The sequence below is a fragment of the Molothrus aeneus genome, chromosome 4 (genome assembly GCF_037042795.1).
Source record: "Molothrus aeneus isolate 106 chromosome 4, BPBGC_Maene_1.0, whole genome shotgun sequence".
NCBI lineage: Eukaryota > Metazoa > Chordata > Aves > Passeriformes > Icteridae > Molothrus > Molothrus aeneus.
Window position 1 is genome coordinate 72,646,611 of NC_089649.1, and position 519,465 is coordinate 73,166,075.

The window sequence follows — 519,465 nt, forward strand, 5'->3', positions numbered from 1 at the left end:
CCAGCCCAATCTCCCCTTTCCCAGTGGGAGCCATTCCCTGGCTCCTGTCCCTGCAGGCCTTGTCCAAAGTCTTTCTCCATCTTTCCCGTGTTTCCCTTCAGGTCCTGGAAGGCCACAATCTGCTCAGAGCTCTCCAAGCGGGGTCTTTGCAGCTAAACAGGGGCCTCCCAGGGCTTTGGGAATGGTTTGGGAAGCAGGAAAAGACCCTCTGGAACTGAGAACTCTGGAAAATTCCAGAGACCCCCAGGAACTTTGCTGGCTTCTGGCGCCATCAGCGGGGAAAGGACAACGGGGATGGTTTAAAATGAAAAAAAAAGGATGATTTGGAATAAATGAGGAATAATTTCTTTCCAGTGAGGGTGGAAAACCCCTGGGAGTTGTTCCTTAGGGAGGTGGTGGCCATCCCATCCCTGGAGACATCCCAGGCCAGGCCAGATGTGGCTCTGAGGAGCCTGACCTGGTGGGAGGTGTCCCTGCAGAGGCACTGGGCTGGAGCAGCTCCAAAGATCCTTCGCCTCCCAGAGCATTCCGTGACTCCCAGCGCCGGACAAGGGAATTGTTCTGGAATTATTCCATCCTGCCTGGAGACCGCCTTTCCTTCCAAAGTCCTCCGAGCCCTTCAGGCCCAGCCCTGCTGCTTGCAGGACGTGGCTTTGGGGACAAGGGGACCTCGGGGGCCACCCCCAGCAGCGGCGGGAGCAGCGTGGCTGTCGCGATACGACGCGAAACGAACCACGCGCACGCGCTGGGATGCCCAAGGCAAAACAGGGGCGGTTCATTTCTGAACCCTGATGTTTGTATTTATAGGGTTTCGTAGAAATTTTATTCATATTTTATAGATACTCACAGACTTTCAAAAGTGACCGTGGATTGGGGGATGAGATTGCCACCTCTCCAACCATGCCGGTCAAACGAGCCGTCCATCAGTTCTCTCTTTGTCCCGGGGCCTCTCGCTGCTCAGAGGGACCCCGAGAAATGTTGGAAAGTCTCTTTCCCCAGCCTGGCACTCAAAGAAGGAGTCGGAGCTCTTCATTTCTCGGTCTCAAGGTTGTTTATTTTTCCTTACCTATAAAATTCTTTCTCCTGTCCAGCTGAGGTCAGCTCAGCAAGACAGGCCAGGATACACTGCCTGCCCCCAGGGCGGTGTTATCTTTTTGTACTAAAAACTACCTGTAAAATATTTACAATTCCCTCCCAATATCTATCACCTATGTCAGACAGTGAGCTTCTACTCTAAAAATTCTGTATACAACATTTACAGTTCCTTCCCAATACCCATCACCTATGTTATACAGTGAGTTTCTACTCTAAAAATTCTGTATACAATATTTACAATTACTTCCCAATACCTATCACCTAAGTTATACACTGAGCTTCTACTCTAAACCAATCCCAAACAACAGGAGATGGAGGCCAAGAAGAAGAAGAAGAAGGAGAAAGGCAGGACACGCCCAGTTCCCTCCATCTTGCCCCCTGAACCCCCATCCTAAAAACCCCAAAATCTCCTTTTTCACCCCATGATAAACTCACTGTCATTCTGCTTAAACTGCCGTGGCCTGCAGATCTTTGTCTCAGGTTGGTGATTTGCTCCAGGGGTCACAGCCAAACCCACAGGGGCGTCCTGGGCTCTGTGCCAGGGTCCCTGAGCCCCCTGGCAGGGTCTGGGCTGCTCAGGACAGCCAGAGGGGTGTCCTGGGTTCCGACAGCTCTTCTTCTAGAAAGGAATGTAAAACAATCTTTATTTACATGGAAAGAGAGTGAGAAGCTCCACTACAAAAGTGTAAACATCAGAAGGCTTAGGAGAATTTAGAAGAGCAGGGTGACAGCTGGCCGGGCAGGAACGAGGGTTGGGAGAGTCCTTGGGATTCAGGAAACCGGGAATGAGGGAGCTCGGAGGTGACAGCAGACCCGGCTTTGGGTAAAGTCGAGCTCACGGAAGCCGGGCCTTGCTCCGTGTGGGATCTGGGCCTCGTGTTGGAACACGCCTTGACCCCGGGTGCCTCCAGGGAATGCTGAGTCCGGGAACTCCTCGGGTTTGAGGCCCAGGGAGGCCGGGACCCACCCTGAGATGCTTCAGATAGGGAGAGCGAGCGAGGCAAAGGCCTGACGCAAGAGCTGACCTGGGACGCTGCTGACTTCCACAAGAAATTTTTTTTTTCTTTTTTCCTCATTTTTTTCCCCCTTTTTGATGGTTTTTTGCAAAGCTTTCCCACAGCTCGGGGCGGGTTTGGTCACTCTGTGAACGCTGGTGGTGCCCAAACTCCAGATTTGTGTCCCTGGGATGTGTGGAAGCATCAGAGGGAGTTCAGGAGGTTTGGGCAACACCCAGAAACGAGGGGGAATTTTTGGAGTGTCCCTGGGCAGGGAAAGATTTGGGCCAGGTGATCTTTGGGGGGTCCTTCCCACTCAGGATATTCTGGGATTCTGTGGAAGAAAAGTGCTGTGCTGAGTTCTGCACCAAAAATGTGTCCTTGGAATGCACCACACAAAATCCGCTCACGTTTAGGGGCCAAAAGGAGAAATTTTGGGGAAATTGGGGAAACTGCACTCCCGGTGCAGTTCCTTGTTTGCTGTGGGCCATCCTTTTTTAGGATACTGTGGACCATCCTTTTATAGGATACCGTGGAACATTGTTTTTTAGGGTATTTTTCTGTGAAACATCCTCTATCAAGACACCTTTCTGTGGAACATCCTTTTTTAGGATATTTTTTCTGTGGATCCTCCTTTTTAAGGGTTTGTTTTGTTTGGTTTTTTTTTCGTGGATCACCCTTTATTAGGGTATTTTGTGTGCCTCATCCTTTTTCAGGGTGTTTTTTTTTTTTTTTTTTTTGGTGGATCATCCTTTATTAATATATTTTGCTGTGGGCAATCCTTTATTAGGATATTCTTCTGTGGATCATCTTTTTTAGGATGTTTTCTGTGGATCATCCTTTGTTATGATATTCTTCTGCGAATCATCCTTTTTTTAGGGTATTTTTCTGCGAAAAATCCTTTTTTAGGGTATTTTTCTGCGCCTCATCCTTTTCTAGGGTATTTTTCAGTGGATGATCCTTTTGCAGGGTATTTTTTTTTTCTTTTTGGTAGATCATCCTTTATTAAGATATTTTTCTGCGGATCATCCTTTATTAGGATACTTTCTGTGGACCATCATTTATTAGGGTATTTTTCTGTGGACCATCCTTTTTTTTAGGATATTTTTCCTGTGGACCATTCCCTTTTAGGATATTTTTTCCGTGGATCATTCTCAGTCCCCGTCCCTGGAGGTGTCCAAGGAATTCCTGGAGGTGGCACTCAGGGCTCGGGGCTGGGGACAAGGTGGGGATTGGACCTGACGACCTTGGAGGTCTTTTCCACTCAGTGATCCTGGGATTCTGTTAAATGGGATTTTCAGGGAAAATTGTTCCCCGCAAGGATGGGGAGACCCTGGAATGGAATTCCCAGATTTGCTGTGGCTGCCCCTGGATCCCTGGCAGTGCCCAAGGCCAGGCTGGAGTACCCAAGCTCCCTACCCATGGATGAGGCTGTAATGGGGATGAGCTTTAAGTCCCTTCCAACCCAAACCCTCCTGGAATTCTGTGAATTCTCCGACTCCTCATCTGCAGCTCCTCTCCTCACTCCAGGGGCAGCAAATAATTCAAAAAAACAATGACAACAACCAGAACCCAGACCTGATTTCATCCGTGGCACTCGGCGGGGCCGGGCAGCGTCTCCTCACGGCTGGGATTTTATTCCCTGTGCGTTTGTGCTGGAAGCAAATCAGGAGCCAGCTCGGGTTTTATGGGTGTCTGTCAGCAGAGGGAAGGAATGAAGCCATCGGGGCGGCTCCGCCCGGCCGTAAATCTTTTATGCATTGGGAGAGGAAGCCCAAACAACGTCGGATTTGCAATTCCAGGGCCGTGCCAGAGCGGGACCGGGCTCCTGTTTTCCAGGGCAAGCAAATGTTGGGGTTTGGAGAGGTCAGAGAGGAGACGCCGAGCCCGAGTGCTTTTGTTGTGGGGAACGTCACTGTCAGGGCACTCCCTGGGGTTTATAAAGTTTATTTCCCTCAAAAGCGTCTTTTGAATCCCTGCTTTTCTTGTTGATGGGGATTTCTGTCCTGCGGTGCCGGTGCAGGGAGCAAAAGGAGAAAAAAGGGATGGAGTTGGGATTCAGGGAATCATGGAATGGTTTGGGTGAGAAGGGATCTTAAGGATCGTTTTATTCCATCCCATCCATGGGCAGGGACACCTCCCACTGTCCCAGCTGGATCCAAGCCCCAGTGTCCAGCCTGGCCTTGGGCACTGCCAGGGATCCAGGGGCAGCCACAGCAAATCTGGGAATTCCAGCCCAGCCAGGAATTCCTTGCCAAGATCCCAGCCCAATCTCCCCTTTCCCAGTGGGAGCCATTCCCTGGCTCCTGTCCCTGCAGGCCTTGTCCCCAGCCCCTCTCCAGCTCTCCTGGAGCCCCTGCAGGGACTCTGAGGATTCCCTGGAATTTTCCCTTCTCCAGGGGAACAGTTTGTGTTGGAAAGGGCCTCAAATCCCACCCCATTCCAACCCCAACACCTCCCACTGTCCCAGGTGGATCCAAGCCCCAATGTCCATCCTTGGGCACTGCCAGGGATCCAGGGGCAGCCACAGCAAATCTGGGAATTCCAGCCCAGCCCCTGCCCACCCTCCCAGCCAGGAATTCCTTCCCAAAATCCCACCTAAACCTTCCTCTTTCAGCTTCCATCCCTTTCCCCCTGTCGGATCCCTCAGGAAAATTCCCTCTCCAGCCTCCTCCAGGCATCGCGAGGCTGCTCCGAGCTCTCCCTGCTCCCAGAACTGCAAATCCTCCATGGGAAACTGGGAACTGGGATCCCAGAATTGCAAAACCTCAGTGGAAAACTGGTAATTGGGATCCCAAAATTCCGAATCCTCTGTGGAAAACCAGGAATTGGGATTGCAGAATTCCGAATCCTCCATGGAAAACCAGGAATTGAGACCCCAGAATTCTGAATCCTCTGTGGAAAACCAGGAATTGCGATCCCAGAACTCTGTGGAAAAGCAGGAACTGGGATGCCAGAATTGTGAATCCTCCATGATAAAGTGGGCATTAAGATCCCACAACTGCAAATCCTCCATGGAAAACCGGGAATTGGGATCCCAGAATTCCGAATCCTCCAAGGAAAACAGGGAATTGGGATTGCAGAATTCCAAATCCTCCATGGAAAAGTGGGAATTGGGATCCCAGAATTCCGAATCCTCTGTAGAAAATGGAGGGGAATTGGGAATTGGGATCCCAGAACTGCCAATCCCCCATGGAAAACCGGGAATTGCGATCCCTGGCCCCGCAGCTCCGCTGATTTACGGGTGCGGCCAGGACGGGGCCGGCGGGATCCCAAACCACTCGGGCGGATCCCAAACCCCTCGGTCAGGATCCCAAACCCCTCGGTCAGGATCCCAAACCCCTCGGTTGGGATCCCAAACCCCTCGGTCGGGATCCCAAACCCCTCGGTCGGGATCCCAAACCCCTCGGTCGGGATCCCAAACCCCTCGGTCAGGATCCCAAACCCCTCGGTCAGGATCCCAAACCCCTCGGGCAGGGTCCCAAACCCCTCGGTCAGGATCCCAAACCCCTCGGTCAGGATCCCAAACCCCTCGGTCAGGGTCCCAAACCCCTCGGTCAGGATCCCAAACCCCTCGGTCAGGATCCCAAACCCCTCGGTCAGGATCCCAAACCCCTCGGTCAGGGTCCCAAACCCCTCGGTCAGGATCCCAAACCCCTCGGTCGGGATCCCAAACCCCTCGGTCGGGATCCCAAACCCCTCGGTCAGGGTCCCAAACCCCTCGGTCAGGATCCCAAACCCCTCGGTCAGGATCCCAAACCCCTCGGGCAGGCCCGGGGGCTCAGCCAGGGCGGCTCGGGGCCGTCTGGGGCTGCCGCGTCTGGCACAGCCCGGGAATCGCTCCAGGGAAATCATGGACGGGACCGGGATGGGGATGGGGGCGGCACAGGGGATTTAGGGACATAAAGGGAGTGACAGAGGGGGTTTAGGGACACTGGGGGTGACAGAGGGGGTTTAGGGTGACAAAAGGGGGAGGAGAGAGGGTTTAGGGGCACCGGAGGGGGAGGAGAGGGGGTTTAGGACATAAAGGGGGTGGCAGAGGGGATTTAGGGGCGCTAGGGTTGTGACAGAGGGTTTAGGGGCACTGGACGGGGAGGAGAGGGGGTTTAGGGACATAAAGGTGGTGACAGAGGGGGTTTAGGAGCACAGGGGCTTTGGGGTGACAGGGACGTTGCTGAGGTTTGGAGAGTCCGTTCCTAAATGCACCTTTCCCTTTGCTTTTGGTGTTTTGGGGAGTCCATCCCTAAATCCGTCTCTCTCTTTGCTTTTGGTGTTTCTGGGGCAGTCCGTTCCTAAATCCACCTTTCCCTTTGCTTTTGGTGTTTTGGGGGAGTCCATCCCTGTGGGAGTCCGTTCCTAAATCCACCTTTCCCTCTGTTCCTGGTGTGTTGGGGGAATCCGTCCCTAAATCCAGCTTTCCACCTGCTTATGCTGTTTTTGGGGTAGTCTGTCCCTAAATCCGCCTTTCTCCCAGCTTTTGGTGTTTTTGAGGAGTCTGTTCCTAAATCCACCTTTCCCTCTGCTCTTGGTGTTTTTGGGAATCCGTCCCTAAATCCACCTTTCCCTTTGTTAATGCTATTTTTGGGGAGTCTGTTCCCTAAATCCACCTTTCCCTCTGTTCCTGGTGTTTTTGGAGAGTCCATCCCTGTGGGAGTCTGTCCCTAAATCCACCTTTCTACCTCTGCTCTTGGTGTTTTTGGGGCAGTCTGCCCCTAATCCATCTTTCCCTCTCTTCCTGGTGTTTTTTGGGGAATCCGTCCCTAAATCCACCTTTTCATCTGCTTTTGGTGCTTTTTGGGGAATCCATCCCTAAATCCACCTTTCCCTTTGCTAATGCTATTTTTGGGTAGTCTGTTCCCTAAATCCACCTTTCCCTCTGTTCCTGGTGTTTTTTGGGGGGGAATCCGTCCCCAAATCCGCCTTTCTCCCATCTTTTTGCGTTTTTCGGGAGCCTCCCGGCCGCTCCGGAGGGTGCTGGGTGAGGAAGGAGCCGCAGGTGGCACCGGAGATAAACAAACCAATTCAACTTTTACTTTTCCCTCCCGTAAACGGAAGCGGGAGCCGAGGCCGGGCTGGAATGCGGCTCCCGATTCCTGTTCCTTAATGAGCTCCGGGGGCGGCGGAGGTTTTGTTTGACAGAGCTGCCCTTGGAATGACAATTCCCACCTTTTACCTGCATGAGCATCCCGGCCGCTCCTGGCAGCGGCAGCCGCGCTGCTCCTTTGATCTGCGCCAGGGCTGGGATAAGAGATAAGAGCGGAGATAAGAGAGCGCGATCGCGGGGAAGGGCAGGACCGGCAGGGCTGCGGCGCTGACTCGGCTGCGACCGCCCGGCGGCGGCTGCCCCGCGTTGTCCTTGATGCTGAGCGCTGGAAGCAGCTTGGGATGGTCCCAGGGATCTGCTGAAGGCATGCAAGAATCCCGGGATGGTTTAGGTGGGAAGGGACCTTAAATACCATCCCATCCGATCCCATTCCCATCCCATTCCCATCCCGTCCGATCCCATTCCCATCCCATCCCATCCCATCCATGTTCAGGGACACCTCCCATTATCCCAGGGTGCTTCAAGCCCCAATGTCCAACCTGGCCTGGGGCACTGCCAGGGATCCAGGGGCAGCCCCAGCAAATCTGGGAATTCCAGCCCAGCCAGGAATTCCTTGCCAAGATCCCAGCCCAATCTCCCCTTTCCCAGTGGGAGCCATTCCCTGGCTCCTGTCCCTGCAGGCCTTGTCCCCAGCCCCTCTCCAGCTCTCCTCGAGCCCCTGCAGGGACTCTGAGCATTCCCTGGAATTTTCCCTTCTCCAGTGGAACAGTTTATGTTGGAAGGGACCTCAAATCCCATCCCAACCCCAACACCTTCCCCTATCCCAGGTGACTCCAAACCCCAATGTCCAACCTGGCTTGGACATTCCCAGGATCCAGGGGCAGCACACACGGATGTGTCAGGGAGGCTCCCTGGAGCAGGGCCAAGCTTTTGGCTCATTGGGGTCACTTTGCTCCTTGCCCTCCTTCCCTCGGTGTCCCCGGGGGTGGTGGCACCTCCCAGGGTACCCAAAATTCAGCCGTGACCCGGTGGTGACCTTTTGGCCCAGGTTTGTGGCAGGGTGTGGCAGCAGCCGAGCCGGTTCTGGGCAGGACCGGGAGCAGGAAAAGATGGGAATGGCAGAGACAGGACAGGACGTGGTGGAGCCTGGGCCAGGAAAAATCCAGGCAGAGCTCAGAGACCTTTCCAGAGCCTGGAGGGGCTCCAGGAGAGCTGGAGAGGGGCTGGGGACAAGGCCTGCAGGGACAGGAGCCAGGGAATGGCTCCCACTGGGAAAGGGGAGATTGGGCTGGGATCTTGGCAAGGAATTCCTGCCTGGGAGGGTGGGCAGGGGCTGGCTCAGTTTTGGTTGGACTCAAGGTTTCTTTGGGGGTTCAGTCCTGGTTTTGGCTCCTTTGAGCCCCACCAGGAGAGAATTCCCATGGGATGTGCCAGAACATACAGACACTTGCATGGCAGAATCAGGGAATCATGGAATGGTTTGTGTTGGAATGGATCTGGATGTTCCAGTGCCACCCCCATGCCACTGCCCCAGGCTGCTCCAAGCCCCACTGTCCAGCCTGGCCTTGGGCACTGCCAGGGATCCAGGGGCAGCCCCAGCAAATCTGGGAATTCCAGCCCGGCCCCTGCCCACCCTCCCAGCCAGGAATTCTTTCCTAATATTTAGCTTAAATATGCCTTTTTCACTTAAAATCTGATTTTTTTTTTCACTTTCAGTCCAAATCTTTTCAGTTTAAATCCATTCCCTCTTGTCCTGATCCCAAGGAATTCCAGTTAGGAGTGTGCAAGCCTGGCTGGGCCCCTCTTCCTCCCAGTTTTCCTCCGAAATTCCTGGTGGAGGGGTCTCGGCCTGTCCCTGCCTGTGGCACAAGGTTGGAATGGGATGATCCCGGAGGTCCATTCCTGCCCAACCCCAAATTCCAGGATTGCCCCACACCCCCAGCGCTGTGCAGATGTTCGGAAGCACCAACAGCTGGAATCCCAACGCCTTTGCTGGGATTCCACCTGGGAATTACAAGTTCTGACCCGAGATCTCACTGCCAGCCCTTCTCCCACGAATTCCACGAGTTATTCCAGGATTTTTCTGAGCAATCTCATGGATGCTCTCCCAGCAGGATGTTCCACCTTTTGCTTTGGGTGTTGCTGAACCAGCTGGGTTGGGAATGCCACCCTTGGGATTCATTCCATGCCTTGGAGCCGCCAGGGACTGGGCGAGACCCTTTAAACCTCCCAGTTCCCAGAAATTCCCAGCTTTCCTCCATCCCAATCCACGAAGAACCAGGGAAAACCTCCCCCTTTTTGGTTTTTTTTTTTTTTTTCAGGTTTCAGCACATTTCTTATCACTCGGGGGAAGCTCATTAAGCGCTTTTTAAACGAAAGATTAAATGGGTTGAATCCCTGACTAATTTTTCTGGTTGCTGGACGGGGTCATAAATAGTTGGGGTGTTTATCTCAGTGACAGGTGGCTCCGTGCTAGGAGAGATTGGATCTCCCGGAGCACTCCTGTCCCTCTGGGCATTCTTTGGAAAATTGAGGAAAGGAAAGGAAAGGAAAGGAAAGGAAAGGAAAGGAAAGGAAAGGAAAGGAAAGGAAAGGAAAGGAAAGGAAAGGAAAGGAAAGGAAAGGAAAGGAAAGGAAAGGAAAGGAAAGGAAAGGGAAATAAGAAAGAAAAGAAAGGAGAAGAATGAAAAGAAAGGAAAGGGAAAGAAAAGAAAAGAAAGGAGAAGAAAGAAAAGAAAGGAAAAGAAAAGAAAAGAGAAGAATGGAAAGGAAAAGAATAGAAAAGAGAAGAATGGAAAGGAAAGGAAAAGAATAGAAAAGAGAAGAATGGAAAGGAAAGGAAAAGAAAAGAGAAGAATGGAAAGGAAAAGGAAAAGAATGGAAAAGAATGGAAAAGAAAAGAAAAGAAAAGAAAAGAAAAGAAAAGAAAAGAAAAGAAAAGAAAAGAAAAGAAAAGAATGGAAAGGAAAGGAAAAGAATAGAAAAGAGAAGAATGGAAAGGAAAGGAAAAGAAAAGAGAAGAATGGAAAGGAAAAGGAAAAGAATGGAAAAGAATGGAAAAGAAAAGAAAAGAAAAGAAAAGAAAAGAAAAGAAAAGAAAAGAAAAGAAAAGAAAAGAAAAGAAAAGAATGGAAAGGAAAGGAAAGGAAAAGAAAGGAAGGGAAAAGAAAGGAAGGGAAAAGAAAGGAAAGGAAAAAAAAGGAAAGGAAAAGAAAGGAAAAGAAAAAAACCAAAAACCCAACAGAACAACAGCAACAAAAAAAAGCACCAAAAAACCCCCCAAAAATAAAAAAAAAACCAAAACAAAAAACCAAAAACCAGAAAAAACCCAAACCAAACCAACCAACCACCACCACCACCAATAACAAAACAAACCCAAAACCCCTCAAAAAACAAAACAAACAAACAAAACAAACAAAGGGAAGGTGTTTATCCCAATGGATTTGTAATCCCTGGCTTAAAAAAAGCCCAAACCCCAAATCTGCCTCGGGATTCACAGCTCTGGGTCCTTCCCACTTTGGGACAGAGCCAAGGAATGCTGGCGGTGGGTGCTGCTCTTCCCAAAAACGTGTGTGGAGTTCTCCTCCTGCTCGGGGTTAAATTGGGGCCCTGCCACATCCCGGATGCTGGACACCGGAGATTTGGCACAGGTTTGGAATTCCGGTGGGAATTCTGGTGAGGTTGGGCCTCACCCCTGTGCGACCTCGGTCCGTGCTCTTCTGCTGCTTCCCATGGGAATTCCACTGTTAAAGGTGGTGCTGGTCACGCCAGGGTCACCCCTGAGCTCCGGGCTCTGCCCCTGGGATGGAGGAGCCAGGAATTATTTATTGGGAAGGATTGCAGCAGATAGGACCGCAGGGAATGGTTTGAAATGGAATGAGGAGGGATTTGGATGGGATGTCGGGATGGAATTCCTCCCTGTGAGGCCCTGGAATGGAATTCCCAGAGAAGATGTGCCTGGATCCCTGGAAGTGTCCAAGGCCAGGTTGGACACTGGGGCTCGGATCCACCTGGGACGGTGGGAGGTGTTGGGGTTGGAATGAGATCATCTTTGAGGTCCTTCCAACCCAAACCATTCCATGATTCCCTGTCCTTGGCACACCATGGATGCTCCCACACCAGGTTTAGATTTTTTTTTTCCCCCAAAATTTGAGGGATTGCACCTGGAGTGGCTCCTGTTTTCCCTCTGGATTAATGCCAGGACTGGGGATAACGAGTAGGAATTTAATTTAATTTCTGTACTTAATTTCTGTATTTAATTTTGTAAATAATTTTTAATTTCTGTATTTGATGTCCATGAAGTGTCTAAATAATAAATCTTGGAATTACTCTTGGATTTACAGAAGCTGGGATATTTCTCCTTCTGGGAGACGCCTGAGGAGAAGCAGAGCTGTCACTCCATCCCAGTGTCAGAAAAACCCCAAAAAGAGGGGAAAAGCAGCTCCTTCCGCAGAAACCTTTGGGTTTTCCCTGGCTCCTTCCTCTCCCAGGTGTGGGATCTGAAAATCTGGGAACAGGGAAGGATCTGCAACCTTTGGAGGTAGAAAATATCCCGGGGAGGGTTGGGAAGAGCCGAGAGCAGCCCCAGATTTTTGTCCCTGCAGGGGATTTTTGAGGTGGATCGGGGCCTCTCCTGACACCACCAGCAGGGAGAACCTGCCCCATCCCCTTAAATCCCGAGGTGCAGACACCTGGAAAAATCTTCCCAGACTGGGTTTAGTTTGCATGGAGGGCTTGGAAGGTGCAGGGAACAAGGATGTCCGGGAATTCCAGGTCCATGTCCCCTTCAGGTCCTGGAAGGTCACAGTTTGGTAACCCCGAGGCTTCTCTTCTCCAGGATGAACATTCCCAATTCTCCCAACTTTTTTTCCTTTTTCCATTCCCCTTTCCCCTTTTTCCTTTCCCCTTTTTCCTTTCCCCTTTCCCTTCTCCTTTTTCCTTTTTCCTTTCCCCTTTTTCCTTTCCCCTTTTTCCTTTCCCCTTTCCCCTTTCCTTTTTCCTTTCCTTCTCCCCTCTCTTTTCTTCTTCCCCTTCCCTTGGAAAATCCAGGAATTCCTGGTCCATGAGGAGCTCCTGACTTGAATTCAGGATAGTCCTGAGCCTGGGCTTATTTTCAAACCTCTCCTTGATCCCTCCCTGCACGTCTGGAAGAGCAAATTGGACACGGGAGGAAAGCTGGCAGGAAAGCTCCGGGCTGGAAATAAACCCCCGGGAATTGGGAATAAATGGGGGAAATTGGGAGTGTGTGCCCTGACAGGTCCTAAAAGGAAAAGGTTCATTAATAATTATTATGATTATAATCATTAGTTCATTGATAATTCGGAATAATTCCAGCAGTGTTGTTGGCTCTGTGCTCAGGGGACTGGGCTTGCAGTCAAGTTTAATAATGATTTTATTATTACATAACATTTTATTCTTTCAGTTCTATAAATCTTTATATGCTAGGATTTATAATTTTTAATACATTTCTATTATTTCTATTTTATTTAGAACATATTTTATATGTTATTATTAAACTTTTCTTACTGTATTTCCATTATTTCTATTATTCATTTTTGTGTGTAATATATCTTTTCATATATTATTAGATTTTTATCCTCTATTATTTATATTTTATATCCAATGTATTTTATACTTTACTATTTATGGCTTTATTATTTAATTTTGTATTATTTTCTATTTTATTTTATACATGGTATATTTAATATATTATTTATATTTTTATTATTTTGTTTGTATGATTTATATTTTATATTGAATATATTTTCTATGTTATCATTTATAATTTTACTGTTTCATTTATATTATTCAATTTTTGTATCTATATAGAACATATATTAATATTTCTATTTCTATTATTTTATTTCTACTATTATTTATATTTTTACTATTTATCTTATTCTATCACTTACATCTTATATCTATTATAAATATAATATAATATAATATAATATATGATATAATATAATATAATATAATATAATATAATATAATATAATATAACTTATATTTTTATTATTTTGTTAATAATATTTTACTATTATATTATGTATTATAAATAATTTTATGTTTATATTATATTTGTTTACATATAAATTTATTTTTATATGCCGTATATTTAAATTTTATTTATTATTTTTATTTAAATTAATTATTATTATATTATATTATATTATATTATATTATATTATATTATATTATATTATATTATATTATATTATATTATATTATATTATATTATATTATATTATATTATAATAATTTTAATAATTTTTATAATTTCATTCCTGTTATTTCATTCTTTAAGCCTCTTTAATATTCCAAAGGTCTGAAATGCGAAATTCCTACAGAACTGGAGAATCTAAACCAGAAATTTTGGGGGAATCCCTGCAAAGACTTTGGAAGTTACGATGATTTCAAATCTAAATCTCATTTACATCCCTAAAAATCCATATTTCCACCATTAAATCCATATTTTCCTTATTAAATCCATATTTATATCCCTAAACTCCAGGCAGGATGGATTTGGCTTGGGCAAGGTTTGGGGAAGGAAAAATTACCCAATCCTATAAAACTTGGGATCTTTATCCCAAATGATGTCACACCACTTTGGGATCCAGTGGATCCACCCAGAGCTGCGGTGCTCCCAGGAAATCATGGAATGTGGGATCAGTTTATTTTATCCATGGAAAATCCACCTTTTCCCCAGTTTTTAATTTCATTTTTTTAGGTAACTCCAGGAAATAATGAAATGTGGGATCAGTTTATTTTATCAGTTTATTTATGGAAAATCCACCTTTTTCCCCATTTTTAATTTCATTTTTTTAGGTAACTCCAGGAAATCATGGAATGTGGGATCAGTTTATTTTATCCATGGAAAATCTACCCTTTTCCCCCAGTTTTTAATTTCAGTTTTTTAGGTAACTCCAGGAAATAATGAAATGTGGGATCAGTTTATTTTATCAGTTTATTTATGGAAAATCCACCTTTTTCCCCATTTTTAATTTCATTTTTTTAGGTAACTCCAGGAAATCATGGAATGTGGGATCAGTTTATTTTATCCATGGAAAATCTACCCTTTTCCCCCAGTTTTTAATTTCATTTTTTTAGGTAACTCTGGAAATGCCCCTCGAGGATAACGAGGATTCCCAATCCCTTTTCCTCCATGGGGAACCATAAAATTTGGGATGGATCCAGGCTCCACAACGTGTCTGGGCAGGAATCAGGGAGGGATCCATGGAAACCTTCGGGGGAATTTCGGGAGATGGAAGGTAATTAACGCCCATTGGAATTTGGCCGGGATTCCGGAGCTCTGCTGGTGGGACCTGGGCTAGGAACTGAATAATTCCCGGCTCTGTCACCCCAAAAGGGTGGAAATTGGGATCCTCGGAAGGAGAGCGATGGAATTTGCTCAGGAAATTCCAAGATCTGGCCCAGGAGGTTGGGAAAAAGCAGCTTCCCGTTCCTTATCTGGCTGGTTCCTCTCTGGAGGAAGGAAATGGAAAAAAATCCTTCCTGGAAACAGAAATACAAAAAAATTATTGATATAACAGAGGAATAATGAATTTAAGGGGGAAAAATCCCTGGAAATCCCATGGAATACAAAACCCCACCCCCATAACAATCCAGTTTTCCGCAGTGTTTTTCCAGAATGGGGATTTTTTTTTCCTCAAAGTTTGTTGTTATTCCCATAAAAAGCGGGACTGAGGGAGCAGAGGTGGTGCTTGTTTGGATTTGGGAGGGCCTGCAGTGCTGGGATCCCCTGGATCAGAGAATTCCTTCATTTCTTTGGGAACGCCCTGAGCCCGTGAACACCAAGCCAGACAAAAATCCCAGTGGGATCACGGATCTGCTCCAGATCCACATCCCGGTGTCCTGGTGGGGGTTATGCCTTCCTTGGATCCGCAGCCCAGCACGGAGCGGGGTTTTCCTGGGATGAGAGGCTCAGACAGCTCCAAGAATTCCCCAAACCATAGGAACTGGGACTGGGAGGGAAACCCAGAGGTCACTCAGTCCAGCTCCTCGCCCCCGGGGCAGGATGAGCTTTCCCTGCGTCATTCCTGATCCTGTCGAAATCATTCCCGAAAACCCCCAGCTGCCATGGCTCCCTCGCCCCTTCCCGGCAATCCATTCTTTTTTTCCTTATCTCTTTCTTCCCCTCTGATCCATCTCTCCCATTGAAATTCCAGTCCTGGACTCCCCATCCCAAAGAGGGAGCGGTGATGGGATCATCCTCTTCTTCCTCTCCATCCCCTGTTTCCTTCACCCTTTCCATGCTCTCCCCCTCATCCTGGATTTTCTCCTGGTCACCTCCAGAGTGGAATTCTGGGGTCAGATCCCCTCATCCGACTGTTGCCACCTCATTCCCAGGGATGTGGGCACAAATCCCTCTCTCCTGCTCCTTCAACTCCCACTTTTCACCTCCTCCTGCCCTGTCCATCCTCCAAGGATCCCCATCCCTGTTTCCTCCAGACCCGCCATTCCAGTTGGTTTGGGGAGGGATATCACGGAGCTTTATGTTTTTTGGGATGAGGGTGATTTTCCAAGGATCAAGGAGCCGCAGGAGCCAGAGATAAGGATCAGAGTAACTCGGGCAGGGTGTGGGAGAGCGGCGGCTCCAGCCTTAATCTCGGCCTCGGTGAGTCAGACCCAGCCTCTGCCCAGGTCAGGTTAGGCTTGAATTTAAACCCAGCCTGGGCTGGGGGCACCCGAGGGTGTCCAAGCCATGTTTAGGTCCTGGAATTCTGTGGTGGATCAGGACTTCCAAAGCTTTCTGTAGTTAAACCTGGCCTAAAGGAGCAGAAATTCCATGAACTTCACTCCAAACCCCATTCCAGGAACATCTCTGTCCCCATCCTGCTGTTTCTCATGGGCAGGGCTGGAGGGGGGCAGTTCTGTGTCCTGAACCAAAGTCCCTCTTATCCCATGGGATATTGGAGCCTCTGATCCCAGGATTCTGGAGCCCCTCTGCTCTGGCAGAGCTGGGAATGTTCCCCTGGAGAAGGGAAAAATCCAGGGAATGCTCAGAGTCCCTGCAGGGCTCGAGGAGAGCTGGAGAGGGGCTGAGGACAAGGCCTGCAGGGACAGGAGCCAGGGAATGGCTCCCACTGGGAAAGGGGAGAGTGGGCTGGGATCTTGGCAAGGAATTCCTGGCTGGGCTGGAATTCCCAGATTTGCTGGGGCTGCCCCTGGATCCCTGGCAGTGCCCAAGGCCAGGCTGGACACTGGGGCTTGGATCCACCTGGGACAGTGGGAGGTGTCCCTGCCCATGGATGTGGTGGGAATGGGATGGGATTTCAGGTCCCTTCCCACCCAATCCATGATTTTATGTCAAGATCTGTGTGGCCAAGAAAAGCCAAAAAAAGGGGCATCACTTCACCTAAATCGGGAATTTTGTTGTGCTGACTTCAGGGAACTTCCCAACCCTTTTCATCCCCCTTTTCCCTGGATTGCTCTTCCCAGAGCAGCACAGGGACCCCTTTGGGTGACTGGAACAGAACCCCTGGATGAGGCAGAAACCCCAATTTTGGCCGCTTCTGCAACAATTCCAAGTGGGGATTTTGCAAGAGTGGGTGTGGGATCCCTTGCACGGCTCTGGCTCTGCTGATCCCATGGAAGCCTGGAAAAGAGAAACCCCAAATCCAAACAGCACCCCCCACCCCGTGCTCCCGCAATCTGGGACGTGTCCAATCATTTTCCAGAGCTGCTGCCCTGTTGATCTTTTAGGAGTGGATGAGGTGATTATCCAAGTGTTAATGAGATAAGGATTGTGGGCGAATATCCCAGCATTTTTTTTGGGATTTGTGCTGCTGTGGGTGATGGGAGGATGGATAAGCTGGGCTTTGCTGGGCTCCTGGCTCTGCGAATCCCCACAGCTGTTTGTACCAAGCTCTGGGATCAAAGCTGCTCCATAAATGGGAGTTATTAATAATCCTAATTGTTGGATGTTGGAAGATTGGTGCTGGGTGTTTTCCCATTAAAAAATAAATGGAGAGGGATAGAGCCCTTTCAACTTTTTCCCAGGAATATTAAATCCGTTTATAAAACAATACTAAGGAGTTGCCCCAAGGAGCCTGGAATTTGGGGGTTATTCCTGGGGATTTTATCTTGCAGTGTAAAACAATTCCCAGATTCAAAGGGGGGAATTTTAATTTATAATTCCCGACATTTGTGCTGCCCCTTTTCAGCCTGACGGATCATAAATCATTTTTCCAGAGCGGGAACAGTGGGAAGGGGGTGCTCCCCTCCCGCGTGGATGGGGTGGAACTCGGGAATGGTCCCGTGCCAGCGGGATGAAGCAACAGCTCGTTTGGGAGGTGAAGTCATGGGATCACAGGAATTAGGGCTGGGAAAAAGGCTCATTAAGGAATTTGCTGCATCCCTCTCCCCCTACGTGCTCGTGGCTCTGTCCCGAGCTTTGTCCGGACTAGTTGGGAACATCCCAGGGGAGCGGGAGGAACATCTCCAAACGAAACCGCAGCGGGAGCAGACGGAGGAGCTGAAGCCCAGCCAGGAATGGGAATGTTCCTCCTGGAAAAAAAGTAAAAAAACCATTTAAAAAATAATGAAAAAAAAAAAAAAGAAGAAAATAAAGCCATGGAATCTCTGGGCTGCCAGGCTTGGGATGAGCCTCCAGCAGCACAAGTGTTAAATCCCGGGATCTTTTAGGTCGGAAAACCCCTCTAGGATTGAGTCCAACGCAGCCAGATCCACCACTGGCTTTTCCTGCAGATTTCCCCTTCAGATCCCGGCCAATCCCGTTGTTTTTCCCGTGTGGAAGCAGCTCTGGTGGAGCAGCTGCGAATTCCAGGGGGAGCGGGAATGCTGGAGGATGCACGTGCACCTCAGGAGTGGTGTCCACGGGTCTGGAACGAGCTGCTCCCACAAAGATCATTCCAGGTCAGGGTTGGAGATCCATGTGGGAAGCTGTGGAAGTGCTGTTATTGGAAAAATCGTTCAAAGCAGGGCTGGAAAAGTGGATTCCAGCGTGGAAAAGTGTCCTGTGTTGTGCAGGGGGAGCCAACTGCAGCCCCCAAAATCTGGGATGGGCCGGGCTGGGAAGGGCTGGGGAAAGGAAAAGGGGTTTTTACCAAATTTTTGTATCCACAGGGAATTCTTCACCCTTTTAGGCCTCTGGAATGTCACAGAGGCCAAGCAAATCCAAGGTGCTGCTGTTCCCTCTGCCCCCAAATTCCCAGCAAAACCCCAGCCAGGCCTTTCCCTGGATAAATCCTCCCATTCTCCCTGAGCCTTCCCATGGCTAAACTCTCCCTGGGCTGAGTGGCTGTTTCCTCCTTTTTCTCTCAATTCCAAAGGAATTTTTCCCTTTGGGATGAGCCAATTCCTCAGGCTCTGTTTGGGATCCTGGCTTCAGGGTGACCCTTTGGTAGTCTGGGAATGAAATTCCCAGATTGTTTTCCTGGATGAACCCTCCCATTCTTCCCTTGGCTAAGCCCTCCTTGGGCTGAGTGGCTGCTTCCTCCTTTTGCACTCAATTCCAAAGGATTTGGAATTCCCTTGCCCCCAGATTCCCAGCAAATCCCCAGCCAGGCCTTTTCCTGGACAAACCCTCCTGTTTTCCCTAAACCTTCCCTTGGCTAAACCCTCCTGGCCTCACTGGCTGTTTCCTTCTTTTTCTCTCAATTCCAAAGGATTTTTTCCCTCTGGGATGAGCCAATTCTTCAGGCTCTGTTTGGGATCCCAGCTTCAGGGTGACCCTTTGGCAATCCGGGAATGAAATTCAGCGTTTTCCTGGATAAATCTTCCCATTCTCCCTGAACTTTCCCTTCGCTAAACCCTCCCTGAGCTGAGTGGCTGCTTCCTTCTTTTCCACTCAATTCCAAAGGATTTTTTTCCCCTGGCTTGAATCAACTCCTTGGTCCCCATTTGGGATCCCAGCCTCAAGGTGACCCTTTGGCAATCTGGGAATGAAATTTGGTGTTTTCCTGGATGAACCTTCCCATTCTTCCCTTGGCTAAGCCCTCCTTGGGATGAGTGGCTGCTTCCTCCATTTGCACTCAATTCCAAAGGATTTGGAATTCCCTTGCCCCCAAATTCCCGGCAAAACCTCAGCCAGGCCTTTTCCTGGATAAATCCTCCCATTTTTCCTTATCCTCCTATTGGCTAAACCCTCCTGGCCTCACTGGCTTTTTTGTCCATTTTCTCTCAATTCCTAAGGAATTTTTGCCCTTGGGATGAGCCAATTCCTCGGGCTCCATTTGGGATCCTGGCCTCAAGGTGACCCTTTGGCAATCTGGGAATGAAATTTGGTGTTTTCCTGGATAAATCTTCCCATTCTTCCCTTGTCTGAACCCTCTGCGGACTGAGTGGCTGCTTCCTCATTTTTCTCTCAATTCCAAAGGATTTTTTGCCTCTGGGATGAATTGGGCTCCGTTTGGAATCCCTTTGGCAATCCGGGAATGAACTGCGGTGTCCCAGCAGGATGGGAGGGAATCATCTGTCCAACGCCAGTTTTTTTGGGAATGCTGCCTTGCCTGGCTCCTGGACACACCCACTTTTTCCAGGATCGGCCTTCCTGCCTGGGGATATTCCACACACAGTGGCTGGCCTGGTTTTCCAGACAATTATGGGGAAGTGGCGCCCGCCACATTCCGGCCCCGCTCCTGTGGTGCCGGGTGATCTCGGGGCGCTCGATGACAGGACACGGACCGGGAGAGGATCCTCACGCTCTGGAATCAGCCCCCATTCCCACAGCCTCATTCCTTCCTCCGTGTATTTATAGGCAGGATTTGATTCCCTCCCCGCAGCTGCTGGGGTTGTTTTGAGCCTCGTTACTCTCCGGGGCCCTTAATTAAAGCACCGTCGTTAATTATCACAGGGGACACTCCTTCAGCAATTATGAGCTGGGGGGGAGGATGGCTGCTCCCATTATCCAAAGGCTTGGGAGATGTTCGGCAAGGATCGGTTGGGTACTTGGGATTTCATCTTTTTTCCATAGCTAAAACCCCTTTTTTCCCCCATATTTTGTGTTTTTTAGGGATGCAGCAAAGCAGATCCTGGGCCTTTTTCTTCTTTTCCCTATGAGCAGCCAGGTGGAAAAAAATCCATTGATTTTGGAGGATCCATTGGTTTTCAGTGGATCCATCACCACCTGGATTATCCATGGAAAATCCATGGATTTTTAGTCTGTCCCCATTATTTAAATAATTATTCAACTAAAATATTAAATAATTATTAAATAATTATTTAATTTAAAATATCATTTAATTAAAAATATTAAATTTAAAAATAATAATTTAAAAGTATTTATTTTAAAATATTAATAACAATTAGATAATTGTTTAATTAAAGAAATAATCAATTAAATAATTTATTCCCTCAATAATTAAATAAGTCCAATCCTTAGGAAAGGAAGATTTCAGGGTGGTATCAGGACAATAAAACAACGGAATGATAAATAAAAATCCCATAAATTAAATAATCCTATAAAATATGAGGTACAGGATATATTTATAAACTTATCTAAAGGAAAACATCTGGAATATTTGGAGGGAAAAATTCCTGTCTGGGGACAGAAATTGATTTATAAAATTATTGATTTATAAAATTTGGTAACAAATTCCCATAGTAAAAAAAAAAAAGTGTCTTACTTTTTACTTTAACTTAAAAGTATTTCTATTAATCCAGGATGATTTTTCTTTACTTTTTACTTTTTACTTTTTACTTTTTTACTTTTTACTTTGCTTTTTTACTTTTTTAAAAAATATTTCTCTTAATCCAGGATGAATTTTCTTTATTTTTTACTTTTTACTTTTTGCTTTGACTTAAAAAAAAAAGGTATTTCTATTAATCCAGAGTGAATTTTCTTTACTTTTTACTTTTTTCCTTTTTACTTTTAAAGAAAAGGTATTTCTGTTAATCCAGGATGATTTTCCATTAATCCAGGGATCTCTGGGAGTGAGTGATCTCTGCGTCCCCTTGGATTTCTTCTCCCTTATTTAGCATTTCTCTATTTTTGTCCTTCTCCCTGGAGGATTCCTGCGTGTCCCTGCATTTCCTCCTGAATTTGGGATCACACGGGGATACCCCATCAGTGGTAAAAGTTAATCCCTCCAGTTTCCTCTGGGAGCTTTTCCTTTTCCCTCCCATCTCCTGGGAGCTCCTGGAGAGGCTCTGGGCTCCAGCATTTGGGATTCAGAGCTCAGGAGCTGAGGACAACCCCGGTGCCCAAGCCTGATCCCAAATACCGACCGGAATCACGGAATTATGGAATATCCTGAGCTGGAAGAGATCCATAAGGATCATCTAAGCCGGCTCCTCTCAACATTCCATGCCTGGAAATTCCATCATCTTTGAGACCCAGGCTCATTTTTCCTGGTGGGAGACACTGGAGGGGGTCAGCAGAGCCCTCAGTGCTGTTTCCCTGTTTATCTGTGGGTACGAATTCCCACTCGGTGATTCCATCCCTGTGGATAGGGAAGGGTGGGAATGACTCATCCCAGCTCTTGGACCTTTGTTTTCCAACCCTTTTTAGGTGTCCCAGAGGGTCCGAAAGTCCCTGAGCACACGTGGACAGCTGGGACGAGCAGGGAATGACCCCAGGGACCATCGCTGTCACTCAGGGTTTGAATTTAGGCTGAGGAAACTCCAGGATTGGGATCCAGGACAAACCAGGATTGATTTTTCCCCTTTTTTTTTTTTTTTTTTTTTCCCCACAGTCTGGTATGGATCAGCCCTCTGGAACTTTGTTGTCCCTGTCAGCTCTTGTCCCATTCTTTTGGGACAATGAGCTCTTAAGCTCCTGACACCAGGGACAATCCCAACGGCCGTGGTTTGAGCTGCTGACAGAGGGATGGGAGATGAGATAATGATGAGGATGATGGTGATAAAATATGGTTATGATGGTGATAAATGATGGCCCTTTCTTCATTCATCTTCCCTAGGACAACTTTGTCCAGACCTCTGTTCCATTCCCAGCCAGGATTTACTTCCCAAGTTCTTCGCCCCAAAGCTCCTCAGGCTTGGAATCATCTCAGGTTTGGGGACTCTTCCCTTCCATCCCCTTGGGTTTGGGAACCCTTTCCCTTTCTGCTCCGGATCTTCTGAAGCAGGAGGCCCGCAGTGCACTCTGGAACCGAGCTGCAAATTCCCTGTGCAATTCCACATTTTACTTTATTTTACTTTATTTTACTTTATTTTACTTTATTTTACTTTATTTTACTTTATTTTATTTTATTTTATTTTATCTTATTTTATTTTATATCCAATTTTATTTTATTTTATTTACTTTATTTTATTTTTTTTATTTTATTTCTTATTTACTTTATTTTCTTTTAATTTTAATTTTTATTATTTTATTTTATATACTGTTTTATTTTATTTACTTTATTTTAATTTTTTCATTTTATTGTATTTCTTATTTATTTAATTTTAATTTTTATTATTTTATTATATATACTATTTTATTTTATTTTATTTTATATCCAATTTTATTTTATTTACTTTATTTTAATTTTTTCATTTTATTTTATTTCTTATTTACTTTATTTTATTATTTTATTTTATATTTTATTTTATTTTATTTTTTTTATCCAATTCTCAGCATAACCGGCTCCACGTCATTCCCTCACAGGGAATTGCGGTCCCCTCACTCCCAGAGGATTTTTCAGGCCCATCCCAGATCCATGGACACATTCCAAGGGCTGAGGCAGGAGAGGGGACCTTGTGTCTGAATCCGTGGGTGTTTGTGGAGGATGGAGCAGCCCAGACTTCCAAGACACCATCCCGGGGAAATCCAGCCCTGGATCTGCTGGAATGGGACAATCAGTGTTGGTCTTATGGCCAAGGCTGTCCATGGAGACCCTGAGAGAGACTGGACCTGGGAAGTTTTCCCAGCAGGGCTTTCTCAGGAGGACTCTGAGTTAATCCCTGTCCTCCAGACAGGAATAAACCTCTGGAAAATCCCAACAGGTCCCTGCTGACCCCATCCTGTGGATCCTGATCCCAAAATCCAGGCTGGGGTCCTCCTCCTTGGACATTATTGGAGCTAAGCTGGATGAAATCACAGGGAATTTTAGTTGGAAGGACCTTGAGGATCATCCAGTTTGGAACAATCCTTCCTTCCCAGGAGAATCCCTTTTTCCCTGGGTCTCCTCACTTGTTTTGTGGTGTTATCCCTGGAAAATTTCTGTATTGGGTTTGGAGAGATCCAAAGCTTTCCTCGGGTGGGGATTTAGGACCGAAGGCCAGGAGAAGACCCTGGGTCAGTCTTTGGCTCTTGGAGATCCTCTGGCTGTAGGAAAAATTCCTGGATCCACCAGCTCCACCCCACTGACGGGAACTGTGGACACGGAATATGAACATTTCTCCATCTTTTTTCCTAATGTGCAAATCCACTAGTTGGGAACATTGTAAATGAGGGAAATTTGGGAGGGGGTCAGGCCTATTCCCAGAAAATTATAAAATATTTATCATTTATTTACTGAGCCTCCAGGGGACTCTCAGGTTTTCCACCAGGTTCCAGCTTTCCTTGGGAGTTGAGACATGTTGGATATCCAGGTTGTTTGGCTGTGTCTTCCCGGATTTTGGCTGTGTATTCCCAGATTTTGGGTCCAGTTTGGAGTCTCTTGGGCAGTCACGCGGGGTTCTCCTGGCATTCCTTGGGGTTTAGGACTCCATAATTTGCTTATCCCAGAAATCACCAGGCTGGGACTTTCTGGGCCCTGGATTCCTCCTGGGATTAGGGAATGTCATTCCAGGAGGATAAAAGGGTGCCTTGCTTAACCCTTGCAGGGACAATGCAACAACTTTCCCCACAACTCTCCCAACAACCTTTCCTTAACTTTCTGAAAAGGTTTCAGGAATTCCAGCTGGGATTTCCAGGCACATAAATCCCCGACAGCTCTTCCCATTGCCCAGTCTCATTCCTCCTTGGAGTGTGAGCCACGGGCAGTGCTTTGAGCAGACCCCTTCCCTTCGTTCCCTCCGTTATCCCGTCATTCCAGGAGGAGGAGCAGCCTGGGAGGAACCTGCACCTGGAGTGCTGTGCCCAGCCCTGGCCCCTCGGGTTGGGAAGGACTTTGGGATGTTTGAGCCCATCCAGAGGGGGCTGGAGAGGGGCTGGGAACACAAACCCTGAGAGGAACCCCTGAGGGAGCTGGGGGTGCTCAGCCTGGAGAAAAGGAGACTCAGGGCTGCCCCCATCACTCTGCACAGCTCCTGAAAGGGGCCTGTGCTCAGCTGGGGCTGGGCATTGGGAAGGGTGAGAGTTTGACAGGAACGTCTCACAGATGCTTGGCAGAAAGAGTTTTAAATGTGGAGTCTGATGAAGGAATAGAAATTAAAGCAAGTTTTGATATAGAAGAAAAGAATTGCTGAGCCAGCCTTGCTGGATAACCAAGGAGGCAAAGGGTGTGTGAGTTAGAAGGGGTTTTATGGCTTAGAGCAAAGGATAAACCCACCCCAAACAAGAAGATGTTTTTACCAAGCACAAAGAGAGCACAGGCAAACAAGGCAGCAAAGCTGCAAGCAGAAAAAAGGTCTCAGAATTTTCCACTGCAAGAAAACTGAAAAACAACTTCTAACTTAAACTGTAATGTACTGACTTCTAGTGATTGGAGAATAGTAACATGAATATGGTAATTACAGTAGTTATGATGGGCTATAGGTAAAAGTTAAGGTATGGATTGGTTCTACTGTATTGAGATGCTCAGCAAAGAAAAGTATGGAGTGCAATGTAACCCAAAGAAAAGTCTATAATGCATTGTAACCAAAACCAAAGGGTCTGCAGGGCTGCCTGCAGCTGGAGCTGACAGCTGTGGGCACAGCTCTGTCACCCCGACCCTGGGCTGCTGTGACCTCTTGGATGGAATAAGCTGCATTTTGGATACAATAAACTGCGTTTTGGAGAGCCCCAGGAGTCCCGCATCCCTCATTCTGGCTCTTACAGCTGCGCTCTTTCTGCAGGAACTGACAGAACCAGAGGGCACAGCTTCAAGCTGCACCGAGGGAAATTCAGGTTGGATATCAGGAAAAAGTTTTTAACAGAAAGGGTGAGAAAGCTCTGGAATGTTCCACCCGGGGAGGTGGTGGAGTCACCACCCCTGGATGCGTTTGACAAAGCCTGGATGTGGCACTGGGTGTTGAGGTGTTGGGGCTGGGTTGGACTCAGTGATCTTTAAGTTCTCTTCCAGCCTGGTGATTCTGTGAATTCTGTGAATTCTGTGCTCCAAAATCCCCCATTTTGGAGAGGCTGCAGTCGGACCAGCCCGGCCTGACATTGTTTGGGAAGCTCATTGATTCCAGGTGCGGAGCCACCGAGGGAGACAGCCCCTCCTAGGAATATTTCCAGCGTAATCCAAAGCAGGATGGTCGGTTTAGATGGGCCATAATTGCTCTAATTTGGGCAAGATGGGACTTGCTCAGCTCTTAAATCAAAAATGAGGCTTCACATTTCATCCAGACACGACTCCGGTCATCCCAGTGCTTTTAAATCCATGAGTTGTTGATTTGGGGAATAAACAAGGGGTGGGTTTGAACCAAACACAAGGTAAAACAGAGTTTCTCAACCACTCAAACTCCTAAAATTCCCTTTCAGGACAAATGGATTTCATCCTTTGACCAAAAGGAATTACAGTAGGTTTTCATCTATAAACATATTCCCATAATTAAATTTCAGGAGGGGAATAAAATCCCAGGCAGAAAAATTCCACCATTTCATTCGGTTTTTGTTTCATTCCTCTGACTTAAAAAAAAAAAAAGGAATTAATTACCTGAAGCAGCTGAAATAATGGACCCGAATTTAATATATTTATGTATTTTACGTATGTATTTATTTTATTTTGTTGCAAGTCAAATATTCCCTGAGGGAATGAACGTCCCAGAGTTGGAGAAAGGATCTCTCAGGATTCCTGCGGCCTCTTTGCTATTTCTTGGTTTGGATTTCAGCCTCGTGTCCTGTTCTGCATTCCCTGGATGATCCCTCGCAGGGAGAGGTGGGAAATGGGGGAGAAATATTCTGTTTTTTCCCTTTTCTTCTGTTGTCCTTGACCTGGCACCACGTCCCTGCCCTTTCTCCCGCACGGATTGCCCAACGCTCCGAGGCCTCTGGCGTCGCTGTTCCTCCCACACCCCGCGCATCCACACCCCTTTCATCACAATTCCACACCTCCTCCACTTCCCCCGGATCCTTCCCCAGCCGGAGCCGGGAACTCTCCTTGTTTTGCACCCCTTTCCTCACATTCTTTGCTCGCTGCATGTTTGGGACAACTCGTTCTTCACCTGCCTTGCCTTGACTTGCGGGCTCCTCTCGGCACTGGAATCCCTTCCCACTCCTGCCAACACCTCTGGAAAAGCCATTTATCATGGAATGGTTTGGGCTGCAATGGCCTTAAAGATCACCCACTCCAACATCCCACGGGTAGGGACACCTCCCATTATCCCAGGTGGATCCAAGCCCCAGTGTCCAGCCTGGCCTTGGGCACTGCCAGGGATCCAGGGGCAGCCCCAGCAAATCTGGGAATTCCAGCCCAGCCAGGAATTCCTTGCCAAGATCCCAGCCCAATCTCCCCTTTCCCAGTGGGAGCCATTCCCTGGCTCCTGTCCCTGCAGGCCTTGTCCCCAGCCCCTCTCCAGCTCTCCTGGAACCCCTCCAGGGACTCTGAAGATTCCCTGGATTTTTCCCCTCTCCAGGGGAACATTCCCAGCTTTCCCAGCCTGGTTCCAGAGCAGAGGGGGTCCAGAATCCTGGAATGTTGGCGTGGGAAGGGACCTGAAATCCCATCCAGTCTCACCCCATCCATGGGCAGGGACACCTCCCACTGTCCCAGGTGGATCCAATCCCAATGTCCAATCTGGCCTTGGGCACTGCCAGGGATCCAGGGGCAGCCCCAGCAAATCTGGGAATTCCAGCCCAGCCCCTGCCCACCCTCCCAGCCAGGAATTCCTTCCCATGATCCCAGTCCAATCTCGTTAATCTCCCTCACTTTTTGGTTTAGGAGCACGAAGCCAACTGGGCACTCTGGGATTGGTGTCCTGGACACCAAGGACACCGTTCCTGTCCCAGAGATTTTCCAGCCAAAGCAAAAATCCTTTCTCTTGGATCTCACAGCAAATCAAAATATCCCAGATCCCAGCCTGCTTCAGGAATTTCATCATCCCAACACCTTCCATGGCACCACAGGAGAGGTTTCCAACACAGTGGTGGCATCCTGGAGCAGTTTGGGAATCTCCTTTCATTCCTCAGCTTCCACATGGACACTCCAAACTGACCAATTAGGTGGCCAGCGTGTGTTAATTAATTAGTTAATTAATATCTATTAAGTGTTTTGAGTCCCCTGCAGCGATCCCAATCCCAAAGCACATTTCCCTTGTGAATTCCCTGGCTGCAGGGAGCTGGAGTTGTTCTGCTGCTCCATTAAACAGGAAAACTGAGCTGGCAGGAGCTCTTCCTCTGAAAGGTGAGCAAATCCCGGGCTGAAATTCAGGGATTTTCCACTTACTCATCCCCAGCCTAAAGGTCCTTACTCAGCTTTTACCACCTGCAAATAAATATTATTAATGTCAACTGGGCATTCCCTGGAAAAAGAGGAGAAATCCAGAGGAAAGGGCAAAAGGGCAAAGCCTGGCTCCTTCCCCAAAATAAAAACCTGGATTGAGGCAAAGCTTCATCCTCCATGGCACAGAGCAGGAAGGTTTCCAGGCGTCTCCAGAGCTTGGGGTTTGGAATTTGTGTGGCCTCGTTCTCTCTTTCATCTCAGCCTGGAGAAAGGAGGGAAAGGGGATGAGGATGGATCCGTGTTTACGGCTGGGGAGCGAGGCTGGAAAAGTCCTGAGCTTTCCCTTGGAGGAAGCACTGATCTATGTCTGGATTTTTTCCACCCATCCATTGCTTTTTACAGAATCTGTGGACAGCTGATGTCCTCAGGATTCCCACTTCCCACTAAAAGGGAAATGGGTGGATCTGGAAGAAGCTCCCGGCCGTGGGCAGGAGTGGGAGGGGATTTCAGCTCCAGCAGGAACCCAGACACACGTCAAGGAGGAGAAGGTGAAATAAGAGTTGTCCCAAAGGGGAGATGGGGCATACAGAGAGCAAAAAGCATGGGAAAAGGGCTGTAAAACAAGGTAAATTCAAGGAGTTTCTCCATGGAAAGCGTGGTCAGGCCTTGGAGGTGCTCAGGGAGGTTTGGAGTCCCCATCCCTGGAGGTGTCCAAGGAATTCCTGGATGTGGCACCCAGTGCCAAGGTGGGCATCAGTCCTAGGTTGGACTTGATGATCCTGGAGGATTTTCCAGCCTCAGTGATCCCGGAATTCTGGGAAGTTTGATGTCTTTGCAGGAAGTAACGTCTGAGCTTCACCTGAAAACGAGCACAGCTGGGTTAAAAAAAAATTCCCAAAATATCCGGTGGGTTAATTCCCTTAAGTGGATGATACAAATGCATTTTCCATGTTCTGGTAACCTTGGGGGTTAAAAATCCCCATTTTATTGTTATCCTGTCCAAGAAGGACATTTAAAACTGCCAGAAGGCAGGGACGGATGGGATAATATGGAAGAAATTCCTCCCTCTGAGGGTGGGGAGAGGCTGGGCTGGAATTCCCAGATTTGCTGGGGCTGCCCCTGGATCCCTGGCAGTGCCCAAGGCCAGGTTGGACACTGGGGCTTGGATCCACCTGGGACAGTGGGAGGTGTCCCTGCCCATGGGAATGGGTGGGATTTAAGGTCCCTTCCAACCCAAACCATTCCAGGTTTCTGGGAAGGACATTTAGGATGATCACCCCAAAATTAAACCAGAGGTGATCCTGGACCGAAAGAAACCAAAAGGGTGCAGCACCAGGGATGGGGATGGGAAAAGCAGCCAGGCTATTCACGGAAAGGGGAATTTAGGCACCACCCTTGCTATATCCTGGCTGGAATGTGGATCCAGGAAAGCTCCCGTTAGCCTTGGCTGCCCCATCCCAGCAGAGCCTTTGTGTGAACCCCACAGGTCCCAGCTTCCCGAGATCCATCAAAACCCTGGATCTGGAGGCAGAGCTCAGTGGGGCTGGGCTTAGCAAAAACAACAGAAGAACCCAGCCATCCTTTGGGAATATGGGAGAAAGCACAGATGGGCTGGAACAGGGCATGGAAGGGAGGGTGGGATCACTCTTCGCCTTCCTCAGGGCTTGGAGCATCCCTCAAATTCTTCCCGAGCCAGGGACTCCACATGGAGCCCAGGCCTTGGCAGAGGAGGGAGGATTAATGGACTCCCACACCTGAGGGCAGAAGGAATTTGTTTATTTGGAAACAAAAGTTGTTTTTCCCATTTTTTTTGGGGGGTTGTTTTGTTTCAGCCTCCAGGCCCTTCCAGTCGGGGCCAAGTCAGGGAGCAGGAGGCCTGTTGGGATTTAACCCTGCTCCTGCTGCTCCCTGACAAGCCCAGGGGAAATAAATGTCATTTTCTATGGGTTAAATCCAGAAAAGAATCTTTAGGGTGCTGTCAAATCCTGCCAGCTTGGGATTCCCTGGAAAATGGGCAGAAATGCAGAGGAAAGGGCAAAAGGGCAAGGTCTGGTTCCTTCCCAAAAAAAAAGCCCTGGATTGAAGGAATGTTCACAGACCAGGAAGGTTTCCAAGTGTCTCCAGAGCTCGGGGTTTTGTGTGGTTCATCCCATAGAAAAGAGGGAAAAGGGATGAGGATGGATCTGTGTTCCAGGCAGGAAAACTCCTGAGCTTTCCCCTGGAAGATGCAGGATTTATTTATTTTATGAGTGTTACCAAATCTTTTTCCTTTTTCCTTTCCTTTCTCCTTTCCTTTCCTTTCCTTTCCTTTCCTTTCCTTTCCTTTCCTTTCCTTTCCTTTCCTTTCCTTTCCTTTCCTTTCCTTTCCTTTCCTTTCCTTTCCTTTCCTTTCCTTTCCTTTCCTTTCCTTTCCTTTCCTTTCCTTTCCTTTCCTTTCCTTTCCTTTCCTTTCCTTTCCTTTCCTTTCCTCACTTCCTGGATGAGAATTTTTGGTGTTGTGTTTTCTCCTCTGGTGCCTGAGATAAGATTCCCTGAAAAGGAAATATTCCCAAAAAAATCATTTGGTTCTGGGAAATTTCCTGTCCTTTGAGAGGAAAGCAAAAACTTCCCTGAGCATTCCGAGGACAATTCCATCACCTGATCTCCTGCACTTGCAGCAGGTTCAGGAGCATACAAAGCAAGGCCTGGGCTTGAGCCTAAAATTTCTGGGAGCCAAAGGCTGAGGAAAGAGGGAGATCCAGGTAAATATCCAGGATTTGTAGCTCGCTGTGCCTAAAGATTTGAAAATCCAGGGACAGCTTTGCCACAGTGCTCAGTTTTCCAGGGAGATCTTGTTTTGCTGCTCCAAGTCAGGAGTCAGAGGAACATCACCCATGCAGGGGCTTTTTTTGGGACTTACTCCAAGGAAATACCAAATCCCTCATGGAAAACCAAAAATCAGCTCATTGAACAACTAATTCCCAGGGTGAGCACCCCAAAACATCACTGGAAAACATTCCTGCCTGGAATGCTGAGCTTTTGCCTTGTCATGTTGCTTTTTCATGGATCTGCCTCATGACTTGGATTCCATTTGTCCCATCAGGAGATGGGAGAGGAAGCCGAGGAGAGGCCGAGTTCCAAGGCCAAAATCAAAGGAATTATTTCTGAGGAAAGGCTCTCCGTGGTGTTGCTTCCAGGTTGGAATCTCGCTCCACGTCAAGGTTTCAGGAAAAGGAGAGGGAGTGCTGGGGAATGCTCTCATTCCAGAGGTGAGAAGAGGGATGAAAATTTTTCCCTTTTTTCCCCCTTTAATTTCCAGCTTGTCACGAGGAAAACACAGAGGAGACCGGGAAAGGCGCGATGGAGAGCGACATTCCATGGAAAAGCGGGATGCAGCACAAACCCCGTGTCCAGGTGAGGCAAAGCCTGGCTCAATCCTTAGGGAATGTCAGTTTTCCTCTTCTCACAGGTTTCACCCCATCTCCGGATCCGGGATATCGCCACGACACCAAAGGGCCGCGATTCCTCCGGCGATTTCCAGCGTGGATGGAGCACGGGACATGGGGAATGCCAAGGACGAAGGGATTTATTAGCAGCGCCTTTGAGCTATTTTTCCTATCAAAACACGGAGACAAAAAAGTTACAAACGATCGGGAATTCTGCCAAGGGGTTACACAACCAGCGCTGAGGCAACGAAGCCGAGAGCGCAACTCCGTTGGGTGGGAATCGCTCCCGGCCGGAAGCACTCCAGGACCCCCCAGGAAATGTGGTGAGCTCTGAGTAGGTGACGCTTCACCAGGAATATTTTTGGAAGAGAACCCGGGACACAGGTCCCGGCCAGGTGGAAGCTCCAGGAGCCAGCTGGTTGCTCCGCTGAGCCAGAATTCCATCCGGAGCAGAATGGGAGGGAAGGAAGTTTTTTAATCCGTGAGATGTTTCAGTCTGGGAGGTGGATGAGGCTCCCGGGGCGCTCCAGAACCTTCTGGAAATGCTGGAGGGCTCTAAATCCACCCAGCCCGGCCTTTAGGCCACTGTGGAGGACTCAAGGTGTGTGATAAACCTGGATTCAGGTTCACCCGGAATGTTGTCCCACATTCCCAGAGAAGGCCAGAGTCGTTTCCTCATGGAGAATCCAGGTCACAGAGGGCACTGAAGGTCACCCTGGCTCCGGCTGCGTCTCCGGAGCACCAGAAAAACCAGACTCCGGTAAAAAGTGTTTTATCCACCAGTCTCTTGGAGGTTTCTCCAATAATTTATGGAGAAATTTATTTTGGAGAATCACGGAATTATGGAATGGTTTGGGTTGGAAGGGACCTTGAATGGATCCAACCCCAGCCTTCCACCATCCCAGGCTGCTCCAAGCCCTGCCCAACCTTGGACGCTTCCAGCCACAGTTTCTTTGGGAATAGCCATGCCAGGGCCTCACCCTCATCCTCATCCCTGTTCCCGGACTCTGGGATCCCACGCATTCCAGAGGGGCCCCTGCCCATGGCAAGGGGTGGAACTGGATCACCTTGGAGATCCCTTCCCACCCAAACCATTCCAGAATTTCAAGGAAAGCAGCATCTTAGGACTTTGGGTGCTCCTGGGAAGATCCAGGATGCTCCTGGATTGATTGACTCCTGGATTCCAAAGGATTGGGAGCACTGGGAATGTCACTGGGAGATTTAGGAGAGACCCAAAAAGCCCAGCCCAGCAAACCAGACTCGGTATCAAGGGCAGGACTTGTCCCAGGGACAAACCTGGCTTGGCTTTGGATATTCCAGGAGCTGCCCACCCCAGTGAATCCCACCTATCCCAACATTCCACATCCAGTGCTTTCCCTAGGCTGGACTTTGGGCTGGGCCGCAACCACTTTTAAAATTATTTTAAACATTTGGGCTCCTTTAACCCTTTTCCCTGTTTTTATTGCTAAAAAAAGAGCCTTTAACACTTCCATTTTCCCTGATTTATTCCATAAAAGTGCCCAGTGGAGGGGTCCATGATTTTTGGGACAGGATTTGCCGTTCAAGGGGCAGCAGGAAGCTGAAAACGGTTGGAATTTTTCCTGGGAACAGCTGACTTAGGGCACCTCTCAGCACCGTTTTTTGGCCAGGAAGTTCCAAAAAAAGATGCTTGGAAAATCTCTGCCAAAAAATTCCTAGCAGAGAACAGAACTTTTGGGACACACCACAGTTCCAGAGTTTCCTTGTGGAAGTGGAGACATTCCAAGGAAAGAATCAGGGGAAGACAAATTTCAGAAAATAAGGAAAAAAAATGCCCGGATTGTATTTTAGATTTCTGGGGTGTTGCTTTATTTGTGTTACTGTAATTCCAGAATAATTCTGATAATTTTCCATGGATTCATCAGGCAACGTGACTCAGGCTGCCATGATCGAGTCATGGAAGCATTCCCTGATTTCCTTTTGTTTTCCTTTTCCAATCATTCCGGGCAAATCTCCCTTTGGAGATCAAAGCCTGCCCTGTTTGTGTTGTAGTGGATTGGTAATTAAGCACCTTAATTACAACAAAAGCAGGAGCTCCTTTCATCCAGGAAGGAAGAGAAGGAATTCTCAGAGGCAGCTGCTCGGGAGGATCTGGGGAAAAGAAAATAAAAATGGGATTTTGGAAGGATTTCAGGGCATTATGGAATACCAGGAACACCTTCTGTAACCTGGGGAGAACAATATAATGTAATGTAATGAAATGTAATATAATGTAACATAATAGATATTTTATTATAAAACAAAATTATAAAATTATAAAATTATAAAATTTATTTTTATTGTTATTATATTTATAAAATAATATATAAAATTTTATAATTTTATACATTTATTTTTATAACAAAATAATATAAATCTTATAAGTATAAATATAAATATAAATAAAGTATTATAAAATAAATTTAAAAAAATCAATTTAATAATACATTTTATTTATTGTATGTATAATGAATAAAATATAAAAGAAATATTATAAAAGAAAATATATATTATGTGTTTAGATACTATTAATATAAATATAGATAATAATATCTATAAATATATTATTATTAAATATTATACAATATTATGAGGTATTATATAATGAAATAAATTATTATTAAAACCCCATAAAATATGGCAGGAATTCCTTGAACTCTATTTTTGGAGAGAAAAATTCCTGGCGGTTTTTTGAAGGCGTTGGGGTTTCTTCTGCTTCCGAGGGAAAATGGGAGAAAATCCTGGGAAAATGTGAATGTGGAGCATCAGCCTCTTGGACAAATCCCAGGAATTAGGAGCTGCAGCTTCTCCCATCCCCTTCCATCCCACTGATCCTGCTCCTGTTGGATCCCACTGCGGGAACATCCTGGGGAATCCTTTGGAAGGATTCCAAAGGGAATCCTGATTCCCTTTGGCGGGAAAAGCTGATCCCTGCCAGGTTCCTTTTCCCAGGAATGCCTTTGGAGAAGCTGGAAAAGTGGGATCTCTGCTCCGCTTCCTTCTCCTCGCAGCCCTGCTTGGACCCACGGGTCCCGAGGCCTTTTCCAGCCTTGGTGATTCCATGAATCCACAGTTTGGGAATGATCCACGCTCCTTGCAACATAAAATCACCTGGAGGAAACTCTTCATCCATCACTCGCAGGTTTCTTCCAGAATTCCAAGACTTTTTCCAGGAATAAACATTTTCTAAGGCAGGCGGAAGCCAAGCCAAGACCAGTTCAGCAAATCCTTCATTTTTTTCCCCTAAAACTTTGATAATTAAACTAATAATAAACTATTCATTAAACTAACAATATATTATTTTTAGTTAATTTTTAATAACATAATATTTAATATATTCTTTATTATAATATAATATAATATAATATAATATAATATAATATAATATAATATAATATAATATAATATAATATAATATAATATAATATAATATAATATTATTATATCATATTATATCATATTATATTATATTATATTATATTATATTATATTATATTATATTATATTATATTATATTATATTATATTATATTATATTATATTATATTATATTATATTATTTGCTATTTATTATGTATTATATTATTTTATTAATTTCATTAATAAAAATTATTATATTAATTTTGGCTTTCTAAAAAATGAAGTATCTCTATAAAAACATCATGTTTATATGAGTATAATAAAGTTATATGCATATAATAATAAAAATAATGATTATAGATAAATTATGAATAAATTGTAATTATAAATAAAATTATATCTACCATTATGCAATTATAATTATAATTTATTTTTATATGATTATAATTATTACAATTATATAATTATAATTGTAAATAATAATGCATATAATTATATAGTATAAAAACATAAAATAGATATAAACATAAATAAATATATATATAATAAAATTATATGGGAATATATAAAAATGCAGCTATAGAAATTTTATTAAATTTAATTTTTTTATGGTTTTCTTTTTTTAAAAAAGGGGGGAAATTAGGAAAAAGCCCTTAAGGCTTTTAATTTAAAATTAATAAAAATACTTCATTTTTATTAAAATGGCATTAATTAATGGCAAGATAATTCCACTAACAACTTCTTACCTTGGATTTTCTTATCCAGCTTGATTTCTTTTGGAGTTCCTTTGGAGGAGCAGATCCATGATTTTATCTCTTCCCTGTATTTTCCTTAACATTGGGATTCTTCCAATTCCCAACTCCAACAGGACCTTTGGAGAGGGGCATTGGGGACAGAGGCTGGTGGTGGGACCTGGTGACCCTGGAGGTCTTTTCCAACCTCCAGCATTCCATGGTTTTCTGCTCCAGCCCCAGCTCCTTTGGGAAGTTCTCCTGCAGGCCCAGAGTTATCCGAGGTCCTGGAAAGGGCTCTCCCTGGGGGTTTCTGCCAAGATTCCCAAGGATTTCCTTCCACGTTCTCGTGATTCATTCCAAAGGCAGAGCCATCGGATTTCTCCATCATCCAAGGAAGCCAAGGATGGTTTTGCTGGGAAAACCGAGTCCTGGTCCCACCTGGATGGATGGCTGGGAATTCCCCTTGTTGGTGGAAGCCAAACAAAGCCATTTCTGGGATCAGGACACATTCCCAGCTTTCCTCCCTCTTCCTAAAAGTCCCTCTTTTCCAACGGGTGGGGATTTGGGAGTTTTCCGCTCATCTCCCAGCTGAGGAGGGGAAGATTCCCACAATCCCTTTATTGTCTCCTCTCCTCCAGAATTCCCAATGGGAGACAATCCCACAGCTTTCCAAACCCAAAGGAGCACTGGAGACACTGGAGGAGAACTGGGATTTGCCCTTTGGTTTAGTCCACAAGGAGATCTTGGATCTCTGGCTCCTTCCTTGGATCCCAGGCTCCTTCCTTGCTGTTGCATTTGGGAAAGCCAAAACTCCTGAGGATGGGCCTTGGGAAGAGGGAGGAAAGCAGGAATCTGGGAATGTGTCCTGATCCTAAAAATGGCTTTGTTTGGCTTCCACCAACAAGGGGAATTCCGCAACCATCTGGGGCTTGGTTTTCCCAGCAAAACCATCCTCAGCTTCCTTGGATGATGGAGAAATCCGATGGCTCTGCCTTTGGAATGTGGGGAAACAGGCATGGAGGAGATGGAGGAAAATCCTTGGGAATCCTGGCAGAAACCCCCAAGGAGAGCCCTTTCCACGACCTCGGATAACTCTGGGCCTGCAGGAGAACTTCCCAAAGGAGCTGGGACCGGAACAGAAAACCATGGAACGTTTGTGTGGATCCATCCCTTTGGCAAGGCTCAACTCCTGGCCCAGCTCAGGGACGCTTTTCCATGGAATTGTCTTTGTTTCTCCACGTCTGACCTCACAAACTCTTCTTTCCTATTTTTCTTTTTTTTTCCCCCCAATCTTTCCCCCCCTCCTCTCGTGCCTTCCCGTTTTTCCCTTTGTGCCACCAGCACGAAACAGCTCCGGGCTGGATTGAAAGAAGCGAGGAACAGCAAGGAATCAAGCGGGATAATGGGAAGAAAGGCTCAACGGCTCTCCCGGGATTTCTCAGGGTTTCTCTCCAACTGTTTTCCACGGAGTCAAAAGTTCAACCTCCCATTTGCTGGAAAGGAAGTGGGGGAAAAAAATTAAAAAATTAAAAAAAGAAAAAAGAAAAAAAGAAAACCAAACAACAACAACAACAAAAAAAAAATAAAAATGGAGAGAAAGAAAAAGGACAAGTCGTGATGTGGGAATCTTTGGCCTGGGATGAAAATGGAAGGCGCCACTCGGAAAAGCGGAGCTCTTCCAATGAGATCCAGATGTTCCTCGTGTTCCTAAACACATCCAGGCCGTTTCCAATTAGCCTGGAATTAGAGCAATAATGGGAAACAAAACAGGGGTGGTGCTTGGGGTTGTTTTCCCTCGCTCTGCTCCGTGTCCTTCCCGCTCTGCCCCAGCTGGATCGGGAGTGTTCCTCCAGCTGCCATCTCCTTCCTGGAACAATCCCCATCATCCCATATCCCCATCATCCCATATTCCCCTCATCCCTCCTTTCCTCATCGTGTGGGACCAGTCCTACAGCTCGATGAGAGCGGCTCATTCTGCTCATCTTCTGCTTGTTAGGAGCTCCTGGAAAACGAATTTTTGGGAACTTTTATGGAATTTTGGGCATTTGTTTGTTTTTTCCAAACCAAGCCTTGACCAAATGTCTTTTCTCTGCTGTGGAACTCCCGACTGGGGCAAAAATCAGGAAGGGATTTGTCTCCAAATATTGGATTTTTGGGATTCCTCATTAAGGCAAAAATCAGAGAGGGATTTGTCTCCAAATATTGGATTTTTGGGATTCCTCATTAAGGCAAAAATCAGAGAGGGATTCGTCTCCAAATACTGGATTTTTGGGATTCCTCATTTGGGTAAAAATCAGGGTGGGATTTGTCTCCAAATATTGGATTTTGGAATCAGAAATTATCCTGAACTTCTTTGTTTCCTCGATTTCTTTTTCCAAAGAAATCAGGGATTTTGTTAAGGATTTTCAGGTGCTCAAAGTCAAGTTAAAAGTAAAAACAAATTGAAAGTGTCCCAAATCCAGCCCCTCATTCCTGACTTCCCCCATTTCCTTTGGTAAATCCATATTTTAAGCTTTTTCCTCAGATTTTTTTAGAGGAAGGTTACATGCTCAAGGCAGGAAATTGGAAGGAGATGATCCTTAAGGTCTGTTCCAACCCAAATCATTCCAGGATTCAATGGTTTTATGATTTTATGATTTTATAGTTGGCAAACGGTTAAAATAGTTAATTAATGAAAAAGAATTATGTGAGGTATATAAATAATACCTAATAAAATAATAAATAATGAGAATAAATACTAGAAATAAAGAATAGAATAAAACAGAATAAAATTAAAATTAAATATAGATATAGAATATAAAGATTACTAAAAATAAAATAATAAAACCCCCTAAAATTTAAATAACATTTAAATAAAATATAAGTAAATAAAATATAGATAATAAAATAGATCATAGATATCGATAATAAAATAGAGATAAAAATAAGCACATGGAGGAAAACACTGGGAGTTTCAGGCCAGGAATCCCAGTCTCCCTCACTCCCTCGGAAAATCCAAAGGAATTGTCCCAGCATTCCAGGACAAGCGGCAAGCAGAGGGTCCCACACGAGGGGAGGAGCTCTCCCAGATCATTCCCACCCTTGGGAATGTGCGGAGGGATGTGGGGAGGGTACGGAGGTGGGAACGGCAAGAAAGGGAAGTGGAGCCATCAAATTGATCTCCTCTCCATGGAATGCTGGACGGGAATGATGGGAGCCACATTCCCAGGACTGGGAAGGGTTGGGAATTTTCTGCCAGACACCTGGGATGAGTGATGCCTTCTCCAGGGAAGGGGGTGGCAGAGCAGGATTCTGCCTCCCAGACCAAGCCAGGACCCCTTCCACTTCTCCAGAAGGAGAATTCTGGAATTCTCTCTGTGGATTTCAGCCTCTCCACAGCCCTGGATTGGGCAGGATGGCACAAACCACGTGAAACCCCTCAAACTCCACATCCGTAGCGCTCCCAGCCCGTTTTCCACAGCTCTTCCCATGTGGCCACATCCACTCCCCCTTCCTGTGTTCCTCAGCCAAGAACCAAGGGCAGGCACCTTCCGAAATCCTCATTTTCCCTCCCTCCCATTCCCACGGAGGGGATCCAGAGGGAAGCTCCCTGCGGAGCATCTCCGGCCTTCCCAATCCCCACCCTCATTTATCAGCAGCTCAATCCCTTTTTTCTTTCCCATCCTCTCCTTCCAAATCCCATTTATGGGAACCTGTGGCCTCCACATGGACATTGTTCCCCTTTATTGGAGCTTCCTTGATTTCCCTGGAGATTGTTCCAGAAGACAGAGAAATTAAATAAAACAAAGGGACTCTGGGTCATTAACTTTAATTTTTCCACTTTTTTTTTTTTTGCGCCTCAATTTGTGTGTTTTAATTAAGGGAAGAGAACCAAACAATGGGATCATCCCATTAGCTCCTAAATGTGCTGGATGGGATGCTCCTTGTGGGAAGATGCCTCCTGGAAGGAACAAACAGGAAACTCCCTGGGGAAGCCACTTCCATGAAACCCAGCCCAGCACATCCCAGTTTGTGCCGGTGCAGCCTGGAATTCTCAGGTCCAGCTCCATCCTCATCCCTGGATGGAGCTGGACCTGAGAATTCCAGGTTGCAAAGCTGCTGAGGAGCTCAGGAGGGTTTATTCCCTCCAGGATCAGGCACCTGGACAACCTCCAGCCTCCAGCTGGCCCCAATCCAGGTGGCTCCTCTGTCTCCGAACCGCAATTCCTGGCTTTTCCAGACCTGGCTTAGCAGGGACAGGATTAACACAGGCCCTTGATTTGTGGGATCAGCTCCACAGCAGAGCTGATCCATGCTCTGGAAAACCTGGAAGCTGCGCATGGACCTGCCCAAGCAGCAAAGCCGGAGGGTGCTCCAGGCTCCTGGAGATGTGTCCTGGCTCAAGGGAAATCCCAGTTTGGAGCTGGGACACTACCAGGGACAGGTTGTGAAGCCAGAACTGGGGATTTGCCTCCTCAGGCAGCTGGAAGATCCGAGGACAACCCACCTGGCCTGTTCCCACCCTTCTCCAAGGGACTGGAATTCCTCCTGTGTTGCTGGAGGGGATTTCCATGGGACAGACCCGATTCCAGGTGTGGATAAAACCTTGGGCACCGCTTGCTTGGATAGGGAGCCAGGAGATCCTTCCTGAGCTCCTGCACAGCCCTGGGAGGGACACGGAGGGGCTGGAGAGTGTCCAGGGAAGGGAACGGAGCTGGGAAGGGGCTGGAGAATTCCTGAGGGAGCTGGGAAGGGGCTCAGCCTGGAGAAAAGGGGGTTCCAGAGGGACCTTCTGGCTCTGCACAACTTCCTGGAATGTTTGAACCAGGTGGGATTTGGGATCTGATCCCAGGGAATAACAGGAAAAGAGGGAACAGCCTCAGGCTGTGTCAGGGGAGGCTCAGGTTGGACATCAGCAGGAATTTCCCCATGGAAAGGGTGCTCAGGCCTTGGAAGTGCCCAGGGAGGTTTGGAGTCCCCATCCCTGGAGGTGTCCAAGGAATTCCTGGATGTGGCACTGAGTGACGAGGTGGGCATTGGTCCCAGGTTGGATCTCCTTGATCCTGGAGGATTTTCCAGCCTCAACAATTCCAAGACTAGGGCAATCCTCCCCTGGCTCCCACCGGTCCCAGCTGGGCTGCAAATCCACACCTCCCAGGCTCTTCCAGGTCAGCTCAGTGCCACAGCACGGACAGGACCAAAGCTGCTTCCAAGGCTCCGGAGCAATCCCCAGCAGCTCCATCCTGCTGACGAGCCAGGGCAATCCCGGTTCCCTTCATCCCTGCTGTTCAAACCTCTCGTCCAGGAGCAGCAGGAGCCCGGATTCCGCCCACAGCCGGCCACACTCCGGCAGCCCAGGAGGGAGGAACGACCTTTGGAGCTCCGCAGGAGCCGAGGCTTCCCACCCAACCTTTCAGCTCAGGCACGTTCCCGTCAGGAACACCGGAGAGCGGAGCCGGCGTGAGAAGGGCAGGCAGGGCTGGCGGGAAATCTCTCCAAACCTTGAAGTTTAAGGCTGGCCTTGAGTGGGGAGTGATCCCAAACAGGAGAGGCTGGGGGGAGAATTCCAGGCTGGAATCAGCTCCCTGATCAGGGAAAGGGTCAGGGCTAATTGGGAGTTTTATAAATTACTGCAAGTTTAGGATTTTAGGGGGAGAGTTGGCAGTGTGGAAATGAGCCTCGTTCCCTGGATAAACGCTCCTGGAGGTGGCTTTGGAATGGGGATGAGGTGAAGCCCTGGAATTTTCCAGAGGTTGGGTTTGCTCCTTGGATCCCCCCATTTTCCCAACAACAACAGGAGAGGCCTTTGTTCCTTTTAACATGGAAAAAAAGGGATTTTCTCCTTCAGCCTGAATCTTTAGGACATGTTTAAAGTTCAGTTTGCTCTTTGTAGGCATCGAAAAATCCAGATTGTTAATTCGCATTTTGATCAGAGATCCAGGCTCAGCTGCGCTCACAGATCAAGGAATATCCTGGAATAACCGGGTCTATCTGGGATCTTGCAGCATGGAAACAAACAGAAGGAAAGGAGAAAAAAAGGGGATTTTTTTTTTCCCAGAAATTTCCTGTTATCAGAGAGAAGGAAAGGAGAAAAATGGCAGAAGTTTTTCTGGAAATTTCCTGTTATCACCCTTAGGAGCAACCATTTATCTTGGATAGATCCCTCTGGGAGCCAAGCCCATCCTGATTCCCAGGATTCAGCTCCGAGCTCATATCCAGCTCCTTACAGCCCTGTGGCTGGGAAGAAGAGGGTGGAGATTTTTGGAGAAGGGCATCAAACTTGGCCTCTTCCATCCCCTGGAATCCTCTCCGTGTCCCGAAATCCATTGATTCTCTGTCAGTTTTTGACTAACCTGGCACAGGATGCCCGGACATGTTGCGGATTTCCCATCCCTGGAAGTGTCCAAGGCCAGGCTGGACAGGGCTTGGAGCAACCTAGGACAGTGGAAGATTCCCTGCCCATGGAAGGGGCTGGAATGAGATGATCTCCAAGGTCCTTTCCAACCCAATCCCATTCTGGAATTGTTGGTTTTAAAAGTCCTGTGCCCCTATTTCCCCCCCCACCCCGCCTCAGTTGGGAAAAGGAATTGGAGGGAAAGGAGCTTTTCCCAAGGAGTTGCTTGGAGCCTTTTAAAGTAATTTTCCAGCTGGAAAATGTATTCCAAGAGAGTTTAAAGAGGGATTGCTCTTCGTAATCCAAACAAACCAGGAATGAACCTCCCAGCTCAAATACAAACCAGCACAGGTGACTGATGGACCCAGGAGGAGAATCCAGCCTTTTCCCAGGAGGAGAATCCAGCCTTTTCCCAACCATCTCCTGATCCAGGGACCATTATCAGCCCTCGTTAACCCCCCGTGCTCCAGCCCTGCCTCATTAATTGGAATTACTCCAGGCACCTCTTCAGAGAGTTCGGCTCCTGGTTCATCCTGGGGGAGCAGGAAGAGGAGAGAAAAGAGGGACAAATTCCAAATTAAATCCATCAAGAAGAACAAAACCTCAAAAGGACTCCCCGGCCGAACGCTCCCAATGTCCCGTTCCTGCTGGGAATTCATTCCCGTTGCTCCTGATTTACAAGGGACATATGGAGGGTTGTTTACATTCTGCTCCTGGTTTATGTTCTTCCAGAAAGGAGGAATTCCTCCAGTAGGATTTGATTGCTTTTTCCTGTATCCCTCTCTCCCCTCCACCCTCTGGGATCTGGTTTCGCTTAATGTGCCCAGAAGTTTCCGGAACAAAACAGCTCCTTGGATATTTATTTTTTTCCCCCCTTTTTTTAATGGCTAAACAAAAAGCCGGTTCTTTTTTCCAGGAAGGTTCAGGCTGAGTCCCATTATGTGGATCCGTGATTCCAGACTCTTCCCTGTTTCCAGGGAAGCAGCCATGGCTCCATGTGGCACATGGATGAAGAGCTCCAGCTCCTTCCATTCCAATGGAAACCGTTCCCGCCCATTCCTTTGGAAAATTTTGGGTTCTCCAAGCTGAGCAGGACTCCCAGTCTCGCATTCCTGCTCCACAGATTCCAAAACTTCTGTAGACCAAGGAACAAATCCAAAGGAGTGTTGTTCACACCACAAGGAAAAAAGGGGAATTTTTTTTTGCTTTCCAAAGGATCCGCACAAGAGCTGAAGCTCCTCAAAGATTCCCTGAAATTCAGGTTGTGTTCCTGTTCCATGGATAATCCACTATCAAGCTGTCCACCCAGTTTATTCCTAAATTCCTGGAGACAGAGAACTTACCAGTGTGAATTCCAGCGCTGTTCCCATAGGATTTGCATCCTGGGCTGGATCCCAGGCTGCTCCAAGCCCCACCCAACCTGGCCTTGGACACTTCCAGGGACGAGGAGTTCACAGCACAGATGATCCATGAAAAATTCCCGGTTTCCGCCAAGGGGATTCCAAGGAGCCATGAAATTGGAAGACGTCATGGATAATGGAAAATGTTTTTTGCTTTATGAAATTTCGGGATCCAGGTCAGAGGAGCCAAGGGCACGCAGGGTTATGATTCCATGGCCTTTTCCATGAGTTTGGCTCCTCACAACACAGGAAAACACCTGGAAACCTCAGCTTTGCTGAGCCAGACTTACCTGGGAAGGAACAGATCCGTTTTTACATGGATTTTTCCCAAATAGGACACCGTGACGTTAAATTTGATCCCAGAACCACCCCTCAATTCCTGGGTGAAAAATCTTACACTTTGAACACATTTGCCTGAAATTTTACAAAGTTTTAAGGAAAAAAAGAGGCATTTTAGGTGGCTCAATCCCTGGATACATCTTGGCAAGGGACAGGGAAAAGCATCCTGTCCATCCCTGGACGACATCCTGCTCTCCAGGTGGGAATTCCCCAACAGAGACCTTATTTTGTTATCAGAGCTCTTACCTGGTGAGTTTGAGGCTTTGGGAACACAAGAGGACCGTGGTAAATCCGTGGGATCAGACATTCCAGCAGGGCCAGTGAAACACTGGAATTCAGGCCAGGTAACGCTCAAGCCCCACCCATGTAAAAAACACAGGGAATGACCAAAAAAAGGGACAAAATCCCAATTGAAATTTAGGGCAAATCAGCTCCTTTTAGAAAGAGAGGATTCAGAATTCATTTAAATAGGGAACAACGAGGATGGAATTGCATCTCCTTGGCTTGTCTGGTTTTTATTTACCCTTCCTCCCTTCCTTGGAAAAGCATCCCAGAGCAAAAAACAAAGGGAAACGAGCCCGATAAATGGACCATCAAGAAGAATAATTAGTCCAGAAAGGAAAATTAAATAGGGGCAGCCACTAATCAGCTGCTCCCGCTGCAAGGAGGAGGCTGGGAAAGGAATTTAATTCTTGGAGGAGCCTCTGAGGCAGAGTGGAAAGGAAAAATCCAGCTGGGCAGAAATTGGAGCGAGTCTGGGAGCACGGAACAGGTGGAATTGGTTAGGGAAGAACTCCCTCCCGGCCGGCTTTTCCACCCTCCCAGTCCCCTCCTGATTTTCCCTCCTGGATGGCAGCTCCAGGAGCTGGGAAGGGGAAAAAAGTGTCCCCCTCTGAGCTGGTGAAGCTGATCCAGCTGGGAGAGATCCAGAGGGATCCCAATCCCAATCCCACTCCTTCAGGGCTGCTCTCACAAGGAGAGGAGAACTCAGCATCCCCAGAGTCCTGATCCCAATCCCAGTCTCACTCCTTCAGGGCTGCTCTCACAAGGAGAGGGGATCTCATCATCCCCAGAGCTCTGATCCCAGTCCTTCAATTCTGAGGGGAATTCAGCACCCTCAGAGCCCCAGTGCCAATCCCAATCCCAGTTCTTCAGTGCTGAGGGGAAGTCAGCACCCCCACAGCCCCAATCCCATTCCTTCAGGCTGGCCTCATTAGGAGAAGGGAATTCAGCATCACCAGGGCCCTGATCCCAATCCCAATCCCAATCCCAGTCTCACTCCTTCAGGTTGGGTCTCACAACGAGAGGGAACTTGGCATCTGCAGAGCCCTGATCCCAATCCCAATCCTTCAGTTCTGAGGGGAATTCAGCACCCTCAGAGCCCCAGTGCCAATCCCAATCCCAAATTTTCAGTGCTGAGGGGAATTGAGCACCCCCACGACCTCAACCCCATTCCTTCAGTTCTGGCCTCACAAAGAGAGGGGAATTTGGCACTCCCAGAGGGCTGATCCCATTCCCAATCCCATTCCTTCAGTGCTGGCCTCATTAGGAGAAGGGAACTCAGCATCCCTAGAGGCCTGATCCCAATCCCAATCCTTCAATGCTGAGGGGAACACGACACTCCCAGAGCTCCAATCCCAATTCTTTACTTCTGTGGGGAATTCAGCACCCTCAGAAATCTGATCCCGGTCCTGATCCCAATCCTCCAATGCTGTGGGGAATTCAGCACCCCTAGAAGGTTGATCCCAATCCCAGTGTTCCAATCCTTCAATGCTGAGGGGGACACAACACTCCCAGAGCCGCAATCCCAATCCTTCAGTTCTGTGGGGAATTCAACATCCCCAGAAGGCTGATCCCAATCCCAATCACAATTCCTAATCCTTCAGTGCTGAGGGGAACACGGCACCCCCAGAGCCCCGTTCCCAAATCCCAATCCTTCAATTCTGTGGGGAATTCAGCACCCCCAGAGCCCCAGTTCCCAATCCCAATCCTGATCCTTCAGTTCTGGTCTCTCAAGGAAAGGGGAACTCAGCACCCCCAGAGGGCTGATCCCAAACTCAAGGGAAGCCGTTCCTGGGAAAACCAATCCTGGATAATCCCAACAGCCCATCCCAGTTTCTCAGTCTCCCAGGAGATGAATTTTGGAGGATCCCGCTGAGCCAGGAGGGAGCAGCTCCGGTTTCCCCACACCAAATTCCCTTTGGCTCCGGGATCTCCCCATTCCTCCCGTTCCCATGAGGAATTCCGAACTGGGATCAGCATCCTTGGGGAATCTGGTCACCTGGAGAGGTCACCACGGACAACAAACCAGTGTCCCAAATTGTGGAAATCCCAGAAGGAAACTGGGATAGAGGAGGCTTTGGAATGCAGATGGAATTCCTCACCTCGAGGAAATTCGGGATCCTCATCTCCCATTCCATGAGGGAATCTCCAGCTGCCTGAAGCCCAGGGCTAAGCAAACTCCTGCCCCCTGGAATGGGATCCATTCTGGAGCTGGAATGGCTCCATTTATCCTGACACTGATAATATTAGCTCCCAAAACAGCTCGGGAAGGGATGAGTTACAAAGGTGGGGTCTGGGTTTTCCAGGGAATGGTGCCAGAAGAGGGTGAGGGAGGGACACAAACCCCTCTCATTCCAATTCCATGCAGGAAAATCGGCCTCCATCCCATCCATAAGGAACAAAAGTTTGAGCTGCAATCTGGGCACCAAGAACAGTGGAATTTTCTGGGATTCAGGAGAAAAGAGCTGGAAATTTTCCTTCTTTTTTTAGTTTTCTCCCCACGCTTACCCCAGGTAGGAATTCCCAGGTTTCCTTCCCTTCCAACATGTAAAATCATGGATCTATCACTGGGAAAACTGAAAAAAACTCCTAATTTTCCATAGTTTAGGTAATTTTCTCCTCACAATTTACCCCCGGTAGGAATCTGAAGTGAAATTTTCCTTCTCTTCCCATATGTGAAATCATGGATCTAGGACTGGAAAAGCTTTTAAAAAAACCTAATTTATCTTTTTTTTTTTTTAATTTTAAACCCCAGAATCCAGATTTTTGTCTACCTCATCCAGCATTTCAAAAGTTCATCCCGGGTTACATCTGTCAGTGCTCAAAAATCAGGAATTCTTAAAATCCCTCTCCTCTTTCCTAAGGAAAGATAACCTGGCTCCAAGCCTCACTCCAAGGAAAAAAAAAAAAAAGGAGTCTGGAGAAAACCAGAGCTATCTTTTAGAAAGGATTTTTTTGTTTTTGCTAAATCCGAGGTTTTTCCATAGAAAAATCCAATTCCCACCCAAAATAGAGTTGACTCCCTCTGCTTGATGGATTGGGATGAGGGGTGGGATTTTTTTGGGTGCTCCTAATATTGGAGGGAACAGCAAATGGGATTTTCCAAGGGAAGGCCAAGAGATTATTTTTCTTTCCGTTTTGGGAGATTTTAAGATTTTTTTTTCCTTTTTTTTCTTTGAAATACTAAAATTCTGGGAATGTTTTATCTTCATCGGGGTATTCCTGCCATATTCCAGAATAATCTGAAGGAATTGAAGGGGTTAGGGATTATATTTAGACACAGAATAAAGGGCAGGAGAAAAAGTGACCAATTTAAAAATCAAAATCAATCCCAAGCCGGATGATTTCAAATCAAAACATTCCCAATTTGTCAAGGTTTTTTCTGAAGAAAACAAATCCAATTTTTTTCCTATTGTGGGACTGGGGATTCTTCCTGAGACTGTCATGGGATGAGGTAAAGAAATACACACACAGGGCTGGGGTTTCCAATGCAGACCATTCCATGATTCCATGGTTCCACCATTCCATGGTTCCATGGTTCCACCATTCCATGGTTCCCTGTTTGGGAAAAGTGTTTTTCCCAAGGAATTTCCAGTTCCAAGCACAGAGGGGCTGTGAGCCATCCCAAGACTTTCTCCTCCAACTTCCCACCTTTTCCAAAAGCGTCCATGAGATGTTTTAAACTCATCTTCTTTGCTGTGGACTGCATTGCATTGTTAAATCTCTTCTTTTTTTGGGGATAAATCTCTTCTTTTGGGTTACATCTCTTCTTCTTTTGCTGGGGTTTTCATCAAAGAAATGCCATCAGTTTTTGGGAATTTTAATTCCCACGTGGTGGCACGTGCGTGTTTAACTTGGAAAACCTCTTTGGGAAAAAAGAGGAGAAATTGAGAGATTGGAGGAGAAAGTCTTGGGATGGCTCACAGCCCCTCCGTGCTTGAAATGGGAAATTCCTTCGGGAAACCACTTTTTCCAAACACGGAATCATGGAATGGTTTGCATTGGAAACCCCACCCCACATGCGTTTCTTTATCTGATCCCACGGCAGCCTCAGGAAGAATTCCCAGTCCCACAACAGGAATAATTGGATTTGTTTTCTTCAGGGAAAAAAAAAAAATATCCCCGACCCCTTAAAAATATTTTCAGGCTTTGGGTGGGAAATATTCCCTGAGTCTGCAAACATTTTCTATTTGTTGAATTTGTTGGAGTTCTGGATGTTTTCCAAGGTAAAGATGCATGTGTCACCACACAGGAATTAAAATTCCCAAAAACTCATTTCATTGATAAAAACCCCAGCATCCCAAAAAAGAAGAGATTTAACAGTGCAACATACTCCACGGCAAAGAACATTCCCTGAGTTTAAACAGAAAACCCCAGAATTCCATGGATGGGTGACTTCATCCCAAAAAAAACCCCAAATGTGGCCCAGACAGATACAACAAACCTGGGAGTCATCCCGAGGCCGAACTGGGCAATTAATCCGAGTGGAAAAGATCAGGAAAAGGAACTCAAGGTTTAGGATCTGCCTCGAAAGCTCTGGTCTTTCCTACATCGACATTCCTGAGCAGTTCGGAAGGGATCCAGGATCATCCTGGGGTTTCCAGAGGCAGCTCAGGCAAAAGGAGAGGAAATTCGCGCTGCCACGGGAGAAAACCACAAGAGAAGCTCTGGATGTTTCTGTTATTCCTTGAGCAAACATCGGGAGCCAAAATATTCAGGGATTGGGTTCAAACGTGGCCGAGGTGGGTGAGTATTCCAAGCATTTTCAGCTTTCCTGGGACAAACAGCATCTGCACAGGGGGAGGGAATTTAGGGAAATTCAGACACCCCTGGCTGGGGTCGGCACCAGGAGCTGGATCCTGACGCAGCACGGGAGATTCGGGATGAATAATTCATTCCCTGAGGGAAAGAAATCCTCAAAAAATTCTGGGTTTTGGGCCCACCAAAAATATTTGCAGACTCAGGGAATATTTTCCGCCCAAAGCCTGAAAATATTTTAAGGAGTCAGGGTTTGCTTAGATTTTTTTTTTTTCTTTCCGATTTTTTTACTCCAATGCCTCTGCTTGAAACAGAATTTTGGGGCTAAACTTGAGTTTAAGTAGACTGAGCTTAAAGATGATCCCATTTCCCTGTGAACATTGTGGGCCAATGTCAAGCAATCAGGGATTTGCACAATTCCAGGAGAAACTGCTGGCACGATCCCACTGGTTCAACATTCCCAGGAAAAGGCTGGATCCAGGGTGGGAAGGCCCAGTTCAGGAAAAGCTGCTCCGTGACTCAGAGCAAGGAAGACGAAGAACTTCTGGGCTATGGAAAAGTTGATTTTGGCTACTTGGGAGCCCAGGAACGAGGAAAACCTTGGAAAAGGTGGGAAGGAGCAGGAAGGAGCCTGGCTTGGAACTCCAAGGGAAGAAGATATCCCAGGAGCAGAGAGATCCTGGAGGAGTCAGCTCAGGAGAGCTCTCCAAGCACCTTGAAGTCCATCAGAATTCCTTGCCAATATTCCATTTAAATCTCCCCTTTCCCAGTGGGAGCCATTCCCTGGCTCCTGTCCCTGCAGGCCTTGTCCCCAGCCCCTCTCCAGCTCTCCTGGAGCCCCTTTAGGAACTCCGAGGATTCCCTGGAATTTTCCCTTCTCCAGCTGGGAACAAGATCCATGCTGAGATTCCGTCCCAAAACATTCCCCGTTATCTCCTGCTTGGGGATTCCCTAAGCCAGGGGTTCCACCCCTAAAATTATCCACCCTTGATGGAGTTTTGTGGCTTTTTCCTGCTTGGTTCCATGCTGGATAGACAGGTAAAGAAAACCCACCTGGATATAAACCAGGAACTGTGTCCTCAGTGCTCCTCCTTGTCCTGTTGGGAGCTTGCTGGAGGAAACAACATCCCATTTTGGATATCCAGGAATTCTGGCCACCCCCGGAGCCACTTTGGCCACGTGCAAACACCACCGGTTCCCAAAAATTCCTCCGTTCCTTTCCAGTTGTGGAGGGCAGGGACAGAGCCCATCAGTCAGGTCCCGGGGAGTTTGTCCTTATTCCATGGAGAATTCTCAGAGAAAGCTGCAGGAAATTCCCAGCTGAGTTCCAGGCCTGGAGCTGGGGAAACTTGCAGTGAGAGATTGTGGAGCTCCTGAGATGGGATTGATGCTCCTGGAATTCCACACAAATATTTCCCTGGCAGCCAGAGGCGGAAACAGGGAAAGATCCCCTCGTGGGAGAGCCTGTGGAGGCACCCTGAGGAGCGACTGGAGTTCCCGGAGGATTTGGGAGCTCCATCCCAGCCTGTCTCCAGCAGCTCCCGGAATCCCTTCCCTCTTTGGAATCTCCTCCGGTGGCACCATCAATTCCTGTTCCCAAATCCTGCTCACCAATCCAGATTCCACCTTTTGCTGGGGCTTCTCCTGTGGAACAAACAGCAGGAAGGGAGGACAGGACCATAAAAAGTTGGAATTTGGCTCAGGGTGGTTGCATTGTCCCCAAGACCAGGTGGGACAGAGCCCTGGACGTCCTGGAGGATTTGGGAGCTCCATCCCAGCCTGTCTCCAGCAGCTCCCGGAATCCCTTCTGTATTTGGAATCTCCTCCAGCAGCACCATCAATTCCTGGTCTCCAATCCCGCTCACCAATCCTGAACCTGCCTTTTCCCTTTTCCTGGGGTCTCAACCCTCTGGCTGGGCTGGAAATGTCACCGAGGGGTCTGGAGGGGTCTCTGGTCACACCCAGCCAGGTCAGAGGTAAAACCTCTCCTCACAGGGGCATTCCACACAGGAAAACACTTGGGAATGATAAATGTTGCCCATTCCAGGATTTCACCGGCACCCGCCAGGTGTCACCTCCCCCATCCCAAGGCCACCAGAGGTGACCTTAACCCAAAATCTGGGATAGGAACTTCATTCATCCCAAATCTGGTGCTCGCCTCAAACACCCTTGGCTGGGAAAATCAGCCTTGAGCGATCCCCTGGGTCCCCATCACTGCTGGAGCCACTCCTGGAGGGCTCCTGGAGCAGGGAAAGGAAAATCACGGAGCCACAGGTGGAGTTTTTTGGTGTGGGGGAGGATTGGTGCTGGGGACAAAGGGACAGTTTGTCCCAGTGCCACAGAGAGGCCCCATGGCACCGATTCCCACTCGAACCCTGGGAGCAGAGGCCTCTGGAGCCCAAATCCAACCAGGAGAATGAGTCAGGCACCTGGCAGCGCATTCCAGGGATATTTGCCAAGGCAGGTTTATTCCCTGCTCCTTTCCTTCCTCGTCTCCTCCTCTTTTCCCGCCTTCCGTGAGTAACCGGAGGCAAATCCTTCCATCTGTGACTCTGGCACAGCCCTGGATTTGGCAGGAAGCTGCTCAGGTGAGGCAGTGCTTGAACTTTGACCTTTTCATGCCTCTCCCGAGCTTTTCTCCCGGAATATTTCAGATTAACCCGGGAAACCTCCTAGGTGTGTGATCCAGCTCTTCTCTCATCCGTGGGGAATGGGGATACAAACCAGGCAGGATCCCACTTTTTCCCACCAGGCTGTTTAGGGTGGATTCTGGCACAAGGAGATTGGGATGAGATCCCAGCTCTGCCTTGACAAGTCCCAACAAAATTTCCTCCCCATCCCAATTTTGCCTACGCCGGATGTGCGCTCCAGCTTGGCTCCGTGCAGGGGGGACATTCCCAGTGTCCCCACATCCCTGCCAGCAGATCCCACCAGGTGAATTCCATCCAAAGCAGGGAGATGCCCTTTGCGGGGAGTGGTAAACACAAAATCTATGGAATTCTAGGATATCCTGAGTTGGAAGTGATCCAAAAGGATCCAAGCCCAACTCCAGATCCTGCACCAGGACAGATCCAAGAATCCCCCTTGTGCTTGGGAAACTTCTGGCAGGTTTGGAATCTGAAATTCCAATGGGCTTTCCCTTCTACTATCCCAGGTGACTCCAAGCCCCAGTGTCCAGCCTGGCCTTGGGCACTGCCAGGGATCCAGGGGCAGCCCCAGCAAATCTGGGAATTCCATTCCAGCCAGGAATTCCTTGCCAAGATCCCAGCCCAATCTCCCCTTTCCCAGTGGGAGCCATTCCCTGGCTCCTGTCCTCTCCCTCCTTTTTCCAAGCTCCCTTAAAGTGCTGGAAGACCGGGATAGGTGCTCCTGCTCCAGCTTCCCACATCCCTAAAAATGGGTGCATGCAAGATGACCATTATTGCACTAGCTCCTCCTTCCCTTACTGATGGATAAGTGGGATCTGCTTCCCAATTTTTCCAGAAGCAATCCATTAATTAGGAAGTCCATTCAAAGCTGAGCTGGCTGCATTTTCTGGGATCATCTCTTTTCTTGGGATGTAGGGAAAAATTTTCATTTTCCCCCCACAACCACAGAGGGGGTTCCTTGGTTCTCCAGCCATGGCATGGAAGTGGAAGCATCCACCTTTTCCTGGCTACCTGATCCCAAGACTGCATTTCCTTTACTCCAGGAATCCAAAAAGAAACCCCAAAAATTTTGTTTTAGATGGAATCCAAATATTGGGAACCTTGATCACTCTTTGGACTGATTTTTCCCTCCTCATTTTCAGCCTACTCAAGAGTTCCAGGGTCACGTCCACATTTTGGACATCTCCCACATTTTGGCTCCAGTCACATGACTTATTTTGAGGATTTTGGGCATAAAACCTTGTGATCCATGAATCCCAAGCAGAAACCCCTAAGTAATGGAAAAAGAGCAGATTCCAAGTGTGGAAATCAGGGCAGGTTTCAGATCCATTTCCACAGTATCCAAATTCTGGATACCGGTAAAATCCTTGGGTATTGTCAATGCCATTATTGCTCTGGGAAAGAATATCCCAGCAGCATCAGCAAAATGGGATCTGAACAGTGGGGAGACAAAGGGAAAAGAGGGGAAGTGGATGAAATTCTTGGAATGAAGGGCAGCCCAGAGAAGGATTGGGAATTGTTGCTGTGCAGCATCCCAGGAGCACAACTCCATATTCCCACGGGATAATAGGTGAGGTCATTCCAGAGGTATTTTCACAGGGAAAACTGATCCCTTCCAGGGAACTTCAAATCCACCTCTGAAGGAGGTGACGTTACCTGGACACAATTCCCTCCCCTGGACAAGGAAAAATGCCAGGAACGTGAAGTGACGGGGGGTGGTTTCACAGAAACCTCTCAAGGATCTCCAGCTTCCTCCTCAGCCTCCATTCGAAAAAAGGAAAAAAAACCAGAAAGAATAATTTTCCCAACCATGAAGTCACTGAAGGTCCTTGTTCAGGGTTTAAGGAATGTGGAATATTTACTGGCAGGGCAGGAACCATCCAAAAGTGGAAGGAGTCCATTAATTACAGGAGTAAATATAACTAATCCAGAGTTTCCATAATCTGCTTTTGAAAAGCATTCCCTTCTCCCTAAAAAGTGGCTCCAGAAGGGAATTTTGGCACCTGGCAGGAAAATAACCAAGGAGACACTTCCAAAATCCAGCTCCTCACTTGGGCTGGAGAAAAGAAATGCAGGGAAGACACTGAGGTTGTCAGAAAATTCCCAGAGTTCTGAGCACTGGGAGATGCTTGGAAGGAGTAGGAGATGAAAGGGAAAAACAAGGGAAGGGGGAAAGGCAGAGTTTTCCTCAAAAAGCAGCACAAAATTCCCTGAGCTGGCGGCTTCTACTGGAATTTCTCTTTGCGCTGACTTTGGGGTTGTCCATATCCCAGCTGGGAATGATCCCCCTCGTTTAATCCAGGTCTAAAGCTTTTCATTAATTAATTAAAACCCTCCAGGTCAAAACCAACTCAGGCCTGGATGTTGTGACAAGGAATTGTGATTCCTTCACCTTGGAGCTCCTTCCCAGCAGCTCTGCACAAGCAGCGCCAGGAAAGGATGGGAATGTGGGGAGTGCTGATATTCCACGCTCTCAGAATCATTTCAGAAGCTCTGGAAAGGGTAGGGAAAAGCTTGGGATGGGATGTGAGATGTCTTTGCAGGGCATTCATGGCATCTTCAGTCAAACTTCCAAGTGTTTCCAAAGAAAAGAATGGACATCGAAATTCCCGCCTCTTTCCAGCGGTGAGCTGCTCGGAGTCACAGCCAGGATTGGGACAGGATAAAATGGATTAAAAATTAGGAAAAACTCTGGTTTTCCTGAGTAATTCCATGTCCCTGGGTGACAGTGGCTGGACATGAGGGTGAAGGCTCTGCCAGGGGCAGGTTGGGCCCAGCCTGTGCCTGTGGATTCCATGGAAAAGTTCAGCTGATGGTTGTTCCCTGCTGGAGAAAGGGCAAGGCAGGACCAGCAAATCCTGCCCCAGGTCCCACCCGAGGACGCTGTGGAACAGCTTGGAGCAGTGATGCAATGTTTTCCAGCTTCATGCCAAATCTGGGGAGATGATTCCCTCATGCAAAGCTCCTCGGCCTCTGCAGAATTCCAAGATTTTTACTCCTTCCTAATCCAGGAGCTGCAGCCTAAAAAGGCCTCACTCTCCTAAGGGCACATGGGGCTGGGTGGGATCACCCAGGAGGGGTAAAATTGTAGCTGGATTTTGAGGGAAAACACCACAGGGATCCAGCAGGGATGGATCAGCATGGAGCCAGGATAACAGACCCAGGCTCCTTGGCCTCTGCAGAATTCCAAGATGTTTCCTCCTTCCTAATCCAGGAACTGCAGCCTAAAAAGCCTCACTTCTCTAAATGCAAAAGGGGCTGGGTAGGATCACCCAGGAGGGATAAGATTTCAGATGCATTTTGAGGGAAAAAGGGGATTTTGAGCTGCACAGGGATCCAGCAGGGATTGTTCAACACCAGGATAACAGATCCAGACTCCTTGGCCTCTGCAGACTTCCAAGAATTTTCCTCCTTCCTAGTCCAGGAACTGCAGCCCAAAAAAGCCTCACACCCCTAAATCCACATGGGGCTGGGGTGATTCAAATCAGAAGATTTTAGCTGGATTTTGAGGGAAAACAGGATTTTGTGTCTCACACAGATCCAGCGGGGGATTGTTCAACACCAGGATAACAGATCCAGCTCCTTGGCCTCTGCAGAATTCCAAGAATTTTCCTCCTTCCTAGTCCAGGAACTTCAGCCTAAAAGGCCTCACTCCCCTAAATCCACATGGGGCTGGGAATCATCCGGGAGGGATAACATTTTAACAGGATTTTGAGGAAAGCCCTGCAAGGATCCAGCAGGGATGGATCAGCGTGGAACCAGGATAACAGATCCAGGCTCTTTGGCCTCTGCAGAATTCCAGGATTTTCCTTCTTCCTAGCCCAGGAACTGCAGCCCAAATCCACTTGGGGCTGGGGTGATTCAAAACAGAAGATTTTAGCTGGATTTTGAGGGAAAATGCCACAGGGATCCAGCAGGGATTGTTCAACACCAGGATAACAGACTCAGGCTCCTTGGCCTCTGCAGAATTCCAAGACTTTTCTTCCTAATGCAGGAGCTACAGCCTAAAAGGCCTCACAGCCTTAAATCCACGTGGGGCTGGGATGATTCAAATCACAAGATTTTAGCAGGATTTTGAGGGAAAACAGGATTTTGAGCCTCACAGGGATCCAGCAGGGATGGATCGACATGGAACCAGGGTAACAGATCCCAGCTCTGCTCCTCAGTCCCAGGCCCCAGAGGGAAGAGGCAGCTCAGGTGTCCCTCCAGGACAGACACAGCCCCGGGGCTGTGACTTTTGGAGCTGTGGGGCTGCGCCCTGGCAAGGAGGAACCTCCGGCTCACTCCAACCATGACAAGAGGGAAAATATCCGGCTTTTCCAAGGGATGAAAGGCTCAAGGGATTAAGGCCCAGCCTCCTGCTGCCTTTCAGAGCTGCTGAACCGTGCAGGGATCGCCGTCAGCTGTGTTGGTTTAGTCGGGAGGCACAACAAAGCAGCCCGGCTTTCCCGGTGCCCTCACCTCCAGGGAGGATTCCCAGATTCCCGAAAATCCCGCTCCCACCTGGAGCCACGGAGGTGGCGAACAAAAGAGAAAAAACCCTTCAACTTTTGACCCTGCCGAGGGCTCGTGGCGTCGGGAATGAGTCAGGAGGCAGCTCCCGGAGCCCTTCCCTGCGCCGCACGTGCCTCTGGGCTTTGTCACCTCCTGCCAGTGTTTGTCCTGGCCCCACAGGAGGGGCTGCTGGGCTCCCGGGAAGTTCTGCCTCTGGATTTGCCCGTCTGTGGTGGCAGGAAATAAATTAAAGCCCTCAGGTCCCAAAGCCAAGCCATATCTGTGGTCTTGAAGATGAGGGCAAATTTGATAAATCCAGATTTGCTGGGGCTGCCCCTGACTCCCTGGAAGTGCCCAAGGCCAGGTTGGACATTGGGGCTTGGAGCCACCTGGGACAGTGGTAGGTGTCCCTGCCCATGGATGGGGTGGAATGAGGTGATCAAACCAAAACCATTCCAGGATTCTGCAGCCCCTCTGCTCTGGAGCCAGGCTGGCAGAGCTGGGAATGCTCCCCTGGAGAAGGGAAGGCTCCAGGCAGAGCTCAGAGCCCCTGGCAGGGCCTGCAGGGGCTCCAGGAGAGCTGGAGAGGGGCTGGGGACAAGGCCTGCAGGGACAGGAGCCAGGGAATGGCTCCCACTGGGAAAGGGGAGATTGGGCTGGGATCTTGGCAAGGAATTCCTGGCTGGGCTGGAATTCCCAGATTTGCTGGGGCTGCCCCTGGATCCCTGGCAGTGCCCAAAGCCAGGTTGGACATTGGGGCTTGGAGCAGCCTGGGATAGTGGAAAGCTTGTAGTGGAAGGGGTTGGAACAAGATGAGATTTAAAGTTCTTTCCAACCCATTCCATGATTTTATGTTCCCAGCTTTTCCAAGCCTCCCAGGAAATCTCCAAGGAGCTCAACTCCCTTTATCCCCAACAACAACAGTTTTATGTGGCGGTGATGAGGCCATGGTTATGTTGAATTTTGGGTCACCCAGCATCCAAGAGAGGCAGAAGAAATCCCTTTCTGACATTGGCCAAGGTCAGGGGGTGCGGGAAGAGCCCCAAACTTTTCCTAAATGGATTCTGAAGGCTGCAAAGCTGCGGTTTATCCCAATATCTCCCTGAAGCTGGTTTTGCTTCAGCTGCACATTTGGTGTTTGGTGGTGTCTGGTCCCAGGACGGTGCCAAAGCTGCCTTTGAAGTGGGGCTTAGACAAGAAGCCCTGAGTCACCTCCCGAGGGACCTCCGGGCGAGTGACATCTGCCAGGCTTAATCCTGACCTCGGGAACAATGGGTGACTCACAAAGCTGAACTTTACCTCACTCCCAGATTAGCCCTGGCCACCTCCTTGGAGATCCCAAACATCAGGGAGTTCCTGCCCGGGATGATTCAGAGCGAAGATTAGCGCGGGAGAAAGCCCCAAGCCAAGCGGAATTATTGGCCAAGCTGAGTTCAGCAGGAAATGTTTGCCTGGGCCGTGGCTCCAGGATCCCATTATCCCACCATTATCCAGCCCTTGGAAGCTTTTCATCAGCGTGGAAAGGGCAGGAAGGACAAACAGGGCGGTGATTGGAGCTCACATGAGATAAGAGGTGTTGGGAACCCTCTCCGTGAATCACACAGGGAAGCTGCGCCCTGATGACCTCTAAGCCAAGCTCTGCTAATCTGAGCCCAAGAACCAGCTCCATCCTGGACCAGGCCCCTCCTGATTCAGCAGCAGGAGCTCCGCAGCGAACGCCTTGTTCTAATCAATATTTTCCAGAGAAACACTAAAGGAAAAGGAGTTTCAGGACTATTTCAATCTTCTTTGACAAGGAGTGAAAGGGAGCAGGAATCCAAATTTCCAAGTGTTTTCCTTTGTGTTTTTTGCCTTACAGCAAAAACTCCAACTTTCTCAAAGGCAAATTAACAATAATTTACTCAGCTTTTTAATCCTTCACGTGGAAAAAAAAACCAAAAAACCCTCACACAGCACAAAAATCTCCATCCTTACCTTCATCAGCTGCTGCCATCACCCCATCCCTGACTCAGCTCTCCTGGATTTAAAAAAAAACACCCCACACAGCTGCAAATAAATTTATTCTTTCTTAATAAATCCTTATAAAAACAAGGCTGCTCATCCCCCACACTAATTAATTGCACCTGAGGTCTGCCCTAATTAGCTGCTGCTAATGAGACAGTCTCACCTGTGCTGGGCTGGGGCTTTACCTGCGAGGAAGGGACACCTGGAAGCCAAAAGCTCAGCGAAATCCAGCTTGGACCTGCTCGTCCTGTTCCACACCTCCTGATCCAGAGGGATTTGCTTTGTGTAATTCAATTTGTGGGGAGGAGAACTTGTTATTCCCTCAATAATTCCTTGGGATAGCAGGGCTGGAAAACTGTCACCTGGAAATGGCAGCAGATGCAACTTGGTGGCAGTGGGAAAAGTGCCCTCTTCCTTTTAAGGAATCACTCCTTGGCCGCTCCCTTCTTTCCCTGCATCCAGGCTCCTTAAAAATTCCGGTTTTCCCGGAAAAACAGCTGAGCTGGCTACACTCAGCCTATTCCAAGGATTTGGAAGTGCCTCGAGCTCCAGGTTGCTCCAGCCAGGTGAATTTTTATGGTACCGGTGAGGTCATTCCCAAATCCCTGCACTGCAAAGGTGATTCCTGCTGCCTCCTCCTTTTCTTGTCAGCCAAAAAAAAGAATTCCACAAAATCAGCACAAATCATCAATACCAGCAAAAATGCAACTGGAATCTTCTCCAGGACCTCTCCCTGGAGGTCCCCAGGTAGCAGGACCCACAAGGGTTGGAAATTTATGGAGATCAAGGAATTACTCAGGTTGGAAAAGCCCTCCGGGGTCAGCAAGTCCAAGCTGTGACCGATGCCCACCTTGTTCCCAGGCCAGAGCACACTGAGTGCCACATCCAGGAATTCCTTGGACATGGATGGATCCATCCATCACCTTTGGATGCTGATTCCAGCCTAGATCCTTCTTTTTGCTGTACTGATCCCTGCTCCCAGCACTCCTGTGTCATCCAAAATCCCTGAGGATCCAGCCTCTTCTCCCAGGAACAAGTGACAGAACGAGAGGAAGTGGCCCCAAGCTGTGCCCAGGGAGGTTCAGATTGGATATTGGGAATTATTTTTTGGGTTTTTTTTTCCACAGAAAGGGTTTTCCAACATTGGAACAACCCCAGGGAAGTGATGGACTCACTATGAATGGAAGCGTTCAAAAAATGTGGGAATGTGGCACTTGAGGATGTGGGTTAGTGGTGGCCACCTCAGAGGTCTTCTCCAAGCTTAAAAATTCCATGACTCTGTATTTGGAATAAAGAGACACGGATGGAGATCATCAGTGGCCTGAAGCACATGGAATCATGGAATGGTTTGGGTGGGAAGAGACCTTAAATCCCAACCCATTCCCACCCCCGCCATGGGCAGGGACAGCTCCCACTGTCCCAGGTGGATCCAGCCTGGCCTTGGACACTGCCAGGGATCCAGGGGCAGCCCCAGCAAATCTGGGAATTCCAGCCCAGCCCCTGCCCGCCCTCCCAGCCAGGAATCCCTTCCCGAGATCCCACCCAAACCTCCTGTTTCTCAGTTTGGAGCCATTCCTGCTTTTCTCCACACAACCACTCCAGCCTGAGACTCGCGCCCAGAGCCTTCACCCCATGGCCCTGCTTGGGTGTCACCCAAATGATGAGGAGTAGGGGCAGGAAACCCTTGGGAATCACCGACCCTTGGCTCCAGGTGAGTTCATTCCCCCTCAGGAGGCTCCAACACCTCACACAGCCCTATGGATCCATGGAATGCAGCCTTTCCGCAGCCAGTCGGTGCCAAAATCCCATTTTCTCCCTGCCTGGGACTCTGTAGCCCCATCTCCAGCTCCAGCCCCCGTGGAACCAGAGCAGGACATCCAGTGGCCACCCCCCGTCCCCTCCTCCCTTCCCGGGAGCTCTGGATTCTATTCCCGGCTTCCCCGGGGAGCAAACAGTCGTGGCCATCGGATTTGTTTTAGGGTTTGCTGGAATTTCCTGGGGTTGGAGCGAGGTTAACCACAGCCAGCTCTTGTGGCCGTGTCCTCAGCGTTCCCCATTGTTCCCTGCTAAGGTGGCTGGGCCTGGTTTTCGTGGAAGGCCGGGATGTTGTTTGGCATTCCCGGCTCGGCGCTCCACGGTGACGGAGAGGAGGAAAGAGAGGGAGCAGCTCTTCCTTTTTTAGGCCTGTGGCTTTGAGAGAGGGCCCGGTGTCGCCGAGAGGTCACCCCGAGCTTGCTGAGATGGGATTTGGGACAGCAGGAGGCTGGAACCGGCTCCCTGCTTCCACAGGATTCCCTGGAGAGGCTCGGCGAAAAATGTCCGGAATCTCCCACTTCTGCCTCCTTCCATCGGGGTGTCCCAAAAGGCTTTTCTCCCGAGAAAAGGAGGAGAGGGCCGTTCCATAAAAAGCTTTTCCCTGCTGGGACGGGATCAGCCGCGTTCGTGCTGTGTCCCGACCTTTTGCTACTGGAAAGCGGAATTTCCTCGGCTCTGCCAAGAGTCCGTCCCTGTCCTGGCTGCCGGCGGTGCTCCCTGGTGGGAGGACACGCTCCCTCTCCAGCCACAGGGACACAAATCCTGCCCAGCTCGGCTCCAGCCGTGCCTCAGAGTGGAAACTGAGCTCATCCTCACGGATGCGCCCCGGAGCCAAGGGCTGGGCTCGGATTCGTGCCTGGAGAGAAGGGAAGGAGCCGAGCACGACTCCGGTGGCTCCACCGGGTTATTCCAAGGAGTCAACAATGGGAACTGCGGGATCCAGTGCTTAGGACACCGGACAAGGGGTGAGGGAATCTGGCTGCTGGGTTGAATCATGGAATAATGGGATGGTTTGTTGGGAAGGGACCGTAAATCCTGTCCCATCCCATCCCATCCCACCCCATCCCATCCTATCCCACCTCCCAAGATCCCAGGTTGCTCCAAGCCCCGTCCAGCCAGGCCTTGGACACCTCTCACTCCCTGCTTTGGGATCCACCATCTCACAGAGGTTTCATCCCTCCTTTCCACACTTTTCCCAGGAATGTCCTCCCGAAATGGAAACCTCGGATGGAGTTACTCACCCACAGCTCACAGACTGGAGAGGGACAGACCCTGAAGGAACGAGGTCACCTCAGCCTAAGGTTGCTGCCCGACACGGTTTGGAGGGGGTGACACACGCACACGTCCTCCTCGTGGCCTTCCCAACTCTTTGATGGATCCCTCCCAGCTGGAGAGATCCAATAACTCCACTAATTAATTCCCAAATTAATCGGGAGAACCTAAAATTGACAATTTACAAATGAAACCGGACATTCCACAGGGGCTGTCAGCAGAGCCCTTGGGTGGCAGGAGGCACCTGGGTAACTCATATTTGACTTCCCAGTGGTGGGATTCCATGGGAATGGTGGAATTTCAATGGAAAATTGGCTGGAAAGGAATCTCATGGAATCATAGAAAAGTTTGGGAAAGAATTTAAAGTTCATCCAGTGCCACCCCTGCCATGGGCAGGGACACCTCCCACTGTCCCAGGGTGCTCCAAGCCCCAGGGTCCAACCCAGCCTTGGACACTTTCAGGGATCCAGGGGCAGCCACAGCAAAGCTGGGAATTCCAGCCCAGCCCCTTCCCACCCTCTGGGATCTGTTCTAATTTGACTTTAATTATTTCCATTGGATCTGACTTTCATTTAAATCTTACCTGCCTCCCCTTCCCCAAAATCCACCATCACAAGATTTCCACATTCCTGGCTGATGGGACAAGGGGCCTCTGCAGCAACCAGGCCCAGCCAAATTTTGGGAATATTTGGATATTGGAAATATTCCCAAGTTTTGGGAGTATTTGGATACCTGGAATAAATTTTGTGGAATATTTGGATGCCAAGCCCAGGAATTTCTGGCCTGGGACAGCTCCATTGCCAGCAGGATCCGCAGGACTGTAGAAGAGGGAGCGTCACAATCCTGAGGCCTGGCCAGTGGAAAAAGGGACACTTCAAAAAGCCAAAATCCCCCCACCCAAATCCCCAAAAACCCCAAAACCAGCCGGGAGTGAAGGCTGCCCCTCTCAGAGCACGCCACCAACCAAACCTCCCTCAAAAACCTTTTCCCTTTCTCCTGCCAGGCCCGGTGCTGCCGTGTCCCACTCCTGGGAAGGGGCAGGGAAGATTTCTGTGGCTTAGTCAGGCCACGATCCTGGATAAAAATGGCTCTGGAAGCAAAGGGGATGAGTCACCCGTCCCAAAGTCCAGCAGTCGTCAGGCCTGGCCCCGTAACGAGCTGTTGACACCGCTGGGAGATGACTGTGAGCAAGAGCAGCCTCTTGTCTCTGCCTCGAGCACCCCTGACCCCGCTTTGGGATGTCACGAGTGGCCTGCGGGACACATGAATCCAATTATTTTCCCCTAAAATCGCCCTTCAAGGGCCTCATTCTGCTGTCAGCTCCCACCCCCGGCCCAGCTTCCAAAAAAAAAAAAAAAAAAAAAAAATCAGGGATGAATCCCGTTAAACGTCCCCCGGCAGCAGCAGGAGCAGGGCAGCTCGTTATCCCTGTGGTTAATTAACTCCTGGCATGCCCCGGGAGGAGCCAGGGAAGGTGGGACATGGACAGAGGGGATCCCAGAGGGGAGGTTGGGCTCAGCACCACCTCCTGCAGGGTGGAGGTGCTCCAAGGCTTTTTTGGATCCTCCTGTGGGAACAGGAAGGGAATAAAGAAGGGGGAAAGAGGAATGGGAAAACCACTGGATTGCAGTGCTGCAGAGAGGAGGAGGAGGAGGAGGAGGAGGAGGAAGGAATCTGAGGAGGCACCTCCTGTTCCAGCCCAGCCCCGCCCCAAAAGCTGCCACAATTTCGCACAAAACCGGGAAAAAAGGACTTCCCTGTTTTGTTGGCTCCCCCCGACAAAGCCTTTCCCCTGCCTGCTCCCAGAACATTCCCAGTTGTCCCAGCCTGCTCCGGTTTCCCCCTCTGGAGCAGCCTTGGGCACTCCAAGTGCTGCCTCCGGCCAGGGCTGGAAACCATCTCTGGTTCTGGGCAGGGAAGCGGGGCTGGAGCACCCTGGGCCAGGCTGGGAAGAACCTGGCTGAACATCAGGAATTTGGGCTGAGGAGGTCGAGGCAGGGCTTGCCTTGAGCCCCAGACAAAGTGAGCGTCCAAAACTTCCTGGGTAGCTCAGCTCCAGGGCCGGGAATTTGTTGGGAAGGGTTGGGAAGAGCAGCTCCGTCAGGAAGGAGGGAAGTTCCAGTAAGGAGCTTCCAGCTGTGCCAGTCTCAGTGTGGTGAGGTCTGGATGTCCCATTCCCGCCTCTCCTGCTCTCCAAAGCTCTGCTTTTCGTGGAAAATGTGCCAGGGGGATAAAATTAGCCCTGAGCTCTCCAGGAACATCCAGAGCTTTGCTGGGATTTGCCACTGGGATATTCACACATCACCTGAGCGTTTCCCAGTTCCAGCAGCTCATTCCCAGTTCCAAACTCCTGATTTTCCAGTTCCAGTGTCTCGTTTCCAGTTCCAAACTCCTCATTCTCCAGTTCCAACAGCTCATTCGCTGCTCCAAACTCCCCATATTCTGGTTCCAACAGCTCAAACCCATTCCAAACTCCTCATTTTCCAGTTCCAAGTCTCATTCCCAGTTCCAAACTCATTTTCCCATTCCAACAGCTCAAGCCCACTTCCAAACCTGTCATTTCCCAGTTCCAGTAGCTCATTTCCAGTTCCAAACCCCCATTCCCATTTCAAACTCCCCATTTCCCAGTTCCAATAACTCAAACCCATTTCAAATTCCCCATTTCCTAATTCCAACAGCTCATTCCCAGCTCCAAACCCCCCATTTCCTAGTTCCAGTAGCTCATTCCCAGTTCCAAACTCCCCTTTTCCCATTCCAACAGCTCAAACCCATCCTAAACTCCTCATTTTCCATTTCAAACTCCCCATTTTCCAGTTCCAATAGCTCATTCCCAGTTTCAAATTCCCCACTTTCCAGCTCCAATAGCTCATTCCCAGTTCCAAAGTCCCCATTTCCCACTTCCAACAGCTCATTCCCATTTCAAACTCTCAATTTTCCACTTCCAACAGCTCAAACCCATTCTAAACTCCTCATTTTCCAGTTCCAATAGCTCATTCCCAGTTCCAACCCCCCCATTCCCATTTCAAACTCCCCATTTCCCATTCCAACAGCTCATTCCTCATTTTCAACAGCTCATTCCCATTTCAAACTCCCCATTTCCCAGCTCCAACACTCATTCCCATTTCAAATTCCCCATTTCCTAATTCCAACAGCTCATTCCTGGCTCCAAGCTCCCCATTTTTCCAGTTCCAACAGCTCAAACCCATCTCGAACTCCTCATTTTCCAGTTCCAGCACCTCGTTCCCAATTCCCGCCTCCTCATTTCCCACCCCGGGCCCAAGATGTGGCCAAGCTGTGCCACAGCCAAACGAGGGACAATTCCTTGTCCCCCAGGAGCCAAAAGTGACATCAGCAGGACATCACTGACCCCTGGCTGCCACCACCCCCGGGGACCCCATTCAGGCACCACTTCCACCTAAAAAATGGGGGGGGGAAAGGGAAAAAAATGATGGAAAGGAAGAAATAAAAAAAGGGGGGAAAGAGGGGGTGGGGGACAACAGAATAAAAAGTTCTGGAGTGTGAGGTGACAGTGACCTGTAAGAAAAATGCTGCGTCCAAACTTTCCCATCGAGCCCTGGAAATTTGTTCCCTATTGAAGGAAGAGGGGCTGTATCCAGTTCAAAGGAAAAGCTGGAGCAGGGAAGAATCCCGTGGCTGCTCCCAGGGTGGGTTTTTTTTCCCCGATGGTTCCTCGCTCCCTTCCTTTCCAACCTCAATTCACCCTGAATCTCCCAATTCCTGTCCCGTGCAAAAAAAAAAAAAAAAAAAAAAGCCTGAAAAAAAGGAGAAAAGTCGTGGAGGAGGGAGGGGAATCTCCAATTTGTGGGAACTGCTGGTGCTGAAGTGGGAATGCAGGGAGGGGTTTGGATTTTCCCAGGCTTGGAGCTCGGAATTCTATTTTTACAGAGCACAGGAGAAAGGGGGGGGGGGGGGGGGAGGGATTAAAGCGGCTTAAAAGCAGGAAATAAATGGAAATGTCACAAGTTTCAGGAGCTGTTAGTATTATTTATTATTTGAATCCTATTTATTCCTTGGGGGATCCACAGTAGCTGGAACACCGGGACAAAAAACTGGGAAAAAAAAACTGGCTCAGAAGGAATTCCGGGGCACTGAGGGGGTTTTCTGGTCTGTTTTTGCCTCAACGAGGTGGAAATTGTAGTGGAGAGATAAAAAATATGGATAAAATCATCCTGGAATTCTGCAGGGAATATCCTGGACGCTGCTCACCTGAGCTGGACCTCCATGGAATCATGGAATGGAATCAGCAAAGCTGGAAAAGGCCTCCAAGATGATCAAATCCAAGGTGGTGTTGGTTGAGCCATGTCCAGTCATTATTAGAGGAATTTGGGTCCTGGAAATTTCCTGGAGTGCCCAGAAAATCCCCGGATTTGCCACAACTGCTCAAAGGAACAGAGATGTTCCTGGGAATGCTGCAAATTCTCCCAAAAAAAGCCTCTCTATGGAGGATTTGGGCCCCAAAAAAGGCAAATCCACAGCTCAGATCTCCCTCTGGGAAAGTGGGATGGGCAGAGATGGGAGCAGAATCCATCTGTAAATCCATGATCAGGGTTAATCCAAAATTCCAGCTAAATCCTCGCCCTGTGTCCAGGCCCAGCCAGCAGCAGATGCTGGAGGAAGACCTAAAAGCTGGAAAATCACGGAGTTTTCCCAGTGTCCATCCCTCTGCTCACGTGACCGCACCAAAACACCTCCCTGGACTTGATCTGGATCCATTTAATGATTCCTGACCCACGCCCCTCGTGCCAGGAGGAATTTCCTGAATCCCACAACTCCTCTTCCTTGGAAATTCACTTGTGGCTATTTTGTCCCAAATCAAAGATTCCAGAGTGACTCTGAGCACTGCACAATATCCTGGGAAGGACAAATAAATGTCAGGGAAAGGCGAGAGGAAGAGGAGTTATCTGGGATAGAGTTTTCCCTTTGTTTCCAGGGAAAAAGGGGAAGAACACATCCACTGTTTGGTTGTCAGCTGGATGAGAAGGTCAGAGCTTGATCCATTCTTTATCCTCTTCTCTGTGACATGGAATTGTCCTTCTTCATCCCAAAACAGGGCCAGGCTCAGGTAAACACCTTATCCTGACATTCATGGAAACATGGAATGGTTTGGGTGGGAAAGGACTGGAAAATTTAACCCATTCCCACCCCTGCCATGAGCAGGGACACCTCCCACTGTCCCAGATGGATCCAACCTGGCCTTGGGCACTGCCAGGGATCCAGGGGCAGCCCCAGCAAATCTGGGAATTCCAGCCCAGCCAGGAATTCCTTGCCAAGATCCCAGCCCAATCTCCCCTTTCCCAGTGGGAGCCATTCCCTGGCTCCTGTCCCTGCAGGCCTTGTCCCCAGCCCCTCTCCAGCTCTCCTGGAGCCCCTCCAGGGACTCTGAGGATTCCCTGGAATTTTCCCTTCTCCAGGGGAGCATTCCCAGCTCTGCCAGCCTGGCTCCAATGCAGAAGGGCTCCAGAATTCTGGAATGGTTTGGGTGGGAAGGGACCTTAAATCCCATCTCAGCCCACCCCATCTCATCCATGGGCAGGGACACCTCCCACTGTCCCAGGTGGATCCAGCCCCCAATGTCCAACCTGGCCTTGGGCACTGCCAGGGATCCAGGGGCAGCCACAGCAAATCTGGGAATTCCAGCCCAGCCCCTGCCCACCCTCCCAGGGAACAATTCCTTCCCAAGATCCCATCTAAATCCATCCTCTTCCAACTTGGAGCCATTCCCACTTGTCCTATCACTCCATGCCCACGGATGTGTCTGTGCCAGGAAGAAGCGAAGTTTCCTTGGAAGAGCTAAGACAAATCCCACTTTTTTTTTTCACTCCTTGCTCCTGCCAGATTATCCAGGAGTTCCACAAGAGCTCAAATCCATCTGCTCCACTCCAGTGGGTGGGAGAGGAACAACAGAGGCTTGGATCCAGCCCCTGGAATGGGGGGGTCTCCATCTGGGAGAGCTCCCAGGATTTTTGCTCTTGGCAGCACCGACTCCCACAGGGAGCTGCTGTTATCCCACCTCCTCCTGCTTCCCAGCTGCATCCTCGGAGGAAAGCGGAGCTTGGGATGTGCCAGCTTGGCTGGGCTGGAGTAAATATTCCACCCAGGAGCTGGAGTGGGGCTGTGTTTGGGATCTGGGCTGGATTTGGTGTTGGAAACACAGGGATGGTTCCGTTATTTTTGGGAAGTGGATTCACAGATCCGAGGTCTTTCCTGCTCCTCATGCCAGGGAAGAGGCCGGGAATGCAGCAGGAGCTGGGAAGGGCCACGGCCGTGACCACAGGGATATTCCAGAACATGGGACATCAACCTCAGTGGATAAACCTGGGGGAAAAAGGAGGAATGTGGGGACATTCCAGGTGACACCATTTTGTCTTTCCAGGTTGTCATTCCTGGGATGGAGCCTGGTTTTCCCAGGATGGGCAAACACCCGCCTGGGATGAGAAGCTGGGAATGAATTCCTTGTTTTCTTTTTTTTTCTCATGGATCTTCCTTTCCCTATTCATCTTTATATCAACCCATGAGTTTTCCCACCTTTTCCCTCCCCAGTCCCAGTGTGGATTAATTCCCAGTGGAGGTTAAACCATTCCACAGGTGCTTCCCAGTGGCACGGAGCCCCTTTCCATCCCAGCTTTCCTTTCCTTCCTCCTGCTCCCTCAGCCTTTCCCAAATTCCTACTGTCTGGACCCAGCCAATTCCTTGGAAGCAGGAGGAGATGGGAATAAAGATGGGATGTGCACAAAGGAGAAATTCCTTGCTGAGTCAAGACCTGGGCAGCCAAAATAGATAGGAATAAAAAAAACAGATTTTTTTTTTTTTTTTTAAGGAAAATGTTTGTCTCCCTATTTTTAGGAGAGGCCGTTGTTTCCCTATTTTTAAACCAGGCTGGAGGAGCAAAATGAGAGGTTTTGTTCTAAATCCGAAGAGGAATTTTCGGATGGGCTGAGCTACAAAAAAGCTGCAATTTTGGGACAAAGCTGTTTCGGCTACGTGAGCTTTGCCATGATTTAAAGCCATTCCACACTCAGGATTCGTATGGGGGAAGCTCAGGATTGCTCCAGAAACAGGGAATTCCTTCATCTGCTCAAGGCTCCAAGCCTCCGCCCAGTCACAGCGGTGTGGGGAGATCATGGAATATCCTGATGGGAAAAATCAGGAATCACAAGGATCGTGGATCCAACTCCATCCCTGTCCAGACCCCCCAACAATCCCACCCTGGGCATTCCTGGGAATGTTGTCCAAGTGCTCCTGGAGCTCCAGCAGCCTCGGGGCTGGGACCATTCCCTGGGGAGCATAAAGGGTTTGGAAAGCTTGGGAAAGGAACAATTCCAGCTCTCCAGAGCCATGATCACCCTCAGCTCCTTGGTGTTTCATTTATCCATGTGGGATAAAACCGAGGTTTTGGAGCAATACAGGATCGTTTGGATGTGCTGAAAACCTGTTTTTCGTGGAATCATGGGGTGGGACGGTTTAGGATGGTTTGGGATTGGAGGGGATTAAATCCCATCCCATTCCATGGGCAGGGACATCTCCCACTGTCCCAGGCTGATCCAAGCCCCAGTGTCCAGCCTGGCCTTGAACACTTCCAGGGATGGGAAATACCTTCTCTCCCTAACTTTGTTCTTCCGACTTTTTAAGGAAATCTTGGAGAAGGTTTTCTCTGCCCTGGATTAGCAAACGCCTCAAAGCAGCCAAAGAAAACGAGGTGAGCACCAGCCTTGGCTCGGGACAGAGGGCACAGAGAGAAACTTCCTTTGTTTTTTGGCAGCAAAAGGATCCCAAGGGAAACGGGAAAGGGAGTCTGGGATTTTTCTCCATCAGGACACGGCCGGGCTGTGCCATTTGATAGGGAATTTTTGGGTTCCTTTATCCCTGCTTTTCCTGGGCCCAGCCCTTCCTCCTCACCTCCCAGTATCTCTCCATGACATTGACGAAAATAACCCAGCAGGACATCGCTCCTTGGCCGTTCCCAGTGCCTGCATTCCATGGAATATATGGATGACACGAGCCAGGTCTCACGGGGAACACCAAATCCCCATTTCCACCCCCTGAAAAAAAAAAAAAAAAAAAAAAAAAAAAAAAAAAAAAAAAAAAAAAAGAGGGATTTTCCCATAAATAAAGCTTTTCTGTCAAGCTCCTCCTCGGGGGATTTGATGTGCTCCTGGTCACCTCGGCAGCACTGGAATTCTTGGAGAGGAGTCCAAGTGGGACAAAATGAAGTGGCTGGAAGGATGGACTTATGAGGAGAAAAGCCGGAGGAGCTAAATATGGACAGTTTGGCTGGAAAACAGGGAAGGAGGACAACTGTCTACGGATGGACAGAAATATCCGGGAGAGGGAGGGACTGTTTGGGTCAGACCGACGGGGGAATAACCAGGAATCACAAAATGGGATTAAGGAATGGAAAATCAGCACTGGCCATCAGGGGAGACATTCCAGCCTCTTGGAATGGGGAACATCCGTCCTCCCCCCCGGGGTTGGGGTGGGAATCCTGCTCCTGGAGATGTTTAGAAATGGCCTGGAGCATTCCTGGGAACGATTCTTGGGGTGGGGAGGGGTTGGATCCGGGCAGGGTGTTCCCTGCAGGAAGAACAACACCTGGACCACGGGAAGGGGTTCAGGGAGCATGGGCTGCCCAAATCCGGGAAAATCCGGGCATGGACTCATGGAATCACAGAAGGGTTTGGGTTGGAAGGGAATTTAAGGATAATCTCATTCCATGAGGGACACCTCCCACTATCCCAGGATGCTCCAGGCTTTATCCAACCTGGCCTTGGACTCTTCTGGGGATGGAGCATCCAGAATTCCTTGGGATGCAAGGATTGCTCTCCATGCTGGCAGTCGCTCGGTGAGGGTGTGGGAAACGAGTTCCTCCCCTTCTCCCCTTCTCTCCAAAGCACCTGGAAATGAGGGAACATTTGGATAGAAAGCTGGGAATTCTGGGGAACAATGATAGGAATTTTCACCATCAGGATTTTCCTGTGCCCAGAGTTCGGACACCAAAGTCATCCCAGTTCCTGGAAAAATGCGGGAATAGTGGCATGGATTTTGATTATCAGGGAGATTCCGACTTCTGGGATGCACCATGGATTATCCCACCTGGAGGCCTGGCCCGAGGTTCGAATGGGCTGTAAAAAGTCATTTTTGGCCTCAAAATCCATGCCAAGGACCTGGAGCATCCCAGAGCTTGGGGAAATGAATCCAAACAAGGAAACAAAAGTGAATTTAAAAAAAAAAAATGGCAAAAACTGGGAGAAAATGAACCAAAGTAAAATAGGAATAACATAAAGTAAAATAGGAATAACATAAAATAAAGTAAAATAGGAATAACATAAAGTAAAATAGGAATAACAGAAAAATAAAATTTAAAAAAGAAAATAAAGGAGAAAATAAAGGAGAAAATAAAGGAGAAAATAAAGGAGAAAATAAAGGAGAAAATAAAGGAGAAAATAAAATAAAATTAAAAAAATTAAAAGGAGAAAAAAATAAAAGAGGAAAACAATAAAAGAGACGAAAAATAAAATAGGAAAAAATGAAGAGGAAAAATAAAAAATGAGGAAATAATAGGGAAAAAAAAGGGGGAAATAGAGGGAAAATAAAATAGAAGAAAAAATAAAAAAGAGGAAAAAATTGAATAAAATATAATAGGAATAAAGTAAGTATTAAAAGAAGAGAACCCCATTGTTGTGAGTAGAGCCAATTTTCATCTGTTTTTCCTTGAGGATCTCCCTCCAATCCCTCCCGGTGACACCAATCCTTGGCCTCAAGGGATGTTACAGATACATACAGCTTGGAATTCCACAATCCTGGAATATTCCAGGCTGGAAGGGACCTCCAGGGGTCTCCAGCTCATCCCCGTGCTCCAACCAGTATCGGAACAGAGCAGGTTGCTCAGGGCTTTCCCGAGCTGATCCTAAAAGGTCTCCAAGGATCCCCTTGTGTCCTTTTCACCCTCCCTATGCCCCAGCACCGTCCCCAGCTCAGGAATACTTGGCTGTACTGGGAGAGCCCCAAACTGGGCACATTCCTGGGAAGAAGTCCGGAAAATACTGAGGAAAAGAGGTTTTAGGATTCGGCTCAGGAACTTCTCCAAAATCCAGCTCCCTGTGAGGCTTCCACCCAAAGCAGAGGGCAATCATGGGAATAATCATGGAGAGAAAGCCTTGGAGCTCACCAGGGAATGAATTTTCCCAGTTCCCTGCGAGGTTTCCACCCAAAATGGAGAAAGATGGGAATGATCACAGAGTGACGGCCTTGGGGCTCACCAGGGAAGGGATTTTCCCAGTTCCCTGCAAGGTTTCCACCCAAAATGGAGAAAGATGGGAATAATCACGGAGAGAAAGACTTGGGGCTCACCAGGGAAGGGATTTTCCCACTCCCTCCTTCCTTCTCCTTGACCTACAGAGATGTGGCCATGGGGGAACTTCCCACTGCTCTGGACTCCCAAAGGACCTGGAGATGTTTGGTTTTGCTCTACACAGGACAAAATATTCCTGCCTTAGGATTCCTCCTTCTGCTCATCACTTTTGGGGTTTTCCAACCACAGTTTCCATCCCATGTTCCCATCCAGGAGGGCACCAGAGCAGGATCAAACTCCAACCAAATCCAGGAAAAAAAAAAATTAAAATAAGATGGTTTTTTTCAGGCCTTTTAGTCAACTTCTCTCCCTCCTGGGTCCAGCTCCACCCCTCACCAGGACCAACCTTCTCCTCCTGTCCCACACCGATGTCCCGCTCCTGGATTTGGATCCCAACATTTTGTCTGCAGTGGGCTCCAGGAGCAGGTTCTGCCCCTCTTTTCTCCAGTCCCCTTTTACACACTCCCAGCAAATCCCTCTGCACTCATCTCCCCTCCAGACTAAACAATCCCAACTCTTTCCGTCCTTCCTGGAGGTCGTGTTTGCCGGGCCTCTGATCATTCCTGCTGCTCTCCCCTGGACTCCTTCCAGCTGGCCTTGGTCTCCCTCGGAATGCCTTGTGCCGGACTTTTGGGCTCCATCTGAAGCCTTTTGGGACTCCTCAACTCGGAGATCTCAGCCTGGCCCATCAGAGAGGGAGATTAAAGTTCCTAAGTCTGGATCTGGTTCCGAATCCGCGTCTCCTCCGTGCTTGGGATGGCTCTGCTGTTCCCACCAGGGACTGTGGGGAATGCAAATACCCCAAAAGCTCCAAGATTTGAGAGCCAGCCCTGGACACACGCAAAAAAAAAGATGGAATAGGAACGCTTTCCGAAGGTCCTGGAAGCACAGCACACCTGGGGACTTCCCATCTCCATGTGCAGGATTTGAGGTGGGATGAAGGGAATTCTGCTGTACCCAAACATCCCTCTTTTTACCTGGGAAGGTAGGGACAATGGGAAATGAGTTTAAACTGAAAGAGGAGAGATTTAGATGGGATTTGGGAAGAAATTTTCCCAGTGGGGGTGAGGAGGGGCTGGGCTGGAATTCCCAGATTTGCTGTGGCTGCCCCTGGATCCCTGGCAGTGCCCAAGGCCAGGTTGGACACTGGGGCTTGGGTCCACCTGGAACATTGGAGGTGTCCCTGAACAGGGATGGGATAGTGGGAATGGGATGGGACTTAAGGCTCCTTCCAACCCAAATCATCCCAGAATTCTGGAGCCCTTCTGCATTGGAGCCAGGCTGGGAGAGCTGGGAATATTCTCCTGGAGAAGGGAAAATTCCAGGGAATCCTCAGAGTGCCTGGAGGGGCTCCAGGAGAGCTGCAGAGGGGCTGGGGACAAGGCCTGCAGGGACAGGAGCCAGGGAATGGCTCCCACTGGGAAAGGGGAGATTGGGCTGGGATCTTGGCAGGGAATTCCTGCCTGGGCTGGAATTCCCAGATTTGCTGGGGCTGCCCCTGGATCCCTGGCAGTGCCCAAGGCCAGGCTGGACACTGGGGCTTGGTCCACCTGGGACAGTGGGAGGTGTCCCTGCCCATGGCAGGGGTGGCACTGGATGGTCCCATCCATCCCAAACCATTCCATGGTTTTTTGGTGTTCCCAAACATCTCAACACTCTCCCGTTTTGCTGCCAGGCCCTGCAGCTGCAGCTCCATCTGTGAACTTGGAAAAGGAGTCCAAAATCCAATCAATCCAACCCCAAAGATGTTCCCACTTCCCTTCATCCATAACAAGATTTGTTCTTCCTGAAAGAAAAACCGATTCCTAAAAAAGACCCCATTTATTAACGGAACCAAATTGCCGCTAATTAATGGTTAACCGCTAATTAATGATTAACCACGTTAGAGCCCCTCCAGGACTCAATGAAATGCAGGGGGGAACAAAGAGCTGCAAGGATGAACCAGGAGATTCCTGTGAAATCCTTTCAGCTCCGTTCATTCCAAGTGTTTTACAGGAGAATTCCAGGCAGACGCATTTTCTACCCTGGCAGAGCCTCCCTACTTAATTCTATTTCTTATTAAAGCAAATATTTAATTGGCCACAAACCCCAATTTGATTTATTTGTCCTTTTCTCTCCCCGTGACAAATTAGCAGGTCCCAAAATGCAGCTATTTGGTTTATTTGCAATTAAGAGCTGCTAAATCCTTGGCTGTTTCAGCAGTTCATAATTCCAGCTGTAATTTCAGTGCTATTCTGGTCTCCTTGCTTTTATTCCCTGCTTTTTATTCCGTGTTTTTTTATTCCATGCTTTTCATTCCCTTGCTCTTATTCCGTGAAAATGGAGGAATGCAGGGACAAGCAGGAATAAAAAGCAATTTTAGGGTAACTCCAAGATTTCCACACTCCCTTCCTGATGGGATGATCCCAAAGGTGACATTAGGACCTGGCTGGAGTCATCTCCAAGTGGCACCGCATGGATAATCCTTGTGGGAATCACCCTCTCCACCTCCTTCCTTTCCCTTTTATCCACATTCAGCTCACATCTCCCACTTCTTTCTCCATGGATTCATTGGAGAAATCCATCCCTGCCTTGTCCCAGCTGGAGTTTGCAGGGAGCTGCGACACAGGCAGGGTTGTCCATGAGCCGTTCATTATCCAAGCATGGAATACCCTGCAATTCCTGCACACCTGGAATGAGACCTTGGATCCCAGAGATCCCTGGCAGCAGCTCAGCCTTTCCTGGCCCAGCTCTGGGGCAATTCCCGGGGTTTTTCCACCGGCTCTGCCCGTCCAGCCCAGCTCCCAGGACAGGATCAGGAATCCCATTGGCATTTCCATCGTCACTCCATGGGCAACTTCCCCTCCCACTCCTCTGGCTCCTGAGGGATTTGCTGAGGGAACACCACGTCCATTTCCAGCTGGGATGATGCGCATGGATCAAAGCCTGTGGGCAGCTGGAAAACTGTGAGCAGCCTAACAAACGCTGTCCTATGAACTTAGGCTGAGCCTAACCACCTTTCTGGATAAAGGGAAAGCACTGGGAGGGGATCTTGGAATTTTGTCTCGAGGATTCATCCCGAAACTCCACAGCCTGTGACTCATGAGTGTCCTGAAGGGGAACAACGCATTTCCCATCCTCGGGAGCGAGCCCTGGGAATGCCGTGCCAACGTTTTACAGGGAGAGGTGATTTCACTGGGATAGCTCTGCCTCCCAATGAATCCCTGCTCCTTTTCCCCAGCCACCGGAGACAGGCTGGCAATTCCAAGCAATCATCCCGCTGGGAGCCAGATGTCTGAGCCAGATTAGGTGATTCAGCTGCTGCAGGGCCTGGAGAAGGAGCCTGGGATCAGACACCCCGCTGGAATTTGGATAAAATTATCCCAGGCGGCACCGCTCCGCCTCACCGATACTCGCACTGGCAGTCAGTGTCAGTCCGTGCTTTCCATGGGAGACAGGCCTGACCCCCTCCCAAAATGAGGAATTCTGCTCATCCCAAGAGGCTCTTCCGGGCAGAACCAAAACTTCCACGCGGTGCCGGCGTTCACGTGGCACAACCCCGAGCTGGAGCAGCTTCTGCTGCAGGAATAAACCCCACGGATCGGGATTGGGATTGGGGCTGGGAGAGAGCTGGGAGCGGTTGTTCCAGTGGGAAAGGACGTTTGGTGGGATCTGCTGCCTTGCCCATCAGCTGATGGCAGCTCCTGAGGTCACAGTGGGGTGGCAAAGGGAGAAGGAAGGCAGGATTGTCCAGCTGCTGAGTGCTCCCGCTCCAATGGAATTTTTAGGGAATAAAATCCAGCAGAACACGCAGAAAACAGGGAAAATCCACCATCCCTGAAGAGCAGAAGGACAATGATTTTTGAAGGCTTGAATATTTAAATGAGGACCAGGTTTTGCTTGGTTTTTAGTAGTTTTTTTTTTTTTTGAGGGCTTGAATATTTAACCGGGGAAGGAGATCAGCCTAATTTCCTTTAAAATTATGGAAAATAGGATAAAAGAAGAATTATTGCAGCACAGAAAGCCTTGACAAGGAAGAGATTGAAATACCAGCTACAGATTGTCAAAAAGCTGTTTGAAAGCTGGATAGATCCAAGGAAAAACCAGGAGAAAATAATGCGGTTGAAGACCTTGGAAGCTCAACCTCATGGAAAAGGATGAAGGTATTAAAAGTGGGATTTATCTCACCTCCCTTTAGGAGTCTCAAAGGAAACCCAGGCTGGGGTATTTGGCTTCCTGAAGAACCAGCGGAGAGGAAATTCCATTCCCAAATCCCAATCTTCACTCTCTGAGATGGATTCTCCAATGGGGATCAGCCCCACGTTTCTAACCTTGGCTTTACAGAATTTAGGAGAGAAAAGAGCAATTTTAGGGATTTTTTTGTTAGCATATCCAGGTCCTTTGGAATAATTATCCCAGTGCAAGTCTCTCTTCTCCAGCCAGAGGAGAATCAGGACATCCCACAGGAGATCCTGGAAGTTTCAGTCCCCAAAACTTCAAGATAAAGGATTTGTCTGCTCGGAGACAAGGAAGAAGAGATATTACTGTACATTTAAGCAGGAATTCCATATTTTTTCTGCATCCTGATGGTGTCTTTTGTTCTAACTCGTCCAATCTCCCTCTCAGCCACCAGTTTGGGAATATTCCTCCCTCATCCCAAGATCTCCTGCTGCATCATCTCAACCATCCTCCCAAGATGTTGCTCACCATGAAGCCAACAGCAGCAGCTGCCCAAGGGTCCCTCTCCAGGCTGGATCCAGTTCCTAGGAGAGCTTTGCTGGATCTGGGATGGAGACGGGCTGGGGACAAGGCCTGCAGGGACAGGAGCCAGGGAATGGCTCCCACTGGGAAAGGGGAGATTGGGCTGGGATCTTGGCAAGGAATTCCTGCCTGGGCTGGAATTCCCAGATTTGCTGGGGCTGCCCCTGGATCCCTGGCAGTGCCCAAGGCCAGGTTGGATCCATCTGGGATAGTGGGAAGTGTCCCTGCCCATGACAGGGCTTTACAATCCTTTCCCACCCAAACCATTCCATGATTTTATGATTTTATAACTCCCCACCCAATCCAGACCTTTTTCACCGCTGGAGGAATGAAGAACTCTTCCTTTCCATCCTGTATCCTACATTATCCTGCGTTACCTACATAGACCAGGAAGTCTCTTCACCAGAAGACTCCAAATTCATCCAATTTTAGGCCAAACTCTCGAATAATGAGAGGTTCTGGCCTGGTTTAGCAAGGCGGGGCTCTTAGGCTGTGATCTTCAATAATGGAGAATGGTCCAAATCCAAATCACTGGAATTTGGAGTATCATGGTTGACCCCTGAGAGAACCCAGGAGAATAAACATTGTTGGGAATGCCCTGCCATGGGAATTCAGAGGAAGGCTATCTTTGCATGTAGCTGGAACAAGGAATCCGTGTTTTGGGAGAAATTCCAGAAGGGATCCACGTTTTAGGAGAAACTCTGTAAGGGGATCCATGTTTTAGGAGAAGCTCCAGAAGGGGATCCGTGTTTTAGGAGAAGCTCCAGAAGGGGATCCATGTTTTAGGAGAAGCTCCAGAAGGGGATCCGTGTTTTAGGAGAAGCTCTAGGAGGGTATCCATGTTTTGGGAGAAGCTCCGGAAGGGGATCCGTGTTTTAGGAGAAGCTCCAGAAGGGGATCCATGTTTTAGGAGAAGCTCTAGGAGGGTGTCCATGTTTTAGGAGAAGCTCCGGAAGGGGATCCGTGTTTTAGGAGAAGCTCCGGAAGGGGATCCATGTTTTGGGAGAAGCTCCGGAACTTGGAGCATAACTTTGCTTCTCTCCTTGTTTCTGCCAAGCTGGAACAACCCAGCCTGGAGCAGGGAGGGGAGGAAGAACCAGAGGTTCTCCACACAGGCACAACAGATTAGTGGGAAAATTCCTCTGGCTGCCAGGGAACATTGGGAATTACAGCGTCAAACGTGTCTTGGTGTGCAATTATGGGAAATAAAGCTCCACACGGGCATTCCAAGATCAGAAACGTTTCTATCTGGACACATCATGGACAGGCCTCCTGCTTCCCATCCCAGCTTCCCCAGGCGGGAATTGAAACCAGATTGGAAAAGCCATTCCCGTGTCCTGATTCCCTCGTTAAACTGTAGGTGGTTCATCCCTCCACGTGTTGGACACAACGGGATTTGCTTTTCCACGTTTCTTTTGGGTGTGTCACCACTCCCCACCCATCTCCAGGGGATTTCCCAGGGAATTTCGTGGTGTTTCCCACTCTCTGCCCATCCGGGTTTGCCATGCTGGAGGAGCACAAGGATTCCTCAGGCAAAGTTTGGACACAGGAAGCTCCAGGGAAAGTCCTGCTCCTAAATTAAGTCATGAATTATGGGGCCACTCAGGCAGAGGAAGGTGAGGCAGCTCCAGCCAAAAACAGTAGGAAAATTTTCCCAGACACGAGAACTCCCAGAACAAGGTGCTGGGAATCCACAAACTTTGTTCTCATCTGTAACACCAGAATTTTATCAGTAGAACTTGGGATTTGGGATCCTTCTGGAGCTGAAAATGGTTTTTCCCCTCTGCCTTTCCCCAAAAGAAGTGATTTCCCAAAATCAAATCTGTTTATGCTCTCATTTTATCACCAAAGTCCCAATAAAACCCCGGAGTGCCAAAGAAGAATGGAAGGAAATCAGCACCATTTTAACAATTACAAACCACGGAACAATGAACATCCCACGGATTTGCATCTAAGGGGTCTTTAAGGTCCTTCCCAATCCAAACCATTCTGGGATTCTGCAAAACAAAACCCAGCAAAGAGAAGAGTTTTGGGCGCTTTTCTGCCAACACTTTCAGGAAAACCAAACGAGGGGAGGATTTCTGTGCTCTGGCAAAAAATGATGCTTTTAATCCATGGAAAGCCTCATTTCCGACTCTTTTGACCCTCAAGGAATTCCAAAAAGCCAACCTCTCAAACCCCAATGAAATCCAAAATCCACCCTTTCCAACCCCAATGAATTCCAAAGGCCACTCTTTCCAGCCTCAAGGAATTCAGGACATCCTCTCCAACCCCAATGAAATCCCAAAGCCATTCTCTCAAACCCAAAGGAATTCCAGAACCCATCCTTTCCAACCCTCAAGGGATTCCAAAAGCCATCCCCTCAAACCCTAACGAGTTCCGAAAACTATCCTTTTCACCCTCAAAGAATTCCAAAAACCATCCTTTCCACCCCTCAAGGAATTCCAAAAACCATCCTCTCAAACCCCAATGAAATCCAAAATCCACCATTTCCACCCTCAATGAAATTCCAAAGCCATCCTCTCAAACCCAAAAGAATTCCAAAACCCATCCTTTCCAGCCCTCAAGGAATTCCAAAAACCTTGCTCTGAAACCCCAATAAAATCCAAAATCCGCCTTTTCCAACCCCAAGGAATTCCCAAAGACATCCTTTCCTTCCTCAAGTGCTTCCAAAGCCATTCCAGTCCCCCAAACCCCACTTCAGGGAGAAAAAGGTGGAGCAGCGACTCCTGCTTTTAAAATCTCTCTCTCAAGCACTGAGTGGAAAAAATTGGGAAAACTGAGAATTTCCAGAGGTGGATTATCCCACTGCTGAGGCCATCCCCTTCCCAGACATCCCCTGGCCACAAGATCACCCCAAAAACGTGCCAAGGGCATTGTCTGGCTCTCCGTGGATAACCTGGCACACGCCAGGAGCAGAATCCCCATGGAGCTCATTTGGGAATGACTGAGAGCATTCCTCGGGATTCCATTTGGGAAATCAAACTCATGAATGGCTCCTCTTCCAGCCCTGGCCAAGGCCGTGGTTTTCCGTGGAGCAGGGAGGAGGAGACGCAGGCCTTTGGAATGGTCTCCACCGATGGGAATTCATCCGGCTTTGTTTTCTCAAGGCACAAATCCTTTTAAAGTCATGAGGCCTGGGAGGGGTGGGCAGAACGGGGAATGTTTGGGGTTATTTTTGGTCGGAGAGGAACAGTTCCGAAGTCATTCCAATCCCATTAAGTGAGCCCTTGGAAAGACAAAACCCTTTGGACTTTTCCACTCGGCGACACTCGGAAGGAGCAGAGGGAAGAAAAGGGTGCTCCCCCTGTTCTGGATATTCCCTCCAATCCCCCACCATCCTAAATCCTGCCCCAGGGTCCTCGGAGCCTGCAGCATTTCGGGAAATCTGAGGGAATTCACCCTTTTTTGGAGTTTAGTTAAAGGATGAATAAGGGACCCCCTCAGCTGGACATTCCATTCCCTCACCTCCCTAAATCCAGCTGGGAGCAAGGTGGGAATCCAGCCACTCGCCATTCCAGGGCTGTGGAGATCAGGCAGGGAGCGAGGATCTGATCCCGGTTTAAACACCCACCTTCCCCACCAAAAACCTCAGGAATATTTTCCCTCAGGAAGGGGCTGATCCAAACTCTGGCTGCGCCATTCCTGAGAGGCCCAACAAACCCTCCTTCCATGGATCCAGAGGGAACAGTTTCCATATCCACACCCATAAATGGGGGCTCCATTGAAAACTGGCTCCCCTCCAGGTGTGTCCCATTCCTTATGGAGCAGCTTCCATGGACCTTGGGAGCTGGAATGGCTCCATGGAGACTTCATGGGGCATCAGGCAGGGACTGGGACATCTTCTCCTACCCCACAGTGGGATTTATCCACTGGGAAGTGCTCAGCAGCTGGAGCTGGTGGTTCCCAAATATTCACTGGGATAAGTTCTTCTCCATGGGATGAGTTTGGATCCCAGCCTTCCTCCTGCTGCAGGAAATCAGGGGTGTGGAAAGGTCAAGGGATGCGGTCAGAAGGGAAGCCAAATATTGGATTATCCTGAGCTTGGAAAACTGGTCTGGTGTAAGGTCATGGAATCATGGAATGGTTTGGGTGGGAAGGACCTGAAATCCCATCCAGTGCCACCCCATCCTTGGGCAGGGACACCTCCCGCTATCCCAGGTTGTCCAAGCCCATCCAGCCTGGCCTCAGACACTTCCAGGAATGACTGGTGAGTTTTTGGGAGGCTTTCTTTGGATCAAAAAGAGTGGAGAAGAAAGGAAAACTGAAAAAAAAAAAAAAAAGGTTAAAAATCATAAGCCACAATTCCTGCCTCAAAACTGGGATTTTTTACCATTATTCTTGAAAGTTTATCCATGAAAATAAATGGGAGAATCTCTCCCAAATCCTCATGGTTTTTTGGGCCAAGGTGATATAAATTGGAGCAATGTGGGAAAGACAATGTCAATTTCCCTGATAATTCCAATGATCACGAGAGCACCAAAAACTCCATAAATCCAAAGAGTCTGACCTCCCACAAAAGCCAGGCAAGGAAACCCCACCCAGGTTTCCCTGCTCTAACCACAACTCCCAGGTAATTTATGGAATCTGCTTCCCAGAGTCTCCCAACCTGTTTTAAACACCCCTGAACTGAACGACCTCAGGTTTGCGCCTGGATGATCAAACAGCTCCCAAGGGAAGACATGGAAAACACAACCCATGGAAGCTCCAACAGGAGCTGAGGGACAGGGAGAGATCCTGGCCTCTCTTCCCAATTATTTTTATTTTCCCCCAAGCTGTGCCTTGAGGCAAAACCCTCTGGGGAGCATTTCCACAGTCACCGTGAGCTCCACTGATCCCAGCCAGCTTTCCCTGGAACTCCCGCTCAGCTCCCGGAGGTCGATTCCCGTTTTTTGGGGCCCGGGATGCCGATGATTGCTCGGTGAATGACCCCTTGTTCGGGCCGCCATGGCCGGGGGGCCCTTCCACACGTTTGGAGCTCACACTTCCTGACATCTGGTTCCAATCCAACCCGATCTGATCCCCGTGCCTGCTGCTGGAATTCCAGCGAGCTCTTACCTGGGCAAAGGTACCAGGAAGCTGGAATTTCCCTCGGAATGCCCTCCGCGGCTGTTCGTGTGCTAAACTCATCCTTCATCCCAAACCCTCTGCTCCAGATCCAGAGTTTCAGGCTCTGTCCCTTTTTTTTGGTGACCGTGTCCTCTCTCGGAGGGGAAGAAATTAATTAAAATTAATGAAATTATTAAATTAATTCATTTTTTGGTGCTTATTTGCTTCCCATCTCCCTCGGATTAACAGGATCTCCCCGGATCCGAGCAGGATCCGACACTCTCCATGCAGAGGCATCAGCAAAGCCTCAAATGAGAAAAATTAGGGAATTTTGGGGACTTTGATTCCATCCATCATCTCCAAACAGCCTGGAGAAGATCGGGGATTCAGAATCCCTCAACCACCAGCAAGGATCAGATCCACCCACATGTCCCAGGATGGAATCCATGGGTTTTTTTCCTGAGCCCGGGGAAGCGCACACAGGGACACAAGGCAGGGAACCCAAATCATGTCAACTTTTCCACAAAAATGTCTTTTCTTCTGTTTTTTTCCCACCTTGACTCAATCTACAACAAATTCCAGCTGCTTCTCCACCCCGCTGACTCCGTTTTTTTCAGCCGTGACCTAAAATTCCCACATTTTCTGCTGTTTGGTGTGTGAAGGAATCACAAACCAATTCCCTCTCCTGCTCCTCCTTCTGCTGACCCATCTGCTCCTCCTGTTTAGCCTCGGGTGCCACCTCCCACATTCCCAGTGGGAATCCCTCCAGAGGAAATCCACGGCCTGCCGAGCAGAGCTCTGAGACTCAGCCGCCAAAAATTCCCACGGAAAGGAAAACGTGATCCATGTGACCCCAGGAACCAATGCAGGACTCCAGGTCCTGGAAGGTGGAATCCCCCAATCCTCCAAGCGGGATTTTCCCATCTCAGTGGAGCCCAAAACAACTTCCAGCTCCCAGGTGTTCCCACTATCCAGAGCTGTGCTGGTCACAGTCAGGTTTCGTCCCAAGTTTTCCCACCGTGGAGCTACGCGGCTGCTGTGGAATTTTGTAAAAGGAGGCTTTGGGAAGCGGGGCTGGAGCTGGGATTGTTCCTGGAAAGCTCAGAGGGATCCTGCCTCTCACTTAAACTTGGATTTTCTGGGAAGTGCCTTTGCCACCTCATTCCCACCCTGCCACCGTTGGGATAACCTTGGCCAAGCCCCAGCTGAGCTCAGTTTTTCCATTTGGACACTCGGGATAATTGCAAAGCCCCTTTCTCTAACAAGGTGTTTCCAAATTCCCAGGGAAAAGGCCCCCTGGAATTGCAGAACTCCTGGATTTTGGGGTGTTGGGAGATTCATTGGATGCCAAACCCAAACCCTGCCCAGGAAAATGAAGTGTGGGAGAACCTGGGGGTGGGCAGGGTTTTGAGTTTTTCCTCCTTTTTAATGCTTGGATTTCCTCAGTGCCTGCAGAACCCAAGCTGCCCCTGGAATTTTGTTTGGGCTCCTCTGGATCCCATCCAGCCGCAGCCTCTGGAAGAGGTGCTAAGAAATATCCTGGAGCTCCAAGTCCAGATTCCTGCTGTTCTGGGTCAGGGATCAGATGGAAGGGGGAATGTTCTGAACCAGCCCAAATTCCAACTCGGGCTCCTGGGCCAGGAGAGATTTCCCGGGAAGGAAAAGGGAGGGTGGAGTGCGAGCAGGGACCTGGATTTACCCAGAGGAGAGAGGGAAGAGGGGAAGGGAAAGCTTCCTCTTGAAGGTTTATCCATGAAAATGAATGGGAGAATCTCTCCCAAATCCTCATGTTTTTTTGGGCCAAGGTGATATAAATTGGAGCAATGTGGGAAAGACAATGTCAATTTCCCTGATAATTCCAATGATCATGGGAGCACCAAAAACTCCATAAATCCAAAGAGTCTGACCTCCCACAAAAGCCAGGCAAGGAAATCCCACCCAGGTTTCCCTGCTCTAACCACAGCTCCCAGATAATTTATGGAATCTGCTTCCCAGAGTCTCCCAACCTGTTTTAAACATACAGACACACGGGTCCAGTCTGTGCGTGGAAAAACTTCCCAAACAACACTGGGAATTGCCTGCACTGATAATTACACCGAGAGCTGGGGTTTCCCAAGGAAATTGATGGAATTTTCACAGCTGGACGAGCTCCTGCATCCCTGAATCCCTCCACGCTCTCTCACCCAGCACGGATCCCTCCAGGAAGCACCTCCCGGGCACCTCCGCATCCAGAGCCACTCCTGGGCTGACTCACATCCATCCCACGCGCTCCTCCAGCGGCGGAAATGCCATGGAAAAGCTGCCCGGGAATGCTGCGGGCGCCCTTTGGCACAGCTGGCTCGGGCTGCTGCTCCAGTGCTCGGCTGCCCTCGGAGCCTGGCACGGTTATTTTGGGATGCTGGGATGGGGGGAGCTGCAGCAGGGCACGGTTATTTTGGGATGCTGGGATGGGGGGAGCTGCAGCAGGGCACGGTTATTTTGGGATGCTGGGATGGGGGGAGCTGCAGCAGGGCACGGTTATTTTGGGATGCTGGGATGGGGGGAGCTGCAGCAGGGCACGGTTACGTTGGGATGCGGGGATGCGGGGAGCGGCCCGAGCCAGGCCAGGGCTGTTTCCCCGGGATACGGGATGGGCTGAGCCCGGAGACGGGACCTGCAGAGGGCAGCAAGGCAGCACAGCCTTGGAATCCCGATGCCCAGTGCCAGGATCCGGCTCCAAGAGCTCTTGGATGGGCATTGGGATTCAGCAACATCCCAAAAAGTTGTGGCCACACCCGTGTCCACCCTCAGGTGCGCCCTTCCCACCCCCGTGTTCCCAGCGGCTCCCTCAGCCCCTTCCATGATCCCACATCCCTGTGGGGTGGGGCTGGGCAGCCCCTGCTCCCTTGCACTCGGATTTGCAGCAGCAATGAAATTCATCCCACAGGGAAACATCCTAAAAATTCCTCTCCCCATCCCCACCATCACAGGGACAATTTGGGAAGGCCTCTCCCCCCAAAAACAGGAGTGTGGGATGGGGAGATCCTGATCCAGGATCCTCTCCCTGCCCCAGCACGGACACCGGGACACTCAGGCCTGGCACAAACATTCCCAAAGCTGACATGGAACAGGCGGAAATTCCCTTTCAGTCTCTATCCTGGGATTTATCAGCACAGGAGGGTGGGGAGACCTTGGAATGGGATTCCCAGATTTGCTGTGGCTGCCCCTGGATCCCTGGCAGTGACCAAGGCCAGGTTGGACATTGGGGCTTGGATCCACCTGGGACAGTGGGAGGTGTCCCTGGGTGGAACTGGATGGGCTTTAAGGTCCCTCCAATCCAAACCATTCCATGATTCCACAATTCCTATGGAGTAGCCGATGTACAACCACTGCTCTAGAGGGACATGCAGGAATTTTGCCAGCAGGATCCTGTACTCCGGCTGCATCCACACACCTGCAGCAGGAGCATCCCAAAGGGCATTTTTGGGAGCCACATTCCCTTCCTGCTGCTGGCATTCCCAAAGCAGCTCCCTGCAGGATGCTGGAGCATCCCTGGAAGTCTCTGCTCAGAACTTTAGAGGGAGCGCAGAGGGTCTGGAAACCCTGGCTGGGAGTGGGCTGGAATGTTCCCTAATTCCCTGAGCTCATCCCTGCCTGGGGAAAGTGGGATTGGGCCATGCACAGAAGGATCAGATCCTACAAACACCTCAGACTTGGGGATGATTTCATGGAATCATGGAATGGTTTGGGTTATAAAGGACCTTAAAGACCCCATTCCACCCCATCCATGGGCATGGACATCTCCCACCGTCCCAGGTGGATCCAACCTGGCCTTGGGCACTGCCAGGGATCCAGGGGCAGCCCCAGCAAATCTGGGAATTCCAGCCCAGCCAGGAATTCCTTGCCAAGATCCCAGCCCAATCTCCCCTTTCCCAGTGGGAGCCATTCCCTGGCTCCTGTCCCTGCAGGCCTTGTCCCCAGCCCCTCTCCAGCTCTCCTGGAGCCCCTCCAGGGACTCTGAGGATTCCCTGGATTTTTCCCTTCTCCAGGAGAACATTCCCAGCTCTGCCAGCCTTTTCCCCATGGGAAAGATGTTCGGGCCCTCTAATCCTTTCCAATCATTCACATTTTCCCTCGGAAAAACCCTGGTGCAAAGAGGTTTGTCCCAGTTTTCCCAGCCTCCATGCTCAGGGTCACTTGTGGAGCCTCGGGTGGACACATCCAGCCTCGAATCCCCGACCTGCAGCTGCTCTTGGTCAGCCGGGAGAAAATGAGATCAAAGAGCTCCCGTGGAGTGGGCACGGCGCCTCTGACCCCACACCTGTGCCCGTGTGGGATTCCAGGCAGGAACAGCATTCCCTGACCCACCAAAGCCACACAGCCGCAGCCCAGCTCTGGGAATCCCAGCTTTGGGCAGTCTGGCCTTCATGGCAACATTAAAACCTGGTTTTAAGGTGGCTTGGAAAGGTTTTCCTTTAAAATAAAGGAAGGAACTCATAGAAATTTGGAGAATTTCAGAGCAGTCTGAATTCTCACAGCTGCCCTGGCAAAACAGAGGTGTTGGACACACGGAACATGGAACGTCTTGGATTGGAAGGATTAAAGCCTGGCTTATCCCACCGCCTGCCATGGGACACATCCCACCATCCCAGGATGCTCCAAACCCCGTCCAGCCTGACCTTGGACACTTCCAGGGGTGAGGCAGCCACGGCATCTCCCAAAAAACAGCTTCTCCAAAGATTTCAGATCCAGAGTCATCTGAGGATGGGTCACGTCACAAGGCAGGGAGAAGGAAAAATGGAATGGGATCTCCAAATGCGGATTTTGGCGGGAGACAGATTCTCCTCTGTGGCTTCCCCACTGCCAGGATGAATGAGGGAAATCTGGGAAGAGTTTGTGTCCCAAATTATTAAAAGGAAGATGGGTAAAGGAATGATTTTTAGGGAAGCAAGGAGAAATTATTCCCAAGGCAGCTCAATAATTTTGTCAAAAACCGGGATCTGGCTTGATCCCATCCCACAAACTGTTTCCCAGGAAGTGAAATCCAGGTCCTGCAGGAATCCTTACCCCAAAGGTGAAAGGCAGAGCAGGAATGAATGTCTGGGAGTCAGAAAAATTCCAAGTGGAACAGACAGTGAGAGGGATGAAGCAGGGAAGCAATGGATTCTCCTGATTTCTTCAAGATGGGAATTTTCCCTGGGAAACTCCTATGGAATTCCTGCAGCAAGGCACAACACAGGTGAAAAGCTAAACCAGATCCATCCCTGATCCCGGGAAAACATCCACCCAAAATTGGGGATGGCTCAGAACCCAGCAGGAGAGACGGGAAAGGGGAGCAGTTCCCAAATAAACTCAGTTTGGAGGGAATCATTGGAAAACCTGGAGTGGAAAGGATCCTGCAGTGGTCACCTCACCCCATCAGCTGCCCAGGAAGGGACAAGGACCCACAGGAGGTGGGGAATTCTGGGATGGGACAACAATCCACGGGAGACGGGGAATTCTGGGGATGGGACAGTGATCCACAAGAGATAGGGAATTTTGGGATGGGACAATGATCCACAGGAGACAGGGAATTCTGGGATGGGACAATGATCCACAGGAGACAGGGAATTCTGGGATGGGACAATGATCCACAGGAGACAGGGAATTCTGGGATGGGACCACGATCCACAGGAGATGGGGAATTCTGGGATGGGACCACGATCCACAGGAGATGGGGAATTCTGGGGATGGGACAGTGATCCACAGGAGATGGGGAATTCTGGGATGGGACAATGATCCACAGGAGATGGGGAATTCTGGGATGGGACAGTGATCCACAGAAGATGGGGAATTCTGGGATGGGACAATGATCCACAGGAGATAGGGAATTCTGGGATGGGACAGTGATCCACAGGAAATGGAGAGTTTTTGGGATGGGACAATGATCCCCAGGAAATGGGGAATTTTGGGATGGGACAACAACCCATGGGAGATGGGGAATTTCGGGGATAGGACAATGATCCACGGGAGATGGGGACAATGATCCACCGGAGATGGGGAATGTTGGGATGGGACAATGATCCCCAGGAGATGGGGAATGTTGGGCATGAGTGGGACAAAGACATTAATTAATTAATTAATTCCCCCTGGGGGGCTCCAGGGCCTCGTCAGCAGTACCTGACAATGGCTCTTGCTGAGACTCCAGGGGTGGCTCAGACAATTCCAACATTCCAGATGCTGTAATCCCTAATTAACTGATCCCACGGGCCTTCCCCATAAATCAGCCTCCCCCATCTCGAGCAGCAGGATGGCTGTGGGGGCTCTCCGGATCCATTTTTCCTGCTTTTCCATGGACAAACACTGGTTAATTTTCTAGGAGTAACCTGATCCATCAATTTCCTCGCTCCAGATTTGTCCAGAGGCCCCTTTCCCGCCCCACGGAGCGCATCCACCCAGGGATGAACGTCCAGCAGAGGAAATGTTCTGCTTTATTAATAGACGCAATAATGGCTTAATGAGGCTCCTGCAAAAGCCATTCTGGTGCTCCTGGGTTTAAATAAACTCCGGCAGGAGAAGCTCTGGCTCAGCCAGAGGCGGAGCTCGGGAATGGGAAACGCCGGAGTGTCCGGCCCCGTGACGTGATGGGAGCCCAGGACACCCACGACATCCTCCCCTGGGGCTGGGATGAGGCTTTGTGGTCAGGCCCAGCCCTTGGAGCGAGCCAGGCTTAACCCACAGCGCTGCCAGTGCTTCCCAACCCCTCGCTTTCCCAACCTTTTCCCTCCTTCCCAAGTGCTCTCCAGGCCGCGGCACCGGGAGGGAAGATCCCACTTTGGATGGATTGTCCCTTCCTGGGCAGATGAGGGGATCTCTGCAGGTCCTTCCACTCCAAATTATCCAGTTATTCCCTCAGAACTGAGTTTATTTGGCAGCTGCTCCCCTTTCCCGTTTCTCCTGCTGGGTTCTGAGCCATCCCAACTTTGTGCGGATGAACTCCGCTGTTTTCCCAGGATCAGGGATGGATCTGGTTTTAACCCGCCACAAATGTGCACTTATGTGGGAAAATGCTTCATCCACACAGGAATTGCGTGGGACACGCATCCCACCTGGATTTACCTGGGGGCTACAGAATAATCTTGGTGCTCCACCAGGCCAGGACCTCCCAACCAACTCCTAGACCTGGCCTAAGGTTTAACCAGGAAAGGTTTCCATCTCTACCTCCCCTATTTTTCCAAGCTTTCCTGGAATAATTTGAGTTGGAAAGGGATTATCTGATCCGGCCTCCAAATGCACAGAATCCCGGGATCACTGAGGTTGGAAAATCCCTCCAGGATCATCCAGTCCAAGCTGTGCCCAATACCCACCTTGGCACTGAGTGCCACATCCAGGAATTCCTTGGACACCTCCAGGGATGGGGACTCCAAACCTCCCTGGGCACTTCCAATCCCTGACCCCCTTTCCATGAGGAATGTCCCCAGTGCCCACCCTGAGCTCCCCTGAGGCCGTTCCCTCTGCTCCTGTCCCTGTTCCCTGGGATAAGATCCCAAATCCCCCCGGCTGTGCCCTCCTGGCAGGAGCTGTGCAGAGCCACAAGGGCCCCCTGAGCCTCCTTTGCTCCAGGCTGAGCCCCTGCCCGGCTCCCTCAGGGACTCTGCAGCCCCTGCCCGGCTCCCTCAGGGACTCTGCAGCCCCTGCCCGGCTCCCTCAGGGACTCTGCAGCCCCTGCCCGGCTCCCTCAGGGACTCTGCAGCCCCTGCCCGGCTCCCTCAGGGACTCTGCAGCCCCTGCCCGGCTCCGTTCCTGCCCTGGCCACGCTCCAGCCCCTCCACGTCCTGCACTGAGCAGCCCAGAACTGGACGCAGCCCCCAGCAGTGCTCAGCACAGAGGGACAATCCCTCCCCAGATCCTGCTGGACACCATTCCCAATCCAAGTGCCCACCTGGGCTGATGTTCGCAGATCCCAGGATATTCCCTTTCCCTCCCTGCACATTCCTGGCCGTGCTCAGAGTCAGGAATTCACTACAGCAGGACACCAGAGGTGCTCCTGCATTTCACAGACACCCAAGGATCACGTCCCAGTTTTTGGGGTCATTCCCTGCAATCCCCCCCAAGCACATCCCAAAAATCACCTTTTCCTCCCGAGCCAAGTGAATCTGTGAGGCTTAATTGGGCAAATATTGTTCAAGGAAAAGGGATCTGGGAATGTAGACTAAACACGGCTCCCATGCCAGAGAAAACTGCTCCTCACCCTGGAAAAGGAGCTCTCATTCCATAACAAACGCTCCAGCTCGATACCTCAGGACAAATATACATGAATATAGATCCCATCCACTTTTATAATGGGGGAAAAACAGCATGGAAAGGTCTGATCCAGCTTCCAGCACTGGAAAAAAAGACATCCATTGGTTTTGTCCAGGGCTGGAGGAGGACATGGAATTGTAACACAAACTGGAAGATGCTGGGAAGGTCGTTTGGAATATGGGGTTTGATTATTAAGAGGCAATTCTCGACTATTGAAAGGGAATTTTTTGACTATTGAAGGGGAATTTTCAACTACCAAAAGGAAATTTTCAGCCACCAAAAAAGGGAAATTTTCCAACCACCAAAAAAGGGAAATTTTCTCAGTGTGAGTGAATGGATTGCTTAAGCTGCTGCCTGGAATTCTCAGGGAATGTTCAGGTTTGAAGTCCCAGGGATTAGCTGGGGATTCAAGGATGCGGCTGGAGGAGGGGATTGTCCTGCTCTGCTCTGGGGCAGCTTTGGGCACCAGCACCCAAGAAAGGTCCAAAACTCTTGGAGAGCTTCCGAAGGAGGGACACGAGGATGGGGAAGGGTCTGGAGGAGCCATGTGAGGAGTGGATGAGGGCACAGGGAATGTTCAGCTGGAGAAGAGGCGCCCCAGGGAGATCCATTGGGATCTGCAGCTCCCATCTCTGTTCCCTGGGACAGGGCTGAGGGAACGGCTGGAGCTGCTCCAGGCAGGGCTAGATTGGAAATCGGGAAAAGATTCCTCATCCAGAGGGTTCTGGGTCATTGGAACACCTTTCCAGGGAATGGCCACACTCCCAAGGCTGCCAGAGCTCCAGGAGTGTTTGGACAACGCTCCCATGGGCAGGGTGGGATTGCTGGGATCATCCTGGGCAGGGAAGGAGTCAGATCCACGATCCCTGTGGGTCCCTTCCCGCTCAGGATACTCCAGGATTCTTTACCTTAAGGGAATTTCACGTCACCTCTCCACGTTTGGGAATTCCGCGCTGACCAAGGCCTTTCCCGAGGTCTCCATGGTGAGGACCTGGCCCTGTATCCTCTCGGATCTTCCGGGTCTCTGGGAAGCCCAAGCCAACATGGAAGGACCAATTCCTGGTTTTCACGTGGAAAACCAATAGCATTCCTGCCTGTGGCAGGGGCAGCTGTAATTAGGGGATCTTTAAGGTCCCTTCCAACTCATTCCATGTTTTTATGAGGATGATTCCATGAAAACCTCAGCAACGTCCCGTGAAACCACCCCCAGGAACAAACCTGAAGCCTCACAGGGATGTTGTAGCCTAACCTGCCCCTCGTTCCCTAATTTTGGGTCTCTCCACTGCAGATTATTCCCAAAAAATCCACACAAATCCACCAAAACTCCAGGCACAGACTCCAAGCTTCCCTGACCCTCCCTTTCCTACATTTTTCCATGCGAACCTTTCTCATTTGTGTTTTATCCCATCAAAAATCCCACGTCAGCGGTTAAATAAATAATCAGGGAGGTGCTCCAAGTCAGGATTTTGATGTAATCATCTCTTGAAAAGGGAAATTTTCATTTGTAGCCTGGGATAAAATTAAAATCCTTCATTCCGAGTGCAGGGGGAGACCTTGAAAAGGGGAATATTTGCCAGAAATCCATTTGCTATTCCAGCACTTGACATCCTGCTTGCTGTCACAGTTTATCATTTTTTAAATTTCAGATCAAGCACCGAGGCCATCCAGGTACTCTGAGTTATTACCCCAACACTTGGGAAGATTTATTAGGATTTATTTTAGGGCTTCATCCAGTTTATCTCAGGATGCCAGCAGGGAACTGGACACACAGAGAATTCTGAGCTCCTTTCACCCAGGAGTCCAAAACTGAGGGGGAGTGAATCCTCTATGGAATGATTTGGGCAGGAAGGACCTTAAATCCCATCCCATCCATGGGCAGGGACACCTCCCACTGTCCCAGGCTGCTCCAAGCCCCAATGTCCATCCTGGCCTTGGGCACTGCCAGGGATCCAGGGGCAGCCCCAGCAAATCTGGGAATTCCAGCCCAGGCAGGAATTCCTTGCCAAGATCCCAGCCCAATCTCCCCTTTCCCAGTGGGAGCCATTCCCTGGCTCCTGTCCCTGCAGGCCTTGTCCCCAGCCCCTCTGCAGCTCTCCTGGAGCCCTCCAGGCCCTGCCAGGGGCTCTGAGCTCTGCCTGGACATTTCCCTTCTAGAATATTCAATTTTATTCAATTTTATTCTATTCCAAGGCACCTTCCATGTTTTAATTCCAGCCAAGACCAGAGCACGGGGTCCATCATGGCTCCTAAAATGTTCTGGAGAAAAACTCTGCCAAGAACCCACCTGGAAATCCATCCCTTTCCCCCATTTCCCTCCTTTCTATAATTCTTGTAAATGTTACTTAAGGACACTGCAGGATTTTAGCTCAACTTTTAGCTCAGCTCTAAATTCTAAATAGCTAAATAGCTCTCTTTTTTGGAATGGGCCGAGCCTGGAGATTTTCTGGTGAAATCCACATTTTTAGAGGACACAAGGGCACTCCAGAATCCCATTTGATTTTGCAGGATCCCAAAATTCCCTTTTGCGTTCAGAAGGGGGAAGAAAAAGGAGACGAAAAGAAGGGGTGGAAAGAAGGGGAAAAAAAACAGTCTCTGGATGCATTCACACACCTTTTCTGTGCTCTCACACACGACCTTTAAAAAGAAACTTTCCAAGAGTTCAGCTCGAGTTAAAACCCAGGGAGTAACGTGAGCCCCGGAGCCGGCGCCGAGCGGAAAGAACACGGAGTCCGAGGGACCCGCGCCGGGATCCAGCGGCTCCCGTGAGGCCATCCCAAAAAAACCCTCTAAAACCCTCTCCCTGCTGCTGCTGGAGCACAGCGAGACACCTCATCCCACCGCAGGGGCGGCGCAGCGCCGCGCTGACAGCCGTAAACACCAATAAATCATAAATCATAAATAAATCCAAGCAAAGGCAGGGGAGCGGAGAAATCCCAAAAGGAAATGACCTGCCCTGCTCGGGCATAGGGAACAGATGGGGTTTGGATAGGACAGAAAATCAAAATTACAGGGAAAACCCCTTCCCTGATTCCCCGTGAAAAGAGGGACGGAGCCCTTCCAGCAAAGTCTATCCAAGAGATTTTGCCCATCTATCCGAGGGATTTGTCTTTAACCAGACCTTCCATCTCCGCTCCCCTCCCAGCAAAGGGAGGGGAGCAGAGAAATCCCAAAAGGAAATGACCTGCCCTGCTCGGACAGAGGTGACAGACGGAGTTTATGGGGCTTGGATGGGACAGAGAGGATGGGGAGGTGACACCCCAGGGTGGGAAGGGGACAGGAGCGGCGATGAGCACAGCCCAAGGGTGGAGTTTGGCCACAGCCAGGACAGAGCCGGCAAAATCCTGGCTGGCAGGACACCTCCCAAAGTAGGGAAAGAGCGGCCACAAAGCTCTGAAGGGAGGGAGAGGAGCCTCGGAGCCCCGGGCTGGGCTTTCACGGTCACATTTTCCAGCCAAAGCTCCGCTCGTTCCCGCACTTGCCTTGGGATGTCATCGCTGGAAGCAACATCCTGTTCTCCACCGCTCCCACCGTGGCCAGGCCTCCGTCAGGGCTCTATTTATGGGGAAGAGAGGAAGGAGACAGAAGCCAATTACTTCACTAATTGCCTAATTACCCTAAGCACTCCCAGCCCGCTCCTGAGCGGCTGCAGCTGCAGCTCCCACCAGGAGCTTGTTCTGGCACATCTCATCATCCAAAGCTCTGCTCCCACCAGCCGGGGCCAGAACTTCCCGAAATATTGATGGTTTGAAAACCTCACGGCAGCCCCAGCTCCCAGAAAAATCCGGGATTGGATGGGGAGGTGGAGTCAGTCCCCCTGGAACCCAGGTGGGAGATGATGGGAACCCAAATGGGAGATGCTTACCTGGTGCTCATGATGGGGCCGTTCCCACCTTGGGTGGGTGTGAGAAATAGATTTGTAAATATTTTTTTTTGTAATTTGACAGGATTTTTTAGGATTTTTTTTAGGATTTGAGGATTTTATTTTTAGGATTTTTTTTTTTTAGTTTTGTATATTTGTATGTCAATGTTATGTAAATTTTATGTAAATATTGAGATAAGGTGTGTTGATTTAGGAAGGTTGTGGAATAGAGGTGATATTGTTGAGAGAGAGAGATAGAGTTAAAAGTAAGTTTTAATAAATTTTAAATAGAGCTTTGTAAAAAGCTTAAGTATTTTAGAGAATTAGAGTTGTAAAAGATGTATTGTAGTAGGATTACATGGGGTAAAAATATAGGTGATTAGTGTAAAAATAATAGTCATATTGTGTAGTAAAAGTTAATAGGCTGAAAAATATTTATAAAGCGTTGTAACTAAGAAGTAAGTCAGTTTTTGATAGAATAGTGTTGAGTTTTACATCTCTTATGTCTCACCCTTCGTCGAGACTGATAATGGAATAAAATCTTTTAAAATGCTAAAAAAACCCCAAAATGTGGTGGGCTCCTGTGCCTATTCCATACAGAGCAATTCCAGCAGCAAGGACCAGGACACACACACAGCTGGAATATTTGCCTTCCCTTCTCTCCTTTCTCCTCCTGGGAAGAGGAGGAAGCTCTGGGCAGAAATGGAGAATCCTGGAGCTCCCAAAAACTCGGGATGAGTTGGACCTCAGAGCTGTGGCACCTTGCTCAGGTCCATGTCCAAGCTTCGGGGATGGAGACTTCAAATCTATCCCACTTAATTCAACACTTGACCATAAAATTTTAATTTAATTTAATTTTTTATTTTATTTTATTATGGAGTTTCCTGTATTTGGATCCATATCAGCCAGAATTCATCTTGGTCCAGGTCCTCAGGACCACATCCCATCTCCAGGGATGGACACTCCAGACATCTCCCACCTAATCCAAATTTTGACATTCCTCCCCATAAAAAGATTTTATTTTAATTATTTTATTTTATTGTGGAATTTTCAGTATTTGGACCCATATCAGCCAGGGTTCACCTTGGACAGGTGGCTCAGGTGCATGTCCAGTTTCCAGGGATGGAGACTCCAAACCTCTCCCACTTGATCCAAATTTAGATAATCCTCCCAAAAAAAGATTATTTTATTTTATTTTATCTTATCTTATTTTATTGTAGAATTTTCTGTATTTGGATCTGTATCAGCCAGGGCTCACCTTGGTCTGGGTCCTCAGGACCATGTCCAGTCTCCAGCGATGGAGACTCCAAATCCCTGGACATCCTGCCCATAAAAATATTTAATCTTGTGGGATTTTTTTTGTATTTTGAAGTGAAATTCCCTGTACTGGGGTCCCTGTCAGCCGGGATTCACCTTGGACAGGTGGCTCAGGACCACGGCCAGTCTCCAGGGACAGGGATTCCCAATCTCCAGGTATCCCTGGTCTCCAGGGACAGGGATTCCCAACCTCCAGGGACAGGGATTCCCAATCTCCAGGGATCCCTGGTCTCCAGGGACAGGGATTCCCAACCTCCAGGGACAGGGATTCCCAATCTCCAGGGATCCCTGATCTCCAGGGACAGGGATTCCCAATCTCCAGGGACAGGATTTCCCAATCTCCAGGGACAGGGATTCCCAACCTCCAAGGACAGGGATTCCCAATCTCCAGGGACAGGGATTCCCAACCTCCAAGGACAGGGATTCCCAACCTCTGGATGTCTCAACTCATCGACCTGACCACCGTCCCCATAATTTATTTTATTTTTAAGTGGAATTTCCTCTCTTTGGGCCTGTACCAAGCAGGGTTCACCTTGGCCATGGGGCCAAAATTCCACTTTGTGGGATGCCCCAATTTTTGGGATGGTTCTCCCAAAACCCAGAGGCCACGAGGCCTTCAAAGGAGAGCAGCAGTTGGAACACGAGACCAAAACTTGGGAGCTCCAACACTTTTTGATCAGGAATTCAAGAAAGGAGCCACAGGAATGGGATTTTTTATTTTGTTTTGTTTTATTTTGGGATCACAAAATACACAACATTCATTTTAATATGGGACACAGAATATTCTGTACATATTAAAACCCACATGACTGCAACACAACCGCACACGGCACCAATTCCCGAACGAAAAAACCCCACAAGTGCTTTTTTCCTTTTTTTTAATATTAAAAACAAATAGGATAAAACATTAATATTTTTCCCAGACAACGTTTACAATAGAGGAAAAAAAAAATCATATTTTTACTAAATAACAAATATTTAACAGCACAACTTTATCCTAAATAACTATTTTTGAATTATAACAAAAATAGCACTTATAATAGTTTATAAAGACAGACCAAAAAAAAAAATTTGTGTATAAAATAATATTATAGCAAATTGGACTGTGCTAATTAAAAACAAACAAACAAAAAAAAAATCTGAGATTCAAAGTGCTTTATTCTGCAAACCCACTGCAGCAACTTTATTTTTTTAGTCAAGTTATATTAGTTAGGACTGGAACAACAAAGCCTGGCTTACTTCAGCCTGGATTAAATACTCCCCCACACAAACACTGTATATCCACGGGATGTCAATGGAATTTCAGGGATGGCTGCAGCTCCCATTCCCATCAAAACTCACTCCAGAGCAGGTTTGGTTCTCACTTTGGAACGACAGTGGAAGTTAAAATTAAAATTTCAGGGAAAAACCCATCCCTGATTCCCCGTGAAAAGAGGGACGGAGCCCTTCCAGAAAAGCCTGTCCAAGAGATTTTGCCCGTCTTTCCGAGGGATTTGTCTTTAAGCAGACCTTCCATCCTGGCTGTCCGTCCCTGTCTCCAGCCTTTCCCTTTCCCAGCCACTCATCCCCAAGCACAGATCCCAAATGGAAACGGAGGCTCCTGGAGGGCGCCCGCTGGGTTCTCACCCTGCAGCTCATCCACCTTCCATCCCCATTCCCAAATCCTACAAAAACCGCCGACACCTCCCTGTGCCTGGTGCCTCTCCCAGGATGTTTGTCCCTGGGAGATTCCCATTCCCACCACATCCAGGTTTATGTTCTCCTCTGCCCTTTGGGATTTGGATTTCCACCCAGCTCCTCTTGGGAACGTTTTCTCTCCATCAGGGACAAGGAAACAGCTGGAATCCCAACAGGGCCTGAGCTAGTGGTGTTCCATTTAAAAATTCCAGGCTGGAAAACTCTGGGCGTCTGCTCCAGGGCTCCTGAGACCTTCCCATGGGGTTTGGCACGTTGGTCACCACCCAGGAATAAGGCCGGGATCGGAATGGGAATGGGGAATCCCAGAAGATCAGGAGTTTTATTCCAGCTTAGATCAAGCTGTGCACCCCGGTGGGAGGGATCACCACGCCCCGGGATGCTCCGGGGGGGATTTCTGGCAGCTGGGCTGACGGCATTCCAACCTCAAGTGCTTCCCTTGGCTCCAAACCTGCCTCCCTCCTCCTTGCCCCCGCCAGTGCCGCGCCGGCCAGGGCGGCCTCGCCTCCGCTCGCTTCACACTTCCCGCCACCTTCCCGAGAGGCACCTCTTGCCAAAGAGGCAAAGGCACAACCTGCAAAGCCACCTGGTGAGCCACACCTGCCCCTTCTCCTTCCCCTTTCCAAGCCCTCGGACTTCTCTGGACCCCTATGGAGCCGACAGCCAAGCTGCCCCCGCCAGCGTGGGGTCGGTGCCCGTCACCGTTCTCGGCCTCCTCGTGTCGCCCGTTCCACCTCGGAGGGTTGGGATGGGACAGGAGTGGGGCTGGATGGGCTGGAAGAGCTGCCCCGAGTCACGGAGGGATCTCCCAAGCTGGCGTTTGGCTCTGGTTGGAACCCAACACCTGCCCAGGTGCTCAGGGAACTTTTGCTCCACACCCTCCCAACCCAAACCTCCAAATCTCCGACTCAGCCCAGAAGCCTCTTGCATGCAGAAAACCAAAATAAAATAACCCCCCCCAGCAAATGGAAGGCAAGATACCTCTCGGTGGCTGCTGGCTGGTGCTGGGGAGGCTCTGGAATTCTCCTGGGATGCGAGGTGGAAGCTGACACGGAGCCCTCTCCTTCCTGCTGAGCTCTCCCGTTGCCAAAAAAACCCCAAACACGAGACAAACAAAAGCGTGCATTGGCTTAATTCGAGAGATCACCTTTAATGCAAATGCCCCTGGCAGGAGCAGCCCCGGCGCTCCCAGAGCCGTGCTGGGGTCGGAGGCTGGTGCCAGCACCTTGAGGGGACAGCAAAGGCACCGAAATGTCCCCAAAGCCGGGTGCCTGTGCCCGGGGATGGCGGGGGGCTGTGGAGGAGGGGGTGCTCACAGGCCGGGTAGCAGCAGCAGGAAACTCAACGAGAGATAAAAAAAGGGCATCCCCCTCCCCAGAGCCTCAAAACATCTTGGAAAATACAAATCTGCCTCTCCCGAGGCCTGGGGGATGACTCAGCCCCGGGCAAGACACCACAGGAGGGGTTTTTTGGGAAGGGAAACGACCCCTCCTCCTCCCCAGCCTGCCCCGGCACCAGCGGGAGAGGGGCTGGGAATGGGCAGCGTTGTCTCCCCCCGGCCAAGGAAAGGCTCCAACGCTCCGGAACAAACAACACAACCAAACAAATGAAAAAAAAAAACCAAAACACAACCAACCGAAAAAAAAAAAAAAACCACCTCAAAAAACATAAAAACACTGTTATCACCAGCTAATTTAACACTGTTAAAAAAAAAAAGGTCAGAGGTCACCCCAGAGCTGCCCCGGGACACCAGACCTCAGATCCTCTGCTGATTCCAAGCCTTTTCCCGCAGTCGGGCCTTCTCCTCCTGGCAGCAGAAGTGTTTTATAGATATTTATATATATATATTTATAATAATTAGATACTGTGTATGGTCGGCCATCCCAGCTCGACTCGGCTTTTGCGGATCTTCCTCCTTCCCGACGAAACAAGGCTCCTCTGCCCCGACCTTCTCCGCATCCCGCGGGAAGAGCAAAACGCTTCCGGCAGCTTCCCTGCTGGAAAAGCAGTCCCGATCCGGAGGTGAGCGCCGTGGAGAAGCTCCTCATATCCCTCTCTGCTCCCCTCCTGTCCATCCCCTCGCCCCCACCCCACCCCTGCCTCCTCCCCCGGCCGCCCGTCCCTGGTGCCACCGGTGGCGCGGGCTTTACACGGTGGCCCCCAGCATGGCGTCTGTGCCCGTCAGGATCTCGTTCTGGTTGGAATCCAGTCCGAAGAACTTGACCTTGAGTCCGTCAACCGGGTGGACCACGGGCACCAGGGTGATTTTGGGGAAAGTCCTGGTGGCGAGCTCGAAGCGGCTGGTGCTGGCCAGCTCGATGGCCAGGGCCTTGAGGAAGAGCTTGGCCAGGTGCTTGCCCAGACAGGTCCGTACACCTCCTCCGAAGGGGAGGTAGTGGAACCTGCCCTCCTTGTCTTCGCTCCGGCCCTGCCCGAAGCGGTCGGGGTCGAAGACGTCCACGTCCTTGAAGACGGGAGCAGTGTCGTGGGTGTCCCGGATGCTGTACATCACGCTCCAGCCCTTGGGGATTTGGAAACCCTGCGGAGAGGCGGGAAGGGGAGGAGAGGAGAGCAGAGTGGGTCAGTCCTGCTGGAGAGGAAGGATTGAGATATCTTATCTTAGGGGGATGAGATAAAGGAAATTTTTTTGCGTGGAAGGATGGAATGGTTTGGGTCGGGAGGGGTCCTAAACGGATCCTGTCCCACCCCACTCCACGGGCTGGGACACCTTCCATCACCCCAGGGTGCTTCAAGCCCCATCCAGCCTTGGACACTTCCAGGGATGTGGCATCCACAATCCCTGGGCAATTTGTGCCAGGCCGCACCACCCTCACAGTTTTCCCTGCTTATTCCCATTTCTTTTGGGTTTATCCCTCAAGTGTGATGCAGATTTAAAGGAAAACCAGACAGCACAGCACAAAGAGATGCGAATACTGGCTTTATTCCTCCCTCCATCCCAAAGATTCGTGGGATGATCCATCCATTTATTTGCTTTGTGGTCACTGGCAGGAGCTGCCTACCAGGAACCCCGTGGTGCTGAGCAGGGGAAGCAGCTTCTCCCGTGCTGTGCCCCACACATCAGCCAGCCCTTCCCAGAGCATCCCAGAGGACCCCACAGCATCCCACACCCCGCTGCCTGTCAGCACCACACACCCAACACCCACACCGGGGCCCGAGTGATGAGAAATGGGGTGGATTTATCATCCCCTGAGCACTTTAAAAGGTCTCTGACTCAAACCACTGCATTAGGAGGATTTACAGTGACAAGGCAGCTCCCGAGATTTTGTTTTGCTGGGAGGAAATTCCAGCCATGGTGGTGACTAATCCGCCTGTCATCCGGCAGCCTGGAGATGCCCTTTGCTGTAAACCTTTCCCCTGTCACACCCCAGCTCAGAATTTGGCGTCACTGTCACGAGCTGGGCTTTGGAGCATCACACCCGTCTGCCCTCTGACAGCTCCACATCCCATCACTGCTGGATCTGGGGCAAATCCCATTGCCGGAATCACAGAATTAATTAGGCTGGAAAAGCCTTGGAGATCATCAAGTCCAAGCTGTCAGCTAACACCACCTCATCCACTAAACCGTGGCACCGAGCACCACATCCAGGCTTAAACCCCTCCAGGGATGGTGACTCCACCACCTCACCCCATTCCAATGCCCAGCCACTCTTCCTGGGAAGAACTTTTTCCCTAAATCCAACCTAAATTTCCCCTGGTGCAGTTTAACGCTGCGTCCCTTTGTCCTGCCACTGATTGCCTGGGAGAAGGACTTAATTAGGCGGGACTTCGTTTAGCCCCTCAGAGGCCTCCTCTAAGCCAGGCTCAAGCGAGCTGGGCCGTTTTGGGGAGCTCGGGGTGCAGCGCTACTCACGTCCAGCTCGAAGGTCTGCAGCACCGTCCGGTAGCCCCCGGAGATGGGGGTGAAGAGGCGCAGAACCTCCTTGATGACGCAGTCCAGGTACTGGAGGCCGTTGATGTTGTCCAGGCGCAGGGAGCCCTCGCAGATGCAGCCGTTGTGGAGGATCCCTTTGCTCCGCAGCTCCTCCCGCAGCTTCTCCAGCACCCGTGGGTGTTTGAGGAGCTGCATGATCAGGGAGGTGCTGGCGCTGGCCGTGGTGGCGTAGGCGGCGAAGATGAGCTCCAGGGTGCCGTCCTGGAGGGCAGGGGGAAGGGCAGGGTGAGACACAGGTGTGGCAGGCATCTTTCATGGAAAATCCTTTCCTTAGGATTTTTCCTCCTGAGAAGCTGAGAGGCCTCAGGAACAAAATGCAAACAATGGTTATCTGCTGCTGTGGAATGCAACAGGTGCATCTGGGATTGGTTCATGTTGGTTGTTTCTGATTATTGGCCAATCATAGCCCAGTTGGCTCGGACAGAGAGTTCAAGACAGAAGCCTTTGGTTATCATTCTTTCCTATTCTATTCTTAGCCAGTCTTCTGATGAAATCCTTTCTTCTATTCTTTTAGTATAGTTTTAATGTAATATATATCATAAAATAATAAATCAAGCCTTCTGAAACATGGAGTCAGATCCTCGTCTCTGCCCTCAACCTGAGACCCCCGTGAGCACTGTCACACACAGGGGTGGGGCAGAGGGGCTTTTGGGACTTTAGCTGGTCACAGTGACTTCGTGATGCGTTAGAAAGTCTCCTTTCTTAGCTTGGCGCTTGAAGAAGGAGTTAGAGCTTTTCATTTCTCGGGTTTAAGGTTTTTTGTTGTATCTTATCTATAAAATTTTTTCTTTTGACCTGCTGAGGTCTGCTCAGCAAGACAGTCAGAGGCAATCTGCCTGCCCCCGGGGTGGTGTTATTTTTTTATACTAAAAACCATGTGTACAATATTTACAATTACTTTTTAATACTTATCACTCATGTTAGACAGTGAGCTTCTACTCTGAACCAATCTAAAAGTGCCACCACCACAGCAGAAGATGGAGGCCAAGAAGAAGAAGGAGAAAGGCTGGACACACCCAGAACCCTCCATCTTGCCCCCTGAACCCCCATGCTAAAAACCCCAAAAATCTATTTTTTCACCCTGTGATAAATTCACTATCATTCTACTTAAAATTTTGTGGCTTATAATTCTTCATCTAAGGTTGGTAATTGTTTTTTTCCAAGGGCTAAATCAAAGGCACAGGGGTCTGGGGCTCTGTGCCAAGGTCTCTGGGCCACCCGGGCAGGGGCTCGAGCTCTCCGGGGCAGCCAGAGGAATTTCCTGGGTTCCAACAAGGAGCCACCAACCTCAGCACCTCGAGGTGCCATGGGGTGTTCTTCTCCCTGAACGATTTCCAGCCTGGCCTCAGAATCGTGGAATGGTTTGGGTTGGATGGAAGTCAGGGATCACCTTGTTCCATCCCCAGGGACACCTCCTGCTGTCCCAGGATGCTCCAAGCCCCATCCAACCTGGCCTTGGGTGCTCCCAGGGATGGAGCAGCCACAGATTCTCCCAAAAAACAGCTGCTCCAGAGATTTAAGATCCAAAGGGGCCACGTGACCTGAGGAAGGATCACATCACGAAGCTGGGAGAGGGAAAAATGGAATGTGGAGGGAGATGGATTCTCCTGGGTGATTTCCCACCCACCAGGATGGATGAGGGAAACCTGGGCAGAGTTTGTGTCTGTTGTTAATGGCCGTGGACACTTCCAGAGGCAGCCAAAGCCTGGTCACGTTTAACTGGAAGGTCACTCCTTGGACAGCCACCACCAGGATCTTCACACAGAACCTCCAAGGAGCAGACAAAAACCCAGGAGACGGCTCCTGGCATTGCATGGCCCTGCTGCAGATAAGAACCTGCTGAGGGGCTCCCGTGCCCTGCAAAGGAGGCACCAGGAGGAGCGGAAAGGTCAGGGGATGCAGCTGCCCAAGGTTTCTGTTGTGACCAGGGAGGTTCAGGTTGGATATCAGGAAAAATTTCCTTCCTGGAAGAGGGGCCAAGCACTGGAGGAGGCTGCCTGGGACAGGGATGGAGTCACCATCCCCGAAAGTATTCAAAAACTGAATGGATGGTGAATTTTGTGGTATGGTTTAGTGGGGATGGAGGTTGCACTTGATCACCTTGGAGGCCTTTTCCAAGCTTGATGATTCCATGGAATGCTTGGTGGAAAGGGCTGGGCACAACCAGCAAATGAATGAAGCAACTGGTTTGCATCCACCAACAAACACATCGTGGTCCCCCAGCTCTCAGGTCTGCCCCAAAAATTCCTCCTGGGATCATCCCTCACTTTTCCCTTCAGGAAGGCCCGGCCCTGAGCAGAACAGTCCCAAGGAGGCCCCAGGGAAGGGCTTTACCTTCAGCTCCTGCATGGTCAGCTCCTTGCCGTGCTCCTTTCCACTCTCTATCAGGATGTCCAGGGCGTCGGCGTAGTCCTTGCCCTGCGTGTTCTGCAGCTTCTCCTGGATGGCTTTTTCCAGCCCCTTCTGCAGCGTCTCCCGGGCCCGGATTCCCTGTGGAGCAGGAAGCGCTCAGACCACGTCACCACCAGCAGCACCTTGCCCATCCCAGGAGCTGCAGACGTGCCCAGGACAGGTCCGAGCCATAAAAGCAGAGGCTCAAAGAAGGGTGTGAAGATGTTGGAGGTGTCCCCTGGGCCGGAGGAGTAAAGCCGGAGTGGGGGAGATCACAGGAGGAGTAATCAACACCTAGGTGTAAATGACGGGTCTGGGCTGGGAGCCCCTGTCCGGCACCGGTTCACAGCCCCCAGCTCCTCCTGGGATGTATGGAAATCCCTGGGAAAATCGTCTCTCAAAGGAAAGCCCATTCATCCCAAAGAATCCCCTTCCCCAGCAATTTGATCACCTGGTCCCAGTAAAGCAATTCCTACGGGAGTGCAGCTGCTCGGGGCTAACCTACTGCTGGGAACGATTCCGGGCTCCGAGGGCATGGAATCGTTCCCATGGGCAAACAGCAATTAAAAAAAAAATGCAGGGATATCAGAAAAATAAATTTTGAACCCCCCCTATTTCTGTTATCAAAATTCCCCCATGGGAAAAAAATACGATTTTATGTCTATTTTTTGTTATGTTTTCATTTTTTGTCAGGTTTTCATTTTGCGTCTTTCATCATAAAAACTGGAATACTCCAGGAATTAGAAGGGCTTGTTTTAGTTTTGGGAATTACAAGGGTGTATTTTAGCTCCTGGAATTACAAGGACCTGTTTCACTCCAAAGGAATTAAAAGGAGAAGGGTCCCACAAAGTAAAAAAACACAGGCAAATTGCCAAATGAGGAAAAACACAAATTAAATCTGGGCAACTCCTGACTATTTCCTGCTATCAAGGAACAGCTTTTCCCCTGCCTTCTCCACTAATTCAGGAACTGTGGCCCAAAACGGATTCCTTGAGGTCAGGAGATGAGAAATCCCCCCGCGAACGGGGAAAGGCGCGGATTAATCACCTCCCATTAATTAATTGGCGCTATCAGCGTAGAGACCCCGCCCCAAAGCTCACCCTCCTGTAGCCGCTGAAGGGCAGGTCCACGGGCAGGGAGAAGACGTTCTCCACGAACTGCTGGTAGACCTCGAAGAGGCGTCCGAGCTCCTCGTCGGGGATGCGGAAGCCCAGCAGGACGCGGATGGCCATGCGGAACGTCAGCTTCTGCGCCTCGTGGTACACGTTGATGGGCTCGGGCTCGCTGCTCCAGGCCCGCAGCGTGTCCTTGATCACCAGCTGGATCTTGGGCAGGTAACTCTCCAGAGCCTCGTGGCTGAAAATCTTGGAGAACACCTACGGGAAACAGCGAGGAGAGGTTTGTCCGCAGGCCCCAGCACACGCGGCCTTGTCCAAGGTGTCCCACGAGGAGGTGGGACACCATTCCAAACTCTTCATCCCGTTCCTAATAGAGCTGCCAGAAACACCAGCTCTTCCTGAAATTCCCACCATGACTGTCACAAGTGACGGGGAATAACGGAGCAAACTGGGGTGGGAGGATTCCTCCATCCCACGTGTGGCAGGAGGGACAGAGAAACATTTCCATGTCCAAAGGATCCCAGCTCTGTTCATCCCATGGCTTGGGTGTCACTAACGCACCTCTTTCACAGGGATTCTCCAGCATCCAACACGGACAAACACAAGGGGAAAACACAACTCTCCCAACGGGAAGCACTGAAAATTCCTCCCACCTCTCCATCACCTTTTCCTTTTTTTTTTTTTTTTTTTTTGTTCACGGATGCAAAACGAAGCAAAATAATTATTTTGGAGCCTTTAGGATCTCTGTGGAGTCTGGCTGAACTCCGACAGGGGTTCAAGCGGGGAAGAGCCGCTGCACGTACGCAGAGGCCGCGATCGCCCTCGGCTCATTTCCTTGGGAAACCAGGGAAAAAAAAAATTCCTGATGTCAGCAGCCAGCGTTAATTTAAGCCCTGCGAGTAAACAGTGAGCAGGACTGGGCCTCCCCAGGTCCCCCACGCTAACGGCTCCTTACTCCAATTTTTTTCCTCCAATTTGGGCCCGGGCCCGCTCCGAGGAGCTCAGCAATGCCAGGAATGTCCCTTCCCGGCACAGCAGCGCTTTCATTCGGCATTCCCGCCTCATCCCTCGCCGAGCGAGGGGGGAAAGTGCTGTTTGTTTATTTTTTATTAACCTACACACACGCACGGGGCAGGACGCACACGCACCGCAGGCCTCCAGGAAAATCCAATTAAACCAGGACTCCAAGGAGGGAGCTGCGCGCCGGAGCCTCCACCGGTGGCCGCTTCCCGGCGGGAATGGAGGCGAGGTGGGGGGGCTGCCAAAGTTATCAACCCACCGAGAGGAGCGAAATCAAAGCCGCCCCCTCTTTTCCATGAGCGCCGGGCTCGCCGGAGCTGTAAATGTGAGAATTTCCTCCGCAGTCAGCACTCCAAGGGAAAGGTAATATTTTCCTGGCTGCGACCCCTCATTGCTAATGCCCGGCGTTCCCTGGGAGTTTGTTTGGTGAAAAAACACCTCTGTCCCCTCGCAGCTCCGCGCAGGGGCCTCCACAAGAGCCGCTTCACGACGCCCCAGGTTGAGCCCCCGGCGAAACCCAGCGCCCGGCGAGGAGCGGCCCGCGGAAATCCCAGGATGGGAGGATGGACAGGGAAGGGAATCCGAGCCTGGGGACAGGGAACCATCCCTGGATGGCCGCGCGGAGCCGAGGCATGAATGAATGAATGAATGAGAGGAGGAATGAATGAATGAATGAATGAACAGCGGGGAGCGAGAGCGCGGCGAGGGCGCGGGACGGGGCGGCGGCGGCCGCCTCCTGCCTGCATCCATCCAGAGCCGGGAAAGGCAGCGGCGTTCAGGCTTTTTCTGCTGGAAAAAGCAGCTGCTCGGGCAGGAAAAGCTGGGGGGGGTAAAGCTGAGACCCTCGGCTGCGTGGGGAAGGTGGGGAGGGAGTGAGGAAGGTGGGAAGTGGGAAGGGAACGGGAAGAAAGAAGGGAACGGGAAGAAAGAAGGGAACGGGAAGAAGGGAACGGGAAGAAAGAAGGGAACGGGAAGAAGGGAATGGACAGTTCCTTTGTCCATGGGCAGGACACCGGGTTTGATGCAGAGCCAGGATCCATGAGCTCTTCCACAGGGATGGAGACAAGACCACCTGGCAAAGGGACACTGCTGTGTCCCAACCCAGCTCTCACCTGCCCTTCATCCATGCTGAGCAGCTCAGAACAACGGAATAAAGGCAGAGGCTCCCAGTGAATGTCCCGAAACATTTCCCGTGCCTCAGTTTCCCCAGATGGAAGCAGGGCCAGTGAGGGGACAATCTCTGCTTTAGGAGCACCGGGTCTGCATCCCTGCTGGGAGCCACCACCCCAGTGGAGGTGACCTTTGGGGGCTCCTGGCCTCGTCCTTCCCTGGCATTCCCCACAGGAGGAGCACCTGGGGACCCCCTGCTCCCTGAAGAAAGGACTCGGTCCCGGACGTGCCTCTGGTCCCAGAACATCTGCCGAGGTGTGGGGGGCTGGACCCACACCCCCGGATCCTCCCAAGAGGAAAGATCCTGTCCCTAAGGATTGGTGTGAACAGAAGGGGACATCCTTTGGAAGAGAAAACCGAACCTCTCCCCATGGGATCGGCGCAGACCTGACAAGGGGGAGGTTAAGCACCGGGGGTGGGGGGGATTTTGTTCTTTCTCCGCAATTTTTGGGAGCTCTCCCCGCGCCAGGAGGCTCCTCCAGCTGGCTGCTCCCTGGAGCTCCCGAGCACGGCCCGAGCCCCGGCCGCGCTGCTCCGTCTAATCCCACATGTCAGCAGATCCTTCCCCGGCCAGACACAAGTCTGGATCCCCTTCCAGTCACCTCCAGTTCAACCCTGCATCTTTCCAGTTGATTAAAAAGGAGGAGAAGGCAGCCAACTTTCCCCGACGAAGCCCGGCGCGTTCCTAGCCTAAAATTCCTGCGCCCTCTAGTGAAGCCGGGCCGAGCGGCTCGGCTGCTCCAGGAGCGAATCCAGGCAAAGCCGAGGAGAATCGGGGCAAGAAAAAGTTGTTCCAGAGCTGCCAAGAGGCAAAATCGTCTCTAAGCTCAGCTTTGTTAACCCTGAGATGCCACAGCCCGGCTGCGGTGGAGCCACAAGGGCTCTCAGCAGGGCCAGGAGTTTTTGGGGATGCTGGAAAGAGTTTTTCCATGTTGGAGAATGTCCCAAAAGAGCCAAATGTGGGGATCTGGTCCATCCAAGGACGCTCATTCCCACCCTACACTCATATTGATGGACACCCCACCACCCAGCCGGAACCTTCCCACTCCATCTCACATGGAAAAAGGATATTTAAGGATTTATGATTTTCCAAAGGCAGAAAATGCCTTCCCAGTGCCTCAGCTCCAGCTCCACGTGACAGCAAAGCGCCCCCAGCCCCAGCTGGAGAACGCCCCGGCCCCATCCTTAAACCACAGCCAGGGAATTTGAGGGAATTCTGTGAGCTCCAGCAGTGATTCCATGCCTGGTTGGGGTGTGGGGGACCACATTTTCCATGGCTTTCTCCTTCCCACCCCAAGCACCAGCACCAATCCCTGCCTTTGGCCATCCATGATTTCCAGGCCCCTCGCTCCCACCTGGCTCCCAAAAGAGGGAATGGAGCTTTCTGTTCCTCCCCTCCAGGAGGAAAACTGAAATTTTGGGATCAGCCACCTGCATCCCCATCCAGCCTGGGGCTGCTGGCCTGACCAAAGGGAGGCAGGATGAGCCAGGAAATGTTTTCAGGAACCAATTTGGCACCTGCCGGAGGTTTGGCCGACAGGAGACGTCGGGAAGCATCCAAAGCAACATCTCAACCTGGATTCATCCTAACTCTTCCCACATTTCCAAAGGCTAGGCTGTGTTTGTCCCAGCCCTGCCCCATCACCACATTATCCTGGATGTCTGCCCCTCTCCAGAGCCCATTCCCGTGCTCCAGCGGGATTAGAAACCGGGATATTTTTGGAGGTGGTTCATGGGCAAGAGGCCATCCTGGTACTGGGAGCATGAACAAAGGGAAAACACAGCAAAAAAGTTGGAAAGGCACCACAAAAGGAGAGAAAATTCCAAAAAATCCCATTCCTACGCGGACACTCTGTTTATAAAAGGTTCGGGCTTTGCACACAGCAAAGAACTGATTCCTTTTCTCCCCCTCGTTTTTTTTGGAAATGGAGCACATGGAAGGCTCCATCCTGGAGGAATCCAGGCTCTCGTGAACGCTCCAGCCTCCAACGGGAGTCTGGGAACAGGAGCTGGAGCCTCCAGGCTGAAAGGAATGAGGCGCCTTTGCCAAAGGCTCTTACACTGAAATTCAAATGATTCTCAAAAAAAAAAAAATTCTGCTGGAAAAAATGGAAGGATCATTTGGGATCCTTTGCTCTTGTCATGATGCACCTTCAGGGGCTGTGCCTACCTGGGATTTTTCCATGTTACAAAAAAAAAAAAGGATTATGAGGAACTCCAGCATTTCCAGTCAAATTCAGAATAAAATTAATCCCAAGATCTGCATTTCCCCACAACTCAAAAATCTCCATGTTCAAGAATCTCTCCTACAAATCCCCCACATGGCATGGGAGGATTTCAATCCCAAACCCTTTCAGGCCCTGCTTTCAATCCCAAGTCCTTCAAGGCCTCACTTTCGATCCCAAACCCTCCAAGGCCCTGCTTTCGATCCCAAACCCTCCAAGGCCCTGCTTTCGATCCCAAACCCTCCAAGGCCCTGCTTTCGATCCCAAACCCTCCAAGGCCCTGCTTTTGATCCCAAACCCTCCAAGGCCCTGCTTTTGATCCCAAACCCTCCAAGGCCCTGCTTTCAATCCCAAACCCTCCAAGGCCCTGCTTTCGATCCCAAACCCTCCAAGGCCCTGCTTTCGATCCCAAATTTTCAAGCCTGAGAGGTCAAAGGGGCTGTGGGGGAGAGCCAGGATCTGCCTCAGCAGCCCCTCTGCAAAACTGAGTGTCCCAAAAATTCCATCCCCAGCAGAATTCCATCAAGAAATTTCAGCTTCTGGGCCGAATTTCTGGGGGTACCAAAAGGTACTGGGATTCATCAGCTTGGGAATGCTGCTCCCAGTGTCTTTTCCCTTTTATTTATGGAGAAAAAGGAGAATAAAATTCACCTTATGCTCCTCAAGGAGGGAGAAGGATCCCACATCTGTGGATGTCCTGGCAAAGAAATGGGGGGAGCTGTGTCCAGAGAAGAGGGATCAGAAACGTGGGATCAGCCAGCCAGGATCCAACTGGGATCCCTGTGGATGGAGCTGTAGAGAAGGAGAATCCCACAAACCCAGCAGGCATGGTCAGAGCTCTCATTCCTCGGGGAATTATGGAATGGTTTGGGTTGGAAGAGACCTTGAGGACCTAATTCCGACCCCTGGGATGGGCTATCCCGATGGGTGATGGATCACTGCCTGTGGTGTGGGCACGAAGGATTCCCTGGAGACAAGGAGGAGGAGAACAGCTTTCCCAGGGAACAGTGGAAGTGAAATACCAGGAGGAAAATCCCAGTTTTTACTGAGCCGATGGGTTTTCCTGGAGCACGGAGAGAGGACAGAAGGGAAGGATCCCTATGGATTTAAGTAACTAGGAGCAGGATTATCCTAAAGACAAAGCCAGACTTAAAAATAAACCAGTCCTTGGTCCTGCCAAGAATTCCAGGAACCGGGAACAGAGCAGAGCAAGAGGTGGCCACACCTGGGAGGGGATGAGTCAGAAATTCCCAATCCATGGTGCAGCCACTTCATCCTGAAGGAATAAAAAACCCTTCCAGATCACACAAAGTCTCATGGCAGAAATAAAGGAAAAAATCTTGGGAAAGGGATTCCTCCAAGGAAATCCTGAGGATTGCAAGGCCTCCATGGGATGAGAGAACACCTGAGGAGCTCCTGCAGACCAGGCGAGGGTTAAAGCTCCTCCAGGGAGGAGGGGACAGGGGCTGAGGTGACCCCTCAGGGTGATCCCAACCCTACAAGGAGAAGGAAGCTGGAGAACCAGCAGGTGAGAGAGATTTCATGGGAAAATTCCACCTGGGAAGGGATGGAGAGCTCCGTTACCACCAGAGGGATAAATGGAATATCGCAAACCACAGCTGAGGAGGTTCCTTGAGCTGTTTGAGAGGACGGATGGAAAAACCAAAGGGACCACGGTGCAGGATGGATCCTGACTCCCTGGCATCCCTGGGATTCGCTCCCCATCCCTCTGGAAGTGGAGCCTGGATTGCAGCTCCACCCAGCTGCTGCCCAAGGAGGGGCTTCGCCTTCCCCCTGCCTCCCAGCACACCCAAAAACTCCCACCCTGGAAGGTGGAAAATCCAAATTGGGGGATCCCAGGGTATCCCACAGCCACAATCCTGCTCCACCAGCACAGCGGGCCTGGAGCTCGTGGGGAGTTTTGGGATGGAAGGCACCATGAAATCCCCCAAAATTTGTCTTTTAGCCAGGAGCTCCTCCATTTGCCTTTTTTTTTTTAATCCTTTAGATTACAACTGGTAAATTTTTTTAATCCCTTGAATTAAAACTGATTAAAATAATTAAAATTGCTCTGGATTTACACCCCTGGAGATGACAGGGGTGACTTTTTCTAAAGTCAAGGAGCCAACCGAGCCCAGGAATTCTTCCCCCGGAAGGGGAGCAGGAGCCATCCTCCATCCATGGAAGGTTTTCCCTGCTCCAGAGGCTTTTGCCCATGGATTAAGGCTCCCAGGGCATGGAGAAGGGGCTGGAGCTGATGGCAGCTGCAATTCAGCCTGTTTGATATAATTTTGGGAGCTGGCTCCGATGGACTGGGATGGTTTCCTTTCCACCATGGAATAGGCTGAGAGGGTGGGATAGACATGGAAAAAAAAAAACCTAAAAACCCTAAAAAAAAATCCCCTACTAACAACCTCGGTCCAGGTTGGAAAAAAATCCTAGAAACCCTAAAAATAAACCCTGTTAACAACCTCAGTCCAGGTTTTTTGTAGGGAAAGATCCATTCCTCCACCTCCCATTGCTCCTTCCTCCTGCAGCCCTCTCCCCCATCCCAATCCCGATCCTTCCCTCCCCCCCAGCAGCTGGTTTATATTTGCCTGTAAATTTATGGCCCCTTTTGTGCTCTTAATCCCCTCGCAAACGATATGAAAGCCTCGGACCTTTCCACTCCGTGCTAATGAGCTCAACACTTGCGTGCCTCGGAGGCAGAGCATTAATTGCGCTGTGTTAATGAGCGATGGAGCTTTGGACACTGAGACAAACCAGGGCCGCCCCTCCTGCTCCCTCCTGGAATCCCTGGATGTCTCCCCAGCAATCCCATGGATTGCTTTGATTTTATTCCATCTTTGCACTTTTTTTTGGCTTTTTTTTTTGAGCCGGCTGTGCCTATTTTGGGGTGGCTCTGCCGGAACACGAGTCCGGCACTCTCCTGCCAAGCTGGATGATCCCGAGGAAAGTTTGATCCCACCTTTCCCTGCACATCCCGGGAATCTCCTTCCTGGCCCTGGGTGCTGCTCAGACTTGACCTAAAGCCTAAAGGCCACGTCCTGGTCATTCCCAATTCCCATTTCCTTCTCCACCAGGATCCCTTGCAGGCACAGGAGTGCTGAATTCCAGCTTCCTGCTGGAATTGCCATAAAACCAGAGGCTGCAGGATCCCTAAGATCAGGTTTGCTCTGTCCTCATTACGGCTCCTTTCACCCCAGAATCGACACTCCCAAAACCTGGGGGTTTCTGGGTGGAAATGGGAATTGCAGAGGTCGACAGGGACAAGTTGGGATTGGATGGGACAAGGATGGAGGGAAGAGCCAGAGTGGGACAAGAGCGGGATGGGGAGACCCCCAGAGCACGGAGCAGGAGCTGGAATGATCCCACCAACCTTTCCCAGGGAGTTCCAGCAGGAGCTCCAGTCCCATGGGATGACATTCATCCGTCATGGGGCGGGCAGGGACAGGGATCTGCCACCAAAAACCCGGAGCAAAGACCCTGCTCAGCCACCGGGGTCACTCCTGTGAGGAACCTGGAGGGGATTCCAGACAAAAATTCCACTGTGGAGCTCCGGCTCCAGCAGGGGTGGCCCAGATGCTTCTCCAACATCAACACAAACTCCAGCAGCAGGAACAGCCTGGCTGGGATAAATGTCCCAGGAAAGTGGGAGAGGAGTTTGGAGCTGGTGTTGTTTATTCCTTGTAAACTGCTCCAAGGGCAAAGCCAGAGCCAGCACTGGGGACATCTGCAATGGAGCCATTCCATAGGGCAGGAATTTTCCCCATTCCCAGCCCTCCATCCTGCCCCACATCCCTGTTCCAGGCTGACTCCAAACCCAGAGAGTTCGTTTCCCAAAGCAAGGAGGTTTTCCTCAATTTATAGGAATTTTCAGTGCCAGTGACACCTGCAGTGAAGGCGTTCCCTGCCGCAGGAATTCCATGTTCCCAACCTTCCATCCCTGCCCCAAGCTGATTCCATATCCTGCAATTCCCTCTCTGTAACCTCATTTCCCAAACCAGGGAGGTTTCCTCCAATTTATAGGAATTTTGACAGCCTCCTGGAGGGGAAATTTGATAAACTTGGGATGGGAAAAATCTTCCATAGGGTTAGGATTGGGCTCCTCCTGAGCACCTCCTGCATCCCAGAATCCTTCACCAACACCTACGGGACCAATACTTCTGGATATTCTATATGGAATGGGATAACAAATCCATAAAGATCCCAAAAAACAGCTGGGACATGGAAACAGGAAAGAGAGAAGAGCTCCAGCACCTGAATCATCCCACCCTATCCCCGATCCCATTCAAGCGTCCTCCAGCGGGAATTCTCTGATCCCGGAATTCCACCGAGGAGCTGAAATTCCTTGGAAAGCTGCAGCGAGCAGCTGATCCCTGGCAGGATCCCAGAACCCTCCTGCAGGAACATGTTGGGTTTGGAGCTCATCTCCACATCCCAGTGACAATCTGGAGACCACGGAGCGGCTGCCAGGGAATGCTGCTGGAAATAAACGCGGCTCTGTGGGGTTTGGGGAAGATGAGGGGGATTTATGGCCTGGACAAGAGCTGGGGGAAGGTCCCAAGTGGTTGGAAGGGCAGCAGAGGTGGGTTCCACGCTCTGCTTTTCCTCATTTTGGCCAAAATCCCGTGCCAGGTGAGGAATTCCGCCTCAGTTTTTGGCAGGATCGGGGAATTGGGAAGGGACAAGTGAAGGCTCGAGCTCAGAGATGAAGCAAAACACAGAATCCGAGAGGTCATGGAACGCCAGGAAAGCCCACAGTGCTTTAACCTGGATCATCACCCGCCAAAGAGATTCCCCAGGAAATCCTCTCTCCACGGAGCTTCCAACTGCTCCGAATCTTTCCATGAACCCCTCAAGAGCAGCACCCTCACTGGAAATTGGGGTATCCCGTGGAAAATTCTGCCTTTTCCGAGTCCTTTCCTTGCTTCCCTGGCAGGTCAAGAGGAGAATTCAGGCTCAGTTTAAGATTTAAGCTCGCCCTAAATCCAAATCCTTTCTCCTGAGAGCTCTGCGAGTTTCAGGGTGGGGAGAGCTGGAAGCTGGAGCCGTGGAACAACAAAAATTCGGGATTAACGAGCTCCAAAGAGGCCACACCTGAAGGAAGGAGCCTTAATCTGCTCCTTGGAATCTCGATAAGAGCAGAATCATCGATTTTCACCTCATTAGAGGCAGGCTCAGCTTATCTGAGTGCAGCTCGGGGATGGGTTTTTAGGGAGAAGAGGAATCCCTAAATCGGGATCAGCCCAGGCTGGGTGGGGTGGGAGGCGCTGGGCTCCCAAAAGCAGCGATTAGCAGGAGATGGAGGGAAGAAATGAGGCTGAAACTGCCGAATTCCAGAGCCGGGCACTGCTGGATTCAATCTCCAGCTGATGAGAGGGAAAACTTAAAAAAGAATTAACTCCCAGAGTGTCCCAGATCCTGGGAAAAGAGTTTGTGGGAGCTCAAAGAGCACCAAGGAGTGGGAGAAGGAGCCGGGGGTCATCCTGGGACAGGGTTTTGTTGGAATTCCTGAGCTCGGGAGGCTTTTGGCCACCCCTGATGCAGGAATTAGGATTTAGGAGTTAATTGGGATTTAGGAATGAATTAGGAATTAGGATCCTTGCCGGCTTGGAATCACAAGTGATGCCAAAAACCATGGAATAATGGAATGACTTGAGTTGGAAGGGACTTTAAAGATCATCAGTTCCACTCCCTGTCACCGCCAGGGACAGCTCCCAGGGTGCTCCAAATCCCATCCCAGCCTGGCCTTGGGCACTGCCAGGGATCCAGGGGCAGCCACAGCAAATCTGGGAATTCCAGCCCAGCCCCTGCCCACCCTGCCAGGGCACGATTCCCTCCTAACACCCATCATTCGCTCAGGACGCAGGAAGGGTTTTGAGGAGATCTTTAGGACCAAGAACATTCCAAAACCTTTGGGTTTCAGAGCTTAGGGTTGGCCTCGTGGTTTTCCCCAGTAGGAAAAACCCAGGAGTGAGAGCAGCAGGAAGAGCCGTGGAGGAGAGAGGAAACCTCTGCCGGGTTCCTGCCCAGCCCAGCCCTGGTGCCAATCCCAGACCCATCAGGATCCCACGGAGGTCAGGCCTCCCTTTTCCATGACCCCATAACCCACAGTCCCCTGGGCCCGCTCCCGAGGCCAGAATTCCGTGGTTTTATCCAGGCCAGCAAAGGCCACTTCGGATGAGCAAAAAAATAATCCAGAGGTGCAGGAGGGTGAAAGGAGCAGGGAATGAGCACCTGCAGATCTCTGGCTGATCCTGCTTAACCCTCCTTGGATAGGGAATAAACCCTCCTCGGACAGGGAATGAATCTGTCCTAGATAGGCAATAAAACCTGCCCTGGATAGGGAATGAACTCTCCTTGGACAGGGAATGAACCTGTCCTAGATAGGGAATGAACCCTCCTTGGATAGGAAATGAACCCTCCTTGGATAGGGAATGAACCCTCCTTGGATAGGGAATGAACCCTCCTTGGATAGGGAATGAACCCACCCTGGACAGGGAATAAACCTGCCCTGGACAGGGAATAAACCTGCCCTGGACAGGGAATAAACCTGCCCTGGACAGGGAATAAAATCTCCTTGGATAGGGAATAAGAGCACTGTGGATAGGGAATAAACCCTCCTTGGACAGGGAATGAACCAATTTTCCCCCTGGATGGAGGCAGCCCCATCACCACCCCCTTGGTCGGAAAAACCTCTCCATTTTTAAGGGAAAACCCCAGCACTGGAGGGGCTGAGCTGGTCCTGGTTTGGGGCAGGGACAGGCTCAGCTCTTTCCCCGGTGTCGCTCCTCAGCGTTGTGACCCACGGGTGCCATGTGCTGTTTGTTTTCCTGCCATCTCCCCCAGGAGAAAAGAGGGTAGGAATTTTCGGAGGTTTGGAAGGGATTTTACAAAAATCCTCCAAAAGAGGAAACGCTGCTGGAGCAGGGACCCGGCCCTGGGGCAGGGATGGGGACAGCCTCGTGTCCCCAACAGTGTCCCCAGTGCTGTGGGGGGGTCACCCCCCGCTTCATCCCAAACCATTCCCAGCCCAGATCCAGCTGGGAAAGAGCCCATGGGGTGTGACGGCCACAAAAGGGTCCCAGCACCCCAAACCAGGCTGGGGCTCTGGGGGGGGGGACACAAGAGGGTCCCAGCACCCCCAAACCAGGCTGATCTGGGAGTGTCACCTCTGGGGGACCCAAAATGGGCTCAGCACCCCCAAATTGGCTGCCTTGGGGACTCTAAGGTGACACAAACAGGTCCCAGAACCCCAAACCGGCTGCCCTGGAGGTGTCACCGCTGGGGGACACAAAATGGGCTCAGCACCCCCAAATCGGCTGCCTTGGGGATTATAAGGTGACACAAGAGGGGCTCAGCACCCCCAAACCAGGCTGGGGCTCTGAGGAGGGGAGACATCACTTCAGGGGGACACAAAATGGTCCCACCGGCCCCAAGCTGGCTGCCCTGGGGGGTCTGAGGTGACACAAAAGGGGCTCAGCACCCCAAACTAGGTAGATCTCGGGGTTCTAAGGGGAGGTGTCACCTCAGGGGGACACGAAAGGGCCCCAGCAGCCCCAAACCAGCTGCCCTGGGGTTGTCACCTCAAGGTGACACAAAAAGGTCTCAGCCCCTCCCCAAAGCCCCGCTTCACCCCAGAACCCCCCACATTCCCAAATTCCCTGAAATCCCAGGAAGTTCTCAGCACCACCCCCTCCACCCAAAGCCCCCCTGGGGGTGTCACAGTCCGGGGGGTCCCCCCCTTGTGCCACATCGCCCTTTTAGGAGCCCTCCCCGCCACCCTTGTCACGCGTGTCCCCATCGTGGGGGGCTCAGGGGGTGACACGAGTGCCCCCCCCACATCCCATCCCACCCCATCCCGAGCCACCTTGAAATTCCTCAAGGGATCAGCGCGCCCGGGGGGGGGGGGGGAAGGGAACAAAGTGAAAGAGAGGGGGGGGAAAAAAGGAAAGGGGCAGGAAAAGAAGGGGGAAAAAGGAAAGGGGGAGGAAAAAAGGAAAGGAAGGGGGAAAAAGGAGAGGGGAGGAAAGGAAGGGGGGAAAAGGAAAGGGGGAGGAGAGGAGAGGGGGAAAAGAAAGGGGGAAGAAAGGAAGGGAAAAAGAGGAAAGGGGAAGGAAAGTAGGGGGAATAAAAGAAAGGGGGAGGAAAAGAAGGGGGAAAAAGGAGAGGGGAGGAAAGGAAGGGGGAAAAAGAAAGGGGAGGAGAGGAGGGAGGGAAAAGAAAGGGGGAAGAAAGGAAGGGAAAAAGGAAAGGGGCAGGAAAGTAGAGGGAATAAAGGAAAGGGGAAGGAAAAATTGGGGGAATAAAGGAAAGGGGGAGGAAAGGAGGGGACAAAAGGAAAGGGCGAGGAAAAACGGGGGGGGGAAAAGGAAAAGGGAAGGAAAGGAGGAGGGGGGGTGGGGGGAAGGAAAGGAGGGGGGGAAAGCGGGGTCACGGACCTTCCTCTTGTGCCGGTGGATGTCGCCGATGGAGTTGGCCACGGTGTTGGGGCCCAGCAGCATCCGCGTGCTCCGCGGCCACTCGGTGCTCACCAGGTGGTGCTCCCCCATCAAGATCTTGCGCACGTTCTCCGCGCCCGTCACCCGCACCAGCGGCCGCCCCAGCAAGTGCGTCTTGAACACGTTCCCGTACTTCTCCCGCCGCGAGGACTGGAAGCAGGAGCCCTGCGGGGGTGCCCAGGGGTTGGGATGGGACGGGACGGGCGCGGGGTGGGGGGGGGAAGGGGAATTGGGGGCGGAATTTTGGAATTTTGGGGGGCGTTGGGGTCACCCCGCGTCCAGCCCGCCCGCTCTCCCCGCAGCCCGGCGGGGGTCGGTGCCTTCCTTCCCCCCTTCCTCCTCCTCCTCCTCCCTTTACCTCCCCTGTCACTTTTACACATATTCCTATTTTTCCTCCTCTTCCCCCCCCCTTTTTTTTTTCCCCTCCTTCACACCCTCCCCCTTTTTTCCCCCCTCGCTTTTTGCCTCTTTTTTTTTCTCCCCTCTTTTTCCTCCCCTCCCTCCTCGCTCGGGCTGATTTTCCTCGAGAAAGGCAGCGCTTTGCCTAAGTAAATCTCCAGATTTCAGGGACTTTAATAACTTTCCCACATGCTCCAGGGGCTTTTGTCGGCGGAGAGGCGGCCGGAGCCGCAGCAATAGCGGGGGCGGGGGTCCCCAAAAAACCCCCCTGGCGAGCGGGGAGAGCCGCGGCCGCGCCGCCGGGCTGGGAGCGCGGGTGTTTATTTTGAAACAAAAGCGCGGTTGTGAGGTTCAGATGTTCAGGTGACCCTGTTTCTTGATCTGCGTAAATATAATTAAAGTCCTTTTTGTGGCATTAATAAAGAGTTATTTGTACACCATTTCCAGGGCAGCACAAAGAGCACCTTTATGCGGCACAAGTTGCGAATGGAGTCCAATTTATACAAAATTTTTGTATTTTTAGCCCTGGACTCTGTTTGGACGGAGCCTGCTGGAAAAGCGAGAACCCTTTTCTGGTCCCCCTGTAAAAATCTGATAAATTTCTTTAAAAAATAAAGCCCTATTGAGAGCGTGCCGTTAACCCCTTCGGCGCCGGGGGCGGCCGGCGGAGCGGGGCCGCCGCGCCGGGGCTTCCCCGGCGCTGGCGGGGAGGGGACACCGGGGGACGCCGCCGCTGTCCCCGCCGGGACCGGGCTGTCCTGCCCCGCCGCCGGCTGCGGCGATGAAGGGCGGGAGCATCCTCCTTTGGATATTATTATTATTTTTTTTTTCCTTTTTTTTCTTTTTGCTGCTGCGAGGAGAGAAGGGGAAACCCTGGCGCGGCTTCGCCTCGGGGGTTCCCTCCCGGGATGCTGCGAGCCCCGGGGCGCCCCGAGGCTCCCCCCGGAGCCGGGCACCCCCCGGCCGCCTCCTGCCTCTCCTCCTGTGGGGTTTTTTTCCCCCCCTTTCCCCCCGATTTTTTGGCAGCCGCCCCGCGGTGCGCGGGGGGGATCCCGCTCCGCCCGCCGCTGTTGGGCGTTTAGCGAGGTTAATCCCGGGTTAATCTCCCGATTACCTCGGCGGGCTTCCCCCGCCGCGGGAGCCGGGCCGGGAGCAGCGCCGGCAGCGCGGAAGGGACGGGACGGAGCCGCGGCTCGGGGGGGGACGCGAGCGGCGGAGCCCCCGCATCCAGCCCGGGCCGCCTCCGCCCGCGGCTCCGGCGCTGCGGGTTTCGGGTTTTGGCAGGAATTGAGGCTGAGGAGGGGAGCAGGAGCAGGAGGAGGAGCGGGTGGGCAGCGCGGGGGCGATGCCGAGCCCGGGGCAGCCCCGCCGAGCCCGGCCGCGCTCCCGCGGTGCCCCCGCCGCTCGCCCGGCTCCGGCTCTGCCGCCCCGGAGCCGCATGATGCAATCGGAAGGGAAAGAAGACGGGGGAGAAAAAAAAAATACAGCGAGAAAAAGCCCTAAAATGCCCCTAAAACAACACCGATCCAAGGGAAAAAAAAAAAAAAAAAAAGAGGAAAAAAAACCCCCTAAGAAACCACCCGGTCCCGACCCGGGTTCCAGCGAGGAGCAGGGAATGAGGGAATCCTCCTTACCTGCAGCAGCCAGTGGAAGGTCTCTCCGATTAAAGGGAATCCCATGGAGCCTTTGGGGATTGGTAGCTTGCAGGTTTTGTCGCGGGTGGCAGCCCAGCGGAGCTGCCACAGCTGTTGGGACACGGCCAGCAGCAAAGTCAGTGACACCAAGCACGCGGCGAGGGTAGCCAGTGCCGAGACGAGATCAAAACTTGCAAAAAGCATATTTGGAAAGAAGGGAGGAGGAGGAGGGTGGGGAGAGAAACGGCCCCTTGACAGGCACCACGCTCGCACCCACACACACGCGCGGAGGGACGGCGAGCGCGGAGCGCCCGCTCGGAGCTGCTTGGGGGGTCCTGGGGCGAGGGGGGCCCCGGCTCGCCCCCCTCGGCGCTGGCAGGTTGGGGAAGCGGCGAGGGGAAAGAGGGGGAAAGGAGGAAAAATTAAAAACAAACAAACAAAAAATAATAATTAAAAAATAGGGGGGAGAAAAAAAAAAAAAAAAAGCTGTGGTTGCTGCGCCCCTCGCTGCGAAGTTTGGGCTTGTTTGGGGTAAACTTGACGGAGTGACTCGGAGAGAAAGCACCACGCGCGCACGGAGAGGGGAAAGGGGGGGGGGGGGGAAACCAACAAAAAAAAAGAGGAAAAGCAGCGGCCCCCCCCCAAAAAATGGGGTGGGGGTGATGAGGAGGGGAAAAGGCGAGGGTAAAAAAATTTAGCAAAAAAAGAAAAAAATTATAAAGAAGAAAAAATGGAAAAAAGAAAAACCTTGGAGTGGCGGAAAAAAAAAAAAAAAGACCCCAAAAAGTCCAACTGCAGATGCTCTGGCTCTCGCTCGCTTGCAAGGCAAAGCCACACACACCAGAAGGAGAGGGGAAAAAAAGAGGAGAAGTAAAAAAGGAAAAGAAGAAAAAGGGGGGAAAAGGGGGAAAAAAAGGGGAAAAAAGGAGCGAGATTTAAAAAAAAAAAGTTCAAAAAAATCTTAAAATAATTCAGCCACGAGCTGGAGAGATGGAAGAATTAAATAGCTGTATATATGTATCTACACACACGCAGCGAGCCGGCTCGGTTTATAGCTCTATCTCTACATATATATAAATATCTCCCTATAAATACAGATCTCTCGCGACGCCGCTTATTTGGGAGCCCCAGACTTTTCACCAGACTTCTGTAAAGGAGGAGGAAGGCAAAGGAGGAGAGGAGAGAGAAAAAAAAAAAAAAAAGTAAAAAAAAAAAAAGGGAAAGAAAAAAAAAAAAAAAAGGGAGGCAGGGCTGCTGGGCAAAGCCCCTCTGCACTGTTCGCTTTGAGGCAAAAGAAAGTCAAATGTGTGTTTATATAGAGGCGGGGAAGCCGGGGCTGGGCCGGCCGCCAGCGCCGCTGCTCCCCCCGCGCCCCCACCCGCACTTCAGAGGCTCGGGGGGGCCGGGCCGGCCCGGGGGACGCGGCGCTGGAGCGTGCGAGCCCTGGCGCGGAGCCCGCGGCTCGGTCACGCCGCTCTGCTCGGCCTCATCCTCCTCCTCCTCCTCCTGCTGCTCCTTTCTCCTCCTCTTCTCCTCCTCCTGCCGCCGCCGCCGCTGCTGCTCCTTCGCCGCCGCCGGCCTGAGGAGGAGAGAGGAGCGCGGCTCAGCCCCGCCGGAGCGACCCCCGCCCGCCCGCGTTAACCCTTGGAGAGGAGCGGAGGGCACCGGGAGCCTTCCCCCGACACCCTCAGCCCCCCCCCCGGGACCCCCCGGGCGAGGGTCCCCCCGAGATTTGATCCGGGGTTGTGGCCTCGGTGTTCAACCCGAGATCGTGTTCCCCTTGCCACAGCCCCCTGCAGGATTTGATCCTCTTGGGATTGTCCCCCCGATATCCAAACCTTGGTCCTTCTCCCCTTGCCACAGCCCCCTGCAGGATTTGATCCTCTTGGGATTGTCCCCCCGATATCCAATCCTTGGTCCTTCTCCCCTTGCCACAGCCCCCTACAGGATTTGATCCTCTTGGGATTGTCCCCCGATATCCAAACCTTGGTCCTTCTCCCCTTGCCACAGCCCCCTACAGGATTTGATCCTCTTGGGATTGTCCCCCCGATATCCAATCCTTGGTCCTTCTCCCCTTGCCACAGCCCCCTACAGGATTTGATCCTTGGTCCTTTGCCACAATGCCCCCGGGATTGTCCCCCCAATATTTAATCCCTGATCGCTTCCCCCTTGCCACACCCCCCCCCTTATTTAATCCTTAATTTGCCCCCCTCAATATTCAATCCTTGATCCTTCTCCCCTTGCCACACCCCGGCCCCCCAGTATTTGAACCCCCCGGGATTGTCCCCCCAATATTTAATCCTTGATCGCTCCCCCCTTACCACAACCCCCCCTTATTTAATCCTTAATTTGCCCCCCTCAATATTTAATCTTGATTTGCCCCCCCCTTATTTAATCCTTAATTTGCCCCCCCTCCAATATTTCAATATTTAACCCTCGATCATTTTCTCCTGGCAAAAATCGCCCCCCCTTTAACCCCTTGAACATCCCCCCCTCCCCAGGATTTAATCCTTGGTTGTTTCCCCCATAACAAAGTCCCCCCCAATACTTAATCGATTCCCCCCCACCAATATTTAATCATTGATTGCCCCCCCGATATTTAACCCCTTCGTTGTTCCCCCCTCACCACAACCCCCCAATATTTAACCCTGACTCCCCCTCGTGACGATCCCCCCAAATTTAATCCCCGATAATTTCCCCCGATGTTTAATCCCTGATATTCCCCCCCATAATGATCCCCCCCCCATATTTAACCCTTCACAACTTTTCCTCTCCCCCATATTTAAGCCCCAGTTCCCCCCTTCCCTCCCCCCAATATTTAACCCTTAACACTTCCCCCGGTAAAAATTTCTTCCCCAATCAGTTCCCCCCTTTTTAATGACCCTCCCCCCCAATTAATCCCCTAATTATTTTCCCCTGTCCGTGATTTCCCCCTCTGCCCCCGCCCAGGCACAGATTTACCCCCAAACCTGACATTCATTTACCCCAATCACTGATTTTTTTTCCCCCCCCTCCCCAATAATTTCTCCCCGTCTGTTGATGTTCCCCTTCCATCATTTCCTCCCGGCAATAATTTCCCTCCCCCTTTGATTATCCTGACCCCCCCTCCTTTTCCCATTATTTCCCAGATTTCCCCATTACAGAATTGCCCCCATCAGGATTTGCCCCCTCGCCATGACCGCCCCCCCCCCCAATTATTTCCCCCCTTGCATTAATCCCGAACACCCTCCCCTAATTACCAGTGATAATTAACCTCGAAATGATTTCCTCAGTGCCCCCACCACATTTTGGGGTTTTGCTCTATTTTATTTTATTGCAGGGTGGGATTTTCCTCTCCCCCTCCCCACAGCTTCCCAGGCCGGGCTGGGTGACGCCGCTTTTCCCAGGGGTGTCCCCATTATCCAGGAGGCTCCAAACCCCCAAAAATTCCCTTATTTCCCCCCAACACCCCGGGATGGCAGCAGGTACCGGGGCTGCCCGCTCGCAGGCACGCATTTGCTTCGGATTACAGGAAAAACAAAAGTTCTTTGAGTTCCCCCTTCCTCTGCGCCCCCTCCCCGCCTGGCTCCGCTCTGTTCCCGCTGGGATCGCAGGGAACAGGGGCCGGGGGGGGTCCCCTCACCCCTTTTATTTTTGCGGTGGCCCCGGGGGGGGATCCAGGCTGGATTCCCTCCCCCGCATCCCCCCCGAGGGACGGGATCCCCCCGGAGCACCCCAATTCCCGCACCCTGTGACTCCCAACCCCGCCACCCCGCTCCCCATCCCCGGGGGGATGGAAACCGCCCCCCTAAAATCCCATCCCATGGGAATTCCCGGCACCATCCCGGTGCGGGGACCCCTCCTCTCGCCCCGCGGGTGCCCCCAGGCTGGGATCGGTCCCTGTGGAGCGGGGATCCCCTCCCGGGGCCGCCGCGTCCCGGGCCCGGAGCCCCCCGAGCCCCGCGGGCCCCGCGCCCGCCGCTCACTCCCGGCCCGACGGCCCCACCTGGTGGCGGCCGCGGGCACTGCAGGGGCGGCAGGTGGAGGTGGCCCCGTCCCCGCCCCGTCCCCGCCCCCTCCTCCCCGCCGGGTGTCCCGGGGCTCGCCCCCAGTCGCGTCTCCAAAGCATCTTCCTGAAAAACATTCCCAAAAAACCTTCCCAAAGCGCCTTCCTGAATCTCTCTCACAAATCTTCCCATGCCAAAGCACCTTCCCGAGAAATATTCCCCAAAAACCTTCCACTTCCCGAGAAACATTCCCCAAAAACCTTCCACTTCCCGAGAAACATTCCCAAAAAACTTTCCCCTTCCCAAAAAATATTCCCAAAAACCTTCCCAAAGCAGCTTCCTCAATCCCTCAAACAAATCTTCCCATCCTGCAAAACCTTCCCAAAGCAGCTTCTTGAACCTCTCACACAAATCTCCCCATCCCAAAGCACCTTCCTGAGAAACATTCCCAGAAAACCTTCCCCTTCCCGAAAAACATTCCCAAAAAAACCTTCCCAAAGCAGCTTCCTGAATCTCTCACACAAATCTTCCCATCCCAAAGCACCTTTCTGAGAAACATTCCTAAAAAACCTTCCCCTTCCTGAGAAACATTCCCAAAAAACCTTCACCTTCCAAAAAAATATTCCCAAAAAACCTTCCCAAAGCAGCTTCCTGAATCTCTCACACAAATCTCCCCATCCCAAAGCACCTTCCTGAAAAACATTCCCAAAAAAACCATTCCCCAAATACTTTTCCAGAGTCCCTTCCCAAAGTGTCTTCCCAAAATATTTGCCCCAAGTGGCTCCCAAAGTGCCTCGTGCTGTCCCAACTCCCCCCTTCCCAAAACACCTTCCCAGAGCATCTTCCTGAAGCCCCTTCCCAAAATATCTTCCCAGAATTCTCGCCCAAAGTGGCTCCCAAAAGGATCTTCCCAAAGCACCTCGTGTTCTCCCAATGCACCTTCCCTAAACACCACCCCAAAGCATTTTCCCAAAAACTGTTCCCAAAGAATGTTCCTAAAACACCTGCTCCAGGCGCCTCGCGCCTTCCCAAAACGCCTTCCCCAAAAACCTTCCCAAAACGCCTTCCCAGCTCTTACTGAAGCCCCTTCCCAAATCATCTTCCCCAAAATCCTGCTCCGAGCACTTCACACCTTCCAGAGGCGCCTTCCCAAAACTCCTTCCCTAAACACTTTCCCAAAATGATCCCTGACCCCAGTGGAAAACACCCCCTGGAATTCCCAGCCTCCCCTCCTTCCTTTTCGATGGAAGAATCCATCCCTGGGATGCCTCCCCAAAGCAGCAGAATTCCCGTCCCAAATTCTTTCCAAGTGTGTGGAAAAGCCCCTCTGAGGAGCAGGGAAAGGGGCAGGGATGAGCCACTGGCACGGAATTCCATAAGAATTTTATGGAAATGTCTAATATTTCTTTTCCTGCTACTGGAAATTCAAAGAGAAAGTGGGAAAGCCTAAAAAAAAAAAAAAAATTTGTGGGGTTTAAAGGGTTTCTCTAGGAGCAGATTCCCACCTCTGGAGGTAAATCCAGGCTTTTCCAAGGTCGGACCTGGAGCCCAAACCGGGTCTGTGGGATGCAGCCACGGCATTCCCAACTTTTCCTGGAGCCTGGGGAATTTTATCATCCCCAAACAAAGCCAAGGGGCTGTGAAATCACAAATGGGGTGGAGAAAGCACCGGGGCAGCGACAATTCCAGAGGGGAGAGGGGCGATGGCACTGCTGGAATTCCCATTGGGAATGGGAATTCCGGGCTCTCCTCCCCGCCGGGTGGGTTTGGGGCTGAACCACTCCCAAATCCCGGGGTTCAATCCCGCTTTTCCCACAGGGCTGGACCCCAGAGTCCAATTTTGCAACACAAACGAGACCCTGAATTCCTACCTTGGGAAAAACAGGGAATTTCAGGAGGGAATAACCTTCCTGTAGGAAAAGCTCCCTCCAGGCTCTCCCTCTGCCTGGGCCATAAAGCACCAAAATTCCCTTTTCCCCCCAAATTCCCCGGGATTTCCCGTGCCAGGAGTGGGCAACGCTGTCCCTGCAGCTCCTGAAATTCCCAGTGCTGTTCAATTCCAGCTGGAGAGAGCAGCAGAGAGTCCCGGAGGTTGCACCCAGAGCAGCATTCCCGGGATTTCCCCATTCCCAGGGAATTTAGGGAAGCTCTGGCCCCCCCAGCTCATCCCAAAGGAGGTGCTGGGGTCTCTCCCTGCACACAGAAACTCCCGCTGGGAATTTCCCTTCCCTGTTTTCCTCTCCCTGGCACAGGCAGCTGCACCCCCTCGGCTGCACTGACGGATTGGATTCCCTGAGAAAATTCCAGAGGTGCTTCCAGGTAATATTCCTGCTTAATTCCCTTTTTGGTTTTTTCCTTTCCCCAAATCCCTTCTAAAATCATCATTTATTTTTCTCCTTCTCTGAGGCTTCCTCACATCCCTTCCCTTTTATTTTTCCCCACACCCCATTTTCCCCTTTCTTCATCCAGGCAAAACATTCCCAAAGGGGAAACTGGGAAAAACTTGGAGGGCAGAGGTGGAATTTTCAATTTTCGTGTCTCACTCCATGACTCTTTTTATGTTTTTTGTTTACCTCATCCCACGTGTCATTTCAAAAATTTAATTTAAAACCCCCCCCAATTCATCCAAATCTCTTTCATTTTTCAGCCGGGATTTCCTGATAATGATCCATTAGGATTGTAGGTTTTATTTCCATTAATTAATATTAATTAACAGTTTCAGAGCTGATCGAATAATTGGGATGCACCACAAGCTCCTCTCCTGCTCTCGTCCACCTGCAGAGGTGAAGCTCAGGAGGGCAGAATCCAGGGAATTTTACATTCCAGGGGAATCCCAGCTCCAGCCCCCTTGGAACTGAACTGCCGCCCCTCCCAGGCTGATAATGAGGAGCAGGGAAAACCCTGACATGAAAATCAGGGAATTCCAGATTGGAAGTGACCTTAAATATCCCATTCCAACCCCATGCCCTGGGCAGGGACAACTTCCACAATCCCGGGGACTTATATCCAAAAATATCACATTTTTTAACTCATCCTCCAATTTTATTGAATTTTTGCTCCCAAATCTCCAACTGGATTTTTTTTTCCATCCAAACCTTCAGCTTGGAATTTTTGCATCCAGACTTTCAACCTGATTATTTTTTTTGCAGCCAAACTCCCAGGTGGGATTTTTTGCACCCAAGCCCCCCACTGGAATTTTTTGCAGACACATTCCAATTTCTTCTCTTTATCCTCCAAACTTCCCAATTAATTTTTGCTCTTTCCTTAACTTTGCTCTTTTCCCCCCCAAAACTCCGCTGGGGTTTCGGGAGCCGCTTCTCCTGCTGGAAGCAGAATTCCACCACTTCCACAGCCGGGAGCAGGCCCTCATTCCTGGTTTGAGGCTTTGCTTCCCGAAATATTTTTCAAACCAGGCGCCTTTCCATCCCTGCCCTGAAATTTGGGAATTGTCATCATGGCTTTTCCCACCCTCTGGACGAACACACAACCAACCACCCCCTTGGGAGATCCCACGGGGAGCGCCGCGGATATTCCAGGATTTCGGGCGCGGTTGGATGCGGCAGCACCCCGAAACCCAAACCCCCATCTGGGAAAAATCCCTGGGAAGAAAACCCGGATTCTTTTCGCCACTCACCCCAACCTCCAAGCCCACGTTGGCCCCGGCGGCCGCTCCCCACTCCCGGGAAAACCCGGAGCGTTTTATAGCGTGGGAGCCGCGGTGGTCCCCGCCCACAGGGGGGAAAGTGCCGCTGGAAAATGAGGATTCCCAAGGATTTAGGGATGATGACAATGTCAGGCTTCCCTCCCCGAGCCTGCGGCCTTGGCTCCATCGCCCCGCTCCCAAAATCCCGCTTTGTAAATTCCAAAGGCTCCGAGAGATTCTTGGATAGGGGCTCCCCCACTTTCACCCCTCCTGGGGATTTTCCTTCCTTTTCCCTTTTTTTTCCCCTCTTCTTTTCCTTCTTTTTTTCCACCTCTTCTTTTCCTTATTTTTTCCCTCTTATTTTTCTTTTTTAAAATTATTCTCCCCCTTTTTTTTCTGCCCCCCAATTTTTGTCCCTTCTTTTTTTTATTCTTCTTTACCCTTTTTTTCTTCCTTCTTTTTTCCCCCTCATTTTGTCCCTTCTTTTTCTTCTTCTTTTTCTCCTTAATCTATTTTTCCTTTTTTCCTTATTTCCCCTTCATTTTCTTCCTTCTTTTTCTCCCTCATCACCTTTTTTCTTATTTCCCCCTTATTTCCCCCTTCTTTTCATCCTTCTTTTTATGCCTTATCTTCTTTTTCCCCTTCATTATTTGATCATTTCCCCCTTCTTTCTTCCTCTTTCCCCCTTCATTTTTCTTCTTTCTCCCCCTCTTTTCTCTCATTTTTCCCACTCTATTTTTCCCCTTTTTTCCCCTCTTATTTTTCCCCTTTTGCCCTCTTATTTTTCCCCTTTTCCCCTCTTATTTTCCCCTTTTCCCCCCTTCTTCCACCCCTTTATTTTCCCCTTTTTTTCCTTTTTTTTTTTTTGCTGAAAAGCCTCCGAAACCCGAATGTTTCTGCCTGGAGTTTATCAAATTACATTTGGGGACAAAGAGCTAAAGTGCATTTTCTTGAGGGCTTTGACAATTGGGGGAGCCAGCAAGGAAATGAAAAGAATGACAGAAAACCAAAGGCTTTTGTCGGATGCAGATCGGGAAAAGCCGCCCTTGGGGGGGCCCTTTCTTTCTCTTTTCCTTGGATTTCCTTCCCACTTTCTTTTTCCAGTTGTTAAACTCGGGGCTGTGGGGAAAAGCATGGAAAACCCCTTTGGATTGGAGGGGTGTTAGAATGTTTAAATTCGGGGGGTTTTTCCTGGTTTTTTTTTTTTGTTGTTTTTTTTTTTTTAACAAAATGCCAGTGTTTCAAAGGAAAATGAAGCCCCTTTGGAAATGTGAAGCTCCGAGATAATGACCGGATCGCTCCAGGACTGGATGGGAACAGGTGATGCTTTTTTCCTTCCTTTCTTGTTCCCATCTGTCCTTTGTTCCATAGGAGACCGAGGAGAGACAGAAACGAGATCATTTTGATATTCCCCCTTTTTGTGCATCCGCCTTTTCCCGAGGAGCGCGGACGCGCCTTGGGCCCGCTCCAGGCGCCGCCAGAGGGGGGATGCGGCAGGGCTGCGGAAAAAACCCACCAAAACCCCACCAAAACCCCACCAAAACCCCACCAAAACCCCACCAAAACCCCATTAAAACCCCACCAAAACCCCACCAAAATCCCACTAACAACTCAACTTTCGATCTCTTAAAAATCCGAAAGTGGCCGGTTGTTCTGGGGTTGTTCTGACCCTGAGCTCCGGATGGGCCCTCAGGAAGATGCTCTAGGGACAGCCCAACTCAAATCCAAAGAAATCCCTCTAAAAAAAGAATTTTCCTGCTGGGTTTCAGTGGGAATTTACTTCACTTTTTTGGGGCTTCACGATAAATGGAGCCCAACCTGATATATCCCTATTCCATTCCCAATCCCTTTTCCTGCATTTTTGTGGTCACTCTCAGCTTCTTTTCTCCCCAAAATCCTTCAATTCCTCCTCCAAACCCAATCCCAAGGCAACAATCCCCTCGGAGCATCCCAAACCCCAAATTCCCAGCAGAAATCCCCGTGGGGCTGCACGGGAAAGTTTTGAGCTTCTGTTCCTTTTTTTTTTTTTTCCCAATTAGGAGAATTTTGCGGGATTTTCCTCTCACTTCTGGGTCAGATTAGCGGTGATGGAACTGGGAATATTTTCTGTGAATAATCCCAGGTATCCAGAGTTTTTTCTTGAAGTCTCTTGATTTGGAATTCCCCTCAGGAAGAAGAGATCCTTTTCCTGAGTGTCCCCCTTTAAAAATTTTTAATTATTTATTTATTTCAGATAATTACTTTTATCGCCCTTTCTCTGCCAAACATTCCCAATAAAAATCTCATTTAAATCCCAACCTGCCAGCACTGCCTGGGATTTATCCTGGTTTTACAAACAATCTTCCTTTTTTTAATTTTTTTAAATCTGCTACCAGCAAAACCATCCTCCCAAATTTCAGCCCTTTTTCCAACCCATCCACCTTTTCCCTAGCCTGGATCTCCCCATAATTCCCAAAAAAATGTTGGATGTGAGGGGTTTGTGCATCCTTGCGAGATTCCAGCCTCCACTCTTCTCCAGGCCATGGAGAAAATTCCAGAGGCTTAATGAGAACCATTTTCCCCCAACCCAGAAGGAGAAGAAACCCCAGGGAATTTTCTCCCTTCATCCCAACACAAAATTCCAGGGAATGCAATCCAGGGGAAATCCATAGATAAAATATCCATGGATATTTTTATAAACGGAATTTTGCAGTTGTGGTTAAAACATTATTTATAACCCAAATATTTGAATAGAAAACCTGGATGAGGAGGCAACTCCATGGACCCACAGAATGGGAATATCCCAATGTTTGCTCTCTCCAAATCCGGGATTTCCTCCCTGCCAAGGGGGCTGGCATTGATCCCATTATCCCAAATTTCCATCCTCCTCCCCGTGCTGGAGATTCCCACCTGCTCCCTTCCAAATCTCTGCTCCTGTCCCTCTTCCCAGCTCATCCCAAAATCCTTGGGAAAGGAGGTTTTAAATCCCAAAGGTGTTTGTGGAGTGGGAATTCAAGGCTGGAGCCGAGCCCATGGCTCCTCTCTCATCCCTGAATCCCGACAGTTTTCCTTGCTGAACCCACTGGGAAAACAGGGAAAAGGGGGGAGAAAAGAAAGGAAAGGAACCAAACCAAGCCCCAAATGCCAACCTCATCCAGAGGAAATTCCAGGTGGGATTTGCTGCCGAAGCGAAGGGCTCGGTGTCCTTGGACACCAGCCCAGGGTTTCTCTTTCCTCGAGGACTCCTGAAATTCCACTTTTCCCTTTGGGATCTTTTTAAAATTCCCTTTTTTTGGCTCAAACAGCCAAAATTTTGGGCCCATCCTGGGTGAGGGACCCCCCCCACCCACCCCACAGGCCAAAGAGCCTTAAAAACAGGGAAAAACCTCTGGAATGAGGCCCTGGAGCAAGGATGTCGCCCTGAGGACAGAGGTGGCCCAGAAAAGCGGGATTGGGAAGGGATGGGAGCTTGTTCCATGTGGAATAAGTGGGATTTTTATCAAAGCAAGAAGGGATTTTCTCCTCTCTTCCCAGAAAAAGTGAGGGAAGCTTGTGAGTGAGGAAGGGATTGGGGAAGAGGAAGAAAAGAGAGATTTCCAGATCAAATTTTTTCCTGGTTTGAGGAAGTTTTGGGAAGTTTGGGGGAGTTTTCCACTTCCCTTAAGGATGTGGAATGAAGCTGAAAGCACCACAGCTCCATTCCTTCCCAAAATCCTTCATCCCCTTTCCAACAGAACCACTCTGGATCTTCCAAACCACTGATGGGACCTCGTGGTTCCACAGAAACACAACGGCCCCATGGAAATCCATGGAATAAATCAGGATGTCACTCCTGGGTGATGCTGGCTCCGAGTGTTTCTCCACATCCCAAAACACACAGGAAAGGTTTCTCCCGGTCATCCTTAGGGTCACTGAGGTCCGGGACGGTTTTCCCATTCCTCTCACAGAGCTGAGTTTTCCTTTTAGGAAAAATCACAGAAAATTCCCTTCCTTTTAGGAAAATGCAGAAATTTCCATTATTTTTAGGAAAACTCACAGAAAATTCCCTTCCTTTTAGGAAAACGCAGAAATTTCCATTATTTTTAGGAAAACTCACAGAAAATTCCCTTCCTTTTAGGAAAAGTCTGAAATTTCCATTCTTTTAAGCAAAACTCACAGAAACCTCCTTTCCTTTAAAGAAAAATCACAGAAACTTCCTTTCTTTTTTGGAAAGTTGTCCTAAAATCAAAATCAATCCATGCTCCCAGTTAAAACTCAGGGAAATAAATTCATATTTGGTTTGAGCCATTTTCAGGATTTCTACAAGGCAAAACCCATTTTCCTGCACGAGATATCCCAGATTGAGGAAGGGAAGAGAAACCAAGATATTTTTAGGAGAAAAACCTCATTTTCCTGCATGGAATATCCCAGACTGAAGATGGGAAAGGAAATCGGGAGTTTTTTCTATGAGGCAAACCCCATTTTCCTGCATGGAATATCCCAGATTGAGGACAGGAAGGGAAATCAGGGTTTTGAGGAATAAGTGGGGTGCTGGTGTGGGATAATCAGGGATGTTGCCCCCTTTAACCATCCTCGACCTGAATAAATCCCCCAGTGAGCATCAGACATTCCAGATGAGGAGACCTCAGGACGAATCCTTCGCCCGGAGTATTCCAGGGGTCCGGGATCTGGGCAGGAAGTTGTTAACATTTGGGAATAAGGAGGTGCCTGCTCCTCCTCGAACAAACCCCCTCGGTGAGAGCTCATTTGCATTCATTAAGAGCCCGGGGTGATTAGCAGAGCCCTCCCCCCTCCCCTGCCCTGCGAGGTCCCTCTCTCCGCTGGAGCTCCAGGACCGGGGCCGATCGGGTGACAGAGCAAAGAATTCGCTCTGAAAGAAGATTCATCCCCAGGGTCCGGCACGGAGGCCTCGGAAGAGGCGGCTCCGCGGATTTGGGAGGCTCCGCTGCTCCGGGATGTGCCCAGGCTCTCCCAGTTCCTGCTGCCGCCCATGGAGTGGGACATGGGTATGATGCCCAGGATGATTGGGAATTTTATCCCCCTTTTGTGTCCTTCTTGCCTCGGCGTGGTAGATGGGGCCTCGATATGGGCATGAGTTGAGCGTTCACTTCCTGAGGTCATCCCCGTCTCCCCGGGGCTATTCCCATCTCCCCAAGGCCATCCCTGTCACCGTGAAGCCATCCCAGCTTCCTTGAGGCTGCTCCCATCTCCATGAGGCCATCCCCATGGCCCCGAGGCCATTCCTGTCACCGTGACACCATTCCCGTTTCCATGAGGACATCCCCATGGCCCCGAGGCCATTCCTGTCACCGTGACACCATTCCCGTTTCCATGAGGACATCCCCATCACCCTGAGGCCATCCCAGTCACCCCGACGGCATTCCTGTTTCCATGAGGCCATTCCCATTTCCTTGAGACCACTCTCATCTCCATGAGGCCATCCCCGTCTCCCCCAGGTGATTCCCATTTCCTTGAGGCCATTCCCATCTCCCCGAGGTCACTCCCCTCTCCCCAAGGCTATTTCTCTCTCCCTGAGGCCATCCCTGTCACTTGAGGCCATTTCCATTTCCTTGAGACCATTCCCATCTCCACGAGGCCATCCCCGTCTCCATGAGGCCATTCCCATCTCCCCAAGGCCATTCCCATCTCCATGAGGCCATCCCTGTCTCCTTGAGACCATTCCCATCTCCATGAGGCCATCCCTGTCTCCCCGATGCCATCCTCATCTCCCTGAGGCCATTCCCATCTCCCTGAGGCCATCCCTGTCTCCTTGAGACCATTCCCATCTCCCCAAGGCCATCCCCATCACACCAGGGCCATCCCCTTCTCCCCGAGGCCATCCCCATTCCTTTGGGACCATTCCCATCTCCATGATGCCATCCCTGTCTCCCTGAGGCCATTCCCATCACTGTGAAACCATTCCCATCTACATGAGGCCATTCCCATTTCCTTGAGACCATTCCCATCTCCCTGAGGGTCTCCAGAAAGGCCAAGATGCTTTCCCAGATCCAGGATCAGGGATGGGAATTGCCACCGGTGCTCCCCACTCAGCCTCAGCGCCGGGATACTCACAAAGCACAACAGCCCAGGGATGGGGGATTTAAAACCAGATCCTGATCCCGAATTCCCAGATCCCAATATGGGTGTGGGACCAAGGATGGACCCACGGACACTTCAATCCCTGGGATTAGGATGGGAATTGCTACCAGTGCTCCCCGCTCAGGCTCAGTGCCGGGATACTCACAAAGGCCGGAGACGACGGGCTGGCACTTCCAGGGATGGGCTGGCGCTTCCAGGGATGGATCCCAATGCTCCGAGCTGCCGTAAAATCCCCGGGATGTCCCTGTCCCGCTCCATTGTCCACCTCTGGCACGAGACGGTTCTCATTAAGGCCCGCAATTGATCTCCTGGCTTTGAAGGAAACAAGAAAGGAGGAACAAATCCAACGGGATCCTCCTTCCTCCGGCCCAGGGGAACAAATCTGGCTTTAATTTCTTTTCCTTTTGTCGTTCCAGTCGGGATTTCACTTTAACGATGCTGCCATCCCCGTCCCCATCCCTCTTTTTCTGCTCCTAGAGAAACAGGGAAGTCTCCCCTCTGCTTTCCATGTTCCCTGCCTTTGTTCTCCACGCTTGATTTATGAAAGGACTTTTCCCTCCCCAAATCCTTCGTTTTGGGAGTCAAGGACCCCCAAAATCGGTGGTTCCCACCCCGGAGTTCAGAAGAGCCACGCTGGGACTCGCTCAGAAGTTCCTGACTGGCTCTGAATATTCCAGCTCCACTGGGAAGGTGCCGGAGGGCCACACCTTTGGAGCCATCCGGGATGGTTTTGGGAAGGAGCTCCAGGATGGTTTTGATTCCCAGTTCTTCCTGAAGAAAATCCACTCCAGCCCAGGAATAATTCACACCCAAACAGGTAGGGAGAGGGATCCAGCGGGATTGATTTCTCCAGGATTGATTAAATCCTGCATGGAAGCCCTGTGGAAAACCTGGGAGAGATGACGGAAGTCACCTCCTTTCCCTGACCTCACTGGTGGTGAAAAAAAATAAATATAAAATAATAAATATAAAAAAATAAATCCTGGTGGTGCCTGTGGAGAAGCTGCTCCGAGGGAATGTGATGATGACACCTGGAAAAAAAAAAGCAAGGATTTAGGGATTAAGGTGGGGAAAGGCATGGAGCATAATGGTCTTTTAATCAGCAAAGAGACCAAACTCAAGGTCTTTTAAGCAGAAAATGGTTTTTTATTTTTTCACTTGGCACAGGCATCAAAAAGTTATTAAAAAGGGCCTGGTTAAATATCTCATTAATGAAGATGAACGAGGCCCCGGATTTGTTTTTAAGCACTTCAAAGCCGTTTTTCTTCTGACCTCCCAAAGTGTGAGTGTGTAGGGGGATCTCAGTGCCTTCAAATGTTCCTTTTTTCTGGAATTTTACAGCAGCTTTAACCGATTTCAGCGCTGGAGCTGCTGCTGTTGCTCACCCTGGGAGGGAGAACTCGGGCTGGGACATGAGGAAAATTCGTTTGGTGGTGCAGGAACATCCCAGGGATCTGAGGGGCTGCTCTGCACTTCCCAATGCTCCATCCCATGGGAGAGGGACTGAGCTGGGATTGAGCCGGCTGCTTCCTGCTGGGAGCACCTGGAGAGCCTGGGAAGGAACAGCTCCAGGGATGAGGGATCTCAGCCCCCTAAAATCCCAGCTGGGCCTTCCCCACATGGAAAACTGGGAAGGAAGCAGGTTATCCCACCATTCCATGATCCAGTATGGTATTCCAGTCTGGGACAACCTTGCCATGGAATCATGGAATGGTTTGGGTGGGAAGGGACCTTAAAGCCCCGCCATGGGCAGAGACACCTCCCACTGTCCCAGGTGGATCCAACCAGGGCACTGGGCACTGCCAGGGATCCAGGGGCAGCCCCAGCAAATCTGGGAATTCCAGCCCAGGCAGGAATTCCTTGCCAAGATCCCAGCCCAATCTCCCCTTTCCCAGTGGGAGCCATTCCCTGGCTCCTGTCCCTGCAGGCCTTGTCCCCAGCCCCTCTGCAGCTCTCCTGGAGCCCCTGCAGGCCCTGCCAGGGGCTCTGAGCTCTGCCTGGAGCCTTCCCTTCTCCAGGGGAACATTCCCAGCTCTGCCAGCCTGGCTCCAGAATCCTGGAATGGTTTGGGTGGGAAGGGACTTTAAGGACCATCCCATTCCCATCCCATTCTATGAACAGGGAGATCTCCCAGTGTTCCAGGTGGATCCAACCTGGCCTTGGGCACTGCCAGGGATCCAGGGGCAGCCACAGCAAATCTGGGAATTCCAGCCCAGCCCCTGCCCACCCTGACAGGGAACAATTCCATCCCAAATCCAACCTCAATCTCCCCAGTTCCATTTTAAATCCATCCCTCCTTGCCCTGGGACCGGGTCGAAGAGGGCGAGCTCTGAGCTCCCATTAACGAGGCCAAACCCTCGGGCTGCCCCACAAATCCCCAACCCCAACCCAGAAGAATCCCAAGCCCCAGGTACAAAATACCCCAGAATCCCAAGCCCCAGGTACAAAATACCCCAGAATCTCGAGCCCAAATATAAAAACCACATCCCAGAATCCCGAGTCCCAGGTACAAAATACCCCGGAGTCTCAAGCTCAAATAAAAAACATCCCAGAATCCCGAGCCCCAAAATAAAACCCATCCCAGCTCCTGCCAAGGCCGGGGATGGGAGGAGCCCAGCCCCAGATGGGTTTTTGATACACAGCCCCAGAGAAGCTCCTGGGTGCCTTGTTTGAAGAAGGATGGCATTAAAATCACCCTCCCCATTACCCGACACTAATGGGGCTCAGTGCATTATTCCTATCAAAGTGCAATTTGCATTTACAAAGGGATCCCGGGAAGTGATGGATGGGGAAGGAATGGAGAAAGCCTTGTAAAGCCTTGGAGCGTGCTCACGGTGCAGGAACTTCCCGGCACCAGGCGCTTTTCCCTGCACCTTCCCCTCCACCCCAGCCCGTGACGTCGGCTGGAATGAGCATTCCGGCCCTCGCCTTTCACCCCACAGCCCATCAATAAAAGCTGGAAGAGCTGGAGGAGTGGGAATACTCATTTATCTTCATTAGGACTCTGGCCAGCTCCTCTGATCACCGCGTCGGCGTCGCCGGGGAGAGAAAAAGCTACTGTTCCTTTTTCCCTGGATTCCCGGCCCACACACCCGAGCAGGGAGCTGGGATCCCACTCAGCACCTGCCCTGGGCGAAGGGAAAATGGGATTTTGGGGGGATTTCCCTCCTCTCTGCTCCTTCACGGAAGCAGAGCTCCGGGAGAGCAGTGGGGAGAGACGAGGATAAAAACAAATTGGTGCCAGGAGATTCCATCAGGGAGGGAGATGAAAGAGGAGGAGCCCCGTCAGACAGGCAGAAGGTGGAGTGGGAGACTCGGGAATGATCCTGGGCAGGGCCAGGAGTTGGACTCGATGATCCCTGGGGTCCCTTCCCTCTCAGCACATTCCATGATTCCACGATTCTGCGGCTCAAGGACCTCAAAGGGATGGAAGAAGCTCTGGCCCCAAAGCTCAGCCCCCATCCCAAATCCCCACATTCCCAACTTGCACGGCCTGTTTAGAGGTCCCATTTTGGATAAGGGGGATGATTTTGGGAAAGGCACTTCATCCTCCCTGCCCTTCCCGAGGTTTCCTCCCAGGAAAGTCCCCTCACATCCCCTCCAAACCTCGCTGGGATGCTGAGGGACAGATCCAGCTGCTGCTGTCCTCAGGGATGTCCCACATCCTCCCTGGACACCGTCCTGCCTCTTCCCACGAGGGACATTCCTGGGAGACGCTCCTGGGGTCACGGAATGACCAGAGGTTCCAAATCCCTTCCGAAAACCATCAGCAGCTCCCGGAAAATCCTCCCAGTGCCTGTCCAGAGGAGTTCTCTTGGCATCTAAGTGACGTCACCTGGAAGGGGGACAGAATCCTTGTGGAATCCCAATGGAAAAGCGACACTGGGACCCTGCTGCTGCCGCCGGGGTGGGGGGTCCATCCCACCTGTGTGGATCCATAAATGAGGCATCTGCTCCGGGACGGCTCTTTGGGATTCCCTGGGACTCTGGGAGATGGAGGCATCTCCCCCTAAGATCCAGGGCTCAGCGGGACAGGAGCTGTCCTCCCGTGGAAGTGACCGTGCCCTGGGACTGATCTCCTGGAAGTGCCTCAGGATGGGACTGATCTCCTGGAAATGCCTCGGGATGGGATGGATCTCCTGGAAGTGCCCAGGATGGGACGGACTTCCTGGAAGTGCCTCGGAGTGGGATGGATCTCCTGGAAGTGCCTCGGAGTGGGATGGATCTCCTGGAAGTGCCTCGAGATGGGGCTGGATCTCCTGGAAATGCCTTGGGATGGGATGGGATGGGATGGGTCTCCTGGAAGTGCCTGGTGGCCCGGCACAGCCCAGTTTCATGGCAGTAGGAAAGATAAGCAGGGATGAACTTTGCTGATCCACTCTGGGCTGGGAAAAGGGAGCAGAGACTGGGAAAACCCCTGGCTGAGCCAGGACATCCACTGGGAAAACACCGAGATTCCCAAACATTTCTCCTGGCTGGACACAGACATTCCCCCTGTCCGGGCTCCCTCAGTGCCCTCACCCTGAGCCCGCCACCTAAAATCCCACAGGTGAATCCCAGGGGGGAGAGGCACCCCCTGTCTTCCAGCTCTGGGAGGATTCCAGGGATCTACAGCTGGTGGAGATGAATCCCTCACCCACAATTAGGGGAGGAAGCAGGATTTGGGCTCCTCGGAGCACCAGCTTCCCAAGAACGAGAGAACTGGGTGTTATTCCTTCTCATGGTAACTTTGGGATGGTTTTTCTCCGATGTTTTTCCCCCTCGATTTCCCTTTGGCAGCCCCAGCCACCTCCAGGCTCCAGCCCCAGCCACGGTGACAGAAGCATGGAGCCAGGGGTGACCCCTCAGCCCTGTCCCCAGCAGCAAATCCCCCCCTGGAGAGGAGCGAACGCATCCAGCAGGGAATTCTGGCACTAAAAATGATGGATTGGGAGCAGCGCTGCTCTCCCAGCGTTTTACAGGCTGCTCCCACAGGAGTTATTGCCTGGATCTTCCCTGGTTTATGGGATTAACAGCCACATCAGCTCTGCCCTCCCCACCCCTCCTGGTGCCTGGCAAGGACCTGTTTTTGTCTAATTACCCAAACAACGTCGTTAAACCCCACTCAGCCATCCTTGGCCAGATCTGGGCTCTGCTCTGGACTCACGAAGGTCCCCAGACCTGGAAATGCCCAAATCACAGCAGATACCTGCAAAAAGCCCCTCCTGTAGCTAAAGCCTCACCCCTGGGCCTGAGAAATGGGAGAGAACAAGGAAAAAAACAAAAAAACTCCTTTTCCTCTCACCTGCCCTTGTGATTGGAGCTGCAGAAGGTCCTGTAGAATAATAAAGAAAAAATAAACGAAAACAATAAAAACTCCTTTTTCTCTCACCTGCCCTTGTGATTGGAGCTGCAGAAGGTCCCACAAAATAATAAAAGAAAAAGAAATCATAAAAATATTAAATACTCCTTTTCCTCTCACCTGCCCTTACAATTGGAGCTGCAGAAGGTCCTGCAGAATAATGAGAGAAAAAAAATAATAAAAATAATAAAATCTCCTTTTTCTCTCACCTGCCCTCATGATCAGAGCTGCAGAAGGTCCCACAGAATAATGAAGGGAAAAAAAAAATAAAAACTCCTTTTTTTCTCACCTGCCTTTGCAATTGGAGCTGCAGAAGGTCCCACAGAATAATAAAAGAAAAAAATAAATAAAAATAATAAAAACTCCTTTTTACTCCATTTTCTCTCACCTGCCCTTGTGATCAGAGCTGCAGAAGGTCCCACAGAACAATAAAGGAAAAAAATAAATAAAAATAATGAAACCTCCTCTTTTTTCTCACCTGCCCTCACAATCCAAGCTGCAGAAGGTCCTGCAGAATAATGAAAGAAAAAAATAAAAATAAATAAAAATAAAAATAAAAACTCAATTTTCTCTCACCTGCCCTCGTGATTGGAGCTGCAGAAGGTCCTGCAGAATAATAAAAATTAAAAAAAAAATTAAGTTACTCCTTTTTTCCCTCACCTGCCCTTGCAAATGGAGCAGCAGAAGGTCCCACAGGACACATGAGGACTCCACACAATTTTCACGGGCTGGAGCTGGGTCTGGGAGGTTTAGTTTGGATTTCAGGGAAAGGTTCCTCATCCAGAGGGTGCTGGGCGCTGCCCAGGCTGCCCAGGGAATGGGAATTCCAGAGCTCCAGGAGCCTTTGGACTCTGCTCCAGGGATGCCCAGGGAGGGATTTTGGGGCGCCTGTGCAGGGCCTGGGGTTGGATGGGTGATCCCTGTGGGTCCCTCCCAGCGCGGGACATTCCGCAGTTCTGGGATTGGTGGAAACGAGGAAGGAGGGATGGGCGATGGACAGGGACACAAGGCTGGGGAGAGGCCCCACTCCACCACTCAGTGGTGGAATCACAGAACCCTTAGGGTGGAAACACCTCCAGATCATGGAGCCCAACCACTGCCAAGGCCACCGCGTCCCCCAGAGGCCTCACCGCTGCTCCCTGCCAGGGTTGGCTCCTTCCCCTTCCCTGTTTGCCCATTTTGGATCCTGTTTGAGCAGGGACTCGGCTTTGCTGGCCACACAGAGAGCTGGGAGCAGCTCCCTGACCACGAGTGATTTGGGGATAATCCGGTAGGTTTAGGGGGACGAGACCCCTGGATATGGGGGATGACATCCCTGGATATGGGGAGATGATCCCAATGGGTACGGGGGCTTGATCCCACTGGTTTTGGGGGATGATCCCATTGGATATGGGGAAGGAGATCCCACTGGACTGGGGGATTGATCCCACTGGTCTTGAGGGATGATCCTCTTGGATGGGGGGGAAGAGATCCCTAAATAAGGGGATGATCCCTCGGGACTGGGGGGATTGATCCCACTGGCTATGGGGGATGATACCACTGGATATGGGGGATGATCCTCTGGGATAAGGGGGGATGATCCCACTGGTTTTGGGGGATGAGACCCCAAAAGCCCCAGGGCACAGGGGCCACACCAGCAGTGTCCCACACCTGGGGTCAGTCCAGGGGATGGGACAAGGAGACACTGGCTCAGGTTGGACACCAGCAGGAATTTCCCCATGGAAAGGGTGCTCAGGCCTTGGAAGTGCCCAGGGAGGTTTGGAATCCCCACCCCTGGAGGTGTCCAAGGAATTCCTGGATGTGGCACCCAGTGCCAAGGTGGGGATGGGGCACAGCTTGGACTGGATGACCCTGGAGGGATTTTCCAACCTCAGTGATCCCGGGATTGTCCATGACTGTAAGAACTCAGCACCTCAGGGAGAATTCCATCCTCCTGGAACCACAGCCGGGGGCCAGGGGGGCTCCCAGGTCACTGTGGTGCCCGAATTGCCCCTCCACGTTTAGGTGGGAAAATCTGGGAGCTGAATCCTGGCCGGAGCCCAGCTGGAACCCCCCAGAGGGGACAGAAGGAGCCTCATTTTTGTCACTGAGCTGAGCCTGGAGGGGCCTCGTGGCCAACCTCAGCCTCAGGGTTCATGGGAGGTGCAGGTAACTGCTCCTGGCTTTGGCAATGAAAAATTTCTGCTGGGGGAGACCCAAGAGTAGAGGTGGGATCGAGAGCTGCTCCAAGAACTGCTCCCAGTTTTGGGAAGAGCTGGGTTTGATCCAATAATACAGAAAACCCCAAAGGAGACATTTAAACTCACTTGTTCATGGATTGGAATCCCAACTTCCCACCAGGCAGCGGCTGCCACCACCTCCTGACCCCACAGCTGGGGGACCTGAGCTGGCTCCTGCCCGCGCTCAGCAGGATCAGGAGCCCTTGGGATGGGTCTTGGAGGAGCTTCCAGCCCATTCCCGACCTGTGCGAGGATCCCTGGGCAGGCCCTGCTCCAGCCCAGCCCCATCCTGTTGGTTGTCCCCCCTTGGAGGTGCTGCAGCCCCAACACCCCCATCCCATCCCCAGCGTCCTCCTCAATCCCAACCCCTCTGGATCCCATTCCAGCCAATTCCCGGTGAGCACAGAGAACATTCCAGAAGCCTGTGATGGATTTGGAGGCCGCTGGAAAACGTTTTCCTGGGAAAAAGTGCAGACTTTGGGATCTTCCCCCCTTGGACACCATTCCCAGACCCCTCTGGTCTCCCAGAGCCCAATTCCAGACTGGCTCCAGCCCCACAGCCCAAAATTTGGGATCTTTGGCACCAAATAACCAGGATGGTCGGAGCATTCCCAGCTCACACCTTCCCTATTCCATCGTTTTTGGTGTTTCCTTCAGCATCGCCCCAAACAAACACCCTCAGCTTTCCTTGGGAGGAATTTCCCTGGGAGGGTGGGGAGGGAGAGAGAGAGAGAGGCTGGAAAATATCATTTAGGAGGGATCCAAGCCGCTGGGTGTGTCCCAGGAAAGCCAGGATGTGCCTTAGTCACTGGTTTATCCATCTGGGAACGCGGGCAGGGTCACGCCTGGGTCACGGATGTCCCACGTCACCTCCACCTGCTCTCAAGTAGCGCCCTTGGAAGGGGAAACCACCCAAGGCTGTCCCCAGGACGACCGGAAAAACAAATAAAACCCAAAAAAAAAAACCCCAGAGCAGGGGAGGAATCCATCCCCCCCCCCCCCCGCGCCAGGGAACTTCCTGGTTGGAATTCCAGCATGCAAATCTCCCCCGCCCATCCTCGCACTCCCGGGCAGACGGGGCGGATCAAAAGTGCCAAGGGAGCAGGAGGGCACTGGGAGGGGAGGAGAGGCCGGGATAACGATGGAGGCCGGGATAGCGATGGAGGCTGGGATAACAATGGAGGCCGGGATAGCGATGGAGGCCGGGATAGCGACTGGAGGTTTTTCCAGTGCCAGCTGACACAGGCACTGTGGGATCAGTTTTCATGGAATGGTTTCTGCTGGAAGGACCTCACAGACCATCCATGGGCGCCGACACCTTCCCCTAGACCAGGCTGCTCCAAACTCTCCTTTCCCAGCTGGAAATCAGCTGGAAAAACTGAGGGATTCTCAAAAAAATAAAGAGGGATTCTCCCTGTCTTTGCTCCAGGAATGGAGCCCTCCCTGGTGACAATCCCAGCTGCTCCAGGCATGGCTTAATCAGCAAAAAGAAGGCTTCTGCAAATTAAAAAAACAAAAAACAACAAAAAACCCCCAACAAATAAAAGAAATTTTAAATAAAATAATACAAATTAATATTTGCAATCAGAATCAATGATTCTCCCTTAGGAATTCAGGGCTGCACATGTGGGAATGATCCAAGCTGGAAGGACCTGAGTTTGGGAAAGCTGGGTCTGGCTGGCCATGGCACATCTTCCCCAGGATCATGGAAGAGTCTGGGATCATCCTCCAGCCCCGAGGACACCTGGCGAGGCCAAACCTTCACCCACTGGATGACCTCCACAAAAACAGGGAGCCAAATCCCTCCTGCCCCTCGGGAATGCTCCGGGCGCAGTCCGGAGCCGTGCCCGAGAATCACCTGGGCAATAATTCAATAATTAAACCGTGAGGATAATTGGTGTCTGAAGCCTGGAACTGCTTAATTTGCTGGGATAGACACAGCCCCGGGGCTTTTGCTCCGGCCCATCCCCAGGAAAGCATCCCAAGGCTGGGAATTATCCGAGCAGGTGTGAAACGGGGTCAGGGCTGGGGAAATCTCGCCCTGCTAACCCCACAAGGCCAGCCCTGACACATTCCCCGCTCCCCGTCCAAGCCCGGGATGGGTTTCCAACAAAACCAGAGGAGGGTGACTCACGGAATTCGGGTTTGGGGTGGAAAGGACCTGAAAGATCTTCTCACCCCAAGCCTCCTTTCCAGCACCTGGGAGCCAGAGCCCAGCCAGATCCTATCGACCCCGGCGTGTCCCCGCAGGCCCCCGGCTGCTCCAGGGCCACGGGCAGAGATCCCAAACCTCTCCCGAGCCCGGGGAGCACCGGAGCTGTCGGAACCCAGGACACCCCTCTGGCTGTCCTGAGCAGCCCAGACCCTGCCAGGGGGCTCAGGGACCCTGGCACAGAGCCCAGGACGCCCCTGTGGGTTTGGCTGTGACCCCTGGAGCAAAACACCAACCTGAGACAAAGATCTGCAGGCCACGGCAGTTTAAGCAGAATGACAGTGAGTTTATCATGGGGTGAAAAAGGAGATTTTGGGGTTTTTAGGATGGGGGTTCAGGGGGCAAGATGGAGGGAACTGGGCGTGTCCAGCCTTTCTCCTTCTTCTTCTTCTTCTTGGCCTCCATCTCCTGCTGTGATGGTGGCACCTTTGGATTGGTTTAGAGTAGAACCTCACTGTCTAACACAGGTGATGGGTATTGGGAAGGAACTGTAAATATTGTATACAGAATTTTTAGAGTAGAAGCTCACTGTCTAACACAGGTGATGGGTATTGGGAAGGAACTGTAAATATTGTATACAGAATTTTTAGAGTAGAAGCTCACTGTCTGACACAGGTGATAGGTATTGGGAAGGAACTGTACCTATTTTACAGGTAGTTTTTAGTACAAAAAGATAACACCGCCCTGGGGGCAGGCAGTCTATCCTGGCCTGTCTTGCTGAGCGGACCTCAGCTGGACAGGAGAAAATATTTCATAGATAAGGAACAATAAACAACCTTGAGACCGAGAAATGAAGAGCTCCGACTCCTTCTTCGAGCACCAGGCTGGGAAAAGAGACTTTCCAACATTTCTCGGGGTCCCTCTGAGCAGCGAGAGATCCCAAGGCGGAGCCGGGCGGGAAAGCGGCGACTCCGCTGCTCCTGGGGTCTGGATGGGTGGGATCACACCCGGGGTTTGGGTTCCTGGGGATTTTCTGCCTGTCTTGGTGGCCACAGGGGAGTTTTGGTGCCAAAATGTGCAGGAGGTGGCCTTGAAAGCCACATGTGCCCAGCATTCCCTTTGGGATGAGCTGGATCTGGATCTGCATCCCCTCTGTCCGGAGCTGCCTTTTCCCAGCCATGGGATCGTGGAATTGTTTGGCATGGAAGGGACTGTGGAATGCTCAGGATTTTTCCCCCCTCAGGAAGTTCCCCAGAGTTCTCCCTTAGAGAGATTACCTGCTCCAAGGGACCGTAAATCCCACCCCATTCCCAGCCCTGCCATGGCAGGGACGCCTCCCTCCATCCCAGGTGCTCCAAGCCCCTCCAGTCTGGCCTTGGACACTGCCAGGAATGCTGGGGATGGATGAGGTGAGTCCAGGCCCTTGGAAACAAAAGGTTGGATGGGGCTTTGGAGCACCCTGGATGGCAGAAGTTGTCCCTGCCACAGAGTTGGGATTTGAGGGCTCTTCCAAGCCAAAGCATTCCATGATTCCGTGAAGAAAACAAAGGTGGATTTTTCACCCCCGGCTGGCTGCAGCCGCCCTTCCCCGTGGGAATTGCTGTGCATCCCAAGCTCGGACTCCGGAGGGGTTGCAGCCTGGGAATGCTGCTGAGATCCCTCCCGAGATGGACCTTCCCCAGCAGCTGGGCCATGGATGATCCAAAGGGATCCAAACTCCAGGGGCCAGGACACTCGGAGCACCTCAGCAACCCCCAGCTGGACCCCATCAAATGGCAAAATTCCCAACCAGTCCCACCAATGGTTGAATTCCCCATTGGCTTTTTTTTTTTCCTGGACCTTTTTTTTGGAAGGTCCTGGATCCTTTAGGCTCATAGAAAGGAAGATTCCTTGGAGCAGGGAAGGGGATGGGGTTGGGCATCATGGACACTCAGGGAATGCTCGGCTCAGGTTCTCAGACTCTTGGATCATGCTCTACCCCAAAATCCCTTTTTTTTTTTTTTTCCCCTATATCCTGCCCTTGGAACAGAAGGATTTAAGGGGATTTTTCCCAGATTTATCCCAGTCTGTTCCCAGAAAGAGGCACTGGAGGGGTTTCACAGCCCAGGATGTGAAGGCTAGAAGAACATAGGAAATTCCAACTGGGAATTCCTGCCTCCAGCAGCCACAGTTCCAGTCCAGGGGCACCGAGAGTCAGCGGCTGCTCAGGCTCTTCCCACAAATCTCTGCTGTCTCCTATTCCAGTGGAGCCAAGGGCAGGAGAAGATCAGGATAAATTCCCTCATATCCCAATCCCTGGGAACCTCAGCCAGGATTTTCCTCTTCCCAGCCCAGGCAGAGGTGTCTGATTCCCACCAAAAAAGCTAATTCGGGTAATAAACCTGAGGTTCCCATGATCGCTCACCATAAATCAAATCCCACTGCCCCAAAAACCCCAAAGCTGTGTCCCAACAAGGAAAAACCCTGGATTCAGGCAGGTTGGGAACGCTGAGGGAGGAGCAGCCGTTCCTTGGCAGAGGGTTCATCCCTCCAAGTGGCCAATATTAAGGATATTCACCCAAAAGCCGCTTTCCCCCTTTTTTTTCTTTTTTTTGTGGGTTTTTCTGCTCCCAGTCACGGTCCTGTGGAGAAGGGGAAGAGCCAGAGGCGGGAGAAGAGGGAAGACCTGTCCCGACAGGAGAGCCTGGAGCTGCTCCCGTCCTGCACGGGACAGTCGGGAGCAGGAGCGTGCCTGGAGATCCAGGCACTGGAAAAACCCAGGGCTGGGGCAGGGAGGAGCCCGGTGGGGCAGAGGGAAAGGTCAGAGCCGAGGGTTTGAGGGGGAGAGGAGCCAAAGGCCACCCTCAGCCAGGGGTTTTGGCACTAACGTTCCCAGGGGAGCAGAAGGAGGGAAATTTCCACCTAGGAAATTCCAGCTGGGAATTTCCACCTCCAACAGCCACGGCTCCAGCCCAGGGGCACCCAGTCAGCAGCTGCTCCCCCAAATTTCTGCTGTCTCCTGTTGTGGGGACGGGGCATCCCGTGCCCTGCACAGCCCCGGACCTTTCCCTATATCCTGCCGCCGGAACAGAAGGATTTAAGGGGATTTTTCCTAGACTTTTCCCAGTCTGTTCCCAAAAAGAGGCACTGGAGGGGTTTCACAGCCCAGGCTGTGAAGGTTAGAAGAACCTAGGAAATTCCAGCTGGGAATTCCTGCCTCCAGCAGCCACGGTTCCAGCCCAGGGGCACCGAGCCAGCAGCTGCTCCCAAATTTCTGCTGTTGTGGCGACGGAGCATCCCGTGCCCTGCACAGCCCCGGGGCCACCACATCGAGCCTCAGGAGAGGGAAAAGACAAATCCGGGCTCGCTCCAGGTGTGCCAGGACCTCCCCGGCCCCTCGGGACGGCTTTTCCAGGGCTGTGGCGGGAGGACAACCGGGACCGCGCTGCTCCGACGGCAGCAACAAGTGCCCGGTGTCAGCAGGCGAGGGGAGCCGAGGCGTCACCGCTTCGCCAGGAGCCGAGGAGCGGCTCGGAGCCTCCCCCGACATCTGCGGCCGGTGCTAATGAATACAAACGAGCGCCCCGTGCCCCGCCGGGGGGTCTTTAACACTCGGCACGTCGCGGTGACAGTGAGCGATGGTCCCCGCCGGCAGCGCCCGCATCCCGGGGCGGCCCCGCCGTGCCGGGAGATGAATGAGTGAGCGCCCGGCAGACGCGGCACCGCCGTCATTTGTCATCCGCCGCCTCCCTTGAACCTTTCGGGAGCAAAATCCCATTTGGGATGGGGGCTCGGTACCTGCGCGGGCCCCGCCGGGTCAGGGAGGGGCGGCGGTGATGGATGCCTGCTCCCGGATAATCGCATCCAGCGCCCGGCAGATATGGATGGGCTCCCGCCTTTGATCCAATCATGCAATTAGTGCCCCACGGAATGCAATTAGCGCGGCTGGAGCCACGTGGGGCGCGGGATGGGGCAGGGATGGATGGGGGGGATTCCTGTCTCCTCTCTTCCCACCGGGAAATGCCGCGGAGAGAAGAAGGAAAGTCCTGTTTATCCCAATCCTGATTTTCCCCCCTTCACCATCCTCATTTTGGTGCCACCTGGCCTGACCATCCTCATCCTCTCGCGGCATTCCCGTGACCCCGTTTCCCACCCGGATGCGGCTGCCCCACCTGCCGTGCCCGCATTTCTCACCCTGCGCGTCACGCTCCGCGCTGGTTCCTCCTGGAGCCCGTCCAGCCCTCCCTGCCTTATCTCGGCCTTATCTCGCCCCTTATCGCGAGCCAGCCTATCTCGGATCTGCTCCCACAGCCTCCTTCTCCCCGGTTCTGCGGGCAAGTGGTGACAGCTGGGGCTTATCAGCTTCCTGCTGCCACCTTTGCCTCGCACTCCTCGCTCCCGGGAGCCCCGGGGCTCCCGCTCCAGCGGCCGCCGGCCCATCCCTTCCACTGCAGGTGTTTTCGGAGCCATGGCGGGAGAAATCGTGGAATTACTGAATGGTTTGGAAGGGAACTTAAATTCCATCCCATTCCCACCCCATCCATGGGCAGGGATACCTTCAGTGAGAGCAGGTGGATCCAAGCCCCAGTGTCCAACCTGGCCTTGGTCACTGCCAGGAATCCAGGGGCAGCCACAGCAAATCTGGGAATTCCAGCCCAGCCCCTGCCCACCCTCCCAGCCAGGAATTCCTTGCCAAGATCCCACCCATCCCTGCCCTGTTCCAGTCCCTGCCCGTGGGACACCATGGGAAAGCCACCCCACAGGTGGGTGAGGGCATCTCCCAACATCCCAAACCTCCTCCTGCCGCATTCCTGGGGCTCCCTGGAGGAGGCAAATCCCACCTGGAGGAGTCAGACTCACCTGGCAGCCCCACCTCCCGCAGCCTGAGCTGATCCCGCTGGGAAGGAGGAGAGGAGGTGAACCGAGGTCGGGGCACGAAGGGACAGAGGCAGCCAGAAAGGAACGCTCGGGAGCAGCGGCTGGAAAATGTTTGTCTTGCCTGGATAGCGGAAAACCAGGAGGAAAGGAACACGTCCCTGTTTGGGGTGGTTTGTGGGGTGGTTGCGCTGTCCTGGGCAGGGCCAGGAGCGGGGCTGGGTGATCCCTGTGGGTCCATTCCCACCAGGATATTCCACAGTTTGGTGGAAACTGGGCTGGCAACGCATCCCTGGGGCTGGAAGGGCGGCTCAGGGCTGGGGACACCAGGGGGGACAGAGCTGGTGGCAGGGCCGGCCCTGGGGAGCCACAGGGCCCCGCTGAGGTCTGGCCCTGCTCCGGGCACTGCTTCAGGGCCTGGCCACAGCCGGGGTGACATGGGTGACACTGCAGCACCCCAAACCCATGCCCCAAAACCCACCCGTGCCGCACTCCCTGGTCCAGGGTGACTCGGGATCCACAGATCCAGGACAGCCTGAGATCCATTAATCCAAGAAGGTCTGAGATCCATTGATCCACAGTGATCTGAGATGCTCTGATCCAGGACAATCTGAGATCCATTAATCCAGGATGATCCAAGATACATTGATCCAGGATTATCCAGGATCCACTGATCCAGGAAGATCTGGGACCCATTCGTCCAGGAAGGTCCGAGATCCATTGATCCAGGATGATCCGAGATCCCCTGATCCAGGAAGGTCCAGGATCCCCTGATCCAGGATGATCCAAGATCCCTTCCCACCATCTCCCACCAGGGTCCCACGGTGCTGGACCACGTCCTGTCCCCACTTCTCCATCTCCCACCTGGAGCATTCCAAAATCCACCAGGAAAAGGGCACGGGGGTGACACAAAGGTCCTTATCCCAGGCGCTGGGGGGGTTTCCTGGATTTTTGGGTCCTCCCTGGACCTGTTGTGGGAAGAGATGGAATTTTCCCCTTTTTTTCCATTACCAGGAAATGCCCAGGAGTATCCTGGTAAAATCCAGGACTTTCCCAGATTCCCACCCTCCTTTTCCACTCTCCTGTGGGGAAAGGCCTCTGGCAGAGGTGGAGTCACCAACAATTCCAGGGAATATTTTCCTTCCCACTGCTCCAAATTAACACCTGGGAATCCCCGCCCCAGGATCTGCCAGAAACCAACAGGGATAAAGGACTGAAAAAAGGGATTTAGAGAAATTCATGGAATCCAAGCCATCCAGGAATCTTTGCCATCCCATGGATATTCCCTAAATCCCTCATCCTACACAAAGTCCACACCATCTGCTTGAGCCCTTCCATGAAATTTCCCAATCTCCAGAATCCTGGAGTGGTTTGGGTGGAAAAGGGACCTTAAATCCCAATCAGTTCCATGGGCAGGGACAATTCCCACTGTCCCAGGCTGCTCCAAGCCCCCTGGCCTTGGGCACTGCCAGGGATCCAGGGGCAGCCACAGCAAATCTGGGAATTCCAGCCCAGCCCCTGCCCACCTTCCCAGGGAGGAATTTTTTGATAGAAACCAATTAAAATCCCCCCCAAAATTGGGCAAAATTTGGTTTCTGCTCAGGGCAATGAAGGAAGGTGGAATCCAACGCTCATCCGGGGATTTTCCTGCCCCTGGATCCCCCATAAACCTGGGTGTTCCAGCAGCCAGGCGTCCAAAGGAGATGTGGAATTTCATCCTTTATGGGATTTAGGGATCAGGTTTTTCCCCGGGGATGCACAGAGCCAGACGAAGCATTAATTAAACAGTTAAATGCTGTATTTGTTTAATTGGAATTACACCAGGATAAATGTCCAACATGCTAATTTCTAACAGAATTGAACCTGTAAACCATGCAGTCCTTTCTCCAACCATTCCAGCTCTTTTTCCTCTTGGAATCAGTAGCTCTGCTAGTGAGTTTTAAGGAAAAAAAAAATAACCAAAAACAAACCAACAACAAAATTCCCTTTAAAGTTAAACCTAAATTTGCTAAATTTTCCCCTTATTGTGCAACGACTTGTGCAAAAAAAGCTGTTTTCACCACCTCAGTTCCCAAAATCAGGTCCTTCCACCCCAAAATCAACGGGAAAAGGCAACCCCGGCAGCCGGCGGACAGGGATGGGATAATGGGATGGGATAATGGGAGGGGATGGGATGGGATAATGGGAGGGGATGGGATGGGATAATGGGATAATGGGATAATGGGATGGGAGTGTGGGGGGTTTTCCTGGCAAAACAGAATCTGAGGGATGAGCCAAGGCAGGGAGCAGCTTGGATAGGGCAGGATTCCAGAGCTGCCCTTGGAATTTTTGGGAAGCTGCAGGTGGGGTTGGATCCCAGCTCCGGGTAAAGCTTCCCAAATCCAGCCCTGGGGGCAAGAGAGGGGCTGGAGATTGGAGCAGCAGCTTTGGGGTGAAGCAAAGCCCCCCCCTTAGCTCCCCCCCTCCATCCTGGAATTTTTGGGGTGAATCCCAGCCAATCCTGGCGTGTTCAGGTCACTTCCCGCCGATCCATGGCGTTCCCAGTGGACAGCAGAGCTGGGATCATCCTGGGATGGGATTTATGGGATTTGTGCTCCCTTGGAACTGCCATATGGAATTGTGCCAGGGGGGATATGAGGGGTCTCCAGCCTTGTGGAGCTGTAGGAAAAATGGGACAGAGATCCCAAAAATCCTGCGGGATCCAGGGATGGGACACGGATCCAACCAGAGTGTGGGATCGTGTTTGGATGCTCCAAACCCCTCCAAGGCCCCCAAAAAGCACCAAACCCAACCCAGAAATAACGGGAAAAGCCCAGCGGAGGCAGGAGACACCCAAGGGTGAGGAATCTCTGCCTGGGATTTGGGTTCTGGTTGGAATCTCTGCCTGGGATTTGGGTTCTGGTTGGAATTCGATCCCAACACTTTGTCACGAGGGACGTGGCAGCAGAGATGTCCCCAGAACGGCCCCAGCTCCGTCCCAGCCTCACTTCCAAGGAATTTGGGGCCACCACGACCCCTTCCCACAGCTCCTGTCTGAAATTCCACCTTCCCCAAAGCAGCCAATCCGGGAGAAAACAACCCCAAAAGAGCATCATCCCAACTCCTCCCATTCCCATCCGAGCGGGAGCTGGGATTGGATCTGGAACAAAGTGCAAAAATCACTGGGAGCATCTGGCTTGAACTCCAGCCCCAGGAATGCCCAAAAAAATCCCAGGAAAATCCCTCCTTTCCATCTTCCAGGTGCTGATGGCTCAGGGAGAACATCCCGTGGATGGGTTGGGCTGCAAATTCCCGCTTTGGACACATTTTATGGGATAATTCCCAACTCCTGGAATGCCTGACAACTCCTGAAGAAGGAAAGAGGCTTCTTGGGAAGCCAAATTTGAGTTTTAATATAATTTTTTCCCACTGCTGCTGGGGTATATTTGCTGGAGCTGGGAAAAATTACGGGACAATCCAATTTTCTTACAAAATAAAATCCACTGAGGACTGTTTGGTGGATGCGGAGCGAGGCGTGAGAGCAGCATTGTTCATTCTGGGAAGCTGGAAATCTTGGATTTGGGTCCCGCCCCTGTTTCCCACCCCCCTTTTAAATTCCCTACAGCGACTTTTCCCTCCTAAGCAATTCCATCCGTGTCGGAGGACACCCATCATTAGCAAGAGACTGAGAGGCGATTTGGGATGTCTTCCAGGGCTATTTTTTTTTTTTTGGGGGGGGGGGCAATCTGTTAAAAAGATTAATTTTGTTTGGAAGTGATGGAACATCTCTCGGAACAAAAAGTTAATTGGGACCAGAGTCCCAAAATCCCATTTTTCATCCCGAGCTCTGACTTGCGGTTCCGGCTCTTGACCTCCCGAGATCAGGAACTCCCAGAATCTCTCCCTTGGCCAGATTTGACTTCCCCAGCAGCAAATCCCGAGTGCCAGGAGCTGGTTTGGAGGATCCCAATCCTGGTTTTTCCAAAAAAAAAAAAACCAAAAAAAAAAACCGTGAAAGAGCAAGGAAACCCATCCCAGGTTGCTGCTCCTGGAATTATGGCTCAGGAAGATGGGAAGGGGAGCCCAGAGTGGAATTTGGGAAGGGTGGGAGCTGCCTGGAAATGAGGCTTTGCTGAGGGTTTTTTGTGGGGATGCCTCGTGGAGGGCAATATAGGAGAGGAAAATGGAATTTCAGGATGGCAGCACAAAATCCCTTCCCTGCGTCCCGGGGTTTCTGCTCCCTCTCCATCCCACTCCCGGAATTCCCAGCCCTTGTCCCTCTGGGTCGTTTCCAGAGGTGTCTCCACCGCTGATCCCTTTCTGGCCACGCTGACTCCAACTTTCCTTCACCTGCTGCTTTTCCCATCATTCCTCTTCCATATCCCTCCCGGAGGAGTTCACCAGGAACCCCCGATCCCTCCCCAAATCCAAGGAATTACAAATTTTCCCTCTTATTAATGAAAACAATCCCTTGGTCCCTGTAGCTGGAGATGGCTGGGACAGCCCAAGAGCTCCAGGGGGTCATTCCTGACCGTGTTCCCGTGTAATTTTGGGATTGAGCCAAAGGAACCTTCTCCGAATGAAAACCAACCCCAAAATATTGCTGAGGAGCAAGGCGGGAAGGTAAAACCTCTGGATCAGTGCATCCAGAGGGTTGGGAATGGGCACAGGAGCAGCAGCTCAGGGCTGCAACAACCACCAGGGAGATTGGAATTCCCTTTGAGGGTTTGGGAATGTGGCTGGATAATGTGAGGAATTAAGAGGCAAGATGAGAAGGGCAAAAATCCCCCTCTGGAAGAGGAATCCTGGGATTAAATCCTGTTGGTGGCCGCCTGGTTTGAGCAGAGGATGTCTGGGGACCTTCAGGACAGGGGGAATTTTATCCACAGGCACTTTGGAGCAGCGCTGCTCCATGGGGAATCTCCCACTGCCTCCAGGAGATTCCCACTGGTCCAGCTCCAAAACTTCCCAGGGAAGTCTTCCCCATGGAGCCATCAAGAGGAGAGGGAGGATGGGACACCAGCATGGAAAAGAGAGGGAAAATCCTTCCCCCTCTGGGAATCTGCCCCTCCTGGGCACTGGGACATCCCAGTGTGCCTTCCCTCTATCCCTGTGGAGCATCCATCCCTTCCTGCTCCCCATCCATGGATGTGTCCAGGAGATTCCCACTGGTCCAGCTCTAAAACTTCCCAGGGAAGTTTTCCCCATGGAGCCATCAGGAGGAGAGGGAGGATGGGACACCAGCATGGAAAAGAGAGGGAAAAATCCCTCCTGGACACCGTGAGATCCCAGTGTGCCTTCCCCTCATCCCTGTGAGCATCCATCCCTTCCCTGTCCCTATCCATGGATGTGTCCAGCAGCATCCCAGCCCCACAGCGCTGCCACAGGACACATTCCCAGATTATCCTTCAGCCGTCCCTTCCCAAATCTGATCAAGGAGGCTGCTCCAAACACTTCTCCGTGATCCCACAGCCCCTGGCAGGTCCCAGAGAGGAGCTCAGGGATGGTTATGGACATGTGGGAAAGGGTCGCGATTCCAGGGATTTGCAGACTAATGTGGAAATCAGCCCGTGGAGGGGGAAAAGAGGAGAAAAAAACCCTGGGAAATCCCTTTTTCCTACCTAAATCCAAACCACAGGACACACTCAGGGTGACCCTCTTCCCTCTGCCCAGAGAACCCACAGCTCTTCCCGGATTTCTCAGCTTTCCAAGGGAATAAGTTAACAAAAGGAAGGCGGGATGATCCCTTCAATTTGGCTTTGACAAAAACAAAAAACAAAACCAAAAACCCAGTCCGGGTGCGAACTTCTCCCAGGCTCCAAGAATTCCCATCACTTCCTAAACCCCTGAAAATAGGAGTTGATCCAGGAGACTCCTGCCACCACCTCTTTTTCCCAGGATTGTTCCACCGGGAGCGTTTTGCCGTCGGGGGGAGGCTCCGCGGAGACTTTCCAGGCGAATAAAAAAATACAAATCTTCTCTCCCAACGAGATTCCCGAAGTCCAGGCCGCGGGAAGGAGATCCCGAGCCCCTCAGGAGTGGTGGCTGTTGATGAGGCCGCGCAGCTGCTTGGCCACGGTGTCGATCAACTTCTGCTTGTCCCGCTCGTTTTTCCGGAATTGGGCGAAAACGTTGTTTTTCCTGCTGGTGTCCCGCATCCTGCATGGAGCACAAGCAGGTTATGGAACAGGGACTGGGAATGTCCAGCGCTCAGGGATGAGCACGTGGAATTTCAAGTGCCTACACCAATTTTTGGGGCATTTTTCATCCCAATCATGGAGCCACTTTGAGGTCTCCCCAATTCCCGCTCATTTTTCTGGAATTTTTGGGCAAGAACGTTGTTTTTCCTGCTGGTGTCCCGCATCCTGCACGGAGCACAAACAGGTTATGGAACGGGGATTGGGAATGAACAGCGCTCAGAGAGGAGAGCATGGAATTTCCAGGCTCTACACCAAATTTTGGGGCATTTTTCAGGCTTTGAATCCCTCTGATCCCAACCAACACCACTTTGGGGTCTCCCCAATTCTCGCTCTTTTTTCTGGAACTGGGCGAAAACGTTGTTTTTCCTGCTGGTGTCCCGCATCCTGCACGGAGCACAAACAGGTTATGGAACAGGGACTGGGAATGTCCAGCGCTCAGGGATGAGCACGTGGAATTTCAAGTCTCTACACCATTTTTTGGGGCATTTTTCATCCCAACCAACGCCACTTTGGGGTCTCCCCAATTCCCGCTCTTTTTTCTGGAATTGGGCAAAAACGTTGTTTTTCCTGCTGGTGTCCCGCATCCTGCACGGAGCACAAACAGGTTATGGAACGGGGATTGGGAATGAACAGCGCTCAGAGAGGAGAGCATGGAATTTCCAGGCTCTACACCAAATTTTGGGGCATTTTTCAGGCTTTGAATCCCTCTGATCCTAGCCAACTCCACTTTGGGGTCTCCCCAATTCTCGCTCTTTTTTCTGGAATTGGGTGAAAACATTGTTTTTCCCGCATCCTGCATGTAGCACAAACAGGTTATGGAACAGGGATTGGGAATATCCAGTGGTCTGAAAGGAGCACGTGGAATTTCCAGGCTCTACACCAATTATTTTTTTGGAAATTTTCAGGTGTTTTTGCTTTAAACCCCTCCAATCCCAATCAACACCACTTTGGGGTCTCTCCCTAGTTCCCAAATGCAGGAAATCCTAAATCCTGCATTTGGATCCCTCTTCCAAGCAGGGATAGTTCCATCCCCATGTCCCCTTCTTTGGCGGTGATGGAATTTGAGGAGGAAATTTAAAAATCAGCATGAAATCCACAGAATTAAGGCTTTTTAATTAAAACTTGCATGCACGAGATGCAGCTTTAGGGGAGGCTGGGAAGGTCTGGAGTTGTGAATTTAAATTTTATAAAATATTCCAAGGAATCACGGAATGTTTGGGTTGGAAGGGACCTTAAATCCCACCCATTTCCAACCCCACTGCCATGGGCAGGGGCACCGTCCACTATCCCATTTTTTTCCTGATGAATAAAAAATATAAATTATATAAATGTATATAATTTATCTTAAATATAACGCTGAATAATTCCCATTCCAGGAAGGAATCCAGCTGTTTGGAAGGAGCATGGTGTCTCCAGGAGTTCTCCATAAATCCAGAGCCCAGCAGAGCAAGAGGTGGGATGGGGGCAAAGCTGGGAGGGGGTCATGCACTCCTGCATTCCCAGATCCATATTTTTGGGGGGAAAAGGGCTTGGGACACTTCCTAAGGATGCTGAGAAGGGAAAAAAATCCCACCAGGATCAACCTTCCAGCAGCTCCTCGAAGGCACAACTTCCCAAAATCCAGCCTGCTGGGGCTCGGCTCTTCCAAATCATCCCAATTTGTAAAAGATTTTCTGGGTAAATCAGATCTGGCAGAGGCTGAGGGCTTTGGATGCATCCCATAATCCCAGTTTTTGGCTGTGGGGACCTAAAGGAAGCGTTGAAGTGACAGGGACACAGCACTGACGATCCCTGGGAAGCTGGCACGGGATCAACTGAGCACAACACCAACCTCTCCAAACTTCCGGACCACAAACAAACATCCAAGGTTTTCCAGGCTTCAATCTCCTAGAAAGAGCCACAGGGAATCTGAAATGTTCCCAAAAACACCAGGCTTGGAACTGGAATCCAGGATAACAGCTTTATCCCAAAGGGGAATTTTCTGGGGTTACCAGAAAATTGTTGGGAGCTGCTCTCCCAACAGGAACAGGAGAGCTTGGAGCACTTCCAGTCATCAAAAAATCGGGATTTGTTTGCTTTTCCCTATTTCTCAGCCACAGAAGGTTGGCAGCTGCTCCTTCAGGAGAACCAGGGAGTGATTGTGCCAGCAGGAAGTGGAGTTTGGAGTGGCCCGGGTCCTGCTGTCATGGATTTGGGGATAATTATCCTCCCCTGGAGCTCCAAACAGCTCCAGGAGGTCTCCAAGCCCTTCCCCAGGAAGGCTGGGAGCTCTCCTGGGTTCCAGAGGGACACCAGAGGTGCTGGAAGTTGATCTGTACCTTTGGAAAGCTCTTCCCAGGCCTTCCACACACTGGGAATTTAGAGCTTTTCCATCCTGGCACCTTTGGGGCCATCTCCCACCACGTGGGACCTGCTCGGGTCCATGGAATGTTCTGGAAGCAGTGCACATTCTGTGCGAGAAAACCTCGGGGTGCATTGGGATGACTGGGAAGGAGCTGGATGGATAAAGCTCTGGAACAGGATGGAACGGGATTGCAGCTGGAGCCCTGATCCCACAACAAACCCACAGAAGTGGATGTGCAAAAGTCTGGGAGCATCTGGGAGCTGCTGGAATCTCCAGACACCACGTGAAGGTGCAAGCACTGAGCTATTAACTATTATTAATTAATCAAGATGCAGGACAGAAAATCCTGCAGGATTTGGGTTGGGCTGTGCAGATCCATGGATTTTCTTTCCCTGAGAAGAGCTTTGGGATTACTGGGAGCACTATTAACAAACCCACAGAGGTGGATCTGGTGAAGTCAGGGAGCATCTGGGAGCTGCTGGAATCTCCAGACACCACGTGAAGGTGCAAGCACTGAGACATTGAATATTATTCATTAATTAAGCTGCCTACAGGACACAAAATCCTGCAGGATTTCGGATGGGCTGTGCAGATCCACAGATTTTTTCCTAAGCAGAGCTTTGGGATAACAGGGAGCACCATTAACAAAACCCACAGAGGTGGATCTGGAAAAGTCTGGGAGCATCTGGGAGCTGCTGGAATCTCCAGACACCACGTGAAGGTGCAAGCACTGAGACATTGAATATTATTCATTAATTAAGCTGCCTACAGGACACAAAATCCTGCAGGATTTGGGATGGGCTGTGCGGATCCACGGGTTTTTTTTTTCCCCTGAGAAGAGCTTTGGGATAACTGGGAGTGCCCATAACAAACCCACAGAGGTGGATCTGGAAAAGTCTGGGAGCATCTGGGAGCTGCTGGAATCTCCAGACACCACGTGAAGCACTGAGCTACTAACTATTATTAATTAATTAAGATACAGGACACAAAATCCTGCAGGATTTGGGTTGGGCTGTGAGGATCCATGGGGTTTTTTTCCTGAGAAGAGCTTTGGGATAACAGGGAGCACCATTAACAAACCCACAGAGATGGATCTGCAAAAGTCTGGGAGCATCTGGGAGCTGCTGGAATCTCCAGACACCACGTGAAGGTGCAAGCACTGAGCTATTAACTATTATCTATTAATTAAGCTGCTTCCGGGACACAAAATCCTGCAGGATTTGGGACAGGCTGTGCAGCTCCCCAGTTTTATTTCTCCGAGCAGAGCCTCGGGATAACCGCGGGTTTGGAAGCCGGTCCCAGGATTAGGAGTGAAAGGAAGGGAAAGGCGAGCTCGGCGCTGTCCCCACCCCTGTCAACAAACACCACCTCGGAGAGAGCCGAGCTTTGTCTCAATTAATCCGGGAGGGGAAGAAAGCAGCGGGGTAAAAGCTCCTCTTTTAGCTCTAATTAGTGCATTTGGGAGGATCGGGTTGCGCAGGGCCCCGCTCCAGAGGCACTTTGCATTTCCAGCGTTTCGGGCTCCATTGAGAGCGGACAATCGGGGCCCTGCCAGGTGAGGGTGAAAGCCCGAGCGAGCGCATACTTACACCCGGGATATCCTGGGGAGCGAGCGCATACTTACACCCGGGATATCCTGGGAGAGACACAGACACCGGGGTGATAAGGGACACAGATAACCAGGAGAACAGGTTACAGGCTGAGCCGGCCCCTGCTCAGAATCCCCCCCGGGATTCCCGGCGGGATGGGAGGCAGAGGATGTGCCTGGAGTGAGGAAGGAGCCTCGGGAGAGCTCATGGGGGATGGACAGAGACCCCTCCGAGGGGATCCCTGGCAGTGTCCAAGGCCAGGATGGACACTGGGGCTTGGAGCCGCCCGGGATGGTGGGAGGTGTCCCTGCCATGGATGGGGTGGGAATGGGATGATCCTTAAGGCCCCTTCCCACCCAACCCATTCCAGGATTCTGGAGCTCCTCTGCTTTGGGAGAGCTGGGAATGTTCCCCTGGAGAAGGGAAAAATCCAGGGAATCCTCAGAGTCCCTGCAGGGGCTCCAGGAGAGCTGCAGAGGGGCTGAGGACAAGGCCTGTAGGGACAGGAGCCAGGGAATGGCTCCCACTGGGAAAGGGGAGATTGGGCTGGGATCTTGGCAAGGAATTCCTGCCTGGGCTGGAATTCCCAGATTTGCTGGGGCTGCCCCTGGATCCCTGGCAGTGCCCAAGGCCAGGTTGGATCCACCTGGGACAGTGGGAGGTGTCCCTGCCATGGATGTGGTGGGAATGGGATGATCCTTAAGGTTCCTTCCAACCCAAACCATTCCATGATTTTATGACTTTATGAAATGAGTCAGGCTGGGGTTTGGTGACATTTTAACACCACTGAGTGTGGAGCTGCTCTCCTGCTGTCCCACTGCCTTCCCAGCCTCTGCCAGGATCCCAGCTCACTGCCTGCCTCAATTCCCTGGCTCTCCCAGATGCTGCATGGCTAAACTCCCAGATTTTGGGTGTGCTTTTATTTTATCAGTTTGCTGTTAGCTCTGAATAAACCTCTCACTTCCCCATCACAGACGTTGGGTCACGAATTCTCTGTGCATCACAGAATTATCCCGGCTGGAAGAGCCCTCCAAGGTCACCAAATCCAACCATTCCCAGCATTTCCACACCCATCCCTGACCCACGGTCCCACATAACTGAGGGATGACACAAACCATAAAATACCAGTATGAAAACAACACCACGAGGTGTAAAAGTCCTTTTAAACCCAGTTTAGTCCCAGTTTCCCTCACTGGTGCCCTCGGGGTGTCTTGAGGTACTGTGACACCTGTCCTTCTCCTCTGGTGGAGAGGAGCTGGACCATGGTGACACAGAGGGAACCCCAAAGTTCACAGACACCCCAAGGTCGCTCACGGAATCAGAGATCCAGGGAATAATTTGGGTTGGAAGGGATCTTTAAAGCCCATCCAGTGCCGCCCCCATGCCACCACTGTCGCAGGGTGCTCCATGCCCCGTCCAACCCGGCCTTGGGCACTTCCAGGGATGCAGCCGGGGTTGGATTAACCATGGAATCAGAGAATGAGGGGCAGTTTGAGGTGATTTGGGGTCTCTCATTCTCCTCGAGGAGGAGGTGACGAGTTTAGGGTTGGGGCCACACTTCCAGAAGAACATTCAAGGCCCCTGGATCCTGGGAAGTGTCCAAGGCCAGGTTGTACAGGGCTTGGAGCAGCCTGGGACTGTGGGAGGTGTCCTGCCCATGGAACTGGATGGGGTTTAAGGTCCATTTCCCACCCAAACCATTCCATGACTCCACGAGGATCCCCTCCTGCCCTCTCCTCCATGCAGGACCCAGCACTGCAGCGCCCGTGCCAGGAGCCGCTTGGAAAACGCTAAATTCCCATTTTTTGGCTCGTTCTCTGTCCCACCAGCTGGAAAACGACCTGGGAGGTCTGCCGGGAGCAGGAGCAGAGTGGATCCTTCCCAAGCCAGCTTGGAGCTGGACCAGCGGAGATCATCTGGGAGACCCACCACGGGCAGGGGTGACAGGCAAAGCAAATCCCGCTTTTCCTGAGGCAAATCCCACAGCGTTCCCGGGACTGGCAGAGCCCCCCAGGAGCCACCCCGGAGCCCCGGGCGCTGTTCCCGGCACCGCTCCAGGGTTTGGGATGGAGCCGTGCGGAGCATGAGAACGACGGCCCTCAAAGGATGGATTGAGGGAGCCCCAGAGGCTCCTCTGGCCCCACGGAACCGGGATCGGGGCTCTCCGGGAACCCCGCCGGAGGGAGGCGGGAGAAACGGGAATAAATGAGAGTAGAAAGAAATGGAAATAAAAATGTAGGGCTGTGTAGAAATAGAAAAAAATAGAGATTCAAATAGAGAAATAGAAATAAATTGAAATATAAAAACATAAAAATATGGAAGTATGGAAATATAGAAATTTAGATAAAAATACAGAAACAGAAATAAATAGGAAATAAAATATAGAAATAAAAATAGGAATAAATAGAACTATAGAAATAAAAAATAAAAGTATAGAAATACAGAAAGATAAATAAAAATATAAAAAATAAAAATATAAAAATATAAAAACATAAAAATATAAAAAATAAAAATATAAAAATATAAAACCATAAAAATATAAAAAATAGAAAAATGGAAATATGGAAATATAGAAATAGAGATAAAAATACAGAAACAGAAATAAATAGAAAATAAAATATAGAAATAGAAATGAAATAGAAATAAAATACAGAAATAGAAATGAAAACAGAAATAATTAGAACTATAGAAATAAAAAGAAATAAAAGCATAGAAATATAGAAATAAAGAAATACAGAAATGCAGAAATAAAAATACAGAAATAGAAATAAAACCAGAAATAAGTGGAACTATAGAAATAAATAGAAATAAAAATATAGAAATAGAAACATAGAAATAGAAATAAAATACAGAAATAGAAATAAATATGGAAATAAACAGAACTATAGAAATGTAAAAAAAATACACAAATAAATTTTAAAAGAAATGCATTGAAATATAAATATAGAACTATAGAAATAAATAGAAATAAAAATACAGAAATAGGAATAAATATAGAATTAAATAGAGATAAATATAAACAGAAATATATAAATAAAATTCAAAATATAGAAATAGAAATGAAAATAGAAATAAAAAGAAACAGAAATACAGAAATACAGAGATGGAATGGAATAAAACAGAATATTCTCAGGTGGAAGGGAACCTACAACAACATGGTCCAACTACCCAGCCACTTCATGACCAAAAGTTGTTCATGGCATTGCCCAAACACTGAAAAATTCGGGAGAGCCACTCCTGCCTGCAGCCCAGCACATTTTAAAGGATTTTGGAGCTGGAGGTTCATCTTTACAGCAAAATTTTCTGGTAGGACAAGAAAAACTCTGCTTAAGAGCCAATAAAAAGAAGGAGCCACAGCCAAGCCATTGGATTTGGATAATGTGGGATTCGGGTCAACGGGATAAAATGGAATTTTTCCATCTGAGTTCCCTCTGTCCACCCAGGGCCGAGATCTTTGCTCACAGGGATAGAAAGAGCTGCTAAGGCACGATGGGGGTGGAAATTCTCCCGGGATTTGGGGGCCACACTCACTTTTCCAGCAGGATGAGGGCTGTGGTGGGGTTCACACGAAGGTACTTGCACGTGGGCTGTCCGTAGTCGGCCAAATATGTTGACCAATCCCACTGGATGAACAGATCCAGGAGCTGGAAAGGAAAAACAAACGGGGTTTGAAAAAGCTGGAAAAGGCAGCAGGTGTTTCCCTGGAAGCTGGCAGAGGTCCTGGGCAGATGGAGTTATCCATAAAAAAAAAAGAATGCAGGTTTTATTGATTTGTTTAATATTATTTTGTTAAGGTTTCATCATTAACTTGATTGTACTTCATTATTAATTTAGGGATATTTAACATTGATTTATGCAGGGCTGTATTAAATTAGCCATTGAGCATTCCTGCTCTGTGATCCCCAGTTTTGGGTATTTGAAGGGGATTTTAGGTTTGAGACACCTCAAGGACGTGGGTGACAACCCCAGTGCCCTGACCCTCTCAGACATGGCAGGAGAAAACTTTTGGGGTCAAAGTCACCAAAAATAACTTCTGTCCCCAAACAACCCCCAGTGTCATTCAAACCATTCCCCACAGATTTCTCACCACCCTGGGTCCATCCCAACACCCTCCAAGTGCTCTGGAAGTGTCTCCAAAGCCCAGAGGAGCTCGGGGGGTTATTCTGGGTGAGAGCAGCTCCCAGAGCTGGGAGTCCCAGGTGCTTTCCAGACGTTGGTAAGAGAAACCACCAGGCCTTGGCAGCGGGGGAAGGAAAAGGGATTAACTCAGCCATCTGTGACGGTCCCTGCTCCAGACCACCAAAATTCCCACCTGCAGCCCTTCGTGTCCACAAACGACCCCGCTCCTCCCAGCCAGGTGAGGGACGGGCAAACGACAGCCCAGGTTGCCCAAATGCCCTCTTCCCACACCGTTCCCATCCTTGTTTTCCTTAAAAAACCAGGAGCTGCTATGGCCTCCTCACATGAGGATCTCCTCACCTCGATGAGGACTTGGCTTCTCCACCCACCCATGAGGGCACAAATTTGCTGTGCATCACAGAATTATTCTGGCTGGAAGAGCCCTCCAAGGGCACCAAGTCCAACCATCCCCCAGCATTTCCATATCCATCCCTGCCCCACAGGTCAGAGATGTTCCCTAAATGCCCAAATTCCCTAAATGCCCTCTTCCCACACTGTTCCCATCCTTGTTTTCCTTAAAAAACCAGGAGCTGCTATGGCCCCCTCATATGAGGATCTCCTCACCTCGATGAGGACTTGGCTTCTCCACCTACCCATGAGGGCACTGTCCAGGTTCCCTAAATGCCTTCTTTCCACACCATTCCTATCCTTATTTTCCTTTAAAAACCAGGAGCTGCCATCCTCTCCTCACACGAGGATCTCCTCACCTCAACAAGGACTTGGCTTCTCCACCCACCCATGAAGGCACAGTCCAATGCCCTCTTCCCACACTATTCCCACCCTTGTTTTCCTTAAAAACCAGGCTCTCCCCTTCCCTCCCCACACGTGGATCTCCTCACCTCAACGAGGACTCGCCTTCTCCACCCAACCGTGGCGGCACGGCCCAGGATTCCCGGGATGCCGCTCCTCCACCTCTGCCCCATCCACAGCAGGTTAATTAAGAGCTCCTGCCGTTCCCCCCTCCCCGAGATCCCGTCTTGGAGCGCCACTGTGACCACTCTATTTGGGGACAGCCTGCCAAGCGCGTGGACGTCTTCATCGCCCGCTCGGCGCGTCCCGGTGCCCACCACCGGGGCCGGGAGAGGCCGGGCCCGTCCCGCGGCCAAGCGGGGCCCATAGAGGCCTCATTGTCCCCGCGTCGCCATGGTTTTCCTGGAGGCCCCGGCGCTGTTTAACAACGCATCCTGCCCCGCCAAGAAGGGGATTTAGCTCCTCCGAGACCTCCAGATACAAAACAAAAATGTGCAACAAGATTCTTTTTGACTATGTAGGTCAGGGCAAGGAAAACAAGCTGTCGGGAACAATCCCCCGGGCTGGCGGGGGGGATGGATTAGCCGGGACCTAAGAGGGCTTTTCCAGCCTGGGTCCCGCTCGGCTTTGTCCGGCGGGGCCTTTGTGTTGAACTACAAACCCGAGCTGAACATCTTTGGCAGGAGGTTTTTCCAAGGGGGCACCTTCGAGAGAGACAACCTTAAATATGATTTCACAGGCGCTTTTCAGGCCGAGCGCCGGGGCCAAAACGCTTCCGTGGGGCTTGGCGGCTGCTGGGAGGAGTCGCATGGTTGTAGAGGCTCAAAGGGAACCCCCACAACGCGCCAAAGACCTCTTGCTGGTGGCCCCTGGGAGGCTGAACGTGCCTCGGGCAAATCCCAAACAAAGCCTGAACGAGTTTCTTGCCATGGAAAGTGGGCGGCCGGCCGGAGCATCCAGGGGCCAGGTAGCCGCTCGTGGGGAGGGGGAGTAAAGAGCCAGGAGGAAAGGGATGAAGGAGGAAAGGAAATAAAAAAAAAAAGTGAGGATTAGGAAGGGGTTTGGAGAAGATGGAATTAAAACGTTGGGAGTTGTTTTGACACAGGCTTGGGAGCAGTGCAGGAGCTCAGAGGGACATGGAGCTGCTGCAGGGCTGGAGCCCCTCTGCTCTGGAGCCAGGCTGGCAGAGCTGGGAATGCTCCCCTGGAGAAGGGAAGGCTCCAGGCAGAGCTCAGAGCCCCTGGCAGGGCCTGCAGGGGCTCCAGGAGAGCTGGAGAGGGACTGGGGACAAGGCCTGCAGGGACAGGAGCCAGGGAATGGCTTCCACTCCCAGAGAAACTCCAGTGACCTGGAGCCATCGACAGCAGCTCCACACGAGCCCAGGTGTGCCCAGGTGGCCAAGGAGGCCAAAGGCACCTGGGCTGTGCCAGCATTGGGGTGGCAGCAGGACCAGGGCAGTGCCTGTCCCCTGTGCTGGCACTGCTGGGGCCACAACCTCAAATCCTGGGGCAGTTCTGGGCCTCTCCCAACAAGAGAGACCCTGAGGGGCTGCAGCATGTCCAGGGTGGGAACAGAGCTGGGCAGGGGCTGGAGAATCCCTGAGGGAGCTGGGAAGGAGCTGCAGAATCCCTGAGGGAGCCGGGCAGGGGCTGCAGAATCCCTGAGGGAGCTGGGCAGGGGCTGCAGAGTCCCTGAGGGAGCCGGGCAGGGGCTGCAGAGTCCCTGAGGGAGCCGGGCAGGGGCTGCAGAATCCCTGAGGGAGCCGGGCAGGGGCTGCAGAATCCCTGAGGGAGCTGGGCAGGGGCTGCAGAATCCCTGAGGGAGCCGGGCAGGGGCTGCAGAGTCCCTGAGGGAGCCGGGCAGGGGCTGCAGAGTCCCTGAGGGAGCCGGGCAGGGGCTGCAGAGTCCCTGAGGGAGCCGGGCAGGGGCTCAGCCCGGAGCAAAGGAGGCTCAGGGGGCCCTTGTGGCTCTGCACAGCTCCTGCCAGGAGGGCACAGCCTCCAGGAACAGGGACAGGAGCAGAGGGAACGGCCTCAGGGGAACCTCAGGGTGGACACTGGGGAATTTCCTCATGGAAAGCCCTGTCCAGCCTGATGGAGACCCTATCCCTGGAAGGATTTGAAGGCTTCACTTGGGGACATGGGTCAGCAGTGGCCTCGGCAGTGCTGAGGAAAGGCTGGACTCGATCTCTGAGCACATTTCCAACCATATTGATTCCATGACTCCCACCGCTCCCACCTCGGCCTGGACCTTCCCGGAGCTCTCGCAGAGCCAGACCACCCCCAGGTGGCTCCCGACAGTGACGGATGGGCTGTGTATTTTCCAACTCTTTGCCCACATCCGTCTTTTTTGGCTCGGCAGGTCCGCGGATGGCCGGGGCCAGCACCTTTGGCCCCGGCTGCCGGCGCTCCCGGCCCGGCCGCGGGTCGCGCTCCGGAGGGGAGAGGTCCTGCAGGAGGAAGCCCGAAGGCTCAGGGAGAGCTGCCTCCAGACGATTTATCTGTCACATAAATGTGGTTTTATTGGTTTTACTGCTTCAACTTTTCACCTCTGCTGCTAAATCTGAACGGGCCGAGGGGAAAGGGAAAAAAAGGGAAAAGGGAAAAAAGAGCCGGCGGCGCGGGGCTGCCGCGGGTCTGCCGGGGGAGTTTCCAAATCAAATATGCAAATACCATTAATTCTTTAAACTGGAGTCTCCCTTTCAAGGCCATAAATCAAACTCGACAGCAGATCCACTGGGGGGTGGGGGGGAAGGAAAAGGAGAGGAGGGAAAGGGAAAAAACGAGGAGGGAAAAATTAAGAGGAGCTTTCACCACGGTGATGTGGGAATGGGATAAGATCAGGAAGCTGCAGATGTGCTCAGGGCTGGGGACCTGCAGCTTCCCGGGGTTCCAGGAACATCTTGAGGAGGAGCAGGGAGAGGTGCAGGTACAGCTTTATAAAAATGGAGAAGTGGAGGAGGATGGTTTAAAAAAAATGCCAGAAAAAAGGTACTAAAAAAAGTACTAAATTTGGTTTTATACACATACATGACCTTGTATTCAAATTGAAGTGTAGAATTCAAGAGAAGGAAATGCTGGAATGAAAGAATTAAACTGGGAGCCAGCTCCCAGCCTGTCCCAGGTTCCCCTAGAAGAACTTTCCCCCCCCCCCCCAATTCATGGAATCATGGAATCATTTAAACTGGAAAAGACCTTTCACATCATCAAATCCAACCACCAGTTCTACCTCAAAACCACTTCCTTTCCACCCCCCTTGCAACGGCACCACCTCAAACTCTTCAAAAATGTCCTTTTTATCCAAGCAGACAAATTTTCACACCCCTCACCTCAAGCAGAGGGCGAGGATGGCTGGAAGGTCCCTGCAGGAGGAGACCAGGCCGTGGCTGGGCTCCGCATCCCCCTCCAGATGGGAAGGAGAGCAGGGACAGTTTGTTCTGTCTGACGACAGCGTGGAATCTGGATGGAATCCTCCCGGCCAAGCCAGGAGCACTGGAATGTGAATCCAAACTGACTCCAAACACGGTTTGCAAGCCCTGCCAGAGCTCCTGGAACCAGATCTAAGCCACCACCGGCGTTTGCACGCTCGCGCCCGTGTCACAGTCATGGAATCGTGGAATGGGTTGGGTGGGAAGGGACCTCAAAGCCCACCCAGATCCAACCCCATGGGCAGGGACACCTCCCACTATCCCAGGTGGCTCCAAGCCCCAGTGTCCAACCTGGCCTTGGGCACTTCCAGGGATGGGGCTGTGACTGCCCCACCTGGCCCAGCATCCCCCAACGGGGAATTGCCGCAAAAGCTCCTGACCTGCACAAAATTCCCAGGGGAATGTGCCAGTTTTCCCAGGAAAAGGGATGGGATTTGGTTAAATAAGAGACATCCCCTCATCATGGTTTTCCAGTCCTTTAGGGGTGGCTACAGGAGGAGGAAGAGGAAGATCTCTCTTCACAAGGAACCCCATGGAGAAGATGAGGAGCAAAGACTCCAAGTGCCACAGGAAAGGTTTGATCTCCACACAAGAAAAAAATTCCTTGGAGGGAGCCCCATCTTCCACTGGGACAACTTCCCCTGGATGTGATGGGGATCCCACTGCTGGAGTTTTTGGGATGGACAGGGCAGGGCTCCTTCCATCCATTCCTTCCTCAGACCAGGCTGGACCAGATGAGCCCTCAAGGTCCCTCCAAACCAGGGTGGTTCTTTGATTTCATCCCAGAAAAAAAACTTCCCTCTGGTCCACCACCAGATTTCCTCCTCCTAGGGACAAGGAGGAGCACTAAGATGCATTTGGTGGGATTGGATGGATTTGGATTCCACCATGATGGATTGGGAGGACCTTCCTCTGCCAGCACCATCCCAGCTGATGAGATGGTGCCAGGGTTTATGGGAGACATTCCATAAATAACTAAACCTTTCTTTCAACAAAAGCCTAAATTAGGGAACTCAGTCCTTGTTTCTTCAAGCACACACATCTGGGTCAAGGTGGGGCAAAGTCTTCCTCACGGTGGGATTTTGGGGACACAGATCCCCAGGGGAGTGACAGCGATGCCACGTGGTTATGGCCAAGTTTTGTGATGAGTTTTATGTCCCCAGGGCATGGAAAAGCATGAATTCAGTCAGGTTTGGTGTTTTCCCAGCTGGAAGCAGCATTCCTGCCCTGAACCCTGCTGAGGGCCACGTCCATGAGCTGGGTCACGTCCCTGAGTGCCCTGCTCTGCTTTTCCATGGAAGAAGGAGAAAATATTTTCAGATCCAAGGTGAAAACAGCTCTCAAAAGCTCCATCATCTGATATTCCTCTTCCCAGGGTTTTTGTACCTGGCATGAACAACCTCTGACCCGACACCGTCCACAAACCAGCTTTGATTTGTACGAGGTCACACCTTGAAATTCTAAACCTCGGGAGGAATTTTTTCCAAAAAGCTCCTTTCCCTGACTGAACTCCACAGCTCCTCAGGAAAGGGGACAACGAGAGGCCACCCTTGTGTCCCACCTGGAGGACGGGACAAGATGCCCCAGTGGGATCAGAAAACAGTGGTGACACCCAGTCCTGCTGGAAACTTCCATGAAAAACACAAAACTATGGAAAACCAGTGTCAATTCCCAGTTTGTCCACGTCCATAACCCATCCCACCACTGGTGGAGCAGCCCCTTCCACCATCCAGCAGGGAATTGTCACGGATTACAAAAAACCCAAGGATCTTCCAGCAGCAGCAGCCACGGACAAGCACAGTCCAAATAATTTATTTTGGGGAGGTTTCAATTACGCCTCGTGGGAAAGGAATACTGAAAGAGAAAGAAATATTCCAACCCCTGGGAAGACGTGGGGTTTGGACAATAGCGTTCCCAAAAAGAAAAGGCACCGGGAATTGGAACATGATGTTTGTTGTTGAATTTGCGGAAGGCACGGAGGGGGAAATCGTGGTTTAAGTGAAAACAGGAGCGGATTTGTCACTGGTTTCACTGGAAAGGAGGATTTGCTCTGGGAATTGGGTGTTCTTGGGGTGAGGGGTTGGAGAGCACCCGCAGGGAATTGGGGATGGACAAGGAAAGGGATCCACACACGGAGCACAGGGAAAGGAAAAATCTTAATTTAGGTGCTCCCCTAATTCCCTGGATTTCTGGCAATTACTACAGATCCAAGAGTCCTGCTTGGACCTCTCTGTGAGACACAACCACTCCAAGTGACTCCTCCAGGCCTCCTGGGATGTCCCACCCAGGGATATCCTCCTGGAGAGGAAGAGAACCAATTCCAAGCTCCTCACCTCACATTTAACTGGGTTGATCTTGCAAGTTAAAAGCAGCAATTTGATTTTTTTTTCTCTTTCTAGCTGCAAAAGTCAAACAGTTCCTGGAAAAAAAACCCAACGAAACAGGAGAGGAATGTGGAAGGATTTATGGCAGCCAGGACAGTTTGTAACCAAGAGAGGTTTGAGACCAACAAAACCCAAATCTGTCCAGTCTGGATTATTTTCAGCTTCACATTATTGCCTGTTTATAGGTTCTTGTATTCCTGATAGCCCAGATTTCCAGGGAAAGGTCTCCACAAAGCTTTTTTAGCACAGAGAGATCTCCTGGTTTTCCAGCTGCAAACATTCATCATTTATTAGGAGGAAAACCTCTGGCTTTCCACCTCTGGCTTTCCACCTGCTTTGAAGCCACGCTGGAATTACACACAGTTGACTTTTCTCCTCTTCCCAAAGGAATTTCTTCCAAGGGTCTTGTTAAAAAGTTTGCAGGATTTTACCTCAGAAAATTTGTGTTTCTGAGCCCCAGGGGTGGCTGAGGGAGCTGGAAAAGGGGCTCAGCTTGGAGCAAAGAGGGATCAGGAGGGATCTTGTGACAACTCCCTGACAGGAGGGGACAGCCAGAGGGGGATTCGGGATCTTATCCCAGGGAACAGGGACAGGAGGAGATGGAACAGCCAGGCTGGATATTGGGAAGATTCGTTCCTGGAAAGGGCTGTCCAGTGGGGACGCTGAGGATCAGCACCACGTGTGACAGGGGTGACAGCCCTGGAAAGTCCCCCCAAGCTGCGCTCAAGGCCTGCCTTTAGTCACCCACTGGATCTTTGCCCGCAGGGAAAGCTCCGCTAAATTCTAGGGGAATCCCGAGTTCCTCTCACCCATGGCACAGCCCTTGGAAAATAAAAACACACGAGGCCTGAAAATAATTTGGTGCAAAACCCCTGAGATTTCAGTGTTTCGGGATCGAGCCGTTCCCAGCGATAACACCCGGACAGGGGGATTTTATGAACGGCCACAGGAACAAAAGCAAGTGGAGCTGCTGGACTTAGCGCCCAATTTGCACTCCTAAAAATAACCCCTTGGGCTCATCCCATTCTCCAGGCAGGTTCAGGAGTTTGCAGGGAAGGCTGGGCCCGGAGCCGGGCGGATTCCCACCCTCCAGACCCTCCGATGGCACACGGGGACAATGCTGGGCGGGAGCCAGGAGGAATGAAAGAGGCTCGGAAGAGCGTTCCGCAGGGAATTCCACTATTGAATAACACTTGGCTTTTCCATTGAGCCACCACAAAGGGGGATTCATTCCCCGGGCAAAGATGGCTCCTGTAGCAGCATCGGGTTCTGGTGGAGCTGCACCCAGCAAGGATGGGGCCGGATAAACCCTCTGGGATCAGCATCCGACACCACAGGGGAGAAATTCGGGATGTGATGTTTGGAAAGCACTCAGGGCGACAATAATATTGATATATTAATACACTTTATCTTTTAATTATTTTATCCCAAATTAATGTAGTTATTTCTGATTTATTTCATGTTTTTTCTTCGTCCCACCTTGCCCAGTCTCATAAGCATGAGTGTTTGCAGTACTATGCTCTGCCTGATTTTAGGATTAGAAATCAGCACAGTGTACCAACGTTTTATAAAGGGGAAGGAATACACCATAATTTATGTGCATGTTTTCTTTGGAACACACTTTTGGAATAACCTGAAAAAATGTCTGCAAGTGTGAGATATATATAGATATATATCTATACATATATATATACACACACACTTGTGTATATACACATATGTGTAAATACTCCTTAGAGGCTGTTTTGAAGGTGTTCTGGGGAGGAGAAGGTGGATTTTGGAAAAGCTCTGTGGTTGGGAGTTGATGGCTCCATTCTCAGTTGTCCCATTAATACAGAATTCCTTTTCCACTGCTGCATTCCAAGGGTTCACGGCCTTCTGGGTTTCCCTGCCTGACCCACATGTCCAAATCAGTGGCTCCAAAGAAAACATTAGGGAATAACGTGGAAAATTCCAATATTTCAGCAGCAGAGGATCCTCTAGTCAGGGAAGAGTGACCACAAGCACAGAAAAAGCACAAAACCCCTAAAAACAGGAAAGGGGATTCAGAGGGGAGAAATCAGGAGTTGTCCAAATAAACCTATAGGAAACATCTCCAGCGTTGTTGGAGAAAAAGTCTTCCCAAATCTTCCCAGTTGGGAAAGAATCTTCCCAAAAAGGGAAAAAAATCACTTTAATGCCACTTTTCCTGGAGAGAGCATTCCCAACTGATTGACGGAGCAGCCGGAGAGCTTTTGGGCTGGGAGGGGTCAGTGCTGCCCACCAGGAGCAAACCCAGGCACCTGCAGGGAGCAGGTGACACCGAGCCACCTTTTGGGACAGACAGAGCCCAGCGAGTGCCACCAGCACCGGGCTGGGACACCCAGAGCCCCAGCCAGGGCATTTTCCCTTTGAGGGATCCCACCAGCAGCAGGGAGCAGGGATGGGTGAGCAGCAAATCCTGAGGATTCCTGCTTTCCCTGGTGTCAAAACCCCGTGAGATTTGTGCTGTTTGAGCCAAATCTCTCCTGTTATCCCCAAAAACCACCAGGCATCACCTCCCCGAGCCCCACGCAGCCAAGCACTCCACGCTTCTCTTTCCTGTTGCCGCTCAGCTGATGCCAAATCCTCTGAGAAGCTGCAATTTTTTCTTGTGTTTACATGTTAAAAAAGGGGCTAAAAAAAAAAAAAAAGGAAAAAAAAAAAGGAGGTGACCTCTTGCTCACCCCAGGCAGGCTGTGAGGAGCCGCCGCTGCCTTCACCTCCGGCTGAACTTCCAGATTATCTCAGCCAAGATTCACCTTGCACTGAACTTGTACCCGGAGCACGGCACAGTCACGGAGCCCTGATTAAACATTGCAGCACCACGGGGCCATAAATTTATACATTTAATGAGGATTAGCGGCGCTTCCTCCCGCCCTCCTCGGGCTGGGGACCGATGGAAGCACCCACCAGCACGGGTTGGACGTGGAAAAGCTGGGAATAAGCAGGGGATGAAGCAGCTCCTGTGCTGTTCCCTGTGGGTGGAATACATGGCAAATCCAGCGGGAGCAACCATGGAGCGACCCATGGAGGGCTTCCCACCCAAAAAAAAAACCCCAAGAAAAAGCAGAACTGCAGTGGGACACGGCGCTCCAGGAGCCCGTGGGTCCCTTGGCCCAGCAGGAAACCGTCCGCAGGCCGTGGCCTCCTAAACTCTGGCTGCCCTCTTCCCACCGAGCGCCGCATCCCAGCGCCGTCCTCCCGTCTCTTTTCCAGGACGGACGCGTGACGGGAGGCAGCGGCGGCTGCTGCCTCCTCCTCCTCCTCCTCCTGCTGCTGCTGCTCCTGTCCCAGCTGCCACGGAGGGAACGGGGAACGGGAGAGCTCCGCGCTCGCCGACGCCGGCCGGGGTCACTCGGCCGCGCCAGGGGAGAACGTCTGGGCGGCGAAATGGATCCGCTCAAGTTCAAGTGCTTGGAATGCCTCCCTCTTCTTTTTTTTTTTTTTCCTCTCTCTCTCTCTCTCTCTCTCTCTCTCTCTCTTTTTTTTTTTTTTTTTTTGGTTGAAGAAACTAAACTAATACATCCCTGCTTTTCCTGATAACTTCCTCCTTTCCCCTCGGAGGTTTTGTTTAGCAGATCCATTGTTCTCAGCCAGCCTTGCCCTGGGGTCCAATTTGAGAGCGTTCTCATTTTTCCCCCCTATGTAACCGATGCTTATTTCTTTAAGCTCCACTGTAAACACAAAGCACACGGCAGAGCCCTGGCCCGGCTTTGCAGGAGGCAGCCTCAGCCCTGGAACTGCTTCTCCGTGGGGTTTTTTTTTATTGGAAACAAAAGGATTGGGTCTCCTTGCTCCAAGGAGTCAAACACCTGCGGGATGCGGGAACCCGCGGGTGGTCCGGCGGCTCCGTGACCCTTTTCTGATTCCAGAAATGTGGCTTTGCTAATTAAAGACTTTCTTGATTGTTCATTAGGGGCAGCGGCTGAGGCAGCAGGACCTGTTGGAGGTGGCCTGGAGGTCCTTGGGGTGCTTGGGGAGAAGGAGGAGCCACCAAAGCGTCCCTTGGGAGGGGTAGCACAGGGGGACAAATATAAACTGAAATAGAAAATAAATCCTTGGAAAAGGTGAGAGCATCTTGGATGGTCCCCGGGACACGCCAAGAGATGGGAATTTGGGAAGGGTGGGTGCCAAAGGCCACCACTGCCCCCTGTCCCCAAATGTCACATCCACAGGGCTTTGAAATCCCTCAGGGATGGGGACTCCAAACCTCCCTGGGCACTTCCAATCCCTGACCCCCCTTCCCACGAGGAATATTCCCAGTGCCCACCCTGAGCTCCCCTGAGGCCGTTCCCTCTGCTCCTGTCCCTGTTCCCTGGGATAAGATCCCAAATCCCCCCGGCTGTGCCCTCCTGGCAGGAGCTGTGCAGAGCCACAAGGGCCCCCTGAGCCTCCTTTGCTCCAGGCTGAGCCCCTGCCCGGCTCCCTCAGGGACTCTGCAGCCCCTGCCCGGCTCCCTCAGGGACTCTGCAGCCCCTGCCCGGCTCCCTCAGGGATTCTGCAGCCCCTGCCCGGCTCCCTCAGGGACTCTGCAGCCCTTTCCCAGCTCCCTCAGGGATTCTCCAGCCCCTTCCCAACTCCTGGAAAAGGTTTCCCAAAGTGGAAATGTCTCCAGGCCAGGCTTGGAGCACACTGGGATAGGGAAGGTGAGGAATGGGGTGGAACCAGGTTCTTTAAGGTCCTTTCCCACTCAGCCCATTCCATGGTAAAAGAGGAGGATTTAACATTCCCACTCACTCCAGGTCTGCCTGGGAGCATGGCCAGCCTCTTTCCCCCTCCACAAACCTCCTCCTGCAGAGAAAGCCCTGAGTTTATCTGAACCTGTTCCCTTTTTGGTGGATCCAGACCATCTCTGGGACTTGGAATTCGCAGGGAACAAAAGCGTGGAGCCAGAAACTCCAGCGGAGAACGTGCCACACTTTTGGCAACCCGGAAAAACTCCTGGATGACCCAAGTCTGGCTCCTAATTAATTACAAGCCCCAGATCCTGCAGGAACACACATTCCTGGGATTAAAATGATGCTGAGCAGGAGCTGAGGCAGGATTTGATCCCGTGGCTGCATCCGCCAGACGGCCCCGGGCACGGGGAGCCCCAGCAGGATTTATGGATATTTGTTGGAGATAAAAGCAACCCAAGAACCTCTGGGAAACAAAAGCCAAGGCTTTTTCCTTGGAGTGTCACAGTAACCCCTGGATGGCCCCGTGCTCATTGTCACAGCCCTGGAAAGGTACAAACAAAGGGAACTTTGGGTGCCAAGAGCTGGAGCAGCAGGGAGAGGAGCGGCTCCGCAGAATTCCCTGTGCGGCCACAGCCAGGGCAGAAATCCCGGGATGAGAGGGTTTAGGATGTGCACCAGGAGCTGTCACCCCACCCCAAAGCGATTTCCAGGGGGAAAAGAAGAGTGGAGTCCTGGGACTGGGGGATTCGACACCAGGGCGGTGATGGGGGAAGAATAAAAAGTCCCTTTTGGGGTTAAAAATGTGCTTAGAGGATTTTAATAGGGCTGGAAATGGAGGGTTTGGGGTGGGAGCGGTTGCCAAAAAATGGGATTGGGTCCCAACGTTGCTGTCGTGGTCATGGAAAGGTTCCACAGGTGTTCCCTAAATCTGATGCTCCTCCTGCCCCAAAGATCAGCAGCATCTCCAAGGAAGGTGTTTTCCAGAATTTTGGGGAATTTGAAATGGGAGAAAACTGCTCTGGGGAGGTTGGAGTAAATGTGGAATGGGGGAAAAGGGAGAAAAATGAAAGTAAAGGAAAAGGGGGGAAAGAAAGGAAAAAAGAAAGTAAAAAGCAAGAAGGGAAAAGAAAGAAAGAAAAAAGAAAGTAAAGAGAAAGAAGAGAAAAGAAAAGAAAGAGAAAAAGAAAAAAGAGAAAAGGAAGGTAAAAGGTAGAAGAAAAGCAAGAAGGGAAAGGAAGAAGGAAAAAAAGAAGGGAAAACAAAAGAAGAAAGTGACAAGAAAATGAAAGACGCAGAAATGAAAGGGAGAAAAGAATAAAAGAGGGGAAAGGAAGGGGGGAAAAAGGGAGAATAAATAAAAAATTAAGAAAGGAAAAGGAAAAAAAAGACAGGAAATAAAAATAATAGTAATGAAAAAAATCCAAGGAAATTTAATGTAGACAGAATTTCAGAGGAGGAGGATTTGCCAAAGCAGATCCAAGCACATCCATGGAACCCTCATCTGCCTCTGGGATTTGGGCACTGGAATCAGGGATCTGCCACCGGGATTTGGGCACTGGAATCAGGGATCTGCCTCTGGGATTTGGGCACCAAATCAGGGATCTGCCACTGGGATTTGGGCACTGGAATCAGGGATCTGCCACTGGGATTTGGGCACTGGAATCAGGGATCTGCCACCGGGATTTGGGCACTGGAATCAGGGATCTGCCATTTGGATTTGGGCACTGGAATCAGGGATCTGCTGTTTGGATTTGGGCACTGGAATCAGGGATCTGCCTCTGGGATTTGGACACCGAGTCAGGGATCTGCCACCGGGATTTGGGCACCAAACTCCTGGTTCTGGGTCTGACAGAGCCCCCAGCTCCCGCCTCTTTCACCCACGATGGACAAAACACCCAAACCCACCAAAGCCCCTCCATGATTTATCCAACTCACATAACCTCAGTGAATTCAGCCTAAACCAAGCCCAGCTCAACTTTAAGCCCAGTCTAGGCAGCCTGGCTAAGCCAAAGCCCCTTTTCAGGGCATTTTCCACCCAAACTGAGTCCTGTGTGTTTCCACCATGGTCCCGTTGCCTCGTTCCCTCTTCCCAGCGTGTTTTCCTGGCAGGAAGGAGCAGCGGCCGGGCCAAGCCGTCTGCTGGCCCTTCCCTGAGCTCCAACAGCGGTGTTGGAGACAAATAAATTTGTCTTTATTTACCCCAAAACGTGTTTATTTTCTCCTTCCCTTTTAATTTCGTTATTGTTTGATAGGAACATAAAGCAGAAGCCCCGATCGATGCCAGAGGCTCCCAACCCGAGGGTTCCTTGGAAACTTCCTTGGGGTTGTCGGAACATTTCTGAGGGGTTATGAACTCCTTAAACAAACAGCTGAGGTCATTGTTAGTCACAAAAAGACAAAAAAAAAAAAAAAAAAGAAGAAACAAAAAAAAAAACGAAGGAATTATTTCAGGAAATAAAAAAAAGTAGGATTAAAGTTACAGCCAGAAGCTGCTCCCAGAGAAAGGAGCTGGGATGGGGGATGGCAAAATCCGCAGTAAAAACCACCAAGGAATCACGAGCCTGGCACTGGCTTTCCACTGGTTTTCCAGCTGCCATTCCAAGCCACCCTCTCTGTGTTTTTTAGATGTCAAATCCTCTAAAAATCCTTCTCCTTGGACTAAGAGATCCCAAGCCCAAGTTCAAGGGTCACTCTCCGAGCAAGAGGAACTTTTGGGGGTGATTCTGGTGGCTTTTCAACCTCTGGATGGGATACCAGAGGACAGGAGCAATTCCAGAGTTAAAGGGAATGGAATGGAATGGAATGGAATGGAATGGAATGGAATGGAATGGAATGGCAGGAAAAGAGAAAAAAAGGAAATCGGGGGAAAAAAGGGAAAAGGGAAAAGGGAAAAGGGAAAAGGGAAAAGGGAAAAGGGAAAAGGGAAAAGGGAAAAGGGAAAAGGGAAAAGGGAAGGGAAGGGAAGGGAAGGGAAGGGAAGGGAAGGGAAGGGAAGGGAAGGGAAGGGAAGGGAAGGGAAGGGAAGGGAAGGATCCATCGGATGCAGGGGTGACCCTGTCAAAGGATACATGGATAGAACACCTGGATATCCATAAATTCAAGCACAGGGAAGGGGTGGGATCGGCGCACATCGGAAAAGTGAAGGAGAGCGGCCTCTTATCCCACAAATTCCCAGTCCCAAGGAAGAGTCTGCCTGGCTGCCTCTACCCCATCTCCTGATCCATGTGGGATGGAATTCCATCCACCCCAGAGGCTCCACTGGTTCCATTTCCAGTACCAGGGATACCATGATTCCCACTGGGCAGGGTTGCTCCCACCCCTGGGTGAGCCTGGGAGGTTTGGAGATCCTGGAGCTCTGCTGGGATCCACTTCCCACCTCCAGCAGATCCGGCTGGGACATCCCAAATACCCAGTCCCAGGATAAGCTGGATGCACAGAGCTTCCTGCATCCCTGAAAACTCCATGGAGTGGAGAAATTCCTGTTTCATCCTGCTGCTCATCCCTCCTTGCTGCTAACAAGGCCCTGTCCCAGCCTCATTTCTCATTCCTGCTTTTCTTCCTGCTTTGTGCCTCCCCTCTCTGTGTCTGATCCTCTTTTCTCCTTAAAAAAAAAAAAAATCCCTGCTTTCTGCATGGCCCCAAAACCCCCTGAGCCTGCCCAGACAGAAACATGAATAAAATACAGAAGGAATTCAAAAAGAGAGGGAAAATTAAAAATAAATAAAAGCCAAGCAATCTCCTGGCAGGTGCTGAACTCTCCTTGTGCTCCAAGAGGAATTTTTCATGACATCCCATCACTTATTTAGGCTGTGGCTCCGTGACCTCCTGCATTTCCCTGCATTCCAACCAGGCATCAGCAGCTCCTCTGCCCACCTAAATCTCAGCCCAGCCCTTGTTTGGGCAAAAAAAGCCTCCAGGAAAGGCAGGAAATAAAGAATATTTAAATAATTGTACAACTGATCAACGGGAATGCTGAGTTTGGGAAAAATGCAAAAGAAAAGGGAAAATCCTTGTGGATGGAGAAGATGTGTCAGTGGAAGTGGGAATACAGAGGGTTTTTAATCCTCTGCTTGTCTGATGCTGGAAGCAGCAGGGAAAAGATGAGGTGGGCAGGAGGGAAAAGCGAAGCTGCTTTAAAATCATGGAAAAGGGTTGGAAAAGATCCTTCAGAGCAAGGAGTTCAACCATTCCCTGCACTGCCAAGGCCACCACTGCTCCATGTCCCCAGTGCCACATCCCCAGGGATTTAGATTCCCCCAGGAATGGACATCACATCACTTCCATGGGAAGTTCCAGTACCTGGCCACCCTTTCCATGAAGAAATTTCCCTGATTCCAGCCTAAACCTCCCCAGTACAACTTGAGGCTGTTTGTCCTCGTTGTGTCCCTTGTTCCCCAGAGCAGAGCCTGATTCCCACCTGGATTCACCTCCCTGGCTTCCCAGAGAACCTCTCAGACCCAGGGACGGAGCTGGCCTTGGCAAACCAAGCCCTGAAATGCTCCAGGAAATAAAGAGGAGCAAAACCAGCCCAGGAAATACAACAGAAGAGGAAATGAAACCTGAGAAATAAAAATGAGCAAATGAAGCCCTGATCTGATCTCAGAGATGCTGAAAATCAGCAGCTTCATTAAGAAATAAATTAATTGGAGCCCGTGGGAATTAAGGGTTAAATGATTTCCAGAGTCATCCTCGGGCTCCTAAAAGCCACCAAGTGCTGAGATAAAGAAGTGCTCAGGGAACACCAAATTGTGGTTTTATCCAAATTTGTATCTCGTGATCCATCCCTGACCCAGGGATGGGCCAACCTTATCCCATCTGAACCTGGTCCCATCTGGGAACTCCCTGCTGGATTCTCAGGGAGTAACGAGGCGTGAGCCCCTCTCCAGGGGCAAGGCTGGACTTCCCCTCCTCTCCAATTTCCCTGGAACTGGGAGTAATTTAAGAACCCTCCACCCTTGGTGGGATTGCAGTGAACTCCAGAAGTGCTGGGAGGAGCTGAGAGGGAAAAGCAGGGGCAAAGCTCCCAGGCCATGTGAGCCTGGGTGTCCATTTCCTTTGGATATAGGATTAAATTGGATTGGTTTCACTGTGTTATATGTAACAATTATATGGAACTTTACATGGTTACACACAATATTAGATAATGTTGTTTATGGGGTTTATTATCTTATAAACTTATTAGACATTATGTATTTTATTACATGGAATCATGGAATCCTGGAATCGTGGAATGGGTTGGGTGGGAAGGGAGCTTAAATCCCATCCCATCCCACCCCATTCCATGGGCAGGGACACCTCCCACTGTCCCAGCTGGATCCAAGCCCCAGTGTCCGGCCTGGCCTTGGGCACTGCCAGGGATCCAGGGGCAGCCCCAGCAAATCTGGGAATTCCAGCCCAGGCAGGAATTCCTTGCCAAGATCCCAGCCCAATCTCCCCTTTCCCAGTGGGAGCCATTCCCTGGCTCCTGTCCCTGCAGGCCTTGTCCCCAGCCCCTCTGCAGCTCTCCTGGAGCCCCTGCAGGCCCTGCCAGGGGCTCTGAGCTCTGCCTGGAGCCTTCCCTTCTCCAGGGGAGCATTCCCAGCTCTGCCAGCCTGGCTCCAGAGCAGAGGGGCTCCAGCCCTGCAGCAGCTCCGGGGCCTCCTCTGGGCTCTCTCCAGCAGCTCCACGTCCTCCTGCTGTTGGCCCAGGGCTGGGGCAGCTCTGCAGGTGGGCTCTCACCTCAGGGAGGGGCACAGGGACACAATTCCCACCTTGCCTGTGGCATCAGCCAGGCCTGAGCAGGGGGCTCTGGGCTGGGCCGTTCCAGCCTCATCCACAACATCCCAAACCCCTCTCCCAGGGCTGCTCCCAGCCCCTTCCCACCCAGATTCCTGCAGGTTTAAGGAATTAGAATCCAGCGCAAGCAGAGAACTTAGAAGGGGCTGCTCTACCTGGACCTGTTGCCACAGCTGCAGCCTCAGCCACTGAGACAGATTTATTGCAACAATTAGCAGCAATTAAAATTTAGGATCAGAAACTGGATGAATCCCATTTTAATACTTTTCTTTTTTTTTTTTTATGAACAACTCCTTTGAAATCAGCTGGAAAAAAAAAGGCAAAATCCCTAATTCATCTGAAAGAAGCCACTGGGAATGTGAGCAAGGCTGGAGTCAGGGGTAAGGACGAGGATCTGAGCCATGCTTTGAGGTTTATGGGAGCTGAAGGGAAGGAATCTTCCCTGCTCCCTGCCAGGCTCCCGGTGCAGCTGGGAAGAGGGCCTGGCTCCCGTCTCCCGTTTCTCTGCCCCCCAAGGCCCCGGCTGGGAGTTTACAATTATTGAATTTTCTGCAGTCGCAACGCGGAGCCCTTTGTGTACAGAACGTCTGATGGAAACGGCCTTTTTCAAATTAACCTGGAATTCGGGCAAAAAAACCTCCATGTGTTTCTGTTTCATTAGGGGAGGACATTTGGAAAGGGAGGAACGCTCGGGGAGGGCGACGGGGCCGAGCCAGCGGGAAACCGGGATCTCCTGCCACAAACAGCATCGGAATTCCTCTGGGAATGGCTTTGGTCTTCATGGAATTCATAAACTCCTTCCATGCATCCATCCCTCCCTCGTCCCCCTCGCTCCCAGCTGCCCATCCCGAGCCCTCGTGGTCCCAAAGTTGGATTTGGAGACCTTGGAGGGCTTTCCCAACCTAATGATTGCGTGATTTTGAGGCGAAATGTGGATCTGGGGCATAAGTCACTCTCCAGCCTTCCCAGCTCCTTCATTTATGGATTAATTCCTCAGGAAAATGAGGCTTTCCTGAATATTTTTGATTTGGTTTAATACCTAAAAAGGTAAATTCTTTCCCTAAAATCCAACTGGGAAGGGAAGGGAAGGGAAGGGAAAAGGGAAAAGGGAAAAAAAGGGAAAAGGGAAAAGGGGAAGGAATAAGACCAGACTCCCTACAGATGTCATTCCCATGACAGTGGCATTTCTCACCTCAGATATTATAAAATATTGGGAAAAATATTGAAAAAATATTGAAAAATGCTGAAAAAAAATAGGAAAATATTGGAAAACAAAAAAAAAGAAGTAGTATCAGAAAAAATTAAAAGACATTGAGGACCATTGAAATAATGCTGAAAAATATTGGAAAATATTGAAACAGTATTAGAAAAAAGTAAAAATATTATAAAATATTGGAAAGCATTGAAAAAATACTGAAAAATACAGGAAAGAATTTGGAAAACAGATTGAAAAAGACGCCCAGCAAATCCACAGTGCATCTTCAGCAATCCAAACCTTCTCCAACCCAGCTCCCTCTGCCTCTTGGAAACCACTTCCCTCCCTACTGTTTTTTGGGATTCACACTTATTATTCTTCCTCTCCTCTCCTTTGTTATCACTCTGCTCTCTCCCTCCAGGCTTTTCCTCAGCCCTGTTGCTTAATTTTTCTAATCCCTGCCCCTCGGAGGGAGGAAGCCGTCCTGTTTTCCTTATTAATCAGGAATCTCTGGCTCCGGGAGCGCGGAACGTTCCGGTTCAGAGCGTTCCACCTCGCTGGAGCTACCAGCACGCAGACCCCACGGAGCCCAGCCCTTTTCCCTGCAATTACCTTCCAAAAACACAGCCCAAAAAAGGGTTTCCAAACCCTCACCCCTGCCAAAAAAGGGGGTTGGGTTTTTAGGAGAAACCAAAATTCCTCGAAAGTGCCAGGTTGGATGTGGGGATGAGACTGAAGTTTGGAAGCTGGTGGGGTGGGGGAGGGAAAGTGTTATGGTGTTCCCAGCTGGATTTTGGATATCCATTGGAATGGGGTTGGGAAGGAAGTCCATGAGCAGTGGCACCGGCCCACTGTGTCTGCTGGAAAACTCCTGCCAGGATGGGATTGTCCTGCTCTCCTGAGATCCCACCGGGAATTCCGTGTCCAGGTCTGGTGTCCCCAACACAGGAAGGACATGGAACTGCTAGAAAGAGAGCCCAGAGAAGGGTCAGGAAGAGCGGAGCCAGGCTGGCAGAGCTGGGAATGTTCCCCTGGAGAAGGGAAAATTCCAGGGAATCCTCAGAGTGCCTGCAGGGGCTCCAGGAGAGCTGGAGAGGGGCTGGGGACAAGGCCTGCAGGGACAGGAGCCAGGGAATGGCTCCCACTGGGAAAGGGGAGATTGGGCTGGGATCTTGGCAAGGAATTCCTGCCTGGGCTGGAATTCCCAGATTTGCTGGGGCTGCCCCTGGATCCCTGGCAGTGCCCAAGACCAGGCTGGATCCACTTGGGATAGTGGGAGGTGTTAATTACGAGGCTTTCACATTCCCTAAGGAAAGAGGTTTTCCCATCCTAAGCCCCCCCAGGTTCAACCATCATCATCCATCCCTTCTTCCAGGACCACAATTACATTCCATCTTTTTTTTCCCCAGTTAATTCAGTACCTTCCCCACACTGGAGAAGAGCAAACTTGTAACTGGGCTCTCCGTTGTTAAAGAATGAAATAATGGGGAAAAAAAATGGAAAATTCATTATAAATAATGAAAAAAATAATGAAAAAATGAAAAAAAAAGGAAAATTCTGCAATTTCTGAAGGAAGAGGAGAGAAACAAGGGATGGAGATGGAGATGATGGAGATGGAGAAGGAGAAGGGAAGAAGAGAAATATTTCCCTACCAACCCTGCACTGAGATTGAGACACCACAGCCTGTAAACAGCCAAAATAGAGGTTTATATTTACCTGTACCTATTTATATCTATTTTTATCTAAATATCCATAAATCCCCTTATCTGTCCCTGCATCCATCCCAAACACCTCCAAAATTTAGGCCCTTAAAAAAGGAGGAAAGACAGAGAATCAGCATCCACATGGAACTCTGAGGCATAAAGATGTTCCTGGCTATCAGTTCCACCCATTCCCAAGGTTTGGGGCCTGAAATCATCCAGAATCTTCCTAAAATATTTTTTAAAAATCTTGTTTAACCTTATTAACTCCTTGGGAGCACCATTCCTGTGGCCTGCAGAGACACCCCAAAAATTAAAGCTGCTTTCCCCATGGAATGCTGAGAGATAATCACAATTTTTCAAAGTTTGGATCCAAACCTTGCAAAATTTGGGTTCTTTACAAGGACGGCAACAACAAACCCCATCCCAGGGGTGCTTCCCTGCAGCTCCATTCAACAATTCCCTCCTCACCTCCTGCCTCAGACACTTTCCTTCTCTGCAGCCTTCCCAGCCATTCCCAACTCACCATTCCAAAGCCTTCCCCGCCATTCCCAACTCACCGTTCCTCACCCTTCCCAGCCATTCCAGACTCCATTCTTCACCCTTCCCAACCATTCCCAACTCATTATTCCAAAGCCTTCCCAACTATTCCCAACTCTCCATTCCTCACCCTTCCCAGCCATTCCCAACTCTCCATTCCTCACCCTTCCCAGCCATTCCCAAACTCACAATTCCTGAAAACCCATCTTGATTTAATGACTCCTTTGGCCCAGCAGATTTTGCTGTGATTCAAACCCAATATTTTTATCAACCCTAATATTTTTATCAAGCCCCATATTTTTATCAAACCCAATATTTTTATCCCTCTCTCAGATTTTCCTCCGAGTTCATTTCCCAATCCCCCAACACCAAAGGGACGTTCCTGAGATAACTCCAGACCCGGATCCATTAACCCAGCTCTGAACCCGCGTCCCAAAATCTGCATTATCTCGCGCCTGACGGGATGCAGGATTTCTGCACTCATGCATGGTGTTGTTTTACACATTAATAATTAACTACTAATAATTAATGGAGATTCCTCCTCCTCAGGATGAGTCCCTGAGGCTGATAAGGTTCCAAGAGCTTCCCTGATGGAAGTGTCACCACCTGACACCAGCTCAACCAATGGGCTGAGCCCAGCTTGATGTCACCATGCAACAGCTCCATGAAATGGTTCCACTCCAACCAGGAGGCCAAGGAGAAATTAAAAAATTAAAACAGAACGAGGCCAGGGAGAAACTAAAAAAATTAAAGTAGAACCAGGTCAAGGAGAAATTAAAAAATTAAAGTAGAACCAGATCAAGGAGAAATTTAAAAATTAAAAGAGAACAAGGTCAAGGAGAAACTAAAAAGATTAAAGTAGAACCAGGCCAAGGAGAAATTAAAAAATTAAAATAAAATCAGAGCAAGGAGAAATTTAAAAATTAAAACAGAACAAGGTCAAGGAGAAACTAAAAAACATTAAAGTAGAACCAGATCAAGGAGAAATTTAAAAATTAAAATGAAATCAGGCCAAGAGAAATTAAAAAATTAAAACAGAGCAAGGTCAAGGAGAAATTAAATAAACATAACCAGGTCCATGCTGGTGGAGCTTCCACGGACACCAGGGAGCTGCAAACCTTGGGATTCAGCTCAATGTGGAGGTGAACACCAGATCACCTGGGGGTTAAACACCGGGGATCCCCTCCAAAGCTCAGGGTTTGAGTGAATTTCCTGCCCATCACGGGTCAGAGAGCCATCGGGAGGACGCTCAGCCTTGCCCGCGCGTCGCTGGGCGCTCCCGTAGCCCCCTCGCCCTCCCCGCTCCGCAGCCTCTGGAATACAAATGACTTTCGCAGCAGAGATGGAAACCCGATCGTTGAGCTGAGATAACTGAGCCGAGCCCCCGCCGGGGCCCAGCCCCAAGCCAAGATCAACGCTGTGAGGAGGCAGAGCTGTCATTTAATCGATAGCCGTGCGCAGCCCGTCATCCCCACGCTCCCGGCTGCTCCTGGGAATCCTCCAGCCGGGCGATGCTCGAGGTGAGCGCTGAAGGGTGGAAGTGTTCAATTTAGGGCACTTCCCGGGACAATCGCAGCCATGGGAGATCTCCCAGATAAGTTTCACTCCCCACCATCCTTCTGGGAGAGTTCTTTCCCCCCCCCCCCGCCGCCTTTTTTGCCGTCCACCAGGACAAAGGGGCCTTTATGGCGTTTTTTAGCCAGTGTGTTTATTTAGTGCATATTGTGGCCGAGCCGCCGTTGGAATATCATCCATTTCCCTCCCCGGGGAGATATTCCAAGGAGCAGCGAGGAATCAACTTTAAACAAAAAGGCCATCTAAATATACAAACCGAGGAGAACAATGGCAGCATTAATTATATCCCAGGCAGGAGGGGATCCAGGGGGAATTCAGGGGCAGGGAAGTTCTTTCTGCACGATTTATTTCCCTCTCCGGGCGCTCGGAGAGCGGAGCCGTGGCCGGGGATGGAGAGGGAATGTGAGGATGGAGGGATGGGGAAGTGTCCAGCAAACTGGGACCCAGACAGGACAAAAGCAGCAGGAGAAGAGAAGCCATGGGGTTTGGAAGTTGCAAAAGAGGATCTGGAGATGGGTCTGGCTTGGATGGGGCAAGGAATCAATAGGAAAGGCCGGGATGTGTCCCACAGCTCCAGAGAAAAGGGGTTTAGAACTTCCAGAAGACCCTAAAGTCCTCCCTGTGGGGGATAATATGGAATCATGGAATGGTTTGGGTAGCAAGAGACCTTAAAGCCCATCCAATCCCACCCCATCCATGGGCAGGGACACCTCCCACTATCCCAGGTGGATCCAAGCCCCAGTGTCCAACCTGGCCTTGGGCACTGCCAGGGATCCAGGGGCAGCCACAGCAAATCTGGATAACCAGTGGTGTTCCTTGCGTGTTTTCCAGCCTTAAGGGTTCTGGGATTATCTCCCCAGGAAACACGTTCTGGTAGGTCAAAAAACATGGGAATGCTTATGTGGGAATGAAGGATTTGGGGAACCTAAAAGGATTTGAAAAACCTAAAAGTCTGAGCTCAGCATATTAGATCTGACATTCAAATGAAAAAAAAAATGGACTTAGAGGGAAAAATTAGGAGAGTCTGCTGAGAAAGGGTAGAAGTAAAGGAAAAAGGGAATAACAGAGTCATGGAAAGTTTGGGTTGGAAGGGAACCTTAAAAACGATCCAGTGCCAACCCATCCATGGCAGGGACACCTCCCACTGTCCCAGGTGGATCCAAGCCCCAGTGTCCAACCTGGCCTTGGGCACTGCCAGGGATCCAGGGGCAGCCACAGCAAATCTGGGAATTCCAGCCCAGTGTCTCACCACCCTCACCCCCACTCCAGGGAGGAGCAAGGAATTCCTGCTGGAATCAAAACCAATTAATGCTGCGACAGCTCTGGTGGCAGCTGGGACAGACGATGCCCCCACTCTGGGCATTTTTGAAGACCAGGGTGGCCAAGGATTGTCACCTTGTGATGGCACGAGTGGCACGGTGAGGAGCATCTTCCAACAGAGGGCCCTCCCTGGACCCCTCGTATCCCTGTTCTGGTTGGGTTGGTTACTCAGACACTCCCAAGGCTTTGAATTCCAGGAGAAAACCAACAGGTGCCTCTTTCCCAGCACTTGGAAGAGGAGCTCATCCAGCACAAACCAAGCTCAAGGCACCGGATCCACAAAACCTTCCAAGGGACTGCCAAAAGATACCAGGCTCTCTTTTTGACTCTTTAAAAGAAATCTTGCTAAATCAACTGAAAAATCCTCTCTCCATATAAAACATCCTCCTTTGATGCAGGGCAAAAATGGGATTGCTGAAGGAAATCCCAAGGATTTGGCCCTAACAGAGATAGAATCAGAGAATTATGGAATCATTGAGGTTGGAAAAGATTTTAAGGCCATTGAGTTCCACAGAACTGCCAATCCCAACATTAAACCACATTCCCAAGTGCCACATCCACAGGGAGTTTGAATCCACCACTGCCCTGGGCTGGAGAACCTTTTCCACGGAGAAATTTCCCCCCAGATCAAAACCTAGCACAGAATCAATACATTTGCACCCTCGCACAAAGATGTGGAGACTTTGGGTCCCACCTCCCGATGAGGAAGCCCCACCAGGTGGGCCTGAGTCTCAATCCAGGAGTTTTTGTGGCAAGGTGGCCTCAGGGAACCCCCATGGAGCATCCCACGGGATCACCGGGATCTCACCACTCACCTGCTCCACCAACAATCCCACCCACCGCTCCCAAAATAACAGAGAAAATCCATATTTAAAAATCAGCTTCCAGGAAAACTTCACCCTAAACATCTCCAATGCACAGGTAAGGATTGGAAATACGTGTTTTCTGTGGATTTTCAAGGATAAACCACAAAACCCTGGATTTCTCAACAGTTTATTATCAGAGCCCTCAACTGAAGTTGATGGGACTTGGAGCAAATCAACCCCGCTTTAGTTTTCTGGAATATTTAGGAATATATGAAAACGGGGAATTCTGCAGCAGAAAACTTGAATAACTTTACATAAATAAATCTATTCCTTCTCCTCAGTTCTGTAATGGATTTTTTTTAAGGATTATCAAACACTGCTTTAGGGCACAAATCACCCTTCCAGAGATGTTTTTACCCCTGGAAATTTTCTTGGTTTTCCCCTGGAAATTTTCTGGCACCTCAGAGCAGTATCAGGATGCCAGGCCTGCCCCGAGACACCCAATGCTGGGACACATCAAAATGTCCATGGAGCAAATTCCAGCTCAGTTTTCCAGCTCCTTTCCCCTCATGGATACAAATCATTGGTGGTTGATGTTTCCCTTTGATTCATGCAATCCTAGAATGGGAATTTCAACTTGGCTCCACAGCAAACATGAAACCCTTCCCTTGGAGGGTCTCACCTCTGCATTCCTAATTTTATTCTCATCCTCACTTCCCTAAATCTCCCTTTTCCATTTGTTTTTGGCTAAGAACGTCTGGGCTGTGCTGCTCTGCTGTTCCTGAGCCCTCACCGGGTTTATCCCAGCCCCATTCCCACTTTTCAGCCTCTTTTCACCTCCACCTGACCTCACCTCCTTCACTTTTTAGAATTTTTTCCCTCTCCCTTTTGTCTGGGAGGCCAAAATTTGTGTCAGCAAAGCTTCGGGGCCAGGCAGAGTTCAGGGCCACCACTGCCCTTCATTAGCAGGGTGCCCAGAACCAGATCCCAACCCCAAACCCACAGCAGCTCTAAAACCCGGAAAGCTCAAACCCCAGCCTAGCAAAACCCAGTTTATCAACGCCTGCAGGGCCGAGTTCCGTGATCCATGGAGCCTGGAGCACCTCATCCGTTGGATATTTCTGTGGTGCTTTAATTGCAGGAACAAACCCAACTTTTTCCAAGGCCAGCACATGTGGGATTTGGAAATCCTGACAATGGGGGCTCTCAGAATCATAAATTCCACTTGTCCCCATCCCGGAGCCAAAGGAACGCGTGGAGTGAAGCTCCTGCTGGCAGCTCCCTCCCAGGGGTGACGAGGATTGGGAAAGAGGCAGGGGTTTGTTTAGAGGGAAAAACACAGGGGTTTAGAGGGAAAAATAGAGGGATTTGTAGGGAAAAATACAGGGATTTATAGGGACAAATACGAGGATTTGTAGAGAAAAACACAGGGGTGGGGTTTGTGCACTGCCTCGGGTACCCTGGGTGCCAAACATCTCCTGCCTGGTTCAGAGGATCATGGAATGATTTGGGATGGCAGGGAACTTGAAGATCATCAAATTTCCCCCTTTCTCCCCTTCTTTTTTCCTCCCTGCTTTGTTTTTGGTTTTTTCCCCCCCTTCTTTGGGGGGTCTTTTTCATCACCTGCATTCTATTTTCTTTTTTCCTTTATATCTTGATTTTCCTTCCCCCCCCACCCCTTGCTTTTTCTGTTCCTTTTTTCTTTCATTAATTTTTCTCCTCTTTCCCTTTTTTCTATTCCCCCCTCCTTTTGTCTTGTTTGTCTCCATTTTTTCTTTCCCCTTTTTTCTTTTTTTCCCTTCCCCTCTCTCTTTCTTCTTTCCCACATTTTTATCTCCCTTTTTCCCTTCCTTTCTTTTCCCTTTTTCCATTCCCCCTTTCTCATTTCCCCCCTTTTCCTTTTCCCTTCCCTTTTTCATTTCCCCCATTTTTATCCTTTTTCCCCCTTTTCTTCCCTTTTCATTCTACCATTTTTTCATTTCCCCCCTTCTTTTTCTTTTCTTCCCCTCACCCATTTTCTCATTTCTCTCCCCCTTTTCCTGTTTTTTTCCCCATTTTTCTTCTTTTTCCTCCCTTTTTTTTTCCCCAGAGACAGCACAGTCAATCCCTATAGCCAAGGGCATTATCATGGAACAGGAATAATTCCCAAAAAAAGATTCCTGGGTGCTCCCAACCCCTCCCTGTAGCTTAATGACCTTTGCAGCTCATTAATACTCACTAACACTGCAGTTGCTCTCCTGCCTCACATTCCCCTTTTCCATCCATTTTTGGCTTCATTCCCCCCTTTCCAAACCCGTGGTGGGAGCACAAGGCTCTGGGACACCCATCAATAATTTTGCAGGGTTTCTCATTCCCAAAAAATTGGTTATTTGGGAAAAAAAATACAGAATTCCACTCAGGAGCAGGGAGGGTTATTAATATTGCAAAGTACGAGAGGTGAGAGCACGTGAAGCCAAACTCCTCCAGAGCCCCCACAGCTGCAGCGCTCCAGAGGGATAAATCATCCCAAAACAGGATCAAAACAACACATCTCCATATTTCTGAATCAAAAAAAAATCACCTGTACTCAGCTGTGCCATCAATTCCATCAAGGAATTCCACTGGAAGAGTGGGAAGGGGGCAGGGAACCAAGGAACCCTTTCATGGCCACGTCACGCCTTGAGTTTGCCACATCCACCCTCACCCTCATCATCCTCATCCTTGTCTACCTGACAGGTTTCACTGGATTTGGGAATTCCCAAGGCACCAGAAAACCCTGAGAAAGTGCTAAAAGCTGGGCTTTTTAGGGAACACTACGCGTTTCCACGTTGGCCTGCGGGTCTCCGCGGGTGACGTGGGCTCCAAGGAATCTCCACGCGGCCACCCCGGATCCGTGACCGCGCTGTCCCCTGACCTTCCCAAAAGGAAACGGATCACAAGGCTGGGTTTTCCAGCAGCATTCCCAGCCCCTCTTCCCAAGCCAAGGGGTCCCAGGCTCCCTTTGATCTGCTGAGCTCTCCAAACCCGGCAGCGAGAGAAGCGGAGTCAATAATTGATGGAGGTTTGCTGGCAAGAGGCTTGGCTGTCTGAGTTACCTTTCCCAGACCCCTCAGAAGTCATCCAGAGACTCAAATCCATTGTTTTTGCCTAAAAAATCTCTGGGATAAGCCTTCAAGTGAACCGAATCCATGAGCCAGGGTTTGCTTGCTCCCGCTGATGGGAAACCAGAGCAAGGAGAGGACTTCAGGGAGCTGGGTCAACCAAAAACACTCAAGGAATGGAAAAATCCCATGGAGCCAGGCTGGGAGAGCTGGGAATGTTCCCCTGGAGAAGGGAAAATTCCAGGGAATCCTCAGAGTGCCTGGAGGGGCTCCAGGAGAGCTGGAGAGGGGCTGGGGACAAGGCCTGCAGGGACAGGAGCCAGGGAATGGCTCCCACTGGGAAAGGGGAGATTGGGCTGGGATCTTGGCAAGGAATTCCTGGCTGGGCTGGAATTCCCAGATTTGCTGTGGCTGCCCCTGGATCCCTGGCAGTGCCCAAGGCCAGGTTGGATCCACCTGGGACAGTGGGAGGTGTCCCTGAGACACCTGACGGGGTGGGAATGGGATGGGATTTAAGTTCCCTCCCACCCAACCCATTCCATGACTCCATGATAAAAGCTGGAAAGGAGGGGCGATTTTGTGATTTGCAAGGTGTCCTTGAGTGCTTCCAGGTGGAAACTGAGGCTCTCTGGCTCGAGATGTATCACTGAAAGGCACAACAGCACTGAGATGACATCACCTTTGGTTGGTTTCTGAACTTTGCACCATTATCCCTTTGCCCATCCACAGACATCACCAGAAATCCTTCAACAAACTCCTGGCTTGGGTTTCCGACTCCACCACCAGCAGGGAAAGCAAAAACCCAAATATTTTTATCCTTCAGCCTCAACCCATTGATCCCAAAACACTTTGCAAACACTGCTGAGCCCAGGCTCCCCACAAGGCCCTGGGGGTTGCTGGTGTTACTGGGAGCTCCCTGATGAAGACCCCGGCCACAAACTGCTCCCAACGACCCCTCCTGGTCCCCCCTGTCCGCCCTGGCCATGTCCCACCCCGTCCTTGTGGTGCCAAGGCTGGCTCAACCCTAATTGACATCATGTGTGCACTGTGGGCTGGCTGTGCTGGAGACTCCCACGGCACCGAAAAGAGGTGGAAAAATCCAGTAATCGACCCCAAAATTCGCCTTTTCCCTCCCCGCTCCGGCGCGGGGCCTGTGCGGGAGCAGAACCCGGCGTCCGCCCGTTGTTAGGCCCAGTTTAAATATAGTTCCAGCTCTGAAGAGATGAATAATTGCGGTGCTTAAAACGTCTGGCTAATCTTTAGCAGAGCTGCAATCAATCACCGGTGTCAGGCTGGGACGCATTTCTCAGTTTCATACACAAAACCTTCCTTCAAATGCAAACTATATCCACTTTCAGGGCCTGGCCCGCCTTCCCCATCTGATATTAATGGAAGAGCTCCCGGCATGAGGAGGCTCCGGGCGGAATTGATTTGGATTTTCAAGGGGGGGGGGGGAAAAAATGAAATTAAAAAAAAAAAAAAAAATTCGTTCAGTCCGGAATGACAGTCCTAGGAAAAAAAATACCCTGAGCTGCTGAAGGGGGGATTTGGATGGGTTTGGAGCTTTGGGAAAGAAAACACAGGGAACACGTTCGGCTGATCCTGCTCTTTGCTTGCCGACGGAGCAGCGAGGAAAAGCCAAGTTTCTGGCTCAACCTAAATCCCTGGAGCACTTTGTGTCCTCTGGCCTTATGGTCTCTGCCCTGGAAGTGCCTCAAAATGGTGGAATATAAAGTAAAAATTACTGAATTGCTGACAAATTGGACATTTTTCTTCATTAGCAGCTGATATTCTCTAATTTGAGGGTCAATGGCCAGCTCTGGTCCTGGTCCTGGCCTTCCCAAAGCATTGCCCCTCTCTTGGTGGGCAATAATCCATGTTCAGCATTCCCAGGAGAGCATTCCTCATGTTTTCCCCATTTCCTAGAGAGCAGCTACAGTTTTTCCTGCAGCACAGGGCTCACATGTCCCTCCTTGGATGCAAGGAAGCCCTAACCAGGTAATCCTTTAATCCTTTAAATTAATTAATCTGAGCTCTGACCAACCATGGCTCCACAGAATCATTCAGGATGGAAAACCTGAATGATTCAGGATGGAAAACCATTATTCAGGATGGGTCACCAAGTCCAACCATTGAACCAGGAATTACACATGGATTGAGCACAGGGATCCACATCAGACCCATCTTCCCACTCTGCTCCTCCAGGAGATGGAAGAACTCAACCAGGAGAGCCAGCTCCAGTCTCCTTCTCCCCACCAAGAGCTGGAGAGCACCTGGCAGACCCTCCTGAGCTCTTAGAGAGTGAAGCTCACCAGTTATTCCGGTTTTACAGCCAGGATTGTTTTCCCATCTCATTATGGCCAGGACAGAGGGGTCCTGTCACCGTTTCCCATATTAAATCAGGAGCTGGCAGCAGAGGAAACGGGAATTGTGCTGGTTCCTGGCACCAGACCATGGTGGAGCCCAGGTTCCATCTGAAAACCTCTGCCTGACAAAGTTCACTGAGTGTTTTGAATCTATCAAAACCCTCCAGAGAGGGTTTTGAGATAGGGAGGTATCTTGAGATAGGAAGGAACCTGATCTGATCAGACCCTGAAGAGCTCAGAGGGGACAGGAGCAAGCAGAACCCTTGTTAGGCACCTCCTGCCACATCTTTCTCTCCAGAATTTATGATTCTTTTACAATTTTTTCATTTATTGGGTTTTTTTTTGTGGGCAGACTCTGAAAGGCAGAGCGCTGACATCTCCCAACAAGACCATGGGCTGCCCCAAAATTAAAACGTGCGAACACTGAAGGTGGTGATGGTATCTGGGGGCCCTTCGGGGGTGGAAAGTTGATAAAATCTGGTGAGTAATACCTGGATTTTTCATCAGCTGCCATCTGAGCACGAGGGGAGATGTGAGGTTGAGGTTTGCTCCTCCAAAACACCATGTTTGACTCATAAAACGCTGTTTTCTCTCCTGGCTCAGCAACCTGGCTCTCATCACCTGGGCATGGATGTGCCCCTTTGGTGAGGTCAGGAATTCCTGTCTCCCAGTGTTCACCATCGCTCCCAGCCCGCCGTGCCCATCCCCTGCCACGCTCACTGAGCTGCAGCCCAAAGTCAGGCTGATTTGGGTCATCTCAGGGGATAAAATCAAATACAAGAAATCACCCAAGCTTTGGTTTGGTTGGTGGGCAGTTGCCTGCAGGGTTTTGGAGCAGGTGGGAGGATTTTTGGGGGTCCCTCCCAACTTGGAGAGTTATTTTACAGAATTCCTTTCCATTCTCCATCCCTGGAAGCTTCCAGCATCAGGTTGTACAAGGCTTTGAGCACACTGATGCTGTCCTGGCTCGCTGCAGGCACAGATGGCCTCTAACCCCTTTCCAACCCAAACCATTCCATGATTCCACAACCATCCTTGTTCTCATCCCCACCAGCAAACCAAGGAAACAACAGCACTGCCACAAACCCAAGGAAAACCCTTGGACGCTCCAGGAACTGCCACCTCCAAGGTGTCCCTGCCCTGATGTTTGATATTCCCAACCACAAACCCCTGATCCAAGCTGAGAGCACCTGAGAACACCTCGGCGCAGCCCGAGCTGCAGCCGTTCCGCGGAGGATCCGCGCTCCAAAAAAAAAAAAGTTGGCTCCTGTTTTTGGCTTCCCCTCTCCCGCAGGCAGGTGTGAGCCCAGCCCAGGCTCCCCTGGGAGACACCCCACCGTGCGGGAAGCACTGCAGGCTGCTCCCTTTCCCCGCGGATCAGATAAAGTCCTTGTGGGAATTTTGGCAGCGGAGCTCCGAAGATGAGCTTGGCTCCGCTCCAAACAGTTGGAAGCACCTCCGAGGCAGGATTTGTCTGATAAGGGATCTCTGGCTTCCTCCTTCCCTCTGCCCCAGCACGTCCGTGGCTTTGCTGATCCCGTCACGCTCCTGCCCCACAAGGTCAGCACCAAATACGAGCTGCTGGAGCCGCCTGTGACCCCAAATCCACGCGTGGATCTGGATAGAGGCTGGAAAGGACATTTAGGATCATGGAATGGTTTGGGATGGAAAGGACTTTGAATCCCATCCAGTCTCACCCATGTTGTGGGCAGGAACACCTCCCACTGTCCCAGGGTGCTCCAACCTGGCCTTGGGCACTGCCAGGGATGCAGGGACAGCCACAGCTGCTCTGGGAATTTCATCCCAGTCCCTCCCCACTGTCACAGCCAGGAATTCCTTCCCAATATACAATTAGGAAATCATGGGAAACAGTTATGGGAAACAGTTATGGATTTATCCCATAAAGGTATAAAGGATGGGGATAAAACTCATTTGGTCTGCTGGAGGTCTCAGGAGGAGTTTGTCACACGTCACTGAGGTTTCTCACCATCCCTTGAGGTGAGCCGAGGTTACAGGAGCGTGAGATGACATTCCCAAGGCAATGGCAGCAGAGCAAACCCAAAGCCAGGGGAAGAGCTGTGGTTTGTGTGTTTGTAAGTAAATGAAGGACCAAAAGCCCCAGAAACCAAAGATCTGAATGATGAATTCCGGGATCTGATAAACAAATCCCACACACAATGGATGATCCAGAGGGATCCACCCCACGCACCACTCCATAGATTCTCCTGGATATTCTCCCTTGAATTGTAGGGCAAAGAGTGGATTTATTCCTTTTGAAGCTTTCACCACCTGAACTTTCTGATTTGGGGCTGGTAGGAGATTTGGGATGCCTCTGGAAGAGAAGCTCTGAGGGAATCCAGCCGAAAGATCCCTAAAAGCTTTTAACGTATGGTAGAAACATTTTCCTTCTCGTGCGAGAAAGGGACGCTGGGATATTAATCACGGATTCCTGCAGCATCAATTACTGGGGTTGCAATGGTCAGGATCAAAATGAAGCAAAACCTGCCAGTCAAAACACTGAGAAACCTAAAATTCCTCCTGTCTCTCGTCCTTCACGATGATCCAGAGCTACTCCAAGCTGACACCGGCGATTCCTCCAGGCTGTAATTCAGCAGCTCGCTCTGCAGCGAAGCCTCATTGCTTTGGAAAAACAGAATTTATTAGGAAGGCTCCCAGCCATCCATTCTCTGCCAACATCCAAACGGAGAGCAGATCCTGCAGGGAAAGGTCTGAAATTTTCTCTCTCCTGTGGGAAGCCAAGCTGGGATGTAGGGAAACTCAGGGTTTGTGAGCTTCGGGTTGGTGGGCCACAGGAAATTTGCTTTGTGGGGGGATTTTCTCCAGCTTCTACCATGGAATGACTCTGGCTATGGAATGACTGTCCCTGGAGAGGCTTTGCTGGGCACACATTGCATAGCTGGAGGAAAACAGCCTGGAAGTTCATGAAGAGGTGGAAAGTGGGATCCAACAGGGTCCAACTCCCATTTACCATCCAGTGTGAGGCAGCTGGCTCTGCCCATGGAATCAGTTAATTTTGAGATCCCTTCCAACCCAAACCAGGCTGTGATTCCATGACTTTGTGATTCCATGAACACAAGGCACCCAAAACTCAAGAGCTGAGGCTCCCCGTGCTGGTGCAGCCTGCTGGAAAAGCCAGCATGCTTGAGGTTGGACTTGGAGAACTCTTTGCACGCAGTAAACAAGAGGAAATTAGGGCAGGATGGGAGCAAGCAGATTGTAAATCCCAGCTCTGGTTTGCTCCCTGCTCATCACCCCTCACAAACGACCCCTTTCATTGCCACTAAAACCATTTGCCCAATTGTCAGCAGCAGCAGGCGACTCGTGGTGCAGAATTCCTGAAAAACCAGCAACAAAAACACGTCGACAGCAAGAGGCCTTTGGAAATCTGCATTTCTGGGGAAGTTTCCACCCCGTAAACACCGCGGGAGTTCGATCAGGGACCGGAATTCTTCTGCTTTCTGTTCTGACTTAGTTCTTGCGCCTGTGCCAGTTGACACAAGCGAGGGAGTGCGGGATGAGGGACAGGGACGTGGGGGTGCACTCCTGGAGCCACTTTGCTGCCCTGGGATTGGAGAAAATCCCTCCAGGAACAGCAGCTCTTGCTCAGTGCACCCACAGAGTGCCCCGACACCTTCCTGGACGGGCGCTAAAACCTCTTTTATTCTTCACTGTCACACGGACCCCAGGAGAAACTGAAGCCAGGAGCATTTTTAAACCCGAGGCGAGCATTTAAACCCGACCTGAGACCGGCATTTCACCCCCTGCCACCTCGGAACGTGCTGGGGTCGCTCCTGAGGGATAACCCCGGGGCTGGCTCGGGGCTGGGGATCCCCGCGGGCGCCGGGCGGGAGCTGTCACGGAGCCACCCCGATGTCAGCCCTGCCACGGCCACCCTTCCAAGGGAGGATCCGCGGCGTGGCCGGCGGCCAGGTGGGGGAACAAAAGGCGCCTGCTGGGTTTTTCCTGCCGTCATTCAATCCCGGCTTAGCGGTCACGGCGCGTTCTCCTCCTCCTCCTGCCCGGCTCTGCGCTGCTGCTGACGGATGCTCCGCACGCGGCGGGGTCTCACCTTCCCGGCCCTGCCTGTTCTCACCTCCGCGCTCCTGCGGGGCAGCCCGGGCCAAAACCGAACGTTCCTTAAATTTGCCGGGCGAGAGCGCGTTAACAGGCGGATCTTTCGAAACTTTCCCATTCTTCTGGTAATTTATTGATGAAAGGATTCCTCGTGGGTTAGGCAATATCCCCGCGGATGGAAGCCTGGCTTGGGTTCTCTCCTTTCTTCCCCCTCGGTAACGTACACCTCCTCTCGGAGGGGCCCTGATGAAAAATTCCCTGCCGGCCTGGCCGTGCTGCCGGCGGTGCTGCTGATGGATCGTGTTCCTCTCTACCTGCTCAGATTAATCAGGTTACAGCTCCAGCCTGCCAACAAAGCCTGGCCTCACACCTCAGTCCAGGCCCGAAATCCAACATCTGAGTTGGGCGAGGGCTGCCCCAGCTTGAAACCCAGCCTAGGAGCTGGGAGAGGCCTCTGCCATCACTTCAGGTGAAAAGAATCCCCCATTTGCTCCACGTCCTGCTTATAAATCCTGTTTAAACCTCCAAACTGTGAGGCATGGAGAAGAGTGCCAGCCGGGGTGGTGGGAATTGAGATGGAGGAGCTCTAAAACACCATCAACTTGTGAGCTGCCAGGCTGTAAAACCAGCACAAAGCTTCCCCTCCTGCCCAGGCAGCGCTGCCTGGAAGTTTAATTTGTGTTTTTAATGATCTGAGACACTCCTGAGTGAAAGCTGGGAGAGAAACACTCCTAAACACGTCACAAATGCAGCGCCTGACCGGGCAAAGTTTATCACTGGGAGTAACTCTCATCTCACCAGAGGACAAGGCCCATAGATCTCCTCGGTGTTTAAACCCAGCTTAGTGGTCCTTAGGATTTTACTGCAGGGGAGTAAATCCTGGCTGTGAACTTGTCTGATGGAGCACTTCCATCACCCCATGACCAACCAGGCAGCTCCAGTTGTGACCAATTGTCACAAATCCACCTTGAAAAGTGGTTTAAAACACGGAGAACCAGTTGGCTTTGCACACAAAAATGGATCTGGGGGGTTTTAAAACAAGGAACTGAGGACACCGTTCTACCAGACACACAGACACAGACTGGGGTAGGGATCTTGGGGCTGGAGTTGCTGGGTGCTGCTTCTTTGTAAATTTGATTCAAACCAAGGATGTCCCAGCCCTGGGGCCAACAGCAGGAGGACGTGGAGCTGCTGGAGAGAGCCCAGAGGAGGCCCCGGAGCTGCTGCAGGGCTGGAGCCCCTCTGCTCTGGAGCCAGGCTGGCAGAGCTGGGAATGCTCCCCTGGAGAAGGGAAGGCTCCAGGCAGAGCTCAGAGCCCCTGGCAGGGCCTGCAGGGGCTCCAGGAGAGCTGCAGAGGGGCTGGGGACAAGGCCTGCAGGGACAGGAGCCAGGGAATGGCTCCCACTGGGAAAGGGGAGATTGGGCTGGGATCTTGGCAAGGAATTCCTGGCTGGGCTGGAATTCCCAGATTTGCTGGGGCTGCCCCTGGATCCCTGGCAGTGCCCAAGGCCAGGTTGGACACTGGGGCTTGGATCCACCTGGGACAGTGGGAGGTGTCCCTGCCCATGGATTGGTGGCACTGGATGGGCTTTAGGGTCCCTTCCACCCCAGATTTTTTAGGATTCTGTTGAATGCTGGTGCTGGGCTGGACCACAGGAAGGACACGACCTGCATTCCACAAATCCCAGCTTTGCTTCATCCCCTCGTTTTGCTCCGAGCAGAACCGATTGTTCAGCTTCTCCTTCTTGGCTTAACCTTCACCAGACAACCAAATTCTGGTGAAGTGAGGTAAGGGTTTCACCTGTGGGAACCACAGGCAACTTCTGCAGCCAAATTCCTCAGCAGAGCAGCTCCAGCAGCGTAATTGCGTTGTCACTCATCATCAATGTCACGGAGATTATTCAGCAATTAACACCAACTCCTGAGAATTGCAGCCCTGAGACAAAACGAGGGCGTCTGGAAAGGCAGAGATTTTTAACTCATTGCTTTTCCAAAATAATTCAGAGGCCACGAGGCTCAGGCTACAGTACTGAGACTCAGGCTCAAAAACTGAAATATGCTGTTGTAATAATAATAATTATATTAATAACCATAAACCCAACAACAATAATAAAAATATAGGACTCCATGCTTTGGATTTTCTCTGAAAGAAAACCAGGAATTTCTTAAGGAATTTTCTTGGGCAATTCTGGTGGGTTTGGAGCAGGGTTGAAACTCGCAGCTCTCTGTTCACAGGTGAAAAGGTTTCTTCCCGTTTTTAGAGTTATCATGAAATTTAAATGTACTGGTTGGCAAAACTGGCCTCCTTGTGGTATTTCCCTATCAATTTATGTGGCTGTGGAGTTTTTTGAGGCTTTTTTTTTTTTTTTTAAATCTGAACCAAAAATCAACGGATGAACTCAAATAAAGCCTCAAATCCCACAAGGTAGGACATGCCCTGCAACAGCTCCAGAAAAATCAAGGACAAAACTTGCCCAATACCATCCAACCCTGGAGCTTCCCAACTCCCAGAATTATCTGTGGAAATTCCCTTCCTTCCCTCTCCCAAGCACCGCTGGTAGAACTCCTGGAAATGAGGTTGAAGGAGGTTCCTCCATCGTTTCTTCTGCTCCTCGGCCTTGCTGCCTGACCTGGGGTGGCCGTGGCTCTCCCAGCTCTTCACCCCAAACCCAGCGCTGCCGTTTGCTGCGAACCACAGCTGGATTTCCATTCTCCTGGAATGCCCAGAAGTAACGGATTAACACCGGCCAGGATTCCCTGCAGGAGCGAGAGATTCCCCGAAAAGCTCCAGCAATGAAAGGAATGCGCACGGAGCGACGGGGAGAGAAGGGGGAAAAAAAAAAAAAAAAAAAAGAAAAAGGGCCACAACATCTGGCTTAGTTTAGCCCAAAGCTACAACCAAACCACAGTCGCCTCGGCTCCACCGGCACCGCACTCCGGAGAAATCCCACAACTCCGGGATGAAGGTCGGGAGCCGGAGCGGCAGCGAGGAAATATCGCCTGATGAGGTGTCGAGGAAAACCGTCCTCGCTGCGGCGGAATTGATGGCACAGGGCTTGGATCCCCTGGGAGCGCCATTCCACGGCAAAACCGGATTATTCTGGGCAAGGTGAACGTGTTTGATCCCCGCAGAGACGTGGGCGAGCTCCGAGGTGTTGGTTGAGAACCTGCGAGGGTCCCAAAAGTCCGAGGCCAAGGGGTTCCTCAGGAAATTCACTTTCTTTGTCTTAGCACTCCTTTTTAAACTCTTTTTTTCCAGCAGTTACACAGAAAAACCGACAGGAAGCAGCTCGAACCGCTGACATTGTCAGGGAATCATGGAATGGGTCGGGTTTGAAGGGACCTGGAAGATCACCTTGACCTACCTCATCCCACGGGCAGGGACATCTCCCACTGTCCCAGGGTGCTCCAAGCCCCAGTCTCCAACCTGGCCTTGGGCACTGCCAGGGATCCAGGGGCAGCCCCAGCAAATCTGGGAATTCCATTCCAGGGCCTCCCCACCCTCCCAGCCAGGAATTCCCTCAGTCTAAATCTCCACCCTTTCACCTTAAAGCCATTCCCGCTTCTCCTTGGAAAAGTTCTTCTCCAGCCTTGTTGTGATCTCCCTGGATCTCTCCTCCAGGCTAAGGATCCATCCCTTGGAAAACACTTCCCTGACTCAGGGCGTGGAAGCCAGAGGAGAACAAGGCCACTGAGGTCACCAAAATCCTGAGAGTGACACAAAGCCACTTTAATTCACTCACTTTTAAGACAAAACTCACAGCTTTAAAGGTCAGCTAAATGAGCTGGGGTTTAACTTAGTCCCAGCCTAATTTAAGATGTCATAAAAGGAAATTTAGGCTTCAGGACCAATTTTGGCAGGAGGAAACTGCTGCTGAGGTTGTGTCTCTCAAGATGCTGTCCACACCTTGAAAGGCGACAGGAAAACATGGTTTAATATTGACAAACTTGATGATGTCACTATAAAAACGGCCAAAGTGACCCAAACATGTTGACAGAGGCTCCAGCCCAGGCAGGATGAATGTGGCATCACAGGGAAATTTGGGAAGCACAGGAGAGCTCCTCAGTGCCCCAGCCAGAGGCAAAGAGAGCTGGAGGATGCGGGGTGGGAGATGTTATCTCCAAAAGAAACCCTCCAACCCTTCCGGCGTTTCTCCCGTGTTTTCAGCGCGGCATTCCCAAGCGTGTTGGTTTCTCTGGAAGGCAGCCCGGTGATGCTGCCCTTTCCTTGGGATGGCTGGGATTCCTCCCAAGCCAAGGGGGTGACATCTTCATCTTGTGTGCAGTGGGCACGGGGTGGTGCTGGGAGGGCTCTGGGAGCCTCAGCCTCTGATCCGGCTTTTCCCATCTCCAGCTGCCCAGTCCTGCTCCAAAGCTCAGCTCCCAGGGGTCACAGAATCAGGGAATCAAAGAATGGTTTGGGAAGGAAGGGATCTTAAAAATTATTGTTTCCTTCACTCCCACCCCATCCATGGGCAGGGACACCTTTCCCTATCCCAGGTGGATCCAAGCCCCAGTGTCCAACCTGGCCTTGGGCACTGCCAGGGATCCAGGGGCAGCCCCAGCAAATCTGGGAATTCCAGCCCAGCCAGGAATTCCTTGCCAGGATCCCAGCCCGATCTCCCCTTTCCCAGTGGGAGCCATTTCCTGGCTCCTGTCCCTGCAGGCCTTGTCCCCAGCCCCTCTGCAGCTCTCCTGGAGCCCCTGCAGGCCCTGCCAGGGGCTCTGAGCTCTGCCTGGAGCCTTCCCTTCTCCAGGGGAGCATTCCCAGCTCTGCCAGCCTGGCTCCAGAGCAGAGGGGCTCCAAAACCCTGCAATATCAGACTGGAAGCTTTTGCACCACGTTCCTGCCCTTTGCCAGTGTTGCACCTGCAGCACCGCTGGAATTTGGGACAATTCCAGAGATCCAGGGGCAACCACAGCTTCTCTGGGCACCCTGTGCCAGGGCCTGGCCACCCTTCCAGCCAGGAACTCCTTCCCAAGGGTCATTTGGGGCTCAGAGTTCCACAGGAGCCTCTCCAGAAGCAGCAGCACTCCCATGGGATGGACTCATGTCCATGAAATCCAAATGCCATCACACACAGAGCGATTTCCAGCTTTTTTGATGGAAGACAGATTTAAGCTCCTGTGCTGGAGCCAGGCTGCTGCATCCAATCCTTCCCCACCCCCCAAAAAGCTGATTTCATCAAGAGATCCGATTGCAACCCTATCGTTTACCAAAAAAAAAAAAAAAACCCCAAAAAAACTGGGAGGGAAAAAAAATCCCTTCAGCGTAATCTACTTAAAAACCCAAATCTCATTTGTAGGTTATTAGAGCTGCTCCCGCCTGTGACATCCGGGCACGGAGCTCCCAGGAATTCTGAGGAGTCAGAGCTGGTTTTGCTGGAGTGTTTGGCCATGTTTCTGAAGAGCTCCTCAGCTGCCGTGGCAGCCGCAAACAGCTTCCCGAAAAGACAGTGGAAAATCTGGGAATAAAAACCCAAATAAAAGCGACGGCCCTAACGAGCTCTGTGCCGGTTTTGGGGCCGATCACTCAGCTCGTTGTCAGCTCCAGCTCCAGCCTCCATCCATCCGTGTGTTTTCCATTTATCCCAGGCTGACAGGAGCAATAATCCCGGCTCTGCTGCTCCGTGCAAACCACCCACCACACTTCAGGGGTTGCCGGCCATCGGCAGCCAAAATCACCCTTTTCCATCCCGAATTTCCAAGGATGTTTTAGAAGAGGAGTTTCCAGTCCCACAGGAGCTCGCAAGGAGAAGTTTCACTCATTAAAAAGAAAAAAAAACACCTTTTTTTTCCCCCCCAAATTACTGTTTGGCTTCCTCTCAACATCCACAAATATCCACAGCTTTCATGGAGAAGAGGAGGAAACTGAGGCACGGGGATTGTGGCCAAGCGTGGAGCATCATTCCCGCCAGCTCCGTGCCGATCCCAGGAGCCTGGATCCCATTAGTGGCTTTGGCAGAGCGCTGGGGCCGGGCTCTGCTCCGGGGACTGGAACACGCCTGGGACTTTCCTGCTCCACGGGTCACATTCCAGCCCGGCGGCGCTGCCACGGCTGGGGTCAGAGATTTGGGAACCCCTGAGGGATGGGAGCAAGGGGATATCAGGAGAGGAGCAGCCTCTGCTTTCCGGAATTAATTATCAGGAGGACCGGCGATGGATCTTTTCAGGATTCCAGGTGGAAGCTCATCCTGACACATTTCCTTGGGATGAGAAGGAAAAGTTTGGCCAACCAGCAGGGTTGGAATGTTCTCCCAAACCTTTTCAACCCAATGCCAACACAAACCTTCAAACTGACCCTCAGGAGCAGATGGATCCCATCCCCGGAGCAACCTGGGATAGCGGGAAAGCTTGGCCAACCAGCCAGGTTTCTGCCAAACCTTTTCAACCCAAAGCCAACACAAATCTTCAAACTGACCCTCAGGAGCAGACGGATCCCATCCCTGGAGCAACCTGGGGTACAGGGAGGTGACCCCGCCCATCATGGCAGAGGCTTGGGGATGAGCTTGAGGATCTTTTCCAACCCAACCCATTCCATGGTTCTGTGACAATCTGGGCAGGTGGAACATTCTCATTAAAAAAAAAAAAATTAAAAGTTACAAACTAATAATTAAAAAATTACATTTTCAGGACCACGATGGTCCCAAACCAAAAGCTGAAGTTTCTGCGGTTGATTTTTGGGACCTTCCGACCTAAAGGCAACTCCAGAGCAAAGAAAAGGCCCAGAACCTTCTCAAAGTGATCACAGAAAAAATGAAGGAAAAAACATCATTTCCCAGTGGGAAAAAAAAAAAAGGTGGGAAAGGAGTCCCAGAGGTTGGGGAGTGTCTGGAAAAGGTCCTGAGGAACCTGGTCTGTCTTGGTCTTGAGTCCTGCTCAGGAGAGAGGTCCAAGGGCCCTCTGTGGCCAATACTCTTCATGGGCATCTTCTGGAATATTTATTTTCCCAAAGAAATCGGAGTTACTTCAGCTATCCCACCCTAAGAATCTCACTGAATCTTGGATCTGTTTCCTTCCTGCTTCTCAAGGAACTCCAGGGATTGCAAATGGGATGGAATGAGGCAGGGATGAGTAAGGAAAGGAGAGGTTTGGGGACAGAATGTGATAAAAAAGACAAAACGAGGGCAAGTACGAACTGAGAGAGATGAGTCTGCTTGCTCAAAGGTATTGGAATCCGCCTGGAATTGGGAAAATATCCCAGCATTCCCAACTAGAGTAGAAGTCAAATGCAGCCAAACATAAACCACCACGAATTTAATGAATATCAAGGGCCAGATCCTGCCCAAAACCTCAAGAAAAGCTGTTGCTGGCCCCATTTGGAAAATTCCCACCAGGATTTTCCATTCCAGGTCCCCATTTCCAAGCCAAGATCAAAGTGCACCATTGTTGGTGCTCACTGCCACCACTTCCAGCCTTCCCCAGGACGTGGAGCTGGGAAAACCTTCCCGGATATATTCCTGAGGGAATTCCTGAAGGAACCTGCATTCCATGTGTTCCACAGGAATCAGCCCAAAGGGAATCCTGCTCCGGCCTGGAACTGCCCTGCTGGGGTCCCTCCTGCCCCTTCCCAGCCTGGAGGGGGTCTCAGAGTCTGATTAAAGGAGAATTGAAAGGTTTGTTTAAGGGAAAACCACCCCAAATGATGTAAACTCAGCAAACAGATCCCGCAGGGCATCCAAAGGAGTTTCCCAGCCCTGGATCCACATGGTTCCCACTCGTGGCACATTCTGCACACCAACACTTGGCTCCCATCCTTCAGGACTGTCAGCAATCCCAAAACTGCCATTCCAGGCTCAATTCCTGCCCAAACTCCCCACCCCGCTCCAATGAGACCTGGAGCATGAATCCTGTCACCCTGAGATGTGGGTGGGATGGGAGGGAACTCCCAAATTCCATGGGGCAGGAGAAACCCCAGGAGAAATCCCTCTGCTCTCCCACTGAAGTGTCAGGCAGCAAAACCCCTGAGGGAATTCCTTCCCTTTCTTGTCCACGTCTCACTTGGGGATGAGATCTGCAGCTTCAGGGTGAGCAATAATTGACTTTATCCCCCAAAATCCTGCAATGGCTGGATTGGCTCCACAGCTTCAAAATTCATGGAAAGATTCCCTGACTGAATTGTCCCGTTCCCAAAGCCCAGCTTGGGTTGGGATCTGGGATGCCCAGTGAAAAACAAAGCAAATCCAACTCATGCCAATCAATAACTGGAGTCAAACACGTTTAGAACATGAGGATTCCCTTGGAGCAAAGCCCTGGGGGCTGGAATAGAGCAAATCCCACAGGAGAAATGAGGGAATTCAACCAAACTATCCCCAGTTCACATTTTCACCTCTCATTTTTTGCCCATTTCACTTCTCCAGGCAAGGATGCAATTCAGCCTCGGGAGATACAGAGCTGGTGCTTGAGCAAACCAGAAAAAAAAAATCCATAAATCATGGAATAACAGAATGGTTTGGGATGGAGGGACCCTCAAGATCATCCTGATCCCACAAGCAGGGACACCTCCCACTGTCCCAGGTGGATCCAAGCCCCAGTGGCCAACCTGGCCTTGGGCACTGCCAGGGATCCAGGGGCAGCCCCAGCAAATCTGGGAATTCCAGCCCAGGCAGGAATTCCTTGCCAAGATCCCAGCCCAATCTCCCCTTTCCCAGTGGGAGCCATTCCCTGGCTCCTGTCCCTGCAGGCCTTGTCCCCAGCCCCTCTGCAGCTCTCCTGGAGCCCCCGCAGGCCCTGCCAGGGGCTCTGAGCTCTGCCTGGAGCCTTCCCTTCTCCAGGGGAACATTCCCAGCTCTCCCAGTGGGAGCAGCGGCAAATGAGGGAGTAAATTACAGCACTGCACGGACTCCGCTTCCTCCAGTCTCCCCTTCTCCCATTATATCTTGATTTTCTGGGCTATTTTTTACTCCTGGCCCTGCCTAACGAGCTGCTGACTGGCTTGGCCACCTCCAAGCCGTGACAGATGGCTCCACACGCTGCCGTTAATGTGCTGGAAAACACCCCTGGATGGATCCAGCCCTGCCCGACCCCAGCACGGAGCTCCGGGGAGCCTTCCCAGGGCGGGTTTCATTTCACTGCCTTGCGCCTTTCCCCACTATTTATATCCTAAGCGTGATCAGAGGAGAGCAGGAATATAAAAAAATATAAAAAAATATTCTTTCCACAGCCCATGACATCACCTTTTCCTCTTGGAAAAGCTGGTAACTCCATACGTTTTTATGCACGCAGCCCCACACGGGCTCTGCTCTCTCCTTACAGCAGCAGAACATTCCCCTCCATGAAAATTAAAGGATAATCTATAGGAAAAATGTGCTACTGGAGAGAAATTTGTGCTGGAGGCTCCTCTGCTTTCTATTAAGGGCCCTTTGGAAGGAGTTTCGAGTGGCTGAAAGGCAGAGGGATAATTAAATGGCCTAAATTATGGCTTTAAACAGACAGAGGGCAGGGTTAGATGGGATTTTGGGAAGGAATTCCTCCCTGTGAGGGTGCTGAGGTCCTGGCAGAGAGGTTGTGAACTCCTCACCCCTGGAAGTGTCCGAGGCCAGGCTGGATGGGGCTTGGAGCAACCTGGGATAGCGGGAGGTGTCGCTGCCCTTGGCAGGGGGCGGGATGGAATTCAAGGTTCTTTCCATCCCAAACCAATTTGGGATTCTGAGTTCCACAGGGATCAAACAGAAGCAGGATTCTCCCCAGACTGGGGCAGGAGCTGTGCACGCTCGTGCCATGAACCTGCTGCCATGGCCAGCCAGAGGGACGGGGTGTGACAGCAGCTGTGCACCCCGGTCACTCCGAACACGAATTCCCACCTCCACCGGGGCAGGAGGGAAAGGAGCCTGAACTCGGGGTGACCTCCAAGAAATCCCTGAACCTAAAAATATGACAGACAAACTGTTTCCACCGAGGGCTGCTATATAAAACCACCCCGGCTGCAAACTCCTCTGGAGCTAACCTCAAACACGAGGCGAATTCCAGCCTCGCTGTTTTCCTCTGGCATCCCGGAATGTTCGTCTCCAGGACAGAACTGGCTGTTCAAGCGAGCCCCTGCTCCTGCAGAAGTGATTGTTTTCAAACACTTTGGAAAAGCAATCCCGCACAGGGGCTGCATTCCAGGCAGGATTCCCTCCCCCCTCCAGGTTTTAAGCATTAAGAGGAGCAGAGCAAGAACAGACTTTGTCCACTTGGCTTCCAAGTCGCAGCAAATTAAAGGGAGAAAAGACATTTTTTGGTTTCTTTACAGCACGGAGGATCACAGAATCGTTTAGGTTGGGAAAGATATTCAAGATCATGGAATGGTTTGGGTTGGAAGGGACTTTAAAGATGATCCAGTGCCACCCCTGCCATGGCAGGGACATCTCCCACTGTCCCAGGTGGATCCAAGCCCCAGTGTCCAACCTCGTGGGCACTGCCAGGGATCCAGGGGCAGCCACAGCAAATCTGGGAATTCCAGCCCAGCCTCTCCCCACTCTCCCAACCAGGAATTCCTTGCCAAAATCCCACCTAAACCTCTCCTCTTTTCCTTTAGAACACTTCCCTTGTGTCCTGCCTGTGTGGGAAGCTTCTCTCCCTCTTTCCCTTCCATTCCCTCTGGGCACTGAAGGGCTGCAGGGAGCTCTCCCTGGAGAGGCCTTGGATCCCCCAGAGGCTGACAGCAGCTCAGGATGGGAACAAACCGAGGCATTCGCAGCAAGGTTTCTGTTCCCTGTGAGGTTTGGAGCCGTGACTCATTTGTGGGGACTATTTCTGGTCACGGGCACAACCCGGCAGGGCTCGGAGCTCTCAGGTTCTCTTGATCCGTGCAACAAAAGATCCCAATCTCCCGTGGCTGTCAGTGCCCATCCCCGCCTCGTTTCCCCATCAGCAGCCCTCATGTCAGCAGCCAAATTAAGGGATTACAGCCGGGAACATTTAACGAGATTAGATCGAGGGAGTGTTTGCTCTTCCACCGAGGCTGCGAACAGGAGGATGGGGAGATGCCAACAGCCTCGGTCACACCTACAGCTCCTGCCCTGTCTGTCTGTCTGTCTGTCTGACACCACGCGAGACAAAAGCCAGACTTTGTTTCATGGTGTTCAGCACATCAGGCTCCAGCCCGTGCTGAAAACACACACAAGGGCTTTGAATAAAATTCACGTATCTGCGGCAACCGGAATTTCCAACGCCTGGAACTCCCAGCCCCACCCCAGCCCAGCACGCAGCACTCTGTGGGACCACAGAAGGGATTGAGCTGGAAAAGACCACGGGCAGGGACCCTTCCACTCAACCAGGCTGCTCCAAGTTCATCCAACCTGGCCTGGATTCGTGGGAAGATCCCAAATAAAAAAACCCAAACGAAAATCACAGGAATTAAAGCGCTGCTCACAAGAGCTCTCACCCCAAAACACACAAACCCCGATTAAGCACCACAAACAAAAGCTCTGTCTGGCCAAACCAAGCCCAAATTTTGACCAATTAATCAGAAAAGACACGAAGGGAGCCAGGGAGCTGAATTACCCTATTTAGGGAAGTCAGGGTTTGCTCAAGCAAGAGGAAGGCTCGGGGTGACTCACAGGACCCAACCGCTGCCATCCCCGCGGATTATCCAGAAAACATGAGCTGGGTCAAGGAAGTTGAGCCATTTAACACCAACTGTTCCAGTATTTATTTATTTTTTTATGGGCCAGTTAACACCAACTATTCCAGTATTTATTTGTTTTTTGTAAGTCAGAGCTGGTGCACAGCTCTCAGCGCTGGGACTGAATTCTCACAGCAGCATTTTCAAACCTCAGCCAAAACAGCTCCAATGTCTCCTCTAAACCTTCCTCCCTCGGACACGGATGGGAATCAGGGAATAAACATCAGGATCTCCCTATCATTCCTGCACCAAATCCATGCCCTGTGCTGCTTTTCCCAGGCACCCCAAACTGCAGCATTTTTGGGACCCGTTTGGCTTCAAAGCAAGAAAGTTCTCAAAGCAATGAAAAGTTCATCGCAGTGCTCTGCAAAGAGTTGGAGTCACAACTGCTCTGGAGAAGGGAAAGGCTGGGAGCTTCTCCTCTCTGGGATGGGATTAATGAGGGAATGGTTGAATTATGGAATCATGGAATGGTTTGGGCTGGAAGAGACCTTGAAATCACCTCATTCCCACCCCATTCCATGGGCGGTGACAACTCCCACAGTCCCAGGTGGCTCCAAGACTCAAAGTCCAACCTGGCCTTGGACACTCCCAGGGATCCAGGGGCAGCCACAGCAAATCTGGGAATTCCAACCCAGACAGGAATTCCTTCCCCAAATCCTATCCATTCCCCAGCTGCTCCTGGGGCTGCAGCCCCTTCCTGATCCCCTCTCCTTCCACATTGCCTGACAGTCCGGGAGTCCCAAGGAATGTGTCCTCCCTCGGCTCAGTGTCACACCTTCACCCCAATCCCCACAGCAGCCAAGGCCCCCTCCCTGCCCTGGTGGTCAGACCACCTCCATCTGCACCAATTAAAGGCTGGGCCCGATGATCCCAGAGGTCTTTTCTGACCTAAATGATTCACGATTCTGCAATTAAAGCCCATTAGGCTAATTGCTCTCCTGCTCCCTGTGCATCCAGCACGTGGAGCCCTCTCGGTGCTCGGCTGATCCCACCATGGAGCTGTTCAGGATATGCAGAAAAACAGGGAATAATGAGGGTACTTGTGCCAATATTTAGTCCAAATGGCACTCAGGATTTCCAGTCTTGTTAAAAAAAAAATCTTTCTGATCTTGTTAAATCTGTGATGCTTTGGTGAATTTGTTCCATTTCCAGGATGAAGTGTTGGGTTTATCAAAGGGCAGGACACAAAGTCAACCTGAAGGACAGAAGCTCAGTCCAGGACATTCCTGGTTGGTTCATTTTGGGTGTGAAGAATCACAGAACCATGGAATTACTGAGGCTGGAAAAGTCCTCTCAGATCACTGGCACTCAGCTCTGCCAAGGCCACCACTGCCCCATGTCCCTGAGTGCCACGTCCACAGATCTTTGAAATCCCTCCAGGGATGGGGACTCCACCCCTGTGCCAGGGCTGGAAAACCTTTCCCTTAAGAAATTCTCCCTAAAATCCAACTGGAATGGGACATTCAGGTCCCTGGGACACCTGAGGCCGTTTCCTCTTGTCCTGTCCCACCAGGGAGCAGATCCCAACCTCCACCTGCCCATGTCCTCTCTCTGCCCCACAGGAATGGCCTTTTGGAGACCAAATTCCCAAACCCCAACTCCCTGAAATGGCAGAAGCGCATTAAAAGCCGGGAAGTGAAGCTGGCTCAGCACAGCTGGAGCACAAACCCCTCCTCAGCTGCTGTCCTTCCCCTGGGAGCAGCGCTGTGACCTCACAGCTCCGCTCTGCCGTCAGGACAGACAGATGTGCACACACATCCGATTACCCACCCGTCACTCACAGCCAGCAGCTCTGCTCCTCCGGCCAACGGGGCTGGCGCCATTTCAGGCACCAAAAAGCATCTGCCAGCTGCTGCTCCAGCGGGACACAAATCCCTGGAAACCCTGTGTCCCATCTACTCATCCTTCGTGGACAGCTGGGACACCTCCGGGCGTCTCCGACAGCAGCGTTGACACACCTGGGCAATCATGGGATCACCTGGGCTGGAAAAGCCCTCCAAGATCGAGTCCAATTTCTCCCCTGGGCTGGAAAAGCCCTCCAAGATCGAGTCCAACTCCTCCCCAGCACTGCCAAGGCCACCACTGGCCGTGTCCCCGAGTGCCACATCCACAGGGCTTTGAAATCCCCCCACGGATGGGGACTCCACTCACCGCCCTTGGGAGTTTTGTTCCAATGCTTGACAACCCTTTCTCCTGTAGGAATTCTACAGGAAATCTGCACTTAAGCACTGGAATGGATTTGGAGCCAGAGCACAGAACTTCCCACTCTCACCAGACCAACCTTGAAACTCTCCTAGCAGACCCAGCCTAAAAATAACCCATTTATGCATTTAACGGTGGCTAATCCAAGCCCACACGCCCTGGAGTCGGCAGAACCTCCAGGAATGGAAATGTCCATTTTTATCCCAGGATGGAGGGGAGCTAATTAATTGAAAAACCATCCTGTGATTCTGTGAGTCCAACAGGAAGGTTGGAATGGATCCCGGCGTGATGTTCCTGGCTATACAGTGCCACCTTGCTGTCAACCCATCAGTGAAATGACATCTGGCAAGGGTGGGATGTGCAGCACTTTCACCTCGAGTGACCCGGGAATTCTGGGCTGGAATACGACATTAAAATCACCTTAATCCCAATTCTTAACCTATTCCAAGTGGTCTGCTCTCCGATGGATTCTCCCACAGCTCCACACCATCATTCCCACAGTTTCTCTCCATCCCTGGAGGCACGAAGAGGTTGGTCTCCCTCTCCTCTGCCTCGTCCCCATCACTCCCCTGCCCTTCCTCACTGACCTTATCTCATCGATTTCCCTCCTAATCCACGTGTCCAGCGCTCCGTAAACGCCGCTCAATATTTGCACTCCTCAAATCCAACGGGAAAAAAAATCAATGGGAGACTCCGAGAACAGATTGCTCTGGGATTGCGTGTCTGGGAGGGAATTAATCCCTCGTTCCTGAGGGACACAGGGGCCCCAGGCCTCGCAATCAAAGTCACCTCGATGGGAAGAGCCCCAGTGGTCCTGTCCCTCATCCCATGGTGTTATCCCAGCAAGTTGACTCCTTGGCTGGCAGAACAGCCCAACGTTTTCCAGGAGCTAAAGTTTCCCTGCTCTGAAATGATCCAGCTGCCCTCGAGAGGTCACAAGGAGAAGAATGACAGGGATGCACTGGGATAAAGTTTCCCTACGGCTTCAAAGGCACGAGAGCTCCGCACAACTTCCCCGGCCACCCACCGCGATCCGGCTGGGGGATCCCATTCCAGGGAAACCCGGGAACACTGCCCCACCACGGCAGCAACAGAAGCTCCTGTTCCCCTCCCACGGGGGGAACCTCACACGGCACCAGGTGAAGGTTGGATCAGTGAAAGGCAGCTCCATAAAAGCCTCTTTATGGACAGCTCCTCCTCATCCCCCAGGAGCGGCAGCTCCCGGATCACCGGAGCGGGTTTGGTTTCCCAGCCGGGGGTGTGGAGGTGAAGGGCACCCACCTCTGGTCCCCTCTGCTCCTGTCAGTCCCACCTCAATCTGTGGGATGAAGGGAATGTGGGCCCTCTGCAACTCCCGGTGGTGTCTGTTTTCCCGGCTGGATGAGAGACTGCAGTTACAGGGAAGGAATCTCAGGAAGGAGATCCTGGTTCCCACAGCACGGCCCCGCTCCAGGGAGGGTGGGCTGGGGGCAGCCAGAGAGTGCTCAGGACGAGCCAGAGGCTCCAGCTGAGTCTTGGAGGAATAAAACCCAATGGAAACACGTTCCTGGCCCAGTGCAAGGTCCCTGGGGATGAAGTTCTCCATGGAGTCCTGGGAGTGGCTCCTTGTTCTGCCATAAAATTCCACCAGACCAGGCTGGAGTCACTCCCTATCCCTGGAAGTGTCCAAGGCCAGGTTGGAGCGCCCTGGGATGGTGGAAGGTGTCCCTGCCCATGGCTGGGGGTTGGAATGAGAGGATCTTTGGGGTCCCTTCCAACCCAAACCATTCCCTGATTCCGTGATCAATGTGGGAAGGGTCCCTCCCACCTCAGCACCTCCTGCCCCGACACCCACACCCGCCCCGTGCCCTGCCCACACGGCATCCCAAGGAATTCAGCACCCAACCAGGAGGTCCCAAACCCCTCTCCTCGCTCTCCAGCTCCTCGTTTCCTCCCTTTATTCCCTTTGTCTGAGGGACTCCCAGTGACAGAGGGTTTGATTGTTTGTTTGCTTTTATTGTTCCAGAGGGCCTAGTGTCGACAGGCTCCACAATTCCCAGCGCCCAGAAACCCCGGCAGCGCTCCCCGCCGCCCAGAAGTGCTAACAGGACGTGTTTGCACTCTGGGTTTTGGGGTTTTTTTTTGTTTGGAGGCTCTGGGGAACATCCAGGCACTTTTAAGTCCTCCCCAGGCCACTGCATCCCTCCTGGATGGAGAGTGATGGCTTTGGAGCCTGAGCAGCCGAAGGGGAGAGGGATCCGTGCGATTTTAATGGGATTGAACCACAAAAGGCTGGGTTAAAAGCAACACCAAGACCAGTTTAAACCCATCAAGGCAGGAGAAATCAGAATTAAGGCTCTAAATCTGCTCTGAGCTCCTGCTTTTGTGTTTCCTGGCCTCTTCCCATCCCTTTTCCACAGAGCACAGTGAGAGGCAGCTTGGATTTCCAGCCCAAACTTTGGAGGATCCTTCCCTTTGTGAGTCAGGCAGTTAGCACTGATTTAAAAACAAATAAACCACTCCATGTGCCCTTCTCCAACACTGTTGGGATTCGGGCACTGAGGAAAAAAAAAAAAAAAATAGTGCCCTGAGCCTGACAAGGAAGAAACAGAGTGGTTTGGCCAAGGCTCTGGAATGTTCTTCCTGGAGCGCCGGGCTGGCCGCAGCCCGAGGGATCCCTGCCGGCTCCCCGGGCAGTGCCTGCCCAACAGCCCATGGCTGGGCACGTGGATCCACGCTGGGGGCAGGAAAAAGGGATTTACAGATCATCTCTGATGGGTCTCCAACGTGGAGCAGCGTTCCCGACGGGAATTCCGGGAAGGGCGAGCAGCGCCAGAGGTGTGGGACGCCTGGAAGAGCAGGGCCACAGGCTGGGGCTCAGCCTGAACTTCAGGAGGCCCCAAAGAGCTCCCCAGACATCTCTTGCTACTTCTTAGATGTCTCCCAGCTGCCCTGGGACGGGTTTTGACCCAGATCCAGTTGGTTTTCCAGGGAAAACCTCTCATTTTGGTGTCACTACCTGGGGGTCACACATGAACACCGATGCACAAGGATCAGGTGATTTTGGGAGCAGGAAATAAAGCCAAAAAGGGCCCCTCATTGAACACCTGCAGGTTTGGGTTTGATAATTTTGGTTTTCCTCCTTCTTCTTTCTGTTTCTTCACCCCTCCCAAGTGTTTTTAGGGAGCCATGGGGTGGGACTGGGAAGGATGAAGACAATACTTTAATGGGGAATGTTCCTTCTCCCAAGTGAAAAGCAAAAGGAAAAGAGGAAACGCCTTCAAGTTGTGCCACGGGAGGTTCAGGTTGGGTATTGGGGAAGATTTCTTCCTGGAAAGGATTGTCCAGCCCTTTAACTCAATAAATCCGTAACTTCACAGATTTCCAAAGGTAAATTAATTCCATTTATGGATTGAGAACACAAATCCAGGCATTTCTGGAGAGAGAAATCCAACGTTCAAGTGGTTTCTTTGTCTTGGTGAAATTATTGACTTCCTCCTGCCAGTGACCTTGGAGAGGACACTCAGCCACCCCTGAGGTCCACCAGGAATTAACTGCAGCTTTGGCCCCCCCAGGCAACCTGGCATTCAGGAAAGCCAGGATAATTTGGGTTTCTGGAAGTAGAGAGGTGGGACAGAGGATGGAGGTGAAAATATTAATAATTATAACAATAATAACAACTTCTGGGAAGCTGATGTGGTTATGGATGCCTAGAGAAGCCTCCATCACACTCAGGGGTGTTAGGAAACAAAATATCCTTTAATTAGCAGTAATTAGCTCAGCTGGAAGTCAGGCACCTGCCCTTGCTGCTCTCCATTATCTCCTCAGACTCTTCAGAGCTTCGTGTTTGCACAAGAAGCAGCAAAACGGGCGCTTTTCGATGGCCTGTGGGCACCACCTTAATGAAGGTGATTAATAACGCTGGATAAATGATCCAGGAGATATCAGTCCGTGTAAGGAGCTTGGAGAGGAGCCACTGAGGTAATTAAGAGCCTGGAGATAGGATCTGAACAGCAAAATCCTGGATTTAAGGGTAATGATCCAACCAGCTCCAACCTCTCTCTCCTTGCTGGGAAATGAGGAATTAGGGCTGACAGTGGAACCTGTGTCTTCACACCTCTGTTTCCTGAGTGCTCCAGGTGTGTTTGCCAGTAAAGATTCACGGAATTCTGGAATTCAGCATTTCCCTTGGCACGTTTGGGAGCTGCAGGCAGGGATCCAGAGCTGGAAAAGGGGTTTGGATCACCAGGCTGGACAGGACAGAGTGGCAGAGGCCGCAGAAAAAGTGGTGAAAGAATTCAAGGGTTGTTAAGCGAGGACAGGATCCACAGGAATGAAGGATGCAGGAAAACAGGGAGAATGGCAGAGGTTGATGGTTGGTTGATGATCTGGGAGGTGCTTCCCAACCTGAAGTGATTCTGTGCTGATTATAGATTTCAAAAGATGCAAAATTCCAATGTTGTCTTTCCGTGGCAAAAAAAGTCCCCTGCAAAGGGCCCTAAACAGTGAAGGGGAGCAGAAACCCAGAAGTACAACCTGGCTTCTCAAAATCTGGGTTGGGAACCATGGAAATCATCCAGTCCCAACCCTCTGGGATGGACAGGGACACCTCCCACTGTCTCAGGGGGATCCAAGCCCCAGTGTCCAGCCTGGCCTGGGACACTTCCAGGGATCCAGGGGCAGCCACAGCTTCCCTGGACAAGACCCAGCGCTCAGACCCCTCTTTGGCCGGAGCAGAGCGAGAGAATTCCAAGACCTGGAATTCAGAGTTCAGCTCAGAACCCGAGCTCTGAGGCTGGGCAAGGCGGCGGGGGAGGGGGGCTGGAGCCAAGGGAACAATTTGGAGATGAAAAGCAGCGACTGAAACGAGCTGAAAACCCCTCGTGAGTCACCTTTTCATCCCTGCCCTCCTGCATCCAGTGACTAACGTGGCAACAAAGCCGTGGGAGCTGCTCTCCCAGCAGAAAGTCTGGAGACACAAGCAGGGACATGCGGGAGGAGACACCTCGGCGGGAGAGCTGGGCTAATTGATCATCCCCTCCGTGTGCTTCTCAGCTCCTGCTCCATCCCCCAGCAAAACCAGCTGGGAAGGATCAGCCAAACCAGTTTGCTGAGCAGGATGGCTCTGGGCTCACCCAAAGTCTTGTTTTCGCTCTGCTCCCCAAACATCTCCTGACTTTGCAGGGCTGGGGAGACGCATTTAGCTGTGAAATGCAAAAACAAGTTAAAAAACAACCCAGAGCTCCCTGCCTGGTGGGGATGAACCTTCAGGACATCAGAAACCACCCAGCATCAGTCCTGGATGCTGCCATGGACGGATTGGAGGGACTGGCTCCACCTTCCCACCACCAAAATGACAAAGCTGAGAGGTGGCCAGAGCCACCAGTGTCACACCAAGGGGACCTTCAGCCCAAATTCCCAGGGTCCTTTCCTCAGCCACCACCTGGGCATGGAATCCTGGAGCACATGGAAGCAGTAGGAGACAGGGATACATCTCATGGGAGGTGCTGGGTGGAAAGAGATCCCCCAAAATTGAGTCCAACTCCTTCCTTTGCCTGGGACACCCCAAAATCCCACCCTGGGCACCCCTGGGAGCGTTGTCCCAGCACTCCTGGAGCTCCATCAGCCTCGGGAATGTGCCCATTCCTGGGGGAGCTGTTCCAGTGCCTGACACAAGGACACAATTCCAGGCCTCCCAGTGCCCCTAGAGCAGCCAACAACCCAGCCAGAGGGGGTTCCCAACACCTGATTTATCAGCTGGTATTTGATAAGGAGCCAGGCTGGATGCCCACCGTTCCAGCACCACTGGAGCTCCCGGAGTGACCTCACACTGGCTGCTCCCTCCAAGGGAGCAGGTGGTTCCTTAAATCCAGGCACAGAGCCCAGGAATCCAGGCTGCTGGAATGTCAGGCTCAGGGATGAGCTCACGCTGCAGCTCTGCTCCTCTGTTTGGTTCTTATTTTTAGATAAAAAGGTGCAGGGCGGGAGAAAACGGGAACATCTGGGGACTGCACACAGGGCAGGAGAAAGAGGAAACCTGGGAGAGGTTAGGGATGCCCCTGGATCCCTGGCAGTGTCCCAGGCCAGGTTGGACACTGGGGCTTGGAGCACCCTGGGACGGTGGGAGGTGGAATGGGATGGGATTTAAGGTCTCTTCGCACCCAAACCATTCCATGATTCCATCACAGAGCAGGGATGGAAGGGAATTGTGTTCCTGAGGGGATCATTCCTTTATTAAGTGTCTCTATCAGGGTTAATAAGAGAAAAATGAACACACTGGAGGGCGACTTCCCATTCCCAGCTGGCTGGGGTCCAGCAGGATCCCACAATAACCACAGCTGGATCCCAACACAGGGAAAACACACAAGCAAAGCACTTCCCATTTGACAAGCAGTAGCAGAGTCATGGAATGGGTTGTGTTGGATGGGACCTTAAATTCATCCCATTCCTTGGGAGGTTCCCACTCCCAGCTGAACCATGGAATGGTTTGGGTTGGATCTTAAATCCCATCCCATCCCATCCATGGCAGGGACACCTCCCACTATCCAAGGCAGATCCAAGCCCCAGTGTCCAGCCTGGACACTGCCAGGGATCCAGGGGCAGCCTCAGCAAATCTGGGAATTCCAGCCCAGCCCCTGCCCACCCTCCCAGCCAGGAATTCCTTGCCAAGATCCCACCTAAGCCTGACTTTGCCTGTCTTAACCCCACACTGATGGGGTGTGAGGAGCTGATGCTGAAACTCAAACCCACCAAGTTTGCATCAAGCAAAGCAGAAAAACTTGGGGGGAGAAGAGTGGAACCTCCCTGTCCCCATCCCTTGGACACCCAGGTGCCTCAGCCCAGGTGGGTTCCCACCTGCCTTGGTCCAAACATCCCTCAGAGCTCAGGCTGGCACTTGCAGAGGAGACTCAGCGCTCAGGATTTGTAACTCACTGGACAGAAGGAGAGGCTGGGAGGAGGGAGCTCTCATCACTGAGTGCATTCCCTCCCCGGAGCCCAGAGTGAAATTCCTCAAGGGCTGGATGCAGATTTTTCTTGGAAGGCGGCCACGAGTGCTGATCTGGCTTCTAGGAGAGATCAGCGTGGCCAGGGACTGCAGGGACCTCAGAGACCAGCACAAAACCCTCCCCTTGCACCAACGTCCTCACAACAAACCCGTGAAAACCAAAAATTAAAACCCTTCCAGCTGTGGGGAAAACAGGGAATGATTCCACGTGCAGGCTTGGGAATGACCTGAGAGCACCTGGATATCCCCAGTGGTGTTCGGACATTCAGGGGTGTTTGGTGAAGATCCAGGAGTTCCTTAATTCAAATTTCAGCAAGGGACTAAATGGGACTAAATTTATTTCAGATTTCTAAAATACAGCACTGAGTGTGCAAGAGCAACGTTTAAACTGGAAGGGGGAAAAGCAAATATTCCTTCCTTGTAAAACCTGAAATATTTGAGTCTCACTCCTGCAGAAGGAATTGAGATGGGAGTGGGTTTCCTTTATGACCTCATTAAGGGTATTTATGGATTTAGAATTGTCCCAGAATAGGAAATCAAGCCCCATTTTACATTTCTGCCTGCTCAAAATAGTGATTTTGATTGCCTGGGCTCAACTCTTCCTCTTTTCCAGACAAGGATGGAATTACTCCTGATTTCATTGGGCACAAGGGGAAAACCAGGATTTTGATGTACAAAACTCGAGTCTGCTGCTCTGAATAAGGACAAACTCTGATGCCTTTAAACAGTGACATCTTTTTAGGGTTTATTTCCCACTACAAGGATCTGCACCAAGGCACAGACCAAGTCAGCACATTTTCCCATCACTTCATATTTTTATTAATTTTGGTCACTCCCATAATCATTCCCCATTACAGCGAAAATTTTCTCGGATTTACAAATGTTCTGCAACAGCTCCTACTGAAATATGTTGGGAAGGGAAATCTCCTGAATTTCCCTACTTTGGTGAATTTTTGCCCAGTCATTTCTCCTCCCTCCTTCCAACCCAGCTGGGTCATTCCATTTGAACCAACACTGATGTGATATTTCACAGAACCATGGAATGGTTTGAGCTGGAAGGGACCTTAAATCTCATCCCATTTCATCCCCTCCCATGGATAGGGACACTTTCCACTACCCCAGCCTCAATGTCCAACCTGGCCTGGGACACTTCCAGGGATCAGGGGCAGCCACAGCTGCTCTGGGAGGCCTTGGGCTCCATCCCAGTTCTTCTCCACCCTCACAGAGAGCAATTCCTTCCAAAAATCCCACTTAATCTACCCTGCTTCAGTTTAATTTCATGGCTTAAAAGAGAAAGAATGCCAAGTCCAACAAGAGAAATGTCAAGACAAGTCGAAGAACAATCAAAGACCTTCATTCATGACCTTCCCACCTCTCCCTGCTCCCAGCTGGAGCTGCAGTCCAACAAGAAGTGCTGGGAGTGTTCAGAGGGGGTCCGGTGGCCACAGAGAACCTTGCTCGGATGGGGTCTGGTGACACATTCCCACGTGCCACCAGATCAGGTCATGGACAGGACCAGGGAGGGGGAACTGCCTCACCTTTCCAGGCTACTGGATAAGTCAGGGATGGGTCAGCTCTTCCCCATTATCTGCACAACACCTTGATTTTCCCCTCATCAATCATCATCCATTACCCAGGAGATCCAGGACTTCCCATCCTGTATCCCCCCTTTCTCCTTGCTTGATCACAGAATCCTGGAACAGTTTGGGTGGGAAGGGATCTCAAAGCCCACCCAGTGCCACCCCTGCCATGGGCAGGGACGCTCCCATTGTCCCAGGGTCCTTCGATCTGCTCCTTGTCCAACCCGGCCTTGAGATTCAGAGGTGCTGCTGCTTTTAAACGCAAGAACAAAACCTGGGAGCAAGAACAATGTTCTTAAATGCAAGAACAAAACGCCTGGAACAAAGGCAAAACCTCCGTGTCCAAGGACACCCATTGGATAGAGGAGGAAGGACTGAGGAGGCTCCTGCTCCTCCTCCTCCTCACGCGAGCTGGGTCCCTTTTGGCTGCGTTTTGCACTCATGAACCACACGAACGCTTCACTGGCTCGACCTCACTGAGACATTCCCAGGCGTTTCACTCTTCCAAGAGCCCCAGGTTCCCTCTCCAAAACCCCCACACTCATTTCCAAGCCTGGTGCTTGGAAAAGGCCCAGGGCCTCCACATTCCCTCACACCCAGGAGGCTGCGGGCGCGTCGAGGGCCGCAGTCAATAAAGCGCCAAGGAGCTAATGAAGATAAAAGCGTCAACACAGCCTGGTGATAACGCACACCTCTCCCATGGAGCTGCTGGGACCGTTTTTGCAAACAAATTTTTCAGTTCCTGGCGGGCCCGGGCCCGAAAAGCGGCGTCCTGATATTATTAAAGTTAACACAAGTGTCGTGGGATGACAGATGGCTCCCTGCACATCAATTGGATTCTGAGGAGTTCTCAAACCCTGGCGGGTTGAAAGCAGCTCCAGCACGAATCAGGCAGGGGCAAGATCATCGATACAAGGGATTATGCAGATTTAAGAAATACCCTCGGCACCCGAAAGTTTTCAGAATGCAAACTACGTCAACCCCGCGAACAAGAGGCACTGCATCATGATGGCAGCAGGGACAAAGCCAGGGGGGTTTAACAGACAAAAAAAGATTGTTTTAATAGGAGAGAAGCATCAGTCATTGAGTCTTACTTCATTCAGACTTTCCCTCCAACCCATCCATCTTCAGTGCCAAGAGATGACAGGACCACCTCACTTTTCCCCCCGGCCTAGTGTATCAATAATGCCCATTTCTCCCCAAACAAATGACTCCCCAGAATGGCCCTTTTCCCAAAATTGGCTGCCAAGCCCCACAAAGGCCTCAGTACCTGCTATGGTCAACTTGGCTCCAACGGGGCCCCCTCCAGAGGTGGCCACCGATGGGTGGAGCCTTCCCCAACCATCTTCCCCAAGAGCCACTTTTGTCATTGCTGGCCGGGGAGCATCTGCGGAAGAGGGGACCGGGACGGGGGGGTGGCCGAGGGACACAGAGAGGGGACACAGAGAGGGGACACAAACGGGCACGGACACAGGGGAATGCAAATTCCTCCGCCCTCACAAACGCCTCCGTGGGCATTCTCTGGGAACAAAGGTCCCCGAGGCGGGCGGGCTCTGCATCACTGCTCTCTCTGTTCCCAGCACCTGCTCGGCACCGGCCGCGGTCCCTCCGCGCCGCGGCGGCAGGAGCCAAGGGCAGCACAATGGCCCCGTTGGCCAGGGTCAGGCCTGGCTTTCTTCCTCACCCCCTTCCACCAGCCCTTTTCACCTCCACCATCTCCAGGAGCGCTCGGCGAGGAGGTGGCTTCGAGCGACGAGAGGAGGAGGAGGAGGGGGGAAATATAGGTCTCTGGCGTAAATCACTGACGCCGTTTCCCCTCCTCTCCCTTCCCTTAAGACCTGATGGTCTTCAGTCACACATCTTAAAAGCAAAACAAAAAACAAAAACACAAAGACTTACTTGTCTCAAGTCGATGAAGGCCAACTGCAGCGTGTCCCCTTGGAACCCAGGCACTGGGCCGGATCTGGCAAACTCTGTGGGAAAGAAAAGAGGATAAAAAGCGCCTTTAACTAACCATGGACAGGGAGATTGGCAGACGGATGACAGGGAAGACAAGAGAGGCTGGGGGAGAGGAGGACCGCGCTTCTAAGGAGTCATGTCTCCCTCCCTTCAGCGTCTTTGTTCGCCCTTCAAAATTCGTGTCATCAAAACACCATTAATTCCACCGTCCTGACAGCAAGGAAACTGTACTAATTCGACCTGAAATTTATTCCCATGAGCCGCACTGGGCTTCAGAGTATTTGTTTTGTGAACGGACAAACAACTCGCCCAGAAGAAAGGGGGGGATGGGGGTGGAAAAGTTTTTCCTCTCGACACAATAAAATCTTCAGCTGTGAAACTCTTTTCAGTTCCGAAAGCTATTTATATTTTAGGGCGCTGAAGGAATTTTCTAATTTCACGCCTGTCACCAGGCTCCATGAGCATTCATCAAAAAAATATGCCCAGCCACGTCATTAATTATCAGGCAGCAGATTATTTGCATGATCTGGTGATGGCGCCTCTTGGTCAGCCCAAACGCGGAGACCCGCGGCCGTTGGGTGGCATTTTTATTTCTGGTGGATGAAGACATCTGACAACTGAATAACGTTGGCTTCTAAAGCGAAGAGAATATTTCCAAGGCCACATTTATCTCCTTCCAGCCTAATCTGGCCAAAATGTCATACTTTGGTTGTTCATTTTTCTCCTAATCCATTCTTTAAGCCGAACCTAAAACCGCTAAAGGGGCTTGAATGGATCCATCTTAGAGGACCTTGGTTCTCCCATGGCATTTAGCAGCTTTTCCTTGGGAATGCTCATGAAGCCGACGCCTGCACGCATCCCAGGGTGTCTTTTGAGGTTGGTTCTGCCCAACTTCACTTCATTTTCACCCTCTGCAGTTACAGCTTCATCTCCTCCCTCCTCACAACCTCTCAGCGCTGAGGGGACCTGGGTTGTGAGGCCACAACTCAACACCACCAAAGGCTGGAGGGACAGCACCTGCCTGGGGTTGAGCTGTGTGGCTCCTGCAGGCACCAGAGGTGCTGGAGGAATGAAATGTTTTCTTGGGATGAAGCCAGGTGTGATGGCAAAAAGGGAGAAAGGAGGGAAAGTATACAGCTAATACAGATTTTTCAGTTGCATGGCCCATTGTCGCCCATCTATCCCAGTTTTCACCCTAGAGGAACCTTCCAACAGCTCCTAAAGCTCCACAAAGATGAGGATCAGGGATGGCTGGGCAATATGGAAGGAGGATTTGCCTTTTGTCTCCATGACTAATCGGAGGCACCAATGGACAAAGCGATTTCATGTCAGGTGGTCTTCGCCTTGAACACTTGTCCTCCCAAAAGTTTTCCCATTTCCAAGCCAAGGCCACAAAATCAGGAACATAAATCATCACTCTCCCATTTCCAAAGCTTTCCTAGAGCAGCCCAATCACGGAGCAGCCCCTTGGCTCTAACAAGAAGAGATTAATGAGTGAAACACCAGGACACAGTCCTGTCCCTCAACCGCCTCATTTCGGGGAAGCAAAGCAGGGTTATTAATCAGCTCCCTTGCTCCACCTTCCATTAAAACCTTGGGATGGAGAACATCCTTCAAGCCAGACACAGGCACCTCCAGGGGCACAGGGGACACTTCTCAGACTCTGCTTTTTAATAGTCTCAGATGCCAGAAGAGCTTTGAGATTGAAACCATCGCTCATCTTTGCAGTGATCGCTCAAGTGACAACCGCTGCAGGACAGGAGCAAACACGGCTGGGAAATCATTGCTTTTATCTGAAGTTATGAGTCAAAGGGAGTGATAAACAAATAAAAACAGAAATTATGGACGTGACTGTTCATGTTTGGATTTTGGATAGAAAAAGCTCAAGCCAAAGTCAGCGGGAACAATCCATGGTCGTGCCTTTGGAGTTTTGCACAGGATGGGACTGGACAGGGATGAACAGGAGGAAGTTCTTCCCCTTCCCTGGGAGGGTGGACAGGCCCTGGCACAGGGTGCCCAAAGAAGCTGTGGCTGCCCCTGGATCTCTGGAAGAGTCCCAGGCTAGGTTGGACATGGGGACTTGGAGCACCCTGGGACAGTGGAAGGTGTCCCTGCCCATGGCAGAACATGGGACTGGATGATCTTGAGGGTCCCTCCATCCCAAACCATTCCATGATTCCCTGAGATCAGAGCTGCTCAGCTCCAGCTAATTCCACTGACCAATCCCACAATACTCCGGGTGCAAAGAGCCCAAAGTGACTTCACATGTGTCCCTCAAAAACTGTTTTAATTAATCCTGACTGCAAAGGCATTTTAATGTAGTTTGCTATAAAATTTGACTGCAGCTTGCCTGAGCCAGCAGGGAGGGAGGATCAACCAAACCCTCTGACTCTGATCTGCAAGGGATAAATCATCTTTACACATTCCCTCTACACCCCACTGTCCCATCTGGAACAATTATCCCGAAAGCCACATCAATCCTAAAACACTTTGGAAAAGCACAATACCTGAGAAACTAAAAATGTTTGGAAGTGAGAAATGGTGCTTGAGCCCCTTCTCAAGAGGTGAAACTCCTCTGGGTGCCTCAGGGTCGGAGATGTCCCTGGGTTGAGGAACCCAACCACGATGTCCTACCCTCCAAGGATGGGGTCACCTCATGCTCCTGATTACATTTGGAGAAATCCTGGAAAAGAAACCCTGGAAGGACTGTGAGGAAAACGAGTTTCTATTTTGGATCAAGGGCCTCACAGCTGTTCAGCATCTATTTAGGAGCACACACGGAGTTGGGAAATTTAAGATCTTCCCCAAAGCATGAACTTCAAATCCTCATGAGAAAATGCCTGTGATTGTGAATGTTCTCACAAGGCTGGTGAATTTATCACCACTGTCGTCTGCTTGTGAGAAACCCAAGGCAGATTCCATTCCAAGCCAGATTTCATCCCAAGGCAGATTTCATCCCAAAACAGATTTTATCCCAAGACAGACTTCACCTCAAAAGAGATTTCATCTCAAGACAGATTTCATCTCAAGAGAGATTTCATCCCAGGACACGGCTGCTCCTTAGCAGCTCACCTTTAGCTGTCTCTGCCCATTGTCCCTTCCCACATTTCCCTGCCCATGGATAGATTGGAACTGGATGGCTTTTAAGGTATTTTCCATCCTGAACTGGATGGCTTTTAAGGTTTTTTCCATCCCAAACCAGTCAGTGATTCCTAAGGAACCAACTGGAGGAATGCTGGGAGAGTTATGGAATGATGCTGCCCTTCAAAATATAGGATGGTCACACATTGAGCCAACACTGATTTAAGCTGCAATTTTCACCAAAATACTGAATTAATAATGCTCTGGAACCTTCTAGAGAAAGGCGGCCTTGCCCATGGCCTTGCCCTTGAAAGTCTCTTCCATCCCAAGCCAATCTAAGGAATTCCTAATGAAGTTACTGGATGAAGCCAGGACAGTTATGGAGTGAGACTTGAAAACTTAGGATGGTGACACATTGAACCAACACTTAACTGAACAGCAATTCTAATGAAAATATTCATCAGCACTGAATTAACAAAGCTCTGGAACCTTCTAACACGAGGTGTCCCTGCCCATGACTGGAATGAGATGGTCTTTAATGTCCTTTCCAGCCCAAATCCTACAATTCTGGGATTCTATGATTGACATCCAAGAAGTGAAACAACATCCAAGCTGATATTCTCTGTGTCCCAGAAGAAATTATGTAGGAACTGATGATATTCTTTGTGTCACAGAAGAAATAATGAAGGAGCTGATAATCTTTGTGTCCAAGGAGAAATAACGTAGGAGCTGACAATCTTTGTGTCCAAGGAGAAACTATGTAAAAGCTGATATTCTCTGTGTCAAAGAAGAAATTATATAGGAGCTGATATTTTTCATATCCCAGAAGAAAGGAGAACAGGAATTCGGCCCAGACACTCAGAAAAGCTGCAGAGGAATGAATGCAATGTTTCCCCTGGGCTGCTGGACAAGGAGCTGCACCTCCTGTAATCGCAGGTCACACTTTACATACCAATGCCACCAACCCATTCTCAAGGAGGAATGAACAAAGTCTCGGAGCAAAAAAGGGCAAACAAAGAGGAGAGCGGAGCTTTAGAGGAGAGACACAGCCAGTTCTTCTTGGGTTTAATCTCCTCAAGCAGATTTCAGGATAATTTCCTCGGAACAACCGAGCGCAGTGTTGGCCTCAGTACTGTCGGATTCGTTTATTGTTCTGTCTTCACGACCAAGGCAAGTGGCAAACATAGCAAGCAACCTACAGAGCAGCCCCTTGAGCAGAAAATCACCGGAGAATAGAGCAGATCAGTATGCGGCTGTTTGTACAAAGCATTTAGCCAGGCTAAAGGTTTGAGGGGTTTGTGTTCAGGCCAAAAAAGTAATGTCTTTGCAAGGTCTACAGGCCTGGGCCACCCAGGGCAGGTCACAGGGGGACTCCAACCTCTCTTCCAAAACATTTCACTGATGAAAGAATCAAGGAACAGGAACCGTTAAGCCCTTTACAATGGACAAAGAATAAAGAGTTCAAAGGCACGGCAGAAAAGAGACATCCACTGTAAATTAATTAATTACAGCCAACGGGGAGATATCCCTGGCGCGGCTGCGCATGCGGGGAGAGGGCCTTGCATGGATTGAGAGGTAAAAATGGACCCAGACGTGACTTCATCCCTCAAAAACATCATCTGAGGGGAAGATCCCCTCGGAATTACATGGGATTTGTGATGGCACCTCTGGGATGGAGGCTGAAGCAGCTCCCAGGGAAGGGAACATGGACCAATCTGCTCGTGGCCAGAGACAGCATCTCGGCAATCGACTATCTGAGGATTCCTCAAGGAAGGATGGAGATCTTGAAGTCTTCTTCCTTGGATAAAGCCTTGGAAGGCTGTCCTGGAAAGGCCAAGTGATGGGAACTCCTTGGATAAAGCCTTAGAAGGCTGCCTAGGAAAGCCAAGTAATGGGATCTCCTTGGATAAAGCCTTGGAAGGCTATCCTAAAAAAGCCAAGTGATGGGACCTCTTTGGATAAAGCCTTGGAAGGCCATCCTGGAAAAGCCAAGTGATGGGACCTCCTCAGATAAAACCTTGGAAGGCCATCCTAGAAAGGTCAAGAGATGGGACCTCCTTGGGTAAAACCTTGGAAGGCTGTCCTGGAAAAGCCAAGTGATGGGAAGTCCTTGGATAAAGCCTTGGAAGGCTATCCTGGAAAGGCCAAGAGATGGGAACTCCTGTTCCATATCCACAGGAACAAAGTGACACCTTGAGCACACTGAGGCTGAAGAACAAATCCATGGACTCTGGAGAAGCTCACAGGTGGGAAAAAGTGAGAAATGCTGGGGAGGAATCGAGGCAAGAGGAACAGAGAGAAGATCCCAATTCCCACCCTGAGCTTCTCCTTCACCCAGTTTCCACACTGAGCTTCTCCTTCTCCCACACCATTCCCACACAACCCCGCTCTGAAGCTGTTCCCCATTACAGCCCGAGCTCTCAGAGCTCATTCCCATCTGGGTAATTTCAGAGAGCTGTGGGAAGAGGGAGGAGTCACCCAAAACACTCTGAACTGGGTCAGATGAAAGAAACTTCTCTCCCTCGCCATCAAACGTTCCTCTGATGGAACAAAGATGGGCCTGGAGTGCTGTCACTGCAGAGGAAGGAGTGGTCCCCGTCATGGGACACTGGCAGGGCTGAGGAGCACCCACAGCCTCAGGGAGGGACTCCCCAGGGGCTGACCACGAGATGTTTTCCAAGTTGAAGAGAAGGAAACTCTTTAGAAGGATGTTGGAGATGCGTGACAAGAAATCTGGAACAGAATCCATGGGACTGGCTAAAGAGTTGGGTCAGGGATCTCCACAGGTTCCCAGACACGAATCCAAGGTGTTCCATGGGTGTGTCCTGGCAGATGTGAAGTTCTCAGATCATTCAACACCAACACCAGCAAATGTGAGCGGTGCCCATCCCACCACCAGCTCAAGAAGTTGTGGAATTTCCATCCCTGGAAGTGTCCAAGGCCAGGTATGGGATCCAGCTTGGCCTCCAGGGATCCAGGGGCAGCCACAGCTTCTCTGGGCACCCTGTGCCAGGGCCTCCCCACCCTCCCAGGCAGGAATTCCTTGCCAAGATCCCACCATTGTGTCCATGGCATGAACATGAGGGCAGCTCTTTGCTGAGCCACAGCAGGGCAGCTGGAAATCACAAATCCCCAAATCATCATGGCTGGAAAAGATCACCCAGTCCAACCATGTCCAGCAGCACCAGGGCCACCACTGACCCCATGTCCCCAAGTGCCACATCCACAGAGCACTGAAATCCCTCAGGGGTGGGCATTCCAAACCTCCCTGGGCACTTCCAGTGCCTGACCCCCCTTCCCATGGGGAAATTCCTCCCAATGCCCACCCTGAGCTCCCCTGAGGCCGTTCCCTCTGCTCCTGTCCCTGTTCCCTGGGATAAGATCCCAAATCCCCCCGGCTGTGCCCTCCTGGCAGGAGCTGTGCAGAGCCACAAGGGCCCCCTGAGCCTCCTTTGCTCCAGGCTGAGCCCCTGCCCGGCTCCCTCAGGGACTCTGCAGCCCCTGCCCGGCTCCCTCAGGGACTCTGCAGCCCCTGCCCGGCTCCCTCAGGGACTCTGCAGCCCCTGCCCGGCTCCCTCAGGGATTCTGCAGCCCTTTCCCAGCTCCCTTCCCTGCCCTGGCTACGGTCCAGCCCCTCCAGGGTCTCTCCTGTTGGGAGGTGCCCAAATCTGACCCCAGGACCTGAGGCACATTGAGAGATCAGCACCTCAGGGGTGGACATTCCTCTCCTGATCTGTTCTGCTTAAATCTTCCCATCTCTCCACTACAACATTCCCATTTTTCCCCCAAATCCAGGTTTTTCCTGCTGCACTGCCACAGCACAGACACCAGTCAGGGCCATCCTAACTCCAGCACCACAAACTCCAATCCCTGATGGGTCACAGGTTGGAAGAACACCTGGGAGTCCTTGGGATCATGCCGAGGGAGAGGATGACTCCAGCATCACGGACAAACCCCGGCAGTTCCCCCAAATCCCAGGATTTCCACGTGAGAAATTCCCACCAGCCAGATCAGGCAGCCAAGGAGGAGGTGGGGAATGGCTGTGCCAGGATCCATGTGGGCACATTTTGGGACAATCTGTTGGGATGGAGAATTCCTCACCCCAGCAGAGACATCTGGGTGTGTGCCTGGCTGATCCCCAGGAGAGGGGCTGACTAAAAATAGGGTGTTAACCGGAATCTGAAATATAAATTTTTAGGGCTCTTTTAATTTCCCATAAAGCAGCAGTTAAAAGAGTTTGGAGATTATGGAATTGCTCATTTTATGATCTGAGGATTGTAAAAACCCCTCAGCCACTGCTGGAACCCGTTATGGAGATGGGGAACACTTCCTAGGAGTGAGAACCTCCCCATTTCTTTGGGATTTTTCAGCTGTCACCTCCAAATCTGGGTTGTTCCATTTGATTCCCACTATGTCTGAGGTAGACGGGAGGTGGAAAAATTATGCATTTATCAAATTATATTTTCAATATTGATTTATATATTTATATAAAAATAAATATTTCTATACCTTTATATATAAATATAAATATTATATATAGAAATAAATATATATTTATATATATTTAATATATGGATTTATATATAAATATAAATAAATCCGTATACATATATATATATATGGATTTATCAGTTCAAAAAGAGCAGAGCGGGGCATGTAGGAGATTAAAAATCCCATTGCATTGTTAAATCTTGGATTATGGATGCATTCTGGGAGACAAGAAACCTTCTGAAAAAATGAAATTTCTTTTCTGAGAAAAGGAAATTTACAGGTTACAAAAAAATCTTTGGGATTTTTTTTTCCCCTCTCCAGGGTTGGTATTTTTGCTTCTTTTTAACCCAGAAGTGTTTCCTAAAGGGAAACACAAGATGTGTCCCACTGAGTCATTCTAGGCAGTTCATTTAAGCTGTGCCTTAGTCCGGGTTTAAAAGGGGGTGAGAGAACCTCACCATCCCAACTCCTGCCCTACAACACACCCCAAATCCACCTCCAGCCCTTCCCTGGAGCCACTCGTGCCATCCAAGCACTCAAATCCACGGAAAGCTGCTCCCAAACACCTTGGGAAGCATCTTCCTGCTGGTAGCACCAGAGGATGCTCTCCCTGACCCCTCAGCACCCTGCACCTCCTCCAGGATGGGTCCAGCTGGACACTCCGTGGTCTCACCAGGATAAACCATGGAAAACAGCTGGGATTTCCCCCAGGTTTGTCCCTTCACAAGCAACCCAAAAGGATTTTTACAATGTGGCTGCTCTGCTCTTTTCTCCTCTTTCACACCAAAAATGCTGCTGATTATGGGATATCCACATGAGGAACACATGGAATACCTGGCTCTTGGGGTCTGTTTCATTCACTGTTTCCTCTCAGTCCTACAACAGCTTCCTTTTGGAAGATCAGAAAATTAATAAAAATGAATAAACTGCATTTTCTGTGCTTTGAACGCACCAAAAAAGGACAGATTTAAGGAAGGGGGAGACTTAAAGAGCAGGTGGAGGGGCCCCATCACAACCTCATCTTTCTGCCAAGCACCACAGAATCCCAAAATCCCAGAATCCCAGACTGGATGGGTTGGAAGGGACCTTTAAGGGCATCTTCATCCCACCCCATCCAGGGGCAGGGACACCTCCCTCTGTCCCAGGTGGATCCAACCTGGCCTTGGGCACTGCCAGGGATCCAGGGGCAGCCCCAGCAAATCTGGGAATTCCAGCCCAGGCAGGAATTCCTTGCCAAGATCCCAGCCCAATCTCCCCTTTCCCAGTGGGAGCCATTCCCTGGCTCCTGTCCCTGCAGGCCTCACCCCCTTCAAACTATGCCTAATATCCAATAAAATCATTTCCTTCATTCACCTCACCTCTCTTTTAACCAGATTGTTTTTTCAGCATTCACAAACAACATTAATAAACTCCAGCATCAAAACTCTGCAGCCCCATTCCCTCACCATGGCACTCACTGGAAGTGCTCCAAACAGACATAAAATCCTATTTTAATGTGTAAGTGCAAGATAAAACTGCTGGATTGGGAAAGGTTTGGGAATTTGAGGCAGAGGCACGAACTGGTACTGTGAGGATGTTGAGATTCACACCTGTGCTTTCAGGTACAAAAAAATATTTAAAAAATCGCCAAAAAAACCAAGAATAAACCCCAACCTTGCAAACTGAAACTTATTTCCTGAATACACCACTTCCCTCTTGGCACTGGCTCATGCCAAAATTCAAACCTTGATGGATTTCTGCTCCAAAATAACCAAATTAAAGTGACTCCCAGGCTCAGCAGAGCCACCAGACGGATCCGTGGGGATGAGGGGCACGGATTTGCTGCTGGGAGGGAGAAGGATTTTGTCTGTTCAGGGCTGACAGTGATGGATGGGGAGGATCCAGCTCCAGCATCCATCTCCATTCCCTGCTCCAGTGGCACCTTGGGACGGGGCTGGGGACAGGTCCCTGACCCTGCTTGGCGTCACCTGCTCCGGGATGTCTGAGTGCTCCTGGCTCGGGCTCCCCAAACAACAGGAATTTAAGGAATTGTGCTTTCCAACCTGCTCTGAAATCCCATTCGTCTTCCTTGGCAGCAGCAGCTTTTAGGGAAGAGCTGCTGCTCCGTGATCCACGTTATGGATGGGGTGGAAAACTGCTGGGTTTGGAGTGTTTGGAGCCAAAAAAAACGGAATTAATAAAGATGACAAATGCTTCCCATTATTCCCAGCTCTGGTGCCTGTCCCTCAGCAGAAACCCATGGGAGCACAGCTGAGGGGACAAAAATGAGAGTCAGGAATTGGGGGATCGAGGCAGCACCAGGAGGAAAATCAGGCATTGCTTGGTGAGTTATGGTGCAGCTGCAGGATCCGGGTGGGAATCATTAAATTGGGATCCTTCTCCTGGGCTGGTCAGCTGAGGGCTGGAAAATGGCAAGTGGATGTTGAAAAATGGAAAAACCTGTGTTGGAAACAGCAAAATTCCTGCTGGGGGGTTGTTCCCAGCAGTAAATTTAATCTCAGTGTTGATGGGGGCAGCTGAAGTAAAATCGGGTCAGGAAAATGTTGGATAAAGGGTGGAAGAACTTGGCTTGGCAATGGGAAGTGCCAGGGGATGATGACACCAACAGCTGATGTCACTGAGTCCCCTGGAGCCCTGGAAGTGTCCAAGGCCAGCCTGGATGGGGCTGGGAGCACCCTGGGAGAGTGGGAAGTGCCCTTGGATGGGCTCTAAGGTCCCTTCCCAACCAAAGCATTCCAGGATTCTGCGATAACACGAGACATCCCAATCTCCACCTCAACCAGGAAAGCCAAAATGTGGATATTTGGGGGAAAAAAATCCCTAAAATACCCTAAAATCAAAGATCACCTGGGGGGTTCTTTAGGAACTCTATCAAGCTCTGGGTTCTCAACCACCACGGTCATGAATCCATCCCAGGATGAATCCAAACAAATCCACCCCAGGATGGATCCCAACAAATCCACCCCAGGATGGATCCCAACAAATCCACCCCAGGATGAATCCCAACAAACCCATCTCAGGATGAATCCCAACAAATCCACCCCAGGATGAATTCCAACAAATTCCCACCAGGACAAATTCCAACAAACCCCTCCCAGGATGAATCCCAACAAATCCACCCCAGGACGGATCCCAACAAATTCACACCAGGATGAATCCAAACAAATCCATCCCATGATGAATCCCAGAAAAACCATCCCAGGATGAATCCCAAGAAATCCATCCCAGGATGAATCCCAACAAACCCATCTCAGGATGAATCCCAACAAACCCATCCCCCTCAGAGGGAAGAGGATCCTGTGCAGGGCTGTGTTCACTCTGCCTTACTTTAATTCCAAAACCTGGATTAAAAAGAGCATTTTGTCTGCTTTGGGCTCTGGTTTTTAACCCTTTCACCGAGCAGGACGAGCAGCAACCTGAGGGCACCCAGAGAATTCCAGCCCCAATCCAGGTGCGTGCCTGAAAACCCAAAAGGGGCAGGTTTGGGAGCAGAGCCCTGAGGGTGGCACCACGATGCTCCTGCCCTGAGGAGCTGCTGTCACTTTGTCACAAGACACCTCATCTCCACCACTCTGACTCGGCACAGGGCTCACTTCAAGGACAAAATTCCCTGCAGAGAGCACAAAGGGCTGAAGCTGGGAGAGGACCAGAACTGGTGAAGAACATCAACTTCTTCAGATGCTCCAAGCCCCATCCATCGCTGCCTTGGACACTCCCAGGGATGGGGCAGCCCCAGCTTCTCAGAAAGAGTCAGAAATAAACTGATTTTTGATTCGTGCACTCCAATCCCTCCTATTTTTAAGAAACTCAATCCCAAAATGTAGGGATGGTCTGGAGAGTGTCAAGGCAGCACTGAAGAGGAAAAGGAGGAGTAAAATTGGATCTCTTGGAATCCTGTGTGCTGAAGATGCTCTGGGTGAGCTCTGTGGGCACCCACCACCCTCAGACCTTGGCACTGCCACACCCCTGACCTGGGACCCCAAACACCAAGGGGCACAGCAGCACTGTAGGATCTTACCCCAAATTTGGGACGCTGCTTGGGGTTACTCCTCTGGAGGTTGAGGGAAGGGACTCTGTGTACACCATGGTCATTTTTGTTCCATTTAATTCCTAATCTGCCCTATTCCATTTAATTTCTAATTTACCCTATTCCATTTTATTCCTGATCTACCCTATTCCTTCTGATTCCTAATCGATGCCATTCTTTTTGATTCTTAATCTATCCTATTTCTTTTGATTCCTAACCTACCCTGGTATTTCTTTTTCCAGTAAATATAAATATAAATATAAATATAAATATAAAGTTGTAGATATAGATATAGATGATATAGATATGAATGTAAATGTAAATGCAAATATAATAAGAAATAGAAATAGAAATAGAAATATCATTCTAACATAAATACCTTCATGTCACACATAATTTCATGTAGTGCACTAATAATTCTTTTTGGTTTATACCCTGTAGTAACTTCAATTAAACCTTTTCTTCGTTTTCTCCTGTCTGCTCAATAAAAAACTCATTTTATAAACAGAGCTGATTCACCACCCTTAAAACTCACGGGCCAAAGTCCCATTTTAGGTGTGGGCCACCTCGATTTCAACATTCCCCAAACCCCTGAGCCTGATGCAGAGCAGGAATTCCCCCTGGATCCGTGACCAAGCCAAGGACAGGGACGGGGCTGGTTGGGCTCTTACGTTCGCACTCCTCCACGTCCAGGTTGAACTGGTGCAGGGCCCCCAGCGTCAGCTGCCTCACCTCGGCCTCCAGCAGCAGCTGCAGCAGCGACGTCGAGAGGTGCTTGCAGGCCGACATGCAGGCCGTCTGGGCCACCTTCCCCTGCAGGACAAACGGACACTCGTCAGGGACACCGGCGCAAAAAGCCACCGCAGGACTTCTCCAGAGCAGCCCCATCGGGAAAGCCACCAGCACAGAACTTCTGCAGAGCAGCCAAACTTCCCCAGTTAAAGCCACCAGAGAACTTCTGCAGAGCAGCCAAACTTCCCTAGTTAAAGCCACCAGCACAGAACTTCTCCAGAGCAGCCAAACTTCCTCAGTTAAAGCAATCAGTGCAGAACTTCTGCAGCTCAGTCAAACCTCCTCAGTAAAGCCACCAGCACAGAACTTCTCCAGAGCAGCCAAACTTCCTCAGTAATCCTATAGAACTTCTCCAGCCCAGCCCAAAGCCCCTCAGAGTAAAGCCACCACAGAACTTCTCCAGAGCAGCCTAATCTCCTCAGTTAGAGCCACCACAGAACTTCTCCAGAGCAGCCAAAACCCCTCAGTTAAATCCACCAGGGAACTTCTCCAGCTCAGTCAAACCTCCTCACTTAAAGCCATCAGAGAACTTTTCCAGCTCAGTCAAACCTCCTCAGTAAAGCCACCAGGGAACTTCTCCAGCGCAGCCCAAACCTCCTCAGTAAAGCCACCAGGGAACTTCTCCAGCCCAGTCAAACCTCCTCAGTTAAAGCCACCAGCACAGAACTTCTCCAGCCCAGCCAAGCCTCCTCAGCCTGTCCCATCTGTGATGGGATCTTCCCACAGTGCTCAAGGTCACAACCACCATCTCCCAAGGAAATCCCCCCTGGAAGTGCCCATGGCTGAGGGAAGGGTTAGGCCTTGTTGGGTGCAGCTGGTTGAATCCAGGAGAGCTCCGGGGTGCTCAGAGCTCAAAGCGTTCTCATCGTGCCCTAACGTGGGCGAGACAGCATCCCATTGATTATCAGGGAATCATGGAATGTTTGGGTGGGAAGGGACCCTAAAGCCCACCTCATTCCATGGCCAGGGACACCTCCCACTGTCCCAGGTTGCTCCAAGTCCCGACGTCCAAGCTGAACTTGGACATTCCCACCCACAACCTGATCCTCTCTATGGCAGGTAGAGGGTCTGCACCAGGAATTAAACCCATAAAAATGGGGAAATCCTTTGGGACCAGAGTGGGATTTAGCCCAAACCCCTCAGGCTGGCACCACAGGGAATGATCCCAATGCCTGCGTGCGCAACGCCACCAGGGAGGTTTTGGATCATGGCGCTGCCCTGAAAACAGCTCCAGCAGGAGATTATCTCCTCAAACACTCACAAAAGAGTCTTAACACGCTTTCCTGGCACCAAGGCGTGGCTTAGGAGCTCTCACCGACTCTCAGACGCGCTTTACAAGCTGTGTTTAAACTGGGATTAAACGTGGAGTTTACGCCGTGCTTCCAGCTCGGCACCGCCGGTTTCGTTATCGCGGCACGGCAACGTTTGATCCCTGTGCTGGGAAGGGTTTTTTCCCCAGCTCTGCAAACTTGATTTGGATCTTCAGGCCACATCCATCTTCAGACAGAGGGAAAAATGTTTTTTTTTATTTAAAAAAGGAGCCGAGCCGCGCGTTGCAGGGCAGGGTGCTCCATCTCCGGCTCGCCGCCGCTCCCAGGGTCCGGAGCGTCCATCACTCACCTCCCAGCAAACACCTGCACCAAAATGAAGATGAAGCATGGCAACCATAAAGTTTAGCAGAGCTCTGGGGTTTTTTCGTTGCTTTTCATCATTTGTTTGTGCTTTTCTGACACGCTGGGTTATTTAAAACCCTGCTTGTGCCAATTCCTCATCTCTGAGAGCTGCGGGAAGTACGGCGCTGCCCGGCTGTGATTTTTCTTCATTAATTCCAACAGACACTTGAGTTTTTGCTGTGGCCGAGGAGTTTTGACAGAATCAGGGAATATCCTGAGTTGAGGGACCCACAGGATCGTGGATCCAAGCCCTGGCCCTGCACAGACACCCCAAAATCCCACCCTGTCCATGCGAGTGTGTCCAACGCTCCTGGAGCTCTGGCAGCCTCGGGGCTGTGCCCATTCCCTGGGAGCCTGGACAGTGCCAGCACCCTCTGGATGAGGAATTTTTCCCTGAAATCCAGCTTGAGCCTCCCCTGGAACAGCTCCAGGCATTCCCTGGGTGCTGTCCCTGTCGCAGCTGCCCCCTGGGATGAGCAGATCCCAATGAGTCTCCCCTGAGCCTCCTCTGCTCCAGATGGACATTCCCAGTGCCCTCAAGCCCTCCATGTGTCATTGGGATGTCCCAGATGGAAGCAGAGGATGGGAAATCAAAGCTCTGCAGCCAAGACCTAGGACCTTGCTGAGGGCAGGGGATGGGGCTCCTGACCCTTCTGGGAAGAGCAGCAGAAAATCCCTGGAGTAGCTCACGCTCCACCTCAGCGGGAATTTACAGAGGATTGTAACTCTTGGAGAGGCCTTGGAGGTTCTCAGTTCCAGGTGAACCATGGAATGGTTTGGGTTGGATCTTAAATCCCAGGTGGATCCAAGCCCCAGTGTCCAGCCTGGCCTTGGGCACTGCCAGGGATCCAGGGGCAGCCCCAGCAAATCTGGGAATTCCAGCCCAGGCAGGAATTCCTTGCCAAGATCCCAGCCCAATCTCCCCTTTCCCAGTGGGAGCCATTCCCTGGCTCCTGTCCCTGCAGGCCTTGTCCCCAGCCCCTCTCCAGCTCTCCTGGAGCCCCTGCAGGCACTCTGAGGATTCCCTGGAATTTTCCCTTCTCCAGGGGAACACCCCTCAGCAAGAACTTCATGAGCTTCCCCTGTGCTCACCTCTCCAGCCTGCCCAGGTCCCACTGGATGCCCTCCTTTCCCACCCTACACAAAATAAAAATCCCAGGAAGGTTTTTGTGTTCCTGCTGACCAAAATTTCAGAGGAACAACCCTGTAACACCCCAAGCAGGGGTCAGATCAACCTGGGGAGGTACCTGAGGGGTGACCCACACCTGCCCTGAGCACCAAATTCTGGTCAGGAGAGAGAGAATGAGAAGTGACCCCAGAAATGGGTGAAAAGGAGCCAACAATTGAGATGAAATGTCACATAATTAAGCCTCAAACAGGGAAAATGGGATGGGAAAAGCAATTTCATCATCAGGGCTTGGCAGCACCATGACTCTGAGAGGCTTCCCCAAGTGGAAGGGGCACTTCAGGATGTTCCTTATGGGAATGTTCCCCCAGGACTTATTACAGAGATGGCAAAGGAGATCCAAACAAGCCCAGAAGCAGCTTCTGGCTCAGCCTTCCCTCCTCCTGCCTTTTCCACACAGGATTAGGCCAGGCCTGAAACTGTTTCAGGTGCAAATGCCCACTGTCCTCACTGTGAACCTGAATCTTCTCAGGCCAGCTGAGAACTTGACCTTTTATTCACATTACTCTTGAGGTTTAAACACCTAAAAATCTCTTCTTAAAAAACACTCAGTTTTCCCTCTCACAGAACACATGGATGCCTCACAGTTTAGAAGCAGTATTATCTGAAGAAAAGCAAAACTATATAGAATTATTTTTTTCTGCTTTTTAAGCCTGAATCCCTTTCCCCCCTTGTATTTATTATCAGAGAACTCGGAGATGCCACAGGAGTTTCAATCACGGTGTTAAATGTCTGCTCAGAGAACAGAAGGTACCACCAGGGATGAGCAGCAGCTCCTACCCTGGGCACCGAGATTTAAAACCCTCCCAGAATTTATGGGTTTCACTCCTTATAAATAAGACCCGACTTAATCCTTTCCTGCCTCACCCCTGCGCTCCACGAGTTACAGCAGCTCCTTATAAAGTCAGCCCTGGCTTGTGAACATCAATTTCAGGCCATTTCCCCGGGAATACAGCGGGAAATCTGCTGGATAAGCAGCTGCTGCTGACAGGAGACAAACGAGCGCGCGGCCGCTGATATATCAGCGCTAATAAGCTGCTGCTGCGGCTGAAGGTTGTTTGTATTCCCGCTTGGAATGGCTCTGGCTGGCAGGGATCGAGCACATCCTCCTGCCACAGATGCCCACCTCGGCTCTCAGGAGCTTATTTACGATGGGGTTTCGCTTCAGGGTGGTTTTTTTTTTTTTCCTGTTTTTTTTTTTTTTCTTTTTTTTTTGAGTTTTCCTGCAGCACTGGAAGAGCCGGACTCGCCCGGGCACACGGAGCTGAGTCTGGCATGGACGTGTTTGCCCACAGCCACAACCCTCCCAAAATGGTTACCCTCTCAAAATAGTTACCTGCCCCAGTCCCCCCAAAATCGTTACGCACCCCAACCCTCCCGAAATCATTACCGTCCCAAAATCATTAGCCACCCCAACCCTCCCAAAATGGTTACCCTCCCAAAATCATTACCCTCCCAAAATGGTTACCCACCCCAATCATCCCAAAATTGTTACCCATCCCAACCCTCCTGAAATGGTTACCTGCCCCAACCCTCTCAAAATTGTCACCCACCCCAACCCTCCCAAAATGTTGCCCTTCCAAAATGGTTACCTGCCCCAACCCTCCCAAAATCATTACCCACCCCAACCCTCTCAAAATGGTTACCCTGCCAAAATCATTACCCTCCCGAAATGGTTACCTGCTTCAATCATCCCAAAATTGTTATCCGCCCCAACTCTCCCAAAATCATTACCCCTCTAACCTTTCTGAAATTGTTACCCACCCCAACCCTCCCGAAATCATTACCCTCCTGAAATGGTTACCCGCCCCAACTCTCCCAAAATCATTACGCCCCCAACCCTCCTGAAATTGTTACCCATCCCAACCCTCCCGAAATCATTACCCTCCTGAAATGGTTACCCGCCCCAATCATCCCAAAATCATTACCCACTCCAACGCTCCCGAAATTGTTACCCACCCCAACCCTCCTGAAATCGTCACCCACCCCAACCCTCCTGAAATCATTACCCTCCCGAAATGGCGCCCTGCCCCACCCTCGGTGGCGGTGCCAGGACCTGTGCCCTGGCACGCAGCGGGATCCCCGCGGTGTCGCCGCGGCTGTCGGGAGCTCACAGGAGCCGCCGCGCTCAGCCGGCCCCGCGCTAATTCCCCGATGATTTTCGGGAGCGTGGCAGAAGCTGGGGCACTCCCAAAGGCCTTGTCCCCGTGCCAGCACCCTGAGCAGACACCAGTGACGTCCTAATCCTGCTCCCCAGCGTGGCTCCAGCCCTGCCTGGGATTCAGGAACAGCTTCTCTTCTCCAGGGGAACACCCCTCGGGATGAGCTTCATGAGCTTCCCCTGTGCTCACCTCTCCAGCCTGCCCAGGTCCCACTGGATGCCCTCCTTTCCCACACCACACCAAGGAAAAGCCCCAGGAAGGTTTTCTGTCCCTACTGAGCAAAATTTCAGAGGAACAAACCCCTTAACACCCCAAGCAGGGGTCAGATCAACCTGGGGAGGTACCTGAGGGATGACCCACACCTGCCCTGGGCACCAGTTTCTGGTCAGGAGAGAGAGAATGAGAAGTGACACCCTGGTCAGGAGAGAGTGAATGCCCAGACACCCTGGTCCCTCCAGCTCAGGAACAATTTGTCCAAAGGAGAGGATCAGATCTGGACAGGGAACAAAGAGCAGGAATGCAGCCCTGAGCTGAGCACTCTGCAGGGAAAGGGGAAAACAAACACCTCAAAGGCACCAATGCTCCTTTACCGACGTGGCAGAAAACTGAAGAGCTTCAAACCCCATGAAGCAATCCCAGGAACAGCTCTGTGGGGTCATTCATTATTAAAGACCTTTGCAAATCCCATCAAAACCTGGATTTGCACTGGGAAGAACAGGAATCACAGGTGAAAGCTGGCAGATCTCCATGGCCAAGATGCCCAAACCTCTCCTTGGTCCAACCTCAGTCAAACAAAGCCATTCCAAGGGTGTTATCCCAGCAAAATCCACAGATTTATTGTTTTGTGGCTCATTCCTAGCAATGAATCCCTCTGTCCACAGCTCCTGATGGAACCTCGGGATTGCCATGACACCTTTCAAGGTGACACTGCCCTCCCTGTGCCACCCAGGATCCCTCTGGACACAGGAAGGATCCAGAAGGTTCCCTGTGGCTCAGGGTGACACTGCCCTCTCTGTACCACGAGGATCCCTCTGGACACACAGGAAGGATCCAGAAGGTTCCCTGTGGCTCAGGGTGACCCAGGATCCCTCTGGACACACAGGAAGGATCCAGAAGGTTCCCTGTGGCTCAGGGTGACCCAGGATCCCTCTGGACACACAGGAAGGATCCAGAAGGTTCCCTGTGGCTCAGGGTGACCCAGGATCCCTCTGGACACACAGGAAGGATCCAGAAGGTTCCCTGTGGCTCAGGGTGACCCAGGATCCCTCTGGACACACAGGAAGGATCCAGAAGGTTCCCTGTGGCCACTCCAAACACTGAAAGGGAGGAGCCAAGCTCCAAATCTCTCCCAGAGATGCAGCCAAGGGGCTCCTACAAGAACACACCACCACAGGATCACTGAGGCTGGAAAAGCCCTCCAGGATCACCGAGTCCAGTCTGTGACCAAACCACACCTTGTCCCCATCCTGAGCACTGAGTGCCACGTCCAGGTGGCACCTCCAGGCCTGGGGGCTCTCCCTGGGCCATCCTAAAGCCCAGTGTCCATCCTGCTTGAGGAGAGCAGCCATGAAATCCTCTCTTTCCATGCAGATCCCACCCCTGGGCAGGCAGGGAAGGCTGTGGGCTCCCAGGGGCAGCCCCAGTGGGGAAGGGCCACGCAGAGGCTCTGGAGCCGGCCCTGCTGCCGGGAGCGTTTGTTTAGACACGGCCAATCTGTTCCCAATTAGGGAGAGGAAACGCCAAGAGGCTGCCTTGTTAATTAAGGAACTGGCTATCAAAGGACTCATTAAGAGCTACTGAAATGGAATGGTTGTTCAAATAAATACCCATTAATCTCAATGTGCAATCAGGAACGCGCTGCCAGTCCCCGCCACCCTGCAGGAGCACCTCTGGCTGCCAGGGAATCGTGGAATGGGTTGGGTTGGATCCCAAAGATCACCCAGGTCCACCCTGGCACCTCCCACTATCCCAGGGTGCTCCAAGCCCTATCCTTGGGCTCTTCCAGGGGTCCAGGGGCAGCCACAGCCTCCCTTCACCTGTTGGTACCTCCTGCACTTCCCCTGGCCTCAACCAGGTGGGATGTGGTCCCAGAAATCCAAACCCGACTCCTGCTGTAGCAGGAGAACCCTCCCAGCGACTCCCCGAGGAACTAACGCAGCATTTCCATGGAAAACAAAGCCTGACAGGCTCCAAGTGCTCTCAGAGTTTCCAATTATTTTTTTTAGCTACCAGCAGAATTCCTTCTTCGCCCACAACAAGCATCGGGATTGATGCGATTAAGGATATTTAGACGTGCAAAATCCAGGGACTTCAGACAGCAGAAAAGCAGGCCAGAAAATGGGAATCCTTTGGTATTAAATGTACAATTTTCTATAAACACCACGAGTTGTCCCCATAATTTCAACACTGAATTTCCTGACTTTCCCAATCCATAAGGCAGCACTGGGATGTTTTGCAGAGGATGGAAACGTGATGGGGAAATAATGAGCAATTGTTTGGTAGCACAAACCCCAGGATAATCCCAGTGGATCCTCCCTCTATGGCCACAGATGGAGACTTCAGACCCTGCAGACCTCCCAGGGCTCATCTCCTGCTCCAGAAGCTTCTGGATCCCCTGGCTGCCTCAAATCCCCCTAAACTGGGGGCAAATTCAGTCAATCAGCTCTGGAAATTTTTCCTGACTTGCCTGTCTTGTCCTGATTTGCCTTTTTTTTTTTTTTAAACAACAGTTCTGCACTCACTGAAGGTGGCAGAAAACCCCAAACCATCACCCAAAAGCACAAACACTTCCCAAAGCGTCAAAACAAATGAACGACGAGTACCTGTGATTTTTAAAAATATTTTTAAGAGGTTTACTTAAAAAATAAACCTTTCATTATTTGCCCAAAAGCCCAAAAGTCAATTTTCAACTGGACCAAGCGGGTTTTTTTGTGGAGATTTTTGGTTGGATTTTTTTTTTTTCTGGTTTGTTTTGGGTGTTTTCAGCTTTGTTTTAGTTTAAAAAAACCACACAAATCATACAAAACTTCTACCAAAAAAAAAAAAAAAAAGGAAAAAAAAAGACAACCCAAAAGCTGTGGTTCTGCACTCAAGATCCTGCAAAGAAACGGGTTCTCCAGGACAAAGAGGTCCCAAAGAATGAGAAGACGCCCAAGGAAGGACACCCCAAGCCCCAGTGATGTGTCTGGTTGGTTGCCAATATCACCCCGAGCTTGGTGGCCTCCAGAGTTGTCCCCTCAAGGCTGGGGCTCAGCTCAGTCACCGCCCTGGCCACACCAACCTCCAGGGCTGCATCCCACACAAACCCTGCAGGTACCAAGAAAACTCTTAATTAATTCTATTTACTCAGCTTTGCAGCACTCGTTAAGAATAAATCCCTTTTTTGTCCCTAATTTTTTCTTATGGAAGGAGGACGGGAGCAGAGCAATTCCTGGTTTCCAGCTGTGGGCTCTGTCACTCCGCGTTGACGTGACACACGTGGGACACGAGGGGTGGCTGACGTGGTGTGGCCACCAACGGGCCCTGAGTGACTTCAGCCCCTGGCAGACCTGGATTTGATCCCTGGCTCCGTGGAGCCATCCCAGGAGCTGAACACTGGAGGCACTGTGTGGATTTTTTATGGAGCTGGAAAAAGGGGCCGGAGCCAAGTTAGGAGGTGACGTTCACGTGGCTTTGGGATTTGCCAAGGAAAAGAAGAAGGAGGGAAACCTTCCAGCCAAGGCTGGCTTGTGGGTCAGGGCTCCTGGGCACATGGGAATGGCAGCTGGAGGAAGGGATATTCCTCAGCTGTGGATCAATGGGATGCTCCTCAGCCTTGGAACCATGGGATACTCCTCAGCCTTGAATCCATGGAATACTCCTCAGCCTTGGACCAACAAGATGCTGCTCAGCTTTGGATCAATAGGATGTTCCTCAGTCTTGGATCCATGGGATTCTCCTCAGCCTTGGCCAATGGGATGTTCCTCAATCTTGGATCCATGGAATACTCCTCAGCCTTGTATCAAGAGGATGATCATCAGCCTTGGACCCACGGGATGCTCCTCAACTTTGGACCAATAGGATGATCCTCATCTTTGGACCAACAGGATGTTCCTCAATCTTGGATCCATGGAACGATCCTCAGCCTTGGATCCATGGAATACTCCAAGCTTTGGACCAATGGGATGTTCCTCAGTGTTGGATCCATGGGATCCTCTGAGCCTTGGAGCTCCTGATGACTCAAGAAAAGAGGCGATGTCTGCACACACATTTGTTTGGGAAGGCATTTTGGATTCCATCCACACTGGGACACAGGGAATGGCCAATGTCACTGTCACCATGACAGCAGCGTCCCTTCCAACAGCCCCAGCATCCACTCCCAGCCAGGACAGACATCCATGCCCTGATTTCCCAGGAATGGGGAGGCCTCTTCTGCCCAGGATCTGCCATTCCAGAAGTGATGAACCTTGGGTCACCCATGGAAGAACCCTCGCTGCTGGGATTTTGGCCTTGACTTTGACCACCCCTATCTCAGTTCAAGAGACATGAACATCCCACCATGGAAGATCTCAGGTTCACCACAGAAAACCTATGGAGAGCAGCACCAATCAACCCAATTCCAAGCAGGATTTGTCTCCTGCAAAGGCCAACTCAACTGGAAAACTCCAAAGAGCCAAAACGTGGAGCAGCTCCAACCAACCTGGAAGGCTCCATTCCCTGCCTGACCCAGGATCTCTCCCAAATTCCCGTGGAAGCTGAGCCCATTCCAGTGGCTGCATTCCAGAGGTGTAGAAAAACTCCACAGGGTGTCCTTTGCCAAACACTTCCCACCTTGATGATATTTTGGGAAAACGGGATCTGACAACAGGACCAACACATGGCAGAGCTGAACTCCCACCAGAAGCTCAGGGACAACCAGACAAACAACAAAAAAAAAAAAAAAAAAGGGGGGGAAGAAAAGAGAAAAGCAAACCCAGCAATTATCCTCACCACACCAAAAATAAACTGGCCACTGCAGCCCGATACAAATCCCTGACATTCCAACAAAAGAGGGAGAAAACTTTGGCTGTGCCCAAGATGCCCAAGGTCAACAGCTGGAAGTATTTTGGCTGGAGCTGGGGGAAGCTCAAGGAAGAGGGAAATCACACTGGGGGTGATGGTCACAGCCAGCTCCCGCAGACAGGGCTGAAAGGGGCTTTTATTAAAAATATTTAATGCTATTTTATTTGCTTTGGGGCTTTTTGGGGGTCTTTAATGATTTGTGGAGTAGCCAGCTCCATGGAAAGGTTTTTCCTCTGAAGGAATGAAGAGGTCTTGGAATCATGAGAAGCCTGAAAAGGAGAAGCAAAAACACCCAACAGCAAAGGCACAACTCAAGGAGGCTGGAACCACAGAAATCGTGGGATTTGGGATATCAGAGGCTCTGGGATAGGAGCAGGCACAGGAACACACAATTTGTCACTGTGTCAGAGCCAATGAGTGACTTCTGCTTGATGATTTTTGTTAAATAGGAAAAAAAATGAACAGAAGAAGGGGCAGGAGGTGGGAAGGGAAGGGAAGGACAGGACCTCGGGATGCAGATGGCACAGCCGAGCACAGGGCAGCTCCTTTGGAGCCCTAAAGAGCCCAGAGTGGGCAGAGATCTCCTCTGGAAGCTCCAGGGTCTGCAGCAAAGCTGGGAAGCTGCTGGGGAAAATCAGGCTATGTAAACATGCAAAAAACCAAGGAAACAGAAGATTCCACAATCTCTTTTTCCTTGTTCAACACCCAAAGGCAGAGCAGGATATTTTTAATTAAATGATTTTTTGGGAGTCAAGAACGTGGAAATGGTTGGGTGCAGAGCCTGTATCACCCAAAATGAGCTGGAGCATCCAGCTGCTCTCCGGGCTCCTCCAGTGCTGCAGGATCTCTCCAAGGACCTCCACACCAGCCACAGGTGGGAAAGATTCCTGCCAGTCCGGGTTTGGGGTGGGACATCATCTGACCCTGAGAAATTCCAGGAATTACTCTAGGAATTACTTTAGGAATTACTATAGGAATTAGAACTTATGCTGGTTTGCCACTGGGTTTAACTGCAGGCACTCAAGAACAGAACCACCTGATCCCAGCTGTCCCACCAGGCTGGAAGTTGAGCCTGGCAACAAAATCACAGAATCCTGGAATGGTTTGGATTGGGGTGGACCTTGAAGATCATCCATGGGCAGGACACCTCCCACTGTCCCAGGTGGCTCCAAGCCCCAGTGTCCAACCTGGCCTTGGACACTTCCAGGGATCCAGGGGCAGCCCCAGCAAATCTGGGAATCCCATTCCAGGGCCTCACCCCCCTCACAGGGAAGAATTCCTTCCCAATATTCCATGTAAATCTCCCCAAAGCCAAAAGGTACAAATGAAACATGAAGTAGCCTTGATTTTTTTGGTCCTGTTAGTGTCTCTCTCCTGGTCCCTGTGCCCAGGATCCGAGACTCTCCCAGATGCTTGATGGAAAGCAGAGCTGCGGCCCAGCCGCGATCAGAGCGCGCGGCTCCAAACTGGAACGAACGAGACCAAAAAAAAAAAAATTAAAAAAAAATATGGACATATTTCATCCTCCTCTTTTGTGGGTTTTATTTTCTTTTGTATTCGCTTTGGGAATAACATTCTTTCCATTGGGAAGAGCCTGATTTTCCATTAAATACAAAGCAGCTGCCATCTTGGAAACAAAAAGCTGATTAAATACAGATTCTTTTTTTATTTTTTCCCCTCACTTATGAAGAGCAAGAACCACGTTTGTTTCTGCTGATTTATCGGGGCAAAGCTGCCAATTATGGCAGCAGGAAAACTTAAAGAGAGGGACTTGAATCGCTCCATCTTCCCGAAATAATTTTGTAATTACAATTCGATGTCGGAGAAAAAAAGGAAAGATCCAGAAGTTTGGAGCGCTCATCCTCCCTCTGGGACAATGACCCCGGGGGTTCCTCACTCTCTGCACACACAGGGATGCTCCAGATCCCCCATTTACGCAGATTCCCACCCTTTGGGATGCCGGGGGAAGGCTCGGCACACCGGGGTGACGCGCGGGGCCTGGAGGAGACGCAACCACTGCCCCAGTGCGGCCCAGATGTTGAACAGACTGGAAAAAAGGATGAGCTCCAAGGAAAAATCCCAACCCATCCACTCCATTGCTGCTCCATGAGCCAGCAAAGCTCAGTCCAGGAGGTCTTTCCAAGCAGAGCCGAGTGACCGACAGGAGCGGCGTCCGAACCTTCAGCTCATTTTTGTCTGTTCCCAAAAACTGAATCATAGCTTAAACTTCCATTTCAAAATTGAGGTGTTAGAGCTAAAAACCAGGCAGAAGATGGATGAAACACAGAGATGGGGAAAGCTGTAGGAATTAGTGACTGGTTTTCAATTAACCCATCGAGTTCTCCTGATTTCTTGCCCTTCATGAAACCCAACAAAAAACTCCAGAGGATGATGAGAATTCCATAGGGATCTGCACTTTGAGAAGTTTTTCCCACTCCTGCCATTCCATCTACCCAAAGCTGTAAGATCCAGGGAAAGCATTTCTGGAAAGGGACCCTGTGATGGTCACAAAATCATCTTCACCCGCGCTGGTGGCATCAGCCATGGCTGGTGGCTCCATCCCGAGCACCCGACTTCTCTGTGCACCCTCAGCTCGAGTGTCCCCTGCACAGGGACCCCCCAAAGGTTTGGGCCCTTCCAGGGCAGCTGGGGCTCCTCCTGTGGATGGGTTAAGGAAGGTGTGGAGACCTCTGGAAGCTGTTCATGGATGTCCCTTTCCACATTCCCAACTTAAGGAGACCCTTGGATGAAACAAGAGGAAAGCAGGAAATTGCAAATCCTACGATTTCCCCTAAATTTCCTAAAGGGTAGAATCCCAACCCAAACTTTATCTCCTGGTAGGATTTTTGGAAGGTCCAGGCTGAGGCTCTGGAGCAGGAAGGAGAAGGCACGTTTGGATTCCACGCACACCAGGGCTGGAATTTTGGCTGCCAGATTCCCTGTGTCCCACATTTCTTAGGGATGGAGGTGCAGGCAAGAGAAAGCATCCAACACCTTCCTCAATCCCAGTTTGGAAAACAAAATTCCAAGCCAACCATGCTGAGGTGACTCCACAGAGGGAACAATCCCTAAGGAAGCATGCCTTGGTTTAAAGGATTTATGGCATTGGGCGTTTTGGCTTCCATTAATATTCCAACTGCTGAAAGCAGACAAGGAAACCTTGGAATTCCAGATAACCTGGCTTAGCCAGACGCAAGTTTAGAGAGCTCCCAGGTTAATCAGGGGTCAGCCTGCCCCATCCAGCACTACCAAATCCATGGGATTTGGACACTCTGCTCCTTGCTTTAAAGCACCACCAGCTCCTGTTTTGACCGCTCAAACCTGACAAATATTTGGGATTCTGGAGGCACTTGGGAAACCAGGAATGGCCTGCTCCAGCCACCAGTCCATCCTCTCCCCTTCAAGGCATCCCCCTGCTTTACAGGAATTTTGCTGAATATTCATTCAGGCCATGCAATCCCCTAAAAGACTTGGATCACCTCTCGAGTGGAAAGCCCCAGACATGGAAGATTCTGGATGCTGCTCATGCCCTGTCCATGTCCACATCCTGCTTTTTTTTACCTTTTAAACTTCCAGGATTAGCCACAACAACTTCCCACCAGACAAATTAACTCTGCTAAAACTCCTCCTTTGTCCTGCTACTTTGCACGATCCCATTTTTATTTTTCCCCCTCTTCCGTGATTTATTCCCGCCAATTAATCCCAACAAGGCAGAGAACAGAAAATTAGGAGGGATAAAAGGAAGGAAAACTGGGATTTGTTGCCGTTAAGAACAAGCCTGACTAAGAGTGGGCTGGCAAAGCCCCTCCATATAAAGGGATTACTCCATCCCTGACCCTTTCCAGGGGAGCTCCAGGTATTATTTTCCATTGATTTACCTTAATGAAAGTAATGCCCCCATCTCCATAGGAAGCTGACTCCAGAGCTGTCTAGGCACTGGATCCAATTAAAGAAATAAATACATCTGGCTTCTAAACAGCTCCAAGCCTGGAAAAGCCACAGGGAAAAGGGCTTTTTGCATCTCTCCCTCTTGGGCTACGCCCTGAGGACAGCACGGGGGATGCCTGACATCCAACACCGCTCCTGGAATCCCCTGGCTGCAGGGAATGCCTGGAGCATCCTGGCTTTGATGGGAGCCAGCCTGGGATTGCTTTAACGAGGCTCCCTCTCTCCAGGAGCTGCTGTTGATTTGAGGCCTCAGTGTTGACTTAGAAACCCCCCCAGGTGCCTGGAGCCTGCAAATAGTCCAGGTTTCACCAGGCTCGGTTTCCAGGGAAAGGGGCACAAGCATCCCACTGGAGCAGGGAATATCGGTCAGGATTCCCATGAAGAGCAGGGAATAAAGGCTGGAAAGCAGAAGCAGGGTCCAGGCTCTGAGTGTGACAACCCCACAGAATTCCCAGGTGGGTTTTGCTCCCATGGGCCTGGGTTTGCAGCCGTGGGAATAGAGGAAACAAGGTGGCTGCAGAGCACTTTGTTTGCCATCCATCCCTGGAAATGCCGCGGGTTTTCCTCCTGCACATGGAACAAGCAGAGATGACAACAATCACAGGGGGTTGCTGAACCAGAAGGAAGGTCTGAAAAGTCTCCTTGGCTTTACTTTGGTGCTAATTGGCCAAATCCAAATTGGGAGATGGCACGTGTCAGGAATCCACATTATTTTCTGGAGAAAACCATGGAATCACAGAGTGGTTTGGGATGGAAGGGACCTTAAAGATGATCCAGTTCCACCCCCTGCCATGGCAGGGACACCTTCCACCATCCATCCCAAGTTGCTCCAAGCCCCATCCAGCCTGGCTTTGGACACTTCCCCTCCAGTCTGAGCTTAGTGATCCAATCCCTCAAACCGGGAGGAATTTCCAGCTGGAATTCCCATGGGGAATTTCTCCAAACAAGGAACATGGATTTTACAAACATCTTTTCTCTTTGAAGCAGAATGTGAGAATCTCATCCAGGTTTCCCTAATATCAGGCATTGCCCCTAATTCCCTGCAGATGCAGGTATTCCAGGGTGATAAAAGGAGCCACTTCAATTCACTAAACCCAACAATTTAGTGACCCACTGGGAAGGAAACCCTTTCCTTTGGTCTCTGATTTATCCCAGAATTATTTATCCCATCGATCTCAACTTTCAATCCATCTTTTCCTTTCCCCCTGGCTGACACAAGGGACCTTTTCTGGTTCAGTTCCCCCCTGAGCCTGGAGGTGTGAGCGGAGCAGAGCCAAGGCGCAGGACACAGCGTCCGGTACTCACCGACATGGTGGAGTGGACATCCACCTGCCCCTACAGAGGACAACACAGCAGGTCAGGGTCAAAGGCACAATAGAGCAGAGCAACAGGACAAAGGCAGAAAGGAGCCCAAAGGTCATCAGAGGTGCCCACAACCCCCCAGTGCTCCAACATCAGCAAAGGATTTGGAAAGAAAATGGGGGCTCCTGGGAGGAGGGGGAAGAGGAGAATAAAGTACCACAAGAGCAGTTTTGGTGTCATTCTATCACAGATTCCTGGAATGGGTTGGGTTGGAGGGATCTTAAAGATCATCCTGATCCAAACATATCCCACTATCCCAGGAGGATCCAAGCCCCAATGTCCAACCTGGCCTTGGGCACTGCCAGGGATCCAGGAGCAGCCACAGCAAATCTGGGAATTCCAGCCCAGGCAGGAATTCCTTGCCAAGATCCCAGCCCAATCTCCCCTTTCCCAGTGGGAGCCATTCCCTGGCTCCTGTCCCTCCTCTCCTTGTCCCTCTCCAGCTCTCCTGTCTGCTCTGCACGTCCCCATCCCTGCTCCTCAGCAATCCCACCTGCAAGAGGTGATGGATGTCAAACCCTGGGAGTGACAGCTGGGATCAGCTCCAGCAGGGCTTGCTCAGCTCTTCCAAGGGCCAGGGGAGTTATTTAAGCACAGACTGGACTTGTGCAAACCCAGAGGTGACTCTGGTGCTCCTGAGATGTTTTCCTGATGGTTATTTTCCACTTGGGTCCCTCCCAAGGCGGCCGAGGCTGTGGTTGGTGCAAAGTTCATGGCATTTCGCTTCCATGCACAGGGCCTTGGCTTATAAATATTCCAGAGGGATTTGACTTTTCAAATAAAAACACAGGCAATCGTTCTCTTTGGAAAGAAAATAAACACTTGCAAAGCTCTTTCTACCAGAGCAAGAGCTGCCGGGGCCGTTCGTTTGCGAGGGGGAAGAGATGCCAAGAGAAGGCAAAAAACCACCACAGCTCCAGCTGAAATCTGTGCCTGCCATCTGGCAAAAATAAGCAGAAAAGGGGAAAAAAAAATAGGGGGAAAAAAAAAATTCCCTCTGCAGAGGGTTCACACTAAAGCGCTCAGCAGCAGAGGTTGGATTTGTTGGATCGCTGAAAGATTGCTTCCCCTTCCCAGGTCAGCCTCACCTCTTGACCTGCCCTGATTCCCTTCCAAAGGAGGTTATCGAGATACAAGACTAACAGAGGATTAAAGGAAACTGAAAATAAAAACAAAACACCCCCCCCTTTCCCCAGCCCCGCTCCCCTCCCCCAAGAAAACATCCTTGCTTTGTTAACCTGACAGTTCAGGGGAGGTGTTGACACAACCCTCCATCTCTGAGGAGCTTAATGTCAACAAATCAGTGTGTTTGGAGTAGCCCTGTCAATGCCATTTACATTAACTTGTCCAACAAGAAATAAAAACAACAATCAGCCATCAAAGACAAAAGGCTTTTTCAGTCATTCTTTGCAAAGTCTTAGGCTGGAAATGTTCATTTTTGGAGGCTGTGGCCCTTTGCTTGCTGAAAACCAGAAACCACCTTTTTTTGTTGGTTTTGGGGTTTTTTTAAGGCCTAAAATACTTTTTGTACTAAAATATTTTTTTTTTACCCTTAAAAAAAGAGGTTTTTCTTTTAAAGGAGACCCGAGCATCCCGTATTAATGAGCTCCACAGCAGCAGCAGCAGGAACCGACTCTCCCTGGTTAACGCAGGAAGAGGGCGGCCTTGGGAGCCAAATGTTAATTATGCTTTGATTCCCATCAGCGTTTTATTTGCTCGGAGACATTTTTGGGCACTTAGTGGAGCATTCTGGAATTGTGGCTCCAAACCACCATGACCGTTTCATGCAGCACTGGCATGCACCAAAACCCCGGGAAGTTCTCCGTGAACTTTTCCTGCCCCCCGGCACACGCTGTCCCCACGGCACTGGTGAGGGGTCAGCGTCCCCCCAGAAAACTGCAACGTGCAAATAAATTCCAGGAATTCCCAAAATCAACTGGTTTCCATCATCTCCCACAATCCCTACTCTAAAGGAAAAAAAAAAAAGGGATTGCAAGGCCTGGAAAAAGGGGAGGCTCTTTAGGCTGCTACACCAGCCAGGATTTTGGGATTATTTTTGGGGTTTTTTTGCCAGGTCACCACAGAGGGTGTCAAGGCCTCATCTCTGGAAAAATCCAAGGTCATGGCTGTGGACAACTTGATCCAGTTGAAGATGTCCCCCAGAAAACTGCAATGTGCGAATAAATCCCAGCAATTCCCAGTTTCCATCATCTCCCACAATGCCTACTCCAAGGGAAAAGTTAGGAACTCACATTCCTGCTTGAGCTCCAGAGAAAATGGAGACTCTTTAGCTTATGTATCCAGATTTTGGCCTGGGTCAGTTTTGCTGCTTGAACTAGGTGCCCACAGAGGTGGTGGAGGCCTCATCCCTGGAAAAATCCAATGCCATGGCTCTGGACAACTTGATCCAGTTGAAGATGTCCCCCAGAGAAGTACAACATGCAAATAAATCCCAGGAATTCCCAAAATCAACTGGTTTCCATCATCTCCCACAATCCCTACTCTAAAGGAAAAAAAAAAAGGGATTGCAAGGCCTGGAAAAAGTGGAGGCTCTTTAGGCCGCTACACCAGCCAGGATTTTGGGATTATTTTTGGGGTTTTTTTGCCAGATCACCACAGAGGGTGTCAAGGCCTCATCTCTGGAAAAATCCAAGGTCATGGCTGTGGACAACTTGATCCAGTTGAAGATGTCCCCCAGAAAACTGCAATGTGCGAATAAATCCCAGCAATTCCCAGTTTCCATCATCTCCCACAATGCCTACTCCAAGGGAAAAGTTAGGAACTCACATTCCTGCTTGAGCTCCAGAGAAAATGGAGACTCTTTAGCTTATGTATCCAGATTTTGGCCTGGGTCAGTTTTGCTGCTTGAACTAGGTGCCCACAGAGGTGGTGGAGGCCTCATCCCTGGAAAAATCCAATGCCATGGCTCTGGACAACTTGATCCAGTTGAAGATGTCCCCCAGAGAAGTACAACATGCAAATAAATCCCAGGAATTCCCAAAATCAACTGGTTTCCATCATCTCCCACAATCCCTACTCTAAAGGAAAAAAAAAAACGGATTGCAAGGCCTGGAAAAAGTGGAGGCTCTTTAGGCCGCTACACCAGCCAGGATTTTGGGATTATTTTTGGGGTTTTTTTGCCAGGTCACCACAGAGGGTGTCAAGGCCTCATCTCTGGAAAAATCCAAGGCCATGGCTGTGGACAGCTTGATCGAGTTGAGGATGTCCCCAGAAAACTGCAATGTGCAAATAAATCCCAGCAATTCCCAGTTTCCATCATCTCCCACAATGCCTACTCCAAGGGAAAAGTTAGGGACTCACATTCCTGCTTGACCTCCAGAGAAAACAGAGAACCTTTAGCTTATGAATCAGGATTTTGGGCTGGGTCAGTTTTGCTGCTTGAACTAGGTGCCCACAGAGGTGGTGGAGGCCTCAACCTGGAAAAATCCAATGCCATGGCTCTGGACAACTTGATCCAGTTGAAGATGTCCCCCCAGAGAAGTACAACACGCAATTAAATTCCAAGAATTCCCCCAATCAAGTGGTTTCCATCATCTCCCACAATTCCTACTCCAAAGGAGAGATTTGAGGCTGAAATTCCTGCTTGAGGCCTAGAAAAAGAGACTAAAAAAGAGACTTTAGGCCAATCCAGCAGTCAGAATTTTGGGTTGGGTTATTTTTGCTGGGTGCCCAGGGAAATTGTGATCCCCTGAAATTCTCATACCTGGAAAGATCCAAGGCCATGGCTCTGGAGAAGCTGATGCAGTTGAAGATGTCCCTGCTTACTGCAGGGGCTTGGAGCAGGTGACCTTCAAGGGACCCTCCCAACCCAAACTGTTCAAAAATTCTGGGAGTCCCAAGAAACACAGGAAAAATTCAGCCTAAAGAGGGAAACATAAACCCTAATCCTGAATCCCAGCTCAGATTCCTTTCAGCTCCTCTTCAGCCCCTCTCCAAAGCTGAGTCCCAAGGACCTTCCAGGGCCACTTGAGCTGTCCTGGGGCCAGCTGGAGCCGGGACCCCACAGAGGTTTTCCTGCAGCCCTGTCGGGACAATGGGATTACTCAGCCCTGTCACGGTGCATTTCTGCAGTCTCAGGACTTTGGGTTCCGTTTTTTTTTTCCCTGATGGGGCTTTTTGGAGGTGGAATTTTAGCCCAGGAGCTCCAACATGCCCGGGCTGAGGTTCCCTGATGGGCAGGTGGAGCCATCCTTGCAGCTGGGACAAACGGCAGGGAGAGCAACAAATCTGCACCTTCCAACACCAGGGGAACACTTTTCATTGGCCAAAATCCCATAAATTCAACAGGAATCAGCTCTGGAGGATGGGGGCATTGCCAAACCAGGCAGGAGAACAGGAATGAAGGTGCTCCAAGGACACCTCACCCCAGGATGGGGCATAGTCCTGGAGCTACTGGCAGTGTGGAAATCCTGGATTTTATGGGACCAGGCTGAAAACTCATCTCAAACAGGGCAGCAGCTCCTCTCAGACCCAAAACTGTCCTGCTTTATTTCCAACCACAGCTCTCGTGCTGATGGATTGGGATGGGTTTGGATCAGCTCCACCTTGTCCCAGAATCCTGAATTTCCTACTAGAGCTGGAATTGACTCTTTTTGGGAATGTTCCTTCACCCCTCTCACTCCTTCCATCCCCAACTGATGCTCATCTCACATTTTTGGTGCTTTAACAAACACCTCCATCATTTTTTTCATGGCTTTGGACAACACCTTTATCTCCTGCATTTCAGTAGCAAATCCCAGGAACTTCAGTGTGCTCCTAAATCAGCCACTGGAAAAATTCCCTGAACCCTACAAGGATGAAAAACCTTGACACCAAAGGATGTGGAGGCCTTTGGGATGCAGCCTGGTCCTTCCTGGCTTGCTCTCACCCACAATTTGGGTGATCCATCAGCAACATAAGGGAAAAAACTCCAATCAATATTTAAAAGTCCCAAACCTGCAGCTCCCACAAAGCTTTGACCCAGACCTAAGGCTGCCCAAACCAGGCTAAGGTGCCTTCCTTGTCTCCCCAGGCTTTGGGGAGGCTCTGGAGCTCAGGGGCTGCCCAGCAAACCCAAACTTCTCCTCAGCTGGGGCTTTTCTAACCCAGTTCTGCAAGACAAAAGGCTGCCTTGATCTGTCCTGGTGCTTTTTAGACCAATTCAAGTCCTCCCAGCCTCCAAACCAACCCTGACTGGCTCCAAAAGGAAACATTAATATTTAAGGAAGATAAATCACTCCTGGCCCACCTCATAAATCACTGTGGGCATCCCCCCCCAGCTCATCTCTGCTGCTTCATGCTCTGCTGCAGAGACCAATCTCCCTGTCAAATTCCATTACTGGCTCCTGAGTATCCCCAGCGTGATGGGTGGAAGCCTCCAGGTGCTAAACCAACCCACAGCTCCTTTTTTTAAGGAGAAATCCAGCAATTTCCAGCATCTCCTGGCTTTGGAAGGCACCTGCCACAGGACACCTGCCTGGGGACATTAGGGACAAACCTGGCTGGGGAGATGGATCCAAGTCCTCCCCACCCCACTGCTCATTTATCAGTTTGTTTACCAGTTTGTCCCACTGATAACACAGCTGAGGAAGCCACTTTCTCCTCCACACAGGAGCAGAGGAGCAGGGAAGCCACTTCCAGTCCCCTTTTGGGGATTTCTCCCCCCCAGTAAATCAGCCAGAGCTCCCCCTGCTCCCAGATCTTCCTGCTGGGATGGGGATGCGCAGAGACATGAGCCAGCACAGTTTGGGGGTGTGACACCTCCCAAAACAGGAGGGTGGGACCTCCTTCCAGAGGAGAATCCCAGGGCACAAACAGAATGAAGGAAGCTGCCACTGGGGAATATTAAATTTCCCCTTCCTGTTTATTCCCAGCTCATGAAAGCAGCAAATAAATCCCAGTTTCGTAAAGGAAGAAAGATCTAAAATTGCTTTTAGAACAACCACAGAGTTCAGGGGATTTGCTGTTTCAAAATACCTGCTGATCCTCCCGAGAGTGTATCCACACAGCTCAAAACAAATCCCATTAAAAGGAGGGAAAAAAGCTGCTGGAGCAAAAAAGGAATCTCCCTGGTGATTGGATTTTTCCTACCAATGAGACACCACTCAGCCAACTGCAAAAAGCAGCATAAAGCACATTTCTGATGGCAACAGCAGCATAAACATAGGGACTTTAGACAGCAGAGAGAAGAAAGAAACATATGGTGCCTTCCAAGGAAGCAATATTGGGATGGGACACATCAGGGACTTGACAAACACTTGGAAACGCAGCTGTAGTTCCAGTAACGCATCCACAGGCTGGATTTTGGGAAAAGAATCCTGGATGGGCATTAACTGAAAGTTAAAGTGTCTGAAATACAGGTGTGGAATAAATTACAACCCTGCTGATACATGGTGGGCTGGGAGAGAGCCTCAATCCCACAAAACTAGACTTGCAAATAATTGGGAGAGTCCTGAAGCCCAGAGCTTGTGGCGACACATGAAACCCCTTCTGTCGCAGACATCTTTTATGAAAAATCCTTTCCTTAGGATTTTTCCTCCTGAGAAGCTGAGAGGCCTCAGGAACAAAATGTAACCAATGGTTATCTGCTGCTGTGGAATGCAACAGGTGCATCTGGGATTGGCCCATGTTGGTTTGTTTGTAATGAATGGCCAATCACAGTCAGCTGGCTCGGACTCTCTGTCCGAGACAGAAGGTTTGTTATCATTCTTTCTGATTCTACTCTTAGCTTAGCTAGCTTTCTGATGAAACCTTTTCTTCTACTCTTTTAGTATAGCTTTAATGCAATATATATCATAAAATAATAGATCAAGCCCTCTGAAACATGGAGTCAACATTCTCGTCTCTTCCCTCATCCAAGAAGCCCTGTGAACACCGTCACACCCTCCTTTTAAAAACAGATTTTTTTTTTCCCCGCATCCCCAGACCCTGTTTCCAGCACAGCCCGTGAGGTCTGAGCTCCCACAGGAGGCGGGAGCAGGAGGGAGGGCGGGCTCACCGGGAGGTGGGTGAACACGGCGAAGGTGCTGCGCAGGAAGCCGATCAGATCCACCAGGTACTCGCTGGCCCGGCTGCCCGGCTCCGGGGCCATCCAGTCGTAGTCAGCCAGCTGCAGGAACTGGTCGATCTTCTGGTTCAGGTTGGTGTAGATCTCCTCCTCGGCGGCGTGCCGGGCGTCCTGGGAATGAGGCAGGATGTGGGATGGGGGCAAAATCCTACAGGGGATGGGGGCTCCAAACCAGCAAAATCCCACATAGCATGGGGGCTCCACACCACCAAAATCCTACAGGGGATGGGGGCTCCACACCACCAAAATCCCACGTGGCATGGGGGCTCCACACCACCAAAACCCCACGTGGGATGGGGGCTCCACACCACCAAAACCCCACGTGGGATGGGGGCTCCACACCACCAAAATCCTACAGGGGATGGGGGCTCCACACCACCAAAACCCCACGTGGGATGGGGGCTCCACACCACCAAAACCCCACGTGGGATGGGGGCTCCACACCACCAAAACCCCACGTGGGATGGGGGCTCCACACCACCAAAACCCCACGTGGGATGGGGGCTCCACACCACCAAAACCCCACGTGGGATGGGGGCTCCACACCACCAAAATCCCACGTGGGATGGGGGCTCCACACCACCAAAATCCCACGTGGGATGGGGGCTCCACACCACCAAAATCCCACGTGGGATGGGGGCTCCACACCACCAAAATCCCACGTGGGATGGGGGCTCCACACCACCAAAATCCCACGTGGGATGGGGGCTCCAAACCACCAAAATCCCACGTGGGATGGGGGCTCCACACCACCAAAATCCCACGTGGGATGGGGGCTCCACACCACCAAAATCCCACGTGGGATGGGGGCTCCACACCACCAAAATCCCACGTGGGATGGGGGCTCCAAACCACCAAAATCCCACGTGGGATGGGGGCTCCAAACCACCAAAACCCCACGTGGGATGGGGGCTCCACACCACTGAGATCCTATCTGGGATGAGGGCTTCACACCACAGAGACCCCATGTGGGATGAGAGTTCCACACCACCAGGACCCTGTGTGGGATGGGGGCTTCACACCATCCTCTTAAGGGATGGGAGCTTCACCCAACCTTTAGACTGGGATTTGACACAACCCTAAAGCTCAGGGCAGCCACCACGAGGCTGCTGCGGCCTCAGGCTGGCAGGACAGGGACCACCGGGCTGTGGTGGGCAGCACCAAGCTGGAATCTGCCCCTGATGTGACCTGAGGACAAATCCAGAGGAGATGGAGGAGAGACTGGCTCCAGGGGAGGGATCCTGGTGCTGATGACATCAAGGTGGTGTTCAACCCCTGGATGGGGCATTCCAGAGCTGATGATCCCTACAGCTCAGAACATCCTGTGATTCTGAGGTGGGAGAGGAACATCCCCTATGGAAACCCCACCAAACCCAGCACAGGGCTGGGGTTCAGGAGCCTCCCTGCCACAACAAGGGCAGGATATTCAGCTGCAGGTCAGACAGGTGGATAAACCCAGGATGGACTTCCCTGGGGACACGAGACTGAGTCACCCCAAGGCAAAGCCTCACCAAACCCATTCCTGCTGTTCCCACCTCTGGATCTCTACAGGACACCCCACACTCGACCCAACCAGATCCCATATAAAGCACTCCTGGAGTGGGATTTAAAGGTTGGGAACTCTGGGAGTTCCTGTCAGCCCTGATTTTTAGGGGATAATGCTAAAAGGAGTGGGAAGATGGAGAAATACAAATTCTGGAAATCTTCCTCCTGGGTGGAAGAGGAACCTGGTGTCCATGACACAGCACTCCAACAGCAAAGCGAGGATTTATTTAAATAGGAAACATCAGGCTTTTGTTTAAGATCTCCTTAATCCTTTAGCTAATTAGTACTGTAAATTAAGGACAAAACCTCCCATGATCTCGACAGGAGCTACGCTCCGAAGGACAAACCCAAAGCGATGGCGCAACCTCCCAAGAATAGGCCAGAATTATCCTTGGGCTCAGCCCAGCTGGCCCTGAGGCCTCCTGAGCAGATCCCTCCCAGCACCCACCCAGGGCTGGGACCCTGAAGGTGGTGGTGGTGGTCCTGTAGAGCTCACCTTGAAGGTGGTGGTCCCGTAGAGCTTGGTGGTGTGCACGGTCTCGGGCAGCACGTTGGTGATGTTGGTGATGAACTCCTCCAGGAACTTGCAGGATTTCTCCAGGTGGGTGGTGTTGATGATGATCTGCACCAGCTGGGAAGGCAGAGAAGGGTTTCAGCCCCGCTGCCAGGGCTGTGCCAGGGGAAGGGATGCCAGTTCCATGCAATGCTGACGCTGTGCAAACACCCCGGGCTTTGCTACAGGCTCCAGTATCACCTCCTTTAACAACACCTAAATCCAAGATAATTTTGGAGGGGAAGCGTTTCCCATGACAGCCACTAATACCACGGGAGGTGATTTTTTTCTTTTCAAGGACTTTCTTACATTGAGCTGTCACTCAGGGCTCCCCAAAAAAAACTGCCAGGACACATCAGGAGGCTCCTGGCTGCCATTGAACCCAAAAAATAACCCGAACTTGAGTGACGCAGAGCAGCATCACACGGGCCCTGAACAAAGGAACCACGAGATTTGGCTCTGGCAGGTGTGGGGTGAGCAGATCCCTGCCAGCCCCCGGGGCAGCAGAACGCCCTGGGTTGGTGTCATTTCACTGCTGGAGCGTGGTGGGGCTGTCTGCAGCCACCTCCCGTGCAGGAAGGGCTTGGAAACGCTCCCAGATCTGAAGGAGGTTGGATTCATCAGCGATTTCAAAGGTGCAGGTGCAGAAACTGGGAAGTGACACCACAAAGATCCCAGCACTGGTGCTGGTGACACCCTGGGAGGCTCAGCCTGGACATGGGGAAGGAGAAGAGACACTGGAAAGGTGCAGAAGTGGAACAGGGTGTCCAGGATAAATGAGAAGTTGGGAAGGGAAAGCCTTGGGTGACACGATGCAAGGCAGCAATAATTAAGTAAACAATTAGTAACTCCTTGTTTAATACCAGCAATTAGTAACACCTTGTTTAACTCTCAGAGGTCCCACCTGTCCGGGAGACCTGCAGATTTACATGGATTAAAATCATCAGGAACATGATTTTGTACAAAAAAAGAGAATGGACCACAGAAAGAAAATCCCAAATTAGAGTTTGTGCTGCAGCAATGTGCTGAATCCACTCAAACATGACCTTAAAATGAGGATTGCTCTCCCATCCCCTCACATTTCCCTCTTGGATCCTCTCTGGTCCTCCCTGAAGTCCTCTGACTTTAACTCTTATTTGTAGCATTGCCCAAAATGTAAAGACTAAAATTCACAGCCAATAGCAAAGAAACCTCTCCACTTTCCCACCAGCTAAAGTTCCTCGCTTTGTACAACAACTCTAATCAGTTTTCCAGGCAAATATTTCATGGAATGCTCCAAACCAGCACCTCTAAAGGTGCTTGAGGGAGTTCCAAGGGACCTCCTGTCACCCTGCCCTGGAATCACACAATCCAGGAATGTTTTGGCTTGGAAGGGACCTCAAAGATGATCTAATTCCAACCCCAACACCTCCCACTGTCCCAGGTGGATCCAAGCCCCAGTGTCCAACCTGGCCTTGGGCACTGCCAGGGATCCAGGGGCAGCCACAGCAAATCTGGGAATTCCAGCTCAGTCCCTCAGCCAGGAATTCTTTCCCAAGATCCCATCCATCCCTGCCCTCTGGCAGAGGGAAGCCATTCCCTGTGGCTCCATTCCCAAGGGAATCCACAGCCCACCTCTGTCAGTCCAACGTTTTTCCTCTTGATGACATTCTGTAAACAGTTGCTCAGGGTCCGGGTCAGCAGCAGATTAGTGGATTTTCTGATCATGTCATCGACTTCCGTGGAGCTACAAAGTAAAATTTAAAGAGGAATTTGCAAGATGCTCCAAGGAAAAAAAAAACCCCTGGGAATTCTCCTCGTCCTCCTTCCCACCTCTCCTCTGCCTCACCCCTGAGCAGCCCTGCAGGGCTCACAGGAGCTGATGTTTGAAATGCATCAAAATACAACAATTTAAGCCTTTTTATCCATGTTTCAGAAGGAAAAGTGAATTAACACCTGCAGATCCCAAATTCTTCAGGCTCCCATCCAAGAGGAGCTGGTCCAGCCTAAGGAAGGGCCACCCATGGCATCAGCACAAGCCTACCCTCAACACTGGGGGTTGCATGTTCAGTACAAGGGAAAAGAACTCCAATGGTGAAACCCCAAATCAAACTCCCCAACATTCCCCTCTCAGCCCTTTCTGGGCTTTTAGACAAAATTACAGAACCATGGAATGCTCAGGTTGGAAGGGATCTTAAAAGGAAACAGGAAATACTGCAGGAGTGAGCAAAGTCACAGGGAATGGGTTTAGAAGGGCACACTACCAATGATCCCTGGATTTCCACACAGGGACTCCTGAGCACAGCACAGCTCCATCTCCAGAATCCCAGAGTGGTTTGGGTTGGAAGGGACCTTAAATCCCATCCATGGGCAGGGACAGCTCCCACTGTCCCAGGTGGATCCAAGCCCCAGTGTCCAACCTGGCCTTGGGCACTGCCAGGGATCCAGGGGCAGCCCCAGCAAATCTGGGAATTCCAGCCCAGCCAGGAATTCCTTGCCAAGATCCCAGCCCAATCTCCCCTTTCCCAGTGGGAGCCATTCCCTGGCTCCTGTCCCTGCAGGCCTTGTCCCCAGCCCCTCTCCAGCTCTCCTGGAGCCCCTGCAGGCACTCTGAGCATTCCCTGGAATTTTCCCTTCTCCAGGGGAACATTCCCAGCTCTCCCAGCCTGGCTCCAGCCCTGTATCACCAGACTGGAAGCTCCTGCACCCTATTCCTGCCCTTTCCCAGGTGTCTGGAGCAGCAGCACTGTTGGAATTTGGGGGTTCAGCCCCTCCCAGGTGCTCATGGTGCCACCTCTCCCTTTTCCAGGAGGTTTTGCCAACCCCCCCTGCCAGAGGCTCCTTGGATCTGTGCTTGGCTCTGGATTGGTCCTGACAGGAGTGGGAATTGTCTCCTGCAGGAGGGGCAGGAGAGGGAATTCCCATCGGGAAGGCTGGGCAGGAACTCTGATCCTCCCGGTAAATCGAGCCCCTGACCTTTGGCTCCTTCTCCTGCTCCACCTGACAGAGGGGCCACGTCACAGAGCTGGGATTGACATGGGAAACAAAAGCCAACCTTGAAGTTATCCCGGGAGAAAGGTGGGGGGTGTTGGGATGCTGCAAGCAGGGGGGTGGGAATGGCTTGGATGGGATCTTGGCAAGGAATTCCAGCCTAGGAGGGCAGTGAGGCCCTGGGATAGAATTCCCAGATTTGCTGGGGCTGCCCCTGGATCCCTGGCAGTGTCCAAGGCCAGGCTGGACATTGGGGCTTGGAGCACCCTGGGACAGTGGGAGGCGTCCCTGCACTTTGTATCCCAAGTTCTTCCAGGTTTGGGGCTTTGTTTGCAATAAACCCAACCCAAACGAAGCCTTGGTGGATTAGAGCTGATCACCCTTGCACCCACTGTTTTCCACAGATACTCCCTATTTCCAAGTGGGAAATTCCACTGGAAAAAACAAGAGGGTACCTTTAAAGACAACCTGATGAACTCACCATGTAAAAAGGAAAAAGTGCTGAGGAGATAAAGGAAATTTTCCTGCTCCAATCCAATTAATAGTGCCAATAATAAAAACTCCAAGCCCTACAAACCCACCCGGGGCTCCAAACTTTCCTCAAATGAAACAACTCCCACATCAAGGGGAACCCTCCCATCCAACAAATACAAGGAGCTGCTTTAACAAAATAATTAGGGGAGGGGGGAGAGAAAAAAAAAAAAACATAAAATGGGAGCTCCACTTTCTGCCACGGGCTGTGCTGTGCAGGAAAAGGCTTGAAGGGAACTGTCTGGGATAATGACAGCTCCTGTCCCGGATCCTGTGGCAGCTGCGGTGACCTCCAGGCCCCTGTGAGTGACGGGCTGACCCCCAGCACTCCGGGGTGCTCCGTAAATGACAGGGCCAGGGGAAAAAAGAAAGGGAGGAGAAAAGGGAACTCGCTGCCGGCTTTGTAGCCAAGCTTCCTAATAAAACCTAATTCAAGCTGTCAGGGTGAAATGAAGAAAGTGTCAACAGGGGTTTGCAGAGAAATATTCCAAATGTTTGGCTCTGAGAGCTGGAGCTGGGGCTCCCCTCCCCCTCGCTGCTCCGAAAGGGCTGGAAAATCCAATGTGGAAAGGAATTTTAATAATGGGTGCAGAGAGAGCCCCAGGAGGGACCCACGGGGACACCTCTGCTCCCTGCCCTGCCAGGGCCAATCACCCCGGCCATGGGGAGCAGCACCCACAGGGAATGGGCTCTGGGAAGGGAGAGGGGCCATGGTGACCCTGGGTTAGGGGCCCTGGGAGCCACCAGGAGGAGGAGATGCTGCCACCACTGCAAGGATGGGGTGGAACATGGGGGAGAAGGTCCTGAGCTCCCAAAGCAACCTGCAGGGAAAGGGGCTCTCCAAATTGGCATTCCTGGCTCCAAGGAGAGCTGGAAAATCCTGGAGAGCCTGGGGCAGGCACTGGAACAGCCACTGTGCTCCCAGAACTGTCCCAGCTCCACAGCAGCCATGGGGCACAGGGGATGGGGTTGGGATGGAAGGGACCTTAAATCCCATTTGGATCCAACTCCAGGGACACCTCCCACTGTCCCAGGTGGATCCAACCTGGCCTCGGGCACTGCCAGGGATCCAGGGGCAGCCCCAGCAAATCTGGGAATTCCAGCCCAGGCAGGAATTCCTTGCCAAGATCCCAGCCCAATCTCCCCTTTCCCAGTGGGAGCCATTCCCTGGCTCCTGTCCCTGCAGGCCTTGTCCCCAGCCCCTCTGCAGCTCTCCTGGAGCCCCTGCAGGCCCTGCCAGGGGCTCTGAGCTCTGCCTGGAGCCTTCCCTTCTCCAGGGGAGCATTCCCAGCTCTGCCAGCCTGGCTCCAGAGCAGAGGGGCTCCAGCCCTGCAGCAGCTCCGGGGCCTCCTCTGGGCTCTCTCCAGCAGCTCCAGGGTCAGGTCATGGCCAGGATATGAAGCTCCCAAGGAGGTGGAACTGCCCCCACCCCAATCCAGCCTCGTGTTGGCCCAGGGAAGGGAAGGAGGATGAATCCCTTCAGCCAAGCTCTTGTCCTGCGTTTCTAAGCCTCTCCCAAGCTGTGAATGCTGCTGATGCAAAGGCAAAGCCCCAGCTCTCAGTTCCTGGCAGACCCTGCTGGTTTTCAGTCTCACACACGTACACATGGGTGAAACGAGCATCAAAGCACCCTGGGATGGAGCAGGGAGGGTAAACACATGGAATATTTTTCAGGTTAAAAAAAAAAAAAATCACATTATTTGTATATAAACTCCTCGAAGAAACAAGAACAACAAAAGCACGAAACCAGCAGCTGAAACTCGTTCCTGACCAAAAATCCAACCCTCAGAGTCTTCCTGACAACACTTCCATGGAACCACGGGATTCCCATTCCCTGGGGAGCAGTGAGGGGAGGCCTGGGGGGATCAGAGATGTTCCAGCAGGCCCTGGTGACGAGTGGCCACCACAGCCTCTCTCCAGACACCCACGTTCATTTATTTATCAAAAGAATGATGCAGAAACATCTCAAAGGAAACAGCCCCAACTGGGATTGTCCTGGGAGTGTGGAATTCCCTGGAAGTGTCCAAGGCCAGGCTGGAGGAGGCTTGGAGCACTGTGGAAGGTGTCCCTGTGACGGGTTTGGAGACGATCCCCAAAGTTCCTCCCAACCCAAACCATCCTGGGATCTCCCCCTGCAGGGGCAGACGTGGCCAGCCAAAATCCCACTGCTCCAGAGCCACTTCCAGCCTGGACAGGCCCCATGTTTTACTTCAGCTGAGCTCTCTGAGGGCACGTTTCCCACCTGAGGTGCAGGTCCTCGGAGAACTTGAGGCAGGCGTAGATGAACTCCTTGATCTGGCTGTAAACCTTGGGCACGAACTCCGAGAAGGGGAACTTCTTTGGGAAGGGTTGCTGGAAAACAGGGGCAGAACAGCTCCAGAGGGAGGGCAGGGACAGCAGGGAGGGCTCTGCCAGGCAGGCAAAGCAATTCTGGGATTTATCCCGGATTTTATCAACACTACAGCCAAGGGGGAGAGCTGATAACCACAAATGGAGCAGGGGGGCTTTGGGGCCATTCCCTCTCCCAACTCCCTTCCCCTCCCTCCTTGGGAACACCTGGAATTCCTCCTCCACCATGCACGAGGTGTTTTCCTGCTCACCTACCCCAGGTGCTGCCCAACGACCCCAAAAACCAGGAGCAAACAGATTTTCCAACACCAGATTTTCCCAGTTTTCACCCCCAGCGCTCCGAGCTGGGAGGTGCAGGGAGCAGCTGAACCCCAGGACTGAATTTTGGGGCAGGACACAGAAATCTGAACCCCTGACTGGGATCACCAGGGTTGGATTTGCTGCCTGACAGGTGTGGATTTAGGATTTAGGGGACATCTAGATACACTTTGGTTTTCCAAGCACGCGCTCGTGCAAAGGCCAAGAACCATCACATTTTTGGGCTCTTTTTCTCTAAATATGAGACAAAAACCAACAAAGGTCAATCCCTGGGTCCATAAAATGGGAATAAAATGCCAGCAGAAGTGTGTTTCTACCTGTGTGACAGAACACTCTGAGAGGAACACAAATCCCACTTCCCTCATCCACACCAGGAGAAATGCATCCCATGGGAGGAATATTTGTTCTTTCCCGTTATTTTCCTTTCTCTTTCATTGTTTATTTAGGTTGGGGGGGTGATTTGGGTTTTTTTTTTATCCTGTCAATGCCCACAAAGGGTGTGAGGTTCTCCTGCCCCAGCAGCCAGGCCAGGCCATTCTCCCCCATTCCAAGATTTACCTTTTCAAGTTCAGCATCCTGGAATGGGAACTGCCCAACGATTTTCCTATAAACTTCTTCATTTGACACCGGGATGGGGCTGTAGTTATCCGAGTCAAGGATATTTCTGGGAAGAGAAGAAAAGAAGAGTCAAGGAGACAAATGTGAGGGGGAGGTTTTCCTGCTGGGCCAGGAGATTCCCAGAGGCTGGTGCCAGGCTAAGGTGGGATCCCAAATTCCTGCAGCAGCAGCCAGGGATATCCCAAAGCAGCCACAGCTCGGTGATGGAGCAAGGGCACAGAACCACGGAATGGTTTGGGTGGGAAAGGACCTTAAATCCCACCCATTCCCACCCCCTCCATGGCAGGGACACCTCCCACTGTCCCAGGTGGATCCAAGCCCCAGTGTCCAACCTGGCCTTGGGCACTGCCAGGGATCCAGGGGCAGCCCCAGCAAATCTGGGAATTCCAGCCCAGCCAGGAATTCCTTGCCAAGATCCCAGCCCAATCTCCCCTTTCCCAGTGGGAGCCATTCCCTGGCTCCTGTCCCTGCAGGCCTTGTCCCCAGCCCCTCTCCAGCTCTCCTGGAGCCCCTGCAGGCACTCTGAGCATTCCCTGGAATTTTCCCTTCTCCAAGGGAACATTCCCAGCTCTCCCAGCCTGGCTCCAGCCCTGGAACAGCTCTGGGGTCTCCTCTGGATTTATTCCATCAGCTCCATGGCAGGGGTGGCCCTGGATGGGCTTTAAGGTCCCTTCCCACCCAACCCATTCCATGACTCTACCATTAACCCCTCAAAAGCTCCCACAGAGAGGCCAGAACCCCTCAGTGAGGGAGGTTCCTTTGTGTCAGTGCCAGGAGGTTCTTTTGCAGCCTCTCACCTGAAGACCCCAGCCCATTTCTTCAGCAGGGTCTCGCTGTACTGGTCCTGGATCTCCAGCAGCATGTCAAAGAGCTGGTTCACGGGGAAGCCATAGCCCTGCAGAGCAGCAGGAAGGGAATGAAACCCCCAGCAGGCAGCTGGGCATCACTGTCTGTATTTAACAGGGGCAAATCCTCCTCAGGCACCACCCCTGGTGCAGCTGGGGATCCTTGTCTGTATCTAACAGGGGCAAATCCTCCTCTGGTGCAGCTGGGGCTCCTTTTCTGTATTTAACAGGGGCAAATCCTCCTCTGGTGCAGCTGGGGCTCCTTTTCTGTATTTAACAGGGGCAAATCCTCCTCCAGCACCACCCCTGGGCATCACTGTCTGTATTTAACAGGGGTAAATCCTGCTCTTGTGCAGCTGGGGCTCCTTTTCTGTATTTAACAGGGGCAAATCCTCTTCCAGTACCATCCATGGTGCAGCTGAGGATCACTGCCTGTATTTAACAGGGGCAAATCCTCCTCCAGCACCATCCCTGGGGATCATTGTCTGTATTTAACGGGGCAAATCCTCCTCCAGCACCACCCCTGGGGATCACTGCCTGTATTTAACAGGGGTAAATCCTGTTCTAGCACCACCCCTGGTGCAGCTGGGGATCACTGTCTGTATTTAACAGGGGTAAATCCTGTTCTAGCACCATCCCTGGTGCAGCTGGGGACCATTATCTGTATTTTACAGGGGTAAATCCTCCTCTAGCACCACCCCTGGTGCAGCTGGAGGGGCTCAGGGGGTGATTGACCAAGGGAGCAGCACCCAGAGCTGTCCCAGGCTGAGGTGGCCAAGCTCGGTCCTTGCACAGACCAAACCAGGCTGTCCCTCAGGTCATCCAGAAATGCCAAATAAATTCTGGCATTTTTTTGGCCCAGAAATGCCAAGAAAGGAGCTTGGCCAGCCCAGCCCAGGCACCAAAGCCCTGCTGGAGCTCTGGGAGCCCCGGGAGAGCCCCACGTACCTGCAGCGTGTCAGCAAAGAGCACAATGAGGTTCTTCAGGTCCAACACCAGGCTGGGGTCAGAGCAGTAGGACTGGAGAGGAAAACACGGCTGTGACTGCGTGGCACAGCCCAAACCCTGCCCTGAGCCCCTCTGTGCCACCAGGGCTCTGGTCAACACTGCCCAGGAGCAGCGAGGGATGCACGGGGCAGGGCTGATAAGGGTGATAATGCTGATAAGGGTGATAAGGCTGATAAGGCTCTGCTCCCCGGGCTGGAGAAGGCTCTGGGCTGCCCCAGAGATACCTGAGGTGTGTCTAAAACTGCCCAGGAGCTGCTGGGCAGCGAGAGGAGATGGCTCCCATGGTGTTGTCACCGTGGGACGGGGTGACATTTAATATTTACCTCTCATTTCATTTGCCTCTCATTTAATATTTACTGTGTTGTGTCTGACGGTAATGAAGCATCTCAGCCAGGCTGAGGGAAAAACACGCTGGATTCCAGCTCCAGCACGGGGATTTATCCTGCTCCAAACCCCCCAGACACGGCTCAGTGTCCCCAGAGCAGCCCCAGTCCCCCCCTGGGCTTCCCAAGAGCAGCCAAAAATGTGCTGAAAAATGTGGAGTTTGAGACAGAGGCTGCCCAAATATAGAATCAGTGATCCCAGGCTGGAAAGGGAGTGGGATTTAAAGCTCGCTGGAAACTCCAGGAGGAACAGCTCCATTAATCAGAGGGAAGGACTGGGAGACACACGTTTTCCATCTCCCTGTCCAAAAAGGAGAGTCAGGAAGAAAGATAATGCCCTGAAGCATCACCAGTGATTAAAGATGTCCCCGTCTGCGGCGAGGAGGAAAATCCAGGGATAAATTTGTCTGCCTTGGAAGGATCCAAATGGCCTCAGCAAGGTGAGACCCTCCCTCAGATCCCAGTTTTTGGGATGCAGGGCACTGGTTGAACTGGGAGTGCTCAGGGCAAATAAATGGTGGTGGCCACAGGGGTTGGGAAAGCAGGGAATGTTTTGTGATTGCTGAAAAAGCCTCCCCTGGCAGCCACTCCGTGCGTTCCCTTTGGCACCGCTTGAAACAACCTGAGTGGTAACAAAGCTGGGAACACCAAAAAAACCCCGTGGCCGGGCCTGCCTCAGCCTCCTGCTGCCAGCTCCGAGAAAATCCCACTTGAAACAAAAACAAACACAGGTTTGCAGCTGGGGGGGTTGGTGTTTATCCCCCCTGGCAGCACAGGAGCTGGGGGGGAAGGAGGAGGCTCTGCAGTCACCTGGATGGAGATGGAGAACAGCAGGAATCTTCTGGGGTCCCTCATCCCACAGAGATCCAGGTTCATCAGGGAGATCCGTGTCCTTCTCCTCCCATATTTTCACCCAAGGTGCTCCTGCCTCTCTCCTGGGGTTCTGTCTCTCTGGATTTGGTTTTTCAGCCCATTTTCAGCCCATTTCTCAGCACTTTCACAGCCACAAAATTTAAGGGATCAAGATGATCTCTAAGGTCCCCTCCAACCCAAACCACTCTGGGATTGTCTGATCATGTGCCAAAAAGATGCCTTTCCCCCTCAGTTTCTTGGGAAAAATCAACTTTCCCTTTTCATTCCCCTGGATGGGGATGAGGAACACCAGGAACTTTCTGGGGTCCCTCATCCCAGAGAGATCCAGATTCATCAGGGAGATCCGTGTCCTTCTCTTCCCATATTTTCACCCTTGATCTCTCCTGGGGTTCTGTCTCTCTGGATTTGGTTTCTCAGCCCATTTCTCAGCCTATTTCCAGCCCATTTTCCAGCCCATTTCTCAGCTCATTCACAACCGCCAAATTTACAGGATCAAGATGATCTCCACGGTCCCTTCCAACCCAAACCACTCTGGGATTGTCTGATCCTGCGTGCCAAAAAGATGCTTTAGGCCCCAGTTTTTTTGGGAAAAATCAACTTTCAAGTCCCTGGATGGGGATGGAGAACACCAGGAACCCTCTGGGGTCCCTCATCCCAGAGAGATCCAGGTTCATCAGAGAGATCTGTGTCCTGCTCTTCCCATATTTTCACCATTGATCTCTCCTGGGGTTCTGTCTCTCTGGATTTGGTATTTCCAGCCTATTTCCAGCCATTTTTTCAGCCCATTTCTCAGCACATTTACAGCTGTGAAATTTAAGGGATCAAAGTGATCTCTAAGGTCCCCTCCAATCGAAACCACTCTGGGATTCTCTGAACATATGTGCCAAAAAGATGCTTTAGCCCCAGTTTTTGGGGAAAAATCAACTTTCCAGTCACCTGGATGGGGATGGAGAACACCAGGAACCTTCTGGGGTCCCTCATCCCAGAGAGATCCAGGTTCATCAGAGAGATCCGTGTCCTTCTCTTCCCATATTTTCACCCAAGGTGCTCCTGCCTCTCTCCTGGGGTTCTGTCTCTCTGGATTTGGGTTTTCAGCCCATTTCTCAGCCTATTTTCAGCCCATTTTTAGCCCATTTCCAGCCCATTTTTCAGCCATGAAATTTAAGGGCTCAAGATGATTTCTAAGGTCCCCTCCAACCCAACCCAAACCATCCTGAGATTCTCCAATCCTGTATCAAACAAGGCCATGATTCAGTGTGCCAAAAAGATGCTTTAACACCAGATTTTGGGAAAAATCAACTTTCCAGTCACCTGGATGGGGATGGAGAACACCAGGAACCTTCTGGGGTCCCTCATGCCAGAGAGATCCAGGTGCAGGGAGAGCCATGGAATGGTGTGGGGTGGAAAGGACCTTCAATCCCATCCGGTTCCACCTCCTTCCATTGCACCAGGATGCTCCAAAACTGCTGTTTGTGTCCTTCTCTTCCCAGATTTCCACCCAAGGTGCTCCTGGCTCTCTCTGGGGTTCTCTCCCTCTGGATTTAGTTTCTCAGCCCATTTTCAGCCTATTTTCAGCCCATTTTTAGCCCGTTTCTCAGCCTATTTTTAGCCCATTTCCAGCTCATTTTCCAGCCCAATTTTAGCCCATTTCTAACCCATTTTTCAGCCATGAAATTTAAGGGATCAAGATGATCTCCAAGGTCCCCTCCAGCCCAAAACACCCTGAGATTCTCTGATTCTGAATCAGACAAGGTCATGCTTTTCCAAAAAGATGCTTTCTTCCCCCCCAAGTTTTTTGGGACAAATCAATCCCTCTGCTGGTGCTCCTCAAAAATTCTGGATTAAATAATGATGAAAACACAAACCCACTGTTTTACTCTTCAAAATACCGACTTTGGTGGGGAAATGCAGTCAACCAAGAGGCTAAAAACCCCAGAGAAAGAGAATTATCTGCGTGTCTGTGTCGTTGCTTTAAACACTCATTGGAAAAGAGGGAAAACAAAGAATCCTGAGGGGGGGGGGAAAAAGGCAGAGTTGCAGCATGTCAAGGACAGTCAAGCAACAGCTGAGCTCTGCTGGGCTTTTACTCACGGAGTGGGTCCTGAGGGCCGCGATGGTTTTGGACAGGGCCATCTCCCACAGCTCATCAATGTAGGCCCGGTTGACCAGGCCCTGCGTGGTGTGCAGGATGTGATCCTCCACCACAAAAAACCTGAAACGCAGAAAACGCCACCGAAACCTCACATCTGAGGGGCCCGAGGACATCCCCGAGCCCCTTCGGGTGAGGGGGGAGCACCCATGGGTCTGGGTTTGGGGGGATTGGGCAAACCCAGGCTGCTCCAAGTGCTTTATTCCCTCATTTTTGATTTCACTGGGCTGGGGGAGGGAGGTGAAACCCTCCCTGTGCCGCTCTGTGTGTGTACACAAAGGCAGAATTCCCCCTCCACGGGTTCCCCACCTCGTTATTCCCACAAGAACCACGGATTAAACTCTGCTGCAGCCAGCAGCAATCCCATCACAACTGGGGAAAACACTTTATCTTGCTTTATCTGCAGGGAAAAATGCTTTGAGTACAGGGAAAACTGCTTTATCTGCAGGGAAATCTTCTTTATCTGCAGGAAAGAGTGCTTTAAGTACAGGGAAAAATGTTGGAACTGTAGGGAAAACTGCTTTATCTGCAGGGAAAAATGCTTTAAGTATAGGGAAAACTATCTTCAATGCTTTAAGTATAGGGAAAACTTTGTCTTCCCTCTTTATCTTCAGGGAAAAATACCTTATCTGCATGGAAAAATACTTTATCTGCAGGGAAAAAACACTTCATCTGCAGAGAAAAATGCTTTATCTGCAGGGAAAAACACTTTATCTGCAGGGAAAAATACTTTATCTGCAGGAAAATGCTTTATCTGCAGGAAAAAAATTATTTAAGTACAGGGAAAAATGTTGGAACTGTAGGGAAAAATGCTTTAAGTATAGGGAAAACTTTATCTTCAATTCTTTAAGTATAGGGAAAAATGCTTTAAGTATAGGGAAAACTGTCTTCCCTCTTTATCTTTAGGGAAAAACACTTTATCTGCAGGGAAAAATACTTTATCTGCAGGAAAATGCTTTATCTGTAGGAAAAAAATTATTTAAGTACAGGGAAAATGTTGGAACTGTAGGGAAAAATGCTTTATCAGCAGGGAAAAATGCTTTAAGTGCAGGAAAAATGTTTTAAGTACAGGGAAAAAATGTTGGAACTGTAGGGAAAAATGCTTTAAGTATAGGGAAAACTTTATCTTCAATTCTTTAAGTATAGGGAAAAATGCTTTAAGTATAGGGAAAACTTTGTCTTCAATTCTTTAAGTATAGGGAAAAATGCTTTAAGTATAGGGAAAACTTTGTCTTCCCTCTTTATCTTCAGGGAAAAACACTTTATCTGCAGGGAAAAATACTTTATCTGTAGGGAAAAATGCTTTATCTGTAGGAAAAAAATTATTTAAGTACAGGGAAAATGTTGGAACTGTAGGGAAAAATGCTTTATCAGCAGGGAAAAATGCTTTAAGTGCAGGAAAAATGTTTTAAGTACAGGGAAAAATGTTGGAACTGTAGGGAAAAATGATTTATCTGCAGGGGAAAACTGCTTTATTTGCAGGGAAAAATGTTTTAAGTACAAGGAAAAATGTTGGAACTGCAGGGAAAATCCTCTCTCCCACCCAGCCCCACCACGTGCTCCCAAATTTCCAGACAATCAATTTGCTCCAATCTCCAGTTGGAGATCAACTCTGCTGCTCCAAAAAAAAACCCAAAAAAAAGTGTTTTCCAGGGAAAATGAAGGTGAGAGTGTGGCCATTTTAAATGGTGACACGCGGATTTCCAGGTGTTTTTCTCCAAGGAAATCCAGGCCAGGAGCAGGGAGCTGCAGGAGGGGAGCAGCACACGTGGAGTTTGTGGTGGTTGTAATTAGGAATTGAAATGATTCTCATTATTAGCTGAAGAAAGAACAAATCCTGTCCAGTTTTTATGGACCAGCAGCCTTTGGAATTCTCCTCTCGGAGCTCAGTTTGGAAGATTTTTCTTCAAATCTGAGCGTGACAAAAAAGCAGCTCTGGGGAACAGAGAATCACCTCCTCCAGCAGGAAAGTAATTAGAGAATAATTGTTAAATATTCCAGAATCATTAAGGCAGAGGACCCATTCATGTCATTAGCGGGGCAAGAAGGTGAACATAATCCACAGGAAACATCTATCCTTAAATTCCCAGAAATCCATAGAAACTCCAAGAAATTCCCAGAAATTCCCAGGAATTCATAAAAATTCCTAGAAATTCATAAAAAAATCCCCCAAAATTCATAGAAAATCCCTGAAATTCCCAGAAATTCATAAAAAATCCTAGAAATTAATATAAAATCCTCCAAAATTCATAGAAAATCCGTGAAATTCCCAGAAATTCACAGACTGCTATAAGAGCTGGCAGGTCCCTCCCCGCTCCCCCCAGTGACACAGCAAAGCGGATAAAATTCACTTTACGGCACTTAAAAAGCACAAACCACCTCTTTTTTTGTCCTGTTTTGGCTTTGAGGACCACCAAAAATACCAACATTCCCTCCTCTCCTGGTTTTTTTGGGCTCCTCGGCAGCCCAGGCCACCCATTTTTAGCAGGGCTGTGTATAAAAGGAACACCTACCCTACAATTTGATTGAAATACTTCCTGTAGCCATCTAAAGTTTCGTGCTGCAACAAAGAGAGAGGGAGCAGAGGTTAAAACCCAGGTGGCCGAGGGCAAGGAGGGATTTTAGGGATGAGCCAGGGGCAGCAGGAGCCCAGGATGAGGTTCCAGGCCAGACTGACCATGTTGGAGGGAGGCTGCAGCACCAGCCGCGCTTGTTTTCTCCTCTGCTTCCTGTAGTAGCTCTCAAAGGTCTCCCGGGCTCCCTGGAAAACAGGAAAGGGTCATTGCAGCCCTCAGGATGTGCAGGAAGAGGTCACTTGGAATGTAAACCATGGAACTGCTGAGGTTGGAAAAGCCCTCTGAGATCTGTGAGTCCAACCATGCCCAGCAGCACCAGGGCCACCTCTGCCCCATGTCCCCAAGAGCCACATCCACAGAGCACTGAAATCCCTCAGGGGTGGGCACTCCAAACCTCCCTGGGCACTTCCAATCCCTGACCCCCTTCCCATGAGGAAATTCCTCCCAGTGCCCACCCTGAGCTCCCCTGAGGCCGTTCCCTCTGCTCCTGTCCCTGTTCCCTGGGATAAGATCCCAAATCCCCAGGGCTGTGCCCTCCTGGCAGGAGCTGTGCAGAGCCACAAGGGCCCCCTGAGCCTCCTTTGCTCCAGGCTGAGCCCCTGCCCGGCTCCCTCAGGGCCTCTGCAGCCCCTGCCCGGCTCCCTCAGGGACTCTGCAGCCCCTGCCCGGCTCCCTCAGGGACTCTGCAGCCCCTGCCCGGCTCCCTCAGGGACTCTGCAGCCCCTGCCCGGCTCCCTCAGGGCCTCTGCAGCCCCTGCCCGGCTCCCTCAGGGACTCTGCAGCCCCTGCCCGGCTCCCTCAGGGCCTCTGCAGCCCCTGCCCAGCTCCCTCAGGGATTCTCCAGCCCTTTCCCAGCTCCCTCAGGGATTCCCCAGCCCTTTCCCAGCTCCCTCAGGGATTCTCCAGCCCTTTCCCAGCTCCCTCAGGGATTCTCCAGCCCTTTCCCAGCTCTGTTCCTGCCCTGGCCACGCTCCAGCCCCTCTGGGGCTCTCCCCAGCCCTGGAGGTGCCCCAGCAGTGCCAGCACAGGGACACTGTGGCACTGCCCTGGCCCTGCTGCCACCCCAGGTGGGACATTCAATGTCCAACCTTGTGTCCAGCCAGCACAAATGTGGAACTTTCCCCCAAAATTCCATTCAAGTATCAGAGCACAAAGAGTTGATCTGAACACACCGAGTCCAACCCCAACTGCTCAGGTACAGGAACGTTCCATGCCCCATTCCTGGGATACACAGGGATGTGCCCAGCTGCTTTCTGGACCACAATTTGGACAAATATTGAATTTATTGCTCCATGGAACAACCAGTGGTGGTGTCAGCAAAGAGAATGAGGGGCCAAAAGACACCAAAGACACAAACAGGGGGAAGTAAAGGCCAGCTTGGACAGGGCCCGGAGCACCCTGGGACAGCTGAAGATTCCCTACACATGGATGGGCTCAAAAGGTCCCTCCAACCAAGCCCTCCTGGGAATCTGTGAATTCCAGAATGTGTTTGGGGTGCAGCATTCCAGAATGTGTTTTGTGTACAGAATTCCAGAATGTGTTTGGAGTACAGAATTCCAGAATGTGTTTGGGGCGCAGAATTCCAGAGTGTGTTTGGGGTACAGAATTCCAAAACATGTTTGGAGTGCAGAATTCCAGAATATGTTTGGAGTACAGAGTTCCAGAATGGGTTTGGAGTGCAGAATTCCAGAATGTATTTTGTGTACAGATTTCCAGAATGTGTTTGGAGTACAGAATTCCAGAGTGTGTTTGGGGTACAGAATTCCAAAACATGTTTGGGGTACAGAATTCCAGAATGTGTTTGGAATGCAGAATTCCAGAATGGGTTTGGAGTGCAGAATTCCAGAATGTATTTTGTGTACAGAATTCCAGAGTGTGTTTTGTGTACAGAATTCCAGAGTGTGTTTGGGGTACAGAATTCCAGAATGGACTTTGTGTACAGAATTCCAGAATGTATTTTGTCTACAGAATTCCAGAATGTGTTTTGTGTACAGAATTCCAGAATGTGTTTGGAATGCAGAATTCCAGAATGTGTTTGGGGCGCAGAATTCCAGAATGTGTTTTGTGTACAGAATTCCAGAATGTGTTTGGAGTGCAGAATTCCAGAATGTATTTTGTCTACAGAATTCCAGAATGTGTTTTGTGTACAGAATTCCAGAATGTGTTTGGAGTGCAGAATTCCAGAATGTGTTTGGAGTGCAGAATTCCAGAATGTATTTTGTCTACAGAATTCCAGAATGGGTTTGGGGTACAGCACTCCTCAAGACCACTTTGCAGCATTGGGAGAAATTAACTCTGCAGCTCATTTTTCCCAACTTGCCGTGGCTCTGAGTGCCCAGAGGATTTCCCTCCCCACAGCTGACCCCTCTCCATGGCCATCCCCCCTGGGCTGGACTCTGGACGGCCCCTCTGGGGTGATCTTTGCTCCAAACCAGGCTCCACCTCAGCATCCCTGTCCTGGAGCTCCCCAGAGCCCAAGGATGAGCCCCCGGGCCATCCAGCCTGGATGTTTCATCCCTGCCCATCCTCCCTCCTCCACACCCTCCCTGTTTTCTGTCTGAAATTGGATCACAAACATCTCAGGGAAGGGACAACGTCTTGCTTTGAACTGTTGGGAGCCAAGGGAGAGGGGGAAAAAAAAAACCCAAAAAACCCAACTCAGCCTCATTTAGAATTCACAAAACAAACAACATGCAACAACAAATATCACCTGAGCGAGGCACCAGCTGTCAACCTGCTCCTCTCCAGAAAATAAATTAATTAAAAGCAAAACCTGATGGTAATTTAATGATTCTCCAGCTGTTGTGGCATTATACAACCAGGCTGCCTCGGGATGCCCTCAGCTACCAAGGGCTTGTGAGGAGCCATAGCCTGACTTGCTCCTTCTCTTCTCCAAGTGCAGCTCCAGGCTCCGGCAGGAATCAGCCCAGGGATGTGCCCAGAGCTCTCCCACCTAATTCTACCCTTCCCAAAGGTGTCAAAATCCATCCAAAAAACCTTTTTAGGTGCTAAAATCCATCAAAGAAAACTTTCTTAGGTGCTCAAATCCATCCCCAAAACCTTCTGAGGTAAAAAAAATCCATCCCCAAAACCTTCTTAGGTGGTCAAATCCATCCCCAAAACCTTCTTAGGTGGTCAAATCCATCCCCAAAACCTCCTACAGTCCAAAAATCCATCCTCAAAACTTTCTTAGGTGCAAAAATCCACCCCCAAAACCTTCTTACGTAGGTAAATCCATCCCCAAAAATCTTGGATGCTCAAATCCACCCCCAAAACCTCCTACAGTCCAAAAATCCATCCCCAAAATCTTCTCAGGTGCAAGAATCCATCCCCAAACCCTCCTTAGGTGAAAAAATCCATCTAAAAAACCTTCTTAGGTCCTAAAAACCATCTAAAACACCTTTTTAGCTACTCTAATCCATCTTCAAGACCTTCTTAGGTCTTAAAATTCATTCCCAAAAACCTTCTAAGGTCCTAAAATCCCCAAAACCTTTTTAGGTGCTCAAATCCATCCCCAAAACCTCCTAACCACTGTGCAGGTGCACTGCAAAGGGATGTGGAGATTCTAAATGTGGATTTTGTCCTTGAATTCTGCTTTTTGTCCTGGCTGAGTCTCAGGGGGATCAGGATGAGCAGCTCCCAGTGCATGCCAGGCACATCCAGCCACCCTGGCAAACCTGGATGACAAATTCCAGCTTTTCCCCCTGTAATCAGGTTCAGGAGCAACTTGAATCTATGAGAAATTTGGTATTTTAAGTGAGATTTTAGAACCAGGAACTGTGAACCAACATTTCCCTGTCAGGTGTTCCCCACTCTCCCAAAAGCTGTTTCCCTCAGGAAAGGGAAGGATCCTGAGACAGAAATCAGGGATCTACAAGTGAGACCCAGAAAGAGGAGAATTATTGCAATTTTATCAAACCAAGAGATAAAATTAGGTGGTGCCTGAAGTTAAAAAGTGATAAATTCCAAGCAGGGAGCAGCCACCTCACTTTGAGCCCCTCTCCAAGGCCTGAATTTCGGTGATTCTCACAATCCTGGTGTTACCCATGTCCTCTCCACCACAGGAAAACCATGGAAAAAGGGATTGTCTCACTGCCACACCACCACTAAGGGACAAAGCCAAAGGGATTTATTAAATTCTGCTGGGCCTTGGCTCTCCAAACCTCCACAAGCAGCACAACTTCCCCTGATCATCTCCATCCTCATCAACCCAGCCCTGGTGCCATCACTGACACCTCGGAGTGAAGCCACTCATTAAGCTGGAGGAAATTACTTAAATAAAAAATTTTAAAAATTAAAAATTACAACTTAAAAAAACTAAAAAATAGTTGAATTTTGGGGCCAATCTAAAACTGAAGGTGTTTTTTAAACCATTTCTTTAATAAATGAACATGTGGCACCATCAAAGGCAGGAGCACAGCGAGGCTGAGGCACCACCACCAGCAGCAGGACCGTGGTTGGACACTCAAACACCAAACCCCTCATTCATGGTGCACCATCCCCTGGAAATTAATGAGTAATTAATTAATCACTGGTCTCACAGAAGCTGCCATTTCCCCAATATTTTGTGGTGGCCTCAAGGACTCGTTGGAATCTCCGAGAGCAGCTCATCAGAGCAGGAGGCCTCAGACCAATTATAAGAGTAAATTTTGGAGGTTTCTGCTGAGACTGCACCAAATCCAGGCAGATCTGGGATTGATCCCTCATCCTCCAGCTCCAGGACCCTGCCTGCTCATCCACACTTTCCTTCAGGAAAGAAAGGACACGGAGCCACCTCACACCCGACCGCACTTCCAGTGTCCCACCATGGCTGTGTCCAACCCAATTCCACAGAATTCCAGACTGGTTTGGGTGGGATAGGACCTGAAAGATCTCCTCATCCCACCCCATCCATGGGCAGGGACACCTCCCACTGTCCCAGGTGGATCCAAGTCCATCCCAGCCTGGCCCTGGGCACTGCCAGGGATCCAGGGGTTGGGAATTCCTGGGATTTCCTGGGAATTCCAGCCCAGCCAGGAATTCCTTGCCAAGATCCCAGCCCAATCTCCCCTTTCCCAGTGGGAGCCATTCCCTGGCTCCTGTCCCTGCAGGCCTTGTCCCCAGTCCCTCTCCAGCTCTCTTCAGGCCCTGAAAGGGGCTCTGAGGATTCCCTGGATTTTTCCCTTCTCCAGGGGAACATTCCCAGCTCTCCCAGCCTGGTTCCAGCCCTGCAGCAGCTCCGGGGCCTCCTCCGGGCTCTCTCCAGCAGCTCCCCACCATTCCCATGGGGAATTTTCCCCACCAGCTCCTCAGGAGCACCACAGGATGGGGGAGCCCCACAGGTCCTGGGGCTCAGGGAAGCACAGGAACCAAAATTCCCAGCCCACTCCTCAGCTCCTTCCCCTTTCTCATAGATTCTAGTTGGTCCTGAACCTGACTACAGGGGAAAAGCTGGGATTTGTGATCCAGGACAAACCCCAGGCCGGCTCTCCATCCCAGTTTCACCTGTGGCTCTGAGGAGGGTGAAGCACCTGGAGCAGCTTCACCACAACCTCTGAAATTTAAAATTACTTTGGAATCTCTTCCAGAGGAAAAACGTGTTTTCCACAGGCAGGAGAAGGAGAAGTGACTGGAGCTGGGCTGGAGGAGGCCCAGGAAGGCCCCACAATAAACCTGACTCCCATCCTTGGCTGGATTCTCCTCAGCCGCAGAAGGTTTTGGGTGCCACCTCCTTGTTCCAATCCAACAAAGGGGAACTGCAGCAGAAGGGAAGGAGCAGCAAATCTGCTCCTTTGAAACCATTCCCAAAAAGAAAATCAGAGAATCTTATTCACATTTTAACAGTTTCCCCAAAATTTATGGCCCAGGGACCTGCCAGTGTGACCAAACCCATCCCCTCACGGCACTGCTCCCTGGGTTCTCTTTCCTGAGCCATTTCTGGCTGCCCCAGGAATCAGGGACTCTCTCATGAAAGGTTCCTCCAACAAAAACCTCATCCTCCCCACAGCCCCTCTCGTGACCCTGCTCCCATTTTTCATCCTCCCAGTCCCATCCCTTTCTCCTAAGTGCATTCCTCCCTCATCTCCCCTGATATTCCCACTGCTGCCATATTACATTCTCTTCAAAATGGAAAATATTTCTTCCTCTTCGTGGCAGTTTGAGCTCAGACCACCCAGTTTCCCACATTTGATCTGTTTAGGACTATTCATCTTCTCAGGTCTCCAGATAATCCATTACTCCTCTGAATTCCATGCCTGAATCCTGTTTTCCTCTGGATAAAAAAAATTCGAAAAAGCAAAAAACCAAACGAACACATCAACCAGACCAAGAATACTCCAGAGCCAACAACAAGATCCTGAGTTTTCTGGGCCACCCAGCTGAAACTCCAGGTGGGATTTGTGTTTTTAGGGCTGCTCCTCTCTCACAGTTTAGGGAGAGAACAAGAGGAAAGGGCCTGTTGGGAAAGTTTAGGTTGGATATTTGGGAAAATTCCTTCATGGAAAGGGTGGTCAAGCACTGGAAGTGCCCAGGGAGGTCTGGAGTCCCCATCGCTGTGGATGTGGCACTTGGGGACACGGTCAGTGGTGGCCTTGGAACAGCTGGATTCAATCCTGGAGGGCTTTTCCAACCTCAGAGATTCCATGGAACCCAGCGCCGGTGCTGGGCAGAGGAACTGCTCCTTTTCCATCCAGCTTTAATTCCAGCTTCACCCAGCTCCCAGCCCCTCTGAGGGAGCAGAGGAATCCAAAGGATTCCTGGCTCCCAAAGGACCCATTCCTTGTAATCACCGGTCCAGGAAAAACCCTCAATAACGCCTCATATTTGTAAAATTACCGGGCAGAACTCTCCTGCTCAAATTAGCCCCGGAGTTCACAGAGTTGGCAGGGAGAGGGGGATAATTACCAGCGGGGATGAACACCACAGAAGGGAAAACAGAGGATAATCACAAGAAAGCAAAAACAGCAGCTGAACAAACCCAAAAATGTTTCGGGATTCGGGAGCAGCGCGGAGCTGAGAGCCAAGCGAGCTGGGATTACACCAGGAAAAAATGTGCTCCTGGTTTTATTCTCCAGGAATAATCAAAATGCCCAGGGAAATGGGACTTTGGGGATTGGGATGACAGTGGTTTGGAGCACAATTTCTCCTCAGCCTGCAGCAGAAATGCCCCTCCTGCACTTTACATATTTCCTACCTGGATAACCCAGGGTATCCATAACCCAACATTCCCGTGGGATGTTACTGCCTGAGCCACCCCAAACACTTCCCATTTGGAACATCATTAATCATTCCCTAAAAATCAGTGAATCCTCTGAGCTCTTCCATTAAAATCCCATCACAACGACAGCAAGGAAGGGGATGTGCTGCAAGGTCTGCTGAGGCGATTCCTCCTGGGAAAACCCAGGTTGTGCCAGTTTGTTGTGGATCTATTGACACCAGGGAAATCGATCTACAGAACCCATGGACACAGCCCAAATTTTACCAGAACAGCCCAATTTTACATCCACTGGAGGAGGTTTTTGTACCCCTCACCCACAGAGCAGCTCAGTCCCATCCTTGCAGCTCTGGTTTAAATAATCAGGAATGAACCTGGCTTTAATTCCATGCTTGGAGAATCCTAAACCCAGCATCCACCTGGATTTATCAATGGAATGGTTTGGGTGGGAAGGACCTTAAATCCCACCCAGTGCCACCCCTGCCATGGCAGGGACACCTCTCCCTGTCCCAGGCTGCTCCAAGCCCCAGTGTCCAACCTGGCCTGGGACAACCAGCAAAGCTTTCCATGGAGCCCACAGCAAGTGGGATTGGGAATAACAGGAATTCTGGGACCTGCTCCCTCCACAGCCTCACCAAAGACCTGCAGGAGCCCTGGACAAGGTCTCTCCACTTTGCAGATGTCCCCAGATTTGGTGAAAACTTGACAGACTCAAGGCAGAGCCAATGCCTGGAGAGGTCTGGGCAGGCTGGAGGAACAGCCCAACATGGTGACATCCAAAAGGACAAATTCCAAACATCCCCCATGGAAAGGGAGAAACCCTGAACCCCTCACAAACTGGGCACCACCGGTTTGGGAGTTCCTCTGTGGATAAAGATGGGAATTTTGGGTAGACAGGAAGTTTTTCCACAAGGAGAACAATAAAAATCCCTGAGATTGGTTGGAGCAGGGTGCTGATAACACCAAGGTGTGGGTTTTGATCCTTTGATGATTCCCTTCAGAGGTGGATCCTTGTGAGTCCCTTCCAACTCAGAATATCTCATGATTCCACAAAGCAGTAGAAAGAAATTCCCAAAGCTGGATCCCAATCTCCATCCTTGGAACCCTTCCAGGCCAGGCTGGACAAATCCCTGAGAAACCCGGTCTGATCTCCCAGCTCCAGGCAGGAGGTTGGACTGGAGCCCTCCTGAGGCCCCTGCCCACCCAGGTGGCCCCATCCATCCCTTCCCACCAGGCTGCTCAGAGCTCTGAGTATCCCACACAGCACCCACCTCCCAGCCTGGGCTCTGAGGGCCCTGACCACCAACCCTGTCCCACGTTCTGCGAGGAGGAAAAGCCAGATTTGGGGCCAAAATCCCATTTCTGGGGGGGTTTAGTCATGGTTTAGGCAATTCCAGTCTCCTTCCAACAAAAATCAGGATTTCCTTCCCCTCACACCGTGAGCAGAGCCCTGGGCTGTGTCACCCTCACCTGCCCGAGACAGCCCCAGCTCAGGGCTCCATTTTAATTTGCCTGCAAGTGCCAAACAACACATTCATGCTATGAACCCACTCAGTCCAACCTGGATCCCATCCCTATCCCCCCTCACAACCCTGGAATTCCATGGAAATACCCCAAACCCAACCCCAACTGCTCAATAGCTCAGCACAGCAGCTTGGATGGGACACATCTTACCAAAAGCAGCACAGAAGCTTTAAACCCCTACGAATCACCCTTTTTTCACCCCAAAACCAGCTGAAACAAGCAGGTTTGATTTTTTTTTTTTTTTAGGGTCCAGCACTTCACCAAACACCGGGAGCTTCCCACCAGTGAGGAAGGAGCTGCCAAGAAAAGCAGCTCAGAAAATGATCCTGACATGCCCCGGAGATGTGTGCAGATAAGAGAAGCCTGGTAGCCACTAATGAGGCACAAAGAGTCCGACTCTTGAGCAGATGCTCCTCTTGGAAAACGTAAATATTCCCAACAAATCTCACGGAGCGCATGGACGCGCTCGCAGGTGCTCGGCAGGGAAAGCTGGGATCAAAAAAGGAGGCTCCTGTTTGTTGACTGTAAACACCCCCTCGATACCGAAAACACGGAGATGAAGTGGAGCAGGAATTGCGTGGGGGGAAGAGAGAGTGGCTGCAAGAGGCCTCTCCTGCCAGCCCGGCAGGATTTGGTCTCCTCCACCCAGCCCTGACCTCGACCTGTGTCCTGGAAAAAGCAGCAGCCACCCGTTCCTTCTTCAGGCACTGAATCCCAATTTTGGGTACTTCAGGGCTTGGTTTCTCCTGTTACGCACTCAAAAATGAATTCTTTGGGGCCTGGTGAAGAGGAAGGAGGCCAAGAAGCACAAGCAAAGGCGATCCCAAAGGAAAGGAGTCTCCAGAGATCAGGAGAGGTTGTGGCTCCCCATCCCAGAAGTGTCCAAGGCCAGGTCGGACATGGCTTAGAGCAGCCTGGGACAGTGGAAGTGGCACTGGATGGGATTTAAGGTCTCTTTTAAGCCAAATCATTCCATGATTCCATGAAATGACCAAGAACCAGGCAGGGCCTCAGAAATCCCACCTGGAAGAGTCTATGGAAGATCCAGCTCTCCCTTCCCTCTCTCCCATCCTTGGCTTGGATAAGTTCGTTTAAAACCAACTTTGAAAGCAACAAAAATTTACAAAGAAAAAGCAAGAGAGGGGAAAAAAATAAGTTTGAAATCTTTGGTCCAACAGATTCAAGGATCTCTCCAGACCCACAGAGTCCGAGCTCCTGGCCAGGCCTGCTCAGGACAACAGGGAACACGTGGACAAGGAACACAGGGATAACAGGGAGCACATGGAAATTATATATTATATCAGGGAAATTGTTTCAAACCCTGTTCTCTTGGGGGGAATTGTTTCAAACCCCATTTTCTCCAGGGGGAATTCTTTGAAACCCCCTTCTCTCCAGGGGAAATGGTTTCAAACCCCATTTTCTCTGGGGGGGGAATTGTCTCAAATCCCATTCTCTCCAGGGGGAATTCTTTGAAACCCCATTCTTTCCAGGGGGAATTCTTTCAAACCCCATACTCTCCAGGGGGAATGGTTTCAAACCGCAGGGAGAATTGTTTCAAACCCCATTTTCTCTGGGGAAAATTGTTTCAAATCCCGTTCTCTCCAGGGGGAATTGTTTCAAACCCCAGGAGGAATTGTTTCAAACCCCATTTTCTCTGGAGGGAATTGTCTCAAACCCCATTTTCTCTAGAGGGAATTGTTTGAAACCCCATTCTCTCAAAGGGGAATGTTTCAAACCCCATTTTTTCTGGGGGAAATTGTTTCAAACCCCGTTCTCTCCAGAGGGAATTGTTTCAAACCCCATTTTCTCTGGGAAGAATTGTTTCAAACCCCATTCTCTCAAAGGGGAGCATTTCAAACTCCATTTTTTCTGGGGGAAATTGTTTCAAACCCTGTTCTCTGGGGGAAATTGTTTCAAACCCCATTTTCTCTGGGGAGAATTGTTTCAAACCCCATTTTCTCTGGGGAGAATTGTTTCAAACCCCGTTTTCTCTGGGGGAAATTCTTTCAAACCCCATTCTCTCCAGAGGGAATTGTTTCAAACCCCATTTTCTCTGGGGAGAATTGTTTCAAACCCCATTTTCCCTGGGGAGAATTGTTTCAAACCCCGTTTTCTCTGGGGGAAATTCTTTGAAACCCCATTCTCTCCAGGGGCAATTCTTTCAAACCCCAGGGGGAATTGTTGCAAATCCCCTTTTCTCCAGGGGGAATGGTTTCAAACCCCAGGTGGATTTGTTTCAAATCCCATTTTCTCCCGGGGGAATTGTTTCAAACCCTGTTCTCTCCTTCACACCCCGTTCTCTCTGGGAGGAATCGCTTCAAACCCCATCCTCTCCAGGGGAAGATGCTGGAGGCTTTGCCTCAGCTCTGCTGCCAAAAGCCACCACTGGTCCCAGGCTCCTTGCTCAGCTCCTCCTGCTGCCCACCAGCCATGGAAGAGTTAACCACGAGGCAAAAAGGTGAGATTCCCCCTTTTCCCCCTTCCCCTCTGCTCCTTCCTCCCAGCAAAGCAGGCCATTACCCCTGCCCGGAGCCGCAGCCCCATTGTTCCCAGCCCTGGATATGGGAAGCAATATCCATTTTCCATTTAGACCAGGGCAAAGCCTTTAATTTCAGCCTCCTGCCTGCAGCTGGAGTTCCCTTTTAACTCCTGGGCCGCAGGAGTGAAGACAGTTTTATATGGGGGAAAAGGCTGCAAAGGCCACTTTAATATGGTCATATGTGGGAAGGGGGGAGCTTTTCCGAGGGCCCGGTAATGAGGGGCAGCAGCGGGATATTGCACTTCCCATCTGGCTGCTCTGCACAGCAGGGAAAAGGCTCTCCTGGCTTTTTAAGGACAGGCCCCACTGCAGTAAAACAAAACACACCAAAAATAAATAACAAATGGAAGCGTGAGGAGGAGATGCCCTCTAATGTTCGAGCCCGGCAGCACAGCCGTGGAACGGGGTGGGGGGAATTGGGAGAGAGGGGCAGGGATGGGGCAAAATGCAGAGGGTTTGGGGTATCCTGGAGTTTTGGGATTGCCCCACACCTGGGATTGGTTCCCCACAAATTATGGGGTGGCAGGGCTCAGCTCCTCGGCCAGGGCCACCTGTGTTTGTGTTGGTGTGGCTCCAGAGCGTGGCCCTGCAATGACCCGGGAAGGTCCTTCCCGTCCTGTCCCTGTCCTGTCCCTGTCCTGTCCTGTCCTGTCCTGTCCCTGTCCTGTCCTGTCCCCAGAGCTCCTGACAAATCTGATTAGGGAGCAGCGTTGGAAGAGGGAAAACAGCCTGAGTAACCAGCCTGGCTTTGGGAATCCAGCTTTGGAATCCAGCCTTAATCCATGGAATGCCTTCCCAAAGGGTTCTTGGAGCAACCAGGTCCTGCCTGAGCCTTCTCAGCTCCTAATTAAGCATTAATTAACCCAACCTCCGAGCCAGGGTTGGCACAGCAAAGGAGGAGGTTCCATCCCAAAAGAGCATCCAGGGATGCAAAGGGCTCGGATGGATCCGAGGGATGGGAGGGCTGGAGTTGAGATCCCCTCCAACCCAAACCATTGCAGGATTCCTTCCACTTCTGTCCCTTTTCCAGGTGCTCCACTTTTCCCAAAACCCCAGTTTGCTGAGAAATGGGACATCTTTACAGCCTGTGTGATGTGGAGGGGAGGGATCCACTCTCCTCGCTGAAATCCAAGGAATTCAGAGAGATCCTGATCCCGGTGCTCCCCAGTTCCCCATCCCGTGCTCCTTCTGACCTGCTGCTGTAGGGGAGAGACAGAAACCAGGATTTTTCCCTTCTTGCCAGAGAATCACCATGAAAGCAACAGCAGGAATGTGGGGACCAGGAGTAGAAAACCAAATTTTGGACATGCTCAGGGTTTTTTTCCTCTTTTTGGAGGACAAAGCCACCAGTGACAGAAAACTGCCACTGGCAGCATGATGGAAAACCAAGGAATTGAGGATTTGAGAGGAAAAAGAAAATCTGGAGGAAATAAAATTGCCAGAACTTCCTGTTGAGGGTGGTGGAAGGGTCAGGGAGCTCCTGCCTCCAAATTCCAGAGCAGACACCCCTGGAGCCAGTCCTGATCCCAGGGTCCAAGCAGGGCTCTGATGCCTCCCATCAGCCTCCAAGGATGGAATCAAGAGTTGCTCCACTCTTGAAAATACATACTAAAAATATATAAATAGGGATTTCTGTTCCTTGGTACTTCAGGGGAAAAGGCATGGAACTGGGAATGAATTCCTCACTTTGGGATAGAAACCTTTTTCCAAATGCCACCAGTGCTTCCAGCTCATTCTCATTCAGCCATCTGGACAAAACAGGGAAAACCAAACATTCCCAAGACACAACAAGCAGCAACCCCTGATCTGCAAACAACTGTTTTTACCTCATTTCACTGAGAATCAAGAGCAGAAAATGGAATTTCTCTACCAGACAAAGCCAGGAGGCCTCTGAGGCAGAGCAGAGGGTGCCCAGGAGCTGTCAGGAGCCACCCCTGCCCTGCCAACACCACAAATCCATAAATTCCCAATTGTCCCAGCAGGATTACCCAGCAGAGCCAGCACCAGCCCAGGTGCTGCTGAAAAATAACACAACAATGGCCTGGACAGGGAATTCCAGCTTTTCCAGCATTGTTCTCAGCAGATCCTGGAGTGAGGACAACCTGAGCCACAGGACAGGCTGGAAGAGCCTTGGATGGATTTTGTTCCATGGGTTTACCCAAAGGTTCCTGTGCTTTGTAAACTTCTGGTGTCCACAAGAACTTTGTCAACAGCTCAGGGAGAGCAGGGGCAGGATGAGCTTCCAGGAGAAGGAGTTTTCCACCTTTGAAAGCAGAACTGGGAGGAGACTCAGCAGATCCAGGACCTCCAGGATCCTGAGGCACAGCATTTTCTGGGAAGGAACAGGGAGAGAAGCTCTCCAAGGAAATGCAGAACTCCTGGAGACAGCAGAACTCTGCTGGTGGAGCAGATGGGAATGTTCCTCATCCTTAGGGCACAAGGAACACCCTGGAACAGGAGACTCTGCTGGCCAGAGCCCACCAGCATCAAATTCCAGCCTCTTCTGGGATCATGGAATCACTAAGGTTGGAAAAACCTTCTGAGACCATCGAGTCCAACCATCCCCAGCCCTGCCAAGGCCACCACTGACCCCTGTCCCAAGTGCCACATCCACATGGATTTTAAATGCCTCCAGGAATGGGAACTCCACCCCTGCCCTGGGCAGTTTCAAGGCCTGAACACCCTTTCCATGAGGAAATTCTTCCCAATATTCCAGCCTGAGGCTGTTCCCCCCACGCTGTCCCTGCTCCCTGGGAGCACAGACTGACACCATTCCCTATTTTCTGATCTGGTCTGTCCCAATCCAGGCCAAGCTCTGGCATCCCAGCTGCAGGGGAAGTGTCTGTGTGGAAGCACAAACCTCCAAACCCAGGGAATTTTAGGGATCTTCAGGCTGAGGGAAGTTCTGACATGACACACAAGTGGCCACAGCAAATCTTCCGAGTAATCCAAGATGCAAATTCCACTTCAATGCCATTTCAGAGGTTCCAGTGTGAACAGGGATGTGTTTTCCCTGGAATATCAGGATGGGAATTCCGTGTCCTCTCTGCTGCTCAGTTGATTTAACGAGGGCAGGGGTTCAGTCTGGATTGTTTCATTGTTCTGCCGCTCAGCCAGAAGAGCTTTTCCTCAAATTACCCCAAGCCAGGAGTGCTGCCCCAGTCCAAGATGGATTTCCCATCCCTTCATCCCAGGTAAGGACAGCTTTGCTTGGATCACCACCGAACACGTGGGCAGCCTTTAAAACATCACGTTTGGATCTATCACCCCAATTCTCCAGAATCCAAAGAGGTTTGTTCATCCAGCAGGAACAGAACAGCTCCAATTCTCCCCAGTATTTCCCTTGGGGCCCCTTTGGGATGTTCCAACTTTCCCTTTTGAACAGCTGGAGGGAGGAAGGGCTTGGGAAGAGCTGGGCCAGGCCAGAGGGACATGAAACCTCTCCAGGGTGACAGTTCTGGCTTTCCCAGCCACTGCTGCTCCAGAGGGCAGGAAAAGCACAGGAACAAAGCTTCTCCCAAGATCCAGAGCCCTCAGGTTATCCATGAGGGGCAGCAGCCAGCGGAGTGTCCCTGGCAGGGCAGGCGCTCCTTTTCCCGATTTTCCATGGCGTGGATTTTGTTTTCAGCTGACAAAAATCCATCAAGCAACAGTGGATGGGTCCAGAGTTTCTGGAGATGAGCAGGACCAGGCATGGATCCGGCCCTTCCCGAATGGAACAGCTCCTGTCACTGCTCCAAGGACAGACCCAGGACCTTCTCCTGTCACTGCTCCAAGGAATGTTCCAGAGCCTTCTCCTGCCACTGATCCAAGGACAGACCCAGGGCCTTCTCCTGCCACAAAGAGGCTTTTCCACATCCCCTTCATTCCTGCTGAAAACTTCCCAGCAACCTGAGCAGCCTCAGATCCACCTGTCCCACACTGAGAAGCCCTCCCTGCTCCTAGATTTCCCCATGGGAATGGGCTGGATCTAAAATCCTCTTGAGGAAAGGGAAAGGAGCTCCTTGGATCCCCAGGGAAGGTTGAATCTTTCAGATGCTGCAATGACAGAAAAGCTCAGCCCCTGGCTTATCCTGCTTGGGGTTATCCAGGATTAGGCCCCTGCATTCCAGAGGCCAAGAAATTCCCAAGAAAATGGGTACTGATTTTAGAAGAAAGATCCTAAAAAGGGGTGATAGCAGCTTCCTATACTTGAAGGGGCTCCAGGAGAGCTGGAGAGGGGCTGGGGACAAGGCCTGCAGGGACAGGAGCCAGGGAATGGCTCCCACTGGGAAAGGGGAGATTGGGCTGGGATCTTGGCAAGGAATTCCTGCCTGGGCTGGAATTCCCAGATTTGCTGGGGCTGCCCCTGGATCCCTGGCAGTGCCCAGGGCCAGGCTGGATCCACCTGGGACAGTGGGAGCTGTCCCTGCCCATGGATGGGGATGGGATTTAAGGCCGCCCAACCCTTTCCATGACCCCAGCACCCCTCAAAACCACCTCCACACCAAGATCCAAGCTGTTCCCAGGGAACTTCCCCCCAGGCATTCCCAGGAGCCTGGACCGAATCCCTAGAGCAGAAACCTCCCCGCCCAGCCTTTCCCTCAGTGCAATCCCTCCCGAGGACCCAAATCCTTGGATGTGGAGCTCCAGCCCCTCCTGCAGCCCGGGGGGAGGCTGGGCCAGGCCGGGCCCCGCTCCCGGCACCGCTCCGGAGGATCCCCCAGCTCAACAATGGGGCATCTGTCAGAGCCCGGCCCGGCACCGGCCATCATCTGTTTCCCATAACTCCAGCTGACCTAAACTCCAGGGCTGAACAAGTAGCCTGTGTTTTTCATCTGGAAAACTCCGTGGAGCCGTTCCCGCTCCGGCCTCTCCCTCCCCTGCTCGAGCCAGGCTTTGGAGAAGTCACAAAGTGATGATGTCGACAGAGATTTCCTCATTATCCAACGTTTTCAGGATGGGTTTTGGGTCTCCTGCCATCCCACGTGCCCTGCAAGGCTGAACACACCTGGATGTGCCTTTCTCCTCCATCCCTCCCTCCACAAGGAAAATTCCACCCCGACACTTCCCGGTGTAAAAAGGAGCAGAGCCGGATGCCGACCCTGCGCCTGTTTCATGATAAATTTAAAAAATCCATTAAAACTTTATCAGGAACGGGCTGCCAGGGAAACAAACAGATTCAGGACGAGCCCCACAGGGTCTTCCACGTGAGGCCACCCTGAGGAAAAGCCCTGGAGGACCCTGATGGTGGGGAAAGCTCCGTGTGAGGGCTCTGGAAAGGGAGGATCCAACCCCCAGAGTTATCAGCTCTGGTCAGGGCTCCCATCCATGAGGGGCAAAAAAAATTACCCCTCAAAAATTGCCCCCTTTCCAATTAGGGGAAAAGCAGGATGAGTCCTTGAGGAGGATGAAGGGCAGGTCCAGAGGGAGAAGGAAAGAAAATGCAGGGAAGAGAACACAACCTGCACTAAATCCCTCTCTTTTTCCACAGTGCTGTGGGGTTTAGGCTCCTTGAGAGCTGAAAAGATCCCAAAATGGGGAAGTTTCCATGGGATGATGTGAGGTCAAAGCCCTTTTTTGTTTTCCCCTCTCCCTGGATCCCTGTCCCAGCCAGGAGCCTCAGCTCCCTCCCACAGCACCGCCGTGAAATGTCTGGGTTGGAAAAATCACATTTGCATCTTTATTATTGTGTTCTCTCCTGGCAGAAGAGGGGGGAACGCTCAGGGAGCAAGGAGAAACAAAAACAGGACAAACTCGTAAATAAACCTCCTGTTCTGAGCACACCCAGCTTGAGCTGCACCCTCTGCACTGGGACAGAAGTCATGTCCCAGCAGCCCTTCTCCAGCTCGGGTTGTGCCCCTTTTTGAGGCAAAAATCCCTAAAAACTGAGCTAAACAGAAAATTCCAACTAAAGGGATGCTGTCACACTCTGAGTGGAAAGCACATCCTGGATGTTGGGAGGGGAATGGCCATGGAATGAGAGGACTCTGGAAGGGACAGGACTTCCAGACAGACCCAGACAGGTGGGACAGTGGGAACCTCAGGAAAGTCAAAAAACCAAGTGGAAGGTCTGGCACCAGGGTCAGGGCAATCCCAGCATAAATCCAGACTGGGAGGAGAAGGAAGGGGCTGGGAGCAGCCCTGGGAGAGGGATTTGGGATGTTGTGGATGAGGCTGGAACGGCCCAGCCCAGAGCCCCCTGCTCAGGCCTGGCTGCTGCCACAGGCAAGGTGGGAATTGTGTCCCTGTGCCCCTCCCTGAGGTGAGAGCCCACCTGCAGAGCTGCCCCAGCCCTGGGGCCAACAGCAGGAGGACGTGGAGCTGCTGGAGAGAGCCCAGAGGAGGCCCCGGAGCTGCTGCAGGGCTGGAGCCCCTCTGCTCTGGAGCCAGGCTGGCAGAGCTGGGAATGCTCCCCTGGAGAAGGGAAGGCTCCAGGCAGAGCTCAGAGCCCCTGGCAGGGCCTGCAGGGGCTCCAGGAGAGCTGCAGAGGGGCTGGGGACAAGGCCTGCAGGGACAGGAGCCAGGGAATGGCTCCCACTGGGAAAGGGGAGATTGGGCTGGGATCTTGGCAAGGAATTCCTGCCTGGGAGGGTGGGCAGATCCTGGCACAGAGTGCCCAGAGCAGCTATGGCAGTGCCCCTGGGCTAGTTCCAACAACTTCCAACAGATTCCAACCAATTCCAACCAGATCAAATCAATTCCAATGAGTTCCAACCATTTCCATCTAATTCCATCCAGTTCCAGCTGGACCCAGACAGTCCCCTGGTTGTCAGGGTGTCCCTGGGCCCTTTGTGACACGAGGCTGTGCCGTGCCCAGAGCCCTTTGTGACCTGGGGACAGTGCCAGGAACGCCCCTCCCTCGGGAGGCTGCACTTCTCAGGACCCCCCAGAGGATCCCCCAACCCCTCTGAGGCTCAGGATCACGGAGATGGCAGAGAGGGAAAATCCCAAATCCCAGCCCAGGAAGGGGCAGGCGAGCCCCCAGAGAAGGAGCCAGGTGAGGGAGGGGACAGGAGGGGACACAGGGAGGGATGGGATGGGGGACAGGGGTGGGATGGGATGGGATAATGAGATGGGATAATGGGATGGAATGGGATAATGGGATGGGCCAAGGACTGCTTTCCACTTCTCCTCCTGCCTGTGGATGGGACACAGGGACTCATGGGTGGGACATGGGGATGAAACCACAGATGGGACACAGGGAATATCAGGTGGGACATGGGGGAATCATGGTTGGGACACAGGGAATAATGGGTGGGACATGGCGAATAACTGGGTGGGACATGGGGATGAAACCACAGGTGGGACACAGGGAATAACAGGTGGGACACAGGGAACAAATCACAGGTGTGACACAGGAAAAAACAAGAGATGGGACACAGGGAGTAACAGGTGCGGACATAGGGAATTTCAGGTGGGACATGGAGAGCCACAGGTGGGACACAAAGAACCAGAGGTGGGACACAGGGAACTGCAGGGGGGACACAGGGAATACATGAGGGACACGGGCAGCCAGAGATGGGACACAGGGAAACAACCACAGGTGGGACACAGGGAGCTAAAGGTGGGACAGAGGGAACAACCAGAGATGGGACACAGGGGAAAAAACACAGGTGGGACACAGGGAATGGCAGGTGGGACACTGGCAGGTAAAGGTGAGACACAGGTACAGGTGGGACACAGGGAAACAACCACAGGTGGGACAGAGACAGGCAGAGGTGTGACACGGGGAGCAAAGCACAGGTGGGACAGCTGTGCTGGCAGCTGAAGGTGACACCTGGGGCAGTGGGACACAGCCTGGGCCAGACCCCCCAGAGGATGAGGCTGCCAGGGCCACCCACCCCAGAGATCCCATGGGACACCAGGAGCCACCACAGAGCCCTTGGGACACCCCTGGAGACGGCACCCAACACCTTCCCCAGCAGCCAGGGCCGCCCTCACTCCCCCTCTGTCCCCTGCAGGTGGCCGTGGCCCAGGAGGTGACAGCGCCCGCCCGTCCCACGCGTGACCCCGGCCGCCGGCCGCTGCCCCCGGCGCTGGCACCACCCCTGGCTGTCCCCGGCAGGAGGAGCAGGGCCCCGGGCCCCGGGCACCGCCCGCGGGTCCCCAGCGGCCAGCAGAGCCCCGCCACGGCCACCACGGGCACGCAGGGCCGGCCTGGGGACGGCGCGGAGCCGGACAGGCGCAGGGTCAGGGTGGCCCGGCTGACCGAGGCCGGGCTCAGGCAGCTCGGGGGCGTCTCCAGGTACCAGCGCATCCTGGACTGGCTGGAGAGCATCTTCACCAGCAGAGCCGAGGTGGTGGCCGAGCTGCAGCAGGAGCTGGATGGGTTCTGGGAGTTCCAGGAACACGGGAGCAGTTAGGGTGGAAAAGGGCCCTGAGGTCATCGAGTCCAACCAGACCAAATTCCAGCACGGCTCCCAGGGCCACGTCCGGCCCTGCCTTGGACACTTCCACCACTCTGAGGGACCTTCTCGCCATGGACAGGCACCAAAAGGGGGAGGCTGAGAAGGCAGAGCCACAGACCCTGCTCAGGACAAGCTGAAATACAGGAATTCCCACGGGAATTCCCAGGAAAAGCCCTTTTCCCTGGAGGATGATCCACCACGGGGACAGGCTGCCCAGAGAAGCTGTGGAGCTCCATCCCAACGGGACATGGACCTGAGAACCCCCTGTGGCTCCGTGGGGAGCTGGACAGTGATCTCCAGAGCTGGACAGTGATCTCCAGAGCTCCCCTCTAACCATCATTCTTCCATGATGCTGTGAGGATGGGGACACCTTCCCTATGCAGCTTCTGGATGTACTCCAGGGACCATGGAATGGCTTGGGCTGGAAGGAACCTTGAAGACCACCCAGTTCCACCCCCTACCATGGGCAGGGACACCTTCCATTCCCCAAAGTTTCTCCAAGCCCTGTCCAATCTGGCTGTGAGTGCTTCCAGGGCCTAGAAACAAAAGTGGGATGAACCTTCCCACCCAACACCTGTGGAAAACACGTCCTGGAGCATCCCAATAAAGAGTTTTTACACAGATCCGCCCTTGTCCTTCGGTTAATACCTGAAACCATGACAAGATGCAACAGGAGCAGCTTTTCAAGCCTCTGGTTTTCCCAACAAGTTCGTATCCTGAAGGATTCCATGGGGTTTCAGTCCCACACCACAACCACGGTGCCGGGGCAAGACGGAGTCAGGAGAGGGGATTTAAGGGAAGAGCCAAACCCCTGCTCCCCACACAGCCCCCGTGGGCTGCGAGGAGATGACTCAGCCCCCACAAAAAGGTGAAACCCGAAGATCACAAGTCCCCCAGACCTCCAGCTCCCACCTTCAAACCATGAAAGAGCTGCTTTTCCCCACAGCCAAACCCCGTGGATTCCAAAGGATCCACGGAAAACCCTCTCCGAGGGCAACGCCGCCCTTGGGAACATTGGGAACATCCCCAAACTTTTTGTGTGCAGAGATTTCGGAGCTTTCCCACCCCTTTCCACGCAACACGACCCCGAAACCCCTTTTTTTTTTTTTTGTGGGATTTTCTCCCATTCCCTCTGCTCCGGCCGCCCCCGGAATGCGACGGCAGCGTTTGTTCATTGTGCACATCCAGCCTGGCTTCCAGGTTTTCCTGAACAAAGGACTGAAACAGGGGGGAATATGCGTCACAAGCCCGTCCTGGACGTTGCTCACCCTTTTTTTCCTGCGCAAATATTTGTAAACACGTGGAGAATTCGTGTCCAGCCGGCTTGGGGACCCTTCATAAAACCAGGGATTTATTGCAAACAGGATGGGAATCATTTCCCAGCTCCCGGTGCTTATAGGGCTTTAGGATGAGAAACATAAAGAGCAGGAAAAGAGCGGCTGCAGCTGGGCTCTGAGCCCTGCTGGAAAGGGGTGGAACAGGGCTGGTGTGGATCTACAGCTCCAGAGCCCCCCAAAAACTCCCTCCCAAAAAATAAAATAAAGTCTGGAGTTTCTGGGCTGCACAGGAGAATCCCCCGGGGTTTATTTATGGATGGAGGTTCAGGGATAGGCTGTGCTCAGCTGAGCTGAGCCCAAGGAGCTTCCAGGAGTGCTCAGCCTGGAGAAAACAGGTTCAGGGGGGACCTCGTGGCTCTGCACAAGTCCCTGGCAGGAGGGGACAGCTGGGAAGGGTCAGGATCTGCCCCCAGGGAACAACAGGAGAATGGAAATGGCCTCGAGTTGGGCCAGGGGAGGTTTAGGTTGGAAATTTGGGGAAATTGCTCATGGAAAGAAAGGGATGTGCAGCCCTGGCAGGGCTGGAGCCCCCATCCCTGTGGATGTGGCACTTGGGGACATGGGACAGAGGTGGCCCTGGCAGGGCTGGGTGACCTCAGAGGGCTTTTCCAACCTCAGCAATTCCATAATTTTATGATCCCAAGCCTCTCCTTGCAATCTCAGAGTTCCTGACACATCCTCATTTCCCACCCAGAGGGACAGAACCCTCCCAAGCTTTCTTTCCATCCATGTCCTACTCCTGCCATTCCATCCATGTCCTGTTCCTGTCATTCCATTCATGTCCCATTCCTGTCATTCCATCCATCTCCTATTCCTGCAATTTTTCCATGATTCCCACAGCTGGAGCCAACACCAGACCTCAAATTTTAGGGATAATCAGGAAAAAGTGGAACTGCTCACCAGGGTTGGATTTGGGTCTTCAAATGTCCCCAAGAAGTGGCACAGAGAGAGGCTTTGGTTCATTTTTAGGAGCCAAAATGAGCCCTAAATGTGGAATTTCAGCATCAGTCCAGCAGGACTGGGACAGCTGGACAAGGAGAGGAGGGAGAAGGCTGAGGAAGCACATCCAGTCCTGGATTCCAGAATAGATGGACCCAGGATTCTCTTGGAAACCCTCAGCAAGAGGCAAAAGGCAAAATACAGAAGGAGGCAAGAGGCAAAATACAGAAGGAGGAATTAAAATTAATGAAATGGGGGGGATAATTCCACAGAGGGTGGTGAAATGCTGGAGCAGAGAGGCTGAGCAGCCTCCAGCCTTGGAGATCCTCAAAATTTACATGGAAAAGGCTCAGAGAGTCCTGATTTTACTTCAAATTCACCAAATTTAGACTTGGACCAACTTTTCCACGAGCTGTTCCAGTCTGAATTGGGTGCCCCTGCCATTGGGATTAGATGGGATTTAAGGTCCCTTCCAACCCGAACCATTCCATTATGGTTTGAATCCACAACCAGAGGATGAGAAAAGAGTGGGAATTCACCATTTCCCTTCGAGCTAAACCGAGTTTTACCTTAGAACACCAACGTTCTCCAGGGAAATTCCTACCAGATCACTTCACTTCCGCCCCTATCACTTGTTATTTTTGAGATATCTCCCTTCTGGACACCACCACACCTCTGGGGCAGCTGAGGCATTTTCCAAACATTCCTGGGACCCTCCTGAGCCCCAAAGCCCGGAAACAGCCAATCTTGGGAAGAGCCTTCCCACGCCTGCACACTGGAGGAGCGGGGCTGGAATTCAGGGTGGCTCAGCTGGACCCTGAACAAGGTGAACATTCCCAACAAAATCCCTATGGCCTTGGAGCTCCCTGCATCCAGCAGCTCCAGAGTGGCTGAAATTCCTTCAAAAAGACCTTGGAAATGAGTGGGGAAAGGTGAATGGTGCAGTAAAGGCTGAAAAATGATGGGAGGAATTCCAGAACTTTGAGCCCCTGAGCTGAGTCCTCCTGGGACAGAATTCCAGGAGAATGGAGGAGAAGGGGAGCGGGGAGAACCAGGACATATTTAAGGAGGAGTTATGCCAATGATGTGCTGGATTTGGGGATCCTGGAAAAGCAAAATCCCTGACCTTAGCCAGGATTTAATGTGCTTTTCCACGATATTCCAGAACCTAAAGGTGAATGTCCCAATATGGATGAGGCAGACCTGAATAAATAAATAATTATTGGGGTGGTCAATTCCAGAGGGGGAATTGCATCAAGGAGTTCAGGGATCAAGGGGATCACGGGATCAAGGAGTTCAGGGAGTCACTCCAAATGGAGCTGGTGACAAGTGGGGGCTACAGCAGGGCCTGTCCTGGGACATGTCCAGCTCCACTCTGGGGGCAGAGACCCGGAGGAGCCACAGAGCAACTGCCAGGAGCTCCTCAGTGACCCCAGCCCGAGGGGAAAAGTCACAGGATCATGGAATGATTGGAAAAGGCTGGAAAAGGTCTTTGAGATCATTGGGTGGGAATAATCCCCAACAGCACCAGGGCCACCACTGACCCCTGTCCCCAAATGCCACATCCACAGGGCTGTGAAACCCCTTAGGGATGGGCACTCCAAACCTCCCTGGGCACTTCCAAGGCCTTTCCAAGAAGGAATTTCCCCAGTGCCCACCCTGAGCTCCCCTGAGGCCGTTCCCTCTGCTCCTGTCCCTGTTCCCTGGGATAAGATCCCAAATCCCCCTGGCTGTGCCCTCCTGGCAGGAGCTGTGCAGAGCCACAAGGGCCCCCTGAGCCTCCTTTGCTCCAGGCTGAGCCCCTGCCCGGCTCCCTCAGGGACTCTGCAGCCCCTGCCCGGCTCCCTCAGGGACTCTGCAGCCCCTGCCCGGCTCCCTCAGGGACTCTGCAGCCCCTGCCCGGCTCCCTCAGGGACTCTGCAGCCCCTGCCCGGCTCCCTCAGGGATTCTGCAGCCCCTGCCCGGCTCCCTCAGGGATTCTCCAGCCCTTTCCCAGCTCCCTCGGGGATTCTCCAGCCCTTTCCCAGCTCTGTTCCTGCCCTGGCCATGCTCCAGCCCCTCCAGGGCTCTCCAGAGCTGCCCCAGCACTGGAGGTGCCCCAGCAGTGCCAGCACAGGGCAGAAAAAGTTCTCAGAGAGGTTCTGGACTCTTGGAGGTTTTCAGCACAAGCTGGGATAAAGCCCTCAACAGCCTGGGCTGATCTCAGGGCTGCTTCCATGGAATCATGGAATGGTTTGGGTGGGAAGGGACCTGAGAGCTCATCCAGCCCCATCCATGGCAGGGACACCTCCCACTGTCCCAGGTGGATCCAAGCCCCAGTGTCCAACCTGGCCTTGGGCACTGCCAGGGATCCAGGGGCAGCCACAGCAAATCTGGGAATTCCAGCCCAGCCCCTGCCCACCCTCCCAGCCAGGAATTCCTTGCCAAGATCCCCCCTATCCCTCATTCCAGGAGGTCAGACCAGAACCCCCCCAGACCCCTCCCCAGGGAGTGATCCCACAAACCACCAAACAGATTCCATGAATTTCCCCCACTGGGAGCAATCAGAGCTGGACACTGAGAGAGGGATGGGATTGAGGGGATGAAACCAGCCCTAAATCCAAACTCCCAGGATGTTCCCAGCCATAAATCCAAACCCCCAGGACCTAAATCCAGACCCCCAGGATATTCCCAGCCCTAAATCCAAACTCCCAGGATATTCCCAGCCCTAAATCCAGACCCCCAGGACCTAAATCCAAACCCCCAGGATGTTCCCAGGCCTAAATCCAAACCCCCAGGACCTAAATCCAAACCCCCAGGATATTCCCAGCCCTAAATCCAGACCCCCAGGACCTAAATCCAAACTCCCAGGATATTCCCAGCCCTAAATCCAGACCCCCAGGACATTCCCAGCCCTAAATCCAAACCCCCAGGATATTCCCAGCCCTAAATCCAAACCCCCAGGACCCAAATCCAGACGCCCAGGATATTCCCAGCCCTAAATCCAAACCCCCAGGATATTCCCAGCCCTAAATCTAAACCCCCAGGACCTAAATCCAAATCCCCAGGATATTCCCAGCCCTAAATCCAAACCCCCAGGACCCAAATCCAGATGCCCAGGATGTTCCCAGCCCTAAATCCAAACCCCCAGGACCCAAATCCAGATGCCCAGGATATTCCCAGCCCTAAATCCAAACCCCCAGGACCCAAATCCAGATGCCCAGGATATTCCCAGCCCCAAATCCAGACCCCCCAGGATATTCCCAGCCCTGGGAAAGCTCTGCTGCTCCCCCTCCCCTCAGCTGATGAGGAGTCTGCATCGGGGCTATTGCAGGAAAACCTCCCTGGCTCGGGGTGGGTTTTTTTTCATTTTTCCCTCCCTTTTCCAGGTCTGTTTTCCAAGGGGAATATTTCCAGCCCTGTGATTTCTGCGCCACCGCTTTGATGGCAGCCAAGAGCTTTTCTCCCGGGGAAGAAAAGGAGGTCAGGGGGTTAAGGGAGCTCTGTGACAATTCCCAAAGTTCACTGTGCTGCCACCAGGGCCAGGCTCGGGCCAGGCTCCATTAGCACGTAGGACAGGGTGGTTATCACAGGTCACTGACACCGGCCCGCTCTAATGGCTTTTCCTGTGGCCTTATCAATGCCGTGCACAAAGTGGCTCCCCCCAGCCTTCCCCTATGATCTCAGAGCTCTGTTTACAGCTATCTCCCCGCACCAGGCACCAGCCCAGGCAGCAGACGCTGAGAAATGCCAGGACAGGGCCATGGGACAGCCTGCAAAGTGCCTGAGATGAACAAGGAGTCACCAGAGAGGGAATTTTTGGTTTTTTTTTTCCCCCACTGCGCGCCCCGCTCCTTTCCACAAGAAAACAAGAAATCAAGTTTTTGAGTTCCCAAGGAAAACTCAACAAGCCCGAGCTCTGAAAGAGAAGAACCACAGAGTTTCCATGGTGGGGTTTGTGCAGCCCTGTGGAATAAAAGGAACAAGTGGTGCTACAAAGAGAAAAAAGGTTTGGTTTCATCTGAAAGGCAGGGCTGGGTGGCTCTCATTGTTGGAGTTGTGGTTCCTACAGAGCCTCCCTCCTGCCTTGAAAGGAGAACTTCAATTGTTCTGCCCCCTCTGCAAAGCACAAATATTTTTGGTGGGGATGCTGAGCCCCTGAGAGGGTGGGGAGGGAGTGGGAGCCCCCCTGCCCAACCCCATCCCAAAAAAGCAGGAAAAGGAGGATTGGGGCAGGCAGCACCAGCAGCATCACACCTGTGAGAGGAATTAAAGTGATTGAAGTGCAGAGCTGGCAGGAGAAGCAGGATCCACAGGATCCCCCATTTCCAATGGAATCTGCTCCGTGTGGCCATCCCAGGTGGGAATTCCACAGGTTCACCTTGAGCCCAGGGACCCCTGAGCAGCTCCTGACAGCAAAACCTTGTGATTCCAGCGATAATCCCAAAAGAAAACCTTGTTTCTCCTCCCAAGGCTGTGCTGGAGACACAAAACTTGTCCTTCCCTAAAATTCCCAAGGAGAGCTGTTCCAAAAGGATACAGACTATCCACCCTGACAAGATATTCCTATATGGATTGTCTGAAGTAAAATAGGGGGGGTTATTATTAACTGTACTTTTTTTTTAACCTTTTTAATGCACTTTGTGCATCAAAGCAGCTCGAGGGTTGGGGGAGAGGCAGCACAGATAAAAATGTCAGTGCTGAGATAGGACAAATTTATAGTAAATCCCTGTCAGCTCCCATTTATCTAAATTATCCAGCTCTGGATTCTCCAGAAATCCTTCAGCAGCTCCAGCTTTTCAGGCTGTTTTTACCTCAGAATCCGCTCCCTTTTTCTTTCTGCCTTGTTGCCTGTGTTTTTGGACACTTGTTCTTTCCCCTAAAATGACCCCTTTGTAGCTGGGATCAAAGAGCTGGGAGTGTCAATCCCAGTGTCTTCAGGAACATGTGAAGAACCTCAAAGTAATTGGGAAGCAATTAGCACCGAGCTAAAAAAACCCACCCCGCCGAGGCAGAGCCTAAATGAGCACTAACAGGCACCAGCCCAGCTCAGGGAAGAGTTTAAGGGACTTAAATCACCCTCAGCTGCCTCCTGACAACTTTTTGGGAGCACCTTCAGTGCAGCCCACTCTGCCTTGAGTTTTTTTTGGCTTATTTTTATTTTTATTTCATTCTTTTCTGCTTTGGGTTCACTCTTTGCTTTCTGCCTCGCTGCAGCTGAGGGGAAACATGAAACACAAAAACTGCTTTTCATTTTCTGTTGTGTAAAGCGAAGCCATCCCATGTCTTGGCCTGGAAATCCAAGGCACCCAGCAGCTGCTGAGATGCTCCTGCAGATAAACCAGCTGGCCCAGGCCTCACCTCTCCCCCTTTATTTTGGATATTGATCAAAGCAGCCCCAGCATTACACAGACTTGGTCAGAGGCAACATAAAAGATGGACCCCTCCATGGTGAAATCACGTTCTGGGTCTGTTCTTTAGGTCACAATTTTTTATTTATTGCCATTTTCCACAGCTCCTCTGCCAGCAGGGGATGGAGCTGATGCCACCAGCGCAGGCTGCAGGTGAAGGGCTGAGATAGGCCAGGGCTGCTGAGCTCGGCCTGGGCTGGGCTTAGGGCTCAGGGTCAGCTCAAACCAGGCCAGGCCTCAGCCAACTGATCCTAAAATCCCTGGATTTGTTGTGAGTCCCTTTCCTTAAACCTTTCACTGGTTTGGGATGGAGACACCCTAAAGATGTTGGGATGTTTTATCCCAGATCTCAGAGATCCAAAGTCTCCCCACTCCCATCTCTCCCTTAGGCAGCCCCTTCCTCCCTGGGAAGGGAATTGGGATGAACAATCCCATAAAACATCCCAGGACAGCCTGAAATGGCTGAACAGAGCCTGGGCTGGGCTTGGGATCAGTGCAAACCAGGCCAGACCTCAGCCAACTCATCCTGAAATTCCCATCTTAGACTTTCTGCCAGTCCCTCTCCTTAAATCATTCATAAATTCCCAGACTGGTTTGGGAAGGAAGCACTCTAAAGAAGTTGGGATGTTTTATCTCAGCCCTGCAGAAATCCAAACCCTTCCCATGCTCATCTCTCCCTCAGGCAGCGCCTTCCTGCCCAGGAGAGGAATTGGGATGAACAATCCCATCAACCATCCCAGGACAGCCTGAAATGGCTGAACAGAGCCTGGGCTGGGCTTAGGGCTCAGGATCAGCTCAAACCAGGCCAGGCCTCAGCCAACTAATCCTGAAATTCCCATCTTAGACTTTCTGCCAGTCCCTCTCCTTAAATTGTTCACAGATTCCCAGACTGTTTTGGGATGGAGGCACCCTGAAGAGTTTGGGATGTTCTGTTTGATATCTGCAGAGATCCACACTCCCATCTCTCCCTCAGGACAGCATGAGGCAGCCCCTTCCTCCCCAGGAAGGGAATTGGGGTGAACAATCCCATAAAACATCCCAGGAGAGCCTGAAATGGCTGAACAGAGCCTGAGCTGGGCTTAGGGCTCAGGATCAACTCAAACCAGGCCAGGCCTCAGCCAACTGACCCCAAAATTCCCATCCTTTGATTTGCTGCCAGTCCCTCTCCTTAAATAATTCGCAGATTCCCAGACTGGTTTGGGATGGAGGCACCCTAAAGATGTTGGGATAATTTGTTTGATACCTGCAGAAATCCAAACCTTCCCATGCTCATCTGTCCCTGAGGCAGCCCCTTCCTCCCCAGGAAGGGAATTGGGATGAACAATCCCATAGAACATCCCAGGACAGCCTGAAATGGCTGAACAGAGCCTGGGCTGGGCTTAGGGCTCAGGATCAGCTCAAACCAGGCCAGACCTTGCCCAACCGACCCTGAAATTCCCATCCTGGACTTTCTGCCAGTCTCCCTCCTTAAATCATTCATAAATTCCCAGACTGGTTTGGCATGGAGGCACCCTGAAGAAGTTGGGATGTTTTATCCCAGCCCTGCAGAAATCCAAACCCTTCCCATGCTCATCTGTCCCTGAGGCAGCCCCTTCCTCCCCAGGAAGGGAATTGGGATGAACAATCCCATAAAACATCCCAGGAGAGCCCGTCCTGCCCCGCAGCCGCCACCACGCCAAGGTCCAGCTCTCAATTAACCCCCGCCTGACCTTCCTTCACTTTCTTTCCCCCTGCTCTGCCCTTCCTGCCAAAGTTCAGCGTTTCCTGGAAAAGTCTCCGTGCCTGTTGGATGTTGTCCTTCGCCTTGGTTGCCGAGGGAAGGATTTGCAGGATTTACAGGTGCCTGGCCCCCTCTGGAAGCCCATGACCGCGGGCTGACCCCCCGGTACAATATGTGAACTCCTGCCCTGCTGATAAGGCTGCCAGATAGGAGCAGGAGTTTGCAAATAATCCTTTGGGAATTTATAAGCAGCGCAGCCATAAAACCGAGGTGACTGGAAGGTCGATTTCACTAAAAATAATAAATATCTCAATGTTTATTCAACGTGGGCCTTTTTAACTGCAGGCCAAGCTCTGAGATAACGCCATTGTAAATGACAAATATTGGGAGTTTTGGGGAACTATTACATTATGATCCTTCCGTCTGACGCTGCCGGGGCCGTTCCCTCGATGCTGTGCAGGATCTCTGACATTGCTCCACCCGAGCTGGGCCTAGAAAGCCAGGCCAGGATTCAGGCTCAGGTCAGCAAAAGGGCAATTTGCTGCTTAGGGGGTTTCTTCTCCTGCTCCTGGCTCCCTAAACCATCTTCCCTAGAGCTGAGCTCTGATTTCTGCTCGTTGTTAGTTCTCGTTCCTGTTTGTAGGGGCTGGGCTGGGAATGAACAGGAGGAATGGGAGCAGGAACAGGAATAGGAGCAGAGACAGGAATAGGAACAGGGATAGGAGTGGGAGCAGGGACAGGAATGGGAGCAGGGACAGGAGTGGGAGCAGGAACAGGAGTGGGAGCAGGGACAGGAATGGGAGCAGGGACAGGAATGGGAGCAGGAACAGGAGTGGGAGCAGGAACAGGAATGGGAGCAGGAACAGGAGTGGGAGCAGGAACAGGAGTGGGAGCAGGAACAGGAGTGGGAGCAGGAACAGGAATGGGAGCAGGAACAGGAGTGGGAGCAGGAACAGGAATGGGAGCAGGAACAGGAGTGGGAGCAGGGACAGGAGTGGGAGCAGGGACAGGAATGGGAGCAGGGACAGGAGTGGGAGCAGGAACAGGAGTGGGAGCAGGGACAGGAATGGGAGCAGGGACAGGAATAGGAGCAGGGATAGGAATGGGAGCAGGGACAGGAGTGGGAGTAGGTTTGGTCCCAGCTCAGGGTGGGGGGATGGAGCTGCTGGCACTGGACCCCTGCCCTGCTTGAATCTCTCCATGGAATCCCTGAGGTTGGAAAAATCCTCTGGGATTGAATGCAACCAGCCCAAGCCCTGTCCTGTGTCCCCAAGTGATGCCTCAGGTTTGAGCTTTTATATTTTCAGATTCTGTGCTGCTTTAGTGTGAGGGTCTGGGTTCACATTATGGGATGGTGAGCTCTGTGCACAGAGCAGGGAGACAAAACAATTCCTGCTCCAGCTGGGCACCAAGGACAAATGACCCAAATCTCAGCCCAAGAGCACAAACCCCGTGGGCTGGAGACAGAAAAACAAGGATGGGACTGCAGGGGCTAAAGCTGGAATGGGACAATGAACTGCAAGATGCAAATGGAGCAGAACTGATCCCAGGGAGAGACCCCGGGAGCGCTCGTGCATTTTGGGACCATTTTGGTCCATCTTGGGTCCATTTTGGGACCATTTTGGTCCATCTTGGGTGCAGCCCTGGCTGGGCTCTTGTGCTGCCCAAGGTGGATCCATGGAGAAGATCCTTTGAATAAATCCCTGCTTTATTCTGTAACTCTGCCTGGTCTCTGTCCTAGGGCAGCCTTCCCAAGGCATCACAAGGGCCACGTCCCTGCAGGGATCAGGACTGCTGGAAAACCCTTTCCACAAAGGAATTTTCCCAATACCCGACCTAAACCTCCCCTGGCTGCTCCCTCTCCTCCCATCCCATGTTCCCCCTGTCCCTTGTAGGGACACCCAGTCCCCAGCACCATTCCCACCTCCAGAAGGAGACAATCCCACCAAAGATCCATCCCATGGATCTGCTGCTTCCCCCGACACATTTCTGAGGATCAATCCCTTTTTCTGATTAGAACAAAAACAAAAATCCCCAATGCAGAGACAAACCCGTTTCTGTTATGTGAAGCAAAGCAATTCCATGTCTTGGCCTTGAAATCCATGGAATGCAACCATTTGGAATGTTCAAAACTGCACCAGCCACCAGCAGAAGCTACTGACCCTTCTCAGAATACCTTTGTGGATAATCACACCAGCAAATCCATAATAAATTCAAATTAAATCCATAATGAATCCAAATTAAATCTGTATTAAATCCAAATTTAGTCCATATTAAATCCAAATTATTAAACCCATATTAAACTCATATTAAATCCTATCAAATCCATATCAAATCCATATCAAACTCACACCCTCGAGTCAAACCAAGGCCTGGCAGCCCCTCCAATGGGATTCCCAATCCTGTCTCCATGATCCATGTTTCTCCCTGAAGTTTCCCCAAACAAAGTGGCACTTTAAGCCTTTCAGCTCCCTCCTAATTCCCAATTAACAAACTCCTACTCCAGCTCCCATCTCCGCCTGGAGCGCTGGGATTTTCCTCCAAGATAAACACAGCCACACATTTTGGGGAGGGGAACTTCTCATTCCAAGAAAATCTCAGGGCAACGTGGCCAAATGACCTAATTATGAACAGATGAAGGGCACAAAAAGATGTTTTATAGGAACGGGGCTTCTGACAGTTCCTTTCCTTCAGCAAACCCGTGTGGATCGCTGGGGACGCCGGGAACTGGGAAACAATTCCCTCTCCAGGCTGGGAAGGGAGGAGAGCTGGCAGCACAGAGCTCTTTTCATCTCCTGCCTGGGATTTGGGTTGCTCAACCACAGGGGAAGAGCCCCACGAAGGCTCCTGGGCTCCAACAGCCCTGGAAAAGGGATGCAGGTTCCCTGGAATGGCAGATTCAGGGCTCGGATGGTCCTGGAAGCACCCCTAAAATGGGAAGTTGGAGGGAGAGCTCAACAGGTTCCTTGGATCAAGAAATTCAAGGCTCAGATGCATCCCCAGAATTAAAATTTGGAGGGTGAGCTCCCAAGGCCCCAGAAAAGAGATAGGACTCCACAAGTTCCTTGGAATGGCACATTGAAGGTTTGGATGCAACCCTGAAATTCAGAGTTGGAGGGCGAGCTCCAAAGGCCCAGGAAAAGGGGAGAGACTCCACAAGTTCCTTGGAATGGCAGATTCAGGGCTTGGATACTCCTGGAAGCATCCCTAAAATGGAAAGTTGGAGGGGGAGCTCCAAATGTCCCTAAAAAGAGATGAGGCTCCACAGATTCCTTGGATCAGGAAATTCAAGGCTTGGATGTATCCCCAAAAATAAAATTTGGAGGGTGAGCTCCCAAAGCCCTGGAAAAGGGATGTAGGTTCCTTGGAATGGCAAAATCAAGGCCTGGATGCTGCTGGAAGCATCCCTGAAACCCAGAGCTGGAGCATGAGTTCCAAAGGTCTCCCTAAAAAGGGATGAGGCTCCACAAAGTTCTTTGGATCAGGAAATTCAAGGTTCAGGTGCATTCCTGAAATTCAGACTTGGAGGGTGAGATCCAAAGGGCCTGGAAAAGGGAAGAGACTCCACAGGTTCTGTGGAATGGCACAGTCAAGGCTTGGAAGCATCCCTGAAATTGAAGGTTGGGAGAGAACTCCAAAGGCCCAGGAAAAAGGAAAAGACTCCACAAGGTCCTTGGAATGGGACATTGAAAGCTTGGATTCATCCCCAAAATTAAAATTTGGAGGGTGAGCTCCCAAGGCCCTCGAAAATGGAAGAGATTCCTTAAGTTCCTTGGAATGGCAGATTCAGGGTTTGGATACTCCTGGAAGCATCCCTAAAACGGAAAGTTGGAGGGACAGCTCCAAACGTCCCTAAAAAGAGATGAGGCTCCACAGATTCTGTGGATCAGGAAATTCAAGGCTCGGATGCATCCCCAAAATTAAAATTTGGAGGGTGAGCTCCCAAGGCCCTGGAAAAGAGATGGGACTCCACAAGTTCCTTGGAATGGCAGATTCAGGGCTTGGATGATCCTGGAAACATCCTCGAAATTCAAAGCTGGAGGATGAACTCCAAATGTCCCTAAAAAGGGATGAGGCTCCACAGGTTCCTTGGATCAGGAGATTAAGGCTTGGATGCTGCTGGAAGCATCCCAAAACTTCCCAATTCAAAGCTGGAGGATGAGCTCCAAATGTTCCTTATCTCCCTTCCCCATAAATTAATATTTTAAAAGATCAATGTGCTCAGAATTCCCAGGAGCCAGCCTGTGGGAACAGGAGCTCTCTGGGATGGCTCCAAGGAACCATTTTCAGTCAAAAAACGAACTCCTGGCACAATCTGTGGGAGTTTTTCCCTCAGGAATCCCAGAGTGATCCAGGCAAGGGGTGGATTGGGGATGGCAGCAAAGCTGCTCCTGTCAGACAGAGCTGGCAGGGCAGGGAAGGTCTCCAAGGTGCAGCAAATGATCCATTTCAGAGGAATTCCTGCCCAAAACTCCTCCTTTTCCATGGAATCGTGAAATTACTGTGGCTAAAGACGAATTCTTGGAGAAAACAGCATCGGAATCTGACCAATTCCTGTCCAAAACTCTTCCATTTTTCAGGGATTAACAAAACTGCTGCATCCAAAAAAGGTATTCCTAGAGAAAACAGCATCAGAATCCAAGCAATTTCTCCCCCAGAACTGCTCCATTTGTACGGAATAACAAAGTCACTGAATGCAAAGAATCCTCGGAGAAAATGGTACCAGAGAATCCAACCAATTCCTGCCCAAAATTCTCCCATCCCCACAGAATAACAAAACTACTGCATCCAAAGAGGAATTCTTGGAGGAAACAGCATCAGAATCCAACCAATTCTTCCCTAAAACTCTCCCATTTCCAGGAAATAACGAAGTTAATGGATCCAAAGAATTCATGGAGAAAGTGGTATCAGAATCCAACCAATTCCTTCCCAAAATTCTCCCATTTCAATAGAATAATGAAGTTAATGGATCCAAAGAATTCTTGGAGAAAATGGTATCAGAATCCAACCAATTCCAGCCCCAAACTCTCCCATTTTCAATGAAAAATGAAATTAATGCATCCAAAGAGGAATTCTTGGAGAAAACAATGTCAGAATCCAACCAATTCCTGCCCAAAATTCTCCCATTCCTACAGAATAATTCATTTTCCTTGGAGCAAACAGCATCAGATTTCAACCAATTCCTCCCCAAAACTCCTCCATTTCCAAGGAATAATGGAATTATTGGATCCAAAGAGGAATTCTTGGAGAAAACAAGGTCAGAATCCAACCAATTCCTGCCCAAATTTCTCTTATTTCAATGGAATAATGAAGTTAATGTATCCAGAGAATTCTTGGAGCAAACAATTCCTCCCCAAAACTCCTCCATTTCCAAGGAATAATGGAATTACTGATTCAAAGAGGAACTCTTGGAGCAAACAATGTCAGAATCCAACCAATCCTTCCCCAAACTCTCCCATTTCAATGGAATAATTAAGTTAAGGAATCCAAAAAGTTCTCAGAGATAATGGAATCAGAGACCCCAATCAATTCCTGCCCAAAACTCTTCCATTTCCATGGAATATTGAAATTACTGCATCTAAAAAAAGTATTGTTGGAGCAAACACATCAGAACCCAACCAATTCCAAAATTCTCCAATTCCTACAGAATAACAAAATTACTGATTCCAAAGAAGAAATCTTGGAGGAAATCAGAATCCAACCAATTTCTCCCCGAACTCTCCCATTTCAATGGAATAATGAAGTTAATGTATCCAAAGAATTCTTGGAGCAACCAATTCCTCCCAAAAATTCCTCCATTTTCAAGGAATAATGGAATTACTGGATCCAAAGAGAAATTCTTGGAGAAAACAGCATCAGAACCCAACCAATTCCTGCCCAAATTTCTCCCATTCCTGCAGAATAATTCATTTTTCCTTCGAGCAAACAGCGTCAGAATCCAACCAATCCCTGCCCAAAACTCCTCCATTTCCATGGAATAACCAAATTCCTGCCTCCAAAGGAGAATTCTTGGAGAAAACAATGTCAGAATCCAACCAGTTCCTGCCCAAATTTCTCCTCTTTCAATGGAATAATGAAGTGAATGAATCCAAAGAATTCTCGGAGGAAGCAATTCCTCCATTTCTAAGGAATAACGAAATTCCTGCATCCAAAGAGGAATTCTTGGAGAAAACGATGTCAGAATCCAACCAATCCCTGCCCAAAATTTGTCCATTCCCATGGAATAACGGAATTCCTGCATCCAAAGAGGAATTCTTGGAGGAAAACCCAGCAACCAAGAAATACAGACACGTGAAAAATTCCGCATTTGGGACAGCAGGAGGAAATTCCCTTTGCATTTCTGTGCCATGCATGAAGGAATTTCATAGATTTTCCCCAAACCCATCCATATCTGGATTTTTTTCCTCCCTCAGGGATGGACATCCCAGGATAAAGGAGGGAGGGGCGGATCCATGGAATTCCCCAAAGCAGGAAAAGCCAGATTCACTCACCAGGACAGAGTAGATGTGGAGGCATCGATAGACCGGGGAGAAATCCACCAAATCCTGGGCTCCAGGCACCTGAAACAGGGAGGAAATCCATGAAAAACGTGGGAAACTCACCAAAAATCCACCAAAAACTGCAAGAAATTTAATTATGGGTAAGTGGAGCAGTAAAATACCACAGACGGACAAGTGAAATCCGAAAAAAAAATCACATTTAAATAAGTTTATCACTCAAAAAAATTATATTTAGGTGAATGAAACTATAAAAAAAATCAAATTTCAATAAGTGTCCCTAAAAAATTCCATCTATGTGTGTACAAGCCATAAAAATTTCATTTATAAATAAGTAGAACAGCAATAAAATTTAAATATGGGTAAGTGGAACTCTAAAATATCACAGACAGACAACTGAAATCCTGAAAAAAAATCACATTTAGAAGAGTTTGTCGCTCCAAAAAATCACATTTAGGTGAATGAAACTATGAAAAAATTAAATTTAAATAAGCATCACTAAAAAATCCCATCCAGGTGAGTGCAACTTAAAAATTTCATTTATAAATAAGTAGAACGGCAAAAAATTTAAATATGGGTAAGTGGAACTCTAAAATATCACAGACAGACAACTGAAATCCTAAAAAAATCACATTTAAATAAGTTTGTCTCTCCAAAAAAAATCACATTTATGTGAATGAAAATATTAAAAAGATCACATTTAAGTAAGTGTCACTAAAATAACCCATCTAGGTGAGTGCAAGCCATAAAAATTTCATTTATAAATAAGTAGAACAGCAAAAAATTTAAATATGGGTAAGCGGAACTCTAAAACATCACAGAGAGACAACTGAAATCCTAAAATAGCAAAAATATAAATGAAAGTCACTCCAAAAAAATCACATTTAGGGGAGTGTAGCTCTAAAGAAATTAAATTTAAATGAGCATCAGTCCAAATATTCCCACCCAGGTGAGTGTAGCTTATGAAAATTCCATGGGTAAATAAGGATAACTGGAAAACAATTTAAATATGGGCAAGTGAAAGAGTAAAATATCACATGGGGAGAAGTGAAATCTTCCCCAAAAAATCAAATTTAAATGAAAGTCACTCTAAAAAAATTGCATTTTGGTAAATGAAACTATAAAAAAATCACATAAATCATATTTGTTTTGTCATAATTTATGTAAAAATATAATTTATCAAAATATTTTATCAAGAATTACGTAAATTGGTGTCACTCCAAAATGCCAATTTTAGTTGATTGCAACTCTAAAAAATACAAATTTAAATAAATCCCATGCTAAAAAAAAAATCACATTTAGGAAAATGAAACACTAAAAAAAATCACATCTAAATCAGTGTAACTCCAAAAACATCACTTTTAGGTGAGTGCAGATCTAAAAAATTTCATTTTAAATAAATTCCACTTTAAAAATCACATTTAGGCGAGTTCAGCTCTAAAAATCTCATCTAAATTAATGCCACTCTAAGAAATCAAATTTAGGTGAATGAAATTGTAAAAAAATCACATCTAGATCAATGTAACTAAAAAAAAATCTGATTTTAAAAATGCTAATATTAAATGTGTCACTCAAAAAAATCACTTTTAGCTGAGGACAATTCTAAAAAATTAAAATATAAAGAAATTCCACTCTCAAAAATCGCATTTAGGCAAATTAAACTATAAAAAAAATCCCATCTATATAAGTGTAATTTTTAAAAAATCACTTTTAGGTGAGTTTAGTTCTAAAAATTTCAAATAGAACAAAATTCTTCTCTAAAAATCACTTTTAGGTGAATATAACCCTAAAAATTAAAATATAAATAAATTCCACTCTAAGAAATATATTTAGGCAAAAGAAATCATAAAAAAATCACATCTAAATCAGCGTAACTTCAAAAAAATACTTCTAGGGGGGTGCAACTCTAAAAAATTCAAATTTAAATAAATTCCACTCTAAAAAAATCACTTTTAAGTGAATATAACCCTAAAAAATTCAAATAGAACTAAATTCCACTCTAAAACAACACTTTCAGGTGAATATAACTCAGAAAAAATTCAAATATAAATAAATTCCTCTCTAAAAAAAATCAGTTTTAGTTGAATTTGACTCTAAAAAAATCCCATTTAAATAAGTTTATCACACCAAAATATCATTTCTATGTGAGAGCAGCTCCAACACCAGAGGGTCCAAGGCAAAGCCAGGATCCCAGTTATGGAAAAATTCCATTTAATTCCTGGGATCTCCCCAAATATTCTGATTTTTCAGGGGCTTGGAAGCAGGAAAATGCCCTTTAATGTTGGTTTTGCTCCGCTGAAATCCCACGGAACGCTGGGACTCATTCCAGGCACGGAATCCAAGGGATGCTGGCACCACACACGCAACAAAAAGCGGGAAAAAAGGCAAAAACCAGGCAAAAAACCCCAACTCATTCTTGGGATTTCACATTGGGTTTGCTTGAAAGCCCCGTTTGGGTTTGATTTTTCCCGGTTTTTCCCCTGGGGAAGAGGCTGGGTGGGATCGGAGGGGGAATTTGCATTTTGTGTCCTTTGGGGATGTTCCCTTGGCTCTCCTTGGGGGCTGGAAGCTCCAGCACCCCAAATCCCAGGAAAAGGGGTGGGAAAAGGGGCAGGGATGGAAGGGCCATGGACAGCCCTGGAAATGGGGTGGGTTTGGGGTTTCAATGAGGCTGGGGGGAGCTGGGGGCTCAGGGAGCATCCTGGAGGCTCCTCAGGAGGGATGGGGAGGGAAAACTGGGATTGGGATAAACTCCTCTGTGAGGGGGAAATGGAGGGTGAGAGGGAAATCAGTCCTGGCTGGAGCTGAAATGGGGGATCCCAGGACCCCAGAGTGGTTTGGGATGGTTTGGGATCCCTTAATGGCCATCCTGGGGTGATCCCAGTGCTGCAGGATGGGATTCCCACATCTGCACCCTCAGGATTTTGTGGGATAAACTCCTCTGTGAGGTGGAAATGGAGCTGGTAAAGGATCATAGGGTGTGAGTGAAATATGTCCTGGCTGGAGCTGAAATGGGGGATCCCAGGACCCCAGAGTGGTTTGGGAAGAGAGGGACATTAAAGCCCATCCTGAAGTGATCCAGGATGGGATTCCCACACCTGCACCCTCAGGATTTTGTGGGATAAACTCCTCTGTGAGGGGGAAATGGAGCTGGTAAAGGATCGCAGGGTGAGAGGGAAATCAGTCCTGGCTGGAGCTGAAATGGCGGATCCCAGGATCCCAAATTAGTTTGGGATGGGAGGGATCCCAATGGGGGGACTCTGAGGTGATCCAGGATGGGATTCCCACATCTGCACCTCCAGCTCCTGCCTCTGGAGCTGCTTTTGGAGCAGCCTGGGATGGTGGAAATGTCCCTGGCCATGGCAGGGCTGCAGTGGGATGGGATTTGGTGGGATAAACTCCTCTCTGAGGTGGAACCGGAGTGAAAGAATTCCTTCATGGGAATTTCTTCCTGGGAAGGAGTTCCTGGCTGGGAGGGTGGGCAGGGGCTGGGCTGGAATTCCCAGATTTGCTGGGGCTGCCCCTGGATCCCTGGCAGTGCCCAAGGCCAGGCTGGATCCACCTGGGACAGTGGGAGCTGTCCCTGCCCACAGCAGGGGTGGCATTGATGATTTTTCAGGTCCCTTCCATCCCAAGCCATTCCATGATTCCATGGAATTCTCCCTCTGCCTGGATTAACACATCCATCACACAATGACCCTGTCTCACATTGACAAATTCAGGCGTTTATCTGCTATTTCAACATTCAGACAGAATTAAAATTCCCTGAATTTAGCACTGAAGAAGTGCCTGCATTTCCTGCGCCAGAGCTGCACTGCCAGCGCTCCCAACAATCCATAAATCCCTGATTTTTGGGACGTGCCGATGCCATGGGAGCCTGGGCTGCCCCAGGCCAGGACTGATGGCTCCCCTGACACCCCCTCCAGCCCAATCCTGGTTTTTATCCCTCTTGATTTCCAGAACAAAGGATTTATTCATCTTATCCCAAAATTTCCCAGTCCGCACAACATCAACCTCCCAATCTCATTCCCAAATCCTGCAGCAGGCACGTTCCCAGAGCTGGGAGTGGGGCAGGGCTCTGGAAACACCCAAATCCCTCCTGCAAGTGGGGTTAAACAATCCTGCAGCTCATTTAACTCCTGCAAGGCCAATTTTCCATGGAAACCTGCAGCCCTGGCTGCCACCAGCACAGGGATGGCTCAGAGTTTAGGGAAGCTTTGCTATGGGTTTGGATAATTTGGGATATGAAGGTTATTTTGGGATAGGAGGGTTAATTCAGGATATGAAGGTTATTTTATGATAGGAGAGTTAATTTGGGATAGAAGGGTTGATTTGGGATATGAGGGTTGATTTGGGATAGGAGGGTTAATTTGGGATACAAGGGTTAATTTGGGATATAAGGGTTAATGTGGGGTAGGAGGGTTAATTTGGGATGCAAGGGTTAATTTGGGATGCAAGGGTTAATTTGGAATATAAGGGTTAATTTGGGATATGAGGGTTAATTTGGGATCTGAGGGTTTGGACCTTGGACCCTTGGTGGGTTTTGGGGTAAATGCGGGACACGAGCACAGGTTCTGTCCCTCAGTGAGGGTGAAAACCCTCCAGACTGGAACACCAGGAATTCCAGAGGAGCCAAATCCGGGGATCCCAGAGTCCCATTGATGGGAACCCATGGATGAGCTGGGGCACAGGGACACAGGACAGGACCCAGAACCCACTGGGCTCCACTCCAGGACAAGGCACGAAGCAGGGGGGGACTGCAGGTGACACAAACATTCCAGGAATTGTCCCTAAAACTCCACTGCTGTCCCCAGCCATGGCTCTGCTCCAATCCAGCTTTGGGGTCCTCAGGAAAAGGATCTGGAGCTGCTGGAGAGAGCCCAGGAGACATCAGGGAACTAAGGCCAGGTTGGGAGAGCTGGGAATGTTCACCTGGAGAAGGGAAAGCTCCAGGCAGAGCTCAGAGTCCCCCCTGAGCCTCCTTTGCTCCGGGCTGAGCCCCTGCCCGGCTCCCTCAGGGACTCTGCAGCCCCTGCCCGGCTCCCTCAGGGACTCTGCAGCCCTTTCCAGCTCCCTCAGGAATTCTCCATTCCCTTCCCAGCTCCAATCCCTTCCCTGGGCATGCTCCGGCCCCTCCAGGTCTCCCTCCAAGGACTCCAAAATTGGAATGGCTCCATTTCCACTCGAGAGATTTTTTTTTGGCCAATAAATCAATAATTTTCTTTCCAAAAAGAACAAATCCCCAGGAGGATTCACTCTGGTGACCCAGGGACAGGGACAGCACCCAGGGAATGCCTGGAGCTGTTCCAGGGGAGGCCCAGGCTGGATTTTAGGGAAAGGTTCCTCATCCAGGAAGGTGCTGGCACTGCCCAGGCTCCCCAGGGAATGGGCACAGCCATGAGGCTGCCAGAGCTCCAGGAGTGTTGGGACAGAGCTCCAGGGATGCCCAGGGTGGGATTCTGGGGGTCTGAGCAGGGACAGGGGTGGATGGATGGATGGATGATCCCTGTGGACCCCCTTCCATCCAGGAGATTCCCTGATTCTATGAGGAAGGAACACAGGGAACTCAAAGCTGATCAGGAACAAACTGCTCGCTTTTCTCTCCTCCATGGGATATTACCCCTGGGATTTCCTTCATGGGGGCTCCTCCAAGGGATCTCCCACATGGGATCTCCTATATGGGGCACCTCCATGGGATCTCCTCCACGGCATCTCCTCCATGAAATCTCCTCCATGGGATCTCCTCCAAGGGATCTCCTCCAAGGGATCTCCTCCATGGCATCTCGCCATGGCATCTCCTCCATGGGGGCTTCTCCATGGCATCTCCTCCATGGGATATTCCCCCTGGGATTTCCCCCATGGGATTTCCTCCATGGGACCTCCTCTATGGGATATTCCCCATGGGATTTGCTCCATGAGATCTCCTCCATGGGACCTTCCCCCATGGGATCTCCTCCATGGGGTCTCCCCCATGGAATCTCCCCCATGTCATCTCCTCCAGGACACCTGGCCAGGTGCACCCAGGGGTCCCATGGCTGCTGCCCCTCCTCCCCCACTGTTCATCACCATGGACAGCGGCCACTGCCCACCCTGGGACAGGGACTGGGATGGGGACAGCCCCTCCTGCCCATCCCCCACTGCAGGGCCACCTCCTGTGAGGTCACCAAAGGGCCACCACACCCAGAGATGGGAATCACCTGTCTGGGACAGGCCAGAACCATGGAAACATGGAATGGGTTGGGTGGGAAAGGACCTTAAATCCCATCCCATCCATGGGCAGGGACACCTCCCACTGTCCCAGGAGGATCCAAGCCCCAGTGTCCAACCTGGCCTTGGGCACTGCCAGGGATCCAGGGGCAGCCCCAGCAAATCTGGGAATTCCAGCCCAGGCAGGAATTCCTTGCCAAGATCCCAGCCCAATCTCCCCTTTCCCAGTGGGAGCCATTCCCTGGCTCCTGTCCCTGCAGGCCTTGTCCCCAGCCCCTCTCCAGCTCTCCTGGAGCCCCTGCAGGCCCTGCCAGAGGCTCTGAGCTCTGCCTGGAGCCTTCCCTTCTCCAGGGGAGCATTCCCAGCTCTGCCAGCCTGGCTCCAGCCCTGCAGCAGCTCCGGGGCCTCATTCCATGCTGCTGTGGGAATGTGGAGCCCCTCCAGAGGGTCCCAGAGCAGGCCCCAGGAAGGGTCTGGGCTAAGCCCACAATTCCATCCCCATGGAGGAAGGTGTGACCTCGCTCTGCTCTGGATGCACAGCAGCCATGGAAAGGAGGGAATGGATTTGCAGAGGGAAAACAGAAAGCCCAGAACCACTTGAACAACCCAACTTCAAATTCCCAGCTCGTCCTTGGTCCCCTCTCTGGCTGCTCAGGGGCTGTTACGGTCAGGGTGACAAACACCTCCCAGCCCAGGGAGTGGCTGCAGCTGAAAAGATCATTTTCCTGACAAAAGAGGCTTCAACAAGTGAGAAGAACCATCCAGAGGGGCAGACAGAACTTCCCAAAAGCTCCAGGACACGGCTGCATCCCACAGCACGATGGACACATCCAAAGGCTCAACCCTCCAGGTCCTGCACTGCAGCTGCCTTTCCTGAGACATGGGGCTGTACTCCATGGGAAACATCCCAAATCCCAGGTGAACCAGCACTGGGAGGAAGGAAAAACCAACACCACCCCCAGGTTATGTGGTTCCCAAAACCCTCTGTCAGGTGCCAGGAAGCTGCAGCAGGAAGGGAAGAAGGGAGCACATGAAGGAATTTAAATTTCCACCTCCCATCCTGACACAACACCTTATCTGAAGACAAACCAGGAGAAAGGAAAAGGCCAAAAATCAGGTTATGGAGCAATGTTTCCCTGAGGGATGGATGTTCTCCAGCAGCAGCAAGGTGCTGGGACAGACTGGGATGGGCAGTTCCCAATCCTTGGCCTCTCCACTGAGCGCAGTAATGGGAATAGGGAGAAAACCACAAAATAACCAAATTTGGAGACACATCCCACGTTCTCCAGCCTCTTCTGCACCTTCAGGACTCCCCCATGAGCAAGGAGCAAACCCCTTGAGACACCACAGGCACCCCACACCACCCAGTTTGGTGTTTACCTCTTCCTCCTCGTCCTCATCCTCCACATCCAGGATCCCCGAATCCTGCTCCGACATGGGGCTGGTGTTCTTCACCTCCAGCTCGGAGCTGGCGCTGAACTCCTTCTTGGATTTCTTTCCCCCGCCAATCCTGGGCTGCTGGGACACGATGTTGTCCAGGTTCCTCTGCTGCTGTGCCTAGGAGCAAACACAGGTTCCACCTGGGGTTTCATTTGGTTTTCAGGCACGAGGAGCCTCTGGCCCTGAACGGGGACAAAGGAGGCCGGAGGCGCCACGCGCTCGGCGGAATTCTGACACGTCGCCTTTCCCCCGAGCCAGATATTCCCAGATCCATTTGCAAAGCAGGCCAGGGATTATGCAACAATCCAAACACGCTCCTGACTCTTTCCAAATCCCAGCGCCCCGGCCCCCATGCTGCCACATTGATCCGTTTACGGCCCAGCTGCAGCGATATTGGCCCGCAGGCCATGTGGTGACTGTCACAGGGACCTCCTGAACCGCTGGGTTTGTTCCTCTTTCCCAGCCGTGGCGGCACAAAACATTCCACATCTGGACCCCAGAGGTTCCTGAAAGCATTTTTGTGGGAGCCCAGGAGGGTTTAATTGCACATTGTTGATGTGCGGAACGAGCTGTAAAAGGTGCTCAAGGAAAACGTGCTGGAAGCAGCGGGATGGAGGGCTGGGAACACGCAGAGTTATTCCAGGGGTTTTTGGGGTTGTCTGGCAGCTGAGGTCACACTGTGCCCTCCTGCAAAAATTCCATTGTTTTTCCTTTGATATGGAGCACAATAATCGACAGGAAAAGTGGTTCAGGCCCACTTGCTCAGGAGCTGATCAAGTTCAAACACAAGGGCAAGGAATGGGAGCAGCACAAACACACGAGGGGTCTCCAGGGCCAAATCCCAGCCAAAACCAGGGGGAAAAGGCCAATCCCATGGATGTGGCCCTGCTGGACACGTGGGTTTGTGTGCTGGTGTAACTGGAAAATAAACACTCGGAAAACCTGGAATTTATATGGATTTAGACACAGATTTAGAGGATTCCTCCCCATATTATGCTGTGGATTTTTTATGTATCAGGAGAAAGGTGTGTGGGAATCATGGAATCACAGACAGGATCTTCAGGATCCTCTCATTCCATGGGCAAGGACACTTTCCACAAGCCCAGGTAGCTCCTGGACATCCTGGAATTCCAGGATTCTCTGAGGTGGCAAAAGGGGCTCATCCCCTTCCCTATGGCAATGTGGCAGCCTGGATTTAGAAGGAAGCAGGAAAACCATTAAACCTGTTGGAGATCCAGCTGTCAGTGACACCAAGGGAGAATTAAAACATTATTAATTACTATTAAAAATCTCTAATTATTAATTACTTTTGCTACCTGAATTGCAGAGAGCACAAAGTGTGCTTAATCTGTGTGCAAACCTCCCAGATTATTTCCTTTTCAAAACTTGGAAGTTTTAACGTCCCACCAAAAATTATTCAGGAGCAGCTTTGATTTTTGCCAGCTTCAAAATCCCTTTGGAATCTCCCCTTGGGAAGCAAAACCCCACCAGGGACCGAGTACTGGATAATTCCTACATCTGAGGAATCCAAGCATGGCATGAAGGCCCCATTCCTTGGAAAATCCAGGCATGGACATCCCATCCCTCGGAAAATCCACCTCAAAGTGCTCCTCACCCCGAGCACACACAATCAGCTCTGAATTAATTAACCAGCTGGGCAACCCCTAACAAAATTCCGTGTACAAAGCTGCCCCTGGAGGCAGCTGCAGCGGGAACAGGAGTGAATCCTTGGATGGGGATGTGAATCCTTGTGGGATGTGTTATCCCACAGCACAACCTTGACCTCTAGTGGCTGGAAAGCAGGAGTAGCCCTAGAGTGCTTATTTACTCCGAGTGCTCCTCCCAGCTGAGCCAGGGGACTCCCAACCCTGGCTCCCAATCCCTTTAAAAAAAAATCTCTTCAGGGATGAATCCCAACAATGGGAATTTTTGCAACAGAGCCCCAGAGGGAAAGGTCTGGGTGGACACTGCCCAGGACAAAGTTTTGCTCCCGACGTCAGGACGCGAGGCCGATGGGGAAAGGGGCATTTTTGGCACCGGGATTTTCGGACTTCAGAGGCAGCACTCTATAGAAAGGCCTTGCAACATCCCATAAAGGGAATTAGGACTTCAAAAAGGGGCGGGAGCGCTCGGTCCTTCAGAAGAGAACACAACAAAGGGTCGGGGTCGGGCCCGCCCAGCGCTGCCATGAGTTTCCCAACAAGGCCTAATGAAGTTATAACCCTGAATCTACTGGAAATTCCCCCAAAAGCAAGCCCAGTGCACTCATTAAACCCTCCAGTTTATGTAATCCTTCTCCTTCTGGAGAGGGGAGAATCAAAGAGTGGGAAAAGGCGCAGTTTTGGACGGAGCCCTGAGCTGGACGCGGCTCGTTAAGCAGGGTGGAGGGGGCCTGGAGAGCACAGGCGGTCATGGGAGAGGGAAATCTGGGATAACGAGCTGGAGGATGCTGCTGCCAGCCCTGGACTCCCCTGCCCCAGCCCTCAGCGTGAAACACATGGGATTTCAGCCTGGACATGGAGTTGGTGTCACCAAGGATCCATGGAAGAGCTCTCTGAGGATCACCAACCTTGGTCCCACCTCTGCTTTCCAACAGGGATTCATCTTTCCTGTGTTGGGAGCACAGCAGGATGTGGCCAGGTATCAATATTGATAAGATCCAAACAAAATGTTGATAAGATTTCATAAATTCCAGTTATTTAGAAATCAAGGAAATCTGTCCCTCCGGCATCGCTCCAGGACAAGGAGCCCCACATGGAATTTACCCTCCAAGTTTTGATTTTGCACTTTTAATGCAAATAAACTGAGTTATCAAGAGAAGAGTTTTGATCTGGAATAAAGTCCAAGCACCAGCTGGGAAATCACGGAATCCAGGAACAGTTTGGGTTAGAAGTGACCATAAATCCCATCCTATTCCACCCCCAGAGACACCTTCCACTGTCCCAGGGTGTTCCAAGCCCCAGTGTCCAACCTGGCCTTGGACACTTCCAGGGATCCAGGGGCAGCCACAGCAAATCTGGGCACCCTGTGCCAGGGCCTCCCTACTCTCTGAATAAAAAAGAAGGAAAAATTTCTGTGTCCCTACTCCCAGATATCCTAAAAACCAGCCAGAGGATGCTCCCAAAGGCACAGAAGGTTTCCAGCCCACCAGGAGCAATTGGGACCTTGAGGAATCTTCACCTTTCAGTATTTTTGCGGGGAGAGTTTTAAATTGGATGAGATTTTCCAGGGATTTCTGCCTGAACGACCTCACATCACTCAGTGGAGCTTTTGTTCCCTTCCCTTTCTAGGAACATAGGAGCCAAATCCTGACCTGTGATGGGCACATTCCCACTGCAGCAGGAACAGGAATGCCCCGAGCCCAGGATGAAGGCCCTGCACACCCCAGGAGGAACGGGAATGGCTTTTCCATTTCCATCTCCACCAGGGCATTCCCAGCCCCCCGCTCCCGGCAGGAAACGATCTGGACTGAGGTGACCTAGAAGTGAGAAATATCAAATTTTCCTCAGCTCCGTGAAGTCAGCGAGGTTTGGGTTTCACTGTGAGGGAAAGGCAGGGCTGGGGGGAGGCCCAGAGGAAGCAGCTCTGGAGAAGTTCAGGATTATCCAAAGGAACTCCCCAGCTCATTCCCAGCACCTCCCCAGGCTGGAGTGCAGCAGAACAACCCTTCCATGGATTTGCTGGGGCACAGGAAGGATCAAACCCAGCCTGCAGAGGAGCACTGGGGGGTTTGGGGGATCTGTTCCCCACAAAGGGATGAGTTCCCCACATCAGAGGCCGGGTGACACCTGGGATACCCTTGGAAAACCCATGGAAATGGGGCTGGGGGAGGCCCAAAGCCCTCAGGAGATGATAAATCCAACCCAAAATCCGCCCACCTTTTGGTGTGGTTTCCAGGAAAGTGAGGCCAGTTTGGGGTTATCCTGTGGGATTGCCTCTGTTATGCAGGACCATCAATCCTGGCTCACTCTGCTCCATGGGAGTATTAAAAAAGGCAGGAGAGCCAAGGCCTGGTCACAGCTGATGTTGCTTTTAGGATCAAACACAAAGTGTTGGGATCGTGGAGGTGAAGCTCCCTCCAAGCACAGCCACCTCCCTCATCCACAGCAGCCTGGAGACCAGGAGCACCCCCATCACTCCATCAGGGCACAATTCCCAGCTCCTGGTGGGAATCCTATTTCCAGAATGGTTGGTAGGACAAGCAGAGGCACCTTTCCACCTCCAGGGCCAGGCCCGGGTCAGTGACCCACCCTTGTGCACTGAGGTTGTCATCAGGCAGTCCAGAAGACTTTTAGGGGGACCTGGGACAGCAGGAGGTGTCCCTGCCCATGGCAGGGGGTGGAATGGGATGGGATTTAAGGTCCATTCCCACTCAAACCATCCTGGGATTATTTGATGGTGTAAATCCTGTCTCCTGCACATCCCTTCACTGAGGGCTTGATCCTGCAGGATGCAGCTTTGGGGGTTTCTCTTCAAACCCTAAAATTCCCAGAGAGGTGTGGACTCCTCATCCCTGGAAATGTCCAAGGCCAGGCTGGACAGGGCTTGGAGCAACGTGGGATAGTGGAAGGTGTCCCTGCTCAGGCAGGGGTGGGATGGGATGATTTTTAAGGTACCTTCCAACCCAAACCATCCTGGGATTCAAAGCCCTCAACAGGAAGGACTTCCCTCAGCATTCCAGGATCCATCCCAAAAAACTCCCAGAAGCTTGTGAACAGAAACTCCACCTTCCCACCCCTCACAACCAAACGGACCCAGCCCAACCAAGCTGGAGCTGAATTTTTTGTAGTTGAATTTTTCAGAGTTGGGTTTTTCAAAGCAACGCAGCTCCTCGAGATCAAGTGACCCCAGCCACAAGCCAGCACCCAGAACCACGGAGGCATTCACAGCTCCATGGGATCATTCCCAGTGCCTTGGGGTTATTCCCAACACCATGGGGTCATTCCCAACAACATGGAGTCATTCTCAGCGCCATGGGATCATTCCCACTGCCATGGGATCATTCCCAATGCCATGGAGTAATTCTCAACTCCATGGAGTCACTCCCAATGCCACAGAATCATTCCCAAAGCCAAGGGTTCATTCCCATTGCCATGGGATCATTCCCATTGCCACAGGATCATTCCCAAGGCCATGGAGTCATTCCCAGTACCATGGGAACATTCCCAACACTATGGGATCATTCCCACTGCCATGGAGTCATTCCCAATGCCATGGACTAGGATCAGTCCCAGTGCCATGGAGTCAATCCCAGCTCCATGGAGTCATTCTCAATGCCACAGGATCATTTCCAATGCCATGGGCTCATTTCCAACACCAATGAATGGTTCATTCCCAACACCATGGAGTCATTCCCAACACCATGGAGTCATTCCCAGGATCATGGGATCACTCCCAGCAGCATGGGCTCATTCCCAACGCCATGGGATCATTCCCAACACCATGGGATCATTCTCAACACCATGGGCTCATTCCCAATGCCATGGGATCATTCCCAACACCATGGGATCATTCTCAACACCATGGGCTCATTCCCTACACCATGGGCTCATTCCCAATGCCATGGGATCATTCCCAACGCCATGGGATCATTCCCAGTGCCACGGGCTCATTCCCAACACCATGGGCTCATTCCCAACACCATGGAGTCATTCCCAACGCCATGGGATCATTCCAACGCCATGGGATCATTCCCAATGCCACAGGCTCATTCCCAACACCATGGGATCATTCCCAACACCACGGGATCATTCTCTATGCCACAGAATCATTCCCAACACCATGGGCTCATTCCCAATGCCACAGGATCATTCCCAGAGCAGGCCAGGGACCCTTCCAGGCTCTGCCTCCAGAGCCACCCTAAGGAAAAGTTTGTTTCACCACCTCCAGGAGGAAGGAGCTCCTTTCAAACTCCAATATTGTTATTTTTGTAACTTCATCTTGTTTTCTGCACCCCTTTGCAAACACTTGAGTCTCACCTCCCTTCACCTCCACCCACCAATATTTACTTTTGAGCAGAATCTAATTAGGTTTTTCCTGATGAGACACGAGATAAGGCCCGGGCAGAAGGGGCTGGTGATTTAAAGGGAGCCATGATTTAAAGGCTGGCTTTGGTAGTTTTGATTAGTTCCTGCTGTGATGCTTTTACAGACCCCTCTAATGGGCTGAGACACCAAATTTTCAAATATCATTTCCCAATATCCCTAGAAATGGGATACATATTCCTTAAGCAATCTTAGGGGGAAAAAAGAAAGGGGAAAAAAAAAATAAAAGCAGCAAAGCCGACTGGCTATGGGGGTAGGGAAAAAAAAGAACGTTAATAAAAAATGACAGTAGGGCTGGAGCCCTGCCAGAGAGCCATTCCAAAGTTATAAAATCCCCCAGGGATCAGATAAAAGCAGGGATTATTATTGCAAGGTGTAAACTCAGCACACGGCCGCAGCTCCTGCTTTGAGTTTGCCCGCGGAGCCGGCGCTGTCGGGACCAGGAGGGGCTCAGCCTCTCCTGCCCCCGGTGCTAACTTGTTATCAGAGCAGACAATTTGTTGGAGGTTTGGCTGACAAAGTTCTCCCTGGGCTCAGGAAACGAGGCCCAACAATGGGTTTTGGTTTTTTTTGAACTCCATTCCAGGTCATTAAATAAAAGGAGTTTGGAAATGCAGCATTGGACGGGTTTGTTCTCCCCAGTGCAAAGACTCAGCCTCAACCCCCCGCCACTCCTCATTCCCTAAAAAGTCTCTTCCACCTCAGCCCATCCAGAGCTGAAATCCACCCCGGCTCTGATATTCCTAAACATCAATTTTCCTCAAATACAAGTTTTTGGCATTGAGTGTGTGATGAGGAAAATGCAATTCCCCTTTTGCTTTGCTCTCACCCCATGATTTACCCTCATCCCCTGCTCCTGCTCATTTTCCCAACCTGGATTTAATCCAGGCCTAATTCCATGGATTTTACAGTTCAATATTCCCTGGCCAGAACAAGGGCACTGCTGTGGCAGCAGGATCCCACTGGATTCCAAATAATTCCTGTTTGTGCTGCCCTGGATCCCTGGCAGTGCCCAAGGCCAGGCTGGACACTGGGGCTTGGAGCCGCCTGGAGTAGGGGAAGGTGTTGGGGTTGGAAAGAGATGGGATTTCAGGTCCTTTCCTACACAAACCATTCCAGGACTCTGCAGCCCCTCTGCTCTGGAGCCAGGCTGGGAGAGATGGGAATGTTCCCCTGGAGAAGGGAAAAATCCAGGGAATCCTCAGAGTCCCTGGAGGGGCTCCAGGAGAGCTGCAGAGGGGCTGGGGACAAGGCCTGCAGGGACAGGAGCCAGGGAATGGCTCCCACTGGGAAAGGGGAGATTGGGCTGGGATCTTGGCAAGGAATTCCTGCCTGGGCTGCAATTCCCAGATTTGCTGGGGCTGCCCCTGGATCCCTGGCAGTGCCCAAGGCCAGGTTGGACACTGGGGCTTGGATCCACCTGGGACAGTGGGAGGTGTCCCTGCCCATGCAACTGGATGGGATCAAACCCATGGGATGAGCTCAGCCATATTCACCTCCTTGGAGTTCATTCAATAACTGGGTTAATTCAGCTTTTCACACAAAACCCATTAAACCTCAGCTGTTTTGGGGGGAGGCTGCTCAGCCCAGCACTGGGAGAAGGGAATGATCCAGACTCTCCCTTCCAAGGAGAAATTTATCACAGGAGGATTGATAAAAAGCCTTGGGCAACCACAGCCTCCGGGTCAGCTGTGCAAAAAAAAAGCCACTTTTTAAGGAGCCCTTTATGGCCCAAGTGTTGATTTACACTTCTGTGGGATCCAGATCTGCGGGCAGCTTCAAAGGGAGCTCAGTGAGGCGATTACAGAGTTTATTTATCACATTTACACAGCGGCAGAGGAGCCGAGAATGAGCTCAGGGCACCCAAGGCAGCGGCAGCAGCAGGAGGAGGAGGAGGAGGATGATGGGTGTTCCACAGGGAATTTCAAACACATGAAAGTCCTCGGCCTGACACAGCTCAGGGCTCTGCTCCAGCAGCCCAAGCTCTTGGGCACAAAAATGGTTTACAATTCATCTGAACTGAGATGGAACTGAGACTCTTTGATTCCCTTCTACCAACCATTTAAAATTCCTTCTCCAGCTGGGAGCACCCCCTGGATGAAATCCCCCACCCTGGGAGCTGCTGTGACCCCGGGCTGGTTCAACTCTGCCCAAGGAGGCACAACCATGACTCAAAGCTGCCCTGGAAACTCCCACATGTCCCTTGTACCTCTCCTCACTCTTAATTGGGACCCAACCAAAGCCCCGAGTAAGAGAGGGAGCAGCAGAGGAACCACAACCAAAACTGGTCACAGGTGAGAGGGTCTGGAATGACTCAGGAGCACCCAAGCGTGCAGGGCCTGGCTCTGGGAGCCCTCCCAGGGAATTGGGATTGTTTTCCAAGCCAGGCTTTGTTCCAACACGCTCCCTGACAAGCGAGGCATGGCACGGGGAACAGGGCTTGGGGTTTGGGCTTGGTGGGTTTTTTTTCCCCCTCAGTGAAAGCGTTAAAAAGGAGAAATGCAGGCAAAAGGCTTTGTTTCGTCAGGAAAAAAACAAAAACAAAACAAAACAAAACAAAACAACCAAAACAAACCCCCAAAAAAACAGAGGAAAAGGGAATGAAGCTGGAGAGGAGAGTGGGGAGCTAGAGGGACAAATTCAGGCTTTGACTTAAGGATGTCCTACCAGAGAATTGCAGAATTACAAAACTGGGCAGTTCAGGGAATCACAGAGCAGTTTGCGTTGGAAAAGCTCATCCCATTCCAGCCCTTCCATGGCCAGGGACGCCTTCCACTATCCCAGGGTGCTCTGAACCTCTCCCTGCCCTTCCTTGGGCTCCCCCAGTGCAGCTCTGGGGCTTGGAGCAAGCCTGGAGCACCAGGAAGGCTCCTCCTCAACCCAAAGGCCCCCAGTGAAATTCCAGCCCCCAGCACGGGAATAATCCCAGCTCCAGGAGCTCCTCAAACCCCCTGGGGCCTCTCCAGGTGCTGTCCCCACCTCTGTCCTTGCCCAGGGAAGGTGGGACCCTCACCCCTCCGGAAATTCAGGATAAAAGCAGCCATGGATTAGATCTCACTGTGGGGGAAGGTGTTAGGCTGGACTTCCCAGGGTTTGATCCAGGGGGAATTCTGGAAAAACCATCTGAGTGTGCTCAGCTTGGAGCTGCCCCTGCCCGAGCTCTGACACCACACAGGGCCCTCACTCCAGCCATGAGTTTGAGCAGCCTGATTCCAACATTTCCCAAAGGTTTTCCTCCCATTTTCCCTTCCCACCAGCTGGGAAGCTGCTGCTTTCCCGAGGAACAGCCTGCCCGTTATCCCTGTTCTCCATGGCAGGAGCTGCTCCCTCAGCCATGGAGCGGACAGGAATTATCACTCATGGATGCCCCACTTTTCCTTGACCTCACAACGTTCCCCAGGGAGTTGCCCTGGCCTGGGATGGAATCCTTGTGTCCCAGTGTCCGTGGGAGTTCCCAGAGTGCTGCTCCACACCCCCTCCCTGGGCTCTGGCACTTGCAGATAAGGTTTCTTTCAAGATTCTGCTTTTGTTCCCGTTTATCAGCCTGGGCTGGGTGTTTGAAGGATTCTGAGGCACTGGCCAGGGTCAGAGCACCTCCCTGGGATGGTTCTGATTCTCCTGGAACAACAGGACTCAGTAAATCCCAGGAAAAGCCCAGTGTGGGTAATCCTGCACAAAAAGGGATTTTGGCTTTTCACAGGACAGCCTGAAAGTCTTCAAGTGTGATCTAGGAAGAGCTGCAGAGATCCTTTGGCACTAACTCAGATCCCAGACCTGCAGGCAGAATACCCTCAGCCATTCCCATGGAAATCTGGGATAAGGGGATCCCAAGGGGACACATTCCAGGCTGGGATCTGGGAACTGAGTAACTCAGATCAGTAACTGAGGGACAGAGATGGGATCTGGGATGTTCACTGAGTCTGGGAAGAACCTGCCAGACTAAGGCTGCCCTGACATCCCCAAGATCCTGTTTTCCAAGGCAGAGGAATGTTCTTCCAGGGATTGGCCACGGCTGCTGCATGAGGTGCCCTGTGCTTCCGAGCTATGGCCCAAAGTGAAACCCTCATGGAATGGCTTGGAATGGAAGGGAACCTTAAAAACCACCTTGTTCCACCTCCCACTGTCCCAGGTGGATCCAAGCCCCAATGTCCAACCTGGCCTTGGGCACTGCCAGGGATCCAGGGGCAGCCCCAGCAAATCTGGGAATTCCAGCCCAGGCAGGAATTCCTTGCCAAGATCCCAGCCCAATCTCCTCTTTCCCAGTGGGAGCCATTCCCTGGCTCCTGTCCCTGCAGGCCTTGTCCCCAGCCCCTCTGCAGCTCTCCTGGAGCCCCTGCAGGCCCTGCCAGGGGCTCTGAGCTCTGCCTGGAGCCTTCCCTTCTCCAGGGGAGCATTCCCAGCTCTGCCAGCCTGGCTCCAGAGCAGAGGGGCTCCAGCCCTGCAGCAGCTCCGGGGCCTCCTCTGGGCTCTCTCCAGCAGCTCCACGTCCTCCTGCTGTTGGCCCCAGGGCTGGGGCAGCTCTGCAGGTGGGCTCTCACCTCAGGGAGGGGCACAGGGACACAATTCCCACCTTGCCTGTGGCAGCAGCCAGGCCTGAGCAGGGGGCTCTGGGCTGGGCCGTTCCAGCCTCATCCACAACATCCCAAACCCCTCTCCCAGGGCTGCTCCCAGCCCCTTCCTTCTCCTCCCAGTCTGGATTTGTGCTGGGATTGCCCCAATCCAGCCCTGCTGAATTGCTGAGGTTCTGTCCCAGCTCTCTGGAGTGGTGGCCCCCCAGCCCATCTCTCATCCCTGTGTCCATCTGTCCCTCCCTGTCTGTCCAGTCTGTCCCGGGACGCTGGGTGGGACAGAGCCAAAGGCTGTGCACAGCCCCAGTGGATCCTGCCAGTCCTTTTTCCCTTTTCCATCAAAACTTCAGGAGGAATCTGAGCAAGGATCACAGTGAAAGCTGAACCCTAAAACCCAAAGAAGCCCCAGGGGCAGCAGCACCTCCACCTTCAGGAGATTTAAAAAATACTATTTAAAAAAAAAAATGATAAATCCTTGTTGGAACAAAGCCCTTTTCATTCTGTTTGGGAATAACCCCTCTGGTTTTTTTTTGATGAGAAACCCACAAAGCAGCTGCCAACGGGGCTGAGCCACAAAGAGCAGCTCGGCTGGGGGAGAACAAAATGGCTTTTTCAGGAATAATCATCTTCCCCAGGATCCCTGAGCTTCAGGGAGCAGCAGAAGAAAGCAGAACATTATTTGGTTAGTGCTGGTTTTAATTAATCACAGAATTAGCCAGGCCCTGCCTCCCCCAGCACGGTGACTGTAAGGAATATTTAATCCCAATATGAAAAGTTTCAACTTTACAGAAGAGCTTCAATTTCATTTTCCTGCCTTCACTTCACAAAGATCCCTCTGATAATGTGAAATATTCTGTTGATAAATACTTTTTTTTTTTTCCTAAGCACTGGGGCGTGAGGGTTGGGGATTTAGAGAAGAGATTACAGCAGAGAAAAATGAAATTATACATTCAGCACTCAGCACTGCTCTCCAAAACCAACTCTCCCAACTGAAACCACTTTTTGTGGTCTTTTTTAACATAAAAATGAACTTAGTCAACACATTACATAATTCTCCTCTCCCACAGTATGTTCCCAGGATTTTTCTCCCTGCCTCCATCACTAATATTTCACTCACACCACAATTTTTAGGACTGAGCCTAAAAAGATTTTAAGTCTGCAGCAATAAATCAAAACCTGATCTCATCTCGCTGCTGTAAATTCACTTCGTGGTCACCCTTGAAAGCCCCACAAGTTATTGCAGAATTCAAATTATGCTCTAAAAAAAAAAAAAAATTTCTCTCCATGTTCTGAGTGCTCCAGCCTGAGGAATCCACCACCAGGAATATCCAGCACCTCCCAAATCCGTTATTCATTCCCTGGACGTGATCTGCCCTCTAAAGGCATCTGGGGAAACTACAAAGAGCTTTTTAGCCATAAAGAAGCCCTGGAAGGGTTGGATTTTCCTTTTCTTTCCCCCTCTGGCTTCTCCCTCTGTCTCAACCACACAGGAGGATCCCAGGCTCAGCTTAACCAGGCTCAGCCTGAGCTCAGCCCAGCCAGGACCATCCTCAACTCAAGGAAACTCCACAGGACAGAGCCTGGATCTGCCTCTATGGACACTGAGGAATGAGCACCATGCATAAACAGGGTTTAATCCAGGCCTAATTCCATGGATCTCACAGTTCAGTATTCCCTGGGCAGGACAAGGGCACTGCTGTGGCAGCAGGACCCCAACGATTCCCATTTGTGCTGCTCTGGATCCCCAACAATTCCCATTTGTGCTGCCCTGGATCCCCAACAATTCCCATTTCTGCTGCCCTGGATCCCCAACGATTCCCATTTCTGCTGCTCTGGATCCCCAACAATTCCCATTTGTGCTGCCCTGGATCCCCAACGATTCCCATTTGTGCTGCCCTGGATCCCCAACGATTCCCATTTCTGCTGCCCTGGATCCCCAACAATTCCCATTTGTGCTGCCCTGGATCCCCAACAATTCCAATTTGTGCTGCTCTAGATCCCAAACAATTCCTGTTTGTGCTGCCCTGGATCCCCAACAATTCCAATTTGTGCTGCCCTGGATCCCCAACAATTCCTGTTTGTGCTGCCTGGATCCCCAAACAATTCCAATTTGTGCTGCCCTGGATCCCCAACAATTCCTGTTTGTGCTGCCCTGGGAGTGCCCAAGGAAAGGCTGGATGGGGTTTGGAGCAGCCTGGGATAGGGGAACGTGTTGGGGTTGGGATGGGATGGGCTTTGAGGTCCCTTCCAACACAAACTGCTCCACCTGGAGAAGGGAAAATTCCAGGGAATCCTCAGAGTGCCTGCAGGGGCTCCAGGAGAGCTGCAGAGGGGCTGGGGACAAGGCCTGCAGGGACAGGAGCCAGGGAATGGCTCCCACTGGGAAAGGGGAGATTGGGCTGGGATCTTGGCAAGGAGTTCCTGGCTGGGCTGGAATTCCCAGATTTGCTGGGGCTGCCCCTGGATCCCTGGCAGTGCCCAAGGCCAGGCTGGACACTGGGGCTTGGATTAGTGGGAGGGGGTGGCACTGGATGGGATTTAAGGTCCCTTCCCACCCAAACCATTCCATGACCATCCCAACCAGCAATAATTTGGGATTTAGGCAAATCCCAGAATCCCAGAATCAATAAAGTTGGAAAAGTCCTCCAAGACCCTCCAGTCCCACCTGTGACCAAAATCCTTCATCCCAACACACCTGGGATGCTCCCAGCCTGGCCTTATTCTGTGGACACCACAACAAAATCCTGCCAAAAAAAAATCCCTTTAAAAATATTAAAAAGAATAAAATCCAAACGATCCCAACCCCACTGCCGAGGACAGGATTCACAGGATGCAAATTCCAAGAAGAATCAGCAGAGCCACCCCCAGCCCTTCCCTGGCCACCAGTCTGGATCCTTCCCACCCCAGGTTTGAAACTCCCACACTTCCAAATTACAGCCCCAGTTTTTAAGAGCCCAAAATAAACAGCAGCTTGTACCAGGAAAAAAAAAAAATTGAAAAAGGGCAATTAGAAAGTCAGAATTCCTCCAAGTTCTCGTTAGTAAAAGTTTTATATCCCTCCAACATGTGGCACTCCAGGAGAAAACCTGGCAGAGGGAAAAATGCCCTGGTCCACCTTTCCTGAACACAGCAACATTTCAGCCTTGGCCAAGGTGGTTCCTATTAGGGGCCTTTTTTCCATTTGAAATTTACTGGTTAATTTTATGGAAACAAATCAAGGGAGCTGCGTATTATAAATCTATTAAGGATAAAAAAAGTAACTCTGCAAATAAAAAAAAACCCGGAAAAAAATCTCACACCTCCCCTCCAGCCCTTTCCAATTTTCGTTTATGGGCCTTTTAAAAGGGAAAAGTGGAGCTGGGAGGTCCTCCTGGAGTCCCCACGAGTGCCACACGTGTGGCATCCCTGCCCAGCCCTGGGCAACGAGCAGCTTTATGGAGCCATGCCCTGTTCCAGGTGGTCAACTCCACCTGCTACTGGAACAGGATAAAAAAATAATCCCTTTTTTACAGGGAATTCTCCTCTCCCCTGCGGGATGGGGTTGGGAAGGGAAGCTGAAGGACAAAATTCCAAAGGGTTTTGACTGCTCTGCCTCCATCTGGAGTTAATGGGGCTGCACCTGCTTTTCACAAGGTGTGAACGTGACCCCCCCAAAGAGCTCAGAGGCTCCAGCACTGCCTTGATGCAAGGGAACACAGGGGAGACAAATCCAGGTGGGAAAAGGTTTGGGAGCAGAACATGAAACCCTCAGAGGTGGGCGAGCAAAAGGCCACGAGGTTCAGGCAGGCCAGGGGCTGGAGCTGCACCTGGGACAGGGAAATCCCAGCACAAATCCAGGCTGGGAGGAGAAATGATGGAGAGCAGACCTGGGAGAGGGATTTGGGATGTTCCCCTGGAGAAGGGAAAATTCCAGGGAATGCTCAGAGTGCCTGCAGGGGCTCCAGGAGAGCTGCAGAGGGGCTGGGGACAAGGCCTGCAGGGACAGGAGCCAGGGAATGGCTCCCACTGGGAAAGGGGAGATTGGGCTGGGATCTTGGCAAGGAATTCCTGCCTGGGCTGGAATTCCCAGATTTGCTGGGGCTGCCCCTGGATCCCTGGCACTGCCCAAGGCCAGGTTGGACACTGGGGCTTGGATCCACCTGGGACAGTGGGAGGTGTCCCTGCCCATGGATGGGGTGGGATGGAGGAGCTTTAAGGTCCCTTCCATCCCAATCCATTCTGGGATATCTTTGGATGACCAGAAACACATGGGATAAAGAACAAGGTCAGTCAAAGTCACCACAGCCAACCCTGACCGTTTTCCATCAGCTTCAGTGGAATTCTTTCCAGTGAAATCCCAGCAGCCACTGCAGGACAGGGATGTGTTTGGAGCTGAGGCTCTGCAGCAGCTCCATCCTGGCTGACCTGGGCATTGTGGATGTCCCAAATTCCTGCTGGGAATTGCTCCTCACTGCAGGGCAACCTGGCCTGCAGCAGGGACAGAGGAACTGCGTGGGATGGGACGGGGGGCAGAGATGGCACTGATTGCAGGAAATGGGAAAAAAGGGGGAAAAAAGGAAAACCCAACATTCACCTGCCAATGTGTGAGCTCCACCCACAGCTCCCAAGGGCACGAACAACCCCCAGGCCTTTGGTCACAGCTGGGATAAAAGGGAATCTAGAACCTGAGCTCCACAATTCCAATATTCAGCATCCTGAATTTCATTCCTTACCGAGGAAGGGAAGAGTTCCCTTAACTCCTGGGGATTTCACCAGGATATTTGTTCCCTGTTCACCTCAGAACCACAGAATTTGCATTATTTTAGGCAATCAGGTGACAGCTGAGTAAGAAAATGACAGAAGGAAACTGCAAGCAGCCCCAAAAACACCTTCCTGCCTCATCCCAATCCACGTGCAGCACTGCTGGAATTGCCCAGAGCTCCCAGGAATGGATGCAGGGAAGAATCCCACCTAAAAATGTCCTTTCCTTTCCCCCATCACAGTGACTGGGAGAGCCCCTGCCAGAACAACCCCGAAGATTCGCTTCTGCAAATAATCAGAAAAATCTTCAAGGACCTGGAGCCTCCTCATCCTCCAAATAAATTCCAAGCTGCCTTTTTCTTCCCTTTCCAAGTGGAGTGGAAAAGAGAGATCCTCCCTTCTCCCAAAGTCTTAATAATGTTCTTCAAACGCTTTGGAGATGCTTCAAGAGAAAGCACTGAAGAAATATTAACCAGGATTTCATCCCAAAGCCTTGGAGCTCATTTCAGGGCTGGCTCCACATTCCAGCCTCATTCCCTGCTCCCAAATCCCTCCTGCTTTAAGGTGACGGGCGTGTGGATGCTTCAAAAGGTTGGGAACCTTTTGTCCTGCAGGGGTTATAAATCCCTTTTTCCCCGCTTTGTGAGTGGAACCACAGGTTTTCCACAGTCCCAGAGGGATATTCAGGGAAATCTGGCCGTGGATGATGCCCCTGTCCCAAGCCTGGAGCCTGAGAGCTCCTGGAGCTGCCGAGTCTGACACTAATGAAAAATAAGGAGCTCCCAGCCCAGCTGCCATGCGAGGAAACACCAAAAATGTGCTCCTAATTTCTTGCTCAGCCCCAAAGATTTGTGAGGACTTTGTGGAGCTACTGCAACGAGTTAGGAGTGATGAAGTGCAAGGCTCCGGCTCGGGCCAAGCAGACACTGCCTCGTTACTGCCCCGCTAATTGAGGTCCTGCTCGGCCTGGAACGCCGAGGGAGCAGCAGGAAAACGTCTGGGACCTTTCCCTTTTCCAGCCATCCTTTAAAAAACACTTTATAAAACCCCACCGTGCCACGGGAGCCGGCCCTGTGGAGTGATCCGGGGGATTCTCGGCCGCCTCTTTCTTCCCAAAGTTGAAATGTAAAAGCTTGGGGAGCATTTTGGATACCTGGATTTAGGGAAAAACCATGGGATGTGGGGAATGATGGACTTTCCAAGTGCACCTCGGAAACCAGGCTCTGGTTCTTGTCACGTCTCCAGGAAGGGAGGAGCAAGGATGGGTCCAGTTAAATGTTGGGAGAATGGGAAAAGAGCTCATGGAATTTTGTAGGAGATTTCAAGGACTTTATCAAAGCCTGGACAGACCTTGGAGCACTCTGGGATAGTGGGAAGTGTCCCTGAACATGGATGGGGTGGAACGGGATGGGATTTAAGGTCCCTTCCAACCCAAACCATTCCAGGATTCTGGAGCCCCTCTGCTCTGGCAGAGCTGGGAATGTTCCCCTGGAGAAGGGAAAATTCCAGGGAATCCTCAGAGTGCCTGCAGGGGCTCCAGGAGAGCTGGAGAGGGGCTGGGGACAAGGCCTGCAGGGACAGGAGCCAGGGAATGGCTCCCACTGGGAAAGGGGAGATTGGGCTGGGATCTTGGCAGGGAATTGTTCCCTGTGATGGAGAGAAGAAACAAATCCCTGCTCCTCTAAGTGCATCCCATATTTTTCCAAGGACTAAAAAAATTCTCCTCAGCACTCCACAGCCCAGGATTTTCCCCCACTCTCTCGTGTCTTTAGCCCTGACAATAAAATCCTCCAACCATTCCATTTCTACCATTCCCATGGATCCCTTCCCTCATTTTAGGAACATCCCCCTAAGTCTATTCCCAAGAGTTTCATGTCAGGGAGGAAAAGCTTCCTCCAAAACTTTACAAAGACCCCTTCACCCCAAAGATGTGAGAGAAAACTCTTCCCAATGGCTCTTTTTGGTGTTTAAGGCAACCCCTTCCTGGAATCAGAAGAGGAATCAGGATTTCACCCCCAGGATTTCATGGATAGCTCCCTTTCCAGGGAGAGGTTTGCAGCTCACCCTCACTGCAGGAGGATCCCAAAATGTTATTTTTGTGAGACAAGAGGAGAAACACCAGAAAGGGATGGGAACAACATCCTACACAGATCCCACCAAAAATCTCCGGCAACTCCCTATCCTGGAAAAAGAGAAAAAACCAAAAAAGCAGGAGAATTCATTTGCAATTGGAAAAGTCAGGATCAGAAAAGTCAAAAAAAGAAAATTGGAAAAGTCAGAAAAAAGAAAATTGCTAAGAAGTAGAAACAGCAGAAGAAAAAGAAGAAGATTCCAAGGTAGAAGCTTTCAAAGAAGAAAAAGACAAATCCAAAGGAGAAGAAGGCTCAGAAGAAGAAGAAGAAGAGAAGAAGAGAAGAAGATCATTCCCAAGAAGAAGATTCCCAAGAAGAAGATTCCAAAGAAGAAGATTCAAAGATGATTCTCAAGAAGAAGATTCCCAAGAAGATTCAAAAGAAGAAGATTTAGAAGAAGATCCAGAAGATGATTCAGAAGATTCAAATCCAGATTCAGAAGAAGATTCCCAAGAACAAGGTTCCAAATAAGAAGCAGAAGCAGAAGAACAGAAAGAAGAAGATTCCCAAGAGGAAGAAAATTATTCCCAAAAGGAAGAAGAGCCTGTGGAAGGACACTGTCCCCTCACCATTCCCAAGGGACATGGAAGGCTGTTCCTAAGCCTTCTTCCAAGCATCCCTTGGGACACCAGGCAGGATTCCTGCCCCTCCACGGCAGCTCCTGCCCAGCCTGGAGCCATGAGCTGGAGTAAATCCAGGTTTAAAAATAACCCTGGGATGTGGCACCACAAGGAGTGGAAGGGAAATTGGCTGCCCTCCTCACAGGGGGAGGAAATTTGAATTCCAGAGTGGGAAATGTGGAACAGAAGGAAAACTGAGGGTCCTGGTGCTCAGCAGGGGCTGCTGAGGGAAGGGATCAATGAACTCTCCTGAAAAAAACACAGCCTGGCTTAAGGAGCAATTCCCTGAGCAGGGCTTTAGGCCTGGCCTAAGGGAACAGAGAGACCTGGAGAGAGGGAAATGTGGGAATGTGCAATGGTGCAAAAGTGAGTCCACACCTCAGGCACCAGCAGGGCCTGGGAGGTTGTGGGGACAGCCAGGAATGGGAGCTGGAGCTCAGGAGGACAAAGAGGCCACCAGGGGAAGCTCTGGAAGGAGAGGGAAGATCAGGGCTTTTATCAGGAGGGGCGGAAAAGCCACACTGAGGATGTGACAATCTCTGGAGACAAGGGAATTTGGGACTGGAAGGTGAATAAAAATGGGGAAAGACCTAAAATGCTGCACAAGAGCTATCTCAACAGGTGTGTGAATTCCAGAGGAAACAGAGATGGGATTCATCCACATCCCACACACAACAGCTCCAGGAGGAACAGTCAAACACCATGGTTATCCCATGAATTCAGGAGCTCTAAAAAACATGGTCAAAATGTCCCATTAGATGTTGGAATATCGCGCTCTGGAGAAGGCGGCCTTGAGAAAATTTGGAAAAATTCCTTATTTCATAGAATCCCAAACTGGGCTGGGCTGGAAGGACCTACAAAGGTCCTTTAGTCCAACCCCTGCCGTGGGCAGGGACATCTTCCACTGAATCCCATCCTGCCCAACCTGGCCTGGAATGTTTCCAGGGATGGGGCATCCATCCCTCTCTGGGCAGCCGTGCCAGGGATTCACCAGCCTCATCTTGAGGAAGTTACTCTTTATATCCCATTAAAGTCAACTTTCCTGCTGTTCCAGCTCTCAGCCCTTGTTGTCCCTCACAACAGGCCCTGCCATAAAATCTGCCCCCGTTTATGAGGATACAGCAATCCCTGCTCCTGATCTCCCGACTGGGAAGTTTCATGGCTGGAGTTCGCCTGCCTGTGGGCAAACTGGGATGGGGTTTGCTGGGATACTGGGACCCCAGGGGCAGTTTAACACAAGCCACGGCAGACTCTGGTAAACAACTCCTGTGGTCTGTATTGAGAACAGATCTGGAAGCAGGAGAAGGGGCCCAGCAGGGGGCATTTGATCTGATCCATGACCAAAACCATTCCCATGCCCCAAGCCAGCCCTTCCTTCATGGGCTGACCAGTGAAGCAATCCCGACAATTTACTCCTGCCATAAAGGGAGCCTGTTTTCCCACAATCCTGGAGCCACCGTATCTGGGATCAATAAACCTCCTCAATAGCCACATAAAACTCCTTTCATCCCTTCTCCCCTCCAGAAAAGGTGGCAACTGCCACTCCAAATGGCCCAATCCCACTGACCAAAGGGGCCCCGTGCCCACGCCTTGGGATCAACTCCCAGCCCCACCACGAAGTCCCGGAAAACAAGTGACTGCAGCTCCTCACCCCAAAAGCTGTGGCTCATGGCCTCGGCTTTGTAGGTCCTCTGGAAAGAGTTACCAAAGATAAAACAATCTTTCCATCTTCTGATTTAAAAGGGACTTCTGGGCAATGTCTGTCCTAAAACTCAATATAAATTTGCATTTCTCCCTGGAGGCTCCTCGTTCCAAAGGGTTCCCATTGGGCTTTAACAATGCCACTGCCCTTTTTTCGGGGAACAATGACAAATCCTTGTCCCCTTGATGGATGCTTCGTTCCCTACAGAAGTCAACAGTAAAAATGTGAAAGGGTTGGGAGCATCCATGATGTTCCTACCAAATTCCTCAGGCTCCCCAGCCAGGCGGGATTAAGGGCTCAGCACAAGGAGTGAGGATGTGCTGAAAGAGATCCCAATCTCACCAGAAAAGTCATCCCAGGTTCCTCCCAGCTCAGCAAAGCGGGGCTTTGCTCTCCTGGGGGGCTTTCAGCAGAGATTCCACCCCGGGTTTGGCAAGATCTGCCCGCTGCAAAGGGGGAACTCCAGAGGGAAACAATGAAAGGAAAAAGGGAACGGAGTTAAGGCACTTCGGAGCCGAACAAGCCACTGAGCTGCTGCTCAGGCAAACTTCAGAAAACCATTCATCTTCTGAGGGAGCCACCAGCAAGGGCTCTGGAACTGCTGCCATCCTGGTGGGAGGTCCTGTCACACTCCCAGGATTTACAGAGCCGAGGGAAGATAAGGGGATCACCACGGGGAACGACTGTCCTCCCGACAGAGGAACACAATTCCTCCCACCCACCCTCTCCCAGCCCAGCCTGGCTGAAGCTGCAGGTGGCACCTCAATCCCAAACACCCTCCAGAGGAGAGGGGGAGACTCCAGGGAGAGAGGAGAAATCCCTGCAGACCTGCAGGGGGTTCAGAGGGATGGGAGGTTCTGCAGAGTGTTCAGTGCCAAGCCCAAAAATCTCCTGGAACAAAGGGGGCTTGGGCCTCAGCAGAACCAGAATGGATTGGGCTGGACCCTCACGAGTCATAATTAGTATTTGTTGATAATTAATGAGCTGATTAAAGCCACAATTTCTAATCAAGGAGCCCCAAACCCAAGTTTCTGGTCTCCTTTGGAATAGGTCTGCAGTGTCTGCTTGCAGTGTCCTCCTGAGGACTCAGCCCGAGATTCCCACTTTGCCATCCTTGTCCCTCAGGAAAAATGAATCCTTGTTAAAATCCAGCAGGAACCTCCCATCCTTAATACCCATCCCAGACACCCATGGAAAACAGACTTTTCCAAAGGTTTTCACACCTGTCCCACACCAGAACTGCCCTGGAGCAGCTGAAAAGCCAAATAATTCCATGGATTTATCCCATCAACGGCTGAGATGGGTCCCTGGGAGCAGAACAAGCTCTGACTGCAGCAATTTCTCTTTCTGCCCTCGCCCTTTGGAAGCACAGCAGCGATTCCCGTGGCGAGGATGTCACTGAGACTCCAGTGCTGGCCACCAGCTCCAGGAATTCCTTGGCTTGGGCAGCTCTGCCTGGCCAGGTGAACCCCCAGGAGAGCTGGAATGGCTCCCTTGGCAGAGGGGACGACCTGAACCCCATGGGACAGGGTGGGACAAAGCTCTGCCCCCACAGCAGCACCTGCTCCTCAGGCAGGACAAAATCCCAACTCCACCAGCTCAGATCTGCCTCTGACACAGGCCCAGCAAGGAAATCCTCCCAGTCAGCATCTACAGGGAATCCTGGGATGGTTTGGGTGGGAAGGGATCTTAAATCCCATCCCATTCCCGCCCCATCCATGGCAGGGACACCTCCCACTGTCCCAGGTGGATCCAAGCCCCAGTGTCCAACCTGGCCTTGGGCACTGCCAGGGATCATGGGGCAGCCCCAGCAAATCTGGGAATTCCAGCCCAGCCAGGAATTCCTGCCCAATCTCCCATCTAAACCTATTTTTTTTCAACTTTGAAGCCCAAACCTGGACATCTCACCTTCCACCCCACCTGCCCAGGGTTACATCAGTCAAACTCATTCCCTGGCTCATCCCAAGCTGAGCAGACACTGCAATGATCCATGGAAAACATGAAGGCGGAACAAAAATTGATGAACTCCACATTTTCTGCTCTCACCCATTTTTTCTTTGCACCAGGAGCAGGTTCTCCATCACCACCACTTGTCCCAGCACCTGGTTCTTTCCCTAAAGGATGATTTTCCTTGGACACTTGGACACTGCAGGAATATCCTGAAATATTCCTCAACCTCCAGCTCACAATAAAAAAACTTTAACCCTAAATATTCAACCGAGGCACCTTTACTTGCTTTGTATAAACCAAAAATTACAGCTTTTGAGGTTTTGTTCTTAGTTGTGGGTTGGGTTTTTAGGACAGCAAATAAAGATCCCACTTTCTGCTAAGGTAAGAATAAAACAATGAAATTCCCAATAAAATCAAGAAATGACAACCCCAAGGAGTGATAGGGATGGAAAACTCTGCCCAGAAAAAAAAGGAATTTCTGCGGCTCCCGCTTTGAAGAGTTTTTCACATCCCTCTCTATAGGATCAGAGCGCTCAATTTATATAAAACAAATGTACAAACAGGCTGGGAGAGGCTTTGGGAAGCGTTGGGAGCAGAAAGGAGGAGTTCCCACGATAAGGCAAACGGGAGAAGCCATCGGACACGGCGACAGAGGGATTCTGACACTCCATGTGCAGTAGGTTTTAATTATATTGTAATAAGGAGTTATATATGTGCATTTTTCATGATTTACTAGATGGCTTCTTTAAATTCTAAGCCAAACTGTGTTTTTCGGTTTAGTTTTTGGGTTTTTTTTAAGAAAAAACCCGTTTTTTTAAAAAATAATTAAAAATAGAAACGGTGCTGAAGAGAACATTTGGAAAATTTTTCAGAGTCGATTGTTTATTGGGACTCCAACTGATTTTAATGAAAAATATGGTTATAATTTGAAAAAAAAGCAGCACTTTTATGTTTTGCATAAGGAAAAGGCCCTACAATGCAACCTCCAGGGCACTTCTGAAATCAAAAAAAAAACTTAAATCTCAAATGGTCGCCGGGGCTCGCCGGCCAAACCCCCCCCCTGGAAACCCCAAAGATGTGGGTTCCAAAGTATTCCAAGCATCCACAACAAGTGAAACTGGATGTAGGGAAGTTACGTTCCCAACATTTCCTTCTGTTTCTGGTGAAACTGGAACCAGATGACCCCGAGCAGAGCATTGTGTGAAGGGGTCATTAAGCAGCTGCAGATGCGGCGACGTCGGCGCTGATGGGATCCATCCCGCTGTGGGGAAAGGTCATCCCGGGGGTAACTGGGATCATCCTGCCCCTGGCGCATCCCAGCACAGCCCCGAGGGGTGGGAGAGCTCAGCCTGGAGGTCTCTGGGCACCACAATCCCCAGGAGAGGGGCAGGACAGTGGAGGAGACCTTGGGGTCCTTCTCCCAGGTGTCTCTCCTGGGGGTGCGTTGGTGCTCCCAGATTTTACAGAGATGGGGTGACTGAGAGGTGCTTAAAAAGATTTTGTTCCATTATCTGTCTCGATGAAGGGTGAGACATAAGGGATGAAAAACTCAACACCATTCTGTCAGAAGCCAGCCCATTTCCTGGTTACAAGACCTTATAAATGTTTTTTAGTTTATTAGCTTTTGCCACACAATGCTGATAACACTTCTAACACCCACCACCGATATTTTTACCCTTCGTGGTCCTGCTACAATGCATCTTTCACAGTTCTCTTATTCTAAACTAACTTATCTTTTTGCAAGGCCACATTTTGAAACTGGTTAAAACTTATTTCCAGTTCAATCTCTCTCTCAACAACGTCATCTCTATTCCATGGCCATCCTAAATCAACACACCTCATGTGTGCTGCACGCAGATGTACAAATCTGTGTGAGCTTTCTGTCAGGTTTTGAGAATTCTTTACAAATCCATTTCTCCCACGAGTGGTTCTCCCATCTTCCCTGCTTGTTCCACCCCAACAGCCATCCCAGTGTGTTTCCCTGGCTCTCTGAGGCCACAGTGAGGTCCCCAGGTGACCCTGGGGGACTTGGCCCAGCCTCAAATGGTGCTGCCCTCACCTTCCACAGGAACTTGGGCTTTCCTCCCCTTCTCCAGGTCATTCACAGGAAACCAGGACACCTGTGAAGATTCCTCCATGGAAAGGGTGCTCAGGCCTTGGGAGTGCCCAGGGAGGTTTGGAGTCCCCATCCCTGGAGGTGCCCAGGGAATTCCTGGATGTGGCACCCAGTGCCAAGGTGGGGATGGGGCACAGCCTGGACTGGACGGTCCTGGAGGGATTGTCCAACCTCAGTGATCCCAGGATTCTGTGGTTGTGTTAAGATGGGAAATTCTTCCCTCTGGCACAGATTCCCAGACTTGCTGTGGCTGGCCCTGGATCCCAAGGCCAGGTTTGACGTTGGGGCTTGGATCCACCTGGGATGGTGGAAGGTGTTCCTGCCTGTGGAACCAGATGATTTTTAAGGTCCCTTTGCACCAGACTATCCCATAATTATCGGATCAAACAAACCACACCAAGTTCAGCAGGAGCTGAGGTTGTCCAGACATCAAAGCCTTGGAGACTTCACCCCTCCGTTCCAGAACCACCATCCCCTAAATGCCACAAACCCCAAAATCAGCATCCCCTAAATGCCAGTGCCCACTTGGAAAAATTCAGTTTTACAACCAGCAGCCACTTTTTTCTCCCACTTTTTTTTTTGACAGCTGAAACTCAAATAACCATGACTTGATCACAACTGTGCAAAAACATATAAATGTATAAAAATTAGGAATGAACCAGCACCACCCGTAGTCCACACAAACACAGCATCTTAAACAGGACCAGTTCCATCAAGCTGAAAATAATTAGGAGGCAAATCAGTGGGGAGAAAGAACGTAATCAGAAAAATATGAAGCCTAATTGAAAATTGTTTAAGAACATTTTAACGAGATGCTCCAGAAGCCACAATCCCACAACTGAGCGGGGCGGCCACGCTGGTTAAAAGGCAAACCTGGCGCAGATGGGAGTTAAAGAGGCCATAAAAAAACAGGGAAAAAAAGAAAAAGGGGACATGACAAATGGAATGAAGGGAAAAGCTCAGGCTGACAAAGGGAAATCTGGTGTTAGGATGTGCAGGGCTGATATGGGAAGCAAGAGATGCACGGAGAAATAACGGGCTGGTTAAGTTTATCCTTGATTTCTTTTTTTGGGAACATTCAAAACAATCCAATGGATTCTTCCTCTAAAAGGGGAATTTTTGGATGTGTTCAAGGCCAGGTTGGATGGATCACTCTGGGATAAAGGAGATGCCCCTGCCCATGGGAAGGGGTGGAATGAGATGGGATTTATGGTCCCTTCCAACCCAAACCACTCAGGGATTCCATAATTTCTTTTTCCCCTGAAGAACTGGGAAAAAAAATCTCAATTTTGTGATCAGCTGAGAGAGGTGATGGAATCACAGCCACGGAGATCACAGATCCCCTTGGATTGCAATCCAGGGGCAGGAAAAACACATTTTGGATGAGCAGATTGTCCAGGTCAGAGGTACAACCACAGAAAAGTTGGTGTGACTGAAAGACTGAAAGACTGGACTCGGTTCTGACATCCAAATTCCAGAAGTTTGCTGGAAAACCTCTCATTTCAAACCCCAGCAGATGCCCAGAATGGAAAACTGGAATTTTTTCCACTGGAAAGCTGATTTGTAAGCACAGCAAAGGTTAGTGAGGTGTAAGTCCTCAGATTTGCAGTTTAGTGCCACAAAAACAACCCCAGGAGGCCAAAGAAAGCCAAAAAATTGGGAATTAGGCCCAGGTTATTCTCCAGGAGAGGGAATTAGTGACCAGTGCAAAGTACCTGAACATTTGGAGAGAGCAGGAGACTGAAGAATATCCTGGCAATTATTTTCCACTGATTGAATCTGCAATCCTTTAGGGAATGAAGGGAATAAACATTAATAAGAGGAGGGAACAGCAACAAAGCAGAAAGACAGAGAGCAGACAGGCAAGGAAAATTCCTGAAAAGGGGAAGAAGCAAAGAGGGCAGAAAGCTGACAAAAACATGGGATCAAGGAATTTGTGCAACTGAAGGCAGCAAGAAAAGGGAAATTGAACCCAGAACTGCTACACCTGGCAGGACTGGGCTGAGGGACAAGGACAAGTGCAAAATCCTGCACCAGGCTCAGGGCAACACATCCAGGCTGGGAGGAGAAAGGATTGAGATGAGCTAAGGAGAGGGATTTGGGATGTTGTGGATGAGGCTGGAACGGCCCAGCCCAGAGCCCCCTGCTCAGGCCTGGCTGATGCCACAGGCAAGGTGGGAATTGTGTCCCTGTGCCCCTCCCTGAGGTGAGAGCCCACCTGCAGAGCTGCCCCAGCCCTGGGGCCAACAGCAGGAGGACGTGGAGCTGCTGGAGAGAGCCCAGAGGAGGCCCCGGAGCTGCTGCAGGGCTGGAGCCCCTCTGCTCTGGAGCCAGGCTGGCAGAGCTGGGAATGCTCCCCTGGAGAAGGGAAGGCTCCAGGCAGAGCTCAGAGCCCCTGGCAGGGCCTGCAGGGGCTCCAGGAGAGCTGCAGAGGGGCTGGGGACAAGGCCTGCAGGGACAGGAGCCAGGGAATGGCTCCCACTGGGAAAGGGGAGATTGGGCTGGGATCTTGGCAAGGAATTCCTGCCTGGGCTGCAATTCCCAGAGCAGCTGGGGCTGCCCCTGGATCCCTGGCAGTGCCCAAGGCCAGGTTGGACACTGGGGCTTGGATCCACCTGGGACAGTGGGAGGTGTCCCTGCCATGGATGGGGTAGGATGGGAATGGGATCCCTTCCATCCCAACCCATTCCATGATTCCATGAAATGCCAGAGTTTCAAGGGCTGGAGATGAGAAAATCATCATTGTTACACCTTGAGCTGTTTCTGCACCTGGAACAAACCCAGAGCACAGAACTGACACCGCTGGGCCCTGGCTGGGCTCACTGTGCTGAAGTCTCAGATGTTGTGAACACTGAAATCATTTGAAGTGAATTTTACTGTAAAAAATCTTGTGCTTTTCAAGCTGCCCAAACACCTCGGTCTGGAGTGAGAACAGACAGAGAACCCTTAACCCTGGAAATGGTTTGGTGAGGAAAAAATGTAAATATACAGAGGAACAAAGAGAGAAAATTCAGAGAGGGGCACCGAGGCCACGTCTCATCCTTCAGGGCCCCAACTGATACCAGCAGTGGGATCATTCCCAAAATAAACCCATGCCCAAGACAACCAAAAAACCCTTTCTGACTCAGCCAAGCCCTGGTGTCCAAGGCCACCCTCTCCCCCAGGGTCAGGCTCTCCATGAGTCAGACCTTGATTCCTTTTCCCGTAAGGCAGCAAGTTCAGCACTCCAAGAATTTCCCAGTTCCATCAAAATCCATAAACACGTTTATCCCATCCAGGAGAACATTGAACTTGGCGGCACCGAGCGCCGCAGCCGTGGCCATGAGTCAAGAAAAATCCTCTCTGGAAGAGTCAGAAACATCTCCCAGGAGTGAAATGAAGGAGGTCTGGAAAATGGGCATCTCCCCTGAACGCAGCCACCCTTGGTCATGAACAAAACACCCATAAAAAGCCCGGAATTATTCCCTATTTACATTAACGGGCTGTTAACAACGCCCGGTTCCAGCGGGAGCTCCTGGACAGCTTGGCACAGGGAGGCACCCCTGGATTAGCAGCTCACCCAGGGCCACACAGGGAGCGTTATCAGAGCCCAAATCACAGCTCCCAGATCCTTGGCTGCCCCAGCTGGAGCTCAGCTTCCCTCCCCTTTCAGCTCCTCTCGGCTTTTGAAATTTGGTCTTCGCCACAAGAAGAAAAACAAGTTTGAACCCACTGTTCCTACGTGAGGTTTCAGGGAGCTCAGGTAGTCCTGGATCCCAAACAATGCAGACGAGGAGCTGGCCACTGATGAATGCCCACCTCGAGGTCAGGGGTTGTGGTTGGAACGTGGAGTTTTAGAGAAAATGACTCACTGGGATTGTGAAGGTTCTCCAGGGATGATGCAATGGCCACCACAAGCCTGGATGGATCATCCCTGGAGGTCTTTGCTCCACTCCCAAACCCTGACCCAGCCTTGACCTTCAACTCCTCAACCCCTGGCTGCCTATTTTAAACAGTGGCTACAATCAGTGCTCTCTAAACACAAACCAAAACTCCCTTCTTTGGGAAATCAAATAAATCCCTCAAGCCCCACAAATCCTGCTTCCAACACCGATAAAGATTCCAACTGTCCCATCTTTGTCCAGCTCCAGTGAGGCGAGGACAACCCCTGCACAAACCCCAAAAGTGCCCAGAGGTGATCATTCTGTGGCCTGAAGTGAAGCTCTGCAGGTGGAGCCAAACCAACACCTGCCAGGAGGACATTCCAGAGGGATTGCTCAGGACGTCGCTCCGCCGGAATCTTCTCCCTGAACTGTTCCATTCCACATCCTGAAAGGTGCAGCAGCTCAGGAGGAAAGGGCAAAAGACCAAGTAAACATTTTATTTAGAAGATGCCCCTCCCCACAAAGGAGAGAGAGGAAAGCAGCTCCCTCTGTTCCTGTATGGATTTTGGCCATAAGAAAATCCATTCCTTTTGGACATCCTAAATCCATTGGAACTGATTTCACATCAAAACTTATTTAACTCCATCCTATCCAGACACTCTCTCTGTACCCTGAGGTGTTTCCAAGGGATCCTGGCACAGGGTGCCCAGATTTGCTGTGGCTGTCCCTGGATCCCTGGCAGTGCCCAAGGCCAGGCTGGACATTGGGCTTGGATCCACCTGGGATAGAGGGAGGTGGCCCTGCCCATGGGAGGAGATGATCCTTAACATCCCTTCCCAAACCTCTCTGTGATTGCCTGGATTGTGCAAATCCCAGGAAGTCTGCAGCTGACAGACTGTGCCACACCCAAACCAGGGATATTCCATGTTCCTGAACACTCCAAAGCCATCAAACAGCATTTTTTGGGATCAGATGCTTTGCAGCTGTCTCAGGGTTAACATCAACTCCTCAGTGCCCGAGGTTTTTTACTGATCCTGGTTTCCTACAACAAAAACCCAACGTCCAGGAGGTCCCAAGGGCCTCTGATCCACGTCCACCCCAGGCAGCTCCTGGGCACAGGGAGCGCTGGGATCTCCATGCAGGAAATCCCTGATCCTGCCCCTGCCCTCCTTGGGAATGGTCAGGAATGAGCTCCCCTTCCCAGACTGCAGCTCCAGCAGCCAAAGAGGGAGCACAGCCCTGCTGAATGGAATAATTTCCTGGTAATTATCCTCATTCCCTGCTCCTGGGGCTGCAGCCTCACAGGCAATAAATAAAACCTTTGGGAACAGCACTGAAATCCTACAGAAAGCACAGGACTGAGGAGTGGCTTCACCTCTGCAAGGGCTTCCTTCATCTTTCCAATGATCCCACTGAGGCCCAAACCTTTCCCTGGAAACCTGCATGGATTGGGATGGGAACAGAGCAGGGCCCTCCCTGTAACCCCAGCAGAGAGTCCAACCCAGGGGACACCTGAGCCACCACAGGTCACCAGGAGATGGGAGCCAACTCCCTAAAAATCAATGGATTCCCATTTTATCCTGATTTTTAGGATCTCAGGGAGGCAACCTGAGATGGAATTTCTCCAATGACATCGTCAGCAACTTTGATATCAGATGTAAAATAAATTCCTGAACCCACTGTGATCAATCTTTACCTTCTACAGTTCTGAGGTTTTGGTGTTTCCAGCCCCCATTTATGTCCCAGCCTCACCTCATCCCAATCCTGCCAGTTCCCAGCAAATACCCAAGTGGTAAATTAGGATGACACAAATGAAACCAACCAGCACCAACATTTCCAGGTGATCAGAGCCTTCATTAGGCCCATGGGTCACTTCCCATAAGCTCCATGCCCAACTCCTCATTGGGTGCACATAAAAAAAACCCTCATCAGGAGCAGAAAAACCCCAAAATAATCCATGAACTGCAGAGAACAGAGGATGAGGGGTGTTAGGACAGCACCCCTTGGACTGTTTGCAGCTGGTCAGTGCAGGTGTTGGTGGCACAAAGCCTCAGTGATCCAGCGTGGGTCACCATGGCCAACAACCTCACCCTGGGCTGGGGCACAGCTGGAGGTGACCAAAGGGTCACCCAAGGGGGTGGACTCGATGGTGCCATGGTCTGGGTGAAGGGGTGGTGTGAGGTCATGGGCTGGACTCGGCCATCTCAGAGCTCTTTTCCATGATTCCATGTGACCCTGAAGGTCTTTTCCAGCCTTCATGACCCTACGAGAAGCGGTGCTGGAAGGCAGCACCGAGGTGAGCCACACCGGGTTTTACCAAATCCCAAGAGTCCACAGTAATTCCTGCCTGCTTTAGTTTTCCGTCTGCTGCCAAACAGAGCCCAGAGATTTCTATTTGCATCCTGGTATTTGGCAAGGGCAAGGAATATTTCCTAGTGGGAATCTATAAAAAAAAAATAAACCTTCCATTCACACTGAAACATCTCCTGGACATCCCTGTGGGCCTAATTCCCAGAACGCCGAAATCCAAATGGGAAAAATAGACTGATTACCTGCCAGGAACCTCAGGAGGGGCAAGCCAAGCCCTAATAGCAGCCTGTGTTCCCATCTGGCCTCCACACAGCAACTGGGAAAATGTCCCTGTTCGGAGCTGGACCGGCTCGTCAGGGTAATTGCCTCAGAATTAATTAAATGTTCCTCCCTGCAGCTGCACAGAACGTTCACGTGGACCATTCCCTGATTGCACTGATGATTCCCTGGAATGGATGGGACCATCAGACCCAGTTCCATCAGAGTTGGATTCCATGATCCCTGTGGGCCCCTTCCAACACTCTGTCTGTGACGAATTTGCATCTAAATATTCGTATTTCAGGCTAAAATCCTGAATATTCATTTCAGAATTGTGAAGGCCAAGTCACAGCATCAGTCTTTAACCCCTCAAAATAATTAAAACATCAGAGAGGAAAAATGGCTTCCTACTGTCAGAGGGCAGGGAGAGATGGGAGATTGGGAAGCAATTCCTGGCTGGGAGGGTGGGCAGGGGCTGGGCTGGAATTCCCAGATTTGCTGGGGCTGCCCCTGGATCCCTGGCAGTGCCCAAGGCCAGGCTGGGCACTTGGAGCAGCCTGGGACAGTGGGAGGTGTCCCTGCCCATGGATGGGATGGGGTTGGGATGGGATTAAAGGTCCCTGCAACCCAAACCATCCTGGGATTCTGGGAGATGGGAGCTGTGCTTGGCTGAGGAGCTGCTGTGCGTGGAGATTTGGGGATCTTCCAGAGGTGGAAATGTGTCCTCCTGAAGCCACTCCCCGTGGCCTCGTTCCCCTCTGGAATTCCTTCAGTCTTCACAGCTCCTCCACGTCTCAGCTGTGACTCCGAGCAGGGCAGTAAAAAATGGAACGTTTCGCTCGAAAATTGAAACATTTTGCTGAGCCTAATTAAAGCAACTCCTGATGATTATGTAAAACCCGGTCCCAAGGCCTTCACACGAGTTCCTCAGCGCCGGCTGCGCTCGAGCTCCGTGCCTAATCACCCCTGGAAGGAGCAGGAGCTGCGGGTGTTGAAAGGGAACAGCTCCAGCTTGGCCGCGGCACCCGGCGGCCGCTGAAACTCGCGGGGAACACGAGCGCGGCTTTGATCCCAACACAGCCCAAACTTCCCCAGCTCGGGACCCACCGAGGGCGCTGAGCACACAACAGGCAAAGGAAGGAGGCTCTGGAGAGACTTCAGAGATCGTGACAGCGGGGTCGCAGCTGTCATCTCGTGGAAGCCTGGCTCCTCGGAATTCCCGGCACAGAAATGGGATCCAGGTCAGCACAATCCCTTCCCCCTCATCCCCAGAGCCTCTCTGGGTCCTTCAGCTTCTTCCAAACTGGGTCACTCATGAAGGGCAGAAGAACAGACTGAGATGCAGCCAAGGGAACGTGGAAAGGTTTTGGGGCTGATGGAAATCTTGGCATGCTCCTCATTTTCTCTCAGGACAATGTGGGGAGGGAGCTCCATGAAATTCCTGGCACAGAAATGGGATCCAGGTCAGTACAATCCCTTCCCTCTCATCCCCAGAACCTCTCTGGGTCCTTCAGCTTCTTCCAAACTGGGTCACTCATGGAGGGGAGCAGAAGAACAGGCTGAGATGCAGCCAAGGAAATGTGGAAAGGATTTGGAGCCAATGGAAATTTTGGCATGCTCCTCATTTTCTCTCAGAAGGACAACGTGGAGATGGAGCTCCATGGAATTCTCAGCACAGAAATGAGATCCAGGTCAGCCCAATCCCATCCCTCTCATCTCTAGAACCTTCTTGAGTCCTTCAGCTTCTTCCAAACTGGGTCACTCATGGAGGGGAGCAGAAGAACAGGCTGAGATGCAGCCAAGGGAACGTGGAAAGGTTTTGGGGCTGATGGAAATCTTGGCGCACTCCTCGTTTTCTCTCAGAAGGACAACATGGAGATGGAGCTGCACAACTCACAGGGTAACAAATGCCATTTGAGGTGTCCTGGAATTCTTTTAAGACAGGCTTGGGACATGGTCCAAACCTGTTAGAAGCCTCTGAAAAACCAAGAGGGGGCTGCAGCAGTGGTGGATTTGGTTCATGGATAAAAGTGGGAATGCAAATGGGATAACCCTGATTATAATTCCTCATGACCTTTAGTTCAGGTAGGGCAGCTTTTTGAGGAATAACCACTAGGAATCTTCAGGAACTTCAGTGATGTCAGGGAGTTCCTGCAGATCCCTTGATCAGCTCTTGATTTTATATTTAATATTAATTCATCCTGGTTTAACTGGACTGAGCAGGATTAGCAGCAGAACATCAGGAAAATGAGGGGGGTGGCTGGAGAAGCACCAAGGTATTCCTGGCTGGGCCAGGGCATGTGAAGGAGGGCAAGAACCTGGAACTGGAGCGTGCCAGTGGGAGAGAAGGGGAGGTGGGAGGAGGAGGTGGAGAAGGATGAGGAGAAGGAGGTGAAGGAGAAGGAGCAGGAGGAGGAACAGGAGGAGGAGGAGAAGAACTGGCTGAAGATCTCATGGCTGTGCCTGTGGCAATCAGAGAATTCACAATGGTTTGTTTGGGTGGGAAGGACCTTAAAGCCCATCCAGTGCCACACCTGCCATGGGCAGGACAGCTCCCATTGCTCCAGGGAGCTCCAAGCCCCATCCAACCCAGCTCTGAGCCATTTTAAACTCTCAGTTCAGCCTTGAATGGATCAATTATTGATCCCCCTTCCCTGAAGATGCACAAGAGATCAAACAGGAGCTGCTGAGATGGGGAAACCAAGCTGCTCTCCATATGGCCGAGGAAAGGGCCCTCTATAAATAGCAGAGTGGGAAGTGAAGGCTCCTTTAGGAACATCGCTGATACAAAGTTGGGTTTGTTCCCAACTTCAGAAGTGAGGAGCAGGAGGAGGAACGAAGGCTGATTGCAATCTGATGGATGCAGCTCTCTCATCTCTGCGTTCCCAGAGCGGCCTCACGTGAGAGCAGCTCAGGAGCCCGATGGGAAACACGAGCTGAGCTCCCAGCCCAGCAGCTCCCCGGGCTCGGGGAGCTCCTCTGGCCCAGCCCTGCTGGAAATCAACAGCTGAGCTGCAAAACCAGGGTGGGATTCCAGGAGATTCCAGCCCTCTGCTCCACCTCGTGCTTCCCGCCGTGTCCTGCTCTACACCCCAGAACCTCTCCCACACCCAAACAGCTCCAGGCTTTCCCAAAGTGATTCCCCAGGGAGGTTTGGAGGTAAAGGCTCTGCAGAGCTCTCCTGGGCTCTTTGGGAAGGAAGGCTGTTGGGAGCTGGAATGGCTCCCCAGGGAATGGGCACATTCCCAAGGCTGCCAGAGCTCCAGGAGCGTTTGGACAACGCTCCCAGGGACAGGGTGGGATTTTGGGGTCAGGCTCAGGAGCTGGACTGATGATCCTGTTCATGGATTCTCCTCATGGCAAGGGTTGGAATGAGATGATCTTTGAGGCTCCTCCCACCCCAAACCATTCCATAATTCCATGATCCTTGTGGGTCCAACTCAGGACATCCTGCCCAAGCTTCCCACTGCTCCACATGGAAAACATTTTAGGGAGAGAGCTCCGGGGTCAGGGGAATTCTTCAGTGGAGGAGCTCCCCTGCTGCACCTGCGTGAGCAAAGCAGAGCTGAGATTCACAGAATCCTGAGGCTGGAAGAGACCCCGAAAATCAGCAACTCCAGCATATTCCAGAGATTCTCCATCTCCCAGGATGGGGACTCATCCTGGACACAGAGCAGGAGATGTTTCCATCGCCCCAAACTCCACATTCTGGAATGATGGGAAACACAATGGGAGCGACATCCATGTGAGCTCAGAGAAACACCTGGGATGAACTGACAGCTGGGGAAGAGGGAAAAACAGGGAGAACACAAACCCCAAAAACCTCTGGGCTAAAAAAGGCAGCCAGGAAATTCATGCAGAGCCAAAAATCCGCAGAACACCTCGGTGCCCTTTCCCTGCACAGCCAGAGTAGGGGACAGTGGGAAGGGCAGCAAATCCCTGGAATTTGGGGCTGGAGGGGTGAATTCCCTATCTCAGCTCGTGCCTTTCCACAGAACAAAGATGGAGAGACAGGGAATTGTTTTTCCAAGGCAGCTGCAGCCTGGAAGAGGCTCCGTGTGTGGCTCCATAAACACCCAGGGATGCTCCTTGAAGTGAGATCCTGCAGGGAATTCTGCTCCAAAGGCACACGGAATGAGGAGACTCCCTGTGGCTTCAGCTGCTCCTCTGGGATGGATCCCATGAGCCGCCCTCGAGCCTGGATTTGATCTCTTTTCCCTGCGGAATGTTTTCCTTCAGCATCCCAGGTCAAAGGCAGAGGCAGCACGGAGCCCTGACACTGCTCCAAAACCCCTGTGTGGAACATCCCAGGGCCATTCCCAGGATGATGGAATGGCTCATCATTCCCTGGATGAGCCCCTTGGAAAGGCAGGAATGGTGACCCTGGGTCCTGTTAGGGCTCCTGTCAGCAATGCCACCCCTGCTCCCAACCCAGGGGTTGAACTTTCCCTGCAGACACAGGGCTGGTGAATCCCAGTGGGAATTCCAGACACCAGCAGCCCCTCCTGCTGCCAGCACCCCCAGGATCTGGATGCTCCCCACGGTGCCAGCACAATAAAATCCATCCATCCACGCCATCCGCTTCCCTTCCCAAATATTCCCCAATCCCCATCTCCTCTGTCCCTTCCCCTCCCAGCTCCTTGGCAGCTCTGTAATATTTCAATTTGGGAAGCTCCGGGCTCCCAAATCCAGCGGCTGCCGCCGCTTCCCATCCTCTGACAGCCCCGGCTGGGCTCCTGTAAACACCTCCCCAGTGCAGCCATTCCAGGGGGCTTTTCCAGGGGAGAAAAACCCAGGAGGGAAATTGGAATCCTCCAACCCTGGCCAAGAGCAGAGCGGGAGCTTCCTGAGGCACCCCCGATTCCCGCCCAGGGAAGGGAGCAGGGATGAGGATGGGAGGTGGAAGGAAGGGGCTGTTTAATCTCTTCTCGATTCCCAATAATTATTTAAAGCTGCCAGGGACCTTGTTTTGAAAATCCCACTGTGTGCACTCCATATATCCCGCTCACACTGACACGAGGAATTAGAAAATTCCAGCTCCATCAAAACGCCTTTCGGGCGGATTGCGCTGCTCTGGACTTTCTCAGGCTGCAGACAATGCAATAAAAGCTCTCCCTAAAACAATATTCCTCCGTATTTTAACAACACTGGGGAAATATTTCTTCTGTTCTGGCCGTTTGCTACGACAAAATTTCCAGCCAATGCCAAATTTCAGCTTTAGTTTCCCAGCAAGGCTCGGGAATTTGGGATGCTGGGATCAGCAAGGAGCTCGGGAGCAAACTCAGCTTTAGGCATGAGCTTGATTTCCCCTCAAGGTGACTGGGGCACGCTGAAGGCCTTTCCTCAACAGGCCTGGTTTGCTCGATCAGGGCATGAAAAAGAACATAAAAACTGAAAATACACTTTAATAGTGACCGAGGGCTTCTCTCCGAACCGAAAATGAAAAATTAATATGGATGTGATGGTGTTTTCCTTGGTCACTGCCGTGTTTTTCCAGTCCTCTGCGTGTTATTCCAGGCCATTTTATGGAGAGGCATTATTTGCTCAGCTGAATTATTCCCACTTTATCCCCTCTGATTCAGACATTCGTTGGATTTCTGGACAATGGCAGCTCCTTGTCAGAAATCAGAGGGGATTTACAGAGATTTCTTCTGAAAAAGTCATTTTTGCCAAGGTTGAATTGACCTGAAATTCATATTTAATTTTAGTTTTTTTAGTGTGTGGAGTTCCAATCCCTGGAAGTGCTCAAGGCCAGGCTGGATGGGGCTTGGAGCAACCAGGAATCCCCAAATTTGGAAGTTTTAAATAAAATCATTGGGGTACTGAGCAAATCAGCCTCATCACAGAGAATCTGAACCAAACAGTGAGTCACACACCACGTTGCAAAGTAGCAATTCTCCCAAGAGCCACCCTGAAATCCTCATTTAAGCTCCACTCCTCCTTCAAACCCCTGAGATTAGAGAGAATTAATTCACTGAGAGACCAAGAGTGGAACTGGAGCACTGCAGGAGTGGTGCTGCTGCTCCATCCCTACACTCCAGACACACCTGGAGCAAGGAGAAGGCTCTGGCACCATTTCCTTTCTCTGAAACATCTCAGAAAATGCTCTGAGACAAAGCTGGGCCTTATCAGCATCACAAATTCCCGGAGTTATTCCTGCCCAGTTATTCCCATCTCTAATTCCACCCTCACACGTTGCTTTTTCTCTTCACCTGCCATTTTTACACCTAAAGAGAGGAAAAAGCAGCTCAGGTATCAACAGTGCTTGGACTCTGCAGACTTCTGCCCTTCCCAAACCTTCTGCCACATTCCCTGTCAGAGTTTGCTCCCAAAAATCCTCATAATTCCCCAAGACTTGGTTTTAACCCCAAAAATCACCTGGCAGCACCAACAGAGGAGGAGCCGAGGGTAGGAACGCTCTTGAGGAGGAGCAGGTTTCCAGGAGGACATTCCCAGATTTCACCACAAGCCCTGGGGAGGTGATGCTCGGGTTGTCCTCAAGGATCAGCTCAAATCCCAGAACCCCTGAGGTTGGAAAATCCCTCCAGGACCGTCCAGTCCAGGCTGTGCCCGATGCCCACCTTGGCACTGGGTGCCACATCCAGGAATTCCTTGGACACCTCCAGGGATGGGGACTCCAAACCTCCCTGGGCACTTCCAAGGCCTGAGCACCCTTTCCATGGGGAAATTCCTGCTGATGTCCAACCTGAGCCTCCCCTGGCACCGCCTGAGGCTGTTCCCTTTTGGCATCTTCACCTGAAGGACCTGAGCAAGGCCAACACCTCATTCCCAAGGCCGTCTTCCCAAATTCATTTGGTTTTCCCACAATGGCACAACACAAGGAGAACACAGCAGGAGGTTGGGTTGGACATTAAGGAAAATTCCTCCACAGGAGGGAACTGGACAGGGCAGGGGTGGAGTCCCCATCACTGGAGGGATTTAGAGCCCTGAGGATGTGGCACCTGGGGACACGGGCAGTGGTGGCCCTGGAGGTGCTGGGGGTGGTTGGACTCCAGGAGCTCCAGGATCTCAGAGGGCTTTGCCAGCCTCGGCCCCACCACGGCTCCAGCAGCATTCCCAAAGCAATCCCAGGGGCTGCACGTCCACGTCCTGCCCACCCAGGACACTCCCAGGGGCTGCCACATCCATGGAGGAGCTGAGGGATGCCCCAGGAGGCTCCAGAACTCTGGGACAACAGCAGGAGTGCTGGAGAAGCCCTGGGGGCCTGATTTTCCATGCGCTCCTCCCTGATCCCAGGCAGGAGCTGCTCTTCCCTGGCTCTGTCACTCCAAAGGCTGCTCTGGAAAAAGCCCTGGTGCTTCCCAAGGATGGACACATGTGCAGCAGGGCCGGGGGCATCCGCTAATTTGGCTCCTGCTCGGGATCACCAAGGTCAGCAGCAGGAACCCAGAGGGAAATGTCAACAATCCCAGCCTTCTCCAGGGGAGGAGAGGCCTTGGAAAGGCTTTTTTTCCCCTGCCATGTGTCTGGTTTTACACTGTTGGTTTTGGCTCTTCCAAGGAAGGAAATTAAATGAGCAGCTTCTTTTTTTATCCCTTCTGGAATCCTCCAGAGGAAGAGAGGCTGAGCTGAGGCTGCAGGAGGATGCCGGGGCCTTTGCTCTGGCCACAGAGTTTTTGTCAGGGCTGGTGTAGAATTCCCCATCCCTCCAGAGTAATTCCCTGCAGCTGTCATCACCCACACACCAGGTTCCCAAAAAAGGCTCCAGCCACAAATCTCCCCAGGGAAGGAGCACGAGGCTGTGGATGCTGCAGGTTGGGAAGCAAAGGGCAGGAGGACGTCCCTAAATCCCACCCTCCACGATGCTCTTTGGGGCCTCACCTCCTTCCCAGAATAATCCAAGCTGGAAAAGACCTCCAAGATCATCAATCCAACCATTGTCCCAGGATTTCAGCCTGCTCTGCTGACACAATCCCAGTTCCAAGCCCGTGGTCCAAACCCTAAGGAGGTTCTGCCCCGATTCTGCAGCTGCTCCCCCACAGCCATGCCCAGGGGATGCTCCAGGTATTCCTGCAGCACGGAATTCCTGCTGCTGGGATGGCTGCAGCAAATCTTCCCAGCTGCCTGGGCCCGCTCCAAGAAAAGGCTGAGTTAAAATTTCCATGCCAAGAAATTCAATTCTCACTCCGGGACCACAATAAGAACTTTTAAAGGTCTGAGATACGCGGAGGAAATGGTGCAAAGACAGGGAAAAAAGGGAACAGGACGGGTAAAATTCCCAGGAAAGCAGGAGATAGGGTTGCTTTCCAAGCTGCAGTTAAGAGGTCTGAGCTACCAGAAGTCATCAGAAGCAGCAGGGAGCCAGACAAGGTGCAGGAACAACCTTCCTTGGACAGAGAATTCCTTCCAAGAGAAACCCAACGGCAGCGGCGATGGTTTTCATTTAGAGCCCATTTACCTTTGTGGGAGCCAAGGCAGATACAGAGCCTGGGATGTGGGAACAGCTCCCAGCTCCCTAAAAACCCCCGGCAGCCTTCCCACTGCCTCATTTCACTCTGCTCCACCGTGATTTCTTCTGTTCTGGCCTCTCTCCTCAACCTTGCCCTTCCTAAATCCCAACTCCTCATTCCCTCCTCCACCACCTCTCCTTGTCTGGCAATTCCTGCTGGGATTTCTCCCTTCCAGAAGCCCAGAAGGACAGGGCTGTTTCACCTCTAAATGCAGAATTGTTACGTAAGTGCCCCTGGCAGGAGCTCCGTGCTCCGTGCACGGGGTCGCTCGCAGCAATTTGGGATTTTAATAGACATCAAAACAGGAAAACATTCCCAGTTATGCAATCGGAGCCCTGATTGAAACCAGAAGCAGCCACCAGCTCCCAAAAAAAGAATTGGGAGCAGCCAAGTGGTGTCCACACTGCTCAGCATTGCTGCTCCCTCCCTCTCCATCCCAGAATTCCCAACACTTGTCTGGAACTAAACCCGATTCCCTGAGACAGGGCCTCTCCTGATTCCTCATGGAAGCACCTTCCAAGGCGCCCTTCCAACAGGGACCTTCCCAAGTCACCCCTGCTCCTCTCAAACCCTCCTGCAACATTCCAGGCTCTAGGAATCATTTCTGAGGTTGAAACCTTTCCAGTTCAGGGCAGGAACAGCTCAGGAGCTGGTGGTGAACTCATCCCTGTTCTCCCACCACCTGAGCTCTCATTTCCCAAACACCAGGGAATTCTCTCTCCATGATTTCCACTGCTCCCTCCCTCTCCATCCCAGAATTCCACCCCTTGTCTGGAACCAAACCCAATTCCCTGGGACAGAGCCTCTCCTGCTTCCTCATGGAAGCACTTCCAAAGTTTCTCTTCCAACAGGGACCTTCCCAAGTCACCTCTGCTCCTCCCAAACCCTCCTGCAATATTCCAACACTTTTCCAGGCTCTAGGAATAATTTCTGAGGTTTGAACCTTTCAAATTCAGGGCACAAACAGCTCAGGAGCTGGTGGTGAGCTCATCCACCTCATTCTCCCATAACCTAAAGAAAACTCAAGAGCTCTCATTTCCTAAACCCCAGGGGATTCTCTCTCTGTAATTCCCATTTTTCCAGGATCTCTCTACTGCCCAGCCTCCCTGGAACAAAGGGATGGAGCAGCTGGACCCTGCATCAAGCGGGAATTCCAGGGATTAAAGGAATCTCTGCCTTTCACAGGCAGCTGCAGGAGGCAAATGTTACCAAACACCAAAAATCAGGGAAATAAACAAAAATCAGTGAAGGAATGGGATAAAACTCCAGGATTGCCTTTGTGGCTTCTTCCCACGAGGACTGAAACAGGAACAGAGGGAGAAAGGTCATTTAGTGGGATGAGGAGGTTTGGAAAAGCCACAGGAAGGGGATGAGCTGAGGGTGAGACAACAGCGGGCAGGAGATTTCAATGTGCCACAGCTTGGGATTTAAAACAGGGATCAGCCTGAGATTCCCAAACTTCTGGGGTCAGCAGAAGGTTTGGATGAGGAGTCAGCTGCTCAGAGCCCGCAGGGAGCAGCAGGATGAGGAGAGGACACCATGGGAGGATCCCAAACGTCACCTGAAGGTGACACCAAGCAGCTGCCAGACCCACCACAACCCCTTGGGACAGAGAATTGTGGAATCATGGAATGGTTTGGGTGTGAAGGCACCTTAAGGATCATCTCATTCCAACCCCAGCCATGGGCAGGGACACCTCCCACTATCCCAGGGTGTTCTCCAAGCTGGCCTTGGACACTTCCAGGGATGCAGAGGCAACCACAGCTTCCCTGGAAAAGCTGTCCTGTTATGGATATCCCCATCAAGGAAAACCAAACCTAAGAACTCCAAGAGATCCCAGAAAGGTGTGGCTGACAGGGGAACCCCACAATGCAGGAGCCAGGAGAACACCAGGGCTCAGAACCCCTCCAGTGCTCCCTGGAGTATCCCAAACCTAACTTTCAGATGGATTCTCCAGCTCCTGTGGAAGCCACAGCCAGGAATGATCAGACCCAAGCCCTGCAGGCAGCACATCCCTGGGTGTGTCCCTCACTCCCTAAATAAAAGCTGCACTCAATATTCTGTGCCAACAGCAGCTCAGGTTATCCCCATATCCCCACTATCCAGCAACACAACACAGAATTCCAGAGAAAAGGGTTTTTCACCCAGCTGTGCACTGCAGAATTTAAAAGGAAGCACAAGGAGCTCTGTTCAGAGCTGGTCTTACCCCTGAACCTGCCCCAGACTCTCCTGGGACCCATCCTGCAGGTTGTCACCCCCCCAGTGACCACACAGGGACAGTTTGAGCGCCACCACAAGACGGAGCCTGCCCCAAATTATCCCTGGAAACAACCCGCAGGAATTTCCCAGGGAATCAACAACAAACAAGGAGAAGATCCAATTATTCTTTGGGATTGGAAGACGAAGGTTTGGGGGGTTTTTAATTAGCAGAACCAGGGTGCTAAAGCTGCTCAGGTCACGGTGTTGTGTAAGGGATGGCTGCGGAGCTGATTTCCCCAAATCTCCAAATGGGTTCCTTCTGCTGCAGCCCAGGCCTCGTAAACAAACTCATTATGCTGCATCTTGAAAGGAGTAAACAAATAGTTGGCATCTGAGAGCAGAGCTCTTGCACAACCTCACCCAAACTCCTGCCCGGCTGGACGGGCGCCCCGAGCCCGCGCGGTACCGGGGACACCTCGGGGACACCCTGGGCCCAGCACGGGCACAGCCAGGCCTGGTGCTGCTGGAGGTGCCACCAATGGGAGCTTCTGAGCCCCTCCAGGCTGGTGGTGCCAGCAGGCCCTGTGCCCAGCCTGGCCACTGCCACCCTCTGGCCCTGCTGGGACAGCCACCAGCGTGGCCACTGCACCCCTGGTCCTGCAGAGTGCAGGGCCACGGAGACCAGAGGGGACAGGGGACAGCAGCCTGCACCAGGGGATGTCACCATGCTCCAGGGAACACCATTCTGCTATAGGGGATGTCACCACTCTGCCCCAGGGGACACCATCCAGCCCCAGGGGATGTCACCACTCTGCCCCAGGGGATGTCACCATTCTGCTATAGGGGACACCACTCTGCCCCAGGGGATGTCACCACTCTGCTCCAGGGGATGTCACCACTCTCCAGGGGACACCATCTGGCCCCAGGGGATGTCACCATACTCCAGAGGACATCACCATACTCCAGAGGACACCACTGTGCCCAAGGGGACACCATCCTACCCCAGGGGATGTCACCATACTCCAGGGATGTCACCACCCTGCCCCACGGGATGTCACCATACTCCAGGGATGTCACCATACTGGTGAACACCTGGGTTGTCCTCAGTCACTGGACAAAACCAACTCTGCCTCCATGAATCCACTCATTGCCCATGAACTGCTGCAGGACCCCCTGGAGCCCCTTCCTCAGCCTTTACTCCATGGAAACACCTCCAACAAACACGTTATCCCAGGTCATTCCCTGGGGACCCCTCCCAGCTGTCCCAGGCTTTTCCCCACGTCACCACCCATGAGCAGGAAGGGGGGTGGATGTCACCCATCCCAGAGCAGGACTGGGCTCACTGTGGCTGAGCAGGGACAGGGACACCTCAGGCACTGGATGTGACAGCAATCCCAGATTGCCCACGGAGCACAGCAATCCCTGCACCTCATCCCTCGGAGCAGGCAGCCAGCAGAGCCCAGCAGAGCCCAGCAGCCGTGTCAGCACCAAATTTGCACTTCAATGGCAAAAGCCTCTGGCACAGAACAGAAAAATGGAATCTATGAGGAGCTCACTTCCTCCTCTTAGGCCCAGATTTCCTTCCCAGCCTCCCAGTGCTGGTGCTGCAGGTCAGGAACCTCCAAGGGGCACCGAGGAGGGGATGGGACAAAAACCTGACCCAAAAAAGCCCCACTGGCACCAAAACCCAACAGAGGCAGTGAGAGGTGACAGAGCCTGGTCATTCCCAGCGCTCTGTCCCATCTCCCAGGCACTCAGGGCTCCATTCCTGGGTGATTCCCTGCTCCAGCCTCAGCCATCCCAAGCCTTACCCGTGAGAAAGGGAGGGGAGGGCTGGGCTCCCCCGCCAGCCCCGCGAGGTTCTTTATCTCGTTACTCTAATGCAAACAGACTTCTGTGAGCTCTTTCACATCCAAAATTTCACCATTGCGGCGACCGCAGGCCTGGCAGCCTCTCCCCCGCCTGGAAAGGGAACAAACTTCCCAATCATTTCTAAATAACCATTTCAAGAGCACAGCTTTTCTTCTTTCATCCCACAAAAGGCAGAAATTTTGCTCGGGACCGCAAGCTGTCAACTTCCCAGCAAACCCCAAATCCCACTTAACTCTCTATTGTAAACAGTGTAGTATTGCGCTCCCACATCAATAAATAACATTCCTGAAGGAATTATTTCTGTGTTTGATTCACATTTGTTCTGCATATGCCACTGAGCCCAAGGTATTCACAACGTTCAACTCCTAAAAGCCTCGGCTTTCAAAAGGGCCGCGCGCGAGGCACTGGGGCGAGCCCTTCCCGGGGGATTGTGAGAGCCAGGATGAAATCCCAAATCAAGGATGTCATTTGTGCCCCCCCCCCCAACAGCTCCTTCATTTCAGGATTAAAAAATGAAATGGCTCCAAAGTGCCTCTCAATGGGGTTGCTGAGCTTCAAGGCCCAGATGGGGCTGGCAGGGGGAGCCTGGGTGTCCCAGTGGATGTTGGTGCTTCCTGGTCTGTCCAGAGGGACCAGGAGCATTGGGAGAGGGGTTTGGGATGTTGTGGATGAGGCTGGAACGGCCCAGCCCAGACCCCCCTGCTCAGGCCTGGCTGCTGCCACAGGCAAGGTGGGAATTGTGTCCCTGTGCCCCTCCCTGAGGTGAGAGCCCACCTGCAGAGCTGCCCCAGCCCTGGGGCCAACAGCAGGAGGACGTGGAGCTGCTGGAGAGAGCCCAGAGGAGGCCCCGGAGCTGCTGCAGGGCTGGAGCCCCTCTGCTCTGGAGCCAGGCTGGCAGAGCTGGGAATGCTCCCCTGGAGAAGGGAAGGCTCCAGGCAGAGCTCAGAGCCCCTGGCAGGGCCTGCAGGGGCTCCAGGAGAGCTGGAGAGGGGCTGGGGACAAGGCCTGCAGGGACAGGAGCCAGGGAATGGCTCCCACTGGGAAAGGGGAGATTGGGCTGGGATCTTGGCAAGGAATTCCTGCCTGGGCTGGAATTCCCAGATTTGCTGGGGCTGCCCCTGGATCCCTGGCAGTGCCCAAGGCCAGGTTGGACACTGGGGTTTGGATCCACCTGGGATCATGGAATCATCCTCGTGCCCATGGATGGGATGGAATGGGAATGGGATTAAGCATCCCTTCCATTCTAACCCATTCCATGATTCCATGACCACAGATGGGCAAAGAGCAAAGCAGTTCCTGAGGGCTCTGAAAGAATAAAAGAATAAAAAAGCTACACCAGAAGAGAGGGATGAAGGTGGAAAATGGGAGTAACTTGGGTTACAGAAACTCAGAAATTATCCCAAATCCCTTTCCATGGATTGGCAGAAGGCTCCTTTGCATTCCCACAGGTGTTCCCTCACCAAACCTCCAGGGAAGACACTCCAGAGCCATCTCTGCATGAGCAGAAGCCTCAATCCCATCCCTGCCCCTTCCCCACCTGGAATTCCCAAGTGTGAGCAGCACAGGGATTAACCCTTTGGAAATGAGGAATCCCTTCAGCCCCCCTGCAGATCCGCCATCCCCGGCACCGGGATGGGATTTGGGATTTGACCATTTCAACTCTCCACAGTGGGCGTCTGTCTCGCTGCACTAACAAAGAATTCCTCGGGAAGATTTCGGAAACAGAAGGATTATTTAGCCACCCACACACAGGCAAAATTAACCAGTCATGGAAATTCAAGATAATAAATGCCATAATTTTGCCTTTAACTTCACAATTTTTTTTTTCTCCTCTAAAAGTGAATGTTTCTAATTTATGGAGAGAAAGAAGCGGGGGGGAAAAAAAAGAATAAAAAAACCCTTTCATTACTTTGTTTTTCCATGGATCAGAACTCCCCAAATATAAGGAATTAACACGCTAATGTAAACACCCGTCTGCTCGTGGCGCTGGAACAGATTTACCCAGGCACTACAAAAGGCTGCCCCTCACTGATCACCAACCCCAACTGGAGACTTTTTGTATAAAAACAACCCTATAAAGCTTTTTTTTTTTTCCATCTAAATGAGAAAGTGGCCGTGCTCCATTGTTCCCAAGAAAAGCTGGAAAGGATGAGCTGCACCTCTGGAGATCACAGGGATGGGGAAGGAGAGGGAACCTGGAAGGGACGTGAAACCTCACACTTCAGGCAGGTTCTAACACAGCTAATGGGGATGGGAAGGAAATAAATGAGGGATTTGGGACCATTGGAGCTGCTGAGGGAGTTTCTGAAGGATTGGAGGCTCCTGCCTCCTGGATTTTGGTGTCCAGACAAGCCCCAGCAGTGCAGGCCCAGAGATCCCACAGTTCCTCAGAAGCTAAGAACAAACTTATTCCATTCATTTCCTTCAGCTAAAGGCTCCCCTGGGCTTCCCACAGAATCAGAAAGGTTGGGAAAGCCCTCTGAGATCATCAAGTCCAAGTTTTGTCCAAATACCCCATCCCCACTCAACCCTATCCCAAAGTGCCACATCCACTTGTCCCTGAACACTTCCAGGGAGGGTGCCCTGAGGAGCTGCTCCAGAGCTTCACCACTCTTCCAGCAGAGCAATTCCTGCTCAAACCCAACCCCTCCCCACTGATCCCCAGGAATTCAGCCTCCCAAGAACACAAATGTGGCCAAATCCTGTGGGATGGCCCCACGAGGGACACCACAGCCCCTTGAGTGCCACGTCCATGTCCTGCACCCCGCAGCAGAGGATTCCCCCAGGACACACTCCTGCCTTCTCTGCTTCCCTTGCTCATTCCCTGGAAGTTCTGAGCCCCCAGCAGGACCTGCATTCCCCTTCTCCCACCTGGCTGAGAGTTTGTGTGATTGCAGCACCAACACCATCAGTTCCTTTCCCTTTCGCTTTCTCCTTTCCCTTTTTCCTTTCCTTCCCTTTCCCCATTTCTTCCATGGCTGCTCCCTCATTTGGCAATATCCAGGGTGACAGGAGCCAAGGGAAGAGCAACACTCCTGGATGAGACTGGAAAAACAGCAGAAAAGGAGCTGCATTCCCACAGACATCAGGAGGCAAGGAGAAACCACCTCAGGAATGGCCATGGGACGCTGTAAAATAAAATAAATCCTGGCTCCAACACAAAGCCCACGACTGCCTCCAGCTCGAGGTCTCCCAATCCCAGCCCCCTTCGCTCTGCCCGTAACTCAAAAGGAGGAATGATTTAAAAATTGGTTTTTACAAAAAAAAAGAGTTGATTCAGTCCGAGGAGTCAGCGAGGGGAAGTTCGGGCCTGGATCTCCAGCGGTTCAGGACATAAGGGATTGATTGCTCCAGCTTGGATAATCTCCGTGGCTCCCAGGCCCCACTGAAGTGGTTTCCAAGAGCTAAAGCCTTGGATCAGCCTGTCAAACCCTGGGAAAACTCTGGGAAAGCCACAGTGAACATGCTGGAAGTGGGAGCCTGCCCCTGAAACCCCAGAGTGCGCACACACCAAATTAATAATGCACAGTGGCAACCCCGAGCTGCTTTTCCCAACCCCTTCCCAAAGACCCCACGCCACACCTTCCCCACAGCCCCTTCCCTGCAATTAAATCCCAAAAGAAAGGAAAACTCTGGGTGAAATCTGATTTTTCATACTCTAAGTGCACTTAGGATCAGAGTTGTTCGGTTGTGATGACCAAATCCCTCTTTTTCAGCACAGGAATGGGGTCAAAGCACCTCCCATGGGAATGACCCCAAATCCCATCCCTGATGCTAAAGCCTCGAGCTCCTCCAGCTCAGCTTTGGGAATTCCTCTGCCCCTGTGCACAAACCTGACCTGTCCAGCTGGAATTCCTAAAGGAGGGATTTAAATTCAAACAAGGAAGAGTATTTGGGGTATGAGGACCAAAGAAAATCCCAAATTTCTTGACCAGGAGCACAATGATCCAAGCTGATCCCTCACAGCCACAGCAGTTCCCTCATGCTCCTGCTCCAGGAAAATCAGGCAAAAAGGGATTCCTGCAGTCCCAAGGGGTTTACTGCAGTTTCAGGTTGATGCCAAGATGGAAAAGGAGCTGTGGGACTCCTCACCTGTCCCATCCCTGCTCTGGATGTTCCTAGGCTGAGCTGGGACACACAACTGACAGATTTCCACCAAATCACCCCAAACCTGACACTCCAAAGGGAATTATCCCAAATTCCTCCCCATAGCTGATGCTGCATTTCCTACACCTCGGTCTCAGTGCCAGATTTACCCCCACACCAGATTTTCGTTCTTTTACACCACAAAGAGGCCACCAGTTTTTGTTTTTCCTTTTTTTTTTTTTTTAGCAGAATGGACATTTCTTGAAACTTGACAAAAATCATGGAATGGTTTGAGTGGGAAGGACCTTAAGGATCATCCTGTTCACCCCCTTGCTATGGACAGGGACACCTCCCACCATTCCAGGTGAATCCAAGCCCCAGTGTCCAACCTGGCCTTGGGCACTGCCAGGGACCCAGGGGCAGCCACAGCAAATCTGGGAATTCCATTCCAGAGCCTCCCCACCCTCCCAGCCAGGAATTCCTCCATAAAACCTCTTCTAATCCTATTTTCCCTCAGTTTAAAGCCATGCCCAGTGTCCTATCCCTCCATGCCCTTGTATGTATACATATATATAAATACATTTAATATAGATATAAAAAAATCTGTGTCACACAAAGAAACCCATGATGGAGAAGGAGCTGGGATGCATGCAGGAATCCCTGGATGCACTCCTATGGAATATCTGCCTGACAGCCTCTCCAGCACCAACATCACCAGTTCCTTTCCTTTCCCTTTCCTCTCATGGCTGCTCCCTCATTCTGCAATATCCAGAGTGACAGGAGCCAAGGGAAGAGCAACACTCTTGGATGAGACTGGAAAAACAACAAAAAAGGAGCTGCATTCCCACAGGCATCAGGAGGCAAGGAGAAACCACCTCAGGAAGAGCCATGGGATGGTGTAAAATAAATAAATAAAAATAAATTAAATTAATAAATAAATAGATAAATTTTTGAACTAAATAAAGAAATAGAATAAATAAATTTAAAAATAATAAGAAATACAATAAATTTAAAAATAAAAATAAAAATAAATTAATAAAATAAAATTAATTAATTAAATAAAATAAAAATAAAATAAAATATATAAAATAAAATATATAAAATAAAAAATAAAATAAAATATATAAAATAAAAAATAAAATAAAATAAATAAATAAAATAAATAAAATAAATAAAATAAATAAAATAAATAAAATAAATAAAATAAATAAAATAAATAAAATAAATAAAATAAATGTGCCCTCACCCCAGAGCAGTGAGGGATAATTCAGATTTACGAGCTGCCTGTGCTGGTTTGGAGCGACATCACAGCAACTGGAGCCTGACAGATAAGAAAAATCAACAAATCCCAACTTCAATCCTTATAAAGCCTCTTCCATGGGAATCAGCTGCAAGTGAGGCCAGGCCAGCCCTGTGATCTGCTGGATGTCACCTCCTGGGCCATGGCAGGAGAGCCCAGAGGTGGGAGACGAGCTCTCGTCAAGAGGGGCATCTCTGTGGCTTTCCTCCTTTCCTTTCTGTCCCTCCTCCCTTTCCTCCTTCCCTTTCCGTCCCTCCTCTCTTTCCTCCTTTCATTCGTGTCCCTCCTCTCCTTCCTCCTTTCCTTTCCATCCCTCCTCCCTTTCCTCCTTCCCTTTCCGTCCCTCCTCCCTTTCCTCCTTCCCTTTCCGTCCCTCCTCCCTTTCCTCCTTCCCTTTCCGTCCCTCCTCTCCTTCCTCCTCTCCTTTCCGTCCCTCCTCCCTTTCCTCCTCTCCTTTCCGTCCCTCCTCTCTTTCCTCCTTTCTTTTCTGTGTCTGTGGAATCCTAAACAACTGGAATCCAAAACAATAATCCAAGGCCAGGTTGGACACCGGGGTTTGGAGCACCCTGGTCCATGGGAGCTGTCCCTCCACTGGATGAACTTTAAGGTCCCTTCCAACCCAAACCACTCCATGGTTCTCTGATTAACTGAAGAAATTGTTGTCCTTTAAGGAACTTGATTAAAGTTGCTCTTTTTTATTTTTAATCTTCTGCTCCTGATAATGCAGGAAGGGCTGGAGGGAAAGCAGAGCCAGCAGCAGCAGAGCCTGGATCCCCCTGGGAAGGAGAATCCCCTGCAAAGCCCAGCCTGCCAAAGGGCTGCTCACCCTACAAATGGATTTCATGAACCTTTCCACACTAAAGACACACTCAGCCTATAAGGAATCCTCCTTCAGCTTTCCTAAAGCAAAACCAGAGAGTCTGCACCCAAGTTATGCCCTGAACCCAGAATTTATCACCTGCCACCTCCTTTAGAATGCAAACAAGGAGTTACTGGGGTATGAGGACCAAAGAAAATCCCAAATTTCTTGACCAGGAGCACAATGATCCAAGCTGACCCTTCACAGCCATAGCAGCTCCCTCACACTCCTGCTCCAGGGAAATCAGGCAAAAAGGGATTGTTGGAACCCCAGATACTGAGAATTTTGGACTTAGGCACGGGCCCTCAAGAGAACAATGCATTTGACCCAAGAGCATAAGGAAAGCTTCCAAAATTAATTGATAACACTGGGATTAGCAGTGTATATTTTGAATAGGAGTGTGCAATATCACCTAGTAAAAAACTTAAGAGTTTATAGTTTTAAAAGATAGTAAAATATATAAGACAAGATCAAACTTTTAGAGCAGAAGCTAACGCTTCTTCTTCATCTTATTCTTTAAAAGTAATATTTTATAATTAGACCAAAAAGTCCACATTATGACACAGAAATAATTAGTTATTAAGTTAAAAATAAAAATAATGTATCATTTCTTAATTAGATCGTTTTTCCTTAAAAGACCTTATCAAAATAAATGCAGAGCCATTTTATCACTTATTAGTAAAATACAGTAAAACTCACAACTTACAAGACTATAATATAAGTAACAAATATTAAATATTCAAATCCAAACACAAAATACCATCTCAAACACTTCCAATCCCAACCTTAAGAGAAAAAAAAAAAAAAATCACCAAGGGATTCCTGCAGTTCCAGGGGGTTTCCTGCAGGTTTAGGCTGATGTCAGGATGGAAAAGGAGCTCTGGGGCTCCTCACCTGTCCCATCCCTGCTCTGGATGTTCCAAGGCTGAGCTGGGACACACCAACAGACAAATTTCCACCAAATCACCCCACCAAGAACCATCAGGTGAGACAGGACAGGAAAACTCCATTTTCACATCAAAAATCAGACACTGAATGATTCTAGAGCCAAAGTGAGCGGCTGCTTCCACTTTGTCCCAAATCCACGTCCTTGAATGTCCATCCTGTGTCCCCTGCAGGAGCAGCCTGCGCTCACCCCACAGCCCCAACCATGGGAAGATGATGGAAAAAACCTCTCAGGAGGGCAAAACCTGCAGTGTCTCCTCATAAACCTGTGATCAATGCAGGAGAAAGGACAAAGGGACACCAGCTGTGTTCCCTAAATCCTTTCCAGGTGGCTGCAGGAGGATAATTAAGTAAATAATGGAGGGGTGGTCTTGGAAGAGGTGGATGAGGCACTGGTGAGCTCTGGGGGGATGCTTGAACCCTCCCTCAACCCCCATTCCCTTGGGAATTCAAAAGAAATGTCCAGGAACAGGAATTCCATCCCAAACTTCAGCCATGGGCGTCCAGGGATGAGGTGACCAAGGTGTCCCTGCTCCATCTCCATCCCACCACGAGTTCCCCGCTTGCCTCAACCCCCATTCCCATGGGAATTCAACAGAAGTGTCCAGGAGCGGGAATTCCATCCCAAACTTCAACCTGGAGGTGTGTCCAGGGATGAGGTGACCAAGGTGTCCCATCTCCATCTCACCACGAGTTCCCTGCCTGCCTGCAGGGCTGGTGGGACAGGGCTGGAGCTCCACGGGGCTTTGCAAGCCAAGGTGGGACCAGGGGATGTTTCTGAGGTTTCCCTGCCCCTGGAGCCTCTCCAGCCTGGAAAAACTTGGCCTTTCTCACCCTCCATCCCCCTCTGGAGCGAAACTCATCCAACAGCACCTTCTGGAAGCTCTCCAGCTCCCACCAGAGCCGCTCCTGAGCCTTCCAGACACACCAGCCTCACCTTGAGAGGCAGAACCCCAGCCCTGGCTGCCAACATTTCCCTCAGAATCCCAAAAAGCAGCAAAAAGCATCTCCAAAGGCCACAGTGCTCTGTATTGGAGCCCAGGAAATGTGGAAGGCATTAAAGGCTCACTTTCCCTGAGCAGAGAGGGAACATGGACCTATAAACAACGCCTTGGAGGCATTTCAGCAGCTCCATCTACACGGGGGCCTTTTTTTAACGATGATTTTTTAAGTCAATCAGAAATCGGCGGGGCCAGGAAGCCGTAAATTCAGCTTAAAAGGGAGAAAAAGCAAATAAATGCTTGGAGGGGGTGGTGGTGGGGAGGGGGAAAAATGGGAATCACTGAAGGCTTCCAAAGCCTTGTTTGTTTGATAAAGCTCAGCTGTACACAAGCTGTCCCAGGCGGGCTCATGGTGACATTTCCCTGCAGTGGCACCATGGGGAGTGGCGAGCAAGGGGGTCTGTCAACATTTTATCAGCAGCAACTGTTCCCAGAGCTTTATGAGGCACAAAAAGCTCCTTTTCCTCATGGCTGCTCGGGGTGGGGAGGCCCTGACTCAGAGCAAATCGTTGGGATTTAAAAACCACATCACACAGAGAGGGGTTTGGTACTGGGGAGGGGAAGGGGACAGGAGGTGGCACCCAAAATCTGGAGTTCTGAGGGGAAAATGTCCCCCAAAAACTTCTTGGGGGTATATGGGACAAACAAACTAGGGAGGGGAAGGGGAGAGGAGGTGGCATCCAAAATGTGCAGTTCTGAGGGGAAAATGTTCCTCAAAAAGCTCTTGGGGGTATATGGAACGAACAAACTAGAGAGGAAGGAAGGGGAGAGGAGGTGGCATCCAAAATGTGGAGGTCTGAGGGGACAATGTCCCCCAAAAAGCTCTTGGAGGTATATGGGACAAACTGGGGAGGGGAAGGGGAGAGGAGGTGGCACCCAAAATCTGGAGGTCTGAGGGGAAAATGTCCCCCAAAAACCTCTTGGAGGTATATGGGACAAACTGGGGAGTCCCAGCACAGATATTAAGGCTCCATAAGGCAAGAAGTGATAAAATGAGTGAAATAATTCAATTAGCCAACTCATCCTGCCCTTATTTCTATATAAAATAAAAGCACAACATAAAATTAAGCCTTAAAGACTCCAAGGTGGGCAGAGCTTTGCAGAGAAAATCCCTGGAGAGCAAGAGGAGAGGAGGAAGCTGGGATCCATGGAATAAAGACAGAGGGTGCCTGCAGTGCTGTCCAGCCCTTGGCCACAATCCCACAGGAACTGCAGGACTGAGCCCCAGAGCCTGGGGACACCTGGGAGCACTCCCAGATCCCAGAGGTTTCCATAAACCAGGGAAGAGCCACGTGCACCCTCCATAAATCCCATCATCCCTCCCTGGGGGCTGGAATTTTATTGTCCCCGCTGGTGGGAGAGCTAATCCAAGTCTCCCTGGCTGGGATTTACCCACATTCCAGGACCATGATCCCACAGAGGGACCTCCCCATCTGAGGCCCTGCACACAAAGCCCAGGGCACGGACAGGAGACCTCAGCACCTTCGCCAGGGTGATCCCAAAGCTTCCAGCCATGAGTCCTTCACTCCTCCTGCCAGGGGGGAATCCCCAGATTTGCTGGGGCTGCCCCTGGATCCCCAGGAATGCCCAAGGCCAGGTTGGACACTGGGGTTTGGAGCAGCCTGGGACAGTGGGAGGTGTCCCTGCCATGGCAGGGGGGGCACTGGATAATTAGACCAAGAAGTCCACGTTATGACACAGAAATAATTAGTTATTAAGTTAAAAATAAAAATAATGTACATATCATGTCTTAATTAGATCGTTTTTCCTTAAAAGACCTTATCAAAATAAATACAGAGCCATTTTATCACTTATTAGTAAAATACTCTAAAACTCACAACTTACAAGACTATAATATAAATAACAAATATTAAATATTCAAATCCAAACACAAAATACCATCTCAAACACTTTCAATACCAACCTTAAGAGAAAAAAAAAAATCACCAAGGGATTCCTGCAGTTCCAGGGGTTTTCCTGCAGGTTTAGGCTGATGCCAGGATGGAAAAGGAGCTGTGGGACTCCTCAGCTGTCCCACCCCTGCTCTGGATGTTCCAAGGCTGAGCTGGGACACACAACTGACAAATTTCCACCAAATCACCCCACCAAGAACCATCAGGGGTGGGAATGGGTGGGATTTAGGGTCCCTTCCTACCCAAAGCATTCCAGGGTTCTGTGAAACCACCACATCCCAGGTACCCCATGGAACAGGGCTGGGATCCCGTGGGACAAGGATGGCACTGCCCAGGCAGGGCAGGGGGACACCTGTGAGGAGAGGGGCTGCAGCATCCCAGAGGAAAAGACTCCCAGAAGAACCCTCAGTCCCCACAGGAGGTCACCAGGAAGATGCAGGAACAAAACACGACTGGTTCTTACTGAAAACCCCCAGAGGTTTCCAAGGGAAAACCCCGAGAAAAGCCTGGCCTAAAAGTGTGAGCAGGAGGTTAAACCAGACCTGCCCTGGCTGTGCCCTACAAACCAAACCTCGTGTTCCCTGATGGTCCCTCCCAGCTGAAGTTCCAGTGCAACAAATGGGGCTGAGCAGCACCACAGAGGGTGGGTTCTGCACAGTCATGGAATGGTTTGGGTTAAAGGGATCCTAAATCCCACCCAGAGCCACCCCATCCATGGCAGGGACACCTCCCACTGTCCCAGACTGCTCCCAGCCCCAGTGTCCAACCTGGCCTTGGGCACTGCCAGGGATCCAGGGGCAGCCCCAGCAAATCTGGGAATTCCAGCCCAGCCAGGAATTCCTTGCCAAGATCCCAGCCCAATCTCCCCTTTCCCAGTGGGAGCCATTCCCTGGCTCCTGTCCCTGCAGGCCTTGTCCCCAGCCCCTCTGCAGCTCTCCTGGAGCCCTGCAGGCACTCTGAGCATTCCCTGGAATTTTCCCTTCTCCAGGGGAACATTCCCAGCTCTGCCAGCCTGGCTCCAGAATCCTGGAAGCATTTCCATGATCCCCTCTGGGCTCTCTCCAGCAGCTCCACTTTGCATTTTCCATTCCAGGCCATGAGATGCCTCCCAAGAGTCCCATGGAGGGTCAAGGCTGCTCCAACCCTCCAGGTCTGTGTCCAGCTCCTTTCCCTGTGCGATTTTTCCAGTCAGTTCTCCCCTGGGAGCAGCCCAGGTGTGCATCCCTGGCCCCACACGAGCTCCCACCCCAAAGCAGAGCTGCAGTAGCTGCAAACACAAACTCCTGCAGCTGCACCAGCAGCCCCTCTCCCCAATAACCCCTGAAATGGGACAAAAACCCCCATTTACGGGGCCAGTGCCCCTCTGTAAAACAGCCAGGCGGGCACAGGTGGCTGATAAAAGTGCACTTTAACAGCCACACTTGCAAAAGAAATTTATAAGAGTGAGCAAAGCTCGCAGCCTTTTAATTGCATGTCAAACTCTGGGCTCTGAGACCCAAACCAGATTCCTGCAGCCTGTGCCAAGTGCTTCCAGATATTCCTTGTCTGGAGCTGATCCCCCGGCTACCAAGGGGTTAAACCTCAGCCTCTGAGGCCAGGGAGGCTTGAAGGCAATGCCACCAACCCTGAAGGAAAGCAGAGAACGTTTCTGCCAGCTTTGTTCCAAATAAAAAAGGTTATTAAAAACAGCCCCGGCCGCTGTTAACAGGAACGGCCCGACAAGGAGACGTTTACAAAGCAGCTGAACTTGTAAATAAATGGAATTAATCCCCAGCAAATTCCTTTGATCCACAGGACATGAATTCCCTTTCCCTGCAGAGCTGCTCATTAATAGCTCCATGTTCCACTTGTGTCACCCGCCAGCGAGCCCGAAGGAAAACACTTCAAGTCACAAAGAGATCTCGGGGGTTCTCCTGTGCCAAGGCATTTCTGGGCACAAAAATGAGTCATAGAGAGACCTCCAGGTTCCCCTGGGCCAAGGCATTTCTGGGCACAAAAATGAGTCACAAAGAGACCTCCAGCTCCTCCTGTTTCAGTGCATTTCTGGTCACAAAGGGTTAGGGTCACAAAGAAATTTCCAGGTTCCCCTATGCCAAGGGATTTCCGGTCACAAAGAGATCTCCAGTTCCTCGTGTTCCAGTGGATTTCTGGTCACAAAGAGATCTCCAGGTTCTCCTCTGCCAAGAAATTTCTGGTCACAAAAATGAGTCACAAAGAGATCTCCGAGTTCTCCTGTTTCAGTGCATTTCTGGTCACAAAGGGTTAGGGTCACAAAGAAATTCCCAGGTTTTCCTGTGCCAGAGCATGTCTGGTCACAAAAACATCTCCAGGTTCTCCTGTTTCAGTGCATTTCTGGTCACAAAGAGGTCTCCAGCTTCTCCTGTGCCAAGGCATTTCTGGTCACAAAGAGGTCTCCAGCTTCTCCTGTGCCAAGGCATTTCTGGTCACAAAGGGTTAGGGTCACAAAGAAATTTCCAGGTTTTCCTGTGCCACTGAATTTCTGGTCACAAAGAGATCTCCAGGTTTTCCTCTGCCAGTGGATTCCTGGTCACTAAGATCACCAGCTCCTCCTGTGCCAGTGCATTTCTGATTACAAAGGGTTAGGATCACAAAGAGATCTCCAGCTCCTCCTGTGCCAGTGGATTTGCATTTCTGGTCACAAAGAGATCTCCAGCTCCTCCTGTGCCAGTGGATTTGCATTTCTGGTCACAAAGGGTTAGGGTCACAAAGAGATCACCAGGTTCTCCTCTGCCAGTCAATTTCTGGTCATAAAAATGAGTCACAAAGACATCTCCAGGTTCTCCAGAGCCAGTGGATTTCTGGTCATGGAGAGATCTCCAGATCCTCCTGTGTCAGTGCATTTCTGGTCACAAAAATGAGTCACAAACAGATCTCTAGGTTCCCCTCTGCCAAGGGATTTCTGGTCACAAAAATGAGTCACAAAGAGACCTCCAGGCTCTCCTGTGCCAGTGGAATTTTGGTCACAAAGAGATCTCCAGGTTCTCGTCTACCGGTGGATTTCTGGTCACAAAAATGAGTCACAAAGAGATCTCCAGCTCCTCCTGTGCCAGTGGATTTGCATTTCTGGTCACAAAGAGATCTCCAGCTCCTCCTGTGCCAGTGCATTTCTGGTCACAAAGGGTTAGGGTCACAAAGAGATCTCCAGGTTCTCCTCTGCCAGTCGATTTCTGGTCACAAAAATGAGTCACAAAGACATCTCCAGGTTCTCCAGACCCTTTGGCTTTCTGGTCATGGAGAGATCTCCAGGTTCCCCTGTGCCAGTGCATTTCTTGTCATGAAAAGATCTCCAGGTTCTTCTGTGCCAAGGGATTTCTGGTCACAAAAATGAGTCACAAAGAGACCAAGACCTCCAGGTTCTCCTGTGCCAGAGCATGTCTGGTCACAAAGAGATCTCCAGGTCCTCCTCTGCCAGTGCATTTCTGGTCATGGAGAGATCTCCAGCTCCTCCTGTGTCAGTGCATTTCTGGTCACAAAGGGTTAGGGTCACAAAAAGATCTCCAGGTTCTCGTCTACCAGTGGATTTCTGGTAACAAAAATGAGTCACAAAGACATCTCCAGGTTTTCCTGTGCCAGAGCATGTCTGGTCACAAAGAGATCTCCAGGTTCTCCAGAGCCAGGGGATTTCTGGTCATGGAGAGATCTCCAGCCCCTCCTGTGCCAGTGGATTTGCATTTCTGGTCACAAAGAGATCTCCAGCTCCTCCTGTGCCAGTGCATTTCTGGTCACAAAGGGTTAGGGTCACAAAAAGATCTCCAGGTTCTCGTCTACCAGTGGATTTCTGGTAACAAAAATGAGTCACAAAGACATCTCCAGGTTTTCCTGTGCCAGAGCATGTCTGGTCACAAAGAGATCTCCAGGTTCTCCAGAGCCAGGGGATTTCTGGTCATGGAGAGATCTCCAGCCCCTCCTGTGCCAGTGGATTTGCATTTCTGGTCACAAAGAGATCTCCAGATCCTCCTGTGCCAGTGCATTTCTGGTCACAAAGGGTTAGGGTCACAAAAAGATCTCCAGGTCTTCATCTACCAGTGGATTTCTGGTAACAAAAATGAGTCACAAAGAGATCTCCAGCTCCTCCTGTGCCAGTGGCATTTCTGCAAGTCCCAGGAGAGGCTGCTGGGGAGCAGCAGCAGGAAGAGGGCACTGAGGGAATTCCTCAGCCAGAGGCAGGTGAGGCCCTGGGATGGATTCCCAGAGCAGCTGTGGCTGCTGCATCCCTGGAGGTGTCCAAGGCCAGGCTGGAGCACCCAGGGACAGTGGAAGGTGACCCTGCCCATGGGATGGGATGGCCTCAAAGGTCCCTTCCACCCCAAAGCACACCAGGATTCTGGGATTGCTCTCAGCAAGGTGCTCACAGGTATTAATGTGAAATATTCAACATTCCCCAGGTCCCAGCCACTCGATGCTTCCACAGCTCAAAGGCAGCACCCCCACAGCTCCCTGGAGCACCTGGAGATTGGGATGTGCCCTTAGCATCTCGAGGCCCTGCAGGACCAGGGGTTCTCCTGCAGGAACTCAGCCCCAGGGATCCCAACCAGGCATCCCCAGGAGCAGCCCTGAGCCAGCCCTGGGGTCTCTGCAAACCCAACAGGCTCAAACTCGCCCAGCATTCCTGGGGCACCTCTGGAACCACGGAGAGCCCAGGGAGGAGACACCAGAAGAGCCCAGCTGATCCCAGCCTTGGCTGGGCCTAAATTCCAGAACAATTCTGTTGTTTTTCTCCTTCTCTGCACTGAGGTGGAAGGGGAGGGACGAGGACACAGCACCAATAAACTCATCCAGCCCTGGGTGCACACAGAGGTGACCTGGCCACCTTCTCCTGGGAGCCAGCCACAAATCCCTGGAGAGGAACCAGCCCTGGCTGCAGGACAGCAACACATCCACCACACCCATGTCTGGGCAGGTTCCTCCACTCAGAACCCAAGGAACCAAGCCACAGAGGTGGGAAATTCATCCAGCTTCTCCCCATGCTGTCACACTCACCCAGCACCAGCTCCTCGTGAGGGTGACAAGGCAGAGATGGATTTTCCAAGTTTTAATCAAATGAGGATGGAAAGGAACAACAGAGGCTGCAAAGAGGCAAAGCAGAACAAAAGGAGAGGAAAAAGCTAATCTGGATTATGTTGGAAATAGTGTTTTGAAAGGCCTGAGATGCCCAGAGGATGTTTCTGTAGAAGGTGTTAGGAACAGCAGGAATGGGAACACAGCAGGACCCACATTTCTCTCCCAAACCTGCAAAGGAAATGAGGGAATCCCCATCCCTGGGGGATTCAAAACCCCTGAGGATGTGGCACTTGGGGACATGGGGCAGTGGTGGCCTGGGCAGTGCTGGGCTCAGATCTCACAGGGTTTTCCAACCTAAACAATCCCACGATCCTAAGGCACAGGTGAGCTTGGCCCAAACCACCAAAATGCAGAGATTTTAAAGGAAAACCCCAAATCCCACCTTCCCTGAAAATACAGGACATGGGAATGTCCCTGGTGCCACTGGTGCTCCTTCCACCCTGCTGGATCCCAGCCTTTCCCAGCCTCCCTGAGGAACCAGAAGTGAGGAACAGATGGAGACCCCAAATCAAAGCCACCAGGGGGTCCCAGCCATCTCCTCCCTGTCCCATTCCCAAAAACCAGGAAAGGGGAACAAAGCAGTTCCTCCTGGCCTGGAGGACCTGAAGGACATTTTCCCTGAAATGAAAGCTGTTCTAAATTTGCCATGGATGGGAATTGGAAGAATATGTGGAGAGGCTTAAACGACCTGAGCCTGACAGCAGAACCTGGGGGTTTTGCAAAAAGCCTTGGAGGGAAGGGAAGCCTTGGGCTGCTGCAGGATCCCCTCAGTGGCTGCTGCAGCACCTGGCTGCAATTTGGCCCAGAGTGTCACGGGAAGGGCAGGCAGCTTGGCACCATGGCCTAAAAATGGAGCCACCAATTCCCTGAAACATGAACCAGCATTCCCTGAAAACAGAGCCACCATTCCCTGAAAAATGAACCAGCATTCCCTGAAAACGGAGCCACCATTCCCTGAAAAATAAACTAGCATTCCCTGAAAAATGGAGCCAGCATTCCCTGAAAAATAAACTAGCATTCCCTGAAAAATGGAGCCAGCATTCCCGGAAAACAGAGCCGCCATTCCTGGAAAAATAAACCAGTATTCCCTGAAAACGGAGCCGCCATTCCCTGAAAATGGAACTGCCATTCCCTGAAAAATAAACCAGCATTCCCTGAAAATGGAACTGCCATGCCCTGAAAAATGGAGCCACCATTCCCTGAAAAGCTGAACTGCCATTCCCTGCAATGGAACCACCTTTCTCTGAAAACAGAGCCACCATTCCCTGACAATGGAGCCACCATTCCCTGCAAACTGAGCCACTGTCACAGCACATGTCCCAGCTGAGACAGCCACAACACACAGAGTGTCACCACACAGTTTCAGAAGGCTTCAACCCACACACAGCAACACCTCACCTCGTCAGAAGGCTTCAGGGGCCTGCCCACACACAGTAATCCCAGGTCACTGCAGAAGGCTGCAAGGATCTGCCCTTCTTGTCCTCCAGCCCAGCCTTTTATCCCCTCATGCTCACACATCACACCTGTGTGCCCTCTGTGGGTGCTCAGCACACCTGGGCACTCCATGTCCCCTTGCTGTCAGTGCTGCTCACCTGCTTCTCACAGCTGTGCCCAATTAGGGATGATCTGGGGCCACAGCCCCACTGCCAATCACCATAAACTGTGTGCCTACAGACCAGCAGCCCCTGACAATGGAGCCACCATTCCCTGAAAACAGAGCCACCATTGCCTGAAAATTGAACCAGCTTTCCCTGAAAATGGAGCCACCATTCCCTGAAAACGGAGCCACCATTCCCTGAAAACGGAGCCACCATTCCATGAAAACGGAGCCACCATTCCCTGAAAACAGAGCCACCTTTCCCTGAAAATTGAACCAGATTTCCCTGAAAATGGAGCCACCATTCAATGAGAACTGAGCCAGCATTCCCTGGAAACTGAACCACCATTCCCTGACAATTGAATTATCATTACCTGACAACTGAGCTACCACTCCCTGGAAATTGAACCACCATTCCCTGAAAACCAAACCAGCATTCCCTGAACATTAAACCACCATTCCCTGAGAACTGACTCACCATTCCCCAAAAACAGAACCACCATTCCCTGAAAGTGGAGCCACCATTCCCTGAAAACAGAACCAGCATTTCCTGAAAACTGAGTTGCCATTCCCAGAAAACAGAACCAGCATTCTCTGGTGTGGAAAACAGCATTAGAAAACATGTGGAAAACAGAATTGCCATTCCCTGAAAACAGAACCAGCACTCCCTGAGAACTCAGCCACCCTTTTTTGACAACCAAACCACCATTCCCTGAAAATGGAGCCACCGTTGCCTGCAAACAGAACCAGCATTCCCTGAAAATGGAGCTCCCATTCCCTGACATTGGAACCACTGCACCTCAGCTGAGAGAAGCCCAGCCCTCAGCATGGACCCATTTCCATCTCCCTCCAGCCCCAGGGTGAATTCCCTGGGGTCACTCCCAGCCCAGGGAAGGAAGGGCTGGACAAAGCTCCCTAGGAATTCCATGGCAGTGACATTCCCAAAAGTGACATTCCCAAAAGGGGATTTTGGTCCAGCTGGCACCCTGTGCATGAGGTTTCAGGTCCCTCATTTGCAGGAAGGATCAGGTTTTGCTCACCTGGACCAAAAGCCAAAACCTGAGCTCAGGGGTGGTTTGGGTGCCTGCCCAGCTGTGACCTTGGCACAGCAATGAGATTTTGCCAAATTCACCAAATGTTTGGCAGTGCCAGGTGAGGAGCTGGAGACTCTGAGCACCTTGGCATGGGAATGGGATGGGATTTAAGGTCCATTCCCACCCAAACCATTCCAGCTCGACACCTGTGGGACACCAGGAACGTTCCCAAAACCTCCTGAGATTCCTCCCCATCTCCAGAGGCCCAGGGCAGGAGCAGTGCCCAGCTGGAGAGCACAGAGAGATCAAACCCCTCCCCATCACCAAAAACACCCCTGGAATTTTTAAGAGGAGAAATCTGGGGAAACCCAGTCCATTGAAAAGGTTTATGAGCAGCCACATTTTTATTCTTTTTATTGAATTTATCCTCCTGGGCAGCAGCATCCTGGTGGGAGCCATCCCAGAGATTTTTGAGGTGATTCCATCACCTCTCCTGGCAGGGCTGTGCTGCCCAGAGCCCTGAGCTCCTCCACACCAAACCAGGCACAAATTGAGTTTATTGTGGGGCCACTCTGAGCTGCCTCAGCCCCACGGGATCCTGGTGCTCCTGGAGCAACTTCCCAGCCTGGAAATAAAAACCAGGAGCAGGAAAAATCACAGTGCCCAACCCAAAAATCACAGTCCAGGCTGAGTGAAAGGAGGTTCAGGGCTCCTCTTTCCCAGCTGAAATCCCAAAAACACAACAGCCATTCTTGATGGCTCTCAGGAAGGAGCAAGGAGTGCTCCTGCCTCCACTTGGCACTTTGCCTAATTATTAATTATTAATTCTATCTCAGGGCCTGGAAGAGGTCCAAGGCCAGGCTGGATTTGCTTTGGAGCACCCTGGGATGTGGAATTTGTCCCTGCTCACAGAAAAAGTTTGGAACTGGACAATCTTTAAGGCTCCTCCCAACCCAGACCACTCCATTATTGGAAGATAAAGGATTTATTTCTAACATCTCTGGATTTCAAGACTTTTAAAAGGTCTAAAAGGCAACCACACAAAGAGCTGGGCCAGCACATGCTTGCCCTGTAGTTAAATCTGGATTTTCTGGTGCAGCCATGCCCAGGGAACGTGGATCCACTGCTGGGATCCCCCAGGCCCCACGGCCCGTCCTCACCCAGATGCTGAAATAAAAAAGGCCATGATTTAGCAGTTTCATTTCTGAGGTCATAAAAGGAATTGAGAGGGATGCCCATTTATTAATAAACTTCCTATGGAGTATAAATTTTCAAGGCAGACTTAAAGGCACAGAATTCCTGTTAAATAAACAGTGAAACCTTCCCAGAACGCCAGGAAACGGGGAATAAAAAGCCCTTTTTATGACAATGAGCACATTTGCACTGCAGCTCTGTGATGTGGGAGGGAGCAGAAGGAAGGGCAGAACCTGCTGAGATCTGCACAAAGCCCTCAGCACCTCCCCAGATGTGTCCTGCACTTCCAGACGCTCGCGCTCGCGTTTCCCATGCACGGCGCCGAGGGATCACATTTAACCTCCAGCTCCTGGCCTGACACTTCCCTCCAGGAGCCACTTCAAAAATCCCTCCCCATTTCTCACATCATTCCCATCTCCTCCTGCTCCTCTTTCCTGCAGCTCCCATCCCATCCCAACCCATCCCTGGCACCACTGGATGTCCCAGAGTGCGACCAGGGGGTGGCACATGGTGACAGAGCCCACAAAATGCCACCTCCTGCCTCTGGGATTTCTCACACCTCATCTCCAGAGCCCAGAGAGTGAAGAAAACCCAGAAGTCCCAAACTTCAAAGGTTGGGCTTGATGATCTTGGAGGCCTTTGTGGGCCTGGATGGATCGGGGCCGCGGTGATGGGAACGGAGGCTCCGGCTCAGCGCAGACACTTGGGGAGGTTTTGTCTCAAAAAGCTTCCAGATCAAACACCAGTGGCAAGTGATGGCTCCCCTGCCCAGAGAGGGCTGCTCAGCACTCTTAAAATAACACATTTTGGGGCCAAGGCTTAATGAAAATAAAATAGCAGGGGCTTCCAGAGCCGGCTGAGGTTTTCATCCAGCGCAAAACAAAAAAAATCTCCTCTCCGTTTTCCTTGAGGAGGTTCTGCAGGAGGTTAACCAGAGGATGCTGAGGGCAGAATTCCCACTGTTCATCCAGCTCCTCCTTGCCAGAGGAAGGGGATGGCTGTGAACACCCCCTAAATTCTGGCAGTGTTTAATTTAAACCCAGGCCCTCCGAGCTCTGGCAGTGCCTCCTCTCCATCCCTCGTTTCTCCAGTGGGACACAGCATCCCCTGCGCTGTGGGAGCCTCTTCCCAAAATCCTGCAAGCCCAGCCCGTGGCTGCCCATGTCCCTTCCCATCTCTCCAGCCCCAAGGATGCATTTCCTCTCCTAAGACTTTAATATCCCCAGCAGACGAGCAGCAGGAGCAAAGATTAAGAAGGTCTCGTTCCTAAATTCGACTGGAAAATCAAATTCCTGCTTCCCAAACCTGCCCAGGAGCAGAAACCCCCATCCCATTATCCCCAGCCTGCTGTGGAAATCCTCCCAGCCAGCAGAGCAACCTTTCCAAGGCTCTCCTGCTGTATCCAAGCCTGGAAAACTCCCAGTTTTTAATAACCAGCCTCATTTTGCCTTGTTAAGGCAAACCCCCAGAATGGGAGCAGGAAGTTCAGCTCTGGGGGTGCCTCTGGAAGTCCTGGGATAGGATAAACCCCGGCCCCCACTGAGCAGGAGCTTCCAGAGGCTCTGGCTGAGCCCAGCCTTGGCAAGGGCACAACACAGGTCCCAGCCAGGGCTCTGTGACCTCTGGAAAACAGGGAATGCCACCGGAGCAGTGACACCCAGCACGGGGACATTCCCTGCCTGGAAAAGGCACCAGGACCCAGCTGGCTCCAGAAGGGTTCCAGCTGTGCTGCCCAGTGTCACCCAGAACTGCCAGGGATTATCAGGATAACTGGGAATATCAGGATAATTTGGGTTATCAGGATAACTGGGATTATCAGCATAATTGTGGTTATCAGGATAACTGGGATTATCAGGATAGTTGGGGACATGACCCAAAGCGCCTCTTTGGAACGTTGTTCCAGGCCAGCAAAAGGCCAGCAGGCGGTGCCTGGAGACTGGGAAATGTCCCTGTGTCTCCTGGATCAACCTGTCCCAATCCATCCTGTCCCAATTCCTCCTGGACCCAGCCTGTCCCAATTCATCCTGGATCAACCTGTCACAATTAATCCTAGATAACCTGTCCCAACTCCCCACAGATCTGCCTGTCCAAACTCATCCTGGATCAACCTATTCCAATTCCTTCTGGATCAACCCGTCCCAGTTAATCCTGGATGAACCTGTCCCAAATCCCCCTGTCAAACCCAAACCCCCACCTACCCAAGCCCAGCTCTGCTGCTGCATCCCGGTGATTCCCATGAATAAACTGCTGCTTTTCCTGCCCTCTGGAAAGGCAGCACTGACACGTCTGGCTGTCCCCAGCACTGATCCATGGCTGCCTTTTGGCTGGGTTGTTTTTGGCCCCTCACTCTCAGCAGCTCCATCCCCAGTGGCCTCCTCCACATGCCCGGCACATTCCAGCCTGGAGTGGGATAATAAAGACCGGCCCGGATATCAGCACGTGTTAATGGGATGTAATTCAGGCCTGGAGCTCAGAGCCCTGTAAAAAAAACCCCACCAAAACCCAAACACACACGCAGGTTCACAGGGCCAAAGTCCAAGTGGAGTTCAAGTGTGTGCAGCTCCTTTCATCCGCTCCAGGCCCCGCCGTTAACAACGAGATCTGGAACGCGGCAATTCCCCCGGAATTCAGGTAATAAAACTCAGATTGGGCTAAAACCCAGGAGGGAAGGAGGGCAGGGAGAGTCCCTGGGTGTGAGACCCCGGGGATGCCTCCCTGAGTCCATCCCAGGAGGGGCTGGGAGCTCCCCCGATCCCGGGAGCGCGGCCGCGAGCGCTGCCGCCAGATCCTCGCGATTATCACAAAATGAAATGTTCAGCCCTTGTCAGCGGCAGCCTCGCGTTTGTGATGTTACAAAAACCCCATTTCCTCTCCCATTGTAGCCAGGCCTCCTCCGTTCCCGCTGGTGAAATCAAACAATTTTAAAGGAATTTATATGATCCTAATTTAAACCGAATGGACGGAGCTGCCAATCGCGGCTCCGCGGGCCTCCCGCCAGCTCCGCTCCTTTCCAGAGCTCTGAGCACATCCAGGGAGGGAAAACACCCATCCAGCCATCCATCCATACTGGGGATACTGGGAGGGACACCCTTGTAGAGAGCATTTGGAGCAGACACTGCATAGAGGCAAACTGCACAACCCTGCACGCGTGCCTGATAGCAGGGACACGCTGCCCTTGGGTGTAAAGAAGTTTGCCAAGATGTACCCCAGGAAAAGGGATGTGAAGCAGGATGTTCTGAGGATGAGAAGATGTGGGGCAAGATGTTCTGCTGTCTTAGACATCAAGAGTTCTATTGTCTTACATATTAAGAGTTCTATTATCATTATAGTGCAAGGATTCCATACCACCAGAGTTTTGAGCCTCCTTGATGTTTTCTGCAGGCAGCTCCTCTAAGCACTGACTCTTCCTGGTCCTTGCAGCAGCCATCTGACTCCAGTTCCAACCAGTCCACTCTTTTATAATACAAAAATTCTTATTTGCTACAGGTGTGGCCTGTTATCATCAGGCCTGCTCCTAATCTTTAGTAATTGGTCCAGCTGCAACTTGTTGGGGGATAAGATTGCATTCTCTACCACCTTCATTTACCCACGCTGTATCCCCCTACAATATTCTGCTCACGCTTTTGCCAAGCTATGCTAGGTGACCAAAGATACGTGAGCTCTTTGTCTTATACAAAGTGCTTTGTAGCCAATCAAATGTGTTCTCTAAGTTTATAGATAGTTGGGTGGTTGGGGTAAATGTGTAGGGTAGCAGTCCTAGAAGGTTAATGAGTAGGAGGAGGATTATGAGGGATGTTAAAATTAGGGCTCATTTGTGTCCTTTTTTGCCTAGGGGCATTATTAGTTGTTCTGTGACTAGGTTGATAAACCATAGCTGGAGGGTTGAGAGTCTGTCAGTAATTCATCAACTGTCTAGGGAGGGTAGTAAGAGAGCTGGGAATGTTATTGAGATGAGGATTAGTGGGATTCCTAGGAAGGATGGGCTGCAAAATTGGTTGAAGAAGCTTAAGTTGATGGTCAGGTTCAGGGGGCAGTGCTTGGAGCAATGGGTGGTTTGCTAGAGGGGGGAATTATTGATACAAATGACAGAAGTTTGGGTTGGATAATTAAAGAGAAAGTGAGTCATGAAGTGAGCATGATAAAAAATCAGGGGCTGGGGTTCTCACATCCTGAACCCTGCATTACCATATAAATGTAATAAATAAATTACCATACAAATAAAAATAAATAAATAAATATAACCCTCAGGTTTGCAATAAGCCAGCCTTGATCGTTACCTCCATGAGGATCCAGCTCTGACTCCAAGGGCTCCTCTCTCTCCCTCTCTTTCTCCCCCTCACCTCTCTCCCTTCTTTACACCCTGTCCCAGTGACCCCCACCACAGCAGCCCCAGCTGCTCCCCCTGCCCTTCCATGGAGCTGTGGGATGGACACAGCCCCGTCCTCCCATTCCAGATGGCTCCAAATCAGCTTTTCCAAGGGGAAATGGGGCACAGGGAGCTCCCTCCCCAAAGCACAGACACCAACCTGCAGATAAATCTGCTCCCACAAACCCCCCCGAAGTCTGCACATTGCTCCCATAAAACAGCAGGGAATTGGGATTTGGAGAAGCTGGAAGGTGCAAAATTCCCTTTATCATCCATAGGAAAATGAAAGACAGAGGCTCCAGGAGAGCTGCAGAGGGGCTGGGGACAAGGCCTGCAGGGACAGGAGCCAGGGAATGGCTCCCACTGGGAAAGGGGAGATTGGGCTGGGATCTTGGCAAGGAATTCCTGCCTGGGCTGCAATTCCCAGATTTGCTGGGGCTGCCCCTGGATCCCTGGCAGTGCCCAAGGCCAGGTTGGATCCACCTGGGGCTTGGATCCACCTGGGACAGTGGGAGGTGTCCCTGCCATGGCAGGGGTGGAATTGATGATTTTAAGGTCCCTTCCATCCCAACCCATTCCATGAGAACCATGCATGAGTTGCTCCCCAGCTCTGTCCCCCACAGGATGAAGAATTCACTTCCCCCTGTTATTTCCAGGGAATTTTTGTGACCCCTCATTCCAGGCTGCTCCCCCTCACTGCCCCCATCCCTGGCTTTGGGCAGGAGCAAGGAGGAGGAGGAGGAGGAAAACACCAGGAGAAGCCACAGGATTCCCTTGCAGTGAGAGATGGAGAAGTGTTTTGGTTTTGTGTAGGAGATATTTATGGAAGTGATGTAAAGTTTTTAGAAAACTATTCTGAAGGTTTTGTTCTAATTTTTATTACTTTTTTTTCAGTTCCTGTCAATAATTTTTATTTATAAAAATATAAATATTTCTTTATTCCTTTTTAAAATTTTAAGCCTACTTTACCTTTCTCCTAATCCTACCTCACAGCAAAAAAGTAAGTACACTAAAAATCAGCCAACACTAAACCCACCACACTCATTAGTACATTAACCAAATATCTCAAAATTAGCAAAATTTCAAATTAGCAAACAAAAACCACCACAAGAAGGAACAGAGCCACAGGAGCAGCAGGGATGGGAAGAGCAGAGCTGTGCATTGGGAAGGGATGGAAACAAAAGTACACAAGTTTCTCCAACCAGAAGAGCAAAAAAGATGCTGAGATGATGGAAATTTCTCCAAATTTTTCACCTAAAATCCACAGATGTGGTTGGATGTCCACATCCCCCCTCATCCATCAGCACAGAGCCAGGAGATTGGAATCCTTTGCCAGAAACCTGAACATGGAACTGGAAACTACCAGACAACACCTCCACCCTGTGATGTTCCTAAAATTGATAAATATCCTTCAAGTGATTAAAAAATATTAAATAATTACATAAAGTATTCCCTGCATTAATTGGACACCAAATAGAAATGGAATTCCTGCTCCTTCCCAGCCACAGGGACCAAGGAAGGATCTTCCCAAAGCTCTGCCTCCACAAGGAATTAAAGGAGAATTTTAAAGGGAATTCTGCTCTAGGAGTTGCTGCCTCAGGTAAATCCAGCACCTGGAGCCCTCCCAGACATCACCTCCGTGCACAGCTGGATGCACATTTGGGTTGGGAGGGGTTTCTGCACCTTCAGGAAGTTTAATCTGAATGAAAAGTTTGCTGAACTCTCAGGTGCCAACCGGCCCCTCCCCACAGCTCCAGTCCATGAGGGAAGGCTGGGTTTGCTTTCCCCCAAAAAAAACCCAGGAAAGAGCTGGGAAAATAAAAAGGCACTGAAATACAAGGAATTAAATTAATTAATGAACTCCTCAAGTTAGGCTGCTCCAGAGAAAGGCTGGGGGTTGTAAGACACAAAATTGAATTTGTCTCTGCCCATAAACACGACAGCAAAATCCCAGCAGCTCCTGGAGAATTCCAAGCAAGCATTCCCAGGCATCCATCAGCACCAGGGAAGGATCTCAGTGCCCCTGGCAGGAACAGCTCCCTGCCCCTGCTCCTGAATTCCAGCAAAGATCCAAAACCCTCCTGGAGAGCAACTCCAGAGCCTCTCCCAGCTCTGCTGGCATGAGATGAAATCCAAATATTCAGTGGGAGTGGGAAAGGCAATTCCTGATTTAGGGCACAGCCGGGGAGCTTCAGCTCATCAGCTCAGCCTCCACAGACACAACCACTGGAAAAGGCAACAGAGGCACCAGCCAGGTTTGGGCTGGATTTAAAATCAGTTTAAGATGCAAAATTCGTGGAATTGCAGTGCACAAACTCTTGGTTTTTTATCCCAAAACTGGGGAATCAACCCAATGTCTCCAGGTCTCCCAATAGCACCAATTCCCTGTGCAGGAAAGTGGAAAATGCAAGTGGAAAATGGAGTTATGGGGAGTTGTGATGCCTCAGGTTTTAGTTCTTGTATTTTTCACATTCTGTGCTGCTCTAGTGTGTGGGTCTGAGCTTCACATTATGGGATGGTGACAAAACAATTCCTGCTCCAGCTGGGCACCAAGGACAAATGATCCAAATCTCAGCCCCAGAGCACAAACACCGTGGGCTGGAGAGAGAAAAACAAGGATGGGACTGCAGGGGCTAAAGCTGGAATGGGACAATGAACTGCAAGATGCAAATGGAGCAGAACTGATCCCAGGGAGAGACCCCATGAGCGCTCGTGCATTTTGGGACCATTTTGGTCCATCTTGGGTTCATTTGGGACCATTTTGGTTCATCTTGGGTCCATTTTGGGACCATTTTGGTTCATCTTGGGTCCATTTTGGGACCATTTTGGTTCATCTTGGGTGCAGCCCTGGCTGGGCTCTTGTGCTGCCCAACGTGGATCCATGGAGAAGATCTTTTTAATAAATCCCTGCTTTATTCTTTAACTCTGTCTGGTCTCTATTCTAGCTCAGCCTTCACAAGGCATCAGTTCCACCCCCAACTGAACATCCCTGACTGCCACAAAATCATGGAAAACTCCAACTGGGAGATGCCAAGGACGCAATGGATCCTCACTTCTCAATGGCCAAGTCCAGGATAAAACTCCAGAATGAAATCCAGGATAAAACTCCAGGAGCAACCAGGGAAGGAACAACCACTCCTTATGCAGCAACAAAATCCCAAACTCATCACAATGCCTTGGCTTGGAGAAGAAGAACTTCCATACAACAAATGAACTTCCAACCTCTTCCCCAAAAAATGGACAATTCCCACCAAAGGCCCCCAAATCCCACCTGTTTCATGGTGGTCTTGCAGACCTTGTTTTCCACCAAATTCCCCCAAAATCCCACCTGTTCCATGGCAGTCTCACTGTCCTTGATTCCCAAATGTCCCCAAATCCCACCTGTTTCATAGCAGTGTCTCCAATCTCAATTCCCACCAAATTCCCCCAAATCCCACCTGTTCCATGGCAGTCTGATCCCAATCCCCCCAAATCCCACCTGTTCCATGGCAGCCTGATCTCAATTCCCCCCCAAATCCCACCTGTTCCATGGCAGTCTGATCCCAATCCCCCCAAATCCCACCTGTTTCATAGCAGTGTCTCCAATCTCAATTCCCACCAAATTCCCCCAAATCCCACCTGTTCCATGGCAGTCTCACTGTCCTTGATTCCCAAATGTCCCCAAATCCCACCTGTTTCATAGCAGTGTCTCCAATCTCAATTCCCACCAAATTCCTCCAAATCCCACCTGTTCCATGGCAGTCTGATCCCAATCCCCCCAAATCCCACCTGTTCCATGGCAGTCCCACCAACCCTGTTTCCCAAACACCACCAAATCCCCCGTTCCATGCACTCTGATCCCAAATCCCACCTGTTCCAGGCACTCTGATCCCAAATCCCCCGTTCCATGGCACTCTGATCCCGAACCCCACCTGTTCCATGCACTCTGATCCCAAATCCCACCTGTTCCATGGCACTCTGATCCCGAACCCCACCTGTTTCATGGCGGTCTCTCCGATCTTGTCCGAGTGCTTGCGGATGCTCTCCAGGAAGTCCTTGAGGTCGGACATGGAGAGCTCCTTGATCTCCTCGCGCAGCCGCGGGATGTTGTCCACCATCACCTTGCAGAAGCGGTAGTGGCTCACCTGGGGCAGGAAGGTGTGCTCCAGGTGCTCCAGGGTCTTCAGGGCCGGGTAGTGCCTGGGGGAGCAGGGAAAAGTCAGGAATGTCACCCTGGTTTTTTAAGATTTTTCGAAGCCTTCTGATGTTGACATTCTTGTAGCGAACTTTCTCGCACACTTTCTGTACATAACTCATGGTTTTGCATTCCTTTATGGAGGAAGAGAAAGTTGATGGACTGTTGGTTTGTCCAGTGTCATTGGAGAGGTGGCGCTGTCACCCTCCCATCCGCTGTCACTCTTGGAAAACTATAAATGTTGGAGTCAGAAAATAAACTTCCCTTTTGTCTTCACCTTGAGAGCAGCGGTGTGCGCTTGTGTTCTCTCGTGTCCTATAGAGACACAGGAACCCTGCTGGAGCCCTGCTCTGGTGGAGCCCAGGGCACAGGGAATGTTTCTCTGCCTGTCCTGGGATGTCCTCACTCACCTTCAGGAGAACATTGCTTTAACCTTCCATGGAGAAAGCTTCCAAGATTTTGGGATGAATTGGAATCTACGAGTGTGTGAAATGCAGTAATGTAGTTTATCACAGGCTGAAAAACTGTATTTTTGGATTTTTAGTATGGAGGTGTGTCGCAGACATCTTTTATGGAAAATCCTTTCCTTAGGATTTTTCCTCCTGAGAAGCTGAGAGGCCTCAGGAACAAAATGTAACCAATGGTTATCTGCTGCTGTGGAATGCAACAGGTGCATCTGGGATTGGGCTCATGTTGGATGTTTGTAATTAATGGCCAATCACAGTCAGCTGGCTCGGACAGAGAGTCCAAGACAGAAGCCTTTCTTATGATTCCTTTCTATTCTATTCTTAGCCAGCCTTCTGTTGAAACCTCTTCTTCTATTCTTTTAGTATAGTTTTAATGTAATATATATCATAAAATAATAAATCATCCTTCTGAAACATGGAGTCAGATCCTCGTCTCTTCCCTCAACCTGAGACCCCTGTGAGCACGGTCACAGAGGTGGATAAAAGATGGAGGATTTGGGGCATTGTCTGATCTCCTTCTTGCTCTTCATCTCCTTGGGGTGGGTCTCTTCTGCCAAGCAACCATGGAGAAGACAAGAGGACACAGTCTTAAGGTGTACCAGGGGAGGTTTAGGCTGGTCATTGGGAAGAATTTATTCAGAAAAAGGGTGATGAGATACTGAAACGGGCTGCCCAGGGAGGTGTTGGAGTCCACCCCTGGAGGTGCTCAAGGAAAGACTGGACATGGCACTCAGTGCCACGCTCTAGTTGGCATGGCAGTCTTTAGTCCTAGGTTGGACTCAATGATCTCAGAGGTCCTTTCCAGCCATTTTCTGCAGTGTTGGTGGCACAGTGATTGGTTAGAAGAGCCCCAATGCAGATGTTGTGTGAACAAACAATTATTTATTGGTAGAAAGGTAGAAATAAAATACATTCTAAGAGTTAATTGGACAAAATAGTTTTAAAAACCTTAAACCTGTGTGTCTTGTAACTTTTTTAGTACCTTTCTCTTTGTATGCCAAGTCTAGAATGTAGATGGCGTGCTGAACTGCTGATAAGAGAAAAAATAACAACCTGAAAGCCAAAAAAACCCAAAACTCCCATTCATCTCTCAACTCTGGCACGGAACTTCTAAAAAGTCTCCCCATCAGGGGAACCTCAGGGGGAGTTTTCACAGTTTTGGTTTCACCAATTTGTGATTTCACCGATTTTGAGATTTCCCAGCCCAAGGCACCAAGGAGTGGGGTGGGTTTGGTGCTGGCCAATTCCCAGTGCTGTCACTCCCTGCTGTGAGACAGAAGCAGGAGAAAGGCAAAGCAGGCTCAAAGCCTTAAAGGGGTATAAAGGAAAAATTATTATCAGTAATTTTATTAGCAGCTTTCCATCATTTCCCTAAATGTCTCCTGTGCAAAACCATGATACCTGGTTACTGAGAATTTTAGACTTTCTGTGCCAACAGAATTCAGGAGAGAACCTTGGGAATGCCCAGGGAGCCAGGGATTGACCCAGAGGGACAAACACCCGCTGGGGGCTGATATCCCAGGGAATTCTCAGGTCCCATTCCTTCCACAAACCCCGTAATTTTAGTTCAATTGTTTAATTTTGGAAGCTTTTTTTGGGAGCAGCTCCCAGAGGGGAGCTGAGCTCTCTCCCAGCTCCGTGACCCCAGAGCTGAGGGGGAAAAGCAGAATTTGGATAAAATCCAGAGCCAGAGGGGCCTTTTTGGAGTGATTTTCCTGTTCCTGTTGGGGATAGCTCAGCTCCCAGCAGGATGAACATTCCCAGAGAATTCCTGAGCGTTCTCATGGAGCATCCAGGTCTACAAGAAACCTGGAGAGGGACAGGGGACAAGGGACAGAGGGACAGGAGCCAGGGAATGGCTCCCACTGGGAAAGGGGAGATTGGGCTGGGATCTTGGCAAGGAATTCCTGGCTGGGCTGGAATTCCCAGATTTGCTGGGGCTGCCCCTGGATCCCTGGCAGTGCCCAAGGCCAGGCTGGAGCACCCTGGGGTGTGGAAGTTGTGCAGTTGGGTGATCTTTGGGGTCTCCTCCATCCCAAACCCTTCCAGGATTTTACAGTTCCATTTCTGACTGTTTGGAGACCACACAGAGCCAGGGGTAAATAAAAAGCTCTGATCCCTCCAGAGCATCCTGATGCCTCCAGAAATTTTGGACTTTTCCACCATTTTCCACACAGCCATGGCAAAAAAAAAAAAAATCTTTCTGTCCCTTCCTTAAATTCTGGCCAATTCAGAGAAAAATTCCCTCTCTTCACCCTGACCATTCCTCTGGGATCAGCTCCACCTCCAGCTCCTGGCCATGGATTCTCCATTTGGGAACAGCCTGAGCTGGCTTAGAAACACCCCCAAATTCCTCCTGTCTGTGGAGTTTATTCCCCCAAACACAAACGAAACTAATCCCAAACCCAGCCCTGATGGCAGGAACCCCCCCATGGCTGCCCCTCCTGAAATGATCCAAGTGAGACCTGGGGCAGATAAAAAAATGGAATATCTGTGCTGTGTCTGCTGAATGCAGCCATCAAATCCAGGCAAAAAATAAAAAACAGGAAAAATCACAGCCAGGGCTCTCAATATTCCTGAAATGTGGATTTCAGTGTGGGTTTGTTTCTAAATGAACCGATCCAAAAAATGGAGGGGAAAAAAGGGAAGCAATTCTCAGCTGCAGCCCCTGGAAATGCTGCCCACAGGGAGGGCATGGAGCAGCTGGAGGATTCCCTGCAGGAATTGCCAGGGATCAGCTCCAGCTCCCACCCCACATCTGCCAGCAGATCAGCCCCAAAACAGCCCCAGGGCATTTGGAGAGCCCATCCCTGCCCTGGAGGGGCCTGGGAAGAGCCAGGGGCTCCTGGGAATCCCAGAGCAGGGCTGGGATTGCTGTTCCAGCCTGGCACCCAGCTGCAGGCACCTTTTCCCCTTCAGCAGCGGCTCCACGCCCAGTCTGCCACCCCCAGGGCTCCAAAATCTCTCCCTGCTGCTCAAACTAACCAGGATTCCTGCCAAAATCCCAGATTTTCATCCCTCAGCAGATGCAGGGTGGGGAAAGCCCTGGATTTACAGCCCAGCACCCCAAGGCACCGAGTGTTGAGGAATTATTTCTACAGCAGAAAAAGTTTTCTCCCCAGCTCCCACCATCCTGATGTTTCCAGCTCTTTGCATTCCCCCCACATTCCCTGGGATCTCTCAGGTTGGATTAGGATTTGTTTTATGGCATTCGTGGAATAAAATTGCATAAATTTTATTTACTAAAAATTAAATAAAATATTTAATAGATAAATATTAAATTAAAAATATTTCATAAAATTTAATAAAATAAAATTTATTAAATTTTATTTATTAAATTTTATTTATTTACCAGGGTAAAACACCTTGGTTGTATGTAGAATATTGAGCTGCCAGAAAAAACCAAGGAGCATCCACACCTTAATTCCCAAACTCTGAACCTGCTGCCATCCCCAATATTGAGCTTCCATAAAAAAACCCAGAAAACCTTAACTCACCTTAATTCCCAAACTCTGAACCTGCTCCCATCCCCAATACTGAGCTGCCATAAAAACCAAGGAGCATCCACCTTAATTCCCAAACTCTGAACCTGCTGCCATCCCCATTCTCAGCTGTACCACAGGAGGATGAGCAGGATTGTGAGGAAAAGCAGCCAAAACCCAGGAAATTTAACCTGAACTGCTGAGATTCTCCTTAAATTACCCAGCACCAAAGAACTCCTTGGACTCTTCCCCTGAAGCCCCAGCCCAGCCCAGATTTACCTCTTGGATTTCATCTGCTCCCGCAGCTTGCTGTACATCTCCAGCACTGGGAAGAGAAGGGAAACACAGCTCTGAGACAGGAACACACAGCTGGGAACCCAAAAAGGAAACAAAAAATTGGGAATTCCACCAAAGAGCTCCAAAAAGGAGGTGGTTCCTCACCGGGGAGACACAGGGTGAGTTTATCCACCGTGGCTGAGATGTTCCTCTGCTGCAGCCGGCACTGCCTCAGCTCCTCCATGGCCAGGATCAGCTGGAAAAAGGGGAAAAGCTCCCTCAGGATCAGCAACCACCCCTGGGCTCCATCCCAGAGCAGCAGAGCCCAAACCCTGCCCTGATAAGGGGCGAGCTCGGGATGGGGGCAGCTCCAGCCAGGGAAGTTCCCTGAATTCCCTGGATTTCAAACAGGGAGCAGCAAACCCAAAGGCATGGAAGTGGCCTTGGAGCACATCCTGTGCATTCCAAAATGTTATTTCCCCTTCCCATTTTAGGCATCTCTTGCAAGTTTTTTGGTTCTCAAAGGCAGGATGTGGCCGCTCGCTCCTGGGGGATTCTCCTCATCCCAAAGTGAACAGGGATTTCACGAGGCTCCAGGAGAAAGTCTGGGAGAAGGGGAAAACAGGGATACAAGGAGGGAATTCTCACATCCCAAAGCTAATGGAGATTTCATGAGGCTCCAGAGAAAATCCTGGGATGGGGAAAAGGGGAAAACAGGGACACAAGGAGGGAATTCTCACATCTCAGAGTTAACAGGGATTTCATGAGGCTCCAGAAAAAACCTGGAATGGGGAAAAGGGGAAAACAGGGACACAGGGAGGGAATTCTCACATCCCAAAGTTAACAGGAATTTCATGAAGCTCCAGGAGAAAATCCTGGGATGGGGAAAAGGGGAAAACAGGGACACAAGGAGGGAATTCTCACATCTCAGAGTTAACAGGGATTTCATGAGGCTCCAGTAGAAAATCCTGGGATGGGGAGGAGGGGAAAACAAGGATACAAGGCCAGGTTGGACAGGGAATTCTCACATCCCAAAGTTAACAGGGATTTCACAAGGCTCCAGGAAAAAACCTGGAATGGGAAAAAGGAGAAAACAGGGACAAAAGGAGGTAATCCTCACATCCCAAATCTAACAGGGATTTCATGAGGCTCCAGTAGAAAATCCTGGGATGGGGAGGAGGGGAAAACAGGGATACAAGGAGGGAATTCTCACATCCCAAAACTAACGGGGATTTCATGAGGCTCCAGGAGAAAATCCTGGGATGGGGAAAAGGGGAAAACAGGGATACAAGGAGGGAATTCTCACATCTCAAAGTTAACAGGGATTTCATGAGGCTCCAGGAGAAAATCCTGGGATGGGGAAAAGGGGAAAACAGGGATACAAGGAGGGAATTCTCACATCTCAAAGTTAACAGGGATTTCATGAGGCTCCAGGAGAAAATCCTGGGATGGGGAAAAGGGGAAAACAGGGATACAAGGAGGGAATTCTCACATCTCAAAGTTAACAGGGATTTCATGAGGCTCCAGAGAAAATCCTAGGATGTGGAAAAAGGGGAAAATAGGGACACAAGGCCAGGTTGGAAAGGGAATTCTCACATGCCGGAGTTAAAAGGGATTTCTCAGGGTTGAGGCTCCAGGAGAAAATCCTGGGGATGTGGAAAAGGAAAAACAGGGATACAAGGAGGGAATTCTCACATCCCAAAAGTAACAGGGATTTCTCAGAGCTCATGTTCCAGAGAAAATCCTGAGATGTGGAAAAAGTAAAACAAGGATACAAGGTCAGGTTGGACAGGGAATTCTCCTCATCCCAAAGCTAAAAGGGATTATTCAGTGTTCAGACTCCAAGAGAAATCCTGGGATGGGGACAAGGAAAAAACAAGGATACAAGGCCAGGCTGGACAGGGAATTCTTATATCCCAGAGCTTAAAGGGATTATTCAGTGTTCAGACTCCAAGAGAAATCCTGGGGATGTGTAACAGGGAAAACAGGGATACAAGGCCAGGCTGGACAGGGAATTTTCCTTATTCCAAGCTAACAAGGAATTCTCAGGGCTGAGGCTCCAGAGAAAATCATGAGGATGTATTAAAGAGAAAACCAAGCATACAAGGAGGGAATTCTCACATCCCAAAATTACCAGGGATTTCTCAGGGCTCAGGCTCCAAGAAAATCCTGAGATGTTTAAAAGGGAAAAACAAGGATACAAGACCAGGTTGGACAGGGAATTCTCCCTCCCACCCCCGTCCAGGCTGTAATTCCAGGACTGGATCCATCACTTACTTCTTTCCCTTCGTTCTGCAGCTTCCGGTTGGTGTCTGTCACTTGGTTCTGTGGGAATATTGGGAAAAGCACAGAGCACATCCCATAAATCAGGACAATGTTCTTCCCACCAAAACAAACTGTCCATAAACACCATCCCTCCCCACGGCTCCCAGCCCATGGAAAAGCTGTTTATGGCTGAGTTAACAGCCACTGCCACTAGGGGACAAATCCAGGGATTTTCCTCTTTGCCACTGGAGAAAAGGGAAAGGCAACAGGAATTAATTCAGAGGCATGGAAGCCTCAAAATGCTGGAGTTTTCATGGATCCAGTTTGGAAAAAGACACAAGGCCAGGTTGGACAGGGAATTTTCCTCATTTCAAGCTAACAGGGATTTCTCAGGGCTCAGGCTCCAGAGAAAATCCTGAGGATGTGAAAAAGGGAAAAACAAGGACACAAATCCAGGGATTTGCCTCTTTGCCACTGGAGAAAAGGGAAAGGCAACAGGAATTAATTCAGAGGCATGGAAGCCTCAAAACGCTGCAGTTTTTATGGATCCAGTTTGGAAAACTCCAGTTTTCACCTGAGTGAGGGAGGAATTAATTCCCTTCCCCATCACCAAATCAATTCCATTTAAGTTTTAACTCCTTCATATCCCAACAGCAAAGGATTCTTTACCAGGAGCTTCCCCTACAAATAATTATTTATATTCATGGAATTTCTTGTAAAACTTCCTTTGGGATCTTCATTTCCCTCTGGATGGATCCTTGCTCCTGCCTGGTGTAAGATATTTTTATATACCTGGGATAAAAAACTCCCTATTTTTTCTGGATTATTCCACCAATTTCCCCAAGAGGTGGGAAATTTCCACTTGGCAAAGCTGAGGATTCCCTGGAGTGGGAAGAGCTCAGGGCAGCCCTTCCCAGCCCCAGCAGGACCCACAGGAGAACAAAGGGGATTTTGGGGCTCGTCAGAATGGAAAATCAGGAGTTCTCCCATTATCCAGCCAAGGAGTGGGAAGAGAACTATAGGGAATTCTCCTGAGTTCAGGCTGGGACAGCTGGAAGAACCCAAACTTCCAATCCAACATTCCCAGTTCCAGATCTCTGGCACCACAGCCAATTCCTGAGGGAATTCCAGCAGGGCTGCTCAGGGTTCGGAGATTTCACATCACTCCAAGATTTCCATGCCATAAAACCCCTTTTTTTCCCCAAAAATCTCCTCCTGCAGCTCCTAAAGCTGGAAATGTTCATTTCCAAGCTCGTTCCTGTAAAAGGTTTTTTCTGATCCAGGTTCTCCCCACAGTGGGAGCTGCTGCTGCATTCCTGCCCCATTTTAGGAACAAATTCCTGTCTGATTTCCAGAGTTCTGCTCCTTCTGGAAGCAGAACCTTTCCCAGAGCTTGGAAAACACCAAGAGCTGGGAGGCAGAGCCCTGAAAGGGCTTCCAGGAGTGGGAGATCTCACAGATCTGCCTGAGAGCTTCGCTTCCTTTGGAATAATCATGGAAACAAGGAATTTGTAACAAATTTCACCCCAGGGAAGGAACAGCACGTGGGGCTCTCCCATTCTCCAGCAGGATGGGGATGGAGGAGCAGGAGGAGCTCCAAGGGGGATTGGGAAGGTAAAAGAACCATCCTGGAGCAGAAATTGAGCAGGAAACAACTGAGGGAGCCGGGCAGGGGCTGCAGAATCCCTGAGGGAGCCGGGCAGGGGCTGCAGAGTCCCTGAGGGAGCCGGGCAGGGGCTGCAGAGTCCCTGAGGGAGCCGGGCAGGGGCTCAGCCTGGAGCAAAGGAGGCTCAGGGGGCCCTTGTGGCTCTGCACAGCTCCTGCCAGGAGGGCACAGCTGGGGGGATTTGGGATCTTATCCCAGGGAACAGGGACAGGAGCAGAGGGGGAGGCTCAGGGTGGATATTTGGAATATTCCTCATGGAAGGGGCTGCCCAGCATTGGAAGGAGCTGCAGTGGAGTCTCCATCCCTGGAAAGGTACAAAACCCTGTGGATGTGGCACCTGGGAATGGGCTTTGGTGGTGGCTGGACTTAAAGATCTTGAGCAACTTTTCCAACCTCACCAACTCCATGATCCCACAATCTCCATCCTTTCTGAGCTCACCAGGTCAGACAGAAGGAAAACTTTGGATTCATCCACATCAAATTGATTCAGGATCCATTTTTTTGAAACAGATCCTGGGCCACCACAATCTCCCCCCTGGCCCAGCCTCCCCCAGGAAGGTTTGTGGGGCTCCCAGCAGCAGAACCACCCAACCTCAGAGCTCCCTTCCACTCCCACACCAGCCATGGTGCTTCCCAAGCTTCCCAGGATGGAAGAAAGGAGTTCTCCATGATTCCCCCTCCAGCATCTGCATCCCATCTCTGGCCCTGCTGCAGTAGCTGCAGCACTGCTGGCTGCCTGCCCTCCCCAAAACCTGCTCATTTCCTTTATGGTGTTTGGAGCTTTTACGAGCAGGAGCCCAGCATCTCCTCCAAAGATTATTTGATTTGCTCAGATCCCGAAAATCCCACCAGGAAAAAGGAATCCGTGTCGGGTAATTTAAAACCACTCCTAAACTGAGGCTGGGGCTGGGGGGGTTTGCTGCTAAAATCCCCCAGCAATCCCAGCTCCAGGGAAAAGCAGGGCTGGAGCGGGGCCCTGCACGCTCCCGGATTTTGGGGGGCAGGGGGTCGTGTTTGGGATTGTTCCTGCAGTCTCCAGGCCTGGATGAAAACTGGATGATTGTTTACACAGACCCCGTGCTGCTAAGCTGGGCTTGGCAGAGCTGGGCTCTGCTAAGCCAGGCCAGACGTGCAGAGGGGGACAGGCAGGTGGCACGGGAGGGACCGGGAGCACTCCAGGAATTTGTGGGGTGAGCTGTTCCCTCATCCACACCCCAGAACAGGGAGCGGGGGGCCCAGAGAGTCCCTGGGATCATCCCAGAGGGGCAGAACGCTGGGAGAGAGGAGCAAGGGCAGCTGGAGAGGAACCCTGGGAACGGAGCCATGTCACAGACATAGTATCTGAAAAATCCTTTAATTGGGATCTTTTCTCCTGAGAACCTCAGAAGTTTCAGCTTCTCCATGTTTTGCTGCTTTGGAATGTGATCTGGAGAATTGTTTACCCAGCATGTGAATTGTTTTTACTTGATGACCAATGACAGCCACCTGTGTCGAGGCTGTGAGCAGTCACAAAATTTTATTATCATTTTTTTCCTTTCCTTTCAAGCTTTCTGATGAAATCCTTGCTTCTATTCTTTAGTATAGTTTTAATATATCATTTTCTTTTCATATGATATATATCATAAAATAATAAATCAGCCTTCTGAAACATGGAGTCAAGATTCTCATCTCCTCCCTCATCCTGGGACCCTCAAACACCACCACAGAGCCACCTCTGGATCTGCCCCTGTCCCTGCTGGTGACATCCACCCACGAGGGAAGGGACAGTGACCAGAGCCATCCTTCATGCTGGAATCCCAAAAACTGCTCCCAGGTCTCTTCCCTACACATGAGGGGAAATTCTTACACCCAAAGTGCTGTCCAACCCTGGCAGGGGTGGAGGGCCCAAGCCTGAGGGATTTAAATCCATGGATGTGGCACCTGGGGACACGGCCTGGGCAGTGCTGGCAATGGTTGGACTCAGAGGGATTTTCCAATCTGAACAATTCTGGGATTCCATAAAATTAAGAAGGAATCACCTCTGGTTTATGATTGACAGGGCAAAAAGGTGTAGCATTAAAAAGGGCTTGGCAGCCACGTGAGCTGGGATTCCTGGAGCAGGAAATCAGGACAGCCCCAGCTGGGACAACACTGGGGGAGGTGGGATAAAAATCCACCAGGAATGGCCCAGCTGAGTGAGAGAATCAGGGAATGGGTTGGGTTGGAGGCAACCTTAAATCCCATCCAGTTCCGTGGGCAGGGACACCTCAGTCCCAGGTGGATCCAACCTGGCCTTGGGCATTGCCAGGGATCCAGGGGCAGCCCCAGCAAATCTGGGAATTCCAGCCCAGCCCCTGCCCACCCTCCCAGGCAGGAATTCCTTGCCAAGATCCCACCATTCTGTCCATGGCATGAACGTGAGGGCAGCTCTTTGCTGAGCCACAGCAGGGCAGCTGGAAATCACAAATCCCCAAATCATCATGGCTGGAAAAGATCACCCAGTCCAACCATGCCCAGCAGCACCAGGGCCACCACTGACCCCATGTCCCCAAGTGCCACATCCACAGAGCACTGAAATCCCTCAGGGATGGGCATTCCAAACCTCCCTGGGCACTTCCAAGGCCTGACCCCCTTTCCATGGGGAAATTCCTCCCAATGCCCACCCTGAGCTCCCCTGAGGCCGTTCCCTCTGCTCCTGTCCCTGTTCCCTGGGATAAGATCCCAAATCCCCCCGGCTGTGCCCTCCTGGCAGGAGCTGTGCAGAGCCACAAGGGCCCCCTGAGCCTCCTTTGCTCCAGGCTGAGCCCCTGCCCGGCTCCCTCAGGGACTCTGCAGCCCCTGCCCGGCTCCCTCAGGGACTCTGCAGCCCCTGCCCGGCTCCCTCAGGGACTCTGCAGCCCCTGCCCGGCTCCCTCAGGGACTCTGCAGCCCCTGCCCGGCTCCCTCAGGGACTCTGCAGCCCCTGCCCGGCTCCCTCAGGGATTCTCCAGCCCCTGCCCGGCTCCCTCAGGGACTCTCCAGCCCTTTCCCAGCTCCCTCAGGGATTCTCCAGCCCTTTCCCAGCTCTGTTCCTGCCCTGGCCACGCTCCAGCCCCTCTGGGGCTCTCCCCAGCCCCGGAGGTGCCCCGGCAGTGCCAGCACAGGGACACTGTGGCACTGCCCTGGCCCTGCTGCCACCCCAGAGCTGGCCCAGCCCAGGGGTCTCTTGCCCACCTGGGCACCTCAGGCTCGTGTCCAGCCAGCTGATGCTCAAGGAGATAAAATTCCCAAGGCAGTGCTCGGGGACAAACAAGACAGAAAACGCAGCCCTGAGGCTCTGCTCAGGTTTAGTTCATTTGTGGCCACTCTGAGAGGCCCAGCCACAGAAGGTGACACATCCACATCGAGCAAAAACAACAGCAAAAAGGACATTTCTGCAAAAAACCAACCCCCAGAGCAGCCCAGAGCACACGAGAGGAGGAGGAGGAGGAGGAGGAGGAGGAGGGAGCAGGGAGGGCCCCGCTGGCTCCTCACGGGTTCAAAGGCCCAGATCAAATGGAGGATGAATGGCTGGAACCAAACCCACTCTCAGCACTCGATCCTCAGATGATTCCCCAGGGAAAGCCTCACAAAGAGGGCCCAGGGTTTCAGAAAGGCCTTTCTGGGGATGTTTTTGCCATGTGCTGTTTTATGGATCACATAGGCCTGGAAATCAAGGGAGATCCTGAGGGGACAGGGATGGACTTCACAGTGAGCCACCAACAAAGGGGCTGGTGGCAGAATGGGAACCAGCTCCAAGCAAACAAACAATGTGCAAGTCTTGGCTGGAAACAATGCCTTGAAAAAATAAAAAAAAAAATTTAAAAAAAAGGGGAAAAAAGGACTTATTTCATGGTAATTCCAATGGATTCATCCTGCAATGAATTGCTGGGTGAATTCTCCTCAGGACATCCCTCAGGAAGGTGCTCCTGAGAGGAAACCCCTTTTTGGGATGGAGACTTGGATGTGTCAAGTAAGAACCCTGCTGGGAAATGCCACAGGTAGCTTTAAATCAATGAATAAATGTGTTAAAAACAGTGCTCAGCACCCTGACTTCAAGTTCTTCCCTTTTCTCCAGAAAATCTGCTTTTCTGACAGATTTTGTGATTTAGAACTTCAGCTTTTCCAGTCTCCCACACTCCCGAACACCAGGACAGTCCTTCCCAATTGCCAGAACTTTTCACCAGGACAGGCTCCACTCAGCCAGAAAACCTCCCTGAGCTGCTTCCTGAGGACAAACCACCCCTTTTTGGGAGCCACTGCCTCAGCCCCATTCCCCAGGTGACTCTTCTGGGAGGGATTTTGGGTTTCCAGCCCGGGTCCCACCTTGTTCCTGCAGGAAGGGATGGCCCAGACACCTCTCCCTGTCCTGCTTGGATTTGTGGAGGAAAATCAGGGAGGTTTTGACACTCCTGTGCTCCCCAAATCTGGAATATTTGTATTTTAAGGCACAGGAACCAAACTTGAGCCCCCAGCACCTCCAACCTCCTGCTCCCTTTTCCTGAAGCCTCTCCAGTTTCCTTCCTGCCCTTCTTCCAAACTCTCATCCTACAAATGGCTTTTTCCACACATTACTGAGCACTTTTCCAAGAACTGGGTAAATCCCACCTTTCCCTCGTCTTTCTGCACAGTTTTAAAGGCCACAAGACTTATTTTAGCTCAAGAAACTGGGATAAGATCCATGAGGAAAAGCACTTTTCCTAATGAAAACAGGCTTGGCTTGAAGTTTCTTGGTGCTTTTAATGCACCACACTGGTGCAGTTTGGCCAAATAATTGCTAAACTTTCAATGACCAACCCATTGCTCCAGGAACAATTAAAATAAATATTTATATTTTAATTTTTTTTTTTTAATAGAAATGTCATGGATAAAAGGAGAAAAGATTGATGTGGTTCTGAGAATCCCAGAGTGCCTGAGATGGGGCCACCTAAAAAGAGCTGCCCAGGGCAGTGTCAGGGCAGGATTTTCACAGAACTCACAGCGTTGGAAGAGACCTTAAAGATAACGAGTCCAACCCAGCCCCAGCACCCCAACTGAACCCTGGCACCCAGTGCCACACCCAGGCTTTGTTAAACACACCCAGGGATGGGGACTCCACCACCTCCCTGGGCAGAACATTCCAGAACTTTATCACCCTCATGCCTCAGGTTTGAGCTTTTATATTTTCAGATTCTGTGCTGCTTTAGTGTGAGGGTCTGGGTTCACATTATGGGATGGGGAGCTCTGTGCACAGAGCAGGGAGACAAAACAATTCCTGTTCTAGCTGGGGACCAAGGACAAATGACCCAAATCTCAGCCCAGGAGCACAAACCCCGTGGGCTGCAGAGAGAAAAACAAGCAGGGTGGGACTGCAGGGGCTAAAGCTGGAATGGGACAATGAACTGCAAGATGCAAATGGAGCAGAACTGATCCCAGGGAGAGACCCCGGGAGCGCTCGTGCATTTTGAGATCATTTGGGTTCATCTTGGGTCCATTTTGGACCATTTTGGTCCATCTTGGGTCCATTTTGGGACCATTTTGGTCCATCTTGGGTCCATTTTGGGACCATTTTGGTCCATCTTGGGTTCATTTTGGGACCATTTTGGTCCATCTTGGGTCCATTTTGGGGCCATTTTGATTCATCTTGGGTGCAGCCCTGGCTGGGCTCTTGTGCTGCCCAAGGTGCATCCATGGAGGAGATGCTTTGAATAAATCCCTGCTTTATTCTGTAACTCTGTCCAGCTTCTGCTCTAGGTCAGCCTTCACAAGACATCAACCCTTCCTGTAAAACCCTTTTCCCTGATATCCAGCCTGTATTTTCCCTCACTGTAAGAGCCAGAATGAGGGATGTGGGAGTCCAGGGGCTCTCCAAAACGCAGTTTATTGTATCCAAAATGCAGTTTATTCCATCCAAGAGGTCACAGCAGCCCAGGGTCGGGGTGACAGAGCTGTGCCCACAGCTGTCAGCTCCAGCTGCAGGCAGCCCTGCAGACCCTTTGGTTTTGGTTACAATGCATTATAGACTTTTCTTTGGGTTACATTGCACTCCATACTTTTCTTTGCTGAGCATCTCAATACAGTAGAACCAATCCATACCTTAACTTTTACCTATAGCCCATCATAACTGCTGTAATTCCCATATTCATGTTACTGTTCTCCAATCACTAACAGTCAGTACATTACAGTTTAAGTTAGAAGTTGTTTTTCAGTTTTCTTGCAGTGGAAAATTCTGAGACCTTTTTTCTGCTTGCAGCATTTGCTGCCTTGTTTGCCTGTGCTCTCTTTGTGCTTGGTAAAAACATCTTCTTGTTTGGGGTGGGTTTATCCTTTGCTCTAAGCCATAAAAACCCCTTCTAACTCACACACCCTTTGCCTCCTTGGTTATCCAGCAAGGCTGGCTCAGCAATTCTTTTCTTCTATATCAAAACTTGCTTTAATTTCTATTCCTTCATCAGACTCTACATTTAAAACTCTTTCTGCCAAGCATCTGTGAGATGTTCCTGTCAAACTCTCACCCTTCCCAACATCTCACCTTGAGTTTCTGGGCCTCTCCCCGCACCTTGAGGAGCTCGGTGATGGAGTCCACGAAGCCCTGGTAGTGGAAGTTGCACATCTTCTCGATCTCGCGGTCGTGGTTGCGGATCCGCGCCTCCAACTTCTCCATGAAGCGCCCGTGCTCCTCCCCATCGTACACAGACCTGCAGGGACAGCCAGGTCAGCACCCCCAGATCAGCACCCCAGATCAGCATTCCCTCAGATCAGCACCCCAGATCAGCATTCCCTCAGATCAGCACCCCAGATCAGCACCCCAGATCAGCACTCCCAGATCAGCACCCACGGATCAGCACCCCCGGATCAGCACCTTCAACACAGCACTCCCAAATCAGCACCCCCAGATCAGCATTCCCCCAGATCAGCACCCCAGATCAGCATTCCCCCAGATCAGCACCCCAGATCAGCACCCCAGATCAGCACCCCAGATCAGCACCCCAGATCAGCACCCCCGGATCAGCACCCCCAGATCAGCACCCCCAGATCAGCACCCACGGATCAGCACCCACGGATCAGCATTCCCCCAGATCAGCACCCCCAGATCAGCACCCCAGATCAGCACCCCCAGATCAGCACCTCCAGATCAGCACCCCAGATCAGCACCCCAGATCAGCACCCCCAGATCAGCATTGCCCCAGATCAGCACCCCCAGATCAGCACCCCAGATCAGCACCCCCAGATCAGCATTGCCCCAGATCAGCACCCCCAGATCAGCATTCCCCCAGATCAGCACCCACGGATCAGCACCCCCGGATCAGCACCCCCAGATCAGCACCCCAGATCAGCACCCCAGATCAGCATTCCCCCAGATCAGCACCCCCAGATCAGCACCCCAGATCAGCACCCCCAGATCAGCACCCCCAGATCAGCACCTTCAACACAGCACCCCCAGATCAGCACCCCCAGCTCTGCTGCCAGGATCCACCAGCAACATCCAGAACCTGACCCTAAAAACACCCTCTGGACATCCCAGCTCAGCATTCCCACTTCTGCTGCCAGGATCCACCAGGAACATCCAAAACCCAACCCAGGGGACCAAAAACATCCCCTGAAGACACCAAATCAGCACCCCCAGCCCAGCACCCTCAGCTCTGCTGCCAGGAACATCCAAAACTTCACCCCAGAAATGTCCTCTGGACATCCCAGATCAGCACCCCCACATCAGCACCCCCATCTCTGCTGCCAGGAACACCCAAAATCTGACCCCCAGAAATGTCCTCTGGCCACACCAAATCAGCACCCCCAGCTCTGCTGCCAGGATCCACCAGGAACATCCAAAACTTCACCCCAGAAATGTCCTCTGGACATCCCAGCTCAGCACCCCCAGCTCTGCCTGCCAGGATTTACCAGGAATATCCAAAATCTGACCCCAAAAACACCCTCCCGGGACAAAGGGACAGATTGCAAACCAGACAGCAAATTGGGTTTTAAAATGTTTCTATTTCAAGTCTTCTTTTCCTTTTTCACCATGTTGTGTTCCCTGATAAACCAGAACAGCCCCAACCAGGCCTGAAATGTTTCTAGTCCACCTTTTTTCTCCTTTTTCCACCCATTTTGGTGTCCCCTGAGAGACAAAAACACCCCAGCAGGACCTGAAATGTTTCTATTCCACCCCTTTTTCCCTTTTCCCACCATTTTGTGTTCCCTGAGAGACCAGAACAGGCCAGGAGCACCTGAAACAAAGGTTTCTTTTTGAGCTGAGCCACCTCTGATCCCCCTGCCCAGAAATCCCCCCTGGAGAATCCTCTGGATGTTCTTTGGGCTCTGAGGCTGAAAGGGACAATGGAAAACTCCAGGATCCCCACAGCTGCCCAAATCCCCTGCCCCTCATATCCCAAACTTTGCCAGCCCAGTTTTGATAAAACACAACAGAGCTGGAGACTGGTGGGGCCACCTCAGCCCAAGAGATCCAAATCCAACCCATGGGACATCTTTTAGTGTTAAATCATGGAATTCCAGCATGGTTTGGATTGAAAGGATCTTAAATCCCACCCCATCCATGGGCAGGGACACCTCCCACTGTCCCAGGGGGATCCAACCTGGCCTTGGACATTCCAGGGATCCAGGGGCAGCCCCAGCCAATCTGGGAATTCCAGCCCAGCCAGGAATTCCTTCCCAAAATCCCATCCATCCCTGCCCTCCTTCAGCTTAAAATTAAATATAAGGATGGAAGTTCAACCCAAATTTCTGTCCCTCAAATGTTTCCCTGGGAAGCAGAGGGATCAAGTCCCTCTCTGGGAATTCCAGGGTTGTTTTCCTGGAATTTCCTGGGTTTTTACAGCAAATACAGATATTTTTAATGCACTGTGGCAATCCCAGCCTTGGCCCTGCCTTTGGTTTCTAAACCTGAGTTCCCTCCCAATCCAAGAGTTAAGCTCAGAGTGAGGTTTATGGATTTGAGCTTGGGTCAGATATTAGGGCCAAATTAGGGATAGAGCAGATTCCAGGCAGCCTTTGGAGAAAAAAGATGGGAATGACAGAGAGAAAAGATGGGAATGAGAGAAAAAAGATGGGAATGAGAGAAAAGATGGGAATGACCACAGAGAAAAGATGGGAATGACCGGAGAGAAAAGATGGGAATGACAGAAAAGATGGGAATGAGAGAAAAAAGATGGGAATGACAGAAAAGATGGGAATGACAGAAAAGATGGGAATGAGAGAAAAGATGGGAATGACAGAGAAAAGATGGGAATGACAGAAAGAAAAGATGGGAATGAGAGAAAAGATGGGAATGACAGAGAGAAAAGATGGGAATGACCAGAGAGAAAAGATGGGAATGAGAGAAAAAAGATGGGAATGACCACAGAGAAAAGATGGGAATGACAGAGAGAAAAGATGGGAATGACCACAGAGAAAAGATGGGAATGAGAGAAAAGATGGGAATGACAGAAAAGATGGGAATGACAGAGAAAAGATGGGAATGACAGAAAGAAAAGATGGGAATGACAGAGAGAAAAGATGGGAATGACCAGAGAGAAAAGATGGGAATGAGAGAGAGAAAAGATGGGAATGACAGAGAGAAAAGATGGGAATGACAGAGAGGAAAGATGGGAACACAGAAAAGATGGGAATGACAGAAAGAAAAGATGGGAATGACAGAGAGAAAAGATGGGAATGACCAGAAAGAAAAGATGGGAATGACAGAAAAGATGGGAATGACCAGAGAAAGATGGGAATGACAGAGAGAAAAGATGGAATTGATAGAGAGAAAAGATGGGAATGACAGAGAGAAAAGATGGGAATGAGAGAAAAGATGGGAATGAGAGAAAAGATGGGAGTGACAGAGAAAAGATGGGAATGGCCACAGAGAAAAGATGGGAATGAGAAAAAAGATGGGAATGACAGAGAAAGATGGGAATGGCCACAGAGAAAAGATGGGAATGAGAAAAAAGATGGGAATGACAGAGAAAGATGGGAATGACAGAAAGAAAAGATGGGAATGAGAGAGAGAAAAGATGGGAATGACAGAAAAGATGGGAATGAGAGAAAAGATGGGAATGACAGAAAAGATGGGAATGACAGAGAGAAAAGATGGGAATGACAGAGAGAAAAGACAGCAATGACAGAGCTGACCAAGCTGTGACAATAAAATATTAAAAAATCATGAAGCAGTGAGGAGCAACATTGCAGAAGGAACCAGAAGCCCAGGACTGCAGGTGGACACAGGAAATCCTTTTTCCTGCACTGGGATCTGTGCTCTCCCTCTGGAGAATCCCATCCCTACAACCCACACAGGCCCCCAAGAAACAGGGAAAAATCCCAAGGCAGAGCTAAAAGCTGGAGAAAATCGATTTCATTACTGTTCTTTCAGGCCATTTCAGTTCTGCAGGATCAGTAAAAGATTCTCAGCGGCAAAACAAAAATTCCAGAATTGTAAAAATAAAACCTCCATAAATTCAGTGTGACAGAACCCAGACACCCGGAGCGGGTGATGGGGAGGGCACTGCCTTCTCCTCTTGGTCCAAAGGTGCAAAAAAGAGAGAAAAGCTCCTCAGATCCCAGGAGGGGCAGCACTGGAGTGATGCTGCTGCATTTTCACTAAAGTTTGGTGGAGTTTTGGCTGCTGAAATCTGAAATTTGGAGCCCGAGTGCCATCTAGTGCTGCACGGCCTCTTAGCAGGGTACGGCGACTCTAAAGGATTCTCAGCTCAAAAAGGAGAATTGCAATAAAAAACCAGAGGTGGGGAAGTTGTGTTTGCACTCAGAGATGAACCGAAACAATAAAACCCCACAGCAGTAATGAAGTGTTTGTGCTCAAAGGCAAATTTGGGATTTACATCTGAAAATGAGGGAAAAAACAGCTCAAAATGACTTAAAATGTCCAGGACAAATTCCCTTTGGAGGTGGCAAAGCCAAGAAATAAATATCTGATGACTAAACTCCTTTGGTTACTAGAAAATTCTATTATTTTATTCCTTTTTAGCCAAACTTGAGTGTGGAAAAAATAAAGTTTGGTGTCAGATAGGAAGGAAACACCAGCACACGATGGGAAGCTCTTCCCTCCTGAGCTCTCCTGATCCCCCAGAATTCCTTTTCCAGGAAAACCCAGCCCTTCTGAGCACTCCTGACACTCCAGGATCTTTTTCCAGGAAAATCCAGCCCTGGCTCTTTCCTCCTGAGCTCTCCTGCTCCTCCGGAATTCCTTTTCCAGGAAAATTCAGCCCTCCTGACGCTCCAGGATCATTTTTCCAGGAAAATCCAATCTTAAACCTTCCCTTCTGACCTCTCCTCACCCTCCAGGATCATTTTCCCAAGGAAAATCCAGTCCTGGCTCTTCCATTCTGAGCTCTCCTGCTCCTCCAGGATCATTTTCCAGGGAAATCCCAGCCCTGGCTCTTCCCTCCTGAGATCTCCTGACCCTCCAGGATCCCTTTTCCAGAAAACTCCAGTCTTGAACCTTCCCTCCTGAGCTCTCCTGCTCCTCCGGAATTCCTTTTCCAGGAAAATCCAGCCCTCCTGTTTCTCCAGAATTCCTTTCCCAGGAAAATCCAGCCCTGGACCTTTCCCTCCTGAGCTCTCCTGTTCCTCCAGGCTCATTTTCCCAAGGAAAATCCAATCTTAAACCTTCCCTTCTGAGCTCTCCTCACCCTCAAGAATCATTTTCCCAAGGAAAATCCAATCCTGGACCTTTCCCTCCTGAGCTCTCCTGACCCTCCAGGATCCCTTTTCCAGAAAACTCCAGGCTTGAACCTTCCCTTCTGAGCTCTCCTGCTCCTCCTGGAAAAGGATCCCTTTTCCAGGAAAATCCAATCTTAAACCTTCCCTTCTGAGCTCTCCTCACCCTCAAGGATCCTTTTCCAGGAAAATCCAGCCCTGGCTCTTCCCTCCTGTGAGCTCTCCTGTTTCTCCAGAATTCCTTTTCCAGGAAAATCCAGCCCTGGACCTTTCCCTCCTGAGATCTCCTCACCCTCCAGGATCATTTTTCCAAGGAAAATCCAGTCCTGGCTCTTCCATTCTGAGCTCTCCTGCTCCTCCAGGATCATTTTTCCAGGGAAATCCCAGCCCTGGCTCTTCCCTTCTGAGCTCTCCTGCTCCTCCGGAATTCCTTTTCCAGGAAAATCCAGCCCTGGAACTTTCCCTCCTGAGCTCTCCTGTTCCTCCAGGCTCATTTTCCCAAGGAAAATCCAATCTTAAACCTTCCCTTCTGAGCTCTCCTCACCCTCAAGAATCATTTTCCCAAGGAAAATCCAGTCCTGGACCTTTCCCTCCTGAGCTCTCCTGACGCTCCAGGATCCCTTTTCCAGAAAACTCCAGGCTTGAACCTTCCCTTCTGAGCTCTCCTGCTCCTCCAGGGTCATTTTTCCAGGGAAATCCCAGTCCTGGATCTTCCCTCCTGAGCTCTCCTGCTTCTCCAGGATCATTTTTCCAGGAAATTCCAATCTTAAACCTTCCCTTCTGAGCTCTCCTCACCCTCAAGAATCATTTTTCCAGGAAAATCCAATCCTGGCTCTTCCCTCCTGTGAGCTCTCCTGACCCTCCAGAATTCCTTTTCCAGGAAAATCCTGGACCTTTCCCTCCTGAGCTCTCCTCACCCTCCAGGATCCTTTTCCAGGAAAATCCAGCCCTTCTGAGCTCTCCTGACCCTCCAGGATCTTTTTCCAGGAAAATCCAGCCCTGGAACTTTCCCTTCTGAGCTCTCCTGCTCCTCCAGGATCATTTTTCCAAAACCAGGAGGGAACAAGAGCCAGGCCAGCCCCAAATCCAGGCACCCCAAAGGTGCAGGATGGACATTCCAGAATTTTGGGACGGTTCTGCCTCCTCCCACAGGAGAGCTCAGAGATCCCCTGGTGCCCCTCAACTCAAAATAATCAACATTAATTACTCAGCTTGGTGGTGCAAAGAACAAACCTCGCCCCAAAACACCCCAAAACCACCCCAAAACCACCCCAAAACCAGCCCAAAATCCCAAACTCCACCATCACCTTCCTCCACACTGCCTCCCACCCTTCTAAATTCCTCAGTTTTGGAAAATCCTCCTGGGGACCCCAAATCCTGGCCACAGGAGCAGTGTCAGATCCACTCCCTGGGCACCCCTGGCAAATACTGATTATTTAAACAGGGGGTTTTTCTTCCATATTTACAATTTTTGGTGCCTCTCTCAAACACAGTTGTGTTATGAACACACCAAGTTTAGAAATAATGATTATTTAACCTGTTGGGTTTGGGGTTTTTTTCTATATTTACAATTTTTGGTGCCTCTCTCAAATACAAAAGTTTTATGATCATACCAAGTTTGGCAAATACTCATTATTTAACCTTTGGGGTTTGAGGTTTTTTTCTATATTTACAATTTTTGGTGCCTCTCTCAAATACAAAAGTTTTATGAACACACCAAGTTTGGAAATAATCATTTTTTAACCTTTGAATTTTGGGGTTTTTCCCCCATATTTACAATTTTTGGTGCCTCTCTCAAATACAAAAGTTTTATGAACATACCAAGTTTTGCAAATAATGATTTTTTAACCTTTGAGTTTTGAGGGTTTTTTTCTATATTTACAATTTTTGGTGCCTCTCTCAAACACAGTTGTGTTATGAACACACCAAGTTTGGCAAATAATGATTATTTAACCTGTTGGTTTGGGGTTTTTTTCTATATTTACAATTTTTGGTGCCTCTCTCAAATACAAAAGTTTTATGATCATACCAAGTTTGGCAAATATTCATTATTTAACCTTTGGGGTTTGAGGGTTTTTTCTATATTTACAATTTTTGGTGCCTCTCTCAAATACAGGAGTTTTATGAACACACCAAGTTTGGAAATAATCATTTTTTAACCTTTGAATTTTGGGGGTTTTCCCCCATATTTACAATTTTTGGTGCCTCTCTCAAATACAAAAGTTTTATGAACACACCAAGTTTGGCAAATATTGATTATTTAACCTTTGGGTTTTGGGGTTTTTTTCTATATTTACAATTTTTGGTGCCTCTCTCAAATACAAAAGTTTTATGAACGCACCAAGTTTGGCAAATATTGATTATTTAACCTTTGAATTTTGGGGTTTTTTCCCCCATATTTACAATTTTTGGTGCCGCTCTCAAATACAAAAGTTTTATGAACACACCAAGTTTGGAAATAATCATTATTTAACCTTTGGGTTTTGGGGTTTTTTCCCCCATATTTACAGTTTTTGGTGCCTCTCTCAGACACAGGTGTTTTATGAACACACCAAGTTTGAGAGATTTCCTCTTTTCCCATCCCTCAATCCCACAGAAAGGTTTATCCACACCTGGTTAATTAATCCAGGCTAACACAATTTAGAACAGCACAGGAATTTCAGAAAGAAATCAAATACATTAAAAAAAAAGTTGAAAAATAAAAGCAGAGCCCTTCTTATTCTGGCCTAAATTATTATTAAGAAATCTGTAGGAAATAAATTTGCAGAAAATTTTTAAAACTTGACAGAAGGTTTACACAGCATGAATTTATATACAAATTTTGAGGTAAGAAACGTTGACTTAGAAATGATATAGAATAAGATAGATATTATTAAGAGAGAAATTAAATAAAAATAAGTTTTAAAAGACGAGTTTATATAAAAGATTAAATATTTTAGGGAAATAATTATAAAAGATAGATTGTAGTAAGATTTATGAGGATTTTAGATTATTATTAGATTTTAGATAATTTAGATTATTAATTTTTATGTATTTATGGTACAGTACAATAAAAGTTGATAAGTTAAAAATGCCCATAAGGTAATTAAGAAATAATCAGCTTCTGATTGTGATAACATAAATTATAACATCTGTATTGCCTCAGCCTTCATATGAGACTAAAACTAAAATCAAATGTTTAAAACACCTCTCAGTTACCCCATTCCCAATTCAAACAAGAGTTTAATCCCACAGAAAACAAGAATTAAGCTCGGTTTAGGCTCCTCCTGCTGGTTTTAAGAACAGGCTGGGACAGAGCTCCAGAAACCCCTCCTGGAGGCTTTTTTAACCTTCCCTCTTTGCCGTAAGGAAGTGCTGGTGAGCAAAGCTGCCCCACAGGACGGCTTCTGGTGGAAAGGGCTGAGCCAGAGGGGCACAGCCAGAACCCAGGGCAGGCTGGAACCCTCCCTGCAGCGCCAGACCATGGAAAAGGCTTTGAAATTCCTGGGATTGGGCTGTTGGATTTCACCATTCCAGCATCCCTTCAAAATCCACTTCCGGTTTGGTTTGGTTCTTGGTTGTTGGTTTTTTTTTTGTTTTGTTTTGTTGGTTTTTTGGTTTGTTTATTTTTTCTCTGAAAGGTCAAAACTGGAAAAAAAAGCCACAAATGGATGGGGAGCTGCCATGTGCAGCCAGGAGTTCCTGCAAAGTGCCAGACAAAGATCTGGCAGTGCCAGGGGTCAGGAAGCCATGGAATGTCCACAGGGATCAGGGATCAAACCCTTGGCACCCCAAAATCCACCCTGTGCCAGGGTCAGAAAGCCATGGAATATCCACAGGGATCAGGGATTAAACCCCTGGCATTGCCAGATACCCCAAAATCTGTGCCATGGAATGATCTGAGATCCACAGGGATCATCCAGCCCACCCCTGGCACCCCAAAATCCCAAAATCTGTGCCATGGAATGATCTGAGATCCACAGGGATCATCCAGCCCATCCCTGGCACCCCAAAATCCACCCTGTGCCAGGGGCCAGAAAGCCATGGAATATCCTGAGACACACAGGGATCATCCAGCCCCAGCCCCTGGCATTGCAGACATCCCAAATCCAGCCTGTGCCAGGGTCGGAAAGCCATGGAATATCCACAGGGATCAGGGATTAAACCCTTGGCATTGACAGATACCCCAAAATCTGTGCCATGGAATAACCTGAGATCCACAGGGATCATCCAGCCCACCCCTGGCACCCGAAAATCCACCCTGTGCCAGGGGCCAGAAAGCCATGGAATATCCTGAGACACACAGGGATCATCCAGCCCAGCCCTGGCATTGCAGACATCCCAAATCCACCCTGTGCCAGGGGCCAGAAAGCCATGGAATATCTACAGGGATCAGGGATTAAACCCTTGGCACCCCAAAATCCATCCTGTGCCAGGGGTCAGGAACCCATGGAATATCCACAGGGATCAGGGATCACACCCCTGGCATTGCCAGACACCCCACAATCCACCCCTGCCACAGGTCAGAAAGTCATGAAATATCCTGAGATCCACAGGGATCATCCAGCCCAGCCCCTGGCATTGCCAAATCCAAAATCCACCCTGTGCCATGGAATATCCTGAGACACACAGGGATCATCCAGCCCAGCCCCTGGCATTGCCAAATCCAAAATCCAGCCTGTGCCATGGAATATCCTGAGACACACAGGGATCATCCAGCCCAGCCCCTGGCATTGCCAAATCCAAAATCCACCCTGTGCCATGGAATATCCTGAGACACACAGGGATCATCCAGCCCAGCCCCTGGCATTGCCAAATCCAAAATCTATCCTGTGCCAGGGGTCAGCAAGCCATGGAATATCCACAGGGATCAGGGATTAAACCCCTGGCATTGACAGATACCCCAAAATCTGTGCCATGGAATGATCTGAGATCCACAGGGATCATCCATCCCATCCCTGGCACCCCAAAATCCACCCTGTGCCAGGGGCCAGAAAGCCATGGAATATCCTGAGATCCACAGGGATCATCCAGCCCAGCCTCAGACCCTGCACAGACCCTCTGAACAATCCCACCCTGTGTCAGGGGTCAGGAACCCATGGAATATCCACAGGGATCAGGGATCACACCCCTGGCATTGCCAGACACCCCACAATCCACCCCTGCCAGGGGTCAGAAAGCCATGAAATATCCTGAGATCCACAGGGATCATCCAGCCCAGCCCCTGGCATTGCAGACATCCCAAAATCCATCCTGTGCCAGGGTCAGAAAGCCATGGAATATCTACAGGGATCAGGGATTAAACCCCTGGCCCTGCACAGACACCCCAAAATCCCACCTTGTGCCAAGGTCAGAAAGCCATGGAATAACCCAAGATCCACAGGGATCATCCATCCAAGCCTTGGCATTGCCAAATCCAAAATCCATCCTGTGCCAAGGTCAGAAAGCCATGGAATATCTACAGGGATCAGGGATTAAACCCTTGGCACCCCAAAATCCACCGTGTGCCAGGGTCAGAAAGCCATGGAATAACCCAAGATCCACAGGGATCATCCATCCAAGCCTTGGCATTGCCAAATCCAAAATCCATCCTGTGCCAGGGTCAGAAAGCCATGGAATAACCCAAGATCCACAGGGATCATCCATCCACCCCTGGCCCTGCCCAGACTCCCCACAATCCCACCTGGCCATCCCTGGCAGTGCTGTCCCAACGCTCCTGGAGCTCTGGCAGCCTTGGGAACATTCTCACTCCCTGGGCAGCGCCCAGCACCCTCTGCATGAGGAACCTTTCCCTAAAATCCAACCTAAAGCCACCCTGGAGCAGCTCCCTGGGCCTGTCCCTGTCCCAGAGAAGGGAGCTCTGACCCCAGCAGTGTCCACTCCCCAATTTCCTCAATTCCCATCCATGTCCCCATGGATCCTCTGGTGCTCCTGCCCTTTTCCAGGGGAGGGATGGGAGGTGAACATCTCCCATCATCTCCCATCATCTCCCATCTCCCATCATCTCCCATCATCTCCCATCATCTCCCATCATCTCCCATCATCTCCCATCTCCCATCATCTCCCATCATCTCCCATCTCCCATCATCTCCCATCTCCCGTCATCTCCCATCTCCCATCATCTCCCATCATCTCCCATCATCTCCCATCATCTCCCATCATCTCCCATCATCTCCCATCATCTCCCATCTCCCATCATCTCCCATCATCTCCCATCTCCCATCATCTCCCATCTCCCGTCATCTCCCATCTCCCATCATCTCCCATCATCTCCCATCATCTCCCATCATCTCCCATCATCTCCCATCATCTCCCATCATCTCCCATCTCCCATCATCTCCCATCATCTCCCATCTCCCATCATCTCCCATCTCCCGTCATCTCCCATCTCCCATCATCTCCCATCATCTCCCATCATCTCCCATCTCCCATCATCTCCCATCATCTCCCATCATCTCCCATCATCTCCCATCTCCCATCTCACCCTCATCCTGCCCCACCACACCCTGAGCCCTCCCCAGGGTCCTCGGCCACTTCTCCACCCACAGCAGCAAAACTGGGGGAGATTTGGGGGGTACAGCCCAAAAAAACCCGCAGAGACACCGAGCTCAGCTGGAAACCTCCTCCAGACAGGAGGGACAGTCCCAGAGTGGTTTGGGTGGGAAGGGACCTAAATTTGGGATTTACATCTGAAAATGAGGGAAAAAAACCAGCTTAAAATGACTTAAAATGTCCAGGACAAATTCCCTTTGGAGGTGGCAAAGCCAAGAAATAAATATCTGATGACTAAACCCCTTTGGTTACTAGAAAATTCTATTATTTTATTCCTTTTTAGCCAAACTTGAGTGCGGAAAAAATAAAGTTTGGTGTCAGACAGGAAGGAAACACCAGCACACGATGGGAAGCTCTTCCCTCCTGAGCTCTCCTGATCCCCCAGAATTCCTTTTCCAGGAAAATCCAGCCCTCCTGAGCTCTCCTGACCCTCCAGGATCTTTTTCCAGGAAAATCCAGCCCTGGCTCTTCCCTCCTGAGCTCTCCTGCTCCTCCAGGATCATTTTTCCAAAACCAGGAGGGAATAAATCCCCTAGGAGGTTGCAAAGCTAAGAAATAAATATCTGATGATTAAACCCCTTTGGTTATTAGAAAATTCTATTATTTTATTCCTTTTTAGCCAAACTTTCGTGCAGAAAAAATCAAGTTTGGTGTGGCCCCCCTGGCATGGCAGGGACACCTCCAGGTGCTCCAAGCCTCAATTCCCCATCCCGGGGATGTCCAGGACCAGCCTGGACAGGGCTTGGAGCACCTGGGACGGTGGGGATGGCACTGGAAGGGCTCAGAGATCCCAAAAACCCCTCCTGACCCCATCCCAGAGCCTCGGGCAGGGCTGAGCCAGGCCCATCCCAGCAAGGAACTGAAATAAATTCAGCTGGAAGCGCAGAGGGGGGAAATCTGCAGGGATGGAATGAAAGAGCTCCGGGACAATGCTGGGGACAGAGCAACACGAGCGGCTTTTGGTCCCAATTAACAGAGGAACAAATTCCTCAGCCTGCTGCAGACTTCAATTCTCTTTTATTTCCCCCTTTTTTAAACCCTCTGTAGTGGTTTGAGTCCCTCAGAAACATTTTCTTCTCATTAAGCGACATAAAAGCATTAGCAGTTTGTTTAATCTCAGTCTAACTTTTGTCATAAACAAATTTAACTACTGAGCACGGCAGAAAAACAACAGTGACTCCAGGAGTGGTGCAACAGCCCTGGAAAAAAGGGCAAAAGAGGTTTAAAATTCATGCCTGCCTAGGATGGGACTGGCAGCAGCTTAAACCTCATGATTCCGAGGTTTAGCCAATCAGGACAGCAGCAAAAATCCAAAAAAAAATCTCCAAAGATTTCCCATTTAGGTGCTGGGGAAAGCGAGGGGAAAATTCAATTTTTGTTTTCCTTCTGCCAATCCATCAAGAATTGATTTAAGGCCAGAATTGAAGCCCAAAATTTAAACCCAAAATCTAAGACCAAATCAAAACTGAAGCTCAAAACTTAAGCTCAAAACTTAAATCCCAAATTTAAGCCCAGAATAGAATTAAGGACCAGAATGGAAGCCCAAAATCAAGCCCAAAACTTAAACCCCAAATTTAAACCCTAAAATTTAAACCCCAAATTTAAACCCTAAAATTTAAACCCCAAATTTAAACCCAGAATTTAATTAAAGCCCAGAACTGAAGCCCAAAATCAAGCCCAAAAATTAAACACCAAATTGAAACCCCAGAATTTAAACCCCAAATTTAAGCCCAGAACTAAACCCCAAAATTTAAACTCAAAATTAAAACCTCAAATTTAAAAGCCCAGAATTTAATTAAAGAAATTAAAAGCCCAGAATTAAAGCCCAGAATTTACTTAAAGCCAGAGCTGAAGCCCAAAATCAAGCCCAAAATTTAAACCCCAAATTTAAACCCTAAAATTTAAACCCCAAATTTAAGCCCAGAATTTAATTAAAGCCCAGAACTGAAGCCCAAAATCAAGCCCAAAACTTAAACCCCAAATTTAAACCCCAAAATTTAAACCCCAAATCTAAGCCCAAAACTTAAACCCCAAATTGAAACCCCAAAATTTAAACCCCAAATCTAAGCCCAGAACTGAATTAAACCCCAGAACTAATGCTCAAAATTTAAATCCCAAATTTAAGTCCAGACTTGAATTAAGGCCCAGAACTGAAGCCCAAACTTTAAACCCCAAAATCAAGCCCAAAATTTAAGCTCAGAATTTAAACACAAAATTTCAAGACAAAATCGAAGCCCACTCTGCCGTGTCCTGTCACCGACACAGGTCCACACTTACACCAAAAATACAGAAAAATTGATTTTTTGTCCTTTCTGGCAGATAGAAAATGCTCAATCCTAACACTAAAATCATTCCCTGGTGGATTTGTCCCCCTCCTCCTCCTGCACAGACATTCCCCTCCCCATCCAATTCCCAGTTTCCAACAGAAATTGTTCCAGTCTGGAAAATCCCACAGAGCACCAGGGACAGCCCAGTATTGCCAGGGGCAAAGCAAAGCAGGAGAGCAGCACTGAAGTTGATTTGAACAATAATTAAGTTGATTTTTGCCAACAATTTTGCCAATAATTATTATTTTTAATAATAATTAAGATGATGATGATGATGATATTATTATTATTATTATTATTATTATCATCCTGGTTTTCCAGCTGGTAACACCTCGGTCCCAGCTAGGACCGAGGAATAGCAGGAATTCCCAATTTATTCCTGGGAATATTTGGGATCAGGAATTCCGGGATTTGGGAATTTTAGGATGGGGAATTCTAGGATTTGGGAATTTTGGGAATATCGGGGATGGGGATTTCTGGGAATATTTGACCAAATTCCATCATTTATTCAGTGGCATCTGACACAGCAAATCCCGGAATTCCCGAATCCCAAAACTCTGGAATTTCCCATCCCAAATATTCCCAAAATTCTCAAACCCTGGAATTCCTGAATCCCAAAACTCCAGAATTTCCCATCCCAAATATTCCCAAAATTCTCAAATCCCGGAATTCCTGAATCCCAAAATTCTGGAATTTCCCATCCCAAATATTCCCAAAATTCTCAAATCGGAATTCCTGAATCCCAAAACTCCAGAATTTCCCATCCCAAATATTCCCAAAATTCTCAAACCCTGGAATTCCTGAATCCCAAAACTCCGGAATTTCCCATCCCAAATATTCCCAAAATTCTCAAATCCCAGAATTCCAGAATTTCAAAAATTCCAGAATTTCCCATCCCAAATATTCCCAAAACTTGGAATTCCCGAATCCCAAAACTCCGGAATTTCCCATCCCAAATATTCCCAAAATTCTCAAAACTCGGAATTCCCGAATCCCAAAACTCCGGAATTTCCCATCCCAAATATTCCCAAAATTCTCAAATCCCAGAATTCCAGAATTTCAAAAATTCCAGAATTTCCCATCCCAAATATTCCCAAAACTTGGAATTCCCGAATCCCAAAACTCTGGAATTTCCCATCCCAAATATTCCCAAAATTCTCAAAACTCGGAATTCCCGAATCCCAAAACTCCGGAATTTCCCATCCCAAATATTCCCAAAATTCTCAAACGCTGGAATTCCTGAATCCCAAAACTCCGGAATTTCCCATCCCAAATATTCCCAAAACTCGGAATTCCCGAATCCCAAAACTCTGGAATTTCCCATCCCAAATATTCCCAAAATTCTCAAAACTCGGAATTCCTGAATCCCAAAACTCCGGAATTTCCCATCCCAAATATTCCCAAAATTCTCAAAACTCGGAATTCCTGAATCCCAAAACTCTGGAATTTCCCATCCCAAATATTCCCAAAATTCTCAAATCCCAGAATTCCCGAATCCCAAAACTCCGGAATTTCCCATCCCAAATATTCCAAAAATTCTCCAAAACTCGGAATTCCTGAATCCCAAAATTCTGGAATTTCCCATCCCAAATATTCCCAAAATTCTCAAATCGGAATTCCTGAATCCCAAAACTCCAGAATTTCCCATCCCAAATATTCCCAAAATTCTCAAATCCCAGAATTCCAGAATTTCAAAAATTCCAGAATTTCCCATCCCAAATATTCCCAAAACTTGGAATTCCCGAATCCCAAAACTCTGGAATTTCCCATCCCAAATATTCCCAAAATTCTCAAACACTGGAATTCCCGAATCCCAAAACTCCGGAATTTCCCATCCCAAATATTCCAAAAATTCTCAAACGCTGGAATTCCTGAATCCCAAAACTCCGGAATTTCCCATCCCAAATATTCCCAAAATTCTCCAATCCCGGAATTCCCGAATCCCAGAATTCCTCCATTTTTCCACAGCTCCAGGAGGACGGCAGCGCAGAGAATTCCCACAAAGCACATCCGAGTGCTCCTCCCAACAAAAGCAGCCCAGAGCCCCAGCAGGAGCTTTCAGGAGCCCAGGAGACTCCTCAGGCCCTGGCAGGGGCTCAGAGACCCTGGCACGGAGTCAAAATCCAATTCCATGGATTGTAGCCCATGGAAACAATTCCCAACTTTGTGTGAGGAGCCACCAGCACAAGGGTTTGAATGGAATGATGGTGAATTTGTCACAGGGTGAAAAAGAAGAATTTTGGGGTTTTTAGAATGGGGGTTCAGGGGGCAAGATGGAGGAATCTGGGCCTGTCCTGTCCTTCTTGTCCTCCATCATCTGCTGTGCTGGTGGCACTTTTGGATTTAGGGTACAGACAGACTGTCTGACATAGGGGATAGGCACTGGAAAATTATTGTAAATAAAGTGCACGTAGTTCTTAATATAAAAAAATAACACTGGCCTGAGGGTGTGGAAAAAGTAGAATTTTGGAAAAGTAGAATTTTGGGGATTTAGAATGGGGGTTCAAGATGCAAGATGGAGGAATCTGGGCCTGTCCTGCCCTTCTTGTCCTGCACCTTCTGCTGGGATGGGGGCACTCCTGGATTGGTTTAGGGTACAGACAGACTGTCTGACATAGGGGATAGGCACTGGGAAGTTATTGTAAATAAAGTATTTTAGTATAAAAAGCTAACACTGCCCTGAGGGTGTCAGTGTGCCATGAACCAACCTGCCAGGCAGACCTCAGCAGGACAGACAGACAGACAATGTTATAGATAGCAGCAAATAAACAACCTTGAGAACCAGAGCCAAGGAAATCCTGACTTCTTCAGTCTTGGGACTGGGAAAAAGAGACTTTCCAACACCTCGGGGTCACCTCCACACCACAGAGACTGCCAAGAAGCTTCCCCATGGATTGGGGCTGGGCCTGGCTTCCCTCAGCAATTTGGGGAGGAAATTGGGAAATTTGGTGCCAGCAGCTCTTGGGGAAGGTGGTGGTGCCACCAAAGCTGAGGAGACACAAGGATTGGGAAGCAGGAGCCAAAGGAAAACTGGGAGGGATTGCAGAGGGCAAGGAGGATGAAGGTCAGCACAGGTCCAGGGAAATGGAGCAGGAACCCAAAGGGATCAGGAGGGGAAGGAAAGACCCCAAAGCCCCCCCCAGGCACAGCTCTCCCCATGTGCTGATCCATGAAAAACCACAGGAACTGGGTTTGGGTTTGAAGGGGAAAGGCTGGGGAGAACATGGGGAGCACAAAGCCTTGGGAAAAGTCCTCTGCTATAAAGACACGGAATGAGCAAGGCTGGAAAAGCCCTCAGAGATCCTCCAGCTCACCCCATAACCCCGCACCACCATGCTGACAACAAACCCCGTCCCAAGAGCCACATTCAGGCCCTTTTGTCACCTCCAGGGAGGCAATTCCAGCCTCAATCCCTGAGCCCCTCCAGGTGGAGACTCCCAGAGCTCCTCTGGACCCTCTCCAGCAGCTCCACTCTGCAGCTGCTGGCCCTGGAGCTGAAGGAATCCTCATCCCATAAATGTCCCAGCCCTCCCCAGCTCTGCACACAGATTATTTTACCACAGAACAATTTTAATGTCGATTCTCGCTGTGTTATTGCCCAATAAAAGCTCCTTCTGTTGTCTTATGCATTGTCTCCACGAGTGCATTTGGATTTTTTGGAGCATTCTTGGCTCGGGGCCTCGCCCCCTCCTCTCTCTGCTGGGAAGAAATGTTGTCACAACATCCAGCAGAGGCACAACAAATCCTGGGGACGTGCCTGACATTAAACACCCCTCAAAAATCCCATCCTGAGGGACAGCAGCTGATGGAGCACTTCCAGCAGTGACACAGTCTCAGGCTGCCTGTCTGTTCTCTGCCCCCAGATGTGCAGGGTGTCTCTGCTCCGGCCCCTGTGGCTGCAGAACGAGTCTGGATCTTCACTTTTCGCTCTTGAGGTTGTTTATTAATTCTGATCTATAAAATTTTCTTTCTGCCCAGCCCAGATCTGCTCAGCAGGGCAGCCACAGGCACTGTGACCGCCCCCGGGGCGGTGCTGTCCTTTTATACTACAAACTACATAGAACATATTGACACTGAATTCCAATACCCATCACCTGTGTTAGACAGTGCACTTCTACTCTAAACCAATCCCAAAGTGCCAGCACCACTGCAGAAAATGGAGAACAAGAACAAGAAAGAAGAAGGACGAGACACGCCCTGATTCCTCCATCTTGTCCCCATAACCCCCATACCAAAAATCCTAAAATCTACATTTTCACCCTGTGAATACTTTATTATTACACCATTCAAACCTGTGTGGCTTTCACATCCCCATACCAAGCTGGCAATTCATTGGAAGGATCAAAATCAAATCCCCAGGTGCTCTGGGCTGTGTGCCAGGGTCTCTGAGCCCCCCGACAGAGACACCCGGAGGGATGAGCTGAGTTCCCACAGGACAGCACCAGCAACACCCAGGGATCTGTTTGTGCAGGGATCTGCTCACCCAGGGATTTATTCATCCAGGGATTTGCTCACCCAGGGATCAGCTCATCCAGGGACCTGCCCACCCAGAGATTTGCTCACCCAGGGATTTGCTCACTCAGGGATTTGCTCACTCAGGGATTTGCTCACCCAGAGATTTGCTCACTCAGGGATTTGCTCACTCAGGGATTTGCTCACTCAGGGATTTGCTCACCCAGCCATTTTTTCACCCAGGGATGTCCTCACACAGGGATTTGTTCACCCAGGGATCTGCCCACTCAGGGATCTGTCTGTCAGGGATTTGTTCACCCAGGGATCTCTCTGTCCAGGGATTTGTTCACCCAGGGATCCGCTCACTCAGGGATTAGCTCACCCAGGGATGTGCTCACCCAAGGAATTGCTCACCCAAGGAATTGCTCACCCAGGGATCTGCTCACCCAGGGATCTGCTCACTCAGGGATGTGCCCACCCAGGGATCTGTTCACTCAAGGATTTGCCCACTCAGGGATTTGTTCATCCAGGGAATCGCTCACCCAGGCATTTGCTCACCCAGGCATTTGCTCACACAATCATTTGCTCGCCCAGGGATGTGCAGAGGAAGGCAGCAGCCTCCCTGCCTGGCACCACACCCCTGCCCCAGCAGCTCCCCCTCCTTCCCTGGGGATGGAGGTCAGCCCAAGGTCCCCCTCGGGGCAGGAGTTGGCTGGGATGGCCCCATCCAGCTCCTGGCTGCCAATGCATTGTGCTGGGAAGCTCCTGCTTCCTGCAGCACATGGATCCATCCACAGCACTCAGCTGTGCCAGGGGAAACTCCTCCCTGCCAGCCCCAGCAGTGCCTGCCCAGCCCTCACAGCCTCTGCCAGGAGGGTTGGGATTGGAGGGGACCCTAAAGACCAGCCCAGTTCCCATGGAGCACCTTCCAGAGCTTCATCCAGCCTGGGCTGAGAGCAGAGGAGAGCAAGGTTCCTGGTAACCCTTGGGAGACCCTGCATCCCTTCTTGGTAACCCTTGAGAGACCCTGCATCCCTTCCTGGTAAACCTTGGGAGACCCTGGATCCCTTCCTAGTAAACCTTGGGAGATCCTGGATCCCTTCCTGGTAAACCTTGGGAGACCCTGGATCCCTTCCTGGTAACCCTTGGGAGATCCTGGATCCCTTCTTAGTAAACCTTGGGAGATCCTCAATCCCTTCCTGATAAACCTTGGGAGATCCTCAATCCCTTCCTGGTAAACCTTGGGAGATCCTCAATCCCTTCCTGGTAAACCTTGGGAGATCCTCAATCCCTTCCCAATAAACCTTGGGAGATCCTCAATCCCTTCCTGCTAACCCTTGGGAGATCCTGGATCCCTTCCCGATAAACCTTGGGAGATCAGATCCTCAATCCCTTCCTGGCAAACCTTGGGAGTTCCTCAATCCCTTCCCAATAAACCTTGGGAGATCCTGTATCCTTTCCTGGTAAACCTTGGGAGATCCTCAATCCCTTCCTGGTAAACCTTGGGAGCTCCTCAATCCCTTCCCGATAAACCTTGGGAGCTCCTCAATCCCTTCCCCGTAAACCTTGGGAGATCCTCAATCCCTTCCTGGTAAACCTTGGGAGACCCTGGATCCCTTCCTGGTAAACCTTGGGAGATCCTTAATCACTTTCTGGTAAACCTTGGGAGCTCCTCAATCCCTTCCCCGTAAACCTTGGGCTCTCCACCAGCTCATTTCTCCAGGCTGATGCTCCCCCACATCCCCAGGAGCTGCACAGTCAAAATTTGGGATGCACAGGACATGGGGATGATGAATTTCCAATTAAACTTCCCAAAAGCTTCATCATGGGAGTGTTTTATCAGCCTCAGAGAGGAAAGCTGGACTCAAAGGCAACGGATTTGGGATTTGTGAGGACCAGAGGAGGCCAGGACTCACATCCCCATGGGAATGTTTGTGTCTGCTAAAGAGAAGAACAGAAATGGGCTTAAATTGCCCAGGAGAACTAGGCTAAACACTGGATGGAGTTTCCCGACTGTGAGAGGGGCTGAAATCCAGAAGGGATCACCAGGGAATGTTCTGGAATCCCTTTAAACTGATCATCCCAAGGAAAAAGTCAGAAGGACCTCGAGGAGGAGCAGTCTTGGTGCATTTGCTGTTCCAGAGACCAAGCACCTCCCCAGGCAGGGACAGGACTCTGGAGGTCCCCAAAATCCCATTTTCCACAGTCTCAACTCCAGAAGAGCTCTTTGGAAACCCCCTGATCCTCACCAGATCCACCAGGAGCTGAAAGAACAGAGGGTTCTGACTCCAGGAATCAAAACCTGCCAGGCTTTCCAAGGATTTCTGAGGGCCCAACTCAACTTTGACTGATGGCACCACACAAATCCCAACTTCCCTCCCTGGCACAAGGGCAGGGATAAAAACCATGGAATGGTTGGGGTTGGAAGGGGTCTGGAGGATCATCTCATTCCACAGGCAGGGACATCTCCCACTGTCCCAATGTCCAAGCTGGCCTTGGACATTCCCAGGGATCCTGGGGCAGCCCCAGCTGCTCAGGGCACCCTGTGCTGGATAAATATTCCAAAGTCCCCTGAAGAGCTCAGGGATGACCATAAAACACTTTTTCAGTGGGAAAACAGAGCTGCCATAAAGCCACAGCCACCTCTGGGATGGGATCCAGCTCCTCCTTGCCAGACAAGAGTCCCGAGGAAATGAGGGATAATTGCCCTAATTAACAATAAAATGGAACAACCCAGAATGTCCCTATTAAATAAAGAAGGAATTTCTGATGCTCCAAGCCATGAGGAAGAGCTTGGACAAATCCACCTTCCAAAAGAGCCAGGAATGGAGGGAACAACCCCAACCCAGGGAAAGCAGAGGACACAGGGACGATGGGGAGAGGTGGCCACGAGCTGAGCTTCCCAGTGGGGAGGACAATGGGAACAATTCCCAGGAACAAAAGCTGGAAGGACACTTGATTTGAGCCATGTGTGGGACAGGAATGCTCCCAGACCCGGGTGAGAGAAACCCCAGCCCATCCAAGCTGGGGAACATTAAGGCAGGGATGAATCATCTTCCCAAAGCCTGGAAACAACAGCCAGACCCCAAAGGGACCCCTGGAAACAACACTCAGACCACAAAAGGACCCCTGGAAACAATTGGGAGCCCTGTAAACAACACTCCAACCACAAAAGGACCCCTGGAAACAACAAACCCCAAAAGGACCCCTGGAAACAATTGGGATCCCTGTAACCAACACTCCAACCACAAAAGGAACCCTGTAAACAATTGGGACCCCTGTAACCCCAGAAGGACCCCTGTAAACAATTGGGACCCCTGTAACCAACACTCCAACCCCAAAAGGAACTCTGGAAACAACAAATCCCAAAAGGACCCCTGGAAACAATTGAGACCCCTGTAAACAACACTCAAACCCCAAAAGGATTCCTGTAAACAACACTCAAACCCCACAAGGACCCCTGTAAACAAGCTCAAACCCCAAAAGAAGTCCTGTAAACAAGGCTCAAACCCCAAAAGAAGCCCTGGAAACAACACTGAAACCCCAAAGGACCCCTGTAAACAAGGCACAAACCCCATAAGGGCCCCTGTAAACAACACTCAGATCCCAAAAGGAGCCCTGGAAACAAGGCTCAAACCCCAAAAGGACCCCACAGCAGAGCCTGGCCCCACAGCTGGAATGGGGACAATTGTTGGGAAAAGATGGGAATTGAGGACATGGAGCCACAGGAACGGGACATGGGCATGGGGAGCACCACAAACGTTCTGCTGAGGGTCCAGCATGTCTGGGGACAGGGGACATGGGGGGACAGGACAGGACAGGACAGGACACACCACAGTGGGGTCAGCTGTAGGGTTTGGAATGGGGGACAGGACACACAGGAGTGGGGTCAGCTGTAGGGTTTGGAATGGGGGACAGGACACACAGGATTGGGGTCAGCTGTGGGGTTTGGGACAGGGGACAGAGCTGAGGGGGTCAGCTGTGGGGTTTGGGACAGGACACACCAGAGTGGGGTCAGCTGTGGGGTTTGGAATGAGGGACAGGACACACAGGATTGGGGTCAGCAGTGGGGTTTGGGACAGGACACGGAGTGGGATCAGCTGTGGGGTTTGGGACAGGACAGGACAGAGCAGAGTGGGGTCAGCTGTGGGATTTGGAATGAGGGATCAGCTGCCCTGCCTTGCTCTGAGGGATTCCCAGCCTGACCTGCAGTGCAACTCTGACTTTTCCAGGGTGTGAGACCACAGCGGTGTCACCTTCATTGGGAACTTGGATGGGAAGGGAATTCCAAGCCCAGAGCACGGGGCAGGCAAATCCCAGCCAGAAAATACTCACAGAAAATTCCAGTAAGAAAATCCCAGCCAGAAAATACTCACAGAAAATTCCAGTTAAGAAAATCCCAGCCAGAAAATACTCACAGAAAATCGCAGTAAGAAAATCCTCACAGAAAACCATTCTGGACAAAGCACCTTAGATATGGCTGGGCTCCATCCCAAAGGGCTTTTCCAGCCTAAAAACCACTTTATAATTCCCACAATGAACCCACAACCCACTCCCAGCCCCCCAAACCAAAGAGCACCCCCAGGAAACAGCTCCAGAACAGCTAAAACAAGAGACAGGCTGCCCTAACCCTTCTTGTCCAGCAGTGCTGCTTTTCCCAGGACACTCCCTAAGGACAAAATTCCCTTTTCCAGCTGCCACCTGCCCAGGGAAAGGGGGAAATGCCCCTGGCAAGGCCCAGCTGCACTGGAAGTGTTGGGAGAGCCCTCCTCCTCCTCCTCCTCCTCCTCCTCCTCCTCATTTCTCCATTCCAAATAAATCACCACATTCCTCTCAGGGAACTCAAGGCCACTTGTTTGGTTGTTTTTTTTTTCCTGTAGTGGCAAAGAATTCAGGACAAAGAAAATTTATAATTTTAACTGAGAGTTTGGGGGAGAAAAATCACCCACACCCAGTGGGACAGCACAGGGAAAACTGAGAAAATAATTAAACATAATAATTATTATAGTTATTAAATATTATTGTAGTATTGATTAATTGATACAATTAATAAAATTAATGTTATTCATTTATTTATTATTGAATATCATAATTAAAATAATTAATAATCAATTAAAATATGTGTGCAAACGCCTCAGCAAAACATCACAGATGGTCCTGAGGGAGGTGTCTGCTCATCCTGGGGGTTCTCAAACCTGTCCAACCACTGCAGATCCATGAGGAATTGTTGCATTTTTATATGTTATATTGTTATATTGCTGTATTTTTATATGTTATATTGTTATATGGTTGTATTTTTATGTTATATGGTTATATTGCTGTATTTTTATATGTTATATTGTTGTATTTTTATGTTATATTGTTATATTGCTGTATTCTTATATATTATATTGTTGTATTTCTATGTTATATTGTTATATTGTTGTATTTTTATGTTATAATGTTATATTGTTGTATAGTTGTATTTTTATAGGTTATATTGTTGTATTTTTATATGTTGTTGTATTTTTATAGGTTATATTGTTGTATTGCTCTATTTTTATATGTTGTTGTATTGTTATATTTTATATTGTTATATTGTTGTATTTTTATATGTTATCTTGTTATATTGCTGTATTTTTATATGTTATATTGTTGTATTGTTGTATTTTTATATGTTGTTGTATTTTTATATGTTATATTGTTGTATTGTTGTATTTTTATATGTTGTTGTATTTTTATATGTTATATTGTTGTATTGTTGTATTTTTATATGTTGTTGTATTTTTATATGTTATATTGTTGTATTTTTATATGTTGTTGTATTTTTATATGTTATATTGTTGTATTGCTCTATTTTTATATGTTGTTGTATTGTTATATGTTATATTGTTATATTGTTGTATTGTTATATATTGTTGTATTTTTATATGTTATATTGTTGTATTGCTCTATTTTCATATATTGCTATATTGTTATATTGTTGTATTGCTCTATTTTCATATATTGCTATATTGTTATATTGTTGTATTGTTATATATTGTTGTATTGTTATATATTGTTGTATTGTTATATATTGTTGTATTGTTATATATTGTTGTATTGTTATATTGTTGTATTGTTGTATTTTTATATGTTATCTTGTTATATTGCTGTATTTTTATATGTTATCTTGTTGTATTTTTATATGTTATCTTGTTATATTGCTGTATTTTTATATTGTTGTATTGTTGAATTAATGAGAGAGGAGAGCTCAGAGCTCCCAGTCCCACACACAAGCCCCAAAAATGAGCTCTTTGTGCTGGAAATAATTCTGATTCCCAACCTGCTCTGCAAAACCCCAGGGAGAAGCAAAGCTGGGCTTATTTAGGCTTCAGACTGAGCCCAGCCCAGATTTCAGCCCCTCTGCTGTTCACTCATTTCCCTCTTAATTGCTTCATCTAATTAAAGAACTTCATTAGCCCAGTTCTGACTCTCAGTGAACTTGGCCTTTTTTTCCCCTCATCACTTTTGTGTCGTTTTAAAGCCTTGGGATGTTATTTTTAGAGGATTTGGGAGTTTTGTGAGGCTCTGGGAAATCAAGGGCTGCTCCCAGGATGCCTCGAAGGGCAGGAGGGAATCCAGGGAATTCCAGGCTGGATAAACCATCCTGGGATGCAGCAACAGCTCCTGAGCACCCCAAAATTAATGGGGAATTGTCAGAGGAACACTGGGATCAACCTGCAGCCCCTGCTCACTGCTCCTAAACCCCTCTGCAAAGCTTCCTCAGGGACTGAACTAATAAAAAACCAGGGCAATTAACTAAAAACCAGGGCAATTAACTAAAAACCGGGGCAATTAATTGGAAACCAGGGCAATTAATTGGAAACCATGGAAAAAAATTTAAATAATGAAAAAAAATTGAAAACCATGGCAATTAATTGAAAACCATTCAAAATCGTGGCAATTAATTGAAAACCATGAAAAAAATTCAAAATCATGGCAATTAATTGAAAGCCATGGCAAAAAAATTGAAAGCCATGGAAATCAACTGTAAACCATGTCAATTAATTGAAAACCATGTCAATTAATTAAAAATCATGGCAGTTAATTGTAAACTATGGCAATTAATTGAAAACCATGGCAATTAATTGAAAACCATGAAAAAAATTTGAAACCATGGTAATTAATTGAAAATCATGGCAATTAATTGAAAACCATGGCAATTAATTGAAAACCATGAAAAAAAGATTGAAAGCCATGAAAAATTTGAAATCATGAAAAAAAGAAATTTAATCATGGCAATTACCTAAAAACCATGGCAATTAATGGAGAACCATGAAAAAACTTTGAAAATTGTGGCAATTAATTGTAAATCATGGCTATTAATTGAAAACTATGGACATCAACTGCAAACCATAGAAATTAATTGAAAACCATGGCAATTAATTTAGGACCATGAAAAGAAATTGAAAACCATGAAAAAAAATTGAAAACCATGGTAATTAATTAAAAAACGTGGCAATTAATTAAAAATCGTGGCAATTAATTGAAAACCATGAAAAAAATTGAAAATCATGGCAATTAATTGAAAACCATAGCAATTAATTGAAAGCCATGGCAATTAATTGAAAACTATGAAAAAAAATTTGAAACCATGGTAATTAATTAAAAATCATGGCAATTATTTGAAAACCATGGCAATTAATTGAAAATCATGGCAATTAATTTAAGACCATGAAAAAAAATTGAAAGCCATGAAAATTGAAAGCTATGAAAAATTTTAAATCATGAAATAAAAAATATTTAATCATGGCAATTAATTGTAAATCATGGCAATTAATTAAAAACCATGGCAATTAATGGAAAACCATGAAAAAAATTGAAAATTGTGGCAATTAACTGAAAACCATGGGGAAAAAAATTTAAAACCATGGCAATTAATTGAAAACCATGGCAATTAATTAAACAACATAGCAATTAATTAAAAGCCATGGCAATTAATTGAAAACTATGGCAATTAATTGAAAACCATGGAAAAACTTTATTTAAAAATCATGGCAATTAACTGTAGATCATGGCAATCAACCGAAAACCATGGCAATTAATTGAAAACCATGGGAAAAAAATTGAAAATCATGGCAATTAATTAAAAATCATGGCAATTAACTGAAAACCATGGCAATTAATGGAAAACCATGGCAATAAAATTGCTGGAATAAATCAGTGCATGGGATTAACCAGGGCAGGAATGCCATGGGAAGAGGAGATTGACTGGATCACACCTCACAATGTTATTCCCAATGTTCCCAAATCCTTCCCTCCCACACCCAGCACATCCCAAGGGATCTCCAGGATCCTTCCAAGTCCTTTTATTCCCAATTTCCTCTGCCCAGCCCGGGAATGGCCAAACCCCAATCCCGGATTTTGCCACTGGATGGCACCAGAGGAAATCCTAAAACTTCCAGCCCGGATTCAGAAAGCAAAATCCAAACCCTAAAGGCACCAGAGGAAATCCTAAAACTTCCAGCCTGGTTCAGAACCCAGGGAAAGCAAAATTCAAACCCTAAAGGCACCAGAGGAAATCCTAAAACTTCCAGCCTGGTTCAGAACCCAGGGAAAGCAAAATCCAAACCCTAAAGGCACCAGTGGAAATGCTAAAATTTCCAGTTTGGATTCAGAACTGGGGGAAAGCAAAATCCAAACCCTAAAGGGAAGAACCCACAGGAAAGTTTGGGGAAGAAAAATGTGGATTTGGTGGAAGGAGTCCAGAGGAGGTCCCAGAGCTGCTCTGGGAGAGCCGGGAATGCTCCCCTGGAGAAGGAAAAAATCCAGGGAAAATTTCAAATCCCTGCAGGGGCTCCAGGAGAGCTGGAGAGGGGCTGGGGACAAGGCCTGCAGGGACAGGAGCCAGGGAATGGCTCCCACTGGGAAAGGGGAGATTGGGCTGGGATCTTGGCAAGGAATTCCTGCCTGGGCTGGAATTCCCAGATTGGCTGGGGCTGCCCCTGGATCCCTGGCAGTGCCCAAGGCCAGGCTGGATCCACCTGGGACAGTGGGAGGTGTCCCTGCCATGGATGGGATTTAAGGTCCCTTCCCACCCAAACCATTCCATGATTCCAATCCTGGGTTCCATCCACGATTTTAATTCAGTGTTCAAACCCAACATTCCCTGCCGGTGCACACTGGGGGATATTTCCTATTTATTTCCAGATTCTGGGATATTCTGAGCTGGAAGGGACCTCAGGGATCAATTCCTGCTCCCAGATGACTCAGAAATCCTCCAACCAACCAAGCCCATCTCAGGCTCTAAAACTGCCCTAAATTACCTTTAATAGAATGCACTTGTATTCTCTGTATTTGTGTTATTTGTATTCTTTGTCCCTAAATCTTCCTGGAGCAGTCACAGCCCCTGCATTCCCAACCCTGGATGAGCACAGCCTCCCTCCATGGAGCAGCACTCCCCAGCCCAGGCTCCCTCTGGGATCATTCATTTGTTTTTTGGGGTTTGCTGCTGTTTGCAGAGGATTTGGGATTCCCTGGAGATGGAGGCTGTGGCCATTCCCAGCCTGTGCTGAGGACAAGCTCCCTTTGGATTTGTGCTGGGAATTTTCAGCAAGGGAAATCCTCATTTTTAATGAAGATTTCCAGTGGCCAGGCTGTCTGGGCTAATAGCAGCAGGGATAAATCTGAGTTAAAATGCAGATTTTAATGAAGATTTCCAATGGCCAGGCTGTCTGGGCTAATAGCAGCAGGGATAAATTGGAGTTAAAATCCTCTTGGCACTCGTGGGACCTTCACACCAATGAGGAAATCCTTTTTTCTTGGATACTTGGCCCAGCTGGATCAAATCCCAGCATTTCCTGCCACAGGCTGTGTTTAAAGACACTCAGACCTGGCTTTTAATTATTCTCATTTAATTTTGGCCCTGTTTTGGGGCCAGTCCAGGCTATAAATTGCTCAGAATGAAGAGGTGGTTTGTGGGAAGCAGGACTAAATGTGCCTGTGGCTCACAGGGATTCTCCTTAGGGATGTGTCCTGCTGAGGGCTGGGAGGGGATTTTTGTCCTCTGCCAGGGATGCCAAGGAAAAGCAGGAATTGCTTTGGCTCCCCATGGAGCAGCAGGTGAGGGATGGCAAATCCAGGCTGGCAGTGCCAGGGGAGCTTTCCAAAGGGCACCGCAGGAAATTCCAGGGGAGGGAAGGGATTCCCTGCCCTGACTGAGCCCAAACTCCCTCTGGCCCATCCCAAACTCCCCCAACTGATCCCAAAGCCCCCCCAAGCTCATCTCAAACTCCCCAGCTGACCCCAAACCCCCCCTGGCTCATCTCAAACCCCCCCTGGCTGACCCCAAACCTTCTTTGGCTCATCCCAAACTCCCCCAGCTGATCCCAAACTCCCCCGGCTCACCCCAAATGCCTCCTATCCCATCCCAAACCCCCCCTGGCCCATCCCAGACTCCCCCTGACCCATCCCAAACTCCCCCTGGCCCATCCCAAGCCCTCCCCCCGGCTCATCCCAAACTCCCCCTGGCTCATCCCAAGCTCCCCCAGCTCACCCCAAATCCCTCCTATCCCATCCCAAATCCCCCCTGGCTGATCCCAAACCCCCCCTGGCTCATCCCAAACCCCCCCTGGCCAATCCCAAACCTCCCCTGGCTGACCCCAAACCTTCTTTGGCTCATCCCAAACTCCCCCAGCTGATCCCAAACTCCCCCGGCTCACCCCAAATCCCTCCTATATATATAGGTTATATATAGGTTATATTTTATTTTGTTTCATGTTTATTACTATTAAAAATAATAATAAACATGAAACAAAATATAAATAGTAAATACATTATAGTTACTTTTTATACATGATGAAGTTTAGAACTTTAAAATATAGTAATGAACATGAAAAAAAATAAAATCTAAACAAAAGATAAATAGTAGATATAATATATTTACTATTTATATATTTTAAAGTTCAGAACTTTAAAAATAGTAATAAACATGAAACAAAATAAAATATAAACAAAATATAAATAGTAAATATATTATAGTTAATATTTATCCATTATGAAGTTTAGGACTTTAAAAATAGTAATAACATGAAACAAATTAAAATATAAATATAATATTAATAGTAATTCTTCATAATATATAAATAGTAAATATATTATATTTACTTGGTTCTATTTTGGTTTTATTTTATTTTGTTTCATATTTATGAAGTTTAGGACTTTAAAAATAGTAATGACATGAAACAAAATAAAATATAAATAAAATATAAATAGCAAATATATTGTAGTTACTTTTTATACATGATGAAGTTTAGAACTTTAAAATATGGTAATAAACATGAAACAAAATAAAATATAAAGAAAATATAAATAGTAAATATATTATAATTATTATAATATTATATTATTATATAATATAATATATAATATTATATATATTATATATTATTAATATAATATATTATATATATTATATATAATATATATAATATATATTATATAATATATAATATATAACATATATTATATATAATATAATATATTATATATATAATATATAATATATAATATATAATATATATTATATAATATATATTAATATTATATATATTATATAGGTTATATTTTATTTTGTTTCATGTTTATTACTATTAAAAATAATAATAAACATGAAACAAAATATAAATAGTAAATACATTATAGTTACTTTTTATACATGATGAAGTTTAGAACTTTAAAATATAGTAATGAACATGAAAAAAAATAAAATCTAAACAAAAGATAAATAGTAGATATAATATATTTACTATTTATATATTTTAAAGTTCAGAACTTTAAAAATAGTAATAAACATGAAACAAAATAAAATATAAACAAAATATAAATAGTAAATATATTATAGTTAATATTTATCCATTATGAAGTTTAGGACTTTAAAAATAGTAATAACATGAAACAAATTAAAATATAAATATAATATTAATAGTAATTCTTCATAATATATAAATAGTAAATATATTATATTTACTTGGTTCTATTTTGGTTTTATTTTATTTTGTTTCATATTTATGAAGTTTAGGACTTTAAAAATAGTAATGACATGAAACAAAATAAAATATAAATAAAATATAAATAGCAAATATATTGTAGTTACTTTTTATACATGATGAAGTTTAGAACTTTAAAATATGGTAATAAACATGAAACAAAATAAAATATAAAGAAAATATAAATAGTAAATATATTATAATTATTATAATATTATATTATTATATAATATAATATATAATATTATATATATTATATATTATTAATATAATATATTATATATATTATATATAATATATATAATATATATTATATAATATATAATATATAACATATATTATATATAATATAATATATTATATATATAATATATAATATATAATATATAATATATATTATATAATATATATTAATATTATATATATTATATATTATTATATAACATAATATATAATATTATTATATTATAATATTATTATAATATAATTATAATACTATAATATACTACAATAATGTAATCATTCTATATACTGTAATTATTATATTATGTTCTATTATGTTCTATGATGTTCTATGATGTTATGTTCTATTATGTTGTATTATGTTATGTTCTATGATATGTGTTATAGATGATATATTGGATGTTCTGTATTAAATATGAGGTTCTATACCAACAGAAGAGCCCCAGATCCGATCTCCAGGATTCCTGGAGAGTTGTCCCTGCCAGCTGCCGGCCCCGGGCGGATCCCAGGCACAGGAAGCTCAGGATGCTGTGTCCAGCTGATAGTGCACAAGGAATTTTAAAAAGCCAACATCTCCTGCCTCAGGCCTGCAGCCAATTCCCTTCAAAGCCCTCGGGGTCCCCGCAGGGAAAATAAGGGAGAAGGGGAAAAAACAAAAAAAAAAAAAAAAAAACAAAAAACCCCCACAACAACAAGTGGAAAACAAAGGAATTCTGCACGGAATTTGCGTCCTGCGGCCCCCAGCCCAGCCCCTGGAGCTGCTCCCCAGCCCTGGAATTCTCTGGAGCTGCTCCTTATCTGCTCCTTATCACAGAATCCCAGAATAATGAGGTTAGCAGCAGACCCGGGCGTTTCCAGGAGCAGCCAGCAATTCCCAGGGCAGGAGAATCACCCTGAGCCCATCCAGGGATTCCTGCCCCGGCCCCAAAGGGCACAGCCCTCATTCCATGGGATTGAACCGCTCTGGAATTCTGGATTCAGCCAGGGAAGGGCGAAGTGAGGGTGCTGAGAGCTGGGATCTGCCCCGGGGATGCTTTAGGATCAGAGGGAATTCCCTGGGACATCCCAGCACCCAAGAGAAGGGAATTCTGCCAAGTCCACATCACCAGAAATGACCCCTCTTATCCCGGGGTTTTCCCCCAAAATCAGCTCCCAAAGCCACAGACACTGAGGGAATCCCACAAGGGAATGCATCCCCCCAAGCCCCATCCCACATGTAGGGAATCCCACTAACCTGTGCAATCCATTCCCCCAAGCCCCATCCCACATGTAGGAAATCCCACTAACCAGTGGATCCATCTCCCAAACCCCATGTCCCACATGGAGGGGATCCCATACCCTGTGGATCCATCCCAAACCCCAATCCCACATGTAGGGGATCCCATACCCTGTAAATCCATCCCAAACCCCACATTCCACATGTAGGGGATCCCATACCCTGTAAATCCATCCCAATCCCATGTCCCACATGTAGGGGATCCCATACCCTGTAAATCCATTCCAATCCCATGTCCCACATGCAGGGGTTCCCATACCCTGTAAATCCATCCCAAACCCCATCCCATACCCTGTAAATCCATCCCAAACCCCATCCCATACCCTGTAAATCCATCCCAAACCCCAATCCCACATGCAGGGGATCCCATACCCTGTAAATCCATCCCAAACCCCAATCCCACACATAGGGGATCCCATACCCTGTGGATCCATCCCAAACCCCAATCCCACACGTAGGGGATCCCATACCCTGTAAATCCATCCCAATCCCATGTCCCACATGTAGGGGATCCCATACCCTGTAAATCCATCCCAAACCCCATCCCATACCCTGTGGATCCAACCCAAACCCCAATCCCACATGGAGGGGATCCCATACCCTGTGGATCCATCCCAAACCCCCATCCCACATGTAAGGGATCCCATACCGTGTGGATCCATCCCAAACCCCACATTCCACATGTAGGGAATCCCATACCCTGTAAATCCATCCCAATCCCATGTCCCACATGTAGGGGATCCCATACCCTGTAAATCCATCCCAAACCCCATCCCATACCCTGTAAATCCATCCCAAACCCCAATCCCACATGCAGGGGATCCCATACCCTGTAAATCCATCCCAAACCCCACATTCCACATGTAGGGGATCCCATACCCTGTAAATCCATCCCAATCCCATGTCCCACATGTAGGGGATCCCATACCCTGTAAATCCATTCCAATCCCATGTCCCACATGCAGGGGTTCCCATACCCTGTAAATCCATCCCAAACCCCATCCCATACCCTGTAAATCCATCCCAAACCCCATCCCATACCCTGTGGATCCATCCCAATCCCGTGTCCCAGCCCTGTGCAGCCCTGGCCTGTCCCACCCCGTGCCCTTCAGGGCAGTTCCGGAGTTTTCCTCCAGATTCAAAAATAACCCCGGGACTTTTCCTGTTTGGGAAGTGGGCAAAGGGAAAAACACCACAGGACGCTGCTTCCAGCTGGGAAAATCCCAAAAAGGCCCCGGCCCCGCACAGGATGTGTAAAAATAGGGCTGCTGATAGGATCGGGACACGGAGAGTCCTCAGTCCCACCTTGGCCCTGCCCTGCTCACCCCGGCCCCTGGGGGATGCCTTGGAGCAGGGAAAAGGGATTTAGGGACGGGGAAAAGGGATTTAGGGACGGGGAAAAGGGATTTAGGATGGGGAAAAGGAATTTAGGGATGGGGAAAAGGGATTTAGGGACAGGGAAAAGGGATTTAGGGACAGGGAGAGTGGGGTTTAGGGAGAATGGGGTTTAGGGAGAATGGGGTTTAAGGAAAAGGGAGAACGGGATTTGAGGAAAAGAGGATTTAAGGAAAAGGGAGAATGGGATTTTGGGGTTTAGGGAAAAGGGGGGAAAGGGACCTAGGGACAAGGAGAATGGGGTTTAAGGGAAAAGGGAGAATGGGATTTAGGGAAAAGGGAGAGCGGGATTTAGAGGAAAGGGAAAATGGGATTTAGGGAAAAGGGAGAAATGGGATTTAGTGGAAAGGGAGAATGGGATTTAGGGAAAAGGGAGAATTGGATTTTGGGACTTAGGGGAAAGAGAAAAATGAGTTTAAGGAAAAGGAGAAAAGGGATTACGGAAAAGGGAGAATGGGGTTTAGGGAAAAAGGGTAGAAGAGATTTAGGGGAAAAGGGAAGAAGAGATTTAGGGAAAAAGGGCAAATGGGATTTTTAGAAAAGGGAGAATGGGGTTAAAGGAAAGGGAGAATGGGATTTAGGGAAAGGGAGAGTGGGGTTCAAGGGAAAAGGGAGAATGGGGTTTTGGGAAAAGGAGAAAAAGGGATTTAAGGATAAGGGAAAAAAGGATATAAGGAAAAGGGAAAATGGCATTTTGGAATTTAGAGGAAAGGGAGAAAGGGGTTTAAGGAAAAGGGAGAATGGGATTTGAGGGAAAAGGGAGAAATGGGATTTAAGGGAAAAGAGAGAATAGGGTTTAGGGAAAAGAGGAAAGAGAATTTAAGGAGAAGGGATAATGGGATTTAGGAAAAGGAAGAATGGGATTTAAGGAAAAGGGCGAATGGGATTTAGAGAATGACCCAAAGCTTTGGAAGGGCACAGGGGGTGATTAACTCAGTCATTAAAGGAGGAATTAATCCCAGAGATACAATTATCACCTCTGGAGAAGGAGCCAAGGGGAATTCCAGCACATTCCAGGGCCTAAAGGGGCTCCAGGAATAAAAATTTTTTTTTAATTTTATGTGAAATAGATCTAGTCATCATTTTTTATATTTATTTCTATATATGTTATGTTTATTATGTACTTATTTTTTATATTCTATATATACATATTTATATTTACACATGTTATATGTTAATATTTTTATTTTACAATTCTTATATATTTATATTTTTATAATTTTAAGTGTATTGTGTATATTTATATTTTATCTGGATTTGATACAGTTTAAGGAAATTTAAATATTTAAATATATGTTTGCTATATGTATTATATTTAAATATATGTTTGCTATATAGATTAGATACAACAGCTGGAACACACCAAATTTGGGGATTACCCTAATTATTCATCACCTAATTAAGAAATTAAAACTAAAACAGGAGAGAGAAGAGGAGGAAAAGTTCCCACATGAAGGATTTGCAGCAGAGACTAAAACCATTTGTATAAACTAAAAATCAAGGGCATAAATTAAAAAACTCAGTGGCATAAATTAAAAATCAGTTGAGTAAATTAAGAAAATCAGTAGAATACATTAAAAATCAATTGACTAAATTAAAAATCAACAGTATAAATTAAAAACCAGATGTACAAATTAAAATAAGCCAGGCCCAAGCCGTGGTGTCCAAACCCCTCCCGGAAAGGGAAACAAGCCCAGGAGGAGGGAAATGCCTGGAATTCCTTGGGATCAGGGGCTGCAAATCACTGCTAAAAATAAAAACTCATCCAAAATCCCCGAACCTGTCTGGGCTCCCAGGGACTGAATTCCATATTCCACAGGGAATCCTGGAATGTCGTGATCAGAAGAATTCCAAATTCCCACAGGAATCCTGGAACGTCCCAATGGGAAAAATCCCATATTCCAAATGGGAATCCTGGAATGTCCCAATGGGAAAAATTCCATATTCCAAATATTAATCTGAGAATGTGCCAATGGGAAAAATTCCATATTCCAAATATTAATCCTGGAATGTCCCAAAGGGAAGAATTCTATATTCCACAGGGAATCCTGGAATATCACAGTGGGAAGAATTCCATATTCTAAATATGAATCCTAGAATGTTGTGATCAGAAGAATTCCATATTCCAAATATTAATCCTGGAATGTCCCAAAGGGAAGAATTCCATATTCCAAATAGGAATCATTCCAAATAGGAATCCTGGAATGTCCCAAAGGGAAGAATTCCATATTCCAAATAGGAATCCAGGAATATCCCAATGGGAAGAATTCCATATTCCAAATAGGAATCCTGGAATGTCCCAGTGGGAAGAATTCCATATTCCAAATAGGAATCCTGGAATGTCCCAAAGGGAAGAATTCCATATTCCAAATAGAAATCCTGGAATATCCCAATGGGAAGAATTCCATATTCCAAATAGGAATCCTGGAATGTCCCAATGGGAAGAATTCCATATTCCAAATAGGAATCCTGGAATGCCCCGATGGGAAGAATTCCATATTCCAAATAGGAATCCTGGAATATCCCAGTGGGAAGAATTCCACATTCTAAATATGAATCCTAGAATGTCGTGATCAGAAGAATTCCATATTCCAAATATTAATCCTGGAATGCCCAATGGGAAGGAACCCAGAGGATCTGGGATGCAGCTCCTGGCCCTGCAGGGAAAATCCCTCCCCAGCATCCCTGGAGCCCCAGCAGCCTCAGGAATGGGATCATTCCCTGGATTCCTGGGAACCCAGCAGGGAGCTGCTCCTGTGCCATGGACCAGGAGAGTCACTGCAGGGAATGATCACAGCCAGGGAACACCAGGAGATGCTGGAAACCCAGAAACCCCTGGAGAGAGGCAGTGGGGAGAGAAGGACCTGAGAGAATCCATGGAATGGGCTGGGAAGGACCCTAAATCCCATTCCCATTCCATCCCATCCATGGGCACAGGGATGATTCCATGATCCCAGGTGGATCCAAGCCCCAGTGTCCAACCTGGCCTTGGGCACTGCCAGGGATCCAGGGGCAGCCCCAGCAAATCTGGGAATTCCAGCCCAGCCAGGAATTCCTTGCCAAGATCCCAGCCCACTCTCCCCTTTCCCAGTGGGAGCCATTCCCTGGCTCCTGTCCCTGCAGGCCTTGTCCCCAGCCCCTCTGCAGCTCTCCTGGAGCCCCTGCAGGCCCTGCCAGGGGCTCTGAGCTCTGCCTGGAGCCTTCCCTTCTCCAGGGGAGCATTCCCAGCTCTGCCAGCCTGGCTCCAGAGCAGAGGGGCTCCAGCCCTGCAGCAGCTCCGGGGCCTCCTCTGGGCTCTCTCCAGCAGCTCCACGTCCTCCTGCTGTTGGCCCCAGGGCTGGGGCAGCTCTGCAGGTGGGCTCTCACCTCAGGGAGGGGCACAGGGACACAATTCCCACCTTGCCTGTGGCAGCAGCCAGGGCTGAGCAGGGGGCTCTGGGCTGGGCCGTTCCAGCCTCATCCACAACATCCCAAACCCCTCTCCCAGGGCTGCTCCCAATCCATCCTCCCCCAGCCTGTTCATATTTTACATTTCCTATATATTTATATTTTTATAATTGAATGTATATATTTATATATGTATTGTCTATGTTTATATACAATATATACAATACTGTATATATTTATATATGTATTGTATATACTGTATATGCTGTATATACTGTACATATTTATATACGTATTGCATATATTTATATTTTTATCTGGATTATATAGTTTATCTCTATTTAAATATAAGTTTTCTATATATATTAGATACAATAGCTGGAACACAACAAATTTGAGGATGACCCTAATTAATCATCACTTAATTAAGGAACAACTAAACCCTCCCCATGCTCACTTCCCAGCAGGACTCTTTCTTTGGGACCATTTCTCTCCCTGATTTGATTTCTGTGTGCCCTGAGCTATTTTCCTCAGCAGCCTCACCCAGCCCAGCCAGGCTGGATCTCCTCTTGCACTTCCTGCTTTTATTTCCAGCTTCCATTGATTTTCCTGCCTGGGCACTGCCTGCAGCCTCTGCTCCACAGCTCAGACCCAGGGAGAATTAAATCAGGGCTTGCTGTGATTCCCTCTAAAATCTGAGGGTGGGCAGGGAGCAAAACAGGCTCTGAAGCACCAACATCCCTCCTATTTTGCCCTTTTAACCCCATTCTTATTTAGAGTTTCCAATAAAAATTAAAGCCCTGCCTAACGAGCCCAGTTTGGAGCAGAATTTAAAAGAGTACCCTGCACATCAAACTTCTGGAGCAAACCCAAATCTGAGCATCAGCACTAAAAAGGAGAAAAAAGAATAATTCTGATTTTGCTCTTAACCTGCAGGACCCTCAAGCTTGTCCTGGAAAGACACAAAGATCCATTCAAGAGGGAAAACCTAAAAAACCAAAGCTGCATCCCACAGCCCAGTAATGGGATTGACTTGGAATTAGATGTTAAAAAGCCATAACCTCACCTGGATCTCCAACAAACAGATGATTTCAAGGAAAATCACAAAACACAATTTTATTTCAAGGTTATTTTGCATGGATCTCTATTATTAGACAGACTCAAACAGGAAGGAAATTAGATTTTCCTTCCCATGAGACAATATTTAGTCATTAATTCACACTGCCATAAATTAAGAAATGAAGATTAAATGTAAAAACTCAACATCTTACAGCCATCAGACCCAAATAACCACTGGGTTTTTCCTACCACCACTATTTTTAGCCAGTTTGACCCCCCTCCCCTGAGCTGCAGGATAATATTTAAGGCATTTTAAGAAGCACAGCCATGGAATGCAGGGATGTGTCACCCCCAGCTCCCTTCCAGCTCCTATTTTGGAATTCCTGGCTGGGTTTGCCTGGCACAGCTCAGTCCATGGATGGCACCAGCTGGGAAGGGGCACTTGGAGCTCTGCTGCCCAGGGAGAGACAAATGGAGGAACACAGAGCAGGGGTCTGGGGTTGGGTTTGGCAGGGGGAAATTCAACCCCAAATCTTGGCCTGAAGAGAATTTCACAGCAGGGAAAGGAGGGAGCGGAGAGGGACTGGGGACAGGGATGGAGGGACAGGAGCCAGGGAATGGCTCCCACTGCCAGAGGGCAGGGAGGGGTGGGAGATTGGGAACTGGGAATTCCTGGCTGGGCTGGAATTCCCAGATTTGCTGTGAATGCCCCTGGATCCCTGGCAGTGCCCAAGGCCAGGCTGGAGCAGCCGGGGACAGGGGGAGGTGTCCCTGCCATGGATGGGGTGGAATGGGATGGGATTTAAGGTCCCTTCAAACCCAAATCATTCCAGGATTCTGGAGCCCCTCTGCTCTGGGAGAGCTGGGAATGTTCCCCTGGAGAAGGGAAAAATCCAGGGAATATTTCAAATCCCTGCAGGGGCTCCAGGAGAGCTGCAGAGGGGCTGGGGACAAGGCCTGCAGGGACAGGAGCCAGGGAATGGCTCCCACTGGGAAAGGGGAGATTGGGCTGGGATCTTGGCAAGGAATTCCTGGCTGGGCTGGAATTCCCAGATTTGCTGGGGCTGCCCCTGGATCCCTGGCAGTGCCCAAGGCCAGGCTGGATCCGCCTGGGACAGTGGGAGGTGCCCCTGCCACGGATGGGGTGGAATAAATGAACTTTAAGGTCCCTCCAAGCCACTCCCAAGGATGATGAGCAGGGAAATCTGGAAGATTAAAGGCGCAGTCTGGGATTTTCTGTCCCCACTGAGGGAGCTGAGCACAGTTTCTGCTCCTCCCAAAGGCAGCTCCTCCCTCCTGCAGGGAAATCCCCCCCATGTTGGTTTCCAAACCGAGAGCACAGGAAAATTCCCCCTGGACTGAAAAGCCCAAGGTTCCTCCAGTCCTGCTCCAACACCTGAGCACTCCTTGGTTCAACCTGAATCCCACACCAGATCCCCACTCCTGGAGCTTTTCCATGCCCAACCCCACGTCCTGCAGCACACAAATGTGGGAATGAATGCCTGAGCATCCCCAACAAATCAGGGAACCACCCAGAGCTGGGAAAAACCCACAAGGACCAACAAATTCAACTCCTGACCTGCAGGAAATGGATTTACAGAGAATTCTCCAAGCCTGACAGGAGTCACACATTGAGTACATCTCTATGCAAACCTTGAGATAAGAAATGCTGATAGAAATGCCATGGAATAAAAAAGACATTGTTGAGAGAGAAACAGAAAGAAAAACAAGTCTCAAAAGATGACTTTACAAAAAAAAATGGATAGTTCAGAGAAATAAAACTATAAAAAATACATTAAGACCCACGAAAAGTAATTTTAGATTATTAACTTTAAAGCATTTGCAGTATGGTGTGGCAAAAGCTGATAAACCAAGAAATGCTTCTAGTGGATTGTAATTAAGAAATAGTTAGCTTCTAAGAGTAATAGTGTAAATTATAACTATATTATATATATAATCTCTATATATTATCTTTATATATCTATATACAGATAATTATAATCCATCTATACATAGATAATTATAATCTATCTATATATAGATTATCTAGCTATATCATCTATATGTCTAGATGGAATATAATATATAATAAATAACATAATAAAATATAATAAATAATATATCTATATTATACCTATATTATCTACATATCTATTATCTACATTATATACATAATATACATATTTATATATAGATAGAAATAATTGTAATCTATCTATATCTAGATAATCTGGCTGTATTATCTATATATGTCTATATATCTCTAAATATTATATATCTATATATTATCTATAGAGATATCTATATCTATAGTTACGTATTTATCTATCTATAACTCTATTATATACCTATAATATATCTATATTATATCACCCTTCCAATGAAACTAAAAACAGAATAAAAGTTTTTAAAACACCGCTCAGTTACCCCATCTCTAAGTCAAAAAAAGCTTAATCCAGGACACCTCCAACACTGCTGCCCTGTCCCTGAGAGGTTTGGCCAAATGAATCTTTCAGAGCTGCACCAGAAGATTTATTAAAGGAGGTTCTTTTGGAAAGCACAGCCACAGGAAACCCTGTGCAGCCTGGGCTCCTGGATCCTGATTTTTCAAGGAATTCTGGCCCCCGGGGTGGAAGCACCTCGAGCAGGACAGCGCCAGCAGAAGGGACAGCCCAGAGCAGCTCCTGCCCTGCCAGGGTGACGAGGGACAGCTCTGGTGGCAGCACAGTCCCAGAGGAGCCCTTCTGGGGCTGCTCAGCCCCACAGAGAGCAGGACAGGGGGTTTGGGGAGCTCCTCCCTGGAATCACAGAACCCTTCAGGAAAGATCTTTAACACCATCCAGTGCAACCCCAACTGCAGAGCACCAGGGCCACCACTGCCCCATGTCCCCAAGAGCCACATCCACAGGGCTGGAAATCCCTCAGGGATGGGCACTCCAAACCTCCCTGGGCACTTCCAATCCCTGACCCCCTTTCCACGAGGAATATTCCCAATAATCCACCCTGAGGCCGTTCCCTCTGCTCCTGTCCCTGTTCCCTGGGATAAGATCCCAAATCCCCCCGGCTGTGCCCTCCTGGCAGGAGCTGTGCAGAGCCACAAGGGCCCCCTGAGCCTCCTTTGCTCCAGGCTGAGCCCCTGCCCGGCTCCCTCAGGGACTCTGCAGCCCCTGCCCAGCTCCCTCAGGGATTCTCCAGCCCTTTCCCAGCTCCCTCAGGGACTCTCCAGCCCTTTCCCAGCTCTGTTCCTGCCCTGGCCACGCTCCAGCCCCTCCAGGGCTCTCCAGAGCTGCCCCAGCCCTGGAGGTGCCCCGGCAGTGCCAGCACAGGGACACTGTGGCACTGCCCTGGCCCTGCTGCCACCCCCAGCTGTCACTGGGTGCCAGGGGTGTCACATATCCAGCAGAGATTCCAGAGGGACACAGGGACACCCCAGCCCCCCAAACCCCACCCTGGATTTGGGGTGGGCACAGGACTGAGCTGCAGGGCTCCTCCAGCCGAGGGGACCAGCCTGGTGTCACCTCTGGTCCCCAGGTGCTCACTGCCAGCCCTGTGGAAGCAGAGCCAGGCACTCTCTGGGTCCCCAGGGAAGGGATTCCAGCATCTCCCCCTCCCCATCCTGCTGCCAGCCCCAATCCCAAACCCTGTCCCAGGAGTTGTGCCAGGATTCAGGCTCTGGGCTTGGCTTTGCCCCAGGATTTCACTCCCAGAGCAGAACCCAAGTGGGAAGTGCTGCTCCTCCATCCCTGTGAGGTGTTAACAATGGGAGCAAACTCCATGGATTTTTTTTGGATTCAGGCTCTGGGCTTGGCTTTGTGGATTTTCCTCCCAGAGGAGAACCCACTGTGAGAAATGCTGCTCCTCCACCTCTGTGAGGTTTTACAGATGGGAGCAAATTTCATGGATTTTATTTGGATTCGGGCTCTGGGCTTGGCTTTGTCCAGGATTTTCCTTCCAGAGCAGAACCCAGCATGGGAACCCTGCTCTTCCATCCCTGTGAGATTTTAAGGATGGGATCAAACTCCCAAAGCTGCTGGGAGCAGGGATAAGCCTGGGACAAACCCCATTTCCCAGGAATTACAGCAGGGGATGGAATTCCAGCAGGAATTGCAGCACTGGGATGGAATTCCAGCAGGAATTGCAGCACTGGGATGGAACTCCAGCAGGAATTGCAGCAGTGGGATGGAATTCCAGCAGGAATTGCAGCAGTGTGGGGTTCCAACCCTCCCTGCCCAAAAAGGGAACTCCAAAGGAGCAGCTCAGAGCATGAGGTGCTGGTGGGTGGCAGCAAAGCTGCTCCCAAGGCATTTCTGTGCTCTGAGGTAACTCTGCAAAGAGAATTTCAGCATTCACCCTCCTTGCCAGGGTTAAAACAGCAGCGGAGGAGAATTTCAAAGAATAAAAAGGCAAAAAAAAAATCCCTACCCTGGAATATTCAAGAGGCTGGATGGCAGCTGAGCACACGTGCAAAATTAAAATTCTTCAGAAGCAGAGCTGTGTGAAGAGCTAATTAGTTAATATCTGAATAATGAGGAGCTCCTTCAAACATCAGGAGCAGGAAAGCTGCCAGAGCAAGGGAGTGGGAGTTCTCCTTAAACTCCTCTACATGACTGGGCAAAGTAGAAATAGGGATTTTTTTTTTCCTTTTAGGTAATAAATATGTAAAAAGCACAATAGAGCAGAGGAGACAAGAGGTTCTCTGGGTGGCATTCCCACATTTCCTTCCCTCCCAGGACTCTTGGAAGGAGCCAGGCTTATTCACCAGGGGGATGTGGACACCCAAATTCACTCCAATGTTGAAAGCATTGTGAGAATCCCCAAAAAACAACATCAAATGTGCCAATAAATCTCTGCTCCTCCAGTGCAGAGCTCCCCAGGGGTTTTCCCAGGGCAGGACCAGGAGCTGACAACTCTGCAGAGGACACAGAACCCTGGCAGCAGCTCCAGAGCCAGAGAGGAGCTGCCAGCACTGAGGGAGGACCCGGTGACAGAGGGACAAAAGTGGCAGAGGGACATTCAGAGGGGACAAACCCTCCTTAAAAACCCTTTTCTAAAACCCTTTAAAACCCATTTTTAAAAACCCTTTTAAACCACTTTTTAAAAACGCTTTAAAACCCCTTTTTAAAACCCCACTTTAAAAACCCCTCTTAAAAAAACCCTCTTTAAAAACTCTTTAAAACCCCTTTTTAAAAACCCTTTAAAACCCCTCTTTAAAACCCCTCTTTAAAAACACTTTAAAACCCCTCTAAAACCTCTTTTTAAAAACCCTTAAAAATCCCTCTTTAAAACCCCTTTTTTAAAAACCCTTTAAAATCCCTTTCTAAAAACCCTTTAAAACCCCTCTAAAACCTCCTTTTAAAAACCCTTAAAAACCCCTCTTTAAAACCCCTCTTTTAAACCCCTTTTTAAAAAACCCTTTAAAACCCCTCTTTAAAAACCCTTTAAAACCCCTCTAAAACCTCTTTTTAAAAACCCTTAAAAACCCCTCTTTTAAACCCCTTTTTTAAAAAACCCTTTAAAACCCCTCTTTAAAAACCCTTTAAAACCCCTCTAAAACCCCTCTTTAAAAAACCCTTTAAAACCCTTCTTTTAAAAACCCTTTAAAACCCTTCTTTTAAAAACCCTTTAAAACCCCTCTTTAAAAACCCTTTTAAAACCCCTCTTAAAAAAACCCTTTTTAAAACCCCTTTTTAAAAACCCTTTAAAACCCCTCTTTTAAACCCCTTTTTTAAAAAACCCTTTAAAACCCCTCTTTAAAAAAAACCTTTTAAAACGCCTTTTTTAAAAACCCTTTAAAACCAGTCTAAAACCTCTTTTTAAAAACCCTTAAAAACCCCTTTTTTAAACCCCTTTTTTAAAAAACCCTTTAAAACACCTCTTTAAAAACCCTTTAAAACCCCTTTTTTAAAAACCCTTTTAAACCCCTTTTTTAAAAACCCTTTAAAACCCCTCTTTAAAAACCCTTTTAAAACCCCTTTTTAAAAAACCCTTTAAAACCCCTTTTTAAAAACCCTTAAAAAACCCCTCTTTTAAACTCCTCTTTAAAAACCCTTTAAAACCCCTCTTTAAAAACCCTTTAAAACCCCTCTTTAAAAACCCTTTAAAACCCCTCTTTTAAACCCCTTTTTAAAAACCCTTAAAACCCCTCTTTAAAACCCCTCTTTTAAACCCCTTTTTAAAAACCCTTTTAAACCCCTTTTTAAAAACCCTTTTAAAACCCCTTTTTAAAAACCCTTTAAAACCCCTTTTTAAAAACCCTTTAAAACCCCTTTTTAAAAACCCCTTAAACCCCCTCTTTAAAGGCCCTTCCCAGCCCCCAGCAGCAGGGGAAGCAGCCCTGGGCTCCAGCTCAGCTCAGCCTGCAGGAGGAGGGAAAGCAGAGCAGGAAAGGTCCCCGTGGCCCTGGCCACCCCCATCCCACCCCTCTGATCCTTCCAGAACCTTCCCTGGAAGGCCAGAGCTCGGCGGGGAGAGGCGGCAAGAGCAGGACAAGGAGGCACCCAAGGGCTCTGCCAGCAGAAAAATGGGAATGCACTGAAAACCTGAGCCTTGGGAGGCAAAAAAACCCCAAAACATGAGCAAGTGAAAAGTTCTAAAATGAAAACTAATCCTCCATCTTCACCTTCTCCTTCATAAGTTCAATAGTTTATAATGAAACACAAACTATCATAAATGTTGATTATTTGCCAGGAAAAATTGATTTTTTTTTTCAGGAATGGCAGCAGGGCTTGGGAAAAAGGGAAATTTGGGAATTACAGGGATTCACATCTCAGAGCTGTGTACAGAACCTCAGCACTGGTGAGGGGAAATTATCCACAAAATCTGGGTAATTTCAGGATATTCCTTCAGGCAGAGATAACACATTGAGCCAGACCAGTCCAGATCCTAAACACCAATTATTTCCCAGGAAAAACTCCTGATATTCTTTCAGGAATTGCAGAAGGGTTGGGAAAAAAGGGAAATTTGGGAATGACAGGGCTTCACATCTCAGAGCTGTGTACAGAACCTCAGGTGAGGGGAAATTATCCATAAGAAAATTATCTGGGATAATTTCAGGATATTCCTTCAGGCAGAGCCAACAAATTAAACCAGACCAGTCCACGTCCTAAATGCCAATTATTTCCCAGGAAAAACTCCTGATAAAACTCAGGAATTGCATCAGGGTTGGGAGAAAAGGGGTTATGGGAATTACAGGGATTCACATCTCAGAGCTGTGTACAGAACCTCAGGTGAGAGGAAATTATCCACAAAATCTGGGATAATTTCAGGATATCCCTTCAGGCAGAGATAACACTTTGAGCCAAACAAGTCCACATCCTAAATACCAATTATTTCCCAGGAAAAACTGATTATATTCTTTCAGGAATTGCAGCAGGGCTGGGAGAAAAGGGAAATTTGGGAATTACAGGGATTCAGATCTCAGAGCTGTGTACAGAACCTCAGCACTGGTGAGGGGAAATTATCCACAAAATCTGGGATAATTTCAGGATATTCCTTCAGGCAGAACCAACAAATTAAACCAAACCAGTCCAGATCCTAAACACCAATTATTTCCCAGGAAAAACTCCTGATCTTCTTTCAGGAATTGCAGCAGGGCTGGGAGAAAAGGGAAATTTGGGAATTACAGGGATTCACATCTCAGAGCTGTGTACAGAACCTCAGGTGAGGGGAAATTATCCATAAGAAAATTATCTGGGATAATTTCAGGATATTCCTTCAGGCAGAGCCAACAAATTAAACCAGACCAGTCCATGTCCTAAATACCAATTATTTCCCAGGAAAAACTCCTGATATTCTTTCAGGAATTGCAGAAGGGTTGGGAAAAAAGGGAAATTTGGGAATTACCGAGATTCACATCTCAGAGCTGTGTACAGAACCTCAGGTGAGAGGAAATTATCCATAAAATCTGGGTAATTTCAGGATATTCCTTCAGGCAGAGATAACACATTGAGCCAGACATTGAGCCAGACCAGGATCATAAATGCCAATTATTTCCCAGGAAAAACTGATTATATTCTTTCAGGAATTGCAGTAGGGCTGGGAAAAAAGGGAAATTTGGGAATGACAGGGATTCACATCTCAGAGCTGTGTACAGAACCTCAGGTGAGGGGAAATTATCCATAAGAAAATTATCTGGGATAATTTCAGGATATTCCTTCAGGCAGAGCCAACAAATTAAACCAGACCAGTCCACGTCCTAAATGCCAATTATTTCCCAGGAAAAACTCCTGATAAAACTCAGGAATTGCATCAGGGTTGGGAGAAAAGGGGTTATGGGAATTACAGAGATTCACATCTCAGAGCTGTGTACAGAACCTCAGGTGAGAGGAAATTATCCATAAAACCTGGATAATTTCAGGATATCCCTTCAGGCAGAGATAACACATTGAGCCAGACCTGTCTGGATCATAAATGCCAATTATTTCCCAGGAAAAACTGATTATATTCTTTCAGGAATTGCAGCAGAGTTGGGAGAAAAGGGAAATTTGGGAATTACAGGGATTCAGATCTCAGAGCTGTGTACAGAATCTCAGCACTGGTGAGGGGAAATTATCCACAAAATCTGGGATAATTTCAGGATATCCCTTCAGGCAGAACCAACAAATTAAACCAAACCAGTCCAGATTGTAAATACCAATTATTTCCCAGGAGTAACTCCTGATATTCTTTCAGGAATGGCAGCAGGGCTGGGAGAAAAGGGAAATCTGGGAATTACAGGGATTCACATCTCAGAGCTGTGTACAGAATCTCAGCACTGGTGAGGGGAAATTATCCACAAAATCTGGGATAATTTCAGGATATTCCTTCAGGCAGAGATAACGCATTGAGCCAGACCAGTCCAGATCCTAAACACCAATTATTTCCCAGGAAAAACTCCTGATCTTCTTTCAGGAATTGCAGCAGGGCTGGGAAAAAAAGGGAAATTTGGGAATTACAGAGATTAACCAGCTCTGAGTTGTCTGGAGAACCTCAGCACTGATAAAGAGAAATTATCCACAAAATCTGGGATTTTTCAGGATATTCCTTCAGGCAGAGAGAACTGTGCTTCACACATTGAGCCAGACCTGTCTGGATCATAAATGCCAATTATTTCCCAGGAAAAACTGATTATATTCTTTCAGGAATTGCAGCAGAGTTGGGAGAAAAGGGAAATCTGGGAATTACAAAGATTAACCAGCTCTGAGTTGTCTGGAGAACCTCAGCACTGATAAAGAGAAATTATCCACAAAATCTGGGATTTTTCAGGATATTCCTTCAGGCAGAGAGAACTGTGCTTCACACATTGAGCCAGACCAGTCCAGACCATAAATACTGATTATTTCCCAGGAGAAATTCCTGATATTTTTTTCCTCCCCACCAAAAAACCTGGGATCTGCACAGCACCAGCCTAAGAAAGGAACAACAACACAATTCCAGCAGCACTGCAAGGAACTGTCCTTTAAAATCCAATTCATTCTGGACATACCAAGGCTGCTTTTCAGGAGGGAAAATCAGGATTTGGGATTTTTTTTTTCGTTTTTTTTTTGCAGATTCCCTGTGTGGGTGGCAGGAAAAGGGGCTGAAAGCTCCTTCAAAAGCTCCTGGGAGGTTTTTATGAGCAGACAATTTACAGTTGTTGCAGGCAGATTCCTGAGCGAGCCCTGTGGCCAAACAGCCCCTGCTGCTCCTCCTCTGCTGGGAGCTGATATTCCTGAATTCCTGCCTGGAAAAGGGCTGGGATTCATGGAGCCCAGGAAAAGTCTCAATAACTCAGTGTGATTTTAGCTCATTGTGCTGATATTCCTGAATTCCTGCCTGGAAAAGGGCTGGGATTCATGGAGCCCAGGAAAAGTCTCAATAACTCAGTGTGATTTTAACTCATTGTGCTGATATTCCTGAATTCCTGCTTGGAAAAGGGCTGGGATTCATGGAGCCCAGGAAAAGTCTCAATAACTCAGTGTGATTTTAACTCATTGTGCTGATATTCCTGAATTCCTGCTTGGAAAAGGGCTGGGATTCATGGAGCCCAGGAAAAGTCTCAATAACTCAGTGTGATTTTAACTCATTGTGCTGATATTCCTGAATTCCTGCTTGGAAAAGGGATGGGATTCATGGAGCCCAGGAAAAGTCTCAATAACTCAGTGTGATTTTAGCTCATTGTGCTGATATTCCTGAATTCCTGCTTGGAAAAGGGCTGGGATTCATGGAGCCCAGGAAAAGTCTCAATAACTCAGTGTGATTTTAGCTCATTGTGCTGATATTCCTGAATTCCTGCTTGGAAAAGGGATGGGGCTGCTGGAAAGGAGATTCATGGAGCTCAGGAAAAGTCTGGAGCACTCAGTGCCATTCCAGCTCAGTGTGCTGATATTCCATGAATTCCTGCCTAAAAAAGGGATGGGGCTGCTGGGGATGGGATTCCTGGAGCCCAGGCCAAGTCTGGAGCATTCAGTGTGATTTTAGCTCAGTGTGCTGATATTCCTGAATTACTGCCTGGAAAGGGGATGGAACTACTGGGATGGGATTCATGGAACCCAGGCCAAGTCTCAATCACTCAGTGTGATTTTAACTCAGTGTGCTGATATTCCTGAATTCCTGCCTGGAAAAGGGATGGGATTCATGGAGTCCAGGCAAAGTCTGGAGCACTCAGTGTCATTTCAGCTCAGTGTGCTGATATTCCAGGAATTACTGCATAAAAAAGGGATGGGATTCGTGGAGCCCAGGCCAAGTGTCAAACACTCAGTGTGATTTTAGCTCAGTGGGCAGCCCCATGGGGTTTTACAGATGCTGGGGATGAATTTTTGGATGATTTCCCTCATGATGGGAGCCTGAGGAGACACTTGAGGGTGAGGAAAGGAAAATCCCCTCCATCCCAAAGCTGGTCCAGGCTCTCCTTCCTCTCTCCCACCAGGGCTGATGGGCACAGCCCAGCAGGGCTGTCCCAGGAGGAGCAGAAATTCCCTCACCAGCCTGGGATAAACCCAGGGCAGCCGCTCATCCACGGGCTGAGCTTCCTCCTCTGCACATCTGCACCACAGAACATTGTCCCTGTGTCACCCCAGGACAGGCTGGGACAGCCTGGCCACCCCTGCTCGAGCCCCAAGGATGCTCCTGCTCTCCCTGCTCATCCAGGGCAACCAGAATTCCCAAACTGGGACAGCCTGGCCACCCCTGCTCCAGCCCCAAGGATGCTCCTGCTCTCCCTGCTCATCCAAGGGAACCGAAATTCCCAGCTGGGACAGCCTGGCCACCCCTGCTCCAGCCCCAAGGATGCTCCTGCTCTCCCTGCTCATCCAGGGCAACCAGAATTCCCAAACTGGGACAGCCTGGCCACCCCTGCTCCAGCCCCAAGGATGCTCCTGCTCTCCCTGCTCATCCAAGGGAACCGAAATTCCCAGCTGGGACAGCCTGGCCACCCCTGCTCCAGCCCCAAGGATGCTCCTGCTCTCCCTGCTCATCCAAGGGAACCAAAATTCCCAGCTGGGACAGCCTGGCCAGCCCTGCTCGAGCCCAGCAGCTCCAGGGATGCTCCTGCTCTGTCCTTTCCATGCTCATTCAGAACCAGAATTCCCTGGAATCAGAACTCCCAGCTGGGACAGCCTGGCCAGCCCTGCTCCATCCCAGCTCCAGGGATGCTCCTGCTCTGTGCTCTCCCTGCTCCTTCAGAACCAGAATTCCCAGACTGGGACAGCCTGGCCACTCCTGCTCCATCTCAGCAGCCCCAAGGATGCTCCTGCTCTCCATGGTCATCTAAAGGAGCCAGAATTCCCAAACTGGGACAGCCTGGCCACTCCTGCTCCAGGGATGCTCCTGCTCTCCATGCTATTCCAAGGGAACCAGAACTCCCAGCTGGGACAGCCTGGCCACTCCTGCTCCATCCCCAGGGATATTCCTGCTCTGTGCTCTCCCTGCTCCTTCAGAACCAGAATTCCCAGACTGGGACAGCCTGGCCACTCCTGCTCCATCCCCAGGGATATTCCTGCTCTGTGCTCTCCCTGCTCCTTCAGAACCAGAATTCCAGAGGCTCAGGAAGGGCAGGGAAGGGACAGAGCTGAGCTCAGGATGTGAGAGCACAGCTGGAACCCAGAGCCCCAAAGCCCAGGGCCAGTCTAGACACTGGGAAGCCACAAAGGAGCCCAGCATGGGGTGGAGGGAGCAGATCCAGCTGGGAAACAGCTCCCAGGAGGTGGGAGAGGACAAAAACCCCTCCCCATGAGCACAGAGCAGCAATGAGCCAGATTTGTGTCTGCCCAAACCTCCTGAACTTCCCTAAACTCATCACAACTCAGTCCTGGCTCTGGCCCCACCAAATCCCCCTGTGCCAGCTCCTGCCTGGGCTGGAAACCTGGGATACCCACAGCCAAACCTCCTCTAGCTGGGTCACTTTTCCACCCTGTACCAAGGGCACAACTGCGGGAAACTGCAAAACTCCGAAGATTTTTAGAAAGTTGTAAAACAGCTTCCATTTCAGGAGATGCTGGGAGCCCAGAGGGGATAAGGAAGAATCCCAGGACTTGCTTGAGTCCTATCTGGGTGGCACAGAGTAAAGAAGTTGACAGTTGTGTTCAGCTACTGGACACAGTTTTTTGAGGGTTGTTTTGGTACTTTTCCTCCTTTGAGTTCCTTTAGCAAAGTGTTTAAGTCCCTTGCTAAAGTGCAAAGTGCTTTATAAGGAGGAATTGAAGGTCACCAACGCTGTGAGGTGGGAAAAGTTGGTTATTGTATAGTTGAGAGGAACTGAGCAATATCCAAAACTGTGCATGGCAAGCAGAGCACCTGACACTACTGAGAAATCACTGCTGTATCCACCACATCCACCTTGGAGTTCCTCTGGTTTGGCAGCACTGTTCATCTGAGTTTCTGGGCTGTTCCCCAAGTTCAGCTCAGGAACCCTGGATGCCACAGCAGTTTCTGGGCTCTGTTTCCCAGGTTCAGCTCCACAACCCTGGATGCCACAGCAGTTTCTGTGCTCATTTTCCCAAGTTCAGCTCCACTATCCTGGATGCCACAGCAGTTTCTGTGCTCATTTTCCCAAGTTCAGCTCCACAACCCTGGATGCCACAGCAGTTTCTGGGCTGTTCCCCAAGTTCAGCTCCACAACCCTGGATGCCACAGCAGTTTCTGGGCTCATTTTCCCAAATTCAACTCCACTATCCTGGATGCCACAGCAGTTTCTGGGCTCATTTTCCCAAATTCAACTCCACTATCCTGGATGCCACAGCAGTTTCGGTGCTGTTTCCCAGGTTCAGCTCCAGAATCCTGGATGCCACAGGACCAGAACTGGCAGAATTCCAACCCAGCTCCATTGGAAAATACAGCAGAAAATAACCCAGAGAACATTCCCTGCCCACAGCATCAGCCCCAGCTCAGGAGCAAAGAATTCCAGGCTGGGAGGGGCTGGGCTGGAATTCCCAGAGCAGCTGGAGCTGCCCCTGATCCCTGGCAGTGCCCAGTCCAGGCTGGACCCTGGCACAGTGAAAAGTGGAGGAACAGGATCATCCTTAAGGTCCCTTCCCACCCAAAGCACTCCAGGATTCCCTGATCTGTCAAACATCCCAGACACAAAACCCTAATAAATATAACACACATAATCCTAAAAAATAATAAATATCTAACATAATCCTAACATAATATAAACATAATCCTAAATAAATATATGCACATAATCCTAAAAAAACCCCAAAAAAGAGGAGCTGGAGCTTCTGTGTCCCAGCTGGGCACAGGGAGGTGCCAAGCAGGGAATGGTGATGGAAAACACCCAGGCCAGGCACTGCCCTGCAGGAGCTGAGCCAGGAATTAGGGAGCTCAGCTTAACTCCAGCCCTGCCTTAATCCACCCAGGAGCTGCCCACGACCTCACTGAGCCTCCTTGCACTGCTCTGATCCCTGAAAATTCCCATTTTCTGTTCCACAGTCTCACATCTCCATGATGCTGGCTGAAGTCCCAGCCTGGCTGATCCATTCCCACCCCAGGTACAACATTCCTGCTTCTCCTGCAGGGCACTGGGGAGCACCAAACAGGATGGGCACAGAGCCCCAAGGAACAGCCTGGAAAGCAAACACACACCTGGGAGGGAGCAAAACCCGGGCAGGAGCTGTTGGCAGGACACAAAAACCACAGAATCGGGCAGGCAAGTACAAGAACCACCTGGAAATCATTGCCAGGGGACAAAAACCCCAGGGAATCACAGAAATCACCTGGAAATTGTTTAAAGTGGACAAAAAAGGCCAAAGAATCAAGCAAGGAATTACAAAAATCACCTGGAAATTGTTTAAAGTGGACAATAAAGTCACAGAATTAGGCAAGGAATAACAAGAATCACCTGGAAATCATTGCCAGGGGACACAAAAGGCTGGGAATTACAAGAATCACCTGGATGATATCGTTTAAAGTGGACAATAAAGGCAGGGAATAACAAGAATGACCAGGAAATCATTGCCAGGGGACACAAAAGTCACAGAATGAGGCAGGGAATTACAAGAATCACCTGGAAATCATTTGAAGAGGACAAAAAAGGCCAAAGAATCAAGCAAGGAACTACAAGGATCACCTGGAAATTGTTTCCAGTGGATACCAAAGTCACAGAATCAGGCAAGGAATAACAAGAATCACCTGGAAATCATTTGAAGAGGACCAAAAAAGCCAGGGAATCAGGCAGGGAATTACAGAAATCACCTGGAAATTGTTTGAAGATGACAAAAAAGGCCAAAGAATCAAGCAAGGAATTACAAGGATCACCTGGAAATTGTTTAAAGAGGACAAAAAAGTCACAGAATGAGGTAGGGAATTACAAGAATCACCTGGAAATCATTTGAAGAGGACCAAAAAAAAAAAAAAAAAAAAAAAAAAAAGACAGGGAATCAGACAGGGAATTAGGAATTACAAGAATCATTTGGAAATAATTTGAAGACAACAAAAAAGGCCAAAGAATCAAGCAAGGAATTACAAGGATCACCTGGAAATTGTTTAAAGTGGACAAAAAAGTCACAGAATCAGTCAGAGAATAACGAGAATCACCTGGAAATCATTTGAAGAGGACCAAAAAAAAAGCCAGAGAATCAAGCAGGGAACTACAAGAATCACCTGGATGTCATTTAAAGAGGACAATAAAGGCAGGGAATAACAAGAATTACCAGGAAATCCTTGTCAGGGGACACAAAAAACCACAGAATCTAACAAGGAATAACAAGAATCACCTGGAAATTGTTTCCAGTGGATACCAAAGTCACAGAATCAGGCAAGGAATAACAAGAGTCACCTGGAAATCATTGCCAGGGGACAAAAAAAGCCACAGAATCAAGTAGGGAATTACAGAAATCACCTGGAAATCATTTGAAGAGGACAAAAAAGGCCAAAGAATCAAGCAAGGAACTACAAGGATCACCTGGAAATTGTTTCCAGTGGATACCAAAGTCACAGAATCAGGCAAGGAATAACGAGAATCACCTGGAAATCATTTGAAGAGGACCAAAAAAAAGCCAGAGAATCAAGCAGGGAACTACAAGAATCACCTGGATGTCATTTAAAGAGGACAATAAAGGCAGGGAATAACAAGAATTACCAGGAAATCCTTGTCAGGGGACACAAAAGTCACAGAATCTAACAAGGAATTACAAGAATCACCTGGAAATAATTTGAAGATGACAAAAAAGGCCAAAGAATCAAGCAAGGAATTGCAAGGATCACCTGAAAATCATTGCCAGGGGACAAAAAAGAGAGGGATAACAAGAATCACCTGGATGTCATTTAAAGAGGACAAAAAAAGGCAGGGAATTACAAGAATCACCTGGAAATAATGGGAAGAGAAAAAAAAAAGCCACAGAATCATGCAGGGAATTACAAGAATCACCTGGAAATAATTTGAAGATTAAAAAAAAGCAAGAATCATGTGGAAATCATTGCCAGGGGGCACAAAAGTAGGGAATTACAAGAATCACCTGGATGTTGTTTAAAGAGGACAAAAAAGGGAACAAGAATCACCTGGAAATCGTTTCCAGAGGATACAAAAGCCACAGAATCAAGCAAGAAATAATAAGAATCACCTGGAAATCATTGCCAGGGACAAAAAAAAAAAGAAAAAAAGAGAAAAGAAAGTCACAGAATCAGGCAGGGAATCACAAGAATCACCTGAAAATAATTTGAAGAGGACATAAAAAGCCAGGGAATCAGGCAGGGAATTACAAGAATTACCTGGAAATAATTTGAAGAGGACATAAAAAGCCAGGGAATTACAAGAATCACCTGGAATCGTTGGAAGAGGACACAAAAGGCAGGGAATTACAAGAATTACCTGGAAATAATTTCCAGAGGACACAAAAGTCATGGAATCAAGCAAGGAATAACAAGAATCACCTGGATATTATTTGAAGATTACAAAAAAAGCCACAGAATCAAGCAAGGAACAACAAGAATTGCCTGAAATCATTGCCAGGGGACACAAAAGGCAGGAAATCAGGCAGGGAATAACAAGAATCACCTGGAAAACATTTAAAGAGGACAACAAAAAAAAAAAGGCAGGGAATAACAAGAATCACCTGGAAAATATTTAAAGTGGACAAAAAAAGGCAGGGAATAACAAGAATCACCTGGAAATTGTTTCCAGAGGCCAAAAATTCACAGAATCAGGCAGGGAATAACAAGAATCACCTGGAAAATATTTAAAGAGGACAAAAAAAAAGGTAGGGAATAACAAGAATCACCTGGAAAATATTTAAAGAGGACAAAAAAAAAGGTAGGGAATAACAAGAATCACCTGGAACAGGGGCACAAAAGTCACAAATCAGGCAAGGAATAACAAGAATCAGCTGGAAATTGTTTCCAGAGGACACCAAAGTCACGGAATCTGGCAGGGAATTAATTACAAGAATCACCTGGGAATCACTGCCAGGGGACAAAAACAGGGAATAACAAGAATCGCCTGGAAATCATTTGAAGAGGACAAAAAAAAAAAAAAAAAAAAGAAAAAAAAGGCAGAGAATCAAGCAAGGAATCCCAAAAATCACCTGGGAATAAAGGCTGAGCCCTCCCAGCCCCTGGCACGGACAGGGACAGGAGGCACAGCTGAGCTGCCAGGGCCATGGAGGCACTGAAAAGGGACAATTCCTGCTCCAACAGCAGCTCCCAGGGAAAGGCAGGAGGGCTTTGCAGCCGGGGGGATTTTAAAGCACAGAAAAGACACAAAACCGCGGTGAGCGCACGCGGGTGGCTCCCAGGGCTGCTTTAACTCATCAAATGCTGATTAAAAAGTCCTGGAATTTATCAAAGGATGCTGAAAAATCCTGCACGAGCTGCCCAGGGCTTGCAGAGCTCAGGATGATGAAGCAGAGAGGATTAAAAAGTGACTTAATCCAGGCTGGGCTGGAGCCAGGAGGTGACACCAGGTGCACAAGGACACTGCAGAGGAGCAAGGACAGCAAAACATCCCCAGCGGGGAAGAAAAACTGATTTAAATCATTTAAACTGCTTTTAGATTACTGAAACCGCTTTAAAATGCTTTTAAATTCAGATATCACAGGGCTAGCCCTCAGTATCGCAGGGAAATGGGGGAGGTGTTACCCCATTTTAGGGGGTGCCCTAAGGAAACCCCACTGTCACCCATCTCTAGAACGACACAGGCCAGCGCTGATTAAAAATAATACAAACAGGTTTTGTAACACAGAATACAAAAATAAATACAGACCCAGCTCAAGGGGACAGAAACTTCAATTAAACACAATAAAAATAAGAGCACTGGGGTATCACAGTCAACAAACTTCAACTTCAAGCAACAAACTTCAATTAAACACAATAAAAATAAGAGCACTGGGGTATCACAGTCAACAAACTTCAACTTCAAGCAACAAACTTCAATTAAACACAATAAAAATAAGAGCACTGGGGTATCACAGTCAGCCAAGAGCTGGTTGGAAGTTAAAAAGTTTCTCTTCCTTTAAAAGCTTTTCAAACACTTTTCTTACAAACATTTTTTGTAATATTTAATACTAAATATATTGTTCAATATATCAATATAAAGAGCTATAAAAATATATCTATTTTTATATATAAAAATATAGGTATATATTTATATAAGTACATTGAAATATATAAAATATATCATTTTATATATAAAATGCATATAAAGTATTTATATATATATATATACAAACCCCAGCTCAAGGGGACAGAAAGAGCAACAAACTTCAATTAAACACAATAAAAATGAGAATACTTGGGTATCACAGCCAAGAGTTGGTTTTAGGTTAGAAAGTTCTTCAAACATTTTTATTACAAATATTTTTGTAATACATAATACTAAAAATATTTTTAAATATATATAAATATATATATATATAATGTATAAATATATACAAATATATCTCTAAATACAAACCCCAGCTCAAGGGGACAGAAAGAGCAACAAACTTTAATTAAACACAATAAAAATGAGAGCACTGGGGTATCACAGCCAAGAGCTGGTTTTAGGTTAGAGAAAGTTCTTCAAACGTTTTTATTACCAACATTTTTTGTAATACATAATACTAAAAATATTTTCAAATATATCAATATATAAAAATAGATATTTTATATAGAAATATATAAAAATATATAAAATATATTAAAATATATATATATAAAATAAATCTCTAAATACAAAACCCAGCTCAAGGGTACAGAAAGAAAAAAACTTCAATAAAACACAACAAAAGTGACAGCACTGGGGTATCACAGCCAAGAGCTGGTTTTAGGTTAGAGAAAGTTCTTCAAACATTTTTATTTTGTAATACATAATACTAAAAATATTTTCAAATATATCTATATATAAATATATATTTTATATAGAAATATATATATTTTATATAGAAATATATATTTTTTATATAGAAATATATATTTTTATATAGAAATATATATTTATTTATATAGAAATATATATTTTTTTATATAAAATAGATCTCTAAATACAAACCCCAGCTCAAGGGGACAGAATGAAAAAACTTCAATTAAACACAATAAAAATGAGAGCTCTTGGCTATCACAGTCAGCCAAGAGCTGGTTTTAACTTACAGCCTCTCTTCCCCTAAAAGGTTTTCTGACCCTGCAGAATTAAAGGAATCTCCCAAACCCAGACCAAGAGAGGACCCAAAATCCCTCTGTAAATTCAGGTGTGAGCAGAGAGAGAGCAGGAGATGCAATTAGCAGCCATGGGTGTGATTAGGAGAGGCTGGAGGGCAGGGAGAACAGCCTGGACTGGATCCCAGAGCACCCCAGGGTGCTGAGCCCGGGGTCCTTCAAATGCCACCGAGCCCTGGCAGGGCACAGAGCCCCGGGCTGCACTGCCACCGGGGTCCCCAGTGCCCTCAATGAGGCCCCAGTGCCCTCAATGGGATCCCAATTCCCCCACCGGGGTCCCCAGTGCCCCAGTGAGGCCCCAGTTCCCTCAATGGGATCCCCAGTGCCCCCAGAAGGATCCCAGTGCCACCAATGGGGTCCCAATTCCCCCACTGGGTTCCCCAGTTCCCTCAATGGGATCCCCAGTGCCCCCAGCAGGATCCCAGTGCCCCTCATTGGGGTCCCCAGTGCCCCCATCTGTGATCCCCAATTCCCCCATCGGGATCCCAGTGCCCCCAGCAGGATCCCCAGTCCCCCTCATTGGGCTCCCCAGTGCCCCCATCAAGATCCCAATTCCCCCATCTGTGATCCCCAATTCCCTCAGTGGTGTCCCCAATGCCCATCAGGATGATCCCAGTGCCCCATCGGGGTCCCCAATTCCCCCATCAGGGATCCCCAATTCCCCCATCAGGATGATCCCAGTGCCCCATCGGGGTCCCCAATTCCCCCATCAGGGATCCCCAATTCCCCCATCAGGATGATCCCAGTGCCCCATCAGGGATCCCCAATTCCCCCATCAGGATGATCCCAGTGCCCCATCGGGGTCCCCAATTCCCATCCCGGGCTGCTCCCCCCAGCTGGAGCAGGGAGGACCCCAAGGAGGCCCCTCCTGGCAGGAATTTGTGCCCCTGGCATGTGTCACCCTGCTGGGCTGGGCTGGAGCCCAGCACCCACAGGGACCAAGGCTGGGACCCTCAGCTGCCATCTGAGCCCTGGGAATGTCCCTGAGGAGCCAGGAACCCATGGAAACCCAACTGTGCACCTGTGAAATGCCAAATCTGCCAGCAAAGGGGTCAGGAACCCATAAAAACCCAATTGTGCACCTATGAAATGCCAACTCTGCACAGCAAAGGGGTCAGGAACCCATAAAAACCCAATTGTGCACCTGTGAAATGCCAAATCTGCACAGCAAAGGGGTCAGGAACCCATGGAAACCCAACTGTGCACCTGTGAAATGCCAAATCTGCCAGCAAAGGGGTCAGGAACCCATGGAAACCCAACTGTGCACCTGTGAAATGCCAAATCTGCCAGCAAAGGGGTCAGGAACCCATAAAAACCCAATTGTGCACCTGTGAAATGCCAACTCTGCACAGCAAAGGGGTCAGGAACCCACAAAAACCCAATTCTGCACCAAATAAAGCACAATTCTGCAAACCAAGGGCAGCAGGAACTGCTGAAAATCAAATTCAGGAAACTAAAAAACCCAGTAAAAGCCCAGTTCTGCACCAATAAAAGCCCAATTCTGGAAACCAAAGGAACCAATAAAAACCCAATTCTGCAAATGAAAGGAACCCATAAAAACCCAATTCTGCAAATGAAAGGAACCCATAAAAACCCAATTCTTCACCAATAAAAGCCCAATTCTGCAAACCAAAGGAACCAATAAAAGCCCAGTTCTGCAGACCCAAGGAATCAATAAAAGCCCAATTCTGCAAACAAAAGGAACCAATAAAAACTCAATTCTGGAAACCAAAGGAACAAATAAAAACCCAATTCTGCAAATCAAAGGAACCAATCAAAACCCAATTGTGCAAACCAAAGGAACCCATAAAAACCCAATTCTGCAAATCAAAGGAACCCATAAAAACCCAATTCTGCAGACCCAAGGAATCAATAAAAGCCCAATTCTGCACCAATAAAAGCCCAATTCTGCAAATGAAAGGAACCCATAAAAACCCAATTCTGCACCAATAAAAGCCCAATTCTGCAAACCAAAGGAACCAATAAAAGCCCAGTTCTGCAGACCCAAGGAATCAATAAAAGCCCAATTCTGCACCAATAAAAGCCCAGTTCTGCAGACCCAAGGAATCAATAAAAGCCCAGTTCTGCCAACCCAAGCCCCAGCACTCCAGCCAGGCTCTGAGCTGAGCCCTGGGAGTTCCTGGAAGAGAAGCCAGCCTGGCTCCTGGACACACAATTATTCCATGATGCCCACAAGAAATGAGTCACCTTTTATATAAAAAAAATAAAAACTCAAGTTTCCACCATCCTCCTTTCCTGCCGCGGGCGTTCACTCTGAGCCGGGCCAGTTTAACTCTGCCATCCTTGCTGATCATTAATTAGAATTGAATGTCCCCACATCCAGCAGGGAATGAATAAAACCCAAACCCCTCCCAGCCCGGATATTTCACAGAGTTAAGTGAGTTCTGTGTTTCTCCGGTGGAAATGCAAAGCTCCACATCAAACCCAGCTCCTCACCTAACTTTAATATCAAGAGACGAGATCAGCTGCACTTTTTGTCCTCTGAAATGGAAATAAATAAAAACACCCACACTCCTCACCCCGGCAGCTCCCACCCATCCAAACCAGGTTTTGCAGAATAGTAAATCCCATTTCCACTGCTCGGTTTGCCTTGAGAAGCTTCATGGGAGAAGTCCAGGAAAGAAAAGTGCAAGAATTCCCAATAAACGAGGGGATGGGCAATACTGGAGCACACCCAGGGCTCTGCTGCTCCACAAATCCCAAAGTTTCCGTGCCCAGCCCGGTGCCAGCGCTGCAGCATCGCCGCAAATCCCAGAGCTCCGAGCCTCGGCTGGGCACGGAGGCCCCAGGAGCTGCTCCAGGGGTTCCAGCCGGGAAATTGGAGCAGGGAAATAAATCCAGGGGAGGCTCCAGCCCTGAGCGCAGCCAGCCCTGCCCAGCTGGGGCTGATGCGGAGCAGCCCAAACCCCAAATTCCCCTCCCGGAGGCACCGGGCTGAGCTCGGAGATAACGAACGGCGTTATCTGTTCGCGGTTTAACCCCGGTTATTTCTCAGGGTTTCCGTGATGTTCCCGGTGATCGGGAGGAGCTGGAATTGCCCCCATCCAATGTTCGGGTATCACAAACAATCCCCATCCATTCGGGTATCACACACACACGCCTGCCTCGGCAAACGCCTTGGGGGGACTCAAAGTCCTTGGGAGAACTTCTGCAGCACTTCCAGGGCGGGGAACGACGGGGGAATTACAAGGATGGGGGAATTACAAGGATGGGGAATTACAAGGATGGGGGAATTACAAGGATGGGGGAATTACAAGGATGGGGGAATTACAAGGATGGGGGAATTACAAGGATGGGGGAATTATCTCAGGGTAGCGATGTGACTTGGTCCAGCAAGCCACGACAGGGCTGGGATGTGGATAACTGATCTAAAACAGTGCCATTTTTTAGGAAATCGGGCGATTCCTCATCAGACGCAGGTTACCACTAACATCACACGGGCACCGGGGCCAGAGCCGCGCTGCCCAAAGCGAAGCCCCGGGAACGGCGGCCCGGGAGGGACGGGAAGGACGTGACGGAGCGGGGAAGGGGCGAACCCCGCCAAGGGAGCGGGGCTGTCCCGGGGGGCAGGGAGAACAAAGGAGCAGCCCGGGGGTGACACGGTGACACCGGCTGGCAAAGGGCACGGGCGGCGCTGCCCCGGTAACCCCGCAGAGCCCCGCCGGGCGCGCCCCCCGCATCCCCCCGAGCGGCACAGGATGCGCGCTCCCCCCGCGGTCCCGCACCTGAGCGTGGGGCCGATGCAGGCCGTGTCGGTGCTCTCGATCTCGCGCAGGATCCGCTCGTGCTCCGCCGCCGTCTCCAGGCTCTCCAGCTCCGCCATCTTCGGCCGCTCCATGGGGCCGCTCCACCTGCGCGGCCCCGCCCGGCCCGGCCCGGCCCGGCCGGCAGCGGCACCGCCGGGGCTGCTCGGCCCCGCTCCGCCACCCGCGCGGGGCACCACGGGACATGTAGTGCGGGAGGGGCCGCGCCGCGCGAGGAACCACGGGAGATGTAGTCCGGGAGCGGGACTGGGCCGCGCGGCACCATGGGAGATGTAGTGCGGGAGGGGGCCGGGCCTGCGCGGCCGCTCCGCCCAAGGAGGGACGGACGGAGCAGCGCGGCCCTGGGACTGGGGGAAGATTGGGTGGGGAGGGTGTCGTACCCATCGAGGGGACACATCTCCGTGAATGAGAGCCCCGTGGCAGTCCCCATGGCACTGTCCCCGTGTCCTCCCCGTGAGGGGACACGGCCCCATGGCTTGGACACCTCTGTGAATGACACAGCCCCATGGCACTGTCCCCGTGTCCTCCCCTTGAGGGACACAGCCCCATGGCTTGGACACCTCTGTGAATGACACAGCCCCATGGCACTGTCCCCGTGTCCTCCCCGTGAGGGGACACGGCCCCATGGCTTGGACACCTCTGTGAATGACACAGCCCCATGGCACTGTCCCCCTGTTGTCCCCAGGAAAGGACACAGCCCCATGACACTGCCTTGTGTTATGCCCCATGGCTTGGACACCTCCTTAGGGGACACAGCCCCATGGCACTGTCCTCATGTCCTCCCCGTGAGAGGACACAGCCCCACGGCAGTGACACCGTTGTGACATCCCGGCAGGATAGACCCTGTGTCCCTGCCCCGAGCAGAGGCAGGCCCTGCTCCTCCTGCCCCATGCTGTCCCCTCCTGCCCCATAATCGATGAAAAGGTGACCATGGTCACAACGTGTGTGGAAAATCCCGCTGGGAAAAACCAGTGTCCCAAAGGAGGCAGAGGAGTCTTGCAGCTTTATTCAGATAAAGGGAGAGTTCACCAGGCACAGCCTGCTGGGTTTTCTCTCTCAAGGTTTCAGAGGGCAAAGCCTCCATTTTATCCCAAACTCCGGCCACGTGCTGCCCCTTCCATTCCCCATTGCTAAGGAAGGTGCAGCTTTCCCCAGCTGCCTGCTCCCCATCCCCCCTTGAACCCAGCATTTCACCCCAAAGTTCGGGAACTCCCGTTCTGGAGTGCAGCCCCGTCTGTTTCAGAAGTCAGGGTGCCCGGGATTTGTGACAAACCCTTGAAATTAACTCTAAAGCGGCCAGAAATTGACCCCAAAGCTCAGGAGCTCCCACTTGTCTGTGTCAGGAACCAGGGTGAAATTAACCCCAAATTTCAGGAGCTCCCACTTGTCTGGAGTTTCAGGAGTCAGGGTGAAATTAACCCCAAAGCTCAGGAAGTCCCATTTGTATTTTTCAGGAGTCTGTCCCCACTCTGTGACAAACCCGTTGGTTGAAATTAACCCCAAATTTCAGGAGCTCCCTTTTGTCTGTCCGGGCTCTGTGACAAAGCCGCTGCCTGAAGAAGTCCCTGGAGTCATTAAGCCCCATCTCGAAGCCGCTCCTCGGCATCCTCTGCCCCCGGGACTGTTCGAAGGACACTCGCACACATCTCCCCGGCAGAAGGAGCTCCTGCAGACACCGAGCCGCCTCTGAGCTGCCTCCTGCCCGTCCCAGCCCCTGCCGGGTGCACCCCCGTGAGCTGTGGGATCCGAGGGCACAGCGGATCCTCCTCCAAAGCAGCGCAGAACATCCTGCAGGAGCACCCCTGGGTGCTGAGGTCTCCTGGCTGCCGGTGTGGCTCCCGTTGGGAGCCGCTGGTTGTTCCTGTTATTGGTTTTTTTGGGAACACAGCACTGGAATGTCCCGTTCCCAGCACACCTTATCAGGTGCTGTCCTTGCACGGGAATGCCACAGCGGGATGGGAGCAGGAATCCCAGATTGTGACACCACCGAGGGCTCTGCCTTTGCTTTTGTTGTTTCACCTTCTGAGATAGAAATAAAATTCTCCATATCTGGGCCTCCCTCAGTGCTGCTTGTGAGGGTGGAACGCTGCTGATGTAAATAATGTGGAATTGTGGAATGGGTGGGGTTCGAAGGGATCAAAGATCATCTGGTTCCAACCTCCCTGCCAAGGGCAGGGACACTTCCATTGTCACTGTGTGAAATGAGAAGGGGATAAAAGAACTCCCCAGAATGAGGCTCCAGGACTGGAACAACACAGGCAGAGTAAGGAGAGCCTGGTGAAAACTTGGAGTCATTAAAGCTGGAAAAGACTTTCAAGATCACAGAGTCCAACCATTGCCCAGCACTGCCACCACTCACTCACCATGTCCCCAGGTGCCACATCCGCAGGGCTGTGAAATCCCCCCAGGGATGGGGACTCCAGCCCTGCCCTTTCCATGAGGAATGTCCCCAGTGCCCACCCTGAGCTCCCCTGAGGCCGTTCCCTCTGCTCCTGTCCCTGTTCCCTGGGATAAGATCCCAAATCCCCCCGGCTGTGCCCTCCTGGCAGGAGCTGTGCAGAGCCACAAGGGCCCCCTGAGCCTCCTTTGCTCCAGGCTGAGCCCCTGCCCAGCTCCCTCAGGGACTCTGCAGCCCCTGCCCGGCTCCCTCAGGGACTCTGCAGCCCCTGCCCGGCTCCCTCAGGGACTCTGCAGCCCCTGCCCGGCTCCCTCAGGGATTCTGCAGCCCCTGCCCAGCTCCCTCAGGGATTCTCCAGCCCCTGCCCAGCTCTGTTCCCTGCTCCTCACCACACTCCTGCTCCAGCTCCCTCAGTTCCCGTGGAGCTCACCAACTCTCCCCACAGCTTCCCAAGCACGGTGTCACTTTGGATGTGACCAGGGAGATGTGTCCCCCACCAGTGTCACCATGGGGATCTGCAGAAGCTTTCCTAGGACCAGGAATCAAAGAGACACATCAGCAATGGGAGGAATGGGGGTGAAAATCGCAGGGTGGATCCTGATCTGGGGCTGGGCTGGGAACTGTTCCCAGGGGAGCTCTGCAGAGCCTCCACAGCTCCTCTGGAGCCTCCACAGGACCTTAAAGCCCATCCAGTGCCACCCTCTGCCATGGCAGGGACACCTCCCACTGTCCCAGGTGGACCCAAGCCCTATGTCCAACATGGCCTTGGGCACTGCCAGGGATCCAGGGGCAGCCACAGCAAATCTGGGAATTTCAGCCCAGCCCCTGCCCACCCTCCCAGGCAGGAATTCCTTGCCAAGATCCCATCTAAATCTCTCCTCTTTCAGTTTAAAACCATTTCCCCTGTCCTACCACTATCTGCCCATATAAAAAGTTGCTCTCTCTATTTTTTATAGCACTGGAAGGCTGCAGAAAGTTTTCCCTGGATCCTTTTCCTCTCCAGGTGAGCACCCCCAGCTTTCCCAGCCTGGCTCCAGAGCAGAGGTGATCTCATGTTCAGTTTTGGTCTAACCCTCCAAACATCTTTGGTTACTCCTCTGGCCTGGTTTCAGCAGCTCCATGCTCTCCCCAGGGCTGGGGCAGCTCTGCAGGTGGGGTCTCACCTGGGCAGGCCAGAGGGGCAGAATCCCCTCCCTCAATCCCTGCTGCTGCTGAGGATGAGCCCAGGATGGGCTTAGCAAGGAACAGAAATCAAATGGTCCCCAAAACCCAAGGGGAACCCCATCCATCTGCTCCTCCCCGAGGTTGTGTGGCCACAGCATCACATCCAGCTGATTCCCCATCACCACCTCCAGCTCTGCCCGGGATAAAATGTCCCATTCTATAAGAAAAACCCCACTCTTTGTCCCCAGACTGTAGCATTTGTCACCTTCACATGAATATTCATTGCTGGCGTCTGCCTGGGATTTGTCCTCATTATTTGCTGCCACACAAACTTTGTCCCGTTTGAGAGCCTGTCCACAAGAAGTTGATTTATTTATTTCTTCTCCCCAGTCACTGCCATAACCCTGCTGAATGGGTATTGTTGGAATTTATTAATCAAATCATCAGGCAAGGCCAACATGGGTGTAGCAAAGATGGCTCATAATCCTAAAAAATGAGATTGGCTTTGCCTGACAGATTCTATTGGCCTTAAACCCTTCTGGCTGCCATTATCCCTTTTATATTCCCTTAATTTCCTCCTAATGAAGCTCCAGATAATTGGGTTTTATAGAGCTGACAACAGCCTGGTAATGCTTTAAAATCTCCCCCTTTTACTTACTGACCCCACAGTGTTTGCCAGGCCTCCAAAACTTCCTAAAAAAATAAATGTGATGGGTCAGACAAGCCTGGTGTGCAAGTTCCTTTCTGGTTCAACAATCAGCGTCTGTCCATGACTTCCCAAAGCCAGGAGCAGCTGTCCCAAATCCCTGGAGCAACACAATCATCAGAATTTATTTACTTTTATTTTGTTTTTAACTTCACAACCTCTTGCTTGTTGTGGTTATTTGGGGGTTTCGTTTTGTGCTGGGGTTTGGTCAAACGCCTGCAAAGTCTCCTGGCTTTTCTCCTTCCTTTTCCCCTTCTCCCTGCTGCATTTTCCAGTGGTTCTGTGCTGTCCTCCCTCCATCCAGCAGTGACAGGCAGGCACGAGGCCAAGCCAGGCTTCCATCTGCTCTCTCCAGTGCCATTCAGGAAAACATTTCCCAGTGGGATCACGGGTTTAGCCACAAATCCAGGAATTAACAGTGGGAAGAGAGGCTCAAACGAGGCCAGACCTGGACAACCCCTCCTGCAGGGACACTCAGGGGATGCCCCTGGGCAGGGCCCTCCTTTTGGGCTGTGGAGCTGGAGCCCTGGAGCTGCTGGAGCCCTCCTGCTCCTCCCCTCCATGCCCAGCTCCTCCTGCTCTCCCTGCTGCCCTCACCAACCCCCAGCTCCCAGCCAGGCTGGGCAGGCTCAGGGCTCAGTTTCCCTCCCCAGAGCGTGTGGAAGAGGTTTTACAGCCACTTCTGGGAGCCACAGAGGAGTTTGATAAGAGGATCCACGTTTACCCCTGAAAGAATTTCCTGCCAAGGTCACTGACACAGAAACCAAGAAAGAAAGAAGGATAAATAAGAGAAACCTGCAGCTGCCTGCTCCAATGAGCACTTTGTTTGTCTCTCACGACCAATGAGTAAAGTTAAGAGCTTTGTAAGAATGTATAAAAAGCAAGCATGCTAGAATAAAACCAGCTGGAAGCCTTCTGAAAATGGAGTGTGTTGCTTTGTATTGTCTCTGTCTCAGCAAGGACAGGAGCAGGCAGAGCCCACAATGCCAGGTGCAGTGACAGTGACAGTCCCGGTGCTGCCTCAGCACCTCTGCCCTCACACTCTCCCTTCATTTCCTCCCCTCACACTTTCCCACCATTTCCTCACCCCACATTTTCCCTTCATTTCCCCCCTCTCACTCCCCCACCATTTTCTCCCCTCATACTTTCCCGCCCTTTTCTCCCCTCACACTTTCCTGCCCTTTCCCTCTCCCTGTTTGCTCTGGGGGAGCAGCAATTCCCTGGATTCCCTCTGCAGGGCTGAGAGGAACGGCAGATTTGTCCTTCCAAACAAGCTGTGGGGCTGCTGGGAGATAAAACCAGCTCTGGGAGATAAAAGAAACCATGGGAAGGATTCCACTGATTGATGAATGGGAAAAGATATTTGCTTTTACAAATAAACTTTGGGTTTGCTGATAAACGAAATTACACATTGAGAGATGAAAGAAACGATGGGGAAGAAAAAAAATTCTGTAAGAATTAGAAGTTAAAAGGGAGGGTTGTACATTAGAGGGGAATCTTTGGTATCAGGTGTTCTGGGAAGTCTGAACCGCTCAAGTACCTCAGCCAATGGGGAAAGAGAGAAGGGAAATGTGTCTGGGAAATTGGGATAAAAAGGAGGCTGAGTCCTCCAAAAATTGGAGAGATCCCAGGGGAATGTCCCATGGCCTCTCCCTTTATTGGAATAAAGTCAAAGGACTCCTCTGTCTCCTTTTTGGACATAAACCTCTGGTGTTTGTGGATGAATTCTCCTAACAGGGCTGACCTTCAGCACCCTGCGGGCAATCCCAGGGAATAAACACATCCCTGCTCCCGCAGAGCCGCCCGCGGCTCCTCCCTCCCTCCCTCCCTCCCTCCCTCCATTCCTCCATCCCTCCATCCCTCCATCCATCCCTCCCTCCCTCCATCCCTCCCTCCCTCCCTCCATCCCTCCATCCCTCCCTCCCTCCCTCCCTCCCTCCCTCCCTCCCTCCCTCCCTCCCTCCCTCCATCCCTCCCTCCCTCCCTCCCTCCCTCCATTCCTCCATTCCTCCATTCCTCCCTCCCTCCCTCCCTCCCTCCATCCCTCCCTCCCTCCCTCCCTCCCTCCATCCATCCCTCCATCCATCCCTCCATCCCTCCATCCATCCCTCCCTCCCTCCCTCCCTCCATCCCTCCCTCCCTCCCTCCCTCCCTCCATCCCTCCGTCCATCCCTCCCTCCGTCCATCCCTCCGTCCATCCCTCCCTCCCTCCCTCCATCCCTCCCTCCCTCCGTCCATCCCTCCCTCCGTCCATCCCTCCGTCCATCCCTCCCTCCCTCCCTCCCTCCCTCCATCCCTCCCTCCCTCCCTCCCTCCCTCCCTCCCTCCCTCCCTCCCTCCCTCCATCCCTCCCTCCCTCCCTCCCTCCCTCCCTCCCTCCCTCCCTCCCTCCATCCCTCCCTCCATCCCTCCCTCCCTCCCTCCCTCCCTCCCTCCATCCCTCCATCCATCCCTCCCTCCGTCCATCCCTCCCTCCCTCCCTCCATCCATCCCTCCGTCCATCCCTCCCTCCCTCCCTCCATCCATCCCTCCCTCCATCCCTCCCTCCCTCCGTCCATCCCTCCATCCCTCCGTCCATCCCTCCATCCCTCCATCCCTCCCTCCCTCCCTCCGTCCATCCCTCCCTCCCTCCCTCCCTCCCTCCATCTCTCCATTCCTCCATCCCTCCATCCCTCCCTCCCTCCCTCCGTCCATCCCTCCCTCCCTCCCTCCCTCCCTGTCTCTGTGCTTTACCCGGTGGTGCCCCTGGAACGCGATCCTGCCGCGCTGCGGGAATCCCGCGCCTCGGCTGCCCTTTGCTGGGAGAAAGGAAGGGAAAGGGCACATCTGGGATGGAGCAGCCGCAGGGCCAGGGCTGCTCCTGCTGCTGCTGCCAGCCCCGAGCAGGGCACGGCTGTCACCCCCCTTGTCACCCCCCGTGTCACCGTCCCGGCAGCCGCACGGCAGCCGCAGCAGCCAGGCTGCAATTCCCGAGGGGCATTCACAGGGATTCCACCCCTGGCCCCGACTGCCAGGGATGTCCAGAGATGCCAGGAGAACCCTTGGGGGTCTCGGAAATCCTGGAATGTTGCCAAGAGCGCTTGGTGGCTTGATTTTGATCCATCCACAGAAGTGACAGCAGTTTGAGGACAAGAGAATCACTTTAGAGTGAAGGGTGTAAAAGGGACACATTTATAGGGTGAAATATAAACTTTAAGGATTTTGGTACAGGGGGGTTATGGAGACAAGATGGAGGGATCAGGGCGTGTCTCGTCCTTCTTCTTTCTTCTTCTTGTCCTCCATCTCCTGTGGTGATGTTGGCACTTGGGGATTGGTTTATGGTGAAGGTGCACTTGCTAACATGGATGAAAAGCATTGGAAAATAAAGGTAAATATCATGTACGTAGATTTTAGTATAAAAAGACATGACCGCCCCATGGGTGGTCAGAGTGCCCTTGGCTGCCTTGCAGATCAGACCTCTGTTGAGCAGACAGAAAATTTTGTAGATAAGAAACAATAAACAATCTGAAGATCGAAAAGCTGAAGAGTCCAGACTCGTCCTTTGAAACGCGTGCCACCCAAGAACCACCCTACCCGTGTCGGGGCAGAGACAGACAGACAGCCGGAGCCGACAGTTGGCCTCCCGTGGATTCACCCACATAACCACAAAATAGTCCAGACTTCCAAATATTCCAGTCTTCCACAAGGTGTTTCTGCAGGATAAATCCACATTTTCCAGCCACAGCACTCAGTGGTTGAAGTCCTGCTCTGTGTTACATTTAAGAACTAAAATCAATTTTTAAGCCTAACATTCCAAATATTCCAGTCCCCACTAGGTATTTCTGTAGGATAAATCCATGTTTTCCAGCCACAGCAGTATTTAAAATCCTGCCCTGTGCTACATTTAACGACTGAAATAAATTTTTAAGCCTAATATTCCAAATATTCCACTCTTCCACAAAATATTTCTGCAGGATAAATCCACATTTTCCAGCCACAGCACTCAGTGGTTGAAGTCCTGCTCTGTGTTACATTTAAGGTCTGAAATCAATTTTTAAGCCTAATATTTTTGTAATTGTTCCCCAAATCTCTGTTTGGGACATAGCTGGATGCTCCAAATCACAACTTCTGTTTCCTTGTGGATTTTATTCCACCTTTTCATCTGGCTACAGGAAATTATTATCTTGGGCAGACTGAAGTTGGATTTCAGCCCTGGAGCTATGGCTTCAACCTTCCCAGGATTCACAGAATGATGAGGTTGAAAGAGACCTTCAAGACCAATGAGTCCAACCCATGTCCTGACACCTTAACTAAAACCAACCTTTGTGAAGGATTTTTCAAATCTGAGTTCCTGCTTTCATTAAATCCAGCTCTGGGATCTCTGGTGGAAATCTGGGGTGAAGATCTTTTGGCTGGGGTCTCTAAAGTCCTCCCAAATCCCACAAGAAGGGTTTAGCTCCATCAAGGCAGGATTTGAAGACCTAAGAGATGAATCCCACCCCAGGGCTGCTCCATGTGGGAATTCTGTGCTGGGGCTGCAGGATGGCAAAGGAGGGGCCACAATTTATGAGCAGGAGGGAAATCCCCCCTCCCATCCCAGAACGGGGAGAGATTTCCTCCCTGCAGGCTCCTTTTATCCTCACAGCTGCAGGAGTGGGGATCCTGCTGTGCCTCTCAGCCCATGCCATGCCATGCCATGCCATGCCATGCCATGCCATGCCATGCCATGCCATGCCATCCCATCCCATCCCATCCCATCCCATCCCATGCCATCCCATGCCATGCCATCCCATCCCATCCCATCCCATCTCATCCCATCCCATCCCATGCCATCCCATGCCATCCCATGCCATGCCATGCCATGCCATGCCATGCCATGCCATGCCATGCCATCCCATCCCATCCCATGCCATCCCATGCCATGCCATCCCATCCCATGCCATGCCATGCCATCCCATCCCATCCCATCCCATGCCATCCCATGCCATGCCATCCCATGCCATCCCATGCCATGCCATCCCATGCCATTCCATGCATTGCCATGTCATGCCATCATCCCATTATCCCATCCCATTATCCCATCCCATCCCATCCCATCCCATTATCCCATCCCATTATCCCATCCCATTATCCCATTATCCCATTATCCCATTATCCCATTATCCCATCCCATTATCCCATCCCACCCTCCTTCCTGCCACAATCCAGCTGCATGCAGCCGGAGTCCTCGGGCTGTCCTAGGGAGGTGACACAATGAGCTGGGGACAGACACCAGGGGGTCCCACAGCTGGGGTGGCCTTAGGGCCACTCAGGAGTGAGGCCACACCCGCCCTGCCTGCAGCGCTGGGAGCCACAGCCACGGGGACAAGTGACAGGGACACCTCGGGAGCCACGGCCATGGGACAAGTGACAGGGACACCTCGGGAGCCACAGCCACGGGGACAAGTGACAGGGACACCTCGGAGCCATGGCCACGGGACAAGTGACAGGGACACCTCGGAGCCATGGCCATGGGACAAGTGACAGGGACACCTTGGAGCCACGGCCACGGGGACAAGTGACAGGGACACCTCGGAGCCATGGCATGGGGACAAGTGACAGGGACACCTCGGGAGCCACGGCCACGGGGACAAGTGACAGGGACACCTCGGGAGCCACAGCCATGGGGACAAGTGACAGGGACACCTTGGAGCCATGGCCATGGGGACAAGTGACAGGGACACCTCGGGAGCCACAGCCATGGGGACAAGTGACAGGGACACCTCGGGAGCCACGGCCACGGGGACAAGTGACAGGGACACCTCGGGAGCCACAGCCATGGGGACAAGTGACAGGGACACCTCGGGAGCCACGGCCACGGGACAAGTGACAGGGACACCTCGGGAGCCATGGCCATGGGGACAAGTGACAGGGACACCTCGGGAGCCACAGCCATGGGGACAAGTGACAGGGACACCTCGGGAGCCACGGCCACGGGGACAAGTGACAGGGACACCTTGGAGCCATGGCCACGGGGACAAGTGACAGGGACACCTCGGGAGCCACGGCCACGGGGACAAGTGACAGGGACACCTTGGAGCCATGGCCACGGGGACAAGTGACAGGGACACCTCGGGAGCCACAGCCATGGGACAAGTGACAGGGACACCTCGGGAGCCATGGCATGGGGACAAGTGACAGGGACACCTCGGGAGCCACAGCCATGGGGACAAGTGACAGGGACACCTCGGGAGCCATGGCCACGGGACAAGTGACAGGGACACCTCGGGAGCCATGGCATGGGGACAAGTGACAGGGACACCTCGGAGCCATGGCCACGGGACAAGTGACAGGGCAACCTCGGAGCCATGGCCACGGGACAAGTGACAGGGACACCTCGGGAGCCATGGCATGGGGACAAGTGACAGGGACACCTCGGGAGCCACAGCAATGGTGACAACCGCCAGGGACACCTGGCCAGGGAGCCATAGCAAGGGTGACAACAGTCAGGGACACCTCCAAAGCCACAGCCACGGTGAGAACAGCCAAGGTGACAACTGCCAAGGTGACAACTGCCAGCCTCGCCCTGCTGTGGAGCCACAGCCACAATGACAATAGGCAGGGCCACCTCGGGAGCCACGTCAGCGGTGACAGCAGCCAGGGCCACCTGGGGTGGCTGCCAGGACAGAAACCCCCAGGGCTGCTCCTGAAAGCCATCGATGCCAGTCCTGTGCCCCTCTCTAAGGAACCCTGGCAGTGCCACAGCAGGGCAGTGGCACAGGGCTGCAGTGTCACAGGACTGCAGTGTCACAGGACTGCAGTGTCACAGGGCTGCAGTGTCACAGCAGGGCAGTGGCACAGGGCTGCAGTGTCACAGGACTGCAGTGTCACAGCAGGGCAGTGTCACAGGACTGCAGTGGCACAGGGCTGTAGTGCCACAGCAGGGCAGTGGCACAGGGCTGCAGTGTCACAGCAGGGCAGTGGCACAGGGTGGTGTCACAGGACTGCAGTGTCACAGCAGGGCAGTGGCACAGGGCTGCAGTGTCACAGGACTGCAGTGTCACAGGACTGCAGTGTCACAGGACTGCAGTGTCACAGCAGGACAGTGGCACAGGGTGGTGTCACAGGACTGCAGTGCCACAGCAGGGCAGTGGCACAGGGCAGTGGCACAGCAGGACAGTGGCACAGGGTGGTGTCACAGCAGGGCAGTGGCACAGGGCTGCAGTGTCACAGCAGGGCAGTGGCACAGGGTGGTGTCACAGCAGGGCAGTGGCACAGGGCAGTGGCACAGGGCTGCAGTGTCACAGCAGGACAGTGGCACAGGGCAGTGTCACAGCAGGGCAGTGGCACAGGGCTGCAGTGTCACAGGACAGCAGTGTCACAGGACTGCAGTGTCACAGGGCTGCAGTGTCACAGCAGGGCAGTGGCACAGGGTGGTGTCACAGCAGGGCAGTGGCACAGGGCTGCAGTGTCACAGGACTGCAGTGTCACAGCAGGGCAGTGGCACAGGGCTGCAGTGTCACAGCAGGGCAGTGGCACAGGGCTGCAGTGTCACAGGACTGCAGTGTCACAGCAGGGCAGTGGCACAGGGCTGCAGTGTCACAGCAGGGCAGTGGCACAGGGTGGTGTCACAGCAGGGCAGTGGCACAGGGCAGTGGCACAGGGCTGTAGTGCCACAGCAGGGCAGTGGCACAGGGCTGCAGTGTCACAGCAGGGCAGTGGCACAGGGCTGCAGTGTCACAGCAGGGCAGTGGCACAGGGCAGTGGCACAGCAGGGCAGTGGCACAGGGCTGCAGTGTCACAGCAGGGCAGTGGCACAGGGTGGTGTCACAGGACTGCAGTGTCACAGCAGGGCAGTGGCACAGGGCAGTGGCACAGCAGGGCAGTGGCACAGGGCTGCAGTGTCACAGCAGGGCAGTGGCACAGGGCAGTGGCACAGGGTGGTGTCACAGCAGGGCAGTGGCACAGGGCTGCAGTGGCACAGCAGGGCAGTGGCACAGGGCTGCAGTGTCACAGGACTGCAGTGTCACAGCAGGGCAGTGGCACAGGGCTGCAGTGTCACAGCAGGGCAGTGGCACAGGGCAGTGGCACAGGGCTGCAGTGTCACAGCAGGGCAGTGGCACAGGGCTGCAGTGTCACAGGACTGCAGTGTCACAGCAGGGCAGTGGCACAGGGCTGTAGTGCCACAGCAGGGCAGTGGCACAGGGCTGCAGTGTCACAGCAGGGCAGTGGCACAGGGCAGTGGCACAGGGCTGCAGTGTCACAGCAGGGCAGTGGCACAGGGCAGTGGCACAGGGTGGTGTCACAGCAGGGCAGTGGCACAGGGCTGCAGTGGCACAGCAGGGCAGTGGCACAGGGCAGTGGCACAGGACTGCAGTGTCACAGCAGGGCAGTGGCACAGGACTGCAGTGTCACAGCAGGGCAGTGGCACAGGGCAGTGGCAGCTCCACAGCATCCCCACAACCCTGGGATGGGCTTTCCCTCTGGAAGGGGCTCCCCCTGAGGGAATCCCCTCAGATCCCTCTGGATTTTCCGTGTCACTGACACAACCAAACCTGTCCAAGTTTCCCAGGGCAGGGCTGGAGTCCCCATCCCTGCAGGGATTTCACAGCCCTGTGGCTGTGGCCCTTGGGGACATGGGGCACTGGTGGCCCTGGCAGTGCTGGGATGGTTGGACTCACTGATCCCAGAGATCCTTCCCAGCCCTGTGGGTTCTGTGATTCCCTGACACCAAGGGAAGAGCAGGAGCCTGAGCACGGATGGAAGAGTTCTGTGGATTTCCTGCTGTTCCCTGGCCGGATCCAGGCCGAGAGGCGCCTGCCCGCGTTCCCAGCGCCAGAGGGCTCCGTGGGACGTGTCCCTGTCACACCAGAGCGGGGCAGCCACAGCAAATCCCTGCCGGGGCTCGGAGCGCAATGAGTCCCCCCAGCGCCGGCTGGGAGCGATGCAGAGCAGCCTCGGGAATTGTGGACACTGATCTTCCCCGGGAGGGGCTGGAATGCGATTCCCAGAGCAGCCTCGGGAATTGTGGACACTGATCTTCCCCGGGAGGGGCTGGAATGCGATTCCCAGAGCAGCCTCGGGAATTGTGGACACTGATCTTCCCCGGGAGGGGCTGGAATGCGATTCCCAGAGCAGCCTCGGGAATTGTGGACACTGATCTTCCCCGGGAGGGGCTGGAATGCGATTCCCAGAGCAGCCTCGGGAATTGTGGACACTGATCTTCCCCGGGAGGGGCTGGAATGCGATTCCCAGAGCAGCCTCGGGAATTGTGGACACTGATCTTCCCCGAGAAGGGCTGGAATGCGATTCCCAGAGCAGCTGGGCCTGCCCTGGATCCCTGGGACCGCCCCAGGCCAGGCTGGACTGAGCTTGGAGCCACCTGGGATAGCAGGAGGTGTCCCTGCCCTGGGATGAGATGATCTTTAAGATCCCTTCCAACCCAAACTATTCTGGGATTCCATGATCGTTTCTCAGGTCTCCAGTTCCAGTTCTGGGCTCCTTTGGTCACAAGTTCCCTCCCACTGATTTTTAAATTTTAAAAAATTTAACTCAGCAGGAGCAACCTTCAGCAGCTAAAAATAAAATCCATCCTAAACCACAGAATGGTTTGGGTTGGGAGCCACCTTAAAGCCCATCCCATTCCAAACTCCCACCGTGGGCAGGAACACCTTCCAAAGGCAATTCCAAGTCCTCTGGAACACCTGCAGGGATCAGGACTGTCCTGATGCAGAGCTGGGCTGCTGGAAGGGGCAGGCCAGCAAACGCTGCCCATTTCCAAGCCCGTGTGGCTGCCAGGCTGGGAAGCAGGGCAGCAATCCTGATGGATGCAGGAGACTGGGGCTGCCAAAGGGGGAAGGGGGGAACTGGCAGTGACTGAAGCAAGTTCTGCCATCAAGAAGCTACTTGTGAAAAAAATACACATTTGCTTTCTTTTTTTTTTTTTTTTTTTTTTGCTGATGATCTTAATTTCGCCGAATGTGTAAGATTTGCTTTAGCAAAACAAATAGCGCTCTTGGGTTTTTGCCATGCCATGAATTTTTAATGCTTTATTAGAGTGCTGGAAGGTTCCAGCCCAGTCTGTGGCTGCTTAATTGAGTGAAATCCCACTCCATTACCTGCCTGGAACCATCTGGCCTGGCATTGAACAGCTGGGCATGCAAGCCCTGCTGCCAGCCCCTTGCATACAGACCAGGAATTCCTTGCTTATATTCCATACAGACCAGGTATTCCTTGGAAAACCCCCCCGAAAGCTGTCTGCACCTTCATGCACAGAGGTATTTATTTTTTTAAAAGGATTTTAGGGCTTTTCGTGATCAGAGAGGGCTTTTACTCCCTAGTAAAGTATTAGTGCTGGGTGCCAAAAATCGGGATTGCAGAGGGAAAAGGGGAGGGAAGGCTTTGGTGCCCTGCAGGAGTAGCAAGTGACAAGGCTGGGCAGGCACAATAAAAGGGAATTTACATCCGTGGGGAAAACAAATTAAAAATATACTTTTAAAAAGATATTTTTTAAAGTTTTTTTAAAGATTAAAAATTTGATTTAAAGATATTTGAAAAATACGCTGAAAAGTGCATTGAATAAACGTAACGGGGGAAAGGCCAGGGGCGGCCGCACTGTGGGCAGGCAAGGCCCGGCGCTCCAGGGACGCAGCCGCACTACCAGACCTGCTCCTGTTCGCGCTCGTTGCTGGTTCCGATCCCGGTCCCGTGGCTGTTCTTGGTGCCGGGCTCATTCCCGGTCCCGTTCCTGTTCCTTTTCCCGGTCCCGTTCCCTTTCCCTTTCCCGGTCCCGGTCCCGGTCCCGTTCCCGCCCCGCCGCTCCCTCACAGAAGCCGCACCCCCTCAGAGCGGCCGCCAGGGGGCGCCCCGCCCCGACCACGCCCCCCGAGCCCGCAGCGGGCCGAGCCCTCTGAGGCCGACCAATCAGAGGCGGCGGCGCTGCCCGCGCGCTCCGAGCGGCCATTCACAAAGCGGCGGGGCCATGAATGGGGCGGGTCACGTGGGCAGGCGCGTTCCCACGCCCCCTCCGCTGGGTTCCGGGATGGAGCGGGCACCGGGAGCGGGAGCGGGAGCGGGAGCGGGAGCGGGACCGGGACCGGGACCGGGACCGGGACCGGGACCGGGATCGGGACCGGGACCGGGACCGGGATCGGGATCGGGATCGGGATCGGGGCGCTGGGCCGCCACCGCCTGCGTGGTGACGGGCGCTTCCCGCGGCTTCGGCCACAGCCTGGCGCGACTGCTGGCGCCGCAGCTCGGGCCCGGCTCGGTGCTGATGCTGCTGGCGCGCTCCGCGGATGCGCTGGCCGAGCTGGCGACCGAGCTGCGCGCCGGGGCCACCGGCAGTGCCACCGGGAGCGGCCCCGAGAGCGGCCCCGGCAGCAGCGGGCTGCGGGTGCAGTGCGTGCCCGCTGACCTGGGCTCCGAGGAGGGGCTGCGGAGGGCGGGCGCTGCCCTGCGGGAGCTGCTGCGGGACGCGTCCTTCGGCCGCCTGCTGCTGGTCAACAACGCCGGTACGACACGGCTGTCCCCGCCCGTCCCCTCCCTGTCCCCTCCCCGAGCCGCTCCCCTCCGCCCCCGGGGGCAGCCGGGGCAGCCCCGCGCGGTTCCGGGCTTGGGGTGCCGGCAAATAACCCGAAAGAGAAAAGGAGCTCCGGGATTTCCCCCCTGTCCCGGTGGGGGTTTATTAAAGGAATTAATTGGGGGGGGGTTCCTGGCAGTGCTTTGCTGCTCCAGTTTTTTGCTTTTGGTTTTGCTGTGCCAGTTGCCCTCCTGCACCTTCTCATCCCCCTGCTCCCTGAATCCAAACTTTCAGACAAATTTCCAGCCCCACCTTGTGGGTCCTTCCTCATGCCTTTAATGCCTTCAGTGCCCTTTTTATCCATAGTGGCTTTAAATCAGCCCTGGGTTCCATAGGGGTTCCAGGATCTGGGGCTGCACTGGCACAGGACCCATGGTGGCCCTTGGGGACTTTGTGCTCCAGGCTGGGAGCTGTTTGCATTGGCACAGGGGTGGCAGGACAGGTCCCTGTCCCCTGTCACTGCTGGGCCACTGTGACCCGAAATGGGCTGGAAGTGTTGGGTATGGAACCTGGCAGCCAAACGGATCTGCTGTGGGGTTGATCCCATCTGTAAGAATTCATTTTCCATCTTTCTGGAGGTGTCCCGGGCCAGGCTGGACACTGGCAGCACCCTGAGACAGTGGGAGGTGTCCCTGCCATGGCAGGGTGGTGACAGGACATTCTTTAAGATCCCCCCCACCCCAAACCATTCCACATTTGCTATTCCCAGGCTCCTTGGGAGACATCTCCAAATCCTTCCTGGACCTCACCGACCTGGAGGAGATCAACGCCTACTTCTCCTTCAACATCAGCTCTGCCCTCTGCCTGACCTCCACGGCCCTGAGGGCCTTTGGGGCACGGCCAGGCTGCAGCAGGACCGTGGTGAACATCTCATCCCTGTGTGCCCTGGAGCCCTTCCCCAGCTGGGCCCTGTACTGCTCTGGGAAGGCTGCCAGGGACATGATGTTCCGTGTGCTGGCCCTGGAGGAGCCTGGAGTCCGTGTGCTCAACTATGCCCCAGGTGAGGAGAGCAGCTCCCTGCTTGTCCACCTCCTCCTGCCTTTGGGATGGGCATTCCTGCAGCCCAGCCCTGCTCCTGCCCCTCCAGCCCCCAGCAGCACAGCTGGGGGAGGCCAATTCCCTGTGCTGGATGCAGCAGCTGCACTCCAAGGCCATCTCCCAGCTGGCTTTTCCATCAGGATCATGGAATTCCAGCCTGGGTTGGGGGGAAGAGACTTGAAAACCCATCCCATTATCCCATCCCACCCCATTATCCCACCCCATCATCCCATTATCCCATCCCATGGCATCCCATCCTATCCCACCCCATCCCATCATCCCATCCCATCATCCCATCCCACCCCATTATCCCACCCCATCATCCCATCCCATCCCATTATCCCATCCCATTATCCCATTATCCCATCCCTTTTTGCCCATCCATGGGCAGGGACACCTCTCACTATCCCGATGTCCAACCTGGCCTTGGGCACTGCCAGGGATCCAGGGGCAGCCCCAGCAAATCTGGGAATTCCAGCCCAGGCAGGAATTCCTTGCCAAGATCCCAGCCCAATCTCCCCTTTCCCAGTGGGAGCCATTCCCTGGCTCCTGTCCCTGCAGGCCTTGTCCCCAGCCCCTCTGCAGCTCTCCTGGAGCCCCTCCAGGCACTCTGAGGAATTTTCCCTTCTCCAGGGGAGCATTCCCAGCTCTCCCAGCCTGGCTCCAGAGGGGAACACAAGCCCTGGATTTTCCTCTCTCCTGAAGTGATTTTTGGGGTGATTTTTCCTTTCCCCAGGGCCTCTGGACACGGACATGCAGCTCCTGGCCCGGAGCAAGACTGGGGACCCTGGGCTGCGCCAGCACTTCCAGAGGCTGCAGGAGCAGGGGCAGCTCATCCCAAGCTCTGTGTCAGCCCAGAAGCTGCTCCAGCTCCTGCAGGAGGATTCCTTTCCCTCCGGAGCACACGTGGATTTCTTTGACATCTGAGCCCCTCCGCCTTTGCCTCCCTGCTCTGCTTCCAGCTGAGCCTTTCCCCGGTGCCTCCAGCAGGACCCTGTTCAAATCCTGGGATCTGGGAGGCTTTAAGGACATCTCTGTGTGCCTTTTGGTGCCCTTTTTGGTCTCTGTGTGCCCTTTGGTGCCCTCTTTGGTCTCTGTGTGCCTTTTGGTGCCCTCTTTGGTCTCTGTGTGCCTTGTAGTGCCCTTTTTGGTCTCTGTGTGCCCTTTGGTGCCCTTTTTGGTCTCTGTGTGCCTTGTGGTGCCCTTGTGGGCCCCTGTGTGCCTTGTCCTGCTGCTGAGCCCTCACTGGCAGGGCTGCAGTCCCTCATTCCCAGGGATTTGGGATTTGTCCTGATGGAATTGCCCCTGGAAGGCTCAAACTCAGGAGTTTGTGGGAGCCAAAGGCACCGCAAGGGCTGTGCCAGCCCCACAGAGGCCCCAGCAGGATCTGTGTCCCCAAGGGGCCGTTCCTGGGCTGGGGATGTCCCCTGTGGGGTGTTTGAGGGTCCACAGAATGAGGGAAGAGATGGGAATCTTGATTCCATGTTTCAGAAAGCTGATATGATATGATATGATATGATATTATATTATAAGAAAATTATATACTAAAGCTATACTAAAGAAAAGAGAAAGGAGACTTCAGAAAGGTAGAAAGGAATCATGTAAACAATATAAGAAATAATAAAATCTTGTGGCTGACCAGAGTCTGACACAGCTGGACTGGGATTGCTCATTAATTAAGAAAAATCCACATGGAACCAACCAAGGATGCACCAGTGGGTGAGCAGCCTCCAGAGCACATTGCAAGCAATCAGAGAATTCTTGGTGATATTTATTTCTGAGGCTTCTCAGCTTCTCAGGGGGAAAATCCTGGCAAAGGGATTTTCCAGGAAATATCAGTGACAATCCCTGGGGCCCCAGCAGGAGCTGTGTCCCCATGTGTGTCCCCTTTGTCCCCAAGGAGCCGTTCCTGGGCTGGGGATGTCCCCTGTGTGGTGTTTGAGGATCCACAGAAGGAGGGAAGAGATGAGAATCTTGATTCCATGTTTCAGAAAGCTGATATGATATGATATGAAAATTATATACTAAAGCGATACTAAAGAAAAGAGAAAGGAGACATCAGAAAGGTAGAAAGGAATCATATAAATAATATAAGAAATAATAAAATCTTGTGGCTGACCAGAGTCTGACACAGCTGGACTGGGATTGCTCATTAATTAAGAAAAATCCACATGGAACCAACCAAGGATGCACCAGTGGGTGAGCAGCCTCCAGAGCACATTGCAAGCAATCAGAGAATTCTTGGTGATATTTATTTCTGAGGCTTCTCAGGAGGGCAATGCTGGCGAAGGGATTTCCCAGGAATATCAGTGACAGTCCTGGAGCCCCGGCAGGAGCTGTGTCCCCATGTGTGTCCCCTTTGTCCCCAAGGAGCCGTTCCTGGGCTGGGGATGTCCCCTGGGTGGTGTTTGAGGATCCACAGAAGGAGGGAAGAGATGGGAATTTTGATTCCATGTTTCAGAAAGCTGATATGATATGATATGATATGATATGATATGAAAATTATATACTAAAGCGATACTAAAGAAAAGAGAAAGGAGACATCAGAAAGGTAGAAAGGAATCATATAAATAATATAAGAAATAATAAAATCTTGTGGCTGACCAGAGTCTGACACAGCTGGACTGGGATTGCTCATTAATTAAGAACAGTTCACATGGAACCAACCAAGGATGCACCAGTGGGTGAGCAGCCTCCAGAGCACATTGCAAGCAATCAGAGAATTCTTGGTGATATTTATTTCTGAGGCCTCTCCGGAGGGCAATGCTGGCCAAGGGATTTCCCAGGAATATCAGTGACAGTCCTGGAGCCCTGGCTCTGTCCCTGCTGCCCGGGGCTGGGCTGGTTCTGCTCAAAGAGCAGCAAAGCCTCTCCCGGTGCTCTCCCACCAACGCCAGTGAGCACCAGGAGAGGGAGCAGCCTCGCAGGAATTGGGGCTTTCGGGAGCCTGCCTGGGGCACCAGCTCACAGAAACTGAGCAAAGCACACAGCAAAGGCACAGCCCTGACTTCCTGCCCTGCTGCCCTTGCAGGTTTGGGGTCCAAGCCTTGCTTTGGGGCTTCAGCCTCTTCCTTTTAACTATTTGTGGGGTTTTTTTGGTCATTTTCCCATCATCCAGCAGGCACAGACACACAGAGACTTTTCCTCTGGAAAGCTGATGCAGAAAAGTTGTTTTGAAGCTCTGAAATGTGACCTGGAAATGCCCCTCTGTGCCCCCTCCACCCCAACCCTGCAGCTCAGCTTTTGCCCCCCTGGCTCTCCAGTCATTAAAATTCTAAAATCATTCAGATCCTGAGGCCTGTCTGCCCTGGGGTTTCTGCTGTGTCTTTAGGGGTGGGTGAATTCCTGCCAGGGAGGGAGGAGCATCCTGGGTTAAGCACTGGCTTCACCCAGCAAGGCACCAGAATTCCCTCCTGGAGTCCTGGCCTCCCCTCTCTGAGCCCTTTCATTAATTCTGTGTTCATTTAATCCTGCCAAGCTCCTAAATCCCTCCTCCCCAGCCAGCCCTGCTGCCTGCTTTCAGCTTTCCTCCCTGCCTGGGATTTTCATTAGCAAAAATCCCTCTGAGCTCCCAGCCCTGGCACTGGGAATGTTGGGATTTGATTCCTGCTGGGGTTTATGGGGCTGGGAAGCCTCCCTGGGCTGGCTGCTGCTGAAATGTCATCCCCCCCCTCCTCACCTGCATCCCTGGGGCTTTTCCCATCCCCTCTTGGGCAGGAATATTTTGGGATCTGGTTCTGCATAAAAGAACCTCAGAGCTTCCCAAGATCCCAATTTTCCTGTCCCCTGGGCATTCCCTGTGCCCTGTCCCTCTGTCCCTTGTCCCCAGCCCCTCTGCAGCTCTCCTGGAGCCCCTGCAGGCCCTGCCAGGGGCTCTGAGCTCTGCCTGGAGCCTTCCCTTCTCCAGGGGAACATTCCCAGCTCTGCCAGAGTAGAGGGGCTCCAGAATCCTGGGATGGTTTTGGTTTGGTCACCTCATTCCACCCCATCCATGGGCAGGGACACCTCCCACTGTCCCAGGTGGACCCAAGCCCCAGTGTCCAACCTGGCCTTGGGCACTGCCAGGGATCCAGGGGCAGCCCCAGCAAATCTGGGAATTCCAGCCCAGCCAGGAATTCCTTGCCAAGATCCCAGCCCAATCTCCCCTTTCCCAGTGGGAGCCATTCCCTGGCTCCTGTCCCTGCAGGCCTTGTCCCCAGCCCCTCTGCAGCTCTCCTGGAGCCCCTGCAGGGACTCTGAGGATTCCCTGGAATTTTCCCTTCTCCAGGGGAACATTCCCAGCTCTCCCAGCCTGGCTCCAGAGCAGCTCCAGGGTCTCCTCTGACCCTGCTGGGACAGGTCCATGTCCCCTGTGCTGGCCCTGGGTCATTTCCAGGGACCATTCACAGGTACCAACAGCCCCTGGTGTCACCATTCCGGGGTGTCAGCATCCCCTGGGTGTTGGAACCCTGGGCACTGAGAATTCCAGACTTTCTGTGCTGCCAGGCACTGACCCCCAGAGAACACTGCACTGACCTGAGGCCCTGGAGAAGCTTCCAGAATGGAATGGGGGAACTGGGATTGTGGGTGTGGGGTTTGAATAGAAGTGTGTGATATCACAGGGGGGAAACTCAGAGTTTAATGGTTTAGAATGTAGTGATATATACAGAGCAAGATGGAGGGTTTGGGGTGGAGGCTGCTCCTTCTCCTTCTCCTTCTCCTTCTCCTTCTCCTTCTCCTTCTCCTTCTCCTTCTCCTTCTCCTTCTCCTTCTCCTTCTCCTTCTCCTTCTCCTTCTCCTTCTCCTTCTCCTTCTCCTTCTCCTTCTCCTCCATGGGTTTGGGAGATTTTGTGTCATTGGATAAAAATTCCCCATTGCAGGGCAGAGGTCATTGAGTATTTGGTTAAAAGTGGAAATTATTCAGGTGTCATTTCTTAATTGGACAGTTTATCCTTAAAAAGCCTTGTAGAGAGAGACAGGGCTCCGTTTTTAGTGTGTTGGAGTGCAGTGCTGCAGAACTCCGGGTCTGTGAGACTGGGACAGAGATAAGAACTGATAAGAATCTGAGTAAGAACAAGAAATGCCATCTCAGGCATTTAATCCCGACCTTGGCAAGAAGAAAGTAAGATTCCACACCTGGGTACCAACATCCCCGGGGTACCAGCATCCCTCGGGTACCAACATCCCCTGGGTGCCAGCGTCCCCTGGGTACAAGCATCATTCAGGGTGCCAGGCTTCTCTGAGTCTCTGAGTCCCAGCGTTCCCTTTCCCGGGGAAGCAGCCCGTGTCCCGGCGGTGCTGCGGGATGAGAGGACAAAATGCCACAATAACTTTTATTTCCCTTTCCCGGCATTTTCCGTCACCAGCTGAGGGCGTCCCGAGACCGGGGAACAGAGCCCGGCTGGCCCGGGAATGCCTCCGGAAAAGCAGCGGGGTGTGGGGAGGGCATGGAGCGGGGTTCCAGCCTCCTCCTGCCTCCACACCCATCTTTTGGGATCATTTTGGAATTAGGGACCCGCGTCCCGCCGCCGGGGCCTTTGCCAGAGGCTCCAGGAGGGGAAATACAAAAGGGTGTTAAAAATAAAGGAGTTTGGAGCTCCCCAGAGCTCTCCTAATTCCCGCAGCTCACCTGGGCAGGTGTGTCCCAATGGATCCGTGTGTCCCCTGGGGAGCCACGGGATTTGGGCAGCGCTGTGTCCTGGGCTAGGGCTGAACCCTGCAGGGAGTGAGCCCAAAATGAGCTCTCCTACATCTCCTCCTTCTCTTTCTCTTTCTCTTTCTCCTTCTCCTTCTCCTCTCTTTCTTCTTCTCCTTCTCCTTCTCCTTCTCCTTCTCCTTCTCCTTCTCCTCCATGGGTTTGGGTGATTTTGTGTCATTGGATAAAAAAGTCTCCATTGCAGGCCATGGGGTTAAAAGTAAAAATAATTCAGGTGTCGTTTCTTACCTGGACAGTTTATCCTTAAAGGCCTTGTAGAGAGAGAAATTCCTGCTGGGAACTGAGCGCAGCTTTGAAGCCCAAAACCCTCCAGCCCTGGGGTGTCCCTCAGGCAGTTCTGATTTCCCCCCAAATTCCACAGCTTCCCACTCTGCCTGCAGCAGCAAAACCCCGTGCAGGGCATTTTATCGCTTTTCCCTCTTTCCTCCCCTTTTCCTTCCCCCTGGGCAGTGCAGCAGGAGCTGTGCAGGTGCCTCCTGGGCTGAAATCCCTACAAAATGCTACAGGAGCAGTTTGGGGCAGGAGAGCAGAATGAAACCCAGCTCAGCCCTGACCCCTCCCAAAGCAGGAGCCCCTGTGCCCCTCCTGAGGGGCCTCCTCCCTTTCCCTGAGCCCAGAAATGCTGAGCTTGGCTTTTCCAGCCCCTTGGTGCCCGGGGCCAAAGGTGCAGGAGCTGCTGCCCTGCCAGGGGGGTGGCACTGTGGGACCCAGGATGGCACTGTGGGACCCAGGATGGCACTGTGGGACCCAGGATGGCACTGAAGGACCCAGGATGGCACTGTGGGACCCAGGATGGCACTGAAGGACCCAGGATGGCACTAAAGGACCCAGGATGGCACTGTGGGACCCAGGAATGGCTGCCCTGCCAGGGGGGTGACATTAAAGGACCCAGGATGGCACTAAAGGACCCAGGATGGCACTAAAGGACCCAGGATGGCACTGAAGGACCCAGGAGCTGCTCCCATGCCAGGGGGGTGACTTAAAGGACCCAGGATGGCACTGTGGGACCCAGGATGGCACTGTGGGACCCAGGATGGCACTGTGGGACTCAGGAGCTGCTGCCCTGCCAGGGGGGTGACACTAAAGGACCCAAAACAAGACGAGTGCCCACACCAAGGTGGAAAAAAAAAAGTTTTTATTTTCTGATTCCAGCATTTATAGATTTCCAAAAGTGGCAGGGGATTGCAGGGTGACAGTGCCACCTCTCCAATGACACTGGACAAACCAACAGTCCATCAGATTTCTCCTCCTCCATAAAAGAACAATGAGTTATTTACAGAAAGTGGGTGAGAAAGTTTGTTACAAGAATGTCAACATCAGAAGGCTACAAAAATCTTAAAAAATCAGGGTGACAGGGGGAAAGGGCTGGTGGTGCCCACACAGGGACCCCCACCATGCACAGCCCCGGGGATGGCCCTGGAGACACGTCCTGCATCCAAAGGCACAAGCCAGGAGCTGTTTGGGATGTCCTGGAGCTGTTTGGGATATTCTGGAGCTGTGCTGGGATGTCCTGGAGCTGGGCTGGGATGTCCTGGAGTTGTTTGGGATATTCTGGAGCTGTGCTGGGATATTCTGGAGCCGTGCTGGGATATTCTGGAGCTGTGCTGGGATGTCCTGGAGCTGTGCTGGGATGTCCTAGAGCTGTTTGGGATGTCCTGGAGCTGTGCAGGGATGGGCAGGAGCGAACCTGAGTGATGGAACAACAAACCCCTTCCTGCTGAGCTGGGTCCTCACAGAGGCTCCTCCTGGGGGCTGGAGCCACTGCCTGTCCCTTTCCTGTCCCTCTGTCCGTCCTCATTCTCAGCCCTGGGAGCCATGTCCAGCCATGTCCCCTCCTCGCTTTGGTGGCCTCAGAAGCAGCTCCAGCACGGGGGGTTCTGCCCTCAGGTGAGGCCAAACCTGCAGAGCTGCCCCAGCCCTGGCTGCTGCCACAGGCAAGGTGGGAATTGTGTCCCTGTGCCCCTCCCTGAGGTGAGAGCCCACCTGCAGAGCTGCCCCAGCCCTGGGCCAACAGCAGGAGGACGTGGAGCTGCTGGAGAGAGCCCAGAGGAGGCCCCGGAGCTGCTGCAGGGCTGGAGCCCCTCTGCTCTGGAGCCAGGCTGGCAGAGCTGGGAATGCTCCCCTGGAGAAGGGAAGGCTCCAGGCAGAGCTCAGAGCCCCTGGCAGGGCCTGCAGGGGCTCCAGGAGAGCTGAGAGGGGCTGGGGACAAGGCCTGCAGGGACAGGAGCCAGGGAATGGCTCCCACTGGGAAAGGGGAGATTGGGCTGGGATCTTGGCAAGGAATTCCTGCCTGGGCTGGCATTCCCAGAGCAGCTGGGGCTGCCCCTGGATCCCTGGCAGTGCCCAAGGCCAGGTTGGACACTGGGGCTTGGATCCGCCTGGGATCATGGAATCATCCCTGTGCCCATGGATGGGATGGAATGGGAATGGGATTTAGGGTCCTTCCCAGCCCATTCCATGGATTCTCTCAGGTCCTTCTCTCCCCACTGCCTCTCTCCAGGGGTTTCTGGGTTTCCAGCATCTCCTGGTGTTCCCTGGCTCTGATCATTCCCTGCAGTGACTCTCCTGGTCCATGGCACAGGAGCAGCTCCCTGCTGGGTTCCCAGGAATCCAGGGAATGATCCCATTCCTGAGGCTGCTGGGGCTCCAGGGATGCTGGGGAGGGATTTTCCCTGCAGGGCCAGGAGCTGCATCCCAGATCCTCTGGGTTCCTTCCCATTGGGCATTCCAGGATTAATATTTGGAATATGGAATTCTTCTGATCACGACATTCTAGGATTCATATTTAGAATGTGGAATTCTTCCCACTGGGATATTCCAGGATTCCCTGTGGAATATGGAATTCTTCCCATCGGGGCATTCCAGGATTCCTATTTGGAATATGGAATTCTTCCCACTGGGATATTTCAGGATTCCTATTTGGAATATGGAATTCTTCCCATTGGGGCATTCCAGAATTCCTGTGTGGAGTATGGAATCCTTCCCATTGGGCTATTCCAGGATTCCTGTGTGGAATTTGGAATCCTTCCTCCACCTGGGACAGTGGGAGGTGTCCCTGCCCATGGAACAAGGTGATCCTTGAGGTCCCCCCATCCCAAAGGCTTTGCTGGGTCAGGGCCCCATTAATGGGTAACGAGGCCAGCGAGGAGCTCACAGATTAACCCAGGGCTGAGCAGAGCAGAGCTCGGGGCTGAGCTGTCCTGGCCCAGAGAGCTTCCCTGCCTTAATGAGTAATTAATTCGTTTGCTGTGGAGGTTAATGAGGAGGCAGTGCAGAAACGATCTGTGATTAATTAAACCACCTTGAGCTGTGCAGGCACAGCAGCTGAGCTGGGCTGGAGCTGAGCTGGGCCTAGGGGTGGATCCAAGCTGGGCCTAGGGATGGATCTAATGTGGGATTAGGGCTGGATCCAAGGTGGGCCCAGGGATGGATCTAAAATGGGACTAGGGCTGGATCCAAGCTGGGATTAGGGCTGGATCCAGGCTGGGCCTAGGGCTGGATCCAGGCTGGGCCTAGGGCTGGATCCAAGCTGGGCCTAGGGCTGGATCCAAGATGGGCCTAGGGCTGGATCCAAACTGGGCCTAGGGCTGGATCCAAACTGGGCCTAGGGCTGGATCCAGGCTGGGCCTAGGGCTGGATCCAGGCTGGGCCTAGGGCTGGATCCAAGCTGGGCCTAGGGCTGGATCCTGACTTTGGCGTTGCGCCTGGAGCTACCAATCCCAGCAGGGGTTGGAGTGGGCCCTGCCACCCCCATGCCAGTGGGAAAAGCTGCAGAAATTGGTTTTCCCTTGGTTTTTCTGTACACCACCCAAAGCAAGACTCTGTCTTGCTCAGCCTTGTGCATTTCAAGCCTCCTGCCCTGAATCCTGGAATCCCAGAAGGGTTTGGTTGGAATGGACCTATAAGGTCATCCAGCCCCAACCCCCTGCCCTGGGCAGCAGTTTTTAAAACACTTCTCAATTTCCCCATCTCTAAATAAATAAAAACCTGAATCCAACACCAGGTGAGCCAGGCACATCCAGCACACCTGCACTCCTCATCCTCCACCTGCCCTCAAAACCTTCCTGAGCACTGGATGCTCCCAGAGAATCCCTGGCATTCCCATCCTGCTGGGATCCCAATCCTGGCAGGCTCAGGAAGATCCCAGCTCTGAGTTCAGGCATAAAGGGTGAGAAAATCCCGTCCATCCCTCCTGTGCTGGTGGCTCAGCCCTTTCCCAAACACAGGATGAGCCCAGTGAATCCCTGTCCCTCCAGGGACTTAGGGATGCCAGGAAGCCCTGAAAGATCCTCAGCTCTGGGTTCAGACAGAAAAAGGGACCAAGCTCTCATCTCTGCTGTACACGAGACAATCCCACGGGATGAATTCCTGGCATTCCCATCCTGCTGGGATCCCGATCCTGGCAGGCTCAGGAAGATCCCAGTTCTGAGTTCAGACAGAAAGGGAGAGAAAACCATGCCCATCCCTCCTGTGCTGATGATCCCAGTGAATCCCTGTCCTTCCCATGCTTTTGGAAGACTCCAGCTCCAAGTTGAGGCAGGAAGGGCGATCTCCCTGCGCTGCTCCCACCCCGAGCGGGATGCCCCGGGGCTCACAGCCCGTGTCCCTCCCCGGGGCTCTCTCCCCGCATCCCTCCCCGGTACCTGCAGCCCGTGGCCCTCTCTGTGTCCCTCCCCGGGGCTCGCAGCCTGTGTCCCTCCCCGGTACCTGCGGCCCGTGTCCCTCCCCTGTGGCTCCCCAGGGCCGCTCAGGCAGGCCGTGTCCCTGCCCGCTACTCGCTCCCCGTGTCCCTGCCCGGGGCTCGCTCCCCGTGTGCCTCCCCGGGACTGGTTCCCCGTGTCCCTCCCCGTGTTCCTCTCCGTGTCCATCCCCAGTACCCGCAGCCCGTGTCTCTCCCCGTGTCCCTCCCCGTGTCCCTGCCCGTGTGGCTCCCCAGGGCCGCTCGGGCGGGCCGTGTCTCTCCCCGGGGCTCGCTCCCCGTGTCCCTCCCGGTGTTGCTCCCCGTGTCTCTCCCCGTGTCCCCGCTCCCCGTGTGGCTCCCCGGGGCCGCTCGGGCAGGCCGTGTCCCTTCCCGTGTCCCTCCCCGGTACCCGCTCCCCGTGCCGCTCTCCGGGGCCACTCGGGCTGGCCGTGTCCCTCCCCGGGGCTCGCAGCCTGTGTCGCTCCTCGGTACCCGCAGCCCGTGTCTCTCCCCCTGTCCCTCTCCGTGTCCCTCCCCGGGGCTCGCAGCCTGTGTCGCTCCTCGGTACCTGCGGCCCGTGTCCCTCCCCCTGTCCCTCTCCGTGTCCCTCCCCGGGGCTCGCAACCTGTGTCGCTCCTCGGTACCCGCAGCCCGTGTCTCTCCCCGGTACCCGCTCCCCCTGTGGCTCCCCAGGGCTTGCTCCCCGTGTCCCTCTCCGTGTCCCTCCCCGGGGCTCACAGCCCGTGTCCCTCCCGGTGTTGCTCCCCGTGTCCCTCCCCGGTACCCTCCGCCCGTGCCGATGCCCGGGGCTCGCTCCCCGTGTCCCTCCCCGTGTCCCTCTCTGCCCGTGCCGCTCGCCGGTCCCCGCTCGGGGCCGTGCCGCGGTTCGGAGCGGAGCGGGGCCGGGAGCCGCATTCACATTCCTGCCGCGAGCGCACTTGTCAGCCGAGCTGTCAGTGCCGCCGTAATGGGGCCACGGCGGTCACTCGTGTTGGGAGTAAACACAGCCGAATCTGAGAAAACAAGAGCAGAGCCCCGAGCTCCCGGCACGGCGGCAGAGCCCCGCCGCTCCCGGGGGCGGTGCCCGGGCTGCCCCCGCCGCCCGCCCCGAACACCCCCGGCGGGGATGGGGGGCGCTGCCCGGCACCCCCGGAATGTGATGCGGGCTTCAAAAGGGGTGGTTTGGGACGTGCAGGGACATCCCTGGCCTGCAGCTGCTCGGGGACACGAGGCGGTGGAGCCGCAGCTCGGTGACTTCCAGCACAAACAGCCCAAACTGCGGCCGGAGCGCTTGGTTCTGATTTTTGGAGCTTAAAACTTGAGTTTCGCACATCCCTGAGCCCGTTCGGAGTGAGGGTCCAGCCTCCCTGTCACCCCTCAGCATCCCCCGGGAGCCCTGCGCTCCTCCTGCCACCCCCAGCGGTGTCACCAGCGCCGGAGGGGACACCTGGGCAGGTGGGATGGAGCCGGCTCGGCAGCAGCACGGGGAGGGACCGGGGGATCCGTGGGGCCGCAGCCCCGAGGAGGAGGAGGAAGAGGAAGAGCAGCTCTGGGAGCCGTCATTGCCGCTTCTTCGTTTGGGAACATTCCCCCAACTCCCAAAGGCTCCAACAAAGGGGCGGCCGCTCTGAAAAGCCGCGGCTTTGGGACAAAAGAGGGGATGGGGCGGCCGAGGGCAGAGCGGGCACAGCCCCGGCCGTGCCCCATCTCCTGCTCCATCCCTCACCCCCAAATCCATGCAAGACTGCTCTCCCCACTCCCTTTATTCACAGCCACAACCCCTAAAAAAGCTGCAAACGCCACCGAATATTTCCTGCGGGCGGGGAGGGGAGCGGGCAGTTTTTATCCTCCTCCAAACCCGACGCGAAATGTTGGGGTCACTCCTCCTTTGAAATCCCCCGCGGCCTTTCTTCCCATTAAACCAGCTCCCAGCTCAGAAGTTTCTTCCTCACCCTCCCCCCCGCTCCCCGGTTTTTTTTGGTTGTGGTTTTTTTTTTTTTTTTTTTAATTTAATAATAAAGCATCTCAGATCTCAGAGCTGCAACTCATCTCACACCTAAGCGAGATTGCGTTTTGCACAAGCCTTTCAGCTGTTTTCTCAATCTCTCCTCTGTCTCATTCTCAATTCAGGCAGTTGCTATAGGTATGTTTTAATCCCCAGCATGGTAGATTTTAATTAGTCTTTGTACAGATGGCCAATTAACATTCATTACTTTTGCCTTGAGCGATTAATTATGAGTTTGGATAGAAGGGGAGATGCAGACAGGAAAGATGGGCAGGTGAATAAAAAAAGGGATTTTAATCAGAGTTTGGGAATTTTTTTTTTCCCTTTCTGGTTTATATATATACACACGCACATGGGAAGAGGAGGGAAAAGAGGCGACACGGTGCGAGTCACATTCCCAGAGAGCCATTCCAGCCCCGGAGCCGCGGGAACGCCACCTCCAGCCGGGGATGCTGCGGGGCCGCCAAAGCCCTCGCAGGGATGGAGCAAGCGAGGCAGGGAGAGCTGGAGTGACCCCATTGCCTGTGCCCGCCTGGGAATCCGCATCCCAAAGGATTTGGGTGCCTGGGCATCCCGCCCTTGCGGCTGGAGCGGTGCCAGGGCGCTGGGGACAGCGGCGACACAGAGCGGTGACACGGAGCGGTGACACAGAGCCGCGTCTCGGTGCGCAGGACGGGCCCCGCGATTGTCCCCTCCCGAGCCCCGGTGACACGTCGCTAATTCTTCCTAATTGATTTTTCACGCCGCTGGGAGGGAGACGGTGACATCCAACAAGAGAGCGCTGATGTCGCGGCTTTCTGCGGCATGAAAGGGGCCGGCGGCTCCCCCCGAGCCCGGATGCCTCCGCCGGGGATGGGTAGCCATGGTAGCCGGGCTGGGCCAGCCTCTGCCGGGCTGCCGTGCCAGCCTCTCCTGGGATGGCGTGCCAGGCTCTGCCAGGCTGGAGAAGCCTCTCCCGGGCTGCCGGGCCAGCCGTGCCAGGCTCTCCCGGGCCAGCCGTGCCAGCGTCTCCTGGGATGCCGTGCCAGGCTCTCCCGGGCTGGGCCAGGCTCTCCCGTGCTGGGCCAGGCTCTCCCGTGCCGTGCCAGCCTCTCCCGTGCCGTGCCATCCTCTCCCGTGCCGTGCCATCCTCTCCCGTGCCCTGCCAGCCTCTCCCGTGCCGTGCCAGCCTCTGCCGGGCTGCCGGGCCAGCCGCTATTGTGGGACAAGGGCTGGAGAGGGACAGCAGCAGAGGGAAACTGCAAGGGGAGAGCAGGAAAGGGAGAGCAGGAAAGGGAAAACTGCAAGGGGAGAGCAGCAAGGGGGAAAAAACCAGCAAGGGGAAAGCAGTCAGGGAGAGCAGTGAAGGGAAAACTGCAAGGGGAGAGAGGCAAAGGGAAAACTGCAAGGGGAGAGGCAAAGGGAAAACTGCAAGGGGAAAGCAGGAAAGGGAGAGCAGAGAAGGGAGAACATTGAAGGGAAAACTGCAAGAGGAGAGCAGCAAAGGGGAACTGCAAGGGGAAAGCAGCAAAGGGAAAGCGGGAAAGGGAAACAGGAAAGGGGGAAAAAACAGCAAGGGGAAAGCAGCACAAAGGGAGAGCAGCGGAGGGAGAGCAGGAAAGGGAAAACTGCGAAGGGAAAACAGCAAAGGAAAAGAACCAGCAAGGGGAGAGCAGCAATAGGAAGGCAGAGCAGCAAAGCCCCTGGGGCCGCTCGGTGCCCCCTGCCTGGCACAGGGGCTGTGCCACATTCCCGCTGTGCCCGCGGGCTGGGGGGGCTCCGAGGGGCTGGTCCCACTGGCTCCTGTGGGAAACGGGATCCTGGAAGGATTTGGGGACAGGATCCATCCCACAGGACCCACGGGGTTCACCCCGGAGCTGGGTTTGCTCTTTAGAGGGGCAGGAGGGACCGGAGCCCTCCCGGCACAGGGGGAAGTGGGGATGTGGCTGCTGTGACCTTGGCATGTGGGGGCCTGTGTCTGTGTCACCTGCACCCTGCCATGGCCTGTGGGTGGCTGTGTCACCTGCACCCTGCCATGGCCTGTGGGTGGCTGTGTCACCTGTGTCCCAGAGGGGTCACTGGGTGACTGTGTCACCTGGATCATGGCACAATCCCTGGTTGTCTGTGTCACCTGGATCCTGGCACAATCCCTAGTTGCTGTGCCACCTGGATCCCAGAGTGTTCCATGGGTGGCTGTGTCACCTGGATCCTGGCACAGTCCCTGAATGTCTGTGTCACCTGTTTCCCAGAGCATTCCCTGGGTGTCTGTCACCCATTTCCCAGAGTGTTCCCTGGGTGGCTGTGTCACCTGGATCATGGCACAATCCCTGGCTCTCTGTGTCACCTGGATCCCAGAGCATTCCCTGGATGTCTGTGTCACCTGGATCATGGCACAATCCCTGGCTGTCTGTGTCACCTGGATCACGGCACATTCCCTGGATGTCTGTGTCACCTGGATCACGGCACAGTCCCTGGCTGTCTGTGTCACCTGTTTCCCGGAGTGTTCCATGGCTGGCTGTCTCACCTGTTTCCCAGAGCATTCCCTGGGTGCCCCCAGCCTGGCAGTGCCCCTGAGGATCCCCCAGCTCACCCCACCACAGAGCTCTGGGCAGGGCTGGGTGCCCTGGAGCCCCAAACCCACCCTGGGCACCCCCAGGGGCTCTGCTGCTGCCACCACCCCCTGCAGGAGCTGCAGCCCAGCTCTGCCACCTCAGGGAGCAGCGTGGCCTGGCCAGGCTGTCCCCTCCAGGTGACACACGGGTGGGACAGCCAGCAGGCAGCAGGAGGGCACCCAAACCCCTCTGAGCAGCTCGTGGGGCAGAGTTTGGGGCAGCCCAGGAGGCTCGGGGGGCTCTGTCCCCACCTGCAGAGCCGTGGCAGGGTATGGCCCTCTGCAAGTGTGTGCCATGGAAATGTGCACATTTCCTAAAAGCAATATGGAACAGCTAAATATACTGCTCACAAATCTGTTTACACTAATAATGGCTGGGAGCCTGCCATCCATATGACTGCACGGAGCCATCGATTCAGCACAAACTCCCTGCAAATCCCTCGCACGAGGAACAAACTCATGGCACTTCACATTGCCATTTTTCTCCCTTGGTTTTTTTCCTTTTTCTCCCTGCTTGTCGGGGAAGGGGGAGCAGGGATTGACCCACAAACACAGTGGGTTAAACCCCCAAACACGGTAGGATAAAGCCCCAAACACGGTGGGATAAACCCCCAAACACTGTGGGATAAAGCCCCAAACACGGTGGGATTAACCCCCAAACACTGTGGGATAAAGCCCCAAACACGGTGGGATAAAGCCCCAAACATGGTGGGATAAACCCCCAAACATGGTGGGATAAAGCCCCAAACCCAGTGGGACAAACCCCCAAACCCAGTGGAATAAAGCCCCAAATCCAGTGGGATAAAGCCCCAAACATGGTGGGATAAAGCCCCAAACCCAGTGGGATAAAGCCCCAAACACGGTGGGATGAAGCCCCAAACCCAGTGGAATAAAGCCCCAAATCCAGTGGGATAAAGCCCCAAATCCAGTGGAATAAAGCCCCAAATCCAGTGGGATAAAGCCCCAAACACGGTGGGATAAAGCCCCAAACCCAGTGGGATAAAGCCCCAACCCCAGTGGGATAAAGCCCCAACCCCAGTGGGATAAACCCCCAAACGCAGTGGGGTTAGCCCACAAACCCAGTGGGATAAAGCCCCAAACCCAGTGGGATAAAGCCCCAACCCCAGCCCCACTTTTCCCACCCTCAGCCCCTCTCCCAGGACGGGGATACTCAGCAAAGGGGATTTCCCAGCCCAGCTCCAAGCTCTGGAGCTGCCTCCAGGGCTGAATGAACACAATATTTACCCATTTCCCACCCAACTGAAGGGTCCGAGGCAGCATTTTGGCGCCGGGCTCTTTCCCATTTTCGAAAAAAGGAGAAAAAAATAAAATAAAAAGAGGGAAAAAAGCCCCTTGGGAATTGGCAGCTCGTGGTGTATTAATGGAAAAGCTGCAGACTTGGCTCCAGCTCACCTCCCCAACATAATGTTAAATGGCAGCAAGGCACTATAGCAGTCATTTACATATGGTGCTTATAGACGCCAAACTTATTAACACAATAAAACTGCTGCGCCAGGAGCTTTCCTGCCTATTTTTCTCCTGGAGAATGTCAGTGTTGGAAGCACCTATCCGCCTGGTATGGAAACACCCGGGGCTGCCTTTCATATGGCACCGGCAAAATAAATAAATGACTCAGCCAGGGGCCCCCTCCGACCACTCCCCGAGGGAGGAGGGAGGGGGATCCGCGGGCTCGGAGCTTTGGGGGTGGGGGAGACCACGGGAATCCACCAGGATCCAGCAGAACCCGCTGGAAAAGCTCATTTCCTCCTGCCTGGGGGCGGGATTGGCTTTAACCCCCGCTCTGAGGTGTCCCCAGAGCTGGGAGGGACAGCCTGAGCCATTCCTGGGTGGGTTTTCCTGGGTGCCACAGGAAAAGCAGCCCCAGTGGTTCCAGAGAAGGTGCCCAGGTGCTTCCAGCAGGGGAATGCTCCACGTGGGAGAGCAGGAAAATTCCCAGCAGAGTGGGAGAGCAGGATAATTCCCAGCAGTGGTTTGCCTCTGCGGGACGTTTGGTGTCAGAAGTGACATTTGGAGCGGTGTCCCGGTGCCATCTGATGGGATTTTGGGGATGGGAGGGCGGCTGGCTCTGCTGATCCACCCTGATGTGGCACTGCCAGGTGCCCCAGGGGTTTTGGGGACTCTCCTGGGGTCCCCCAGCTCCTGTCCCCGAGGTTTCCTGGCCCTGCAGGCTGGCAGGGGATGGTGCTGAGGGGCTGGGGGGGTCACACTGCGGTGCCCCCCGGGCTGGATGTGCCATTTCCCATGGGGAAATTCCCCAGCAAAGACATTTCTGCTGGAATGAGCATTTCTGAGGTGACACCTGATAGCCCTGGTGGGGGAACATGAACAGGACACCAATCTCACCCCAAAGCATGGGGAGCTCTGGCTGACCCTAAAAACAGCAGTGTGCCAGCTCTTCTTGAAGCTGCCAGTGGGATAAACCCAAATGAGCCCCGGGAGCTCTGGCTGACCCTAAAACGGGGTGCCAGCTCTTCTGGGAGCTGCCAGGGGGATAAAGCTGAACCAGCCCCAGGAGCTCTGGCTGACCCTAAAAATGGGGTCCCAGCTCTTCTTGAGGTTGCCAGTGGGATAAACCCAAACCAGCCCTGGGATCAGCCCTGAGCTGCTCCCCCTGCTCCCCACAGCACCCCCGGGGGGTTTCAGGGTCAGGGGTGAGGGAGGGTCTGCCCCCAGAGGGCAGGGCAGTGACACAGGGGATGGCAGTGACACACAGGGCATGGCAGTGACACACAACAATGGCAATGACACAGGGGATGGCAGTGACACAGGGCATGGCAGTGACACAGTGGATGGCAGTGACACACAGGGCAGGGCAGTGACACACAACAATGGCAATGACACAGGGGATGGCAGTGACACAGGGGATGGCAGTGACACAGGGCATGGCAGTGACATGCATGGCAGTGACACAGGGGATGACAGTGACACACAGGGCATGGCAATGACACAGGGCATGGCAATGACACAGGGCATGGCAGTGACATGCATGGCAGTGACACAGGGGATGACAGTGACACAGGGGATGGCAGTGACACACAGAGCATTGCAATGACACACAACAATGGCAGTGCCACACAGGACATGGCAGTGCCACAGGCCACAGCAGTGACACAGGGGATGGCAGTGCCACACAAGGCATAGCAGTGCCACACACAGCACTTTGCACTCATGGGGTCTGGATGGCTTTGCCAAAATCCCTGTCCTGTGTCACTGCTGAGGGAAGTGACCAGAGCTGTCCCTGTCCTGTGTCATTGTGGAACAGGAGTGACCAGAGCTGTCCCTGTGCTGTGTCACTGTGGAACAGGAGTGACCAGAGCTGTCCCTGTGCTGTGTCATTGTGGAACAGGAGTGACCAGAGCTGTCCCTGTGCTGTGTCACAGGAGTGACCAGAGCTGTCCCTGTCCTGTGTCACTGTGTCACAGGAGTGACCAGAGCAGTCCCTGTCCTGTGTCATTGTGGAACAGGAGTGACCAGAGCTGTCCCTGTCCTGTGTCACTGTGTCACAGGAGTGACCAGAGCAGTCCCTGTCCTGTGTCATTGTGGAACAGGAGTGACCAGAGCTGTCCCTGTGCTGTGTCACAGAAGTGACCAGAGCAGTCCCTGTCCTGTGTCACTGTGGAACAGGAGTGTCCAGAGCTGTCCCTGTGCTGTGTCACTGTGTCACAGGAGTGACCAGAGCAGTCCCTGTCCTGTGTCATTGTGGAACAGGAGTGACCAGAGCTGTCCCTGTCCTGTGTCATTGTGGAACAGGAGTGACCAGAGCAGTCCCTGTCCTGTGTCATTGTGGAACAGGAGTGACCAGAGCTGTCCCTGTGCTGTGTCACTGTGTCACAGGAGTGACCAGAGCTGTCCCTATCCCAGGGACAGCCCGGGCCACCAGGGGCTGGGATGTCCCAGCTCCTGGAAAGGTTTCCCGGGGCCATGGGCACACCCCCATCCCCTGGAGGTGCTCCCAGGCTGGAGATGGTCCCACCAGGAGCTGGATGATCGGATGATCTCCATCTACCAGGACCTGGCTGCCAGATCCTGTTTGCTTTGCAGGCCCAGGATTCCTGTTCCCGGTGTGGCTGCAGCCACAGCACCACAGCTGTGTCCCCTCCAAGGGCCCTCAGGATGTGGCACCCCTGAGTGTGCCCAGGACCTGTGACAGCAGGTCCCAGCAAGCCTGGGCAGGGTTTGGAGAGGAGAGGGGGGTGCAGCCCCATGGAAAAGCCAAGGAGAGCCTGTGGGGGTGGGTGGGAACGCAGCAGCCTCCTTCCCTGCTGGAATGGCCTCTCCCAGTCCGGAACTGGGGGATCTGGGTGGCTTCCTGTTCCTAGACTTGGGATGGGATCCTCTCTCAGTCAGCCTGATCCCATAAAATCCATCCATCATCCATCCATCCTTCCATCATCCATCCTTCCATCCATCCTTCCATCATCCATCCATCCATCCATCCTTCCATCATCCATCCATCCATCATCCATCCATCCATCATCCATCCATCCATCCTTCCATCATCCATCCATCATCCATCCATCCATCCATCCATCATCCATCCATCCATCCATCATCCATCCATCCATCCATCCATCATCCATCCATCCTTCCATCATCCATCCATCCATTATCCATCCATCATCCATCCTTCCATCCATCCTTCCTTCCTTCCTTCCATCCATCATCCTTCCATCATCCATCCATCATCCATCCATCCATCCATCCATCATCCTTCCATCATCCATCCATCCATCATCCATCCATCCATCCATCCATCCATCCATCCATCCATCCATCCATCCCTCCATCCATCATCCATCCATCCATCATCCATCCATCCATCCATCCATCCATCATCCATCCATCCATCATCCATCCATCCATCCATCATCCATCCATCCATCCATCCATCCATCCATCCATCCATCCATCATCCATCCATCCATCCATCCATCCATCCATCCATCTGTCCATCCATCATCCATCCATCCATCATCCATCCATCCATCCATCCATCCATCCATCCATCCATCCATCCATCCCTCCATCCATCATCCATCCATCCATCATCCATCCATCCATCCATCCATCCATCCATCCATCCATCCATCCATCATCCATCCATCCATCCATCCCTCCATCCATCTGTCCATCTGTCTATCCCTCCACTCACCAGTTCCCAAAAGCCTCTGACTGAAGGGCCCTCAGGAAGGTGACAGGAATGACCTGCTGGAAGCTGCAGCTTCAGGGATGATTTATTCCCTTCCAGACTATTCCCGAACCAAAGAAAATTTAAAAAATAGAATGAAATGAAATCCAAGGAAGCAGGAAAAGGACCTCGTTAACCTCCCAGCCCTGAATTTCCCCCTGTGCCCCTCAGGGCTGCCCTGGATGGCGGCTGAGAAGGAACAGGGCCGGGCAGGAGCGGTGCCCGCGGGAGGAGCAGGTGTGAGAGCGGCGGAGGAAATGCTGCAGCCCTTTGAAGTCTGGTCAACTTTTAACGTGGGGCCGAGCCGTGCCCGCTCCGGGCCCGGGGCCGCGCTCCCCGCGGTGCCCTTTGATGGCGGGGCCGCTGCGTTACCCATTAACAACGAGGGGACAGCGGCTGCGGGGCCGGCCCGGGGACACGGCCCGGCTCTGGGGACACGGCCCAGCTCCGGGGACACGGCCCGGCTCCGGGGACACCGCTCTGGGGACACCGCTCCGGGGACACGGCCCGGCTCTGGGGACACCGCTCCGGGGACACGGCCCGGCTCCGGGGACACCGCTCCGGGGACACCGCTCCGGGGACACGGCCCGGCTCCGGGGACACCGCTCCGGGGACACGGCCCGGCTCTGGGGACACGGCCCGGCTCCGGGGACACCGCTCCGGGGACACGGCCCGGCTCCGGGGACACCGCTCCGGGGACACTGCCCGGCTCCGGGGACACCGCTCCGCTCGGTGACACCGCTCCAGGGACACCGCCCGGCTCCGGGGACACGGCCCGGCTCTGGGGACACGGCCCGGCTCCGAGGACACCGCTCCGGGGACACCGCTCCGCTCGGTGACAGCACCTGCGGGCTCTGAGCCTGGGGTGCGGATGGACACGGACACAGCGGTGGCCCCGCTGTCCCCCTGCCACCCCATAAATGAGCCTTTACCCCCAGCCCGCGGCCGGCATTCGGTGTCTGTCCTGTCCCTCTTTCCCTCTCCTCCCCTCCTCTCTCGCTTGCTCCTTGCAGGACGCCCCGGTTGGGTTTTCCAGACCCCCCATTCCCCCCGGCGCCCCCGATCGCGGTGCAGCCGCCCCTGCCCGGCCCCTGCGGGCCCTCGGCTGCGCTCGCACGGCCGGCGGCTCTTTCGTTAGAAAGGAAAATGGATTTTTCCCCTTCCCGGAGCCGCTCCCGGCCGGAATGCAGCGGGGAGGATCCATCCCCGTTCCCCTCTCCGGGCATTCCGCGGATAAAGTTTTCCTCTCCACAAACCAGGGGCATCTCCAGCCCGAGCAAGACCCTGGCTCGGCGACTCCGGGTTTATTCCCGAAGGGATAAAAATCCTGCTTGAGTTCTCTTGGAGCCGGGAGCAGGCCTGGGAGCAGAGGGGAAAAAGAAATTTAAAGATAAATTTGGAGTTCTCGGTCGGTTCCAGCGTAGCAGCCCCGCGGTTCCTTTCGGAGCATCCGAGCAGCCTCGCCTGGACACTGAGCCGGGACCGAAAACCACCGGGGCGAGATGGGGAAAACCCAAAATCAGGTGAAGGGTTTGTAAATTCCCGAGAGGGGGATTCACCCCAAACCGGAGCCGCTCCCTCCCGGACAATGCTCGGCTGCGGCCGGGGAGCCCGGGGGAGCCGCGGCCGCCGGGGATCCCGCGGGAAGCAGCCGCAGCCCGGCCGCCTTTCCCGCTCGTGTCCCTCGGAAGATGCTGAAATGAGGGAGATCCGCACGAAACGAAATCCCGGCCCCGCGCCGCGCTCCGGGGCCGCGCATCCCGCAGCGCCCGCTCCGCACCCGCGGCTGCCGCAGGGCACGGGCGGAGGGGCCGCGTCCCCCCGCCGGCCCCCGGGGGCAGGGAAAAGGTCGGGGGAAAAAAAAAAAAGAAAAAAAGGAGAGAAAAAAAAAAAAAGAAACGAAATTGAATTCAATTGGATTAAATTGATTTAAATGAAATTCCACAAACGGTCCGGAGCCGGGCAGTTTCCACGACTGAGCCGAGCTGTCCCCGTGTCCCCTTCTCCTTCCCCTTCCCGATCCCATCCCTTCCCCTTCCTCCCCATCTCCATCCCTTCCCCGTCTTCCCCATCCCTTCCCTTCCCATCCCCGTCCCTCCGCGGCTCCGCTCCCGCTGCCCTCTCCGCCAGCTCTCTCACCCAACTCCTCTTCTTTATTTCCACTTTTCCTATTAAAAAAAAAATATATATATATATATTTCACAGGGGGAAATATATATTTTAAATCTATTTATAAAATATTTCGAATGTCGATTATTTTTTTTTCTCTCTCTCTCTCTTGCGGAAATGAAATTAAAATTAAAAAAAAAAAAAAACGCTTTGCCGACGCTCTCGCTCCATTTTTAGGCTTTCACTTCTCTGGGATTTCGCGTAATTTTGCCTTTCCTCCCCCCATCCTTCTCCCCGCAGCCTCTTGCGGGAGCGAGTCCGCGCAGAGCCCGCGGGCGCGCAGCAGCGCTCTCCTCTCCGCGGGGGGAAGGATCCCGCGCGGAGTATTTCGATCCAGCCAAGTGGAAAATAGACTTTCAACCCCCTTTGTGCGGGAGGGGAGGTCTGGCCCCCGCCTCCGCGGGCCGACAAAACTCCGAGCAGAGCCAAACTGCGGAGTGAACTCGGGACCGGCCCGCGCAGGGGCTGCGCGCCCGCGCATCCCCCGCGCGGGGCAAAACGGCCAAAATTGCCACTTCTTGGGAGATTTGGCTGTTTTGGTTTTTATTTGCCCCCGTTCCCGGCGCAGGATCGGAGCGGTGCGAAGAGGTTTCGGCCGGGGGAAGGTCCTGCCTTTGGAAGGGGACACGCGGAGGGGAGCGGAGCTTGCGCGGGGGCGGGAGAGGAGGGGGAGGCTTCACCTGCGCTCCCCCCGCCGGGGGGGCCGGGGTTCCGCTCCGCCGCTGCGGGCAGGGCTGGTTCATTCATCTGAATACGAAAAAAAAAAAAAAGGAAAAAGAAAGCCAAAAGAAGAAGAAAAAATTGAGGAATTTTTAAAGATTTTTAATTTTTTTTTAATTTTTTTTTTTTTTAAATACGGAGGGAACCTCCCCCGCCCCGCGCTGCCGGAGCCCTTTTTGCCACAAGTTCGCGGCGCGCCTGCGGGAGCGGCTCCAGTCCAGTTTTTCGGGCGCTCTCTGCGTCCTTTTGCCTCCTCTGCCTCCCCTTCCTGCCCCATCTCCCCGTGTCCTCCCCTGCCTCTCCTTGTCCTCCCCTGCCCGTCCGTACCTCCCGTGCCTCCCCCGGCCTCCTCGTGTCTGCCCTGACTCTTCCTAGCTGCCCCTGTGCTCCCCCGGCCTCCTCTGCTTCCTTTTGCCTCCCCTGCCTGTCCTTACCCCGCTCTGCCTCCTCTGCCTCCCACTGCCCGTCCTGCCCGTCCCTGCCTTCCCCATCCTCTCCGGACCCATCCCTACCTTGATCTGCTCTCCCATCCCATCCCATCCCATCCCATCCCATCCCATCCCCTCCCATCCCATCCCATCCCATCCCATCCCTACTTTCCCCTGCTCTTCCATCCCGGCCCTGCCTCCGCTGGCTTCTCCATCCCGGCCCTTCTCTCCCATCCCGGCCCTTCCATTCCATCCCATCCCATCCCGGCCCTGCTTTCCCATCCTATTCCTACGATCCCTGCCCTCCCCATCCCAGCCCTGCTCTCCCCATCCCATTCCTACAATTCGTGCTCTCCCTATCCCGGCCCTGCTCTCCCATCCCATCCCATCCCATCCCATCCCATCCCATCCCATCCCATCCCATCCCATCCCATCCCATCCCATCCCATCCCATCCCATCCCATCCCATCCCATCCCATTCCTGCAATCCCTGCCCTCCCCATCCCGTCCCTGCACTCCGCTTCCTGTCCCTGCACTCTCCATCCCGGCCCTTCTCTCTCATCCCATTCCTGCATTCCTCACCTTCCTAATCCCAGTCCTGCCCTCCACATCCCGGCCCTGCTCTCCCATCCCATCCCATCCTTGCATTCCCTGCTCTCCCCATCCCGGCCCTGCTCTCCCATCCCATCCTTGCATTCCCTGCTCTCCCCATCCCGGCCCTGCTCTTCCACCCCATCCCATCCCTGCAATCCCTGCTCTCCCCATCCCGGCCCTGCTCTTCCACCCCATCCCATCCCTGCAATCCCTGCCCTCCCCATCCCGGCCCTGCCTCCGCGGGCCTCCCCTCTCGGCGGGGGCTCAGGTGCGGCCGCCCCCGCGGGCCCCGCAGGTACCGCCCGCCGCTGGAGCGGCCGCCCGGGGCTCGGGGCTGCGTGGGCGCCCGCGGGTGGGCGGCGGGGCGGGGGCGGAGGGAGGGAAGGAGGGGTGCGGGCCGCGGGTCCGCGTGTGTGTGCCGTGCCCAGGGGGAGGTTTCTTGCACACGCACACACACACACACCGCACACACGCGCGCACCCGCAGGACCGGCCCCGCTCCGGCCCCCCCCCCGCTCCCGGCTCACACCATGTTCCAGCCGTCCGCGAAGCGCTGCTTCACCATCGAGTCCCTGGTGGGCAAGGACACCCCCCTGGGCCCCGAGGACCCCCCGCGCCCCGCCGCCCTCGCCTACCCCGGCCCCGCCGCCGCCGCCGACGCCGCCGCCGCCTTCGCCCCCGGCTTCCAGGGAGCCGCCGGCCGGGCCCTGTACGGCAGCGCCGAGCTCGTCTTCCCCGAGGCCGTGGGGCACCCGGCGCTGCCCGTCGGGCCCCCCCAGCTGGGGGGCTCGGCCCTGCCGCACCCGCACCCCTTCTTCGGGCCGCAGCACCGCGACCCGCTCAACTTTTACCCCTGGGTGCTGCGGAACCGCTTCTTCGGCCACCGCTTCCAAGGTGAGCGGGGCCCGCGGGGGGCGCGGGCCGAGCGCTGCCGGGGCCCCGGGGGCTGCGGGGCTCCGCACCGGGGCTCGGGGGGCTCTGCCTGCACCGCAGGACCTGTTGCTGCCGTGCCTGCACGCACGGCCGGGGCTCCGGGCGCTCCGTACCGGGGCCGGTGCCTCCGAGAGCCCGGTGCCTCCGAATGCCCGGTGCCTCCGAACGCCCGGTGGCTCCGAACGCCCGGTGGCTCCGAACGCCCGGTGCTTCCAAGAACCCGGCGCCTCCGCAGCCCCGGTGTCTCCGCAGCCCCGGTGTCTCCGCACCCCCGGTGCCGGTGCCTTTGCACAGCCGCGGCCGGAGCTCTGCCGCAGCCCCGCAGAGTCCCGGCCGAGCATCGCGGAGCTCCGGGGGACGGGACCGGCGCCGCCGCCTCCGTGCGCAGCCGAGCCGGGAATTTGGTTTTCTCCTTCCCGGGAACGAAGGGAAGGATTTCGGTGCCGTGGATCTCGGCTGCGCAGAGAGATGTTGTTTGGTTCTGTAGATTTTCCCTCGATCCCTTTTCTTCTCTTTATTTCTTTCTTCTCTTTCTTTCCTTCTCTTTCTTTTCCTCACTTTCTTGTTTTGCTTCTTTCGTTCTTTCTTCTTTTCGTTCATTCTTTCTTTCTCTTAATTTTCCCATTCTGTCTCTATTTCTTTTATCTTTATTTTCTTTCTCTCCGTTCCTTCCTATCCTCTTTCTTTTCCTTTTCCTTTCTGTAGCTGCGTCCTTTTCTTTCCTTTTTTTTCCCATGTTTTTTCTTTCTCTTTATTTTTTCCTTTTTTTTTTCCTTTTCTTTTTTTTTTTTTTTTTTTTTTTTTTTTTTGCCTCTCCGTTTCCCCTCCACCGCCGTCTCCTCTGTCCCGCCGCGGTGCCGGGGGGTCCCGCAGCCCGGATTAGTTTTATCTGCTCGGCACCAACCCCTCGCTGGTCCCCGGAGCTCCGCCGGGGATCGCGGCCGCTGCCGGCGGCGCCCGGGGGCTCCGGCCCGGCCCCCTCGGCCCCGGGAGCGGCTCCGGTTCCCCCCCGGCCCCGAGCCCGGCCCGCCGCTCTCCCGAGCCGTCCCTCTCTCCCGCCTTCTCTCTCCTCTTTTAATTTTCTCTTTCTTCCCTTGCTTTCGTTTCTTTCTACCTTGTTTCGCTCGCTCGCTTTACAGATTTTCTTCTCTCGTTCGTTGTTCTTTGCTTCTTTCCTTCTTTCTATTTTTTTGCTCTCCCACTTATTTTCTCTCTCTTTCTCCTTTCACTTTCTTTTCCTTCTGTTTCCTTTTCTCTTTCTTTCCCTCTTTTAAAAATTGCTTTCCCACTTTCTCTCTTTCCGTGTCCCCTTCCCTCTTTCTTTCTTCCCTCCACTTTTTCTTTCTTTCTTAGTTTTTCTTCTCTATTTTTCCTGTCACTTTCTCAGTCTTCCTCCTATTTTATAATTTCTTTTTCTCTCTGTCTCAGTTCTTTCTCTGCCTCCACCTTCTCTTCCTCTCTTTCCTCTTCCTGCTCCTCTCCCCATCCATCCCTTCTCCCTCTCTTTCTTTATTTCTTTCTCTCTCTCCCTGCCCTCCCTTTTGCGCCGTGTCCAACCCCACCGCGGGCCTGAGAGGATCCAGAACGTGGCACAAAACCCGCAATTTCAGGGTGGGGAAATCTCCCAAACCCCCTCAATTCCCCTTTTTGTGCCCTTGCCGTGTCACAGGGCCGGGAAGTGACCCCGAGGGGGGCCGGGGCCGCGCTGAGCTCTGTGTGTGCCCGCAGGGAGCGAGGTGTCCCAGGAGAGCCTCCTGCTGCACGGCCCCTTCGCCCGCAAGCCCAAGCGCATCCGCACGGCCTTTTCCCCATCGCAGCTGCTGCGCCTGGAGAGAGCCTTCGAGAAGAACCACTACGTGGTGGGAGCCGAGCGCAAGCAGCTGGCCAGCAGCCTCAGCCTCTCCGAGACACAGGTACTGCCACCTGCCTGTCCCCCCGTGTCCCGCCGTGTCCCTCCTGCCTGTCCCCGGTGTCCCTCCCTGTCCCAGCAGCGGCCCCAGCCCCGCACGCCGCTCCCGTGTGAAACCCCAGTGGGACTCCCCAGGACACCCCCAGAGCCTGCAGGAGTCCTGGGGCTCCTCGGGGTGGGTTTGGGGTTTTTGTCAGGCAGCTTTTGGTGTTCCAGGAGCTGTGGCAGGTTTGGGGTTGGGAATGCAGCTCTGGTGTTGTCCCGCTCTCCCGAGCGCTTTCCCAGTGTTGTTTCTCGCTGGTTTGGGGTGTTTGGCCTGGGAGAAATTCGTGGATTTAAAAATCCAGTTAGGAAAGGAGCAGCAGGCTGAAGGCTTCCCTGGAAAGCTGGAAAACCGTGGCTGAGCCGAGCAGCTCTGGGTCTGTGCACCAGCACCCGGAATTCAGGATGGGTGTGAGACGGTGCTGCCGCAGGGCGCTGGTGTTGGGTGAGACTTTCTGGGATCACAACAGACATTTCACAGGAATTTAGATGTAAGGAGACCCAGGAGAAGCACGAGGATGAAAGGAAAAGTGTACAGAGCTGGGGGAAAATGTGGGAGCTGGGGCTGAGCATCTCTGTGCGTCCGAGCCCGGTGTCCCGGTGAGCGGCTGTTCCCAACCGCTCCAGGAGAAGGAGTTTTATTTCCCAGGAAGGGAGAAAGTTTTTCCCCAAATCCTGGTGAGGTGGTTGGGCCTATGTGCTGAATTAATTGAAATTTTAAGCTTAAATTTAGTTGGGAAATAAAGCTGGAGCCGTGGGTGTTCCCAGTACCCGCCTGGCTCATCCTTGCCCAGGCTCTGCCAAACAAAACCTCCAGACGCGTCCCTGGGAGCAGGAACTTCCTGGGAGGAAAATGTCACCGGCACAGGGACGGAGGAAAGGAGCAGCTGCGGGTGTTGGGAAGCAGGGACTGAGCCCCCCAAATCCCCAGGGTGTTTGGATCCCGAGGGTGATGCTGTCCCAGCCTGCAGCTCGCGGGGCTCAGCGCCGACACCGGCTCAGGGCCCTTCCCGCTGCTGCCGCCACCTCTCCGGGCTGGAATGGGGGGAAAAAAGGGGAAAAAAGGACAAAACCCAAAGGTCAAAGAACAGCCAGGAACTTGTCGGGGTGGAAAGGGCAGCTGTGGGATGCCCCAGGGGGAGCTTAGCCATTCCCTGGCCTTTCCCAGCGCTGCCCGGAGCCTGAATGCAATAATGCCATTTCCTGGGGAAGCGCAGCAACGGCATCCAGCCCAAATCCCAGGGAGGTTTCAGGGTGCAAAGAGGCCACGGAGATGTTTTAAATTTTCATTCCTCGGGTGCTGCAGGCTGTTTGGTGGTGTGGTGTTTCCGTGATTTTGGGAAGCGGCTGCTGCTGCTGGCAGGGAGCGAGCACGGGGACCACGGGAGGCAGCGGCAGGGCCGGGGAAGGCTCCGTCCTTCCCGCGGCCCCACGGATCCATCCGGGAACAGCCCCCGGCTCTGGGGCTTCAGCCTGCAGGGAAACGTTTTTCCTTTCTGTTTTGTGGCTTTGGAAAAATATAAAAAAAAAAAAATCTGTTTTAATTACCTGGAGGGAAATAATTTCAGTGTGCCGAGGGATGGGAGACACCCGGGTATTGAGATCAGAGGAGTGGGATAGCCAGGGGCTGGTGGCTGTGCCAAACCCAGGATATTATTATGGTTATTATTACCATGATTATAATTATTACTAATTAAATATTCAGTGACAAATCCTGCATGGAATCAAATTCCCATGGAAAACCAGCCTGCTTTACCCATGACACCCATCCTGGTGTGACACAGGTGTATTTTCACCTGGGGCCCTACACCTGAATCCACATTTTGGGGGGTTTTACCGTTTTTTCACGGATTTAGCAATTCCCAGGGGGTTGCAGCTCATGGCTGTGCCTGGCCCTATTTCCCAGCTGCTTTTCCCCCTGGAAAAGGGGGAAAAGGGAGCAGCACCTGGAGCAGCCCAGGGCAGGTGAGGAGGGTTCAGGTCCTGCCCAGCATCAGGAAATGCCTTGGGATATGGGCTGGGGATGGTGCAGGTGTTTAACCCCTTCCCAGCCGATCTCCTGCCGAGGAGCTGCGTTAATTCGGGGTGAGATTGGAACAACAGGCCCAGAACAGCAAAATCAAAGGGGCTGGGGGAACAAAATGCAGCTCAGGGCCCTGAGGGAAATCAATCCAAAAGTGGGATCGGGGTGGAGAAGGTGCAGGGAGGGCTCTGAAGGGATCTGGGATGGTCTGAGCAAGGGGGGTTTGGGTGTGATGGGGACACAGGGCTGTGACACAGGTGGCATCAAGCTGGGCATTGGGGGCGGGTCTGGGCAGGGTGAGGGCACCGGGATCAGCAGGGATCCTGGGCTCTGGGATCAGCAGGGATCCTGGGTTCTGGGATCAGCAGGGATCCTGGGCTCTGGGATCAGCAGGGATCCTGGGTTCTGGGATCAGCAGGGATCCTGGGCTCTGGGATCAGCAGGGATCATGGACATTGGGGTCAGCAGGGATCCTGGACATTGGGGTCAGCAGGGATCCTGGGCTCTGGGATCAGCAGGGATCCTGGGCATTGGGATCAGCAGGGATCATGGGCATTGGGATCAGCAGGGATCCTGGACATTGGGGTCAGCAGGGATCCTGGGCTCTGGGATCAGCAGGGATCCTGGACATTGGGGTCAGCAGGGATCCTGGGCTCTGGGATCAGCAGGGATCCTGGGCTCTGGGATCAGCAGGGATCATGGACATTGGGATCAGCAGGGATCCTGGGCTCTGGGATCAGCAGGGATCCTGGACATTGGGATCAGCAGGGATCATGGACATTGGGATCAGCAGGGATCCTGGACATTGGGGTCAGCAGGGATCCTGGGCTCTGGGATCAGCAGGGATCATGGACATTGCTCTGGGATCAGCAGGGATCATGGGCTCTGGGATCAGCAGGGATCATGGACATTGGGATCAGCAGGGATCATGGGCACTGTGCTGGCATTGGGATCAGCAGGGATCCTGGACATTGGGGTCAGCAGGGATCATGGACATTGGGATCAGCAGGGATCCTGGGCTCTGGGATCAGCAGGGATCCTGGACATTGGGATCAGCAGGGATCCTGGACATTGGGATCAGCAGGGATCATGGGCTCTGGGATCAGCAGGGATCATGGGCTCTGGGATCAGCAGGGATCCTGGGCTCTGGGATCAGCAGGGATCCTGGGCTCTGAGATCAGCAGGGCCCCCATGCCCTGTGGGTGCTTTGGGATCAGCAGGGCCCCCATGCCCTGTGGGTGCTTTGGGATCAGCAGGGCCCCCATGCCCTGTGGTACTTTGGGATCAGCAGGGCCCCCATGCCCTGTGGGTGCTTTGGGATCAGCAGGGCCCCCATGCCCTGTGGTACTTTGGGATCAGCAGGGCCCCCATGCCCTGTGGGTACTTTGGGATCAGCAGGGCCCCCATGCCCTGTGGTACTTTGGGATCAGCAGGGCCCCCATGCCCTGTGGGTACTTTGGGATCAGCAGGGCCCCCATGCCCTGTGGTGCCCAGGGCCGTGTGCCAGGCTGGGATCTGGGATGTGTGCTGGCAATGGGACGAGCTGGGGGCACCGTGCTGTGTCCTGGCGGGTTGGGCATGGCCTCACTGGTGGCACCAGGTCACTTCCCCTGCCATGGGAGCAGTCTGGGCTGGGAAGGCGCTTCCCTGGGTTCCTCTGGCATGATGGAGCCCAGAATTCCCAGCAGAGCCGCTCCAACCTGGCACCTCATGGGGCAAACCCCACCTGGGGTCTCCAATCTGCACTCCCTGAGCAGAGGCCTCCCCCTGGCTGCTGCAGGGGGAGCTTGGGGTGGGTATGGAGCCCCTGTGTGTCCCCGTGTCCCCTCACAGCTTTGGGGTGGTTATGGAATCCCTGGATATCCTGCTGTCCCCTCACAGCTTTGGGATTTTTATGGAGTTTCCATGTATCCCAGTGTTCCCTCCTGGTTTTGGGGTGATTATGGAATCCCTGGATATCCTGCTGTCCCCTCACAGCTTTGGGGTGGTTATGGAGTCCCTGGATATCCCCTCCTGGTTTTGGGGTGATTATGGAGTCCCTGGATATCCCAGTGTCCCCTCACAGCTCTGGGGTGATTTTGGGGTCCCTGGGTATCCTGCTGTCCCCTCCTTGTTTTGGGGTGATTTTGGGGTCCCTGGGTATCCTGCTGTCCCCTCCTTGTTTTGGGGTGATTTTGGGGTCCCTGGGTATCCTGCTGTCCCCTCCTTGTTTTGGGGTGATTATGGGGTCCCTAGATATCCTGCTGTCCCCTCCTGGAGCTGTCCCTGCATGGACAGGGCAGCCCTGGCCGGGGCTCGGTGCTGGCTGTAATTAATAATTAATAATTAACGGAGCGAATGCCTGGGAATCACAGGAGGAGAAAGATGCCCAGATAGAGCTGCAGAGGGGCCCCGTGTGAGGCCCAGGGCTGGCAGCTGTCCCCTGACCTGAGAGCTGTCCCCAAAAACAAACCGGAGAAGTTTGGGGGGTTTTTATGAGGAAAGTCCCCGCGGGAACAGGCAGAGGTGCAGTGCCAGTGGGGGTGGTGGCACTTGGGGTGACAACCTGGCACGGGCAGGGTCACCCTGTGACAGCCGGGCTGCTGCCTCCCTGTCCCCATCCAGGGCCACCCCGTGCCCTCACCCTTTGTGTCACCGCCTGGGCAAGCTCCACAGTGATTTTAACTGTCCCCGAGTGGTGATGGCAATGTCACCTTGGGGGCAGCGCTGATTCCGCGCTGCCATCGGATGTCACTGGTGGCCCTCGGGGCACGGCACAGCTGGGAATGTGCAGGGAAACAGGGATGGGAGCCGGGCTTAGGGACAGGACAGGGATGCAGGAGCCACCTCGGGGACTGTCCTTGTCCCTGTCCCTGTCCCTGTCCCTGTCCCTGTCTCTGTCCCTGTCCCATCCCTGTCCCTGTCCCTGTCCCATCCCTGTCCCTGTCCCTGTCCTGCAGCAGGAGCTCGGGCCGGGAGGTGACCCCGGGGGACAGAGCCAGCCCCGGGAGCGGCGGGGCCGGGACGTGGCATGCACAAACACGCGGCACGAGAAGGGTTCATTTGGGAAGGGATGGAGCCCCGGGCTCGGGGCTTTAGAGCGATTCCTCCCGGAGCTCGGGGCCAGCTCATCCCCGCTGCCATTGGGAGCTCCCCGCAATTCTCCCGCCGTGGCTGCGGCCTTTGGAGCGAGGGACGCGGCCCGGGAGCTCCTCCAGCCCGGGAACATCCCCGCTCCCAGCCGGGGATCCCGAGGAGCCGCAGGAACCGAGCCCAGCCGAGCCGCCGCTCCCCCGGCCCGCTCCGGCACAGATTGAACTGCTCGGGCAGGTTTAATCGCTTTGTGCCTCGGTTCCCCTTCCACAATTTAGGGATAAGGCAACTTCTCCTCTCCCGGAGGTTTAATTAAAGTTTGCAAAGTGCTCCGCGGCGCCTGGATGAAAGGCGCCAGCCCGGCACGGCTCCGGGAATGCCCCAGAGGCAGGAAAGGCAATGGATCGTGTCCCGGGAATGCCCCAGAGGCAGGAAAGGCAATGGATCGTGTCCCGGGATTGTGTCCCGCTGCCAGGAGGAGCCGTTCCGAGCCGGGGCAGCCCAAAGTCAGCGGCTGCTGCTGGGCTGGTGTGGCTCCAGGGAATGCCGGCCCGGGGTGGGAATGCTGGGCTGGGATGGGAATGATGGGCTGGGATGGAAATGCCTGGGATGGGATGGAAATGCTGACCAGGGATGGGAATGCCTGGGATGGGAATGCCAGGCTGGAATAGGAATGCTGGGCTAGGAATGAGAATGCTGGGATGAGAATGCTGACCCGGGATGAGAATGCTGACCTGGGATGGGAATGCTGGGCTGGAATGGGAATGATGGGCTGGGATGGAAATGCTTGGGATGGGAATGCCAGGCTGGAGTAGGAATGCCTGGGATGGGAATGCCTGGGATGGGAATGCAGGTCCCAAATGCCGGCCTGAGCTGGGAATGCTGCTCTGGGATGGGAATGATGGTTCGGGATGGGAATGTCGGCCCAAGAACTGGGAATGCTGGCCCGAACTGGGAGTCCTGGCCCCCGAACTGGGAATGCCGGGCTGGGATGGGAATGCTGACCCGAACTGGGAGTCCTGGCCCCCATACTGGGAATGCCGGGCTGTGCGGGCCCGGGGAGGCTCCGGAGCAGGGAGCGGCCGTGCCGGGGCTGAGGGGAAAGGGCCGATGGTCCCGGGATGGGCTGAGCGGGGCCCGCGGCTGCAGGGCACGAACGGCTGCGGGAGAAAGCTCAGCCTGGGCCGGGCTGGGCTGGGCTGGGAGCCAGGCAGCGTCCGCAGCCCGCCGGGGGCATCCTCATCCTACCGAGGGCACATCCTCATCCCGCCGGGGGCATCCTGGTTCCCACCTGCGGCATCCACATCCTGCACCACTGCCCCACTGCCATCCCCATCCCACCCCACTGCCATCCCTCACCCCCCATCCCTGCCTGCAGCATCCTGCACCCCATCCTGCACCCCTGCCTGCAGCCTCCCACCTGCAGCATCCCTCAGCACTGCCCGCAGCGCCCCTCATTCCCAGATGGAGCATCCCATAACCCTGCCTGCAGCATCCCACATCCCTTACCCCGTCCACTCTGCTTCCTGCAGCATCCTGCATCCCTCACCGCTGCCATCCCCCATCCTGCATCCCATATCCTGCATCCCTGCATCCCTACCTGTGCCATCCCCATCCCTGTCTGTGCCATCCCATATCCTGCATCCCTGCATCCCTGCATCCCTCACCGCTGCCATTCCCCATCCTGCATCCCTGCCATCCCCATCCCCATCCCTGCCTGTGCCATCCCACCTCCCTCGGTGCCCCCTGACCCTGTGAGTGCCCCCAGCATCCCAAAGTGCCCCAGGCCCTGCTGCCTGTCCCCAGCCCAGCCCCTGCTGCCAGCGCTGGAGCCAGGACTGTGGGGTGGGTCAGGGCTCCTGGGTGGGATCCCAGGGATGGAGACTCTGCTCGGGCTCCTGGGACAGAGTCTGGCACCAGCAGAGCAGGAAAGGTCTCCTGGAACCTCGGTGTGGTCAATTAATGATGGATAATTGGGATTCTGGTCTTGGCTGGAGGTGTGGGGATGGGCCCAGGCATCATCCCAGTGTCCCTGGAGCTGCTGTGCCAGTGGCACCCTGGCACCAGTGGTCAATTAATGATGGATAATTGGGATTCTGGTCCTGGCTGGAGGAGTGGGGATGGCCCCAGGCATCATCCCAGTGTCACTGGAGCTGCTGTGCCAGTGGCATCCTGGCAGCAGTGGCAGCTGGAACAGGGCTGGCTTTGGCTGCTTCCCCATTCTGTGCCAGTCCAGGCCAAGCCCAGCTCGGGCTGACGGGCTCTGGGTGCTGTGAGCAGTGTCACCTGTGCTGTGAGCAGTGTCACCTGTGCTGTGTCTGTGTCAGGCTCTGGGTGCTGTGAGCAGTGTCACCTGTGCTGTGAGCAGTGTCACCTGTGCTGTGTCTGTGTCAGGCTCTGGGTGCTGTGAGCAGTGTCACCTGTGCTGTGAGCAGTGTCACCTGTGCTGTGTCTGTGTCAGGCTCTGGGTGCTGTGAGCAGTGTCACCTGTGCTGTGAGCAGTGTCACCTGTGCTGTGTCTGTGTCAGGCTCTGGGTGCTGTGAGCAGTGTCACCTGTGCTGTGTCTGAGGTGTCAGGCTCTGGGTGCTGTAGGGAATGTCACCTGTGCTGTGTCTGAGGTGTCACCAAGTGTCCTTCACCCCCCTGTGTTTCTGCAGGACTGTGAGGTGGCAGCAGCCACATTTGTGCCACATTTGTGCCCCGTGTCCCACCTTGCTGTGGGAAACTGAGGCATGGTGGGGTGGCTGTGGGAGCGCTCCTGGAGGGACGGGGAGAGGGATGGGCATAGGAATAGGAACAGGAATAAGGATAGGGATAGGGACAGGGACAGGGACAGGGATAGGGATAGGGACAGGGATAGGGACAGGGATAGGACAAGGACAGGGATGGGGACAGGGACAGGGATGGGGATGGGGACAGTGATGGGGATAGGGATAGGGGTAGGGACAGGGATAGGAATAGGGATGGGGATAAGGATAGGGACAGGGACAGGGATGGGACAGGGATAGGAAGAGGAGCAGGGACAGGACAGGAACAGGGATGGAGACAGGGATAGGAACAGAGGCATGGACAGGGATAGGAACAGGGACAGGGATGGAGACAGGGACAGGCCAGGCCCAGAGCCAGTCTGTCCACTCTCCAGGGAATCCCGAGCCTCCCGCCCTGCAGGCCTGGTGGTGGAGCCCACAGGCGCTGTGTGTGTGCTGCAGGTGCAGGTGTGGTTCCTGTTGCAGGTGAAGGTGTGGATCCTGTGTGCTGCAGGTGAAGGTGTGGTGCCTGTTGCAGGTGAAGGTGTGGATCCTGTGTGCCCAGGTGAAGCTGTGGTTCCTGGGTGCCCAAGTGAAGGTGTGGTTCCTGTGTGCCCAGGTGAAGCTGTGGTGCCTGTTGCAGGTGAAGGTGTGGTTCCTGTGTGCCCAGGTGAAGCTGTGGTTCCTGTTGCAGGTGCAGGTGTGGTTCCTGTTGCAGGTGAAGGTGTGGTTCCTGTGTGCCCAGGTGAAGGTGTGGTTTCTGTTGCAGGTGAATCTGTGGTTCCTGTGTGCCCAGGTGAAGGTGTGGTTTCTGTTGCAGGTGAAGCTGTGGTGCCTGTTGCAGGTGAAGGTGTGGTTCCCGTGTGTTGCAGGTGAAGGTGTGGTTCCTGTGTGCCCAGGTGAAGCTGTGGTTCCTGTTGCAGGTGAAGGTGTGGTTCCAGAACAGGCGGACGAAATACAAACGGCAGAAGCTGGAGGAGGAGGGCCCCGACTCGGACCAGAAGAAGAAGGGCTCGCACCACATCAACCGATGGCGCCTGGCCACCAAGCAGTCGAGCGGGGAAGACATCGACGTCACCTCCAACGACTAAGGCAGGGCCGGGCTGCAGGTGCGGCCAGCATGGCGAGGAGCCCGCGGCACGCAGGGGGGACCCCGGCGGCGGCACCCACCGCACTCTAGGGACGCTCTAGGGACACTCTGGGGACACTCTGGGGACACGGCCACGCCGCCGCCGCCGCCCGCGGCCTTTCCCGGGGCCGGGGCCCGTGCCCGTCCCCCCGCCGCCCGGGGCCACCCTCGGAGGGGCTTTCGGGGCGCTGCCGCCCCGCCGAGCAGGGAGAGGAGGCTGCCAGGGCGGCCCCCAGCGCATCCTCCCCGCGCTGCGGCCCGGGAGATGCACCCACCGCCTCCCACCCGAGGCTCCGTGTTCCAAGCCCTCCTCGTTTGCCTTTTTATTCTCATTTCCCCTCCCTTATTTTCTCCGTTGTTCCCATCGTTTGGGGTTTTTTTATGACGATTTGTTTTAATTTATTCTCTCTCCCCGTGCCCGTGTGCGTGCGTTCCCTCCCGTAGGTAGCGGCTGTAGTGAGTGTTACTGCGTGGAAATAAAGGAAAAACCTGCTGGAAACTCACCTGGACACCCGCCAGGGGTGGGGACAGCGGGGTCCCTGTGGGACGGCCACTGGGAGGCACTGGGGGGCACTGGGAGAGAGGGAACAGGGGGAGTTTGGTGGCTCCATGGCACTGGGTGAGGACAGGGATGTCCCCTCGGGGGTGCCACAGATGTGACAGGTATGTGGGGTGTCCCTGGGGGTCCCACAGGTATCACAGGTGTGTCAGGTGTCCCAGGGTGTCCCCAGGGGTGTCCCTGGGGGTCCCACAGGTATCACAGGTATGTGGAGCGTCCCTGAGGGTGTCCCTGGGTGTGTCCCCGGGGACCCACAGGTGTGACAGGTGTGTCAGGTGTCCCAGGGTGTCCCTGGGGGTGTCCTCTCAGGGTCCCACAGGTGTGACAGGTATGTGGGGTGTCCCTGGGGGTCCTACAGGTGTCCCAGGTATGCGGGGTGTCCCCGGGGGCGTCCCTGGGTGTGTCCCCGGGGTCCCACAGGTGTGACAGGTATGTGGGGTGTCCCCAGGGGTGTCCCTGGGGGTCCTACAGGTGTGACAGGTATGTGGGGTGTCCCTAGGTGTGTCCCCAGGGGTGTCCCTGGGGGTCCCACAGATGTGACAGGTATGTGGGGTGTCTCCGGGGGTGTCCCTGGGTGTGTCCCCAGGATCCCACAGGTGTGACGGGCATGTGGCAGCTCCAGGAATGGCAGCCCCACACCTGCACAGGGATTGGGTGTCGGGAGAGCTCCCGAGCTGCTCCAGTTCCCTGCGGATCCCTCGGGAATGTCCCTGCAGGGATGGGACACCCAGGGCTGGCCCCAGCGGGACCCCCCAGTCGGGGCAGCTGAGGGCAGAAAGGTCAGGAGCCCCTCCCAGGTTTTCCTGGAATTTGGGGGAAAACACACATAAATATTAAAAAAAAAAAAAAAACAAAAAAAATCCCAAAAAACCAAACCATATATATATAAAAATTATATATATATGTAAAAATATGAAATAATAATATATAAAATATAGCATATATACACATATATACACATTAATAAATCATATACATACAGATGCATATATAATGTGTATATTGTGTTTTATAATTTATATTTTATATATATTTATTAGTATGCACACCATATATTTTGTATGCAATATGTATATATAAAATATAGATTGTGCTTTCTGAGGTGTATATTATATATAATAATATCTAATTACATATTTTAAAATATATCAATTGGCTTATATATTTTATTATATGTACTAGATGATAATTATATATATTATGCCTATAATTATACATATTTTTGTACTCTAGCATTATACAGATTTTGCAATTATTTATGTATAATTATATACAAACACACAAAATTCATCATTCCTGCTCCCTCCCCACATCCAGGGAAAACCATTCCAAGGAAAATCCCCATCCCCAGCAGCTTCTTCCCTGGAGAGCCAGCCCATAATAACCCTGTCCTCAGACAGGGCCTTTCAATCCCAACATTCCCACTGGAATCCCACACGGAGCTGGGAGCACAGCCAGTGTGTGTGACCTCGTTTATTGGGACAATCTGGGGGTGACACGGGGACTCGCGGCCGCTGGAGACGCAGGGGTTAAAAACAGACCGAGCCGGGGGGGTCCCGAGGGTGTCCCAGGGGTGTCCCTGGGTGTCCCAAAGGTGTCCTGGGGGCGTCCCTGGATGTCCCAGAGGTGTCCCAGAGTGTCCCGGGGTGTCCCTGGGTGTCCCAAAGGTGTCCTGGGGGTGTCCCGGGGTGTTCTGAGGTGACTCAGGGTGTCCTCCAGGTGTTCCAGGGGTGTCTTGGGGTGTCCTGGAGGTGTCCCAGGGCTGTCTCAGGGTGTCCCAGGGCATCCCAGGGTATCCCAGGGGTGTCCTAGAGGTGCCCTGGGGGTGTCCTGGGTGTCCCTGGTGTGTCTCAGGGTGTCTGGGATGCGTCCCAGCGTATCCCAGGGGTGTCCCTGGGAGTCCTGAGGTGTCCCAGCATGTCCCAGGGTGTCCAGGGGTGTCTCGGGGTGTCTCGGGGTGTCTCAGGGTGTCCCTGGGGTGTCCCAAAGGTGTGCTGGGGGTGTCTTGGGGTGTTCTGGAGGTGTCCCAGGGTGTCCAGAGGTGTCCCAGGGCATCCTGGGGTGTCCTGGGCATGTCCCAGGGGTGTCCCAGGGTATCCTGGGGTGTCTGAAGGTGTCCTGGGAGTGTCTCAGGGGTGTCCCTGGGTGTCCTGAGGTGTCCCAAGGTGTTCTGGGATGTCCCAGGGTGTCCTGGGGGTGTCCCTGGGGTGTCTTAGGGTGTCCTGGAGGTGTTCTGGGATGTCCCAGGGTGCCTGGGGGTGTCCCTGGGTGTCCAGGGTGCCCACCCCGCTGGAAGACGTGGTGCTGGCAGCTGTCCCCTCGCCATTCCCGGGGCATTTGCTGTCAGGGTGTGCTCAGATCCAAGGATGAGTGGATGCCAAGTGTGGAATAAGCCATAAAAACCAGTAAAAAGCCCAAAGTGGTGTTTCCTGAAGAGATCTGGGGACACACCCGGAGCTGGGGACAGCCACCAGCACCAGGACTCCAGATCCCAGCCTGGGATTGTCCTCAGAGCATCCCAGAGGAGCTGATCTGTACCCGGAGCTCTGCCCAGGGGGGTCTCACACCCTGGGACCCCCACACTCCTCCCAAGGCCATCCCAGACTTTGGATCTCCATCCCAGCCCTCCAAGAGGAGGGGACAGCCCATCCCTCGGGCAGGCGGCTTTGCCAGGGATGTCCCAGCGTCTCCTGTCCCCAGGTGGCAGGGTCCAGCATTGGCCAGGTGACCCCACAGGGACCTCCTGCCATCCTGCCAGGACCTGGCACAGCCCAGGGAGGGGAGCAGGAAAAGGAGCAACAAGGAAAAACGCAAGGAGCTGAGCTGTGCCCAGGCTGGGAGGTTTGGGACATGGGTGACACCACCCTGGGCTTGTCCCAGGGAGCAGCCACCAGACCCATCCTCCAGGAGAGACACTCAGAACTTCTCGCTGGCACCTCGTGCTGCAACCTGGTCCTCATTATTCCTTAATTAACATAGCCAAGAAATCAATTAAGCGCGCCATTTCTAATTAAATGCTCCGGGAGCCGATGGTCTCGTCATTGTTCTGTGCCGAGGGGAAGGACTCGATGTGAGCGGCGCTCCCCGTTCCCTCCCTCGTTCCCAATTACAGCAAACCGGGAATGCAGCGCTCGGGCTCCTTCCCGCCAACCCAGGGCTCCGGTCTGTGCATGAGGAGATTAATTAGTGATTAAACGAGCGTGCAGAGCGGTGTCATTGGCTGGGCTCTGGAGCTGCCTGGCACCGCTCGCTGGCCTGACAACCAGAGCACACGTGGAGCCGTGGCCCAGCTCCGTGTCCCGGCCCCAGAGCTGCTGGAAGGGCTGAGGGGGACATTTCCACGTGGGACATTCCCATGTGGCACTACAACATAGGGCATTCCCACGTGGGACATTCCCATGTGGCATTCCCAAGCGGGGCATTCCCGTGTGGGGCATTTCCATGTGGCACTACCACGTAGGGCATTCCCATGTGGGACATTCCCGTGTGGCGTTCCTGTGTGGGGCATTCCCATGTGGCGTTCCCATGAGGGACATTCCCATGCAGGACGTTCCCATGTGGAACATTCTGATGTGGGACATTCCCATGTGACATTCTCATGGGGTATTCCCAAGTGGGACACTCCCATGTGGGACATTCCCATATGGGGCATTCCCATGTGGGACATTCCCATATGACATAGTGTCCTGATTTGATAAGGAAGTGAGATTTTTGGGAAACTGAGGGGCATGAGGAGGAATGTTTTTGGATGCCCTATATGGGGCATTTCCATAAACATTTTCATGTTCCATAGGGGACATTCCTGTGTGGGGCATTCCCATGGGACATTCCCATGTCGGGCATTTCGATGTGGCATTCCCATGTGGGACATTCCCATATGTGGCATTCCCATGTGGGGTATTCCCATGTGGGACATTCCCATATGGGGCATTGCCATGTGGGGTATTCCCATGTGGGACATTCCCATATGGGGCATTGCCATGTGGGGTATTCCCATGTGGGACATTCCCATATGGGGCATTCCCATGTGGGGTATTCCCATGTAGGACATTCCCATGTGGGGTATTCCCATGTGGGGTATTCCCACATGGCATTCCCATGTGACATTCCCACATGTGACGTTCCCATGTGGGTCATTCCCTTTGCTCCCACCACGGGGCAGGGACCAGGAGCTCCCGGCTCTGGGGCTGCTCCAGGAGGGATCCCAGCCTGGAGCTGCCTGGCACTGGAAGTGCCTTTGGAGAGGTTCAGCTCTGGGGCTGCTGAGCTTTCCTGCTGCCTTGGAAAAAGTCCAACCCCAGCCCTCGTTGGGGTGCTGGACCCACACCAGGTGGGTTCAGCTGGGGACACTGTGATCTCGGTGTCCCCGGGCTGGGATGCCCAAGGACTCTGTGTTCCCAAGGGTTTGGGAGCACAGGGCCACCACAACGTGCTCCTCATGCAGAGCCCTCGTCCTGCTCGTCACCAGGCTGGGGACAGCGAGGGGAGGGCAGCACAGAGGGACCTGCAGTGTCCTGATTGTCCCAGGGGGATGCACTGGCTTTGGGAGGTGTGGGGACAATCCCAGGGTGTCCAGGGCCACCTCCCCACCCCAGACCTGCAAGGACTGTGCATGAGCCCTCCCTGGCAGGGGTTTGGAATGGGATGAGATTCCAGGGCCCTTCCAACCCAAACCATTCCTTGATTCCCTGCTGCCAGAGGAGGTGGAGAAGGGAACTGAGCCCAGGGCCTGGTGGCTCTCCCCAGCTCCCCCAGGAGCTTCTGCCCAGTGCTTTGGGTAGGGCCACGGCACTGGGAGTGACACTGGGACAAAATCTGGGAGGAACCACTGCTGCCAGAGGCTGGCAGAGGCTGGCAGAGGTAGCCCTGCCTGGGAAGGGCTGACTCAGGCCCGGGGTGTTTCACTGCTCAGCACAAACCCTGCCGAGCTGCCTGAGCCCCGTTCTGCTGCCACACAAAGCCAAGCAAGTCTGACGGGGTTTGTGCGGGCAGACACCAACCCAGACTCATTTAGGGCCTGTCATTGTCACTTGTGTGACGGAGCAGCTGCCTTTGAGCCGAGGCACGCTCACAGCACAGCTCCTCTGACATCCCCAAGCTGGTGCCCAGCCCCTCCCCAGGACCAGGCCCCCTGCATTCCCCGGAGCTGCTTGGCTTTAATAAACCCGGGGTCTGTGCTCTGAGGGGATCCAGCCCCTGCTGATGGTCACTGGATGGTCACTTCTCCAGCCTCCTCTGGCAGCAGGGAATGGTGGAATGGTTTGAGTTGGAAGGGCCCTGGAATCTCACCCCATTCCAAACCCCTGCCAGGGAGGGCTCATCCACAATCAGGACACGGGATGGGCAGCCCTGCTAACGATGTGTGATCCCTGCAGGTGATGTGTGTGCAGGGAAAGCACCCACAGCCTCTCCCACCACGGGGAAACCGGGATCTGGCTCTTTCCCCAGGCAGAACCTGATCAATCCCTGGCTTTCCTTGATGGCAGCAGAGCCCAGCCTGCTTTCATCCACTGGAAATCCCTTGCAGGTAACCCCAGCTCAGACACCACCCCTCTGCTCTGTGATCACCCACAAACCCAAATTCTGCTCCCTCCTCTCTGGGATCTCACAGCAGAGCACAGCCTCCATCCCTTCCTCCTTCCCCCTGCTCCAAACAGAACCCTGGGATGAGGAAGCTCTGAACAGGACCCTCGGGGAAGGGAGAAGGGGGGAGGCTGCCCCAGGCAGGCACCCGAGCCAGGAGCCCTCTCCCAGTCAGCCCCAGAGCTGCCCCTGCCCCGGCCCTGCTGCCACCCTGCGGCAGAGCCCCTCTGGCCAACGGGAATCTCATCCTCACAGGAGCCTTTCCCTGCTCCACACACCCCATGAAGTGGTGCCGGGGGTACCTGCACCCCCAGCGCCCCACAGCCCCAAGGAAAGGCTCTGTTCCAGGCTCACAGCTGCTCTGGGCACTGCCCCATCCCTGCTCCCTTCCTGGGCACTGCCAGTGTCCATTCTGCCCTTCCTGGGCACTGCCACATCCCTGCTGCCTTCCCTGGGCACTGCCAGTGTCCATTCTGCCCTTCCTGGGCACTGCCACATCCCTGCTGCCCTCCCTGGGCACTGCCACATCCCTGCTCCCTTCCCTGGGCACTGCCCCATCCCTGCTCCCTTCCCTGGGCACTGCCATGTCCCTTTTCCCATTCCCTGGGCCCTGCCATGTCCCTTTTCCCATTCCCTGGGCCCTGCCATGTCCCTTTTCCCCTTCCCCGGGCTCCCCCCTCACTGCTGCAGGAGTTCTCTGTCCCAGGGTGCTGCCAGTAGGACAGATGGCCATGGAAATGTCCCCAGGACAGCTGTCACCTCCTTGTGGCCTCCCCAGATCCCAGCTGGGGTGGGAGCATCCTCTGGAAGGTACATTCATCTCATTTAGTGCATTAAAGGACTGCCCTGGGCCCAACCCAGCTGTGCTGGCCCTGGTGTGACCCAGAGCAGCCCCAGGGGTGAGCAGGGCCCGCTCTGGGTTCCCAGCACTGTTTGGCACCAGGAGCTGTCCCAGAACAGCAGCTCTGAGGGGCCTGGAGCTGCCCCTCCTGCCCTGCCTGCTGAAATCCACAGCATCCATCCCCTTTGTGCAATTCCTCCTGATTTACACCAGGGCAGGGCAGGAGCAGGGGCCCTGAGCTGCTCCATGGTGTGGATCCTGTTGCAGGCATTGCAATAAATCCATCAAATACATTCTGTGTCAGTGGGGATTTGGTTTCCCCTTTCCCCCCACCCTCCCCAAGCCCACAGAAATTGGCATTTGAAGGGGAAGAACCTGTGCCACCCCAACACCACCACGG

At 51.1% G+C, this 519,465-nt stretch overlaps 4 protein-coding genes and 1 long non-coding RNA gene across 7 annotated transcripts; 2 read left to right on the plus strand and 3 right to left on the minus strand.

Annotated features, from left to right (window-relative positions):
- Window positions 1-97,948: 97,948 nt before the first annotated feature.
- On the minus strand, window positions 97,949-118,419 carry CYP26B1 (cytochrome P450 family 26 subfamily B member 1). Of its 2 annotated transcripts, XM_066549270.1 has the most exons (6): window positions 118,216-118,419; window positions 116,123-116,347; window positions 103,246-103,521; window positions 102,089-102,244; window positions 99,674-99,955; window positions 97,949-98,341 (listed from the first exon to the last, which is right to left on the minus strand). In XM_066549270.1, the coding sequence occupies exons 1-6, from the start codon at window positions 118,417-118,419 to the stop codon at window positions 97,949-97,951; spliced, it is 1,536 nt and encodes a 511-aa protein (XP_066405367.1). The 2 variants fall into 2 exon arrangements, with proteins under 2 accessions (XP_066405367.1, XP_066405368.1); XM_066549271.1 differs by lacking the exon at window positions 116,123-116,347.
- A 29,849-nt stretch (window positions 118,420-148,268) lies between these two features.
- On the minus strand, window positions 148,269-459,401 carry EXOC6B (exocyst complex component 6B). 2 transcript variants are annotated; one of them, XM_066548850.1, is made up of 23 exons: window positions 459,253-459,401; window positions 398,611-398,776; window positions 390,449-390,496; window positions 388,337-388,427; window positions 388,175-388,220; window positions 383,747-383,951; window positions 339,138-339,209; window positions 313,491-313,667; window positions 305,898-305,966; window positions 270,477-270,560; window positions 270,313-270,359; window positions 267,742-267,862; window positions 264,335-264,406; window positions 263,339-263,436; window positions 262,482-262,587; window positions 261,499-261,608; window positions 257,370-257,481; window positions 255,699-255,833; window positions 253,589-253,768; window positions 231,100-231,241; window positions 218,770-218,843; window positions 160,132-160,244; window positions 148,269-152,626 (listed from the first exon to the last, which is right to left on the minus strand). In XM_066548850.1, the coding sequence occupies exons 1-23, from the start codon at window positions 459,363-459,365 to the stop codon at window positions 152,500-152,502; spliced, it is 2,508 nt and encodes an 835-aa protein (XP_066404947.1). In that variant the 5' UTR covers window positions 459,366-459,401; the 3' UTR covers window positions 148,269-152,499. The 2 variants fall into 2 exon arrangements, with proteins under 2 accessions (XP_066404947.1, XP_066404948.1); XM_066548851.1 differs by lacking the exon at window positions 339,138-339,209.
- Window positions 459,402-465,248: 5,847 nt separating this feature from the next.
- On the minus strand, window positions 465,249-474,308 carry LOC136556218 (uncharacterized). Its single transcript, XR_010783589.1, has 3 exons — window positions 474,183-474,308; window positions 466,293-466,357; window positions 465,249-465,313 (listed from the first exon to the last, which is right to left on the minus strand). It is a non-coding gene; the product is annotated as an uncharacterized lncRNA (long non-coding RNA).
- A 250-nt stretch (window positions 474,309-474,558) lies between these two features.
- Window positions 474,559-479,431, plus strand: SPR (sepiapterin reductase). Its single transcript, XM_066549168.1, has 3 exons — window positions 474,559-475,030; window positions 475,808-476,098; window positions 476,873-479,431. The coding sequence occupies exons 1-3, from the start codon at window positions 474,559-474,561 to the stop codon at window positions 477,061-477,063; spliced, it is 954 nt and encodes a 317-aa protein (XP_066405265.1). The 3' UTR covers window positions 477,064-479,431.
- A 21,325-nt stretch (window positions 479,432-500,756) lies between these two features.
- On the plus strand, window positions 500,757-512,571 carry EMX1 (empty spiracles homeobox 1). Its single transcript, XM_066549272.1, has 3 exons — window positions 500,757-501,120; window positions 502,888-503,072; window positions 511,877-512,571. Exons 1-3 carry the CDS (start codon window positions 500,757-500,759, stop codon window positions 512,042-512,044), a joined length of 717 nt encoding a protein of 238 aa, XP_066405369.1. The 3' UTR covers window positions 512,045-512,571.
- Window positions 512,572-519,465: the final 6,894 nt, after the last annotated feature.

Bases quoted from the DNA above. Each gene is read 5' to 3' on its own strand.
- CYP26B1 (XM_066549270.1), bottom strand. From the start codon at position 118,419: ATGCTTTTTGCAAGTTTTGATCTCGTCTCGGCACTGGCTACCCTCGCC. The intron at 116,348-118,215 runs GTAAGGAGGATT...GCACCCCCGCAG, and splicing joins CCTTCCACTGGCTGCTGCAG to GGCTCCTGCTTCCAGTCCTC. The intron at 102,245-103,245 runs GTGAGCTTTGGG...CCTGCTCCACAG, and splicing joins CCTTCAGCGGCTACAGGAGG to GGAATCCGGGCCCGGGAGAC.
- EXOC6B (XM_066548850.1), bottom strand. From the start codon at position 459,365: ATGGAGCGGCCGAAGATGGCGGAGCTGGAGAGCCTGGAGACGGCGGCG. The intron at 231,242-253,588 runs GTGAGCCCGCCC...TTTGTCCTGCAG, and splicing joins CCGTGTTCACCCACCTCCCG to GGGAAGGTGGCCCAGACGGC. The intron at 152,627-160,131 runs GTGAGTGTGGCC...TGCTCCATGCAG, and splicing joins GCCCTCATCCTGCTGGAAAA to GATGCGGGACACCAGCAGGA.
- SPR (XM_066549168.1), top strand. From the start codon at position 474,559: ATGGAGCGGGCACCGGGAGCGGGAGCGGGAGCGGGAGCGGGAGCGGGA. The intron at 475,031-475,807 runs GTACGACACGGC...TGCTATTCCCAG, and splicing joins GCTGCTGGTCAACAACGCCG to GCTCCTTGGGAGACATCTCC. The intron at 476,099-476,872 runs GTGAGGAGAGCA...TCCTTTCCCCAG, and splicing joins TGTGCTCAACTATGCCCCAG to GGCCTCTGGACACGGACATG.
- EMX1 (XM_066549272.1), top strand. From the start codon at position 500,757: ATGTTCCAGCCGTCCGCGAAGCGCTGCTTCACCATCGAGTCCCTGGTG. The intron at 501,121-502,887 runs GTGAGCGGGGCC...GTGTGCCCGCAG, and splicing joins CTTCGGCCACCGCTTCCAAG to GGAGCGAGGTGTCCCAGGAG. The intron at 503,073-511,876 runs GTACTGCCACCT...TTCCTGTTGCAG, and splicing joins TCAGCCTCTCCGAGACACAG to GTGAAGGTGTGGTTCCAGAA.